This window comes from Bos taurus, chromosome 3 (assembly GCF_002263795.3).
Source record: "Bos taurus isolate L1 Dominette 01449 registration number 42190680 breed Hereford chromosome 3, ARS-UCD2.0, whole genome shotgun sequence".
NCBI lineage: Eukaryota > Metazoa > Chordata > Mammalia > Artiodactyla > Bovidae > Bos > Bos taurus.
Genome location: NC_037330.1, coordinates 7,508,809 through 8,085,524, shown reverse-complemented (window position 1 = coordinate 8,085,524; position 576,716 = coordinate 7,508,809). Strand labels below are relative to the sequence as shown.

Sequence of the window (576,716 nt, the reverse complement as noted above, 5' to 3'; positions counted from 1 at the left end):
TCTGGTGGCCTGAGCCTGCAGTAGCTTGAAGCAGGATTTCAGTCCCTGGGAGGCTGAAGTCAGGTTGTGGCAGTGAGAGCACTGAACCCTAGCCACTAGACTGCGAGGGACAGTGACCTGTGACAAAGCCTCTGGCCTGAGGGCTTTGTAGAAATGAATTCCCGCAAAGATATGGAAATAGTGTAACAGGTAAAACATTTATTAGGAGGGAAAGTGGTACGTGTGAATAGGCACACAAGGGCAGACTCAGAGAGAGAGAGCATCATGGACCTGTGATAGTTTGAATCACTTATAATGGGCAAATTTTCTGAGTTTCCTTTGACCAATCATCTTGCTTTGCCTGAGTCCCTATTTGGTTTATCTCAGGGTCCTCCTGTGTGTGTAGACATATCTCTTAGCCAAGATGAATTCTATTGAAGAGACCTATGGGTAGGTTGACACCACCTACTATGGGGTGGTGCCCCCTCTGTTTCTGACCTTCACGAAGCTTTCTGCACGTGTGTAGTCCAGACCATCTCCTTGACTTTGAGAATGAGGAAAATGTGGTCTCTGTCTTTTCATCCGAGCAGGGCTCAGCTTCCATTATAATCCTCCTGCTATTATCTTCATCTTAGAGTATCCATAGGTACTGAGAAGACTCCAGTTTCTCAGCCCGGGGTCCACTATCTCCTGTCTCACTCCTGGGTAAATAAGCTTTTCCATGTTTCTTGTGTTTTATTTTTAGGGAAAAGGCTTCAGCCACCTAGAACTTCTCTTGTTCCAAACGGCAGATGCATGCAGTTTCTAATTAGGGAAGAAGTGAGGGAATGCAGAAGCAAAGGAAAAGCTGTCAAGAAACAATAATATAGTGATATAACACAGAGTCTAGTTCCTCCTCAAGGGATATACATAGCAATATGACACATATCTTTAAGTTCTGCAAAAACCAATGCTGAAAAATTGGCCTCTGTGCACCAGTGCTGAATCAAATCTCAAAGAGAATTTGGGGTGAAGTAGGAAAGAATAACTATCGCTTTACTGGGCAAAGGGGAACACAGCAGGCTTGTGCCCTGAAAAACTGTGTTCCAATCCAGGAAGATTTGTTCAGGAGTTTTACAGGAATGGTTCAAAGGCAGGGTTGTTGATAAAATTAAGGTGTGTGCAGGGCCTTCAGTCCTTTAGTCTGGCCTGAAGTAGCTCTGGTTCTCAAGGATATCAAACCCTAACCTCTCTGGAATGAGTTTTGCTTCATTAGTAGTTCATATTCCACATGTTAGAGGTTTTAGTTTTGTAGAAGAGCTTAGAAAGTTATGTATATCCCTTGAAGCAGAACCAGGACCCTGCTCCAAGGCCATACTCCTGTTTCTTGGCTGCTCCTCTCTTGACTTGTCTCTGTATCCCCTCGCTTCCCTGATTAGCAACTGTTTGAATCTGCCTTTTGGGACACAGGGAAGGTGCTGAATGTGGAGTCTACTCCCTGCAACAAGGAGCAGAGGGCCCTGAAAAGCTTCTGTGCCCATGAGCCCCACAGGGTCCTGCTTGGTTTCAAAACTAAGCCCCCCTTCACCCCACGCTCTGCTCTAGGTGGAGGATGGTGACTTCATGCTGAGCACTGGATTCCTGGAAGACTGTCCTATTACCTCACCATCCACCAATCAGAAGAAAGTCATACACCATGCAGCTCTCACCCCAAATTTTCCTTACAAGAACTTTTTCTCCCAAACTGAAATCAGACGTCCCAGTAGGTCCTATTCTGTGGGTAAGATATGCTAGCTAAAGCTGAGTTGGAGAATTGTGATTGGTGGGTTTTAGGTTGCCTGCACGGGGCTTTCTGTTAGTGCAGGCTGACTTAGATTTACATGTGAAGTGTTGTGGGCTGGGCCTACAGTACGGAGGGCAGTCTCCTCATGAAGGATCCTGATATGTAGATTAATTTGACTGATTCCACTCCCCTTTGATCATACTTCCAGTTGTATTGAGAGTATTGATCAAAGTTAAAGTATTGGCACAACTCTGAGCTCCCATAGAATCATATTGGCTCTCTGATTGGAATCTATAGGTTAGAATATTGAGGTCTCAGTCCCATAACTGGCAATTTTCTTCATCCTATCTTTGGCATTCTAGGTGAAAGTAGATCATTTGTCTGGTATCCTGCAGCTGCGCCCGTGCCTTTAAGAGAAAATGCAGGAGCACGAGGGAGACTATCAAAAAGATTATAAGCAGAATAATTCCCAACATTTGCAGAGCGCTCAAACACCACAGTCCCCTGGCCCAAAACAACTTAGATCAAATAGATCAAAGAAAGGCTGAATCAAAGGAGACACTTTACTAAGCAAAGTGACTGTTTCAGTTATCCCAGGTAACTGAGTTTCAAGTTCCCCAGAAGTGTTAATCCAAGTACAGCAAGTGGTGTTGGCAATGGCACAGACACTTCTTGCTCCTCTAAAAGATGTCAAGGGCTATCCTATTTCAAGAACAACATTGGCCAGAGAATCCAGGGATTTTGGTTGGGCAGCTATTGTTTTAACATTAGATTTCTATGATATCTTCAAGAGTTAAGGGTAGGTTCCTAATCACAGCCTCATTTACACTGACTCCTAGCCTAGGAAATAGGGATCTGCCTAAGGAAGAAAATTTTTTTTAATTAATTAATTTATTTTAATTGGAGGCTAATTACTTTGTAATATTGTAGTGGTTTTTGCCATACATTGACATGAATTAGCCATGGGTGCACATGTGTTCCCCATCCTGAACTGCCCTCCCACCTCCCTCCCCATCCCATCCCTCAGGGTCATCCCAGTGCACCAGCCCCGAGCACCCTGTCTCATGCATCGAACCTGGACTGGTGATCTGTTTCACATATGGTAATACACATGTTTCAATGCTATTCTCTCAAATCATCCCACCCTTGCCTTCTCCCACAGAGTCCAAAAGTCAGTTCTTTACATCTGTGTCTCTTTTGCTATCTCTCATATAGGGTCATCATTACCATCTTTCTAAATTCCATATATATGCGTTAATATACTGTATTGGTGTTTTTCTTTTTGACTTACTTCACTCTGTATAATAGGCTCCAGTTTCATCCACCTCATTAGAACTGATTCAAATGCATTCTTTTTAATAGCTGAGTAATACTCCATTGTGTGTATGTACCACAGCGTTCTTATCCATTCATCTACTGATGGACATCTAGGTTGCTTCCATGTCCTGGCTATTGTAAACAGTGCTGCGATGAACATTGGGGTACACGTGTCTCTTTCAATTCTGGTTTCCTCAGTGTGTATGCCCAGCAGTGGGATTGCTGGGTCATATGGCAGTTCTGTTTCCAGTTTTTTAAGGAATCTAAAGGAAGAAAAATTTGAATTGTGGATGCCTCCTGGTAATTCCCATTTGATCTGTAATGTAAATAGATAGGTGCAACCCAGTGTGATGCCTTGGTTTGATTGTGGACCATCAGAGACATGGTTAGCTCAGACCACAGCTTCCCACCATTTCCCAATTATTTAAACATTGAGTTTCCCATGTGTGAAGGGCACTATCATCCATGCTGCTGCTACTGCTGCTAAGTCACTTCAGTCGTGTCCGACTCTGTGCGACCCCATAGACGGCAGCCCACCAGGCTCCCCCGTCCCTGGGATTCTCCAGGCAAGAACACTGGAGTGGGTTGCCATTTCCTTCTCCAATGCACAAAAGTGAAAAGTGAAAGTGAAGTCGCTCAGTTGTGTCCGACTCTTAGCGACCCCATGGACTGCAGCCTATCAGGCTCCTCCATCCATGGGATTCTCCAGGCAAGAGTACTGGAGTGGGGTGCCATTGCCTTCTCCGACTATCATCCATAGACAAAGATAAACCTGGGAACAGCACAGGTGTCCTACCAAAGGAAATATTCCCATGGTGGAGAATGCTGGAATAGAAGTGCAGAGAGGTCAGATAATTTATGACTAAAGAGTTAAGGGTCTGTACATTGCACAGAGTATTCTGATTTCTCTTTGTAGAGTTGTCAACTGGAAGCAGAGAAATTGACTTGCAGAGTCAGGGTTAAGAGTCGGGGCTTCATTTGGTCCAAAGAAACTGAGGCATTGGAAATCAGGGAGAAGTTTGTAATAGGCAGAACTACAGGATTACCGGTATCATAGTAATTGTTGCTTTGGTGGCAAATTTAATTGTGGGGAGCGAGCTCCGCCCCTGGCAGAGGTCTTGAGGAAGGAGGCTTGGCATACGCAAAGGCGGGATCAAGCCTCAGGAGTCTCCCTGGAAATTCTCGAGCATTTACACCCCAAACCAGAGTCTGCCTACTTTCTGCTTTGTGCCTTCACCTATACCTCTGACTTTACGGTGGGGGGGCTGTCCCCACTACCTCTCTCTGAAAAAAAGAGTTAGCTTACAGCTCCAGTTAATAATTCCTGGGTGTGACAGTGTTTAACCTACAAACTCCTTTGGAAATCCTCTAGCCTGCCTGAATAGGTTTTTCCGGCCACACGTGATTGTTTAGAGCCTCCCAACTGTGAGAGGCATGAGATGTTCTAAACTGTCTAAATACAGATTCCTTTGAGCAGTTAAAAGATAGATTAGAAATTGTATTGGTGAAGGGTTTTTCACTTGTTGGGCCAATGTTTGCTGCTAAGTCTCCATATCCCTTACCTGCTGTGTCCCTGGCAGTGTATTGATTAATATAATTGGTGTAAATAGTAGCTTTTATGTTTGTAACCTGGGACCCTTGAGTTAATTCTTTTTCTTGTTATAGCCCACCACACCTTTGCTCTGTAGGAATGCAACCTTATCTAATGCTTTTGGAGGGTGGCGCTTGACTTATCACCTTTAGAGAAAAATAAGTTTTCTGAAGAAAGGGTCTTAAAATGTTAACAGGCCTCCGGGCCAGAAGATGATGCAAATCACCTAAGCTTTTGCATATGATAAGTTTGCAGGAAGAAAGCCTGGCTTGCTGCATGACTCTACCCCTTCCCCCATTATCCTCTATGCATAACTTAAGGTATAAAAACTACTTTGGAAAATAAAGTGAGGGCCTTGTTCACCGAAACTTGGTCTCACCATGTCGTTCTTTCTCTTACCTTCTGGCTGAACTATTCAGCCTCTTTTCTCCACTGAATTTCCTCACTGAGCTATCCTTATTCCATTACTCTTTATATCTTTAATTAAAGTTTAATTAAGCAGTTGTTTCCTGATCCTCGCCGACACCGTCCCCGCTTCAAATTCCCTGGATCCACCGGGGCTGGACCCCGGCATTTAATAATCAGGTAAGTCTCCTCTTTTGCAAGAGCCCCAGAAATACAGATGATAGCTTTATCTTTACAAGTGACAAGAAGGAAAGAAGAATGGTGAAGCAGGTACAAAGAGGAGAGGGTGTTTCATGATGAGAGTCAAAGGGACTAGGATTCTTGCCTGTTAGTGTCTTGGGTGCAAGCAGTCTACCTAATGATGTCAATAGCTTCTCATTCTAGTAAGCTTGATTGTGAGTTCTCCACCATTTGTACAGAACCAGATGCCAGGTGGACCCTTTTTCAGTTGTGAAATGTATATGCAAGGTTTTGATGTCAAAAGCTCAGCTTCTCTGTACACCCGTGCTGAATCAAATCTTGGAGACAGAGTTTTGGATGAAGCAGAAAAGACTAGCTTTTTTGCTTTGCCAGGTGAAGGGGGCCACAGCAGGCTAATGCCTTCAAAACCATGTGTCTCAACCTGGGGAAGATAGTGAGAAGTTTTATAGTAATTGTTCAAAGAGAGTGTGATTAGCTCGTGCACATTCTTCTGATGGGTTGGTGGTGATGTAAGTAGGAGTTAATATCAACCTTCATGGTCTGGGGTCTACATGCTTGTGGGCAGCATGCCATCTTTAATCACTAACTTCTCCCACCTGGAGGGGGTTTCAGTATCTGCAAAATAGTTCAAAGATATTGTTGTGTGTATCCATTGATGGGAAATAGGACCTTGCCCCAAGGCCACTCTGGACTGGTTTTTCCCTGGTTTCGCATCCCCTCCTTTCCCTAATTAACAATGGCTTGTATATGCCCACTGGAACTCGGGGAAGGTCCTGGAGTCTGAATGAAGGCTGTTTACTGTAAGCAAAGAAATGGGGCCACAAAGGCCTTGTGCCCAGGAGCCCCACAGGGCCCTGCACAGTATCAGTTTGCCGCCGGTGATTTGGCAGCAGTGTGCTGCTGCTGCTAAGTTACTTCAGTCGTGTCTGACTCTGTGCGACCCCATAGATGGCAGCCCACTAGGCTCCTCCATCCCTGCGATTCTCCAGGCAAGAACACTGGAGTGGGTTGCCATTGCCGTCTCCAATGCATGCATGCATGCTAAGTCGCTTCAGTAGTGTCTGACTCTATGTGACCCTATGGACAGCAGCCCACCAGGCTCCTCTGTCCACAAGATTCTCCAGGCAAGAATACTGGAGTGGGTTACCATTTCCTTCTCCAGGCAGCAGTGTGAGTGGTCAACAATTTTTCATAGGGCCTTTCCATGAATCTCATTTTGCAAAAGCATCAAAGTAAAATAATAACTATCTGTCAATGACAGAAGACTTTAATGCCCATGGATACAAATCTGATGAAAGTTCATCTCATAAGGAAATATAGTTAATTCTATGCTGCGGCTGCTAAGTCACGTCAGTTGTGTCCGACTCTGTGCGACCCCATAGACGGCAGCCCACCAGGCTCCTGTCCCTGGGGTTCTCCAGGCAAGAATACTGGAGTGGGTTGCTATTGCCTTATCCAGTTAATTCTATGACATAAAGTAATTTAGGATGATTGGACAATGAAAGTATTGAAAAATTTCTAGCACCATAAAACAATTTCTGGAACACCTATATTAGTAACATATACTCATACCCATTTACCTTAAAAAGGTTTACCAACACTTTTTGACAGTGTTTTGCATATCATTTAATGTAACAAATAAACATAGTTTAACATCTCTCCTTTATAAGCTGAGAGACAAATCGCTTGAGCATTCCAAGGGATTTTTGGATTTGTTACTTTGAGGTTAATAAGAATCTATTTAGAACTTGGGAACTTGAAGATGGCAAAAAGGCTCGAACATTTGACTACATAGGGTCACAGATCATTATGAAATAATACTTATCTGTTTAAGTAGAGTGACGCTAAAAGATTTTAAAGGCCAATGAGGAAGGTTATAGTTGTGAACAAATCTTTGCTTTTTAATATTGTGAAGACTGAGTTTTCTTAAGTAAGTAAAGATCTGATAAAGACAATATGAAACACAGGAAATTGTTTTGGTAAGACTCAAAAGCTTTGCTTTCCAAGTAGATTACCCAAAGGGCTAAAAAAAAGAAGACTTTCCCAATTTCTTATTAATAGTGCAATAAAAGTTTGTTTTTTTAACAGAAAGCCAAATTCTAATTTTGTACCAGTTTACTTGTGATATTAACATTAAAAAAACCTTAAGTAAATCCATCCCAATCTTAGCCACATTTTCTAGCTTGACCACACTTAAAACTGCTTTCCCACAAGAATCCTTTCCCACAAACATTCTACAACGTTTTTTACATCCATTTAAGTTTTTTCCTATTTTTTTTTTTTGTCATTTTAGATTAAGACAAAATCATTTTATATTAGGACAAAACTACTCTCTTTTTCCCTTAAGAAAAACACATCTCCACATCTTGCATAGAGATATTTCCTGTATTATTTCTGTTAGTTTTAATTTCATGTATTAATTATAATTCTTACCCTTAGAATCCCTTAGTTCCTAGTGAAACCTGAAAAGTAAGTAATCGTGGACTGTCTGTTGCACTAGCATTTTGTGAATTGGCAAATATACAAAAAACATCTCATAATTTTTAGAAGTATATTCTTCCTCATAGTAAAAGTTTTCAATGTGCCAAAAACCATGTTTACTAAAGGAAGCCAAAAGCAGATAAGCCTATGTTCAGTAATTAATGTTTCAGAATTTTATCTTATTTGGAATGATCTAGATATTCAATGAATATCCATTATATAAGATAGTTTAGTATAACATTAAGATTTTAAGTTACCAGAAATATTTTAGAAACTATTTTTAAGTAGATGTATCATGAATTATAATTACTGTTGAAAACTTCATTTATAATCTTGTATCTTAGTTACATCTATTTATTTGCTCTTAACCACTTTGTTTAAATTGCTAACCATCATCTTAATTTATCTTTCTTGCTGACAAATTCTGTAACAGATATAACACGAGCTAATTTGACTTTTAGTAAGCCTAGGTAGAATAAAAGTATTACTGAACCAAATGTGGGTCTGCTGGCTCAGGCATAGTAATGCCAACCTACTGACCCAGGTTGTGGTAAAGTGCAGTGTTTACTGCAGGGTGGCAGGTGAGCTCAGGACAGCTAGTGAACTTGCTAGTGAACAGAAAGCCCACACTTCTCAGTGGGTTTCTGCAAAACATTTTTAAAGGCAAGATGAGGGAGTAGAGTCCCAGGGTATGTGATCAGCTTGTGCATAATTTTCTGATTGGCGATGGTGAGGTAACAGGGCAGTGCGGTAGGAGTTAACATCGACATTAGTCAGATACCAACTGGTCTGGAAGCTACTACTCATGATCAAGTAGTTAATTTCTTCCATTTGGTGGTGGCTTTAGCATCTATAAAACAATTCAGGAAATGTGCATCAGATAATATTATCTAGGTACTTCAGGAAGAAGATAAAAGCAGAGGATATGGGGGAGGGATCTGCACCAAGGTCCCATAGCATCTTTCTCAGTTACAAAAGTATTATATTTAATGCTGCTATTTCTAAAAGCATGCCTGTTTTAATCAAACTGTTTCAGGAAGGGGCTTCCCACATAGCTCAGTCCGTAAAGAATCTGCCTGCAATGCAGGCCACCCTGGTTCAATTCCCAGGTCAGGAAAATCCCCTGGAGAAGGAAATGGCAACTCACTCCAGTTTTCTTGCCTAGAGAATCCCATGGCCAGGGGAGCCTGGCAGGCTACAGTCCATGGGGTCTCAAGAGTTGGACACATGACTCTTAGTTTCAGGAAGGGGGACCCCTTCAAGGACAGAGTGGGCTCTTATCTAACACTCAGAAATGAGTTGTCTGAGGAGACACATGTGCTGACAAAGCAAGAGACTTTATTAGAAAGGGATGCCTGGGCAGAGAGCAGCAGCGTAAAGGAATCCAGGAGAACTGCTCTGCCCTGTGGCTCATAGACTTGGGTTTTATGGTGATGCCATTAGTTTCCAGGTTGTCTCTGGCCAGTCTTTCTGACTGAGGGTCCTTCCTGGTGGTGCGTGCATTACTCAGCCAAGATGAATTCCAGTAAGGGGATTCTGGGAGGTTGGTAGTGAGGCAGGAGATTGATGAGCTCCAGGCTGAACAGCTGGAGTTTGTCCCCTGTAGACAGGTACTCCAAGATGAAGATAATATTAATAGCAGGAAGGGAGAGGGGAGCTGAGTCCTGTCTAAATAAGAGACCCCATATTTCTTTCTTTTTAAAAACTATATTTATTTTGGCTGTGCCAGGCCTTAGTTGCAGCACGTGGGATCTTTAGTTGTGGCATAAGAATCTTACTTGCAGCAGGTAGGATCTAGTTCCCTGACCAGAGATCGAACCCAGGCCTCTGGTGTTCACTGGGAGTGAAAGAGTTTTAGCCACTGGATCACCTGGGAAGCCCCAAGCCCACATATTTCTCATACTTGAGGTCAAGAGATCTTCCTGACGACATGTATGCAGAAAGGTTCCTCTGGCCAAAAGAAGGGGAAGTCACACACGGGGGAGGACCCTGAGATAAACCAAGTACACACTCAGAACTAGGCCAAGCAAGATGATTAACCGGAGGCAATACAGAAGAAATGCCTCGTAGAAGTAATCCAACTATCATGAGGGTGCTTGCCTGTGTGAGTCAATTCACATGTACCCTTTTCCCTCCTAATAAACACTTCACTTGTTTCATTACTTTCTCTTTGTGGGAATTCATTTCTACAAAGCCAATGGGCCAGAGCCTTGTCACAGGTGACATTAGCTACTGGCCCTCGTGGTCTAATGGCTAGGATCCAGCACTCTCACTGCCAGTCCTGACTTCAATCTCTGGCCAGGGAACCAAAATCCTGCTTCAAGCCACTGCAGGTCGAGATCACCTGAGATCAGTAGGGCATATGGACTGGAGTCTCCTCTCTCTTTTTGACCTTTCCTGAATTCTTCTGGCTGTTGGTAGCTTGTTAGTTCTGTATTCCTTACCAGGACCTCCGGTTGTAAGGTAACTCATTCAAGTGGTTACTCTCGTGCCTGGCCAGGGTAGGCAGTTTCTATCAGTGGTTCCCCTAACAACACTGACAAGCTTAAAGTAGCTTTTATTCAGCAAACTTTATCCTACATTATGTGAAATTGAAAAACATATTACATATTTCTGAGAGTACACTTGATTTATATAAATGCTTAATTTTCTTTAAGCCAATTAGAGCTCCTCACCAATTAATTTTGGCAATATCATCCAACAGTGTTAAAAAATTACACATTTATAAAACATACTCATAGACATACACAGACATATGTAGAGACCCAGAGATCTTATGCTGCTGTTTAAAGATTTTAGTCACAAGACTATTATGATAATGATAGCCCAAGTCTGTGAGTCTGACGCAGTGAGGCCAAACTGAGATGTCAGAGTTTGGAGCCAAGAAAGGTTTACTGCAGGGCCAGGCAAGGAGGTGGGTGGTATGAGCTCTAAAACACCCCCTGCCCTCTGAAGTGTTTCAGCCAAGCATTTTTAAAAGTCAGGTGAGGGAGGAGGGTTCCAAGCATCTGTGATCATCTTAGGCACAGTTCTCTGACTGGCTGATGGGTAACAGGGCAGGGTCATAGAAGTTATTAATAACATCGTATTGGGGGAGTGTATAACTTCCCTCGTTCCATCTCGCCACAGCAAAAATTTGCAGTGAAGGACCGACCAGTGTTATAGCTCCATGTTACAGCTCAGTTTTATTTGGCAAGCAGAGGAAAATACGTCCTTGAGGTGTGAGGGTGGGCCGACCCAAAAGATGCAAAGAGAAGAGAAACCCCCCGCTGAAATTTGGCTCCTCTTTTTGTAAGATTTTTCTCCTCCCCCTGAGCCTGCCCTATGTAAACTGGGCTAGCAAGGAGGGCTGTTTGTTTCACCTGAGGTTCTCACTCCGGTCCTTGGACCTTCCTTTGTTCTATTTTTATGGGTTTTTCTCTTTGTCTTTTAGCCACCACCATTTTGGACCCCTTTTTCCTATTCTAACTACCTAACATTCCCCCCTCAAGAGGTGGGTGGCCCAATTCTTTGGGAATAGGGCGTCAAGGTCTCTCTGGCTACTTCCTGCTGAGCTGGGACAGCAAGGGGCATTGGGCCTCCCCCTCTTGCTTATCGCAATCCTCAGAGTCTGTATAGCGGTGTCCATCTAAGGGTGAGTGATATTTCCCATGGTCAGGTGTAGTTTTATACATCCTTGTTGAACGGGCACCCCATGTTGTAGCTTGTTGACCTGGGCAGAGATAAAATGGGTTAGACAATTGTTAATACATGGAGCAATCATAAGCAGCATCAAATGGTGATAACAGGGATTAGTAGGGATATCAGCCAACTCCAAATCCTCCCTCACCAGGAGAAGGATCCCCAAGGAGAGATTGTAGCCACCCCTAGAACTCTCCATTTCGTTCTTTGAGGTCCTGTAGGATCTGGAATGTTTTTCTCGAAGACTGTTAAACTTTCTTTAATTTAGCTGGAGGTATTTACTAAAAAGCCTCTTGGTGAAAGTGAAAGTGGAGAGTGAAAAAGTTGGCTTAAAGCTCAACATTCAGAAAATGAAGATCATGGCATCCGGTCCCATCACTTCATGGGAAATAGATGGGGAAACAGTGGAAACAGTGTCAGACTTTATTTTTCTGGGCTCCAAAGTCACTGCAGATGGTGACTGCAGCCGTGAAATTAAAAGACGCTTACTCCTTGGAAGGAAAATTATGACCAACCTAGATAGCATATTCAAAAGCAGAGACATTACTTTGCCAACAAAGGTTCGTCTAGTCAAAGCTATGGTTTTTCCTGTGGTCATGTATGGATGTGAGAGTTGGACTGTGAAGAAGGCTGAGTGCCAAAGAATTGATGCTTTTGAAGTGTGGTGTTGGAGAAGACTCTTGAGAGTCCCTTGGACTGCAAGGAGATCCAACCAGTCCATTCTGAAGGAGATCAGCCCTGGGATTTCTTTGGAAGGAATGATGCTAAAGCTGAAACTCCAGTACTTTGGCCTCATGCAAAGAGTTGACTCATTGGAAAAGACTCTGATGCTGGGAGGGATTGGGGGCAGGAGGAAAAGGGGACGACAGAGGATGAGATGGCTGGATGGCATCACCGACTCGATGGACGTGAGTTTGAGTGAACTCTGGGAGTTGGTGATGGACAGGGAGGACTGGCATGCTGCAATTCATGGGGTCGAAAAGAGTCGGATATGACTGAGTGACTGATCTGATCTGATTTACCCAGAAACAACATGTCTCATTCAAGATGGCTCAAGTCCCTCCTTGTTCAGGGGTCAAGAGATCTATCTCCTGTCTGTTTTGGAGCACAACCCCTGCCAAGCTTTGTTGGCTCTTTAGAGTGTCCTGAGAAATCTTATCCCCAGAAACTTAATTTTGGGGGTGTTCATTAGAACGGCACTCATTTGTGGTTCTGAACAATTTTCTGAGATCTCCCAGGGGCTCACAGGGGTATTGAGTGTTCTCTTCTGTTTTCTTCCACGGCTTGACTCGTGAGTAGTGAATCCAGGAGTCATGTCCTGGTACCTTGACTGCTGTGGGGGTAGAAAGTATTACAGGGTAGGGGCCCTTCCATGTGGGCTGGAGTTGAGCCTTTGGGGACCCATTTTCCAGACTTTAATTAGGACTTGACTCCTTGGAGCATATAGTGGTGGCTCTTTAGAATCTTTTGGATCCTGGTTGGCACCCCACAAGCATATGTCTTGTTGGAATTGCCTAATGGCCATGGTATAAGACTGGAGGGTCTGAGCCTCTGGATCTAGGAAGAGGTCATTGACATAAACAAAAGTTCTCCGACATAGCATCTCTTAAGGACTAAGACCAAGCTGTTCCTTAGGGCCAATATGGGTGGAGAGCTATTGGTAAAGCCTCCTTCCATCCCAGAGAGGTCTCCCAGGTTATCTTTTTTATCACTGATTTTGAGAACTGGTTGGCTTTTTCTACTTTTATTGAAGACTGAGGCCTCCAGGCACAATGGAGATAATAAGTAATGCCCAATGCTCTCGAGACCCCTTGGGTGACCTTAGAAGTAAATGATGTCCCATTGTCACTTTGTAATGATCTGGGCAGACCAAATCTCGGAATGATTGCATGGAGCAGTTTTTTTTTTTTTTTTTTTTTTACCACCTCCTCAGTCTTCTCAGTTCGGGTGGGAAAGCCTTCAATCCATCCTGTGAAGCTATCTATCATGACTAATAGGTATTTATACCCTTGAGAAGCTGGCATCTGGGTGAAGTCCATCTGCCAGTTCTCTCCTGGGTAGGCTCCACATCATTGGATAGGCTGGGCCAGCTGGGATATTCAAGCTCCTGGGGGGATGTTTAATTGGCAAGTTAGACAAGAGGAGACCACTTGCCTTATAGTCATTTGGAGACCTGTTCCTCTGAAGGAACTTTCTAGTCATCTTTGGAGGGCCTTCTCCCCTAAATGAGTGGTGGCATGTAAGGAGTTAACCAACTTCCATTGGAGGTTCCCAGGCAGAAAAAGGAGTCCCTCCTTTTGGAACCACTCCATATGATCTTCCTGAAATGCCTCACTTTTAGCTTTAAGAGTCTCACCTTCAGTATATGAAGGAGTTTCTGGCAAATTAGTCTGTGGAACTAAGGTGGCAATCCCTATTAGGTCATGGTTCTGTAATGCTGCTCTCCTAGCTGCCTGATCAGCTGCTTGGTTCCCTCGTGCCACTTCTGTGCTCCCTTTTTGGTGTCCTTTACAGTGGGAGACTGAAACCTCATCTGGCAGATGGACTGCCTCCAAGAGCCTAAGGATTTGATCACCATATTTGATTGGGGGCCCTCGGGTGGTCAAGTGGCCTCTTTTCTTTCCAAACAGCAGCATGTGTATCTAGCACCAGAAAGGCATATTTGGAGTCAGTGTAAACGGCTACTCTCTTCTTTTTCCAGCTCTAACGCTCGAGTCAGGGCCATGAGCTCAGCTAACTGAGCTGAAGTACCTAGTAGCAAAGGTTTAGCCTTTATGGTCTCAAAATTGGAGACTACTGCATATCTGGCTCTTTTTCCATTCAAGACAAAGCTGCTTCCATCAGTGTATGAGATTCCCTCAGGATTAGTCAGAGGATCTTCTGACAATCCCTCTCAGGGTTTTGTCCAGTGGTCCAAGGTTTCTAGACAGAGTGAAAGGGGAGAGAGCCCTCAGGTGTAGGCAGGAGGGTGGCTGGGTTAAGAACCTCACAAGGTGATATAGTCAGGCCTGGATTTTCCATCAGCACAACTTGATATCTGAGGATTTTTTGATCAGACATCCATAAATGGCCTCTCCCATTTAGGAGTTTTTTTACTTGGCAGCTGGTAAAAATAGTTAGTTTGCCCCCAAAAGAGAGTTTTAAAGAATCTCCTATCAGGACTGCAATAGCAGCAAGATTTCGAAGGCAGGGAGGCCAGCCTGGGGCAGTTGGGTTGAGCCTCTTGGATAAGTAAGTTACAGGCTGGGGCTCAGATCCCAACCTTTAAGTTAACACTCCCAAGGCTATTGCCTTTCTTTCATGGACATAAAGTTGGAATTCTTTTTCTGAGTCTGGCAACCTCAAAGCAGGTGCTTGAGTTAAGGCTTGTTTTAGTGTAGGTTCTGCCTTCTTTTGAGACATCCCACATCATCCCATCCCTTCAAGCTTTCATATAAGGGCTGGGCAATTAGACCATAGTGGGGTATAGATTCTACAATACCCAGTTAGCCCCAAGAAAGCTTGCAATTGTTTTTGAGTCATGGGGGAGGGCAACTGGAGAATTCCTTGTACCAGATCAGAGGACAGCCTCCTAGACCCATGTGTAATCTGGACTCCCAGGTAAGTGACCTTTGTCTCGACCATCTAGGCTTTAGCACAGGACACTTTATATCCCTTCTCTGCCAAAAAGTTTAGAACTTGAATTGCATGTTTTTTGGCATTTTTCTCATCTGGAGAGCAGATTAGTAGGTCATCTATGTATTGTAATATTTTCCTATTAGGTCCCAGGTCCAGATCTAGGAGATCCCGGCTAAGAGCCTGCCCCAAAATGTGGGGGCTATCTCTGAACCCCTGAGGTAATACTGTACAAGTTATCTGTTGGTATTTTTCTCCTGGAGCCTCCCACTTGAAGGCAAAAAGATATTGGGGTTCTTTAGCCAATGGTATGCAAAAGAATGCATCTTTGAGATCCAGGACTGTAAACCACTTGGCACTGGGTGGGATTTCTCCCAAGATTGCATAGGGATTGGGTACTGTGGGATGCAGGGGGACTACAGCTTCATTTATGATCCAGAGATCTTGAACCATTTGCCAGGTCCCATCCTTTTTCTTTACAAGGAGGATTGGAGTGTTACACGATGAATTGGTGGGGACCAACAGCCCACGGGCAAGGGATTTATTTATTAGAGGCTGTAGTCCTTTCTGAGCTTCTCTTCTGGAACAGAAGCTTCGATTTGGAAACCGAGTAGGATCTCAGAGGACAATGACAACTGGTGCAGCTTGGTGGGGTCGTCCTGGAGTTTTCTGGTCCCACACCTGGGGGTTAATTTTGTCCTCCCATAGTTTTGGCCCTTCCCTATTGGACAGGGTATAATGGGTTCCTCAGTAGTAACCAGAAGCAGTAGGGCTCTAGGGACTGAAAAGCTTCCCATCACAAGGGTGGTCCCCACTTTACTGAGTATATCTCTTTTACTCAGGGACCACCAGAAACTGGTGGAAAAATATTTGTCCATCCCAGCAACAAAGAGGTGCTCAGCTGGGTATTTTTGTAATTTTTTTTCCTGTAGCACCTAAAAGTAAAATTTTTTCCTGTAGCACCTCCCAGGTTTGGGAGGAGAAGGCTCTGGAGTAGGAGGTCAGGACAGAGTAGGTAGCCCCTGTGTCAACCAAGAAATCCTTGGACCTACCTGCCACATCTGGTTGCACCCTTGGCTCCAGCAACAGGTGGGCTGTCTGGAGCGGGCCACTTCAGTCCTGTTGAGCCATGGTGAGGGAAGGCTTGGTGCTTGACCTTGAGGCTCTTGGGTCCCCAGGGCAGAGTGCTGCCCAATGTCCCAATTGATGGCATTTGTAGCCAGCTGTTTTAGGAGACTTGTCATGGTTTTGATGCTCTTTGGCCCAATGTCCCGCTTGTCTACAGATTAGGCATTTGCTTCGTGCCTTGTCCTTCAAGGACTTGGGGTTTGCCATAGGGCTTCCCTGGAGGGCGGCCAGCGTTTGGGCATGGAATGTCTCTTTCCTTTTATCCCTTTCATGGGCCTTGGCCTCCCTCTCCTGTTCTCTGTTATAAAAGGTATTGGTGGCTGTCTGGACCATCTCATCTAAATATGCAGCAGGGTCCTGCTGCTGTAGCTGTTGTAACTTTATCCTGATGTCTGATGCACATTGGGACAGGAATTTGTCCTTTAAAATCACCTGTCCCTTGTAAGAGTCTAAGTCCAGATTGGTAAACTTTTGGAGGGCCTCTTTTAGCCTTTCGAGAAAGGCAGTGGGGTTCTTGTTGGACTGCTGACTTATTGCTGAGACCAAGGCATAGTTGATTACTTTTTGCTGGGCTGCTCTTAGTCCTGCCTTTACACAGATCAGAAAATGATCTCTTTCCCAGATGTGTTCAGGGTCATTATAATTCCAATTAGGATCTAAGGAGGGGACCGCTGTTTCCCCTATGGGGTATTTATCGCTTGACATGTGAAGCCCTATAGCATACCTTCAGGCTTCCTTTAAGACCCTAGCATGCTCAGGTCCAGATAAAGTTTGACTAAATATGACCATGATATCTTTCCATGTCAAGTCAAAGGCCAAGGTAATGTGTTGGAATGTATCTATATATTTGCCTGGGTCATCTGGATAGCTTCCCAGGTCTTGTTTGATCTGTCTTGGAGAACGGCTTATGGATCTGGGTTGGTCCAAATTCTCCAGTTTCAACTAGGGGACATACTCAAACTGGCTTCTGTGGAGGGGGTGCTCCCAGATATGGGGGCATGTTTGGATACAAGGAAGGAACATCAGGCAACTCGGGAGCCATGGGAGGTGAGCCTTCATGGGAGGCTTGCTTCTCTTGGTTGTCTGTACCTAACACCATTTGCCTAGTAGGCTCACTTTTAGGGCGTACAACAATCCCATACTTAAGACAGAGTTCTTTCATATCTCTTAGGTGGAAGAAAATTTGGACATAGGGGATCTCTGTCCATTTCCCTTGTCTTTTGCAGAATAAGTCTAGCTGCAGGATGGTATCGTAACTTAAACTCCCATCCTCGGGCCAGTGTTCCTTGTCCCCCAGAGGATAATGTGCCATGCAGTGGCACAAAAGAATTTTAAGTGACTTGTCCTTAGGGTTTGAGGATTGAACAGCTTCCAGCTATCAAAGATGCATCTCAAGGGCATCTGTCAGGAAGTGGATTGGTTATTTCCCCTCTGAAAGACAGTGATGACAGGGAGGAAAAGAAAAAACAAAAATAAAACAAACAAACAAAAATAGGCCTCCTTCTATTTCCATGGGTGGACTTTCTTAGGGATGAGTCTTTTTGAAGCTTATCCTACCCAGTACTGTTGTAACCTGAGAGTCAGGCATCCCTGAGGCAGGGTGCAGATCCCCAGGCAGGCTGAGGCATGACAGCCTCTTGGAGATCAAATGCCCAGGCAGGTTGAGGCAGGTCAGCCACCCGAGAATTGGGTCCCTGGGCAGGTCTAGGCAACCCCAGTTGTCACACTGGAGACCTTGAGGGTGCCCAACTCCAGTCCGGGGGTCCCAGGAGGTCAACCTGCCTCAACCTGCCTAGGAATCTGGTCCTTGAAAGGTTGTCACACCTCAGCCTGCTCGGGCGTCCACCTGTCCAGGGGTCCCAGGAGGTCAGCATGCCTAGACCTGCCCCGGGACCCAATTCTCGGGAGGCTGACCTGCCTTGACCTGCCTGGCGATTTGATCTCCAGGAGGCTGTCACGCCTCAGCCTGCCTGGGGATCTGCACTCTGACCCGGGGATGCCTGACTCTCAGGTTGCAACAGTGCTGGGTAGGATAAGCTTCAAAAAGCCTCATCCTTAAGAAAGTCCACCCATGGAAATAGGAGGCCTATTAGTTTTTCATTTTGTTTTGTTTTTTTCTTTTTTTCTAAGGGGTTGTAATCTTAACTCATTGCTGGTTTGTCCATCACAGATGGGAATAGATATTATGATGTAAAGCAATCCAATTCTGTGCCCTGAGACTGGGAACCTGGAGAAATAGTCATAAGCCTTATCCTCTTATTACTCTGAGGGAATGTAAGTCACTGATTTCTTCCCTTAGTCCTCCACAAGAGCAGTTTAGGGTGTTTCCAATGGTAAACATCTCATAGACTCACTTTAGGTAATAACAGAAGTAATGCCAAAGGAACAGGTTATCTGGTCCTGTTAGGAGTGTTAGGAGTATTTTAATAATAATAAATGGGGTAGAGTAATGTTGCCTACAAAGAGGCAGGGTCCTGGTTGTAGGAGTTAGTAAGTGGCTTAAGAACAAATTGATGAAAGTGAAAGAGGAGAGTGAAAAAGTTGGCTTAAAGCTCAACATTCAGAAAACGAAGATCATGGCATCTGGTCCCATCACTTCATGGCAAATAGATGGAGAAACAGTGGAAACAGTGGCAGACTTTATTTTTGGAGGGCTCCAAAATCACTGCAGATGGTGATTGCAGCCATGAAATTAAAAGACACTTACTCCTTGGAAGAAAAGTTATGACCAACCTAGACAGCACCAACAAAGGTCCATCTTGTCAAGGCTATGATTTTTCCAGTAGTCATGGATGCATGTGAGAGTTGGACTATAAAGAAAGCTGAGCACCAAAGAATTTTATGCTTTTGAAATGTGTTGGAGAAGACTCTTGAGAGTCCCTTGGACTGCAAGGAGATCCAACCAGTCCATCCTAAAGGAAATCAGTCCTGGGTGTTCATTGGAAGGACTGATGCTGAAGCTGAAACTCAGTACTTTGGCCACCTGATGAGAAGAGCTGACTCATTGGGAAAGACCCTGATGCTGGGAAAGATTGAAGGCAGGAGGAGAAGGGGACGACAGAGGATGAGATGGTTGGATGACATCACCGACTCAATGGGCATGAGTGTGAGTAAATTCTGGGAGTTGGTGATGGTCAGGGAGGCCTGGCATGTTGCAGTCCATGGGATTGCAAAGAGTTGGACATGACTGAATGACTGAACTGAACTGAACTAAGAGCAAATTGATAAGAGGCAACAGACTGGATGTTCCATAAAAGTGGAATGGAGATTTGATCCAGGGGTATGTTTGTAACTTTAGGAGAAGGGTGGTAAGGGTTTGGGCCCAAATATTATCCCTGGATGCCCAATTGCCCTTGAAGGGATGCCACAAACAGATAAACCTCTAGTAGGCATTGAGTGCCTGTCACCCACTCAGTGGGTTCACTGAGAGATGCTGTTGTTGCACATGTTGCAGGAAACATGGAAGATGAAGGCTGAATATCTAGAGAGATTGGATATTATACAGCATTTCTCTCTCAAAGGCCAGCTATTTTCTGGTTGTCCCACCAGAAGATTATAGAGGCAACATTGTGGGCCCGGACAGGGCTCAAGAAAAGAGCCTGAAACAGGAGGGAAGGGGGCAGGGCACAACTTTTGAAAAAATGACATAACCCAAGGGCCTACTGTAAACCGATTAAAATCAAATGGGTCCAAGATGACAAGTCAAATTCAACTAAACCTTGATCCTCAATCTGCAAGCTAAATGACACACCCAGAGGTGCCAGGACAGTTCCAAGGCACTGTCAAAAGACCGAGGAGTGGGTGGTTCCCCAGTTGTTGGAATGACCCTCCCACTCATTAGCATATGAAATCACCCAGCCCTCGAAAACTAACCACACCATATTCCATGGCTGCTTCCCTCTGTGATGGCCCACGCTCTTGGAGAGTGCTTCTCTCTGAATCCAAACAAATCTACCTATCTTACCTATCCCTGTGTCTCTCACTGAATTTTTTGCAATAAGACATCAAAAGCCTGAGCTTCATTAGGTCTTGAAGCCAGGCACTGTGGGTTTTGGCCAGGGTCAAATCCTGGGAGAGAGGAGCTGAAGGACAGGAGGAAAAAGCAGTGGGAAAAACGTGCCAAGTAATCCCCTTCATAACCTGCTGGAAAATGTAAATACCTGGCCTGTGCTCACAGTTTTCATTGGCCTAATCCTTGGCACAAAGAAGATTAAGGACAGAAGAACCCCCACCAGCTTGGGCAACAGCTACTAAGTAGACCCTGCCAGAGTCCCTCAATTGCACCCACTGCTGCTCGCCTATTCACGGGGTGTTCAAGGAAACAAGAAACAAGAGATTGTATAGGAATTAAAATTTTGTTAGCCATATGTCCTTCCATCCATAGGAGTGAGGACATCCTACCTTAACCGGAGGTCTTCTGGAATCTGAGACTGAGCCCCGTGAGCTTTCTGCTGTTTGTTTTTGCTGTCCCAGTTTTCAGCACGCTGGGCTTCTTGTCACTTCCTCTGCATTGGGTTTTCTTCTTGTTCAGCTTCCACTTGCGGGAGCTTCACCGAGTTGGTCTTCTGCTGTGCTTGGCTTCCGCCTTGCAGGGGCTGAGCTGAGGTTGTTCCCGCCAGGTTAAATCTGAGTCATGGCACTATACATGTTGGGGGAGTGTGTAACTTCCCCGGTTCTGTCCCACCACAGCAAAAAATTTTTTTAATTTTTTAATTGAAGGATAATTGCTTTACAAAATTTTGTGGTTTTCTGTCATTCATCAACAAGAATCAGCCATAGGCATACCCATGTTCCCTCCCTCCCAAACCTCCCTCCCATCTCCCTTCCCACCCCACCCTTCAGCCTGTTGCAGAGCCCCTGTTTAAGTTCCCTGAGTCTCCATACAATCTTTCATAGTAACTGTATCAGTTTACATTCCCACCAGCAATGCAAGAGTGTTCCCTTTTCTCCACACCCTCTCCAGCATTTATTGCTTGTAGACTTTTTGACGATGGCCATTCTGACTGGTTTGAGGTGGTGTCTCATTGCAGTTTTGATTTGCATTTCTCTAACAATGAGTGATGTTGAGCATCTTTTCATGTGCTTGTTAGTCATCTGTATGTCTTTGGAGAAATATCTCTTCAGGTCCTTTTCCCACTTTTTGATTGGGTTGTTTGCTTTTTTGGTATTGAGTTGTATAAGCTGCTTGTATATTTTGGAAAGTAATTCTTTATCAGTTGTTTCCCTTGCTATTATTTTCTCCCATTCTGAAGGTTGTCTTTTTTATCTTGTTTGTAGTGTCCTTTGCTGTGCAAAAGCTTCAAAGTTTAATTAGGTCCCACTTGTTTATTTTTGTTTTAAGGTGGGTCATAGAAGATCTTGCTTTGATTTATGTCATCAAGTATTCTGCCTATGTTCTCCTCTAAGAGTTGAATAGTTTCTTGTCTTACATTTAGGTCTTTAATCCATTTTGAGTTTATCTTTGTGTATGGCATTAGGTAGTGATCTAATTTCATTCTTTTGCATGTAGCTGTCCAGTTTTCTGAGCACCACTTATTGAAGAGGCTGTCTTTGCCCCATTATATAATCTTGTCTCCTTTGTCAAAAATAAGGTACCCATCAGATCAGATCAGCCGCTCATAGGTGTGTGTATTTATCCCTAAGTTTGCTATCTAGTTCGATTGGTCTATATTCATGTTTTTATGTCAGTACCATACTGTCTAACATAAAAACACGAATATAGACCAATGGAACAAGATGTCTTGGAGAAGGCAATGGCACCCCACTCCAGTACTCTTGCCTGGAAAATCCATGGACGGAGGAGCCTGGTGGGCTGCAGTCCATGGGATCGCAAAGAGTCGGACACGACTGAGCGACTTCACTTTCATTTTTCACTTTCATGCATTGGAGAAGGAAATGGCAACCCACTCCAGTATTCTTGCCTGGAGAATCCCAGGGACAGGGGAGCCTTGTGGGCTGCCGTCTATGGGGTCGCACAGAGTCGGACATGACTGAAGCGATTTAGCAGCAGCAACCACTAACTAGGACTTCCCTGGTGGCTCAGATGGTAAAGCATCTGTCTACAATGCGGGAGACCCTGGTTCAATCCCTGTGTTGGGAAGATCCTCTGGAGAAGGCAATGGCACCCCACTCCAGTACTCTTGTCTGGAAAATCCCATGGACGGAGGAGCCTGGTAGGCTGCAGTCCATGGGGTCACTATGAGTTGGACACGACTGAGTGACTTCACTTTCACCATACTGTCTTGATGACTGTAGCTTTGTAGTATAGTCTGAAGTCAGGAAGGTTGATTCCTCCAGCTCCATTCTTCTTTCTCAAGATTTCTTTGGCTAGTCAGGAAAACACTTTTGTGTTTCCATATAAATTGTGAAGTTTTTTGTTCTAGTTCTGAGAAAAAAGCCATTGGTAATTTGATAGGGATCACATTGAATCTGTAGATTGCATTTGGTAGTATAGTCATTTTCACAGTATTGATTCTTCCCACCAGGAACATGGAATCTCTCTCCATCTGTTTATATCGTCTTTGATTTCATTCGTTAGTGTCTTATAGTTTTCTGTATACAGGTCTTTTGTTTTGAATCTTCACTACTTGCCTACTACCAGGAATGACCCGGGGTGTCCAAAAGGTCATAAATTATATTAAGATAAAAGAGGTTACACAGGGAGAGAATGAAAATCCAGCTCTTTTTTTTTGGGGGGGGGGGTGGGTAGGTGGGAGGGAAGACTCACAGAGGTCTTTAAGAACTTTACCCAGGCAGATCTAGAGAGTATGAAAGGAAAAGTCCTGTTGGCCCATTCCTTCATAACCCAGGCAGCCCTAGACATAAGAAGAAAATTGCAAAAACTAGCAAAAGGACCAGAAAGCCCAATCTCTGATTTGGTGAAGGAGGCAAATAGGATGTTTTTGAATAGGGACCAGGAGGAGGAAGCCAAAAGGGAGCAAAAGGAAGCCCAAAAGGATAAGAGGATAGAGAGGCAGACCCAAACCTTGGCCCAACAACAGGCTAAAATCTTGGCCTTGAATCATCCTGCTACTATGCCAGAGTCATGGAGGGAGTAAGGAAGAAGAAAGGATCTTAGAAATCCACCGTGGCTGAGACGCACCCAATGTGCCTACTGCAGAGAGGATGGGTATTGGAAAGGGGAGTGTCCATATCACCCTAAGGGAAGGCGTATGGAGACCCCTACACCTGCTCCCTCTGTGTGAATCCTGGGCAACTGGGACTGGCAATGCCCAGCAGCTCAAGAAATTCCCCCGAATGGTGAAATCCAGATCACTCCTCTCGATCTTTAGGTGATTCTGCAAATAGAAGGTAAAGATGTGAACTTTCTTCCGGACATGGGGGCTGCCTTCTCTATTCTTCCTTTCTGATTAGGACCTTTAGACTCCATGAATAAAATGGTGATGGGGGTAGATGGAAAACCCCAAAGCTGAAATTTTACTAAGCCCTTCCATTGTAAGGTGGGCAATTGGCAAGGGACCCACCCTTTTTTATACATCCCTGGTTGCCCTGCTCCCCTACTGGGGGGAGACCTTCTTTGCTGCCTCCAGACCAGAATGACTTGGGGAAAGCTAGAAACCAATAATTTCTTTTGTCTTGTGTCTGAATATTTGCAGTCAGATGTAGAAAAGGAGGAGTCCTTCCCTTTCTTAGATGAGGTCAATCCCCAGGTGTGGGATGTCTCCAGTCCCGGGCTAGCCATAAATGTTTAATCAGTGAAGATTCTTCTGAGGCCAAATGCTCCTTACCCCTGAAGAAGACAATATCCCTTAAAACTAGAAGCTCTTGAGGGTCTTAGACCACTAGTTAACAACTACCAGGATATTAGAATTCTAATCTCCTATGAGTCTCCCTGAAATACTCCAATCTTCCCTGTTAAGAAACCAGATGGATCTTATTGATTTTTCTGGGATCTAAGGGCAGTATAGTCCTGAACCTGAACACACTCCTATCCCAAGTCCCAGGAAATGCTAAATACTTCTCAGTCTTGGACCTTAAGGATGCTTTCTTTTATATTCCTCTCCATCCCAAATCCCAAAAGCTCTTTTTGCTTTTGAGTGGTGGGACCCAGGAACAAGGGAGGCTATACAACTTTGCTGGACTCAACTACCACAAGGGTTTAGGGACAGCCCTCATATTTTTAGGACTTCCTTTGGGAAAGAACTAAGGGAATTAACCTTAACAAACAGTAATATAATACAGTATGTAGGTGACTTGCTCATAGCTAGCCTAGATTTTACCAGCTCTCAAATGAATACTATTAAAACTTTAAATTTCCTCTATGAAAAGGGTTATTGAGTATCCCCCAAAAAAGTTCAGATTAGTTTGATCCAAGTAAGATACCTTGGATTTATAATTACAGAGGGGAAAAGAATGCTTGACCCCTAGAGAAAATCCCTCATGTTAAGTACCCTCTACCCCCAAATGAGAAAACAACTTAGGGGTTTTTTTTTTTAAGAATGACTGGGTTTTCAGGATCTGGATCCCAGTTATGGGAATCTGGCCTGACCCCTATATGAAAAATTAAGAGGGAAAGAGGAAGAGCCACTTGACTGGGATGAGACCTGCACGGTTGCCTTTAATGCCCTGAAAGGCTATCATTACAGCCTCAGCTTTAAGCCTCCTGGACCTGGAAAAGCCTTTCAGGCTGTATGTCTCTGAAAGGGTAGGAACTGCTCTTGGGATATTAGGGCAAATAATGGAGCCTGTATTACAACCTGTAGCTTACTTCTCGAAACAACTAAATGAGGTAGCCAGAGGATGACCCACTTGCCTCGGGGCAGTAGTGGCCACCGCTCTTATGGTTAGAGAGGCATCAAAGCTGATCCTGGGCCAGCCCACCACAGGGGATACATGGAATAACAGGGGGAAGGATCACCCAATAACAAGCCCTCCAAGACACTCCAGAAATAAAATTAAGAGTCTATCAGACTTTAAATCCAGTCCACTTTAAATGCCAGATCCCCATACTTCCCCTTTGGATCACCAGTGCATGCAAATCATAACGAGTTATACTTTTCTTGCCCTGACCTATCAGAGACACCTTTATCTGACCCAGAGGAAGAATGGTACACAGATGGGCAGTAGCTTTGTAGAAAAGGAGAGAGGAAAGCAGGATATGCCATAGTGAGCCTAGAAGAAATGAGGGAAAGTGCCTTCCCCTAGGCACCTTAGCCCAGAAAGCTGAACCTTTTCCCCTGACAAGAGCTTTGGAATTAGGGGAAGAAAAGAGGATTCATGTATATACAGACTCTGAGTATGCTTTCCTCATCCTGCACGCCCATGTGGCAATTTGGAAGGAAAAAGGGATGCTCAGTGCTCAAAGCTCTCCTATTAAACACAAAGAGCTCATTCTCAGGCTCCTGGAGGTGGTCAAACTTCCTGCTAAACTAGCTGTCATCCACTGCAAGGGTTACCAAAAGGGACAAGAAAAGGAGGCCCAGGGAAATAGGAAAGCTGATAAGGAGGCAAAACAAGCCTCGAGGGAAGCTACTCCTGTCACTGCTACCTGCCCCCTTTACCCCAAGGAAATCCTGACTCCAAATTATACCCCAGAGGAACATTCCCAATATGCCGAGCAGGGCTGGGAGATTGGGTCACATGGGTAGTTCCAGACTGATTAGGCCCAAATAATACTCCGACTCTCAGGTTTGGAAAATTACTAACTCCTTACATAAAAGTACCCATTTTAGGAAAGATAATCTGGAAACCTTGCTCAAGCCCATTCTCTACCACCCCCAGTTGGCTATGGTCATGTAGCAGGTCACACAGAATTGTGATACCTAAGAAATAATCCAAAAACCAGACTCTTGCCACCTCCTCTAATTAAACCTGTCCGACATTGGGGATCATACCCAGGGGAGGACTGGCAAAGTGGATTTTACAGCCATGACAAAGACCCAAATGTTGTCTTGTTTGCTAGTCTTTGTTGACACATTCACAAGATGGATTGAAGCATTCCCTACTGGGACAAAGAGAACTACAGAAGTCTGTAAAGCTCTGCTAAAGGAGATAGTGCCTCCACTCATCCTAGTGGCCTCAAGCCTCAGGGAAGGTGGAGAGAGCCAATCAGACTCTTCAAAGGGCTCTGGCCAAACTATGTCAAGAAACACATAATAAATTGATCCATATGCTACCCATAGCCCTCATGAGGGTACGGGCAGCCCCCCAAATGACCACTATTATTAAGTCCTTATGAAATGACGTATGGATGTCCATTCTTAACTTCTGACTTGTTTTTTGATGAAGACACCAATGCATTCCTAAAACATATAATTGAGTTGGGAAGGTTTGAACAAGAACTCCAATGATATGGAGAACAGGTCCTCCCTAGACCACAGGAGGACTTGAAAAATCCCCAAGTACAGCCAAGGGACCAAAGTATTAGTAAAGACCTGGCAAGAGAAAGGGAGTCCAAACCCACTGTTCGAGAAATGAACAGGGCCATCAAGTCCTAGTAGCCTCAACCAGTGTAAAAGTGAAGGGTCTATCTGCCTGGGTCCACAATTCTAGAATAAAACCCTATGGTCTACAGGAGGGGGAGATGGGGACTAGACTCCAAAGCCAGAGGACAACTACTCCTGCGAACCTGTTGAAGACCTGAGACCTTGTTCAAGAGGAACACCATTAAATCTCCCTCAGATAAGTAAATGCATCCTATGATGTTCCTTCTCTTTCTGATCATGTCTCCCTGCACAGCTATTAATCTCTCCCTTGATGATGCATATACGCTTGCAAACCACACTGCTTCTCAACTCAACCTGACCACCCCTTACTGGATCTGAATTAATGACAGAAGCTGGGGATATGTCCAACCTATCCCAGGGTATCAATGGCCCACCCTTCCAGCCCAGCTACATGCCATCACCCAATGCACACCTTTTGGTCATGGCATGGCCTTTTGGGTAAAAGGGGAGAAGAACTTCACACCTTGGCATCAGCAATAGCTGTCTATATTTACTCCCATGATAACATCTGCATCCCACCCAAGCCCTTATTTTCTCTCTTGACTAACGTTACCCAAGTGATCCTCCTTAACTGTCTTAAAAGCAACTCCAAACAAGGGTGTCTGTAGGAAATCTGGACAACTCATGATGTGGGGTAACCTTCACTGTCAGAACTGATCTGACAAAACCGGGATCTAGAAATTGCCCTAGGGTATTATGATTTAGCCCAAAGCCTTGAAACTAGGAGTGCTGGCAGAACTGACATGCTATACCTATTCCTGAGCACGAGGCTCTCCTCGGATGTTATTAACCAGTATCAGAAATCCATGTTCTGTTTTGGACGACCAAAAAACCACACCCAATCATCCCGGTTTCTAAATCAGACAGGCAACTCTGACCCCTGTTATTCTCTATACAGTCAGCAAAAACAAGACTGGGAGCTGACTGTGGCTCAGATCATGAACTTCTTATTGGAAAATTCAGACTTACAATGTAGAAAGTAGGGAAAACCACTAGACTATGCAGGTTCGACCTAAATCAAACCCCTTATGATTATACAGTGTATGTGAAAAACAGATTCAAGGGATTAGATCTGATAGACAGAGTGCTTGAAGAACTGTGGACAGAGGTTCGTGAAATTACACAGGAGGTGGTGGTCAAAAACATCCCCAAGAAAAAGAAATGCAAAAAGGCAAAATGGTTGTCTGACGAAGCCTTACAAATAGCTGAGAAAAGGAAAGAAGTGAAAGACAAAGGAGAAAGGAAAGATATACCTATTTGAATTCAGAGTCCCAAAGAACAGCAAGGAGATTAAAAAAGACTTTCTAACTGATCAGTGCAAGGAAATAGAGCAAAATGATAGAATGGGAAAGACTAGATCTCTTCAAGAAAACTAGAGATACCAAGGGAATATTTCATGCAAAGATGGGCACAATGAAGGACAGAAATAGTATTGCAACCCACTCCAGTGTTCTTGCCTGGAGAATCCCAGGGATGGGGAAGCCTGGTGGGCTGCCATCTCTGGCGTCGCACAGAGTCAGACACAACTGAAGCGACTTAGCAGCAGTAGCAGCAACAGAAGCAGAAGATATTCAGAAGAGGTGGCAAGAATACACAGAAGAAATATACAAAAAAGATCAACATAACCCAGATAACCACAATGGTGTGATCACACACCTAGAGCCAGACATCCTGGAATGTGTCAAGTGGGCCTTAGGAAGCATCACTATAAACAAAGCTAGTGGAGGTGATGGCATTCCAGTTGAGTTATTTCAGATCCTAAAAGATGATGCTGTGAAAGTGCTTCACTCAATATGCCAACAAATTTGGAAGACTCAGAGTGGCCACAGGACTGGAAAAGGTCAGTTTTCATTCCAACCCCAAAGGAAGACAATGCCCACGAATGCTCAAACTGCCACACAATTGCCCTCATCTCACATGCTAGAAAAGTAATGCTCAAAATTCTCCAAGCCAGGCTTCAACAGTATGTGAACCGTGAACTTCCAGATGCTCAAGCTGGATTTAGAAAAGGCAGAGGAACCAGAGATCAAATTGCCAACATCCACTGGATCATCAAAAAAGCAAGAGAATTCCAGAAAAGCATCTACTTCTGCTTTATTAACTATGCCAAAGCCTTTGACTGTGTGGATCACAATAAACTGTGGAAAATTCTTCAAGAGACGGGAATACCAGACCACCTGACCTGCCTCCTGAGAAATCTGTATGCAGGTCAAGAAGCAACAGTTAGAACTGGACATGGAACAACAGACTGGTTCCAAATCAGGAAAGGAGTATGTCAAGGCTGTATATTGTCACCCGGCTTAATTAACTTACATGCAGAGTACATCATGTGAAATGCTGGACTGGATGAAGCACAAGTTGGAATCAAGATTGCCAGGAGAAATATCAACAACCTCAGATATGCAGATGACATCACCTTTATGGCAGAAATCGAGGAGGAACAAAAAGAGCCTCTTGATGAAGGTGAAAGAGAAGAGTGAAAGCTCTTTAAAGCTGGCTTTAAACTCAACATTCAAAAAACTAAGATCATGGCATCTGGTAAAAGTAAAAAAAAAAAAAAAAAATAAGTAAAAAAAAAAATAAAAAAAACTAGGAATGTTCCCGCCTGCTCACTGTTTTATCTTCTTTGCTCTCAGGAAAGGAACGTTTAAAAACTCACTCCTTTTTTTTTTTTTTCGTTTTTCACTGCAACAGTGGCTACTATCTTGCCTAGCCAGGGCAGGCAGTTTTGGTCAGTGGTTCCCCTAACTAAACAATTCAGGAAATGTATATCAAATACTGTTATCTAAGTACTTCAGGGGGAAGCTAAAGCAGAGGATATGGGGGAAGGCCTGTCCCAGGAATGCCCCATAGGGTCCTGCTTGGTTACGATAAGGCAAAACTCACTTTTAGTTGATAAAAACTCACTTTTTTAGTTTACTTAAAAAAAAAAAAGACAGTTAGATCAAAATTATGTTTCTGGTGGATGGAATAAGTTAAAGTTACCTGCTCAGATGGCATATCTTTTTCATAACATTTGTGATAACCCTAAAGATTTTTCATCTACCTAGTTTCCAAGTATCTTTTCCTTTTTTCTAATAAAAGTTACCTCACTGAGATTTGCATTTCAAAGATATGGGCTAGATAAGAGTTCCTGGAGAAGACCAGGTGTACATTTACATCTTAAAGACCAAGGAAAGAAAGCAAGTTCTCCAAGGAGGAATTTTATTTTCTAAATCCAGATTTCTACAAGACCTACAAGCTTTCAAGATGAAGGGAAATTGTTTCTTAAGCTGCATTCAGTTCTTACAAGAACAGTTGTTTTTAATTCCTTAAAGAAATGCATTGCAACCTGAATACTCCAAAGGGCTGTCTGACCCACCGGTCTGACTATATTATCTTCAATTTGTTGTTGTTTTTTTTTTTAATCAGGAGAAAATCTTCAACTGAGATAGAAATGAAAAAAAACCTTTAAATCGACTATACTTCAATAACAACAAATAAATAAAAGATGGAATTGCTCAACTTAAAAAAAAAAAGAATCCTATGTTCTGTATGTAGATCATAGCTCTTTCTCCTAGGAATGTTTTTCTTCTCTCTGGGTATATAGTGTCATTTGGCTTAGGGGAGAATGCCTTAAAAAACAGGATGCAGAACATAATAGCTCTCCCAAGATCTAGAGCCACTCACAAAAGTTTCCAAGATACTTAGCTAATTCCCCTGAGAGCTGGCAACAGTAGGACCTCAGCTATAAATGGTGTGCAACCTTGTTTTGTGCTAGTCTCAGGCTACCAACAACTAATGTTGTGGTTGTGTTAGGTAGGTAGAATAGGGGAAAGGAGTCCAAAATGGCAGTGGCTAAAAGACAAAGAAGGGAAAAGCCCTCGAAAATAGAACAAAAGTTCCGAGGACTGGAGTGAGGACCTCAGGTAAAACAAACAACACTCCTGGCTGGCCCAATTTACATAGGACAGGCCCAGGGAGAGATAAACATAAAAAGACAGCCAAAGCTAGCTTTCTCTCTCTCGCTCTCGCTCTCACTCTCGCTCTCGCTCTCGCTCTTTCCTGCGGGCTGGGGCACTCTTCCCTTCACGTATTTGGATCGATGTGCCCTTACGCCTCAGAGATTGATTTTCCTGCTATCTTCTAAATAAAATAGAGCTGTAACACCAAGCTGTAACGCTGATTTGTCTAAGAGCTACAACATGGTCCTTTTGAGACCTGAGAGCTATAACTCAGTCTATCCAAGACCCGAGAGCTGTGACATGCTGAGGGGGCTTTAATGTCCATCACTCCAAATCTTTGTTGTGATGAGACAAAGAACCAAGGAACATACACTTGCGTGACAGTTGGACCAACTTTTTTAGTTCTTATAAATGTTGCAGGAAGGGGGAACCCCTTCCAGGGCCCAAAACTGGGCTCTTGTCTAACACTCAGAAATGAATTGTCCCAGGAGACACATGTGCTGACAAAGCAAGAGATTTTATTGGGAAAGGGCACCCGTGTGGAGAGCAGTAGGGGGGAGAACAGCTCTGCCACGTATGTGGCTTGCAGTCTCAGGCTTTATGGTGATGGGATTAGTTTCCGGGTTGTCCTTAGCCAATCATTCTGACTCAAGAGTCCTTCCTGGTGGTACACGCCTTGTTCAGCCAAGATGGATGCCAGAGAGGATTCTGGGAGGCGGTTGGACACCTGGTGTCTCCTTTTGACCTTTCCCAAACTCTTCTGGTTGGTGGTGGCTTATTAGTTCTGTGTTCCTTACCAGGACCTCCTGTCTTAAAACAACTCATGCAGACGGTTACTATGGTGCCTGGCCAGGGTGGGGGGTTTCAATCAGTGTGCTTCCCCTGACATAACTGCAAGATGCCCTTTAGCAGTAACTATCAGCAAACTGAAAAAAATGGAGCCTTACTATTTACAAGACCTAGCAATTACCAGCACACCTGGGGCCACACAACAAGGTCATAGGGAGACACATACAGGCCTGGAGTACTGCTTTTGTCACAGAAAGGAAACTCCTTTTAGGGCCCAAAAGTGGGCTCTTGAGTAACACTCAGAAATGAATTGTCCGAGGAGACAAACAAGCTAGCGAAGCAAGAGACTTTATTGGAAAGGGCACGTGGGAAGAGAGCAGCAGGGTAAGGGAACCCAGGAGAACAGCTCTGCCATGGGTCTCAAAGTCTCGGGTTTTATGGTAATGGGATTAGTTTCCTGGTTGTCTTTGGGCAATCATTCTGACTCAGAGTCCTTCCTGGTGGTGCATGCCTTGCTCAGCCAAGATGGATGCCAGTGATAAGGATTCTGGGAGGTGGTCAGACATGTGGTGTCTCCTTTTGACCTTTCCTGAACTCTTCCTGTTGGCAGTGGCTCATTAGTTCCATTTCCTTACTAGGACCTCCTGTCATAAAATGACTCACACAAATAGTCACTATGGTGCCTGGCCAGGGTGGGCTGTTTCAGTCAGTGTGCTTCCCCTAACACATTTATTGGGGTTGAGAGTGAGTGCCTAGGGGTTTGGGGCCTCACTTTTTATTTGTGAATTTACTATATAAGAGCAGGGATTTAAAGAACGGGATGAGAAAAAACGAAAACCATGTAGACCAATCGATTAGTTATTTAAACCCACCAGAATCTCCAAAATAAAGTGTTACCAAGTCCAAGCTCAGTCAGCACACCGCAAGACAGGCCAATAAATCAGAGAGACAAAGTATTAAGGCAAGAAATGCAACTTTATTTGGAAAGCTGACTGACTAAGATGACAGACTAATGTCTCAAAATAGCCACCTTTATGGAGTCTGGATGCCAGATTCTTCTATAGAACAGAGAAGTGGGGAGGTGAGGAAGTAGTTAAAAGGCAGTTAACCTTGCAAAGGGGCTTCCCTGGTAGCTCAAAAGGTAAAGCATCTGCCTGCTATGCGGGAGACCTGGGTTCAACCCCTGGGTCAGGAAGATCCCCTGGAGAAGGAAATGGCAACCTACTTCAATACTTTTGCCTGGAAAATTCCATGGATGGAGGAGCCTGGTGGGCTACAGTCCATGGGGTTGCAGAGTTGGACAAGACTGAGCGACTTCACTTTCACTTTCAGTCTTGCAAATATTTCCTGGAATAGGCAGCCTCAGGGAAGGGATGTGTTAATTTCTTCCTTCCTGTAGTCATCCACAGATGGACAAGACATTTGACAAAGACATTGAACATCCTGAACAAAGACATTTTGGGTTAAAATATTTCTCGCTCCAGAAATCAGGAGATCCCCTCAACCACACATGTGCAGAAAACTCCTGGGAGGTCAAAGGGGAGTGATGGTAATTAATGCCAGGCTATCCACGTGCTTTTTCAGTAAAACCCATCTAGGTTTAAAGATGCATGCACACACATAGGAAGATCCTGAGATATACCAAATATGGACTGTGAACCAGGCCAATCAAATGATTGGCCAAAAGAAACCCAGAAGAAATGCCCTATGAAAGTAATTCAAACCACTATGAGAGTGAGACTCAGGGACTCTCCTTCTGAGCCTGCCCGTGTATCTATCCACACATACTGTCCTTATTTTTTCCCTCTTAATAAATACTTTACTTGTTTCACTACTTTCCATCTTTGTGGGAATTCTTTTCTGCAAAGCTGAAGGGCCAGGGCTTTTGTCACTGACCACTGGTCTACTGGGTCTCACCACCACAACCTGGTCTCAATCTCTGGCTGGGAATGGAAGCCCCACTTCAAGCTGTTGCAGGCTGAGGGATCATTCTTGTGGAAGATCACAAGAGATCATTCATACATAACAGCCTGCCTCAGGCGACCCTGCCCTTCTGCCTGAATGTTAAACCTCTGCTACAAAGGTCCATTGTCACTCTGAAAGTGATGGGGCAATCAAATCTAGGAATAATTTCCTTTAGGATTGTCTTAGTCACTTCAATTGCTCTCTCTGTTCTAGTGGAGAAGACTTCTATTCACCTATCCATCCAGTAAAGTTATCTATAAAGACTAATAAGTATTTGAAGCCCTGGAAAGAGGGCATCAGAGTGAAATCTATTCGCCAGTCCTGTCTTGTATAAGTCCCATGACGCTGGACTGGGCTAACAAAAGAAGGAGGCTTGACATTGCCCCCAGGATTATGGGTGACACAAAGGGCACAGGCTTGAGTAACTCTTTTCATTTCCTCCAGGAGCCCTTTCCCTGTAAAAAGTCAGAAAACAATGATAGACATTGCATCTCTCCCCAGAGGGAGAGAATCATGTAGCCCTTCTTTAACAGTTCTCCATTGTTCAGAGAGAAGTATGAGCCATTTCTGATCTATATGCCACTAACTATCTGTTCTCTTAGTTCCCCCTCTATCTCATGTCCAGTTCTCTTTGGAAGTTGAGTAGCTGGGTATAATGTTAGAAGGGGTAAGGGATGAGATTAAAGCCATTTCATTTATGGGCATCAGGGCTGCTTACTTTGCTTCCTGATCTGCTCTGTCGTTTCCTCGGGAAATTTGAGAATTTCCCTTTTGGTGCTCAAGGCAGTGGATGACTGCTACCTGATTTGGTTTCTGGACCACTTCTATGAGGTGTAAAATCTCAGCCTCATTCTTTACAGGGGGGTTTCTTACATTTAGAAGTCTTTTCTCTTTCCAGATAGCTGTGTGGGCATGTAAAACAAGGAAGGTATATTTTGAGACTAGGTATATACTTATAATCTTTCCTTCCCCTAGGATTAAGGCTTGGGTTAGAGCCATCAGTTCAGCATTTTGGGCCAAGGTGTTAGGTGGCAAGATTTTTGCTTCTATGATGCTATGAGTGCCCGCAAAAACATACCCTGCTCTCCTGACCGTCTCTAACAAAACTTCTGCCATCAGTAAACCATTCTTCTTTAGGACTTTCTACGGCCTGTGTCTGTTAGGTCAGACCTGTGAGCATAGACCTTGTCAAGGGTTTGGAGGCAAGAATGTGTTAGCTCTGGGCTTTCAACAGGCATTAAGGTAGCGGGGTTAAGAGTATGGCAGGTTTTGAGGATTAACTCTGAGAAGTCAAGGAGCAAAGCCTGGTACTTGATAAGGCCGCCTCCAGTTGGCCAGTGGTTCTGTATCTGGGCCTTTAGTGGCTTCATACAGGGGCTTAGTCATTAGCCTGAATCCTGGAATCAAAACTGTACAAAATCCTGCCATCCCTCAAAAGCTATGGAGATGTTTCCTTAGTCTTTGAAGTGCTTAGGCCTAATATAGTTTTTTTTTTAATCTGGAGATAACTGTCTATATCCAGAGTTTATAATATATCCCAGATACTTACCTTGTTGCTTTGTGATTTGTGCCTTTTTCTGAGAGACTCTGTAACCCTAGGCCCCAAGGAAATTAATTGAATTAATACTTCAATGGTATTTTGATCTGAGGACTCCATGGAGGGATTACCTGTTAAAATATCATCTATGTACTGTAGAATAACACTTCCTTCTAGGTGTGTTTCCCTTAGTTCCTTTCCCAGGGCCTGGGGAAACAGGTGTGGAGTGTCCTGAAACCCTGGAGGCAATACTGTTCAGGTATATTACTGTGTTCAGCCTGAGTCAGGATTAGTCCACTCGAAGGCAAACAGATATTGTGATAAGGAATGAAGTGGGATGTAGAAGAAGGCATCCTTGAGATGGTATACAATAAACCATTTAGCATCCTCAGTGATTTCAGTTAATATGTAATCAGGGTTGGCCACGAGGGGATGTATAGGAACCACTGCATCATTTACTGGTCTAAGGTCTTGTGCCCTGTTATATTCCCCATTGGGCTTAACAACTAGAAGAACAGGATTGTCACGTGTGGACTGGCAGGGCACCAAGAGGCTATGCCTTAGGAATTTATCCACGAGGGGTTGGAAACCCTTCTTTGCTTCCAACTTTATAGGATAGAGATCTGGAAGATCCTGACTCCGGTCAGAATTCCCACTCTTCAGTGTCTTCTGCCACTTCATTCAGGATCCCTTCTGGAGGCTCTGAAGCAAGAGGGGTTTAAAGTAGAGTGAAGCTCCAGTATCCATCAGAATTTGTAAGGTTGCCCATTAATTTTAATTTTAGTTTGCCTTGGCCGTTTAGGGGAATAACTAATAGCAGTTTATCAGAGTCTCATCAACCATATAAGGGGCCCATTTGGCAGCCTCCCTTTAAGAGTAGATGCTAATGCTAAGTGCTAAGTTGCTTCAGTCGTGTCCAACTCTGTGTGACCTCATGGACAGCAGCCCACCAGGCTCCTCTGTTCACAGGATCCTCTAAGCAAGAATACTGGAGTGGGTTGCCATTTCCTGCTCCTTTAAGGGTAGATAAGGGGTGTCAAATAAGGTCAAACTTGGCAGACTTTTGTTTACAGTCTTAAGATCTCTTCAGAATGAAAGGGCATTTCAGATACAGGATTTGATAGGAGAAACACTGACAAACACTGCCTGCCCTGCCGGGCCCCAAAGTAGCCAACTTGCATGAATTCTCTTAACAACAGGAAGTCCTGGTAAGGAATAGAAAATTAACAAGCTACCACCAACCAGAAGAATTCTGGAAAGGTCAAAAGGAGAGAGGAGACACCAGTCCATATGTCTTACCAACATCCCAGAATCCTCCTTGCTGGAATTCATCTTGCTTGAGCCATGTGTGTGCCACTGGGTTCCTTTACCCTGCTGCTCTCTGCCCAGCTGGGCGCCCCTTCCCAATAAAGTCTCTTGCTTTGTCAAAATGCGTGTCTCCTCAGACAATTCATTTTCAAGTGTTAGACAAGAGCCCACTCTTGGACCCTGGAAGGGGTGTCCCTCCCTGCAACAAGTTGGTTTACTGAGCACTGGTAAAGGAGGAGAGAAGCAAGTGGTAGTGAAACTGTGCACCCCAGACTGGGACCTGAACCCATGGTCTTTTAATCAAGATCACGTACCACCACATTCCCTGGTGGCTCAGATGGTAAGGAATCTGCCTGCAATGTGGGAGACCCAGGTTTGATCCCTGGGTCAGGAAGATCCCCTGGAGAAGAAAATGGCAATCCACTCCAGTATCCTTGCCTGCAGAATTCCATGGACAGAGGAGTCCGGGCGGGCTACAGTCCATGGGGTCACAAAGAGTTGAACATAACTGAAAGACTAACAATACATTCCAATTTCTCCCAATGCAGTCCATTTCAAAATGTGAGAACAGCCTTGGAAGAAACACACTTCACACACAGAGTATGGGCTATCTCAGAAGGCTACAGGCCCCCATATATGGATGGTGGTTAGTTTTCATAGGCTGGGTAATTGCCTAAGCTAATGAGTGGGAGGATTGTTCCATCTGTTTCAGGGAAGGAGCAGAGATTTCCAAGAATTGGGCCACTGCCAACCTTTTGACCTTTTATGGTTGGCGACAGAACTCTCCTGGTACTTGAAGGTGTGTCATTAAACATATGCTAATGCCAGCAAATTTGGAAAACTCAGCAGTGGCCACAGGACTGGAAAAGGTCAGTTTTCATTCCAATCCCAAAGAAAGGCAATACCAAAGAATGCTCAAACTACCACACAATTGCACTCATCTCATATGCAGAAAAGTAATGCTCAAAATTCTCCAAGCCAGGCTTCAGCAATATGTGAACCATGAACTTCCTGATGTTCAAGCTGGTTTTAGAAAAGGCAGAGGAACCAGAGATCAAATTGCCAACATCTGCTGGATCATCGAAAAAGCAAGAGAGTTCCAGAAAAACATCTATTTCTGCTTTATTGCCTATGCCAAAGCCTTTGACTGTGTGGATCACAATAAACTGTGGAAAATTCTGAAAGAGATGGGAATACCAGACCATCTGACCTGCCTCTTGAGAAACCTATATATGCAGGTCAAGAAGCAACAGTTCGAACTGGACATGGAACAACAGACTGGTTCCAAATAGGAAAAGGAGTACGTCAAGACTGGAAATTGTCACCCTGCTTATTTAACTTCTATGCAGAGTACATCATGAGAAACGCTGGACTGGAAGAAACACAAGCTGGAATCAAGATTGCCGGGAGAAATATCAATAACCTCAGATATGCAGACAACACCACCCTTATGGCAGAAAGTGAAGAGGAATTAAAAAGCCTCTTGATGAAAGTGAAAGTGGAGAGTGAAAAAGTTGGCTTAAAGCTTAACGTCCAGAAAACGAAGATCATGGCATCTGGTCCCATCACTTCATCGGAAATAGATGGGAAATAGTGGAAACAGTGTCAGACTTTATTTTTTTGGGCTCCAAAATCACTGCAGATGGTGACTGCAGCCATGAAATTAAAAGACGCTTACTCCTTGGAAGGAAAGTTATGACCAACCTCGATAGCATATTGAAAAGCAGAGACATTACTTTGCCAACAAAGGTCCATCTAGTCAAGGCTATGGTTTTTCCAGTGGTCATGTATGGATGTGAGAGTTGGACTGTGAAGAAGGCTGAGCACTGAAGAATTGATGCTTTTGAACTGTGGTGTTGGAGAAGACTCTTGAGAGTCCCTTGGACTGCGAGGAGATCCAACCAGTCCATTCTGAAGGAGATCAGCCCTGGGATTTCTTTGGAAGGAATGATGCTAAAGCTGAAACTCCAGTACTTTGGCCACCTCATGCGAAGAGTTGACTCATTGGAAAAGACTCTGATGCTGGGAGGGATTGGGGACAGGAGGAGAAGGGGATGACAGAGGATGAGATGGCTGGATGGCATCACTGACTCGATGGACGTGAGTTTGAGTGAAGTCTGGGAGTTGGTGATGGACAGGGAGGCCTAGCGTGCTGCGATTCATGGGGTTGCAAAGAGTTGGACACGACTGAGTGACTGAACTGAACTGATGTCTTTTCTTAACTTTTTATTTTATATTGGACTATAGATTATTAACAATGCTGTGCTAGCTCAGGTGCACAGCAAAGTGATTCAGCCACACACATACATGCATCCATTCTTTCTCAAACTTCCCTCCCATGTAGGTTGCCACAAATATTGAGCCCAATTCCCTGTGGTACACAGCAGGTCCCTGTTGGCCATTCATTCCAAAAATAGCAGTGAGTACACATCAGTCCCCAAACTCTGAAGCTCTCCTTCCCATCCACCCTTTCCCCACTAACCCCATAACCATAAGTTCTCTAGTCTGTGAGTCTGTTTCTCTTTTGTAAATAAGTTCACTTTTTTTTAGATTCTGCATATAAGTGATATCATATGATACGTGTCCTTATCTGAACTCCGAAGCTCTCCCTCCCATCCACCCTTTCCCCACTTACCCCATAACCATAATTTCTCTAGTCTGTGAGTCTGTTTCTCTTTTGTAAATAAGTTCACTTTTTTTTAGATTCTGCATATAAGTGATATCATATGATACGTGTCCTTATCTGAACTCCAAAGCTCTCCCTCCCATCCACCCTTTCCCCACTTACCCCATAACCATAAGTTCTCTAGTCTGTGAGTCTGTTTCTCTTTTGTAAATAAGTTCACTTTTTTTTAGATTCTGCATATAAGTGATATCATATGATATGTGTCCTTATCTGACTTACTTCACTCAATATGATGATTTCTAGGATCATCCATGTTGCTACAAATGGCATTATTTCATCCCTTTTCATGGCTGAATAATACTCTAATGTATATATGCACCATTTCATGTTCTGGCTACTGTCAATAGCGCTGCAATCAACACTGGGGTGCATATATCTTTTGGAAGTATGGTTTTCTCTGGATATATATAAGCCTAGGAATGGGATTGCAGGATCATATGATTACTCTATTTTTAGTTTCTTTCCTTTTTTGTTTGACTGCTCTTGGTCTTCCTTGCTGTGCATGGGCTTTCTCTGGTTACTGCGAGTGGGGGCTACTCTCTAATTGCAGTGCATGGGCCTCTCACCGCAGTGCGTTCTCCACTTGCAAAGCATGGGCACGAGGGCACGTGGGCTTCAGCAGTTGTGGTGCACAGGCTTGGTCACTCCACAGAATGTGGAATCTTCCCGAACCAGGAATCAAACCCGTGTTTACTCCATTAGCAGGCGGATCCTTAAGCCCTGGACCACCAAGTTGTTCCTAAATTAGCTTTTAAAGTGTTGATGTCAGCTCACTGGAGCCTTGTCACTGGTTAAGGAAACTTATTCACCTAAGAATCAGATAAGGGCTGGAGGTAGATTGGGAGTGGGAGGCGGGGTAGAGCGGGGCCAGTAGTAAAGCCTTAGCCGATGGGGCCAAGGGGTAGTTGAGGTTTCTGAAGACCGCAGAGTGTAAACGCAGGTTTTACAGTATCATATTCTAGAATATTACAGCTTGTTTCCTGAGAAAGCATTTGGGAGAGAGGCCCCAGCAGAGGGCCCCGAGAGAGGTCCCAGAGCATCTTCTGTTCTGGGGATGTTGAGGGTGAGCACACAGTGACAAGGATGACGACAGAAAGCAAAAAAGGGGAACTCGTGTTGATTGGATACCCACAAAGGATGGTGCTAGCACACAAATTATCTTTTAATTTTCAAAAACCTTGAGTGCAGTGGTTCTCAGCCAGGGGCAATGTTGCCCCCAAAAGCAGATTTATCAAAGTCTAGAGACATTTCTATTTTCACAATTAGGGGATGTCACTTGGCATCTAGTGGGTAGAGGTCAGGGATGTTGCTGCTGCTGCTGCTGCTTCAGTTGTGTCCGACTCTGTGTGACCCCATAGATGGCAGCCCACCAGGCTCCCCCATCCCTGGGATTCTCTAGGAAAGAACACTGGAGTGGGTTGCCATTTCCTTCTCCAATGCATGAGTGAAAAGTGAAAGGGAAGTCACTCAGTCATGTCCGACTCTACTAAACACCCGATAATGCATGGAACAGGTCCTAACATGGAGAATTATTTGGCCCCAAATGTCAATAGTACTGAGGCTGAGAAATCCTGTTTGAAGGATAGATATATTAATCTTCATTTATACAGATGAGGAATCTGTAGTTCTGAGAAGCTACCTGTCATTCAAAATTAGACTACTACAACTCCAAAGCCCTGCTCTTCACCATGCCATGATGATAGGACAGTGATGGGAATGAGGGGGAGAAAGATAAAGAACCAGGCACCAGTTGCTGCTCAGAAGATATTTGTTGGAGGGAAGAGTACAAGAAAGACAAAGGGTGATAAAAGATGGGAATGATCATTCTATCGCCACCCTGACACACTTCTCTGTCCTGGTTCCACAATCCAAAACGGAGTCTGGATTATGATAATAAAGGCAATCAAATGATGGGGAAAGGTGGCCTCAAGCCCCTCTGCTCAGTCTCAGGAGGAGTCTGACGCCAGTGTCTGCACCTCTAAATGGATCTAGAAGATGGGGAGTCCCCTGGCACACTCTCCTCCATCGCCTTAGAGACAGACAGGGAGTTCTGAGTTGAGTAGGGGTGACCATTCCCCTCTTCCTCCCTGGGGCTGAGCCCAGCTGTGGCCCCAGAGGACGAGGAGAATTTGTTTCCCAGTTTCTGCATTTTCTGTGAACTTGGAGTGGGACTGAGCCAGATTCATTCTGGGAAGCCCTGAATCTTCTGGGAGGGAACTCCCTAGAGGAAAGAGGGTGGAAGGGGAGGAGCCAATGATAAAGCAACACTTCTTTTCACTTCCTCTTTTGGACTCCAGAATTTGCCCACTGGGTGGAATCTATCAGGCCTCGAGAGAAGCCAGTGCCTGTCGTGCAGGGCTGTCAGAGCAACCTGCTCGCTCCAGGAGGTGATGGGGATCCCCTCATTCCTAGCCTTCCCTGCTGCCAGGAGGAACCGAGCTCACTGCACGCCCTGGCATCCTTGGGGCCACATGCTCCTGTGGACAGCTCTGCCTTTCCTGGGTGAGTGGGGGGCACAGCAGGGACAGTGGATCAGGACGATGGGCAGGTGGGCTTCTCTAAGTCAGCTGCTGCCACCTGGGTTGCTGCAGAAATAGGAGGTGGTAGCACTGGTTGCAGCTGGGTGGGGTGAACACTGCTGGGCACTGCTTTCTCTGCACCACTAACCTCTCTACAGCCAGAGGCAAGGATGAGGGCTGCAGTGGGAAGCACATCAGGAAAGTCAGGAGGGTGAAGGCAGGCTAATGAAAATCACATTCTGACGACCTTGCTGGCCTTGGGAAATGATGAAATTGGCAGAAGTAGGGCTTTTTAAACATTTTGCCCAATGACACTGGGCACTAAGGCCCCTGGTAATCTGCCACCTCCCACAGCTGAGCCAGCCCTGAGGAACGTCCAGTGACCTAGACCTAAAGGACTGATGATGGCCAAGGTGTTCACCTTCCTTAGAAATGTATGTTTCACTGGGACTAAATCTTAGGCCAGAGGGCCGATGCTGTCTTAAGCAATAAGAGGCGTGAAGGAGCGATAAAAACTGCCTTGGGGAGCAGAGGCCATCCTCTGGGCCTGCCACTTCAGGCAGCAGGGCCTATTCTCTTTCTGTGAAAGGAGAGTCCCCTGGGGAAAAGCGCATGAGAGTCTGGGTTATTCAGGGATGGAGATCAGAAAATATGTTAGCCAGGCAACTCCAGCAGCATCAGTTGTGGGACCAGAGACATCAAGAATGCCTCCTTGCACTGCAAGCATGAAGAGAGGAAAAGATCAGTATCACTACCAAGAGAATCAGAGCAAATGTCTTCAAGTGTCAGAACTGCAGTTTAGTGTCTTTCCGAATATGGTGACAGTAAATTTATGAAGATATCAGTCTGGCCCCTGTGTGGTAATTTTGTTAACGCAGCTGAACAAGTTAAGGCATGAACACCACAGGTGAACGAAATGCAGACATGATGTTAAAGGACCTCAAGAGACTCACGAGAGCGGGAAGGGGATTTGCAAGGGAGAGGGTAACAGGCAGGAAGGCTAGGGGCCCCCACATGGAGGACTGGCTGCAAGTATCAGACACTTTTTTATTTCTCTCTTAAACGACAGGAGGAAACTACAAGTGTCAGATTGTATTCCCCTTCTCTATACAAAATTAAAAGGAGGTTTCCCTTAAAATTCTGTGTTGCCATGATGACACCGGGTTCCACCTGAACTTAACTTTTCTCAAACCTTGAGCTAACCAATGCGTTTTTCTCAGGGAAATGTTTTTCTTAAGCTATGTTAATGAACTATGTATTTACCTTGGACTCTGTCTTTCTTCAAGTCGGTTTAGCCTAACACTCAGAACCCATAAGAGCTCAACAGACCAGTGTGTTTTCCCAATGGAAATGTTCTCTTAAGCTATGTTAATGAGACTATGTATTTGTTTGGAAATCTGCCTTTCTTCAAGATTCATGTCAATCATTTTATGGCCTGGGATGACTCACCTTGTGCCAATGTTACCTCAAAATGCGCGTTGTGAATAAGGGGCCTGGTACCACTCTCTGAGTTTTGAGACATTTCCTTCCTCTAATCAGCAGGCTGCTGATAGGAATATAACTTCTTGTTAAAAACTAGCAAGGCAGCACTCTTTCTGCCCCCTTCTGATGTCTATGTCAGAAGACCAGTCTAAGGAGTGGCCTTCTCTATCTCTTTTATACTTTAATAAAACTTTATTACACAAAAGCTCTGAGCAATCATGCCTTGTCACTGGCCTGGATTGAATTCCTCTCCTCCAGAGGCCAAGAGTCCTGGCATCTTTCACGGCTCGGCAACAACCTTTCACAATGTGATTATTTGTAATGATGAATCATCATATCCAAACACCAGGCTGATCTTTGCTTTCTCTCTTGCAGCTCCTGTTCCTGGGAAATGTGGTAAGTACTCCACCACATCCCCTCTGTCCCCCAGCTCTCTCTGCTCCCTGCACCCTGTATGGAGGAACTCTGGAGGCACCAGCAACCCAAGACTGAGGTAGAGCCAGGAAAGAGGAATTGCACCCACAAGAAGCCCTGCACCCCCTTCTCCTTCCTGCTTCCCTTCCACTGAAGCCACCAGGGGTGGGCAGCCAAGGGACACAGATGCCTCAGCCCTCCTGCTTCTGTTATGATGAGACTTCACAGATTCTGTCATAGAAAATAACTGTCCTCTGTCTCAATTGCTTCCTCTTTCCAAACTAAACCACGAGCCCAAGCCATGCAGAATCACATGATCTGCTTAGATTATCCCCATGGGTTGATAAATTGTCCATTTTTCATGTATCTGAAGGCTTCAGGGCCTGTTCCCTTGGACAGAAAGAGGAGGCTGTATTACTGGCTGCGGCTGGGTGGGGTGAACACTGCTGGGCACTCCTTTCTCAGCACCACTAACCTCTCCACCACCCAGGGCTGGTAGGGGTGGGGCTCTCCTGGGTCACTGAATCCAGAGCTCCTAGACTGGCCTTCTGGCCTTTCTCACTCTTTCTGATTCTCCTGAGGCCATAGAGATTCATCTGTGCTTTGGTGTCAGGACAGGTCTATTCTACAGGATAAGGAATGAAGCAGGTCAGAAGAGAAATGTGACCTCTGACTGGCACCTCCACCAGGTGGCCCCACTTGTCTTCATCCAGCTGGGAAGACAGTTTATCCACTAGTGTCCAAATGCCTCAGTTTATGAGGGTGGGGGAAGTGATTCCCCAAAGGATGTATGTGTAGTATGTGTGTGTGTCTGTGAGTGTGAGTTCGAGAGAGAAAGAGAAATAGAGACAGAGAAGGAACTGGGCAGAGCTCCTTGGGCGAGGTGTACTTGTGTTTCTCGACTGTGTGCTTGCCCCCTCTCCCATTTCCCTACCCCTCCTCCTCTCCTCCCTGAGAGAATCTGGGTTCCTGGGGGCCCCTGTGTGGCTACATGAGTTGGAGGAATTGCCTTCAGGTGCGGACCTGTTCTGGGTTGGGTTCTTCTCTTGATCTCTGCAGCATGGCCACAGTTTTCTATCATCTGAGATTTGGGGTCTGCTTAGGCCCTTGGGGTCCCTTTTCCTCATGCTGCCTCCTCTCTCTGCCCCTCAGCAGATCTCCCAAAAGCTGTGGTGAGCATCCAGCCTGCGTGGATCAATGTGCTCAGGGAGGATCACGTGACGCTGATGTGCCAGGGGACCAGCTTCTCTGCAGGCAACCTCACCACATGGTTCCATAACGGGAGCTCCATCCACACCCAGAAGCAGCCCAGCTACAGCTTTAGGGCCGGCAGCAATGACGGTGGGTCCTACAGGTGCCAGAGGGAGCAGACCAGCCTCAGCGACCCTGTGCATCTGGATGTGATTTCCGGTCAGTGGAGGAGGCCCTGGAGAGTCTGGGAGAACAAGGGGAGATGAAATCTGCTTCCATGCAGAGGTTTTTAGGAAAGGGCAGTTGCCTACTTACTGGAAAGCACGGCTGTGAGTTGTTTGAAGTGGTTTTGGTCTACTCATTTCCCTTTTCAACCCACCTCCTCGGCTTAGTATGAGTGGTGAGGTGGAAGTTCCTAAGAGATTTCTCAGAATATGGTGGGCTCCTTTGTCTTGGTGCCGATTGAGCAAGAAGGTGACCAGGCCACCAACAGGCATCTGGGTGTGAGAGAAGCAGAAGAAAATCTCTAATTCATAGAAAGCTTCCCATTTTTATGGCAGAGTCAAATGCACAGACACAGCACAACTGAATCCTGCTGCTGCTGCTGCTGCTAAGTCGCTTCAGTCGTGTCTCTGTGCGACCCCATAGACAGCAGCCCAGCAGGCTGCGCCGTCCCTGGGATTCTCCAGGCAAGAACACTGGAGTGGGTTGCCATTTCCTTAGCCCTGGGAATTACTAGCCATCTAAACATGATGATTTCATTCACCTTTGAGCCTCAGTTTCCTCACTTGCTAGTGGAGATACCACTGCCTCCCACATGAGGTCCTGGTGAGAATCATCATTTCCCTAATCCCTGTCCCCTGTCTGTGCAACTGAGGTGAAACTCGTGTCTTTTAAATTTCTATTTATTTATTCATCTATGGCTGCTCTGTCTTCGTTGCTGTGTGTGGGCTAGTGTCTAGTTGAGGTGCATGGGCTTCTTATTGAGGTGGCTTCCATAAATATAACTTGGTTGGTGTCATGATTTGCTGAAGGGTCTAAGTGTGGTTGACTGGCACACGTGTGACTGTTGTCATTTTTTCTTATCTCCCTGCTCCCTTCCAAGGTATCTGCTGTTTCCTACCCTTTCTTTCCAATTTCAACTCTGCTCTGTCCTATAACTTCAGGAAAAAAGTCGGTGTGGGCTGAGATCAGGATTAGAAGTAGCTACCTAAGCCTCTATTCCCTACGGAACAAAGAAATTAAATATTTTTCCACAGTAAAAAAATGAAATTTGGGAGAAAAAACACACAGCCGGCTAATGGCCCACCCATGTCACTGCTGCCTTGAGACAAAGTCCCCACTGAATTCCACGTTTACTAACATGCACCAAGTAAACCAATATTTGTCGGTGCCCGTGACTCTCCCCAAGGACACAGGTCTCTGCTGCGTCCCCCTCACATGCTGTCTTCTCTCTCAGACTGGCTTCTCCCCCACCTCCCTCGGGGAAAGTGACTGCACTCCGGGTCCCCTGTATCCTCCTGCAGAGGCCTCTTGGGCCAGAAGGGCTGCAGCTGCGTCTCCCAGGATGGGAACGAGAAGACAAGCATATCTGAACACCTACTGTGTGCCAGCAACTACTGTAGACAGTGCAGCTAATGGTACTATTGTGACTAGTTCTGCATACGAAGAAATTGAGGTCCAAAAGAATTATTTACCCAGGATCACAGGGTGCATACACGGAGGAGCCAGAATTAGAGACCAGGGGTGTGTGAGTCCACATTTAAACTCCCCCCGACACACACTGGCCCCCGGAGGGATGGTCTGGGTCTCAGATCTGAGTCAAGACCTTCCGGGTCCTGCGGTCCCTTTGTGTCTTTCAGACTGGCTGCTGCTCCAGACCCCCAGCCTCGTGTTCCAGGAAGGGGAGCCCATCATGCTGAGGTGCCACAGCTGGAGAAACCAACCTCTGAATAAGATCACGTTCTACCAGGATGGGAAATCCAAGACATTTTCCTATCAGCGCACCAACTTCTCTATCCCACGCGCCAACCTCAGTCACAGAGGCCAGTACCACTGCACAGCGTTTATCGGGAAGATGCTACACTCATCACAGCCAGTGAACATCACTGTCCAAGATGGGAATGAAGGTTGTTCAAGGAGATGTACATCTTGGAAAGATGGGTAGTGAGGGGATTACTAATCTTCTGGACTCCAGAATGTTTGTTTTCCTGGGAGCGCCTGTTTAACATAAACAGGAACCCTGAAAGTCCTAGCTTGGCCTGATGGTTATATGAATGTGAAGCTGTGTTCCCGGTCATTTCTCAGGGATTATAGAAATGGGTGTCATTTATTTGGTGTTTTAACTCTCAGGGGACAAAATCCACCTTTTCAAGCTCCATATCCAATTCCCAGACATTGCCATTCTCCCTCTTTTGCATCTCACTCAAACCACTCTATCATGTGTCTCTCCCGGCGTCTAATGCTTGCTGCGTTTCCCTACTGAGCCTCTCACCCTAGGATCGACTCTTAGCTTGCTGCAGCCATGTTGGCATTAGAACCTCTCTCTACACATAAAGAACTAGACTTCTGCCTGTTCTTGAGAAACTGTACATTGTGGAATCCATATTATGTCCTTTCAGACGGTATCACAGATTATTTATGCCAGCCTGATGTTCATTAGTGAGTACCCAGCCCTGGGTTCAGAGGAGGTGGTGAGTGAAGATGTGTTGATGTCATCTGTGTATTCCCGAGTTCAATGTTGCCCAAAGGCTGTTCCCCAATCACATAACTCTTTGAGAGCCCTTTCAGAATGAAGGGTTCTGTGGTCAAATTAATGCAGAACACACTACATATTCTTTTCCTCTCCTTTTATATTCATAATGCACACCAAAGGCTTCAAGAAGCCCTGTCTCAAAGAAAACTTTTAAATTGAGCCTGGTAAGGCATTTGCTAAACTCAGGTAACCACAGAACCCTTCTTCTTCTTCTATAACTTTTCTTAATGTTCTGCAGAACAGATGTGTTTGAGGTCATCCTTTGGGAAATGCCGATCCAGCACTTTATTTGGGAAGGCAGACAGACGAAGCGATCCACTGAAGACTTCCTGGGGTAGCTGTCTGCTCCTGGCCTTGGCTTGGGTTGCTTTGCAAAGACTCCTCACTAGGGACATGACTGTTCCAAATTTCTGTCTTAACAACTGTAATTTTTCCTATTCCTCTGCCTCTCCGATTAGGTCCAGCAGTTCCACTCATCTTTTCACCTTGGTATCAAATCACTTTCTGCCTGGTGATGGGACTCCTTTTGGCAGTGGATACAGGCCTGTATTTTTCAGTGCAGAGAGACCTTCAAAGCTCCATGGGAGACGGGAAGAATAACAAAGTCAGATGGAGCCAAGACCCTCAGGACAAATGACCCTTCATTCCATGGTGTAACAGCAGTAGTGGCAGCAACTCTTCAGTCCATAACTTTCCTCTTCCCTGGCCTCACTTTGACAATAACCTGGGCTAAGGAGCCTCCAGGGAAAGAAAAGACCTGTGATCTCCAGATCAAGTAGAAGGTAACAGGCCCTGCCGCTGCTGCCGCCGAGTCACTTCAGTCGTGTCTGACTCTGTGTGACCCCATAGACGGCAGCCCACCAGGCTCCCCCGTCCCTGAGATTCTCCAGGAAAGAACACTGGAGTGGGTTGCCATTTCCTTCTCCAATGCATGAGTGAAAAGTGAAAGTGAAGTCGCTCAGTCGTGTCCGACCCTCAGCGACCCCATGGACTGCAGCCTACCAGGCTCCTCCATCCCTCCCTTCACTGATTTCCCAAAGGCTAAGGCACAGTCCCCACCCATCCAGCTCTACATGGACTCACAGCAAATGTGTTCTCCCAGCTCCTCGCTAGAGGCTCCTCAAATATATGAAGCCTCAGTAAATCCTGGTGCTTCTTTCAAAGTAAATCCAACAATCTTCTCACTTCTCACAGGCTGCAGAAGGGCTCACGGGGGCCGGGGCTGCCTGGAGGGATGGCACAGCCCCAGGAGGGGGGTGGACGTGGCAGCATCTTGATCCAAGCCACCATCCTCTCTTACTTGGATTACTGCAACAGCCTCCTGCCTGGTCTTCCTGCACACAACCATGTCACCCAACAGTCTATTCTCACAACAGCCAATGTGTGTTGTATCTGTCACTTCTTTTCTGGAAGCTATGTAATAGCTTCCCCCTTGCATTTAGAGTAATAGCTAAAGCCTTTGCAATGTTCTACGAGGTACTATATGATCTTGCTCCTCAATGCCTCTCTGACCTCATTTATTGCTCTGTTTTGCTTCCTTGGACACTTCAATTATACTTCTGCTACAGGTTTATGTTATTTACTCTTTCTGAAATGTTCTTACAGATATCCGCATCATGCTTCTTCATGGTCTTTACTCAAATATCACCTCATCAGTGAGGTCTCCTTGGTCATTCAACCTAACCTCACTCCTCCACCATCTCCTAATCCTGCTCTCCTGCTTTATTTTCCCCCATTGTTCTCATCTCCAGCTGAATATGTTCAGTTGTTTATTGCTGTATTTTTTCCCCCATGGATGTATCACCAACTGACTACTCCCTCTCTCATTAAAACATGCTCCAGGAGATCTGGGCCTTTGTTTTGTTCACTACTATATACTTAAGAGTCAAGGTCAGGGTCTGGCACATGATAAGACCCTCAATACATATTTATGGAATCAGTAAGTTCTTCAGCATTCAAAATCAGACACTTTTTTAAAAAGTACATCTACTCCATCTTACCAGAAGCAGAAGTCCAATTCAGTACTACTGAACACCCTACTAGATACTACCCAAAATATCCCACTAGTACATGCATTTCAGCTTTGAATGTTATCTGTCTAAACTCATTTTTTACTTTCACCCATCACATCTTGTAAAGTAGTGTATTAGTTGGACCTACTGCCCTCTAATTGAATGGACTTTCTAATCCTGTACAGTAGCCGTGGAAAGCATACTAAAAAGAGAGTTGAACAACTTGGGTTTGTGTTTCTACCATTTGCTAGGTGCTTTGTCTTGAAGAATTCATTTAACTACTCTATGAATTAGATTCTTCTTCTGTGAAATAGTGATATCTTTATCTCCCTCCCCAGGGATATCATGTGAGGTTAAAGTGTAACAACATACATGGAAGCATAATGTCTTTGGAACATAGTAGATGTTTAATAAATGCTTATGGAATCTGATGTCTTCAGAGCACACTATTTGGCTGGCACTTTCCCTTTAAATAGATAATATTGCTTTTACTATAGTAACTGGGGGAAAAAAAAAAAATAAGAAGGTCTAACTTGGAGTAGGGACGAAATCAAAGGTAGAACTGTGGGTGAGTTATGTTTCTGGGGCTAGTCACATTGGAAAAAAAATGGGGATAACCCTGTTTGACTAGCTCTAGCCAGTATACTAAGCTCATATGCTGTAAAAATACAATCTTAGTGGCATAAATCATCAAAGGTTTATTTCTCACTCATTTTCTGCTATATACGTGGAAGACTTCCTAAGGAAGCTCTCTCTCATGGGATGGCTCAGGTTTATACTATACTTTGATTTTAACACCAACTACCACACATTGCCAAAGAAGGCAAAGAGAACAGTAACAATTAGGACAGTAATTAAATGCACTCTGTCCAAAAGTAACATACACATACTTAAATTTCATTAATCGAAACAAGTTGTACGACCTGACCTCAAGAGGCATGCAATTGCAATCCTTTTTTGAGGCTGAAAAGAGGAGACTCATACATATTTTTAAGCATCATCGATATCTAGCACACTAAGGCTCCTTACTGGACTGTTGTTAAGGGTTAAAATGAATAAAGTATATGTGGCACCGTAGGATAGACATAGCAGATCACCCCTCTTTTTCTTATCAACAGAAGCTTGATTTTTTCAGATATAGAGCAGGTACATAGTTTAGGGGAAACAGGAATCCTCTTTTGCTCCTGGGTGAAACCAGAGACTTCTACAGCTATAGAATGTCTTAGAAAAGATGAAGTTCAATCTCCTCATTTTAAAGCTGAGAAAGCAATGAACCAGATGGTTGAAATGATTTGTTCAAGGATGTACAAGTAGTTGGTGTCACAGATCTGTACATACCGTAACTGGACTGCACTGTATAATTTGTTCTACAGCTTGTTTTAGAAGCTGTAGGACTCTTGGAACTTGGAACTCTTGGGGGTAGATGTGTAGGGCTTTTGAGGCTGCTGAGGGCTGGGAGAGAAAGTTGGAGCAGCTTGGACAAGGTAGTCCCTGAACTACAGGGCACAGACCCCAGGCCAGGCCACATCTTTCTTTCTGAAGTGAGCACCCTTTTTTGCAGGGCCTTGCCTAAAATATCCTGACTTTTGACACACAGGCCTGGGCAGCCTAAACACTGAGAGAGAATGAATTTAAAGCTGACAGCTTCTCTCCCTCTTGGGTTATAAAAATAGGTTCCTTCTTTTTGAGGATGTATAGTTACTCTAGAACAACCTTTATGGAAAAAGAATCTAAAAAAAATAATGGATATATGTAAATTTAAAAGTGATTCACTTTGTTATACAGCAGCAGAAACATTTAAAAACAACTACACTCAAATAGAATTTTTTTTTTTTTAATGAAGATCCACTTTAGAAGTTGAATTAAAGAAAAAAAAAAAAAAACAGAAAAAAATGTTAAAATGCGGGTACCCTGAAAGAAAAGAGCAGGATGCATTGGCCGGGAATCGAACCCGGGCCTCCCGCGTGGCAGGCGAGAATTCTACCACTGAACCACCAATGCTACTTCCGTGATAAAGCTTCACAACACTGTCTCTTACCATCATCTCTGACCCTAGGTCCACTCCATAACAGAAATCTGACCACCTCTCTTAATCACAATTTTGAAAACACAGCCTTCATGTTTCAAGACTAAAATAATAAAACTTTAAACCTCTGTCCTTGAAGCCATGGCTCTAATGCTTTCGGTTTTTCTAGAGCCGTTGGACTCAAAACCGCCCTCTTCAACCAACCAGAGGAAGAGCAAGTTTTCACCTTACCATTCTTCTGCCCCAACCGCTCGCCCTTAGAACAAGCCGGGAGAAGCTGGAACTTTCTCTGCAACTCTGAGTCAGACGCTGGTGGGGCCGCCGCTCCCTGCACGGCCCGATCCGCTCGAACCTTCTCCCAGAGTCAGTGCAGCGCCTCCTGGGCTGAGTCAGCCGGAGCGGGCGGGCCGGCGGCTCTGGGCTCGCCGCGAAGGCGCTAGAAGTTTCGCGGCGGCGGCGGCAGCGGGAGGAGGCGGGTCTCCCGCAACTGGATAAAAAGCTCGTGGAGCCGGAGCCGAGCAGATCCGAGCTGGGCAGGCAGGAGAGAGGCGCCGCTGCGTACACCTACACTGCTGAGCAGCACCAACTTTCGCAGGTTCCTGCATCCATCCGACTCTGTATAGCACTGGTCGCCGGGAGCGGGAGAAACCACAACCATGTCCGCCGCGAGGGAGCTGGCCATAGGCATCGACCTGGGCACCACGTACTCGTGCGTAGGCGTGTTTCAGCACGGCCGGGTGGAGATCCTCGCCAACGACCAGGGCAACCGCACCACCCCCAGCTACGTGGCCTTCTCAGACACCGAGCGGCTGGTGGGCGACGCGGCCAAGAGCCAGGCGGCCCTGAACCCGCACAACACCGTGTTCGACGTCAAGCGACTGATCGGGCGCAGATTCACAGACCCCTCTGTGCAGTCGGACATGAAGCACTGGCCCTTCCAGGTGGTGAGCGAGGGCGGCAAGCCGAAGGTGCGCGTGTCCTACCGCGGGGAGGACAAGGCGTTTTACCCCGAGGAGATCTCGTCCATGGTGCTGAGCAAGATGAAGGAGACGGCGGAGGCGTACCTGGGCCAGCCCGTGAAGCACGCTGTAATCACGGTGCCTGCCTACTTCAACGACTCGCAGCGTCAGGCCACTAAGGACGCGGGTGCCATCGCGGGGCTCAACGTCCTGAGAATCATCAACGAGCCCACGGCAGCTGCCATCGCCTACGGCCTGGACCGGCTGGGCGCCGGAGAGCGCAACGTGCTCATTTTCGACCTGGGTGGGGGCACCTTCGACGTGTCGGTCCTCACCATCGACGCTGGTGTCTTTGAGGTGAAGGCCACGGCTGGAGACACTCACCTGGGTGGAGAGGACTTCGACAACCGGCTGGTGAACCACTTCATGGAGGAGTTCCGGCGGAAGCATGGCAAGGATTTGAGCAGGAACAAGCGGGCCCTGCGCAGGCTCCGCACGGCCTGCGAGCGCGCCAAGCGCACCCTGTCGTCCAGTACCCAGGCCACTCTGGAGATCGATTCCCTGTTTGAGGGTGTAGACTTCTACACTTCCATCACTCGAGCCCGCTTTGAAGAACTGTGCTCGGACCTCTTTCGCAGCACCCTGGAGCCGGTAGAGAAGGCCTTGCGCGATGCCAAGCTGGGCAAGGCCCAGATCCATGACATTGTCCTGGTGGGTGGCTCTACCCGAATCCCCAAGGTACAGAAGCTCCTGCAGGACTTCTTCGATGGCAGGGAGCTGAACAAAAGCATCAACCCGGATGAAGCTGTGGCTTATGGGGCTGCTGTGCAGGCAGCCGTATTGATGGGGGACACGTGTGAGAAGGTGCAAGATCTTCTGCTGCTGGATGTGGCTCCCCTGTCCCTGGGGCTGGAGACAGCTGGTGGGGTGATGACTACACTGATCCAGAGGAATGCCACTATCCCAACCAAGCAGACCCAGACTTTCACCACCTATTCAGACAACCAGCCTGGGGTCCTGATTCAGGTGTATGAGGGTGAGAGGGCCATGACCAGGGACAACAACCTGCTAGGGCGCTTTGAGCTCAGCGGCATCCCTCCTGCCCCACGTGGAGTCCCCCAGATCGAGGTGACCTTCGACATTGACGCCAATGGCATCCTGAGTGTGACAGCCACTGACAGGAGCACAGGCAAAGCTAACAAGATCACCATCACCAATGACAAGGGCCGGCTGAGCAAGGAGGAGGTGGAGAGGATGGTTCGTGAGGCTGAGCAGTACAAGGCTGAGGATGAGGCCCAGAGAGACAGGGTGGCTGCCAAAAACTCTCTGGAGGCCTATGTCTTCCATGTGAAGAGCTCCTTGCAAGAGGAGAGGCTTAGAGATAAGATTCCTGAAGAGGACAGGCGCAAAGTACAAGACAAGTGTCAGGAAGTCCTTGCTTGGCTGGAGCACAACCAGTTAGCAGACAAAGAGGAATATGAGCATCAAAAGAGGGAGCTGGAGCAGATCTGTTGCCCCATCTTCTCCAGGCTCTATGGGGGGCCTGGTGTCTCTGTGGGCAGCAGTTGTGGAGCCCAAGCCCGACATGGAGCCCCTAGTACTGGCCCTGTCATCGAGGAGGTCGATTAAATGGCCCCTCTGGACGGGTCAGCTGAGACTGCAAGGGCTGGGTTTGTGGACTTTCTAGACTTTCTACTGTGATCCTGCCCAACTTAAGGGGTAGGAGTGGAGGAGAATCTTACCCTCAACAGAGAATTTTTTTTTTTTTTGGTCAGTATGTTTTATTATTGAGATATTTGTCATTTGACTTGTAAAAAATCTTCTCCTACATCAAACAAGCAGAAGTAAAATCATTATGAACATTTGTGTGGCACTTTAATATTGCTTTTACCTACATTTAATGCATTTTGTTACTTGCATGTATGGATTTGTTATATGAAATAATAAAGCTAAATAAACTTTTAGAATTTCTTAGTTTTCTTTCTATCCAATTAAGTAGACGAAGGGGCAGGGCTTTCAGAAGCAGAAATATTGGGGTGGGTTTTGAAGGAGGATGGGAAGAAAATTCATGAGGCTATGTGCATAATTGCTATAAAGGAAAGCAAGAGGAAGAGTTTGAGGAAGGCACACTGAGATAGTATTGAAGTGTGAGGAGAGAGGAGAGAATTGTGATATTGTGTTGAAAGAGGGAGGGAGGTGGAGTTGGAAAAGCAGAGAATGAAGAGAAGCAAGTTTTGGCAAGACCCTAAGATAAAAATTCTGTATTGGGAGCTTAGTTTAGTTTTTCAGTCTATGTGTCCTAATACACGGACAAAAAGTTTATATGCTAATTATTTGCCTCTCATAATGTGACCTTATTGTTCTTTTACCGAACAGACCCCAAGTCCTGGATTCTGGGGAATAGTATTTGTTAGATTAAGAGAGTAAGTCTAGTGGTATAATTAAAATTATTATTGATCTTATCTGTGTGAGAGGAATTGCATGGTCCCATCTGCTTTCTGCTGATGGCCCTAGGATGATGACGATGATGATGGTGACAGTGGCAACTGTGTAGTAAGATGGCTGTACTGGAACCAGACGGGTGTTCCTTTATCTACTCCGCAAGTTAAACTCTGAGCTTCAGTTTTCCCTTCTATTTAATGGGGATGATGATCAAATAATATCTCAGATGTGTAATGAGGGTACAATTAAATAAGTATGTGAGGAGTGAAGAAGAATGTTAGGCTAGGCATCTAGTATTGAGCAACAAATATTCACTATTACTAATTATTACTAATTGATTGTCGACTATGTACAATCTAATCATCACAGCAACATAACAGTGTATTATCTCTTTTGAAAGTGAGGATCCAGAGGCTAAAAGAGGTTAAACAATTTACTCAATATCCATATCTATTAAGTCAGGGAACGTGGGTAGTGGGGAGAGTTGAAATTAAGAACTATGTCCTGCCTGCTTCTACATTCCGTGCACTGTTAACTCACAAACAGACCATTAAAAAAAAGAAAGATTTCCCCCAGATGTCGTGAAATTGTACATATTATTCCTTTAGAACACAGTTGGACACGGAGCCCTGAGAGAAAAAGTATGTTTTATTGTATCTTTGCATTATTCATTAAGTGAATATGTGCTTTTTATAGCAAGTGACTGAACCAGGGGAGTATCCTCAGGCTCAACTTTACTGCCAGTTAAATGACATAAGAGAAGGATAAGTTTGTGTAAGTTAGTTCCCAATCAGCCCAAAGACTTATTTTTATCTCAGAAATGAAGGTGGCCTTGGTTAGAGGAATGCTACATTATATTTAGCTAAGGGTGATCTGTTGCAGGTTGAGAGGAGATTGCAGTAACGACCCACCTGTAGTCTGGTTGTCAGCTCACATTTTAAACTGCGTTTTCCTGCACCTGGCCCAAATCTTTTGTGACTTGTTTTACATTGAAAGAACCTGCAAAAAAGAGATGATCTCACACACATATTCTGTATTACACTTCCCCTTTCCTGAATGTCCTTCCCACTTCCAACACTGACCACTGCAACCTGTTTGTAACTTCTCAAACAGAATGATGGCACCTACGTTTGGATAGTTTCCTCACATTTCAACAATCTCTCTCTCTAAACAGACACAGGTTATAAGAAGGAGAATTCCATCATGCTTAGTTGTGAAAACACTTCAGATCTCATTTGGACGGTATCTATTTTTCTACAGAGAGATTTAAACAAACTAACCACTTTATTACCAAAGAACGGCAATGCCAAAGAATGCTCAAACTACCGCACAATTGCACTCATCTCACATGCTAGTATAGTAATGCTCAAAATTCTCCAAGCCAGGCTTCAGCAATATGTGAACCATGAACTTCCAGATGTTCAAGCTGGTTTTAGAAAAGGCAGAGGAACCAGAGATCAAATCGCCAACATCCACTGGATCATCAAAAAAGCAAGAGAGTTCCAGAAAAACATCTATTTCTGCTTTATTGACTATGCCAAAGCCTTTGACTGTGTGGATCACAATAAACTATGAAAAATTCTTCAAGAGATGGGAATACCAGACCACCTGACCTGCCTCTTGAGAAACCTATATGCAGGTCAGGAAGCAACAGTTCGAACTGGACATGGAACAACAGACTGGTTCCAAATAGGAAAAGGAGTACGTCAAGGCTGGATATTGTCACCCTGCTTATTTAACTTCTATGCAGAGTACATCATGAGAAGCGCTGGACTGGAAGAAGCACAAGCTGGAATCAAGATTGCCGGGAGAAATATCAATAACCTCAGATATGCAGATGACACCACCCTTATGGCAGAAAGTGAAGAGGAACTAAAAAGCCTCTTGATGAAAGTGAAGGAGGAGAGTGAAAAAGTTGGCTTAAAGCTCAACATTCAGAAAATGAATACTGTGGCAACTGGTCCCATCACTTTATGGGAAGTAGATGGGGAAACAGTGGAAACAGTGTCAGACTTTATTTTTTGGGGCTCCAAAATCACTGTAGATGGTGATTGCAGCCATGAAATTAGATGATGCTTACTCCTTGGAAGGAGAGTTATGACCAACCTAGATAGCATATTGAAAGGCAGAGATATTACTTTGCCAACAAAGGTCCATCTAGTCAAGGCTATGGTTTTTCCAGTGGTCATGTATGGATGTGAGAGTTGGACTGTGAAGAAAGCTGAGCACTGAAGAATTGATGCTTCTGAACTGTGGTGTTGGAGAAGACTCTTGAGAGTCCCTTGGACTGCAAGGAGATCCAACCAGTCCATCCTAAAGGATATTAGTCCTGGGTGTTCATTGGAAGGACTGATGTTGAAGCTGAAACTCCAATACTTTGGCCACCTCATGCGAAGAGTTGACTCATTGGAAAAGACCCTGATGCTGGGAGGGAATTGGAGGCAGAAGGAGAAGGGGACGACAGAGGATGAGATGACTGGATGATATCACCAACTCGATGGACATGAGTTTGGGTAAACTCCAGGAGTTGGTGATGGACAGGGAGGCCTGGTGTGCTGCGATTCATTGGGTCGCAAAGAGTCGGACACGACTGAGCGACTGAACTGAACAGAACTACTTCATCTACTTCTGAATGACTGTTGCTGATGCTTTAGATACTTTGGGGATTGTTTCCTGTTAATGGGCTTCCCTGGTGGCTCAGAGTTAAAGAATCCCCCTGCAATGCAGGAGATGCAGTTTGATCCCTGGGTTGGAGGACAGCATGGTATTTAAATGTCATTGTATTGTGTATATATAGTCTTAGTTTGATTACTGTAATCACAACTTTTGTGATTACAATATTAATTTGTTTCCCAAAATATTGAAACAAAATACATTCCATTATTTAAAAAATCAAAACTTCCTACAACCCTTCCAATGAAAAATCAGCAGTTTTGGGAACTCCCTGGTGGTCCAGTAGTTAGGACTCTCTACTTCCACTGCCTTGGCTGGGTTTCTGTCCCTGCTTGGGGGAGTTAAGATCCCACAAGCCTCGTGGTGGTGGGGGTGGGGGGGCAGAACAAGAATAATAGCAGTTCCTTGCCCCACTCCCAACTGCTACTATTCCTAACAGGTAACCACTGTTAAGTTTTTTGTTGTTGTTGTTAAGACCTTTTTATTTTGCAATAATTTTAGACTGACAGAGAATTGTAAAGATACTACAGAAAATCTCTGTATATCCTTCATCCACCTTCTCTTAATGGTAAGGTCTTACATGGAGCCTTGGAACAATTAAGCCCAAGCTCTGCAACTACTGAGCCCACATGCCACGACTACCCATGCCTGCACGCTCTAGGGCCCTTGAGCCACAACTAATGAGTCCCCGTGCTGCAACTATGGAAGCTGGAGCACATAGATCCTCTGCTCTGCAGGGAGAATCCCAGCTAGAGAATAGTCTGCCACTCTCTGCAATGACAGAAAGCCCACGTGCAGCAATGCAGTCTCAGCATGGCCAAAAATGAATGAATGAATAAATAAAGAAATAAATAAAGCAGTGTCCCCCAAAATTTCACATTTTGATAAGCACTGGTTAGGTATTTGGCAGAAAATACATGAAAGTCGCTCAGTCGTGTCTGACTCTTTGTGACCCCATGGACTGACTGACTATCCAGTCCATGGAATTCTCCAGGCCAGAATACTGGAGTGGGTAGCCTTTCCCTTCTCCAGGGGATCTTCCCAACCCAGGGATCCAACCCAGGTGGATTCTTTACCAGCTGAGCTACCAGGGAAGCAGATTGTCGCCCAATTTGGGTTTGTCAGACTTCTCATGATTAGAGTGGGGGTTTGGGGGCAGTATATCACAGGGTGAAATGCCCATCTTATTGCATTATATCAGGAGGTATGTGACACCAATATGACTCAACTCTGGTGATCTTAATCTTGATCATGTGGTTAAGGCTCAGCTTTGTTATTTTTTCCCTGTCTCTCTTATGGATACACTCTTACCTTCTTTAGTTTAGACACAGTATCTAATTTAACTTTTTGTCTCTGTTTTAAGCAGACTGGCATACTGCAAGTGCTCAAATGATACAGAGTAAAAGGTGGCAAGGGAAAGGATATTCCAAGTTAAAGATTTAAATTAGACAGACCAGTGCTTTCAAACTTTATTATGCCTGAGAATCATTTGAGAATCTTATAAAATGTGGATTCAATAAATCAGAGGTGCAGCCTGAGATGTGTATTTCTAATAAGCTCCTAGGTCATCTCACTCAATCCTCACAACAATTCTGTCTCCATTTTACAACAAGCAAACTAACACTCAGAAAAGTCAAATACATTTCCCAAGGTTATAGTCTAGTAAATAACAAAGAATGTAAACTTTCACTAACCAACCTAAAGATCCTTCCATCTTCATGCTTATGAACCTCACACATTCAGCCTCTTCGGATCGACAGTTCTTCTCTCTTCTGCAAAGGACAACATTTTTCTATAACCAGTTCCTCTCAAATGAGAAAGTGGCTTGTTTAGGTCTTGAAGAAAAAGTTCTTGAAACAACTCCATGCGTTTATTTTCCCTTTCTATTACTTTCCCCTGGGTTTGGTATGTTGATTTCTTTCCCTGGTTTTTGGTGGTACAGCAAGTCTTTTGAATAAAAATTGGTGGTGGGAGCAGTTTGGCAAGATGGTGGGGAATCAGAGTCTCACCAAAGCTTGACACTACAATCTTGAGCACAAAAAGACTCGGGTCAATTGCAGTTTAAGAGATCTGGATTGAGGGCTTTTCTCCATGAGGTGAATAAGCACTGAGAGACTGGAGTCTAAAGGAAAAAAAGAGGGACTCTCTCTCCCGCGTGCGTGCGCTCTTTTCTCTCTCTCTCTCTCTGTCTCACCCTCTCTCTCTCCTGCTATCTTCTAAATAAAATGGAGCTGTAACACTGAAAAAAAAAAAAAATAATAATAATAAAGGAAAAAAAGAAAAAAATTGTAACTAGGGATAGATCTAAATTGGAGAAGGAATTGGCAACCCACTCCAGTATTCTTGCCTGGAGAATTTCATGGACACAGGAGCCTGGTGGGCTACAGTCTATGGGGTCGCAAAGAGGCAGACACGACTGAGCGACTAACACACAGCACATACACAGAACCACATAGATTCAGTTTTATATTCAAAGCGAAGCACATTCTTCATATGTAGATACGGAGCATTAAAAAGTGTTGATAAAGCGTTGATTAAAGAATAAAGTGTTGATTAATCAATAGTCGTTTCTCCACGAATTCAATCCTACTTGTTCATTGGAAACAAATAAGAAAAGCCCGAAGAAAAAAACGGGAGGTTGTCAGAAGTGGGATTCGAACCCACGCCTCCAGGGGAGACTGCGACCTGAACGCAGCGCCTTAGACCGCTCGGCCATCCTGACACACGCAGACTCAGCTTTCTTATTTTCTTCTAAGACTGTCAAAAAGTGCTGTAGCATGGTTAGTTTCTCATTTTAAATTAAACTACAACTCCTCCCTGGACTTCTTCGCAAAATAGGGAAAATAAAACTGTTTCTGACTCTTATTTCCTACGTTATCACCATCCTAAATTGCAAAGATCCATTTCTCCAGTGGCCCTCTCGCTCCTTTTCTCCGGAGACCTAGCCACACCAGAGTGGACTCCCTTGTTGGCTGCTCTCCCTCGGCCCTTTCGCTTCAAATCGCCCTTACTGAATGCAACACCCTGTGGATCTAGTCCTAGGGCGGCGCCAAGCGGCGGAGCAGGGAGTTCGGATGACAGAAGGCGGGGGCGTGGGTAAGAAAATGCTCTGCCAAGCGAGGCATTGGCTTTCCCTCCTGGCTTCTCGCTGTTCCGTCCTTCCAGCTCCAGGCCCCTGGTGGTCTCTGCGTTTCAGGTCCTAGTCCTTAGTTGGCGGGGCCGATTAAGAGGAGTAAGAACGGGGCCCATCCTCGCCTAGAAAAGGCTCTGTGTATTTTGGGGTTTCAGACACAGAACAGTACTAAAAAACATTTGCAGATTCATAGTCTCTATTACTCTTATACGTGTAATTCGAAAAGTTTGCTAAGCAGGCGTTGGTGGTATAGTGGTGAGCATAGCTGCCTTCCAAGCAGTTGACCCGGGTTCGATTCCCGGCCAACGCAGGGAAACTTTTCCCTCTTTCACTCTAACTAAATTGAGAGAGAGAAGCAGAGCGTGCGATGTAGTTTGCAGTTTAAAGCCTGAGCGAAACTGAGAACTGAAACTAGAACTGCAGCCGTACCTCACTTTCTCCCTTGACCTCATTCTCTGCCCAGCTACATTTTGGAGGGATTCGAATCTGAAGCGTTTCTTTTCTCTCTTACCTTCCCTCCTGCCTTCCATTTTAAACTTTCAACTCTTGAGAAATCTTTGGGATCTTCCGGATGTCCTGTCTGAAACTGAGCTTCAGAAAGGGGTCATGGTTTTATATTTCCGAGACTGATACGGTAGCTACAAGCTGTTGGCCACTTGAAACTGGCGAATGTGTCTGAGGAACTGCATGTCAAAGTCTAGTTAATTGTAATTAATTAATTGAAATAAATTGATGTAAAAAGTTATACAGATACTCCATTTACCTATTGCAGAACGTTGAAGTACGTTACGAATAACTTGGTACGTTATGAATCCACTTGAATTTCAGTTGTGAATGTCATGAAATCTAAATATTAGTCATTTTTTTCCAATGAAAATTTAACGTCTGAGTTGAAATGTGGTATCTGTAAATGAAAAATACTTACCAGCTTGAAAATTATGTAAAAAAATCCAGTTCTTATTTCGAAATTTTGGGTTAAATCACATATATTATTAAAAATATCACCTGTTTCTTACTTTTTAAGTTGGCTATTAGAAAGTTTAAATTACACGTAGAGCTCCCATTATGTTTCAATTGCAATGTGACAGACTAGACACAGTAAAGAGACAAGTTGAATAACAGCCAATTTTTCAAGGAATGACGATGGCAGTTTAGAAGTAACTTCCTAGTGAGCAATTTTACATACCTAGTTGTCGTTTTCCTCGTTAGTATAGTGGTGAGTATCCCCGCCTGTCACGCGGGAGACCGGGGTTCGATTCCCCGACGGGGAGGCGAAAGACTTTTATTTTGTCCCCCCACTGCCAAAATAAAGACTAAACAACTTTCGGAGAAGGCAATGGCACCCCACTCCAGTACTCTTGCCTGGAAAATCCCATGGATAGAGGAGCCTGGTAGGCTGCAGTCCATGAGGTCTCGAAGAGTCGGACACGACTGAGTGACTTCACTTTCACTTTTCACTTTCACGCACTGGAGAAGGAAATGGCAACCCACTCCAGTGTTCTTGCCTGGAGAATCCCAGGGACAGAGGAGCCTGGTAGGAGGCCGTCTATGGGGTCGCAGAGTCGGACACGACTGAAGCGACTTAGCAGCAGCAGCAGCAAACAATTTTAGGCTCTTTCCAAGAGTACTTCTCTTCCATGCAAATTTCTTGGCTCCTGGGCAAGAGTACTAGTTGCTGCGGTTATTTGGAACCCCGGTTCTGCGTTAAATGCACCGAATCATTAATCCTGCAATCAAGTTTCCACCTCCTCTGCAGTTAAGTGGGCCATCCCTATTGTTTACCTGCCGCACACTTTAATCCCATCCCAGGATTCAGGCTCTGCCTTAAACCCTGTACTCCAGATTTCCACCTTTTTTCCTTCTTCTTTTCTCCTGCGTCGACGATTCACTAAGCTCTCATTTGCTCCCTTCCTTCATATTGCTATTCAGTAGGGGCCAACCTAACGTTCTCAAGCCCACACTCTTTGCACTGCCATACTACACCAAAGAATGCAATTTATGAAACAAACCTCTCCTCTACAAGGGATGATGAGGAATAAACCAAGATTTTATGTCTAAACTGGTTTACAAAGAAATGAGTCGCTGGTTTGACAGTCAGAAGTCTTACTTATCACTACAAACGGTTGACGTGTTTGCAAATCATTTAACTTTTCTGGGCTGCAGTTTCTTTATAAGGGAGAGGAACAAAAGTACAGTTTTTGAGACACTTTGCAAGGCTAGAGTCCTTTGAAGTAGTGCCTTGTGTGAGCACCTGGTAGATAGTATATGCTCATTTTTTTTCCCAAAGGATAGTATTTTTCCTGAATATAAGGGTAATATAGAGTCCTTACAGAAAATATGGAGAATAAGCCACTCACAAAGAAATAAAAGGCACGCATATTTTCATCATCCAGAAAATCTCTATTAATATTTTGCTGTATGTTTTATCTCTTTGGCATTTTTAATTGCAAGGTTAGAATCATACTGTACACATTTTTAAAGCTACTGAATGTTTATTTAAACATGTGAATATTTCTATATTCATTAAGTACTAGTCTAAAACATTGGTTTAATGACTTCATTGTTATACTATATGGCTACATCATAATTTTTTTAGAAAGTCTCCTATTTTTGAATATTTATGTCATTTCCAGTGTTTTTTCCTCCTCTGGTGGGGCGGCTCTTAAAATCTCTGCTCAGTATTCTTTTAGACTTCCAGCTGTTATTTTCCCCCTGGCCTCCCTCGAGTCAGTACATAGCAGGTACTGCTGCTGCTGCTGCTGCTAAGTCGCTTCAGTCGTGTCCGACTCTGTGCGACCCCATAGATGGCAGCCCACCAGTCTCCCCCTTCCCTGGGATTCTCCAGGCAAGAACACTGGAGTGGGTTGCCATTTCCTTCTCCAATGCATGAAAGTGAAAAGTGAAAGTGAAGTCGCTCAGTCGTGTCTGACTCTTAGTGACCCCATAGACTGCAGCCCACCAGGCTCCTCCGTCCGTGGGATTTTCCAGGCAAGAGTACTGGAGTGGGGTGCCATTGCCTTCTCCAATAGCAGGTACTAGGGTGAACCAAAGATATGAAATGTGATTCATTTGCAGATTGTTTTTCCCTGATGATGCTCCCTGCTTTCTGAAATTTATTCCTTCAATTTCTAGTCAGTCTGGGAGATCTAAACTGTACCTTGATGCGTGAGGTACAAGGTTGGTTTTCAGCATGTTCATATGCCTGACTATGTCTGATTGGTGAGTGCTCTCAGAATGAAGGTATGAAGAATGAAGAATGCTCACCCATTGTGGTTCCTTCTTCCAAGGCTTGAATCCTCTTTATTTTCTATCTAATTTAATTGCTCTTCAGATATTTGATAAGATACACACAAATAATGACCCTGGAGGAGGGCATGGCAACCCAGGTACTCCAGAATTCTTGCCTGGAGAATCCTGTGGACAGAGGAGCCGGGTGGGCTACAGTCCATAACGTCACAAAGAATTGCATAAAGTTTGCAAAGAAATGACAGAAATGACTCAGCACACATGCACGCACACAAGTAGTGAAGCTTATAAAAACCAAAGGAATAATAAATATAAAATCCAAAATAAGACTCCTTATTGGGAAAAAGAAAAATAGAGGAACATTGGAGGCTTCTTCTGTTTCATTCTTTTTTTTTTAAGTTTAATTTTATTTATTTTAATTAGAGGCTAACTACTTTACAATATTATATTGGTTTTTCTGTTTCATTCTTAAGCAGGGTATTGATATACAAGGATTTAAAATTTACATAACTGGCATCAGGTGGCACGTATTCTTTTACAACTAGTATGTTTTCCATTAAATATTAGTTTTATGGGATTCATTTATGTTGAAACACAGAGCTAGTAATGTGTTTAGCTAGGAATATTCTGAAGATTTAAAACATTTATAAGAATATGTATTTCAAAAATTCTCTATTATTCTTTATGTATGTAGATAAACGTGTCTTTGTATCTTATAAAACTGATCTCTGGGTAATGTCAGGGCAAATACTATGTTAAATCTTTCTATTCATCTCCAGATTAGCTGATTTTTAACAATTGTTGGCTCTATTTTATACAGCTGTCACTAGCCAAATGATGCTTCTACCTGAACCCTGGTTTCAGTTCAGTTCAGTCGCTGAGTCATGTCCGACTCTTTGGGACCCCATGAATCACAGCATACCAGGCCTTCCTGTCCATCACCAACTCCTGGAGTCTACCCAAACCCATGTCCATCGAGTCAGTGATGCCATCCAGCCACCTCATCCTCTGTCATCCCCTTCTCCTCCTGTCCCCATCCTTCCCAGCATTAGGGTCTTTTCCAGTGAGTCAACTCTTTGCATGAGGTAGCCAAAGTATTGGAGTTTCAGCTTCAACATCAATCCTTCAAATGAACACCCAGGACTGGTCTCCTTTAGGATGGACTGGTTGGATCTTCTTGGAGTCCAAGGGACTCTCAAGAGTCTTCTCCAACACCACAGTTCAAAAGCATCAATTCTTCGGCACTCAGCTTTCTTCACAGTCCAACTCTCACATCCATACATGACCACTGGAAAAACCATAGCCTTGACTAGACCGATCTTTGTTGGCAAAGTAATGTCTCTGCTTTTGAATATGCTATCTAAGTTGGTCATAACTTTCCTTCTGAGGAGTAAGCGTCTTTTAATTTCATGGCTGCAATCACCATCTGCAGTGATTTTGGAGCCCCCAAAAATAAAGTCTGACACTGTTTCCACTGTTTCCCCATCTGTTTCCCATGAAGTGATGGGACCAGATGCCATGATCTTCGTTTTCTGAATATTGAGCTTTAAGCCACCTTGTTCACTCTCCTCCTTCACTTTCATCAAGAGGCTTTTTAGTTCCTCTTCACTTTCTGCCATAAGGGTGGTGTCATCTGCATATCTGAGGTTATTGATATTTCTCCCGGCAAACTTGATTCCAGCTTGTGCTTCTTCCAGCCCAGCGCTTCTCATGATGTACTCTGCATAGAAGTTAAATAAGCAGGGTGACAATATACAGCCTTGACGTACTCCTTTTCCTATTTGGAATCAGTCTGTTGTTTCATGTCCAGTTCTAACTGTTGCTTCCTGACCTGCATACAGGTTTCTCAAGAGACAGGTCAGATGGTCTGGTAGTCCCATCTCTTTCAGAATTTTCCACAGTTTATTGTGATCCACACAGTCAAAGGCTTTGGCATAGTCAATAAAGCAGAAACAGATGGTTTTCTGGAACTCTCTTGCTTTTTCCATGATCCAGCAGATGTTGGCAATTTGATCTCTGGTTCCTCTGCCTTTTCTAAAGGCAGCTTGAACATCTGGAAATTCACAGTTCACGTATTGCTGAAGCCTGGCTTGGAGAATTTTGAGCATCACTTTACTAGAGTGTGAGATGAGTGCAATTGTGTGGTAGTTCGAGCATTCTTTGGCATTGCCTTTCTTTGGGATTGGAATGAAAACTGACCTTTTCCAGCCCTGTGGCCACTGCTGAGTTTTCCAAATTTTCTGGCATATTGAGTGCAGCACCTTCACAGATTTGAAATAGCTCAACTGGAATTCCATCACCTCCACTAGCTTTGTTCGTAGTGATGCTTTCTAAGGCCCACTTGACTTACCTCCAGTTGTGGATGTGACAGGTGATAGAAGCAAGGTCCAATGCTGTAAAGAGCAATATTGCATAGGACCCTGGAATGTTAGGTCCATGAATCAAGGCAAATTGGAAGTGGTCAAACAGGAGATGACAAGAATGAACGTCAACATTCTAGGAATCACCGAACTAAGATGGGTGAATTCAACTCAGATGACCATTATATCTACTACCGTGGACAGGAATCCTTCAGAAGAAATGGAGTAGCCATCATGGTCAACAAAAGAGTCCAAAGTGCAATACCTGGATGCAATCTCAAAAACAACAGAATGATCTCTGTTTGTTTCCAAGGCAAACCATTCAATATCACAGTAATCCAAGTCTATGCCCCAACCAGTAACGCTGAAGAAGCTGAATGGTTCTATGAAGACCTACAAGACTTTTTAGAACTAAAACCCCAAAAAGATGTCCTTTTCATTATAGGGGACTGGAATGCAAAAGTAGGAAGTCAAGAAACACCTGGGGTAACAGGCAAATTTGGCCTTGGAATACAGAATGAAGAAGGGCAAAGGCTAATAAAGTTTTGCCAAGAGAACGCACTGGTCATAGCAAACACCCTTTTCCAACAACACAAGAGAAGACTCTACACATGGACATCACCAGATGGTCAACACAGAAATCAGATTGATTATATTCTTTGCAGCCAAAGATGGAGAAGCTCTATACAGTCAGCAAAAAGAAGACTAGGAGCTGACTGTGGCTCAGATCATGAACTCCTTATTGCCAAATTCAGACTTAAATTGAAGAAAGTAGGGAAAACCACTAGACCATTCGGGTATGACCTAAGTCAAATTCCTTATGATTATACAGTGGAAGTGAGAAATAGATTTAAGGGACTAGATCTGATAGATAGAGTGCCTGATGTACTATGGACGGAGGTTCGTGACACTGTACAGGAGACAGGGATCAAGACCATTCCCATGGAAAAGAAATGCAAAAAAGCAAAATGGCTGTCTGGGGAGGCCTTACAAATAGCTGTGAAAAGAAGACAAACGAAAAGCAAAGAAGAAAAGGAAAGATATTCTCATTTGAATGTAGAGTTCCAAAGAATAGCAAGGAGAGATTAAAAAAAAGCCTTCCTCTTTGATCAATGCAAAGAAATAGAGGAAAACAACAGAATGGGAAAGACTAGAGATCTCTTCAAGAAAATTAGAGATACCAAGGGAACAGTTCATGCAAAGATGGGCTTGATAAAGGACAGAAATTGTATGGACCTAACAGAAGCAGAAGATATTAAGAAGAGGTGGCAAGAATACACAGAACTGTACAAAAAAGATCTTCACGACCCAGATAATCACGATGGTGTGATCACTCACCTAGAGCCAGACATCCTGGAATGTGAACCCTGGTTTAGCATAGGGGAAGTGCATCAAATTCTCCCAATTCCTTTCCCCCAAAATGGATAGTCATTAGGTAACTTATCTCAATAAGTAGAAAAGTTTTTCCTAAAATTAGGAAAGGATAGATGTTGATACTGAATTCCCTGTCATCTTCTGCAGAACTAGCAGCAATTATATTAACATTTTTTCTAGCTTTTAAAATACTGTCCAAGGGTTTTATGTATGTGTTATCTCTATCATACAAAAATCACTTATTGGAATGAGATATGCAATTAGGCTGACCTCAGCCATTTAGGCTGGATGAGGTGACGTAATGTGGTGGTTAAGCACATGGGTCTCTTGTGCTCCCCGGGTTGCAGTTTCAGCTGTCTCAGTTCCCTCATTTGTCAGAGGGGATAAAAATCGTAACTACAACTTTCAAATGAGTTAGTTAATGTTTAGAATGGTGCCTGGCAACACGCAAACATTAATTATTCATTTTATCACTAAAACAAATTTTAATGCCCATCGTCGGAAGATGTTTGGGTTTTCAAAAAAAAACCCCAAAAAACCCCACCTCATCCCAAGAAAAGAAGGTAAAATATTAGTAGAACATGGATGGAAAAAGAGAACAAGTGCATCTCAGTCATCCCTTAGTCCCCGAGTTTTCTTACACTCCAGTGCCAGAGTGCTAGCAGAGGCCACAAGACCAGGCTGATGCCTTCACCGTGACCTGTTACTGCCTGCCTGCTCTCTCTGCTATTCCGGCTCTCTTGGTGCCAAGCCGGGGTGGAGGCCGCAGTTCCCGAAGATGGTTACAAGCACGGGTGACTACAGAAGTGTGCTGAGTAGTGAGTGGTCAGACTGACACTGAGTGCTTCTTAACTGGACTGTGGTTCAGGTAGCCCTGTCCGGGGAGACATTTAGGGACAGGGACCTATATCCAGGACCTGCAGTAGGCTGGCTTAAATGAGACCTGCATACTGGGAGGCACTGAGTGGGCTCCTTGGAAGTGACTACCTAGAGTTTCTTAGAGTTGGCTAGCAGTGGTATGGGGAAGTTTTCTGGAGTGTATAGGGAGAGCCAAAGCAGAAGCCAGAGGACGGTTCTATCTGAGGAGTTCATTGGTATGGCGCTGACCAATCAGAATAGTTACTGGCTATTTATTCCTCTCACTGTAATAGGGTGAAATTGTATTTCATTTTTTAAAAACAGATTTATTTAACAGAAAATACTGTTTAACGTATAGTCTAAACATTGACGGTTAGTATAGTATTCCTTTACCCAAGAGCACATGTAAAGTATTGAGCATTTGCTAATTCTGGTATGCTCTAGTTTTAGTTACTCAATCTAAGTATTTTTCAATTTTCATGCAGTTTATCTTTATTACAAGTTATTTAAAAGCAAATAAAAAAAATTTCTAATAGTGCCAATTTCCTGAGTATATTAAGACTTGTTTTATGGCCTCATACAAAGTCAATTGAGAAGAATGTATAAACTGTAATTATTGGTCGCAGAGTTTTATATACATATATATTTGGTTGCAAAGTTTTTTATATATATATATATATATAAATATATATGGATATGGATATAAGGCTTTCCTGGTGGCTCAGACAGTAAAGAATCTCTCTGTAATGCAGGAGACTTGGGTTCCAGCTCTGGGTTGGGAAGATCCCCTGGAGAAGGGAATAGCAACCCATTCCACTATTCTTTCCTGGAGAATTTCATGGACGGAGGAGCATGGTGGGACAGGACTTAGCAACTAAACCACCATATACATACAAAATGTTAACATGGTAGTCACTCAGTTGTGTCCGATTCTTTGCGACTCCATGGATTGTAGCCCACCATGCTCCTCTGTCTATGGAATATTGTTAAACTTGTCTTAATATACTTGTTAAACAAGTCTTAATATACTCATTAAATTGGTAGTACTACATATGTATCTTTAAACTGAATCTGCTCCTAATCTGGAATCCCTTTATATATATACATATAAAGTCAAACTCGTTCATTTGTTTATATGTAAGATGATGCTGTGAAGGTGCTGGACTCAATATGCCAGAAAATTTGGAAAACTCAGCAGTGGCCACAGGGCTGGAAAAGGTCAGTTTTCATTCCAATCCCAAAGAAAGGCAATCCCAAAGAATGCTTGAACTGCCGCACAATTGCACTCATCTCACACTCTAGTAAAGTGATGCTCAAAATTCTCCAAGCCAGGCTTCAGCAATACGTGAATTGTGAACTTCCAGATGTTCAAACTGGTTTTAGAAAAGGCAGAAGAACCAGAGATCAAATTGCCAACATCCTCTGGATCATCAAAAAAGCAAGGGAGTTCCAGAAAACCATCTGTTTCTGCTTTATTGACTATGCCAAAGCCTTTGACTGTGTGGATCACAATAAACTGTGGAAAATTCTGAAAGAGATGGGACTACCAGACCATCTGACCTGTCTCTTGAGAAACCTGTATGCAGGTCAGGAAGCAACAGTTCGAACTGGACATGGAACAACAGACTGGTTCCAAATAGGAAAAGGAGTATATCAAGGCTGTATATTGTCACCCTGCTTATTTAACTTCTATGCAGAGTACATCATGAGAAGCGCTGGGCTGGAAGAAGCACAAGCTGGAATCAAGATTGCCGGGAGAAATATCAATAACCTCAGATATGCAGATGACACCACCCTTATGGCAGAAAGTGAAGAGGAACTAAAAAGCCTCTTGATGAAAGTGAAGGAGGAGAGTGAACAAGGTGGCTTAAAGCTCAATATTCAGAAAATGAAGATCATGGCATCTGGTCCCATCACTTTATGGGAAACAGATGGGGAAACAGTGGAAACAGTGTCAGACTTTATTTTTGGGGGCTCCAAAATCACTGCAGATGGTGACTGCAGCCATGAAATTAAAAGACGCTTACTCCTTAGAAGGAAAGTTATGACCAACTTAGATAGCATATTCAAAAGCAGAGACATTACTTTGCCAACAAAGGTGCATCTAGTCAAGGCTATGGTTTTTCCAGTAGTCATGTATGGACAGTGAAGAAAGCTGAGCGCCAAAGAATTGATGCTTTTGAACTGTGGCATTGGAGAAGACTCTTGAGAGTCCCTTGGACTCCAAGAGGATCCAACCAGTCCATCCTAAAGGAGATCAGTCCTGGGTGTTCATTGGAAGGATTGATGTTGAAGCTGAAACTCCAGTACTTTGGCCACCTCATGTGAAGAGTTGACTCATATGGAAAAGCTGGGAAGGATTGGGGGCAGGAAGAGAAGGGGATGACAGAGGATGAGATGGCTGGATGGGATCACCGACTCTATGGACATGGGTTTGGGTAGACTCCAGAAGTTGGTGATGGACAGGGAGGCCTGGCGTGCTATGATTCACGGGGTTGCAAATAGTCAGATATGACTGAGAGACTGAACTAACTGAACTGAACTATTAGATCTATGAAATACTGAGAGAAGTATGTTGAATTCTCCCACTATGGTGATAGATTTGTTAATTTCCCTTTTGGTCTAATAATTCTTGCTTTTATATTTTAATACTATTTTAATAGATACATATGTGTTTAGAGTATTATGTGTTTATCATGTGTTTAATCTTTTATTAGCATATAGTGACCATCCTCTTCTAGTGATGATTTATTTCTTAAACTTTAGTTTGTCCACCATATAGCTATTAATATATACCAAGTACAAACTTTTTTTCCTTAGAATATTTCTGACATCAGTTCAGTTCAGTTCAGTTGCTCACTTGGGTCTGACTCTTTGTGACCCCATGGACTGCAGCACTCCAGGCCTCCCTATCCATCACCAACTCACATCCCATGAGTTGGTGACGCCATCCAACCATCTCATCCTCTGTTGTCCCCTTCTCCTCCTGCCTTCAATCTTTCCCGGCATCAGGGTCTTTTCAAAATGAGTCAGTTCTTCACATCAGGCGGCCAAAGTATTGGAGTTTCAGCTTCAATGTCAGTCCTTCCAATGAATATTCAGGACTGATTTCCTTTAGGATGAACTGGTTGGATCTCCTTGTAGTCCAAAGGACTCTCAAGAGTAACAATTCTTTTACATTCAGTCTTTCTGTTTATGTTTAATGTCATTCTTCTAAACAAAATAAAAATAAAATATATTTTAAAAATCCACTTTTGTTTTTAACTGGCACATTTTCTCCAGTTATATTTGTTGTGATTACTGATATATTTTGGATTTATTTCACTATCCCATTTTGTACTTTCTTTTTGCCTCAGTTTTTCTTTTCTTTTCCCACCTTCTTTTGAATTGCTATCATGTGTACATGCAAAGTGAAGTACAGGAAATGTATATGTTTTTAGAATAAACTTGAAAGTTATTTTTACTTTTTGTGGCCAAGATGAAAGTAGTGATTCCCAAACTAGGACTTCAAAGAGAAGTAAAAATTTCCCCCAAATGCTGGTGACCAACATAGGGTTGCTAACTTTTCGTTTTGCTAAGTTAGGAAATTAATAAAACAATCACAGCCACATCAACTGTCATCTATCCTCATCTTAATGTTATAAAAGAAGGGACATTTAAAAACAAAAATTTAAAGTGTGAAAAAACAATGTTGGCTTGGAGGTCATTTGGCAAACTTATCTGAGATACACACACACACACAGACACACACACATACATATATATATATTGTGTGTATTCTCATTTCACTGGAAATCAGTGAAAACTTGGACCTGCACCTAATCTGGAACCGTTATTAAAGGGATGCTGGTGCAGAAGGAAGACAGAGATTCTATGTGTTAGTGCCCTGGGACTTGTGCAACAGAGAAAATCACTTCTTGTGAGTGCCTGGGTTCAGAGAAGAACTGGTGTTGTAACCTGGTTGGGTATGCCTGTGGCAGAGAAGATGCAGCTCAGGAAGCCTGGGGTTTTTAAATGGCCCAAGAACAAAGAGAGGAGCTTCTCTCCAAAGTGGAGAGAAGAGATGAACTTTATCAGGCCCAGCACTGGCCAGAATCTCTAGGTTGATTTCATTGGATAAGGGCCCTTGAATATTTGAATCTGGATTATGTCAGAGTGAAAGTCCATAAATTATAGGCATTTATAAACTCTATGTTCTGTCTGGGAGCCTAGTAAACTAGTAGAAATCCTTCTAAACAGCTGAAATTGAAGATCAGTTTTGTTTCACTATGCTCCTTTACTTAAATATAATATTTTTCCAGACATGATTGGATATGTGATGCAGTATTTAAAATTTTCACAGTAATAATGTTATTATAAGTTAACACTCACGCATGAACGCATAAATTGCCTAAATCGGCAAAAAAGTATGGTGATGTATTTCTCTGAGGAAAACCAAATGAACTCCTGAACCCACAGCATTCATTTTGGATTCCCCCCAAGGCCCCCATCTGTGTAGATCACAACAAACTGTAGAAAATTCTTAAAGAGATGGGAATACCAGACCACCTGACCTGCCTCCTGCAAAACCTGTATGCAGGTCAAGAAGCAACAGTTAGAACTGGACATGGTACAACAGACTGTTTCAGAATTGGGAAAGGAGTAGTTAAGGCTGTATGTTGTCACCCTGCTTATTTGGCTTATATGCCAAGTATGTCATTCCAAACTTCGGACTGGAGGAAGCACAAGCTGGAATCAAAATTGCCGGGAGAAATATCAATAACCTCAGATATGCAGATGACATCACCTTTATGGAAGAAAGCGAGGAAGAACTAAAGAGCCTCTTGAAGAGGGTGAAAGAGAAGAGTGAAAAAGCTGGTTTTAAACTCAACATTCAAAAAACTAAGATCATGGCATCCAGTCCCATCGCTTCATGGCGAGATAGATGGAGAAGCAATGAAAACAATGACAGACTTTCGCCGCCAAATCACCGCGAACGGTGACAGCAGGCATGAAATTAAAAGACGCTTGCTCCTTGGAAGAAAAGCTGTGACAAACCTAGACAGTGTATTAAAAAGCACAGACATTGCTTTGCCGACAATGGTCCGTATAGTCAAAGTTATGGTTTTTCCAGTAGTCATGTACCGATGTGAGAGCTGGACAAGAAAAAAGACTGAGCGCCAAAGAACTGATGCCTTCCAACTGTGCTGCTGGAGAAGACTCTCGAGAGTCCCTTGGACTGCAAGAAGATCCAACCAGTCCATCCTAAGGAAAAACCAACCCTGAATATTCATTGAAAGGACTGATGCTGAAGCTGAATGAAGCTCCAATACTTTGGCCACCTGATGCGAAGAACTGACTCATTCGAGAAGACCCTGATTCTGGGAAAGACTGAAGGCAGGAGGAGAAGGGGACGACAGAGGATGAGATGCTTGGATGGCATCACCGACTCAATGGCCATGAGTTTGAGCAAGCTCTGGGAGTTGGTGATGGACAGGGAGGCCTGGCGTGCTGCAGTCCATGGGGTCGCAAAGAGTCGGACTCGACTGAACGACGGAACGACGACGAAGAGTCCGGTTCATTCACCTTCGGCTGCTCTCGTTTTCTTAGCATCTTCCGGGTAGAAACTGAGTCCTGTCTCAGATCTAAGCAGGCGCTAGTGCGGGAAAAGGACCCACTTCTCTCTGGGCTACTTACTTCTCTGGTGCTCTGGAGGGGGATGTCTCTACCAGTTCCTACCCGGCCTCAACCACATTGAAGACACAGAACACTTCGAGTTTATTTTCAGTGACCCAAGTTGGAAAAAGACGCTCCCACCGTCTGTCTCTGTAGCGCAATCGGTTAGCGCGTTCGGCTGTTAACCGAAAGGTTGGTGGTTCGAATCCACCCAGGGACGAAGTGTAGCAATTTTGACCCTTGAAATAGACCTGTCAGTTTCTCACCGGAAACCAATGGCATTAACATTATGAAAGTTTGCAAATCTCCACCCAGCCTGAGTCCAACCTACTACTTTTTTTTTGTTTGTTTGTCTTAGAAATTGAAGTAGAGTTGATTTGGGACTTTCCCTGTGGCCCAGCTGGTAAAGAATCCGCCTGCAGAGGGAGACCTTGGTTTGATCCTTGGGTTGGGAAGATCCCCTGGAGGCGGGAAAGGCTACTCACTCTAGTATTCTGGCCTGGAGAATTCCACCAACTGTAAAGTCCACCGGGTCGCAAAGAGTTTGCCACGACTGAGCGACTTTCACTTTCACTTTCATAGTTGATCTGGGCTCCCCTGGGGGCTCAGCGATAAAGCATCCGCCTGCCAATGCAGGAGAAGCAGGCTGGATCCCTGGGTCAGAAAGATGCCTTGGAGAAGGAAATGGCAACTCACTGCAGTATTCTTGGCTGGGAAATCCCATGGACAGAGGAGTCTGGCTACACTGCGTGGTGTCACAAAGGAGTCGGACACGACTTAGCGACTCAACAACAATAGTTTATTCACAGTGTGGTGCCCATCTCTTTGGCATCACACTGTATAGCAGTGTTGTGGCGCTTTGTGGCACTACATGGCATTTTTCTGTATAGCAAAGCCACTCAGTTATGCACATAATTATAGGTTAATCCCAAGAAACCTGGCAGGCAGGTTTATAGTTTCCTGTGCTGTACAGGACTTTGTTGTTTATCCATCCTCAATGTAATTGTTTCCTTTACCAACCCCAAACTCCCAGTCCTTCCCTCTCCCTTCCCTCCTCCCCCTTGGCAACCACAAGTCTCATCTCTTTCAGTTCTCTATGTATTTTGCTAGCAGTTTCTAAACAAAGGGTGTATGAGATCAGGGTTGCAACTAGGAGAACAATTTTTACTTGCTTGAGTAAGGTTCTACTAAAATTGCATCACGAAACTGATGCTTTAAAAATATTTACCAACCAAAATCCAAAACTGGATTCTTTTACCCTACATCTGCCTGTCCTGCCCGTTGTACTTGTATTCTTAACTTGTGAAACTGTGTTTCCAGACCCTGGGCCCTCAGTCATGCTACGTCCTGCTGGTTCGCAATTTTTGGAGAACCTACCTTCTAAACATTTGAATAGCCATCTCCCTCTTCTGCCTGCTGATAGTTACTTTCTGATTACTTGCCCCCTGAGTTACTGCAATAACCACCTTGCTGCCTAAGCAGTGTCCTGTCTTCAACTGTCCTCTTCTTTCCAGCCTCCAAGTAGCTTCCAGAGAGGCTTTCTTTAGAAAAGACCTGTTCTGCTTAAAATCCTTCAATGACTTGCAGGGTAAATGACAACCTCCTTATCTTGGAAGGCAGTGCCTTTCAAGATCTGGCCCCTGAACTCTCTGCTGTCCTTCACTGACTCTGTAGACTGCAACAGAACCAAACCACTTTCTTGACCCCCTTCTCCGGCTTTTGAATCATTGCCCATCAGCCTTCAGCACTTCTCTTTTTTGCCTGGCAAACTTTTAGTCATCCATTACCACAATACCAAATATTAAGCCTCTTTTCGGCAGCCCTTTCTTCATCCTCTATTTATGCTTTTTATTTTTTTCACTAGAATGAAAATTGCTCCAGGGAATGACCTGGGTTGTTCATCTTGGTATCTTCAGCAGCTAAATGCTAGCTTGGGGACTTCCTTGGTGGTCCAGCGGTTAAGAATTTGCCTTCCAATTTAGGGTATATGGGTTTGATCCCTGCCTTGGGAACTAAGATCCCACAAGCCCCAGGGCAACTAAACCCCCATGCCTGCAATTAGGGCCAGCCTCAGCCACACATTAAAAAAAACAAAACTTTTTTTTTTAATTGGCACTTAAGTACTAAGTAGATGTGAGTTGAATGTTTAACGTTTCCAAATGCCCTTGTCTCATGTCCAAATCTAACATCCCTATACTTCTAATATTCTTATACCAAACCTGAATTGTTGGCTTGGCATAAAGCTCATAGTTGACCTACTTCTTTCCTAGCTCTACCTTTTCTTGCCTGCCCCATGCTCTAAAACTACCTCTAATTCCCATCCATCCTCCTATCCCAGACCACCTATCAGAGTTCCCCTTTGCCCAGTTGTTTCAACAAGATCTGGTGAATTAGCAAGTTGACTAATTCATATGAGTTGTGGTGAGATGGTTGCTGAGAGGAGAGGGGTTTCTCATTAACTAATCTCTGATAAGACTTTAGGCAATGGAGGACAAAAGGATTCTATCATTCATGTTTTATTATCGTGGTTTTTCCATCTTCTATCTAACAATAACATGCAGAATCTTGTAAAAATGCCTTACCGGAATCAAGAAATGTTCAGTTTAAAGCTTCTAAAACACAAAGAGAGATAGCTAAAGCTTTCTTCCAGAAGCAGTGATTGATTTCACCTCTACTCCATTATTATTGACATGCTGAAGGATTTAAAAGTTTCATGATTTAATTCAGTAGAGTTTAGTACATTTAATAGTGGTTATCCAACATTTGTTTAAGGGTGATGTGAATAAAGCTGAATTAGATATTGAAGTGAAAATTCTGGTTTTATATGCCCCTTCTCTCTAATTCTCAGTCTAAAAGCATCCTCATCTCCTGCCAGCTCCTTCCTGTGCAGTTGTGGTTGACTTTTTCTTGTAATGCTTTCTCGGTTTAGACACTGATATACCTTTGTTCAGTGGGCTTAATTTGGGATAGCAATGTTCCTTCCAATGAGTTTATTCTGTGCTTTCTTTTGCAAATCCTCCAACCCCTAACCCCCTTCCTGGATCATTTTCTACTCATGACATTGAGAGGATTTATCATTGTATACTCACAGACTCACACTGTATCCTTTTGACAGGGGCTCCCCTGGAAAACTCAATCCCATCTCACGTCTGTGATTTTCTTTTACCTCCACCATGGTTCATGTTCTAGGAAGACAGCCCAGGTGGTGGTCTTGTCTGGTCTATCCTGGACTACCCTGCTCTTTCTCAGCCACCCTCTTCAATGGTTGTGCTCTGTTCCCTACACCCCCACATGTACCCACAGACTATCTAGAAGGAGTTTCAGGGTGCCTTGAAGGCAGTCAGCGTGCAGCAAAAGATGTAGACCACCATCCAGCTGCCTCTCCACCATGAATTTTCTTCTTTACATATCCATTTATTTTAGCACAATATTCATACATCAGGGCTGATCTTTGAGAGTCTGTATGGTTGTTCTCTTGGGACAGAATGGTTGGAATACAGAAAGCAGCCACGTAGCTCTGAGACTTCTATTTCTGGTGATGCAGATATTTACTGGTCCTTCACGGTTGGCACTTTCTTTCCATAGGAGACTAGAAGAAACAGAGTTGGGTGAAGGATCCTCAGATCCCTAGAGTCTGACGTGTAATTTTCCTGCTGCTCCCAGAGATGCCTGTTGGGAGATGATAAGGCTGTGAAATTAGGAAGAGGTTCATAGATGCTGCTTTTATCACCCCATGGGATGGGGATGCTGCTTTCATTACCTCCATTTGTCCTAAGGGCCCTTGCTCCATGTGACTTTGCCATCCCTCCATTCCTCTGAGCTTTGAAGGTGTCTCCGTACAGAAAAATACAGTCCCGTGTCCACTGCAAACAGGACTCCCATCACCAGACAGAAGGTGATCTGGTGCCAAGGTAGAAAGAATGACGAGACAGTTTGTAAAGTTTCTGGAGCTGAGCAGAGAGATGAGAAAAAAATGACATTTGTTAAGGCAGAAAATTGGCATAAACAGTGAGGTCATCACTGTGAAGTCTTTCTGACACCTGCTAAGAAACAGATTCTATTGAATGTGGGGGAGTCTGGAAGAAAGCCACAGCTTCCTCCTACCAGTTTTGGATTCTAGTGCTTCTTGAGCAATAGTGTTTTCATGTTTGATGGAGGTACTTGTAGCTGGGTTTTGCGTGAGATCATCAACCCTGAATATTCATTGGAAGGACTGATGCTGAAGCTGAAGCTCCAATACTTTGGCCACCTGATGCGAAGGAGAAGGAGGTGACAGAGGATGAGATGTCTAACTCAATAGACATGAGTTTGAGCAAACTTGGGAGTTAGGTAAGGACAGGGAAGCCTGGCATGCTGTCTATGGGGCTGCAAAAAGTCGGACATGACTTAGTGACTGTACAACAGCAATGAGAGATATCAAAGTTTAAGTTGTTGTGAGAACACTGTTTTTTAATTCAGTAACTTTCTCTTGTGTCTCAAAATTATACTCATTGTATTCACCCGACTCAAGAAAATGAAAAAACAAAAACAAAAACCAACACACACACAAGGTAAGCCGTTGAAATCTACTACTTATCCTATTTATCGTCAGAAAATATTTCTTTATCAAGGCTCAGTAACTAAGAACCCAAAATGGAAAGGGCTAGAATTTGTTGCTTCTCAACCTCTTAGCCATTAAGATTGTTTTAAAGTCATTCTCTGCTGTTGCCTATAAGGTAGTAAGATGAGAGTGCATTTTTAGTCTCAATTTAAAAAATCTTAATTTTGATATAATTTTGAACTTAAAAAATGGATGTCAATAAAGTACAAATAACTCTCAGATATTCTTTACCTAGATTTACTAATTGTTTGCAATTTGCCCCCATTTTCCTTATTATTTGCTCTCTCTTTTCCTAGCTATTTGAGAGTATTTACTTTCAATTTAAATTGTGATGAAGTTATTTTTTATACAAACTATGGCATTGTTTTGTTAGAATCTCAGAAGATGTGTGTCTATATTGCTGTATTATTACATGTAAATTGCTTACAGTGTATTGTTGTTCAGTCACTCAGTCGTGTCGAATCTTGGTGACCCCATGGACTGCAGCATGCCAGGCTTAACTGTCCTCCACTATCTCTCAGAGTTTGCTCAAACTCATGTCCGTTTAGTCAATGACACTATCCAACCATCTCATCCTCTGTCGCCCCCTTCTCTTCCTGCCCTCAATCTTTCCCAGTATCAGGGTTTTTATCTCAGTCTGATTCCAGGTGGAAGTTTTGGGAGATTAGGAAGTCCAGGAGCACCATGGCAGGGCATCTCTGACCCTGGAGGATGGTGCTACAGAAACTGGAGATGTTTTCTAAATGATTTGGAAAGTGGAATTCAATATCAGTTCAGTTCAGTCACTCAGTCGTGTCCGACTCTTTGTGACCCCATGGACTACAACACGCCAGGCTTCCCTGTCCATCACCAACTCCCAGAGCTCACTCAAACTCATGGCCATTGAGTCGGTGAGGCCATCCAATCATCTCATCCTCTGTCATCCCTTCTTCTTCTGCTTCAATCTTTCCCAGCATCAGGGTCTTTTCCAATGAGTCAGTTCTTCTCATCAGGTGGCCAAAGGATTGGAGTTTCAGCTTCAGCATCAGTCCTTCCAATGAATATTCAGGACTGATTTCCTTTAGGATTGACTGTCCTTGCTGTCCAAGGGGCTCTCAAGAGTCTTTTCCAACACCTCAGCTCAAAAGCATTAATTCTCAGGTGTTCAGATTAAGTGCATGTAATGAAGCATTCAGCACAGTGTCCAGCACACTGAAAAATGCCCAATAAACGTCAGCTTGTCTTTGTTACAAAAGTGGAAATTGAGTTCAAGAGACTAACTGGCCACAGTCATATGGTTAATCAGCAGCAGAGCCAGAACACAGGTTCTGGGTCTTTCTGTGAGAAAGTGAGGGGTTACTGCCAGCTAGACTCTTGGCTAAGACTTGAGACTTGGAAGAGAAAGGGGAGCAGGAGCAGGCAAAAAAAGGGCCAGCACGATAGAGATACACAAGAGTGTGGATATGGTTTGAATGAGGTAAGTTAGGACAGGCATATTTATGAGGAAGGAAATGTGGCCTTTGCACCTGCTGTCATGTTTCAAAGTGAATGACACTCGTAAAGAAGTCTGTGGAATTGTCAGCAATTTCCTCCCAACTCATCTCCCCAGTGTGAATGCAAGATTCCCAGCACAGGGGTCTCTGGTCCCTTTAGTGCCGCACATGTCTTACCTTGAACAGTGATCTGCACAGACTCTGAAGACTCGTTTTTAGACCCGATAATGCCCCTGCAGAAGTAGGAACCACTGTGTTCAAGTTTTGCTTCTGGAATGTGGAAGTCAGAATTCCCATGAGAATACTTCTTGCCTCTGCCATTCCGGAAATACTGGACCTTTGCTACAGGAGTTTTCTTCCAGCTGTGACACTTCAGCCGAATGGGCTTTCCCACATTTACCACCCGTTGAGCGACCTGGAGCAATAGCCAGCCTGCAAAACACAAAGAGAACACAGGCCCAGGAGGCCTCAGCACCCAGCACAAAGCTCTTCTGAAGAGAATGCTCACCACCCAGGTGCTGGGGGACAGTGGAACTCCAGACCGGGCGGCGCCGTCCTTATGTAACTTTCTTTGGGAAAAAGACAACTGGACTCTGGATGAGAACTCAAGTCACTCCAAGAGCTTTTGTCTAATGGGAGAGAGGGACAGACACACACATGATCAAAGCATAAAGTGAGAGCAGAAGGACTAAGTGATGAGGCAGGTGAGAAGCAAGCTGCAGCATCCTCAAAGTCCACACTTGGATTTGCTATGGAAGGTGATAAGGGGCCATTGTAAATTCTAGATCAAAGAGTAAGAATCATATTAGAATACAAGGAAAGGTAGACTTCAGAAGGAATAGACGGTTTTAGGAATGTTGGAAGACTGTTGCAACCAGTCAGGAAGAAGGTTACTGAGTATCCGTAGGAGTGGCTACAGAAATTGTGAAGGAGAACTCCTTGTAAAAGTCAGGGAGAGGAAAGAAAAGCATGCTTGGTAGTGCTGATGGTAACTGCTAATTTCAGGGGCCACAGTGTCTTAGCAAGACCATTTCATTACAGAGCACAGCCTTTAAGACGGAAACAGTTAATCATCAAAACAACTCTTTTCACAACTGCCTTGCCAAGTAACCAGACTTCACACACACAGAGAACTTGAAGTCATGGTGAGGAAGTTGGCCTGAATAATTTAAAACGATACTGCAGAGAAATTTTAAAATGACATGAGAAAACATTTATCAGAGAATGTTAAGTTAAAAAGAATATAAAACATATGTATGCTCATAAAAAAAGAAAGAACATGTGCTTAAATATTAACAGGGGTTACATATGTAATCATATATATACATACATACACACACACATATATATACATAACTTATGTTGTATATACACACATATACGCACACACACACACACACACATATAGTTTGGTTTCTTTGAGGGGAGAACGTTCTTATTCCATTCAGGGTGTCATGGACTCAGTGAATGTTCATATATACATTAGTTAAACAAATATCTTATTGAGAACTTACTATGTCATGTCATGCAGATTGGGGACACCCAGATGACTGAGACACATCAAAGAACCTGTGGTCTAGGCGTAGAAACACATATACTCAGAAATAATTATAATACCAGGTGATAAGTGCTACAACAGGCTAAGAACAAAGGACTGCATGACCAAAGAGAATGGAGCAAAGAAATCCGGCCCGAAGAAAGTAAGCAAAGCTTCTCAGAGAAGAAGATAAGTGAAGTGGGTCCAAAAGAAGGATCAGGAGTTTGCCTGGTGAACTTAATGCTCTTGGTCAGAGTTTAAAACTGTTCACACTAATTAGACTTCTAAAGTCAGTTTCTAGAGCCAAGTTTAAGACAAACTAACAACTCCAAGACTTGAGGTTTCTCTTGCTTCCTGTTGGTAATTCCCCATTTTATTTGGTCACAGGTGGCCATCTCTTGGGATTCCCAGGTGGTGCTAGTGGTAAAGAACCTGCCTGCCAAAGCACGAGATGTAAGAGATGTGGCTTAGATCCCTGGGTTGGGAAGATCCCCTGGAGGAAGACATGGCCATCCACTCCAGTATTCTTGCCTGGAGAATCCCATGGACAGAGGAGCCTGGCAGGCTACAGTCCATAGGGTCACAAAGAGTCGGATATGACTGAAGCAACTTGGCACACAGGCATGGCCATCTCTCACCTAGCTAGACTGAGAACTAAGTCAACTAAGTAACACAGTCAGGTGTAGGAGCCCAGAAAATCAGCTTCAGAGACCCAGGTCCGTGGAATTTTGTTGCAGGTCCTCCTTCATTAAACCCGCCTTTCCCTCCAGGCTTGTTCCACTCACATACATTATGGAGATGGGGCAGTCATGCAAATAGAGTGAAGCTTACAAGACACAGCAGGTACCAGGCTATGTGGTGTGATTTCAGGGACACCAGGAGAGATCTCTGCCTCAACATACTTCTCCTTGCATCCAATGCCTGGATTTTGTTAAGATACAAAGACTTTCGTTCCATGATGAATGTGCGGGCTGAACGTGTATCTATCTCTATTAGGAGAGATTTCACATTGCCAAATTTAGGCTGAAGTGTATATTTGAGTGTAGCGTTGATGGGAAGAGGAAATAGATATGATGCTAGATTAGGGGTGGCTTGTTGGGTAGCTTAGAGAATGTGGAGATTGTGTCTGAGAATGAGGAGATTGAGGTCCTAAAGTGGATTCATTAATTTATTCAATAACTGTTATAGAGCATTGATGTCATGCCCTGACCTTCAGATGACACCATTCATGCTGTATATATTCATCTTCTATGTGAATGTAGATTCTTGGAATTGTGCAGTCCAGCAGCCCTGTCCCTAGTGTATGCCAGGCTTTGACATTTTATCTAAGGCCTACTTGGAGCTAGGACTACAATACTGATGTAATTCAATAGACTACAGATCATCTCATCCTAGTTTTAATCCCCAGGAACATTATTTTTTTTCAGGGCCTCTTTTTTTTTTTATCCTTTATTGGTCAGTTCCTTTTTCCCCTTCTCCTACTCACCTACGTGGACTTCTAGCTTCACCGGGTCACTGGGTGCAGAGAGGCCTGTCTGACACTTGTACTCGCCACTGTCCTGAACCTTGACATCTGCGATGAAGTAGCTGGGGGTCTGGCTTGAGATGAGAGTCCCATTGTGCCACCACTTTGTGGAATTGTCTTCAACAGGGTAGTCTCCCTGGCACTTCAGAGTCACACGGTCATTCGTGAGCACGTGGTTCCACTGAGGGTCTAGGAGCACCACAGCCTTTGAGGGATCTGCTGAAGTGTTAAGAGAATGTAGATAAGGGCAGAGAAGTGAGCAGGCTCTATACTGGTATTCCCAAGGAGGCTCAAAACCCATTGCAAACTGAGAGTTGGCATTTCAGCCTTAGTATTGCACTCAGTCTGGAGAACGCAATGACAACCCACTCCAGTACTCTTGCCTGGAAAATCCCATGGATGGAGGAGCCTGGTAGGCTGCAGTCCATGGGGTCGCTAAGAGTTGGACACGACTGAGCGACTTTACTTTCACGCATTGGAGAAGGAAATGGCAACCCACTCCACTGTTCTTGCCTGGAGAATCCCAGGGACGGCGGAGCCTGGTGGGCTGCCGTCTGTGGGGTCGCACAGAGTCGGACACGACTGAAGTGACTTAGCAGCAGCAGCAGCAGCAGCAGCAGCATTGCACTCAGTCTGAGCATACTGACTTGGAGAGACTTAGCCTCCTCCTTGGTAGGGCCAAGCCCACTGTATTGGGGGAATTGCCCCTGCCAAGAATCTGCCCGCAATGCAAGAGACCTGGTTTCAATCCCTGGGTCGGGAAGATCCTCTGGAGAAGGAAATGGCAATCCACTCCAATATTTTGCCTGGAGAATCCCATGGACAGAGGAGCCTGGAAGGCTATAGTCCATGGGGTTGCAAGTCAGACAAAACTTAGCGACTAAACCACCACCACCACCACCATCAACTCCATGTCAACAGTTTCTTGTGCAAAGAACATTTCCTAACAGTGCCCTGCAGCTATTACACATTTACATGCCTCACTCGATCCGTCCAAGACCATGAAGCAAACTCACCAGTTTGCGTGTCAGCTGAAACTGTAAGAAAAAAAGAATAAAACAAATATTGGTCAGCAGCAGAGAACAGGGTGACTGGAGTGTGGTATTTAAACTCCCCTGCCCACCTCTGCCCTCAGAGGCCAGTGTTCCCAAGAATCAGGATAAAGATAGTGGGGACTTCCCTGGTGGTAAGAATCCGCCTGCCAGTAAAGGGGACGCAGGTTCAATCCCTGGCGCCAGAAGTAAGATCCCACACACTGCAGAGCAACCAGAGCTCATGTTCTAGAGCCCATGAGCCACAACTACTGAAGCCTGAGCACCCTAGAGCCTGTGCTCCACAACAAGAGAGACCACCGCGACGAGAGACCACCGCGACAAGAGGCTTGTGCTCCGCCACTAGAGGCAGCCCGCGCAAAGCGATGAAGAGCCTGAGCGCCACAGTGAAGGCCCCGTATAGCCATTAAATAAACAAACAAGGTAAAGACATCTTCAACAAAGATGAATAGAGTGGGTATCTCCCCCACTGCCTGCCTTCTGGTTTCCAGCGTCTGTACCTCCTAATCTGTTGTCTGCCCAAATCCCTGTTTTCAATACCCTTCCTCCTTGGTCCCTGTTCAAACCCCAAAGTTAAGGGCACAGGTTGAATATCTCTGAATCAAGCCATGGAAACTATCTCCACCCAAGTCCTCTGGAAAGGATAGAAATGAAACGACTGAGAGAGGAGCATTGGAAAGTGAGAATGGGAGACAGACCTTAGGGGCTACCCAGTGCATACTTGTCAGTTTATAGCCAGAGAAGCTGAGACCTAGAGGAGTGAAGTGACGGAGAACTCACGTCCTCTCCTTTCACCTCCCGATTATGCCCATTTCCTGTATCTCTAACCCCTGAAGCTGTGTCCTAGGAGCTAAACCAAGGTCTATAGACATAGGAAGGGGTCTGTCCTTGGTTAAGGGTCTCATTCCTTGCCTGAGAAGAGATGCCTGCTGTGCCCAGGGCATCTTTGCTCTGCTCTCAGGCCAAGTGAGTCTGACTTACCTAGAAGCAGCAGAGCTGCCGGTGGTAGCAGTTGCCACATGCTGTGTGTTAGAGTGCGCAAGTCACCACAGATAGGAACCCTCAAGAGACCTAGCTGACTCAAAGAGAGGAAGTAAACAGCCTTTCTCCCCACCCCTAATCTATTACGTACCAGTTTCCATTTCTGGGAACTTCATGTAATTCCTGAATATAAATGGCAGACGAATGAGCCCACTTCTTGCATTAGGACCCACCAATGCCACGTTCGAGACAATAGGAGCCTGGGAATGAGACTCAAGAAAGAGAACACTTCCTTAGGGGGGTCTCTTGTTCTATTTCAAAACGTCTCACTCTCCTGCTTGGCCCAGACCCATCTCCAAGCAGCCAGGGCCTGCCTACAGAAAGAAAAAAAGAAAGTAAAGTCACTCAGTTGTGTCCGACTCTTTGCAACCCCATGGACTGTAGCCTACCAGGTTTCTTCGTCCATGGGATTCTCCAGGCAAGAATACTGGAGTGGGTTGCCATTTCCTTCTCCAGGGGATCTTCCTGACCCAGGGATTGAAGCTGGGTCTCCTGCATTGCAGGCAGACGCTTTACTGTCTGAGCGACCAGAAGCTACCCACAGGAAGCAGTCATTTAAATCTTCAGATCATTACAAGTGTCCTTCACCCCAATATTATCTACAGTAATATTTTCTTTTAAAATTGGAGATGTGTATACCTCTGGGATCTGTAAACTGCAGGAGCTATTAACTTAGTGGGAATTTGATCATGAGATTTGAATCCTCTATTAAAAGAAATAGGCAGTGGGAGAAATGGGAAGTTGGAAGGAATGAAGAGAAGGTGGAAAGGCAGGAAAGGAAGCAGGTGAGGTGAGAACTAGGGTGATACTTCTCCCAGTGTCCTAGGGCTGTGATGGGCCACAGTAGCTCAGATTAGCTCAGGCCCCTCAGGGCCCTGTGAAGCAGCTCCTTACCGGAAAAAGTGGAGGTGCAGTGGTTAGGAAGTGGTAAAGTTGTTAACCTCTTCTCCGCCTTTCTCGACATTGCTCTGCCAAAATACACACACCCACACCGCCCCCCTCCCCCCACCCTCACCCCTGCGCTGTTTGCTCTCACATCAGTCTAGTTCCTAGACAGAAAATCAATGGCTCTGCTTGGCCATTTCAGGCCCCTGGCAGGCTTCTGGACATCTAGGACAGGCCTTGCTTGGAAAAGCCCAGGAAGTGAGCAGCAGACAGAAGTGGGCTGGTGATGTTTGGCAGGAGTAGCATAGAATCCGGAGAAGGCGATGGCACCCCACTCCAGTACTCTTGCCTGGAAAATCCCATGGATGGAGGAGCCTGGTGGGCTGCAGTCCATGGGGTCGCTAAGAGTCGGACACGACTGAGCGACTTCACTGTATTTTTTCACTTTCATGCATTGGAGAAGGAAATAGCAACCCACTCCAATGTTCTTGCCTGGAGAATCCCAGGGACAGGGGAGCCTGGTGGGCTGCCGTCTATGGGGTCGCACAGAGTTGGACACGACTGAAGTGACTTAGCAGCAGCAGCAGCAGCAGCATGGAATCAGAGGCTGGCACAAGTGACCATTGCTTCGGACACTTCCTTTCCACTCCGGAGTGATATAAAAACTGCTCCACACGTTTTCACTTCTCTGGAGTAGAGTTAATCTGTCCTCTCCCATTATCGTCTTCCCTGCCCCCAACATGCTTCTACAGCAGCCCCTCCCCCACAGGCCCTTGGATTAAGTGTCTGATAAGGATGGATGGCGGAAACGAATGAAGAGCCATTCTAGTGCTCCTCTCGGGTGATTTATTTGCATCTTCCAAAATCCAGACTTGTATTTGAAATCTTCAGGCTCCATGCTGTAGCGCTGTGGTGGCTTATCTGGGAAGTCTAAAATCGAGTGTCTTCTGGGTTTTCTGTGGCTTCAGGGCGAAAGGTGGGTACCTCTCAATGCTCTGTGTTGTTCTTTGTTCCCTGAAGCCGCTTTCTGCCACATACGTGATGCCAGGCATTCACTTTATTTTCCTCTTTTGAGGTTTAATTTTCTTCTTGCCTCATTTTCTGTCTGTGGCCTTCAGTTGGAGGGAGGAACTGTCAGCTGTCGAGAGCATGGGCTAGACTGGAAGGAGAGGAGGGGAACACAGGAGGACCGCAACAGAGTGGGAGCCATTCTGCAGGTTTTCTTGAACAGCCCTCTAACTGACTGTGGTTGGGCTGGTAAGGATTGACCTTGCAGTAAATGCAAATTTTTAAAAAGAAGAACAGGTGGTCTTGGCATTATCTTATACTGGGGTGCTTGTCTCTGTGCTTGCTTTTTCTTTTCTCCCTCATCTTTTTCTTTACTCTGTCCCTTCTTCTCCTCCTTCATGTTGAAATGGCAGCCACAGCGCAAGGTTCTGAGATTACAGAGGTCCTCGATTATCATCCTCTGGGATTTATAGTTTCTTCTGGCTTGGAAAAATCCATGGACAGAGGAGCCTGGCAGGCTGTAGTCCATGGGGTGGTAAAGAGTCAGACAAGACTGAGTGAATGATCACGGCAGGGGAAGACTACCCACATAAGCATCTGAAGTGCTTCAGGAACTTAGAAAAGATTTGTGAAATTCTGTGTATCCACAGAGAAGGCAGTGGCTAATTATAGGAGTCCACACGGAAGAGAGAACACTTTTACTGGATCACAGAAGATAATTGTGTGTTCAGCAGGAAGGCTTTTGAGGGAAATGGGTATTTCAGGCAACGGCAGCATCATGAGCCAAGACCGTAAGTGAAATAGGTGGGCATGTTTACAGAGCTGAGGATAGCTCCAGAGGATTCGTGAATACAACAAAAGAGAAGTACAAGCTTTTAAAGGTCTAAGAGGGCTGCGTTTCAGATGAGTGTGGGAAGGAATTCCAATTCTATTACTTTAACTTGCTAGGCCTCAGTTTCCATATCTCTAAAACGGGGCTAGCAAAAATGGTACCAACCCTAAGGAGTTGTTGTGAAGTTTAAATGAAACAATGCATTCAAAGTTGTTGGTTCCATATCTAGACACACACCTGTTGATGACAACTGGAAGTGGAACACAAGAGGCTGAGGCCGGCTCTCGTTTCCTGACTCAAGTTGGGACGCTCACATCCCCTGCAATCCTGCAGTGGCTTGTCCTCCTCCTTTGTAGTACTCATCACATTTGTGGACTGTAAGGTCTTTGGGGGCAGGGAATCTGTTCCTCTTGTTCATCGTTGTATCCCCAGCATACAATACAGTGCCTTGAGTAGACTCCTGCTTAGTTGCGCAGTCATGTCCGACTCTTTGCAACCCATGGACTGTAACCCCCCAGGCTCCTCTGTCCCATGGGATTTCCCAGGCAAGAATAGTGGAGTGGGTTTCCATTTCCTTCACCAGGGGATCTTCCTGACCCAGGGATTGAACTCACATCTCTTGAGTCTCTTGCATTGCAGGCAGCTTCTTTACTGTCTGAGCCACCAGGGAAGCCCCCAAATAAGCCATGTGTGTGTGTGAGTGCTTGGTTGTGTCTGACTTTTTGTGCCCCGTGGACTGTAGCCGTCCAGGCTCCTCTGTCCATGAGATTTCCCAGGCAAGAACACTGGAGTGGCTTTCCATTTCCTTCTCCAGGGGATCTTCCTGACTCAGGGATCGAACCCACATCTCTTGACTCTCCTGCATTAACAGGCAGGCTCTTTACCAGTTGAGTGACCGGGGAAACCCTCGAGGAGGCGCTCAATTAATGTTTATTAGGTGATCATAAAAGACTTTGTATGCCATGGTGAAAATTTTGGACTTTCTTGAACTGTTATCATGGTAGTTTTTACAAAACATAAAACTGATCTTCAAAGTTTTAAGCTGGGGAATAACATAGTCCACGAAATAGGTTGGAGGGGAAAGAGATTGAAAATGGAGGAAAAACTTGGGAAGTTATTTTAACAGTTGAGTTGAGGGAGAGTCTCTGTTAAAGAAGTGAAAATGCAATGGAAGCCTTTAGGAGAGATGTTAAGAAGGTGGAATGGACAGCATTTGGATGAATGAACGGCAATGAGGAGTGGTTTAGAAGGAGGGGCTAGGTGATGCTCAGCTTTCTGATTTGGGTTATCAGGAGGATGGCAATACATTTCTTGGGCATAAGAAATAGAGGAAGGAGAGCAGGCTTTGAGAAAGAGAGATAATGATCTCAGCTTTTGACACTGAGTTGGAGATTGGTGGTGATTTTAGGTGAAGATGTCAAGTAGGCAGTTGGATATATGGCTCTGGAACTCAGAAGGGTCTGGACAAAAGATTTAGGAGGCATCAACATGGTTGATGTTTTAAACTTTTGATAATGGCACTCCACTCCAGTACTCTTGCCTGGAAAACCCCATGGATGGAGGAGGCTGGTGGGCTACAGTCCATGGGGTCGCTAAGAGTCGGACACAACTGAGCGATTTCACTTTCACTTTTCCCTTTCATGCATTGGAGAAGGAAATGGCAACCCACTCCAGTGTTCTTGCCTGGAGAATCCCAGGGACGGGGGAGCCTGGTGGGCTGCAGTCTATGGGGTCGCACAGAGTCAGACATGACTGAAGTGACTTAGCAGCAGCAGCTAGGCCCTCTCCTAAGAAAAAATGCACATATACATACCATTTTCCCTATAATTTAAGAACTTCCATGTGAAGCCTATCTAGAGAGCATAGGTTAAGATAAAGTATAAAAATCTCTTTGTTTATAAGAGTATTGATTGAGAAAGAAAGGGGAACAGTGAGGAAAAGGGGAAGCAAGGGGAGAGGTGGGAAAGGGCTAAAGAGAGGGCCATTGACGGAAACTTGACACTCAGCAACTTTGACAGGGTGTGAAAAGGAAGAATAGCTGACAAAGGAAATTGGGTAGGAGGGGCTAACGGAGAGAGCACAGCAAAACAGTCCAGGGAGAATGGATCTTGTAGGAGAGAGAAGTCAACAGTATAAAATGCTGTAGAAAAGTTTAAGACAAAGTTCTTTCAGTGTGGCAATCCAAGAACTATTTACAACCTTTGCCTGAGCAATTTCAAGGGGCTGGGGTTCGGCGATAGGAGCTTGATAACTTTTGGCTGAAGATTGGGTGGAAATGAAAAAGTGTTTTAATTTTTAAAATTTTATTTAATATTTATTTATTATCTGTTTCTGGCTGTGCTGGGTCTCTGTCACTGTGCACGCTCTTCTCTAGTTTCGGCGAGTGGGCTTCTCTTGGCAGTGGCTTCTTCTGCTGCAGAGCGCAGGCTCTGGGGCGCCTGAGCTTCAGTGGCTGTGGCCTGTGGGCTCAGCTGTTGCTACTCCCCGGCTCTAGAGCACTGGTTCAGCAGTTGTCACGCATGTGCTTAGTTGTTCTGCAGCATGTAGGATCTTCCCAAATCAGGGATCAGATCTGCTTCTCCTGCACTGGCAGGCAGATTCTTTACCACTGAGCCATTAAGGAAGGCCATGAGTTACTACTCCTTTTAAGTGTCTGTGTTATGAAAACATGACTGGATCCACTCCTCTTCCCCTTCTCACCAGCACCTCAGTATTCCTTGGGGAAGCCCCCCACTGTGAGTAGTAATAGAAAGTGGTGATTGCTTTTTATTGCAGAAGCCAAAGGAGATAGATCTCCCCTCCGCCCCTCACCCCATCTTGGGCTTGTGTCTCCCTTATATTTATATGTTGAAGTCCTAACTCCCAGTAACTCTAGACTGTGACCGTATTTTGAGATAGGGTATTTAAAGAGTCAGTACCTTAAAATGAAGTCATTATGGTGGACCATAACCCAGGATGACTGGTATGGTTATAAGAAGAGGAGATAGGACACAGCCATGCACAGAGGGAAGACCATGTGAACACGCAAGAAAATGGCTATCTACAAGCCAAAGAAAGAGATCACAGAAAAAAAAGAAACAACCCTTAAAACAGCGTGATCTCTGACTTCTAGCCCTAGAACTGTGAGAAAATGAATTTCTGAGGTTTAAGCTCTCCAGTCTGTGATACTTTGCTATGGCAGCCTGAGTTGACTAATGCAGAAAGCCAAAGAGCAGGCATGTGAGCTGGGCCTGGCAAGTTTGTCTTTCCTGGAATGCTCAATCTCAAATAAGTAAGACTTGGTCACGTATAACGTAGACACCTTTAGAAGAGAGGGACACAGTTGGGTCCCAGGCACACAACAGTAGGACTGGCTGACCTGCCTCCAGTTACCCACCAATAGATTCCTTTCTTGACACTGAATATATCCAGATTCTGATATTGTGGCTTACTATGGAGAGCCCTGAGTGACATAGTAAGAAAGGACAATTAGAAGATAATAAGTAGAAGGGGGACAAGGAAAGAAAGGGAAATTGTGTTTTAAGTAAAAGACTTGGACTTGCTTACAGGTCTTTGGGAAGAAGTCAGTGGGAGTGGGAGAAGTTGGGTGCATGACAAAGAGGGAAAACATGATGAAGCAAGCGCAGATCCTGAAGACATGAGAATAGCGCATGGGTGGGGAGTCGGTTCTGAGGTAGGCATGGAACACCTCTCCCTCTGAGCTAAGAGCAGGAGGTGAGGAAGAATCATCAGTTCCATTCAGTTCAGTCACTCAGTCGTGTCCAACTCTGCGACCCCATGGACTGCAGAACGTCAGGCCTCCCTGTCCATCACCAGTTCCCGGATTTCACTCAAACTCATGTCGGTTGAGTTGGTGATGCCATCTGACCACCTCATCCTCTGTCGTCCCCTTTTCCTCCTGCCTTCCATCTTTCCCAGCATCATGGTCTTTTCAAATGAGTCAGTTCTTCACATCAGATGGCCAAAGGACTGGAGTTTCAGCTTCAGCATCAGTCCTTCCAATGAACACCCAGGACTGATCTCCTTTAGGATGGACTGGTTAGATCTTGCAGTCCAAGGGACTCTCAAGAGTCTTCTCCAACACCACAGTTCAAAAGCATCAATTCTTCGGTGCTCAAGACAAGTCATATGCAAATGTATTTTCAGACAGTGAGTAAGAAAGGTGAAGTACTTTATGCCTGATTGCCTTGATTTTCTTGGGTAAGGAGTCAGTCAACTGTTGAGAAAGAGGGGGCGAAGGTGATAGTAGGAGGGCTTAAGGGTGCCAGAGAAGGTTTAGTGAAGTGAAGTGAAGTCGCTCAGTCGTGTCCGAATCTTTGCCACCCCATAGACTGTAGCCTACCAGGCTCCTCTGTCCATGGGATTTTCTAGGCAATAGTACTAGAGTGGATTGGATCGAACCTGGGTCTCCCGCATTGTAGACAGACGCTTTACCGTCTGAGCCACCAGGGTGGTCCTTATGGTGAACAGGAGAAGGAGCTGAACAGGAGTTTACATGTAAAAGGATTGCCAAGCAATGCGAAGGGCCCAGCAGAGGTTGAGGGGTATGGGTTTGTAGCTAGACCAGTCTTCGGTCTTGGTAACTTCTCTCCAGTAGTGTTCAGGTCAAGTACTCTCTGATTAGCTTGCTGACAGCAGTCCTGAGCACGAGTCCAGGTAGATTATGTCACCTGTGGCACCTCCAAAGCAGCTCAATTGGATTCAGGAAATCCTAGAATGAAGACAGGCAGAAATTCAGTGAAGTAATCCAAGATACAGTCGTGAGAGGGAGTGTGAGCGGTAGGCTGGCCTGCTTGTCTTCGATATAGCCCAGAACTAGAACTCCGGTTATCGATCGCTATGTAACAAACCATACTCAAATTTAAAACAATAATCATTATGGTGTAAAACAACAGACATTTGATTGTTCTTATGGGTTATATGGGTCAGGAATTCAAATAGAGCATGGTAGGGATGGCTTATATCTGCTCCATGATGTCTGAGGGGTGCTCTGGGAAGAATCAAACAGCTGAGGGCTAGAGTCATCTGGAGGCTTTTTCATTAAAAAGAAAAAATGAGGGAAAACTGAGAAAGACAAAGATGATCAGAAAGTAAAAAAATACTCAAGACGATACCCTGCTTCACAGATACTAAATCTCAAACACTGATGGAAAATGCACACAGAATAAGACACAGACACAGAAGTCTGAAAACAGATATGCTTATAGAAACACACAAAGGAAATCAAGGTGAGAAAACTACTCCCCAAATAGGAAGAGATAGACACAAGAGAAGAAAACTGCAAGGAACTAAACTATATTTGTGGTGTAACCTTAAACCATAGCCTGAACTTTAGCTATTGCCATTAAAATAACAGCCTACTGACATATAAGAACTTTCCAGAAAATAGATGCTATCTGCTAGAGTGACTTATACATATCCTACCTCGTTATCTCACATCAGAATATACTTAGACTCCCCCCAGACCTGCAGAATTTTAAGTTGGTGATGTGGTATGGGAAAGATAATGGTGGAAGAGGAAGGAAATCCAAGTTTTGGTTTCGGTTTGACAGAGACTAGCTGTCAAGCCACTTCCCTTTCCTAAGCTCATCTGTAAATGATGTAATTGAGTTAGATTATATCTAGTTCTTTCCCTTTTAACATTCCATCATTTTAAATATGTGTTAGTCACTCAGTCTTGTCTGACTCTGTGCGACCCCATGATCTGTATCCCGCCAGGCTCCTCTGACCATGGAACTCTCCAGGCAAGATATACTGGAGTGGGTAGCCATTCCCTTCTCCAGGGGATCTTCCAAACCAGGACTCCAACCCAGGTCTTCTGCATTGCAGGCAGATTCTATACTGTGTGATCCACCAGGGAAGCCCTATCATTTTGAATGCTGGCTTCCAGGTGTAATTTTCTAAGCCTTGCAGAAAATGAGGCAAGAAATACAGGGCCAAACCTAAGAATAGCCTTCTTGTGCGTGGGCATTAAGGAGACAACAAAGACACTTCCTCGTTTTGCATGACACAGGGAGGAATGACATTTAAAACAGAAACTTGGTAACATCTGAGGAAGAAACTCTCACCATGAAAACCGAGGAGCATGGGCAATCAAAGCACACAGGTTGCTGATGACCTTGTATGAGCGTCCACATGTGGTGGCCCTGGGCCAATACAGAAGATTTAAGGGAAGACAACCCTGAATATTCATTGGAAGGACTGATGCTGAAGCTGAAGCTCTAATACTTTGGCCACCTGATGCAAAGAGCCGATTTATTGGAAAAGACACTGATGTTGGGAGACGTTAGGGCAGGAGAAGAAGCAGGCAACAGAAGATGAGATGGTTGGATGGTATTGCTAACTCAATGATTTGAGCAAACTCCAGGAGACAGTGAAGGACAGGGAAGCTGGCATGCTGCAGAGTCAGACATGACCTAGAGGCTGACCAACAAACTCTTAGAGTGTGTTTGTGGTAGCTTCTGGAGATAAATGCTCAGGATCAGGACTGAAAAAACCTGGTGCAATCCAGACCATGCTTCAGCCTTCCCCTCAATGAATAGTCCATCCTTAATCAAAAAGACCCCAACCCATTCAAAGGGCTAAAAACAGCATAAAAGTGGGATCAAAAACTCTGTGGGCATCCCTCACTTGGGAGGCCACCCACCCTATTCTCTGAGGGGGTAACTTTGGCTTCTGTCCTAAATAAACTGCTTCTTGGTTCTCTTTGTTCCTCAACCTCAGTATTTGTTTTTTTCTTTGAGTTTTGTGTTCCTTGCTGGATTTTTTTGGATGAGTTGGACAAGAGCTTGCACTTTTGATAAAGCTTTTCTGGTATCCAAAGTGATAAACTTTGTCTTTTAAAAATTCCGATGAAGGCCATAGGCTATTTTTTGGGAGTCCAGGGAATTTTCTAGCAGAGCTATCAAATTAATAGCACTAAGATTTAACAGTTAATTATAAAAGCTGAACTCATGCTTTCTCTTCCATGCAAGCCAGTCAAGCGACACCAAAAAACAAAACAAAACAAAAATGCTTAGTTTTGAAATGGTTTTTCTTTACTGCCATCTTTTCATCTGTGAAAATGTGAGCAGAGCTCAGAATCATTCCTAGAACTTCAGTCCTTTCTCCTCTTGCCTATATTGTGTGTTGACATTTTAAACAATTACTTCTTTGAAACTACACACGTGGTCTAGAATATATTCTTTCTATAAATAAGTGAAACAATTTAGAAATGTCGAGGCAGTCTGAATGAGGCTTGGAAAAGAATTTCCAGACACGGAATATGGCAGAGAGGAGTGAGGTTTTAAGAACAAAGAGCAGAGATAACATGGGCACTGGGAGCACAGCAAACAGACGCCTCCTAACAGGTCAGGGAGAGCCAACACTTTTTGTGGGTTAGTAGCCGATTTTTACAGAGAAGGCAATGGCACCCCACTCCAGTACTCTTGCCTGGAAAATCCCATGGATGGTAGGGCCTGGTGGGTTGCAGTCCATGGGGTCGCTAGGAGTCTGACATGACTGAGCAACTTCACTGTATTTTTTCCCTTTCATGCATTGGAGAAGGAAATGGCAACCCACTCCAGTGTTCTCACCTGAAGAATCCCAGGGACGGCGGAGCCTGGTGGGCTGCCGTCTATGGGGTCGCACAGAGTCAGACACGACTGAAGTGACTTAGCAGCAGCAGCAGCCGATTTTTATAGCCTGAAGACAAAGAAAATTGCCACCTGAAGGCTAGCATTATGTGGTTGGTTGTGGCGCTATTGGGTAACTACCAGGGTGGAAATTTTTGCCTAATTTGGGGTGAGAAGCTGGCTGCTGATGATTGGGGGGCTTTTAGCAATGGTGAGTTACACAGGGGCTCAGTGAGTTTCGGAGATGACCTGGTTTTGGGCTCTGCTTCTGTGGCTTTAGTACAAGGCTCTAACACCTGTGGCCTTGGGGCAGGACTCCACAAGAAGTAAATAAAGTAAAAGTGACAGTAATACGTTTCTCCTCCAGTTTCACTTCCCTTCTTAGGAATAACCACTGTGAATTTTGTAGTCCTTCCAGAACTTTCCCTATACATCCATATTCATGTAAACACCCATCTACCCTTACGTATTTATATTTTGCTTATTTTGTTCCTACTGTTTATGTATTACATTACATAATTATTTTGCAACAATTACTTACAACACTTCCACATATGCATAGGCTGCAAATGCACATATCACTCAGTATTTTCCACTTTTTTTTTTTTTTTGGCCATGCCATGAAACTTGTGGGATTTTAGTTCCCTGACCAGGGATCAAAGGCGGGCCCCGGCAGTGAAAGTGTAGAGTCCTAATCAATGGACCACCAGGGAATTCCCTCACATTTTTTAACTGAAGAAAGCATACTAAAAAATATTTATTTTTGAGGAATGTGGAAAGGAAGAGACCATGTCATTCCTTGTATCCTTAGAAGACTCATCATCATTAGAACACGATTATCTCTAGCTCTGAATTTCTTCTCCCTTTCTTCCTTGCTGGTAGAACATGATTTGGTTCAGATATATGGTGGTAAGACTCTGCCTAAAATGTAGGAGATCTGGGTTTGATCCCTGGGTTGGGAAGATCCCCTGGAGAAGAGAATGGCTACCCACTCCAGTATTCCTGCCTGGAAAATCCCATGGACAGAGGAGCCTGGCAGGCTACATACAGTCCATGGGGTGGCAGAATCGGGCATGACTAAGCAACTTTCACATGGTGTCCATGAACTTGAGAGAAGACTAGACATTTTCCTAGCCCCAGGAGGTGGTTTCTCTTTAGTCTAAGTCAGTGGTCCTCATATTTGAGCTCTATCAGAGTCATCTGGAGGTATAGTTAAAACACAAATTAGTGAGCCCCACTCTCAGATTTTCTGATTCTCATAGGGCTCCAGAATTTGCATTTCTAACAGATTATGATGCTAATCCCCAGAGCAGGAAATGGCAACCCACTCCAGTATTGTTGCCTGGAAAATTCCATGGACAGAAGAACCTGGCAGGCTACAGTCCGTGGGGCTGCAGAGTCAGACACAACTGAGTGACTAAACACATGATGCTAATACTGCTATTCACACTTTGAGAACCAATTCCCTCGCTAGTGATTTATTTCGGAGAAGGCAATGGCACTCCACTCCAGTACTCTTGCCTGGAAAATCCCATGGACGGAGGAGCCTGGTGTGCTGCAGTCCATGGGGTTGCTAGGAGTCGGACACGACTGAGCGACTTCACTTTCACTTTTCACTTTCATGCATTGGAGAAGGAAATGGCAACCCACTCCAGTGTTCTTGCCTGGAGAATCCCAGGGACGGGGGAGCCTGGTAGGCTGCCGTTTCTGGGGTCGCACAGAGTCGGACATGACTGAAGCGACTTAGCAGCAGCAGCAGCAGCAGTGATTTATTTAAAACTGAATGTGTAATACAGCTCTGGACAATGAATCCTCAAGGGCAATCTGATTGTGGGGGTAGGGGGGCAATTCTGGAGCACAAGAAGCAATAAAATCTCTGTGAGGCTTTGAACGTGGTGATGTTTAAGGGTGTATTCTGTGAGCTGCTGCAGCTGTCTTGCCTCCATAAGGGAAGTGGCTACACTGCTAATGACAGTAAAGAGAAACATTTAGGGCACTGGTGACATTATTGAGCCAGCGTTTAACTAACCCTGGAACTACCCTATCTTCAGACAACTTGATATATGACATAGCAAAATATTACTTGTTGTTTAAGCCATCTGAGGGTTTTCTGGTACTTTCTGTGGAAAGTCACCTAACTGATATATACACTTCTCTCAGAGCGATTTACCTAGTCAGATTCCAAAACATCCAACATTTTTAGATTTCTTCATATTTAAAAAAAAAAATTTCAGCTTTATCGACATAAGTAATACAAAAAAAAAGATATTTAAAGTGCACATTGTGATGACTTGTTTTGTATATACATATAGTGAAAGGATTTTCTCATTCTAGTTAATTAACACATTCATCATCTCACAGACTTTCTGATTTTAATTATTTTCAATAGTGCTGCAAAGAATGGCAGTTTAAAAAATATTTTGGCATTTTTCCAAAGGCCATTTTCCCAGAAGTGAAATTATGATGGCATAGACATACATATTTCTCAACTTTTAATAGTAGTTCCACATTTTTTCCCAGAACAATTGTTTTAGTTTACACTTCATTCAGAAATCTATGAGAATCCATTTAATCACATTCTTTTTCCTAATCTTAATAGACAAGAAATGGGGTCTTATTATTTTAATTTGCATTTCTTTGATTTTCAGTGTGTCTGAACATTACTCTGGTTGTGGCTTATAAACAGGTTGGAAGGAGTAAGACTGGGAGCAAAAAGATGTTAGGCTCTTGCAGTAGTCATGATGGCAGATGAAGATGACTTGGGACCAAGGTAAGGGTTAATGGTAGTGAGGTTTGTATATTTAGCAAAGAGAACTGGAAAAACTAGATGTGGATTATGAAAGAGAGTAAGGAAACCCAATGATATCTAGATTTCTGGCTTGGGAGGTGCTATTTCTTGAGGTAGAAAATAAGATGAGAAGAATTTTAGCTGGAATGGAGTAGGGAGATATAAGTTTGGGTGTGGATATTTTGAGTTTGAGGTGCCTGTGGGACACAGTGATGGAGTGGTCAGAATCCATTGGATATCTGGAAGGAGAGGTATGGGTTAGAACTAGAGACATGGCCTCAAGCTGAACTGTGCTTTAGGAAATTAACTGGAAGCCATAGAAGTGTTTCCTTTATTTACTGAGGCCTTGGGGCCTCATCTCGATGAGATGAAAATTATCTTTTTGTCACTGGCCTATTTGGAACCTCCTCTGTCCATGGGATTTTCCAGGAAAGAATACTGGAGTAGTTGCCATTTCCTTATCTAGGGGATCTTCCCAACCCAGGGATCAAACCCCTGCCTCCTGTGTCTCCTGCACTGCAGGTGAATTCTTTACCTACTAAGTCATCAGGGAAGCCCTAGAACCTCATTTATACTTCTTCAAATGTCCTTATCTAATTTTGATTTGCTACTGAGCAGGGCAGCTTCAGCCCTCCCCAGGAGCAGTTTCCAGCAATTCTTAGCATGTTTGGCTTAAGACAGAGTTGCTACCCTCCTGAATCTTTACCCTTGCTGGGGACCCTGCACTTGATACAGCTAAAGGACAAAGCAGGCCTGAGGGGGAGGTTCTAACCGTGTGAGTAGCAGTGATAACCACTAGGGTTCTCGGCCTTCCCCAATCAATAGAAATTGACTAGAGGCCAGACAATGGCACCCCACTCCAGTACTCTTGCCTGGAAAATCCCATGGACGGAGGAGCCTGGTGGGCTGCAGTCCATGGGGTCGCTAAGAGTTGGACACGACTGAGCCCTTCTCTTTCACTTTTCACTTTCATGCACTGGAGAAGGAAATGGCAACCCACTCCAGTGTTCTCGCCTGGAGAATCCCAGGGATGGGGGAGCCTGGTGGGCTCCAGTCCATGGGGTCTCGAAGAGTCGGACACGACTGAGTGACTTCACTTTCACTTTTCACTTTCATGCACTGGAGAAGGAAAAGGCAACCCACTCCAGTGTTCTCGCATGGAGAATTCCAGGGATGGGGGAGCCTGGTGGGCTGCCGTCTATGGGGTCGTACAGAGTCAGACACGACTGAAGCGACTTAGCAGCAGCAGCAGCAGAGGGCAGACAAGAAATTCAGGCAAGGCTTTATTGGGTCTCCTACAGCAGCAGGGGGAAGCAGGAACAAACAACAGATTCCCTTGGTTGCTCGCCCTGGGGCAGGGGTGGGGTGGGGTGGGGTGGGTTGGGGATTGGGGGTGGAGGTAGGTGGGGTGGGGTGGGGTGGGGGTGGGGTCGGGTGCGGTGGGGGGTTGGGCTCGGGGTGGTTGTTCATTACATGGGGCAAGGTTAGGGGTGCTTCCAGGGGTCATCAGGTGGCGTAGCCTTAGGTGGGTGCTGTGTACAGGGGGCATGCTCTGTACTCTCCTTTTGCTCTCGATCCCCTGCTTGTGCTCCTGGCTCTTCAGGGCCGCTGGGTTTTTGGGTCTCTTTTTTGCAACTTACGTCCAGAATTTGCCCCATACAGTTTCTTTGTATTTTGTTGCTCTGCTACTGCTGCTAAGTCACTTCAGTCATGTCCGACTCTGTGCGACCCCATAGACGGCAGCCCACCAGGCTCCCCTGTCCCTGGGATTCTCCAGGCAAGAACACTGGAGTGGGTTGCCATTTCCTTCTCCAATGCACAAAACTATAAAGCGAAAGTGAAGTCGCTCAGTTGTGTCCAACTCTTAGCGACCCCATGGACTGCAGCCTACCAGGCTCCTCTGCCCATGGGATTTTCCAGGCAGGAGTACTGGAGTGGGGTGCCATTGCCTTCTCCATTTTGTTGCTCTAACTGCAAGCATTGCAGCACTCTAGCAAAGGGTTTCCGGTCCCAGCCAGTCTCAGCAGATCCTAGATGTTGGGATCTAATTTCTAGTTTTCTACTGCCACTTCAAATTGTGCCCTCACTCTAAGGGTCTAAAGCCAGAGTGAGAGTGAATGAAAGCAAGCTTTTGACGTCACTGTCCGAAGTTAAGGGTCACTCAAGCAGAAGAGCGGAGCAAGTGGCTTAGAAAACAGCACCCCCAGGTTCTTCTTGCTCCTGAACCTGACTCTCACTACTCTAGCCCATTAACTGGCTGCTTCTTATATTAAATTGCTTAGATCCTTAGTTTTTTTGAAAACTGGGCTTTTCGTCCTGCAGAGGAAACTCACATTGTCTCCTTTGTTTCAACAGAGGGCAGTAGAGAGCAGCAAACGGCCTTCTTTTGTTAGTTAAGAAAAAAATATAACAAGAATATGATTTCAGAAGACATACAGATGGCTAACAAACACATGAAAAGATGCTCAACATCACTCATTATCAGAGAAATGCAAATCAAAACCACTATGAGGTACCATTTCACACCAGTCAGAATGGCTGCGATCCAAAAGTCTACAAATAATAAATGCTGGAGAGGGTGTGGAGAAAAGGGAACCCTCTTACACTGTTGGTGGGAATGCAAACTAGTACAGCCACTATGGAGAACAGTGTGGAGATTCCTTAAAAAACTGGAAATAGAACTACCTTATGATCCAGCAACCCCACTACTGGGCATACACACTGAGGAAACCAGAAGGGAAAGAGACACGTGTACCCCAATGTTCATCGCAGCACTGTTTATAATAGCCAAGACATGGAAGCAACCTAGATGTCCATCAGCAGATGAATGGATAAGAAAGCTGTGGTACATATACACAATGGAGTATTACTCAGCCATTAAAAAGAATACATTTGAATCAGTTCTAATGAGATGGATGAAACTGGAGCCTATTATACAGAGTGAAGTAAGCCAGAAGGAAAAACATAAATACAGTATACTAACGCATATATATGGAATTTAGAAAGATGGTAACAATAACCCGGTGTACGAGACAGCAAAAGAGACACTGATGTATAGAACAGTCTTATGGACTCTGTGGGAGAGGGAGAGGGTGGGAAGATTTGGGAGAATGGCAATGAAACATGTAAAATATCATGTAGGAAACGAGTTGCCAGTCCAGGTTAGATGCACGATGCTGGATGCTTGGGGCTGGTGCACTGGGAGGGCCCAGAGGGATGGTATGGGGACGGAGGAGGGAGGAGGGTTCGGGATGGGGAACACATGTATACCTGTGGCGGATTCATTTTGATATTTGGCAAAACTAATACAATTATGTAAAGTTTAAAAATAAAATAAAATTAGAAAAAAAAATAAATAAAGGCATTCTGAACACCAAAAAATATATATATATATATATATATATATAACAAGAACATGATTTCAAAGTCAAGGGACCCAAAATATGGCACATAGAATTTAAGAATGAGAGAGATTTTTGTGAAGGCAGGGCCACCGATGGAGTCAGCAACATTTAGGTGACTCTTGCAAACTAGAGTTTAGCTATGTGCAACTTTTGGAAGTCTTTATGGAGAAGGAATTTGGTCTTGACAAGGATGGAGGAGTTTGGTCTTAAGCAATAAGTGTGAGTTGGGAAAATAGCTCTGTTGACAGAAAACAGCATAGGTGAAAACATGGCAAATTTGGGGACCAGCAAGAAATGTGGTAGTGGTGGAGCATAGGACTGGGGTGGGAATTACAGTAATAGCAAAACCATGTACGAGCCCCTGTGTCCTTGTCTTTTGAAGTAAAATGCTGACTTAAGAGTTCATGATTAGGAAATGTGAAGACGTAAAAACAAAGTCTAGTTCTTGGGGTAAGGAACTGGTAACAATTTTGACTATAACTGCCACACAGCTGAATTACCAAGCTCACAGTTCCCTGAAAGATACAGATAAAGCCCTGATGCACATTCCTAAGTTGTTTTTACAGGAAGCAGATCCCCCCCAGATGAAAACTGCGACCCCAGAACCGATTGAAATCAGAAGGTTGATGATGCTTGAAACATCACCTCGATGCCAATCTGAGAATTGTCTACAAGTTGAGCACGCCCTGCTCCTTGAACACTATAAAACGCCTTACTACCTTCTCCAGGGTGGGTCACAGTCTGAAGGGCAGTAGCCCCTGTGGCCTCCTTTGCCTGGCAAAGCAATAAAATCCATTGTTTTTACTTCACCCAGAACTCCGTCTCCCTGTTTCTATTCGGCACAAGTGAACAGAAGGTGAATATTGGCAGTAGAATCTTGGGGCCTCCTCCAGGACCGACTAGTGGGCAGGCAGCCCCTTGGGGCCCCTCAGTTTGAGTGGATGCTCTGAAGTTTCTCTCCAGACAGCCTTCTTTGGGATAGAGGTTTGGAAGACTCCTCTGGAGGCTGGATCGCCAGGGATGCCACGCCATAGGGCAGTGCCACAATCATACCTGGACTGCTGTCATGGTAATTAGAGCTCCTGGAAGGGGATGGCAGGCAGGAGAGGGCTGCTAAAGCTGAACTTAGAACAAAGATTAATTATATGGGATTAAATTAGCTACTACTCTTTGTTTTTCAGATATAGAAAAAACCCTTATTCTCATGCTACTTGTGATTTACAACAATTTGGTAATTTGTAGTTGTGGGTAAAATTATAATATTCTTCTTTTCTTTCTGTTGGTTCCTCTAGAAACTGGGGACTCTTGGGTTCTGAGCACGCTTACCAGGTGAAGGGGAAAGACTAACTCTTGGTGTGTGCAGGGATCTAGGTAGTCCAGGTCAGGTCAGGTCAGGTCAGTTGTGTATGACTCTTTGCGACCCCATGAATCGCAGCACGCCAGGCCTCCCTGTCCATCACCAACTCCCGGAGTTCACTCAGACTCACGTCCATCGAGTCAGTGATGCCATCCAGCCATCTCAGCCTCTGTCATCCCCTCTCCTCCTGCCCCCAATCCCTCCCAGCATCAGAGTCTTTTCCAAGGAGTCAACTCTTCGCATGAGGTGGCCAAAGTACTGGAGTTTCAGCTTTAGCTTCATTCCTTCCAAAGAAATCCCAGGGCTGATCTCCTTCAGAATGGACTGGTTGGATCTCCTTGCCGTCCAAGGGACTCTCAAGAGTCTTCTCCAACACCACAGTGCAAAAGCATCAATTCTTTGGCGCTCAGCCTTCTTCACAGTCCAACTCTCACATCCATACATGACCACAGGAAAAACCATAGCCTTGACTAGACGAACCTTTGTTGGCAAAGTAATGTCTCTGCTTTTGAATATGCTATCTAAGTTGGTCATAACTTTCCTTCCAAGGAGTAAGCGTCTTTTAATTTCATGGCTGCAGTCACCATCTGCAGTGATTTTGGAGCCCAGAAAAATAAAGTCTGACACTGTTTCCACTGTTTCCCCATCTATTTCCCATGAAGTGATGGGACCAGATGCCATGATCTTCGTTTTCTGAATGTTGAGCTTTAAGCCAACTTTTTCACTCTGCTCTTTCACTTTCATCAAGAGGCTTTTGAGTTCCTCTTCACTTTCTGCCATAAGGGTGGTGTCATCTGCATATCTGAGGTTATTGATATTTCTCCCGGCAATCTTGATTCCAGCTTGTGTTTCTTCCAATCCAGCATTTCTCATGATGTACTCTGCATATAAGTTAAATAAACAGGGTGACGATATACAGCCTTGATGTACTCCTTTTCCTATTTGGAACCAGTCTGTTGTTTCATGTCCAGTTCTAACTGTTGCTTCCTGACCTGCATACAGATTTCTCAAGAGGCAGGTCAGGTGGTCTGGTATTTCCATCTCTTTCAGAATTTTCCACAGTTTATTGTGATCCACACAGTCAAAGGCTTTGGCATAGTCAATAAAGCAGAAATAGATGTTTTTCTGGAACTCTCTAGGTAGTCTGGGGAACTGGAAAAGACACAAATTGACCCAATCTACAGATATCACAGGTAGAATCTGAAGACAAGCCATGGGCATGACTCTCCCAGGCTTGAGAGGCCTTTTAAAGGTTCTATCTGAGATTCCTAATGAAAAGTTCCAGTGCAAACAATTTAAAAGAGCCTATATAAGCAATTACACTTATACGAATAATTGAGCCATATTTATTGAAACAAGGCTTACTTTGAACAAGTCAACTTTAATTTGGCTGGGTTTAGTAAAAATGAAGAGAATCTAGAGAGAAAAATTATGTTTCAATAGTATACCTTGGTGATGACCTTTCCTGGTGGTCCACTGGTTAGAAATCTGCCTGTCAATGCAGGGGACATGGGTTCAATTCCTGGTCTAGGGAGATTCTACATGCCACAGGGTAGCAAAGCCTGAGTGCCACTATTGAGCCCATGTGCTGCAGTGACTGAAGCCCTCATGACCCAGAGCCTGATCTATCCAACAAGGGAAGCTACCACAATGAGAAATCTGTGTACCACAGCCAGAGAGTAACCCCCGTTTGTTGCAACTAGACTAAGCCCACACACAGCAGAGTAAGCCTACACTCAGTAATGAAGACCCAGAGCAGCCAAAAATAAATAAAATAAATAAATCAGTAAATTAAGTTAAAAAATTTTTAAATACTGTATCTTTTTGGATATTGAAATTTTGTATTTACTGAGGCTTTGTATTTGTAATGTATGTCCAAGATGGCTCCTTGTTGCTATGCTACATTACTGCAAAGAGGCAGAGTTGGTAACAATAGGTATATTTTTAGAAGTTTTGTGCTGTCCTTAAGGTTTTAGATGTCATCTTGAAGGGTTGAACATCATCCTGAAGGCAATGGGAACTCATTGAAGGATTTTGAGCAGAGCAGTGACTCGATCTGTTAGACAATTTTGGTTTTCACTCTTTTGGTTTTAATTGAGTTTATTTTTGTATTTTCAATCTTTTTAATTTTAGCCAATCAGGTAGATGTTGTAGGCGAAGAAAACCTTCCCCTTCTTCCCCTCGAAGTTCTTTAGCTAATGTAATTATTAAATTGACATAAGACACATTAACAGGGGAAAAATAAATTTTATATGTGAATAGGAGCCCCACTAAGAGATGAGACTAAAAAAAGTAAACAGAGAAGGAAACTTTTATACCTTTCAGACAAGCAACAATGAGTTTGTGAAACATGGACAAGGCAGGAAGTTTGAACTATCTATGGGTAGTAAATGGTGAAGAATAAACAAGGCTGTTTGTATGGTCTTCTTGGGCCTAAATTCCCCGTCTCTGTTGATAAATGTTTCCCTTCCTCCTGGTACAGGGAGGGTACCTTTTACTTGGGATATTTATCTCCTGTTTTCAGGGAAGAAGGGTGAGGTGAGGATGTCAGAGCAACCTTCTGGTTTCTGCCATTAAAAAAAAAATTCCTTCAGCTTAAAATACTCAATACGCCAAGCTACCATATTTTGGGACAGCGGATCCTGAACCTCATCAGCATATAGTGATCACTTATTGTGTTTTTAATTTGCCTTTCCCTGATAAACAATGATGCTGAGTGTCTTTTCATGTGCTTATTTGGTCATTTAGATATCCTCTTTCATGATATGCCTATTTTTTTTTTTTATTAAAAAATTTTTTTGGCCATGCAGCTTGCGTGATTTTAGTTCTCCGAACCCAGGGCCCATGGCAGTGAAGGCACAGGGTCCTAATCACTGGACCACCAGGGAATTCCTGTGAAGTGCCTGTTTAAATCTTTTCTTCACATTTTAACTGGGTTCTTCACATTTTAATCAGTCTTCTTAGAGATATGTAGAAGTTCTTCATGTACTCTTGATACGAATCCTTTGTTAGATATGTCTATTACAAATATCTTCTCCTAGTCTGTGATCACTCACTTCTTAAATAATGTCTTTTGATGAACAATAGCTTGATATGTCTTTTTGAAAACAGTTACAGAAAATGGATTTGAATGGGGCAAGACTGAGGAAGGAAGACTAGTTAAGATTCTATTTCAATATTTTAGGCAAGGAATAATTAGGCCATGAAATAAATAATAATAACAGCAAGTACTTACATAGTACTTACTATGTGTAGGCACCATTGCAAGCTTTCTAAGCAATAATTAACTTACTTAATCCTCATATCAATCATGTGAGATAGTTGAACTATTATTGTCCTCACTTTACAAATCAGAAAACCAAGGCACAAGGAGATTAGGTGACTTACTCAAAACTTTATCCTGTTAATAATTGGCAGTAGGGAAAGAAGTTTAAGAAAATTTAATTATTGATTGGATAGGAATGATAGATAGTAGTGGCCTAAGGTACCTTGAAGGGTTTTGACTTCATAGAAGTCAGATCATAGAGTGCAAGTGTGGAAGGAATAGATGAGTCTCACTTTGGAAGAAAAATTTTTGAAGTGAAAATGCCTAATAATTAGCTGATTATTCTATACTTTTCTAGAATTCAGAAGAAAAGTGTTGGCTGGAGATAAAGACTTGGGAGTCATTAGCATATAGGGAGTAGAACAGAGTTTTTTAAACCTTAGCACTATTGACATTTAGGATCAGAAAATTCTTTGTCATGGGAGGCTGTTCTGTCCATTGGAGGATACTCAGCAGCATTCTTGGCTTCTTCCCAGTAAATGTAAGGGGGAATTCTCCCCAGTTTTAACAACCCAAAATATCTTCAGACATTGGCAAATATCCCCAGAGGTGGGGATGGAGGAATCACTTTGAGTATTAGTCTAGTAGAAATTATGGGTGTGGGTAAAGTCATTTAGAAGTAACAAAGGTGCAAAATCATGTTTCCCAACTTTTTGAAGTCTATTCTCCACCCCTTTAAATGTAAATATAAAACTTTTCATCTTCCTTTAATTTTATCTCAAATTTCAAAACTTATCTGTCAAATTGCAAGTATAACATTGTATTACAATGCTGAATAATCTTTTCAAGTTACACTTCTTCCTCTCTTTCCCCTTCCCATTCTGATACTCACCCTGGGGCACTCTCTCCCCATTTAGAAAATCACTGGAAAAGAGAAAAGTATGCTGAAGATAGAGAGATGAACAAGCACCAATGTTTAATGAGTGGGTGAAGACAGGAGCCTTCACAGAAAGTAGTAAGAGTCATCAGAGGGGCAGGAGACACCCAAGTCTTGATGAAAGAGATACTGAACATCAAACTATTTTGGTCCTGCAAGCTGTGATGAGTTCACAGGTTATTTCTTCGAGAAGTGAGAGGATTTCGAGTATTCCTTGGGCTTGGAATGAAGGGAAACTTTCATGTGGCAGGACCCAAAGCAACATCTAGGACAACTCAGGGGAGGAATATTTGAGATTCAAAAAGAAAATGGACTTCCTCTTCAAGACAAGTAATAAGGAAGACTGCAGGGCAGCCACCTGGAGTCTGAGATGACCTAAAATTTTCATCTTGCAGGGAAGACTAGAAAACAAGGTCTAGACACCGCTGGGTTTTCCATCTGCTCCAAAAGGACATTGTTATGTGGCATGCTTTAGAAATGGAGTTCTGACTTTCTTTTTCTCATTTCCATTTCTTAGAAAAATTTCTTTTTTAAACCTTCTAGACAATTGTGAGTTGGCCAAGAGACAGATTTAAATGTCTTTACATTTCTGCTAAAATATTCTCTGGAGTGATTATACCTTTTTAGGTCTGACTATGGTGGTGGCACTGATATCCTAACTCTCTAAGATTTTTAAAAATTAAGATCTATTGGTGTTTTGATGATTTTTCCCTTTATCTTTGGTTTTCAAGAGTTTGAGTATGAAGTGTTTCTTCTCTCTGAAAATCAGCTCTTTGTGACCCCATGGACTGTAGCTTGCCATGGCTCCTCTGTCCATGGAATTCTCCAGGTAAGAATACTGACGTGGGTAGTTGTTTCCTTCTCCAGGGGATCTTCCCAACCCAGGGATAGAATCCAGGTCTCCCACATTATAGGCACATTCTTTTCCATCTGAGCCACTAAGGAAGCCCAAGAATAATGGAATGGGTGGCCTATCCCTTGTCCAGGGGCTCTTCCTGACCAAGGAATCAAACCAGGGTCTCCTGCACTGCCGGCCTATTCTTTACCAGCTGAGCTACCAGGGAAGCCCCATGTGTTTATGTGGGGTGTGTGTATGTGCATGCGTGCACGCATGTATTTAGTCTGTGTACTGTTCTCTCAGTTTCTTGGATCTGTGGTTTGACAGCTTCTATTATTTTTGAAAAATTCTTGGCCATTATCTCTTCAGATGTTTCTTTTGCTCCATTCTTTCTCTCCTCTTTGATGTATCTATTACACATACATTTAACTATTTTATAATTATTTATCACTTAGATATTCTGTTCTATTTTCTTTCTTTTTCACATTTTTCCTTTGAATTTTCAGTTCAGTTCAGTTGCTCAGTCCTGTCTGACTCTTTGTGACCTCATGGACTACAGAATGCCAGGCTTCTCTGTCCATCACCAACTCCCAAAGCTTGCTCAAACTCATGTCCATCATGCCAGTGATGCCATCTAACCACCTTATCCTCTATTGTCCCCTTCTCCCCCTTCCTTCAGTTTTTCCCAGCATCAGGGTCTTTTCCAAAGAGTCAGTTCTTTGCATCAGGTGGTCAAAGTACTGGAGCTTCAGCTTTAGCATCAGTCCTTCCAATGAATATTCAGGAATAATTTCCTTTAGGGCTGACTGTTGGATCTCCTTGCAGTCCAAGGGACTCTCAAGAGTATTCTCAAACACTGGAGTTCAAAAGCATCAATTATTCAGTGCTCAACTTTGTTTATAGTCCAACTCTCACATCCATACCTGACTACTGAAAAAACCATAGCTTTGACTAGATGGACCTTTGTTGGCAAAGTAATGTCTCTGCTTTTAAATATGCTATCTATGTTTGTCATAGCTTTTCTTCCAAAGAGCAAGTGTCTTTTAATATCATGGCTGCAGTCACCATCTGCAGTGATTTTGGAGCCCAGAAAATAAAGTCTGTCACTGTTTCCATTGTTTCCCCATCTATTTGCCATGAAGTAATGGGACCAGATGCCATGATCTTAGTTTTTTGAATGTTGAGTTTTAAGCCAACTTTTTCACTCTCCTCTTTCACTTTCATCAAGAAGCTCTTTAGTTTATTTCTGCCATAAGGCTGGTGTCATCTGCATATCTGAGGTTATTGATATTTCTCCTGGCAACCTTGATTCCAGCTTGTGCTTCATCCAGCCTGGTATTTTGCGTGATATACTCTGCATTTAAGTTAAAGGAGCAGGGTGACAATATACAACCTTGATGGACTCCTTTCCCAGTTTGGATGGAACCAGTCTGTTGTTCTATGTCCAGTTCTAACTGTTGCTTCTTGACCTGCATACAGGAAGTATTGCATACAGGACCTGCATTCTCAGGAGGCAGGTCAGATGGGTATTCCCATTTCTTGAAAAATTTTCCACAGTTTGTGGTGGTCCACACTGTCAAAGGCTTTGGAGTAGTCCAGATATAGAAATAGATATTTTTCCGGAACTCTTGCTTTTTTGATGATCCAACGGGTATTGGCAATTTGATCTCTGGTTCCTCTGTCTTTTCTAAATTCAGCTTGAACATATGGAAGTTATTGGTTCACATACTGTTCAAGCCTGGCTTGGGAGAATTTGGAGCATTACTTTGCTAGAGTGTGAGATGAGTGCAACTGTGTGGTAGTTTGAACATTCTTTGGCATTGCCTTTTTTTTGGGATTGGAATGAAAACTGACCTTTTCCAGTGCTGTGGCCACTGATGAGTTTTCCAAATTTGCTGGTATATTGAGTGCAGCACTTTCAAAACACCATCTTTTAGGATTTGAAATAGCTCAAGTGGAATTCCATCCCCTCCACTAGCTTTGTTCATGGTGATGCTTCCTAAGTCCCTCTTTACTTCACATTCCAGGATGTCTGGCTCTAGGTGAGTGATCACACATTGTGGTTATCTGGGTCGTGAAGATCTTTTTTGTCTAGTTCTTCTGTGTATTCTTGCCACCTCTTCTTAATAGCTTCTGCTTCTGTTAGGTCCATACCATTTCTGTTCTTTATTATGCCCATCTTTGCATGAAATGTTCCCTTGGTATCACTAGTTTTTTTGAAGAGATCTCTAGTCTTTCCCATTCTATTGTTTTCCTCTATTTCTTTGCATTGATCACTGAGGAAGCCTTTCTTATCTCTCTGTGCTATTCTTTGGAACTCTGCATTAAAATGGGTATATCTTTCCGTTTCTCCTTTGCTTCTCTTCTTTTCACAGCTATTTGTAAGGCCTCCTCAGACAACCATTTTACCTTTTTGCATTTCTTTTTCTTGAGGATGGTCTTGATCACTGCCCCCTGTACCATGTCAGGAACCTCTGTCCATAGTTCTTCAGGCACTCTGTCTATCAGATCTAATCCCTTGAATCTATTTGTAACTTCCACTGTATAATCATAAGGGATTTGATTTAGGTCATACATGAATGGTCTAGTGGTTTTCCCCACTTTCTTCAATTTAAGTCTGAATTTGGCAATAAGGAGTTCATGGTCTGAGCCACAGTCAGCTCCTCCTTGTTTTGCTGACTGTATAGAGCTCTCTGTCTGTATAGAGCTTCTCCAAAACGGGCAAGTCAAGTTCAAAGTAAAAAATCACCAGAAATCATGTCAGGATAAGTTTAGGCACAAGAATCAGGTTTCTCACATGATTTGATAATCTAAAACCTGAAGATATCTCACATCTTCTTCATCCATCCATGCATTGATAGGCATCTAGGTTGTTTCCATATCTTGGCTTTTGTGAATAATGCTGCAGCTAACATGGGACTGCATTTATCTCTTCAAAATCCTGTCTTCATTTCCTTTGGGTATGTACCCAGAAGTGGGATTTCTGTTCATAAGATAGTACTGTTTTTAATTTTGTGAGGAAAATTCTATGATGTTTTCCATAGTGGTTGAACCAATTTACTTTCCCCGAAACACATTTGCATTCCCTTTTCTCCACATTGTCAATAGCACTGAGAAGATATTTTGTCTTCTTGATAATAGCTATTCTAACATGCGTGATGCAATGTCTCATTATGGGTTTGGTTTGCATTTCCTTGATGATTATCAGTGCTAACCATTATTTTCCGTGTACCTGTTGGCCATTTTTCATGTACCTGTTTTTACCATGTCTTCTTTAGAAAAGCATCTATTTAGTTAGTCTACCCAGGTTTTAATCAGACTGTTTTTTGCAATTGAATTCTGAATTGTTTGCATATTTTGTATATTAACTCCTTATCTGATACATGGTTTGTGATACATGGTTTAAAAACTTTATTTTCCATTCTGTAAGCTGTCTTTTCATTTCCTTCATTGTTTCTTGTGCTGTGCAAAGGCTTTTAAATTTGATGTAGTCCCATCTGTCAATTTTTGCCTCTGTTGTTTGTGATTCTGTTGTCATATCCAAAAAAACATCATTGCCAAGACCAATGTTGACAAGCTTCCACTCTACATTTTCTCCTAGGAGTTTTACAGTATCAAGTCTCATGTGTAAATCTTTTATCCATTTTGAGTGATTTTTCATGGGTTTTGTAAGATAGGGATCCAATTTCATTGCTCTACATGTGTTTGCTCAGTTTTCCCAATACCATTTGTTGAAGTGCCTATCCTTTCTCCACTGGGTACTCTAGACTCCCTTGTTAAATATTAATTTACTGTATAAGCAAGAGTTTACTATCTGGGCTCTCTATTCTATTCCATTGTTCTATGAATCTGTTTTTGTGCCAATGCCATACTCTTTCTATTATTGTATCTTTGTAGACTAGTTTGAGCAGGAAATGTGATACCTCTGACTTTGTTCTTTTTTCCTAAGAGTTGTTTTGGCTACTGGGGATCTTTTGTTATCTTATACAAATTTTAGGATTTTTCTTTCTATTTCTATGAAGAATACCACTGTAAGTTGATGGGGATTGAATCTATAGATGATTCAATAGTATATAGGCATTTTTAACAACATTAATTGTTCTGATCCATGAACACAGAATGTCCTTCAATTTGTTTATATCATCTTCAATTTCTTTCAGCAAAGTCATGTAGTTTCAGTTTCTTGGTTAAATTTATACCTAAGTATTTTACTGTTTTTGAAGCTATGTGAATGGCTTTTTAAAAATTTCTTTTTCAGATGTTCCATCATTATTATATAGAAAAGCAACTGATTTCTGTATGTTGATTTTGTAGCCTACAACTTTACTCAAATTGTTAATTAGTTCCAAAAGGTTTTTAGTTGAGTCTTTGGGATTTTCTCTATACTAAATTATATCATCTGCAGGTAGTGAAAATTTTACTTCTTCCTTCCTGATCTGGATACCGTTTACTTGTCTTGACTAATTGTCCTAGCTAGGATTTCTGGTATTGAATAAGATACCATTGAATAAGAATGGTGGGAATGGGCATCCTTTTCATGTTCCTGATTTTCAACTTTTCTTCACTGAGTATAATGTTAGCTGTGAACTTGTCATATATGACCTTCATTATGTTGAGCTGTAATCCTTCTATACCCAATTTTCTGAGCTTTTCTCTTTTTTTTAATCATGAAAGAATGTTTTGTCTGGTGCTTTTCCTGCATCTATTGAGTCGTCAGGTGATTTTTATCTTTTATTTTATTAATAAATCATATTGCATTTATTGATTTACATATGCTGAACCACCCTTGCATCTCATGGATAAATCCTAAATGGCTGTGGTGTATAAGGTAATCCTGGCCTTGTAGAATGAGTTTGAAAGTATTCCCTCCCCCTCAATTTTTGGGAAGATCTTAAGAAGGATTGGTATTACTTGTTCTTTGAATGTTTGGTGAAGTTTTTCAGTGAACTCATATGTTTCTGGGTTTTCTATGTGGGGAGGTTTTTGATTATTGATTAAACCCCTTGTTGTTGGTTTATTCAGCTTTTCTATTACTTCATGATTCAGTCTTGGTAGGTTGTGTGCTTCTAGAAATTTATCCACTTCTTAGGTTATCTAATTTTTTGGCATATCTTTGTTCATAATAGTCTTTTATGATTCTGTAGTTAGTTGTAATGTCTCCTTTTTCATTTCTAATTTTATATACTTGAATCTTTTCTCCTTTTTTCTAAGAAAAATGCTAAATGCTTGTCAACTTTAACTTTTTGAAGAACCAGATCTTGGTTTTGTCAATCCTTTGTATTATTTTTCTGTTGTCTATTTTATTTACTTCCATTCTGATCTTTATTATTTCCTTCCCTCTGCAAACTTTGAGTTTAATTTTGTTTAGTTGCCAAGATGTGTCTGATTCTTTTGTGACCCCATGGACTGTAGCCTGCCAGGCTCCTCTGTCAATGTGATTTTTCCCAGGCAAGAATACTGGAATAGGTTGCCAGTTACCTTCTCTGGGGGATCTCCCTAACCCAGGGATAAAACTCACATCTCCTCCTTGGCATGAACTCTTTACCACTGAACCAGCAGGGAAGTAAGCCCTAGCTAGTTCTTCTTTTTCTAGTTCCCTGAAGTGTAAATTTAGGTTATTTTAGATCTTTATAATTTCTTAATAAATGAACTTATAGCTATTCATTTTCTTCTCAGAACTACTTTTGCTGCATCCCATAAGTGTTGATATGGTGTGTTTCTATTTTCATTTGTTTAGAGATCATTTCCCCCCCCTTTGACTTCTTCTTAGACCAATTGGTTATTTAGATATGCGTTTAGTTTCCATAAATTTGTAAATTTTCCAGCTTTACTCAGCTGTTGACTTCTATTTTCATACCACTGTAGTCAGAAAAGATAGTTGGATTGAGTTAAATCTTGTTCATCCCTGCACTTTGAACCCATGTGTGTCTTTAGAGCTGAAACAAATCTCTTGTAGGCAGTACATAAGTGGGTCTTGTTCTTTTTCTTTATTTTTAAAATCCATTCAGCCACTTTATATTTTGTGATTGGTGAATTAAATCCATTTGTCTTTAGCATGACTATCGATATATAGTGATTTACTATTGCCATCTGATCGTTTCCACTCCAATAGCCTTGCCTGGAGAATTCCATGGATGGAAGAGCCTTGCAGACTATACTCCATGGAGGTGTGGAGTGGGACATGACGGAGTGACTGACACTACTACGACTATCTTATCATTTGCCTTCTGGTATTTTTTGTACCATTTTTTCCCTTTCTCTTTCTATCTCAGAATGGTTGTTTTAAAGCTCCTCATCAGAAATGACTAAGAGTTAGACCCTAACTATGACTAGGGTTTTACACAAGCCAGAACCATGCCATGATGGCATGATTTCCATATGTTCTTCTCATCACTAGTTCAATTTGTAGTCTTTCTTTGTGCTAAATTTTCACCACAGGTGATATTGGTATTTGCTTTTCCTGAGGATATACTGTTTGCAACACAAACATGATTTCAGTTTTATGACTATCATATCCATTTATGGTACAAACCTTGCATGTTCTTCAGTCTTTTCTCACTTTTATGTGATTACATAAATGTAGGTCTGCTTTCTATTCAGACATACCTTGCAGCTAACCTTCAGATGTGTTTGAAACCAAAACTTCTTTTGATTAAATGCTTTGGCTCTACAATTAATAATTTTAACTATACTAACACTCTAACACTCATACTTTTTCTCAATTTTTAATTCCAGTCACAACCTCAAAGCTCTTTTTCTATTAGGTTGGCCAAAAAGTTTAAAACCCAAACAGATTTTTAGCCAACTCAATACTATGCTCATATGAGTGAATGTGTTTGTGCTGTTTTTATACTGTCTCTTGCATGTAGCCTGTGTGGTGACCCAAGGTTGAAAAAGCAGATAAAACCAAGGAGGGTCTTGGAATGCAGGAATGGAAAACCAGACTCTTGTTGACCTTCCCTCCCATCCCCAGTGATGTAACTGTTAATGAATTTCAGGTCCTCCTGACCAGTATAACCTGTCTCCTCTCCTTCCTCATATAGGGAGAAGGTATTTGCCTTATTCTCCGCACCCCGCCCCCCCCCCCCCAACCAATATACCTACCTCACCCAATCAGCAAATGACCCGTAAGACCCCTATCCCACTCCTTACACCCAGGGTATAAAAATGAATCAAGAACCCCTGCTCACTGTAGGCTCTCCCTGACTATCAGGAAGCCAGCCCGCTGTGCTGGCAGCCATTCTCCCCTCCCCACTCTCATAAACTTTATTCTTCTTTCATCCCGCCTCGTGTCTGGAAATTCTTTTCCAACCTGCACCCAGACCACAACATTTTTGGTGGCCCATACGGGGACCTTGGGGTCTCTTCCCCCACCTCCTTGCTTCTCCTTTCTCATAGGGACCCTCTGCAAATAGGCAAGGGCTGTGGAAGCAACTGAGGAACTCAGGCCAGGGTTACCTTCTGGTATGTTCCAAAGGCCCCACTGCTCACTGTGCCCCAGTAGCTGCTGCCTGAATGGATGAGGGTCTCTCCTTTTTCTCTTTTCCAACTGAGGACTAGGCCAACCAATACTGTGTAGGCATGGGTCATGCACTTAAAAGCCATTAGGGCGCCTGCCACACGAAGACTCCCGTGTGAGGATGAGGGGGACACGGAATGGATCGGGCCACAAGGGCATCCACGCCCAGCAAGACAACTTCTGTGCACCGTGTCAGACACAGTGTTTGAAGCAAAACAGAGATCATTGTCCCCTGGCCACTGCCTCCCCGATAGGATTTTAAGGGGGAATCCTCAGTTCTCTTTCTCTCTACTCTCGCCTCCTCTTCCTTGGCCTGGATTGGCTCCAAAGGACCTCACAGACCCCAAGTCATCCTGGAAACTGCCTCCACGTCCCTGAGGATCTTCTAACGGTGAGTCGATTAGCTGGTGACCAGGATCTCCCCGTCTGCTCCTGGCGCCTTAGTAGCACGGTCTTACGGTTTACACTGGCCACCTCTCAGTCGGATGCGACTGTCGGGATGGTTGACATTTTGCCTCAGTCGCAGGGAAGCCTTTTGCCAGTTGGTGATTCTCAGTATCCCCATTCTATGGCATATAAGCTAAGGATGGGTTCTGGTACATCTTGGGCGCCTTCCTCAGACGCACCCCTTGGCTGTATCCTCAGGAATTGGAAGATGTTTGACCCAGACAATCTCATGAAAAAGAGACTTGTCTATTTCTGTAGCTTGTCCTGACCACAATACAAATTAGGAAATCAAGAACAATGGCCTTTTAATAGGACATTAAACTGTTAATAAAATCCACCAACTTGACCTCTATTGTTGGAGACATGGAAAAGATTCTGAGGTTCCTTATATTCAGGACTTCATGGCCCTTCAAGCCAGAATCTGGGCTTGAGGAAGACATGTTGTGTGTGCCTGTCCACTACAGCTCTACTGCCTCGCATCTGTCCTCCACCTCCTCTTACACCAGATATTCTAGATGACCCTTCCTATCCCTGATTTCATCCTTCTTCTCAACCTTTTGCCCCACAATCCCCGCCTCCCTATCCAGTGGCAGATCTTCTTTCTCCTCCCCGTACTCGATCTTGGACAGCCCAATGCTTGGAGCCAAGTCCTAATATGCTCCCCCAAGGGAAGTTGCTAATGGAGACTCAGGCACTATCAGAGTCCATGTCCCCTTCCCTGTGTCTGACCTCTCTCATATACAGGGCAAATAGGTTCTTTTAGTCAGGACCCTATCACCTTTACCAGAGAATTTCAGGCCCTCACCATAGCCTTTGAACTAACTTGGCAAGATATTCACATAATTCTAACTACTTGTTGCACCCATAAAGAAAAGAGCAGGATCTGGGCTTTAGCTCAGACTTGGGCAGATGAGGCACATGCCCCAAACCCTAATGCAAAAAGGGCAGGGACAGAGGCAGTCCCTCAGGCAGACCCAGGATGCAAATACCAAGCAAATGAAAGTGGGCCAGCAGGTGGACTTACTAGGAGAAATTACATGATTACTTGTCTACTAGAAGGCATGAAAATAGGCAATTATCAAACCTGTTAATTATAATAAACTTAGGGAAGTTATGCAGGAACCTTCTGAGAACCCAGCCCTTTTCCAGGCCCAATTAGTAGAAGCTATGAGAAAATACACCAATCTAGACCCAGAGACACCCAAAGGACAGGCCATTCTTGCAGTCCACTTTATAAGTCAGGCATCCCTGGACAGTAGACAAAAGTTACAAAAACCCCACAAATCTCATCCTCTGTTTTGCTTGATATGGCCTTTAAAAATAGGGAGGAACCTTCTAGGAATAGGCAGGAACAGAAGGAGGAAGAAAAATTAAAGTGACATGCTCAGTACACGGCTCTTGCCATTAGTCAGTCCCTCCCATGGCAGGGATCAAAGGGTGCTCCTCCTCCTTCTCAGAAATCTCTGATGACTTGCTTCCAGTGTGGTCAGTCAGGGCACGCTGTCAGGAACTGCCATGCTCCATCACCCCTACCTCTTGCCCTTACTGTCACCAGAAGGGCCACTGGAAGAGGATTTGTCCCTCATGCCAACAGCACTGCCAACCAAAACCAGGGGTACTTCGGAACTTGGCAATCAGAGCCAAAGTTGAAGTCAGCTTCCACTGTTGGTGGTAGTCGACTATCAAGAACAGGAGCCAGACTTCATTTTGGGTCTTGACTTCCTGGAGGCAGATGGCTGAAGGTGCCCGGGGCTTAGTCTACAGGCTCCCAAATTCCCTACAAAACCGGAGGAGCCCCGGGTAACCCTGAATGTGGTGGGGGCCACTGTAACTTTTCTGATTGACACCAGGGCTACTTCTTCAGCCCTAACTTCCTTCTCTGGGCCCACTTACTATTCCTCAACCCTCCTAACAGGGACAGATGGACAGCCTTCCTATGCCTGTTTCTCTCCCCTTGTTCCTGCGAAAACACTCTGTTCACCCACTCCTTCTTAGTCGTCCCAACCTGCCCCCTACCCCTGCTAGGCCGAGATCTATTAGCTAAACTTAAAGCCATCTTATCATTTACATGGCTTTAACAACCACCATGGAACCAGTCCTACCTAAAATTCCACCCAATATCCTCAGGCAAGTTCCTCCAGAGTTATGGGATACTTCTACTCCTGGGGGGTCTGTTACAGCCACTCCAGTAGTTATCCGTCTAAAGGATCCTAGCTCTTTCCCTAGAGTACCTACCTCAATATCCTCTTAAGGGAGGAAGTATTAATAGGATCAATGCCTCTAATCTCCAAATTCTTCCAAACTGGACTTCTAATCCCATGTAATTTTCCCGGCAATACCCAGATCCTGGCAATAAAGAAACCTGACAGCTCTTAGTCCAAGAGCTGAGGGCTGTTAATCAAGCAGTGATCCCTACTCACCCAATAGTACCGAAGCCATATAACCTTTTAAGTCAAATTCCTTCACAAACCCAATATTACTCTGTCCTTGACCTCAAAGATGCCTTCTTCTGCATTCCAGCCCACCCTGACTCCGAATTTTTATTTGCCTTTGCATGGAAAGACCCAATTACTAAATTTACCCTACAACTCACCTGGACAGTTCTGCCTCAGAGATAGTCCTCATTTGTTCAGCTAAGCATTAGCAAAGGACCTTTCATCTCTAACATTGGAGGGTGAAAGCTGCTTACTCCAATATTTTGAGGATCTTTTAATCTGTAGCCCAGATATACTAACCTCAGATAATAACACTATTCTCGTTCTTAAACATTTAGCAGAACGAGGGTACTGGGTATCCCCAGCCAAGGCACAGATTACCTCATAACAAGTCACTTTCTTGGGGCTGATATTAACCCCAGGAAAAAGAAGTATCGCCCCTGATCGAAGGAAGTTAATCTCAGACATGGCCATGCCAGCCACTAAACAACAGCTTAGAATCTTTTTAGGAATGACGAACTTTTGCCAAATCCTAGATCCCCACTTATGCCTTATTAGCTAAACCCCTTCACGATGCCCTTAAAGGACAAGAGGAGCTGCCCTTTGAATGGACTGCAGAAATGGAGACAGCTTTTAAACAAATAAAGAAGGCCCTAATCACAGCACCAGTCTTAGGCCTACCTGATTTAGCAAAGCCCTTCTCTCTCTTTGCTCATGAGACAAAAGGTATGGCTCTGGGTGTACTAACACAGTCCCTGGGCCCATCACAATGCCCAGTAGCATATCTATCTAAAACACTGGACGTAATGTCTCAGGGATGGCCTCCTTGTCTAAGGGCATTAGCTGCTACTGCACGTCTAACAGAAGAAGCTTCCAAACTCACTTACAGTCTACACTCCTCACCAGGTCTTAGATGTTCCCAATTTCAAGGCATTCCGTTGGATTTCAGATAGCAGAATTCACAAGTATCAGGCTTTTAGAGGGGCCAGAGATATCCATCAAACCTTGTACCACTCTACATCCTGCCACCTTTTTGCCTGATCCAAATCCTAAAGCTTCTCCACTTCCACATTCTTGTTTAGAAATAAATGACCAGGCCTACAATGCTAGGCCAGACTTGCGAGATACCGCTTTACCCAACCCAGATGTAGAATGGTTTACCGTTGGCAGCAGTTCCATTCAGGAGGGCCCAAGGGTCTCGGGGCATGCAATAGTTAGCCTAACAGAAGTAATAGAGTCAGGCCCACTCCATGGGGCAATACTTCAGCCCAAAAGGCAGAACTCATAGCTCTAACCAGGGTACTCAAACTAGGAGAGGAACTGCAAGTCAATATTTACACAGATTCAGCACACACCTTCCATGTAGAACATGACCACATAGCCATTTGGAAGGAAAGAGGCCATTAACCACTCATAATACCCCAATTAAGCATGGGCCAGAGATTCTAGAAGATTAGCTTCTGATAAAGATAGCTTTATCAGAAGCTATAAAATCTAAGGAAGTGGCCATCATGCACTGCAGGGCACATCAAAAGGATTCATTGGACATAAGTTAAGGAAATGATAAAGCAATTAAAGAAGTCTAGAGGGCTGCCCTAAGCACGCTACAGGCTCCTCCCATCCCACGTCTAGATCTCTCTCTGCCTCATTACTCACCCTCTGAACTCAAAGAAGGACAGAACTGTGGGTTTACTTTAATCCCTGAAAGACGGCTACTGAGCCCAGACAACAAACTTCTCCTACCAGAAGCTTCCCAATGGAAGATATTAAACCACCTACATCAGGCCACCCACTTAGGGGCCAAACTGTGGGTTTACTTTAATCCCTGAAAGACGGCTACTGAGCCCAGACAACAAACTTCTCCTACCAGAAGCTTCCCAATGGAAGATATTAAACCACCTACATCAGGCCACCCACTTAGGGGCCAAATCCTTTTTAAACTAATGGGGACAATATTCACTGGAAAAGGAATCCTCTCAACCCTTCAATCTATATCCCAAGCCTGTCCTATTTCTCCTCAGGTTAACCCAGAATGGGCCATAAAACCTCCTCCATTGCTCCACCCGATCCAGAGGAAAGGAGACCAACCAGAAGATTGGCAAGTAGATTATACTCACATGTCACCTTGCAAAGACTATAAATATCTCCTGGTAATGGTAGACACCTTTATGGGATGGGGTGAAGCCTACCCCACTAAGACTGAGAGGGCATCTGAGGTCACTATGGCCCTTGTGGAATATATTATACCTAGGTTTGAACTCCCACGCTCTTTATAATCAGATAATGGCCCTGCATTTATTTCCAGTTTGACCCAAGGAGTCTGTGAAGCCCTACAAATTAATTACTATCTTCACCTGGCTTGGCATCCCCAGGCATGCGGAAAGGTAGGAAGAGCCAATCAAACCCTCTTAAGTATTTAACCAAGCTAGCAACTGAAACTCACCAAACGTGGGTCGCTCTTCTGTAGGGAATATGCTATGCACAGGCCTGTGCTATAATTACCAGGGCCTCTTTGAAAAATAAGAATGACTTTCTCATCACACCCAGGCAAAGGGCTAGGAGCAGTCAAAAGTACATAGTGGAAAGATATCTTGAAAACAAGATGTTGAAGTACTGATGTGACTGATGGAAAACTATTAGTGACTGTTCCCATAATCAGAACCTTGAGGGAGTTGCTGAGAAAAGGGCATCACTAGCTGAAGGGCTAAACAAAGTCATGAAAGGCCTGAAGGTTGAGGACTGTGCATTGTATATCTTTATCCCCGATCTGGGATTGTAAAGAACAGATATCTCCAGAGCAGGTACAAGGAAGTAGATGTTAACAATAAAAGGCATGCTAGGATTAGGATCTGGGCTTTTGCTTGTGAATAGCATCAGCGCCTGATCCCCACCTTATTTCTGAGTCTCATTCTTCCTTATTCTTCTGCGGCACCGCTCCCTCAGGTTGGTTTGTTGTTGGGCTTGTCCCAACACTCTTCTTCCTATCGCTCTTTTAAGAGTTTGGATCACCCCAAAATCCGTCTCATCTAAGCCCTTATGAAGTCCTTTATGGGAGACCATTCTTAAGTATAGACCACCTGGCTGATCCAGAAACCCATTACTTAGCGCAGAATCTTCAAACTTTGGGACTAACTCTTAAAAACATCTGGGAATACTAGGATCAAAACAGCCCCAAGCCAGATCCTAACTTTTCAGAAACTTCTCCCCACCTGAACCCTGGTGATTGGGTATATGTTAAGACCCTTCCACAGGATTGAAAACCACTCGAAGCAGTGTGGACAGGACCACACCAAGTCCTCCTGGTCACTCCCACAGCTGCCAAGGTCCAAGGCTTCACCCCCTGGATCCGTGAGTCAAGACTGAAGACAGCTCCTCCTCCAGAAGAAGATCCCCAGCCAGCAGAAGATTCCACAGACATCTCTTATGACTGAAAACCTCTGGATGGCCTTTGCTTTCTTTTCGAAAGGAAATCAGGTGGTGACCCCTCCTTGAGTTCTGAGCCTTGAGATATCTTGATCACTACTCCTTACAACTGACCCCAATAATCTTAGTTCTTCTTAATACTAATGTACACTTTATGACAATTACTAAATCTGCTCTTACACCAGCTTTCCATCGCCCCTTTTGAATTTGACTTCTACTGGGCATTACTGGAAGATATAAATTTCCAAGAGCCTCAGCTATCCTTACGGCCTTCAAATTACCAAAGACAGTTCATATTACAGTTAGCATGGGACAAGATCCTTCGAGACTTCCAAGACTATTCACCAAACAAGTCTGTCTCCTCTTAAACCTGGAGCCATGAGACTCTTAGTTTTCCTTCTTGGAAGCCTAGTTAGTATATGGCGGAAAATGTCAGGGGAATGGACAAGCAATTCTTTAGTAAATATCTCCACTATTACAGCATAAGGGGAGAACCTTAGGGACTGCTGGGTATATCACCAACACCGGGAAAGAGGCCTACAGTTTCTCCCCTACCACCCTCTTTCACAGGAGATCCAAGATTACAATCTAAGTTTTTCATCTGGCCTGTCCCCAGACACTCCCATGTCTATAATTACCTCCCCACCCTAACCTGACAAGAAACAAAAGCCAGACCCATTGCACTGTATCCAGCGGGGGAGCTGTTGTCACTGCTGTGGCTCAGGGCCCAGAGGAGGCCCCTGCAACTGTTAGGGGAAGCACACTGATTGAAACCACTCACCCTGGCCAGGCACCATAGTAACCATTTGCATGAGTTGTTTTATGACAGGAGATCCTGATAAGGAATACGGAACTAATAAGCCACCACCAACCGGAAGAGTTCAGGAAAGGTCTAAAGGAGACACCACGTGTCCGTCCACTTCCCAGAATTCCTCTTGCCAGCATCCATCTTGGTTGAGCGATGCGTGCGCCACCAGGAAAGACTCTGAATTAGAATGATTGGCCAAAGACCACCTGGAAACTAATACCATCACCATAAAACCCGAGACTTCGAGCCACGCGGCAGAGCAGTTCTCCTGGGTTCCCTGACCCTACTGCTCTCCACCCGGCTGGCCTTTCCCAATAAAATCTCTTTGTCAGCACATGTGTCTCCTTGGACAATTCATTTCCGAGGGTTAGACAAGAGCCCAGTTTCAGGCCCTGGAAGGGGTCCGCCTTCCTGCAACACAACTGCTCCCTAATATATGAGGATTTGATGCCTCCCAGATTTCACCTCTGACTTTTAACCATCCAAGATGCAAAAATGGTTTAGGCTATGGTAACCTTCCACATTGGTGCCCAATATCTATGACCTCCACACCACTGTCCTCCACCGCTTACAATCAATGTGCTCATGGGGGAGGGGCACTCGGGGTCACCTGGTGCCTAGTATATAGTGCTCCTAAGGCATATGGGCGGAGAAGGCAATGGCACCCCACTCCAGTACCTCTTGCTTGGAAAATCCCATGGACGGAGGAGCCTGGTAGGCTGCAGTCCATGGGGTCGCTAAGAGTCGGACACGACTGAGCGACTTCACTTTCACTTTTCACTTTCATGCATTGGAGAAGGAAATGGCAATCCACTCCAGTGTTCTTGCCTGGAGAATCCCAGGGACAGGGGAGCCTGGTGGGCTGCCGTCTATGGGGTCGCACAGAGTCAGAAACGACTGAAGTGACTTAGCACAAGGCATATGGGAAAGATCCAAATCCCCATGCCCCTTTTTCCTTTGGTCATCTATCTTACCATTGTAATAATACCCCTGCTTGGGGAAACCAGATAATACACCGGTTTAACTCCTCCCAGGTGAGACACATTTGTGCCCCAGCTGGACAGGTCTTCATTTGTGGTCTCCCTACTAATCCACTGCCATATGATGGGCACATAGAACCCTCATCACCTTATCCAGGTAAAGCAAATTGCACTCAAATGTCTTAATAATGCATGGTATAAAGGACAATGCACCTTGGGGATTATGCAAAACAGCTCTGTAGGAGTGACTATTTACCAAGCCACACAGCCCAGATCTAAAAGAGCTACAGGACTCATTTTAGCAGGCACTGGAGCTGCCATTGGATTAGCTGCTCCCTGGGGAGGCTTCATCTACCATGAAGCAACTATAAGTAATTTATCAGACACTTTGTATGACCTCCGCTGAGTCACGGGAAGATCAATGGAAAGACTTTCCCAGTCTTTAAATTCTTTAGCAGAGGTGGTAATGGACCTCAGGAGGGCCTTAGATTATTTCCAGCCGAGCAAGAGGGAATTTGTGCAGTCATCAACGAAACTTGTTGCACATACATTAACAGCAGTGGTCTAGTAGAAGAGAGTATTAAGAAAATACATGAACAAGCTAAATGGCTACATTACTTTGGAAAAAGGGGCCCCAGATGCAAATACTATTTGGCAAACTATCAAAGGGGCCTACCTAATATAACATGGTTTTTACCTCTCCTTGGACCTGCCATCACCTTCCTCCTGATATTACTGTTTGGCCCATATATTATTAACACCTAAGTTCATCTCCTGACAGGTTCAGAAGCTCCAATTCCAAATGGTCTTACAAAAAGGATACCAGCCAGTGGATACTCGGACAACCTTAGAACAAGCTGCCATACTGTTCCATGGAACCCCACCTTCCTCCCTAAGTATACCATGCAGGCAAAGGGAACCCAGAGCCCCATGACACCCCTGTACAGCCTGAAGAAGCCAGAGCATCATTGCCCCTTTTCCCTTGAGACTGGGTTCCCAAATGCCTGAGAAGGGAAATAGGTAGATAGACATTAGCAGGGTATGAAAAGGGGCCAAAGAATTGGCCCTAAAAATAAAGAGAGGGTGGAATGTGCTGACCCAAGGAGAAAAGAGCAGATGAAACCAAGGAGGGTCTTGGAATGCAGGAATGGAAAAAGCAGACACTTATTGACTTTCCCTCCCATCCCCAGTGATGTAACTATTAATGAATTTCAGGTCCTCCTGACCAGTATATCCTGTCTCCCCTCCTTCCTCATATAGGGAGAAGGTATTTGCCTTATTCTCCGCACCCCGCCCCCCCCCCCCAACCAATATACCTACCTCACCCAATCAGCAAATGACCCGTAAGACCCCTATCCCACTCCTTACACCCAGGGTATAAAAATGAATCAAGAACCCCTGCTCACTGTAGGCTCTCCCTGACTATCAGGAAGCCGGCCCGCTGTGCTGGCAGCCTCTCCCCTCCCCACTCACATAAACTTTATTCTTCTTTCATCCTGCCTTGTGTTTGGAAATTCTTTTCCAACCTGCGCCCGGACCATGACAGCCTGTATTCCCCATTATAGTGAATGTTTCTCAGGACACAGCTTCTTGCCTCTATTTATTTCTTCATCCTCCCACCATCACTCTATTTTATTTTCTAATTGAAGTATAGTTAATTTACAATGTTGTGTTAATTTTTGCTGTATAGCAAAGATTATATACATATTATGATATATGATAGGATATTTATTACAGTAGGACCTTGCTTTAAAACGGGGTTTAATCACCCCATTTATGAGTATAGAGTGAATATAGGGTTAAAGCACTGGATGTTGACTGAGTCACTGAGTCACTCAGTCTCTAGGTAATCACTTCCCCTTGGGCAAGCTCTCCCTTGCTCAGCCTTTGGCGCTATTGCCGGCCTCAGCGTCATTGCCCTCTAGGTGTCCCAGAAGACGTTAGCTTCACTTCTGCAATTCTGCCAGGGTTCAAGTTTACTCCAGCTTGCCCGCCTTCTCTGTACCTTTGCCAGAGGAAACTCTTCTGGGGTCCTCTACTGAGACTAGGGACCACAGGATAGAACAGATGCTAAACTGGGAACTCCCACTATCTTCTTGTACAAAACAACTTTTCCCAGTTTCTAGAATGATAAAGTGACCTCCCAGCACCCCTCCCTCCCCCACCATGGAGGGGCTTTTCTATAAGCCTCCTCAGCCATCAACCATCTCCATAGTTACATGGAGATCTCCTTTATTTATATTCTTATCCTTTTACAACCTGTCTTCTCTTAGCAATCTGCCAATGTAGAAAAGGAATGAGTGAATGGAACTCGATTTTGACAAGGTTTGTTCCAAACTGAATCTGGACCCATCACACCTTCATCTGTTTTGACTTCTCATCCCCCAGCACGTCCTCTCTGAATACTTGGTTAATGGACCTCTCTGGCTCCTCACTCTTCCGTTTTTCTCCCTGGGTGATGACATACCTCCTTCCTCATGGCACAGCATCTGCTTAGGATAGGAGTCATGATAAGCTATCTCTATGTCCCACCCTCCTGTGTGTGGCTCCTTAGAGCAGCCTACCTGGATGTGACCTAAGATTCCAACACTGTTGTCCCTGGCAGGTTGTGAAAGATCGGTCACTTTCAGCCTTGGGATCACTGTTGAAGAGAAAGCAGAGTATGGAGCCTGAACTGGATAAAACTGGAAATGAATCAATGTCTATCTTCATTAACATAGTTTAATGACCAGGAAGAAGTGAGTAGATCAGGAAGAGTTCTCAAAGAACATCCTGTTATTGGCAGAAGAATAGACAAATAAATCACTGGAATACAATAGAGAGCCCAGAAACTGACCGTCGTAAATACAGTCAACTGATCTTCAACAAAGCAGCAAAGGTAATACAACAGAGAAAAGACAGTCCTTTCAACAAATGGTACTGGAACAACTGGGCGATTGCAAGCCAAAAAAAATCTAGACACAAACCTTACACACGTCACAAAAATTAACTCAAAATGGATCATAGACTTAAATGTAAAATGCAAAACTATAAGACTCCTAGAAGATAAAAAGGAGAAAAATCTAGATGACCTCAGGTACGACAATGACTTTTTAGATACAACATCAAAAGTATGATTCATGAAAAGAAATAATTGATACTTCACTTTATTAAAATGTAGAACTTCTGCAAAAGGTACTGTCAGGAAAATAAGAAAAGCCAGAAACTGGGAGAAAATATTTACAAAAGTAATTTTGGATAAAGAGCATCCTGTCCATTTCCCTCACTTCATTGAGGTCTGCAAAATGGCAAAGCTCTCTCTGAAATCTGATCTCATCTCTCCCTTCCTAATCTAGGCCCCCAGAGAAAAATAGCCCTCTGTTGTCTAAGACCCTCACTTTGTCATGGATCTTTGCTTCCTGAGAAATAGCCTTTCCTTGTCTTATATTACTTTTCTATCCTCTCGTGATAATTCTTCAGCACTCTATTGTGCTGAAAATGAGCGCTGCTGCTGCTAAGTCGCTTCAGTCGTGTCGGACTCTGTGCGACCCCATAGACGGCAGCCCACCAGGCTCCCCCGTCCTTGGGATTCTCCAGGCAAGAACACTGGAGTGGGTTGCCATTTCCTTCTCCAATGCATGAAAGTGAAAAGTGAAAGTGAAGTCGCTCAGTTGTGTCCGACTCTGTGCGGCCCCGTAGACAGCAGCCCACTAGGCTCCTTCATCCATGGAATTTTCCAGGCAAGAGTACTGGAGTGGGGTGCCATTGCCTTCTCCATGAAAATGAGTGACTGGTGAGCAAAGCCACACTTGTAGTTAATGATCCACACAGCTTAGAGTATTTGCATTTCTAAAACGGTGTTAAAGGTGACAATGTTTTATTTTTTATTTATTTTATTTTATTTTTTAAATTTAATTTTATTTAACTTTACAATATTGTATTGGTTCTGCCATATATCAAAATGAATCTGCCATAGATATACATGTGTTCCCCATCCTGAACCCTCCTCCCTCCTCCCTCCCCATACTATCCCTCTGAGGTGACAATGTTTTAATGCAAAGACATAAGTCTGAAAGTTTTCAGGCTGGGCTGTTGATACTGGTATATGGAGCTGGCTGAGCCCCTTGAAGCCAGAGCTTCTGTAACTCCATCATTCTGTATCCTTTCTTCTCCTTCTGTGGTTGCCTTTCCTTCCAGACTTCCTCCTCCTTTGGGGTCAGTAGTTTCTCAGCTCTTGAGGAAGTCACTGTAAGAAGGAAACCATAGAAGGACTAATAAAGGGATTACAGGCATCCACTGAAAGAGTGGTCGTTGTATTAACAGGAAGAGAAACAAAACCCAACCAAGCACAGGAAGGAAAGAAAAAAACATCTTCTGAATCAAGCGGCTGGAATCCAAGCGTGTCTAGAGCTGGAGTCATTTATCTGTCCTTTCCTATGTGGGTCCGTAAACACCATCCCTCACTGGAAGCAGTGGACCAGACTCTCCTAGTCTTTTTTTTTTTATTTTTTTACTGACTGTATTTCCCCCTCTGTACATTTCATCTCCGTGACTCATCTATTATTCTTTAATGACACTGGTCTCTTTCGTTTTCCTCGTTCATTAGGCTGTGTCAGGTCCTAGTTGCGGGGTGCCAGGTCCTTGTGGTGGCACGCTGTATCTTTGGTTGTGGTGTGTGGGCTGCTCCCTGCCGTTCACGGCCTTGTGTCTCTAGCTTTGTGTGGGCTCACGAGGTGCCGCCCATGGGTCGTTTCCCTGTGACATGTGGGATCTCAGTTCCCCAACTAGAGATCAAATCCATGTCCGCTGCATTGGAAGGTGGATTCTTAACCACTGGACCACCAGGAAGTCCTCATGACTCATTTATTTCACAACTGAAGTTATGAATGAAGTTATTCTCCTTCACTTATTTCTCTCTGGCAACCCCTTTCCCCTGGCAAACACCGGTTTGTTCTCTGTGTCTATGACTCTACTATGTTTGCTCATTTTATAATTTTTTAAAAAAATATTTATTTATCTTTGGCTGCACTGAGTCCTTTATGCTGTGCAAGGGCTTCTCTAGCTACAGCAAGTGAGGGCTACTCTTTAGTTACAGTACATGGGCTTCTCATCGCTGCGGCTTCTCTGGTTGCAGAGCATGGGCTTTAAAAGTATGTATCAGCTTCAGCAGTTGCAGCACGTGGGCTTAGCTGCCGTGTGGTATGTGGAACCTTTCCAAACCAAGGATTGAACCTGTGTTCCCTGCATTGGCAGGTGGATTCTTAACCACTGGGCCACCAGGAAAGTCTTGTCTTGTTTTTTAGATTCTACACATATGTGAAATTATACAGTATTTGTCTTCCTCTGACTCATTTCACTTAGCATAATACTCTCAAGGTCTATTCATGGTGTCACAAATGCAAGATTTCTTTTTCTATGACTGAACAATATCCCATAGTGTGTATACACCACTGGCTTTCTTTGTCCATTCATTTATAGATGGACACTAATGTTGCTTTCATATTTGGGGTTTGTAAATAATGCTGCAGTTAATGTAGGGGTGCATATAACTTTTCCAATTAGTGTTTTCATTTTCTTCAGACAAATACCCAGGAGTGGAATTGCTGGATCATATGGTAGCTCTATTTTCAATTTTTTGAGGAATCTCCTCAAATACTGTTTTCCATAATGGCTAACCAATTTACATCCTCACCAAGCATGAGCGAGGGTTTCCTTTTCTCCTCATTCTTAGCAACTCTTATTATTTTTTGTCTTTTGATAATAACCATTCTGATAGATGTGTGGCGACATTTCATTGTGGTTTTGATTTGCTTTTCCCTGGTGATTAGTGATGTTGAGCATCTTTTCATGTGCCTGCTGACCATCTGTAAGTCTTCTTGGCAAAAATGTCTATTCAGGTCTTCTGCCATTTTAATTGATTTATCTTTTGATTTTGGTTTTTGTTGTGTGGTTGTATGAGTTATTTACATACTTTGGATATTCACCCCTTGTCAGTTATATTGTTTGCAAAATCTCCCCCCATTCTGTAGATAGCCATTTCATTTTGGTGATAGTTCCCTTTGCTGTGCAAAAGCTTTTTAGTTTGATGTAGTCCCATTTGTTTATTTTTCCTTTTGTTTTTCTTGACTGAGGAAACATATCCAAAAAATATATTGTGAAGACCAATGTTAAAGAGCATACTGCCTGTGTTTTATTCTAGAATGTTTATGGTTCATGTCTTGCAATAATTCTTTAACCCATCTTGTATTCATTGTTGTAGATGGTGTGAAAAGTCATCCAGTTTGATTCTTTTGCATGTTGATGTCTAGTTTTCTCAACACTGTTTATTGAAGAGACTTTTTCCTATAGTATATCCTTGCATGCTTTGTCATAGATTAATTGACCATAGAAGTATAAGTTCATTTCTGGGCTCTCTACTCTGTTTCATTGATTTATGTGTTTGTTTTTGTGCCAGTACCATACTGTTTTGACAACAATAGATTTGTAGTAAAGTTTGAAATCAGGGAATCGGATACCTCCTGTTTTGTTCTTCTTTCTAGATAGTTTTGGCTGTTCAGGATCTTTTGTGTTTCCATTCAAGTTTTAGAATTATTTGCTCTAGTTTTGTGGAAAATGCCATCACTATATTGATAGGGATGGCATTGAAATTATAGATTGTCTTGGGTAGTATGAACTATTTAAGCATATTGAATCTTCCAATCCCTGAGAATGGTATATCTTTCTGTTGGTTTGTGTAATCTTCAATTTCTTTCATCTTCTAGTCTTTTAATAACAATAATAATGGTGAAGATTAAGTTTGTGCGCCAGGTTCCATATTAAACATTGTTAAAACAAAGAGCCCAAAATGGAGTCACTTGTGCTAAACACCACATTATGAAATTGAGATTTTATTGCAGTTTAGGCTCTCCCAGAAATGCAATCTTAGATTGATCAGTCAGTAATTGTCTAATAAGCACCAGTTAGATAATCTACCTAGATAGCAGACCCCTCAGTTCAGTTCAGTTCAGTTCAGTCGCACAGTCGTGTCCGACTCCTTGCCACCCCATGAATCGCAGCACACCAGGCCTCCCTGTCCATCACCAACTCCTGGAGTTCACTCAGACTCACGTCCATCGAGTCAGTGATGCCATCCAGCCATCTCATCCTCTGTCGTCCCCTACTTCTCCTGCCCTCAATCCCTCCCAGCATCAGAGTCTTTTCCAATGAGTCAACTCTTCGCATGAGGTGGCCAAAGTACTGGACTTTCAGCTTTAGCATCATTCCTTCCAAAGAAATCCCAGGGCTGATCTCCTTCAGAATGGACTGGGTGGATCTCCTTGCAGTCCAAGGAACTCTCAAGAGTCTTCTCCAACATTACAGTTCAAAAGCATCAATTCTTCGGTGCTCAGCCTTCTTCACAGTCCAACTCTCACATCCATATATGACTACAGGAAAAACCATAGCCTTGACTAGACGGACCTTTGTTGGCAAAGTAATGTCTCTGCTTTTGAATATGCTATCTAGGTTGGTCATAACTTTCCTTCCAAGGAGTAAGCATCTTTTAATTTCATGGCTACAGTCACCATCTGCAGTGATTTTGGAGCCCAGAAAAATAAAGTCTGACACTCTTTCCACTGTTTCCCCATCTATTTCCCATGAAGTGATGGGACCAGATGCCATGATCTTCGTTTTCTGAATGTTGAGCTTTAAGCCACCTTGTTCACTCTCCACTTTCACTTTCATCAAGAGGCTTTTCAGTTCCTCTTCACTTCTGCCATAAGGGTGGTGTCATCTGCATATCTGAGGTTATTGATATTTCTCCCGGCAATCTTGATTCCAGCTTATGCTTCTTCCAGTCCAGCATTTCTCATGATGTACTCTGCATAGAAGTTAAATAAGCAGGGTGACAATATACAGCCTTGATGTACTCCTTTTCCTATTTGGAACCAGTCTGTTGTTCCATGTCCAGTTCTAACTGTTGCTTCCTGACCTGCATATAGGTTTCTCAAGAGGCAGGTCAAGTGGTCTGATATTCCCATCTCTTTCAGAATTTTCCACAGTTTATTGTGATCCACACAGTCAAAGGCTTTGGCATAGTCAATAAAGCAGAAATAGATGTTTTTCTGGAACTCTCCTGCTTTTTCCACGATCCAGCGGATGTTGGCTATTTGATCTCTGGTTCCTCTGCCTTTTCTAAAACCAGCTTGAACATCAGGAAGTTCACGGTTCACATATTGCTGAAGGCTGGCTTGGAGAATTTTGAGCATTACTTTACTAGTGTGTGAGATGAGTGCAATTGTGTGGTAGTTTGAGCATTCTTTGGCATTGCCTTTCTTTGGGATTGGGATGAAAACTGACCTTTTCCAGTCCTGTGGCTACTGCTGAGTTTTCCAAATTTGCTGGCATACTGAGTGCAGCACTTTCACAGCATCATCTTTCAAGATTTGGAATAGCTCAACTGGAATTCCATCACCTCCACTAGCTTTGTTCGTAGTGATACTTTCTAAGGCCCACTTGACTTCACATTCCAGGATGTCTGGCTCTAGATGAGTGATCACACTATCGTGATTATCTGGGTCATGAAGATCTTTTTTGTACAGTTCTTCTGTGTATTCTTGCCATCTCTTCATTATATCTTCTGCTTCTGTTAGGTCCATACCATTTCTGCCCTTTATTGAGCTCATCTTTTCATGAAATGTTCCTTTGGTATCTCTTATTTTCTTGAAGAGATCCCTGGCTTTTCCCATTCTGTTTTTTTCCTCTATTTCTTTGCATTGATCGCTGAAGAAGGCTTTCTTATCTCTTCTTGCTATTCTTTTGAACTCTGCATTCAGATGTTTGTATCTTTCCTTTTCTCCTTTGCTTTTCACTTCTCTTCTTTTCACAGCTATTTGTAAGGCCTCCCCAGACAGCCATTTTGCTTTTTTGCATTTCTTTTCTATGGGAATGGTCTTGATCCCTGTCTCCTGTACAATGTCACGAACCTCATTCCATAGTTCATCAGGCACTGTATCTATCAGATCTAGGCCCTTAAATTTATTTCTCACTTCCACTGTATAATCATAAGGGATTTGATTTAGGTCATACCTGAATGGTCTAGTGGTTTTCCCTTATACTGACACATTTATAAGTGGAAATTTCCCTTCAGTTCAGTTCAGTCGCTCAGTCATGTCACTCTCTTGTTTCACTTTCACCAGGAGGCTCTTTAGTTCTTCTTCACTTTCTGCCATAAGGGTGGTGTCATCTGCATATCTCAGGTTATTGATATTTCTCCCTTATAGATGTAGATTTCCCTTACAAAGACTAACTTTTCAGTTTTCAGAACTCTCCCAGTGTCTTCTGTTTCTTAAATATAACCAGATCAAGACAATTCTTATGCCAAAGAATCATATTTTGGGATGACATACTCTGCTCCCTTTCACAATGAATTACAAATAGGCAGCTATGCTTTTCCAAATAATGAAGATACTTAAGAGCAATATTGCATTGGAACCTGGAATTTTAGGTCCATGAATCAAGGTAAATTGGAAGTGGTCAAACAGGAGATGGCAAAAGTGAACATCGACATTTTAGGAATCAGCAAACTAAAATGAACTGGAATGGGTGAATTTAACTCAGATGACCATTATATCTCCTACTGTGGGCAAGAATCCTTTAGAAGAAATGGAGTAAACATCATGGTCAACAAAAGAGTCCAAAATGCAGTACTTGGATGCAATCTCAAAAACGACAGCATAATCTCTGTTCATTTCCAAGGCAAACTATTCAATATCACAGTAATCCAAGTCTATGCTGAAGAAGCTGAAATTGAACGGTTCTATGAAGACCTACAAGACCTTCTAGAACTAAGACCCCAAACAGATGTCCTTTTCATTATAGGGGACTGGAATGCAAAAGTAGGAAGTCAAGTGATATCTGGAGTAACAGACAAGTTTGACCTTGGAGTACAGAATGAAGCAGGGCTAAGGCTAATACAGTTTTGCCAAGAGAACGCACTGGTCATAGCAAACACCCTCTTCCAACAACACAAGAGAAGACTCTACACATGGACATCACCAGATGGTCAATACTGAAATCAGATTGCTTATATTCTTCACAGCCAAAGATGGAGAAGCTCTATACAGTCAGCAAAAACAGGACCGGGAGCAGGCTATGGCCCAGATCATGAACTCCTTATTGCCAAATTCAGATATAAATTGAAGAAAGTAGGGAAAACCACCAGACCATTCAGGTATGACCTAAATCAAATCCTATGATTATATACAGTTCAGTTCAGTCACTCAGTCATGTCCGACTCTTTGCGACCCCATGGACCACAGCACACCAGGCCTCCCTGTCCATCACCAACTCCCGGAATTTACCCAAACTCATGTCCACTGAGTCAGTGATGCCATCCAACCATCTCATTTTCTGTCGTCCCCTTCTCCTCCTGCCTTCAATCTTTCCTAGCATCAGGGTCTTTTCAAATGAGTCAGTTCTTTCAAGGGATTAGATCTGATAGAGTTCCTGAAGAACTATGGACAGAGGTTCGTGACATTGTACAGGAGGCAGTGATCAAGACCATCCCCAAGAAAAAGAAAGGCAAAAAGGCAAAATGGTTGTCTGAGGAGGCGTTACAAATAGCTGTGAAAAGAAGAGAAGCCAAAGGCAAAGGAGAAAAGGAAAGATATACCCATCTGAATGCAGAGTTCTAAAGAATAGCAAGGAGAGATAAGAAAGCCTTCCTCAGAGCCAAGTTAATGCCTAATAGGGAAGTGCCTCCAGGTTGGGGATTATATGGTATTCAACAATGTAGCTGGTTATTTGGACATTTTTGTGAGGTTGGCACGTGACTTACTGTCAGTCTAACCCATTCCTCTACCAACTTATCCTAGTCCAGGATCTGAGACAGAGGTGGTAAGCCCTCTAACAGCTTTTAAATGCTTAGTCTGTGGCCACCAATTTTGCTGCTTTGGTTTCTAAGATTCCCATATGTCTTTATAGTGGCAGATGCTCTGATGGCTTTCAAGAGTTTGACTTGTGCCTACTTAGATTTTGATGTGCTTTTGGTCAAAAAAGCCCAAATTTATAGTCTTAATTCCATTCCCCAAGTCCCTTGTGGACTCACCTCAAGCTTTCGGAGTTTCCTAATGCCTGCCACCATCTTTCTTTTGCATTGTGTGTGTGTGTTAGTTGATCAGTCATGTCTGACTCTTTGCAACCCGATGGACTGTAGCCTGCCAAGATTCTCTGTCTATGGGATTTCTTAGGCAAGAATACTGCAGTGGGTTGCCATTCTCTTTTCCAGTCTTTTGTATAAGGGGCTCTTATTATTTTCCCTTGTTTAAATAATCCTCCTTAGTTCAACCAGACTTACTGTTTCTGGCTGCCTGAGCATGTTCCTGAGATCTTTTTGTACCTCCTGTAGATGCTTACACTGTAGCTGAGATTGTGCATAAACTCAAATGTTGTGGCCTACTAGGTCTCACCACGAAATATCTGGAGTGGCTCACACCCCAAATTTCCACCTAAAAGGGTTAGAATAAACAAACTTGATCTCCAAATGGCAAATAGGTGGAGCTCGATTTAAGAGAAATTTACCGGAGATGCTGAAGAGGCAGCAAAGTAAAGTGGCTCTGCAGGAACCTTCACTTTCATCTCAGAGCCAACCTTAGAACCTCAGTAGCTGTCCTCATACTACACTTCACTGACATTACTCGCTGTACCTCAGAGACAGAGCGGGTTTGGTTCCAAACCCCTGCAGTAGAGCCAATATTGCAATTGAATGAGTCACACAATTCTTTTTGGTTTCCCAGTGCATATGAAAGTTATGTGTACACTATACCATAGTCTATAAAGTGTGCAATAGCATCATGTACACACCTTAATTTATGATGGCCTTATTGCTAAAAGTTCCAAAACAATTTCAGTAGGAACATCAAAGATCACTGATCACAGATCACCATAACACATAATAATAATGAAAAGGTTTGAACTCTTGTGAGAATTACCAAAATATGACACAGGGACACAAAGTGTGCCAAATGCAGTTGAAAAAAAAGAATGGTACTAACAGACTTCTTCAGTGAAGGTTGCCACAAGCCTTCCGATTGTGAAAAATGCATTTGCAAAGCTCAATAAAGTTAGCACAATAAAATGAGATATACCCTACCTGTCCAACGACAAAGCTAAAGTGATTTAGTTATGACTGATATCCTTTATTCAAGGGAAAGCAAGCCATGGATTGAGGCAGTACAGTTCCTCATAAGCAGAACTCTTTCCAAGGGATTTGGGCAAGGCCAAGTGTTACAGAGCTTTACAGGAGGCCATGTGGAAACAGGGCCTCATTGGCTAGGAGTTGGGAGTTTACTTACAAGGCTAGAAGATCCTGATAGCTAAAGCTGAGTTGGAAGACTGTGATTGGTGCATGCTAAGTTCCTGGACAGCTGTTTCCTGTAAGTGCAGGCTTACCTGGGCTTAAATTCATGATGTGGGCTGCTCTACTGGGGTGGCTCCAATTTGTGAGTCACATTATATAAATTAACTTTTAAAGTGTTGATAATAGCTCACTGGAGTCTTGACATTGGTTAAGGAAACTTTTTCACCTAAACATCAGATAAGGGCTGGAGGAGGATTGGGAGTGGGGGATGGGGTAGAATGGGGCCAGTAGTAAAGCCTTGTCCAATGGGGCGGAGGGGCGGGGGTGCTGCTGAGGTTTCTGAAGACCACGGAGTGTAAGAACAGGTTTTACAGTATCATTTCCTTGAATATTACAGCTTGTTTCCTGAGAGAGCATTTGGGAGAGAGGTCCCAGCAGAGGGTCCCGAGAGAGATCCCAGAGCATCTCATGTTCTGGGGATGTTGAGGGTGAACACACGGGATGAGGACGATGATAGAGAGCAGAAAAAGGAAACTAGCATTGACTGGATACCCACAACACACCAGGGCCTGTGCTAGCACACACATTCTCTTTTAATTTTCAAAAACCATGACCACTGTGATTCTTAGTCAGCAACAAGGTTGCCCCCAAGAGCAAATTTGCCAATGTCTAGAGACATTTCTATTTTCACAGTTAGGGGTTGCCCCTGGCATCTAGTGGGGAGAGGTCAGGGATACTGCTAAACACTCTACAGCGTATGAGATAGGTCCTAACATCAAGAATTATTTGGCCCCAAATGTCAGTAACACTGAGGCTGAGAAATTCCGCTTGAAGGATAGACAAGTTAATCTTCATTTATACAGATGAGGAATCTGTAGTTCTGAGACGCTACCTGTCATTCAAAATTAGACCAATATGGCTCCAAAGCCCTGCTCTTCACCACGCCATAGTGATGGGAACAGTGATGGGAATGAGGGCGAGAAACAAAGAACCAGGGCACTAGTTGCTCCTCAAAAGATATTTGTTGGAGGGATGAGTACAAGAATGAATGACGGACTTCCTTTCTGGTCTAGTGACTAAGACTCCACACTCTCAATGCAGGGGCCCTAGCGTTCCATCCATGGTCAGGGAACTAGATCCCACACATCACAACTAAGAGTCTGCATGCCACAGCAAAAGATCCCACATGCTGCAACTAAGACCCGGGGTGGTCAAATACATAAATGACTAAATATCTTTTTTAAAAAGAATGGAAGTCAAGGGGTGATAAAAGATGGGAATGATCATTCTATCGCCACCCTGACACACTTCTCTGTCCTGGTTCCACAATCCAAAATGGAGTCTGGATTATGATAATAAAGGCAATCAAATGATGGGGAAAGGTGGCCTCAAGCCCCTCTGCTCAGTCTCAGGAGGAGTCTGACGCCAGTGTCTGCACCTCTAAATGGATCTAGAAGATGGGGAGTCCCCTGGCACACTCTCCTCCATCGCCTTTTCCAAACAGACAGAGACAGACAGGGAGTCCTGAGCTGAGTAGGGGTGACCATTCCCCTCTTCCTCCCTGGGGCTGAGCCCAGCTGTGGCCCCAGAGAAGGAGGAGAATTTGTTTCCCAGTTCCTACATTTTCTGTGAATTTGGAGTGGGACTGAGCCAGATTCATTCTAGGAAGCCCTGAATCTTCTGGGAGGGAACTCTCTAGATGAAAGAGGGTGGAAGGGGAGGAGCCAATGATAAAGCAACACTTCTTTTCACTTCCTCTTTTGGACTCCTGAATTTGCCCTCTGGGTGGAATCTATCAAGCCTCAAAAGAAGCCAGTGCCTGTCGTGCTGGGCTGTCAGAGCAACCTGCTCGCTCCAGGAGGTGATGGGGATCCCCTCATTCCTAGCCTTCCCTGCTGCCAGGAGGAACCGAGCTCACTGCACGCCCTGGCATCCTTGGGGCCACATGCTACTGTGGACAGCTCTGCTCTTCCTGGGTGAGTGGGGGGCACAGCAGGGACAGTGGATCAGGACGATGGGCAGGTGGGCTTCTCTAAGTCAGCTGCTGCCACCTGGGTTGGGGCTGAGCTGGGACAAGGACGAGGGCCACAGTGGGCAGCACATCAGGAAAGTCAGGAGGGTGAAGGCAGGCTGATGAAAATCACAGGCTGACAACCTTGCTGGCCTTGGGAAATTGTGCAATTGGCAGAAGTCAGGTTTTTTTTTTTAATGTGTTTTGCCCAAAGTCACTGGGCACCAAGGTCCCTGGTAATCTACCACTTCCCACACAGAACCAGCTCTGAGGAAAGTCCAGTGAGCTAGACCTGAAGGATTAATGATGGCCAAGGTGTTTATCTTCCTTAGAAATGCATGTTTCACTGGGACCAAGTCTTAGGCCAGAGGGCTGATGATGTCTTAGGCAAATAGGAGATGTTGTTGCTGTTCAGTTGCTAAGTTGTGTCTGACTCTGTGACCCCGTGGACTGCAGCATGCCAGGCTTCCCTGACCCTTACCATCTCCTGGAGTTCGTTCAAACTCATGTCTATTGAGTCAGTGATACCATGGCGATGTGGGGAAGCAAGACAGCACATTGTAGTGGGGGGCAGTGGCTGTTCTCTGTGCCCCTGAAACCACTTCAGACAGCAGAAACCTGTTCTGTTTATGAGAAAGGAGATCTACCTGGGAAAAAGCACAGGAGGGTCTCAGTTATGCAGGGAATAGGAACCAGAGAATGCATAAGCCAGGCAATTCTAGAATCATCACTTGTGAGACCAGAGACATCATGCATGTCTGTTTGCACTGTACAGACAGGGAGAGGTGTCCTATCACTGATGAAAGAGAAGGAGAGGATCTTGGGCTGTGATTGAGCACTGCTTTCTGACCACGTTCTCAGCCCTGGGCTAGGGACCATGGACTGATAATGCTGGTGGGAGAGTCTAGGGAAGGCCAAGTAGAGGAGTCGTATCACCAGGAATGTCCTCCCAAACTTAATTTCTGGAGTATGACCATCAAATCCACTTCAGGATGGTCCCAGAGGAAGACATGCAGCCAGCCATTTTCCAAGTTACATACTATGATGGGTAGTAAAATCTGGTCAGTGCTGGGAGCCCTGGCCCTTGGTGCTGGATGATGCTGGGACAGGGGGTGGAGATGAGGAAGACAGAGTATTCCCCCACGAGCAAGGTGAGATGGAGTGAAGTAGAATAGCATGGAAAAGGAGCACACGGAACGTCCTCCCTCTTTCACATGGAGGAGCTCAGGCCTGGAGAGGTGCACACTTCCCTGCCCCTGCCGTGGCGATATCAGTGTGAGCCCTAGGCGAGATTCCTGGGACAGACTTCCGGCATTTTTGTCCACTTGCCTCTTTGGTGTCACCAAGGATTTAGGTCTTCATTGCTCTGTAGCTCATTTTATTACAACACATTCTGGTTTAGTCTTGACTGCTCCTGTCTCCTCTTGTCTGGATCCACGCTGCACACCAAGGCCATGGCTTCTTCAGCTATGGCTGGGGGAGAGCCACTGTACTCCATAAATGCCTTCAGCGCTGCTCCACGGCCTACCTAATGAAGCTCCGACCCTACTCTTACAGGTAGATGTTCCTCTAGAGCCAGGCAATGTGTCCAAGGACTCTCCGCTTTCCAGAGTCCACAGACTGCCTTGTTTACACATTAAATAAATGCTATGTGCAGCCTCTGGGGATTTATCAGGGAACGAGAGAGACGGCCTTCTGTCTCCCTTACAGTGACGATACAGAGCATGAACACATTTAATATTCACATGAGCGACTGAACTGAACTGAATATTTGTTTAGTGAATGAGTGGAAGATGACTTCTCTCTAGTTTTCTCATCTCTTACTTGTTTCTCCTCCTCCTCTTGGTCCTGCTTCTTTACCCATTTCCTGTACTGTCACCTGTCACTTCTGCACACTCTGGTCTTTAGCTAACTTCTATGTCAATAATTTCCAAACCTGTCTTTCTTGTCTGTGTCAGATACAATTTTATATTTCCATTTTCCCGGTTGGAAACCTGCAAATTGATTTGTCAGCTCAGAAACAAAACACATTCAAACTCTATCATCTTCCCCTCACAAATGTTCTTCTCCTCCTAACATTTATATTTGTGTGAGCACAATTAACTATTTTCCTGGTCACCCATTCACAAAACCCCATACTTCATCAAGTGGCACTCTCTTGCTGCGTGTTACATTTCCCTCATGCCTATGTCCCCATCTTCACTTTCTACTGTCATCACAACTTTGGGCTGTCTTATCTCTCACCTAGGTAACACTCAATGGATGATTTTCAGAGTATTGGTAAATAAAATTAACATGGCTATTGCCCTCTTTGAGTTTACATTCTACTGAGGGACACAAACAATAAATAAAAAAGCACAAATGCATAAATTGGGAAGTGTCTATGAAGCTGTAAACAGGATACTCTGATAAGAACAGTTGTTGTGGGGGAGATGAGAGAATAGCCTGTGTTAACAGGACGATATGGAAAGAATTTTCTGAGGAAGTGACTTTTAGGCTAGGACCTGAAGCAAGATAAGAATTAAGCCATTTGAAGATACAAAGGAAGTGGGTTCAGAGAGTTCAGCATACAGAAAAGCCCCAAGTTTGAAGAATTTAAAGAGGGCTGGTATTATTGGAATTCAGTGAATAGGGAAAGTGGAGCTTGAGATGAGGCTGGAGAGGTGAGCAAGGACTGTATCAGGTGTGGCCTTGTAAATATTTACATTTTACTTTAAGAGCAAAGGAGGAAACCAGAAAGCTTGTAAGCAGGGGGGTGATATCTGATTTGTTATTTTAAAAATGATTCTAGCTGCTCTGTGGGGAATGAATTGCAGGGGGAACAGAAGAAGGGAAAAGCTAAGTTAGGAGATGGAAGAAAGCTGATGGTAGCCTAAAGTAGTTTGGACATGGATAAAGTCGATGCACTTAAGGACTAACTGGAAGCAGGATGAACAAGAATTTACTGGTGCAAAGGTAGATGGTTTGGGAGAGAGAGGAATAAAAGAAAATTTGCAGTTTTCTGGCATGAATACCTGGGTAGATGGTAAAGAGATACCCTTATATGGGGGGAATCTGGGAGAGGAATAGAATATATCCATTTAATTTGTCATTGAGGTCATTGGTGATTTTGACAAAAGTTTTAGTGGACTAGAGAGGTTCAGTGATTGGAAAGAGAAGAAATGAGGATAGCCTATGTAGAAAAAGAACTGAGAAATCAGGCTGGGAAAGGGAGCAGGGAAATACTTTTGGAATTCTATGCAGGGTCAAGTGAGATTTTTATCCTTTTAATGAAACATCCTGGAGCATATTTATGTTGGTAGGAAAGACCCAGATGAGAAGGAGAAATGGGTGATGCAAAAGAGAAAGGGAATAACACAGAGAGGGAAATCTGTGCAGGTGAAGGGAATTTGACCTGGGACTGATGATTATTTGTAATGATGAATCATCATATCCAAACACCAGGCTGATCTTTGCTTTCTCTCTTGCAGCTCCTGTTTCTGGGAAACCTGGTAAGTGCTCCACCACATCCCCTCTGTCCCCCAGCTCTCTCTGCTCCCTGCACCCTGTATGGAGGAACTCTGGAGGCACCAGCAATCCAAGATTGAGGTAGAGCCAGGAAAGAGGAATTGTGCCCACAAGAAGCCCTGCACCCGCTTCTCCTTCCTGCTTCCCTTCCACTGAAGCCACCAGGGGTGGGCAGCCAAGGGACACAGATGCCTCAGCCCTCCTGCTTCTGTTATGATGATACCTCACAGATTCTGTCACGGAAAATAACTGTCCTCTGTATCAATTGCCTTCTTCTCTCCAAACTAAACCACGAGCCCAGACCATGCAGAATCACATGATCTGCTTAGGTTATCCCCATGGGTTGATAAATCATCTACTTTGCATGTATCTGAAGCTCTCAGGGCCTGTTACCCTGGAGAGAACTAGGAGGCCGTATTACTGGCTGCGGCTGGGTGGGGTGAACACTGCTGGGCACTCCTTTCTCAGCACCACTAACCTCTCCACCACCCAGGACTGGTAGGGGGTGGGGCTCTCCTGGGTCACTGAATCCAGAGCTCCTAGACTGGCCTTCTGGCCTTTCTCACTCTTTCTGATTCTCCTGAGGCCATAGAGATTCATCTGTGCTTTGGTGTCAGGACAGGTCTATTCTACAGGATAAGGAATGAAGCAGGTCAGAAGAGAAATGTGACCTCTGACTCTCAGCCTGGCACCTCCACCAGGTGGCCCCACTTGTCTTCATCCAGCTGGGAAGACAGTTTATCCACTAGTGTCCAAATGCCTCAGTTTATGAGGGTGGGGGAAGTGATTCCCCAAAGGATGTATGTGTAGTATGTGTGTGTGTCTGTGAGTGTGAGTTCGAGAGAGAAAGAGAAATAGAGACAGAGAAGGAACTGGGCAGAGCTCCTTGGGCGAGGTGTACTTGTGTTTCTCGACTGTGTGCTTGCCCCCTCTCCCATTTCCCTACCCCTCCTCCTCTCCTCCCTGAGAGAATCTGGGTTCCTGGGGGCCCCTGTGTGGCTACATGAGTTGGAGGAATTGCCTTCAGGTGCGGACCTGTTCTGGGTTGGGTTCTTCTCTTGATCTCTGCAGCATGGCCACAGTTTTCCATCATCTGAGATTTGGGGTCTGCTTAGGCCCTTGGGGTCCCTTTTCCTCATGCTGCCTCCTCTCTCTGCCCCTCAGCAGATCTCCCAAAAGCTGTGGTGACCATCCAGCCTGCGTGGATCAATGTGCTCAGGGAGGATCACGTGACGCTGACGTGCCAGGGGACCAGCTTCTCTGCAGGCAACCTCACCACATGGTTCCATAACGGGAGCTCCATCCACACCCAGAAGCAGCCCAGCTACAGCTTTAGGGCCGGCAGCAACGACAGTGGGTCCTACAGGTGCCAGAGGGAGCAGACCAGCCTCAGCGACCCTGTGCATCTGGATGTGATTTCCGGTCAGTGGAGGAGGCCCTGGAGAGTCTGGGAGAACAAGGGGAGATGAAATCTGCTTCCATGCAGAGGTTTTTAGCAAAGGGCAGTCGCCTACTTACTGGAAAGCACGGCTGTGAGTTGTTTGAAGTGGTTTTGGTCTACTCATTTCCCTTCTCAACCCACCTCCTCGGCTTAGTATGAGTGGTGAGGTGGAAGTTCCTAAGAGATTTCTCAGAATATGTTGGGCTCCTTTGTCTTGGTGCCGATTGAGCAAGAAGGTGACCAGGCCACCAACAGGCATCTGGGTGTGAGAGAAGCAGAAGAAAACCTCTAAATCATAGAAATCTTCCCATATTCGTGGCAGAGTCAAATGCACAGGGAATTACTAGCCATCTAAACATGATGATTTCATTCACCTTTGAGCCTCAGTTTCCTCACTTGCTAGTGGAGATACCACTGCCTCCCACATGAGGTTCTGTTGAGAATCAACATTTCCCTAATCCCTGCCCTCTCTCTGTGCAACTGAGGTGAAACTTGTGTCTTCATCTCCTTATATTTCCAGCACAGGCACAGGGCAGGGCTTAATAAATGTTTGTTGAACAGATCAATGATTTTCCAAAGCTCTTGGCAAGAAATAGTTTCTCCATTAAAAAAAAAAGCTGCAATGTGATTATGATAAATATTGTCATTGTTACTGTTCATTTAGTCCCCTTCCCTCCCTGAATACCCACATTTTAAGTATCTAATAGGCCCAGTGGGCTCCAGTCCCAGTCCTGCCATCTTTAGCCTCTGGGCTTAGCAGGAAAAGACAGTCACGGAGGGAAGCCTCAGTGGCCTGGCAAGGCCCTGGCCTTAGTGCTCTGGCCCTCCAGGAAGGGGTGGAGCTGAGGGGCTTCCTCTCCTCAGGACTATGGGAGACACCCCCGCCACTGTGACTGATGATGGAACGACTGGCACATGAGGTGGGCACCACCCTGGGGGACCTAGGTGCAGAGCTAGATATGACGTCCTTGAGCCCAACAGCAGCCTGGGTGACCTTGGACCACTGCCATGGAGACCAGTGCCAACAGAAGGCAAGGCACTCTCAGTCCAAGGCAAAGGCTCTCTATAAACAAGAGGCGGGGCAGGCTCTGTAGACACTGCTGGGGCAGCTCTGTGGGCCTCAGTATTTACACCAATTTGTGCCAGCAGCAGCTCAGCAGGCCCAGCTGCGTGGGCTGGCTGTGGTCCAGCTGGCCACAACTGCTGCCAGGCAGCAGATCAGCACCCCAAATGCCAGCAAGACACAGCAGCTGAGCACCACCCAGGCCCCAGTCAGGCCACAGCATCAGCCTCCCCATTCACCAGCCAATCCCAGAGTGAACTCTTCCAGTGTTACAACTCTGACCCAATCTTTGCTACTGGGGATCACGACATCCTTCTCCCTCAACCTATCCCAGCCCTAGATGGATCCAAGACTGCAGCTGGGAAAACAATCCTAGGTAAAGCAGACCCTGGCCCAGCAGACCCTGGCCTCTAGTTTTCAACTCATCCTGATGCTTGTTAGTGGCTGTAGTCCAGCAGGAGGTACCATCTGCTCAGGCTCCTGGAGTCCATGCAGATACGGTTGAGTACAGAACTTGGCAATGAGCAACAACAGGTCTCAGCCCAAGGCTCCACCCAGAATGCTATTCCCCCTTTTGTTCCTGTTCAATCACTAGATCATGTTCAACTCTTTGTGACCCCATGGACTGCAGCATGCCAGGCTTCCCTGTCCTCTATCTCCAGGAGTTTCTCACACTCATGTCCACTGAGTCAGTGATGCCATCCAACCATCTTATTTTCTGTCATCCCCTTCTCTTGCCTTCAATCTTTCCCAGCATTGGAGTCTTTTCCAATGAGTCGGCTCTTCTCATCAGGTGGCCAAAGTATTGGAACTTCAGTATCAGTCCTTCCAATGAGTTGATTTCCTTTAGGATTGACTGGTTTGATCTCCTTGCTGTCTAAGGGACCCTCAAAAGTCTTCTCCAGCACCGCAATTTGAAAGCATCTATTCTTCAGTGCTCTGCCTTCCTTATGGTCCGACTCTAACATCCATACATGACTACCGGAAAATCTATCTCTTTGACTGTATGGATCTTTGTTGGCAAAGTGATGTTTTTGCTTTTTAATACCTCTTTTCTGGCCTACCCCAGGCCTTTTGCCAGGCCCTAGCTGTGGCTCAGACTCCCTCTAGGACTTCAGGTCCCTTTGCTAACGTTAGTCCAGCTGGTGGAGGCAGTGGACATAGGCTCATGGGTCCAGGAAGAAGTGGCCACACACCTGGGCCTTTGGGTGAGTTGCCCTCGTGAGGAATAGGTGGTGGTAGGAGCTGCCCAAGGAAAGGCACTGGAGAGGTGGAGCCCTTGCCTACATCCAGGCAGTGACTGACCCGGGGTGTTAGCCAGAGGCAGAAAGTGCAGTGGCCAAGAAGGCAGAAGCAGATGGGAGTGGTCAGCAGGGCATGAGCCTGACACGGACAGCCACACCTGCTCCCACCCAGACCCTGATGGGTTTAGTTACTCCTGTCAAGCCCCGTTCACTGATTTAGCAACAGCACAGATCCAGCTGTTGAAGAAACAAGTGGTTATCCGACTGCAGATTGTTCTCGACCACTGGCTGCAGCTCCAGCACCGTCAGTCCCAGTACCCACCGCCCAGCTGCGCACCTCCAGGTGGTCCAGCAGCAGCAGTACCCACGAGCCTCACTGCGCCTCAGCCACCACAGCACAGGTCCCTGTTGTTCTCCTCATGCAGTCTGTGCACTGACTGGACAAGCCCAGACATCGGCTGTCCAATGCAAGGAGGAGGGAGATGACGTCTCCACATTGCGTTCAGTGCTCCTGCCGAGGGTTCTCAGGCAGCAGAGAGCCCAAGACCATAGATGAGGAGAACAGTCTTGGAGAAGAAGCTGAACTAGTGACCAATGGGAATGGTAATTCACCAAGCGATGAGTTGGCAGCCGAGGCCCCTGCCCATCAGCACCACCTTCTACCTTAGCCATGGTATCCAGACAAATGGAAACTCAAACCTTGGCGAAGCACTGTGAAGCCCCAGATGCTCACTCACGTAACTGAGGGCTTTGGTACCCAGGACTGAGCAGAAGCATTCCCAGTGTTCTCCATTACTGAAAGAGTTTGATAAGCCACTGTAGACTGGCCTCCCGACAGGGCTGAATAAGAATCAGTCAGGTGGCTCCAGTGAAGGGGACAACCCATCTACTCAGCAGTAAAGAAGGCAAATCTCCCAAAGTTCCAGCACTGTGGGAAGTATACTCCTGCAGAACAGTTCTACGGCTCCAAGAGTTTTCTGCTTCATTTCCACTAAGAGGTACTGTGTGAGCTGTAGCTGCCAGTTCTGGCTGAAGAGGGAGAAAATGAAAGAGTTTCGGGAGGCTCACCATGTTGTGGTCACCAGTGTGGACCCTGCTGCTCCTCTGACACCATCCATGCCATCATCCAGGGCATGTGCGGCAGGGGTCAGGAGCACTCTAGCTGGGGTTCAGAGATTTCAGTTATGATGAAAGCACTCTCTCCAACATCCTTGGGCCTTTATCAGTGAGAGCTGGGCATGGGGAATGAGGCCCGGGAAACTTCCATTCGGCTCTGCCTATGCCAGGATTCATGGCATCGACCCTGTGTTCCTGTCTAGTAATCTTAGCCTTTGGAGTCTTATGTAGGTTTATTGCTTCTCTACAAGGCTTCCAGGAGATTGCAGAGGAGTTTTGTTCCCAGGAGTTTGACGGAAATGCCCTTTTATGACTTAAACAACACCTCATGAGTGCCATGAACATGAAACTGGGCCCTGCCCTCATGATCTGCACCAAGGAACTGTCCTCAAGGAGACCTCAGATGGCCCTCTTGGACAAACCACCCTAAGGCTGAGGCTTCCACTGTACAGGTTAAAATTTGGCACCAGCGGAGACTTTGCCGAGAAGCAAGTGCTGTTCTAAGGCTGTATACCTTCTGTAGAGGGGATTCCCCAGACAGAGAGGAGAAGTAATTGGTTGCAGGTGCTACATGGAAGCAGCTTTGACATTTTCTCTGAGTTCTACTTCATTTTAAGAAATCTCTACAGTTCTCAGCATTCCCATCTAGCTTAATCCAACCTGTATAAAAGAAGCAGACTAGAGACCGAGGACTGCTCACCTAATCCTGGAGTAGAACGTCTAGCCAGGGTCTGAGCTCCTCACGAGGAGGGTGATGGGGGAGGAAGAGGGTGGAACACAGGACTGCCCCCAGTGTTAGGCGTGGGTTTCCAGCCTGTGTGACAGAGCAAAGGCCGGGCGCCCCACCTTCTCTCTGCACTGTCCCACTGTAGCTGTGGCCCGTGGTTTTCTCTTCCCTGTCACTCACTCCCTCTGCTGTGAACGTTTCCTTCCACGTATGTGGCAGGCTCACCAGCCAATGTAGGGGCTTGGTTGGCATCATTCTGGTCTGCTGAAGGGACTAAGTGTGGTTGACTGGCACACGTGTGGCTTTTTTTTTTTTTTTTCATTTGCCTTCTCCCTTCCAATGTATCTGTTGTTTTCTACCCTTTCTTTCCAATTCCAACTCTGATCTGTCCTACAGCTTCAGGAAAACAGAAGGCATGGGCTGAGGTCAGGATTATAAGTACCTACCTAAGCCTCTATTCCTTAAACTATAAAGAAATTAAAAATATTTCCTCAGCAAAAGGATTAAAATGACTGGGGGAAAGTACACAGCTGGCTAATGAATGGCCCACCCATGTCACTGCTGGCTTGAGACAAAGTCCCCGCTGAAGTGAAATTCCACGTTTGTTTACTAACATGCACCAAGTAAACCAATATTTGTTGGGTGCCCGTGACTCTCCCCAAGGACACAGGTCTCTGCTTGTCCCCCTCACATGCTGTCTTCTCTCTCAGACTGGCTTCTCCCCCACCTCCCTCCTTCCTCGGGGAAGGGACTGCACTCCGGGTCCCCTGTATCCACCTGCAGAGGCCTCTTGGGCCAGACAGGGCTGCAGCTGTGTCTCCCAGGATGGGAACGAGAAGACAAGCATATCTGAACACCTACTGTGTGCCAGCAACTACTGTAAACAGCACAGCTAATGGTACTATTGTGACTAGTTCCACATACGAGGAAACTGAGGCCCAGAAGAATTCATTATTTACCCAGGATCACAGGGTGCATACACGAAGGAGCCAGAATTAGAGACCAGGGGTGTGTGAGTCCACATTTAAACTCCCCCCGACACACACTGGCCCCCGGAGGGATGGTCTGGGTCTCAGATCTGAGTCAAGACCTTCTGGGTCCTGAGGTCCCTTTGTGTCTTTCAGACTGGCTGTTGCTCCAGACCCCCAGCCTCGTGTTCCAGGAAGGGGAGCCCATCATGCTGAGGTGCCACAGCTGGAGAAACCAGCCTCTGAATAAGATCACATTCTACCAGGATAGGAAATCCAAGATATTTTCCTATCAGCGCACCAACTTCTCTATCCCACGCGCCAACCTCAGTCACAGCGGCCAGTACCACTGCACAGCGTTTATCGGGAAGATGCTACACTCGTCACAACCAGTGAACATCACTGTCCAAGGTGGGGACTCTCTCAAGATGAAAGGATGGGAGAAGAGGAGATGGATAGTTAGGAATAAAGTCACATGGTCTTAAATGGAGATTTGAGAAATGCCATAGTAGCAAACCTCGGCTCTGGGGCCAAGGGCAGGGGTATGGGCCACTTGATAAATGCTGTCCAGAGCTTGGAACCCTCAGCTCTCAAGTGACAGGTGATGAGGCTCTTATTCCACTTTGAAATATAAGCCCATCACACCAAGCACAGCAGTGAGGCAGAGCTTTCTCGTTGGTGTAGAAGTTCCCAAAGCTCCTGGACATTCCTAAAAACTGAAGTTTTCCTAATTTTCTCTCATGTTTCATGATATGTCCATTCACTCCCAAAGGTATAGCATGTTCTTAAACAGTTTAGGGGTCCAGTGTTGGAGGCTTCAGGTTCATGCTTCCTGCTATCCCCACGGGCTAAAAGGAACCCTTCCCTCCACCTTATACACTCAGCAGTGTGCCTTCATTTGATTAGCAGAGAAATCGAAAGGGTGTCGGGGAGGCACAAACCCACTCACAGAACACCTGTGCAGGTGAGGCTGGGGGAGGAAGCAAGTGCTGCACTGGAGGAGGGCAGGGAGGGTGAAGTGGCATAGGGAGGGTCCTGAGGTCTGTCTTCCCCAGAGTCCAGCTCGAGCGGCCCCTCATCGATGACAGCTGTGGCTATAGGCACCTGTTTTGCTGCAGTGGCTATTGTTGCGGCCATAATAACCTGGTTCCGCCTCAGGAGAAAGCCAATCTCAGGTTTGTGGTTCCTCTTGGTCCCTCTTGTTATCAGTTCCTTTTTAGCCAAGGCCCTAACCCCAACCATGGCTAGAACCCTTATCTTTGGGCTAGAGAATCCTTAGCATTCATATATAGTCCCATATTTTATTTATTCATTCATTCATTTAACAGGCCTGAACAAACTGGCTTATGTGTCAAGCACTGTGATAGACTCTGTGGATGATGCCAAGTTAAAGAAAAGTTCAGCCTCTGCCCTTAGGGAGTCCATAATATTGTCGAGAAGACTGAAATACAAATAGTATAATAGCACAGATAGTAACTGAGGGGATAAGACCAGTATTAGAGAATGCATAGGCTACGACAGGGATAGAAGAGCCTGAATGACCCAGCACGGGCTGGGCCAGTTAGAGAAAACGTCATAGGGAGGTAGTGTTGCATGGTGATTGAAGCTCAACTGGGGGCTCAGACTGCCTCAGTTCAAATCTAAGCGCCTCTGCTCACCGGCTGAGTAATGTGGGGGTGAGTTATTCTCTGTGTGTTGAGAAGATGGAGCTGGCGTGTTAAGAATGTTCACATCACGACCAGCTGAACAAGGAGGCACGAGCCACCCACACGGGGCTGGCGGCTCCTTCAGCATCTGAACTCCTAGACTGGGGAAGTGAAAGCCCTGGGTCGTTTTCATTGAAAATACAGTTTCAATACATTCTCATAAAGGAAGTAGAGTCACAAGATTTGCCACTCAGAGATCCCAGAAATGAGAAGGGGTGGCAACCCTTTGCCCCAGGTCATGGGTGAGCAGAGAGAACAGTGTCAAGCCACTATTTATGAAGTGGTTGAGGTGGAGGACACCAACATATTTGTGGGCTTAACATCTAAGTGGTTGTTTTGAAAGATGCCCCAGGAAAATCAAAGTGAGAACTTAACAGCGGGAATCCTAAACTCAAGTCCTTATCTTAAATGTCCATACTCTGGGAGTAAGCAAGGTGATCATACTGTAAAATTCTTAGGTGGCAACTCAGGGAAACAAAGTTGTTGTTGTTGTTTTCAGGAAAACAGTTGTTTTTCCTCATCATATTCAACTTCTATGTGCCTCAGTTTCTTCATCTGAAAAATGAGGACACAAATAGAACCTACCTCATAAGGTTATGAGAATGAATGAGCCTGCAGCTCTTACAACAGTGCCCAGCACACAGCTAGCACCATATAGTACAGGCTGTTAACATTATGGAGGAGGTGATGTTTGAGGCTAGCAGTTAACCAGGCAAAGATGGTAGATGAGCATTACAGGCGTGGGGGCTGAGACATGGAAATGAGAAACACTGTGGCTGGGATGGAGCTCGGGGAAGTGTAAGGAGGGTGCTGGGAGCAATTTGATGCCATCGAAGCCACAAACGGTGAAGCAGAAAAAAAGAAGGTGAAGCAGGGCAGAAAGTTCATGGAATTGACATAGGGTACCTTTAAACAACTAATCTGTATTCTAAAGGGCACAGGAGGGCAGTAAGCATGTCTCTTTGTTTTATGCTTCTTTCCTCTTCCCATCAGCACCTAGCACAGTGCTTGCCACACAGTAAGATGATTAATAAACATCTCTTCACTGATCAGCTGAAGAACTTCAGCTCTTGGAAAGCAGGCTCCTTCCCCCCATAGTATTAATATTAATGTAAAATTGCTGAGAGAGAAGGGAAGGTGCTATAGAAATCTAGTAAGCAGATCATCACAATTCTTAACACTGTAAAGCTAGCTTACTGGTGAGAGAAAGTGCCAAAGTTATCCAGACACAGAGAAAGTAAAAGGGAAAAAAAGACTCAGAGCCACTGACAAAGAGAAAAAATACTACTTATACCTCACAAAGCACTTGGCAATTGGTTCATAGCCAAGACCTCAGTTACCGATGGTAAGTAAATGTAGAGACTCAGTGAGAAAAACTGAGAGGGAGAAAGAGATGCTTTTAAAAGGCAGAGCAAGCTTAAGAAAGGTGCAATGGAATGGCCTTTCTGACAGTCCCATGAGTCCCTACTATTAACCTAGCCAACTTCTACCTCTCTAGACCAGCCCTTTTATAGGCTAAGGTAGTCTCTGGGAAGTGGGGAGGAGAGGCGTGTCTGTGGGAGAAGGGTATGTATTGGTTCTAACCCAGTCTTGCCTCTGGTCCGTGGTCCTGAAGACTTAGGTTCTACCCCGTAATCCTACTAACCTCCATGTGCCCCTCCTAGCTCTCCCAGGAAGCCCTGAGCGCAGGGAAATGGGAGAGACCCTCCCTGAGGAACCAGGTGAGTGCAGCTCCCCTCTGTGGGCTCAGTGACACCCTGCCGTGTGCGTCAAGAGGCGGCTTGCCGTGTGCGTCAAGAAGCGGCTTGCCGTGTGCATCAAGAGGCGGCTTGTGAGCACAGGAGAGGGAGGGGGCAGTGGGAGGAGGGCAGGGGCTCAAATCTCTTGGTCAGTTCTGAGACTAACTCCTGGGCCTGAAGAGGACCTCACTGGGGATGAGGAGATGAATACCTATCCTAGATAGAGAGACAATGGCCCTGTCTGAGTTTCTGGGGCTAGAACTTCTAGGGGTATTTCCAGAGCAGGACATCAGAGATATTTAGGTCTTTCTGTGGAGCTTTGGAAGAGCTGGCACAGGGTGGGGGTTAGATGTTGTAAGACTAAGGCAAATAGAATTAAAGAGAGAAAACTCTAGAGGAAAGGGGAAAGAGGCCAAGGGAATAAAGCCTAGATTTGCTGTAGTCCGTGTCTGTGGAGAGATGGGGTAAGAGTAGATGGGGTGAGCGATGGGGTAAGGGCTCAACTCTTGGTGGAACATGAAGAGAAGATTTTAGGCTGAGAAAGTTCTGTGTACTAGCTACATTAGCGGGCTTTCCTCTGTCGACAAAGCCTGGATCTAATGCCCACTCCTGTAGGTTTGTTAAATGTGAACCTGGCACTAGCCTGGTCGCTATCATAAAATGGAATCTTGAGTGTCGTTTCCTCTCTTGGGGTTTAATCACCTCACTGAGGAAATGAGTGCATTGGCCTGGAGGACCTCGAAGCCTTCCCGGTCTGACATTCTGAGAGTCAGTGCCCATCAACTCTGGCCCAAGTGGGGATATGTTAAAGGAGCAGGACTATCCAGGTGATTTCCTGACTGTAGTTAAAGCCAGAGCTTGGAGGGACCTGGAGCTTTCTCTGGGGGCTTCCAGACAGCAGAAACAGACAGGAAAAAGAAGCCCTTGAGGACCCCACCTCTGATGGCTGGAGTATGACTCAGAGCAGAGCCAACAGATTTGAGAGCTTGAGCAAAACGGCCCAGCTGTCCAGCGGCACTTTGAGCAAGATCCCTAGGTCCCATGGCCAGGCCAAGTGGGGATATGGACCTGAGTCTGCACTGGGGCCAAGCTGACGTAGGATAAAACGTCCGAACACAAGTGGGTTAGCCATTTTGATGTTTGGTTCTACCACTGGCATAAATATATTTCACAAGGTGTTTATTTCACAGGAAGGCACTGGGGCTGATGGTTTCCCCAAAGGCTCATCTAGGTTGCTGGGATTGTAGAGGGATGCATTAGAAGGAGGATTCAGGACGTGGTTTGTTCCAGAAGTTGGAGCATGGCATACAGGGATTCCTTGTGTCCTGGAGATGAATGAAGACACTAGATGCATTGTCTCAGACTCCTTCCCCACTTCCTGAGGAATGCTGCTTTGCAGATACTGAGCTGCTTTCCGCACTGGCAAAGTGAGTGTGTTGGCAAAAACATGAGGAAATTTGGATGTGTTTTAGATCTTCACCAAGGAGAGTGCTGGCTGGCTTGCTTGCTTCCTTCTTTCCTTCTCTTCAGCCTCCCTTGTTCACTCTCACGCTTTCTTTCTTTTTGATGTGAGGGAGTAGGAGATTCTCCAGAGCTCCGACAAAGACATACTATTGGGCTGGCCAAAAAGTTCGTTCAGGTTTTTCTGTACCAGCTTCCAGAAGAATCTGGATGAACTTTTTGGCCAACCCAATACATCTGGCTAACCTGGAAAGGTCCCCACCCCAGTCCACACACACCTCTTACTCAGTATCTCCAATCCCAAAAGCTGCCTGGTAGCTTCGAAGAAAATAGTGATTTTCCGAAAAGAGTGTAGTACAGATGACTGTCTCCCTTTGCTAATGTAGCTGGTGGGGGCGCCATGTCTGGGATACTGAGGGTGGGCTGGGAACCAAGCTTTCGGCCCACAGGGCTGAGTTGGGGTCAGTGGTCCTCCCTCAAGCCTGGTTTGGGCCCCGCCTCAGTGTGGGGCGGCCCCAGGCTATAGCCGTGCGCCTGCTCACCTCTGCTCTCTTTGCCCACAGCCGGTCTCACTGATGCTGAAAATGATGCTGCCAGAACTGAGGTGAGCCCTCCGCCACCTGCTCTTCCTTCTCCCCCTCCTCCACCCTGCTGCCTCTGCTGCGGCCTCCTTCCTGCGGCCTCTCCGCGGATCCTCACTGCTCCCTTCTGTTTTCTCCAGGCTGAGAACACAGTCACCTATTCACTCCTCTCGCACCCGGATGTTGCAGAGGAAGACTCAGAGTCCGATTACCAGAAACGCCTTTAGTTTTCATTGTCTCGCCTGGGACTTGGGGCAGTGAATCGGAGAGGCCAGGATCTGGTGTCTTCTGGCCTGAACTCCTCTTGGGTAGAAGAGGATACTGCAGTTCTAAAGAAGGAGAATGACTTTTTCAGAGTTCGGTCCTCTGAATCCTGAAGCTCTCTGTTCTGACATTCACAGGTGATATAGCCTCAGATAACTGACCGCTGATTTCTTCCTTGCCTCAGCACGTTCATCAGTAGGACTCTTCTATTATACATTCACACAGCCAGTGTAAATTACTTTTATTAAGAAATTGCAGCAACACAGAAATACGTTACAGGTTATATGAGAAAAATTAGATAACCATGGATGATTTCAGAAATGTTGAAATAGACTAACGTATGCCAATATATTAAAAGTGATTGTTTCTGGGGATGGAATTATTGGTGCTTTTCATTTGCTTTGTTAATTCTTCTGTACAGACCATTTATTACTTTTATAATAAAATACTACACAAACAACAGTCCCCTTATCTTTTAATCACTGAACCAATTAGAATATAGACTGATCTGCGGTCGGTTTCTTTTCAGTGGTAAGAATCTTGGGGAGGTGGTAATGGGCAGGAGGTGGGGGCAAGAAAATGTTTGGAGTGTAGGACAAGTATCCCTCATCTTAAAACCATATACTCTTCTTCCAATGAATTTGTGTTCTTGTTTCCATGTCTTCTTTCTCTTCCTCCCATGGTAAATAAACACCAGTTCTCAGGAAGCCAAACTTCAGATGAGTCCTGAACGGAGATTTACTGACTCTTTCTCTTCTGCTCTTCCCCTATCAGAGTTATCAGAAGGATGTGAACTTCTCAGAGAAGGTTCCGGGAGGTTAGAAACAGGACTGACAGCTTCCTCAGGAGATGTCCTTAGCGAGGCCTCATTTTCCTGGGACTCTAACAGGAACGTTGTGCAACATTTTTGCATTCAGAATTTAGCAGCTTCCTTTGTTGAGTAGTTTTCATGAGGTTTCATATTCACATATTGCTGTACAATAAGGAATAGTAATTGCAATTATTGGGTTATTGAGGGCTTACTTTATGGCCTTTAGAATGAGAGCGTTTAAGAGTATTAGCCGTTCATAGTTCTTCTGTTGTGGTTTTCTTGTTCACATACTCGTGCCCTTTTTACAGTAACAATGTATGTCCCTCTATTCATACATTACATGCTGCTGCTGCTAAGTCACTTCAGTCATGTCTGACTCTGTGCGACCCCATAGATGGCAGCCCACCAGGCTCCCCTGTCCCTGGGATTCTGCAGGCTAGAACACTGGAGTGGGTTGCCATTTCCTTCTCCAATGTATGAAAGTGAAAAGTGAAAGGGAAGTCGCTCAGTTGTGTCCGACTCTTAGCGACCCCATGGACTATAGCCCACCAGGCTCCTGCATCCATGGGATTTTCCAGGCAAGAGTACTGGAGTGGGGTGCCATTGCCTTCTCCGATACATTACATAGTAGCAATTTATTTTATTAATATGTAAATTAGTTTACTATGCTAATTTCTAAGATAAAATTAAAATACAGGTAAGCAAAAAAGATAATTAAGATCACCTATAAATTCACAAAATAGAAACAATCAATGCTAATGTTTAAAAAATTTCAATCCATGTTTCTGTCTATAATAATATGTATAAGCATATGGGTTTTTAAAATTAAATCACGTTATATTTTTGCCTGTTTACAAATACACATAGGCCAAAACTCATGCTAACTGTGAGCATGAAGACTCAAATAATACTGAAATATAAAGAGGAAAAGTGAGAGTTCCATTTTGTTCTCACCCCCTAATCCTATTTCCTTTTCTGTGGGTAACTACTGTTGAATTTTGGAGTATATTTCTGGATTTTTTATTTATTTATTTTTTATTTTTTTATTTATTTTTTTTTTGTGTGTGTAATAAAGTTTTATTAAAGTATAAAGGAGATAGAGAAAGCTTCTGACATAGGCATCAGAAGGGGGCAGAAAGAGTACCCTATTTCTGGATTTTTTAATACACACCTAATACATATTTTTAGGTTTTTTGAGTCAGACACAACCGAGCAACTGAGTATGCACACAGTTTTTTAAGACCATAAATGGGATCATATACTTATGCAGTTTATTTTGATGAATAGTATATTATGGAGCTCTTCCATGGAAGTATTTTCTTTTTAAGGATTGTACAGTATTCCATAGTACAAATGCTGTGCTATATTTCATTTAACTGATATCTTAAATATTACCAATTTTTCGGAAAGTTGTGACCAACCTAGATAGCATATTCAAAAGCAGAGACGTTACTTTGCCAACAAAGGTTCGTTTAATCAAGGCTATGGTTTTTCCTGCGGTCATGTATGGATGTGAGAGTTGGACTGTGAAGAAGGCTGAGCACCAAATAATTGATGCTTTTGAACTGTGGTGTTGGAGAAGACTCTTGAGAGTCCCTTGGACTGCAAGGAGATCCAACCAGTCCATTCTGAAGGAGATCCGCCCTGGGATTTCTTTGGAAGGAACGATACTAAAGCTGAAACTCCAGTACTTTGGCCACCTCATGCGAAGAGTTGACTCATTGGAAAAGACTCTGATGCTGGGAGGGATTGGGGGCAGGAGGAGAAGGGGACGACAGAGGATGAGATGGCTGGATGGCGTCACTGACTCGATGGAGGTGAGTCTGAGTGAACTCTGGGAGTTGGTGATGGACAGGGAGGCCTGGCGTGCTGCGATTCATGGGGTCACAAAGAGTCGGACATGACTGAGCGACTGAACTGAACTGATCTGATATGCAATACTGTGGTGAACAACATTCTTGAATGATGTTTTTGACTACATATGTGAGTATTTCTTCAGGATAAATTCCTAGAAGTAGAATCATTGGCTCAAAGGATGCTCTCATCTTTAAAAAAGCAGTCTACATATCCTCCCAAAGTATACTAGGGAAACCAGTTCCTGACCCCTTTGTCAATGCTGAGTATTTTTAACTTTTCCAATCTGATTATAATGGACTATTTTCTTACCCAGCATTGATTTTCCCTGATTCTGTTAATAGTAACAGAGCCCGACTTCCCTTTGACTAGCTCTATTCCCTGTCTCATTCCATGCAGGTAGGTGGGCTGACCTCATCCCTAGTTCCAGAGGAGAACGTGCACCCCAAGCTGGCTCAACCAGGAGCTGTTTCCCTGGAATTTAAATCTTGATCAAAGTGACACTGTGCCTGCAAACAAGTGAAGTTCATTCATCCCAGTGGCCATCCCAATAGCCCAGATTAGACTAACTTCCTACATGCCTGAATCTGCCCTGTTTTTTATGTTTCTAGGATCCTTCAACTTCCTTTTATATCAGTTAATTTAGATTTGATAGAATTCTCCTATAATATCCTGGCGGGGGCAGGAAGACTTCCCAGGTGATCTAGTAGATAAGAATCTAACTTGCAATTCAAAGGACACTGGTTTGATCCCTGGTTTGGGAAAATCCCACATACTGCAGAGCAACTAAGCCCATGGGCCACGACTGCTGAAGCGCACTCATCAAGAGCCTGTGCTTCGCAATAGAGAAGCTGCTGCAGTAGGAAGCCTGAGCACTGTCCCTGCTCGCCACAGCTAGAGAAAGTCCACACACAGCAATGAAGATCCAGCACAACCAAAAATAAATAGATACTGAACATATCCTGTGGGCTTGATACTTTTTTTAGGCTAGATCTTTGACAAACTTTTTTTTCCCCCTGTCATTACTGGTTTAATAAGGCTTTTCTATCTCACTGGAGTCAATTTTGAAAAAATGTTACTTTCCTAGAAACCATCCAGTTTATTGATATGCAGCTATACACTGTATCTTCTTCTATCTTTTGGTAATAATCTATGTATCTGTAGCCTTCCCTGGTGGCTCAGACAGTAAAGAATCTGCCTGCAATACAGGGGACCCGGGTTCGATTCCTGGGGAGGGAAGATCCCCTGGAGGAGGGCATGACAACCCACTCCAGTATTCTTGCCTGGAAATCCCATGGACAGAGGAGCGTGGCAGGCTACAGTCCACGGTGTCACAAAGGAGTTGGACACGACTGAGTGACTATTGCTGTGTGTCTGCATTTATATTCTCTCTCTCATACCTAGCTTTTGGGCTTGCTTTCTTTTGTCAGATGACTTCAGCTGGAAATAACAGGAAATCAGATTCAATTTGGCCTAAAGGATAGGGAAATGTATTATCTTACACAACAGAAAGTTCAGAGACAGGGTGTCTCCTGTGCATCAGAACTCTGGGTGTGCTGTGCTGCGATCCCTTGGCCTAGCAGCATGACGACCACAGCAGTTCCAGGCATCACTTCCAAAGATCTAGACAAAGAAAACAGCTAACTACCTCTTCTATGTGTCTCTTTCTTAAGAGTGAGAAAATGTTTCTCCAGCAATCTTCCCATCACATCATTATTGGTCAGGCCTGGGTCACATGCCCATTCCTAAATCAATCACTAGAAAAGGGAATAACTTACTTTAGCTTAATCATTTGGAGGTGGAATGATTTTTGGAGAGTGAACCACCTTGACTGTCATATCTGTTTATCTTAATCAGGCTTCCCAAATGTTTGTCTAGTTTTTTGTTTGTCTTGTCATGACTTTTGATTTCATGATCAAGACTTTGCTATTTGTTTCTGATGGATTATTTCTTTCTGCTACTTTATTTAGACTTACTGTATTGTTCATTTATTTACAAAGTTCTAAGGATTTGTTTTTAAACAAATTCACGAAAGGCTATAACATTTCCTCTTATTGCTATTTTAGCCACATCCGTTAGATTTTGATATGTATTTTTGTCATTGCTATTTGTCTTTAAATAATCTATAACTTTTGTTCTATTTTCTTCTTAGCTCAAGGTTTATTTAGATGAGTGTTTCACGCTATTTGCTTGCTTTATTTCCAAAGGGAATGAGCATTATCTTTTTTTGTTGTTATTTCCCACTTATATTGCACAGTGTGGTCTGCGTGAGTTTTTCTCATGTGAATGTCTTAAATGTATATGTGAAGACAATGCTTTCTTCTGTTTTTAAATAAAATTTTAATGTTCTGTTAAAGTAATAAGACATAATTTGAATTATATAACAGAACACAAGGCATATAACAAGAAATAGCTGATTCTTGTCCCTTCCCTTGCATCTCCTCAGTCCTGTCCCCCAGAGGCAATCATTTTCAACAATTTCAACTGTATCATCTGTTAATTTATCTCCATATTTCCAAATACTACATTTGTAACTATTTCTTGATTTTAAATGTCAGATATTATTCACTTGATTTCCTCCTATAGGATAAGAAGACTATTTTTACTATACCATGGTCACTCAGTTCTCATTCTCCTTATCCAGTGCTCCAATATAATTTTATCACCATTGTATGACTACTGTTCATTATTGAGACAAATAGTATTTTCTAATTACATTTCTCCTCCTGAACAATCTTTTTTTTCCCTCTAGAGATAATTACTGCTTCATTTTCATCGTGTGTTTAGTTTTCTATGTGCTTATTGCTTACTAGGTACTGCACAAGAACTAGGTACTACACAAGAACTAGGTACTGCACAAGAACTAGGTACTACACAAGAACTAGGTACTACATAAGAACTAGGTACTACACAAGAACTAGGTACTACATAAGAACTAGGTACTACATAAGAACTACGTACTACACAAGGTGTGGATCAGGTATGATTTTGAAAATAAGGGGATAACTGGAAAAATCTGTAAAAGGAGAAGTTAGACTCTTAGAGCCTCTCTCATACCCAAGGGGAGTAGATGTTTCCAGGTCACTAGTTTTCCTTTTACCTTTGTTTAATTCTCAGGAGAAACTGAACTAGTCATCAAGTATGAGTGAATTCAGGTGAACCAAGTGAATTTGAGGTGGAGCACCAGGGGCATCTGCTATTCCACCTGCACACCCTTTCTCAGACGCCCTGGCAAACTTGCTCCAGCCAAGTCAATCAAGAAATGGGAATACAGAAAATTCAGGGGAAGGAGGCCTTAACACAACAGCCATGCAGGGAGCCTAGAGTGCAAACAATCCAGACTAGTGTTGAAGAACAGCGATTTCCAGGAAGGACTTCTTGTTAAAGGAAAAAAAACAAAAGAAAGAGAAAAATTATTTGGAGCATTTGCCTGTGTAAGAAATAGCATTAAGTTGCCTCAGAAACTTTTTGAAAAATTGGGAAAAGCTAGTAAGCTTCATAAGTTGAAGGATTTAACTTATTTGACTAATAGTTGTCCTACATAATTTTATTGATATAAATATTTGTATAATTTAAATAATCTGATGAAATTATGCTTTTTCAGCAAATGAAAAAGAAATTAAAGAATATTTAATCACAGTAGCCACAGGAAAACAGTAAACAGTAAACCAGAGACTAGTGGGGCAAATATCATAGATGATTTTAAATCTATACATATTCTTTATTTTTTTAATTATGAAAATATGATAATACATTTATAGGAGACTTAGAAAATGCAGAACAAGTTTGCATATAATTCCACTGTTCATTACAATTATGTTTTAAGTAGACAAATTAATATTTTCAGTAGCAGTTTCAATATCAAACTCTCAAAAATTAATAGAATGAATATATAGAAAAGTAGAAGAATATAGAAAACCTGAAAAGCTCTGTGAACCAACTCAACATAATGAAGATTTATACAATTTTCACACAAGAGTAGCATACAAATTCTATTCCATCTCCCGTATAGTATAAACTAAGGGACCTTGGAACATATCCAGGAAGATGGAACAAGGCACAAAAGTTTCATACTGTAAAGGTATTCACACACAGTCCGTCTTCTTATCATTGTGGAATCATGTTAGAAAGCAGTATCAAAAGATATTTGAAAGGAACCCACATATTTTCAAGTGCAATATGCATGTTCTTTGGTATTTAAAAAATGGGCTTCCCAGGTGGCGCTAGTGGTAAAGAACCCTGCAGGAGGCGTAAAAGGCATGGGTTCCATCCCACATCTTGTGTAGTACCTAGTTCTCCCAATTCTTGAACTCTTCCAGGAACTTTCAGGAAAATTGTTTTGCTTCTCAATAGCATTCGTCTCATTATGGAAATAAGATCAGTTCCCTGTAACTCGATTCTTTATAACAACGTGACCAAGATTTGTGGGCATCCCCACATATGTTGTGGTCATCCCCACGTTACATCAGAGATACTAAACAAAGTACTGCTATTAAATGGTTGAATACTAAAAAGAGACCTTTGTACCTCTGTTTATCTTAATCAGACTTGTCCAAGTTCTAGTTCATTGATCTTTTCACAGAGTTAGCTTTTGATTGTTTGATCAAGTGTTTTCTTTTGTTTGCTTTTTATTTTGTACATTGAAATCTCCTTTATATTTGTAATGATTTTTAGCCGTGAAGAATATTCTCTTTCTTATTTCTAAGTTTGTATTTTTTTATACCTGCAATAATAAGTTTATTATTTTATCAACTGAACAACCTTATCAATCCTCATCCCCCTCCTCAAAAAACACTTAGAAAACCCTTTGGGGAATAATTTATGGATAAGTTAAATAATAAAATAAATCTCTCTTATTTTTGTAACATGGTGATTATAATAAACTGTATATTTTAATTTGACCCATCAATTTAAGAACCTCTATAAGAGCTCAACAAACATTCAATATAAAATGTTTTAAACCTACGTACGTAAAACCAGTAAGCTATGACATAAAAAAGTAGCACACATAGAAGCAAAGAACAAGATTTTCATAAAAGAGCAATAACACCTTTTTTACAAGGCTACTCTAAAAAATAAAGCTTGAATGTATATAATTTGCATTGGGTAATTGGTATCATCACTTGGGGCTGGCTAACAGATTTTGTATGTATGTATTTTATAAATCTCATATTTTTCATTTTTTCAATCTCCATTTTGTCTTTTGAGTGATGTTTTGTGCTTGTTGTTTAAGGTTATGTATGAGTGATGTTAATGAGAGCATCTATCAGAAACACAGGAAGCATCAACCTTATCATTACCAGCGAACAGGTTAAAGTTGCTTCTTAACAAACACAAAAGGGAAGTCAGAAGAAGTGATTTAGAATTCTGAAGGAGAAAATTAGCTGTTTAAAAATATTTTAACACAGTAAAGCAATTTTCCTCCAGTTAAAAAAATTAAATTTTAAAAAATCATCACACATTAAAAAAAAAGTATTTTACATTGTTTGTGTTAGTCGCTAAGTCGTGTCCTACTCTTTTGGGGATGCCGTGGACTGTAGCTCACCAGCCTCCTTTGTCCATGGGATTTCCCAGGCACAAATACTTGAGTGGGTTGCCATTTCCTTCTCCAGGGTAACTCTGTATTTTTTAATACTGTGTGCATGCAAGCTAAGTTGCTTGAGTCGTGTCCGACTCTTTGCAACCCTATGGACAGTAGCCCACCAGGCTCCTCTGTCCATGGGATTCTCCAGGCAAGAATACTGGAGTGGGTTGCCGTACCCTCCTCAGGGGCTCTTCACCCAGGGATGGAACCCATGCCTTTTACGCCTCCTGCAGGGTTCTTTACCACTAGCGCCACCTGGGAAGCCCATTTTTTAAATACTAAAGAACATGCATATTGCACTTGAAAATATGTGGGTTCCTTTCAAATATCTTTTGATATTGATTTCTAACATGATTCCACAATGATAAGAAGACGGACTGTGTGTGAATACCTTTACAGTATGAAACTTTTGTACCTTGTTCCATGTTTCCGGATATGTTCCAAGGTCCCTTATTTTACACTATATGGGAGATGGAATAGAATTTGTATGCTACTCTTGTGTGAAAATTGTATAAATCTTCATTATGTTGAGTTGGTTCACAGAGCTTTTCAGGTTTTCTATATTCTTCTACTTTTCTATATATTCATTCTATTAATTTTTGAGAGTATGATATTGAAACTCCTACTAAAAATCTTAATTTGTGTACTTCAAAAATAATTGTAATAAACAGTAGAACTATATGAAAACTTGTTCTGCATTTTCCAAGTCTCCTATAAATGTATTATCATATTTTCATATTAAAATTTTTTCATATTTTTTTAAAAATAAAGAATATATATAGATTTTCATATTTTTCATATTTTTTTAAAAAAATAAAGAATATGTATAGATTTAAAATCATCTATGATATTTGCCCCACTAGTCTCTGGTTTACTGTTTACTGTTTTCCGGTGGCTACTGTGATTAAATATTCTTTAATTTCTTTTTCATTTGCTGAAAAAGCATAATTTCATCAGATTATTTAAATTATACAAGTATTTATATCAATAAAATTATGTAAGACAACTATTAGTCAAATAAGTTAAACCCTTCAATTTATGATTTTCACATATCCAATGAAAATCTCTGTCTTTTAATAAAGCACACCTTTGGTATCAAGTCTAAGAATTCTTTGCTTAGCAGTAGGCCCAAAAGACATTTCTTCTGTATTTTTGTAAAAGTTTTATTTTTTCACGTTTTGAAGTCCATCATCCATTTTGAGTTCATTTTTTTTTTGAGGTATGAGGCTTAAATTGAGGGTTTTTTTTTTTTTTTTGCTATGAATTACCAACTATCTATTAAAAAAGTCTTTCACCATTGAATTACTTTTGCACCTTTGTCAAAATCTGTTGGGCATATTTGTGCCATTCTGAAGGAGATCAGCCCTGGGATTTCTTTGGAAGGAATGATGCTAAAGCTGAAACTCCAGTACTTTGGCCACCTCATGCGAAGAGTTGACTCATTGGAAAAGACTCTGATGCTGGGAGGGATTGGGGGCAGGAGGAGAAGGGGACGACAGAGAATGAGATGGCTGGATGGCATCACTGACTCGATGGACGTGAGTCTGAGTGAACTCCGGGAGTTGGTGATGGACAGGGAGGCCTGGCGTGCTGCGATTCATGGGGTCGCAAAGAGTGGGACACGACTGACCGACTGATCTGATCTGATGGCTGATTTTCCGTTCTATTCCATTAGTCTTTGTGTGTACTCCTCTGCCAATCAAGTCTTACTGTAGATTTATTTTTCTCAGTTTATTCTTTTTCAACATTATGTTTTTTTGTATTTTTTATTTATTTATCTTTTGGGAAAGATTGAAGGCAGGAGGAGAAGGGGATGACAGAAGATGAGATGGTTGGATGGCATCACCGACTCAATGGACTGGGTGAACTCCGGGAGTTGGTGATGGACAGGGAGGCCTGGCGTGCTGTGGTTCATGGGGTCGCAAAGAGTCGGACACGACTGAGCAACTGAACTGAACTAACTGAACTGAATTGCTTTACAGAACTTTGCTCTTTTCTGTCAAACCTCAACATGAATCTATTATTGTTCCTTTGTCTGTCCATGTACATTTTAGAATAATATGGACTGTCTATACCTACAAAAATTCCTTGCTAGGATTTTGAGAGGAATTGTGTTAAACCAATATAATAGTTTGAGGAGAAATGGCTTTTTAAAGATGTTAAATTTTCTAATCCTTAAAACATGGTGTATCTCCCCATTTATTTATATTAAAATAGTTTCACTAGTATTATATAGTTTTCATCATATAAGTCCTGAACATATTTTGTTAGATTTGCACCTGTTATTTCTTTTCAGTGATTATAAATGAAGTTGCATTTTTAATTCCAGGCTCCACATGTTCATTGCTAAATATATAGAAAGAATAATTTTTTTACTCTTTACCTGTGTTCTGCAAACTTGCTGGATATTCATTTAGTAGCTTCTAGGAATTTTTTATGAATTCTTCAGATTTTCTAAATAGGTGATCATACCATGTACAAACAGGGATATTTTTATTTCTCTCATCCCAACCTGAAAGCCTTTTAATTTTATTTTCTTTATTAAACTGGCTAGAACTTTTAGCATTATGTTAAGAGGGGTGAGAGCAGACATCTTTGCCTTGTTTCCTCTCTTAGTGGGAAATCATGGAGTTTGAACTGTTAAGCATGATGTTAGGGTGATACTAACTTTCTAAAATGAACTGGGATGTGTTCCCTCACTGTCCGTATTCTGGAAGGGGTTGTAAAAAATTGGTGTTAATTCTTCTTTAAATGTTCAGCAGAATTCTCCAGTGAAATCATACAGGCCTGGAGATTTCTTTGGGGGGAGGTTTAAAATTATGAATGCAGGGACTTCCCTGGTGGTCCAGTGGTTGAGAATCTGCCCTTCAATGCCGGGGATGCAGGTTCAATCCCTGGTCAGGGAACTAAGATCCCACATGCTTCAAGGCATCTGAGCCTATGAGCTGCAACTAGAGCCCCAATGCCATGCTACAACTAAGACCCGTTGAATCCAAAAATAAATACATATATTTAAAAAATAAATAAATAAATAAAATTATGAATGCAATTTCCTTTAGAATTATAGGGTTATTCAGGTATCTATTTTAAGTGAATTGTGATAGTTTGTACTTTTCAAGGAATTGTTTCATTTTATCTAAGTTGTCAAATTTATGTGTATAAAATTGTTTGTAGTACTTAAAAATTTTCCTTCTGATTTATGCAAGTTCTGTAGTGATAGCTCTTGTTTCACTCAGATATTGGTGATTTGTGTCTTCCTTTTTGATCAGTCTTGCTAGAGGTTTGTCAATTTTTTTTAATATTCTCAATAAAGATCAATTTTCACTATTTTTTTGTTTCACTGATTTTCTCTGTTTTCATTGTTTTCTGCTCTTATTATTATTTAATTTCTTCTGCTTGCTTTGGATTTATTTTGCTCTTCTTTCTCTAGGTTCCTGAAGTAGGAGTTTAGATGACTGATTTGAGATTTTTTTCATTTTTTTAATCCAGTGGTAAATTTCTTTCTCAGTAGTATTTTAACTGTGTCCCATAAATTTTGATATGTTGCATTTTTATTTTCATTCATTACAATGTATTTTTAATTTCTCTTAAGGTTTTCTCTTTGGCCCATGTATTGTTTGGAAATATCTTTTTTACTTTCCAAGTGTTTAGAGACTTTTTTTCTGTTTTCTTTTTGTTTTATTTCATTGTGTCTGGAAAACATACTCTTTATGATTTCAATTCTTTCAGGTTTGTTGAGTTTTTGTTTATTTGTTTTTGTTTTGTTTTTGCTCAGGTTATGGTCCAGTTTGGTGTATATTCAATGGAGAGTTGAAAAGAAATGTGTGTTCCACTGTTACTGAGTGGTGTGTTCTATAAATACTGATTAAGTTCAATTCAGGTCAGTTGCTCAGTCGTGTCCGACTCTTTGTGACCCCATGAATCGCAGCATGCCAGGCCTCCCTGGCATCACCAACTCCCGGAGTTCACTGAGACTCACATCCATCAAGTCAGTGATGCCATCCAGCCATCTCATCCTCTGTCGTCCCCTTCTCCTCCTGCCCCCAATCCCTCCCAGCATCAGAGTCTTTTCCAATGAGTCAACTCTTCACATGAGGTGGCCAAAGTACTAGAGTTTCAGCTTTAGCATCATTCCTTCCAAAGAAATCCCAGGGCTGATCTCCTTCAGAATGGACTGGTTGGATCTCCTTGCAGTCCAAGGGACTCTCAAGAGTCTTCTCCAACACCACACTTCAAAAGCATCAATTCTTCGGCACTCAGCCTTCTTCACAATCCAACTCTCACATCCATACATGACTACAGGAAAAACTATAGCCTTGACTAGACGGACCTTTGTTGGCAAAGTAATGTCTCTGCTTTTCAATATGCTATCTAGGTTGGTCATAACTTTCCTTCCAAGGAGTAAGCGTCTTTTAATTTCATGGCTGCAGTCACCATCTGCAGTGATTTTGGAGCCCCCCAAAATAAAGTCTGACACTGTTTCCACTGTTTCCCCATCTATTTCCCATGAAGTGATGGGACCGGATGCCATGATCTTTGTTTTCTGAATGTTGAGCTTTAAGCCAACTTTTTCACTCTCCTCTTTCACTTTCATCAAGAGGCTTTTGAGTTCCTCTTCATTTTCTGCCATAAGGGTAGTGTCATCTGCATATCTGAGGTTATTGATATTTCTCCCGGCAATCTTGATTGCAGCTTGTGCTTCTTCCAGTCCAGCGTTTCTCATGATGTACTCTGCATAGAAGTTAAATAAGCAGGGTGACAATATACAGCCTTGACGTACTCCTTTTCCTATTTGGAACCAGTCTGTTGTTCCATGTCCAGTTCTAACTGTTGCTTCCTGACCTGCATACAAATTTCTCAAGAGGCAGGTCAGGTAGTCTGGGATTCCCATCTCTTTCAGAATTTTCCACAGTTTATTGTGATCCACACAGTCAAAGGCTTTGGCATAGTCAATAAAGCAGAAATAGATGCTTTTCTGGAACTCTCTTGCTTTTTCCATGATCCAGCAGATATTGGCAATTTGATCTCTGGTTCCTCTGCCTTTTCTAAAACCAGCTTGAGCATCAGGAAGTCCACGGTTCACCTATTGCTGAAGCCTGGCTTGGAAAATTTTGAGCATTACTTTACTAGCATGTGAGATGAGTGCAATTATGCAGTAGTTTGAGCATTCTTTGGCATTGCCTTTCTTTGGGATTGGAATGAAAACTGACCTTTTCCAGTCCTGTGGCCACTGCTGAGTTTTCCAAATTTGCTGGCATATTGAGTGCAGCACTTTCACAGCATCATCTTTCAGGATTTGAAATAGCTCAACTGGAATTCCATCACCTCCACTAGCTTTGTTTGTAGTTATGCTTTCTAAGGCCCACTTGACTGCACATTCCAGAATGTCTGGCTCTAGGTCAGTGATCACACCATCGTGATTGTCTGGGTCATGAAGATCTTTTTTGTACAGTTCTGTGTATTCTCGCCACCTCTTCTTAATATCTTCTGCTTCTGTTAGGTCCATACCATTTCTGTCCTTTATCGAGCTCATCTTTGCATGAAATGTCCCCTTGGTATCTCTAATTTTCTTGAAGAGATCTCTAGTCTTTCCCATTCTGTTGTTTTCCTCTATTTCTTTGCATTGATCGCTGAAGAAGGCTTTCTTATCTCTTCTTGCTATTCTTTGGAACTCTGCAATCAGATGCTTATATCTTTCCTTTTCTCCTTTGCTTTTTTGCTTCTCTTCTTTTCACAGCTATTTGTAAGCCCTCCCCAGACAGCAATTTTGCTTTTCGCATTTCTTTTCCATGGGGATGGTCTTGATCCCTGTCTCCTGTACAATGTCACGAACCTCAGTCCATAGTTCATCAGGCACTCAATCTACCAGATCTAGGCCCTTAAATCTATTTCTCACTTCCACTGTATAATCATAAGGGATTTGATTTAGGTCATACCTGAATGGTCTAGTGGTTTTCCCTACTTTCTTAAATTTCAGTCTGAATTTGGCAATAAGGAGTTTATGATCTGAGCCACAGTCAGCTCCTGGTCTTGTTTTTGCTGACTGTATAGAGCTTCTCCATCTTTGGCTGCAAAGAATATAATCAATCTGATTTCGGTGTTGATCATCTGGTGATGTCCATGTGTAGAGTCTTCTCTTGTGTTTGCTACGACCAGTGCATATTCTTGGCAAAACTCTATTAGTCTTTGCCCTGCTTCATTCCATAGATCCTGCTGGTTAATGTGTCATTGAGCCCTTCCATATCCATGTTGATTTTCTGTCTGGTTGATTTATCAGTTGTTGAGAGGTGTTGAAGCCTTCAACTGTAATTGTGGATTTATCAAGTTCTCCTGTTCTCTCATTGTTGCTTCACCTTTTGCAGCTCTGTTGCTTGCTATATATTAATTTAGGGTCTTTTTGGTGGATTGATCCTTTTGTCTTTATATCATATCCCTCTCTGTCTCTGGTAACTTTCTTAGCTCTGAAGTTTACTTTATCTGATGCTTTTGTGGGTAGTGTGAGGTTTTTCCTGTGATGTTGCTGGAGTGGAACATTTATTATCTGACTGTTTTGGGTCATGCTAAGCTGGTCCTTTCTAGTCCTTTGGCTAGAGAGAACATAGTTCTGTCAGGGCTTCGTTTTGGGCTGTGCTATCGATATTTCTGGGTCACTGGTTTTTCACTCAAAATTTGAGATATATAACGCCAAAAGAAAATCCAGGGAACACACCATTGTGTCATCCCTCAGAGCCTAAGATCTCTAATTGGTCTACTTTTTTCTCTCCAGTTTTTAAGAATCTTATTTTTGTTTTATATACAATGTCCAGGATTTTTAGTTGTATGCAACAGGAGAAATAGGGACAAGTACCTTTTACCCATATTCTCAGAAGATGTCTGAAACTTTATATTTTTAATATACATATTTAAACTTATACTTTCTATTGAAACATAGAGTTAATCACAGTCTGTAGTTTCCTCCTGAAATGTTGGAGGGAAAAACACCTGACCAGAACCTCCATAGGAAAAGTCTCTATGTGTGTGATTTTTTTTCATTTATTTCCTTTTTCTGTGTTTTCTACACTTTCTATAAGTAGCATGTATCATTATAAATAACATTTGAAAGCACAATGTTCTGTGCACCTTATGTTACTATTATGAAGTAATAAAACCCTGTTCATTTCTACATCATTTCTACCAGCAAAATAGAATTTTATAGGCCTTCTTTTTGCTCACAATGATAACAATAAAATGGCACGTTCTAATCTGAAAAATGCACTTTCGTAAGTTTCAGAAAGAGATGAAAGAGATGTCCCCTCTCTCCTGCATGAACACAAGGGGCATTATCCTTCTGCGTGATGAAGCTGGCTCAAAGAACCTAGTCTGATTTGTTGTTAAATTGAAGACTTTGATGAGAATATCAAAAGATCTAAAATTCATAATTTGATTTGGTTATCTTATTTCATAATGTGTTGCTGCTGCTGCTGCTAAGTCGCTTCAGTCGTGTCCGACTCTGTGCGACCCCATAGACGGCAGCCCACCAGACATCCCCGTCCCTGGGATTCTCCAGGCAAGAACACTGGAGTGGGTTGCCATTTCCTTCTCCAATGCAAGAAAGTGAAAAGTAAAAATGAAGTCGCTCAGTCGTGTCCAACTCTTAGCGACCCCATGGACTATAGCCTACCAGGCTCCTCCATCCATGGGATTTTCCAGGCAAGAGTACTGGAGTGGGGTGCCATCGCCTTCTCCGCATAATGTGTTACTTGAGCAATAATGTAATTGACACCTCTGTATTCCTGTACAGAGTAAATACCTGTAAAACTGCTCTGTCAAATAAGAAGCGGTTCCTGCCACTTTCGCTTTCTCAGGCGTGTGTTTGGGGGAAAGAAGCCTGTGGTCTGCTAGATAGTCTCCTTCAACAAAGACACTGAGAGATTTATTTCAATTGATTAATAAATGACATTAAAAAACCCATGTGGGGCTGAAAGCTGAAGGCTGTTCTCTGTGCTGACAGACCCAAACACAGCAACAAAGGAAAGGGAGATAGACCATCCTTCTGGGCCTGAGCAAGAGCCTGCTTGTCTCTGTGTTGTACTTCTTGCAGCTCAGAATAACTGTTTTGCTGAACTAAGCTGCAAAGCCAACACAAAGAGAGTTAGAAAAAATATACACAAATATATTGTTTAATCCTCCGTGGTCCAAGAACTTCAGGCAGATTCAGTCTCTCAAGAAAGGGCCCAGGGCACTATCCTCTATGAAATATTAATTCTTTCATTTGCTGCCAGCAATCAAGTTAAAGGAATAGCTCTGAGCGCTATCTTCCCAGAATATGTGAGTTTTCTCTATGAAACTGAGGTCCACCTGGCAGCAGAGTGTGTTTCCTCATACTTCTAGTCTCCCAGAGGTAAGGAATTGGCTTTGTTTGGAAATGGGGAACTGTCCCCTGGAAGAGAAACAATAGGGTCATTGGTCTCGCGCATTGGAGAGCTCAGAGCATCTTTGTAAATGCTCTCTGAATGTGTGCTCTAAAACCCGAGTAAATGCTCTCTGAATGTGTGCTCTAAAACCCGAGCTGTAGGTGTAACAGGCATCCAAAGACAGACGTGTCAGTTCATATCTGGCACGCCTGGAGACTTCTAGCTTCTACTTGAGCAATATGAAACTGGACCTGAGTGTAGTCTCTCTTTTTTTCCTTCCTCCCTCCCTGTCTCTCTCATCTCGCCCCCCTTCCTTTGTTCCTTCTCTCTCTTTGAAGAAATATAAAAACAAGCCAGTCAAGAAGTGAGGAATAACTTGTGTACTGCAATACATTTTCAAGTCTTAGGAATAAGATAGATGGCCTCACTATGTGTTCTATAGGTTTGCAAAGTCACACGAGCACTCAATAGCCACAGTGTAGCTATAGACAGACATCTCGACTAATGCAAGATTGAATTTATATTTGAAAACCAGTTAATGTAATTCACTGTATTAATAGAGCCAAAAATATGATTATCTCAGTAGAGGCAGAAAAACCACTTGACAGAATCAACACCCATTAATTATTTTTAAAAAATAGTAAGTGGGAACAGGTGGGCTTCCCAGGTGGCTCAATGGTAAAGAATTTGCCTGTCAATGCAGTAGCTGCGGGAAATGTGGGTTTGATCCCTGGGTGAGGGAGGATCCCCTGGAGGAGGAAATGGTAACCCACTCCAGTATTCTTGCTGGGATATTCCCATGGACAGAGGAGCCTGGAAGGCTACAGTCCTTCACGACTGAATGGCGAAGCACGGACAAGAAGGAGCAGAAGAAAACTCTCTCACCCTGATGAAGGGCAATGTAAAGAACCCACATTCAACAGCATTAATAGAGAAAGCCTGCATGCTTTCTCCCCAAGGCCAGAAGCAAGCTGAAGAGTCTGCTCGTACCGCTCTTTTAGCATAGTGCTGGAAGTCCTAGCTAGTGAAATAAGGCGATAAAGGAAACAATTTAAATGTACAGATGAAAATGAAGAAATAAAATTTTTTGTATTTGAAAATGACTGGATGGTTTGTATAAAAAAAATCTCAGGGAATCTATATTTCAAAACTCCTATAGCTAATGAGTGACTTTAACAAGTTTACAAATTCAATGTACAAAACTGTCCGTATTTCTATATACTAACTGAACCATCAGAACTTTATTTTTTTAAAGTGTCACTTACAATAGCATAAAGAATATGACATATTTAGGGATACATTTGACAAAAGATGTGCAAGACACATATACTGAAAACTGCTAAGGGAAATTCAAGAAGACTTAAACAGAGAGCGCATGTGTTCATAGATCAAAGACGTGGAATTGTTAAGATGTCAATTCTCTCCAAACTGATCTATGGAATCAAAGTCCCAGCAGGCTTTTTTGAAAAAACGTTGACATGCTGTTTCTAAATTTATACGGAAGTGTAGCAATATTTGCATGGAAATGCAAAATCTATGTGGAAGAGCTTTTGAAATTTTGAAAACGGAGAACAAAGTTAAAGAGAGTGCAGACATATCATCATAAACATATGGCTGATTTATTTTTGATAAAGATGCCAAAGCAATTCAATGAGGAAAGTATAATCTTTTCAACAAATGGTGCTGGAACAATTGATAACCAATGTGAAAATTAAACCTTTGTCCTTAACTCACACTATATATAAAATGTACTTAAAATGGATCCTAAAAGCAAACTTATGGTTACCAAAAGAGAATGTAGGGGTAAGGAGGAATAAATCAGGAGCATGGGATTAACATACACAAACTACTATATATAAGCTGGGCTTCCCAGGAGGTGCTAGTGGTAAAGAACCCTCCTGCCAATGCAGGAGACACAGGAGATGTGGGTTTGATCCCTGGGTGGGGAAGATCCCCTGGAGGAGAGTATGACAACCCACTCCAGTATTCTTGCCTGGAGAATCCCATGGACAGAGGAGACTGGTGGGCTATGGTCCACAGGGTCACAAAGTTACACGTGACTGAAGTGACTTAGCGAGAATGCATATATAAGAGAGATAACCAACAAAGACCTACTGTATAGCACAGGAAACTCAATATTCTGTGATAACCTGTGTGAGAAAAGAATGTGAAAAAGAACAGATATATGCATATCTACAACTGAGTCATTTTGCTATACACCTGAAACCAACACCACATTGTAAATCAACTATAATCCAATAAAATTTTTAAAAACATTTAAAAATGGATCTTATATCTAAATGTAAGATCTAAGCCTATAAAGCTTCGAGAAGAAAACAACAAAAAATCTTAATGACCTTAGATTTGGCAGAGATTTATTAAGTGGGATTAAAAAGCAATATATAAAAGAAAAAAAATGTAGAATAAACTGGTAAATTGGACTTCATAAAAATTTTAAGTGTTTGCTTTTCAAAAGACAATGAGAAAAAAAAAAGGCAATGAGTGGTGATCATTTTGTGGTGTGTAGAAATACTGAACCACTGTGGCGCACCTGGAGCTACCACAGTCTCTAGGTCGATTATACTTCAGTAATAAAAATAAGAAAAGAAAAGAAGCACCAGACCTCACACACAGACAGACAAAAACCCGACAAATACGTACATGCAAATTCATTTGGACGATACCCCTCAAAAAGAGACAATGATAAGAAAATAAAATGACGAGTCAGATTGGGAGATAGCATTTCTAAAACATATCACCCTGTAAGGGACATATATCTAGAATTTTTAAAAGCCGAAAGTTTTACCACTCAATAATAAGAAAATAAACAACCTAACTTTAAAATAGGAGCAAAACATTTGAATTAATAAACATTTGAATAATCATTAGGGCCCCAGGGGGATGAGGTATACTGTTATCACAGACTCTGACATCATATTCAGCGCCTGGATTCTCAAAAAGTATTTCTTCATGTGCGACACAAGGGTCTTTGCTTCCGTTCTGAGCGGTGGGGGCAGAGGACGGAGAAAAGGGCAACAGAAATGCTATCAGGATGGAGGCTACTCCGTTCTTGCCTCAGCCTCGGGTCAGTCAGAGACCTCTGACCCCAAGGGCCTGCCCAGCCTCTGACTGCCTGGGGCAAAGAGGGTCCTTGGCCTGTGCCACATTTAAAAGGTGACACCGCCAGCTTGTTCAGGGCCCTGTTGCTCCACAGAGATGTTGGCCCTGCTGTTTTCCCCTGCAGGACGGAGCTGGGTTGGAGAGTCTGCCTGCCAGCAGCCCAGGGAACACTCTGCTGGGCAGGAGTTGCTCCCTCTGTTCCTCCAGCAACCCCAGAACATAAGACTGCCTGCCTGCACCTCATTTTAACTAAATGCGACTGAAAGCAGAAGAAAACCAGTCAGATTGGCAAGGCAGCAAGCACATTAAATGTAAATCATAAACTCAGAAACCCAAACAGGTGGGCAGTGGAAGTCACACTCTTGGCTCTGGAGCCTGGTTTAGATTTGTCCCTGTTACCTAATTTACACTTTGACTTCTACAAAAAAAAAAAACACACAAAACTTCATTAAAGAACATATACAGTTAGTAAATACACGAAAAGATGTTCCATATCATTAGTACATGGATGTTTATAGCAGCTTTATTGATAACGGCCAATCCTTGGAAACACTAAGGTATCCTTCAGTAGGTGAATGGTAAATAAACTGGTATATCTAGACAATGGAATCCTATTTAGGGCTAAAAAGAAATCTACTATCGAGTCATGAAAAGGCATGGAGGAATCTTAAAAGACACTGCTAAGTGAAAGAAGCCAGTCTGGAAGAGCCACGCAGTGCATGATTTCAACTACATGACATTCCGGAAGAGGTCAAACGATGGAAACGGTAAAAATATTAGCGGTCATCAGGTGTTGCAGAAGTGGACTGATGAATAGGCAGAGCAGCGAGGATTTGTAGGGCAGCGAAAATATCTGTATGTTACTATATTGATGGATACATTTGTCTAAAGCTGTAGAATGTACAGCACCAAGAATGCAGTCTAAGACAAACCTGGGATTTGGGGTGATTATGGTGCATCAGGCTTGTCAGTTTTAACAAACGGACCAGCAGGGGACGGCAGCAGTGAGGGAGGCCGCGCGTGCGCGGGGGCGGGAGGGGTACGCGGGCTCCCTGCACCTTACCCTTTGCTGCGAGCCTAAAACCACTGTGCAAAAGAGTTTTTAAACACGAAACACACACACATACACCTGACCTGAAGGGTTCTAGAAAAGGTATTAAGAACTTTTTGTCCAAGCCCAGCACAAGGCTAATAAAGAATTCACAAAAAAAAAAAAAGAAGAGAAGAAAGTAAATCTCAAAACAATGCATACAATATTAATCAATTTAATAAAAGTTCCAAGTGCGAAATGTTTACAACTATAAAATAAAGGGGTGACACTTTGCTGTGCACCAGAGACTGAACACAACATTGTATAAATAATAAAATTTTAAAAACAAAAAATAAAATAAAGGAAGTGATAAATACAAGATCAGGATTGTGGTTGATTGTCACCAGGAAAGAAGATAATGAAATCGGAAGGAACCCACACAGTGCTTCAAGGATAGTGGTAATATTCTATTTCCTCCACTTAACCAGGTACAAAAGTCTTCATTGCATCATTATTCTTTATACCGTCATTTATCTTTTCTAATTTTTTTAATCTACTCAATTAAAAAAAAAGAAAAAATAAACATCCTGCTTGTGACAAGCCAGGAGCAGTTGAAAATTACATCAAAGGTCTCATTAGTATTGGGATGGAATGAGGACGGAGGCTTGCCCCACTGATCTGTGAAAATTCTGGGGTGATCTTCATGGTGGGACTAACTCAGTAAACTGAGATCAGCCTCCATAAGCACGTAACAGGCCCAGTGTTCCTCTTTTCCCAGTGATTCACACCTGTTCTAAGTATTTCATGGATCAGACTTCATGTGAGTGAAATTTTCCAGAGGCTTAGTAGAAATTTCAGAGTAAAGAATGTGATCGCTTCATCCCACGTCCGCAGGGGCCTTCTTACTTTCCATACTGAGAGTGGGATCCTGTGGGAGCTGATGGAAATGGTGTGTATAGATGAGGGTCTCCATCTAGGTACAACTTTGTGGTAAGGGCAGTTAAGGAGAGGTTGGGGGCATGAGAATGGAAAGATTTGTGGGGTTAATGTGGAAGCTCCTTACAGACCTAACTCCAAAAGTCTGTATTTTACAGAGTGTTAAGTCTGGAAGTTCATCTAAACACATTTCATTTTCTTAATTTTCATTAGGGCTGGTCTAGACTTCTCTTCCTCTTCTGAGCCTGTGGGTTCTTTCGCGTCACATCACCTGCGGGGCTTACTGCCTCACTGCTTCTCCCCACACCCATATTCACCCCTCACTCCCACTGCATTCCCTGGGGCCACCTGCAAAAAAAAATTTGTCTCTCAGATAATGGAAAATTTATTTTAAATGCTTATTTTAGCTTGAGAAGTACCCGCTCTGTCAGGCCTCTGTTGCTAATATATCTGTTCTGATGTGTGGTTTTTGCACAGTTGAAGGGTCATGCTGACTCTCCTTCTGCCTTCAAGCAGGACTGCCTTCCCCCATTTCTGATGGCCCGTTTCATCTCTGAGTCACCAACTGAGGGCCTGGTGGGTGTCATGATGGGAAGGGGAGAGTAGTGTGGTCCCTGGGAAAAGAGGCCTGGGCCCTTCCATTGAGGAGATCTCAGTCCAACAGCACATGTTCAGAGGGAGGCATGTGGTTCCCATAAGGACTCCTGGAGCTGAAGAGAGATGCTGTGGCCTTCATACTGCCCTTGTTCCTGACTCTTCTCAGGTTTCTCAGGCTATCAGATGCCTTCTGTCTCTAATTTCTTCAGGATCAGTGGCTTGAGCATTGGCCATGAGCCTGAGCCCTAACCTTACAGATAGGGCCCCTGGAAATTGACTTTCTTTTTTCCTCTGCTCTTTCCCAGGAGTCCCTCTTTGCCTTTTACTCAGATTTCCAATGAGACTGAATAGCCTTAGTTGTACTGTAGAAAAAGAGAGCTGAGGCCTGAGTCTAGAAAAATTTGTATACAAATTTGTCTGGGCTTTGGATGTTAGAAGCATGTGGCTGCTGCTGCTGCTAAGTCGCTTCAGTCATGTCTGACTCTGTGCGACCCCATAGATGGCAGCCCATCAGGCTCCCTCATCCCTGGGATTCTCCAGGAAAGAATACAACCAGGGGGCTAATCTCATATGTAATTTGGTGCCATTACCAATTGGACAGAAAGGAAGTCAAACCAGTCCATCCTATAGGAAATCAGCCCTGAATATTCACTGGCAGGACTGATGCTGATGCTCCAATACCTTGGCCACCTGATGTGAAGAGCCAACTCATTGGAAGAGACCCTGTTGCTGGGAAAGATAGAGGGCAGGAGGAGAAGGGGGCAGAAGAGGATGAGATGGTTAAATGGCATCATGGACTCAATGGACATGAGTTTGAGCAAATTCCAGAAGATAGTGAAGGACAGGGAAGCCTGGCGTGCTGCAGTCTGTGGGGTCACAAAGAGTCAGACACGACTGAGGGACTGAACAACCACCACCAATCTTCTTCTCCCTTCAGTCCTGCTCCAGTTTGGTTACTAGAAGCATGTAAGACTTGGAACAGGACAAGATAGGACACTTGAATTCTCACCGATGGTCTTCCTGTGACTTTCTGTGTAGCCTTCAAGCAATTTCCTGCCTCCTATCCCGTTATTTCATTGGTGACATAAACGATTGTTGCACTGATTTTGCCTAGAGTTTGTGAAGGCCGGTGGGAGAGCAGACTTTGAAACATGCTTTCCAACATGCTCTGAAAGGTCTCTGAGCTCTGCGGGGGAATTCACGAACAACTGGGAGGGTGATCATGTCATCCACACCCCTAAGGGTGCTGATGGTGCTGGAGCCAACCTGGTCAATCTGAAGGATGAAAGTCAATTGCAAAGTTGAAAATGGGCCCCAGATGCAGGCGATCAGACAGTTAGACTTACTTCCTCTTTTCTAATTTGAGGGGTTTCATGTTGAAGAAAATCAGTGTGTTAGAAGCTGCAGGAGACCTAAACGCAGTTACCACGAAGCTAAGCTCTGTCCTCATGGCTAGAGTCTTCTACTTTTCTCCTGCTTTGCTCTGGGCAGCCCAGATGCTACTGGGTAAGTAAAATCTTGGAATTTGTGGAAATGGAGATATGTAGGACTTTAGGGAAAAGACCCAAAGGAAAGCAGCATGAACTAACTTCAGCACTCAGAAGCCAAGTTCAGGTGGGATATGGCTAGTGTATGGAAGTTTCGTGTGCGGGACTGAATGGCTGTTTCTGAATGGTATTTTTTTTCATCCTAAAAGTACCCTTGACTATGATGCCCTCTTTAGCTACAATCTCAACTCTTTTCTTCCTTTTCTCAGATAAATCTTTTGAAAGAGTAGTCTGCATTTTTGCTTTCTCTGTTTCCCCACTTGTCACTCACTCTTAATGACCGCAGTTTGGCTTCCGGTGGACTCAGTTTTGGCCAAAGTACAACAAACTCTATTCAGACACTTCACACTTTTAAAATCTTATCCTGCTGGACTTCTCTGCTGCACTGGGTACAGCTGATCACATATTTTTCCTCGGCAATCTCTATTCCCCTGTCTTCTCTTTGTACTTCATGTATCTCTCTTGGTCTCTTTGGTGGCTTTTCTTCTCTTTCCCTTAAAGACTGGCATTTTCTACAGTTGCCTCCTTGCCGCCTTAGTTTTTAATTTACAGTCTCCTTAGTGAACTTATTTGTCTAACTTTTACCAGCACAACTGTATAATTAAGAGTTCTAAGTGATGCATCACACCCTAATCATGTTTTTGAGTTTCACATTCAAACATCAAGCTTTGCACAAGACATAGCTACCTGCGTGTTTCAAGATATCTCAGCACAATACGACCAGAGTGGAGCTCATCGATCCTCCTGGTGCCTCCCGCTCCTAATTTCATCCTTCTGGTTTTTTGACTGCACTGTGTGGCTTGAGGGATCTCAGTTCCTTAACCAGGGGTTTAACCTGGGCCATGGCAGTGAAAGCCCGGGATCCTAGCCACTAGACCATTAAGGAAGTCCCCAAATTTCATTTTTCACTGTTTTATCTCAGTTAATGGTATCCATCCAGAAATCTGGGTCAAAAATTCAGAGATAATGTAGATTCCTCCCTCTCCTTCATCTTTTACACATGATCAGTTATCAAGTTTGGCAAAGTTTACCTTCTAAGTTGGTCCTAGACCCGGTCTCTTTCCTGAAACATGACTAATTGTATCTACTAGGAGAATCCCAGGGACAGGGGAGCCTGGTGGGCTGCCTTCTGTGGGGTTGCACAGAGTCGGACATGACTGAAGCGACTTAGAAGCAGCAGCAGCAGCAGCAGGACAAGCCCTCATCATTTCTGTCTTGTGCTAGTCCAACAACTTCCTAACTAATCTTCATATCTCAGCCTGGTGTCCTTGAAATAAATTCGGACTCTGCAGCCAGAGTAATTTCTAAAATTCAAGTCTGCCAGCCAAAGCTCCTTATCATGGCATTCAAGGTCCACAATAACTTGGCCTTGTTTCAACCTCTTCAACCTCTTCTCTCACCCTCTGGGCCTTGCAATAAATCCCAACCTGCTTATGTTTACCCGCCAAACTCTTATTTATCTCCAAAGTTTTGTTCATACTGCTACTTCTGCCTGAAATGAGTCCCGTCTCCCTGCCCCCGCCATTGCTCCCTGCTCGTCTCTCGCTTACAATCTTCTGGGCATCCCTAAAGACTCAGCTTAGGGGGCATCTTTACCAGGAAATCTTCCTTGAGCCCTCCTCTCTGCTTTGATGGCTGCCTGTGCAAATTCTTTCTTTTTCCTTTCTTCCTCCTCTGAAACAATCTCTTCATATGCCTGTGCCAGCCACTGAACTGAGAGTTACTTGTAGGCAGGGACAATGCCTTTTTGTTTGATTTTTAAAACTATATCTTATTTATCTTTGAATTCTCAGCACCCACATTTCCCCTACACAATAGTTTTGTTGAATTGTTTTATTGAACATACAGAAACAGGACTGGGTGACTGAATTATGACACAGCAGTGGTATTGTGGTGAGAACAGACTCAGAATCAGATGCTCTGGTTTCAAGCCACTCTTCTTTTATTTACTAGCTCTGTATCACTTGGAAAAGCCACTTTTCATAGTTCTGAACTCGGTTTTCCTATCCATAAAATGAGAATAATAATACCTGTCACGTAGTTTATTGAGTCAAAGTGCCTGGTAGCCTAACAACATTTTATTTTACAAAAAAGAGAAGAGGCTGTGTCCAGTTGACTGAAAGTGGAGGAACTGAAAAGAGGGTAGCAGGGTGATGAAGAGGGCTGAGAGGGGATTGAAAGAAAGCACCTGCTGCTGATGTAATGAGGATTAGGAAGTAGAGACTGGCCTTGCTAAGAGAAGTTACCAGCTCAAAGAAGAGTACTGGGACTTTGCAAGTGAAAGGGAGCAAAAGCAAGTGGGACAGGAAAGAACTGAGAACATGTGAACGGCCATGGGCCCAGGAGAGGGAAAGAAGCATTAAGAGGGTCAAGAAGCAGTCACGGAGATGAGAGATTTACCTAGCCTGGGTCAGCCATGGAACTAAGAGGTAGGGTGAGGAAATGTGGTGGAAAAGCTATAACACTAAGTTTCAACCCCCAAGCAAAGAAAGAATTGTTTCAGAGCTACCAGTACAGACTTGGAGTAGAGGGTCAGGGGTAGAGGGAAAGACACAGGATGGGCTTTACCGTTGCCAGGGAAGGTTCAAGGGACAGAGGACATTAAGGTAAAGGAGACTGAAAAAGGAAGACCTGAAAGGAGGAGCCAGGAAGGAGGTACTAAAAGCTAGTTAGTAGATGACATATTCAAGGATTAAGAGCAAAGTGAATCTGGGAAAAAGAAAATATGGAAGAAAGCCCCCAGGAAGGTCTGAGGACTAAAGTAGATCATGTCTGGACAACTAAGTAAAAAGAATACTGACTTTGGGCTCAGATGTACCTGACTTTCTTACTATACTCCTTACTCTTTTTTAAAATTGGGGGTAAATGAATTGGCTTTTCAAAATCTGTTCATTTATTAATAAGATTTATAAAGTGGGGGTGAAATCACATGCCCAGAAATCTTGTGAGATTAGTGAGATAAAGTGTGAACGTGCCTGGCAATGCCTGGCACATGGTAGACCCTCAACAAATGTTAGAATCTGATCTCCTTTCCCTCTTGTCCTGTGTCTGTCTGCTCTGGGATCCTCTTTGTCTTTGACATCTGGTTTCCTGCACCTGCAGCTGGATGTCATGCTGGTGAGCTCACCATTCTCTCCCCACCCCCTTCCTCAAACCCACAGTCCACTCACTGACTGCACCCGGGAGCCAGCGAATCAAGTCAAATGCGTCCCTCTTAGAGAGCCACATGGGTCTCTTGGGAAAAAAAAAAAAAAAGGTTTTGATGTCTTCTTACTCTATTTTAAAACGCGTGATTCCCCAAGGAGAGGGAGGAACCACTGTGGAGAGCCATTTCCTGTCCTCCTTCTCCAAGCTGCAGCATCATTTTCTGGTTCTTCTCCAACCATGCTCTCCGCAGCTGCCAGTTTTGAGGCACTCCAGTGCAAAGGACCAGCCAGCACCCAGGACAGCATGTGCCACCCTGAGGATGACTTGACGGACCCAAGGGAAGTCAGCTTCCAGGTCAAGGGCTACACTTTCAGTGAACCCGTCCACCTGACTGTGTCCTACGGTGAGGTCCTAGAAAGGACTGACCAGTGCAGGCAGCTCTTTCTCCCATTTCCCAAAGCTCTCCTTTCAGCCCCACAGCCCACTCAGGAAGGTACCCTCAGGAAACTGGCCATGGGAAGAGATACCATCTGCTCCATCTTCAGCCCAAGAAGCCAGGGTACCCTCTGTGCTAGACCCTAGAGAAGCTGTCCCACACTCCCAACCAGAGGGCAGGTGGCCTGGCCCCTCAGAGAAAGACTAGAGGGATCTACTGTGGGCAGATTGAGGGAGCTCCCAAGGGGCAGTAGGTCACACTCAGCTTTTGCCTTGGCCCATAGACTGGCTGATCCTCCAAAGCCCAGCCAAGCCTATATTCGAAGGAGACCCTCTGGTTCTGCGCTGCCTGGCCTGGCAAGACTGGCCACTGACCCAGGTCACCTTCTACCGAGACGGCGCAGCCCTTGGCCCCCCCGGACCTAGCAAGGAAATCTCCATCACTGTGGCGCAAAAGGCCGACAGCGGGCACTACCACTGCAGTGCTGTCCTCAGGAGCCCTGGTCCTGGGAGCCCAGAGACGGCGTCTCCTGTGGCTCTCACAGTTCACGGTAAGCGCTAGAGGCAGTGTCATCATGGTGGAGGCAGGTGGGGAAAGACAGAGGAACTACAAATGTCTTTCTCTGGAGATGGCAAGATCACCAAAGGCCTAAGCAGTAGGTTGCTGGCAGATGCCCCAGGTGGCCTTCAGGAGGAGCAGCATCTTAGCATTGCCCGTCCAAGCCCTTCAGCTTGACTCCAAGCTCAACATGTTTCCTTCTGCTCTGTCCTACAGCTCTGTGCTCCCCGATGTTCACTGACTGGATGTCTGGCTTACTGTCAGATTTGCCAATCTCTAGATCTTCTCTAGTCCTGTCTATTGAAGAGAGAGACAACTCGAAAGGTTCAAATGGAACTTTTCTAAGAGAAGTCCTTCCTGATCTAGAAATAGAGGAAGGAATGTGGGACCAGGGTTCTTTGCTTGCCGGGGGCTCATCTGAATGAATGGCTGAGCTCCTCTTTCTCACCTCTCTCTCCCCCAGAACTGTTTCGAGCCCCAGTTCTCAGAGTCACACCCTCAGCTGAGCCCCAAGAGGGGAAGCCAGTGACCCTGAGCTGTCAGACAAAGCTGCCCCTGCAGAGGTCATCCGCCCGCCTCCTCTTCTCCTTCTACAAGGACGGCAGGACAATGCGTAGCAGGGGTCCCTCTCCAGAATTCCAGATCCCCACCGTGTCAGAGGCACACTCTGGGGCCTACTGGTGTGAAGCAGCCACTGAGGACAATCAAGTTTGGAAACAGAGCCCCAAGCTGGAGATCAGGGTGCAGGGTGAGTTTGTGTGTGTGTGTGTGTGTGTGTGTGTGTGATGGGTGTGAAAAAGCAGGAAGGAAGGGGATAAGACAATTGGGTCCGTGAGCTAGGGTTTGGTGTAAGCAGGTTAAGAAAAGACACACAGGAGGCAAGAACAATAAGCCAGAGGCCCTGGTGGTGGGAAAAAAAGCACAGAGAGGCAACTTCTCCCTCAGACTGTGGTGTACAACTCACCAAACCAAGACCTGAGCCAGCAGCTACTGCCCTGTAGACTTGACACTCCCTTCATGAACTCTGGGCATTTGTAGCAACAGAGTTTCTAGAGTGAGGATGAAGTAGGCTGGAGTTTATATTCAATTCTAGGAATCTCAGTCAAGAAGGCTGCATTTGATCTGAAACATACCCATAGGAAGTGTCCAGGGTAGGGAGGGCGCTCAAGTCATGTCATAAGGAAAATAATGGAAGGGATGGGAGAGGCTCATCTTGAAGAGGAAGTGACTCATGGGGCCAGCAGAGGCATCCTCAAAACACTGAAGGCTGGCACAGGATAAGGAATTACACTAATGTCAAGTACATTAGTGTAGAAAGCCATGGCAACCCACTCCAGTATTCCTGCCTGGAGAATCCCCATGGACAGAGGAGCCTGGCGGGCCACAGTCCATGGGGTGGCAAAGAGTCAGACACGACTGAAGAGACTTAGCATGCATGCATGTACAATCAGAGATTGACCTAGGACCAGTTACCTGTTGTACAACATGCCTGTTGGAAGGAATTCAATTAAAAGAGGAGGAACTGGCTAACATCCATAGCCCTTTTAATGATAAGGCCTCCCTGTGGAAGATTTTCAAGCAGAAGAAATGCAGATTTCTTCAGATTGGAATTTGGACCAGAGTCCTCAAATTTTTGCTGCCACTGGGCTCCAAAGCTACTTTCAGAGAATAAGAAAGATTGACCAGGAGTATGAGGGTAGGACGAGAGTCAGACTTCACTCTGTCTGTGTCTCCTGCCCCCTAATCCAGGTCCCTCCAGGTCTGCTGCACCCACTACCTTGACTCCAGCTCCTCAGAAACCAGATGCTCCAGAAACTACTTCTACAAAGCCCCCTGGGCCACTGCCTCCACTTTCCACCCCTTCTTCTAAGGATCCAGACTCCTTTTCCCCTCTGCAAGGCCCAGACCCTCATCTGTATCACCAGATGGGTGTTCTCCTCAAGCAGATACAGGATATGAGAGTTCTCCTTGGTCACCTGGTCATAGAGCTGAGGGACTTGTCTAGCCACCTGAAGCTTGAGACCACAAAGGGTCCTACCAAACATGAATAAATAATTCACTTGCCATATTGCTTGACTACCCCCAATAAATCCAGTTTTTTTTTCTAGTTTTCATCTTTCTGTTCTATACTTATGCATAAATGGTTTTACAGGTTGCCCCAGTGTTTTGTTAGAGCAGCAGAGATAGGTGAGTATAAATAAATTTGTACCAAGTTATACCTAGAGTTTAACTATAATTGTGTATTCTGTCTTAACATGAAGACATATCCTGCTTGATCTAGAGAGTTGCCTTCTGTGGCCCAGACCAGAATCTGGTGAATGAAAGAGAAGCAATGAGATAGATTTAATGCAGCAGTCTCAACCAAGGGCAATCTCTCTCCATCCTAGGGGACATTTGGCAATGTCTGGAGACATTTTTGGTTGTCACATGGTGAGGAGGGTGTGCTGCTGGTGTCTAGGGATGTTATTAAACATCCAGTAATACACAGAACAGCCTTCCACAACAAAGGATTATCTCGTCCAAAATGGCGATAGTGCTGAGGTTGGGGAATCTCAGCTTCACGTAGGTGTTGGACTCTGAGATGAACTTTTGCCTCTTTTACTTAATTCTCTCCCGCTAGCCTTAATTCAGCAAATATTAATTCATGCTGGTGTTTTCTGGCCTCTGCTACATGCCCAAATTGATGCTATGTTAAATATACCTATAAAACAGTGTTTCTGTCTATAGAGGGTTTACGATTTGAGATGGAGGGGTGGTAATACGCCTACCCATTAAGCAATTAAAGCAGGGCATATACAAATTCCCCAGAGGATCCTACTGAATTATCATGCTTGATCACAGAAATATGTGATAAAGCCTAACACTGCTGGGCTTCCCAGGTGGTAAAGAACTTGCCTGCCAATGCAGGAGACTTGGGTTCGATCCCTGGGTCACGAAGATCCCCTGGAGAAGGAAATGGTAACCCACTCCAGTATTCTTGCCTGGGAAATCCCATGGACAGAGGAGCCTGAAGCATTACAGTCCACAGGCTCACAAAGAGTCAAACATGACCGAGTGACTAAACAACAACAATAGCACTGCCAGAACAGCAATTATTTAATTCATCTCTGAAATATTTTTCTTTAAAAATATACATAAATTGATTTTGGTACCATAATAATACTTTTTTCTATGCTTGGACTGCTACTGTGCATTCTCAGCCAATGAGAGCTAGCTTGACATACTCTACAGTAACCTTTGGTCAGTGAGTTAGCCCTTCATTTTATGACCTCAGCCAGGGGGGACTCTACCATATTATCTTAAATCACGTTGTGTGAAGTTATTCAGTGAGCGGTTTTTTCTGCTATTTATTCTGTGTGCAGTTTGGACCCACAGTGATTTACAACGATGTGTATTTGATTGTTCCAGAAATGCCACAAAGAAACAGAGGAATAGAATCACGTTGAATGTTAAAATTCAAGTTTTCTGGTGGTTTCTGTGTTCTGCTTAGTCACTGACTGACTTAGTCGTGTCTGACTCTTTGTGACCCCATGGACTATAGCCCGCCAGGCTCCTCTGTCCATGGAGATTCTCCAGGCAAGAATACTGGAGTGGGTTGCCATGCCCTCCTCCGTGGTGGTTCCTGCTAAGTCGCTTCAGTCGTGTCCGACTCTGTGCGACCCCATAGACGGCAGCCCACCAGGCTTCCCTGTCCCTGGGATTCTCCAGGCAAGAACACTGGAGTGGGTTGGCATTTCCTTCTCCAAGCAAGTGAAAAGTCAAAGTGAAGTCGCTCAGTCCTGTCTGACTCTTAGAGACCCCATGGACTGCAGCCTACCAGGTTCCTCCGTCCATGGGATTTTCCAGGCAAGAGTACTGGAGTGGGGTGCCATTGCCTTCTAAAATGCCAGTTTTATGGTGATTCCTGTCATCTACCAGGGGAAAGATCAAGAAGCAAATGAAAATTGGTAAAAGTCCACAAATATCACTGTAGCATGAGAGGATGGATTAACAAGTGTATGAGTGGGAGTTGCAAGAAATGATGACCAGAAATATGTCATTTGGGAGATGACCAAAGTGGAAGCTCAGGTGCCAATGGACCACGCTGAATGTACCTTCAAACGTTCTGTGTTATAGCCATTCTACACGGAATTGATTTCACCTAGTGGTACCACATTCATAAATGCATCCTGCAAGCCTGCGCTAAATAAGGGAGCCATGTACAGATAATAAAAGCTCTCAGAGAAAAAATAAGGAAGAAATGGGTGTAGCTGGCTAAGTGTCTCTCTTTTGTACTCCTCATCCATGTGTCAATGTGGACCTTTATCATCACACTGCATTTTAATTTTTTTACTATCTTATTTCTAGTCACTAAAAGGTGAGCTCTTGGAGGACTTCTTGAGCTCTCTGTTCCACATTGACTCATTGGTGTCTAGTTTAATGAGGGATGTTTAAACTTTCAGTGAATTGTGGATCATCGAACTGAATTGGGTGTCAGCATAATAAGGGAAGCATTGTGAAGAAGATGGGAATTAACTATACCTTAAAGGATGAGTAGGACATCTAGTATCAGCAAAATGTCCAGGTTCTCCCCTAGAGGACCCAGATTAGGTCAAGAACTGGATGCCTCAGGGAGAGAAACTGCTATCACCAGGGATAAGAAAGGCAGGAACAGAAAAGAAGGTGTGGAGGGAGAGAGCTTTTACCTGTCCTCATCTGTCTGTCCAGCCTGGGGAAATTGGAAAAAGGCTGGCAAAGAGGAACTGTTATACTAGATTGGGTTTATGGCCTGTGCAGTGTAGGATTCTGTAAACCAAAGAGGCCTTAATGCAGCTGCACCGGATGTTATCTCTGAAATAAACGTTAGATACCAAGCACACCTGTTGTCTTGTAAAGTTGAATACTTTTCACTCTATAACCCAGAACTTCATGCCTGAGTATACATACTGACTAGTATATATACATGTATACCAGAAGATATGTACAATAGTGTTCATAATAGCACTATTTGTAAAATCACAACTTTGAATTCAATTCAGTTGTCCAACAGAAAAATGGATAAGTTGTGCTATCTTCACAGAACAGAATACTATACAACAGAATAAATGAACCATAGCTACAATGCAGCAGCATAAAAGAATATTAGGAATATTAATATTCAGTGAAAAAAAAAAGTCCTAGAAGATACCATATGGTGTGATGTCCTTTCTACAAAGGAATATATTGTTTAGCCATTCATTCATACACATGATAAAGTTTTTTAAAAAAGCATAAAAAAGGAAACACCATGGTCAGGATAGTAGTTACCTCTGAGGAGCTAATGGGAGACCACTGAGGAGGACCACACAGGTAAATATAAATTATTAATCAAAAAAATCTTCTTGGAGTAGGAATTTAGAAATATATATATATATATCTCTAAATCATCTTCAGATTCCTTTATGTTATCTGCTTTTGTCTTTTCTTACAGGTAATAAGAAGCCAAGTTTATTACCTACAGTGTGAAGTAGTTCTTTTTCGATCTCCAAGTAATCTCAACTTGCTAAAGACTGCCCCTGGTATACTGTTAGAATTGCTGGATTTGGTAAACCTTTTTTTGTTGAGCTTAAAGACATGACTATAGATGTTTCACACATTTTCCCAGCCAGACAAGACAGCTAATTTTTGTCAGTACTGAAGTACCTTCATTTAATGTGGTATTTATATGTACAGTACTGTGCAAATTGTTATAAGAAAAAAAATTTAACATGAACTCTGCTTTAAAAAGAGAGTTCAGTGGAAGTTTATGAAGAAAATCTGGCTTCATCCAGGTTTGTAGTTGCATTTTAAGAGACTTTTTGTATAATTGTGGATATTCTTCTTTGATGCTACATGAGAACTCAACAAGGGTAGTTTTTAAACATTGAGTTGCATTATGGAATCTGAAGCCATATCAACATGTATTTCTTTCTGTTTTTGGCTGCGGTGTCTTTGTTGCTGCATTAGGACTTTCTCCGGTTGTGGCGAGCAGGGGCTACTCTCTAGTTGCATTGCAGTGGCTTCTCTTTGCTGCAGAGCTCTAGTTCTAGGATGTGCAGGCTTCAGGAGTTGTGGTGCATGGGCTTAGTTGCCTTGTGGCACATGGGATTTCCCTGGACCAGGGATTGAATCCTTGTCCCCTGCCTTGGCAGATGAATTCTTAACCACTGACCACTAGGGAAGCCCTCAACAAGCATTTCTTACTCTGCTGCAATAAAATTCATTGGTCCTTTTTGTACTTTAAATAGATCTTTCATTCGTGTGTTGGCAGTTGAAAATACTTGTTCACAAAGTTATAGAGATCTTTTAAATGTTGATAGCATCTCATTATATACAATATTTTAAAAATCAGATTCAGTATTAACAGAAAAGTCTTTAATTACTGGGAGACTGTCAAGCTCATGATAACAAATGCAAGTTTTTCTAAAGCTCTAATTTTCATTTGAAATCTGGAATTTCACGATTGGCAACAATTACTGTCAGATGTTTTCCTTGAAGTGACAGTCTCACTTTGTTCACTTTTAAGAAAATGTCTGAGAAATACCCAAGTCTGAATGACTACAGTTTTTCAGTCATTTTTTTAATTAAAAATGGTATTCCAAGAAAAAGGGTAGCTGGTTCAACTCAGAACTCAGTTGTGTAAGAGCTTTCCCTGAAGACAGTCATTGTATTTCAGTATGGAACAGAAGTGCATACTTCCTATTTCAGCACACAAAATATTTTAAGAGATGTGTACTTTGAGCTCAAAATGTAACAAAGTTATTTTTTAAATGATTTCATCAAGGTTTTGTTCTGTTTTCTTACTGTGAGCGCACAACATGACGGTGAAAAATACAGTTTGGTGCCGCTGCCTTCAACTATGCTTCAGATCTAACGGTTTTATCCCCCACTGCTTTGTGCCATCTATGCAAGTGTCAACCTAATGAAACAGGCAAGAGACCTCTTAGTAGGGTGTGAAGCTAGTGGTAAAGAACCCACCTGACAATGCAGGAGATGTAAGAGATGTGCATTCGATTCCTGGGTTGGGACGATCCCCCGGAGGAGGAAATGGCAACCCACTCCCATATTCTTGCCTGGAGAATCTCATGGACAGAGGAGCCTGGTGGGCTACAGTCCATGGGGTCACAAAGAATTGGACATGGCTGAAGTGACTCAGCACACAAACATAATTTTGACTTTTCAGATCCCTTAAAGGGTCATTGGAACCCCCAGGTATCTCTAGACCAAACTGAGAATTACTGAACTAGATCATTCTTAAGGCCCAGCCTGACATTACCCTCAAAAATCTCAATATTTACACATTTCTAAAAAGAAGAACCCATTTACTTTTTGATTCCTTAATCAGTTCTCTAGGTATAATAAAATAATTTTGACCTCAACCTCAGCTCAGTCATTTTAATGCTTCTAATTGGATACTTTTTAAGAGTCTAAGTTGGTTATACTACATGTTTCTTTTTTCCTTTGTACATCTGTGAGAAGACGCAACAACTTCTGCATAGCAGTGAAAATAATCAAGAATGAAAAGGCAACCTATGAAGTGGAAGGAAATATTTGCAAACCCTATAGCTGATAAGGGATTAATATCCAAAATATATAAGAAGCATGAACAACTTAGCAGCAAAATCCCAAATAACTTGATTAAAAAATGGATGAAGAATCTGAATAGGCATTCTCAAAAAAAGATGTACAGATGGCCAATAGGTATATTAAAATGTGCTCAATGTCACTAATTATCAGGAAAAAGCAAATTAAACCACAGTGAGATACCACCTCACACCTATCCGAAAGACTAGTATCAAAAAGAAGATAATAGGTGTTGCAAGGCTGTGGAGGAAAGGGAACCCTTGTGCACCATTGTGGGGAATGTAAATTGGTGCAGCCACTATGGAGAACATTACAGAGGTTCCTCAATATTTAAAAATAGAACTGCCTAATGAACAAGAGTCCCACTTCTGTGTATTAGTCAGCTAAGTCCTGTCTGACTCTTTGCCACCCCATGAACTGTAGCATGCCAGGCTCCTCTGTCCATAGAACTCTCCAGGCAAGAACACTGGAGTGGGTTACCATTTCCTTCTCCAAGGGTTCTTCCTGACCCAGGGATGGAACCCTAGTCTCTAGTATTGCAAATAGTGGGTAGTTGGCCATTTTTTTAATGGGGGGGTGGCATTTGAGCAGTAACTTGGCAACATGGGATCAAATCACTAGCTCCCTAGGGACGTGCATGCAAAGCAGCAGGAAGAGCAAGTGCAAAGGTTCTGGGGTGCATATGTGCTGGGCACCTGGAGGGGACACATGCGAGTGGAGCTGGTGGAGAGGAAGGAATGGGTCAGACTTAATTCAGGCCACACCGTGAGGCCTCCTGGATGTACTCAGAAAGCAAAAGGGATACCAGGGGTTCTGAGCATGATCAGCCGAGGCCTGAAGGGGCACCAGAAGTATCTGCGAGCTGGGGGTAGGGCTCGAGCTCGCTGCGGGGCCAGGGTAGGTGCTGGCTTCTCAGTTCTCCCTCCAGGACACTTTGAGGCTGTGCACAAACTCGAGATCGAAGGGCTGCGAGGTGTTGAACCTGGAGAAGCCCAGGATGTTGGAGGAGTCCTCCACCACCAGGTGTAGAAAGTCCATGGTGACTTTCTACCATGGGGAAGTCCATGGTGACGAGGATGTACTTGAAAACGCTGAGGTCATTCCCAGCCTCGAGATGGTACTGAGAATGAGGTGGGAGATGGATGCATTGGTGTCGATGAGGATGGTGGACACTTTTCTCATTGTGGAACTCCTTGAGCAGCGGGGTGGGGTCCCAGCTGTCATCCAGCATCCTCATGGACAGAGTCTCCTTGGAGATGAGGAAGCCACGCACCAGTTCCTCCAATCGCAGCAAGCATTCGGCCCTGAGATGAGCACTCGCAGATGAGGCTGGCTGAAGGGTAGTTGAAAAACTTGGGGATCTGGGAGATGGCCAGGCTGGTGTCCTTGTTATTGGGGTACAGGCTGCCAGACACAAAGCGGAGGTACTGAAGGTGGGACATCTCCTCGGGACCCAACTTGATGTGGGGGATCTCCTCTCCACAGATTTGGCTCACTGTGGAGACAGAAGTGGGGCTGGAGGAGGGTCCCAGGACAGACACGGCCCCCTTGGGCAGGATCTGACACATGGTGTCCGTGGCCCTCTACTGGCTGCCCTGCTGCAGCCCAAAGATGTCTACTTCCACAGGGGCCTTGGCTGGGACTTCGATGATCCTGTTGATCTGCTCCCGGGCCAGGGTCAGGGTCAGGGCCAGACATTCACTGTGGCCCCACACAGTCTGGTCGTCCAGGATGGCAGCCCTGCGTGGTGATGAGAGCACCTGGCAGGTGGGGCTGGCCAAGGCAACAATCAGCAGCAGCAGCAGAGCTCAGCTGGAATCTTCCTCCCTTCCTCCCCGGGGACACAGCTGCTGTCGCCCCCACTCGCCACAGATCCTGGTGGGATGGAGGGCTGGGATTCCTCAAGGCCTGAGGATCAACAAGGGGGAGATGCTCTGGAGCTGGGTGGTGGGGCTGGGGCCAGGGGTGAGGGTAGTCCACAGGGCCCCCTCCCCTGCCTCTGGTGGTGGTCCCCAGCTAATCCAAAACAGGGGGCTCCCAGGGAGCAGGGAGGAAGGAGAGGTGGAAGAGGAGAGGGAAAGCCAGGAAGGGGAGGAATAGGAAAGGAGAAAATGGAGGAGGGAAGGGGAGAGTAGAGAGGGGGAAGGCGCGAATGGAGGGGAAGGAGGGAGGGATATATATATATATCCCTAAGTGAAAAGGGAAATCAGTATCTCAAGAGATATCTGCATTCCCATGTTCATTGTAGCATTATTCACAATAGCCAAAATATGAAAATAACCTAAATGTCAACAAGTGAATGGATAATTAAAATGTATCTAAGATACGTTGTATGTACTACACATATATGTAATGGAATATTATTCAGCCTTAAGAAAAGAAACTCTTGCCATTCACAATATGGATGAACTTAGAAGACACTGTGCCGAGTGAAATAAGCCAGACAAGAGGGACAAATATTGCATGATCTCATTTACGTGCGAAGAAGATCCCCTGAAGGAGGACAAGGCAACCCATTCCAAAATTCTTGCCTGGAGAATACCCTCGGACAGAGGAGCCTGGCGGGCCGCAGTCCATAGGGTTGCAAGGAGTCGGACATGACTGAGTGACTTAGCATGCATGCATGCATTTTTGTGTGGAATCTGATAGCGCCAAACTCGTAGAAGCAAAGAGTAGAATGGTGGTTTTCAGAGGCTCAGGCAGAGAGAAGAGAAAGTGAGTATGAGGAATCAGCTCACTAGATTATGGAGGCTGAAAAGTCCCATGATCTGCCATCTGCAAACTGGAGGCCTAGGAAAGGGAAACTGAGTCTGAATCCAAAGGCCCGAGAGCCGGGGGAATTGATGATGTAAATTCCAGTTCAAGGGTCAGAGAAGATGAGGTGAGATGTCTCAGCACAATCACTGAGGCAGGAAAAAAGGGGAGGGGGGAGGCAAATTCCTCTTAACTCTGGCTTTTATTCTAAAAGAGAAATATCTAAAACTCAATAGCATATATGTAAATTAATAATACTAAACATTTCTCAAATGTAAATATACGCATGTATGAAGGATTAGAAAGTAGTTTACACAGTGGGTGTTCGTGTGGAGCAGAGGAGAACAGAAGTATGAGTGAAAAGTGAAAAATTAAGTCACCCAGTTGTCTCCAGTTCTTTGCGACCTCATGGACTGTGGCCTGCCAGGCTCCTCTATTCATGGAATTCTCCAGGCAAGAATACTGTAGTGTGTAGCCATTCTGTTCTCCAGGGGATTACCAAAGAACTAACGCTTCTGAATTGTGTGCTGGAGGATTCTTGAGAGTCCCTTGACAGCAAGGAGATCAAACAAGTCAATCCTAAAGGAAATCAACCCTGAATATTCATTGGTAGGACTGATGCTGAAGCTGAAGCCCCAATACTTTGGCCACCTAATTCAAAGAGCTGACTCGTTGGAAAAGATCCTGAGGCTGGAAGAGATTGAGGGCAAGAGGAGAAGGGGGCGGCAGAGGATGAGATGGTTAGATAGCATCACTGACTCAATGGGCATGAGTTTGAACAAACTCCAGGAGATAGTGAAGGACAGGGAAGTCTGGTGTGCTGCAGTTCTTGGGGTCACAAACAGTTGGACATCACTTAGACAATGAACAGCAACAACTGGAGTGTTGTTGAGGGATTAAACCCAGGTCTCCTGCACCGCAGGTAGATTCTTTACCATCTGAGCTACCAGGGAAGCCCCAGTGTGAATAAAGATAAAAAATAAAAGGAGAGAGGAGACTTGAAAAGACTAATGATGACAGTCTGCTATGAGCATGAAAAAACAGATTTTAGAGTTGAGACAGATTTCTATTCAAATTCCAGTTCTAGCACCACAGGAAACATATGTAAAATGGAGATGATAATTCCTCCTTAAAGTCCCCTTGCAGGAATTAAAGTAATATGGTCTTTCCTGATGGTCCACGGCTAAGACTCTGAGCTCCCAACGCAAGGGGCCTGGTTCGATCCCTGGTCAGGGAACTAGATCCCACATGCTGCAGCTAAGACTTGGCACAGCCAAATAAATAAATATTTTTAATAAATAAATAAAGTAATATCTGTGAGGCACATGGTGTTGTGCCTGCTACATGCTCAGGGCTGCAGCACCCACTGAAATAAGCTGTGTCTCCATTGATACCAACAGCAGCAGCATCCCACTGTCATCACTGAAAGCGTCTTATTTCTCAGAATTCTTAGCAGATAATGGTATATCTTGTCCAGAAGTGATGTCGTGATAGGCTTCACAGAATTGCTCAGGTAATAAATGATCATTGCTAATTTTCTCTGCATAGTAAAGGTGTGCATAGTAAAGAATTAGAAATTCTTCAGGAAAAAGTCCTGGATGGAGAAGAAGATCCAATTTAGGAAAGTGCAGAAGAAAGCCTGGAATGAAGAAATGCTGGGTGGGAGATTCTTCAAGCCAAAACTTGAGCGCTATATGATATGAACCCTACGGGTGATTCTAGAGATTTTCAGGGAAGATTGTACACCTCATGAATTTTGAGTGTAATCAAGTTTTTTCGTGGAATCTGGGGGAAGAGGCTGAGATCTATATTCTGAGTGATAGGAAGAGAAAATAGAGTCAACTTGGGTAGATTTAGGGAAGAGCTGAGGGGTGCATTACATTCTTATCATAAAGGTGGTGGCCTGGTACAGATTGTGGATGATGTGCGGAGGCTCACGTTGGCCCCGGATGAGGCATCAGGCATGTTGGGAGAAGCTGGGAACACTGCCTAGCTGGGCCCTCCTAAAGCGGGCAGTTTATAGTCTCTGTTCCTGGTGTCTCATCCTCTCCTCCCCCCACTCCTGAACACCTTATCAATTACCTCCCTGGTTTTCAGACCCATATAATTCTATCTCTCATCTATCAAAACGTGTTCTCAAAGCAGGATCTGAAGTGACCAGCTTAATTTAAAGGATCAATCGCATTTCCCTACGGGGCATCTGCATTTTTAACAAAGGCTAGCATATTAAGAGAAACTACGAGGAAATTCTTAGAGTGAAACTTTGGGCATCAGCAAGGAAGGGGGGAAGAGACCGTCTTAAACCCTGACAGGGTTTGATCATCTATCTCCTTCCTGCCAGAGTTCCAAAGGAAGGAGGTACCCTAGTACTAAACAGTCACAGATGAGGACCGAACACTGTCCAAGGAGACATACTATCAGGTTGGAAAATTCATTAAGTATTTACAGGAGAATTCAGGTTCCCCACTGCTCAGGGTATGATCACACGGCTGAAAAGCACAAGAAGTAGAGGCGAGAGGTCAGGTCTGAGAAGCTTCCGAGGGGTTGATGCAGTGACTTTTCTAACACAGGTAAGGATTATTAGAACTGGGGCATGGCTGGGGACAGAGAGAAGGAAGGAAAGCCAAGTGAGTGGATATGTTATAGAGAAGATCTTTGGGATAGGTGGGAAGGAAGGGTTTTCTAATTTTTGAGGTTTAAGTTTTCAGGAAAGGAGATAGAAAGAGGAAACAAATAAACATTTCTCCTCTTGACTGTGACACTGTAAGACAGTGACACAGAAGGTGGTTGATGAATCATACTCTTCTGTCTATTCACCCAGGGAAGGACGTGACTTCCAGGTATACAGAACCCGATGTCAATCTCACTTCCCACCAATGCCTATCACTGGGAAGTGAGTAGAATAATCCAGGGTGGATCCATTTTTAAAAAAATATTTTTATTTATTTATTTGGCTGCACTGGGTCTTCGTTGGGGCACAAGTGATCTTTAGTTGCAGCAAAGTGAAGTGAAAATGTTAGTCGCTCAGTCATGTCCAACTCCTTGTGATCCCATGGAATTCTCCAGGCAAGAATATTGGAGTGGGCAGCCATTTCCTTCTCCAGGGGATCTTCCCCATCCAGGGATAGAACCCAGGTCTCCCACATTGCAGGCAGATTCTTTACCATCTAAGCCACTTAGGTTGTAGTAAGCAGGATCTAATTCCCCAACCAAGGATCGAATCCAGGCCACCTGCTTTGGGAGTATGGAGTTTTATCCACTGGACTACCAAGGAAGTCCCTGTCCTGTGTGGATCCTGAGGACATGAAGATGTCTTTCTCATTTGAGGCTTATGGGACCTTCCTGGATAGGAAAGGAGTGAGATGGGAGTGGGATGTTGCTGGGAGCCTGAAGGTGGCAGGCAGAGCCTGGGGTTCTATGTGGCTTTCTTGGGCTGCAAAGGGAACAAAGGCTTTCTCTACAGGAGGTGGGGCTGGCCTGAGATGTGAGGTGGTTTAGGCGTAGCAGGTGGGACAGTGTCTGGTGCTGGGGCATCTGAGAGTTGACACATATCCAGCCTGTCTCCTGCTCCCTCCAGTCCACCGTGTTCAGAAATGAGGAATGACTGGGAGAAGCAGCGATGTCTCCCAGGGCTCAGTGGTCAGCACTGGTCACTGGTCTCTGTTTCTTCTCCCATCCCATGTCAGGGCATCTCCGTTGCTCTGCAGCTGCTGCTGGTAGATCCACCATGTGGGAGCTAACAGTCCTTCTGCTCCTGGGTGAGTCCTCAGTGAGGCAACACTGGCCTAAGAACTTTAGGTATGGGGAAGAGTGGGAGTCAGGGTGTATATGTGTGTTGGGGGGGATATTCAGTCCTCAGTTTGTTATCTATTTTTGGAGAGGAAAAGAGGAAAGGGGCTTTCTCAGAGTTGAGGGAACTAAAGGCAGAAGAAAAACACGTCTTGGGATTTGTTGAATCTTTCCTATGGTCAAGAGAGGCCCCCTTTTCCTTTCATTGCCAACATTCTCCTCCTTCTTTCTTGTTTTGTAGTTCCAAGCAGTGGACAAGCTGGTGAGTCTTACACATCCCTCATCCCAATTTTCTGTGACTTCTACTCCAACCATCCCAAGTGACCTGCCTGGGTACTCTCCACTTCTTAGCTGTTCCAGGGTAGCGTCTCTTCTCATGGCTTCTCAATCCCTGTGACTCAGTTTGCCAGCAGGCCTGGCACTTAGACATGGGTGCTCACCAAGGGACTAGTTGATAGCCCAGTGTGGTCTCTCCTCTCCCAGAGACGGACTAGTAACCTGGGTCCTGGAAACTGGCATTTTCTGATATTTTCTAACCTGAGATCTCATCCTTGGGCACCTCACCTTGATTCTCTTTTTCACATTGCTGCCTCCCATACCCTCTCCCCCAGCTACTCCAGAGAAGCCCATATTGTCTCTGCACCCACCCTGGACCACAATCTTCAAAGGGGAAAAGGTAACCTTGCGGTGTGATGGGTACCACCCGCTGCTCCTGGAGCTTCGACCCATTAGCACTCTCTGGTATTTGGGCCACCTACTCCTGCCTTCTTATAAGAAGAGCATCGAGGTGCACACGCCAGGGGTGTATAGATGCCAGACACGCGGAGCACCCGTCAGTGACCCCATCCACCTCTCTGTATCTAATGGTGAGTGTCTGAACACTGGAGGGGCAGTGCACACGTCCCCTGGCAAGGCTGCCCCTCCTGTGGGAGAGGACACGGGGCCACTCTGATTGGGGTAGGAAGAGAGGGGTTATACTGAGTCTGCCTGGCACTATGTGAGAGATGCAGTAAGGCTTGCATAGCCTCAAAGGTCCCTTTACCATCCTGCCAGTGGACAGTAAATAAACATTTCTGTTCATTTACTAGCTCAGAAGAGAAGAGAGTCTAAGGACCTGGGATACTGAATACTTTTGAGAAAGAGGGTTGGGCAGGAAGGGAAAGGGCAGTGCAAAGCAGGAAAAGTGAGGTTCCCTGGACAGGTTGCCTGCAACTGGGGGATTACTCTTGTTTGAACAGAGTGATGCTTCTTTGTGCCTCCCATTAGTAAAATAGGGACAATAAGAGTGTCCATCTGTTCGGTTATTGTGAAGATTAAAAATGAATTATGAGAGGTTGTCAAAGAAAAAAGCAGATGAACAAAGCACTTTTATTACACACACACACACACACACACACGAGTCAAGAAGAAACTAATTTCCTGGGAAGACATAAAGAGCTTCCAAACAGAATAAGAGAAGTAACAGTAATTTGTTCATTAGGGCACAGGATTGGCTACTTTGTAGGGAATATTTTGTCATTTTAGCCTGGTAGGGTATATTTTCTATTCAGAATTTAAAAGGTTATCACTCAATGTTCAGATTAGCATTTACACTTCATACCCATTCGTTGCTCAGTCTCTAAGTGACGTCAGACTACTTGCAACCCCATGGGACTGCAGCACGCCAGGCTTCCCTGTCCTTCACTATCTCCCAGAGTTTGCTCAAACTCATGTCCATTGAGTCAGTAGTGCTATCTAACTGTCTCATCTTCTGCCGCCTGCTTCTCCTCTTCCCCTTAATCTTTCCCAGCATCAAGGTCTTTGCCAATGAGACAGCTCTTCGAATTAGGTGGTGGCCAAAGTATTGGAGCTTCAACTTCAGCAGCAGTCCTTCCAATGAATATTCAGTGTTGATTTCTTTTAGGACTGACCGGTTTGATCTCCTTGCAGTCCTAAGGACTCTCAAGAGTCTTCTCCAACACAATTCGAAAGCATCAATTCTTCAGTGCTCAGCCTTCTTTATGGTCCAACTCTCATCCACACTCCATGGTTTCTTGTTTGGAAACTGATAGCAAGCACAGATAAGATACTGAATATGATAGACAGTAGTTACTGCTTGCAGAACCGAGAGTACCATAGAGATCGTGGCTATTACTTGCAGAATTTTTTCTCCATGTAAAACACCTAAAGTGGCATTTAGCAGTACTTTGGCCACCTCATGCGAAGAATTGACTCATTGGAAAAGACTCCGATGCTGGGAGGGATTGGGGGCAGGAGGAGAAGGGGACGACAGAGGATGAGATGGCTGGATGGCATCACCGACTAGATGGACGTGAGTCTGAGTGAACTCTGGGAGTTGGTGATGGACAGGGAGGCCTGGCATGCTGCGATTCATGGGGTCGCAAAGAGTCAGACACGACTGAGTGACTGAACTGAACTGAACTGAACTGAGGGCTGTGTAAACGTTAGCTAGTATGATGATCAGGTAAATAAGGGTACCGCAGAAGGTGCCTAAGGCTGTCCTCGGGGGGTGGGAGGCCCTCAGGTATGTTTTCTGGAGGAGATAAGATCTAAGTTCAGACCTGCAGGATAATAGGCCTCAACTAAAGTAGGTGAAGAGGTCTTCTTGGCATGTACTAAGGCTCTGGGCAGTGCCAGTTCTCCCAGCAGTACAGTATGGATGGAATTAGCCTGCATTGTAAGGCGGAAAAGGAGACACGGGGCAGGGGAGAATCCTGAGATGGTGCTGAAAAGGTAAGCAGGGGCCAGGTCAGGAAGGCCTTGATGCCATCTTAAGGCGTTTAAACTGGATTCTGACGGACACTACTCTTTGAGGCTGGAACCAAGTCTCAGCCATCAATACCTAAGGTTGGCCTTCCCCTTCCCCTTGCCACTCACCATCTGAGGCTCCTGGGGTGTCCAGGAAGGGAGAAGGGGATTGGTGGGGGGAAAGGGGTAGGAAGAAGCGAGCACGGAGGTGGAGAAGAATGGGTCACCCCTAGGGCTGGACTTTCTCTTGGAATCAGGCTGTTTGTGCTGACTGTCGTAGACTGGCTGATCCTGCAAGTGCCCTATGCTGCGGTGTTCGAGGGCGAGCCGCTGGTCATGCGCTGTCGCGGCTGGTACGATAAGACCGTCTATAAACTTCACTACTACCACGATGGCCAACCCGTGCGCTACTTCCACTCCAGCGCCAACTACACGGTACCCCAGGCCCGCGCCAGCGACAGCGGGCGCTACCAGTGCTCCGGCACCATGCGCATTCCCGTGGAAAGCGCGCCCATGTTCTCCGCCAAGGTGGCCGTGACCGTGCAAGGTGGGGGAGACGGGGCCGGGGAGGGAGACAAACAAGCCTTGGGAAATTCTGGGACAGAAACCCGGCGGGGAAATGAAGGGGCGAGAGTTATAGTAGCTGGCAAGCTGGGGATTTCTCTGCGGGACCACGAGCACGTTCTCCTTTCCTTCTTAGTGTGAAGTCGCACTTGATCTTTAAGCCTGGGTGGGGGCAGGGGTCCTGGCTTCTTTCTCTGGGTAGGCACCCATGTAGGGGGAAGCTCTCTCCGCAGCCCCAGCCAGAATGACAGTGGCAGTAAATGGGATCACGGTGGGACTGGGGCGAGGGAACTGCTTCCAGGCGTCCTGAGACCCCTTCTAGGCTGGAGGATCAGAGCTGGATGTCAGTCGGGAAGTGACTCGAGGCGTCTGACTTGGTGCCGCTCCATTCAAGCTTTCCCCTTCCCTCGTGGACTCGTCTCCCACATTTTCAAAGACTTTCCTCCCTTCAAGTGTACACACAATCTCCTCCCTGGTGGGTTAGAGGTCCTCGTGGGAAACCGGAGCGGGAGAGGGGTCGTGGGACTACAAAGCTGGGCCCGGTTCCTTGGGACCCTTGCGCCGGCCTAAAGTGCACCTTTGGCCACTGGGCCCCCGCTTCCGCAGAGCTGTTCCAGGAGCCCGTGCTGAGGGTGATAGGCCGGGTGGAGGCTCGCGGCGGGGCCTTCGGAGGAGTGGTCTTGCGCTGCGAGACGCGCCTGCATCCGCAGAAGCGCGACACGCCGCTGCAGTTCGCCTTCTACAAGTACAGTCGCCCCGTGCGCCGCTACGACTGGGATGCGGAGTACACGGTCCCCGAGCCGGAGGTCGAGGAGCTGGAATCGTACTGGTGCGAGGCGGCTACAGCCACCCGCAGCGTCCGGAAACGCAGCCCATGGCTGCAACTCCCGGGCCGCGGTGAGTGACGGCCCTTCCCGAAGCCTTCCGGGCGGGCAGCCCCAGCCGCCCAGCCTCCGCCCCCGCCTTCCGGAAACGCCCGTCACTCCCCACCCGCTCTCCTGCCCCGCCGTCCGGCTCCACCGCCTCCCACACCCCTGCCTCCCTCACCCCTCCAGCTCATTTCCCGCTTCCTCGACGTCCCCACTCGCCTCCCCAGCCCGGCCCGTCCTTCAGTCCTTCGCCCCCTTTTCCCGCCTCAGGCCATGAGAGAATGATTTCAGCCGAGCGTTTCTCTGTGTGCTGTGTTCGCAGGTTCTCCCTTGGACTTGGCGTCCACCACCGCCCCGGACCCCGGTAACCAGCCGCTTTCCTTCAGAAAGCCCCCGGTGTCCAGATCGGTCCCGTCGGTCCCCTCCGTCCCGAATGTCACCTCAGCGGGGCCGCAGTTCCCCGCGGGCGGAGCCCCCACCGCTGGGCCACCAGCGTGTGCGCCACCGACACCCTTGCAACAAACCGCTGGCGCCCTAAAACCCGACGTGGCGCTTCTGCTCCGAGAAATGCAGCTGCTCCAAGGCCTCCTCAGCCGGGTGGTCCTGGAATTAAAGGAGACACAGCCTTTGCCAGGGCACACAGTCGAGACCCCCACTTCCCACTCGGCTGTGAGTCAGGGAACCCCTGAGACCACTACTGTGGAGAGCTGAGGGAGGGGGTGGCTACAGTCCCCTCTCCAGGCATATCCACCTCTGGTTTCTCCTGCTCCCGTCACGTGGAGACCTTCCTAAGCCACCTCTGTCACATTTAAGGGTCAATAATTACAACCCTAATTATGCATCATGAATTGAAAGTTAAAATTTAAAAGGTTTTCAGTTCTGTTTCTGATGAGTTTATACCTTCAAAGTCCTGTGTTATAGTTTTAGAGACAGAAAGGGATTTGTGTGGGTCTCCCGTTCCAGGTTAAGGGTGAGTGTACACTTAGAGCCACCCAGATGCACCTCCCACACCAGCATAGCTTGACAGACTCTGATGGGCTCTGGTGGCAGCAGGCAGGCCCTGCTCATTTTAGCCTAAATTAAACAACTGCATCGAGAAATCTCTTTGAAGAAAGTTTAAGACAAATTCTCAAAATTGCTGTATTCTAGTTTTTGCCAGTTTCTTCTATAAGAGCCATTCCAACACTAAGACACAGTTCAGTCTTTATAAGTTCCTCATCTGCCTACTAAAACTATGAGATCTCAGCAGAGCTGGTGTGAATTATTTCCAGGAGAATTCTTTCTCATTAGGCCTACCTATACCTTCATCAGTTAACCTTTACTGTTAAGGCTTAGAACTGATAACAACTCTACCCTCCCACCCTTATAGTCTATAGGTATTCAGTCACAATGCAATTTCCCTTTCTTTTTGAGTGATTAATCAGTATCACATTAACATCCTTCATCTTTTTCTTCTTCTTACCTTCTTACTTTCTTCAAGTATTATCTTCACCATGTTATTACTACAAAGTCACTGAAATTATATAAGAAGAGAGGCAGGTGGGTTCACACATATATTACAGTGCAATGTGATAAGTGCTTCTGTGAAACACTAGGAATTCAGTGGAGGAAACTGAATCTCGAAGGAGAGCAAGATTTCACCAAGTGAAGATGGGAAAATATTGAGGAGTGGGGAATGCAGGCTGAGGATGCAAAAGCAGAGACATGGAAGACCATAGTGTGTTTGTAGAGTTGCAAATAATTAAAAGTGGCTGGAGAATTATATGTGTTTATGTGTGTGTGTATGGCAGGGTAGGGTATATTTTAGGCAGAAGGTGGCAGGAGATGAACATGGGGAAGTAGAAAGGGTTCAGAACATGGAAGTCTTGTTAAGAGGTTCTTAAACCTGTTGGAAAATTGGGATGGATATGCGGAAACATTCTTTATGGAGGGCATAAATAAACCTCACTGGAGGAGAAGCTAATTTAAAATTACAAAAGAGCAATCAAATAAACTGATCTCAGCGGCCACTTGCTTATCCCTTGAGAAGGTATGTTCAGGCACTATAATCCAGTGTTGGGCTTCTGGTCTTTGTGCCTCTGCTTTTCAGCTTTCTATGCAGGCTTAGCTCACTTCCCAGAATCTTTTCTTGGCATGCCTTCCCTGGCTAACCTGACTCTATTTCAGTGGGCCCATTGTGATTTTGTTCCCCTGATATTTCTGCTGTCTCTTTATCCAGATAGAAAATGAGTAGCATTAGGGTCATGACTAGCATTGATTACCTAATCAAAGAATCTCACCCATTAAAAAAAAGTCAGTTGATATGTATAACTGATTCACTTTGCTGCATAGCAGAAATGAACACAACATTGTAAAGCAATTATACTTCAATAATAAGTAATTTTAAAACATCAGTTGATCATTTCTTAAGGGAGTGAAATGGTGAAATAGCCATTCAAAAGAGCATTTTATCTCTTTACTATCTCCTCATTCACAGCAGCCACAATATCTTCCTTCCTGCCACCTACCTCCATTTAAGGCCAGGGATGTGGGGGATGGGAAAGAATAAGATTTATGGGTTAGAATGAAATCATTCATGACTCAACTTCTCTATGTTGTGTGGCAAGGGAAGGAGTAACTTTTATGCCTTTTAGTCTCCATGTCTTTAAGCCCCCCGAATCTCCTTGATCTTCCCCTACAAGACCTATTAATGATCTCCCAGGAAGACCTGCACTAAGGAAATACTGAGAAACGTCAGACAGGCAGCTTACTGGCCATGCTCCTCTGGGTGGGGCGCAGGGCGCTGAGTCCTCATCCAGCTTCATCAGGTTCCAACATGCTTTTAGGGAAACAGAAGGCTGGCTAGCTAGCCCAGGCTACCCAAGGAGAATCTCAAGCTCATTCTCAAGCAGCAAGGGTAGCAACAGAATGCTGGAGAAACCTGGGGAGGAAGCCACTGCTCTCTGGCTCTCTGATCACTTCTGTGTCTCAGTCTCAGGCCTTGACTGTAAACCTGTGAGTGTCCATACCAGATACCAAACAAGGAACCCGGAAGTCCCCCATCAGACAGCAGAAAGGGTCCTGGCAAGTTTCCTTTGGATCTCAGCCTCCCTCTCTCATACTGTCCTCCCTGAGTCTAAGTTTCTCATCTGGACTTGACTCTGTGGAAGGAAGGAACTCAACTCTGGGTTCCACATTTAATGACTTTTTTCCTAAGAGAGTGAATCAAATCCTCTAGGTTCAAGTCCAAACTCCCTATCATGACATGGAGCAGTCACACGGACCACTTGCTCTCTCCCCATGGAGCCTCTTTGATGCCTCTGTGCCTCTGCATATACTTTTGCGTCATCAACTCTGTTGGTGAGGCATGGGCTGTACAGGCCTTCTGAGTTCAAGCTCTCTCATCGGGAAAAAGAGGGAAATAAGAGTAACCTTAAAGAGGTTAAAGCGTCTGCCTGGAATACGGGAGACCCGGGTTCAATCCCTGGGTCGGGAAAATCCCCTGAAGAAGGAAATGGCAACCCACTCCAGTACTCTTGCCTGGAGAATCCCATGGAGAGAGGAGCCTGGTAGGCTATAATTCATGGGGTTGCAAAGAGTCGGACACCACTGAGCGACTTCACTTTCACTTTCACTTAGAGAGGGAAAGACAAATAAACAGATTTTTTTCATTACTAAAGGTTCTAAGTCAGGGGATGCTAAGGTGCTTAGAAGCACAGAGGAGGAGCACTAAGCCCAGCATGGAGGCTCACAAGTCACTTTCCAGAGAGATGACGTCTGCCAGTGCCTATTGATGAACTATTATTTCCAAACTTCTGTTGTTTTAGATTATGCTGCAATGAAGATTCTCACACTTAGATCTTTAGACACATATTTGAATATATCTGTAGGGCAAACTCCTAGCCTTAAGTAGAATTGTTAAAGAAAATGAGTCCTTTTAAATTTTAATAGATATTGTCAAATTATGTCTGAGAGAGCTTGTTTCTCTTACCCTGGTCAGGAGAGTACATCATTGCAGTTATATATTTCTTTTAAAAAATTAATTCATATAGTTTTGGTTGCACTGAGCCTTTGGTACTTCGCGAGGGCTTTCTCTCGCAGCAGCAAGTGGGGGCGGCTGCTCTTCAGTTGGGCACCGGCTTCTTGTTGCAGTGGCTTCTCTTGTTGCAGAGCGCAGGCTCTCGTTGCGGGCTTCAGTACATGCAGCTCATAGGCTCTAGAGCTCGGGCTCTGTAGTTGTGGCTCAAAGGCTTAGTTGCTCAACAGCATGTAGAATCTTATCAGACCAAAGATCAAACCCATGTCCGTTGCATTGGCGGATGGATTCTTATTTATTGTACCACGAGGGAAGTCCTATATTTCTTAATAAACCCAGAGAAACTCTTGACCCCTAATCTTCTGTTGAATTCCCCCAGTTGAATCCTGGCAACATTACTAACTTTGTGCTGTGCAACAACTCAGCAGTGCAATCCTTGCAGAGTCAATGTCCCTGTTTGTAGTTCTAACCCACCCATCGTCTGAATTCTTGTTAGCTGGGCTGCAGTTAACTAAGAGAATGTACTCTTGACTATATTTCCTTAATAAATGTGAACTTTCTGCTAAGTAGAGCTCTTATTCCAAGCCAGATCATCCTAGTTCTCCACCCAGTTCCCAAGGTGTACTGCAGTTTGCCCGTATTAGTTTAGTTTATTCTCCAGTCACTATACATGCACTACACCTTCGAAGATAATTGGTTTCAATGCTTAACATTCTAATTATAATAAGAGGCCTCATATAACTGTACATCCCTGATTCAGCTAACATCTGAGGCTAAAGAACTGGTATACTTAAGTCTTTTTCAGTTCAAAGGAGCTGATGTGGGAGATGACCACTCTCCCGTTTCTTTACAGTAAATATGCTCTTAATGTAGAATGTTAAGTTGTAGTAGCCAAGCTAATTAACTCTGGACCTAGAGGTGGCAGAGTATAGAGGTTAAGAACCCCGGCCAGCAGTTAATAGACTTGGGTTCAAACATCACCCTCACTACTTACCATCTGGGTCACAAAGGGTAAGACACAACTTAGCGACAACAGCAAGACTTGGGCAAGAGATTTTCTCCCTGAAGTTGTATTTCCTTATCTGCAAAGCACAGTAATAATAGCATCTTCCTTACAGAATTGCTAGAAGGATTCAATGAGGTTATCCAAGTAACATACTTGATAGAAGCTATTATCACATTATCGCTGTAGTTCACAGCATCTAAAATGACATTGACCATAGGATGCACCATTGAGCAGAACATTAAGGAAGGAAATTGTGGCCAAATAGCCACACAATGTCTTTTAGGCTTAATTAGAAATAGAAAATTTTAAAATTTTCTATTTTTAAATTCAAATTTCACTCTTGAAAGTGAAAGTGTTAGTTGCCAATCATGTCTGACTCTTTATGACCCCATGGATGGTAGCCCGCCATGGTCCTTTGTCCATGGAACTCTCCAGGCAAGAATACTGGAGTAGCTATTCCTTTCTCCAGGAGATCTTCCCGACCCAGGGGTTAAACCCAGGTCTCCTGTGTTGCAGGCAGACTCTTTACCATCTGAGCCACTAGGGAAGTCCTATAATTACTCTTCAGTTCAGTTTAGTCGCTCAGTCGTGTTTGACTCATTGCGACCCCATGAACTGCAGCACGCCAGGCCTTTCTGTCCATCACCAACTCCCGGAGTTCACTCAAACTCACGTCCATCGAGTCGGTGATGCCATCCAGCCATCTCATCCTCTGTCATCCCCTCTCCGCCTGCCACCAGTCCCTCCCAGCATCAGAGTCTTTTCCAGTGAGTCAACTCTTCGCATGAGGTGGCCAAAGTACTGGAGTTTCAGCTTTAGCATCATTACTTCCAATGAACACCCAGGACTGATCTCCTTTAGAATGGGATGGTTGGATCTCTTTGCAGTCCAAGGGACTCTCAAGAGTCTTCTCCAGCACCACATTTCAAAAGCATCAATTCTTCGGTGCTCAGCCTTCTTCACAGTCCAACTCTCACATCCATACACGACCATAGGAAAAACCATAGCCTTGACTAGATGGACCTTTGTTGGCAAAGGTCTGCTTTTGAATATGCTATCTATATTGGTCATAACTTTCCTTCCAAGGAGTAAGTGTCTTTTAATTTCATGGCTGCAGTCACCATCTGCAGTGATTCTGGAGCCCCCAAAAAATAAAGTCTGACACTGTTTCCACTGTTTCCCTATCTATTTCCCATGAGGTGTTGGGACCAGATGCCATGATCTTAGTTTTCTGAATGTTGAGCTTTAAGCCAACTTTTCACTCTCCTCTTTCACTTTCATCAAGAGGCTTTTCAGTTCCTCTTCACTTTCTGCCATAAGGGTGGTGTCTTCTGCATATCTGAGGTTATTGCTATTTCTCCCAGCAATCTTGATTCCAGCTTGTGCTTCTTCCGGCCCAGGATTTCTCATGATGTACTCTGCATAGAAGTTAAATAAGCAGGGTGACAATATACAGCCTTGACGTACTCCTTTTCCTATTTGGAACCAGTCTGTTGTTCCATGTCCAGTTCTAACTGTTGCTTCCTGACCTGCATATAGGTTTCTCAAGAGTCAGGTCAGGTGGTCTGGTATTCCCATCTCTTTCAGAATTTTCCACAGTTTATATCACTCTTACGTATGCATAAAAAGGACAACATAAAGGAAATATATAAATTGGGTGAGGTATTCCTAAAACTATTCACTTTCAGAGTTTGACTTCTCTAAATCACTTTCCCCACTCATATTTATCAAAGATTTTTTTCCCATTCTTGCAACGTGCTCTTTCCTATGAAGAGCATTAGTAATGCAGCATTCCTTAAAAGAAGCCATAACAAGAGTAACACTCATCATTGCCAGACTTGTAAGCTGGTTTTGCAATCATCGTGAGTTAACTTACTTTTGACTTCAGCTGTGGGAGGCCTGGTTTTGAGCCCTGGGGCGGGAAGATCCCCTGGAGAAGGGAATGGCTACCCACTCTAGTATTCTTGTCTGGAAAATTCCATGGACAGAGGAGCCTGGTGGGCTACAGTCCATGGGGTCACAAAGAGTCAGACACGACTGAGTGACTAACACTTTCACTTTCAGGAATGTGGCTAAACATGTCTGATACACCACCCATTCCACTTCTCACAACCTATGAACGTTTCACTGTCATCTCTAGAAATTTCTCCCAAGATGCTTATACCAGTTCTTAAATTTTGAAACCAGTACTTTCATGTTCGTGTTTATTTAAGCAGTGCAAACTATGACACGATGACAGTCATAAGATGCATTGTAGTTCCGGAGACATTAAAAGTAGTTTGAACAAAATTATCTCTTAGAATTAATGAAATACAAAATGCATCCTAAAAGCAAATTTCAATATGTCTAGAAAAAAAGTTACACATGACCCTATGTGTAGCCTGAGACTAACGATGGACTTTTTCTTCAGTTGAAGAGGAAGTCCTCAAAAATCTGAAAGGAATTTAAAAGCTGTTTAGTTCAACCAAGAAACCACTTATTAAGATTCTAAACTTCTCCTGCCATGTGGCCACATTTGACTTCCTGTGAGTATGTGGTCCTCGTTGCCTCCCAAGGACGATTCACTTTATATTAGGAGGAGTGGGCATGCTCAGTTGTGTCTGACTCTTTGGACCTCATGGGCAGTAGCCTGCCAGGCTCCTCTGTCATGGAATTTTCCAGGTGAGAATACTGGAGTGGGTTGCCATTTCCTACTCCCAGGGATCTTCCTAACCCAGGGATCAAACCTATATCTCTTGGGTCTCCTGCATTGGCAGGTGGGTTCTTTACCACTGCCTGGGATAGCTCTGGCAATTGGAATGTTCTTCCTATGGGTAATGAGCAAAATGATTTTGTTATAGCTTCTACTCACCATGCCTCCTAGAGTTACACATAACAGATCTAATTCCTCATCCTCTTGTTAGGCCTTTGGATGTTTAAAGACGCTGCTTAAGTCATGCTTAGTTTTCTTAAAGATAGACTCTGTTTGTTTCAGTGTTTTCAACTGTTCTTAATTTAGAATTCCTTCCCCATCCTGGCTTTTCTGGGCACATCTCTGTATTTGATTTAAAATGTGGGACCCATAACTGACTGGGTGTGTCCAGGGAGAAAAAGGCAGGAAGGCAGAATTTTATTTTTATTTTTTTACAATTAAGCAATTGCACTTGTGACAGGATGTCAAAAGTGATATTTCATGATGCAATGCAACAGACATGGAATTCTGAAGCCAGATCATCATACACAGAATGTACAAAGGAAATGACCAAAGATTTGTTCTCTGGCTTTTGGACTCCGAAATCAAATCAAGAAGATTAAAAAGGGGTTAGAGTATGGAGGGGAGAGAGGGTCTGTGAAGAGCTTTCTTTGACATATGAAGAGTTTCCATCACAATTCTTACTCATAGTGGGGAGTCTGGGGCGCTTATCCTCTCCCCCTCAAGCCTAATGAGGGCAGTCCCTTGGCCTCACCCAGAGAGGTCTGAAATGTGTTCCCCGCAGTTGCAAGACACAGGAAACTGGGCCTGACTCACTCTTGAGAAAGCTAAGGTGAGTTGTGGCCATAGGATGGAGAAGTCTGTTTTGGGATTCTACACTACAAAATTTGCGGGGGCAAAGCTAGGTATGTACATATTTCTGTGGTCCATGAAAGACAGAGAGCTGCCATGGGGTTATCTTGCATGTGTGTGTGCTAAGTTGCCTCAGTCTGACATGACTCTTTGCGACCCTGTGGACCATAGCCTCCATAGTCTCCTCTCTCCCTGGGATTCTCCAGGAAAGAATACTGGAGTGAGTTGCTGTGCCCTCCTCCAGGGGATCTTCCCAACCCAGGGAGGGAACCCACACCTCACACATCTCCTGCACTGGCAGGCAGGTTCTTTACCACTAGTGCCACCTGGGGCTTGGTTCCTGTAGAATAAGGCCACCAGAAGGGGTTGAAAAAAATACCGGAAAAGCTGGAGGTGAGTCTGGATTCCCAGAGATTGAGGAAAGAGTGCAAGTGAACACCTGGAAAAAGATAAACCTGTCTTGAATATCAGAGGGGATCAGTCCCCCAAAATGAACACCTCCAAAAAGTCCACAAAACGTGTTTATGGAAGAAAGAATTGGCCATAGTCACCTCCAAACTCAGAGAGGAGGAAGCTGCTCATCCAAAGAGTTTTCTACTTCCTTACCCATCCTTCCTTCTTTCCCTGTTATCCCCTTCTTTGCGCTGGGTGAGGTGAAAAGGAAACAAACACTAAGGAGATGCAGAAAGAGAAACAAAGGAAAACCAATCAAGCTCCTTCAAGCTGCTTTCTCAAGTCAGGACCTAAACCCAATATGTATGAGGACAAAGAGTTATCTCAGAATTAAGCTTGAAGTTCTGATTAACATCTAAGACTGGGCATTCTAATTAATAAATTGAAACTATATTTGTGACTAAAGTCATTAAAGGAATATGAACTGCCAAGAGCAGCAGAAAAGTCAGGGATTGGCTCAAACTTTAATGTATGCATGAATCAGCCAGGGCTCTTCTGCAAATACAGATTATACCCAGTGGGTCTGGGGTAGGACCTGAGAGCCTGCATATCTAACAAGTTCCCAATTGATGCTAGTGACTTTGAGTAGCAAGAGGAGCAGGGGATTACTCCACTGAATGAATCTGAAATGGATTATGAAATATTAAGAAAGCTGAATTTTGATCATTCCACGAATTGTGCTTTCAGCATACCCAGTCTGCTATGGTCCAAGAAATAGATGCTCAGGGCCCTGCCTCTCAGCACCACAGAGATCCACTGGGATCCACTGGGATCTCTGATATTGAAGAAACCAAGAGCGTCATCCACCTGGTTTACAGAAGCCACAGAAGCTGCAGAAGTACAGCCTCTGCTTCACTTTCACCTTCCATATGTTGTCTAAGGGCTTCTGAGTTGCCAGACCTAGCTGCAAGGGAGTCTTGATCCCTTTTTGCTTTCCAGGCTCTTTAGTTCAGAAAGGCACTTGAAAAGGTAGTGAAGTGAATGCTCATCCCACTTCCATGGACAATAAAGGGGTGAGTCCTATGTAGACTTTTACTATTGTGAAGGACCTAAAGATTTACGGCAACTTGTTAATTTTAGAGGTCAGTAAATGAAGACGCAGAAACTGAAAGACTTGTTGGTGGTGGGGTAGAAATAGAGCTCAGGTCTTTTGAGAAGGAATTCAGTGAGCCTAAAGGATAGCCCGGAGAAGGCAATGGCACCCTACTCCAGTACTCTTGCCTGGAAAATCCCATGGATGGAGGAGCCTGGTGGGCTGCAGTCCATGGGGTTGCTAAGAGCTGGACACAACTGAGCAACTTAACTTTCACTTTTCACTTTCATGCATTGGAGAAGGAAATGGCAACCCACTCCAGTGTTCTTGCCTGGAGAATCCCAGGGACGGGGGAGCCTGGTGGGCTGCCATCTATGGGGTTGCACAGAGTCGGACACAACTGAAGCTACTTAGCAGCAGCAGCAGCAGCAAAAGATAGCCACTCTCCCAGGAGTCAGGTACTATTGTCCAGCTTCATTAAGCTATTGCTTGCAAACCCAAGAGAATGTTTTATCTAAGCCATACCTCTTTGACCCCCAATTTATATTTATGTAGTTCATTTGAGGGATCAAAGTCCAGGATCTTATATTTCTCTTTTTTGAATTTAGTTAGCTGGACAAAGACAAAGACAATTTTGGATCCAAATGTAATCCCTCTCAGCTGTAACACATGTAGATTAGATAAACATGTCTTGTGCACTGTAATACTAAAAAAAAAAAAAAAGAAAGTTGAATAAAACAGATTAAAGAAATTTAGATGATGGCTCTATCTTATTAGAAATTTCTCTTATGATTGCTATTGATCCATTTTATTTTCCTCTCTTTGGGTGCAATTATTTAACCAATTACTAACTCAATTGCTCTAATATCCAACCTTTATTTCTTTTTTTTTAAAAATGTTTATTTCATATTATTATTTTTCATTGTTGTTTATCACAGGATATTTAATATAGATCACTGTGCTGCATACTATGATCTTGTTTATCCATCCTATATCTATATATATATAATAGTTTGTATCCCCAAATCCTAATCCATCCCTCCTCTACCTCCCCTCTGGCAACCACAAGCTTGTTCTCTATGTGAGTCTGTTTCTGTTTAATATATAAGTTCATTTGTGCCATATTTTAGGTTCTGTATATAAGTGACATCACATGGTTTCTCTTTCTGACTTATTTCACTCAGTATGACACTCTCTAGGTCCATCCATGTTGCTGCAAATGGCATTATTTCATTCATTTTTATGGCTGAGTAGTATTCTATTGTATGTATGTATCTGTATATATGTATGTATATACATACATGTACCATCATTTAAAAAAAAACTGCATTTTGTTTTGGGGCATAGCTGATTAACAAACAATGTGATAGTTTCAAGTGAACAGTGAAGGGACTCAGTGACACATATACATGTATCCATTCTTCCCCTAACTCCCCTCCCATCCAGGCTGCCACAACATTGAGCAGAGTTCCATGTGATATATAGTAGGTCCTTGTTGGTTATCTGTTTTAAATATAGTAGTGTGTATATGTCCATCTCAAGCTCCCTGCTGCTGCTGCTGCTAAGTCGCTTCAGTCGTGTCCGACTCTGTGCGACCCCATAGACGGCAGCCCATCAGACATCCCCGTCCCTGGGATTCTCCAGGCAAGAACACTGGAGTGGGTTGCCATTTCCTTCTCCAATCCCTTTACCCTGGCAGCCATAAATTCCTTCTCTGAGTCTCTTTCTGTTTTGTAAGTTCATTTGTATCATATTTTAGATTCTGTGTATAAGTGATATCACATGGGTTTTTCCTTTCTCTTTCTGGAGACAGACTCACAGACTTCCAGAATGAGCTTATGGTTGCTGGAGTAAAGGGTGGGAAGAAGGGATAGTTAGGGAGTTGGGGAGGGACACCTTTATTCCTTATTCGTGAGGAGATCTATCTACAAGACTGCAGAAGTGCAGATTCAGTGGGTGAGAATGTCCCCTTACCTGCCTATTTAGTCATAGTCAGAAAAACAGGCTAGTAAGGCGAGACTGTCCTTGGTAAGGTCATGCTGGCCTCTAGCGGATGCTTCTTCCACTTCTCCTCCCCACCCACCAGCCTGCCTGTCCCTTCCTCCTCCTCCTTTCTCTTCCCTGTCCTCTCCCCCCTCCTTCTTGGACTGAGGTAATATCATTGACAAACTTCCTCTTCTTGGGCTCTAAAACCACTGCAGATGGTGACCGCAGCCACGAAATCAGAAGACGGCTGCTTCTTGGCAGGGAAGCGATCACAAACCTAGACAGTGTGTTGAAAAGCAGAGACATTACTCTGCCAACAAAGGTCCATATTGTCAAGGCTGTGGTCTTCCCAGTGGTCACGTACGGTTGTGAGAGCTAGACTGTAAAGAAGACAGAATGCCAAAGAATTGATGCTTTCAAACTGTGGTGCTGGAGAAGGCTCCTGAAAGTCCCTTGGACAGCAAGGAGATCCAACCAGTCAACCTTAAGGGAAACCAACCCTGAATACTCGTTGAAAGGACTGATGCTGGAGCTGAATCTCCAGTATTTCAGTCATCTGATAGGAACAGCTGACTCATTGGAAAAGTCCCTAATGCTGGGAAAGACTGAGGGCAGAAGGAGAAGAGGGTGTCAGAGGATGAGATGGCTGGATGGTATCACCAATGCAGTGGACACGAACTTGGGCAAACTTTGGGAGATGGTGAGGGACAGGGAGGCCTGGCGTGCTGCAGTCCATGGGGTCCCAAAGAGTCAGACACAAGTGGGCTACTGAATAACAACAACAATTGACACATAATGTTATATTAATACTAGTTTCAGTTCTATAAATAATGATTTGATATTGGTATATGTTGCAAAATGATCATCACAATAAGTCCTCCACTGTATATAGTTACATATATATTTTTTGGTGGTGAGAACTTTTAAGATCTACTCTCTCAGCGACTTTTAAACAGTATTATTAACTGTAGTCATCATGCTTTCTACAGTTGATAATGCTAGAATTCATATGAATTGCTTCTTTTTATAAGTGCATACGAGAAATTCCTGCAGTAACCTGCATCGTTTTGGATTAGAGGCAACCAGTAATGGTTCGATATCCTAAAGGTACATGCAGATGGGGCTCATCCACTTACTACCCCACTATCCATGTTATATTTTGTGACCCCACTAAGGAATTCTGAGATCCTCGTGTGCAAGGGGCTCGATAAACTTGAGGCTTGTGCGGGACTTGTAGTGGCCTCTTCCCTTCACAACAGCTACAACTCTGTGTGGCTGCTGTTAGGACTGCATTGGTTCGTGGGACCCAACACATGCCCCAGGACTGCTTGTGAAGTCTCAGGATAAATCATGTATTTCTCAGACGCTGGGCGCCCTTAATGAAACATTCTCAAGCATCTCAGCCCTCACATCTCTGTGCCTTCTCCCTCACTGCTCTCTGTCTTCCGACTACTCTTCCAGCCCTATCTCCCTCACAGCTCTTTCCTTCACCTGTGGGAAAGACCCAAGTCAAATGCCGCCTTCCTGGACAATTTCCCCCAGTTTCCTCCAGCCAAAATGAATAATTTCTTTGGTCTGAGCCTCCAAGCATTGTTTGTACTGGCAGTTTAATACAGAATGTGGGTATTTGCACCTCTGTCTGCATAGTGGAGGCTTGAGTTAAAGGGCTTCACCATATTCCAGGCTGCATCTCCACTTTGGGACCATACAAAATGCTTCTATTGAACATCCAAATCTAGCCTTTTCTCTTTATTTGGACAGTTTCCTCCTGCCATCTTGAATGTTTGTAAATATATAGCCTTGACACGCTCCTTTCCCAATTTTGAACCAGTCTGTTGTTCCATGTCTGCTTCTAACTGTTGCTTCTTGACCTGCATACAGGTTTTTCAGGAGGCAGGTGAGGTGGTCTGATAGTCCCATCTCTTTAAGAATTTTCCAGTTTGTTGTGATCCACATAGTCAAAGGCTCTAGCATAGTCAATGAAGCAGAAGTAGATGAGTTTCTGGATTTCTCTTGCTTTTTTTTTTTATGATCCAACAGATGTTGGCAATTTGATCTCTGTTTCCTCTGCCTTTTCTAAAAATACATCTTGGAAAATATGAGATAGTTGATAGGAAACACACTTAGAAGAAGCAGCTGAGTATATTTGGTATAAGGAGGGGCAAGCAACAGCATTTTTAAAGGATATAGAAATGTTCTGTGTACTGACCAAAAGTTTATAGAATTTCTGATTTTTATAGTTTAAAATCATTTAGTGAATGTTAGAGAAGGCTTTATTTTAGGCTGGGGCCACTGAAATTCAGAGGGCTTAACTGGCTTGGCCAAGTTATAACACTGATACATGATAGAACCAAAACTTAAGTCTAGAACATGCATCCAAGTCCAGAGTTCTTTCCATTACAACACACTGGACTGTATTTAGGCAGCAAGAGTACTCCAAAGGTTGTGATGTTGGAAAGGGGCAACTTTGGCCATTCTCTGTATTTTGCTTGTCTGGGGAGGAATGGAGGGAGAAGAGTTTTGCAAAATATAACCCAGCAAACCCCTGACATGCAATAGGGAACATCTTTGCCCTACTCATCTGACTCTTTGTTTACCAGTTTCTCTTTTAGTCAAAAAGGAACTGAGAGCACAACCCAAATATCACTAACCAGTTCCTGCCCCAGTGTTTCTCAAATGGCTTGTCCCCAAATGCGATGGGTTTTCAAATATTAGGGGTGGGTCGGGGGGCACAGTTGGGAGTAAGACAGGAGAAGTTGTTGGGTCAGTGGACCAAGCTATCCTTACATAAGGAGGGGGTTTCAACTCGCTTCAGTCATCTCTGTTCGCAGGGCTTCGTGGTGATGTTATTTCCTCAGAATCTTGACAAGAGGTGCCCTTCTAGGGAAGGAGGACACGTTTTTACAAGACATGGACTCTAATACATGACTTCAGAATGTGGTTGAAGCAGCATGAGTAGTTAGGGTCCTCTTACCACTAAGTCTCATGACCACTGAATTCCTGGACTGATGACGCTCAGTGATTTATCTCTGCTCACCAACTTCCTCAGGACACGCCATCTGCGGTCGTTTCTCCCTCGCTGCAGCTCAGCCTCTCCTGCACAGCATCCTCTACGAGCTGCTTCAGGGGCAACGGTGCAGCTTGGGATTTCTTTCTCCTAGCGATAACACATATTGATGAGTTAATTCTTATTAGAACTCTGCAATGTGGCTATAATTTCTCCTATTTTGCTATGGGAGACTTGGGTTCGATCCCTGGGTTGGGAAGATCCTCTGGAGGAGGGCATGGCAATCCACTCCAGTATTCTTGCCTGGAGAATCCCCCATGAACAGAGGAGCCTGGCGGGCTACAGTTTACGGGGTGGTGAAGAGTCAGACACAACTGAACGACTAAGCACAGCACAGCATTTCTATTTTGCAGGTGAAGAAACTGAGGCTTAGAGAAATCATATAAATTTCTACAAGCACATGATTACATATTGGTAGGTAATAGGGTCAGAAGAAGCTTGGGATTCAGACCTGGGTTTTCTCTGGTTGCAGACTGTGTGCCTCAAAGACAGTGTCAAATCTGAACTCATCACTTTCTAGGTGTCCACCTTCTACTCACGAACACAGACAGAATAATGTTGTTGTCACCATTTACATTTTTGTTCAACATTTTAATTTGGAGGCCTTAAAGTACATTTCACGTGTATCTCCATAACTGTCATAGATCTTAAGTTCCATTAAGGACATAACTGACAAACATTTATTGATAATTCATTGGGTTTAGGAGGGCCCAGGCAGCATGCTGGAGATAAAAAGAGGAACTTGTCTTTGGACCATGATGGGGAGGCGATGGGGCAGAAGAGGGGAAATTGCCCTACTCATCGCTCAGCATAAATATGCACTTACAGCAAATATTTTTAAAGGTGAAAGTGTTAAATCATACTTGTGACTGTGCTCTAGAAGATGAAACATTCTGAAAGCAACCATAAATGGAAAGGTAGGGTGATGTGGACTCTCATCAGATTTAGGCCTTGTTATATAGAATGAGTGATGTCTTTTTAAAAGGCAAGCCACCACATACTTGAATATCTCTTAGAATTTTTGCTTAATTCATGTTTATCAATGATATAGGCTTGCTCCCGATAAAATGAACAGTTAAATTATGTGTGTGTTGGGGGTGGTGCATGCCTGAGCCTACCAATGCTAGGTAGAGGCAGAGAGCCTCCTCTCCTCTTCTTGACAAGAAGCAACCCAGCTCCCTCTCTAAACACAAATTTCTTTCCCTGGGCCAAACATCCAGCTTTTGTTGCAGGTTGCCATATATGCGTTTCTCTGTGAAGGAAGCTGAGCGCGGAAGAATTGATGCTTTTGAACTGTGGTGTTGGGGAAGTTCTTGTGGTGTCGGACTCTTGAGAGTCCCTTGGACTGCAAGAAGATCCAGCCAGTCCATTCTGAAGGAGATCAGCCCTGGGATTTCTTTGGAGGGAATGATGCTGAAGCTGAAACTCCAGTACTTTGGCCACCTCATGGGAAGTGGTGACTCATTGGAAAAGACTCTGATGCTGGGAGGGATTGGGGGCAGGAGGAGAAGGGGACGACAGAGGATGAGATGGCTGGATGGCATCGCCGACTGGATGGACATGGGTTTGGGTAGACTCCGGGGGTCGGTGATGGACAGGGAGGCCTGGCGTGCTGCAATTCATGGGGTCGCAAAGAGTCGGACACGACTGAGCAACTGAACTGAAGAAAATATATTTTGCAAAAGGGCACATGGTGCCACCTAGTGGCCAGGCATACAAATACAGAAGCTGGTAAATACCTTTAAGCTTTGGGAATTGAGGTATTATTCACCCAGGTACAGATAAACACTGAGCCAGGCTATATGATGTTCAGTAACAATTCAGATACGTCTCCCACTCCCATCCTTGAAGGAACTTACATTCATTTTAAGGAGTTGAGGAAGAAAAGCTAATTTCCAACAGAAAACTAATAAAGCTGATGGAATGATTTGCTGCTGCTGCTGCTAAGTTGCTTCAGTCATGTCCGACTCTGTGTGACCCCATGGACTGCAGCCTACCAGGCTTATCCGTCCATGGGATTCTCCAGGCAAGGACACTGGAGTGGGTTACCATTTCCTTCTCCAATGCATGAAAGTGGAAAGTGAAAGTGAAGTCGCTCAGTCATGTCTGACTCTTAGCGACCCCATGGACTGCAGCCTACCAGGCTCCTCCATCCATGGGATTTTCCGGGCAACAGTACTGGAGTGGGGTGCCATTGCCTTCTCCCGATGGCATGATTTAGGCTACCTTAATAAAATCAACATTAAGAAAACTAAGATCATGGCATCTAAGATCATGGTCCCATCACTTCATGGCAAATAGATGAAGAAACAGTGGCTGACTTTATTTATTTATTTTTTTTGGGCTCCAAAATCACTGCAGATGGTGATTGGTCATGTATGGATGAGAGAGTTGGACTGTGAAGAAAGCTGAGCGCCGAAGAATTGATGCTTTTGTAATGTGGTGCTGGAGAAGACTCTTGAGAGTCCCTTGGACTGCAAGGAGGTCCAACCAGTCCATCCGAAAGGAGATCAGTCCTGGGTGTTCATTGGAAGGACTAATGCTAAAGCTGAAACTCCAGTACTTTGGCCACCTCATGCAAGGAGTTGACTCATTGGAAAAGACCCTGATGCTGGGAGGGCTTGGGGGCAGGAGGAGAAGGGGACGACAGAGGATGAGACGGCTGGATGGCATCACTGACTCGATGGATATGAGTTTGAGTAGATTCCGGGAGTTTGTGATGGACAGGGAGGCCTGGCATGCTGCGATTCATGGGGTCGCAAAGAGTTGGACACGACCAAGCGACTGAACTGAACAAATTGTCTAGGAGATTAACCCTAATTCTCCCCTCCACCATTTTTCCAGAATGTAAATATCTATGATTGTTAACAATGAATAATTTTAATAACACTTCTTGAAAAGATTCAAATTATACAGTTCAGTTCCAACCCAGCATTTCTCATGATGTACTCTGCATAGAAGTTAAATAAACAGGGTGACAATATACAGCCTTGACGTACTGCTTTCCTGATTTGGAACCAGTGTGTAGTTCCATGTCCAGTTCTAACTGTTGCTTCTTGACCTGCAAACAGATTTCTCAGGAGGCAGGTCAAGTGGTCTGGTATTCCCATCTCTTGAAGAATTTTCCAGTTTGTTGTGATCCGTACAAAGGTTTTGGCATAGTCAATAAAGCAGAAGTAGATGTTTTTCTGGAATTCTCTTGCTTTATCAGTGAACCAGCGGATGTTGGCAATTTGATCTCTGGTTCCTCTGCCTTTTCTAAATCCAGCTTGAACTTCTGGAAGTTCATGGTTCATGTACTGTTATACAGAAAGAAGTGTATTAAGAAATTATACAGGAAGAAGTGTATAAACCCTATCATGTACGTCTCCTCATGTCAGCTCCCAGAAATAACATTGTTAATAGTTTGATACATATATTTCAGTATTTTTCATATATGCCATACATGCCACCCCTGGCATTCTTCTTAGTGATTTGCCCTTGCTCCTGTCAAAACACTACTAGGCTATTTATTTATCTTTTACTCCAGTTTTTCTCTAAGTTCCTTGAGGGCAAAGACTCATTCATTTTGTAGCTTCAGCATCTACTGTAGAGCCTGACACAAAGGAGATGTTTCCAGGACCATAAAGTGAGAAAGGCCGAGTTGATTCAACCAAGGGCTCAGAAGATTGAGAACATGACTCTGCAGCAAAAACACTGAGTGAGACTTTGAGATAAAGCCTTTGGGATGGGGAAGGATATGACACTGAAAGGGACGTGCACAGTGTCTTTTCTGGTACTCCTTTCCTTTTCATTTCTAACATTCAAAAGATGGAATAATCAGCACCATTAGCCCAAATTCTGTGGGGTGAGGGATACAAAGATGAAAAGGCAAAGTCCTTACCCTTAAGAGGTTCAGAGCCTGTGGTGGGAGTAAGGGAAGGTACCACTCTTCCTCCATCCCTACAGGCTGCCCACTTAAGTGTTTCCAAGGACAAGTAGTTGCTGCTTCCTCCGTTTGACTTAGATGGGGGTCAAGTGTCCCTGCCCCAAGTCTCAGTCTCTTTGAAAATCATAAAGTCATATATGAGAAAGAGGAAAGCAGACCCTGGCATCCAGGAGCTGGCTTGGTACTATGAAGTAGATCTTCCTTAGTGCTGCTACAGCTGGCCAGGCGCTCACAGTTAGGTGTTTCTTCCTCTCCTGCTGAACGTAAACAACTTCACAGAAAATCAACATCAGACAAGGCAACTCCGAGATCATGACGAAGTAAGACAAAGACCAGCATCATTATGTCTGAATAAGACAGAACATGAACATTGTCCAATTACAAAACACCAAATATCCCTCTATTTTAGCTAAAATGACTGCTATTAAAAAATATGATGAAAAAAAAATTTACCCTCTTAACCATTTCATCTTCAAAAACAGAAACTCTATACCAATTGGACAACTCTTCAATTCTTCCTCCCTGCAGCCCTAGGCAACCATTATTCTATGCTGTTTCTGAGTTAGCTGTTTCAGTTACCACATATAAGTGATATGATGCAATATTTGTCTTTCTCTCTCTGACTTATTTCACTTAGCATAATGCTTTCAAAGTTCTATTCATGTTATCACAAATGGCAGGATTTCCTACTTTCATTTGGCTAAATAATATTTCATAATATATAAGTCACATCTTTACCATCCATGCTTAGATGGACATTTAGGTCACTTCCATGTATTGGCTGTTGGGAATAACATGAGACTGCAGCTCTCTCTGTAAGATTCTAACTTCATTTCCCGCCGGGAGCCGGTGAGGCATTCCACTCGTGACAAAGGTCATGAGGAAGGAGGCTCGGCATACGCAAAGGCGGGATCGAGCCTCAGGAGTCCGCCCGGATATTCTCGAGCATTTCCCCCCAAAAAACCAGAGTCTGCCTACTTTATTGCTTTGTGCTCTCACCTCTGACTTTACTGGGGGCTGTCCCCTACCACCATCTCGCTCTCTCTCTGTCAAAGAGTTAACTTACAGCTCCAATTAATAAAGTTCCTGGGCAATTAGGAGTGTTTAAATCCAAACCCCTCAGATGGCTCTCTAACTCGCCTGACAAGTTTACCCGGACTCCTGCAGCTGTGGATACGATTGTTTACAGTCTCCCAGCCTCAAGAGGCACGGGAAGCTTAAGATATTCAAATAGCTTAGAGCCTCTCAGAGAGTTAAAAACTGTCAGAATAATCTAGTAAAGGATTTCATTGATGAGTCAATGTTTGTTGCCAAGTTTTCACATCCCCTAAATTGTATCCTTGAATATGTATTAATTAATAGTTGGTATATAGAAAAAATAAGTAGTGGCCTTGGTGTTAGTAACTTTAGACCCTTAAGGTAATAAATTCTTTCCTTTGTTGTAAACCCATTACACATCCGCCCTATAGGAATGCAATTTTATCTTTGGAAGATGGTGCCAAACCTTAAAATAATTACTCTTAGAGAAAATAAGTCTTTGTTGATAAGTTCTTGTCAAGAGTCATAAAATGTTAGTAGGCCTTCTGGCCAGAAGATGATGTAAATCACCTAAACCATTTGTGTACGATAAATTTGCAGGAAAGAAACCTTGGTTTTTGATAAGAATCAAAGACTGCTGACTTTGCATCCCCTATTATCCTCTATGTGTAACTTAGGGTATAAAAGCCCCTGTTAAAAATAAAGCTACGGGCCTTGCTCACCAACGCTTGGTCTCCCCATGTCATTCTTCCCTTCAACTTCCAGCTGAGTCTCCGTCTGGAGCGCGGAACCCACCACGCTTACTAATTATGCCTGGGCTTCTAAGACCCACTCGAGAAGGTGTCTAGAGTGAGGCACCTTCCGCTATTCGAGAGGGCGCCTGCGGCCTACGTAAGTGGTGCAAACTTCTTGTCTTGAAGTTTTATTGGTCTCCCGCGTAAACCAAGCTACTCAGCCTCTTTTCTCCACTGAATTTTCCTACTGAGCTATCCTCATTCTATTATTCTTTATATCTCTAATTAGCATATAAATAGTCGCCTAGGCCGTCTCTCCTTCGAATACCCTGGATCAGCTGGGGCTGGTCCCCAGCAATTTCCTTTGGACATATATCCAGAAATGGGATGGCTGCATTATATGGTAGCTCTGTTTTTTAAGTTTTTGAAGAACTTCCATACATTTTCCGGAGTAGCTGTATCCATTTATAGTCCCACCAACAATGCACAAGGGTTCCCTTTTATCCACCAGCCTCATCAACATGCTACGTATTGTTTGCTTTTTTTTTTTTTAATGTCATACTAACAAGTGTGAGGTGATATCTTATCATGGTTTTGATTTGTATTTCCCTGCTGGGTAGTGATATTAAGGATCTTTTTATGTACCCGTGGGCCATTTGTATGTCTTCTTTAGAAAAAAAAATCTCTTTTCAGTTTCTCTGCCCATTTTCTATTTTTATTTGCAGTTGACTTGTATGAGTTCTTTGTATATTTTGGATATTAACTCCTTATCAGATATATGGTTTGCAGATATTTTTTTCTGTTCTGTAGATTGCCTTTTCATTTTGTTGATTGTTTCTTTTGCTGTGCAGAAACTTTTTAGTTTGATATAATCCCATGTATTGCTTCTGGTGTCATATCCAAAAAGTTGTTGACAAGACCATTGTTTGGTCATGGTACCCTTGCCAAAGATCATTTGTGCATACATGTGAGGGTTTATTTCTGCGCTCTCTATTCTGTTGCGTTGGCCCATGTTTCCTTCTTTATGCCAGTACCATGACTGCTATTTCTTGACCAGTTACAGCTTTAGCATCTCTCTAGCCTTCTTTCCCTTGGGTAAGATTTATTAACATACTGAATCATAGAATCACTCCCACTTCCTGACAGCATCCAATCCACAGCAAAGTCCTGCTTCCACAGTCCCTTAGCCCTAACCCATTTAATATAAGCTCAGATCCTCTAATGCATGCTAAGTCACTTCAGTTGTGTCTAACTCTTTGCGACCCTATGGACTGTAGTCCACCAAGCTCCTCCGTCCATGGGATTCTCCAGGCAAGAATACTGGAGTGGGTTGCCATGCCCTCCTCCAGAGGAACTTCTGGACCCAAGAGATTGAACCCAGGTCTTTTAAGTCTCCTGCACTGGCAGGCGATTTCTTTACCACTAGCGCCCCATGGGAAGCCCAAAATCCTGTAATAGGATCTTCCTAAGACAGAAATGGTATGGACCTAACAGAAGCAGAAGATATTAAGAAGAGGTGGCAAGAATACACAGAAGAACTGTACAAAAAAGATCTTCACGACCCAGATAATCACGATGGTGTGATCACTGACCTAGAGCCAGATATCCTGGAATGTGAAGTCAAGTGGGCCTTAGAAAGCATCACTACGAACAAAGCTAGTGGAAGTGATGGAATTCCAGTTGAGGTATTCCAAATCCTGAAAGATGATGCTGTGAAAGTGCTGCACTCAATATGCCAGCAAATTTGGAAAACTCAGCAGTGGCCACAGGACTGGAAAAGGTCAGTTTTCATTCCAATCCCAAAGAAAGGCAATGCCAAAGAATGCTCAAACTACTGCACAATTGCACTCATCTCACATGCTAGTAAAGTAATGCTCAAAATTCTCCAAGCCAGGCTTCAGCAATATGTGAGATCAAATTGCCAACATCCGCTGGATCATGGAAAAAGCAAGAGAGTTCCAGAAAGTCATCTATTTCTGCTTTATTGGCTATGCCAAAGCCTTTGACTGTGTGGATCACAATAAACTGTGGAAAATTCTTCAAGAGATGGGAATACCAGACCACCCGATCTGCCTCTTGAGAAATTTGTATGTAGGTCAGGAAGCAACAGTTAGAACTGGACATGGAACAACAGACTGGTTCCAAATAGGGAAAGGAGTTCGTCAAGGCTGTATATTGTCACCCTGTTTATTTAATTTATATGCAGAGTACATCATGAGAAACGCTGGACTGGAAAAACAAGCTGGAATCAAGATTGCCGGGAGAAATATCAATAACCTCAGATATGCAGATGACACCATCCTTATGGCAGAAAGTGAAGAGGAACTCAAAAGTCTCTTGATGAAAGTGAAAGAGGAGAGTGAAAAAGTTGGCTTAAAGCTCAACATTCAGAAAACGAAGATCATGGCATCCGGTCCCATCACTTCATGGGAAATAGATGGGGAAACAGTGGAAACAGTGTCAGACTTTATTTTTTTTGGGCTCCAAAATCACTGCAGATGGTGACTGCAGCCATGAAATTAAAAGACACTTACTCCTTGCAAGGAAAGTTATGACCAATATAGATAGCATATTCAAAAGCAGAGACATTACTTTGCCAACAAAGGTTCGTCTAGTCAAGGCTATGGTTTTTCCTATGGTCGTGTATGGATGTGAGAGTTGGACTGTGAAGAAGGCTGAGCGCCAAAGAATTGATGCCTTTGAACTGTGGTGTTGGAAAAGACTCTTGAGCGTCCCTTGGACTGCAAGGAGATCCAACCAGTCCATTCTGAAGGAGATCAGCCCTGGGATTTCTTTGGAAGGAATGATGCTGAAGCTGAAACTCCAGTACTTTGGCCACCTCATGCGAAGAGTTGACTCATTGGAAAAGACTCTGATGCTGGGAGGGATTGGGGGCAGGAGGAGAAGAGGACGACAGAGGATGAGATGGCTGGATGGCATCACTGACTTGATGGACGTGAGTCTGAGTGAACTCCGGGAGTTGGTGATGGACAGGGAGGCCTGGCGTGCTGCGATTCATGGGGTCGCATAGAGTCGGACACGACTGAGCGACTGATCTGATCTGATCTGAAGGCACCCCACTTGCCTGGAGAATACCAGGGATGGGGGAGCCTGGTGGGCTGCCGACTCTGGGGTGGCACAGAGTCAGACATGACTAAAGTGACTTAGCAGCAGCAGCAGCAAGGCACCCCACTCCAGTACTCTTGCTTGGGAAATCCCATGGACCGAGGAGCCTGGTAGGCTGCAGTCCACGGGGTCGCTAAGAGTCGTACATGACTGAGCGACTTAACTTTCACTTTTCACTTTCATGCACTGGAGAAGGAAATGGCAACCCACTCCAGTGTTCTTGCCTGGAGAATCCCAGGGACGGGAGCCTGGTGGGCTGCTGTCTGTGGGGTCTCACAGAGTCGGACACGACTGACGTGACTTAGCAGCAGCAGCAACATTCTCTTAAGACCTGCATTTCCCAAAATTCTACAGTTCATGATTGAGTAATAAACTCAATTTATTTAAAACTACACGTGGATTCTTGGTGGTCTTTGGAGTGCACTGACACAAAACCATGGGATCAATATTTTCAAACATACAGAATATACACCAACAAGAAGTCACATACCAATAAAAAAAAGGAGGGGGGCAAAAAGAAAAAAAAAGTAAAAAGTTACAAGAGAAGAACTACAAACAAATGATTTCATACGTACTGGAAAAGCGTTGTATTTCAAATGCATAAGATTATGGTACTGACTCAGTTGGTGTGACCATCATTTCAACTTGAATCCATTTTCTGCTTCTGCAGAAATCTATAAAAATCTCAACCCTAAGAGCCTGAGAAACCCTGTAGGTATTTGCGTTAGGGTTCAGAAGCGGCTGCGAATGGGGTTTAGCTCCGCCCAGGCCGAAGTCACCTTCCCCAGTAAATCCACATTCCCGCGGTCGACGAAATCCTCCGAGACAGCAGCGGCGCAACTCAGCCGGCTGGGCCTAAAGTAAGGACGTTCTAGCCTATTGCCTACTCGGTGGTAGGGCCAGCCGCTGCCCGGCCCCCGGGCGCCGCCATGTTGGAGGCGCAGGAGGGGAGCCATGGCTGGGAGCACCAGATCGGCAGCCAGAGCCGGGCCAGCTCTGCCAGGCATATGCTGGAAGTGCGTCCGGGGCTGTTCTTGGGTGGAGCCGCGGCCGTCGCGGAGCCAGACCACCTGAGGGAGGCGGCCGTCACGGCAGTGCTGACGGTGGACTCGGAGGAGCCTAACTTCAAAACGGGGGCTGGGGTCGAGGGTCTACGGAGTCTCTTCGTGCCAGCGCTGGACAAACCTGAGACCGACCTGCTCAGTCATCTGGACCGCTGTGTGGCCTTCATCGTCCAGGCTCGCGCCGAGGGCCGCGCGGTGCTGGTGCACTGGTGAGTGGTCGGGTCCGTGGGGAGAGCAACCTCGCCACGCTTCTACCCTGGCCCACCTCACCCTTTCCCTCCCAGGGCCCAGAAGAGGACCAGAGGGCTGTCCCAGCTCCCTCTTGCGTAGGCTTGTGTCAGAGAGAGGAGTGGGCGGGACGCGGTCCCCTGACGAAGCGCAGGCTTTTCATTCATTTTGTTTATGTTGGGTCATTCTGCAGCCGCTGAGTTTTCCAGGGTAGGAGGAATCTTCAGATAAATGACTAAGTCTCTACACCTAAAGAGTTTAAATCTCTTCTCGAGTAGCGAGACACATACTGAGGAAATGCAGACTGGGATGCGAGGTGTGTAGTAAGAGAGATGAACAGAGGTTAAGGTTATTCAGACTTAAGAGGGAGAGCAGGCTATTTTCATTGTTCTTGTTTGGGGCAGGCGTGGCCAATGTAGGGGAGATTTGGGGAGAGAAAAATTGATTAGGACGTAGCAGTGGCAGAAGGAGTATAATAACAACAGTTTACGCTTACTGAGTCAGCAATTTTACAGCCAGCCTTTGTTATAAATATATAAAGATAAAATAGAAGTTTGGGACCAGATCTCCAGGGCCTTTAAAACCAAGAGCAAAAGAGTTTAGATTTGTTCTGAAGCCATTCAGTTCAGTTCAGTCGTTCAGTCGTGTCCGACTCTTTTCGACTCCATGAATTGCAGCAGGCCAGGCCTCCCTATCACCAACTCCCGGAGTTCACTCAGACTCAGTCCATCGAGTCAGTGATGCCATCCAGCCATCTCATCCTCTGTTGTCCCCTTCTCCTCCTGCCCCCAGTCCCTCCCAGCATCAGAGTCTTTTCCAATGAGTCAACTCTTCGCATGAGGTGGCCAAAGTACTGGAGTTTCAGCTTTAGCATCATTGCTTCCAAAGAAATCCCAGGGCTGATCTCCTTCAGAATGGACTGGTTGGATCTCCTTGCAGTCCAAGGGACGCTCAAGAGTCTTTTCCAACACCACAGTTCAAAAGCATCAATTCTTCAGTGCTCAGCTTTCTTCACAGTCCAACTCTCACATCCATACATGACCACTGGAAAAACCATAGCCTTGACTAGACGGACCTTTGTTGGCAAAGTAATGTCTCTGCTTTTCAATATGCTATCTAAGTTGGTCATAACTTTCCTTCCAAGGAGTAAGCGTCTTTTAATTCCATGGCTGCAATCACCATCTGCAGTGATTTTGGAGCCCCTAAAAACAAAGTCTGACACTGTTTCCCCATCTATTTCCCATGAAGTGATGGAACCAGATGACGTGATCTTAGTTTTCTGAATGTTGAGCTTTAAGCCAACTTTTTCACTCTCCTCTTTCACTTTCATCAAGAGGCTTTTTAGTTTCTCTTCACTTTCTGTCATAAGGGTGGTGTCATCTGCATATCTGAGGTTATTGATATTTCTCCTGGCAATCTTGATTCCAGATGTGCTTTTTCCAGCCCAGCGTTTCTCATGATGTACTCTGAGTATAAGTTAAATAAGCAGGCTGACAGTACACAGCCTTGACGTACTCCTTTTCCCATTTGGAACCAGTGTGTTGTTCCATGTCCAGTTCTAACTGTGCCTTCCTGACCTGCATATAAGTTTCTCAAGAGGCAGGTCAGGTGGTCTGATACTCCCATGTCTTTTAGAATTTTCTACAGTTTATTATGATTCACACAGTCAAAGGCTTTGGCATAGTCAATAAAGCAGAAATAGATGTTTTTCTGGAACTCTCTTGCTTTTTTCATCCAGCGGATGTTGGCAATTTGACCTGTGGTTCCTCTGCCTTTTCTAAAACCAGCTTGAACATCTGGAAGTTCACGGTTCACTTATTGCTGAAGCCTAGCTTGGAGAATTTTGAGCATTACTTTACTAGCCTGTGAGATGAGTGCAATTGTGCGGTAGTTTGAGCATTCTTTGGCATTGCCTTTCTTTGGGATTGGAATGAAAACTTACCTTTTCCAGTCCTGTGGCCACTGCTGAGTTTTCCAAATTTGCTGGCATATTGAGTGCCGCACTTTCACAGCATCATCTTTCAGGATTTGAAATAGCTCAACTGGAATTCCATCACCTCCACTAGCTTTGTTCGTAGTGATGCCTCCCAAGGCCCACTTGACTTTGCATTCCAGGATGTCTGGCTTTAGGTGAGGGATCACATCATTGTGATTATCTGGGTCGTGAAGCTTTTTTGTACAGTTCTTCTGTGTATTCTTGCCACCTCTTCTTAATATCTTCTGCTTCTGTTAGGTCCATACCATTTCTGTCCTTTATCGAGCCCATCTTTGCATGAAATGTTCCCTTGGTATCTCTAATTTTCTTGAAGAGATCTCTAGTCTTTCCCATTCTTTTGTTTTCCTCTATTTCTTTGCATTGATCGCTGAGGAAGGCTTTCTTATCTGAAGGCATTGTGAGGTGTTAAAAAATTAGTATAATTATTTTTCAGTAGGTAGTACATTCACATGGTTCAGAATTAAAAGTGAATAAGGAAATCAAGGAATACTTCTTTTGTGTAGCAGTAGTATTTCAGAGGCATAGGATTTACCTGAGTAGAAGAAGCAGACAAGAAGTGGACCCAAACTTTACCATTTATAGGGGTGGGTTTTTTTGTTTTTGTAATTGTTGCTATTTGATATTTTAAAGGTTTCTTTTTCAGTCATTCAGGGGTCAGTCGAAGTGTGACTGTAATAACTGCTTTTATGATGAAGACTGACCAGCTTACCTTTGAAGAAGCCTATGAAAACCTTAAGACTGTCAAGCCAGAGGCCAAGTGAGTTACTTGATACAGTAATAATTCTGCTTTTGTGATGCAGTTTTATTTATTTAAAGAAAATTTAACTCTGTATCTGTTTGCCCTTGCAGGATGAATGAGGGGTTTGAGTGGCAACTGAAATTATACCAGGCAATGGGCTGTGAAGTGGATACCTCCAGTGCAGTTTATAAACAATATCGTTTACAAAAGGTTACAGAGAAGTATCCAGGTAAGTAATAATTGGCAGTATGTATTCAGTCCTTTTTGGGCGTCCCTGGTGGCTCAGCCTGGGTAAAGGATCTGCCCACAATGCCGGAGACCTGGGTTCCATCCCTGGGTTGGGAAGATCCCCTGGAGGAGGTCATCACAACCTACTCCAGTATTCTTACTTTCGGAAATCCCATGGACTAAGGAGCCTGGCGGGCTATATAGTCCATGGGGTTGCTAAGAGTCAGACACAACTGAGCAACCGAAGCACAGCACATTCAGTCCTTTGTAGATGTGGTTTACTCTGACACCAGATGCTTCAGGTGCATTATTTCACTTTTGAAGCAGGTACTTTTATTTCATTTTGAAACCATGGTTTAGCAAGAAATAGCTTGTTCAGGGTCACATGGTTTGTAAATGGCTGGCTCGAACTTGAAGTCAGGCAGTCTGTGCCTGGAAGCCAAGGGCTGCATCACTGTGCTGTCCCACCTCGTCCTCGTTCCTCAACACGGGAGATTTTTTTTAATTTCTGAGATTAGCATTTTGTTGTTTAGTTGCTAAGTTGTGTCTGACTGTCTTGTGACCCCATGGACTGGCTTCTCTGTCCATGGGATTTCCCAGGCAAGAATACCAGAGTGGGTTGCCATTTCCTTCTCCCGGGGATCTTCCCAACCTACAGATTGAACCTTTGTCTTCTGTATTGGCATGTGGATTCTTTACCACTGAGCAACTTGCCTCAATTTGACACAAACTGAATTTGTCTGAAAATGTAGAGTTGATTTTGACAAGTGGATATGTTTTATGTTACGTAGAATTGCAGAACTTACCTCAAGAACTCTTTGCTGTTGACCCATCTGCCATTTCACAAGGATTGAAAGATGGGGGTCTCTACAAATGTAGAAAGTGCAGGTAAAATATTTTGTATCCTCTGGAGATTTTACTTTGTCTCAGTAGAAAAGTACTGAAAGTTTCAGTTTCTTAAAATCTTGTAGGAAGATTGTTTAATGGAAAAATATAGAAATTTCATATTCAGATCTGATTTCAAGGAGAATATGAATTCTTAAAAGTTATCTGGTTACTTGTAGAGGTTATCAAAAATTAAAATAGCATAATCTTTGTTATATTAATTTTCCCTCTAAGAAATAACTGCACTTTTAATCTATTTTTCCATTCTTTTGGAAATCATTAATGTTTTTGTTTGTTTGGGGGTTGCAGGCGATCTTTATTTAGAAGTTCTAGCGTTTTGGATCATAATGAAGGAAGTGGTCCTATAGCCTTTGCCCACAAGAGGATGACGGCATCCCCCATGCTTTCCGCAGGGAGTCAGGCTCAGTGTACATCTTACTTCATTGAACCTGTACAGTGGATGGAATCCACTTTGTTGGGAGTGATGGATGGACAGGTGAGAACACATTTTACTTTCTTTAGTTTTATTATGTCATCTGTATTTTGTTCCTTCTTTCATTTTAAACCATGCTTTAGTGTTTTACTCCATCTTAACTGCTTTCTTTCTAAAGATTATATCTCTGTAGGATAGGCAAGATTCTATCAAAGATAAATTAGTTAATTAAAAACCAGATGATCTAAAACAGTGATCCACTTTCTGGTTGAGAGCTTTTGGTCTCAGTTAATTCCTTTTAAGGCTATTGTTTATATTTTTTCAAATTAAGACAAACTAGAATATATTTAGCAGAACTTGAGCTTTGTAAGAAATAGGGCAAATCACAGATTTTAAAGTTAGATTTAAAATTTCTTCTTAATCTTCCTTTTTCTCCTTTGGCTCTATGTATCTCTGTTTTCTTGATTCTTTCAGTTTTATATATTTGTTATGAGATTCTTTATCATTTCTTACTAATTGTAAAGAATGCAGCTCATATGAGCATCATGTGACCACTACAACTCTTTTTAGGTTTACTTGATATTAATGTAAAGATATTCTTAATCTAAGAGGTAATGATGTTTAAAGATTATCTAAGTTTGTATAGTGAGTTTTTATGAAACTCTCACTGTATTTCATTTGAAGAATACAATAATTTTATAAAATAGAGCAGATATATATTCACATTTTATATATGAGGAAACTTAATTTACATTAGTTAATGTCTTGCCTAGAAGGGGGTACCCTATATTCAAACCCATGTTTTCAGATGCTGCTGCTTTATTGAGATATAATTCACTTGCAATATAATTCACCCATGGAAAGTGTACGTGGTTTTTAGTATGTTTAGTATGTTTTCAGTGGTTTTTAGTATGTTCACAGGTTTTAGAATCTGTCACCATTGTTATCGCTACCAAATAAACCTTGTACAGCAGTCACTTCTGACTCTTGATACTATTTGTTGAAGTCCACTTTATCGGTTTTTTTTTTGTGGCTTATGTTTATGCCTTGCTGCTTTTATTTATCTTGGCTGCCACTTGTGGCTTGTGGGATCCTGGTTTGCTGACCAGGAATTGAACCTTGGCCCTCCGCAGTGAAAGCATAGTCTTAACCATTGGATGCCCAGGGAATTCCCTTGCTGCTTGTATTTAATCTGGAAAGCATCCAAGATAAAGGCACTTATTTTATTTTTTTGTGACATATTCTAGGTCACATTTGTGCATACTTCTTTGTACCTTTATTATAGAATATATACCTAAAAGTGGAATTCCTGGCTTGAAGAGTGTACATTTTAAAATATTACTAATATTCTGGGCCAACCTTAACAATGCCCACACAAATTTGCCTTTCACTAACGTTGAATGCATGTACTCACTTCCCCATACCGTTGGCATATGGATATTATAAAATCAGTAAGGTTTTGTCTGTCTATGAGATGAAAAATGTTAATCCTAAGGTGTCTTAATTTGAATCTCTATGACTACTGCTGAGACCAACATCCTTATGTACTTATCAGCCATTTATACTTTGTTTCGCAGGAAATTTCCTTCATATCCTTGGTGCATTTCAATGGGTTTTGTCTTTTTCTAAGGAATTTAGGAGCTGTTTATGTCGTCTAGTGTTTCACATAATGCAGGTGTTTTATCCAGTCTGTTGCTTATCTCAGCTTTGAGATACACAGTTTTTTTTTGTTTTTTTTTTTTTCAGTTTATTGAGATATAATTGATATACAGCATTGTATAAGTTGAAGGTGTACGGCACAAATGGTCTGACATACATATATTATGAATGTGGTTTTTTTAAATTATGGTAAAATAGTCATAACATAAATTTACCATTTTAACTATTTTTAGTGTGTAATTCAGTAGTATTGAGAATGTTCGCATTGTGCAACCATCACCACCATCTTCCCCAGTTGAAATGCCATACCCATTAAACACTAATTAACTAATTACCCCTTAAACACTAATCCCCACCCCCGCCTCCCCAGTCCCTGGCAACCACTGTTCTACTCTCTGCTTTTATGAATGTGACTCCTCCAGGTGCCTCATAAATTTGTGGCTGGCTTATTGCACTTGGCATAATGTCCTCAAGGTTCATCCATGTTGCAGCGTGCGTCAGTTTCCTTCCTTTTTACTGCTGAATAGTCTTCCATTTTATGTGTATACCACATTTTTTTTGTCTACTCATCTATCCACGGATATCTGGGTTGCTTCCTCCCTTTGGGTATTGGAAATAATGCTGCTATGAACATGGATATACAAATACCTGTTTGGGTCCCTGCTTTTATTTTGAAAATATACCCAGAATTGGAATTACTGGTTCATACAGTAACTCTATGTTTAATTGTTTTGAGGAATGTGGTATATTTTGTCAAACTAAAAACTTGTAGATAGTTATGTAATCAATTTTAGTTCTGAGTTTTATGTACAAACTTTATAGTTGGTTTAAAAGTAAACACATAATATGGTGTGTGGATAATGAAAGATTTTTCTGTCTCATCTTGTTTATGATGACACTGTATTTAAAGTGTGGATCAGGTATGCTCATGTCTGTACTGTTTGCTTGAAATGCTCTAGTCTTAGTACTAGCTAATTAGAAATAAAAATTTAAGTCTTTAGGTAAAAAAAAAAGTCAACATATATGCCACAGTCATGAAGCCTTCTGTTTCATGCCTCAGTCTTCACCTTTCTCCTTTCATTCTGGAATTAATCTATTCCTTCTCTGTACTCCCAGAGTACAACATACTTAAGAATTATTGCAGTCTACTATCCCTTATAATAAATTGCCATTACGTTTCCTCTCACTGGTTAGATCATCAACTCCTTGAAACTATGAGCCATGTCTTAACTGTTTTATATCCTGTGTTACCAAAGATAATTACTTGTTTTATATAAAAGTGAGAGAAGAAGTAACACATCTGTTTTCTTTTAGCTTCTCTGCCCCAAATGCAATGCCAAGTTGGGTTCTTTCAACTGGTATGGTGAACAGTGCTCATGTGGCAGATGGATAGCACCCGCTTTTCAAATACATAAGAGCAGAGTGGACGAAACGAAAACGCTGCCAATGTGGGGATCACAAACAAGAGAAACAGGAACTCGTTACATGTGATGACTTGCTGATATGTGCTGCTCTTCCTTATTGTCATCCGTGGCAGATTGTGTAGTTTTTAGGCTGTTAACATTTCATTTGCAATGTGAGAAGATAAAATCACTTGATGTTACTTAGAAATTATACATTGTCAGCTTCTTATTACTGTCTACGTAGAATACTTTGTATAGAAATCAGAACTTTTTAATCATGTAAATTATACTTTGATATTAAAATCTTCTATAACCTGGATACTTTCTTTATTTCATATATATTAAAAGTTGTGATTTTTTCCCCATCTTTTTTAAAAATTTATTTTTTATTGGAGGAAAATTGCTTTACAATCTTGTGTTGGTTTCTGCTATAGAAAAATGCAAATCAGCCATAATTACACATACGTCACTTCCTTACAGTTGTGATTTTTGGAATGTTAGTTAAGAATTCTTCAGGTCTAGATGGACAGAATAATGTCCAAAAATTTAAAACTGTCATATTTAAGTGACATCCTTTTATTTCTAGAAATGTAAAGCAAATTTTCTTGGATGTGTTTTGAGATTTTCTTTTAAGGGACATTAGTAAAGCCACGTAAGTCTGGATTTTTCTTGGAAATGTAGAAGGAAAGGACATCAGTAAAATGCTGACTAAAATGTCTTTTTTCTACTTTTGTTCTGGAATCCCAGTTATCTGAGTTTTTAGAAAAATGTGTTTAAGATACTTTTGGAAGTAATCTGCTTAAAGAAATATATTAATGTTAGGTATGTTTCTAATGATGAATAAAATTAAATGTGGGGTAACTGCATATCAGTCACCTTTTTAGCCTGGTGTGTTAAGAGTATTGGGAAAGGTAATATGTCCAGATTAGCTTTTTAATGTGATCTCTGGAGATGAATTTATTTTACTCATTGATAATAGTTAGAATTGTACCTGATTAGATGTTTGAACATTTACATGAGATCAGAAATAGCTAATAAAGTAGTCCATGTTCTTAATACATATTACATATCTTCACATGTGAGTATATCTATATGTACATAAACACCAACATGGAAGTTACTTTAAATACAAAGAAGTGTGAATCACCATCCTCTTTAAAAGGGTGGGACTGTTACAGTTGACTCTTGAGAGTATCTCAGAATAGGACCTGGAGCCTTTGGCAACTTTCATTTAATACATTTTTTTTTAGGAGAAAAAATTTCTCCGTTTCTGTCTTAGCTTTCATAATAGCTGTTTACCTCTTTACTTTGTAATGTTTTCCAGAAAGATTATTAAAAGCAATTAGGTTGAACCTTTGCCTCTTTGTAGGTAAAAAGTAGTTGAGTAGCAGCCGTTTCATGCTGTTCAAGTTACCTATCCATGACACTGTGGCATCTGACACAGAGAATTATGTAGATTTTACTTGAATTTATACTTGTCAGTTCAGTTAATAGTTACCAAGCACCTGTTGTATGCAATTTGGTGATACACTGAACAAACTAGATAAAACCTCTGCCTTGTAATTTATATTGTTGCCAGGGGAATTGACAAAACAGTATCTTTTTTGAGTGATAATTAGTATTTGCCAGTGAGGGATCGTTTTGGGATACATGACTATTCTTTATGTAAATTTTGAAATTTTGTGAAACATCCTCAGCAGGCTTTTCAGATTTAAAGTCTTTCAGTGTTTTGTTTTTTTCTTTTTTGGCAGGGGGTGGGGGATAGATAGAAAATCCATTATGCCTTTGTTCTCAAAAAAGAATTCTTTTTAATATTTAGGAATACCAGTGTAAAACATTAGGATTTATACATTTGTTGAAAACAGCAATATTAACCTTATTTCAGAGGCGGTGTGGTACAGTGAAAACAGTACTGAAGTAGAATTATTAGAGAGTGGCTCTAATCTGGTTCCACTGATCACCATCTTCTTGGAAGTGAGCAGGTCTTTTGAAAATTGAGTCATTTTTCATCTTTACGAAATGCTACTGCTAAGTCAATTTCAGTCGTGTCCGACTCTGTGCGACCCCATAGACGGCAGCCCACCAGGCTCCCCCGTCCCTGGGATTCTCCAGGCAAGAACACTGGAGTGGGTTGCCATTTCCTTCTCCAATGCATGCAAGTGAAAAGTGAAAGTGAAAGTGAAGTCGCTGAGTCTTGTCCGACTCTTATCGACCCCGTGGACTGCGGCCCACCAGGCTCCTCCGTCCATGTGATTTTCCAGGCAAGAGTACTGGAGTAGGGTGCCATTGCCTTCTCCGCTTCACGAAATGAGATTAATATATTCTCTGCTCTCCTGACAGCGTTGTTTGAAAGGTCATTTGCATTAGCTTTAATTCATTTTTACCTAAAATGGAGATAATGATAGGATCCACATTGGAGTTTTTCTGAGGATTTTTGTGATACAGTGCTGACAGAACTTTATATAGTGCCTAGCCACTAGCAGTCAACAGTTTCTCTTAAAATTCCTGCAATTAATTGAGTACTTTTGTGCCAGTCACTATCCTAAACACTTAATGTATATTTAATCCTCAAAACAGCTCTGAAATAGACCCTATTCCTATTTTACAGTCATAATTGAGGCTCAGAAAGATTGTCACTTCCTCAATAGTTACATAGCTATCTAGTGAACCTAGATTAGAAGTAAAGTTTGACTTACTCCAAAATCTGATCTTTTAACCTCTATATTTATTGTTTGAGTTCACTGTTCAGGGTGATATTTGTCTTGAAGATACACTGAAAATGTCAATCAGATTGTAAAATCTAATAGTACTGATGAAATGCCGTTTTTAACTAAGCTACAAATTCACTAGTCAGGCATTCTACCAACATTGGCAGGATTCAGACAGAACAGAATTGAAGTTTACATTCTATTTGTCTTAATATTTAGAACTTAAAGCTACTAAGCTATTAAAATGTTTTAATCTCTTATCTTGACAAATACATCTTCATAATGACCTAGAAGACGTTTGAATTTAGAATTCTCTGACTGGAGTTTTGTGACAAAATATGGCAATGCAGTGAGAGTTGGCTCCTACCCACAGATTGCCCCTCTTTCCCTACCCCTGGATTTGTCCATGGGGACCGTGTGCATATGTATTATTTGGACTCCTAAGCTCACATTTCTAAGCTGTCTACATCCTGGCATTCACTATTGTCATAGTTCTTAGGGGTCAGAGGCCTGAGCAAGGCGTGGAGCTATTTGTGTGTCAGAAGTGTGTCTGGAGGGGGATATATGTCCTGGCTGGGCACATCACTTTGGCATCATGGATTCTTAACCTGTGGGAAGATACATTACCAGATGCCAGAGTAGAGTCCTAGGTATGGATCTAGACATAAAATTCTTTGAAGTTTTATTTCTCTGCCACAGGTTTAAGTTAAAGCAAATGAATTAAGTTATTTGATAACTAACAGGTATGATTCAAAAAGATCTACAAACAGCATATTTCTTAACGAACATTGATGTTTCTTTAAAAAATGTCTCCAAAGAAAAGATTTTGCAGAAACAAATGAAAAAACCCCAAACCTATCAAACCTCTAGATACTACAATCAGGAGACTCACCAAGTGAAAAATTTACAGGACAAATGATGTTTTTGTTTTCTTTTGGCCCTGCACAGTGGAGTCTTAGTTCCCCAACCAGGGACTGAACCCAAACCACAGCAGTGAAAGTGGCTGGTGGTGAAAATGCAGAGCCCTAACCACTGGACTGCCAGGAGTTCCTCCAAATGAAGACTTAAGAATTCCCCAGATTCTTTTGTTTGCTTGAAAATTTCCATATTAAAGGTTAATTTTAAAACAATATGCTTCCCCTGTGGCTCAGATGTAAAGAATCTGCCTGCAATGCAGGAGATCTGGGTTCAATCACTGGGTTGGGAAGATCCCCTGGAGAAAAGAAAGGGTACCCACTTCTAGTATTATGGCCTGGAGAATCCACGAACTGTGTAGTCCATGGGGTTGCAAAGAATTGGACACGACTGAGGGACTTTCGCTTCACCTAAAATGATGTTAAAAATAGATTTTAAAATGTTAATGTTTACATACAAGAAGTCTTTCTACACAGAAAATCCTAGAGGATTTACAGTAGGGAGGGTATAACTCCATGGATGAGCATTTGCACATAATTCAGTCAGGTTTTTGAATACAAAATTGCTGTAAAAAGGCAATAGTGCTACTATATGTGAGCAATAACTGAATTAAAAAAAAAAAGGATGTGTAAAATGAAACTAAAAATCTGGAAACAAAAATTCCCTCAGGAAAGGGATGGATTTCTTATGCAATATACAAATAGCAGAGATCATTAACAAAAGATTGATAAGTCTGACTACATTGAAATTAAAACCTAGAGGACAAAAATCCCATAAACAAAGACAAATGTCAGCCTCAGAGAAAGTATTTGCTACATTCATACAAGTTAAATGAACACATCATTGAAAGAAAATCCAGTAGGAAATTTTATGAAAGATGAATGGGCAATTTACAGAAGAAATAAAGTTTAATGAATATGAGAAGATGTGCCACCTCTTTAATTGTCAGGGAAATGTAAATTATAGTCACACCCTTCACAGGCAAAAAATAAAAGTCTGGTTACATCCAGTGTTGGTGAGAATTCATCACTCCTAATGATAGGTGTAAATTGGTATTATTTGGCAAATAGCAGTACTCCTAGAGCCAGCAAGTACCTTAAAAGACATTCTTGCATATATGCACCAGGATATCCATACGAGGATATATTTTATGTAACAGTAAAATGATGAAACCATCCAAATGTCCATCAGTAGGGAAATGAAAAATTTACGTTCATCAGTAGGGAAATGAAAAAATTTATGGAAATGCCATATAACAGTTAAAACATCAAAAAATAAATTTGAATGAGAAAAGTGACTTGGAGAAGACTAGTGCTAAACATTTATGTAAATTAAAATACCCCAAAACAACACTAAATGTATGTATCTATACACATATTTAAACATGATAAAAATGGACTTTAACGGTTACCATAAAATTCGTAATAGAAGTTGCCTGTGTGGACGAAGGGAAAGAAGCAGAAGGAAACAACGTAGCTCAGCTTAATCTGCAGTGCTTAGTTTCTTATGAAAAACCTGAAGTGAAAATGGAAATTCTTTGTATTTGTTTATTCTTGGTGGTAAGCACACAAAATCTGTTTTGTATTATTATTATCTCCACTTGAATAAAAAATTAAAAAAATTTAAATTAAAACCCGAAAACTTGCTGGAGTTAAGTCATGGCGATTTTCTTAAAAAAAAAAAAAAAAAAAGACTAAGATATGTGGTGGATATAGAAGATTCTTGGTGGTTTTATTTTAGTTTTCGTGGCAATTTTTGAATTTGCAGTTGGGTGAGAATAAAAACCTTATAAATTTCACCTGATATGAAAAATGATTAGTTAGCCGATGACAGAAAGAATCACCTTTAATGTAAGATAATTCAGTGATTTTTTTCGGGGTTTGCATCCCAGGGTGATTCTGTATATTCCGGATTGTGTAATCCGTAGTAATCATCCAGCCACGAGGAGTTTTGAGGCTTCTGGGAAGGGCTTGTTTTGTTTAGTAGCCTAGGGAAAGATTCCACTTGGTCCTAGAGGTATACGTGTTCTTTTTTTCCTTTTTTTTAATATTGTGGTGGCGTTTGCAATAATATTCACATGAATCAGCCATGGGTGTACATGTGTTCCCCATCCTGACCCTCCCTCCCACCCCCCTCCCCATCCCATCCCTCAGGGTCATCCCAGTGCACCAGCCCTGAGCACCGTGTCTCATGCATCGATATACGTGTTATTAAGAATATACGTGTTCTTAAGAGTATACGTGTTCTTAAGGTGGAGGCTTTTATTAAATATTCAACTGCTGAAATGCTTTAGAAAGAAATTTTAAGTAGCGGTCTTGAAACTCTTTCATCAAACTCAGTTCAAGTTTTCCGTTAGAGTTTGTGGTGTAGGTGGATTTTTTAAAACAAAATCGATCCATAAGTTTTAGTAGTAAAACGATTGGGAATTTACATTATTACAGGTCTTAGGGTAAGGTCTCGAGGACTAGGTCTACTAGGTGCTATGCTTTAGAAATGTATATTTAAGGCGGTGAGCTGATTTTGATTTTTGGAAAGTTCATCTTTTATATTTATTTTGTTTAAATTTTCTTAAATAAAAGGCTTTCTAGAAGTACGATTCCTAGTATTTTTGCTTATCTCAGATGCTGTGCCAATAGAGGGGAAGCTCTAACGAATGTGGAAAAGTAGTTGTGTATTTTTCTTCCACACATTTGTGTATATGGAGAATTTTTATACTCATAGTGAGTTATTAAAATTAAACCAGAGTTACTTTTTTAGTCTCTAAATTTTGTTTTGATATATCTCCACTGTGGAATCAAAGGGGACGATGTTCAGAATGGGTTTTCCCCCATTTCTCAAAATATTATAATATATTTTATTTAACCGACGTAGTATTTGCGTCTTTCTTTTTTCCTTAAAACAGCAGAACAGAAAATGTCGAAAACTCCAAAAGGGAAAAATACTAGCTCAGCGATTTGTTTAAAACTAGCTCAGGCTCTGGCGGCCCTCGTGCGGCGGAAGCAGTTTGTCTCCATTCGGCCACCGTCGCGTTAGCGTTACGGAGTATTTTGTCCGCTCGCCGCCGCCGTCCCAGGACTAGTCACCGAGTTACTGGGCAGGGGAACGTGTGTTTCGGGGGAACCGGCTGGCGTTGCCGGCACCATGGAGTCACCTTTTAGTCCGGGACTCCCTCACCGGCCGGATGAAGACTGGGGTGAGTGGGATCTGAGACTGTGCCAGGGGTGGCTCCAGGTTTCTTCCTCCCTGCTTCCGCGCCCTCTCGGTGACAGGTGTGGACGAATCCTGTCGGGGAAGCGAGGGTCACTCGTCGTGTCCGTCCGTGGTCCTAGTAGAGTATAGCAGAACCTGTCGGTGTCTGTCCTGGCGACATGAGTGTAAAATGCTGCCTGATTAGAATTACTATCGTGTTGGCTGTTTCCTCTGGGAAAGTACCAGGTGATGATTTGGTGCGGCGAATACGACGTCATTAGGAAGCTTAGGGCAGGATGGCCGTGACCACCAAAACGGCTGAAGGTTTTTCTCAGTGTGCGATGTGGGCGATGCTTGCCGTATAGTGTTTGTGCGTGTATGTACACGTTTGGTTCGTCTGAAAGAAGACAAACCTTTTCTGAGCTTCCACTATTGATCGAGGCTGATGTCCATATTGGCAGAGAAGCAAAGCACCCTAGCACCTGACCTCAGGTTGCTGTCCATCTACACCTAACGCTTATAAATGGGTATAATCCTGATTGTTCTCCGGATACAATTATGAATTTGCTTGTTACGGATATTTTGTTTGGCTTTGTGGCAGGAAGAGTAGGAATGGAATGTGGTCGAAATAAGAGTAGAGAAGCTTTATCATCCAGTGTTTAAAGAAAACTTGTCCTTACCTTATAAGGATAGTAATATTCTTACCTTAACAGAGGAGTACTTATACTGTTCTTGAGCTTCAGTGTGAATTTGGGGTTGTATACTTCCCTGAATGAGTCCTTTAGCAAACCTAAAATTTACACCATTCATTACCTTTAAAATTTGGGGGAAACACAGACTGACCTTCATTTTTTCATTGGACCGTCATTGTCAGTACCAAGAGTGTAATCTCAGTTCTCTTTGTTGAACTGAAGTTCTCATTTGATTTTCCAAGGGCAGAACTTCTCTTAAATTATATACTTTTAGAGATTTATTTCCGGAGAAGGCAATGGCGCCCCACTCCAGTACTCTTGCCTGGAAAAATCCCATGGACGGAGGAGCCTGGTAGGCTGCAGTCCATGGGGTCGCTAAAATTCGGACACGACTGAGCGACTTCACTTTCACTTTTCACTTTCCCGCATTGGAGAAGGAAATGGCAACCCACTCCAGTGTTCTTGCCTGGAGAATCCCAGGGTCGGGGGAGCCTGGTGGGCTGCCGTCTATGGGGTCGCACAGAGTCGGACACGACTGACGTGACTTAGCAGCAGCAGCAGAGATTTATTTCAATCCTTGGGTAGATTTTCTGAGTTGTTGGAAAAAGTAGACTGTCTCTTACAAGTAGAGTGTACTTGTAGTGTAAGTAGTATAAGCCTAATATAATCTTATATAGTATAAGCCTACTGTATTTGGCTTGGGAAAATATATTTGGCTTTGGAAAATATATTCCTATTACAATTAGGAACAATTGTCACTTATTAAACATTATGTGTGAGGTGCTCTGCTAAGCTCTTAGATGCACAGATAAGGAAACTGAAGCTGAGAGAAAATGAATGCTCAAAGTCTTATAGCTAGTGAGTGTCAGAAGCAGGCTAAGAACTACGTTTGTCTACCTCCAAAGCCTGTTAACTTAGTCACTATTTTATATTGCTTTCCTGAATTATTTCTACAGATTTGATTCTTACCAAGATACCCCCAGTTATTAATGAATCTAGTATGTTGGATAGTTAGGATCTATTTTCTCAGCTAGTCAACTATTATATGTTCATGATGTTTCTTAAACTATAACTGTGGGATACTTCCTGATAGCATTATTATGTCTTCTGATACTCAGGCTGCATTTTCCTGACTAATCTTATCTGTTGACTCCTACTTTTAATGTTCTTTAACAGATCATTCAGTTCTTTGTAGTAGGTTCACTGACTCAGCTTGGGTGTCTTGCCCTGCCCCTCCCTGAATATGCCCATTTCCCATGGTTTTCCAAGCTTCTCTTTTGACACTGTTAAATCTTCTCCTAATAGAACATTTTATTTCTGATTCCTCAGGTGTTCAGTAAGTAGTATAGGTTTTGCAGGCGCTGGAGTGAAAGGTTACTTTCTGCTAGCATTTCTCAGTAGAATGTGGGTTCTTTTTCTGGGAGTTGCCATTTTGGGTGTTCAGGTACTTCACTGATTTGATTTTTTTCTATATTACAAGCTAGCCAGTTAAAATTTTAAAATCAGATCATGTAATTAGAACTTGGGATTCTAACAACTTTGAATAATTAAAAATGGCTTACTCAGAACAGCCTATGACAAGATGTGCATATTCCTTTTATGTTGGGTAATGAAATTTAGAGAGGCCCTGTCAATGTTTTCTGTAAAGATCTAGATAGTAAGTATTTTAGGCTTTTGTGGTCATGTGGTCTCTGTTCCAGCTACTCAGTTCTGCCGGCTGCAGTATGAAAGCAGCCATGGACAGTATAAACTGAGCATGACCCTGTTCCAGAACAACTTTATTTATGGATGCTGAAATTCTATTTCAGTGTAATTATTTTTAAATACTTGATAGCACTTATTTTTAGTACAGTTTTAGATTTACAGAATAATTGAGGGGTTAGTACAGAGTTTCCCCACCCCCAAGTTTCCCTAGTTGGTAGCGTCTTGCATTAATGAAGTATATTTGGTACAGTTCATGGGCCAGTATTGATACATTATCATTAACTAAATTCCATAGTTTATATTAAGATTCACTGTTCATTCTGTGTTGTTGTTTTTTTTTTTTTTTTGCTTTTCAGTCGCTAAGTCGTATCCAGCTCTTTGCAGCACCATGGACTGTAGCATGCCAGATTCCTCTGTCCTGCACTGTCTCAGAGTTTGCTCAGATCATGTCCATTGAGTCAGTGATGCTGTCTAACCATCTCATGCTCTGCCACCTGCTTTTCCTTTTGCCTTCAATCTTTCCAAGCATCAGGGTCTTTTCAGTGAGTTGGCTTTTCATATCAGGTGACCAAAATATTGGAGCTTCAGCTTCAGCAACAGTCCTTCCAATGAATATTCAGGGTTCATTTTCTTTAGGATTGACTGGTTTGATCTCCTTGTAGTCCAAGGGACTCTCAAGAGTCTTCTCCAGCACTGTAATTCAAAATCATCAATTTTTTTGGTGCTCAGCTTCCTTTATGATCCACCTCACACATCCATATGTGACTGCTGGAAAAACCATAGCTTTGACTTTATGGATTTTTGTTGGCAAAGTGATGTCTCTGCTTTTTAATACACTGTCTTGGTTGTTACAGGTTTCCTTCCAAGGAACAAGCGTCTCTTACTTTCATGGCTGTAGCCACCATCTGTAATGATTTTGGAGCGCAAGAAAAGGAAATCTATCATCCACTTTATGCCCTTCTATTTGCCATGAAGTGGTGGGATTGGATGCCACGATCTTAGTTTTTTTTAATGTTGAGTTTCAAGCCAGCTTTTTCATTCTCCTCTTCCATCCTCATCAAGAGGCTCTTTAGTTCTTCTTCAGTTTCTGCCATTGGTATCATATACATATCTGAAATTGTTGATATTTTTCTTGGGAATCTTGATTCCAATTGTGATTCATCCAGCCTGGCATTTCCCATGATGTACTCTGCATAGAAGTTAAATAAGCAGGATGGCAATATACAGCCTTACACTCCTTTCCCAATTTTGAACTAGTTGGTTGTTATGTCCAGTTATAACTGTTGCTTCTTGACCTATATACAGATTTCTCGGGAGACAGGTTAGGTGGTCTGGTGTTCCCATCTCCTTAAGAATTTTCCACAGTTGTGATCCACACAGTCAAAGGCTTTCACATAGTCAATGAAGCAGATGTTTTTCTGAAACTCCCTTGCTTTCTCCATGTTTATTCTGTGGGTTTTGACAAATACATAATGTCAGTATCTACCATTATAGTATCATATGAAGTAGTTATGCTGCCCTAAAAATATTCCCTGTGCTCCACTTATTTATCTCTGCCCGCTTCCTCCAAAGCCCTCTACAACCACTGATTTTTCCACTGTCTCCTAGTTTTGCTTTTTCAGAATGTCGTATTATTGGAATGATATAGTATGTAGCATTTTCAAATTGGCTTCTTTCATTTAGCAAATGCATTTAAGATCCCTCTGTCTTTTAGTGGCCTGATAGCTCATTTCTTTTCAGCACTGAATAGTATTCCATTATATGGATGTACCACAGTGTCTTTTGGGCTCCCATAACAAAATACCTAGGTAGCTTAAACAATAGAAATTTATTTTCTGACAGTTCTGGAGGCCAGAAGTCCAACTTCAGGTGCCAGCATGGTCAGGTTCTGGTGAGACCTCTCTTCCTGACTTACAGAAAGCCATCTTTTTGCTGTGTCCTCACAAGGCAGAGGGGTGGAAGGGGAAGGAAGGAGGGAAGGAGCGAGAGAGGTAAGTAGATAGATCTAGCTCTTAGTTTTATGAGGCCATAGTTCTAGCAGATTAGGGCCCCACACTTGTAACCTCATTTAAGCCTGATTACCTCCGAAATACCATCCTACCTCTGGATGCAGTCATATTGGGGGCTTCAGCTTATACATTTTGGGGGGGACACGATTTGTTCAAGGCACACAGTCTGTTTATCCATGTACCTGCTGAAAAACAGTTTGGTTGCTTTCAAATGGTGGCAGTTCTGTATGAAGCTGCTGTAAATATCCACGTGCAGCTTTTTTTTTCTGCTGTGCCATGGAGCTTGTGGGATCTCAGCTCCCTCGCTAGGGACTGGACACAGGCCATGGCTGTGAAAGTGCCGATTCCTAACCACCAGACCGGGGAGCGCCCACGCACAGCTTTTTATGTGGACATGCATTTTCATATCATTTGCATAAATACCAAGGAGCATGATTACTGGATCACACAGTAAGAGTATGTCCAGTTGTGTAAGAAACTTTCAACCTGTCTTCCAAAGTGGTTATGCCATTTTGCATTCCTGCCAGTAGTGAATGGATATTCTTGTTGCTTTAAGTCCTTGCTGACACTTGGTTGTTGCCAGCATTTCAGATTTAGGTATTCTAATAGATGTGTAGTGGTGTCGCATTATTTTAGTTTGTAGTTCCCTGATAACATGTGATGTGGAGCATCTTTTCCTAAATTGTGTTTGCCATTTGTATATCTTTCCTCTTCTCTTTCCTTCCTACCTCCCTTACTCTCTCCTCCTCTTTCTTACATTTGTGCAAAAGCCACTTGTTTTTTTATTTTGACCACATATAAGATATATGTACCAAGATCAGAAGCTTTGTTCTGCCACTGTGGTTTCTTTGATAACTTCAGCATCTTCTGTGAAAGTTCTCTTTGCCTTCCTGTGTTGACCAGTACCTGACACCCCTGATCACACTTTTTCCCTGAAGCCCTACTGAATGGTTGCTGTTTTCATTCTCAAAACCTTTATACCATTAGGGTCTCTGAAGGTGGGTTAGCGTCTTTCTTGTTCTTCATTGCTGCTTTTTGATCATTCATCTTCCCTAAAAAAATCCACATCCAGGCTTAAGTTTCACATTGTCTCACATGCTCTCCTCCACCTGTCCCTCTTATAGTCATCTTCTAATTTCTGGTTCACTCTCCCTCACTTTTTGAAAAAATTTAGTTCTTAACTTATTGTCACTTACTTCAACACTCCTTCCATCAAGATTTTTGGCTGATTTCAGTATTCTCAGAGAAAGAAAGAAAGAAAAAAAAAGTGAAGTTGTTCAGTCATGTCTGACTCTTTGCGACCCCATGGATGGTAACCTACCAGGCTCCTCTGTCCATGGGATTGTCCAGGAAAGAGTGCTGGAGTGGGTTGCCATTCTCTTCTCCAGGGGATCGAATCCCGTCTGAGCCACCAGGGAAGCCTTCTCAGAGAAGATCCTTCAAACACCTTGACCTCTCATTTCCTGGGTCTCCTCTCCACCTTCCATCCTGTCTTAGCCATTTGCTTTCCCAGTCATAAGCCTCAATCTAGTTGTTACTAATAACATAATCTCAGTTTCAAACATCCCTCTCTGACCATCACCTTCTGTCTTACCAGCTCACTCTATTTAGTGGTCCAGTGGCACCTCCAGCCCTGCTGAGATTCTGTCATCTTTTCCGTGTCCCTCATCCCCTTTATGTCATCACTTTCCCCTTATCCAGTTTACATTACATGGACAGTCTCTAACCATTGCCTCATACCCTCAGTATTCTTTGTCTCTCTCCTGCTTTGTAATTCTCTCTTTGGTCAACCAGAGCCTTGGTTAAATCTCTCTCTGCCTACTCCATGAATGCCCTCAAATAGCTGAAAGTGGCTAAAAAAAAGAAAATTCAACCATTCTGACTGGTGTCACTAAATTTATGATTCTAACCTGAAATAGACCTTTGAGTAAGTGTTACCCAGCTGATCATATGTCCCTGGTCCTCTCATTCTGATGGTTGTTTTTGTGAAGTTTCTTCTCTCTTCAAACTTCCAGCACCTCTTCCTGAATCCTTCGAATCAGAAGAGAACTGCCACAGTCTCCTACTACCTTATTTGCCCATCCGTGTGCCAGCATATTTGCTTCTCTTCTGTTGGTGGGAATGAGAGAGCCGATCACTTCCATGTGTGCTTAAGAGTCCTCCTTCTTTATTCAAGAATATTGCTCAAACTTCTTCCTTCTGTGCCTTGAATCATCATTTCCCTCCCTGCATGTAGTTGTTTCTCCTATCTAGAGTGAAAAAAAAAAAAAAGAAAAACCCCAAACCCGCTTCAAATGTTAACTTCCCTTCTAACTGCCACCACATTTCTCTCTTTTATTTTACAGCAGAATTCTTTTTTAGAAAATGTCCATGTTCACCGGCTCCAGTTTCTCTTTTTCTATTGTCTCTTGAACCCACTGCAGTCAGGCTCTACCGCTTTGCCAAAACAGCTCTTTCTAACTGGTCACCACTGATTTCTCATCTTATAAGAAGTAAAGGAATAAATAAGTGGTCAAAGTGGCTGTCAGGTGGGAAAGTTTGCTGAGCAAATGAGACCGAATAGCTACCATAGTTTACTATTGTTAAATAGTAGTAATCTAAATAGTAGAAATCTAAATGGTAGGGTGGGATTGGTGAAAAAGACATAGACATTGGCAGTAAATTTCAGAGATACTTCATAGGTAACCAATACCACCACTTCCGTATGGATCCTTCTAAGATAGTCTGTGGATATACAAGTGTACTTATCAACCCACTATCAGTTTTTAAAAGTATTAGCAAACCACAGGAAAGTTAAAAGATCAGTATGGCGATAACCTATATTCCCCTTACCTAGATTTATCAACTGTTAACATCCTGCCATACTTGCTTTCTCTCTCAGTATTACGGACACTTCCTTCTTCTTTCATCATCTGAAAGCAGGTTGCAAATAATATGAAACTCCCAAACACTTCACTATGTATTTCCTAAGGAAAAGGAAATATGTGTTTTTAGAAAGCATGAATTTGTACTAAATATTCACAGTTCAAAGACAGCACAGACAGAGTTCTTTCTCTTCTTGCATTATATACTTTTGCAAGTTTTTTTCTTGCATTATATAGTATTGAAAGCTTTTTTCTTCTTGTATTATATACTTTCATTTCTCTTTTCCTCCTGTGGAAATCCTGATTCTCAGTAACATCCTATGTTTTTATGGGCTCACTTTAGATGCTCTGTTGAAAATAGACTGAAGGAAGGTCAAGGGCAGAAGCAGGGAGACCATTTGGAGGCTACTGCAGCAATCCAAGTGATTTATGATGGGAGAATGGAGGAAATGGAAGTGGTTGGATTATGGATCTATACACATATGCATATGCATGTGTATATACCCATGTATATTTTTTATTCAAATTTAAATTTTTGAACAGTTTCAAACCTACAGAAGAGTTATAAGAACTGTACAAAGAATTGTTGCATGCCTTTTACACATATTCCGTAATTGTTAAATTTTGCTGTATTGGCCCTGTTTCTTTCTTTAGAGAGAGAAAAAGCCAGAAAACTATTGTGAGATCATTACCCTTAAACACTGCAGTGTTTACCCTCTCTTCCCCGAAACAAGGATACTCTCCTGTATCAACTACCATATACTCCTTCCAGTCAGGAAATGAACAAAGGTCCAGCATTATCCTCCAGTTCACAGATACCATTCACATGTTGCTGTATGTCTTAATAATGTCCCCGTTCCCTTTCCAGTCTGGGACCCTGCCTACAAACCCACATTACTTTTACTTGTCATGTCTCCTGGAACGATTCCTTAGTCTTTGCCTGTTTCTGTATCCTGGACAGTGTTAAAGAGTGCATATCTTTTGTTGTGTAAGATGACTCTAAACCTGGGTCTATCCACTCTGTCCTCATGACCAGAATCAGGCCTTGAGTCCATGGCAGGAATGTGGCAGGAATGCCAGGGAAATGATGCTCTGTTCTCAGTGCGTTGCATTCGGAGGCACACCATGTTGATCTGTCCCAAAGTGATGTTCACTTTGATCCCATGGTCAAGTTAGTATCTCCAGATTTCTACACAGTAGCGTCTCTATTTCTCCTTTTACATTTGAATCATATTTGGGGAGAGATAATTGGACGTGCCACCAATATCATATTCCTTATTAAGCCTTCACTCACTAGCCCTGGCCTCCATTGATAACTCCAGTCTATATCAAGTACCACTCTAATGCCAAATGGTGATTCTCTCCAGACATTATGTCTGCGTAAATTACTTGACATTATATTGTAAGAACCGTGATCTTCCCAATGTTCAAGCTGGGTTTAGAAAAGGCAGAGGAACCAGAGATCAAATTGCCAACATCCGCCAGATCATTGAAAAAATAAAAGAGTTCCAGAAAAACATCTACTTTTGCTTTATTGACTACATCAAAGCCTTTGTGTGGATCACAACAAACTGTGGAAAATTCTTATAGAGATGAGAATACCAGATCTCCTGACCTACCTCCTGAGAAATCTGTATGCAGGTCAAGAAGCAACAGTTCAAATTGGACATGGAACAACAGACTGGTTCCAAATCGGGAAAGGAGTACGTCAGGGGTGTATATTGTCACCCTGCTTGTTTGACTTATATGCAGAGTACATCATGAGAAAATCTGGGCTGGAAGAAGCACAAGCTGGAATCAGGATTGCCGGGAGAAATATCAGTAACCTCAGATACACAGATGACACCACCCCTATGGCAGAAAGCAAAGAGGAACTGAAGAGCCTTTTGATGAAAGTGAAAGAGAAGAGTAAAAAAGCTGGCTTAAAACTCAACATTCAGAAAGCTAAGATCATGGCATTCAGTCCCATCACGTCATGGCAAATAGATGGGGAAACAGTGGGAGACTTTATTTTTTGGGGCTTCAAAATCATTGCAGATGGTGACTGCAGCCATTAAATTAAAAGACGTTTTCTCCTTGGAAGAAGAGCTATGAACAACCTAGACAGCATACTAAAAAGCAGAGACATTACTTTGCCAACAAAGGTCCGTCTAGTCAAGGCTATGGTTTTTCTAGTGGTCATGTATGGATGTGAGAGTTGGACTATAAAGAAAGCTGAGCGCTGAAGAATTGATGCTTTTGAAGTGTGGTGTTGGAGAAGACTCTTGAGAGTCCCTTGGACTACAAGGAAGTCCAACCAGTCAGTCCTAAAGGAAATCAGTCCTGAATAGTCATTGGAAGGACTGATGCTGATGCTGAAACTCCAATACTTTGGCCACTTGATGCAAAGAACTGACATTGGAAAAGACCCTTATGCTGGGAAAGATTGAACGCAGGAGGAGAAGGAGATGACAGAGGATGAAATGGTTGGATGGCATCACTGACTTGATGGATATGAGTTTGAGTAAGCTCTGGGAGTTGGTGATGGACAGGGAAGCCTGGTGTGCTGCAGTCCATGGGGTCGCAAAGAGTCAGACACAACTGAGTGACTGAACTGATACTGTAAGAAAGAGCTTTCTCTTTTTATTTCATTATGGGCTCACTAATTGCTATTTGACTTAATGGGTTGTACTCTGGCTTTATTTTGAGGCTCAGATTTTCCCATAATTGACCAGTAAGAGTCTATTCGTTACATGAAAGAATTGTAAATATGAGAAAACAAAAAGACAAACAAAAATAGAGTCCATTCATATCAGCTTCTTTGTTCTTTTAACGTGTTTCCATCATTCTCCGAGAATTTCTTTATTTTCTGGCAAAACAAGATTTTCCCAGGCCTCTTTTGCATGCCCCTGTCTAAACCCTGGAATTAGCTATTACTCTAAGTAGCCCTTTGGTGGACTTCCATTTAGTAGAGGATCATATTTAGTATCCAAGATCTGGAAACAGGATTTTTAAATACTGATGGGATGTCATCCCTTCTTGGACCTGTTAGCAGACAAAGCTAAGAAATACATGTATATGTATGTGTGTGTGTGTGTGTACACACTTATACAAACATCTATAATTCTTTCTGTGTGTAAGTATTTTAAAAAATGTGCCCATATTAATGCTTCTAATACCAGTCCAACACCTTAGGATTCTTTTATTCTCTTCCCTTTTCATGTTTGTAAGCCCTTTTTCAAACAGTGAGGAACCTAGCTCCAATTATTTTAAATATATTTAGTCATTTGCTTTATCAAATAGCACATTTTTTTGGTATTATTACTCTTCTAACCACTTGGGCTGATTTTTACATCTACCACCCTGGGCCTCCTCCCACTGCCGCATTTTCTTGGCAGCTGAGGCATGCCTACACCTCCACTAGGCAGCCCCCACTCTGGCATCATCCTATTTCCTTGGGTACCAGGCACATTTTCACAGATGATGACACAAAAATCCCCACCACCCTTCTTGCTCTGCTGACATCTCTCTGTTCAGAAGAGCAGGGGAAGAAAGGAAAGATGGAAAGAGTTGGAAGGATGGAAAAGAAAGGTAAGAAGCCAGATTACTAATACATATTTTGAAGACAGAGCTGACAGGATTTACTGGTAGATTGAACACAGAATGAGAAAAAGAAATAAACAATGACTCTTAAGGTTTTTGACCTGAGCTGCTGGGGTAATTGGATTGTCATTAACTGAGATAAAGACAAAGCCATAGGACGTTTGATGAAGGATGATTTGAAGCTCAGTTTTGGCTGTTTTAAGTTTGAGATGCCTTTTAGATACTCAAGAGGAGATGGGGAGTACTTACTCTGTTTATACATCTTACGGTATAGATTGGAAATGTTTATTTAGGAATCCTTGGCATGTCCATGCTATTTAAAGCCATGAGCTCAGCTGAAATCACAAAGGGAGTAGATAGAAAAGTTTGCACTAAGCCCAGGGACAATTTTATATTAAGAAGATAAGGAAGAACCAGCAAGATAGGGCCAACCTATCTTGAGGTGGGAGGAAAACCAGGGGAGGATGATAATTTGAAACCAAGTGAGGAAAATGCTTCAATTAATATGAAAGGATCAACTGTTTCAAAGCTGTTGAGAGTACGATGAGGACCATGAATTTACTATTCAATTTAGCAAAGGAGAGGTCATTGGTGACATTAATAACTGATGTGTATGCTTGTGTGTGTGGGAGGAGCTTGGTTGGAATAGGTTCAAGAAGGAAAGGGAGGAGAGAAATGAGAGGCAGCAGATAAAGAACTCTTTCAAGGAGTTTTAGCCTGTGTATAAGGTACATAGTCACAGTTAGCTACTTATATGGGTTTTTTGTTCTGTTTTGCTGGACAGCTGAGTTTAAGGTAGTCCTTTTCTGAGAGTTATATGAATAACCTTTCATTATCACTGCACACAACGTATTTTGCTAGGTCCTATTTTGTTTTAGGTTGCTGAAATGTTTCTCCCACTGGCCTAGTCAAGGCTCGACTGGGAGTGCAATTCCTATATGTGTGGAGTAAGGAACCACCAGAGCACATTTCAGTGGCACGATGGTAGGGAGTACAGAGGCCAACTTAGGCTGGCAGACTCTTCAAAGCACTTGAAGTTCTTAAGATGTTAGAGAAAATAGATACTTTACAGATTGTACAGTAATCAGCCTTGTTTGCCTTATCAGCACCTTGACATTCTGTATTCATGTTTCTGGATTTATAATGCAGTCTCATTAGGAAATTTGAACATTGTTAGATTCGCTGAAATAAATTCAGTGATTTAGGTAAGTTCTTTATTGTTTGGATAGAAAATTGGTTGTACCTTTAAGGCATGGATGGTAAATACCTGATACCTGTCCTGTCATCACTGCTGATCAACTGTGTCACCTTTTCTGTGCTGAGTCCAGATGAAGCCTCAGATTTTGTGTTAATAATGTTCCAGAAAGTCACTATCAATTAGTCCAACGTGACATGGCAGGACATTTTTTAATCCTTGGTATAATGGTTTGCCGCTGCTGCTGCTGCATTGCTTTAGTTGTGTCCGACTCTGTGCGACCCCATAGACGGCAGCCCACCAGGCTTCCCCGTCCCTGGGATTCTCCAGGCAAGAACACTGGAGTGGGTTGCCATTGCCTTCTCCAATGCATGAAAGTGAAAAGTCAGAGTGAAGTTGCTCAGTCGTGTCCGACTCTAGCGACCCCGTGGACTGTAGCCTACCAGGCTCCTCCGTCCATGGGATTTTCCAGACAAAAGTACTGGAGTAGGGTGCCATTGCCTTCTCCGATAATAGTTTAGTTCACAAGATAAAAAGTATGTGGAAAATAATACATGTGTGAGAAATCAGCTTTGCATCGGCTGTCATTCACACTGCTAGAATGGCTAATGAGAAACTCTAATAGAGTTGGCATAAGGACACAGCAGTTATCCTCTAGTCAAAACACTGGATTAACAGGAAATACCTATTGTTTTCTTTTGTCTCAAGATTCTGCCCTGTTTGCTGAACTTGGCTATTTCACAGACACTGATGACCTGCAATTGGATGCAGCAAATGAGACTTATGTAAGTATTTATTAGGGGAGAAGTGTTGAATAATGTGATATTTAATCTTTAACTATTGCAAGAAGATTTTAGAATAACACCTTTAGGCTGGTTATTTAAGTTTAAATAACTTTCAGGGTTAAAAATGAAAGTTAGTTGCCATTTTGTTTTCAGTGAATGTATGATTGCAGAAATTGCTCTGGTCTTAGTGTGTAGAAGACATGTATTCTAAGTCTGCCTTGGCCCCAGGAGTGGGTAACCTTAGAGAAGTTACTTAACTCCCTACCTCTTGGTTTTTACACATATTTTGCTGCAAAGGGAAACAATGTGATGTTAAGGGATATATGTGAGTCATGGCTCTAGTTAAGAGAACTTACCGGGCATCCCAGGTGGCTCAGTGGTAAAGAATCTGCCTGCCAATGCAGAAGACATAGGTTTGATCCCTGGTCTGGGAAGATCCCACATGCCATGGAGCAGCTAAGCCCAAGCACCACATCTACTGAGCCTGTGCCCTAGAGCTCAGGAGCTGCGGCTATGGATCCCACAGGCCACAGCTGTTGAAGCCTGTGGGCACTAGAGCTGATGCTCTGAAACAAGAGAAGCCACTGCAGTGAGAAGTCTGCATACTTCAACTAGAGAATGTCTCCCTCTCACCACAACTAGAGAAAAGCAACGAAGATCCAGCACCACACCCCCACCCCAAAAAGTAGTAAATTATAAAACTTTTTTTTTAGAAAGAGAACTTAACCAACTTCCTTTTTTAAAGTTAAGTATCCGTAGTGTCGAAAGCTCTGAAACTTAGAAATGTCCTTCCTTTTTGCCTTTGAGTAGCTGGAAGTATGCATAAAAGTTATTATAGTACTTTTGATTCCTCAAAAGTAGCTTAGATTTTTCTTTCTTTTTTCCTTTTCTGGGTCAGTATATGTGAAGCTGTTTGGCCTGAACTCTTATTTTGCTTTCTTCTTTAACGGATGAGGTGCTGTTTGACTTGGGAAGTAGTTCAAGTGAACAGAGTGATTTTATATGTACATCAATCAGGTTGAATATTTATCACTTGGTGAGTTTGACATTTCTCAAAGAATAATTTAGCAGTTGTTTTACCATGAATCAATAGAGAGTGGAACACATGTTTTTTAAAATCAATTCATGAGATTTGTTGTTGTTGTCTTAAACAATAGTCTTTATGTTTACACAAAGTAGTACAAAGTGAGGCATTTCCTCAAAGGGTGACTTGGAGCTAGAAAATCCATCCTAAGCATGAAAGTGTGAATATTAGTTGGTAAGTTGTGTTCAACTCTTTGCAACCCCATGGACTGTAGCCTGCTCAGGCTCCTCTGTCTATAGGATTTCCCAGGCAAGAATAGTGGGGGTGGGGGGTGGTGTTTAGTCACTAAGTTGTGTCCGACTCTTGCGACCCCATGGACTGTAGCCTACCAGGTTCCTCTGTCCATGGGATTCTCCAGGCAAGAATACCAGAATGAGTTGCCATTTCCTTCTCTAGGGGATCTTCTCGACCTAGGAATTGAACCTGGGTCTCCTGCTACGAGGGAAGCCCATGCTGGAGTGGGTTGCTAATTCCTTCTCCAAATGCATAAGATTTTATGGTTTCGTTTACTCTATGAGATGCTTTATAATGTTGTCTATAATTAAGTTGGGTTTTAATATTGACTGGTTGTTTAAGCAACTAATGTTATTTTCATAACCTCCAGAGCCTAGTCTTCAAGAAACAATATATTATATTTGAAAGGTTCAGGGAAATATGATTCTGACTTTATAACTAACATTCTGTTATCTCAAAGAAGTCATTCAGTCTTTCAGTTTCTTAGTTTTTCTGGTATAAAATAAGAGATTGGATTAAATCATCTTAGAGGGCCCTTTGCAGTTGTATAACCATCATTCTTCTACATGGCAGTACAGTTTCTCTTGAGAAGTTGTTGAGGAAGCAGAGTATATAAGTATCAGCATGTTTTGCTTTACAATAAAATGGGCCTGTGAAATTTCCAACCAGATAAAATTCTTATGCTGTAAAAGGTATTTGACTTTTTTGGCTGAAGATTGAGTATGAAGCATCCCTGAAGTAGGTCACGCCACTATTGAGCATGTTACAAAGGATTGCTAGTAATCAGCCAAATATTGCTCAATTTACTTGGACTACGAAAGTTTAAAGATTTTTCATTGCTGAAAGTATGAGGCTGTTTAATTTTTTATGTATAGATTCAAATTTGAGGAAAAAGCAAAGGAGATTGATTTAAAAGTTGTTTCTTTCATAATTTCAGTAGTTTTTTCTTTTTTCTGTGTGCAGTTTCATGTGTTCTCTTAAGTAACTTACACTAATATTTTCTCAGTTTAGGGCAAATATAAGATAAGAAAAATTTCCCTTCTTCTGTTACAGTCTCAATAAAAAATAAACCAAATAATAGACATTTGGAAGGATAATATTCTAGAAATTATTACTAGTGGTTGTTAATAATTACTAGATTAATCTTTCCTTTTTGCCTGAGGGTTACTTTCTTTTTTGTTGCTGTTTTATTATTTGTCACATTAAGTTAATACCGACTACCTTTTGACTTGTTGTACTGTTTTTATATTAAGTTTCCTTTGTTCTTATCTCTGTGACTTCAGACATTTAAAATAGTAGTGATACTGTCTTAAGTGATATGAGGGTTCTGAAATCATGTGGTTATTCTATATTATTATATATGGTAGAAAATGGTTATGACCCAGAATACACTTATATTTACATTAAAAAAAATTGTCACCTAAATGACAAGAAGCTAAGAGCTCCTCTAAAAGGTTTATTGACCCCTATTTGAGAAACTTGGTGTTATCTTCTAGGATTAAAAAAAATTTAGAAATTTGAAAACTATAGACCAGTAAAAAAGATAAAATTGCCCTCCTCCTGTGGATCTCTTCCTTCTCCCATAACCATTTTAATATTTGGTATATCTGAAGGTTCAGTTAGTCTCTTTATGATTCCTGAATGTCTTTTGGATACATCTGTATTCTTTCCATTGCAGATAGAGATGATTTTATAAGTAGGCATTTGCTTTGACTTTTTTCCCTTTAGTGACAGTGGGAAAACTTATTATACTGGATCTCCTTTATGACAAAACATATATTTTGTGTTAATATCTTGTAATAGTGTCTCTTCATTGAAAAGAATGAGACCAACTGAATCTTTCTGATAGATGTTGACTCCATTACCTCCTTCCTAGTTATTACTACTGTGCTTAGAGTAAATTGGTTTATCTCTAAGGTATCTAAGATATATTCTCAAGATGAATTGATTAACTTAGAAAATTATTTTTTCTAATTTGGGTAATAGTTATTTTTGACAAGTTGTTTCTGTTAGTTTGGTTTCTGGATGTATATATTTTAATCTGATATTCTTTTGCTGATTTGAAATCTACAGGAAAGTAATTTTGATAATCTTGATTTTGACTTGGATTTGATGCCTTGGGAGACAGGCATTTGGGACGTCAACAACCAATTCTGTACAGGTAATGATGTATTTCATTGATAAAAACTTTAAATGGATCCGTATTATTTTATGGTTTGGTAATAGTCAAAATTAGGTGGGGTTATTGGTCTACTTTTATTTGTTAAAAAATTCCAGGGACTACATTCTACTTCTGGTATGGCCAGGCATACATAAATTTCTTGCCAAAATAGATATAAAGAATTTCAGAGTTATGGCAGAGTCACATAATGAATGAAAATTTTATAATTCAGAAATATCGATTTTGAATTATATGTAATACTCTAAGAGATTATATGTAATACTGTAATATTTAATATTTGAATTAAATGTAATACTGTAAGAGATTAACCTCTCTGAGAATTAAACAGGATTTAGCGAATCAAAGGGAAGAGACTTGGATTATCAGAACCTAGGGCCTTAGTGTAGCTGTCTCATGTAGACCCTTCTGAGGAGGAGCCACTACCTGGACGATGCCAATATCTGTAAGGGGCCACTGAACTGGGTTTTGGGTGTGCTGAAAAAAACTAGAACCTAAAGCAAACTGTCCCTTCTGGGATAAAGCTGATGGAAGGATGAAAAAAAAATCCCTTCTCCCCCATTCTACCGTAAGAAACATCCTTCTAGAATCCCCTATTGACAGGACCTAAAAGGAAGCCAGCTGGGACTTGTATTAATTTTCATCACAGACTATAGGAGGTGAACATGGAGCTGAGTAACAGTGGGTAATTAACCAGCACATTTCCCCATCTAAGTTACAGCCCTCCCCCTCTGTTGTAATTCCTATTCCCCTTCCTTTTATATATTAGTATATCTCACTCAATTCCTTTCTTTCCTCATAGAATATGGACTACACAGGGTCAGTGTTCTCATTACTATTATGTAACAAACTTCTCTAAAACGTAGTGGCTTAGAACAACAACCATTTTATTAGGCTCCCAGAATCTATGGGTTAGGAATTTGGACAGGATACATCAGGAATTTCTTGTCTCTGCTCCATGGTGTCCAGACATCATCTGGGAAGATTTGGAGGTTAGGGTAGCCTGACATCTGGGGGCTCGGACTACCTTAAGGCTTCTTCCCTCACATGTCTGATGCCTGATCTGAAATGATGTGAAGATTTGAACTGCCAGTGTGAGAGCTGACCATCATCTTTCTAAATGTCCTGGCTTCCTCAAAACCTGGCAGTCTCGTGGTAATCAGGATTCAAGGGCTCAAATGTGAGTCTTTCAGCTACCTAATGTAACCCAGACTTGGGATTCACATATCGTTACTCCCATACTCTGTTGATTTAGGAAGTCATAGGCTCACCTAGATTCAAATAGAAGAGAATATAATCACTGCTTCTTGATGGAGAAGTGGCAGGATCACAGTACAGATCATGAGACACGGCAGGTATTTTGCTCCTAACTTTGGAGAACACAGTCTGGCACAGATTCTTCTCTCCTTCCTTCCTACCCTGTTAGAAATTTGGCACTGAGGAACACTGCTGGGCTGAAGTTGATCAACACATTTAAAAAAATAGTTCAAAAGATAGGAACATTTTTGTATTGTAATTTTATTGTCAAAAATGCTTTCCACAAAAATTCTTCCCTGTTTCTTATGTTTTAAAATTATTTTGGGGGAAAATCTATAATTTTTTGCATATGGCATAATATTCAAAAGATACGAAAAGTCTATAGAGTAGAAAAATGTCTCCTTTGGCTTTTGTCCCTCAGCCAGCAAGTTCTGCTTCCTAGAGACAAGCACTGTGACCAATTTCTTAAGTTTATCTTTTAAGAGAATTAGTGCAGATGTTAGTAATAGTATGTGTATATGTATTTATATGTATATATACACATATAAACATACATATAAATTTATTACACAGATGGAAGCATATTGGATATACTATTTTCTGCATCTTGAATTTTCACTTGATGATATATTTTGGTGACCTTAGCTTCTATATCTGAATTTTGAGAGTAGATTTAACCTTTTTTCTTATTTATTCTGAGTTTATATTGTCCAGTGGGAAAATTTTTGCTTCTCCTTTTCCAATTAAAGATATTAAGACAGAACCTCAGCCACTTTCGCCAGCCTCCTCAAGTTGTTCAATCTCATCTCCTCAATCAGTGGACTCTTACTCATCAACTCAGCATGTTCCTGTAAGTAACTAGTCTTTTACAATGATTTTGGTTATAGTGGTATCTGGGAAATATGTATATGGGGAAGGAAGTTAACTTTTATTAAGTGCTAATATAAATCTTACCTCTTTTAATCCTGAGGAAGGACCTTGAGGGAGTTAGAAAGTTATTAGTCTCTTTGATTTTGCCACCCTTCCCTTATGATCTTGTTTTTATAATTTCGTTGCTTCATTTGTTTCATTGTACTTTACCAGTATCCAGTATTTTTTTGTTTATCAAGCTTACTCTGTCTTTATCAAGTCTTTTCTCTGTGCTACACTCTTTCCTCCCTATTAGGATATATGTTCTTGGAGGACATGGTCTTTGTGTGACTCCTTAGCCATAAAACCTAGAATGGTCTCCTTAGTTCAGGAATGCCTAGCACTATCTTTTGAATGAGTTAGTAAGGTTTTTTACAAAACCTTAAACATGCTTCTGCTCTTCATCTAGGAAAAAAATTCTTGAGGGCAGGAAAAGAAAATACCAAAAGACTTAGGCATTTTTTGGAAAGGAAAAAGGAAAAAAATATAAGAAGAAAATTTAAATTAATGTTTCAATATATTATATCTGATGTAAATTGAGGTATTTCATTCTGGTGTGGTTTACATGTAGCAGTTACTAAATCCTGATGATTTTATCTGCTTAGTATCTCTAGGATTCATCTTCTCCACCCTGCCAGACTATCATCACCTCTTCTGGATTAAGGCAATAGAATTTTGACTGGTCTCTCTGCCTCCTAATTCCCCAGACCTTTCTTAGCAGAGGAATCTTCAAAGAGAAATCTTTAAAAATCACAGGTTTGATTGTGTCAGTTTTTTGCTTAAAACCTTCCCAACCATTACAAGGACAAAATCCAAATGGCTAGTGTATCAGGCCCTCCATGACATGGCCCCTGCTTACCTTCCAGTCTTCTTTCTCACTGTCCTTCCTACCCCTGCCTTCTCACTGCTCTTGGCTTTACCTCCAGGAGCTCCTGTGTGCTCCAGTCTGTGAACAACTGCCCCAAGAGCTGTGTGAGACACCACCAGTGAACACGGGCAGTGAGACCTCTGCTTCTACCATTTTAGATTTTTGGACATGCTCTTCCTTCTAGCTGAAATAGCCTTTTTTTCCCTTCCCTTGGAAGAAGGTAGCATGTTACATCCCTGTTCTTCACTTTGTTTATTTAACTTAGTGGTATATATCCTGGAGGAAACTACAGTTTCAGGTTATAGATTCTTTCTTATTCCTTTTTATGGCTTTACAGTGTTCTGGTGTGTGGTTATATCATACTTTGTTCAATGATTTCTGTATTGATGGACATATGTATTGTTTTCAGTCTTTTCTGAACTCAAACACTGTTGTAATAAATAACTATATACATAAGACACTTCATATTTTTGCCAGGATATCTTGGGGATATACTCCTAAAGAGAGACTGCTGAGATCAAGGTGATTTTTAATGTTACTGTTTATTGCTGAATTTCCCTCCAAAGGGTTGTACAGTTGTGTATTCTGACCAGGCAGTATGTGAGAGAGCCAGTTTTCCCTTTATTGCTACATAGTGTTAACTTGTTTTATTTTCTATTCTCTTATTATAAGTATGGTTGGACATCTTTTGGTATATTTCATATGTATAATGCCTATTTGCATTTCTTTTTATGAACTGTCAAATTTTTGTCCATTTTTCTATTGGATTGTATTGGTCTTTTTCCCTTCAATTTTTAAAGTGTTTTATAACATATTAGAATTATTAGTGCTTCAGTTCAGTTCAGTTCAGTTGCTCAGTCGTGTCCGACTCTTTGCAACCCCATGAATCGCAGCACACCAGGCCTCCCTGTCCATCACCAACTCCCGGAGTTCACTCAGACTCACGTCTATCGAGTCGGTGATGCCATCCAGCCATCTCATCCTCTGCCGTCCCCCTCTCCTCCTGCCCCCAATCCCTCCCAGCATCAGAGTCTTTTCCAATGAGTCAACTCTTCGCATGAGGTGGCCAAAGTACTGGAGTTTCAGCTTTAGCATCATTCCTTCCAAAGAAATCCCAGGGCTGATCTCCTTCAGAATGGACTGGTTGGATCTCCTTGCAGTCCAAGGGACTCTCAAGAGTCTTCTCCAACACCACCCTTCAAAAGTATCAATTCTTTGGCGCTCAGCCTTCTTCACAGTCCAAGTCTCACATCCGTACATAACCACTGGAAAAACCATAGCCTTAACTAGACAGACCTTTGTTGGCAAAGTAATGTCTCTGCTTTTGAATATGCTATCTAGGTTGGTCATAACTTTCCTTCCAAGGAGTAAGCGTCTTTTAATTTCATGGCTGCAGTCACCATCTGCAGTGATTTTGGAGCCCCAAAAAATAAAGATTAGTGCTTAGGTTGTGAAATAAGTTACAAGTGTTTTCTTCTCTAATTTGTCACTTTCTATAAGCTTTATTTCTGGTGTTTACTTTCTCTAGGGATACTTTTCTCCATAGCTGAATGACCAATCTTCTATTGCTTTTGTTGTTGTTGTTACTCAAAGGAGGGTTTTAACTGCTCAGAAGTTATAATATTTATATTCTTGTCTTCTTGGATGTGTGTATATATAGATAGATAGATGTGTGTGTGTGTATATACACACATATAGATAGATATATAGCTATGTAGATAGACAGATGAGAGAGAGAGAGTTTGGAAAAACCTCAAACTTACAGAAATGTTATGAGTACATTACAAAGAACTTTTTCACCCTGAATCATTTGAGACTAAATTGCCAACCTGATGCCTTGTCACCCCTAGATACTCCAATGTCTACTTCCTACAAGTAAGGATATGTCTTTTAGTCATAATACAGCTTAAAATCAAGAAATAAATGTTTATACCTTATGGTTATCTGATCCTCAGCTCTCATTTAGATTGTACCAGTTGTTCTAGAGGTATCCTGTAGAGAGCAAAAGGAGCTAGTTTGGAATCATACATTGCATTTGGTTGTCCTGTCTCTTTAATCTCCTTCAGTTGAAATAGTTCATTCTTCCTTGACTTTCATGACTTGTCACTTTTGGAGATTAAAGACTAGTTATTTTATAGAATGTCTTCTGGTTGGGTTTGCCTGGTGTTTCCTCAGGGTGAGATTCAGTTTTGTGGCAGGAATATCACAGAAGTGATGCTGTGTCTGTCTCATTTACTTTGGATGCTGTTGCATGCTGTTTTCATTTGTCCTGTTACTGATGAGGTTTACTTTGTTCATTTGATTAAGGTGGTATCTTCCAGGCTATTCTACTGTGAAGTTGCCCATCTCCCTTTGCCATAAATGGGTATTTTATGAGAAGGTACTTTAAAACTATGTAAAAATATCCTGTTTCTCATCAAACTTTAAATTCATTCATTTCTTTGTTTATATCAGTATGGACTCATGGTTTCCTAGTTTATTCAACAGATTTAGTTCAGTTCAGTTGCTCAGTTGTGTCCCACTCTTTGCGATTCCGTGAACCGCAGCACGCCAGGCCTTCCTGTCCATCACCAACTCCCAGAGTTCACCCAAACCCATGTCCATTGAGTTGGTGATGCCATCCAGCCATCTCATCCTCTGTCATCCCCTTCTCCTCCTGCCCTCAATCTTTCCCAGCATCAGGGTCTTTTCCAGTGAGTCAGCTCTTCATATCAGGTAGCCAAAGTATTGGAGTTTTAGCTTCAGCATCAGTCCTTCCAAAGGACACCCAGGACTGATTTCCTTTAGGATGGACTGGTTGGATCTCCTTGCAGTTAAAGGGACTCTCAAGAGTCTTCTCCAACACCACAGTTCAAAGGCATCAATTTTTCTGTGCTCAGCCTTCCTTATAGTCCAACTCTCACATCCATACGTGACCACTGGAAAAACATCGCCTTGACTAGATGGACCTTTGTTGGCAAACTAATGTCTCTGCTTTTTAATATGCTGTCTAGGTTGGTCAAAACTTTCCTTCCAAGGAGTAAGCGTCTTTTAATTTCGTGGCTCCAATCACCATCTGCAGTGATTTTGGACCCCAGAAAAATAAAGTCAGCCACTGTTTCCACTGTTTCCCCATCTATTTGCCATGAAGTGATGGGACTGGATGCCATGACGTTAGTTTTCTGAATATTGAACTTTAAGCCAACTTTTTCACTCTCCTCTTTCACTTTCATCAAGAGACTCTTTAGTTCTTCTTCGCTTTCTGCCATAAGGGTGGTGTCATCTGCCTGTCTGAGGTTATTGATATTTCTCCCGGCAATCTTGATTCCAGCTTGTGCTTCTTCCAGCCCAGCGTTTCTCATGATGTACTCTGCATATAAGTTAAATAAGCAGGGTGACAATATACAGCCTTGATGTACTCCTTTTCCTTATTTGGAACCAGTATGTTGTTCCATGTCCAGTTCTAACTCTTGCTTCCTGACCTGCATACAGATTTCTCAAGAGGCAGGTCAGGTAGTTTGGTAATCCCATCTCTTTAAGAATTTTCTACAGTTTACTGTGATCCACACAGTCAAAGGCTTTGGCGTAGTCAATAGATTATAGCTCATTATTTTATTTATTCTGATTCTTATGTTGTCCTGGATTTTGCCAGTGCTGGTCCCTTCACACTGACTCCTGTGTTCTGGGCTTTGACACCCTACCTCAGGCTGATGCAATATGGATACAATCATTACCTTACTCTGACTCCCTGGGCTTGGCTGCCTGCCCTTACTTGCTTCGCTTGGACTCTGACACTCCCGCAGGCTGCCTCTCTGTGTCCGTGCTTGTCTTGCACTGTGCCCCATCTAGTGGCTTTAGGATCAAATTATTCAGGAAGTAATAGTTTCTAAGTGACTTGTTAATATATATATTTCCTAAGGTTTTAGTTTTAATTTTCAAATCTGATCCATTTGGAGTAATCCTGGTTTATGATGTAAGATACAAATCCAAGTTTTTTTGTTTTCCTCAATGACTATCAGAAGGACTATTCCAGTACCATTTATTAAAGTTCCTTTTTTTTTTCTCACTGATTTCAGTTTTGTGTATGTGTTTTAAACTTACGTAAATGGTATTATATTAGATCTCTTTATTTCTTACTGTAAAAAATTAGCACAGTGTTTTTAAGACCCGTTCATATTGCTCTGTCTGCATCAGTTTGTTGAATGTAACTGCCTAACCCTTCACCTGCATCACAGTGAACATTGTCAAAGATGTCGCCTAGTAGGCCTAAGAGCTGACCTTCATATGAAGTGTTAAGGACAAATCTAGTTTTAATTTTCACTGTATAAATGAACTAGTTTTCCCAGTTGTATTGCCTTTGTAATCATCTTGTTAAAGAATATTATATGTTTCTCTGTTACTAAGGGTTTCTTTTTTGTCTCTCAGTTAAGCTTTATCATTTTCTTCATATAGACCTTATACATTCTTTAAAAATTAATTCCTAGGTATATCATAATTGCTATTACTATTATGAATGAACTATTTTTATTATATTGTCTAAGTGATTATTAGTACATTTTTATAGTGAACATTTTTTTGTTGGTTCTTAAATGTGTTCTAAGTAGATAGCACATCATCTTGCAAAACAAAGGCACTTCTGTCTCTATTTTAATATTTGTTCCTTTTATTTTAGTTTCTGCTATAATTATGTTTTGTAGAATTACAGAAAAAGCAATTATTTCTTTCTTGTCCCAACTTTAATGGCAAAGTATTAGTATTTTACCATTAAGTATGACTTCGGCTATCCAATGATGCCTAGCTTTTTTTTTTAAGTGTTAAATCATCCTTCCAGTTCTTATTTTCTAGGACTTTTATGAAGAATCTTTGCAGAGTTTTATTAAATGCCTTTTAAGCATCTAAGGCCATAAAGATAATCATTTCCTCCTATATTATCTCTTACTGTTCCCCCCCCCCCCGCCCCCACACACAAATGTATTATTATTCAATACACTATAAGGTTCATGCAGTCCTGGGTTTTGGCTACATGGTGATAGGTGTTAGGGATGGATGAATGAAGCAGTTCTCGTCCTCACCAGCATGACTGAGAGTGACCATTTCTGCCACATGCTCTTTCAGGTTATTTTAACTTTTCGTATCTGATGATTAAAAAGAAAGATTTTCTTTTAAATTTGCCTTTGGCTACCATTTGCATTTCCTTTTCAGTGAAATGATGACTCCTGTCCTTTGTTCATTTTAGGCAAATATTTTCTCTTAATATATATCTTTTAACTTTGTTTATGGCCTGTTTTTTATTATAAAATAATTATTATTCAAATCTGTTTTTTCTTCCTCTATGGCTTCTGGATTTTTGACTTAAGGGGGCCTACGTTATGCTAAGAGCAAACAAGTATTCTTTTAACTCTTCTTTCAGTGATCTTGTAGATTCTTTTGAAGATGATATGATGTATGTATGTAAATGTATATGCCTATTTATTTATTATACATAACATCTTTCTTTCTTGGAATTGAAATGCTACTTTATCCTATGTTAAGTTTCTTTATTTTAGCAAAATGAGACAGATCCACTGAATATTGAATTTTGGAAAATATTAATATTTGTATATCTCTGCATTATTAATTTACCCATTAAATAAAATAGCCCTGCTCCTTTCAGGATTTTTCTTTCAAACATTAGGGACAAAGGTAGTTTTAATAAATAGAAAAGGATGAAAATAGTAAGAATTATTTGTTTTTGAAATTCCTGTAAGTCTGAATAAGAGATGGTAGGGAAAAGATATTAGCATTTTACCTGTAAATCTATAATGATACTAAATGTTTGTATGGCTAGGAATCAAGTAAAACATAAAGTTTGTGGGAGAAAATGTAGAAGCAGATCGAATCAGTGATCGTATCTTTAATATAAGAGGGTTAAATAGACATACTTCGCTTTTAGTTACTTTTACTTTTGTATTGATGGATAATGTTGATTTATCCATCATCTCTTAGTGCTTACTGTGTAGATATAGTTGTAATATATCACACCTTTGACTTGAAATTATCTTGAAGTGTTTCTGTTTATGCATGGATCTTGCCTCTCTTTCTAAGCCATTTTCTGCTCAAGGATACTGTTCTTCTGCATGAATTTATTTGTGTTGTATTTTACTGCAGGAGGAGTTGGATTTGTCTTCTACTTCTCAGATGTCTCCTCTTTCCTTATATGGTGAAAGCTCCAACAACCCCTCCTCAGCAGAGCCACTGAAGGAAGACAAGCCCATCATTGGTCCTAAGAGCAAAACTGGTATTACTCCATCTGCTAGCTTCTGTTATTTCTATTGTAGACTGAGAGTAAGCTCCATATCTTAAAGGAAAATGTTGGATTAAGTGTATGTTTATTAAGCTAGCTTGCTGTTTTTAAACTAGTGGACCTATATCCTTTGTTGTGAACGTTAATGTGAAGAGGAAAGGGAAAAAATGATCTTCTTTGGTTGTCTCTGTCTTTATAGGTGAATGATGCCCTGAAATAGATTTAGGGCCCCATCTTCAGGAGAAATTTCCAAGTTTCACCTATAAGAAGTTGAATGTGAGGCCCATCTGCCTGTGGCATTTGTTAACCTCATTCACCTCAATGCTTTATTCAGTGATTTTAGCTGTTTTTCTTTACTGGTTCCTGTGTCCCCTTTGCAAAGCTGTAGCTTGGTCAGAAGGGAAGACCTCAGATTGAGGACTCTTCTTCAGTCCACTTAAGATAAAATTCTGTTTTTCAGTACATTAAACTATGCTTAAACTTCAGTTAAGGGTAGTCAGAGGTTAAGATAATGTGTAGAGAAAGGTGTATAATAGAATCTGCTTTCTTGGATTTGCTTAATTGCACTTAAATAATTTGTGGTTTGGTTTTTCTCCAGAAAATGGACTGACTCCAAAGAAAAAAATTCAGATAAATTCGAAACCTTCAATTCAGCCCAAGCCTTTATTACTTCCAGCAGCACCCAAGACTCAAACAAACCCCAGCGTTCCAGCAAAAACAATCATTATTCAGACACTACCAACACTTATGCCATTGGCAAAGCAGCAGCCAATTATCAGTATACATCCTGCACCTACTAAAGGTACCTGAATGGAATCTGATGTTCTGTATGTTTAATTGGAGGACTCTGAGGCATGGGTCATATGACTTGTTTTAATTCAGGGTATAATTTCTGAGCATATGTTGGGTGTGTGTGTCAAGAATGTCCTTGGCTCTGAGGAGGTTATAGAGAGATGGTTAATAGGTGGTTCCTGTCCTAACAAGGGAGGTAGCTATCCAGATCAATTATATCTGATACTTCTTTTTTCTCACAGTTTTAGTGAAAACAGCCTCTAAGGCTTGTAATTTTGTAGGGAAGAAGAAAATCTGGGAAACTTTCTTGATGCTATTGTATTCTGAGATTTTTGTATTTATGAATTTTTTTTGTTTTTAGGGAGAGGTTAGTATTTAAAATACAGTGGTCCATTTCAGGTCTAATAGGTGTGGTTTGACAATAGAATCAGACTCTTAAATCTCCTAGTAGTAGGAAGCATTGTTTAATAAACATGAGCTTATACAGGGCATTAAATACCTGAACCTCTGACTTCAAGCCATTAAGAATGTGTGTTTCTATATTTCATCCACTAGATGGCCTCGTATAGTTGATTCTATAAGAAGTTGAGGTCTATATTAAAAGAAGTTCAAGTCTGAGGATTTGGTACTGTTCACATATAGGAATATGTATATAGTTGTCACATATATGACCAACCTAGACAGCATATTAAAAACAGAGACATTACTTTGCCAAAAAGGTCTATCTAGTCAAAGCTGTGGTTTTTCCAGTAGTCATGTATGGATGTGAGAGTTGTACCATAAAGAAAGCTGAGCACCAAAGAATTAATGCTTTTGAACTGTGGGGTTGGAGAAGATTCTTGAGAGTCCCTTCCCTTGGACTGCAAGGAGATCCAACCAGTCCATCCTAAAGGAAATCAGTCCTGAATATTCATTGGAATATTCATTGGAAAGACTCATGCTGAAGCTGAAGTTCCAATACTTTGGCCACCTGATAAGAAGAACTGACTCTTTGGAAAAGACCCTGATGCTGGGAAAGATTGAGGGCAGGAGGAGAAGGGGACGACAGAGGATGAGATGGTTGGATGGCATCACTGACTCGATGCACATGAGTTTGAGTAAGCTCTGGGAGTTGGTGATGGACAGGGAGGCCTGGCGTGCTATAGTCCATGGGGTCGTAAAGAGTCAGACAAATGACTGAGTGACTGAACTGACTGAACATACAGGACTCATTTGCACACAGAGCTCTCTTGGGAAGAGTATTCATCATCCTGCCTATACTGATGTGTGTACACATGGCTAAAGCGAAACTTGTGCAGCATTGTTTCCGTGGATTTATCTTATTGGCACCAAGTAAGACTAGGTATCAATGGGATATGGGTTATAAATAAATACCAGTGTTACGTTTATAACTATTTTCAGTTATAGATTTTTAGCTCATTTCTTTGAAGCATGGTTTTAGTGAGGGCAAGGTCATAAATTTGATTTCTAGGTACTCTATTAACTTTGCTCTATTCCATGGTCATAGACAGTATGGCATTGATAAAAAGAACTAGGTGAAAGACTGGATGGATCCGTGAAAATTCACCAATCCCTTCCAGAAAACCCCAACCAAACAAATCTGAAATACCTGCCCTCTGAAGACAGGGTCAAAATACGGTCTTTTTCATATGAAAAATAGCAGTCCTGTCTAATGGGTATTCTTGGGACCTGTGAATGGATATCATGAACTACTTGAAATAAAATGCAAGATTTAGTGTATATTATTTGTGAATTTTTCTAGGGATAGTCTCCAAAACTTTCATCAGGATCTCAAAAGTGTACATCATCCCAAAGGCTAAGAATTTAAATGTGTGAAGAACTTTATTATAGCTTCCATAAGCTATTAAAACACATACATAAAAGGTAAAAGTTTGACATTAATATGATCAGTATGTAAAGCAAGAGGTGTTCCTAAGAATTTGCTCTTAGTAGACCATTGGCTTCTTGCCTGGAGAATCCCAGGGACGGGGAAGCCTGGTGGGCTGCCATCTCTGGGGTCGCACAGAGTCGGACACGACTGTAGCGACTTGGCAGCAGTAGCAGCAGACCATTGGCTGTGTTTGAATGATAGAAAATCTTACCTATAGCGAGAAGAGAAAACTTCTCTGAGCAGTTTATCAGTTTCAGAGGCCTGAATCATACACTATTCAGAACTTCAGTGCTTTCCCATTATCTGAAAACAGTATTTATTTTGGGGGGAGCATATGCTAATACAGGCCTCGTTACTATTTTTATAGTGTAATCTGGAGAGGTAATTTTGTAATAACATAACAGATTTAAATGTATAACTTCCAGTCTTACATTTATTTGATAATGGGGAGGGAAGAAGAGAAATAGGAAAGGCATTTTACAGTTAATCAATATAAGTATCAGAAGTAAATATTTGTTATTAAAAAAGAAGTAATTTCTTTTTTTGGCTACACTGTGCGGCATGCGAGATTTTTGCTCCCACTCAGGGATCAAACCCTTGCCCCCTGCATTGGAAGTGCAGAGTCTTAACCACTGGACTACCAGGCAAGTCCTGCAAAAAAGAAGTAATTCTTACAGGATTAAGTTCAAATTGTCTGGCTTGGAATGTGAAACTCATCATGGTTTGTCTCCAGTTTAGTTTTCTAACTTTACCTTATAATAATAACTCTCCTTTCTATAAATCTTTGGTTCAACTAATTTGGCTATTGTCCATTACATTTTCTTGTTTTTTCTAGTTTCTTGACATGCTGTTCAGTCTGCCGTAAATAACTGCTGCTTACTTCTACATCTGTGTCCTATACATTCATTAAGATTCTTATGATAGTGCAGGTGAGAGGTGTTGAAACTTAGACTATCAGTGAAGATCCAGGATAGACAGTGGAGATGTTAGAAAGTGTAGAATCACAGGGGTTGGCAGTTAGGTGATGGGAATGGAGGATGGAAAAAGGGCAAGTATCCTCTCTTGGACTTTTTGGGTAGATAGTGGTTCAAATCATTGAAATGGAGGATAAAGGTAAAATAACTTGCTCCAAGTCGTCCTATTAATAGAGGCACAGTCAGAACTTGAGCCCAGATGGTCTGGCTCAGAGTCTGTGTAATTAATTACTATGCTCTATTGCCTCTAAAAGAATGCAGACAAGTGGTCCTTGATCTCACGAATTGACTATCTAATTGGAAAATTATATCAATAGTTAAATAACAGTAACTATGAAAACTAATGAATTAATTATACATGAAATACCCTTACGAAAGTTATTATACATAAAAGATCAAGTGCCAGATACCATTCTAAGTGCTTAACTGTGTCATCTTATTTACTCCTTACATCAACTCTGTGAGGATAGGTGCTTTATTATCATCTTCATTTTATAGATGAGAAAATTAATAAACAGAGAAATTATTTACTCAGTCACACAGCCATACTCTTTCAAACAAAGAAGACATTCAATAAATGTTTGATACAAAGTTTGAAATCTTTGAAGATAATTGAAAACGAAGACACTGACTATCACAATCAGTGAGTCATCCATAGTCAAGTATTCAGCATTGAAACCAGCCATGGTCCATGAAGGGGGATTTGTGTGTAATGCCAAAGAGGATTTTAAGCATGCTGAAATGGATAAACAGTGTTTTGGTATGCCCTTTTTAACTGTTTGCACATGAGGAACAGTAGTAACTTATGTTCAGCTGCTAACTATTTAAGCCCTGAAACAGTTCTTTGCCTTGCGTTTTGTGATCTGGTGAGCATCTAGCACGTCAGATTTAGCAAGCCACCGTGAACACACTGTAATAGAAATGTAGTTGCTTCTCCCCATTTTGTCTTGAACCCAAACATGCCAAGACTATTTAGAGGATCTTTGATTTAGATATTAAATAATTTGAGGTTAGTTGGGCACTCTGGGATGAAAGGGCTTGATGAGCATTTTTGAAAAAAAAGAGGCATCAATGGCCTGGAAGGACTTGGAGCCACATTTGGTATGCAGACCTTGCCTTGATATTGCTTCATCTCCCTTGCTCCATGCTACAGTTCTCTTAGCAAGGAGATGGTGATAACCAGACATGAACACTACAGACTTGGATTATTTTTTGAATCAATTTTAAGAAAATTGATTAAGAAAAGCCATCTGCATGTGTTGTCTGCCAATGCTTTAAATCTGTAATTGGAGCTAAAAGTAGGATTGTTTCCTTGAAATGATTTCACTCTTTACATTTACCACCTTCTCTGACCTTTGGAGTAATCCCCTAAATTCACTGAACATTTTAGTTTTGCGGGGTGGCTCAGAGGGTAAAGCAATGCAGAAGACCTGGGTTCGGTCCCTGGGTCAGGAAGATCCCCTGGAGAAGGAAATGGCAACCCCCTCCAGTACTCTTGCCTGGAAAATCCCATGGATAGAGAAGCCGGGTAGACTACAGTCCATGGGATCACAAAGAGTCGGACACGACTGAGCGACTTCACTTTCACTTTACCATAATTTTTAAACTCAGGAGATGTGGAACACTGCCCCTGATAATGCTCTTTTCAAAGTATTGCTTTAAATCAGTGGTTCTCAACCTGTAGACTGTGGATCCTGGGATATGGATGGTTGAAGTGGCAGTAGCTTTTGGCTTTTTTGTAGGGTATCTGCACATCCATATTTTCTGTTGACTGGATACATAATTTGTTTCATATATCTTTGCACTGATTTTTAAAAATTTTGTGGTTATACTTAGGATAATAAATTCCAGATTCATTTCAAATCACTAGTAAATTCTTACTAAACTTTTCTCATCACATATTTTCTCCATCTACAGAAACTGAAAGGACTGCTGTGATAGTCTTGGGTGACATGATGTTTTTGATATTAAAGAAGGGTCCTTAAATTCGGGGTGGGAACCTTTGGTCTGAGTTTTACATTCTTGACATACATGAGTATGTCTTTCACAGTACCAGATTAACTGTAATAGATCAGTAAGTGTTATTTAAAAAACATTTGGTGATATGCTATTTATTATTATTACTTTTGGTTTTGCAACGTTGCTTGCAGGATCTTAGTTCTCTGACCAGGGACTGAACCTATGTCCTTGGAAGTGAAAGTGCAGAGTCCTAACCACTGAACCACCAGGGAATTCTCTATTTTTATTTGAATATTTGGCTAGAGCAAGTTTATATCTGCTTATGAGTTATTACCATATTTTATATGTTTTTATTTCATAAAGTAAATTATTCCAAGGGAAAATTAGAAGATAAGAATACTTGCTGCTACTGCTACTAAGTCACTTCAGTCGTGTCCGACTCTGTGTGACCCCATAGACGTCAGCCCACCAGGCTCTCCCGCCCCTGGGATTCTCCAGGCAAGAACACCGGAGTGGGTTGCCATTTCCTTCTCCAATGCATGAAAGTGAAAAGTGAAAGTGAAGTTGCTCGGTCGTGTCCAACTCTTAGCGACCCCATGGACTGCAGCCTACCAGGCTCCTCTGTCCATGGGATTTTCCAGGCAAGAGTACTGGAGTGGGGTGCCATTGCCTTCTCTGTAAGAATACTTAGGGATCACTTATACTAAATTGTGTATATGATAAATCTGTGAAATTACTTTTAGGTCTTTCTTACTAATTTATTTACTTTTTAGGGATAAAATACTATTAATTCTAGTATAAGTATGCTTTCAAGGCCTTTTGAGACAGAAAGACTGATTTTATAGAAGTGATTCTTTTTCAAGCTAAGACATGTTCATAACAAACAGGTGTTTGAAGCATTATTTTGATTTTTAGTTTTCTTTGATCCTTTGAAATACTGAGCTGAATTTTACATGGGTCATGCATATTACACTGTCTGAAAGCATAGTATTTTTTTTTCCTTCAAGAAGAGTATAAATATACAATGGGAAATTTTAGTTGCCAGTTACTTTAATACCTTTATTTTGCTAGATAGGCTCAGGCAGCTGTGGATGTTAGGTGAGGCTTTCAACGCCTTATAAAATTGGCCAGATCTGAAAGCAAACACTCAGCAGACAAATAAAAGTTTTACTAGATCAGTATTGGACTAGATCAGTATTGGGAGTTGTATGAGCCTTCTTTAGGTTATGATATTAATTTTCAGAATAGCATAATTTTAAAATAAGGTTAAATGTGAAGATTAAGAAAAGACTTGTAGACTATTTTGGTGGGTAGGGGAGTCAACATTATCTGGTTGTGTTAAATTACAGATCTCTGTTTCCCGTGTTAGCTAAGAATTTATCTCAAGTGGTTTTAACATTTTTGATATTTGTAGACTCAGATTCTTCTGAGTATTGACTTCCTGAATCTCTGTCATATATTTTTGGTGTTGTATGTATTTCTAAATCCCATTAACTTAAAATATATGATTCCGTGCTCAGTATACAAGGTTTGTTCTTTGTAATATGATAAATACTTCTAGCATGCAAAAGTTTCAGAGGTTAATACTTAGGGAAATCTATGTATAACTTAACAGATTTAGTATTTGTTAGTTGAAAAAAAGTGTGGAAATACATTGTTAATCATAACTTCAAAGAGAATGAATTTAAAACATATTTTAAATTCATTAAAAACACAGCAGTGAAAGTCAGCAAGAATGTGTGCTGCTCTTGATTGTGGTTTAATTGGTGGTTTCAAATCGTTTCATGTGGTTTTTACCTATTGTATCTGCAGAAGAGACCTAAGTGCTCAACAGCTTGCCTCTGCTGCAGCAGTTACGCACCCTCTGATTCCTTTTCTTTTTTCTCTACTGCAGGTCAGACCGTGGTGCTCTCCCAGCCTACCGTGGTTCAGCTCCAGGCCCCTGGAGTTCTGCCCTCTCCTCAACCAGTCCTTGCTGTTGCTGGGGCAACCACGCAGCTACCTAATCATGTGGTGAATGTGGTACCAGCCCCTGTGGCAAACAGCCCAGCAAACGGGAAACTTTCTGTGACCAAACCTGTCCTACAAAGTACGATGAAAAATGTGGGTTCTGATGTAAGTTTTGAAGTTGAATGCTTTTTTTAAATGCCTGATTTTAAAAATGAGAACAAAAAAAGGACACTATTTTTGTTTTTTAACGTTTGTTATATTGTGTCAAATGTGCTGAAATTGCACATCCAGTGGAAAATTAAGGTAAGGCTTATTTTGTTAGAATCTAAGTGAAAAGGTTTTAAAAAGTCCAAAGTGGTTTGACTAAGAGAGGTATGCATACCTTCCTCTTCTTTAATTCCTTCTTTTGAACCTTTTCATCGCAATACTTTAGACTGTCACCCCCAACTCAATCATAAAATACTAGTATTTTACAGGATTCTTTCATGTTTCCTGATTGAAATGTTTTTGGCAACGCCCCAGATAAGTCTGTAGACTTCTTTTTGGTCAGAGTTTATATTTAGCTTCTCTCTTAACTTACTGTAGAGTTTTCACCACTGCATAATGATGACTTGCTACTCTTAGGAATTCTGTTTCTTAATGATTATTTAGTTTTTTCCCATCTTTGCAAACCTTCAGAGTTTCTGTTATAGGGACTTTCTGTAATTCGTAAATCACAGAAAGTTTCCCAAGATCTGTCACAGCCTAAAACCAGTTACAGTATTTGCCAGCTAACTCTTGCTTTCTTTAAAAGTGATACAAAATACCTTATGTTGTGTGTTAAACAGTAATTGAACATCACGGGCCTGAAGTTCAATGAAAGTTAAAATCAAGTAATTAGTCTGAAAGTGGATTCTCTAAAATCATGACTGGGAAAGCAAAACAAACCCTGTATCTTTTTTTAAAATAAAAGTGGATATTACCTTTTCTTTAGGTATTGCAAAGTATTTTTAAAATCCTGTGAGTTATGTAACATTGTATATCATACTATTGACAGATCTGTCTACTAGAATTTATTAACTAGCATTTCAGTAGCCATTTCATTGTAGAATTGCTCTACTGTTGCATAAACACAGCCAAGTAATCTCCATCAGCAATATTGTAAAGACCCATAACAAAAGAATATTATCTACTGGAGTAGAACACCGAAATTCTACAGCAATTCCCACAGTTTATATAGGAATTGTGAACAGTGTGTGCCAAGACATGAAGGAGGAACAGTAGTGTTACATGAGAATAGACACATGGTACAGGATTGAGCTCGACTGTTACGTTAGTCTGAGTACTGAAAAAGGTAAGCACACAGTGCTGTAGCTTAAGACACTAATGCATAGAATGTGTTTCGGTTGAAGATGAAACGATGTGAAGCTGAGACTTGTTTTAAGATACTCTATGTGGAGGTGATGAGCACAGAACAGAGGAAACATGATTAGCAAAAAAATGTTGGTACTCATTGAGGGTGGGTGTGTAGTCTTTCTTTCCTTTCTGTGTTTGAGAAGTTTTCTACAATAAGTAAATGAACAATGATACCAAAAATCTAAAAAATATTTCATGATATTTTCAACTAAAAATCATACATCCAACTTTTCAATTAAAAAGTTTTTCACAGGAGAATGAAGTTCACAGGGAAATTCTATTTCATTTCTGGTGATTTGTCTATCCAAATTATGTTTCTTCTTGACTAAGTTTTGGCAGGCCGTATGTTTCTAGAAACTTGTGTGGTTCTAGGTGGTCCAGTTTGTTGGCATATAACTGTTCGTAGTATCCTCTTATGATTTTTGTGTTTCTGTGGTTCCACTTGTTACCTCTCCTCTTTCATTTCTTGCTTTGTCTATCTGAGTTCTCTTTGTTTTCCTCTAGGTGGGTGTGGTCAGAGGCTTGTTGGTTTATCTTTTCAGAAGACCAGCTCTTGTTTTATTGATCTTTTCTGTTGTTTTTGGATCTTTATTTTATATATTTCCTCTCTGATTTTATTATCTCCTTCGTTTTGCTGACTTTGGGTTTTGTCTGTTCTTTTTTTCCTAATTCTTTTAGGTGTCAGGTTAGGTTATCTGAGATTTTTCTTGTGTCTTGAGGAAGGCCTGTATGGCTATGAACTTCCCTTTTAGCACTGTTCTTGCTACATCCCATGGGTTTTAGGAAGCTGTGTTTTCATCTTCACTTGTCTTGAGGGACTTGCTGGTTTCCTCTTTGGTTTCATTGCTGACCCGTTGTTTGTTCAGTGGCTTGTTGTTTGGTTCTTTCCCCTTTTTTCTTACTGTGGTTGATTTCTAGTTTCACACTGTTGTGATCAGAAAAGATGCTTAAAATAATTTCTATTCTGAACAAGGATTTTGAAAATGACCGCTTAAAATTTTCTTTTAATACTTTTTAAATTGTGAATTTGAATATTTTTTCTATAATACTCACAAATAAAACTTGCAATAGAAAATATTCAAAGTTGTCTATAGGTAATTTGTTCAGACATTAAAAATATGTATTTTGAAATATTTTAGACATGAAAAAGATAATGGCTAATTAGAAATTTATAAAAATTGATGTATATGACATCTATATATTTTTTGATTACCAACATTTTTGATTACCAATCATACCTCAGCGAGTACCAACATTTTTTTGCTAATCATGTTTCCTCTGTTCTGTGCTCATCAGCTCCACATAGAGTATTTTAAAGCAAATCTCAGCTTCACATCATTTCATCTTCAATTGAAACACATACTATACATTAGTATCTATTATGCCACAGCACTGTGTGCTTACCTTTTTTAGTACTCAAAATAAACTAACATAATAGTCAAGCTTAATCCTGTACTATATATCTATTTTCATGTAACACTACTGTTCCTCCTTCATGTCTTGGCACACACTGTTTTCAGTGTTAAAAAATCTTAGCATATTTTAGTATACATTCATAGAATTATAACATTCAATCATGGGATGGTCCAGAGGAGTGTAGCTAGGGTGGGGAGACGGTCTAGAAACCATGTCATGGGGAGAAGAATGGTTTAAGGGTTGGTATGATTCAGTCAGCTAAAGAAAAGAAGACTGAAAGTAGAGCCATCTTCTAGAAAATGAAGGTTGTCATGTGGAAAATAGGATAACTGTTCTGGGTTATTCCAGAGGACTCATCTAGAACAGGTGCAGGTAAGTTACAGAAAGTAAAAGTCAAAGTCGCCCAGTCTGTCCAACTCTTTGCCATCCCATGGGTGTACACTCCATGGGATTCTCCAGGCCAGAATACTGGAGTGGGTAGCCAGCCGTTCCTTTATCTTCCCAGCCTAAAGGATCAAACCCAGGTCTCCCACATTGCAGGCGGAGTCTTTACCAGCTGAGCCACCAAGGAAGCCAAAGAATACTTGAGTGGGTAGCCTATCCCTTCTTCAGTGAATCCTCCCGACCCAGGAATCAAACAGGGGTCTCCTGCATTGCAGGCCGATTCTTTACCAGCTGAGCTACAAGGGAAGCCCAAGTTATACAAAAATTTCTTCTAAGAGTCTTTGATGCAGTAATTCTATTTAAAAACAAGAAGAGATCATTGTTTTTCTTCTAGGCTTAATATCTGAATAATGAGCATCTTAATGGTGGCAGTCATCATTGTATGTCACTGACACACATTCTGTAATCTTTATAAACATTTCAGTTAATTATTTGTCAGTCTGTTAACCAGACATCCTTTAGAAGTTCTTTGATGTGAAAGACTATGTCTGTTTTGGTTTTAAACTCTTGGAGTCCTTTGTAAATTTGGTGAATAATGCAGTCAACATTGAAGAACTGGGGGATGTGTGAGATGAGAAAGTATAGAATCAACAAGTATTATTAGCTTTTTTTTAAGCAATAATTATTGACTAGCATTCTTATTATTTTTCAAAATTCAGAATTGACAGTGTTATATAAGAAAGATTCAAGTACTGTATGTCTGGTGCAAGAGACATAAAGATGATTAGAATACATTTTCCAATCAACCTGCATTGAGATTTTTGTGCTCGTTTCTTCTTGACTAGCACATCAGGGAGTGAGCCAAACCTTTTCAGTATGAGTTTTCTGTTAGAGGTTTTGACTTAATGTTTATTTCAAGTAAAGAAACATCAGTCTGTCCTCTATCAGCTGGCCAAGCCATTCAGGAACCCAGGATAAATCTGTTCCAGAAGGAGCTGCAGAAAACTTTGATCTGCTCACATATGTAGTCTCCTGTGACCTCAACAGTGTGTGTGTTTGTTAGACTCAAGTCCTATTAAATTAGGATAAATTTGAATTAGTATAACCCCGATTCAAAATGGCCAAAATGAAAACTTTTACAGCAAGCGTTTTTTTGTGTGTTTTTAAACCACAAAATGTGGTGGAAAAGTTGTAATTCGGAACCAAAAAAAAGTGTATCAGTTTTTTGTGGCTTTGTATTGCTGACATGGCTTCTTTTTTTCTACCTTTTTTGTTCTTTTCGTTTGGCTGGTTTCACTCTCCAGAGGTCTGCTCCTGCCATAAAGTAGCATTTTTAGCATACCATATTCTGCAAACTACATTAAGTGCCACATTTTCTGTTATGAAACAGTTTGCCTGGTTCAAATTATAATCTCACTCTTCCTGCCTTTTGCTGGTAAATCTGTTCTGTTTAACTCTTGGAAACCTCACCTAAGTCTTCAAGAAATATGGTTGGTTTTTGGCTCAGATCCTGATGGAAAAAATGAACATGGTCTCTCATTTCAGTGTAGAAATTCTCTCAAGCAGTTTCTTAGTAAATGGTAATCTTGGAACTACAAAGATGCCTTCATGGGAGAACATGCTAATCTTTCTTTAAAGTGCTATTGAATGTTGCCAAACATCAAACCAAGGGCTTGGAAACAGCAATCTGTTTAAATCTGCATTGAACACTTCCACTTACCCATTATAATTCCATAAAGTTCACAAGACTTTATGGTCCTAGTTTTAAGGCTACGGAGCTACAACATTGTTCTGGTTACTGGGACAACAGAACAGAAAAAAAAGAGGGGTGAAATTCTTTTCTAAATGTTGCAAGTGGGTCAAGGTGGAGCAAAAACCCTTAATAGAAATCAGTTGGTGGATACAATGGAAAAAAAATTATCAGAAACAAGGTCAGAACTTGAAATAACATCAGATGGGAGACTGATGAAGGGGTACAGGCTATACTGACAGGAGGCCGCAGGTCTTCTCTCAGCCCACTGAGAGAAGCGAATGGTCTTCTCTCCATTCGCTCCACTGAGGGTCTTTCAAACCCCTTATTACTTTGGATCCTCTGTCTTGATCTTTACTTAGTGACCTTGACTCCTTCCATCCCAGCCCTTCCCTTTGGGAGTCCCTGTCCTGGGTCACTAGAGCCATCATGAGAAGGTGGGTGCTGGGGATCCTTTTCAGTGGCCTTGGGTGTGAGAATGGTGTGGAGGGGATTCCCCTGGCATACATACCAAATTGAAACTTTGTGTTTCTTTCTGTGGGGACAGTGTTACATAGTTAAGTTCAAGAATTCAGGTATTGTTAGTATTGTCAGCATGGGGGTGATGTGATACTGGCCCAGATGATGCTGTACACACAGTGTTCCTTTATTGCAGTGGCGGAATGCTGAAGTTGGGAATTGACTACATTTACAGCAAGCAGTAAGCAAGCCTCCTCATTGTCCAGAGGGAGATGTTATCTCATCTCTCAAGGTCAACCCTGAGAAATGGCCTGGGTAAAGAGTGGTCAGGGCTTTGTATTCTTGTCATACCCAGGAGGATGTGTAGTAGCAGGACTCACAGGGTACCCCCTAAAGGAGTAGCTTCCAAGAAAAGTATGAATCTAAAACAATCTGTTTACAATGCAAAGCAGTGCAGAGAAACTTAGAAAGATGGAGAGTGTCTGTGTTCTGTTTCAGAAAAAAAAAGTGAACTACTGAAGATGCTTATTTTGTCTGTAAACCCACAAATAGATACTGTTAGGTCAAAGTGTGAGCTGAATAACCTTGAATTGTGTGACTACCTTAGACCTAAAAAGATAAATAGTGAATAAATAATGAACTTTTTAGTAACTAAATTCTTAAGCAACAGAGACATTGAGATCATGATATTTCTTTAGGCTATAAAGTAGAGGAATCCATCAGAACAAATTCAACAGGAAGATTTAGAGATCTGAAAAGCTATCCAGATTCTAGTAAAGAAATTACTTCTGTGCTGACTACTTTTTGGCTTTGCTGCTACCAGACACTGTGCACGTAAAAGAAAAACATGCTTCGTTAAAATATTTGCAGTTCCTCTTTAGATGGAGATTTGGGGCTCCTAAAAATTTATCCTGAATAAAGACTTTGGCAAGTAATCTCTTCTGTGGTTACAGTAGCTTTGGAATGAGAAGTGAACAAAAATTTTTTTTCCCTGATGTGTTGCATTAGGTTAGATTTATGTCACGGCAACTTTAACATTCTTTATTCTTTATTTCTCAGTTTAGCATCTTGATAAGGTTAATAAATAATTATTTTTAGAGGGATGCTGGTTTATATCTTAATAAATAATTAAATGCTTCTGTCCTTTCTCTGATTTCTCTTCCTATAAACTACCCCTGGAGACTCATTCCTAGGAAGACAGTCCTCCCATGACCTAGATGCTTTCTAGCTGTTTTGTTTCCCTGCTCAGAAGCAATCATTGTTACCAGTTTTTTGTGCATTCTTTCTGAGATAGTTCTTTAGTATATAAGAGTATATCTTTTTACCTATTTACCTGTTTTATGGAAATGGTAACATACTATAAACACTCTCCTGCATGTCACTCTTTTCAATATATCTTAGAGATTTTTTGACAGCAGTACATAAAAAGTTTTCTTATTATTTTAATAGGTGCATGGTAGTCTTATCTCATACAGCTGTCATAATCATTTAAGAGTTTTGTGGATTTTTTTTTCTTTGTAAACATTCCTCCATTGAATAACTTGGTACTTACTTCAGTTTGTTCATATGAAAGTGTATCTGTAGGAGAAATTCTTGGAACTGAAACTAGAGCGTCAGAAGCTAGGTAGCTTTTCACCTTAGGGGTAGTTGTAATTTGTCACAGGGTTTCTTAATGGTACCCATCGATAGGTTTCAGTGTTTCCATAACAAGTTCCCTTTTCTTCACCTCACTCTGTTCCCTGCATAATTGCTTGTAATACTTTGTATGCATGTACATTTGTCTGGAAAGAGGGTCCTTAGCTTCTGCCTTCCATGGCCTTTTGAGGTGAATGAAAGTCCTTGTTTGCTTGGGGTTTTTTAATAGCTTAGTTGGGCTAAAATTCATATACTATGGAGTTTACCTTTTTATTTTAAAAAACTGTTTATTTTCTTTGGCTTTGCTGGGTCTCCGTGGCTGTGCACAGGCTTTCTCTAGTTGCAGCGAGGTGGGGCTACTCTCTCGTGGCAGAGCGTGAGCTTCTGACTGTGGCGGCTTCTCTTGTTGCAGAGTGCGGGCTCTGGGGTGCTTGGGCTTCAGTGGTTGTGGCACGCGGGTGTGGTTGCCCTGCCGCGTGTGAAATCCTACTGGACCAAGGATCAAACTTGTGTCTCCTGCATTGGCAGGTGGATTCTTAGCCCCTGGACCACCAGGGAAGTCGGAGTTTACCCTTTTAAAGTGCACTGTTTAGTGATTGCTTAGTATATTCTCAGAGTTATGCAACTGTTACTGATGTTTAATTCTAGGATATTTCATCACCCTAAAAAGAAACTCCATTCCTGTTAGCAGTCATTCCTCATCTGCCATCCTCTTCAACCCCTGGCAGCTACTTCCTAATCTGCTTTCTGTATAAGGAAAAGTGAAAGTTTCTCAGTTGTGTCTGACTCTTTGTGACTCCATGGACTGTACTGTCCATGGAATTCTCCAGGCCAGAATACTGGAGTGGGTAGCCTTTCCCTTCTCCAGGGGAACTTCCCAACCCAGGGATTGAACCCAGGTCTCCCACATTGCAAGTGGATTCTTTACCAGCCACAAGGGAATCCCAAGAATACTGGAGTGGGTAGCCTATCCTTTCTCCAGCGGATCTTCCTGACCCAGAAATTGGACCAGGGTCTCCTGCACTGCAGGTAGATTCTATACAAACTGAGTTAAGCCTGCTTTCTGTATGGAGTTGCCTATCCTGGACATTTCATGTCAGTAGAATTATACATGATATAGCTTTTGTGTATGACTTCTTTCATTTAGCACAATATTTTTCAAGATGTATTTATGTGGTATATTTCAATGTTTTCTCCTTTTTTTGGCCAAATAATAGTCCATTTTTCAGATATACCACATTTGGGTTATCCATCCATCAGTTGATGGACATTTGGGTGGTCTCCACTTTTAGGCTACCAGGAATAATGCTGCTTTGAAAATTCATGTGCAAGTTTGTGTAGTCTTTTAAAAGCAATTTTTAGTATATAAAGAGTGTTTACAAATCAGAAAGATGCAAGTTAACCCAACAACCAAATGGACAAAATAAGTGAATAGATAATTTACAAAGAAAAATGACAAATTATTTCAATGAAAGTATCATTGGCTATATAGTCCTGAAGGTGTGTATTCTCCAGAACATCACTGTTCTACAAATGTGTGAAAGAATATTAATTGTTAACAGGAGAGAACTTTTGACTGGTTAAAGGTGGTTAACAAATAATACTCAAAGATTAAACCTGTTATGGTTAACATTTTCTGTGGCTCTTACCACCCTTGATTATGAGTTTTAAAGGAAAGTTCTTTTTGCTTTTGCTATAACTCCTTAGTGTTATGTCTGTACTGCAGTCTTATGTGTGTGTGTGCATGTGTGTGGACATGTGTACAGACCTTGCATATGGTAATAATTTCAAATTTTAAAAAGTTGTGAAAGCAAAACTAGTGCAGAGAACACCATGTAACTTTACCTGGATTTACCTGTTGTTAACATTTTACCACATTTGCTTTATCAGTTAGTTTTATTTATCTGCCTGTCTAACCATCTGCATATATATATATATATATACACACATATATACATTTTTTTCCTGAACTATTTTACAGTAAGTTACATACCTTATAGTTCTTTACCCTTAAATATGTCAGTGTGTATTTCCTCAGAATAGGGATATTCTCTTACCCTTTGTAAAATACTTTTTTCAGCTGTCAGTATGACAGTTTTATCGCTTGAGTTTTTCCCCCTCCAGTGTAGGATCCCTGTAGGGTCAGCTACTGCACTGAGATGTCATGTCTCTTTGACTTCTTTCAGTCTGGAGCATTCCCATAGCCTTTGTCTTTTTGACGCTTCTGAGAAGTTCAGCTCTTCTCTAATATAGTTTTGATAAGTACTTCACATTTATTTTCACATAGTCCTATTTGATTCTCTCAAAATCCTTGTAAAGCGGGCTTTGTTCCCATTTTACCATTGAATGAATCAGTTGGTTAAATATTTCAGTCAAGGCCATGTTACTTAGATGGCTGATATTGATGAAGTGGTATATACCAGACTCTTTGTTGTAAGTGCATAAAACCTCCTAATGGCCTTCTCAGGCAAATGAGAGTCCTGATAAATACAGAATAAGGAGCAGACTGAGGGATCTTGGGAGGAGAGTGAATTAGATTTTTATTCTTAGGCCCTGGTTTTCTGCTTTTGTATGAATTAAATGGGATTTCCAGATTTTGTCTGTTTTTGTTTTAATCTGATATTTAATATTTGAAATCTGTAAAAATAAGAGCTGGAATGAAGGCAGATATTTGCAATATTACTTTAGTTGAACAGTTTATCAGAGTATCTCTGAGGCACATTGTTGATGGAATTAAGAATATGTGTTTCCTCACCCAGTTTATTCATAGCTGCAGGATATTTCTTTTTAGTGAAACTTATAGCTTCAGTTCAGTTCAGTTGCTCAGTTGTGTCTGACTCTTTGTGACCCCATGAATCGCAACACGCCAGGCCTCCCTGTCCATCACCAACTCCCGGAGTTCACTCAAACTCACGTCCATCGAGTCAGTGATGCCATCCAGCCATCTCATCCTCTGTCGTCCCCTTCTCCTCCTGCACCCAATCCCTCCCAGCATCAGGGTCTTTTCCAATGAGTCAACTCTTTGAGTGAGGTGGCCAAAGTATTGGAGTTTCAGCTTTAGCATCATTCGTTCCAATGAACACCCAGGACTGATCTCCTTTAGGATGGACTGGTTGGATCTCCTTGCAGTCCAAGGGACTCTCAAGAGTCTTCTCCAACATCACAGTTCAAAAACATCAATTCTTCAGCGCTCAGCTTTCTTCACAGTCCAACTCTCACATCCATACATGACCACAGCGAAAACCCTAGCCTTGACTAGACGGACCTTTGTTGGCAAAGTAATGTCTCTGCTTTTTTAATATGCTCTCGAGGTTGGTCATAACTTTCTTTCCAAGGAGTAAGCATCTTTTAATTTCATGGCTGCAGTCACTATCTGCAGTGATTTTGGAGCCCAACATATAGCTTAGTGGTAAAAAATCTGCCTGCATTGCAGGAGCCACAGGAGACATGAGTTTGATCCCTGGGTCTGCAAGATCCCATGGAGGAGGAACTGGCAACCCATGGTGGTATTCTTGCCTGGAGAATCCCATGAATAGAGGAGCGTGGTGGGTGACAGTCTATGGGGTGGCAAAGAGTTGGATATGACTGGAGCAACTTAGCACAGCATGGCATGTGTGTAGTACATTACAGTTTACAGACAACCTTCATGTCCATTAAATTTGATCCTCACCTCCATCATATGACCTGCGATAGTGGAGTTAGAATTCAGACCTTGGCCTTCCCTCAGTTCAGCACTGTGGTCTTTACTCTGCTCTGTCAACGAGGCTTACAAGGCAGCCCTGATGTGGTGCCAACTTTAAATTATCCGTATCTTGAAACTTGCTGTTCCCTTTTCTCTCTCTCTACAAATGTATTCTCTTAATTAAGAAAAAAATTCAAGCAGATGGTTTTAAGTTTTGTGAGACAAAGTATAAAGATTGACTTTATTTGAACAGTCTGGAATCAGATAAAACAGCAAAGTTAATAGCATCCATATTTTATGATACAGTAGTCATTATTGTGCTACATGGTAATTAAGCACATGTGTTTAACATTGGTACTAGAACCATTTTGTTTTTGGATTGGATGAGACCTTTAGAGGATTAAAGTGTCATTTTCCAGTAGGTGAAGTTTATTTCTTTTTTATTTAATTGAATAAAGTTTTGTTTGATATAATGAAGAGGTTAATCAGCAACAGTGTTCGCTTTATACATCAGTGTAGAGAGAAAAACTCAGCAAAATGAGAATTAGAACTGATAGATGTATAGTAGCCTAGTGGTTCATTCACCTGTATGTTACCTGTACTTGATCTGTCTTGAGCTTGTGTGAGATGTTGGGATGTATTTCTTAGCCGTAAAATATTTTAATATCTTTATAGCCATTCAGGACTTCGAAGCTCATTTTTTAGCAACGTCATGGAATCAAGGGTCTATATAGTCTATTTATTTGTAAGAAGAACATGTCTTGTGTTTATCAGTAACTTAAAATGAAACATAATGCAAAGAGACTTAGGATTTTGACTCTTGAATTGATCCAGCCTTCAAAAAGTATTTGTCCATTTGTGAAAGTTCTCCTTTTATGGGAGTCTTTCTTTTTTTTTTAATTTTATTATTATTTTTTAATATAAATTTATTTTAATTGGAGGCTAATTACTTTACAGTACTGTAGTGGTTTTGCCGTGCATTGACATGAATCCATACACATGTTCCCCATCCTGACCCTCCCTCCCACCTCCCTCCCCATACCATCCCTCTGGGTCTCCTCAGTGCACCAGCCCCGAGCACCCTGTATCATGCGTCAAACCTGGACTGGCGATCCATTTCACATATGATAATATACATGTTTCAATGCCATTCTCCCAAATCATTCCACCCTCGCCCTCTCACACAGAGTCCAAAAGACTGTGCTTTACATCTGGGTCTCCTTTGCTGTCTCTCATATAGGGTTATTGTTACCATCTTTCTAAATTCCATATATATGCGTTAGTATACTGTATTGGTGTTTTTCTTTCTGACTTGCTTCATTCTGTATAATAGGTTCCAGTTTCATCCACCTCATTAGAACTGATTCGAATGTATTCTTTTTAATGGCTGAGTAATACTCCATTGTGTATGTGTACCACAGCTTTCTTATCCATTCGTCTGCTGATAGACATCTAGGTTGCTTCCATGTCCTGGCTATTGTAAACAGTGCTGCAGTGAACACTGGGGTACACGTGTCTCTTTCAATTCTGGTTTCCTTGGTGTGTATGCCCAGCATTGGGATTGCTGGGTCATATGGCAATTGTGAGAGTCTTTCTTACAGTCAAATAAATGTTTAATAAGGAAACGCTATTGATGTTTTATAGTGCAGTGGCAATACAGGGAGAATATTTTTCTGCTTTGGAGTTTTTCCTTTTCCAAGACATAATGCTTGGGAAAGAGTTGTCTGAAGGCAGGATGATCAGAAGCAGGGACCGGCTAGCTGTTCACTCATCTCAATCATGCTAAATCATCTTATACGCCCACAAGGAGATGTGTCAATTGATTAATGGGCCAGAGTATTGATTTTATGTTTGTAGACTGCTAACAGAGGAGGGTAAACTTCCAGATACAAGCAGTTCCATAAGCCTTCAATTTCAAACAGGCACATAATTAAAGTAACCACACAGTTCACTGAGTTTAGAGTTCCGTACTGTAATGCAGGACTTCCTGTTTGGTATTTAAAAGCAGCGTGGAGCTATTGTGTAAGTAGCACTGGTCTTGGAATTAACTGCCCTAAATTCTAGCCTTGATTCTTCTACTCTTAACAGTGTCGAATGATGAGCCTTATTTTAAAGAATCTTGAAAACTGTAACAATTTCAACAAGAGATTAATTAAATGTTTTACGGAGCATCAATGTAATTGAAATACTGTGCTGCCATTCTCATGGCATGTCAAAGATGATCATGATATGTTGTATGGGAAGAAAATCAGTTTACAGAATAGTAATTACAGGTAGTCCTTTTTTTCTTTTAAAATATCCTCCCCTGTCAAACAAACAAACAATATGTATATGTTTAATCTGAAATTTTATTTTATTTTTTTTACCCTCAAAAATACAGAATAATTTAAATATTTTATTCAGTTAGCTGAAGATAGCTTGCTGAGATGTAAAGTAGGAGCTCTGTGTTTGGAGATTCCTGTGGACTTCATATATTTTTATTGTATTCATCTTTTGTATTTATTGGTAATACTGAGTATTTACTGCATTTTCAGAACTATTGTTATCTCTTTCTATGGGAAGAAATGAATATTTGGCTACAGGTGGTTTTCATTTCTTTAGTCTGAGGCATGTGCACTGACGGCCTTTGAAACTTTATGCTGTATAATATGCAGGTGCTTTTATTGTTTATAGAAATCCCTAATCCTGTTTGAAATTTATTAGGTAGTGTGCCATCTGTAAGCCTCCCCAGAGTCCATACATTAATCAGCCTTTAAATAAGTAAGGTTACCTTTTATCCAACTTTTAGTACAAGCTCTTCCATCTGGGAACCTTCTCTTTTACATGCTTGCTCGGCGTTCTGTGTACTTCAGCGCTCTTGTGTTAAGTATTAATTATGGACACTGGCATTCTCAGTAAAAATGAAGATCACTAAGAGTAATAGTGGCTTGAACAAAGTGGCATTGTCCGGAAATAGTTTGAAATTGATGGATAGTTAAAACCCATCGTGATTTGGCACTGCCCCGTGTGTGTGTGTGTTGAAGAGTGGGGTAGTTATGCCACAGGGAGATTTTGTAGATGGGTGATAACCAAAGTCAGCATTCTTGTGATGTTTCACTTAAAAAAAGAAAAAAAAAGGGGGGAAAGATACACTTCTTGATATCTCATGTAATATTTCTTTTCCTTGTGGATTCTTTTTTTTTCCTTATGGAGTCTGATGGCTCAGTTGGATTTGGTATACCTCTATTTCTAGAAACTGTAGTATGGGGTGGAAATTGCAGTGTTATTTCAAAAGAAATCAGCATTAAATTATTTAATTTTATTTATGTATCTCAGTGAAAGTTATTAAACAGCCACAGTAAAATGTTTCCTTTTTTAAAAGTCCTTTACAAAACAGAGAAGTCAGAAATTCTGTCATCTGTACACTTACAATAATACATTTAATATTATTTGATTCTTTTTATGGACTTAATTTTACTATCTCACATTCTCTCTGAAATAGACTAATGCTAAAACACTTTTCACATCTTTGTTTATAAAATATGACAAAAATAATTTTGGTCAGTAAGTTTTGATTATGGTCGATATTGTGGGTCATATCACATAGTTTTGGCTTCCGAGGTATAAAATCTAGGAAAAGAGAGAAAAAGTCAGCATTTTTGAAACAGAGCATTCAGCTGTATCTTCTGAACTACAAGGGCATAAGTAATTCAGACAATATTAAAAACTCCTAGTGGTCTATCATAATTAAGAGTTTGGATGGTCCTTAAATAGCTTAGTAGAGGAAAGCATTCTAAATCAGAACACACAGTATGAATAAAGGAACACGTTAGATATGTGTGAAGATCATGGAATAACCTTGATTGGAAGGTGTGGTGTGAATAGTTGGAGAGTTAGAAAAGTAGAGAGTGGTCGCATTATGGAAGATTTTGAAAGCAAACGTGGGTAGGTAAAATATGTGACTAGCTTGCTTTTGCAATGGAGAAGGCAATGGCACCCCACTCCAGTACTCTTGCCTGGCAAATCCCATGGACAGAGGAGCCTGGTAGGCTGCAGTCCATGGGGTAGCTAGGAGTCAGACACGACTGAGCGACTTCACTTTCACTTTTTGCTTTCATGCATTGGAGAGGGAGGTGGCAGCCCACTCCAGTGTTCTTGCCTGGAGAATCCCAGGGACGGGGGAGCCTGGTGGGCTGCCGTCTCTGGGGTCACACAGAGTCGGGCATGACTGAAGTGACTTAGCAGCAGCAGCAGCAAGATTAAAATGTTTTTAGAAGAAAGTTATCTTAAAAATTGTAGACAGAAGGAGCTTCAAGCCAGCTGAAGTAGTTAGAAAGCTGTTGCAGTAGTCTGGAGATGAGTTAATATGGTAGGGAATGAAAGAAAAATAGGTTACAGGACACACCTTCCTTTATATCCTGAGAGATACCATTGATAGAAAATCAGTAGGTTTTAAAGAATAGGTAGAGGGAGATAATGAATTCAGTTGGCACGTGGTGAATTTGAAGTGATGGTAACTCTACCAGCAGAAGTGGCCCTATAAGTAACTGGATAGATGGTTCCGAAAAACAGTCAAGTAATTCAGGGCCTCTGATATAGATTAAAGCTGTATGTATACATATAAATAGTATTTCTAAAGGGAAAGTGGGAAGATCAATAAATAAATCTTATTTATTATTTATCAATAAATAAGTCTTATTTCTGGTGAAAACACCAGAAGAAATCATTTAACAGGTTTTAGAAGGCCTTATTTAATCATTTGATTTCAGTTTATTTCATTTGAGTATTTTTTTAAAAACAACCAATAAGCTATCTTTTGAACAATTTGTTTAAAGATAATTATAAAAGTCAGTATATTCTTCACTGATGTGATTCTAAAATCCAACTATTTTTGATTTACTGTAACTTTTCCTAGATTGCTGTGTTAAGGAGACAGCAACGTATGATTAAAAATCGAGAGTCAGCTTGTCAGTCCCGCAAGAAGAAGAAAGAATACATGCTAGGCTTAGAGGCAAGGTTAAAGGCAGCCCTTTTGGAGAATGAGAAGCTGAAGAAAGAGAATGGTTCCCTGAAGCGGCAACTGGATGAAGTTGTATCAGAGGTGAGTGCTAGTTAGTGATAGAGGCGAGATGATGGGTTGAAGTATTTTTTTTTCCTGATAAAGCAATTGGAAATTTTACATTTTAAATTAAATTTTGTAAAATAAAAATAGGAAAAGACAGGCACAATAAGCCCAAAAACATTTGTCATAAGGATAAAATGTTGGAAAGAGGAGCTTTGGAATTGTACCTCCCAAGCTGTGTATAAAAATTGTCTCCTTTTCCTGGGTTTCTTCTCCCTTATTATCATAGCACCCTTTCTCTGTTTTTTTTTTTTTTTTGACTAAATGAATCACATCAGGTCTCCTAAGTAGTCCCACTAGGTCTTCCCTTTTAAAAGAGTAAACAATACAAAATTTAAAAATTTAATGTGTTCTCAGTTCACCCAACCACTATGCTATACTTTGTATTTCGTTGCTATGCATCCCAATGAGGCTAATCACCTCAGTTCTGTTCATGAAATCTGCTGCCTTCAGAATTTCCTACTGCAGTGCTTTCTTAAACCAAACAGATGCCTCTGCCTAGTAAATGGGACGTTTTTGTTTGACTGTGCAGGGCAGCATGTGGGATCTTCATTCCCTGACCAGGGACCAAACCCATGCTCCCTGCAGTGAAAGCGTGGAGTCCTGACCACCGGAGACTGGCTTCTTACATTGCTCTTTCTATCTTACCCTGAGCACATGGGAATATTCCATTATGTTACTGAAAACAGTGATTTAAGAGAGAGACAGATTACTAAAGTACAGTGCCTTGGGATTCTTTGAAGATTCATAAAAACATAAAATTGTTGACTTCTTCCTTTGGGTGAAGAGGCCTCTGTAACAAGGGCTGCTGTGTCTCTTCTCTCCTACTCCTCTCCTTAGTCTTTTGAAAAGTATTCTTTCCTCATATTTGCATTTTGGTTTTCATTTAAGCATTCTCATAACTGGTAAAGAGGAGGGTTATTATTATCTTAGATGTTGCTTTTTGTGAGACTGATGTGTAATTCAATTGTATTTAATATGATCATTTTCTTTAGAACCAGAGGCTTAAAGTTCCTAGTCCGAAGCGAAGAGCTATCTGTGTGATGATAGTTTTGGCATTTGTAATATTGAACTATGGACCCATGAGGTAAGTGTATAGATATTTGTTTTGGATACTAATGCTAGAAATTTGAATTCTTATTATTTATTATTTTTGCTCTAGTCATAAGCTAGGGAAAAATGGATTTGTTTTTTCCTCCTCAGAGGCAAGATAACAGAAGAAAGATTGGTTCCTCTTTCTTGTTCTTCATGTAGGTCTGGCAGAAAGTAAAGTTCATGTTTTTTTTAAATGAAGGAAGCCTTAAGTTATTAAACAGAGCACTGATAAAGCATAATACTGAACTGAAAAAGATCATGGGCCTTGAAATTAGACTGAGTTCAAATCCTAGCTTCCCCACCTAGCTTAGTAACTTTGTTGTCTTATTCAAGTTACTTAATCTCTCTATGCCTCAATTACTTACCTTTAAAATGTAATTATAATATTACCTCCCTCAATACTATGATACTTGAGTGTCAGTGATTATAAGGCACTTGAATGATTTCTTCCCTAACTAGAGCAGTAATTCTGTTTCCTCTTCCGTAGGTTTGGAACAGGAATTAATATAAATATTTTAAGCATTCTAGCTGTATTTGACACAGGTTTTCAGCTAAATCACAACTAAGAAGTGCTGCATTAATGTTGAAATTATAGAATACTAGAATTCAAAGGGATCTTAAAAATCATCTTTTTCAGATTCCCACTAACCATGGCATACTCTGCACATGAACAAAGTCAGCATCCTAGATGTTGGGGAGTCAAAGAGTAGTTAGACAGGGGCCGTGCCTTTAAAGATCTCATGATCCAGCTGGGAGGAGAGACGTGTGGCAGGATGACTATAGCATAATGTGATAAATGTCATAACTTCAGTATGAACAAAGTACTAAAAGAATATAAACCAGAATATGCATTCCTTGAGGAGAAGGTTCATGTCATATTGATAGATGCACAAAACATTTTCTTTTGTTGAATGCCAGAATGATGAGGGAAATCCCATAGAGGAAGCTGAATCTTACAGTACGACGATCGTTTGCCTGGTGGAAAGTACGGGAGAGGCATGCCAAGGGAGCAGCATGATAAGAGGCACAGTTATGAAATGGCTGACAAGTTCAGAAAAAAAGTGAAAAATCCGGTGCATTTTATGTATGTGGAAGTGTGTGTGAGGAAATATAGCTGGTGATATAAGTGAGGCCAGATAATGAAGGGCTTAGTATGCTGCTGTATTCAGTGCTACTATAAACCAGTCATTCCTGGGTTTTTAGGCAGAGGGTAACATAATCAGTTTCGTATCTTAGGAAGATGACTAAAATGACTCTGAGGGTGCTATTGAAAATGGTTTGGATGGAGGAGAAACTGTTGACAGAGACAGCATGGGATTCTGTTGATGTATGTAAAGCAATAGACGAGAGTCTAAACTTGGACTATGGTGATGGAAAGGATGGCCTATCCCAGGGTACATCTCTGATGTAAACTCTGTGGGATTTGATGATGAATACAGTGTGGAATGTGAGGAGGAAAAGAGAGAAAGGAAACATTATTCCAAAATTTCTCTCTTGAGGGACCAAATGGTGATACTCTTATATGAAGTAGCCAACATATAAAGATGAATAATTTCATGGTGGAAAATAATGGTTTCTATTGTTAGTATAAATTTGAGATAGTGACTAGATATTGGGAAATTTGAGGTAATGCCTAGATATTCAGTTCAGTTCAGTCGCTCAGTCATGTCTGACTCTTTGCGACCCCATGAACCGCAGCACGCCAGGCCTCCCTGTCCATCACCAACTCCCGGACTTCACCCAGACTCACGTCCATCGAGTCAGTGATGCCATCCAGCCATCTCATCCTCTGTTGTCCCCTTCTCCTCTTGCCCCCAACCCCTCCCTACCAATTATCTGATAGATAGACAGAGATGTTAGTGGAGTAGCTGAGATTATCCAAGGAGAAAAATAGAGGAAGAAGAATAATAAGAATCTGAGTGACTCAGCATGAACAATAGATAGACCCAGGGAAAGACACTCAAAGTGAATAGGATTGGGGACAGAATGAGAAGAAAATGATTTTCTGAAGCCAAGGATGAAAAGAGTTTCAGGAGGGGCTTGAGCAGTGGTATCACATGTTGAGGGCTTGGGAGAGGCAGAAAACTGAGATGAAAATACTGAATTTGGTGATTAGCAGGTCAGTGGTAATCTTGGAAAGCAGATTTATTAGGGATAGGAGTGAAATCTGTATTAAAATTAGTTGAGAACTGAAAGGAATTATAAGTTGAATAATAATAATCTCTTTTTTATTTATGACGATTTTAAACAGAGAAAATAGTATAATAATATAATGAACCTCCTGTTCACATGTTTGATAGCCAAACCAGGTCATTCCCATTTTATTTCTATGTAGTTGTTTTCTAAAAATGAAGTCGATCTCATATTGGACTCTGGTTGTTGTTTGATGTTAGCACAATTCCCCAGAGCATTTGAAATCTCTTCATGGAGTCCCAGAGACCTCGCTTTTTAATTGGTTAACTAAGATAGCTCGGTGAAAAGTCATGATTTCAAGTTGACTTATTTTTGAAAGTTGACACTATACTAGACAAGTTACATAAAACATGCTGAAGAGATACCTGAAATAAGCATTTGCATTATTAAAAAAAAAATTATTGCTTTTTTCATTATTTATTTTTGACATTTTACCCGTATCCTTTATATTAAAATTCTTTTGTTTTTGTGTGTGAGAACTGGACTCCTTTTTCTTTTTTAAAAAAAATACTAATTTATTTCACTGCATCAGGTCTCAGTTGCGGCATGCAGGGTCTTTTGTTGTGGTGCACGGACTTCCTAGTTGTAGCATGTGGGCCCCTAGTTGTGTCACAGGGGTTCCAGTATGCGTGTGCGGGCTCAGTAGTTGTTGTGTGTGGGCTTAGCTGTCCCATAGCGTGTGGGATCTTAGCTCCCCAACCAGGGATCAAAGCCCCTGTCCCCTGCATTGCAAGGCAGATTCTTAACCATTGAAGAATCAAGGAAGTCCCAAGGAGTGCAACTTCTTTATTTAAGAAGATCTATCTTTTGATTAATATAGGAGACAAGAGACGTGCTAATCAAAACTTTATCATCCTGATTTAGGAACTTGAATATAATTAAATTACTTGAATAAAGTGAATTAGATTACTATGGAGTGAATATAAAGTCATCAGTTAGTTCAGTCGCTCACTCGTGTCCAACTCTTTTTGACCCCATGGACTGCAGCACACCAGGTTTCCCTGTCCATCACCAACTCCTGGAGTTTGCTCAGACTCATGTCCATTGAGTCGGTGATGCCATCTAACCATCTCATCCTCTGTCGTCCCCTTCTCCTCCTGCCTTCAATCTTTCCCAGCATCAGGGTCTTTTCCAATGAGTCAGTTCTTCGCATCAGGTTTCCAAAGGATTGGGGTTTCAGCTTCAGCATCAGTCCTTCCAATGAATATTAGGACTGATTTCCTTTAGGATGGACTGGTTGGATCTCCTTGCAGTCCAAGGGACTCTCAAGAGTCTTCTCCAGCACCACAGTTCAAAAGCATCAATTCTTCTGCACTCATCGACATGAGTGCAACTCTCAAAAGTTGAGTGCATTTTATACTGGGACCCTCAGTACCAGACGGAGCTCCGTGAGTGCAGGTTGCGGTGAGCAGGGCCTGCACTCTGTTGTGGTGTGTGGGCTTCTTACTTCGGTGGCTCTTTTTGTTGCATTGCACAGGCCTAGGTGTGCGGGCTTCAGTAGCAGCCCGCAGTCTCAGTCTTTGTGGCACGCAGGCTTTAATTGGCCCTCGGCATGTGGAATCTTCCTGGACTAGGATAGAACTCACGTCCCGTCCATTGGCAGGCGGATTCCTATCCACTATACTACCACGGAATCCCAGAGATACACATTTATATGATTTCTTAAAAGCTGTGTGCTTTTAGTTCCTCATTTGTTATCTAGGCTCTCTGAGGTGAGGCTCATTGTTTTTTCAGTCAGACCTACAGCATATATTTTTATATGTTTGCCAGGTGCTGAGCAAGGAACCAGGAATGTACACATGAATAAAAGCATGTCTAGTAAGAGAAGCACATATGTAAACAATTGTAATATGAAAAAAGATTATGTAGGTATTGTGTAAAGATAGCATATTCTTGAAGGAACATCAATAACTCTGATAATGGTAGTCACAGTGACTTTTTGTAGTAGCATTTGATGAATGAATAAAGACAGTAGAATTTTGCTGCAGGAAGTGAGAATGGTGTTGGGTATGTCCTGTTGTGAAAGTCTGTATAAGTCAATAGAGATTTGAAAGATAAGACAGGAACAAAAAACTTTTAATGAATTACTGATCTTCACAGATGCTGAGGTGATGGGTGTATCAAAGGATGGGTCTTATTTCCATGAGCAAGTAGATTGACCCATTATGGATGGAGGGGATAGTGGTCTCAATTTATCAATAAAGGTTTGTGTTTAAAAAATTAGATGGATAGTACAAAAAGAATAAATAAGAATGAGAGAAAGTTGAAATACTTGAAAATCCTGAGGAGCAACCCAAGGAAATCTATGCCTGTCTTTATGTGAAGCTTTAGGAACAGAAAGCCAAGAAGTAATGGGAATATTAGCAACTGTTCAGATTTTAAAAACATGTTTAAAAGGCTTAGACTGAAGATAAAAAAAAACAGAGAAGAACTAGAAGGAATGAAGAAATATGAAGATGTCTTAACAAGTTGGAATATCTCAGACACCAAGAAGGAAATAGGAAAGAAATGGCTACAAAACTCATACAAAGCTGGAATTATTTCTTCTGGAGAAAATTCGGCACAAACAGTGAAATATCAAAGCTAGAGAGCAACAATGACTTGAAAGACTGAGATCTACCCCTGAAGCAAATGTTGGGGATGAAGATGTTCCATCATGTATATTATTCAGAAGTATTTCTTAATTGACCTCACCGTTTGCAGTCTTTTTCACTGCGAGACAGAGGATCTTCTCAGGCCTGGGAGTCTGCAAGAGGAACAGGAACTCCCTAGTTGAACCTTATTAGTACCACCTGGAAGATATTTATTGAACAACTTCCACATCCGTGGCCTTGTGTGTGTGTGTATATATATATATGTATATATAAAGCAAGCATTATTCTGCTTTAATTGATATAGAAACTGCATAGGCTTTTAAATAACAGACCATGAGTTCTAACTCAACTTTTCTCAGGTACCGGAAAACTAAGTCTGGCCAGACAAATAGACATTTTAATCAGAGATTTCAAAAGCATTTTAGATTTAGGAACCTGAACTCTTTCAGAAGAGATCACATTACCATAATAGTGTTGTTAATGTTGTTTCAGATGTTCAGTGGAGAATTGAACTTTTGTGCCTTACTGGTATGGATCCAAGTGAAAAAATATATAACACACGTTTGCCAAATATAGGTATGCCTTAAGAAACATTTCCTGAAGGCACTTGGTGATGAAATGTAAATACACCTTATGTCTAAAGTAACAGAGTTTTGTCAAAGTAATGTGTAAGCAAAACTGACTAGTTTGAAGAGTTTTGCGTACCCGAATAGTTATTACACTGAAAAAGAAAATAAACTAAATATAGTTAAAAGGGTTAATTTTTCTGACCTTATTGATATTGTGTGGATGGTAAAGGGGGCATCTAGTGATTTTTGGCACAGAATTCAAGGAACTGGCCTATTCTGGGTGGTCTATAAAAACAGTAACTCTAGGCAGCAGGGAATAACCAAACAGGACAAATGAATTGGTAGGAAACCCTCTTCTCACTTTCTACTCATCGAGGTTGAGTCTATGATTATTAGTCATAGTTTATAAAGAACCTGAAATTTAATCCAGATCTCTTTTTAAAAATTATCATTAAAAACTCTGCCTTTTCTACTAAACCCTAAAGCATTTTTTTTCCCTATCATTATTCAAAAAAACCTTAAAGATGTCTGTTTTTGGCAATATGGCGGGCTAGAGGTACAGAGAAACTTTGCATTTTAGTGTACCAGAAAATGCTAGGTTAAAAAACAAGTCAAAACTCTTATTTCATGGCTGAACTGAGGAAAAAGGAAGGATTTCTTGGAAGCCAGAAATAGCCGAGCTAACATGAATCCATGTAGTAAGCTATCATTGGAAGTAGTGTTTGTCCTGGAGTTATTTCCTTATCCTTTTGGCCTAGCATCTGGGAACGGGAAAGAGAGCTCTGGACCTAAGCAAAGTGAAAAGTCGCAACTGAAGCCCTCCTACGCCCACCCAAATAAAGTCAGGACTTCCAAAGAATACCATTCTTGGTTGCTAAAAGAAAAAAAAGTAGATTACCATACCTCAGAGGGGGAGTGTTGCAAAGTACCTTGACTGTGAGTAGAATTTTAAAAAATTTTTCTCTTTACCACAGGCCCTAACTCATGCTGGTTTGAGCCTGAGTTTCTACTACTTGTGTGGCCTCCAAAAAACCAAGACAAAAATCTAGTTTAAGAGATCCTCTGTTGGTGCTACTACTAGTCTCTTGGCCAAAGCAAATGCCAGTCCTTCTCAAAGAAAGGCACTTTAAATAGACATCTAAAGAAATTGCCAAAGGTAGGATTTCAATTGAACATGAATCCGCATCCCCGCACCTCCTCCAAATTATTAAACACACCAGCAAACAGGCTACCGTGAGCAAGAGTTAGAGGAAATAAACTACAGAGTGACACTCTGAAAGACTACAGATATTTGAATTAATAGATACAAAATATAAGTATGTTAAAAGAGGGAGTTAAAGTAAGATGAAAGAACAAAAGACTATCAGAATTGATCAGGACATTTTGAAAAAAATCTGGAAATGTGATAATTAAAAAGTTTGAATTAGAAAAGTAATGCACATGTTAAAACAAAAAATTAGACACATTTGGAGAAATAAATAGTAAATGGGAAGATGGAGCTGAAGAAATTATGCAGAACGTAACATAGAAACATAGAGATGGAAAACATGAGCACTATTAAGAGGCATGGGGTTATACTGCCATAACTAAATAATCAAAGTAACCAATAATCAATAATCAGTCATGAGATGTACTGACATCTTGTACCTCCTGATGTGATGCACTGAAAGGGCACAGTATCACTTTTGGGATAATCTTGCCAAAAATCCATAACCTGGATTTTATCATGAAGAAACATTAGATAAGGCCAGATTTGAGGGACATCCAAAATCTTTTGTAGTCTTCACAAGTGTCAGGGAATTAAGGAAGAAGGAAAATGGACTCAAAAGATTTTGAGACCTAGAAATGAGTAGCCAGCAACAACAACAAAAATAATAAATGTGAACGAAACTTTTTTAGTTCCAAAATATTTACTGAAAGCGTTCAAATCTTTTATGGATGAAACTAAAACAAGTTGATGGTATAAAACATAACAGTGTCTAAAACAAATCAAGACAGAAATTTAGTATTAGCTCCCCCCACTTATCCTTGGGGGGTATGTTCCAAGACCCCTCATCGATGGTTAAAATCATGGATAGTATGGAATACTACATATATATATACACACACACACTATGTTGTTTCCATATGTACATACCCATGATAAAGTTTAATTTCTAGGCACCGTAAGAATAAAAGCAGTAACTAATGATAGAATAGTTATAACAATATACTGTAAGAAAAATTATATGAATGTGACCTGTTTTTCTCTCAAAATAGCTTATGGTAGCAATTAGTACCTTTTCCATTTTAACTAAGCATTTATACACTGTGGCCGTAACTTCTGCAGCTTGAGATGTGATGATGAAACTAGTATGATTTCTTTCCCTTCTTCGCAGTTTCATGGATAGAAGATTTGTTCTTACATAGGTCTTAGCAACCTCAGTATACAATTTTTTTCCTTTTCTTATTAAGTAGAGAACCTGACCTTTTCAAATAAAGGAAGCACTTTATGGCTTCTCTTTGGCATGCACAGATTGCCAGCATCACTGCTCCTGCACTTGTTTGCCATTATTAAGTACAATGAGGGTTACTTGAACACAAGCACTGCAGTATCGATACTGTGACAGTTGACCTGGTATCTGAGATGTCTGCAAAGTGACTTACCAGCGGGATACACTGAGCAAAGGGATAACTGACGTCTTTAAGGGTGGGACTGAGCAGGACAGTTCAAGATTTCATCATGCTACTCAGTGCGCAACTTAAAACAATAATTGTTTATTTCTGGTATGTTTCATATATTTTTATTTTTTTAGGCTGCACTGAGTCTGTTGCTGGGCTCAGATTTTCTCTAGTTGCAAAAAGCAAGGGCTTCTCTCTGGTTGCCGTGTGCTGGCTTCTTCCTGCAGTGGCTTCTTTTATAGAGCATAGGCTCTTGGCCTGCAGGCTGCAGTGATTGCAGCCAGGAGCTCAGTAGTTGTGGCTCGCAGGCCCTAGAGGGAGCAGGCTTCAGCAGTTGAGCTTCCTGGACTAGGGATCAAACCTGTGTCCTCTGCATTGGCTTATCCACTGTACCATCAGGGAAGTCTGTGGTTACCCACAGGTAATTGAAACTGCAGAAAGCAATACCACAGATAAAGGGGGACTACTGTAATTTCTGGATAATAATAACTGATAAATTGTGAGGGGTGTAGCTGAACTTAACGTATTCAAAGTTTGTATTGTTTGAGAAGTAGGTAAAGATAATGACTATGTTTAGAGTGTTAAATTGATATTTTAAAGTTTTGAAGGGTAACCTCTAGCAAAATAGAATATATCATTGCTAAGTCTAGTGTATCATGGAATGAGGTGGACAGATTCATTCCAAAAGATGGCATTAAGAGAGAAATAAACAGCTCAATTACGAAAGCACAAAATACTGTAGTAAAAATGAATCTAGAATATTTTCTGTAATCACAATGAGTGGAAATGTACTGAACTCTGCATTTAGAAAGCAAAGATTGTCAGACTGGATTGGGGAGAAAAGCAAAATTGGGCTTTATGCTGTTTATAAGAGAAACACCTAAAAGCATAAAGCTACAAAAAAGTAGGTGGTCAGAGGATGGAAAAAACAAATAGTAGTCAAAAGAAAGCCTAGCATCAGACACATATACTTTAAGGAGAAAAGCAGTGTTAGACTTAGTCACTACATGTTGATTTAAAGGTTTAGTTTACCAGGAAGATATTATAATTCTAAATTAGTATGTTCCCAGTAATATTCCTTGTAAACAATTACTGACAGACCTACAGGATAAAATTGACCTTCTGCTGCCATAGTGGGAAATTTTAGCATACCTCTCTCAATAATTCATCGACCACATAGACAAGAAAATCTGCAAAGATACAGAAGATTTGATTATTGCCATTATTAAATTTGATCTGGTGGCCATATGTATATACAACTGCATCTGTCAATACAGTTTTTCCAACCATATGTGAAAGTGTTAAAAAATTAATTTGTACTAGGCCATAAGGGAAATATCAGCAAATTTCAAAAATTAACATATGGAGTATATTCACTGTTGGCAATTAAGCTGGAAATCAATAATAAAAAAGATGAAACTTAGAACTTCTAAACCACTAAAAATTAAAAGGCACAGTTCTAAATAACCCATAGATCAAAGAAGAAGTCATAACAAAATTTGATATTAAATTAGATATTAAAATGCTGTTTATCAGACTTTGTAGGAAGCACTATGCTGTGTGGGAAAAACAAATTGCAGAAAAATATTTAAAATATGATTATATGAAGTTCAAATCAGGAAAACTGTACATTATGTATGCATGTGCATATATGGTATAGCTATAAAGAAAAGCAAGGGAATTGTTATTTTTAGATTTAAGAATTGGCATTGAGCAAATTGAACTCACCCCTAGGCTAGGTTAAGTATTTTTTTAATTAAAGGATAATTGCTTTCCAATGTTGTGTTGATATCTGCTGTACAAGAAGTTGAATCAGCCATAAGTGTACATATTTCCCCTCCCTCTTGAACCTCCCAGCCCCACCCAGCCCACCGCTCTGGGTTGTCACAGAGCACCAGGTTGAGCTCCTGCGTCTCACAGCAAGTTCTTGCTGGCTTTCCCTTGATGTGTGGTAATATATGTTTCAGGGCTACTCTTTCAGTTGGTCCCGCCCTCTCCTTCCTCTGCTGTGTCCCAGGTCTTTTCTCCTGGTCTGTGTCTCTCTTCCTGCCCTGTAAATATGTTCATGAGTACCATTTTTCTGGAGAAGGCAATGGCACCCCACTCCAGTACTCTTGCCTGGAAAATCCCATGGATGGAGGAGCCTGGTGGGCTGCAGCCCATGGGGTCTCGAAGAGTCGGACATCACTGAGCAACTTCACTTTCACTTTTCACTTTCATGCATTGGAGAAGGAAATGGCAACCCACTCCAGTTTTCTTGCCTGGAGAATCCCAGGGACAGGGGAGCCTGGTGGGCTGCCATCTATGGGGTGGCACAGAGTCCGACACGACTGAAGCGACTTAGCAGCAGTAGCAGTAGCAGCAGCAGCAGTACCATTTTTCTAGATTCCATATGTGTATGTGTGTTAATATATGATCTTTGTTTTTCTCTTTCTGACTTACTTCACTCTGTGTAACAGGCTCTCGGTTCACCCACCTAGGTTCAGCTGACACAAATTCATTCTTTCTTATGACTGAGCAATATCCTGTTGTGTGTATGTATCACAGCTTCTTGATCTGCTCATCTGTCAGTGGGTGTCTAGGTTGCTTCCGTGTCCTGGCTGTTGTCAGTAGTGCTGCAGTGAACACTGGGGGTACGTGTGTCTTTTTGAATAGTGGTTTCCTCAGGGTATATGCCCAGTAGTGGGATTGCTGGCTCATATGGTGGTTTTATTTCTAGTCTTCTAAGGAATCTCCACACTGTTCTCCATAGTGGCTGTATAAATTTACATTCCCAACACTGCAAGGGGGTTCCTTTGTCTGCACCTCCTCTCCAGCATTTATTGTTTGTAGGTTTTTGATAATGGCCATTCTGACCTGTGTGTGGTAATACCTCATTTTAGTTTTGATTTGCATTTCTCTGATAATGAATGATGTTAAGCAGCTTTTCATGTGTTTATTATTGGAGAAGGAAATGGCAGCCCACTTCAGTGTTCTTGCCTGGAGAATCCCAGGGATGGGGGAGCCTGGTGGGCTGCCGTCTATGGAGTCACACAGAATCGGACATGACTGAAGTGACTTAGCAGCAGCAGCATGTGTATATTGGCTATCTGTATATCTTCTTTGAGGAAATGTTTGTTTAGGTCTTCTGCCCATTTTTGACTGGGTTGGGCTTAGTATTTCTTTTTAGTGTTCCCATATTATCCTGTATATATATAATAGAATGTATCACGTTTTACTGATTATTTGTTGGTCTGTCTGTCATCACTGTTATTGACTCCTTGAGTCCTTTCAGCCATGCTGCATGGCTTTCAGGATCTTAGTTCCCCAAACAGGAATTGAACCTGGACTCCTGCAGTGAGAGCTTCAAATCCTGACCACTGGACTGCCAGGAAATTCCCTCCTTTTTTTTTTTAAAGAAATATACGTATATTCTCAGCATCTGTATTGTGCGTAGTACATTGTAGACACATGTTGCACTGAATTGTGAGGAAAGGTTTAATCATGGTGACAAAGTGGGAACGGGCTTCCAGGCAGAGGGAATATTCTGAATAAATGCTTGGAGAGGTGAAGGAAGATGACTGTTACCTACAGTAAGCTGCAGTCAGGGATGGCTAGAGCTTACCTTGTTATTTATTTTTATTATTAAAAAATTTTTTTTACCTTGCTTTTAGATTGTGTTTGACATATTGTAGCTACTTGATAAATATTTGTTGGATGACAGTTGAGTGACTAAGTGAAATGAATGATTGAATGTGAATGAACGTAGTTTATATGGTAGAGAATGGTAAGCAGTTAGGCTGAAAGGGTGGACTGTGTCCAGGTCACATAGGCCATCATGCTCACAATGAAGGAGAACAGCATAAACAGTGACTAATGCAAGGATGTGTCATAGCAAGTACCAAGTAACTGGTGTATGTTGTGAGTGTTGTACTGAGAAGAGGGAAATAGATGGAGATAATTATTGTAAAGAAAGACTTTTACAGAGGAGAGTAAAATTAAAAATTTATAAGGAGAGAAGGAGAGATAAACATTCCAAGGGAAATGTATGACGCCTGACAGTAACCAAAGTATAATATAAAAGGTTCCACGGAAGTGGAAAAGAAGTTATCCCCCTCTTATGTTGATATGTGGCAAAACGAATACAATATTGTAAAGTTAAAAAATAAAATTAAAAAAAAAAAATAAAATAAAATAAAAATGGCAAAGAAATTTTTTTTAGCTAATTGATTTATTTTAATTGGAGGATAACTGCTTTCCAGTATTGTGGTGGTTTTTGCGATACATTGACGTGAATCACCCACAGGTACACATGTGTCCCCCCCACTATGCTGAACCCTCAAATCCTGGGCCTCTTACAATTGACTCTGTTTTCTTTACTTTTTCTTATTGTACATTTTCTAAGATACTTTACTTCTCATATCTGTTTTCTTTATCTCATTACTACCACTTCCTGTACTATAAATGTAGTTTCATCTAATCATTTTTCATACACTAAACCTTCTAACAGACACTGAGATTGGATAGGTCTGGTATAATTGGTTATTATGTTTTAAATGTTATGAGGTTGAGGAAGAGATATTAATATTTTTGTTGTTAGGGAGAGGACTTGTCTTTAGGGTTCCCTCCTGTTGGGTCCCTACTTCCAAGGAGTAGTCAAAGATCATACCTGATGTTGTTCATACTGAAGACATAGTTTTTCATTGCTTCTCTATGCTGTGTTTCTATTTGACTCGGAAGTTTCATTGTTTTAAGTTTAACTTCATGACAGTTTCGACATTAGGTAAGTTTAACTTGCTCCTCACCCCAAGGGTTGCTGTAAATCTCAGAGTTATACAAATATTCAGGAAATATAGTGAGGTGGGGAAAATGGGCAGTGTTCATTTTAGACACTTGTAAAAATACTTCTTCATGGAGGGAAGTTGAATTAACTTAAGAAATGAGGGGGAAATAAGGAAAGAGGGGAGGAAAATAGATAAATTTTGATAGAAAGAAAAGAATTTCTAAAAGGTTCTGTTAGCAAATAAAGTTTAACCAGCAACAAATTGTGCTAAAAATACTTCCTTCTTTGTAAAACAAAGTGATTAAGAGCTAGTTGGAAAAACATCAGTCTGAATGCTACTTGTAGTTTGTTGTTTATTATTACCTTATTATATTCTGAGTTTTCTTGACTCTTGAATGATGATAGGGCAACAGCTTTTATCATAGAAGTTTGTCTGATGTTTTGCTAATTTCCCTTTTCTCCTTAATAGTTTGGATGACTTTTTGTTAAATTCTGTCTATAGTGGTTTTCAACCTTGCCTGTACATAATCACTATGAAAATCTTAAAAAGACAGCTAACTGAGCCCTACCCCTAATGTATGGAATCTAATGAGATGGGTCTAAATCATTTCTTTTTAAATAAAGCATTTTTCTTTAGATAATCCTGAGGTGTGTCCAGGGTTGAAAACTACTGTGTATAATTTTATATTTCTTCCTTTCTATACATCGACCCCTATGGTGATTGTAAGCATGCTTACCCATTAAATTGGAAGATAATACATGTGAAAGAAATTTTTAAAAATCTCTGGATAGGCACTTGTATATTCCTAGGTTTGTTTTATATAATTGAGGAAATTTATGAACTTGTGTTTTGGAGAGAATAAGAGCCATGACAGAATCCTATAAGAGGAACTTCTTCCTGGGACATAGGACTGCAGTATATAGATTCCTTTGTTACTTCTTCCCCTTTCTACATATTTAAAAAGTCACTTTAACCATTCTCCTTTTCTGCAAATAATAAAGAAGCATCCTTAGGAGGTTTTAAATATACTAAGTCTTAACCCTGATGCTGGGAAAGATTGAAGACAAGAGGAGAAGGGGGTGACAGAGGATGAGATGGTTGGATGGCATCACAGACTCAATGGACTTGAGTTTGAGCAAGCTCCGGGAGATGGTGAAGGACAGAATGGTGTAGCCTGGCATGCTGTGGTCCATGGGGTCGCAAAGAGTTGGACATGACTTAGCGACTGAACAACAACAAAATTAGCAAGTGTTTGAAATTGATAATACTTTTCCTTTGTCCAGGGTTAGGTGCTGTCCTCTCATAAGAACCATAATGTTTACAGTTTAAGACATCAGACTTGGGTGAGGAAGGCAAATCATACTCCATAGGGGCCAGCTGCTCTGTGGTTTCTTAAGAGACTATGTTATTAGGGAAAAGATCACCACAGAGAATACGGTATTGAATTTGAGTTGCCTGGAACTGGTTAGAAATAAAATGTCTCTAATTCCAGTATTCTCTGTTTGTCAGCTTTTCATTATTTTTATAGGAAGAGTTCTAACTTTCCTATATGAGATGAGCCTGTCTCCAAATCTGGCTTCAATTTTTCCCCTTATTCAGTTGCTGAGCACACTTTGCTGTATGATATCACTATTGGCTGTAGGTTAAAAGTTACTCTATAACTTATATGTCAGACTTCAAACCACCAAGTATACATGGTTTTGTTCAGCTAAACTTTAAAATGAAATCTAATTCAAGTTTTTGGCTAAAAGTACTTTCCACATTTATCAAAGTGACACATAAACTGAAGAAATACTATACATCTAAATACTAGGTGTTACTGACTCTGGGATTGCAGAGAGGTAGTGGACCTAACCGGAGAAGGCAATGGCACCCCACTCCAGTACTCTTGCCTGGAAAATCCTATGGACGGAGGAGCCTGGTAGGCTGCAGCCCATGGGTTTGCTAAGAGTCGATTACGACTGAGCGACCTTACTTTCACTTTTCACTTTCATGCATTGGAGAAGGAAATGGCAACCCACTCCAGTGTTCTTGCCTGGGGAATCCCAGGGATGGTGGAGCCTGGTGGGCTGCTGTCTATGGGGTCACATAGAGTCGGATACGACTGAAGTGACTTAGCAGCAGCAGACCTAACTGGGGAAGGAAATGGCAACCCACTCCAGTACTCTTGCCTGGAGAATCCCATGGACAGAGGAGCCTAGTGGGCTACAGTCTGTGGGGTCACAAAAAGTTAGATATGACTGAAGTGACTTAGCCAGCCAGCCAGGAGACCTAAGATTAGTTCTTTTCCCAAATGTCTAATTTATTCATGTTCTTCAAAAAAGAATCTGTGCAAAGTAATTGGTTCTCTTTTCTTCTAGTCCCTATAGGGTTTCACCCTTTGTTTAAAAAAATGACATAGAGTCTATCAACAGTGCAGAGTTTTGAGGGCATGGAAAATTCTATTGATGATTTTCTTTAGTTTTGGCTTTCTTGTGAGTTACATATAGAGAGACGAATAAGGAGTATTGCAATGGCTTTATAATGTATCACTTGGCTACCTTTCCCCTCAGACCTGACTCGTCATAGTGAAGGGAAAGCAGTTGAAATCAGAAAGGCACATTCTTTGCTAACTTCCTTTAATACCTTGAGTGAGTCAGTCACTGTGTCACTTTCAAAGATAAAAGGAGATCATGTGGTAACTTCTGCCACTTCTATCTTGTGAGAGGGCGTCAGTGAGAGACTAGGGCAGATGCGAAAACTGTCAGAGTTTAAGTTGGTTACTTTGATATTTTCTTTAGTCTATAAATCTTAGTTTAATGTGAAACAAGGACCAGTAGCTGATTGTTTAAAATAGCTTTTTCAAACACCATTTTCAATACTGAGCTGTGCAAAACATAAATAATAGAGGGATACTTAGCTTTACTTTGTAATAAGTGAGGGTCTGGCTTAATATTAAGGTAGTATAAAATAACTTTGAAACTTTTGATTTTGCAAAATATATATGTAATTATTACATGTTGTTTCTAGGCAGTTTGCCTAGAAGTTTACTGTCTTATTTTCTCCAGATTTGACCTGTTCTGTCATTTCAGTAAACATTTGAAACTTATATTATAAGGTATATTCTACAGATGGTTTTTGGCTCAGATGTTAAAGTGTCTGCCTACAATGTGGGAGACCCAGGTTTGATCCCTGGGTTGGGAAGATCCTCTGGAGAAGGAAATGGCAACCCACTCGAGTACTCTTGCCTGGTAAATCCCATGGACGGAGGAGTGTGGTAGGCTACAGTCCATAGGGTCACAGAGAGTCAGACACGACTGAGCAACTTCACTTTCACTTCACGAATGGTTTTTAACTGAGTTATAGCTGGTGTAGCAAGAAGTGTGAGTGTGTGCTATGCATCTAGACTTCCTGGTGTCTGTGTGTCCTGAACATAAACTGACACTGATATCTTATGTTACCAGTCAACTTATCACAACCCATGAACTCTGAGAAGCTACTACTGGGGAATCATGGATACTCTGTATGCTTTATGTGGCTTTCTGTCTGAACCCTTTTGGGCTTCCCTGTTGGCTCAGTGGTAAAGAATCCCCCTGCCAATACAGGAGACGTGAGTTTGATCCCTAGGTCAGGAAGATCCCCTGGAGAAGGAAATGGCAACCCATTCCAGTATTCTTGCCTAAGAAATCCCATGGACAGAAGGAGCCTGGCGGGCTACAGTTCATAAGGTCATAAAAGTGTCAGACACAACTTAGTGACTAAACAACAGCAACTCAACCCTTTTATTGGAATTCTCAATAAAGCAGCATTACTTACTTTAATTTTCCTTCCCCCCTTTTTTTGTATAATGTGAATTTGAAAATGAGAGATAAATGGAAATAAGATAGTTGGGAAAAAAGATGAGTACAAAAGTGAAGACAGTTTCAGAATAATCTGCCTGTTTGTTGATACCACCTGTGTTTGGTTGATAAAGCTGGCAGTTTTTTAAGTGTTTTGCTGTTGAGCTTTTATTTATCAAACATTTGCTGTGCAGCAAGTACTAATCTAAGCACTTTATATATTGAACTATAAGGTAAGTATTATTTTCTCCATTTTACATATGAGGAAACTGAAGTCATAGCTAACATTCGGCAGAGCTAGAATTCAGTTTGTATTTGGAGCCCTTGTGTTAATCATTAATAGAACAATAGCCATTTATGCAGAGAAAAAGATCCAATAATGTTACCCATTTCCCTAAAGCTTAAGATTGGATGTAAAAGGAGAAAATATTTATTTTATGGGTTGATGGGATTGATGGGACTATAACAGAAGAGATTGCACTGAAATTTATAGTCATTTAAGAAAGATTAGAGCATGCCTTTTTCAAGTGAGAGGATACAAAAGAGTTGTTCACACACAAACTTACTGTATTAAATATTGATTTATTGACTTCAGAAATTTAATAACTAGAGTGTATTAGTTATCAATTGCTGTGTAGCAAACCACCCCAAAACTTAAGAGCTTAAAACAACAACAGTCATTTACTTGGCTGAAACACCAGCAGTTTGGGAGGTGCTCACTAGAGACAGCAGTTGTTTGCTCCATGGAGTGTCAGCTGGGTTGACTCAGGGTGGAGGACCTGCTTGGAGATGGCTCACTCATCATAGCCAGCAGGTTGGTGCTGGCCTCAACCGGGACTGAGCCAGGGCTGTTGGCTAGGGGTCTCCTTCTTCCTTTAGCTGGACCACTCTGCAAGCTGCTTGGCCTTTCTCAGAGTCTAGTGACTAGATTCCAAGAATGAGCACTGCCTGTTAGAAGAGTGCTTGCTTTATAGTTGTTCCTTGAATGGATGAAAGAATCTCAGGTTGTCTTCTTGCTCTTGCCGGCTTGCTTGGCAAACTGCTGCTGTACGTATGTGTTTCTTCTCCAGGTCTGGTAATCCGTGGTTCTGAGAACTACTATTTAGAGGAATTTTTTTTTTTTTTTTTTTTAATCTTGACTATTGATCTGTTGTTTCAAATTTCTGTTTCTAGTAAATTGCCCCCAGTTACTACAAGTCTGCAAAAATCATCTGCGAACCATTCAATAAACAGAGAAAAATAGCTTTTTTAAGATTTGGAGAACTCCCTTGAGAACTCCCTGTCTTTAGCCTCAGTTTCAATGAAAATTAACATAATTTCCTGTTCCTGCATCTGGAGATGGTATAATAATGAGTTCACCACCTGCTATTCTTGAGTTGTGCCTTAGTTTTCTCTAAAATAAAGATCTGGATTTTTTCTCCTGGCAAGAGGCAGAATGTTACATAAAATAACATTTGTTACTTAAGGAAAAAAAAAGAAATGCCTCCTGTGGGTTAGGCATTGTCTTAGAACAAAATACACATACAGGGACATACAGATAGTAAACATAATAAGTAAAATGATAGAAAAAAGGGATAAAATATAGTAGGGTAAACAGTTTTACAAGTGTGAGGGTGGTTATTGGAATTGTAGTTTTAAATAGTTGTCATTGTAAAGTAGATATTTGAACCAAGGCTTAAAAGTGATAATTATCCATATGAATGTTTGGGGAAAGAGCATTCCAGGCAGAGGGAACAAAGGTGTTAGGGTGGGAGTGTGCCTTGCATGTTCCAGGAAAAGCAAGGGGGTTGGTGTGGTTGGACTAAAGTGAAGGAGGGGGAGAGTAGTAGGGGATGGGGCCAGAGAGGTTAGGTACAGGGAGGGAATAAACTTAGCGAGGCCTTGGTCATTTTAAAGATTTGGGCTTTTACCATGATACAGATGGGGAGCCATCTGAAGGTTTTGAGCAGCGGAGTGACATAGTCATCTGACCTAGATTTTAAAACAATCACTCCAGTTGCTATGTTGAGGATAGCCTGAACCTTGGCAGGCGGGAAGACAAGCTGTGCCACTAACTGCTGTGTCATCTTCCTTTCTGATTTATAAGGCATGTTCTCATCCATCATATCATTTGAATCTTTGAAAACTGCTGTGAAGAGAGGAATTGGAGGCTCAGAGAAGTTAACCAACTTTCCCAGAATGACTCGGGGAGTCTCAGAGCCACATGTTGAATGCACATCTCTTGATTCCAAATTTTGTGTTCTTTCCACTATTCCACATTAAAACCTAAGGATCTTCCCGCTCTTTCCAAATCCTAAAGTGATTTCAGTTTTTCATATGCAGTGTTCAGGGAGAGCAATAGCAGCAAATGGGTTTCTTTTGGGGATGGGAACTGTAAGATTCTTACCTGCTGAAATGGCTTGACTTTGAAATTGACCAGCTGGTACCATAAGGAAACAGGTTTGTGACGGGTAGTATAGATTTGGAGATGTGCCATTTTTTGTTGAGCTACTTGGTATGAAAATTGGGTATCTGAAATCATATCTTAATAATTAAGTTGGCTTCATAAGTGAAACAGTTGTTAGCTTTTAGAATTTCATAAATGAAAAAATAAAGTAACAGTTCTTATAATACTTTTTCCAGGCTTCTGGAGAAATTGAAGTTATTTATGTTTTATTAATCTGTGCTTTTCAGGCCCACTGACCCCCAGCATGAGCAGCGTTTGTCGGTGTAATGGTTATTCTGAGCCTTAAAACTTGTAACTCTTGCAGGGTAGCTTGTTTCTGGTCACAGAGACATAGAGACTTCTGTTTTTTAAAATATTTATTAGTTTATTTGAAAATACTGAGTAGAATGTGATTTAAGCTAATTATGAAAAGTGTGATTAGATCACCCTATTTATATCATGAACTGTAACAGTTAATCATTATACTGACTCTTATTGTGACTGAGTCATCTCCTTGTGTTTTGGGAAATTTTTTTCCAAAATTAACAAAAAGAGACACTGAATGATGCAAAAACACTCATGCCAAGCATCTGAAAGTTCATATCAACAACAATTTTCTCATACTCTTTTGTACGTTTGGCTGTTTTGACTGTCAAATTCCTTCCTTCATATTTGTGTTGTCAAAGTTGTATGAAGACAGTCTTGTATTCTGCTAGTAAAATAAAGCTCCTTCATGTATTTCAAATATTAATAAAAACAAGGGAAATGTAAACTTACAGTTATTTAGATGGTTAGTTTCTGTAAGTCATTTCATAGTTTGAAGCATATATAGTTGTTTTGAGCTGAATTGGACAGTCAGCGTCTCTGTAATTTAGCTTAAGAGAAATTTCATTTTAAGACTTCAAAAAAATTTACAAGGACTTGGGGCCGAAAGACAACAACTACCAAAAATAAACAAGTGAAAAACTTTAAAAGCTTCTTTACAGAATTTCCTGATATGTTGCCTTCAAAATACATTCAGGCCAAATGGATAGATAAGAAAATTGAGACTCATAGACTGTTTGGATGCTTTTTTATTTTTCTTCTTCTAGTCATTTTTAAAAATTTTATTTATTTTAATTGGAGGCTAATTACTTTACAGTATTGTGGTGGTTTTTTCATACATTGACATGAATCAGCCATGGGTGTACATGTGTCCACCCATCCTGGACCCCCCTCCCCCCTCCCAACTCCTTCCCTCCCCCATCCCTCTGGGTTGTCCCGGAGCACTGGCTTTGAGTGCCCTGCTCCATGCATTGAACTTGCACTGGTCATCTATTCCGCATATGGTAATACACAGGTTTCAATGCTATTCTCTCAAATCATCCCACCCTCGCCTTCTCCCACATAGTCCAAAAGTTTGTTCTTTACATCTGAGTCTCTTTTGCTGTCTCACATATAGGGTCATTGTTACCGTCTTTCTAAATTCCATATATATGCGTTAATGTACTGTATTGGTGTTTCTCTTTCTGACTTACTTCACTCTGTATAATAGACTCCAGTTTCATCCACCACATTGGAACTGACTCTTTTTTAAAGCTGAGTAATATTGCATTGTGTATATGTACCACAACTGCCTTATCCATTCGTGTGCCAATGAACATCTAGGTTGCTTCAGTGTCCTAGCTATTATAAACAGTGCTGCAGTGAACATTGGGGTACATGTGTCTCTTTCCATTCTGGTTTCCTCGGTGTGTATGCCCAGCAGTGGGATTGCTGGGTCGTATGGCAGTTCTATTTCCAGTTTTTTAGGGAATCTCCACACTGTTCTCCATAGTGGCTGTACTAGTTTGCATTCCCATCAATAGTGTAAGAGGGTTCCCTTTTCTCCACACCCTCTCCAGAATTTATTGTTTGTAGACTTTTTGATGGTAGCCATTCTGACCAGCATGAGATGGTACCTCATTGTGGTTTTGATTTGCATTTCTCTGATAATGAGTGATGTTGAGCATCTTTTCATGTATTTGTTAGCCTGGATATTTATTTTTTGCCTCTTCTCTGTCTTACTTCCTTGTTAAAAATGCTTTGTTGACTCTGTGTAATGAAAGTGTTGTGAAGATCATGTTTGTGGAGTCCATTGAATGAGATCTGAGTGAGCCCTCAGGCTAAAAAAGGGTAAAATTATTAAAGTTGTTATGGTTAAACATATATTTGTCATTACACTCTGATAATCATTTTCTCATGTGGGCAGTGGGAATAATAGTGATCACTTATGAGCCAAACCAATCAACATTAAAACTGATTTCTAGCAAGTGTAGCTGCTAAGTGATTATGACTGCTAAGTGATTACAGTCCAATAACAGATGGAATAAACTGAACTGATAGTTAAATGCAAGGCATTTCCTTGTGACAGTTATAAATTGTGACTTGAAATCCCAGTTTCATAGTGGTAGTAAAATCATCTAAAGAACAATAATCAGTAGAAGAACTCTTTAAAAACTCCCAAGTACTGATGGTTATGAACTATTAATAATTTACTTTAGGGACTTCCCTGGTGGTCCAGTAACAGGGGGCCCAGGTGTGATCCTTGGTTGGGGAACTAGATCCCGCATGCCGCAACTAAAGACTCCACATGCTGCAACAAATATCAAAACCCCACATGCTGGAAGTAAGACCCAGTGCAGCAAAATAAATAAAATAAATATAAACCTCTAAAAAATAACTTACTCTATTAATCATCCATAAACCACATACATCATTTTTGATTGTGTCCTTCCACAGCCATTTCATCTAACTGCCCCATCCTTTTCCCCACACTGTTCACTTTTGTTGGATTTATTGTGAAAAACATGTAACTTTTAGGGAATTGAGGTAGGAAAGATGTTATGAGAAACCAGATTAGTTTAAAATAGTGGTTCTCAAACATTGACGTGTATCATGTGGACAGCTAGTTAAAACACAGATTGTTAGGCACCACTTCCAGGGTTTCTGGGTGCGTAGGACTGCAATGGGACCTGAGAGTTTGCATTTCTAACCAGTTATCAGGTGATGCTAATGCTGCTGGTCTGGGTACTGCACTTTGTGAGAGTCACTGTGCTAGAGGAAGGTGCATTCTGATCCAGAAGAACTAACTGTGTTCGTTGCTAGTTGACAGTAGGATTCAGGGAAGGAAAAATGTAAAAGCTACTCCCAGAAGCCATAGCAGCCACTTTAACTTAGCACTTACCTGTGAGAGCCTCACAAACAGCTTTAAGATCCCTAGCCAGGAAATAGGTAAAGCAGAGGAACGGTCCTAGCGTTCTGCTGTTTTTCTGGCAGTGATAGTCACCAAGTAGTCTAGATGGGTAGGGGACAAACGTGATATCAGTTTCTAAAAGAAAGAAGGTAGATTTCTCCCATTATACCAGGGAATTTAACATTAGTCACATGGAAGATGTTGATATAGAAAGGGACAGGATAACTGGGAACCAAAATTAAAACAAGAATAAAACATACCAGTTTTGTTTCTTTTATTGAATAAATTGCTAGACTTACTGCTACTGTGGCAGGCGAGGCCACCCGTAAGTAATCTAGCCTTGCAGTACTCTTAGTCTCGTCTCTCCCTTCTCTCTTTGCGATGGTCCCTTTCCCTCCGTGCTTATACATGTACATGTCCACCCATATACCTTCTCCTGCTTTACTTGGAATTTCTCAAGCAAATCATACTCTCCTGTGATTGTGTCCTTTTTCATATTAGTCTGCATGAAATGCCTTTTCTCACTCCCATCCTCCTTTTCTACCTGTTTATTTACTGCTTGTCATTTAAAGATAACTTCATGATCCTCTTGGTAAAGATCAAATGCCCTAGCTATATGCTTCTGTAACATTTGGCATTAACTGCTATTACGCTGCTAATCCCTCTATTATCTTGTATCTGTATCCACCCCCCCAACATACACACACACAGAAACACTTATACACACTATATTTGGTTTTATCTTTGAGTCTTTAGTATCAAATATGATTCCTGGAACATAATAGGTGTCTAGAACATGTTGAATAAATGAGTGAGTCAATCAGTCATTCTGGGAAATGTCATCAACATAAGGCAGTGATGATGTTCTAATCCTGGACCCAAATCCTGGCTTCATTAATTACTCAGAGCATGTACATTTCTGACACTAATTCCAATGTGTGTTTTTCCACACCACCAAACAGTTCTCCTAAGGGTTCTGATTATCCAGTTCCAAAGTATGGAGAGATTTTCCCCGTACCAACAAGCACGGACACCAGCTGGGTGTCCTACAATTCAGCTTAATTCTGATACAGCCAGTGTGGAGACAAGGTCAGATTCCACAGATTAGGGGCTCAGTCCTACAAGAGTTACCCTCTCCCGCTTCAGACATCAACTGCAAATCCAGGTTGTCACCTGTGCTTCTGGCCAACCAGCTATAGAGCAGAGGATCCCACAATCCTCAGGTTCCTGTTTGTTTGCTGGAGTGGCTCACAGAAGTCAGAGAAACATTTTGCTTACTAGAATACCAGTTTATCATTAAAGGATATAACTCCGGAACAGCCAGGTAGAAGAGCTGCATGGGGCAAGGTATGGGGGAATGGACAGGGAGCTTCCATGACCTCTTCAAGCTCACCACTGGCTCTGAATGTTCACCAACCCAGATGCTCCCTGAATCCCTTCGTTTTGGGTTTTTATGGAGGCTTCATGACAGAGACATGGTTGATTAAGTCATTTGGCCATTGGTGATTGAACCTAATCTCTAGTCCCTTTCCCTTTCCTGGAGGTGGGGGTGCGAGTTGGGACTGAAAGTTCAAACTCTGTATTCTATGACTGATTCCTTTGGGGACTAACCCCCACCCTTAGGCAACCCAAGGGCCTTCCAGAGTCACCTCATTAACATAGCATATGGCACCTTTATGGGTCTCATCACTTGGGAAATTCGCAAGGATGTTAGGAACTCTGGGCCAGAAAAATGTTGCCACCAAATATGTATTTCTCTTTATAAATCACCATATCACAGCATGACCTTCTGCAAACTTTAAACTCTTTTGAGCCTCAACTTTCTTTGAGCTTTGATTCCTTAGTACGTAGAAGGTGCTCAGAAAATGGTAGCTGCTGTTATACTGCATTTGCATCTTAGGAGAATGTTTAACAGTCTTGTAATATCCCTATGGTCAAGACAGGGATTTTGGACTAGGAGATATTATGATTAATTCATAAGTGTTTTACTTATGTTTTTACAAACTTAGAAGGTGCTGCCTGGGAGCATGCTCCAGGGCTTAATTTCTTTTCTTTTTGATATCTTAACAACAGCTTAGCTGAGGATGTTGGTGGCATGTTGTTCCTTGCTTTGAAGGAGAATTTCTGTTGTTAATTAGGATCTGAAAAGTCCTTGAATGATATTTTAAAGGGAATTAACGTAAATTACTCAACGGGATCACAAAGCTCAGTTATGTAAATTCTAAATTGGAAGTGGGAGAAGAAGGGAAGGGAAGGGAGGGTAATAGTCCAGTTTGTAAGAAGAGTTGGAATTTTAATTAAACCAACTTCAATATAGAGTCTGATGTAACTGCCAAAAAAGCCTGTGTGATATTAGGCTGCATTGGTGGAAGAATAATATTTAGAACATGGGAAGGAATTACCCTGTTCCGTCCTGTAGTGGTCATACCACCTGAGAAGTACTGTGGCCAGTTCTGGACATCATCTCTGAGAAGCATATTGAGGGGGGAGTGACCACATACGCTGAAGGAACCTAAGACTGTACTGTAAAGAGGAACATGCAGAAGAAACTACAGCCATGAAAAAGAAAGCCTGAAGTGAGGGCTGAGGGGTGTTAGGTTTCTTTGGATATTGGAAGAAGGCTTGCTTATTAGGTATGTTCTGAATACAGAGTCCAGAATTTGTACCAAGACTAGTGGTACTAGTTGAAACATTTTTAATTAAAAAAAAAAAAAAAAAAGTGACCCTATTGAAGTGAATTGCAGGGAGGGACACCCAGAATTTGCTCCTCTCCCAAACCCTGTTCCTTCCTAGGAGCTTTTAGCTCAACACTATCCAGTAGAAATAAAATGTGAGTGGGGTTCAGACCCAATTCTTAAATAGTTAGAGTGGTAGAGTTTCTCCTAGTCATTGGTGAAATTGACAGAGTACATCCACCAAACAGGAATGTTATTATGTGGATATTTCACAATTGCAATGGAGAGGTAGGTTGATAGGAGGTGAATAATTCTGTAAACTGGGGTAAGTTCTTTTTAAAAAAATAATTTCATTTATTTGTTTATTTTCGGCTGTGCTGGGTCTCTTGCCGGGCGGGCTTTTCTCTAGTTGCTGAGAGCGGAGGCTGCTCTCTAGCTGCGGCGCACGGGCTTCTCGTTGTGACGGCATGTCTCGTTGTGGAGCACAGGCTCTCAGGTGCCTGGGCTTCAGTTCCTGGGCTCAGTAGTTGTGGTGCCTGGGCTTAGTTGCTCTGCAGCATGTGGGATGTTCGCAGATCAGGGCTTGAACCTGTGTCTCCTGCGTAGCAGGTGGATTCTTTACCACTGAGCCACCAGGGAAGTCCTGAGGGGGAAGTGTTTACCTTTGATTTTGTTTAGGCTTACTTTCCTAGGTAGACGTTTTGGCATCACCCTTGAAAGGATTAAAAAGTAAACCCTTTTCCAAAATGCAAGGTTTGAAAAGAAAAAACACATTCTACAGTTATCATCACACTCTTCATTTGGCTTCCCTACAAAATTGTTTTTGTTTACTGCTTATCTCATGTTTTCTAAAATACTCACCAGGCTAAGTGTTCATAAGTTTAGTGGGGTATTCCACAGCCTTTTATCTCATTTGTAGCAGGGTTTATACTGTTCCTGACCACTCAGGTGAACATTCTTTCTGAAAGATACAGTTGTAACAAAATGGAGCCTCAGTTGTAGCAAAATTAGATTTTACACCATGACCATCATTCAATGGTAACCCCTGAAGAGTCTGTAGTGTGCCCGCGCGCCACAGCACATCCTGTGAGAAACACTGGATGATGGTGACTCCAGGAAGGAAGGACTGCAGAGAATGGGGGATATAGCAAGGCATCAGGAAGAGACTCTACAGTGATGTGCATGCTTTTCCTTCCACCTAACATCCCTTTCTCCAAATCTGGAGGCAAAGTACTCCACCCGAAAGAACTCCTTTTCTCTTAGAATCTCGGGGCCCTTAACTGTGACACTCTCATCAGCCTTATTTCCTTCCTACGCTTCATCCCTCTAAATAGAATCTGGTATCCCTTCTTTTGTGCTTCCCTAGGGAAATTCCCTTTGTGTTGAATTTCAAGAAGATTTTGACTAGTATAAGTTATATATGTGGCACTGTAAAATTAAACACACAAGATATCATATCGATGAGCCAGGTTTCTAAGCCCTTGGTTAGTTAGTTGAAAGTGTTAAATAACTATTGCAATAATATATATCTATGTTTGCCCCAGATACATACAAAAAGATTTAGGAAGAGTGAAGAGAAAGGAGTAAATCAACATTTAAAAAATTTCTGTTAACTTTATTTGATAGCCTGCCTTCTGGGATGGTGAAAATCTAGTGAATTTGATTGTTGATAAAGAGAATAATTCCCGTTTTATTTGAAGTATTTCTTCTTTGAAAACATCAATCTGAAGCATCGAGGAGGACTTCTTATTGTAGTTATTATCTGAGTTTGGAATTTGTTTATATGTACATTGGACCTATTTTTACTTTATATATATGTGTATATTCACATGCTAAGTCACTCAGTTGTGTCCAACTCTTTGCGACCCCATGGAGTGTACCCCCCAGGCTCCTTTGTCCATGGAGTTCTCCAGGCGAGAATACTGGAGTGGGTTGCCATGTCCTTCTCCAGGGATATATTCATAGTTTAAAGCATATAGAATACTGACTTTTTAAAACAGTTTATAAATAATGTACTTCTATAGTTAGAAAAATTATTTTCAAGATTGTTTTTCATGTATGTATAGGATGCCAAGCTAGGGATTTGACCATATCAGTAAGCTGTTTTGACTTACCTCTATACCTAGTGTTCTTGCTGTGTGTACAGAATTCTGATTTGCTTCAGAGCCACACGTAGCATGTGTATGTATGACAAATTTTTTTTCAATTATTTGCTAACATTTTAACATTTTCAGCATGTTGGAACAAGATTCCAAGAGAATGAATCCTAGTGTGAACCCTACAAATCAAAGGAGGCATCTTCTAGGATTTTCTGCTAAAGAGGAGCAAGACACATCGGATGACATCATCCAGAAAAACAGCTACAGGTTAGATTTATATCTAAATTGTTTATATACAATTTCAACTAGTAGAGCAAACAAGTTACAAGGATGTTCATAAATTTTACCAAGATCAGTTCTAAGGGTAAATTTCCTTTTTAAAAACTGTCCCAGTTTTAGAATTCTTGTAGAGCTGGGACCTTAAAATCTCGGTTTGTGTGTACTACTATATGCGTTGAAACACATACATTATATATTACACATGGTATATTGTTTGTAGTGCTTTAGTATAGTTATTTTACTGTCATATGTTTATATATATAGTGTAATATTTGTTACTGTATCATCTGTGATGGATATGATTTGGTGGAATGATATGGCTGAATCCATTTGCAGTTATTAGATGAAATCATTTATACTTGTTTATTGTGATTTTTATTGAATCTCTTTTTCTTGTTATAATTTAATTCTGTCTTCATAAATTTCCATATAGCTTGGAAGTAGTAAAGACAACTGTATGAAAATATAATTTTTACCTATGGCAAGTAGAAGAAGGTTATAGTGGCCCTTTTCAAAAATGTTTTTGATAAACATTTCTGTGTGATTTATAATTTTTATTAGAGTCAAGTGGAGCTAGGTCCTTGAATTACAAGGCAAAGGGAGGTTATAGTGTGTCAACCATGGCACAGAATAATGCTTGAAAATCATTAAAGATTTGATTACTCTTAACTCTCTAAGGTTTCACAGGCCAAAGGCCATAGGGGAATCATTCTTCTGATTTTTACTCTGTTACACCCATACCACTTAATGAGAGTATTACCATAGTCCTTCAGGCTTGTCTTCATTCAGTCTTCCTGGAAAAAAAACGCTAGTATTCACTTTTTTTAAGAATCTTCAGTGTGCAAAATACTGCGCTAAATATGGCAGATGATCCAAAGAATTCTATGGTAGTAACTGTAATGCAACATAGAATGTGATAGATGTTGGAAAACCTAACATTTCCTGCCTTTTTTTTTACATGCCCAAATTAGCCATACTTCTGAAATACTGATCTTAGTGATTGTATAAGTCTCTCTGAACATTACTGGAGTTTAATAGTAATAGTATTTTTAATTTGCTAAATAATTTTTCCAAGTTAGCCCTGCATATGCTGTAATTTTGAGTTCTGTTGTTGTCTATGTAAGATCCAGCAAAAGTTACATTTTTCATAGATAGCCTTTGGATTTATGAGAGTTGAGAGTACGCCACTTATGTTTTATAGCTTGTTGCTAAAAATAGAATGGAATTAGACACCTGAAATTACTGTTCAGGTAAGCGTTATAAAAATATTTTGTATTTTTCACAAACTACAATAAATAAAAGTTTTCAGTTACTTGTCCATGTTAGAGTAAGATAATATGGTGGTTTGTGGAAAGCACAGTCCTTTGATCGTATTAGCTCTAACTAGAGGTCTGAATGACTTTTAGGCTGTAATTTATCAGCTTTCAAAATAATTCGTGAAGTGCAAGCCATCTCTCTGTCCTTGACCCAGAGCCTCCACTGGTCTTAATAAAAAATGGAAATGTTATTGATTCTTGGTTGTATGCAAGTCTCTATCGAAATACCTAAGATTATTATTGAGCCATTTGGTAGATTTAGGTGTTCGCCCATTAATTTGATATTTTTTCTTTTATTATTTTATATACTAAATAACAGATACCAAAAAATGTTTGTGAAACGTTTGAAAGCACCAAGTATGAATTTGTTTTAAACTGATTTTTAGGTGGTTTATTTACACTCAGCCATAACATTTGTGTGTGTGTGTTTTAATGCAGTTTACTTTATGTTATGTTTAATTTTTTCAGGAGAGTTATGACAACTGGTTCAAATAAAAAAGGAGTAGATTCTAATCTCGTAATTTATAATATTACATTTGTCTATCATTTAATAATTAACTGCATATATTTTTTCAGTCTTAGAAATGTGTGGTATATAAGATGACCATGTAATCTGTCAACCAAACCGAGAGACTTTTAATAATGAAAACTAGTACTAGCGTCAGTCAGTCAGTTCAGTCGCTCAGTCGTGTCCAACTCTTTGCAACCCCATGGACTGCAGCACACCAGGCCTCCCTGTCCATCACCATCCATCTGGAGCTTGCTCAACTCATGTCCATCGAGTCGGTCATGCCATCCAACCATCTCATCCTCTGTCGTCCCCTTCTCCTCCTGCCCTCAGTCTTTCCCAGCATCAGGCTCTTTTCTAATGAGTCACTTCTTTGCATCAGGTGGCCAAAGAATTGGAGCTTCAGCTACTAATACTATTGTACCAGTGTAATAATTATGTCAGCATGTCAGGTATAAATCAGGACTTCTTAGATGAAGGCATCAACTTCTAAGGCATCAGCCAGAACCAGTATTTATTCCAGAAATTCTCATTAGCTGTAGCTCCTTAAGACTGCCCTTTATTGCAGTGATTTATTTATTGAAATTTTCTCTATTGGTATGGAATGGTTTGCAGGCAGTCTGGAACTCTGACCATCTCAGGAGTAGTGTGGATATCATTGTTTCCTGATTGCATGTTGGCTTATGTTCTCCCTTTTCTTTCCTCTTCAATTCCACCTAGTCCCTTTCCTCGGAGAAGGCAATGGCACCCCACTCCATTACTCTTGCCTGGAAAATCCCATGGATGGAGAAGCCTGGTGGGCTGCAGCCCATGGGGTCGAGAAGAGTCGGACATCACTGAGCAACTTCACTTTCACTTTTCACTTTCATGCATTGGAGAAGGAAATGGCAACCCACTCCAGTGTTCTTGCCTGGAGAATCCCAGGGACGGGGGAGCCTGGTGGGCTGTCGTCTATGGGGTCGCACAGAGTCGGACACGACTGAAGCGACTTAGCAGCAGCAGCAGCAGCAGCAGACCCTTTCATGATATAATATTTCTCCTATCAGATTTTTTGTTTCCTTTTCCAAAGAATATTTTTGGCTGATGGAACAAAGCCAGTCAGCACAGATGTGCAGAAATCATTACCAGAGTTTATCACATGGAAATAAAATTATAAATCAGATTTATAGTTTCAAAAGTAGTTCAAGACTTTTTTGATGAACTTGACTTCAGTGTTTGTATTTTTGTGAGTATTCAGACCTGATTTTAAAATAACACATATATAAAGATCTTTGGTCTTAGTAGGTGGTTTTTTTTTTTTTTTTTTTTTTTAGTGTGGTAAACAGCCTCTGGCTTCTTAAAAGCATTCAGAATTTACCAAGTGCAAGGCAGGGTTTTTTCCTTCTCCCTCAACAGTTAATTTGAGCTGATTTCTTTTTGTGTGTGCGTTCATTACCTGTGTACCACAATCGCTGTTTTATTCTGAATAACAACCCCCGGAGGCAGAAGAAAGGGCATCAAGAATGTTTCTGGTACAGCTGCAGGAAAGAATGGTGTATATACCCTCTGCTGTTGCTTTTTCCCACTTGTATGTGGCATAGTTAGAAGTCTTTAAGTTTTATCTAAAGTTAGTTTTCCACACTGCAAAAATTATTTTTGTCAAGGTGGCCACTGATTTCAGCATTGTCAGTCCAGTGAAAACTCTCTATCTTGATCTTTCCTCAGCATTTGGCTGTATAGATCACTCCTTCTTGAAGTATTCTCCTTTAGTATTGCTGCAGTTTTGTTTCCTCTGTTTTCATTGGCTCTGCTTCATCTTTGTAGGCTCCTCTTCTATCCAAATCCTAACGTATAGAACTGTGAGCTTTTTTTCCCTTTATGCCATAATTTAGCACACAGTCCATTTCTGTATATCGCGATGACTCTCTTTGATTTCCTGCCCAGACTTCTGAGTCTCCAAAGTCATATATCCAGTAGTTCCTTCACTTCTCTTAACATTTCGAACTTAACACCTGCACAGTGAAACTCTAGGTCCTTTTCCATACTCAGGTTCCACCCGCTTCTGTACAGCACGCTTCGTCGTTTCTGTTGCTCAAGCCAGAAACCCTGGTTCCTCCCTTTCAACAAGTGCTATTGATATTCTTTCCAAACATTATCTTGAATTGGTTCATTTTTTATCTTCACTGCCACCACCTTGGTCATAGTATCTTCAGCTCTTGCCCAGATTGCTGTTGATCTCTCCTGAGAGAGAATTTACCAAGCGCAAGGCAGCGTGGTCTTCCACTCTGACTGGTCTCCCAGCTTCCCCTTTTGCCTCCATCAAAACTGGTTTTGGTACAATAGCAAGGGATACATATAAATTAAAAATATATCCCTTCTCTACCTAACACCTTTTTGTGGCTTCTTATTACATTTAGTAATTCCTTATCATGATTGGTCTCCATCTTACCAAACATCTTGTGCCTCCCTCACTTGCTTACAATTTTCCGCTGGTGAGTTTTCCTTAATTCCATAAAGCCTCCCTTTTCCCACCTGCTTCTATCTAGAACACTCTTCCCCCAGTTTTTATAGGTTTGGCTTCTTGCCATCCTCTACGCCTTGTCTTAAATACCTTCTCCTTCTCGGACCATTTTATCTGAAGTAGGCATTGTCATTTGGTTTTCTATCTCAACCATATGTTTTTTTCGTAGCTCTTACCTCAGTTTGGATTTATTCTCTGTGTTTGTTTTCTTGTATTTGGTCCATCTTCTCCATCAAGATCATGGAGGATTGGACTTCATTTCCCTGTTCCCTGTTGGAATTCCATCACCTAGCACAGTATCTGGCATATAGTTGGTTTTCAAAAATATCTATTGTTGATTGAAAAGCACAAATCTAGCCATGTCCAATTTTGTGTTTTTCTTTTTGAATTTTAATAAATCTAGTTTTCTAAATCCAGAGTATTGTATATAAAGAAATTCAAGACAGAATTCAGATTTCTTAGTAAGAAAGGTTAAAATAGCAGACTGAAGGGAATAAATAGCTATAATATCCTCAACTCAGATTAGGATCTGATTAAGATTTTCAACCCACATTTTGCTCACTACATCATACCCCGGATATGAATTCACATGATATAGATCACTGTGATGATTAGGAAAGTATATTTTTTAAAGCTAATGGAATAACTGGTTAATGTCAGTCAGGTGTTTTATTAGGGATTCCTCTTCTGATTCTAATATTTAACTTTTCAAGGCTTTTACTTTTCTCCTGCCAAGTATTTTATGCTTTTCCTTTCCCCTACCACACACAGATTTTTTTTTTAAATTATTTTTAATCCGAGGATAATTGTTTTACAATATTGTATTGGTTTCTTCCATACAACAGCATGAAGCAGCCGTAAGTATATATGTGTCTCCCTCTTGAACCTCCCCCTGCCCCCTCCAGCCTCCCCCACCCTCCAGGCTGTCACAGAGAACCGTGTTGAGCTCCCCGTGTGGCATAGCCACTTCCCGTTAGCTGTCTGTTTCACATATCGCACTGTACATGTCTCAGTGCTGCTCTCTCAGTTTGTCCTATCCGCTCCTTCCCCTGCTGTGTCCAGAGTCTGTTTTCTACCCTGTAAAGAGGTTCATCAGTACTGGTTTTTTCTAGATTCCATACATATGCATTAATACATGATATTTATTTTTCTATTTCTGACTCACGTCACTGTATAACAGGCTCTAGATTTATCCACTTCACTAGGACTGACCGAAACATGTTCCTTTTTATGGCTGAGTGATATTTTATTGTATATATATGCCACGACGTCTTTGTCTGTTCATCTGTCAGTGGACATCTAGGTTGCTTCCATGTGCTGGCTATTGCAAATAGTGCTGTAATGAACACTGGGATATATACACAGACACTCTTTTAAGGAGACTGTTCAGTTCTCTTATCACAGTGTTGAGAATGAGCACAAACTTCAGTCCTGGTTACATAATACTTCACTGTCGGTCGTAAGTCTTTCCTGTCCATCAGTGGGTCTTTCCCCCAGTTTAGCTTCTCACTGTGTTACCCCTCGTGTTCCAGCATCACTGAGTATGCCTTGAGTTCATTGAAGACATGAACTGTGTGTTATCATTATATCTCTAGTTTTAAGTACTTAATAATTGGGCAGTAAATGTGAACTACCGTGATAATCTCTTTAGAAAATTGCAAAATGATGTTTGTGCTATATGGTATATATTTCCCCCCATTTTAAATCACATTCACTTCTTGCTTGCAGTATCTTCTATTCAAAATATTTACAAAAATGTTTTTATGGAAGTACAGAAGTGTAGTTGATTTACAGTATTGTGTTAGTGCTGTGTGTACACACACACATTCCTTTTTAACATTCTTTTCCATTATGATTTATCGTAGGATACTGAATATAGTTCTCTGCTGTATAGGAGGATTGTACTGGTTTATATTTTTATTTTCATGAAAACAATACTAGCAATGACTTTCTTATAGCAGACTTCCTCTTAGGAATACAAGACACAAGGCAACACATTTTGTACATTTATGTTTCAGATATGACCATTCTGTTTCAAATGACAAAGCCCTGATGGTGCTAACTGAAGAACCATTACTCTATATTCCTCCGCCTCCCTGTCAGCCCCTGATAAACACAACAGAATCTCTCAGGTGAGTGTTGTCGATTGTTACAGATATAGCTGATTGGGTTCCTGTGCTTAGCTGTGGAACCTAGACAGATATTAATTCAGATTAACCAAATACTTGAGAAAACTCTGAATTATTTCTTGCATAACCATAGGCAGGCATATCAATTGTTCAGTTTCCCCACCAACCTGATAAAGGGGGTATTGGGTCTATTTTATGTGATTATATGGGAGTTGTATGCTTAAATATGTCTTATTTGAAAACTGAAGAATGATATTAATATAAAAATTCAGGGTAAGTGTTAGATTTGTAGGTGGTAACATTCATATTGGAAGGTACCTTTTCAAATTAGGAAGGTAGTAATTTGAAGATATGTGATTCTGGAATCACTTTCACATTAGTGTATTTTTCTTTATTTACTCTTCCCTTGAATTTTTTTTCCTGTGATTCTTGGATCCTATCTACACACCTTAAAAACTGCTTCAGTTTTTTTTTTGTGTGTGTGTGGTATGTAGTAATCAACTGTAGAAAACTGAGTATAGTCTGACATCTCCACAACTGCTTTAAAAAGTAAGAAAAATAAAGGGAAGTTATATTTGAACTGGGCTTAAAAATTTTTTTTTTTTTTTCAGTTTTGGAAAATTTGGATTATAGTGCCTTAAAAATTCTCTTCCTGAGCAGTTGATTGATTCTTTTTCTTCTCCCCAAACAGCATGCGTTTCAAAGGCCTTGATGCGTCCATCTGTGGTTAGGAGCCCTATGACTTGTTCTGTGCTCTCCAGTATTTGTGTGTACATAGTCCAAGAGCAGAAACAGAAATACTTTGTGGAAAAACTTTTGCATTTAGTATTTATGTTTGGCAGGTATTTAGCTATGATTTTCTTTGAACTTTGAACTCATGATTGAGGAGACTACTATATAAAAATGCAAGTCATTAAAAACAACTAACATTAAGTGTCTTCGCTTTCTTAAGTCAAAAGAATATTGAATCATTAGGCATTTGGAATGCTCTTTGGAACCTCAGAACATGATTAAATTCCTTTCCAATCAGGTGAAACATCTGTTTCTATGAAATATGTTTAATCAATTAAGCTGTTTTATAGGTTAAATCATGAACTTCGAGGATGGGTTCATAGGCACGAAGTGGAAAGGACCAAGTCAAGAAGAATGACGAATAATCAACAGAAAACTCGTATTCTTCAGGTTTGTTTCTGCTTGTCTTTAACAACAGTTGGCATATTTGTGGGCTTCCTTGGTGGCTGAGATAGTAAAGAATCTGCCTGCAATACAGGAGACCCAGGTTCAATCCTTGGGTTGGGACGATCCCCTGGAGAAGGAAATGGCAACCCACTCCAGTATCTTGCTGGGAGAATTCCGTGAACAGAGGAGCCTGGCAGGCCACAGTCCATGGGGTCGCTAAGAGTCAGACCCTACTGAGCTACTAACACTTTGACGATTAAGACTCTCACTTTCACTTGGCATACTTGTTAGAAGGCTTCCTGCAGGTGCGTTGCTGTCTTCCCTGGATGACTTGGGAAGCTTGAACTGTAACCACTTCCTGCTGCCTCCTGCTGCTACTGGTGCAGCTGTCAAGGCCACTGAAGCCCTCCTCCCAGGTTTCACAACACTCATTTAGGTTTTATAGTGCTAGTGCTTCCTGTTCAGGCATGGTGCTCTTTCCTGCTCTCTCAAATTTGCTTTCAAGTCTGGAGTTGCTATGCATGGGTCTGCATCAGCTGTTCTTGGCACAAAAAACTTAACAAATGATACTGTTTATCTCCTCTGTTCTTAGAACTTTTCAAATGTAGGACAGCTTGGGATTGAAGGCACATCTCCATGGAGAGCATTTTTGTATTTAGACAGGTTATTGACAGCTCTTATTTAGAACCTGTATAGCTGGGCTTCTATCTTAAATTTTTTTTGTTTTTTACCACAAAGTACATTTATAGTCTTTCTGTCATTCCAGTATCTAATACTACTTCTGAATTACTTAGATTGACACATTGCAAGCTCCTAACAAATGTTACCTGTGGTAGTAATAATGAGCCAGGTGCTATCCTGGACTTTGGGAATATAGTAGAGAGTACTATAGAGTCCCTGCCTTCATGGAACTTACATTCTAATGAGAAAGATAAACTATAAACAAGTCAAGTGAAATAAGTCAGACCCAGAAAACATAAATACCGTATGATCTCATTTACATGTGGAATCTTAAAATTCCAGCTGACTAGGACAGTGTTAGGATGGCATCTTCATAAATGGGTGCTATTTGATGATGGAAATGACTTGGTATGGACTACACAAGCATGTGAATAATGAAGCCATATGTTTATGTCTGGATTCACAGTTTTTAAACAATCATTTACTAAGTCATTTTGCTTTACCTTGAAGAATATAAACTGTTGTTTCACTGACACAAATCAGCAAGATCTAACTTATGGCAAGAAATATTCCATTGAAATGCTGTGCTGTAACGTGGGAAAATGTAAATCTTTTTCACGGTTTCTATCAATGTGAAATAAAATTGAATTCTGACTTTAAAAAAAAAAAAAAACAACACACCAAACTCATGGAGGTTGCCAGAGGTGGTGGGTGGAGGCCACAAACTTCTAGTTACGAAATAAAGAAGTCATAGGGACGTAGCTCACTGCATGGTAACCTTAGTTAATAATTCCGTAGTGTATATTTGAAAATTGGAAGAGAATGGATCTTTTGTGTTTTTGGTTGTGCTGGGTCTTCATTGCTGCTCACGGGCTTTCTCTGGTTGTGGAGAGGAGGAGCCGTTCTCTGGCTTTGGTGTGCAGACTTCTCGTTGCGGTGGCTTCTCTCGTTGCAGAGCACAGGCTCCAGGTGTGCTGGCTTCAGTAGTCGCAGCACGCGAACTCAGTAGTTGTGCTACAAGGGCTTAGTTGCTCCGCAGCGTGTGGAATCTTCCCAGACAAGCGGTAAAACCTGTGTTTGCTGCGTTGGCAGGTGGATTCTTTCTTTTTTTTTTTACTTTTTATTTTGTAGTGGGGTATAGTAGATTAACAATGTTGTGATAGTTTCAGGTAAACAGCTCAGGGACTCAGTCATTCATGTATCCCCAGTCCCCCCTCCCATCCAGGCTGCCACATAACACTGAGCAGATTTCCATGTGCTCTGCAGTAGATGGCAGGCAGATTCTTATCCACTGTACCACCAGGGAAATCTGAGAATGGATCTTTAAAGTTCTCATCACGAGGGAGAAGATTAACTTAAAAAAATAAATAAGTATTTAAATACACTCAAAGGGCTTTCCTGGTGGCTCAGGAAAGAATCTGCCTGCAATATAGGAAACCTGGGTTTGATCCCTGGGTCGAGAAGACTCCCTGAAGAAGGGACTGGCAAACCAGCCCAGTATTCTTGCCTGGAAAATTCCATGGACAGAGGGGCCTGGTGAGCTACAATCCATGGTGTTGCAAAGTCAGACCCAACTGAGCGACTTTGACTCACTGACTCAAAATTAAAAGTTATTTATAGAAAAAAACAGGGCTAGAGTTTGAATTGAGAGGTGAGTGGCAATTTTAGATTGGGTGGTAAGAGAAGCCTTCTCTAAAGAGATTCCACTTGAGTAAGGTATTGTCAAGGTAATTATTACCAGCTGTCACAAGTCTGGCGTGCTGCAGTTCATGGGGGGTCACAAAGAGTTGAGCACGACTTAGCAACCAAACAACAGCAGCTGGCCTCAAAATCTCAGTAGCCATTGGAATAGAAATTTGTTTCTCACCCACTCGGAGTTTGAGATAGCTCTCTAGAATGGCTTTCCTCCAAGCAGTGACTAAGGAACCCAGATTCTTCCACATTGTGGCCTCAGCAACTTGAAATCCTTTGCTTCTAGCTTTGGATGTTGAGGAAGAAAGTTTGGAAAATTATGCAAAATATTTTAGGGATAAGGCATGGCCTTTGCCACTGTTCCGTTGACTAAAACTCTGTCACTTTTCCTAGTCTCCCTTGCAGTAGGTTTGGCAAATGTAGTTTTCCTATGTGCTTGGGAAGAAGAGGGTTTTGGTGAGAACACTGCTTTTGCCATAGGCAGAAAATGGAGGAGCAAATAACGTAAAGATCTAGGAGAAAACCTGGAAAAACAGTTTCCAAAGCAAGAGAATAGAAAGTATTAGTGACCCTCAGGAGGAAGCAGTTTATGTATTTGAGGAACATCAAGAATTGGAATAAAGCTGGATTAAAAGCTTCCTTGGTGGTGCAGACGGTAAAGAGTCTGCCTGCAGTGTGGAAGACCCAGGTTTGATCCCTGGGTCAGAAAGATTCCCTGGAGAAGAAAATTGCAGCCCACTGCAGTACTCTTGCCTGGGAAATCCCATGGACAGAGGAGCCTGGCAGGCTCCAGTCCATGGGTTAGCAAAAGAATTGTACACAATTTAGTGACTAAGCATCAACAAGTGACTGACAAAAGTTGTCTCACTGGAGAGTGGTAATGACAAAAGGCTCATTGATATGGGTTCAGGAGGTAAAAATAAAATGAGAAAATTACTTCAGGATGATTCCCATTAATGGAAACAGAGAAATGGAGTAGCTGTAAGAATCAAGACATTTCATTTTGGGATGGGATATGTTTCACCAGGTTTACCTGGTTATATGCTAATAAAGTGAAATTGCTCAATCGTGTCTGACTCTTTTACAACCCCATGGACTGTAGCCTACCAGGCTCCTCCATCCATGGGATTTTCCAGGCAATAGTACTGGAGTGGGGTGCCATTTCCTTCTCCAGGGATCTTCCCAACCCAGGGATCGAACCCAGGTCTCCCGCATTGCAGGCAGATGCTTTACCATCAGCCACCAGGGAAGATAAAGTGAAAGTAAAAGTCACATCCGACTCTTTGCAACCCCATGGACTATCAGTCCAGTCCATGGAATTCTCCAGGTTAGAATACTGCAGTGGGTAGCCGTTCCCTTTTCCAGGGGATCTTCCCAACCCAGGGATTGAACCCAGGTCTTCTGCATTGCAGTCAGATTCTTTACCACAAGGGAAGCTAATGGATATGCTAATGGAACGCCTTAACTATTTGATTATTTGGAAACTAATTGGAAGCAGTATGTATGTTCTAAAGTACATTAAAAGGATATTGAGAAACATGAACTTTTGACCATTAAGGGACTGTTTCATCTATAAAATAATGAGGGTTAGTCTAAATGAGCTTAAGCTCTGACATCGAGAGTCTCTGATTATCCAGCGTGTGTTTCTCTGGGCCACTTACCTTTTGTTCACCTATTATAGCAACTTCATTTGTTGGCAGTACTTCTGGAGGCTACAGGCAATCATTACTAATGTCATAGTTACCTCAAAGTCCCAAAGCTGCTTACTCGCATTGGAATACAACGTCTGTTGCTGCTGCTGCTGCTAAGTCGCTTCAGTCGTGTCCAACTCTGTGCGACCCCATGGATGGCAGCCCAATAGGCTCCTCTGTTCCTGGGATCCTCCAGGCAAGAATACTGGAGTGGGTTGCCATTTCCTTCTCCAATGCATGAAAGTAAAAAGTGAAAGTGAAGTTGCTCAGTCGTGTCCGACTCTTAGCGACCCCATGGACTGCAGCCTACCAGGCTCCTCCATCCATGGATTTTCCAGGCAAGAGTACTAGAGTGGTGTGCCATTGCCTTCTCCAAATACAATGTCTAGTACTGCCAAAACTCACATCTGCCAAAGCCTATGCGTTAGCTGCCTCCATGGCCAGAGAAAAAAATGAACTCTGTCTCCCTCTGTTTTCCAAATCTGGTGCAAGTGAGTATTATTGGTAGAGCCTAAATTATGTATAGACCCTGGTAGCAAAAAAGTTTGAGTAATATAGTTGGGTAAAAAGGCTTTCATCCTTTGTTATACAGGGAAGAGCGAAAAGGGAGCAGGAAGAGACTGTTGCCAGTGGAGAATTCCACACAGCTGGCAAAGTGGGCTTTATGAAAAATAGGTTAAATCATTGGCCTAAATAAGTTTTTTGTCTTATCTTTTGACATATTTTTTCATGTTATTCTTTCCTGTTCATTAGATAAATAAGCAGAGAGTTAACTTTGTAAGGGTGCTTGGTGTTCTTTAATCTTACAGAAATTTTAGTGGAAGATAAAGAATTTTGCTTTAATTTCATGGCTTTTGAACATTTGGAGATTTGTAGTTTAAAATCTTATCTCTTTCTCTGCTATCTTGGGTACATATATTTTTAGTAGGGAGCTTAGATAATGGTAAAAAAATGGGAGTCTTAGCTATTACAGAAAAAAGGAATGACAAGGATAAATCTATGTTTGTTAAAGGTTAAATGAAGTTCTTGGTTGGTTAGGGGAAGAAGAATCATTCTGCTTCTTCTGCTGTTGTTGATACCAAAGCATATAAAGAATTCATCTGGTTTTGTTTTTTAGTATACAAAACCTGTATCTACTCTGCTTAGTCTTCTTTGCTAATTTGAACCTTCTTGTGCAAAGGACCTAATAGTCCAATAAGGTATTCTATAAATTTGACAAATGAACATTATTTTTTAAATTTCTGTCATCTCTAAGCCTTATATTCTTGATTTGATTTGTCCTATTTCATAATTCTACCCTCTTCCTGGACTGTGAGTTATTAGAAAAGATAAAGGGGCAAATTAGTAAAAATATCATTCCAAATGAAGGCAAAATAAAGACATTTTCAGACAGATAAAAACGGAGATAATTTGTCTCCAGAAGATCTGCAGTGTAAGAAATACTAACATGAGTTTTTTAGACTAAGGGAAATGGTACCAGACAGAACACCAGATTATCCAGAGTGAAAGCACCACAATGGGTAAATATCTGGATAAAAATAAATGGCTGTTTGTTTTGTTTTAGTATCTTTATTTTATTTGTGTATATCAAAGTCTTTAAAAGACTAGTATCTTAAAAAAAAAACTTTTTATTTTGTATTGGGGTATAGCCGATTAACAATGTGATAGTTTCAGGTGAGCAACGAAGGGGCTCAGCCATACATATGCATGTATCCATTCTCCCTCAGACTCCCCCAGGATGGCATCCAGGCTGCCACATAACACCGACAGAGTTCCATGTGCTATATGCACAGTAGGTCCTTGCTGGTTATCTGTTTTAAATATAGCAGTGTGTACATGTCCATCCCAAGCTCCCTAACTAGCTCTTTACCCATTTTCTAAGTCTAAGTGTCTTTCTGTTTTGTAAGTTTATTTTTATCATGTCTTTTTAGAAAAAAAGATTTCACATGTAAGGGATGTCATATGATTTTTCTCTTTCTCTGTCTGACTTAACTTCACTCACTATGACAATCTCTAGGTCCATCCATGTTGCTGCAAAATGGCATTATTTCATTCTTTTTAATGGCTAAGTAATATTCCAGTGTGTATGTGTACCCCATCTGCTTTATCCATTCCTCTGTTGATGGACATGTAGGTTGCTTCCATGTCTTGGCTGTTGTAAACAGTGCTGCAATGAACATTGGGGTGCATGTATCATTTGAGATCATGTTTTTCTCCAGATATATGCCCAGGAGTGGGACTGCAGGGTCATATGGTAGCTCTGTTTTTGTCCTTTTTAAGGAACCTCCATACTGTTCTTCACACTGGCTGTACCAATTTAAATTCCCACGAACAGTGTAGGAGGGTTCCCTTCTCTCTACACCTTCTCTAGCATTTATTGTTTGTGGATTTTTCGATGATAGCCATTTTGATAATTAACCGTGTTGAACATCTTTTCAGGTGCCTCTTGACCATCTGTATGTCTTCATTGGAGAAATGTCTATTTAGGTCTTCTGCCCATTTTTTGATTGGATTGTTTGTTTTGATGCTTTTAAGCATCATGAGCTGTTTGTAAATTTTGGAGACTAATCCCTTGTCAGTCACATCATTTGTAAATATTTTCTCCCAATCTGTGGGTTGTCTTTTTGTCTTGTTTATTGTTTCCTTTTCTGTGTAAAAGCTTTTGAGTTTAAGTAGGTGTCATTTGTTTATTTTTGTTTTTATTTCCATTATTGTGGGAGACAGATTGAAAAATATACTGCTGCGATTTCTGTCAGAGTCTTCTGCCTATGTTTTCCTCTGGTAGTTTTATAGTGTCCAGTCTCACATTTAGGTCTTTAATCCATTTTGACCTTATTTTCATGTATGGTATTAAAGAATGATCTTATTTCATTTTTTTCCATGTAGTGTCCTATTTTCCCGGCTCCATTTGTTGAAGAGACTGTTTTTTAATACTGTGTATTCTTGCCTCCTTTGTCATAAACTGACCATAGGTGCATGGGTTCATTTCTGGGTTTTCTGTCCTGTTCCACTGATGAATATTTCTATTTTTGTGCCGGTATCATACTCTTTCGATGACTATAGCTTTATAGTATAGCCTGAAGTCAGGGACCCTGATTCTTCCAGCTCCATTTTTTTTTTTTTTTTCTACATTGCTTTAGCTATTTGAGATCTTAAAAAGACTATTTTAAAAGCAAAACTTGGCAGCAGCTTGTTGTGGGGTTTATAGTTTGTTTTGATGTAAAATATTAGATAATAAGAACAAAAAGGGAGGGGGATAAATGGAATTATACTCTTATGAAGTTTTTATATTGTTCAAGTAATATTTGAAGGTAGACTAGTAGCTTAAAGATCAAAGTATAATCTCTAGAGCAACCACTAAAAATGAGCACAAGGAATAGTTAAAAAGGTGATATCCGCAGTAAAAATGGAATGCTAAAAAAGTGTATATTTCAGCCAAAAGAATAAACAAATAAAGAATAATTAGGATAAATAGAAAATATATACCAGGGTAGTAGAAACAAACTCAACTATATTAGCAATTAAAGTTAATGGCCTAAACTTATCAATTAAAAGGGAGAAATTATCAAACTAGATTTTTTAAAAGGGAAGACTCAACTATATGCTGTTTGTAAGAAATGACATTTTAAACGTAAAGACACAGACAGATGCAAAATAAAGGGTGAAGTGTATTTTCTGTGCAAACACTAAGCATTAGAATGCTGATGTGGCTATGTTAATCAAACAAAGTAGATAGGGAATATTACAGAAGACACAGAAATTTTGTGTTGAGAGAAGGAGCATTAAATCAAGTTCTAACAATTCTAAATGCATAGGCTCCAAATAACAAAGTTTCAAAAACATAGTGCAGAAAAATGACAGAACCAAAGGGAAAACAAATCTACAACATAACTGGAGATTTTAACATCTTTCTCACTTCTATGTAAATGTCTCACTTTTTTTTTCTGATCATAACCTCGTGCTAAGTCCACAGAGCTAAAAATGTTGACGTTCACAGTCAAATTTTCATAAGTCCCGCTATTTATTGGTGTAAATCTTGAATAGGTAAATGGCATGTTGAGGTTCTGTTTGCCTGCTGTCTCTGTAAGTCACTCAGCTTTCTTTAAAGCCTACCCACTCATTTCTGAGTCTATGAAAAGAAGTCTGACTTTTTTCAGACTTCTGTGCTTATTTCATATGTGCCAAAGTAGCAAAATCATTTAAAATTCATCAGCTATTTAATCTGTTTATTTTAACATTTATATTATCCACTAGCTGTAGTTTAATTTTGGCTTTATTTGCTACTTCATAAGCATAACAGTAAGTATAATATTTTATTATTTAAGTATCTTTTTCTTTTCATTTTATGTGTGCTCTTTTTACTTTTGTTTAATGCATTTTTGAGCACTTACTATATTTAAGACCTACATTAGTTTTTCATAAAATAAGACCCTTGACTTGTTACAGAGCCAGGAATTGGAAACCCTCTGTTCATCCCTGCATATTGGTTCCATCTACCACCAAACAAAATCGTTCCCTCTTCTCTTCCCTTAACCCTTTGTATATTCTTGTGTTTTAGCATTATACTGTATTGTCTTCCCAGTTACACTACAAGCTTCTTGATGGCAGAAATCAAATTCTGTAGCACCTGTACATGTAGTAGGCACATTCTATGAAAGTTTGAGTGCTGAAGGAAGAATGGATGGATATAGTAACGAACAAATGCTAGTAATCTTGTGATTAAAGTTAGTTAAGTCTCTGACAAGGTAATAGTAAAGTCAATTCCTAATGTGCTCTTGAACTCTGATAGTCTTATAAAACTTTTTTGAAGATCAGTTTACAAAGCTGCCAGGGTATATAAGAAGACATAGTGCAAAGCAGATGCTAAGTGGGAGAGAAGTTTCTACCATAATCTGTGTAGATCACTAATGGTTCCAGAAGGCGAGGAGTCACTGGGGAGATCTCTTAGTGATGGACTAGTCTATAGGTCTATTTATGCACGAAGACCTTTGTGTTTACTCAAAGTAAACTTTCAGTTCAGTTCAGTTCAGTCTCTCAGTCGTGTCCGACTCTTTGCGACCCCATGATTCACAGCATGCCAGGCCTCCCTGTCTATCATGAACTCCCGGAGTTCACCCAAACTCATGTCCATCGAGTCAGTGATGCCATCCAGCCGTCTCATCCTCTGTCGCCCCCTTCTCCTCCTGCCCCCAATCCCTCCCAGCATCAGGGTCATGCGAAGAGTTGACTCACTGGAAAAAGTAAACATTAGGATCTAGTTTTGTTATGGACCTTTCATACTTTGGGCTTCCCTTGTGGCTGCAATGTGGGAGATGTATCCCTGGGTTGGGAAGATCCCTGGAGAAGGGAAAGGCTACACACTCCAGTATTCTGGCCTAGAAAATTCCATGGACTGTATAGTCCAGGGGTCAGCAAAGGGTCTGATATGACTGAGCGACTTCCACTTTCACTTTCTTCTCATACTTTAGGAAATTTTCATTGGGAAAATAATTATTTGAGACAAACACAAGTTGTTAATGATTTCCCTGGTGGCTCTGACAGTAAGAATCTCCCTGCAATGCAATGGGTCTGGGTTTGATCCCTGGAGAAGATCCCCTGGAGAAGGGAATGGCTACACACTCCAGTATTCTTGCATGGAGAATTCCATGGACAGGGGAGCCTGGTGGGCTATAGCCCAAGGGATCGCAAAGAGTCAGTCATGCCTGAGCAACTAATGCTTAAATTGTTATACATTCAGTAATACTTGTATGAGCTGGTCATAAAACCTGTGATACTTGGATTAAGTTTTGTGGCTATATCTTGAATCTTTATGGGAAGTCCCTTAAATGTCTTACTGTCCATAAGACACATCTTTCAGCCCAGAATATGACCAAATGAGTTCTAATTTGTTTATTGGTATTTAGTTATGTAAGCTTAATATGTCAGAATATTCATGAAAAAAACTTTTAAGAATACTTTAATGAAGTTTAGTAAATGTAAATATAGAATGAGTCAATATAGGAAACTTTTCATATAATTTCATTATGAAACATTAACACATTTTCTTTTCTTTCAGGGTGCTCTGGAACAGGGCTCAAATTCTCAGCTCATGGCCGTCCAATACACAGAAACCACTAGTATCAGGTGAGAAAGTGTGGAGGCTCTTGGTTAAGGAATTCTAAATACCTAGTATTTTCCCCTGCAGAAGGAAATGGCAACCCACTCCAGCATTCTTGCCTGGAGAATCCTAGGGACGGAGGAGCCTGTTGGGTGCTGTCTGTGGGGTCGCCCAGAGTCAGACACGACTGATGCAACTTAGCAGCAGCAGCAGCAGTATTTCAGTAAAGTTGAAATGCACACTTTGCTTCCATCTTAAACTTGTTCTCCTCATTATATTACAGAAACAGATTGTTCAGTTATATGTAGTAACTTATAGATCTCTGTAACCAGAATATTTTATTCAATTACTATGTGTATGTTAAAAATATATTCATTTTTTGACACATTATTATGATGGCATATTATTTCTTCATTAGTTAAAAATGTTTTTAATCTCTTAGTTCAGTCGCTAAGTTGTGTCCAACTCTTTGTGAGCCCATAGACTGCAGCACGCCAGGTCTCCCTGTCCATCACCAAGTCCCAGAGCTTACTCAAATTCATGTCCATTGAGTCAGTAATGCCATCCAACCATCTCATTCTCCGTTTTTTCCCTTTCTCCTCGTGCCTTGAATTTTTCCCAGCATCAGGGTCTTTTCAAATGAGTCAGTTCTTCACATCAGGTGGCCAAAGTATTGGAGTTTCAGCTTCAGCATCAGTCCTTCCAATGAATATTCAGGACTGATCTCCTTTAGGATGGACTGGTTGGATCTCCTTACAGTCCAAGGGACTCTCAAGAGTCTTCTCCAACACCACAGTTCAAAAGCATCAATTCTTCTGCACTCAGCTTTCTTTATAGTCCAACTCTCACATCCATACATGACCACTGGACAAACCATAGCCTTGACTAGACGGACATTTTTGGTAAAGTAATGTCTCTGCTTTTTAATATGCTGTCTAGGTTGGTCATAACTTTTCTTCCAAGGAGCAAGCGTCTTTGAATTTCATGGCTGCAGTCACCATTTGCTGTGATTTTGGAGCCCAAAAAATAAGTCTGTCACTGTTTTCCCATCTGTTTGCCATGAAGTGATGGGAACAGATGCCATAATCTTAGTTTTCTGAATATTGAGCTTTAAGCCAACTTTTTCGCTCTCCTCTTTCACTTTCAACAAGAGGCTCTTCAGTTCTCCTTTGCTTTCTGCCATAAGGGTGGTGTCATCTGCATATCTGAGGTTATTGATATTTCTCCTGGAAATCTTGATTCCAGCTTGTGCTTCATCCAGCCCAGCATTTCTCATGATATACTCTGCATATAAGTTAAATAAGCAGGGTGACAATATACAACCTTGACATACTCCTTTCCCTATTTGGAACCAGTCTGTTGTTCCATGTCCAGTCTAACAGTTGCTTCCTGACCTGCATACAGATTTCTCAAGAGGCAAGTCAGGTGGTCTGGTATTCCCATCTCTTGAACAATTTTCCACAGTTTGTTGTGGTCCACACAGTCAAAGCCTTTGGCATAGTCAAAAGCAGAAGTAGATGTTTTTCTGGAACTCTCTTGCTTTTTTAATGATCCAACGGATGTTGGCAGTCTGAAATCCAGCCTGAACATCTGGAAGTTCACAGTTCACATACCACTGAAGCCTGGCTTGAAAAATTTTGAGCATTACTTTGCTAGCATGTGAGATGAGTGCAATTGTGCGGTCGTTTGAGTATTCTTTGGCATTGCCTTTCTTTGGGATTGGAATGAAAACTGACCCTTTCCAGTCCTGTGGCCACTGCTGAGTTTTCCAAATTTGCTGGCATATTGAGAGCAGCACTTTCAAAGCATCATCTTTTAGGAGTTGACATAGCTCAACTGGAATTCCATCACCTCCACTAGCTTTGTTTGTAGTGATGCTTCCTAAGGCCCACCTGACTTCACATTCCAGGATGTCTGGCTCTAGGCTGGTGATCACACCATCGTGATTATCTGGGTTATGAAGATCTTTTTTGTACAGTTCTTCTCTGTATTCTTGCCACCTCTTCTTAATATCTTCTGCTTCTGTTAGGTCCATACCATTTCTGTCCTTTTTCATGCCCATCTTTGCATAAAATGTTCCTTTGGTATCTCTAATTTTCTTGAAGAGATCTCTAGACTTTCCCATTCTGTTGTTTTCCTCTATTTCTTTGCACTGGTCACTGAGGAAGGCTTTCTTATCTCTCCTTGCTATTCTTTGGAACTCTACATTCAAATGGGAATATTTTTCCTTTTCTCTTTGCCTTTTGCTTCTCTTCTTTTCACAGCTATCGGTAAGGCCTCCTCCGAAAACCATTTTGCCTTTTTGCATTTCTTTTAATCCCAAACTTAATATTTAAAACTGAAAACTGCTTGAACCTAAACTGCTATTTAAAAAACAGTTTTTAAAAAATGTTTTAAAGGGAATTATAGTTGACCTTCTTTATTCATGCATTCTGTATTTATGAATCCTCTTACTTGAGAAAATTTATTTGTACCGCCAATCAATATTCAAGGTACTTTCATGGTCATTTGCATTCCCAGGTGAATTTCAGCAAAGCAGTACTTTGGCTTCCTGTTTCAGCTCTCATACTATAAACACTTGTCCTTTCTGAGATCTATTTAGTGCCGTATTTTTTACATTGTATGATTTTTGCTTGTAAATTCATCATTTAAAATTGCCTACAAGCATAGTTCTGCAGTGTGCTGCCTAGTTTTGTGAGAGCCCGAGAAAGCCGTATTGTGCTGTGTAGAGAAAACGTGTATTAGGTAAACTTCGTGTGTACACGGGTTATAGTGGTGTTGCCTGTGAGTGCTTTGTTAATGAGTGAACAGTATTTGTTAAAGAAAGTGTCTTTAAATGGAAACATATAAAGCAAGGTTATATGATGATCAGTTCACAAAAATGCTGTAACTAAGGGCTCACAGCAATCTCACCTGTATTTCCCTTAGGAGAACAGTTCAGTGTTTTCTCGTTCAGAGTTCGCACTGACTTTATAGAACGTAACTACCGTAAATAATAAGAGTTGTACAGGTAAAATATTATAGTTAGAAATGGCCTATTGAGTACATGAAACTATTTCAAAGGAAGTTTTTATGGCTCATTTATAATTTCCTTTTAGGTCAATCTTTCCGTCCTCTTAAGTTAATAAGTTTGAAGATATAGAAGAACCTATAAGAATTAAATATATATGATTTTTGTTTTTGAAGAAAGATAAACATTTTTTTTACTCTCTTTAACTTTTGGGTGTTAGCTTACTGTGCTAAACAATAAAAGACCCTGAAAATATTATTAAGAACTATATTAACACCATTTGAGTACATCTTTCGGGATATGATGTGGTTTGAGGTATTACATTTTTAGATATAATTTTATCAAGGCACTGACATGATACTTTTAGTATCTATGGCTAATCATTGTTGAGTGACTCCTCTGCAAAAGGACCCATAGGAGTAACATGGTTGGTACGAACATCTCTGACCCCAGGGACAGTCCTGAAAGGTTTATGTAGTTACCCTCATTTTACTGATGAGGAAAATGAAGTTGCTCTGGGATGGATTTCCCCCACAATTGCCCAATTGAGGGGTGGAACAGGAATTCAGAGACAGGTATATTTGTTTCCAAATCCTAAGCTCTTTTTCCCCTTTTGTACAGCCTCATAAGCAAGTATGCATTCACAGATTTGACAGAACGGTGAAAAAGAACTTTTCCTCAGACTTAATTTTTCTTACCAAAATTTTAAAATCATGCAAACTGATGTAGAAGTCTGTTTTCTGGTACTTCTGTTGTTTTTACGTGCTTTGCAGTGCACTTGACTGGTACATTTAGAGCATTCAGAAATGAGAGTTTAGCTCTAGTGAACTGGATCTTAGCTTTTCAAAATGTTATTGCAAAAATTGCTGCCAAAATGCTACTAATATTTTGGTTGAGAGAGATTCTTATGATTCAGATGTCACCTTAGATTAGGAAGCATTTTTGAGTGGATAGAAATTCATCGGTTTAAGAGCACTTTGCCATTTTCTTACTTCAGCAGGAACTCAGGGAGTGAGCTACAGGTGTATTATGCTTCACCCAGAAGTTACCAAGACTTCTTTGAAGCTATCCGCAGAAGGGGAGACACGTTTTATGTTGTGTCGTTTCGAAGGGTAAGTTCATTTGGAGAGAATAAAAGAAATATTTTTGAATATTTGCTGTACATAAGGCATTGGGCTGCATACTATGGAAGATAAAAATATATGAGATGGGAAGCAATATACAATAAATTGTATGAGTAGAACACTCTAAGTGCTATAATACAAGCTTGACCTTGAGCTGTTCAAGTTATGAAGAACATGGAGTTGATACCAGACACTATTTAGAAAATATAAGCTGCTTATTGATTTTTATTCTTTGTTGTCCCTATAGCCATATTTTTTGTTTATAACTAAAGGAGAAGTAAAAACATAAAAATTTCTTTTTAGGTTTTATGGTGGTTTGGTTTTCCCATTTGGTTAATGGAAAGTAGAGTTCCTAAATTTTAGCTTAATATGAGTTATGGGCTGATTAATACATTACATGTGGAATGTTTGAATCTATGTGACTGAGACTTTCTATTCTTTTCTCTCTCCTTCATCAAGCATTTACTCTTATTAGTGAAGAATGTATAAGACAATTAGTCACTCATGCAAAAGAAAATGTTTATATGACCACTTCTGAATGTTACAAATGTTAGACTAAATGGGGTAAAACGCATAGCTTATTTTCATGCCATCTACTTTTCCTCTAAAATGAAAATACATTTTTCATAGAATTACCATTTGAATATCTCTCGTAAAGTGCTGTATGTTAAACCAGTAACATATGAATAGGTTAGAATTTCTTGGTAGTTTGTATCCTAGGTTTTTCTTTTTCTTTTTTTAAAGAATGTGGAGAGGCATGATAGAAATAAGCATATGCTGACAGTAAATGATGCATTGTCTGATTATTGTCACAACTCACTATCACTGAAATTTTCAGTTAATTCTTTTCCTGAAGTATAAATATTTAGTGGCTCAGAATTTTGGACTCGAAGATTAGGGCAGTCAAACATTTCATGTATGTGTAGTCGTTAATCAAATGTGTTAGGAGATTTGGGATACTCTAGTGAAGGTATCTCATGACTTCTGCCTTTTCTCAAAAACTCCCTGTGCTCAGTCTATTCTCTCAGATGTAATCGGTGTGTTTCTATACTGCACCAGCCTCAAAGTTCATTTTTAGCAGCAAGGGGGCAGCTGAAAACAGGGTTTCAGCAAGGCTCCAGCTCTACTGGCTGATGAGAACTTGGTGTTGCTTTGGGTTGACACAGTTATGTTGGGGGGAAATGTAAATGGGATCCAGCACTATGAAGAAGAGACTCGATGGGTGTTAAAACGAATGTGTTGATGTGTATATATAATGAATATAACCACAAAAGAAGCACTGAAATAGCTGAATACTTTTCCTTAGGTTTGGGATAATTTCTGTATTATTTGATGAAAACAGTACAGTATACATTAAAAGTAGCAATTGTCAAGCCACAGATTGACATCATGACTAGTAGCATTTTTCTAGGGAGGAGAACAAGTATTTGTTACGAAGAAAATTATTGTAGCCTTAAAAGGACTGTGTTTTTACAAAGGAAGACGAATGCTGTTCTTTTTTTTTAATGAATATGTTACATTTCTTACATTTGTAAAAGCTAATTCTCATTAGTTTGCTGTGAAAAGTGCTACTAGAAAATTATTTGTCACCCTCCCTGCAACCTTCTGATGTTCTGGAAGGAACTGTCTCATGTTTAAGCAAACTGTTGGACTCTCACATTCTGTTTGAGTTTTTCATTTCCTAATTACTGATTTATCATATCTTAGTGTTTTATATCAAGGAAAAGTGAGGATAAGCATGAACTGAACTAGATAACAGTCGTTAGAAGTCCTTAGAGAGAGAGAGAGCATCCTTTTTTACTTTTTCTTGCTTTATTTTTTTTCAACAGTAGGGATAAGGAAGTTAATTTTATCATGATGACTATGTCATTAGACAGGAATTTGATTAAGTCCTGGGTTGTTCTTTTTGTTCTTGCTAAAATGAGAATGAGAGACATAATGATCTCATGCTTACATGCTTAGTTTTCTTTTCCATTTTTTTCAATATAAAATATACTAACAGTTTTATTAAAAAGTTAGCTGGCATCATTTCTTGTGCAGAAAGATGTAGAAATCTCAATAAAAATAAATAAGGGGAAAAAAAGAAAGACGTAGAAGTCTTAGTCAGGCTCTTAATTTCATTGACAGAAATTACTGTAATTGATACTGTGTGACTGCATTAGAAATTAAGAAGTGTAGGAATTTTGATGCCCCCAGGTTTTGCTTAGTATAAATGAAAATTAACGGAGCCAATAAGCAAACCATATTGTTTTATTTTATAATTGGACATGTGTTTAACAAATATTTTAATTTATAAAAAAGTAGATGTAGCTATTGACTGTTTAGTATACCATTATTTAATAAACCAACTCTTATATTTCATAGCTTGGAACGTACACTAGTCCTCATGGAGACTTAGAGTAGTGGCTTGTTGTCATTCCTGACTCAACAGCAGCTCCAGTAATTCCACTTTAGTCTTTTTCTCACATGTCTTATTCAGACTCCCCAAACATAAAGAGCTTGATTATATATATATATATATATATATATATATATATATATATATATATATATATACATATACATATACATATATATATACATATAATTATATGGAATTTCTGCAATAATCTGGCTCATGACCCATGGTCCATTCATTTGTGACCGAGGAAATAGGGTGGATTTCTTTAAATGTACCAGCAAGTTCATGCAGAAGGAATAGCTTGGACTACTAGTTTGAGAAAAAGATTGTGATCAACCATTAGAGCTTCATAAACTGTTTCTTATATCACGTGACACCTGCTTTTTTAAAAGACTTCTTTCTTTATTGGTCCCTAGTTTCTGGTCTCCAAGGCTTGTCTTCTCATATGTATCACAGGCCTCGGAAAGACGGGAAGTGTCGTGTGCTTTTTTATGACTACAGCTGACACTCGGCACAACGCCAGTCACTCAGTGTTTATTGAACAAAGCAATTTTATGTATGCTTCACTAAGGGAAAGTTCACGGTTTTTCATCATCGTTTAAGGTGTATATTTACATCTGTTTTGCTTAGAGAAATTTAAATCTATTTTGCTGCTCTAAGAAATAACATGGGCAGTGCCAAATTCCAGCAGAAAGTTCAGTTAGAGATGACCTGTCTTTGCTTTATTTATGGTTGTACTAGCCAGAGATGTATCTTATCAGCTTTGTGCTTATCTCTGAATCTAAGCTTTAGAGCTAAGAAAAAAGTCACCTTGGTGAAATTATTGGAGTGGATTGTTGTTAGACCTTGTTGCTTTTTTTGTGTGTGGAGAAGGGTTGGTGTCTAGTATCTGCAGATTCAAGCAGCATGAACCAGAAACTTGTAACTTTGGACAAAGAATAAGAAAGACTTTCATAGTGCAGAAAGGTTGACTGGTGATGTTAATGATTCAAAAAGTTTGCCAAAGGTTTATTCCCACGGAAGGCCTTAAAAGAGAGTTTTACAGAATGACAATGACATTTTCTAAGTTAATGCCTAAAGTAATACCGAATACATGCTTAGAAGAGTGGCATCTTTTCTTAACGTATATTATTTGTTTCTTGGAAATTTTTGTTTAGTATATACCTTTATATAAAATCTTCGGAGGCAAGAGGAATTTCTTTAGTAATCAAAGGAGATTAGTGTATAAAGTCTCCTTCAAAAGGATACAGCTCCTTTTGTTTTGGGACTTCACAACTACACATGGATCTTGAAGTTTGGCCATTTACTTATCTCTGCTTTCATAATCTTCTAGCCAGTTTCCTTCTCTGGCTGAAAAAAGAAGTGACTAAATGAATTTTGAAAAATACTTGCTATTTTAAAAATATGTCTTTCAAAGAATTAATCTCAAAAATATACAAGCAACTCCTGCAGCTCAATTCCAGAAAAATAGATGACCCAATCAAAAATGGGCCAAAGAACTAAACAGACATTTTTCCAAAGAAGACATACAGATTGCTAACAAACACATGAAGAGATGCTCAACATCACTCATTATCAGAGAAATGCAAATCAAAACCACAATGAGGTACCATCTCACAGCGGTTAGAATGGCTGCGATCCAAAAATCTACAAACAATAAATGTTGGAAAGGGTGCGGGAAAAGGGAACCCTCTTACACTGTTGGTGGGAATGCAAACTAGTACAGCCACTACGGAGAACAGTGTGGAGATTCCTTAAAAAACTGGAAATAGAACTGCTATATGACCCAGCAATCCCACTGCTGGGCATACACACTGAGGAAACCAGAGTTGAAAGAGACACGTGTACCCCAGTGTTCATCGCAGCACTGTTTACAATAGTCAGGACATGGAAGCAACTTAGATCCATCAGCGGACAAATGAATAAGAAAGCTGTGGTACATATACACAATGGACTATTACTCAGCCATTAAAAAGAATGCATTTGAATCAGTTCTAATGAGGTGGATGAAACTGGAGCCTATTATACAGAGCAAAGTAAGTCAGAAAGAAAAACACCAATACAGTATACTAACGCATATATATGGAATTTAAAAAGATGGTAACGATGACACTATATGCAAGACAGCAAAAGAGACACAGATGTATAGAACAGTCTTTTAGACTCTGTGGGAGAAGGCGAGGTGGGATGATTTGAGAGAATAGCATTGAAATATGTATATTATCATATGTGAAATAGATTGCCCGTCCAGATTTGGTGCATGAGACAGGGTGCTCAGAACTGGTGCGCTGGGATGACCCTGAGGGATGGAGTGGGGAGGGATGTGGGAGGGAGGGTCAGGATGGGGAACACATGTACACCCATGGTTGATTCATGTCAATGTATGGCAAAAACCACCACAATATTGTAAAGTAATTACCCTCCAATTAAAAAAAATTTAAAAAAAATGTCTTTTCTTAGAAGAGAGAGACTTATAAAAAAAATCCTTATTTTAGAAGGCTTTTTTCCAAATAAATTGTTAGCTTACTTTAAGATATACTGTTATTCAGGTCTTAAGCACATTATAAAAAATAGAACAGAGTTGTCTGAGGATTCACTTAACCTGAGTTTAGTTAATGATTATATCAAGAGCATTATATATCCATTTTCTTTTTCATTCATATACAAATATGGATACCTTTAATGTATACGCCCATTATAATTTACTTTTGCATTCCAGTCCCCTATAATGAAAAGGACATCTTTTTTGGGTGTTAGTTTTAGAAGGTCTTGTAGGTCTTCATAGAACCGTTCAACTGCAGCTTCTTCAACATTACTGGTTGGGGCATAGACTTGGATTACTGTGATATTGAATGGTTTGCCTTGGAAACGAACCGAGATCATTCTGTCGTTTTTGAGATTGCATCCAAGTACTGCATTTCGGACTCTTTTGTTGACTATGAGGGCTACTGCATTTCTTCTAAGGGATTCCTGCCCACAGTAGTAGATATAATGGTCGTCTGAGTTACATTCACCCATTCCAGTCCATTTAGTTTGCTGATTCCTAAAATGTCGATGTTCACTCTTGCCATCTCCTGTTTAACCGCTTCCAATTTGCCTTGATTCATGGACCTGACATTCCAGGTTCCTGCAACACTGCTCTTTACAGCAGTGGACTTTGCTTCCATCACCAGTCACATCCACAACTGGGAATTGTTTTGCTTTGTCTCTGTCTCTTCATTCTTTCTGGAATTATTTCTCCACTGATCTCCAGTAGCATATTGGGCACCTACCAAACTGGGGAGGTCTTTCATCTTTCAGTGTCCTATCTTTCTGCCTTTTCATACCCTCCATGGGGTTCTCAACGTGTGAATACTGAAGTGGTTTGCCATTCCCTTCTCCAGTGGGACCACATTTTGTCAGAACTTTCCATCATAATCCATCCGTCTTGGGTGGCCCTATATGGCATGGCTCATAGTTTCGTTGAGTTAGACAAGGCGGTGGTCCATGTGATCAGATTGGTTAGTTTTCTGTGCTTGTGGTTTTTAGTCTGTCTGTCCTCTGATGGAGAAGGATAAGAAGCTTATGGAAGCTTCCTGATGGGAGAGACTGAGTTAGAAATTGGGTCTTGTTCTGATGTTCAGGGCCATGCTCAGTAAATTTATAATCCAATTTTCTGTTGATGGGTGGGGCTATGTTCCCTCCCTGTTAGTTCAGTTCAGTCGCTCAGTCGCGTCCGACTCTTTGCAGCCCCATAAACTGCAGCACACCAGGCCTCCCTATCCATCACCAGCTCCCGGAGTTCACCCAAACTCATGTCCATCGAGTCGGTGATACCATCCAGCCATCTCATCCTCTGTCGTCCCCTTTTCCTCCTGCCCCAAATCCCTCCCAGCATCAAAGTCTTTTCCAATGAGTCAACTCAGCCAGCATGAGGTGGCCAAAGTATTGGAGTTTCAGCTGTTATTTACCTGGGGCCAAACTATGGTGGAGGTAATGAAGATAATGGTGACCTCCTTCAAAGGTCCCATGTATGCACTGCTACACTCAGTGCCCCCAGCCCTGCAGCAGGCTACCGCTGACCCATGCCGCTGCTGGAGACTCCTGGACACTTACCGGCAAGTCTGGATCAGTCTCTTATGGGGTCATTGCTCCTTTCTCCTGGGTCCTGGTGCACATAAAGTTCTTTTTGTGCCCACCAAGAGTTTGTTTCCCAGTCCTGTGCAAGTTCTGGCAGCTCTGTGATGGGGTTAATGGCAACCACCTCCTAGAGGGCTTATGCCACACCCAGGTCTGCTGCACTCAGAGCTCCTGCCCCTGCATCAGCCTGCTGCTGACCCGTACCTCCACAGGAGACACTCAAACACAATTCTTAGTCTCAGTCTCTGTGGGATCTCTGGGTCCTGAAGCAGGGCAAAGTCTAATAGAGTTTTGCCAAGAGAATGTACTGGTCATAGCAAACACTCTCTTCCAACAACACAAGAGAAAACTACACATGGACATCACCAGATGGTCAATACCGAAATCAGATTGATTATATTCATTGTAGCCAAAGATGGAGAAGTTCTATACAGTCAGCAAAAACAAGACCAGGAGCTACCTGTGGCATAGACCATGAACTCCTTATTGCCAAATTCAGACTTGAATTGAAAAAAGTATGGAAAACCACTAGACCATTCAGGTTTGACCTAAATCAAATCCCTTATGATTATACAGTGGAAATGACCATTAGATTCAAGGGATTAGATCTGATAGATAGAGTGCTTGAAGAACTATGGACAGAGAGCTTCGTGACATTGTACAGGAGGCAGGCTTCAAGACCATCCCCAAGGAAAAGAAATGCAAAAAGAAAATGATTGTCTGAGGAGGCCTTACAAATAGCTGTGAATAGAAGAGAAGTCAAAGGCAGAGGAGAAAAGGAAAGACATACCCATTTGAATGCAGAGTTCCAAAGAATAGCAAGGAGGGAATGAAAGCCTTCTTCAGTGATCAATGCAAAGAAATAGAGGAAAACAATAGAATGGGAAAGGCTAGAGATCTCTTCAAGGAAATTAGAGATACCAAGGGAAAATTTCATGCAAAGATGGGCACAAAAAAGGACAGAAATGGTATGGACCTAACAGAAGCAGAAGATATTAAGAAGAGGTGGCAAGAGTACACAGAAGAACTGTACAAAAAAGATCTTCACGACCCAGGTAATCACGATGGTGTGATCACTGACCTAGAGCCAGACATCCTGGAATGTGAAGTCAAGTGGGCCTTAGAAAGCACCACTACGAACAAAGCTAGTGGAGGTGATGGAATTCCAGTTGAGTTATTTCAAATCCTAAAAGATGATGCTGTGAAAGTGCTGCACTCAATATGCCAGCAAATTTGGGAAACTCAGCAGTGGCCACAGGACTGGAAAAGGTCAGTTTTCATTCCAGTCCCAAAGAAAGGCAATGCCAAAGAATGCTCAAACTGCCACACACTGGCATTCATCTCACACGCTAGTAAAGTAATGCTCAAAATTTTTCAAGCCAGGCTTCAACGGTACATGAACTGAGAACTTCCAGATGTTCTAGCTGGATTTAGAGAAGGCAGAGGAACCAGGGATCAAATTGCCAAAATCCGTTGGATCATCGAAAAAGCAAGAGTTCCAGAAAAACATCTACTTCTGCTTTTGACTATGCCAAAGGCTTTGACTGTGTGGACCACAACAAACTGTGGAAAATTCTGAAAGAGATGGAAATACCGGACCACCTGACCTGCTTCTTGAGGAATCTGTATGCAGGTCAGGAAGCAACTGTTAGAACTGGACATGGAACAACAGACTGGTTCCAAATAGGAAAAGGAGTATGTCAAAGCTGTATATTGTCACCCTGCTTATTTAACTTATATGCAGAGTATATCATGAGAAACGCTGGGCTGGAGGAAGCACAGCTGGAATCAAGATTGCCGGGAGAAATATCAATAACCTCAGATATGCAGATGACACCACCCTTATGGCAGAAAGTGAAGAGGAACTAAAAAGTGTCTTGCTGAAAGTGAAAAGAGGAGAGTGAAAAAGTTGGCTTAAAGCTCAACATTCAGAAAACAAAGATTATGGCATCTGGTCCCATCACTTCATGGCAAATAGATGGGGAAACAGTGACAGACTTTGTTTTTGGGGGCTCCAAAATCACCACAAATGCAGCCATGAAATTCAAAGACGCTTGCTCCTTGGAAGAAAAGTTATGACCAACCTAGATAGCATATTAAAAAGCAGAGATATTACTTTACCAAAAATGTCCGTCTAGTCAAGGCTATGGTTTTTCCAGTGGTCATGTATGGAAGTGAGAGTTGGACTATAAAGAAAGCTGAGTGCAGAAGAATTGATGCTTTTGAACTGTGATGTTGGAGAAGACTCTTGAGAGTCCCTTGGACTGCAAGGAGATCCAACCAGTCCATCCTAAAGGAGATCAGTCCTGAATATTCATTGGAAGGACTGATGCTGAAGCTGAGACTCCAATTTTTTGGCCACCTGATGTGAAGAACTAACTCATTTGAAAAGACCCTGATGCTGGGAAAGATTGAAGGCAGGAGGAGAAGGGGACGACAGAGGATGAGATGGATGGATGGCATCACCAACTCAGTTGACCGAGTTTGAGTAAAGTCTGGGAGTTGGTAGTGGACAGGGAGACCTGGCGTGCCACAGTCCATGGTGTCGCAAAGAGTCGGACATAACTGAGCGACTGAACTGAACTGAACTGATTATACTTTACACACTCCTTTCACATTTATAATCTTAGTTCCGTACATATAATAAAGTATCCCTAGTTTTACTTTACACATGGAAATATTGAGGCACAGAGAGGTTAAGTAGCTTGTCTAAGGACACAAAAATGGTATGCAGTAGAAATAGCAATAATTGAGGTGTTCTAATTTAATACGATTTTTTTATTTCTTTACATTCTGGTGCTGCATTTTAGATATATATGCAGAATATTTAAATATCAAAATTACTCTGTTTCTCCAAAGCCAAGTATGTTTTGTTGCCAAATCTGCTGGCCAGTTTTGCTGGAGTTATTATATAACAATTAAAATATTTTGTTTGTTAATAACCTGACTGTAGCTTAAGTGCTTTATTAGGTTACACTTTCATAATAGTAAAGAATAACTTAATGGTCTGAAAGATTACAGTATCGCTTCAGATTTGAAACCAAGGGAATATAATAAGTAGACTTTGAGAGTTTCTGGTTTCTTTTTAAAACAGTTGAGGGGAAAAAAAAAATCTTTGCTGTGTCTTGAAATGGAAGTACTTTAGCCAAAATAGACAATATTTTAATGATTGGTACGCTAGAACTTCTCATAGAGAAGAATGGTTTTTGTGTCTGTGTAAATGCATTTTATAATGCATTCTGTATATGGCATGCCAGATTCTTGAGATGAGAAACTTTTGATCTCAAGCTCCTTGTTGAATATGAGTTACTGTTGTATGGTTTTAGGGGATTTAGTCATTTGTTCCTTGGCTCTGTAACAGATTCCTAGCTAATATTAAAAAAAGTTTCTGTTATTTGGACTTTTCAGTTATAAACTGTAATATAACTTGTTTTATGTTTGAAAAATGACTGTTCAGTAGTCTCTATAACGAGACTTGTAAGTAGAATAGCCATGGACACAAAGAACTTATAACTCATGATTTCAAGTCTTCAAAATTTTCAGGATGGTGGGCAAGTCCATCTGAGTCTTTTCCAACCTTTTGTGATTCATGTGCTATATTTAGTAATCTTTATTTTATGATGTTTTTTCACATGCATTTGTTTAAGCTCCTTTTATAGATTGCAAGCTTTCTCTGGGCAGGAATAAAGTTATTCCTCTGGTCATTTTACAAAGTCTGTTGCAGTGCACTGCAGACAGTGTAAAGTAAGTCCTAAATAAATGTTAGGTCTCAAACTGCTATTTATTTGTGACTTTTTGCCTTATTTTTTATGTCCTGTTGTTCAAAAGATTACTAGAGATGAAGTTTCCAGAAACAAATAAGGAAATTTTCTCAGTGAACGTTTAAAATTACTTTTATTATTTGAGTAACTGTGGAAAAAATCTTTAAATATATAGTCTACTTTGATGTGGATAGATTTTCAGCTACAGAATAGAATGACTTCTAAAGCTACCCCTATTCTTCAGGTGGGATTTGATAATTGATAAAGTTTGGATAGTTTCCTTCTCATCAAACTTCACATTTCTCATAACGGAGTAAGAAAACATTTCCTGAAAGCAAAACTGCATTTTAAGAAAAAATATTTCTTCACATCATGAAGATGTGAGGGAAAATGTTTTTTAAACAACTCACAGATGCAGCCTTTAGTGACTTGCATTCTAACCCCAATTCTGCCACTTACTATTTGATTTTGGACAAATCACTCATCTCTCCTAATTTCAGTTTCCTGATCTGTGAAATGATTCAGTTAGAGCAGGTTTGCATTTTCCTTCTAACTCTAGAAATCTGAAATCTCCAGTCTTCTATTTGTGTGTGTGTAGGTATTTGTGTGTATATGTGTTTCTATGTGTCAACACTGTCCTTTTTTTTTTTTTAAACTTTACATAATTATATTAGTTTTGCCAAATATCTAAATGAATCAAAGACCTGTAGTATTGTGTTAAAAACTCTTTAAAGTTACTAGAATGACTCAGTCTGTTGGAGTTTGAATATTTTAAAGGTTTTGAAAAACAACCATAACAAAAACAAAATGTCAAATTACAGGATAGACCCATAAGTTAATGAGTTTGATTTTTTAATTGCTAGTGACCTTATAATTTATCTAATAATAGTTTTATAGTGCTTATAATATGCCAGTCTTTAATCCTGAGGTAGGTACAGTTATTATCTTCACTTTGCAGATGAGGAGCCTGAGGCACAGAGAGGTTGATTTGTCCAACATGACATAGTTTGGAGGTGACTGAGCCAGCATTTAACTTACAGAGTCTGGTTCCAGAATCTGTGTTTGCAGCCACTTCCCAATATTGCCTTTCTAGAACTTTTAAGTCCAAGTCCCTTGTCTTTCAGAATATTCAGCTTGGATTTTAATTCAAGATTTTAATTCCACTGATCCATCTGTTCAAAACATTGTTTGAATGCTTCTGGTTCATTTTCTAAAGAACAAGACCAAAGATAAAGCCCTGTGGAAAAGCAGGACCCATGCTATGAAGAGTAATATTGTAAGAGAAACAGAGCTACCAGGGAAATACAGAGGAAATGATTAGAGATATAGAAGAAGAATTGGAGCAGTGCTACAGATGAAGGGGGGAAATCTATTTTAAAATATGGAGATTAAGGAAGGAGAATTAAAAAAAAGAGATGGTCAGCAGTATCAGGTGTTACAGAACTCACTGAGAACGAGATGAGGAAAGCCCATTTGGCCTGTATAAACATGGAAGTAATTGGTGACTTGAAGATTAGAGGCTGAGAGAGACTGTGAAGGAAATAAAGTGGGGGGCTTGGTAAATTTGGCACTGAAGGGAAGGGGAAATAGCCTGGATACAGGTAAAGGGAAGAGAACTAAGGTGTGTGTTGGTGTATGTGTGTGTGTGTGTGCACGTGTGCGCATGTGTATGTTTAAGGATAGGAGAGATATAAAGTAAAGAGAGATTTGTTGTTGTTCAATTGCTAAGTCATGTCCGACTCTTTGTGGCCCCATGGACTACAGCACTCCAGGCTCCTCTGTCTTTCACTATCTCCCAGAATAGTCACAGAGAGACTGTTATGGTTAATTTATATACATATAAATATAAGAATGGAGTGCATATTTTATTTTTGACAGATGTTTTAAAAGAAAATAAACATGTCAGTGTTTGTTCCTCATCTGTATTAATGTGTTTCTGTTTAACTCAGAGCATGGAGGAAGTTAAAGAAAAATTTTTGATTTGCAGTAGGACTACACAAAATAAAAGGAAAAGTGGAATTAAAACCAGATTTCTACGAAATAAAATCATATTTAAAGTATTCCTTGAGACATCAAAAGTCTTCTAAATCTTAAACAGGGAGCTGGTTTTTAATAATGGTGAAATGTTTTTAAAATTTAAAGGAGATAGAACTATTTCTAATTTAACTAATGCACAGATGGTCTTCAAGTTTTTCCTCAAAAAGTTGGAAAACTAGCAAAGTAGACTATTAAATCATTTTATGCTTAAACAGAATTTGGTGCTAGCTTTTTGATGATGTCATAAAGCTTAATTATGGAAGAAGCAGTTATAGTTAGGAAAAGTTGTTGGTTTACCATCTGACTCAGGAGTAAGGTCTGAAATGCTTATGTCCTTCCCTCCCCAATATGTGGTGATTTCTTCATTTTGGACTATGATTTGTTTAACTTTGACACCATCAACAAATCTGAACACTGACATGTAGCTGGTTTTTCTTGAAAGATCCTAAGGCTTTAATAGGTGTGTGGTATTTATTTCAAGACACTGATGCTAATCTGTAGCGAGTCTGTTATGGTTGGGCTTTGAGGAGTTTTCCAGTTCCGAGTATAGAATCACACTGGAAACCAGCAGGATAGATGATTAGCTGAGACCAGAGTGTGGTGTATGTCTAACTAAATAATTATGTAACTATTTGCTTACTGTCTGTTTCCCTTGTCAGGCCCTAAGCACCTGAGGGCAAGAACCAACTCCATCTTAGTCATCACACTATCCATAGTACCCAGCCTAGTATCAGGCATAGAGCAGGTATTCAGTAAATACTGAATGAATGAACAAACTGAATATCAAATCCATTAGTTTGATGGATGGATTCTAAATTAGTTTATAACATCACCATAATGTGATAAACAATTTGTGATAGACCAGCTTCTTGATTACTTTTATTGGGGCCATCTAGGTCTCATGGTAAATCTAGAAATCAGTCTTTGAAAATCTGTAAATTTAAATGCATTTTATACTGCATAGGGACTATAACCAATATTTTATAATAATTTTAAATGGAATATAATTTATGAAAATATTAAATGACTATGTTGTACACTTGAAACTAATATAATACTGTAAATCAACTGTTCAATAAAGAAAAAAACATGCTTCAAGAAAAGCTTGTCAATCAAATCTTCCATAGCCTATATTTTAAATAATTCATATAGAGTCATCTATGTCTGATTATAATACACCTAGAAGTAAATCTTGAAAATAATATCATACAGAATAAGCAAGCCTCTGTTAAAGTTTTATAGCTACTTTTCTTCTCATTCTGTTATTGAATAGAAATTCAGTAACTTTTATTCTGTTGAGTATGAATCTGCCTTGGAGGGGCTGTTTACTTTAAAGTTCCTTAAAGAGACTATTGCATTCTTCCTGCTAAATGTGCTTTGAATTAGTAGCATTTGGATATCTATTCTTGTGGAGGTACAAGCAGTATAAAGAGAATGATACATAATCAAAAAAATTTTCCTTGGCTTTGGAATGAAAAAACATCCAACTCAGAATTTTGCAGTCAAATATTTATCTCATCAAATATTTATCCACTCATTTCCTATATGGAGAAGGCGATGGGACCCCACTCCAGTACTCTTGCCTGGAAAATCCCATGGATGGAGGAGCCTGATGGGCTGCAGTCCATGGAGTCGCGAAGAGTCAGTCAGACACGACTGAGTGACTTCACTTTCACTTTTCACTTTCATACATTGGAGAAGGAAATGGCAACCCACTCCAGTGTTCTTGCCTGGAGAATCCCAGGGACTGGGGAGCCTGGTGGGCTGCCGTCTATGGGGTCGCACAGAATCAGACACGACGGAAGCGACTTAGCAGCAGCAGAAGCAGCAGCAGCAGCAGCGTTTCCTATATATTTGACTCTGATCTTCAGGCTCCTATTTTGCTTGAAAAATCAGGCCTCAGACTGAACTGAGTGATAAGAAAGTGGAGGTCCTTGACTGATGTAGATCAGAGGTTCTCAAACTTTTCAGTTTCAAGAGTCCTTTGTATTTTCCCAAAAGATTTCAAAGAAACATTAGTGAGAAGAGTGCTGGTTTTATATTTTTATGAATCTCTTTCATATCTGGCTTAGTAGAAGTCAGCTGGATTCTCATATGTGCTTCTGCATTAATCATTTCCTTTCGGCTCAAATATATGAAGAAAACCTGACCTCACACAGATAATGTAGTTGGATATGGAAGAAATATTTTCAAAGCCTTTGCAGATAATTGTGGGTATTCTTCTTTGATGCCATACCAAAATTCAACCAGAGATAGTTTCCTCAAGGGTACTTTAAGTGTAGAAGCCAAATCTAAGAACTTTTAGCACTCTGATACATTAAAATCCATTGGTTTTTACCTTGCCCTCTGAATGGATCTCTTCTCCATGCATGATTTTGTAACGTCACACATTGGCCATTTGGAAAAATTTGGCTCATTGAGATATACAGATCTTGCAAATGTTGACACATTTTATTATACAATATTTAAAAAACCATGCTGTTTAATACCACCACAAGTCTTATCTGAAAAGTCTTTAAGTATTGTTGTTGTTTAGTCACTCCGTCGTGTCCAATTCTTTGTGACCACATGGACTGTAACACACCAGCTTCTTCTGTCCATGGCATTTTCCAGGCAAGGATACTGGAGTGGGTTGCCATTTCCTCTTCCAGGGGATCTTCCCGACCTAGGGACCAAACCTGCAGCTCCTGTACTGGCAGTGAATTCTTTACCACTGGGCCACCCAGGAAACCCCAGTAGTACTAACTCTTAGCATCCACTAAACACCCTTATAAAGAAAGAGAGTCTTTAAATATTAGGAAGCTGTTAAGTTCATGGTAGCAGATGCAACTTTTTCAAAATCCTATTTTTTGCTTGAAGGCTCATTTCATCACTGTCAAAATATTGTCAGTTGTTTTCCTTGAAGTGGCAACCTCCTTTAACTCATTTGTCTTTCAAATACCCAAGTCAAAATACTATTTGTCTATCTGACATCCTTTTAAATAAAACTGATACTACATTAAAAAGTTGCTAGGGAGTTCCCTGGTGGCCTATTGGTTCAGATTTTGGGCTTTCACTCCCATGACCCAGGCTCAATCCCTGGTTGGGAAACAAATCTCACAAGCCATGTGGCACAGCCAAACAAGACTTTTTTTTTTCTGTTTTTTCTTTTTTTTTTTAATTAATTATTTTAATTAGAGGCTAATTACTTTATAGTATTGTAGTGGTTTTTGCCATACATTGACATGAATCAGCCATGGGTGTACATGTGTTCCCTATCCTGACCCTCCCTCCCCATCCCATCCCTCAGGGTCATCCCAGTGCACCAGCCCTGAGCACCCTGTCTCATGCATTGAACCTGGACTGGCAATCTATTTCACATATGATAATACACATATTTCAAGGCTATTCTCTCAAATCATCCCACCCTCGCCCTCTCCCACAGAGTCCTGTTCTTTATATCTGTGTCTCTTTTGCTGTCTCACATACAGGGTTATTGTTATCATCTTTCTAAATTCCATACATATGCGGTGGTATACTATATTGGTGTTTTTCTTTCTGACTTACTTCGCTCTGTATAACAGGCTCCAGTTTCATCCACCTCATTAGAACTGATTCAAATGATTCCTTTTTGATGGCAGAGTAATATTCCATTGTGTATATGTACCACAACTGCCTTATCCATTCATCTGCTCATGGACATCTAGGTTGCTTCCATGTCCTGGCTATTATAAACAGTGCTGCGATTAACATTGGGGTACATGTGTCTCTTTCAATTCTGGTTTCCTGGGTGTGTATGCCCAGCAGTGGGATTGCTGGATCATAAGGCAGTTCTATTTCCAATTTTTTAAGGAATCTCCACACTGTTCTCCATAGTGGTTGTACTAGTTTGCATTCCCACCAACAGTGTAAGAGGGTTCCCTTTTCTCCACACCCTCTCCAGCATTTATTGCTAGTAGACTTTTGGATCGCAGTCATTCTGACTGGTGTGAAATGGTACCTCATTGTGGTTTTGATTTGCATTTCTCTGATAATGAGTGATGTTGAGCATCTTTTCATGTGTTTGTTAGCCATCTGTATGTCTTTGGAGAAATGTCTATTTAGTTCTTTGGCCCATTTTTTGATTGGGTCGTTTATTTTTCTGGAATTGAGCTGCAGGAGTTGCTTGTATATTTTTGAGATTAGTTGTTTGTCAGTTGCTTCATTTGCTATTATTTTCTCCCATTCTGAAGGCTGTCTTTTCACCTTGCTTAGAGTTTCCTTTGTTGTGCAGAAGCTTTTAAGTTTAATTAGGTCCCACTTGTTTATTTTTGCTTTTATTTCCAATATTCTGGGAGATGGGTCATAAAGGATCCTGCTGTGATTTATGTCGGAGAGTGTTTTGCCTATGTTCTCTTCTAGCAGTTTTATAGTTTCTGGTCTTATGTTTAGATCTTTAATCCATTTTGAGTTTATTTTTGTGTATGGTGTTAGAAAGTGTTCTAGTTTCATTCTTTTACAAGTGGTTGCCCAATTTTCCCAGCACCACTTGTTAAAGAGATTGTCTTTTCTCCATTGTATATTCTTGCCTCCTTTGTCAAAGATAAGTGTCCATAGGTGCATGGATTTATCTCTGGGCTTTCTATTTTGTTCCATTGATCTATATTTCTGTCTTTGTGCCAGTAGCATAGTGTCTTGATGACTGGGGCTTTGTAGTAGAGCCTGAAGTCAGGCAGGTTGATTGCTCCAGTTCCATTCTGCTTTCTCAAGATTGCTTTGGCTATTCGAGGTTTTTTGTGTTTCCATACAAATTGTGAAATTATTTGTTCTAGCTCAGTGAAAAATACTGTTGGTAGCTTGATAGGGATTGCATTGAATCTGTAGATTGCTTTAGGTAGTATATCATTTTCACTATATTGATCTTCTGATCCATTAACATGGTGTATTTCTCCATATATTTGTGTCCTCTTTGATTTCTTTCATCAATGTTTTATAATTTGCTATATATAGGTCTTTTGTTTCTTTAGGTAGATATATACATAAGTATTTTGTTCTTTTTGTTGCAGTGGTGAATGGAATTGTTTCCTTAATTTCTCTTTCTGTTTTCTCATTGTTAGTGTACAGGAATGCAAGGGATTTCTGTGTGTTAATTTTATACCCTGCAACTGTACTATATTCACTGATTAGCTCTAGTAATTTTCTGGTTGAATCTTTAGGGTTTTCTATGTAGAGGATCATGTCATCTGCAAACAGTGAGAGTTTTACTTCTTCTTTTCCAATCTGGATTCCTTTTATTTCTTTTTATTCTCTGACTGCTGTGGCTAAAACTTCCAAAAGTATATTGAATAGTAGTGGTGACAGTGGGCACCCTTGTCTTGTTCCTGATTTTAGGGGAAATGCTTTCAATGTTTTACCATTGAGGATAATGTTTGCTGAGGGTTTGTCGTATATAGCTTTTATTATGTTGAGATATGTTCCTTCTATTCCTGCTCTCTGGAGGGTTTTTATCATAAATGGATGTTGAATTTTGTCAAAGGTTTTCTCTATCTATTGAGATAGTCATATGGTTTTTATCTTTCAATTTGTTAATGTGGTGTTAACAATATCAATCAATCACATTGATTGATTTGCGAATATTGAAGAATCCTTGCATCCCTGGGATAAAGCCCACTTGGTCATGATGTATGATCTTTTTGATATGTTGTTGGATTCTGTTTGCTAGAATTCTGTTAAGGATTTTTGCATCTGTGTTCATCAGTGATATTGGCTTGTATTTTTCTTTTTTGGTAGCATCTTTGTCAGGTTTTGGTATTAGGGTGATGGTGGCTTCATAGAATGAGTTTGGAAGTTTACCTTCCTCTGCAGTTTTCTGGAAGAGGTTGAGTAGGATAGGTGTTAGCTCTTCTCTAAATTTTTGGTAGAATTCAGCTGTGATGCCATCTGGTCCTGGAAGATTTCCAGATTGCTGGAAGATTTCTGATTACAGTTTCAATTTCCGTGCTTGTGATGGGTCTGTTAAGATTTTCTATTTCTTCCTGGTTCAGTTTTGGAAAGTTATACTTTTCTAAGAATTTGTCCACTTCTTCCAAGTTGTCCATTTTATTGGCATATAGTTGCTGATAGTAGTCTCCTATGATCCTTTGTATTTCTGTGTTGTCTTCTGTGATTTCTTCATTTTCATTTCTAATTTTGTTGATTTGGTTCTTCTCCCTTTTTTTCTTGATGAATCTTAACTAATGGTTTGTCTATTTTATTTATCTTCTCAAAGAACCAGCTTTTAGCTTTGTCAATTTTTGCTATGGTCTCCTTTGTTTCTTTATCATTTATTTCTGCCTAATTTTTATGATTTCTTTCCTTCTACTAACCCTGGGGTTCTTCATTTCTTCTATTTCTAGTTGCTTTAGGTGTCGAGTTAGGTTATTTATTTGGTTTTTCTCTTATTTCTTGAGATATGCCTGTATTACTATGAGCCTTCCCCTTAGCACTGCTTTTACTGTGTCCCTTAGGTTTTGGGTTGTTGTGTTTTCATTTTCATTCATTTCTATGCATATTTTGATTTCTTTTTTGATTTCTTCTGTGATTTGTTGGTTATTCAAAAGTGTGTTGTTTAGCCTCCATATGTTTGTATTTTTAATAGTTTTTTTCCTGTAGTTGACATCTAATCTTACCCCATTGTGATCAGAAAAGATGCTTGGAATGATTTCAGGTTTTTTGAATTTACCAAGGCTAGATTTCTGGCCTAGGATGTGATCTATCCTGGAGAAGGTTCCATGTACACTTGAGAAAAAAGTGAAATTCATTGTTTTGGGGTGAAATGTCCTATAGATACCAATTAGGCCTAACTGGTCCATTGAATCATTTAAGGTTTGTGTTTCCTTGCTAATTTTCTGTTTAGTTGATCTGTCCATAGGTGTGAGTGGGGTATTAAAGACTCCCACTATTATTGTGTTACTGTTAATTTCCCCTTTCATACTTGTTAGCATTTGTCTTACATATTGTGGTGCTCCTATGTTTGGTGCATATATATTTATAATTGTTATATCTTCTTCTTGGATTGATCCTTTGATCATATGTAGTGTCCTTTGTCTCTTTTCACAGCCTTTATTTCAAAGTCTATTTTAATCTAATATGAGTTATTGCTGCTTATGCTTTCTTTTGGTGTCTATTTGCATGGAATATTTTTTTCCAGCTCTTCACTTTCAGTCTGTATGTGTCCTTTGTTTTGAGGTGGGTCTCTTGTAGACAGCATATATAGGGTCTTGTTTTTGTATCCATCCAGCCAGTCTTTGTTTTGGTTGGGGGCATTCAACCCATTTACATTTAAGGTAATTATTGATAAGTATGATCCCGTTACCATTTACTTTGTTGTTTTGGGTTTGAGTTTATAAACCTTTTCTGTGTTTCCTGTCTAGAGAAGATCCTTTAGCATTTGTTGAAGAGCTGGTTTGGTGGTGCTGAATTCTCTGAGCTTTTGCTTGTCTGTAAAGCTTTTGATTGCTCCTTCATATTTAATTGAGATCCTTGCTGGGTACAGTAATATGGGTTGCAGGTTTTTCTCTTTCATCACTTTAAGTATGTCCTGCCGTTCCCTTCTGGCCTGAAGAGTTTCTATTGAAAGATCAGCTGTTATCCTTAAGGGAATCCCCTTGTATGTTATTTGTTGTTTTTCCCTTGCTGCTTTTAATATTTGTTCTTTGTGTTTGATCTTCATTAATTTGATTAATATGTGTCTTGGGGTGTTTTCCCTTGGGTTTATCCTGTTTGGGACTCTCTGGATTTATTGGACTGAGGTGCCTATTTCTTTCCCCATTTTAGGGAAATTTTTAACTATTATCTCAAGTATTTTCTCATGGCCTTTCCAAAAAAGAAATTAAAAAAAAAAGTAGTTTGTAGAGCTCACAACTCACACAGTACACAAGTGATTTTCCTTTGGACAGTCATACTTAGGATGCAGCAGAAATGTTTTATGTATATTTCCTATTTTGTCATAGAATATTAAAAAGAAGTCTACTCAGGGGTCAAGATTTAATAAAGTTAATAACTTTTATTGCTTTATCCAGGATGTCCTTAAACTGACTTTGTGTGTGTGTTTATGATGTGTATATGTGTGTGTATCTGAACATGAGGTGATGAATAATACAGTGAACTCTAATACAGTTTGGTGCCCTTGTCTTCATTCAGGCTAAAGTATCAGAATTGATTTTGTATCATCAGTATAAATATCAACACAGTTGTTCCAGGATAAATGAGATTCAAAACCATTGTTCAAAATGTTTAAATATTCAATACTGAATATTTTAGAATTGCTTCTCTTTGTTGCCAAAAATTTTCATTAAAGATTTTTGTTGCTGATTATTTGGTGTTCATACTGAATGAATGTAAATAAAATATCAAGTGTGTAGTTTCTTTCATTTATTGAGCAGAACAATTCTACAGTAGAAATATTAATTCAGTCTTCATATTTGCAGCTACTCTTTAATTTGATGCGTTATTATATGACTAGAAAGTAGCAGAGCCATAATTTCTTGTATTGACTTTTCATCCAGCAGGCACTGAGCGGGGTCAACTATCCACAGCATTTTTAGTCTGTCAGGTATTGATTGTATGTACTTCTTCAGCCAATGCATTATAAATTTACCATGTAAGATATTTCAGTGGCTCTTAAACTTTACATGATTGGTCTTAGAATAACCTTAAGTTGTGGGTCTTAACCTTTACTATGTTGAGTTATATTCCCTCTATACGTACTTTGTGGAGCGTTTTTATGATGAGTGGATGTTGAGTTTTCTCAATTGCTTTTTATATGTCTGTTGAGATGATCATGTGATTTTTATCTTCCTTTTGGTAATGCAGTGTAACACATTGATTTCCAAATGTTGAACCATCCTTGTGACCCTGGAATAAGTCCCACTTCATCATGGTGTCTGATCTTTTCTGTTTTTTTTTTTTTTTAATTTGTTTTGCTAATATTCTCTTGAGAATTTTTGCATCTAAATTCATCAAAGAGTATTGGCCTATAATTTTTTTTTTTTTTTTGTAGTGTCTTGGTGCTCAGTTTTGGTATCAGGGTGGCCTCATAGAATGAAGCTTTATTTGAGGTATTATAAGAAAGCCAGTGTGGCAGAAGAGTTAGTGAATAGTACGGGGGATGAGGTTGAGTTATGAAAATAAGGTTGGAGAGACTGGAAGGTGCCATATCACACAAGGACTGTAAGCTATGGTAAGGAGTTCAATTTTATTCTGAGGGCCATTTAAGGCATTTAAGCAACTGAATGACATGAATGATTTAGAAAATATGGAGATTGAATTAGTATTTCTAGTATAGAATTGTTTTTCTGCTCTATAAATGAAAGAACCTACACACTTGATGTTTTATTTATATTCATTCAGTATGAACACCAAATAATCAGCAACAAAAATCTTTTATGAGAATGTTTGTCAACAAATACAAGCAATGCATATCAAGGGAATTGGTTTCAGTGAGCCCAGAGTCTTGAATCTTCCCATGTATAGAAAAACACTGAATTTCTTGAGACATCTGGTTTTCATTAACTAATAATACTAATCTTTTGACATCCCAACTACCAGGTCTTTGTAGCAAAATCTCCTATATGCCCTGGGTCCTTCCTTACCTCTTTGGAACAAGTCTCTCAGAACTAGCTTAAGTCCTCAGTTCTGTCTGCCAAATAAAAGTAATTCTCAAATTTTGGGTTGTGTATTTTTTTAGTCAACAGAAGGAACAGAGAAAAGGTAGTTTTTTTTAATTCCAAGATAACAATTTTAAATTTTCACGGAATGAACTAGTGGATAGTAAGAGAGCAGTGTTATTAGAAGTGATGAAGTCCTTGAGGCGGGGCAAACAGGTGGAATTTATGTCACAAGTAGAAAGACTGTCCTTTGTGCTAGAAGGTGAGACCTTTCTTGTCTTGCAGTTAGAAGCCAGGCAATTTATAGGGAGGACGTTTTATTCTAGGAAGATAAGACACCTCTGATGGCTTCTATTTTCCACTGAAGGATTTAATACAGTGTGATCAGCTGCAGGTGAGGCTGTTGGAGGAGGTATAGGGGATTTGAGGAAAGAGGAGTGGGTAGGTGTGAAATAGTTGTCTTGACTAATAGTGTGCCTGCTAGAGAAACAGGATTGTCAGGCCATGGTGGGTGCCAGTTTGCAGTATGAGATAAATGAAATCTCTGCAAGAAAGTGCTTGATGTGGGGTTACAGCTGATTAATAAGACATAGCCGTTGCACTCAAGGAATTTATAATGTAAAAAATGACAGACAAATAATTACAGTACAGTCCTGTGCAGGGAACTCTTCCTGGAGACTTAACAGCTGAGAACTGATTGTTCTGAGATATTTTACCTGTAACTATTACATCATAGCTCATGGTGACAAAAATAATTGTAGAGGGTGTGATAGTCACAACCGTATTTACGTCTTGATGCAGTAGCTTGTTTGCTTTCTGCAAATATCATCAGGCACCTCATTAACACATCGAGATGCTGTGAGGAAAAGGGCCATCCTTCTCTTCTTTCTCCCTCTTTTTCCCCGCTCATATCTTTGTTTAGTTGTAGTTGTTGGAAGCTAGAAAATTACAAGAATTTGTAGATGCAGCCTAATAATACTGTTTTGTTTTCATTTGGCATGTTCTTTTTATCATTTCCTAACTATTTTCTAATTTTTTATACTGTTGTAATATTTGAACACTTAGCGTTTAACTTGGATTTCTGCCTTACGGCCTTATGAGGAATTAGTCTTTTTAGCATTCAGGGAACCATACCTCTTGGAAGACTCTCTTAATACAAGAAAACAAACCTTGTGTCTGGATTGAATTTAATTTTCTGCTATATGAAGCAAAGACTTATTCTTTAACATATTTATAATTAAAATTGCTAGTGAGAGTTTGTATATCATGTAATGCCATTTTTTAAGGTAAAGGTTAGTGTTCTCCATCCCCTAGCTTTATTGAGATATAATTGATACATAACATTGTAAGCTTAAGGTATATGTCTTTAATTATTTTATAATATATTTGCACATACATATTATAAAATGATTACTATAATAAAGGCTAGTTAGCACATTAGTTAAATTATTAGATTATTAGTTAATATTATTAGTTAAATAATTAGGTTAGTTAACACATCCATCATCTCACATAATTGCTTTTTTTAATATTGAGAATATTTAAGGTTTACTCTGTCAGCAATTTTCAAGTATATAATATGGTATTATTAACTGTAGTTGTATATCTCTAGATCTCTAGACCCTATTCATCTTATAACTGGAAATATGTATCTTTTGACCAACATCTCCCTCATTTCCCCCATCCAAGTGCAAATCATACAGTATTATCTTTCTCTGATTTTACTTAGTATGATAATCTCTAGGTCCATCCATATTACTGCAAATGGCATTCTTTCTCTTTTATGTATAACTAATATACCACATCTTCTTTGTTTTTTTTAATTTCATTTTTTAACACCAAAAACATTTTGTATGGCTCCCCACTCCAGCACTCTTGCCTGGAAAATCCCATGGATGGAGGAGCCTGGTGGGCTGCAGTCCATGGGGTTGCTAAGAGTCGGACACGACTGAGCGACTTCACTTTCACTTTTCACTTTCATGCATTGGAGAAGGAAATGGCAAGCCACTCCAGTGTTCTTGCCTGGAGAATCCCAGGGACGGGGGAGCCTAGTGGGCTGTCGTCTATGGGGTCGCACAGAGTCGGACACGACTGAAGCGACTTAGCAGCAGCAGCAGCATAGCCAATTAACAATGTTGTGATAGTTTCGGGTGAACAGTGTAGGGACTCAGCCACACATATACATGTATCCATTGTCCCCCAAGCCCCCCTCCCATCCAGGCTGACAGATAACATTGAACAGAGTTCCATGTGCTATACATTAGGTTTTTGTTGGTTATCTATTTTAAATATAGCAGTGTGTACATGACCATCCCAAAGTCTTTAACTGTCCCTTCCCATGAGTTCGTTTTCTAAGTCTGTGAGTCTCTTTCTGTTTTGTAAATAAGTTCATTTGTATCATTTCTTTTTAGATTCCACATATAAGGGATGTCATATGATATTTCTCCTTCTTGATCTGACTTACTCAGTATGATACTCTCTAGGTCCATCCACATTGCTGCAAATGGCCTTATTTCATTCTTTTTAATGGCTGAGTAATATTCCATTGTATATATATATACATATATAGCATCATATGGTAACTTTGTTTTAATTGTTTTTAGCTTTTTAAAGAACCTCTATACTGTTCTCCATACTAGGATTTCCCCTTTTTTATAGCTGAATAATATTCCACTTTGTGTGTTTCACATTTTCCTTATCAATGCATTCATCCATCATTAGACACTTAGGCTGTTTCCATGTCTTGGCCATTGTGAATAATGTTGCAGTGAACACTGGGGTGCAGATATCTCTTTGAGATATTGATTTCATTTCTTTCAGATACTCACCCAGAAGTGGGATTTTCCATCATATGATAGCTCTATTTTTAATCTTTTGAGGAACCTTCATACTGTTTTCCATGGTGGGTTAGTTGTTATTGTCTAAAAAAATAGAAAACAGCATTAATGAGATATAACTACCATCTAAGAGGCTGTACATACTTAATCACACATGTTGTTTTGAAAAATGTATATATCTGTGAAATCATCACCATAGTCAAAATAATCAGCATGCCCATCATTTCTGATGGTTACTCCTTTGTAATTTCTCCCCACTTATTCTCTCCCCTGTCATAGGCAATCACTGATCTTCTTTCTGATATAATACTATAAATTCATTTACATTAAAAAAACAATTTTTATGAAGAAATCATACAGTATGTATTTTTTCCTTCCACATCATTACTTTGAGAATCATCTATACTGTTGTATTATCAATAGTTAATTCCTCTATTGTTTAGTACTCTGTTGTAGGAATATAACAATTTGTTTATTCATTCACCTTCCACTTTTGGCTAATACAAATAATTGTTAACTATAATTACCATGCTGTATCTTATATCTCCAGAACTTATTCATCATATAACTGGAAACTGGTACCCTTTGACCAACATGAGTTTACAGTTATCAACATGAGATAATGCTACTATGAATATTGGTGTACATATGTCTCTGTAGACACATATGTTCTCATTTCTCTTATGGAAATTAGGAGTAAAGTGGCTGGGTTATATGATAGGTATGTGTTTATCTTTTTAAGAAACTGCCAGACTATTTTCCAAAGTGGTTGTACAATTTTACATTTTTACCAGCAGTATACGAGAGTTTCACTTCCCCTGCATTCTCACCAACACTTGATATGATATGGCCAATCTTTTTTATTTGAACCATTTTAATAAATGTGTCAAGGTATCAGAGATCAAATTGCCAACATCTGTTGAATCATCAAAAAAGCAAAAGAGTTCCAGAAAAAATCTACTTCTGCTTTATTGACTACGCAAAACCTTTGACTGTGTGGATCACAACAAACTGTGGAAAATTCTTCAAGAGGTGAGAATACCAGACCACCTGACCTGCCTCCTGAGAAATCTATGTGCAAGTCAAGAAGCAACAGTTAGAACTGGACATGGAACAACCCAAACAGGAAGAGGAGTACATCAAGGCTGTATATTGCCACCCTGCTTATTTAACTTTTATGCAGAGTATATCATGCAAAATGCCAGGTTGGATGAAGCTCAAGCTGGAATCAAGATTGCTGGGAGAAATATCAATAACCTCAGATATGCAGATGACACCACCCTTATGGGAGAAAGCAAAGAAGAACTAAAGAGCCTCTTGATGAAAGTGAAAGAGGAGAGTGAAAAAGTTGGCTTAAAGCTCAATATTCAGAAAACTAAGATCATGGCATATAGTCCCATCACTTCATGGCAAATAGATGGGGAAACAATGGAAACAGTAAGAGACTTTTATTTTCTTGGGCTCCAAAATCACTGCAGATGGTGATTGCAGCCATGAAATTAAAAGACGCTTGCTACTTGGAAGAAAAGCTATGACCAGCCTAGACAGCATATTAAAAAGCAGAGACATTACTTTGCCAACAAAGGTCTGTCTAGTTAAAGCGATGGTTTTTCCAGTAGTCATGTATGGATGTGAGAGTTGGACTATAAAGAAAGCTGAGCGCCGAAGAATTGATGCTTTTGAACTGTGGTGTTGCAGAACACTCTTGAGAGTCCCTTGAACTGCAGGGAGATCCAACCAGTCCATCCTAAAGGAAATCAGTCCTGAATATTCATTGGAAGGAATGATGCTGAAGCTGAAACTCCCAGTACTTTGGCCACCTAATGTGAAGAACTGACTCATTTGAAAAGACCCTGATGCTGGGAGGGATTGGGGGCAGGAGCATAAGTGAACAACAGAGGATGAGATGGTTGGATGGCATCACCGACTCGATGGACATGAGTTTGAGTAAGCTCCAGGAGTTGGCAATGGACAGGGAGGCCTGGTGTGCTGCAGTCCATGAGGTGGCAGAGATTCGGACACAACTGAGTGACTGAACTGACTGATCTCAGGTTTTAATTGCATTTCCCTAATGACAAATAATCTTAAACATCATTTCATGTGCTTATTTGCCATCCATATATCTTCTTTTGTAAAGTATCTGTTCAGATCTTTTGCCCATTTTTAATTGTAGCTGTTTTCCTATAATTGATTTGAGAGTTCTTAAATATTCTAGATAAAATTCCCTTGTCAGTTACTGATTTGGATATATTTTCTCCCAGTCTGTTGTTTTTTTCAATTTCTTACCAGTGTTTTTAAAAGAGCAGAAATCTTAATGTTGATGAAGTCCAATCTATCATCTTTTTCCTTTAAGTATTATTTTTATTGTTCTAAAAAATCTTTGTCTAACCCAAGGTCACAAAGATTTTCTCATGTTTGCTTCTAAAAGTTTTATAGTTTTAGGTTTTACATGTAGGTCTGTGATCCATTTTAAAGTACTTTTTGTATATGGCACAGGGATGGGTCAAAGTTCATTTTTTTGCATATGGATATCCAGTACTTTATGATATTCAATACTGTTTACATCCCATAGTTTTTTTTCCTCCTAGTTTTATTGGGATAAAATCGACACACAGCACAGTATAAAGTGTACAAAATAATGATTTGACTTACACACATCATGAAATGACTATCATTAAGTTTATTGAATATCCATCATTTTATATAGGTACATAATTAAATAAAAACTCTTTTTCCTTGTGTCCAGTAGCTTTTAATAGAAGAATTAAAATAAAGCTAAGCTTAAAAGGGTATGTGCTTAGTCACTGAGCCATGTCCAACTCTTTGCGACCCTATGGACTGTAGTTTGCCAGGCTTCTCTGTCCATGGGGATTCTCCAAGCAAGAATACTGGAGTGGGTTACCATGCCCTCCTCCAGGGGATTTTCCTGACCAAGGGATAGAACCCAGGTCTCCCACATTGCAGGCGGATTCTCGATTCTTTACCATCTGAGCCACCCGGGAAGCCCAAGAATACAGGAGTGGGTAGCCTATCCCTCCCTAAAGGGGATCTTCCCTTTCCAGGAATCGAAGCAGGTCTCCTGTGTTACAGGCAGATTCTTTATCAGCTGAGCTACACTAGGCTATTTTCTTTTGTTATCCTTAAAACTTTCTTGTTGTCCATTTTGCTGGAACTTCTTAAAATAGTATCCTGTGACTGAACTCCTTCAACCTCAAGTTTCCTGACTTTCTACTTAACCAATGAAATGTTATTTATATACTCTTTTGGAAACATAACATATACTGTAGGTAATTACAGCAAAAGTGTAATGGGTAGTGGAAGATATTGCCAAACCAAGGTTCTGGAGACCAGACGAAATAAACATACAACATGTGCCAATACAGATCTCAGTGCTAGGAAATACACAGAAAAGTAAGGGAAAGAGGAGCTAAAAATAAAGTTTTTAAAAGAACTGGCTACTACTTTGTGTCTAATCTACTATGTATTTCTCCCTTTTTTAGTAAAAAAGACCTATAGGATTTGACCTTAGAATTATTCTTTTAAAAATACATGTATTATGTATGTATGAATACATGTATGTATGTGCATACACATGCACATACAGATATTTTAGGCGTTGGCTTAAAGAGTAGAAAAATAACAGAGGGTATAGATAGTTTATCCTGTAGCACTATGCAGCCTTATTCAGAAATAAGAAAAAAAATTTCCAATCAGCTATGAGTCATCATAATTTTTAGTTTGTAGAGAAAATAACTTTGGAGGTGCTGAGACAGCCTTTTTTTTTTTTGTAAGAAATCATGTAGCATGGGCTTTAGAGTCGAATGTATTTGGATTTCAACCAGCATTGTTCTCTTGCTTACAAACTCAAAGATTTCAGGGAAACACTTTCAGAGCCTCAGTATCTCTAATATTAATAATTCTCTCTTTTTAGGCTAAGAAATTTTATATAAAAATTTTTATATAAAAAATCAGGTACTAGAAGAGTACTTAATAGGATAGTACTTAACACATAGTAGGTGTTCAGTATATGTCTGTTTCTCTGTCATCAGGGGACTGACCTTTGAAGCCTGTGACTACAGTTTGAAGAACCTATAAATGGATAGGACAAGGGAAGAAAGTTTGTTTTTCATTAGACATAACACAGTCATCCATGATCCCATACCACCCCCAACTCCCCATAAAGATTCATTTTTTTGCCATTATCATTCAGCAACAGACAGAAAATTAACATATTGGAAAGAGTGTGAAATCTGCAACATTTTACAACAGTGACTTTTATATTACTATCCATTATCTAATTAGGTTTTTTGAAGGCTTTATTTACATAATTTAGACCTACCCTTTATCCCTTTTGGGGGTAAAGGCAATTATAATTTGAAAGGAAGAGCTCTTCCAAACAGAAGGACAGCTAGAATCTCCCTCAGTAGTCTATAAATTTCTTACAGTAGTCTTTTAAAAAGTGATTTCAGAGTGATTTCCTAAATTAATTCTATTTCAATATTCATTTCATGTGATGCCTGCAGAAACTAGATACTTAGATTACCGACAGAACATGAAGTAACAGAAGACACCAGGTTTTCTGCTGTTTTTAGGATTTATTCAAATTGACTCTGTCACATTCATTTTGATGATTTTAGTAACATCAGCTGATAATTGAAAAGAAGATAGGAACCATATGCCTGGTATGGATGTGATAGGTCATCCAGAAGATTTAGTAAATATTACATATTTGTAGCATAAAACTAGTCTTGTTTTCCTATAAATTTTAATAGCACACATAAAATCATATATAGTTTTTGAAACAGTTAATGTCAGCATAGGTTTAATATTAATAGACATTACTGCACAAGGTTCTAATTCTGTTGTTCATTTTTAGATGAAACCTGTTACCTGACATTTTTATATATAATGGAAGCTCATAGGTTTTTAAAAGATATAGTTATGTATTTATTTGGCTGCACTGGGTCTTAGCTGTGGCATGTAGTGTCTTTTACAGCATGCCAACTCTTAGTTGTGGCATGTGGAATCAGTTCCCGGACTAGCGATCAAACATCCCTGAATTGGTCCCCCTGAACTGGGAGCTCAGAGTTTTAGTCACTGGACCACCAGGGAAGTCCACCATAGACTATTAAGTAGATCAATAATTAAAGATAAAATAATTTGAATTCAGATTATAAATAGTTTAAGTCTATTCTGATGAAACAACTTAAGACTGAGGCTTTGGGGTCAGCTTTTTAGCTATGAAGTTTATCTTGCTTATATTTTAGTAAAATAAGTATATGTATTATTTACCATACAAAAAGAAGTGATCAACGTAATTTCTGTGCATATATGATTGCTAAGTTTTTTGAAAACTTTTATCCTCCTAGGATTATTTTACCAACTTTGTGTTCAGGTTACATTCAGGAAAGCATAGCATCTCCTTAAGCAAAGTACTTATTAGAACCAAAATAAGTCCAAATTCAATTGTTTTTATCTGTATTTTTTTTAATTTTACTGCAATTTGGTGTAGTTGACCTGAGTTGAAAATAGAAAGCTAAGGAGTTATATTTTCCATCTTTCAAAATATGAATCTTTTCATCTTGGGAAAAAACATATATTTTAAGAAGGTAAATGGAAGTGATAAATACCAAAATCCAAATTTTTTAAAACAAGTAGTGCCTCTTTTGTTGCTCTTTAAGAGAAAACATAAATATGAGAGATCGTCATAAAACATTTTTTCTTCAGATATTTAAGGATTGCTTTTATTGTTCCAAAAACTTTATTCATACTAAGTTACGACTATTTTAATAATTACCTTACTTTCATAATTTAAAAGTTTTTCCAAATGCAGTTATCCTCAAAGAGTTATTTAAATCATGAGATTTAAACAAGTTTACTGTCATTCATCCAACAAAATATTTATTGAGTAGCCATTATGTTCTAAGCTGTTCTCACTGCAAAGAATCCAATAAACAAAACAAAAAAAAGCTCTTGATTTTATGTTCTAGAGCCTGGAAACAACAAATAGATAAACATGTAATAGAATTTCAGTTTGTGATAAGGGATAAGAAGGAAAATCAAAGTGAAAGGACCGAGTAATTTTAAACGAACATAAAGAAAGTACATTTTTTCAGGTTGAAGCATATACATTCTTTGGTTTGGTTTTTGAAATGTACATTTGACTATTTCTGCTGGTCAGAATTATTTACAGAAATTAGAAACTCATCATACATATTTTATATACTAATAAAAAATTTAGCCCCAACTAGTGAATTTAGCGTTTATAAATGGACGTGTGTGTGGAAGAATAAAATCTTTAGTTAACCACTACTTCACTTTTAGTAGTAAAGTCTACAGCTCATGAAATTTGTAATTCTGGAGTGGTTTCAGCTTGCACCAGCCCCTGGGGAGTCTGTTGATACAGCACCGAGTTACAGATTATTATTCAGGGGTAGAAGTTTTATGCTTGGGCATTTTCTTACATCTTCCTCTCTCAGTCAGTGAAATCTTGTATATTTGCCAAATAAAACAAATGCCATCCTAATAAGAAGCTGTAAGTAAACAGTAGGCGCATGAGTCAGCCAGCCCCGCCCGTATCCCTTGTGTGTGTACCTCTCTAGTACTCCTGAGATGTTCATTTTGCACAAACACGCAGTGATGCGTAACTACTGTTCTAAAGACCAACTCCAGTTGTTTATGTAAGAGCTCCTTCTTAGAACTAAGCAATACTGTGATTGCTAGAATTCTGGCATATTACCAGAGTCAAAAGCAGAATGTAAAACTCTGCATGCTGTTGATGGGAGAAAAAAGAAATATATTTCCTACTTTCCCTATAAATCCCTAAAGAGTTCAGCCCAGAAGACCACTGTTAGATCTCTAAAATGGATTTTTATGTGACGTAGGATAGTTCAGCAGCTTTTCAGGGGAAAACGAAAAAATAAGTTGCTTGAGAATCTCATCTCTTTTGCTAGTTAGGTCATGTCTGATACATTTTATTATACTTCATTAATTTATTCAGTAAATATTCATTGAACACTTATTGTTACCTGGCACACTGCCATTAAAGGACATACAGAAATCAAAGAACTGAAATGCTTATCCTCAAAGAACTTATGGTGGAGAAAAGTGACATGTAAATCCAGACTTACAATACTGTGATAGGAACTATAAAAGAGATATATGCAGAATACTTTAAGATACAAATGAAACTACTACTATTTATGAAGAATGTATTGTTCTAGATGCTTTATATGTTATCTCATTTAATCCTTTCAACAGCTTTATGAGGTAGATCTTATACTATTTAACCTGTGCCAGAAGCAATAACTTCATCTAACAAGGAAGCAGGTGGCATCAGGAAACGTTCTTGAGTTGATTATAGCAAGATGAGTAAGACAGAGTGAGAGAAAAATGATGCAGTGTGGCATTTTACACAGAGAAAGCTGAATTTGTAAAAGCATAGGACATGTTATTGGAATGTAGAGTTGGTTCTGGGAAATTAAAGATGGCAGGAAATAGGTCAGGAAGGAACTTGTAGGCTATGCTTAAGGAATTTGAGAGAAATCTGATAACACATTTCAGGAAGATAACTCTGGAATTGTTCACATAAGGCATTAGAAGAGGATTTTTACTTTTAAAGGAAGAAATTCTCTGCCAGCATTGACTTATGTTTATTAAGTACATATAAACATAAAACTCGAAACATCCCCTACTTTTAGTTTACAAGTACTAAACCAAAATAATATAATTCTATTATATAATATAAATATATAAATTAAATATAAATAATATTACAAAAATAAAATTCAAATCAACAACATGGATTTATGTCATAGACTATGTTCTTGTGTAAGTTACTACTGATAAGTGAAGTACCGACTCTCATGGTGCAAGCGCTTTTCATTTTTAATTAAACATTTTCATATTATTAGTTCCAATTAATTCTCCCACAGGTTTTCTCTATTTGAGCCACTAAAAAAACCTTTTGCTCTATTGGATTAACAGTTATTTGGGAGAAGGGAAAAATGGATAATCATACCTAATAGGCTCCTTTCTCAGAAGGAAATGGCAACCTACTCCACTATTCCCACCTGGCAAATCCCATGGACAGAGGAGCCTGGTGGGCTACAGTCCATGGGGTTGCAAGAGTCGGACACAACTTAGCAACTAAACCAACACCACTTAATAGGCTCCTCTCTCGTCAATTAAGGTAGATATACTTCGTACCATCATAATCATAAAAATGTAATTGCTGGGCCCCAGATCACATGGCAGTTATAATATGATCCACAATATGCTTACATCAATTAATTTATCATCAAAATGAAGACACACAAATAATTATAGGGAACCAGTGGGCTTCAGTTTGAAAAATACTGAACTAGAAGATTACTTATCCGTCCAGTACATTATTTTTTAATTATTTTGGGCTGCACTGGGTCCTCGCTGCTGCATGCAGGCTTTCTGTGGTTGCGGTGGGCGGGGCCTGCCCCTTGTGGTGGTGCACGGGCTTCTCGCTGCAGGGGCTTCTTGTTGGGGAGCACAGGCCTCAGCGGTGGCAGCTCGCAGGCCTAGAACGTGGGCTCAGTAGTTGTGGTACACGGGCTTAGTTGCTTCGCAGCATGTGGAATCAATCCTTCTGGACCAGGGATCCAACACATGTCCCCTGCATTGGCAGGCATATTCTTATCCATTGTACTACCAGGGAAGTCCTTCAGTACATTACTGATCCAGGCAGTTTGTAAACAAGGAAGCTATCAGTGACTTGAATGGAGAGCCACTGGCCATAGCATCTTAAAAAGTCAAGAATCTAGGACCCGAAAATCAGTGGATTTTTGTTAAAATCAGTGATTTTTAAGGACCCTTGAAAGTAGACATCACTGTTTCCACACTATCCCAATTATGTAATTTGTAAGATAAAAATAATGTGAAATTGCTGAAGATATGGCTTTTGCAAGAAGGGGTTCTATTTAGAAACAGAGTTTTCAGTCAAGGTAGCCAATAAACCTTTGTGCTTACTTCACCTATGCTCTCTGTGATATGGACTCTAAATACTGATGATCTGAGAAATTCAAGCCATTAAAAAAAGATACTTATATTCAACTATGTAGTACAATTAGTCATCACTGCTAAATAATAAGACAGTGAACGAGAAAATTATATCTTGTTTTGTTTGTCTAGAATACATAGTTCTACTCCTAAGAGTAAAGGGAGATTTTGGACTGTTGATAGACCCTCCTTCAATAATAGCTAACATTTATTGAACAATTACTATATTCCAGGCCCTCTGCTAAACTCTTTACATGTATTAACTAATTTAATCCTCAAAATAATTTTATAGATATTATTATAGATGAAGAAAATGAAGCACAGAGAGGTTAGATAACTTAGCCTGAGTCACAGTAAGTAGCAAAGCTTAAGATCTGAACATGACTAACTTCAAACTTTAACCACAATGCCTATATTGCCAACTTGACTTCCCTGGTGGCTCAGACAGTAAAGAATCTGCCTGAAATGCAGGAGACCCAGGTTTGATCCCTGGGTTGGGAAGATCCCCTGAAGAAGGGCATGGCAACCCATTCCAGTATTCTTGCCTGGAGAATTCCATGGACGGAGAAGCCTGGCAGGCGATAGTCCATGGGGTCGCAAAGAGACACGACTGAGTGACTTAACACATTCAATTTCTTTCACTTCATTTAAAGCCATGATCATGTTAGATGTGGAGACTTGATTCTGACAAAAAGGCACTGCAGACTGTTTATTTCTGTACCTTTACTTACAGCAGTCTAGGAAGAAGAATGAAGGAAGAGACATGATATATTTCCCAGGCCTAGAAATTGCTCACTTGGGGGTGTTCACACGTGGTAAATGAAACCATTTGGTCTAGATAACGTAAGATCCATTGCAACCCAGAGTTGAGGTTTTATAAAGACATAAATATTACCACCCACCAGAGTCTTACGATTATCTAGATATAGCCCCACTGATGATATTTCTTCTAACTTTCATAGACAGAAATCAGTGGGGGGAAAAAAGCTTAGTTTGGAAGATTACATTCCAATCCATGTCGCACACTTACAGGTGTCTCCAATAGTTGATACAACAATAGTTGTTTAGTTTTGTAAGTGGAACTTAGCACCACAGAATCCCATCTTCACAGGGAAGTTTCAGATTTGGAAGATATTTAAAGGACAAATCAATCCATAGATCTGTTGGTATTTCTAAAAGACGAGCGGGGTGTCTGTTATTGGCATCAGTTCATGATGAACCCTACTGGGCTGTGAAGAAAGGAGAAACTGAACTGAACGAGACAACAGTCTATACAGCTGTCCCTAGCCTTCCTCCACCTGTTAGCACTCGGTGTTAATTTCATGGGTCAAATCAAGGCATGCAAGTGCATTAAATAATCTTTAAAACTGACTGCTGATGGTTGATGGCAGAAGAAGAATTAGGAGCTATTACTTTCCTACCAACTGCTACTTTCATTCACAAGACCAGAAAACATTACAAATAAATAAAATTCTTACATCACATCAGAAAAAAGAGCAGTTAAATCCCCCAAAGGATTTTATATTTTATCATTAGACAAGTAAAGAAAATAATTTCACATAAATGGCTACATTAATCACTTATAAACAGAAAGAAACTTCTCTCCTTTTTTAAAACAGCAACTGGAAGAGAGGGGATATATGTGTATGTGTGGCTGACTCACTTTGCTGTACAGCGGAAACTGACACAGCAGTGTAAGCAACTATGCTTCAGTTAAAAAGCAGCTAGAAATGTTTTCTCTTTGAAAACAAAATAACCATCTGTTAAACCATATATATTAATACCTTTGAGGATGTTATTGGTACAAAAAGGAATTTCCATGCTGGCCCTATTGTAATCTTTTATAGCCAAAGTTATGAAGAAAATCAACATTTGGGAAATTGTGGTCATGTTTCAAGATCTGCTTTTTCTTTTCTATTTGACAGCTCTATCTAAATTCTCATAACTCGAATGTAAATATGTGTGTGTAAAAAATGTATGTATATTTAAATCACCTCTTGCTGCTGCTGCTGCTAAGTCGCTTCAGTCGTGTCCGACTCTGTGTGACCCCATAGATGGCAGTCCACCAGGTTCCGCCGTCCCTGGGATTCTCCAGGCAAGAACACTGGAGCGGGTTGCCATTTACGTCTTCAATGCATGAAAGTGAAAAGTGAAAGTGAAGTCGCTCAGTCGTGTCAGACTCTTAGTGACCCCATAGGAGAGGTTTAATATAAGTATAAATAGAAATTATTTACCTAAGCCAAAAAAAAAAAACTTGCATAATATTGAATTCTGCTTTTTCTCATCTCGCCATATCTAAAACTATCACCATGTTAATTTTACTTTCTAAGACTTTCTTGATGCTTCTTTTCAACCCCATTACCACTCCCAATGAGGTATTTTTTTTCCATTTGGATTATGGTATCTTAGTGTTTTACATATGTAGTTGAAGCTATGATGAGCTCCCCAGATCCCTCCTCAGAACTTAAGTTTTTATTTCCCAACTGCAAGAAGTCCTGCCGCCAAAGAGCCCTCTTCAGAACTCCCTTGACCCCATCTCAGGATAACTCTGAAGGGCATTACCCAGTTCCCCATGGGGTCCGTCAAGGCTCTGAGATTGCATTGAAGTCCAACTTCTCCCAGTTCTGTCTCTTCCTTTCCATAGGTGTTTATCTTAAGAACACTCCCTAATAAACTTCCAGTAAGCAACTTCTCTGCTTGCTAGGGACCCAACCTGTAACAACATATTTGTCTTGTTGATATTTTCCTTTTGGTTCTAGATATTCTGAAGTTCTAGTTAGCTAAAATCTTACTATGTCAAGATCATTTCATCAGGCATGTATTGAGCACCTGTAAAGGAAATAAATTAAAACTTGGCTCCTGTCCTGAAGGAGTTTACAGCCTGATCAAAGTGACAATTACATTTGAAACTATACTATAGCATCTTTAGAATAATCCTTAAAAAAAAAAAAAACCCTAAACTTCAATAATTTTAGAATAAAAGTGAGTGGCATGGATTTTACTCTGTGGGTTGCAAAGAAGAAAAGGAAAATATTTCAGGGAAAGGAAAATGAATATAAATAAATAGGGTGAGAGTTTAGAAGACTATCGAATTTGTCTTTATGATTCCAGAAAACTTTAAGGAAAAGGTAGTTTTTTTACTTTTTATTTTGAATTAAGTAGAAACTTACAGAGAATTTATAAGACTAATACTGATCTCTCATACAGTCTATACAGAGTCATCAATTTTTATCATTTCTCCACATGCTTCAGCATTCTCATTCTCTATACACATGCACACACTGACAAACATACACACTTTTTCTGAAGCATCTGAGAATAGGTAAATGCATCATACCACTTTATCCCTTAATATTGTAGTGTGTGCTTCCTAAAAACAAGGATATTAACCTCGGTAAGCACCATACACTTAGAATTCAGGAAATCTGTTACTTTAATCTACAGTCTAGATTTAACTGTGATTATTCACCAAAATGAATTTTTAGAAAAGTTCTGTAACTTAACATTTGCTATAAATTTAAACTAAAAATTATATGAAGTAAGCCATAGAAGATCTCAGAAGTTTTCTAACTTGATTAAAAATATAATAGTGCACTCGCTTCTGACTTTTTATGTATGCTTAGTTGCTCAGTCGTGTCTGACTCTTTGCGACCCTGTGGGCTGTAGCCCACCAGGCTCCTTTGTCCATGGAGCTTCTCCAGGCAAGAATACTGGAGTGGGTTGCCGTGCCCTCCTCCAGGGGATCCTCCCAACCCAGGGATCGAACCCGCATCTTCCCCATTGCGGGCAGATTCTTTACCGACTGAGTCACCAGGGAAGCCCTCTGACTTTCTAAGGGGAAAGCATGGATAGTCTCAGATTACATGTAAAGATGTGATTTAAAGCTCTTCATAAGTGAGACTTGCTCTTGGGACCCCATTTCGTGAGGTGACTTTCAAAAGAGATTGTGTATTCTGGATCTAAGGACTGTGGATTTCCTTGACTTCCGTCGTCACAGCTTAAGTTTAACGATGTTCCTTGGAACTGTCTTCCAGCCCGTAGGGGCCAGTAAATAGGGGATGGGCCGCCCAGATAACTAGATCCGGCTGGGCTCCCTCCCCACCTACACACATGTGGTCAGGGTGCCATCGGGAGTGGTCAGCGTGCCATCGGGAGTGGTCAGCGTGCCATCGGGAGTGGTCAGCGTGCGGCTCCGCTTCCACCGCGTGCCAGTCCGCAGAGACCCTGGGACGTCACTTCGGCCTAGCGGGCCCTGGTCTGTTGGGAGTTGGCGGTGGCGCCGGAAGCCCAAACCCGTATCTGTTCCAACATTCGACGCCCCTGGCGGTCATGGCTTCTCCACTGAAGCTAGAGCAGGACGTGCTGGGGAAAGTAGATTCATTCCGGGCCCGCATCGCCCAGGAGGCCGAGGATCTAGTGTCCACCTTCTTCCCTCAGAAGCTTTCGGAGCTAGATAGTCGCGTCCAGGAGCTCCGCCTGCAAGACTTGTCCAGAATCCGTTCAGTGCCAGCCCCAGAGAGCCTCATTGCCCCAGAAAGCCTCATCACCCCAGACACTGCGGGTGATGGGCCCAAGCGGGATCCGCCACCTCTGCAGACCCAGTCCTCCATCAAGGTACTAGCACTGCCCGGCGGCGAGGGACAGCTTCTGCGGAGCAACCAGCATCTGGTGGAGCTGATTGAGCGTGTAAAGCCTGAGATCGAGCTGCTGAGAGAGAAATGCAACACGGTGCGGATGTGGGTGCAGCTGCTCATTCCGAAGGTGGAAGACGGCAACAACTTCGGCGTGTCCATCCAGGAAGACACCGTGGACCAGCTGTGGACCGTGGAGAGCACAGCAGCCTCCTATCTACGCCGCTTCTCCACCTACTACAACACCAGGGCAAAGTTGGTATCAAAGATAGTGAAATATCCCCAGGTAGAAGATTATCGCCGCACTGTAGCGGAGGTCGACGAAAATGAGTACCTGAGTGTGCGCCAGATCCTGCTCCATTTACGGAACCAGTATGCCACTTTGCATGATGTAATCCTCAAGAATATCGAGAAGATCAAGACCCCGCGGAGCACCAACACTGACAACCTTTACTGAGGACCTTTCTCCACCCTACTTCCTTCAGGAGTTGGCTGAGCTGTTCAGAAGGCTGGTTATCTACAGGTGACGAAACAACTGGAAATGTGCGTTACTCTTTAGAGACTGTTTCGTAGCTTATCCTCATACTAAATCCTCTTGGTGTAATTTTTATTTGATTTTTCTTTGGGGAGAGAGAATGGGATCAAGCCATCTGGTTGAAGGTGGTAAGGCTGGTCAAGGAGAAAGGATGGCCATTTTAAAAACAGCTTTATAGATGAATGTTGGCTAAGGTTTCTTTTTTTATGGCATTGGTGATATCGAATGGTTTCAGGGGTTAATTAAAAAAAAGTTTTAAAGAAAGTTCAATGACGCTTTTCTTAAGGTTCTGCTCTGTTACTTTGTTCAAACCTCAGAAATGCTCCTTTTATACCATCTTTTGTTTTTTGCAAGAAAAAGAGTTTAAAGGGATGCGTTTAGGTCATTGTATGCTTTCAATTTAGCAAATTGAAATAAAAATCATTTTTTGATGGCCTGTGTGCTTATCTGAACTTTAATTTTCAGATGTGTAGTTTTCCTCCTCCTCAGCTGGACTCATACCTTTGGTATTTTTCAACTCTGATGTGTAAGAAAAATGAGCATATAAAGAGGGATAGATCTCAGTTGTTCTAAAGAAATGGGCATCTATACCTCCCTTAGACTGGAGAGAAATCTGTGAAAATGGCTTCCTGGCACAATCTTCTGCCACCTCAGCATCATCTATTTTCCTTTTACACACAGTTTAGAGTTTCTTCTGTATATCCATTTGTTTAAGTCCCTGCTAAGTCCTTCAAGCTTTATATCACATTTTTTGCCCTCAACTGATTTTCAACTCCTGTACCCTTTTGTCCCTTAATATATTTCTTATTTCTTAAAAGTTTTCCTGTCAAATTATATGGGTCATTTTTAAAATCTAAAGCCTCTAAAATGTGACTGGGTTTTTTCCTCCTTCCTGCTTTTGCTGCCCAGTTTAGGGGAAACCATTGTCATCTCAGTAGTGATCTATATTGTTGGTGTATTTCAAGTCCAGCATTTTCAAATTTTATTTGCCGGTAAGGTAAATTACTATACCCTGAGTCACCTTATGCATCAGAGAATTTTTTGCAGTTATTGAATGATGAATCTTTCTTCCATGGTGGGTTTTTGTTTTTTTTTTTTTTTTCAGAATTCTACTTTATCTGGTGATGAAGATACTTCAGCCAGCTGAAGTATATTTATTGAAAACTTTTTCAGTGGGACTTTACCGGTGGCTCAGACGGTAAAGCGTCTGCCTACAATGCGGGAGACCCAGGTTCAATCCCTAGGTTGGGAAGACCTCCTGGAGAAGGAAGTGGCAACCCACTCCAGTACTCTTGCCTGGAAATCCCATGGACGGAGGAACCTGGCAGGCTACAGTCCATGGAGTGGCAAAGAGTCAGACAGGACTGAGCTACCTCACTTTCACTTTCACTTTTTTTTTCAGTATTAGTATTATTTGAGGATCTTCGTCACTCAAAATCAGCATTTGTGGAAGTTATATAATACACAATTGGAAAAAGAGTGGGAGTTACTTTTGTTGCCTTTTTATATACAAGAATGAGATTATTCCCATGTACAATTGACAGCTTCATCTTTTTTTCCCATTCAGCTAAAAGTGCCCTGAATCCTCATGAGAGTTTTTTAAGACTATGCATAATAAGTTATGACCTTAATCTTTTAATGTATTTTAAGTAATACTTTCATGCAATAAATTATTCCTCAAATGAGTTTTTGGTAGGGAAATTATGAGGGATTAAATTTATTTTTGTGAAAAATGAGAATGTATTTCCCATTGGAAATTTTTCTCACATAATATAAGACCCTCTGAAACTAGGTAACTATCCAAGTGAGAGTCTAGAATCTATTATTAAAACTTGCTTGTGATTCTACTCCCTTCCCCCCTTTTTTTGCAATATCTTTCCTTACTATAAGTGAAACTACCTTCAGATCTTGCTTCAGATAGGATCAAAACATGATTATCTTCTCTTTTCATTGATCTTAATCATTCCTCCCTCACTCCCCCGTTTCCCCATTTAATGAATGAAATCACTTTTGAAGGAGACTTTTTTGTTTAGGAGTTTCTTTTCAACAATGCATTTTGGTTGCCAAGGGTGAAAACCAGCATGAACCTTTATCGTACAGACTTGACTCTAAAGGCTGCTATAAAAACATTTCCTATTTAACAGAATTGTTTAATGTGTAAAGCAGAGATGTTTTCTTTTGCATCTTTTTTAAAAAAGAAATATTTCTTATTTTGAATCATACCACATTTCTAGTGGGTGGTTTTGTTTTTCTAAGTGAATAGTGATGTTCATTACTTTTTTTTCTGGAGTAGTGTCAAAGTCTATGCAGGAAGAGCATGGTGATTTTGGGCACCTCTTCTTTTTCATTTTCCTTATCTTTTTCACTTGAAGGAGTAAAATAGCTGTTTCTTCCTGAGTGAAGTGAATTAGAGACATAATCACCTTTAAAAAATTTTTATTTATATTTATAACTATAACGCATCCTTATAACTGAGCCCATTTTACTAAAATATACATGAATATGTGTCTATATTAACCTATATAGATGAGAAAAAATTGTAAACTGGTTTAGTGGAAGCTTTATTTTCAAAGTAAACTTCTAAAAAATGATGCCCCAAGATAGAACAAGTTTATTCTTTCATTGAACTTCTGAAAAGCCTGCATCTTTCAAATTGGACCTTGTAAAAAACAAAAGATATTGCCTAATAGAAAGACTTCTGGTTGCATTTAACATTCTTCCTCAAGAGTTCTCTTTATTTCCCTTGTAAGGTATTAGATCTGATTCAGATTAAGTGCCAGGAATTCTACGTCAGTTGATGTCGTTTGACAGGCATGTAATTGCATGCCAGTGTGTAATCGACAGTGTAAGGAAGTCCAATTGTTGCTTGTTTTTCAACCATAGTTAATCATCTAAGGTTTAAAATACCTGTTCCATACATAATACCACCGTCATCTTGCTTGTTTCTTATTCTTTTAAACTGTCAAACCCTATGCCAGTTCAGTTCAGTTGCTTAGTCATGTCCAACTCTTTGCAACCCCATGGACTGCAGCACACCAGGCTTCCCTGTCCATCACCAGCTCTCACAGCTTGCTCAAACTCATGTCCATCGAGTCGGTGATGTCATCCAGCCATCTCATCCTCTGTCGTCCCCTTCTCCTCCTGCCTTCAGTCTTTCCCAGCATCAGTCTTTTCCAGTGAGTCAGTTCTTTGCATCAGGTGGCCAAAGTTTTGGAGTTTCAATTTCTTGATGCTGACCCTATGCGAGATTGAAATAAATTATCTCTAATACCCAAGCATGTCTTTTACTAAGAAAATATGCTTGTCCTTTTTAGTTCAGATTTCTGGTATTTGCATTTTTCTCCCTGTTCTAACACTATATCAAACAAATTTGGAGCTGGTGCCTACTTCTGCAAAAATCAAGCCCTTTATGATTTCTCCTTGCATATGGTTGCAAAAGCTTTTATTGTAATGAGCCTATTTCAGGACTGGTATCAAAGCATGGTAGCCAATATGTATCATTTGCTGTTAGTCTTAAAGCCTCTTTTAAATTCCTTTTAAAAAGAGCTGAATTGAAAGAGTGTGTGTTTCATATTTTGTTCTTAGGAAATGGTTTGAAAAACTCATTTGAAATTAATTTTAGTTTTAAATTCTTTTTATGATTCGTGAAAGCTTCTAACTCAGATTTGATTGGAAATTCTGAAGTTGGTAGATCTGGTTTTTAGAACCGAGTGATATACCTTTCTTAAGCCATAAAACTGATATAGAAGAGACTCAAAGTTCTTAAGTTTTGGAGCATAGAAGTTTTTTTTTTTAATTATCAAATTGTTTATAAATTCTTTGGTTATTAGAAGCAACTTTTTAAATTGTCTTAATGAGGTTTTCATATTTCTGCAGAACTCTTACCAAATAGCCTCAGCCATTAATAGATAACTGTGATCAATTTAAAATGTTTTTTCAGTTTCAAAAGGACTATCTCAATGCTCAGAAATTTGAAAAACAAACAGGGAGAAGTCATCTCTAGTCATCCACTAGTTTAATGAAATCATTGAAGCTTATGTGTGGGTTTCATTTATTTTAAGAAATACATCTTATATTATTGCAACAAAGATTATGTAAATTTCTATAGAAGATAAGCATTTATATTTAAATCAAGTTTTACTAATTAGAATTTCATTTGGCTGTTATCCCCCAGATTCAGATAGCAACAGATGAACCCCCTTTAATTTTGTCTTTCAAGGATTCCTAAGGCTCTGTTACCTAGCTGTGGCAATGATATGCAGCTAGGATAAGGGTTTTGACCACAATGTGGAAAATAGAGATCAAGTAGTGAGGAAGACGTGTGCCTAGGTTACTGTGGGAATGTCTAGATACTTACATTAGGATTTTACTCCGATTTTGATTTGAGGTTCCATAGTGGAATTAACCATTTTATTGTTTAGTGTTTATCCCATTCCCCCTCAAAAAACATTTTTATTACCTCTGTCAATATGTTCAAGAAAGCACTCATTGTCTTGTACTGATTAGATGAGTTGTTCCTTCTTACAGTGATTTGGTATGAGTAGGAGGGAATCCTACTTCCTTTGTCAACATTTAAACATTTCTGAAAGATGCTATTGTGCACTGACATCAAGGCATTTTTTAAAAAATTACTGATCTTTTTGAAAAAACAAAGGACTCAGTCAGTTACAGAAACAGGTGTTGGACCACCCTTGTTCTCTGAATTACAACACTGTAGTGCTAACACATAAGTATCTGCCCACCTGGAACTGAAATTGTCCATGGGAAATAAAATAGAAATGTCGAAGTTTCATGACTTATCTTTTCATCAACAGTCATAGGTGTTTAATATTAGATGATTATACATTTGTATGTGTTTTTTCTTTGCTTTCTTTTTTGTGATAAGTCTTTAAGTTTCTAAAGTTAGTTAGCAGAATCTTATCAGTGAAGCTTAGTGATCCTAGTCACTCAAATTTAAACTATTTCAATACTAAACTGAACTTAATGAATTCTCTCACATAGAGAACGTCGTGTTATTTTTCCTTGTGAAAAACTATCAGGAGCTAATGAACAGGAACTAAACCCGCCTGCAGAATTAAGTTCCTTTTATAACTTGTCCATTTATTTTAGCTTTGTTATTTAATCTCACTCTTAACAAAGTTTTGCAACATGACCTTGGAAACACTATTTGTTTCAGATAATACAGCATTTTGAAATTCTTGAATAAATATATAGCTTCCAGTTAAGGTTTTTGATGTACTTTTGCCTCCTTAATTTTACAGATGAAGAAATTTAGATTCAGAGAATTATATAACATCACACAACTTACGTGACAGAAGTCTAGAAGCCAAATCATCTTCCATTTCAGGCTAGTGCTTTATTCACTGCACTGTACTGCATCTTCATTTTCAATAAATGAGATTATAGTGTCTTAAAAGGGAGTTCTAGAAACGTGCAAACCAGTAGCCACAAATTAACATATCACTACGAAGTGGTGTATTACTTTATTATATGAAATTTAAGAGAAGTTGAAATGTTTCTAAACCAGAATGGGCTATAGTATTTTTACTAAAAGATTATATAAAGGTATCTAAATAATATCTAAATTTATATGGTATCCGTAACTTTATTTTGGTCATAGAAATGACCCTTACTAAGGAGTCAATACCCCCAGGAGTTTGAATACTCCCATTCCACTTCTCCTGAGGAGACATTCTAAACTATCAGCCATGCCATTTGTGGTGGTGGTGGTTTAGTCGCTAAGTCGTGTCCGACTCTTGTGACCCCATGGACTGTAGCCTGCCAGGCTCCTCTGTCCATGGGATTCTCCAAGCAAGAACACTGGAGTGGGTTGCCATTTCCTTCTGCAGGGGATCTTCCTGACCCTGGAATCAAACCTGGGTCTCCTGCATTGCAGACAGATTCGTGTTGGAGGGAGGTGCTATTACAGCATTTGGAGATAGGTGGGGAGAAATATAGTACAAGATTTTATTTATTTCACTTTTGAATTTATGGGTTTAAAATATCTTACTGACCAAGTCACCTACCCTCCCATTGTTTACCACCAAAGAACTGCTAAGTGGAGTTGTTAAGGCCCTGTCCGTAATAACCTACAGAATAAAGGGGAAAGCAGAGGAGCGATAGGTTTTTGTTGGAGACGAAGGCTCAAAGGACCATTTCCCAAAAGAAGTTTATCCTCTAGAGCGTCACAGTGTTCGTTATAGTAGCCACTAATCTTCAACTCTAACTGGTCCTAATGGAGATGTGTTGTAAGAGCAAACTACACACCAGAGTTTGAAGACTAAGAACTTGAAGAAAAAAAGTAAAATAGCTCAATAATTTTTACACTGATTACATACAAATTGAATGATAGTATTTTTAATATGTTGGGTAAAGAAAATAGATTATTAAATTTAATTTCACCCATTTCTTTTTACTTTTTTATTACTAGAAAGTTTACATGTGACTTGCATATATGGTTCACAATATATTGACCTTAGGCAACATGCTTAGAGCTAAGATTTCTAAGTTAATTGGGTTGAGTCTTGAAGCTGAACCAAAACCTTCTATGGGGACATTATGGGGACATTACCTGAGGACACTGATTTGTCTTTTTTTCATAATGTATGGTAAAAGTGAATCAAGCCTTCTCAGAGTTCAAATTCATCTTGGAACTTGGAGTGCCTAAAGGGAGTGGATGGCCAGCATGCCACTTAAACATATCTTCTAAATATCTTATCTCTTATCCACACTTATGATGAGAGCCTAGAGTACTAGCCTTCTGTATTGCTAACTCAGGGTGATTCCGTATGCTTTAGAAACCTAATAGATGGTAAGGTTGACATCTTATTTTGAAGGTTGACTTTCCTAACAATTTTTACCTGGATGAAGGAATAATGTACTTATGGATACCTTCAGGCAAAGTCAGGCTCATCCTCAAGGAACAGCATTTGAACACTCAGTGAAATCTGGAAAATTCCACTGAATTCCTGTAATACTGTTTCTCTGTATTATTTTTATGTGTACACGTATAATACCTTCTTTAGGTAAGTTTCTTGAGAATAGTGAGGGACTTTTTTTAATTCACTCTTTATCCTTTTGGTGTTTTGCATATAATAAATTTATAAAGCATTTTGAATTTAACTGAGCCACAACTTGATCAAACTAAAGAAAATTGTTTTCTCATCAGACATACATTAATAGTAAGTGAGGTACTTTGTTACAACTGCACATGTTTGTGGATGTATACCCAGGAATATGTAACAATGAGAGACGTCTAAAAATCTGATCATAATTAAAGACCAATTTTAGGCTTCTAATTAAACGGTTTTTAATCACAATAATATAAATGTTTTAAAGTACTTCTGGCAATTTTCCTTCAATATTCCCAGTGATTTCATTAAGCCTATTCACCCTGCAACAGCTGCAAGTTATTCCAAACATCTGTACTGAATTCCCATGCTGTATAAGCCCATTTGAAAACAACTCTCTCACCCCATTAACGGCATCAGTAATTCTCTTATTACTTTTCTAACCAACAGTTATGAAGAAATTTGTATATCAAAGAGTGAAAAGTTTTTTTTTCAAAATTGATTCTCTATGGTCATGAACATAATGCTTTACCCTTCCAGATTTCTGATTTTAAAAAGTTAATTTCTTAAATACTTAAAGGTACATAGTTTATTAAATACTCAAGAAAGAATTCTCTTAGATTTTAAGTTTTATTTGCTAATATAAAGACTTAAAATATTCTGGTTAAAATTATTTCATAAATTTTAAACAGTTTAAAAAGTATGGTGAGGTCAAGACATCACTGTCTTATTCCTCAGCTTCTTTAATGTTAGTGAATGTTTTTGTCTGCTTCTTTCCTTCATTTTCTGCTGTGAGACAAGCACAAAATTATTGAACCCATTACCTATGTATTTCATAGCTTACTCCAATACTGCTTTAAGGCACCCGTCTGGAACTAAAGAAATTTGACAGACTAAGATGGTTGCTCTTCTGTAGAGGAGTAGTGAAAAAGACCATTTTATGAGCTTCATGAGCTGAGAGTTAATATTTTCAGTAAACCAATAAGTTGAATATAATCCTTTGTATTTAAATTTCAACTTATTGCATTGTATTATATTAAGTCCAAAAGACCACACAGTATGGTAGGAAGTTTAAATGTTACTTAAGAATCGAATTTCTGTTTATACTTTTAGAAAGAAGATTAAGAGTAATGACAACAAATGAAGTCAAAATAGCTTGATTAAAGGAAGCAAATAATTGTAGTTTATTAAAAGAATATCTCCTTAATCTTACAGTATGTGCTAATTTTTTGCTTTGCAAGTACATAAATTTATGTATTACCTGAGATATGCTCATTCTGTAAAAGTTTTATGTAAAATTAATGAACTTTAGCTCCATAAGAACATTTAAAAATTAAAACTAATGTTTGAAAAATGAGAACTTTCATAATTCCCATAGGAAAGACTATAAGAAATAATGTATCAGAAAGAAATATTACTCATTACTCATTTTTTAAGCTCTTTCATTTCTACCGCAGAAATCACTTAAATTTTTTCAAAAAGGTTTAACAACAGTCCTGCCTAGAAAATAAATTTGAGACTTTTAGTATTATTTCATGGTGATACTATTCTAAATGTATGTTTAATCAGTAACTAGATTTACTGTGAAATTATTTCTGAAATTTTTAGCTACACTGTCAGATTAATGGCTAACTTATTTTCTTTTTTAAATTTAATTTTTATTTTATTTTGAAGTATAGTTGATTTACAATGCTGATTTAGTTTCAGGTGTATAGCAAAGTGATTCAGTGATACGTACATTGTTTTTCAGATTCTCTTCCCATATAGGTTATTGGAGAATATTGAATAAAGTTCCCTGTCCCATACACTAGACTGGTCCTTGTTGATTATCTGTTTTATATGTAATAGTGTGTATGTGTTAATTTCAAACTGATCTCAGTAATTTCAAGAAGCAGTATTATTTCATTAAACAATCTAACTGTCTCTGTCCATTGATTAACCTATCCTGAGGATTTACTAATCTATTATTTTGTTCAGGTGTATGTGAAACTCTTTCTGTACATGTGCTTGAGCTCACAATAAGTATTAATGCATTTATTACCTTACATATGGCAATACATTTGCTGTATAACCCTGGTAACATTGTTATGATGTTTTAGTATAAAATTACTGGTAGAGAGACCACTGTGTCAATCACCTGTACATTATTCCATCCTATTAAACAACAGAGATCCTTAACTGTCATAAAATAATTTTCTAGTTTGTCATACATACGAAGTATTTGAGTGTAATTATAAGAAGTAATTTTTAAAGTCAGTCAGTCTTAAGTGACCAAGCATATTCTTCAGTCTCAACATTCCCCTCTACCCCTACCCCCAGTATACCCTCACCCCCAGTATATTTTAGGCAAGCCTGAATTTGGATTTCTACTCATAGTTTTGGCAGTCCTAATGAGTGTAGTGAACAAAGCTAGTGGAGGTGTTGGAATTCCAGTTAAGCTATTTCAAATCCTGAAGATGATGCTGTAAAAGTGCTGCACTCAATATGCCAGTAAATATGGAAAACTCAGCAGTGGCCACAGAACTGGAAAAGGTCAGTTTTCATTCCAATCCCAAAGAAAGGCAATGCCAAAGAATGCTCAAACTGCCGCACAATTGCACTCATCTCACACTCTAGTAAAGTCATGCTCAAAATTCTCCAAGCCAGGCTTCAGCAATACATGAACCATTAACTTCCAGATGTTCAAGCTGGCTTTAGAAAAGGCAGAGGAACCAGAGATCAAATTGGCAACATCCGCAGGATCATCGAAAACGCAAGAGAGTTCCGGAAAAACATCTATTTCTGCTTTATTGACTATGCCGAAGCCTTTGACTGTGTGGATCACAATGAACTTTGGAAAATTGCTCAAGAGATGGGAATACCAGACCACCTGACCTGCCTCTTGAGAAATCTGTATGCAGGTCAGGAAGCAACAGTTAGAACTGTACATGGAACAACTGACTGGTTCTAGATAGGAAAAGGAGTACGTCAAGGTTGTATATTGTCACTCTGCTTATTTAACGGATATGTAGAGTACATCATGAGAAACGCTGGGCTTGAGGAAGCACAAGCTAGAATCAAGATTGCTGGGAGAAATATCAATAACCTCAGATATGTATTTGATACCACCCTTATGGCACAAAGTGAAGAGGAACTAAAAAGCCTCTTGATGAAAGTGAAAGAGGAGAGTGAAAAAGCTGGCTTAAAGCTCAACATTAAGAAAACTAAGATCATGGCATCTGGTCCCATTGCTTCATAGGAAATAGATGGGGAAACAGTGGAAACAGTGTCAGACTTTATTTTAGGGGGCTCCAGAATCACTGCAGATGGTGACTGCAGCCATGAAATTAAAAGACACTTACTCCTTGGAAGGAAAGTTATGACCAACCTAGATAGCATATTAAAAAGCAGAGACATTACTTTGCCGACAAAGGTCTGTCTAGTCAAGGCTATGGTTTTTCCAGTGGTCATGTATGGATGTGAGAGTTGGACTGTGAAGAAAGCTGAGTGCCAAAGAATTGATGGTTTTGAACTGTGGTGCTGGAGAAGATTCTTGAGAGTCCCTTGGACTGCAAGGAGATCCAACCAGTCCATCCTAAAGGAGACCAGTCCTGGGTGTTCATTGGAAGGACTGATGCTAAAGCTGAAACTCCAGTACTTTGGCCACCTCATGCGAAGAGTTGACTCATTAGAAAATACTCTGATGCTGGGAGGGATTGGGGGCAGGAGGAGAAGGGGACGACAGAGGATGAGATGGCTGGATGGCATCACTGACCCAATGCACATGAGTTCGGGTGAACTCCAGGAGTTGGTGATGGACAGGGAGGCCTGGTGTGCTGCGATTCATGGGGTCACAAAGAGTCGAATGCAACTGGGTGACTGAACTGAACTGAATGTGTGTAGCAGACAGCAGCTTTTTTAGATTTGAACTTGTTCTTGAATCACTTATGAGTAAATGAATGAATAGATCAATAAATGGCTAAAGTAGGTACTCACCTAAAGTTTGGTGGTTTCAAACCACTGTTAGTCAATTCAGTCGCTCAGTCATGTCCGACTCTTTGCTACCCCGTGAACTGCAGCACGCCAGGCCTCCCTGTCCATCACCAGCTCCCGGAGTCCACCCAAACTCATGTCCATTGAGTCAGGGATGCCATCCAACCATCTCATCCTCTGTCATCCCCTTCTCCTCCTGCCCCAGTCTTTCCCAGCATCAGGGTCTTTTCCAGTGAGTCAGCTCTTCACATCAGGTGGCCAAAGTATTGGAGTTTCAGCTTCAGCATCAGTCCTTCCAATGAACACCCAGGACTGATCTCCTTTAGGATGGACTGGTTGGATCTCCTTGCAGTGCAGAGGACTTTTTCAAGAGTCTTCTCCAATACCACAGTCAAAAGCATCAATTCTTCTGTGTTCAGCTTTCTTTATAGTCCAACTCTCAACATCCATACATGACTACTGGAAAAACCATAGCCTTGACTAGACGAACCTTTGTTGGCAAAGTAATGTCTCTGCTTTTTAATATGATGTCTAGGTTGGTCATAACTTTCCTTCCAAGAAGTAAGCGTCTTTTAAATTCATGGCTGCAGTCACCATTTGCAGTGATTTTGGAGCCCAGAAAAATAAAGTCAGCCACTGTTTCCACTGATTCCCCATCTATTTGCCATGAAGTGAAGTTCAAACCACTGTACTGTAATTTTATTTTTAAAATTTTGATTTCATTTTCTAGAAAAGTTTTATATTCAGGGAGTTGTCATTCAGTTATACTTTAATCATTCTGTGACTGCCCACAAATGAGTCATACATTTATTTCCTCTTTGTGAACAAAGAAAATCATTTAACAGTTCTCAGTTTTCTTCATGAACAAGGTATATCATGGTAGCTTTGAAATAGTAGATTCAAAGATTTATAGGACTGTCTTCACTACTCATAAAACATCTAAGAATAATTCCTAATATATAAGATTCAGTTCAGTTCAGTTCAGTCACTCAGTCATGTCCGACTCTTTGTGACCCCATGAATCTCAGCACACCAGGCGCCCGGAGTTCACTCAGACTCACGTCCATCTAGTCAGTGATGCCATCCAGCCATCTCATCCTCTGTCGTCCCCTTCTCCTCCTGCCCCCAATCCCTCCCAGCATCAGGGTCTTTTCCAGCAAGTCGGCTCTTTGCATCAAGTGGCCAAAGTATCGGAGCTTCACCTTCAGCATTAGTCCTTCCAGTGAACACCCAGGACTGATCTCCTTTAGGATTGACTGGTTTGATCTCCTTGCAGTCCAAGGGACTCTGAAGAGTTTTCTCCAACACCACAGTTTGAAAGCATCAATTTTTTGGCGCTCCATCTTCTTTATGGTCCAACTCTTGCATTTATATATAACTACTGGAAAAACCATAGCTTTGACTACATGGACTTTTGTTGGCAAAGTATTGTTTCTGCTTTTTAATATGCTGTCTAGGTTTGTCATAGCTTTTCTTCCAAGGAGCAAGTGCCTTTTAGTTTCATGGCTGCAGTCACCAGCTGAGGTGGTTTTGGAGCCCCAGAAAATAAAGTCTTTAACTATTTCCATTGTTTCCCCATCTATTTGCCATGAAGTGATAGGACTGGATACCATGATCTTAATTTTTTGAGTGTTGAGTTTTAAGCCAGCTTTTTTACTCTCCTTTTTCATCTTCATCAAGAGGCTCTTTAGTTCCTGTTTGCTTTCTGCCATAAGGGTGGTGTCATCTGCATATCTGAGGTTATTGATATTTCTCCTGGCAATCTTGATTCCATCTTGAGCTTCATCGAGCCTGACATTTTGCATGATGTACTCTGCATATAAGTTAAATAAGCAGAGTAAGTAGAAGTACATGAGAGGAGCTAATGTGGACTTAAGCTTGGGAATGAAAAGGGGGCATATTTCGTGCTGAAGGTAAGAACGAAGGAGTCCAAGATGATTTTAGATTTCTATTTGGATAACTAGATGGAAATTGATGAGTTAACAAAAGTAGAAAACCCAGGAGAAGATAAACTGTCATTTAAGAATACTGTTATAGATATTCCAGTGGAGATGGTTAGTGAAAAATTGTAAATATGGGTCTTCAGTTAATGTTTGGGAGGTTTGAGCCAGACATATACTTCAAGTCATGGGACTAGATGAGAATTGGGTTGAAAAAAGATTTGCCACTAAGAAACACCAATTGTTAATGTGGAATGTGGTGGAAGAGAAGGTAACAGTAACATTGGAGGAAAATGAGAACTAAGAATTTGAGGAGGGAAAGTTGCATATCAAATGCTGCAGAGAGAAATCTAGCCTGAGGACTAAATAAAAGCAAGTGGCTTGGACAATTGGAATGTAATATTTTTGAGGACAGTTTCAATAGTGTGGTAGTGACAGAGTTAGTTTTCATTACTGTGGGCATCAAACGGAAGATGAGGAAGCCCATTGATTTATAACTCTGTTGTAGTTTATCTAAAATAATGCCATTGTTAACTTAATGTTTTTGAAAAATGTTAGGTCAGACATTAACTGGCAATGTCAAATATGTCAGAAATGGAATTGCAGCTCTGTCCTAGTAGTGTTTCTTGATTGTAAACAACAGAAACCTACTGTAAGTTAAAGCAGAAACTGCTGACATTAAGCAGAAAAGGAATTTATTGGATGTCTATTTGGTAGTTCACAGATACCATGGAAGACTGGAGAATTCAGCTTAGAATATGGTGGGAACCAAAGGAAGCCACACAGCAAAGAACACAGCCATTGTCTCAGCTCAAGAAGTTGGGTTAGGATAACCCACCACTGGATACCCCACAGATTGCTAGCACTGCTGTCAGTGGCTGACTCTTCACTGCTATGAATAATCTGTATGTCTCTGAGTCTTTTTTCACTAATGCCTGAGCCTTTCAAATTTAAAAGGAGTATCTGATTGGCCAAGCTTATGTCACATGTCCATGCCCTAGTTGCCAAAGAGCTGGGAGAGAGGCTTCGTCTCCTAGCATCAGGCTTCAGTAGTTGAAGATATTTTCTGCACAAAAACCCACTCAGTGGTAATACCAACAAATAGAAAAGCTTTTGGGATGCAGGATAGCCATAACCACCAGCTAATACTATAAAAATTAAGTGCCAAGTCTTAAAGATTTAGGGAAACTAATTTGAAATTCACATGACTAAAATAAACAATACTTATTAAGCTTAGGAATGTAATCTATGGCTTGCCTTACAAATATTAAATATCAAGAGTATTAAATTAAAGACTTTAATCTCTCCTGCTTTGTACCTTATAGTATACGCCCTTCAGTGTCCTCTCTTTCCAGATATCTGGGCCCCTGTAACCTACAGTGGGATTCATTATGGCAGCCTGGGCAAACCAAATGGAGGCACACTGTTGAACCTAGTAGTAGGAGCACATGTCTAGGAATGAGATTAGTCTCAGCTAGACCTGATGCTAAAGCTGAAACTCCAGTACTTTGGCCACCTCATGTAAAGAATTGACTCATTGGAAAAGACTCTGATGCTAGGAAGAATTGGGGGCAGGAGGAGAAGGGGAGACAGAGGATGAGATGGCTGGATGGCATCACTGACTCAATGGACGTGAGTCTTAGTGAACTCCGGGAGTTGGTGATGGACAGGGAGGGCTGGCGTGCTGCGATTCATGGGGTCGCAAAGAGTCGGACACGACTGAGCGACTGAACTGAACTGAACTGAGACCTGAATGGATATAAGGAGTAGCTGTGACCCTTTGGACGGGGAGGGAGAAAAATACCACTTTGCAGAAGAGAAAATTGGGTTGAGGCTCGGGTGGGAAAGTGCTTTGGGCCACAGAGGAAGCTGAGTGGCTGGGCCAGGCCAGGAATTGGCATGGGTAGGAGAATAACAGTGGAGGGAAGCAGAGAAAGGCAGATGTTGTACAGATAGTAGCTGCCCAGATTCTTCAAATGACTAGGCCTGTGAGAAACTTTTTTTCTTGGTACTAGGATTTAACTTGATTTTTAAATGTGTTTCCTTGCCAGAAGACCATTATGAAGTCTGCCCACAGAAGAAAAGACCCTTTATCTATGTAATTCAAATAAAACTAGACATTTTTTTTCTTACCCTTTTAAAAGACTAATTTTGGCATAGTGGCACATCCAAAAGAAATGCAAATCCAAAACTTCAAAAACTTGATAAGTAATATAGCCTTTTAATGGAGTCTCTTGAAAAAACTGGAAAGGGAATATTAATAGACAGGAAAACATCCTCTTGCCTCCAACCACCACTCCCTGCCCCCAACACACAGTCACTGCGTTAGTCTCTCTTCTGTCACACAAAGCCCACAGCTCAGGCTAGCCCTCTTTACTCAATTCTTTTCTACCCTTCCAACTTCCAGACTTCTCCCCCTCTGCTAAACTAATACTTTTTAAAAAATGTAAGCCAGTGTAGCTTCTTCCAACTCTCCTCTCCACCTATAACCTCACCCCTCCCACACACACTATCAGCAGTGCTAAAAAAAAAAAAAATCCTTAGAAGAAGCACAGAGATAGGAGTAGAAGCTCTGAATACTTAAACCTCTGTTATTTCTCTCTCGCCATTTTTTTAAATTAAAAGAAGTGAAATACCAGAGTGTATTCCTTTCTTGGTTGAATTTATAGAGAGTATCTATGACAGTTGACACCAGTGTTTGTGAAAAAGAATGAGAGATCCCAATAGAAAAACCAAAATCCATGGGGACCAAATCATAAAAGAGCTTTCATTTCTAGGCTCAGGAATTTAGATCAGCTGTGTCTGTCACCCTCAGTTTCTTTTATTCAGCTGTGGAAAGTGGTTCTCCACTATGAGGTGGAACGGAATAAACTTAGACAGCTGTCACTGCCCACTTTGTAATTTGCCTTGTCAAGTCCAGTCTTTCCTAAAATGTACTTTATGGATATTTTCCAGCCCCTCATATTTCTTTGTGTGAAACCAAGATCAAAATTGCTTTGGAAAGAAAAGGATCAAGATCTGTAGTGAAGAGTGGGGAAATATCCAAACACTTAGAATCATTCCAGGAGAATAGATTAAGTAGGACTCCTCTTCCACCGCAGAAGATTGTAGAGTCATAGATATGAAGGAATCAGCTAGAATCATATCCCTCCATGTTCCCTCCCCTGTTTACACACATAGGACATTTGAGACTACTCTTGTACAAGTCAAAGTGAAAGTCACTCAGTCGTGTCCAACTCTTTGCACCCCCATGGACTATAATTTCTCCAGGCCACAATACTGGACTGGATAGCCTTTCACTTCTCCAGGGGATCTTCCCAACTATGGATCGAACCCAGATCTCCCGCATTGTGGGCGGATTCTTTACTAGTTGAGCCACAAGGGAAGCCCAAGAATACTGGAGTGGGTAGCCCATCCCTTCCCTGGTGGATCTTCCTGACCCAGGAACCGAACCAGGGTCTCCTGCACTGCAGGCAGATTCTTTACCAACTGAGCGCCAGGGAAGCCCCAAACTGGGGAATGTGGGCATCGATCCCGCTACCACTCACATGCTAAGCAAGTCCTCTACCATTTGAGCTAATCCCCCACTCCACTCTTGTACAAGTTTACTTCATTTCTAGAGCCAGCTGCCTAGTTTAAAAAAATTTTTGGTCTCCACCCAACATTTTCCCCAATTTTTCCAACAAAAAAATAAAGTAATTCTCTTAGATACCAATATTTAACTTTTTGCTTGAAGTGTTTCCTAATTAATCTCTTTTTTCAGAAAACTTGATTCAATTTTCTGTAGACACAGACCCTTCCTCTGTCCCATCCCATCCTTTGCTTTGGTAGCATATCTGTAGTTTGCAATTTAATTCTCAGGAAATTCACTTCCTGCCAGTAGTCCTGAGTAAAGTCAATTTTTAAAATAAAACATCTTGTAAACATTATGTCTGACAGACTCTCATATGGTTAAACTCTATACGTTTAGTGTTTGATCTTTCTCCTTAATAAGACATTTTTCTGACGCTACACTCTCAGCACACAACAAATGATGATTGATAACAAGTCTCAGGAATCCTAATGTATTTGCCTAAATCACACATGGTCCACCTTTGAAAAGCTCTGTATTATAGCTGACAAAGTTTTGAAGTTTGATGAGCTCAGATTACTGAATGAAGAAATAGGAAGTATAAGGTCAGAGACTTCCTAGCACTCTACTTATTCAAGGCACATAACCAACATTTTGTTCTAAGAGCTTTCTTTAGGGAAAACAATCCCACCCTGGTTTAGAAACACTTTCCCTGAAGCCCTCATCAAGACAGAAGAATGACTGGGGGGCTACTGTCTTATTCTTGGGAAAGTTTACAAGGAATCATTTTGGCTGTGAAACTCAAAATTAATTCTGGACTTGAAAGAGGCATACGTAACGGTGTTGTTGTTGTTCAGCTGCTAGGTTGTGTCTGACTCTTCATGACCCCCTGAACTGGAGCACGCCAGGCTTCCCTGTCCTTCACGATATCCCAGAGTTTGCGCAAATTCTTGTCCATTGAGTCAGTGATGCCATCCAACTATTTCTTCCTCTGTCGTCCCCTTCTCCTTTTGCCCTCAGTCTTTCCCAGCGTCAGGGTCTTTTCCAATGAGTTGGCCGTTCTCATCAGGTGGTCTAAGTATTGGAGCTTCAGCTTCAGCAACAGTCCTTCCAATGAATATTCAGGGTTGATTTCCTTTAGGATTGACTGGTTTGATCTTCTTACTGTCCTAGGGTCTCTCAAAACTCTTCACCAAACTATGAGGTTGACCATTATGAAATTACTGAGATTTGACTCACCATAAAAATGACAGTTTTGTATGGTTCAATCATGCCCTTTTTGTGTGAATAAAAGAGTTCAGCACAGAGCTATAACAGAGTGAAGTAAGTCAGAAAGAAAAAATAAATATCCCGTATTAACACACATATATGGAATTTAGAAAAATGGTACCGATGAACCTGTTTGCAGGGCAAGTGGAGATGCAGGCATGGAGAACAGACTTATGGACATGAGGCGGGGATATGGAAGATGAGGATGGGAAGAATGGAGAGGGTAGCATGGAAACATGTACACTAACTTATGTAAAACAGATAGCCAGTGGGAATATGTTGTATGGCTCAGGGAACTTAAGCCGGGGCTCTGTGACTACCTAGAGGGGTGGGATGGGATGGGAGGTGGGAGGGAGGCTCACGAGGGAGGGGACATGTGTATACCTATGGCTGATCCATGTTGATGTATGGCAGAAACACCACCATATTGTAATTATCCTTCAGTTAAAAAATTAAGAAAAAAAAAAGGAGTTCAGCATCAGTTGGGGAGTTTTGGGGGCTTCTTGTAGAGTTTGATATGAGAACCATTGCTTATGGCAGTACTTTAGTTTGTACTTATTAGGATTTCAAACTAACTTTTTTTGGGGGTGACCTTGCCTGCACTATCAGATTTGAATTTACTGTCAAAATTTTCCTCTTGTCAAAATGTAAACCTTGGCTCGCTTTTGAGCCATCTGTTGTGCTCTAATAGTTTTGATTTATTTTTCCTCTGGCTGACATGTGTGCTAATGGTGCAGATGCAAACTTTACATTTCCTTTTATTGGCCTGTAGTTTTATTGCATATGTTAGTGGCACAAATACTGCATTCATATTAGCTATTTCTATTAACTGTTTCTAGTTTTGGGATGAGTAATGTATTTTACTTATGTTTTTACTATGATGGGAAGTTCTACATCATAGACATTTTAATAGACTTTTAAATGATTACACTCTACTTAATTTTACTACCTCTAATTTTTTTTTTTTTTTTTTGCAATTCTTATTTTCAGGATATGTCAGTATGTGTGTCTGTGTAGTTTAATGATTTCAAATTTCCTGATTGCCTTTGCTTTATAATTGCTTTAAATGAAAGGACAGATTTGGTTCCTGATCAACAGTTAATGCAACTACTAGAAATTAACATTAGTTCAGAATGTTGTGAATTGATAAATAACTAGGAAAAACTGACTTTAATTACTGCTTTGGCCTTCAGTTTGGTGGTCTGAAAGATACTTGGTAAGGCAAATGAGGCAGTGATACAGGAAACAAAAGGTAGGAACATATTGATAGAGAAAATTAAATACAAAGCTGTTTTTCAAATGTGGATAGATGCTCTTTTTATTTTTGGTCTGTTTTTAACAGTTTTCTGGGTTGGAAAACCAACCCCCATGTCTGTAATACAGTTTACGTGGTTCAAATGTAAAATATCAAGAGGTCATTGTTATTAATATGTGCCTGATCTGCATGACTCTTTGACATGTTGATCTAAGTGAAAGCTGTTTAGTGTCACAGATATTGCCTGTTGCAGACTGAGTTTCCCTCATCCTTAGGGGACATCGTTAGATATTAAATACCTTCCTTTCTGGGCTTCCCTGGTGACTCAGTGGTAAAGAATCTGCCTGCCAGTGCAGGAGACACTTGTTCAATCCCTGGCCCGGGGGAATCCCACATGCCGCAGAGAAACTAAGAAAACATAGACTACATCTATGAAGTCTGTGCTCTAACGCCCAGAACCGCAGCTACTGAAGCCCACTCAGCCTAGAGCCTGTGCCCTGCAGCAAGAGAAGCTACTGCAGTGAGAAGCCTGAGCACACTGCCACTAGAGACAAGCCTGCATGGCAACAAAGACCCAGCACAGCCAAATAAATAAATTTTAAATACATTCCTTTCTATCAAAAATAAAAGACTGCAGCCCTGATTCAGTTTCCTAACATGGGCAAAGCTGTTCTACCTAGTAAAACAGAGACTAGGGGTAATCTGTTAATTAACAAATTTGGTTAAAGCAAAGGATCTTTTTTTTTTTTAAGATATATACGTGTGTGTGTCTTACTTTATCTCAATTAATTATATAAATGTGCATTCATTTGGCAAGCTTTGAGGTAGGGCTGGTTCTTTTTGAGTGCACATCTACTAAAGTTCCACGTTGTCTTTCTTGCAATAAACTCTACTCACTGGTGCATGCTAAGTCACTTCAGTCGTGTCTGACTCTTGGTGACCCTATAGGCTGTAGCCCTCCAGGCTCCTCTGTCCAAGGGATTCTCCAGGCAAGAATACTGGAGTGAGTTGCTGTGTCTTCCTCCAGGGGATCTTCCTGAGCCAGGGATCGAACCTGCGTCTCTTTCTTCTGCATTGGCAGGCAGGTTCTTTACCACTAGCGCCAACTCGGAAGCGCTACACCCACAGTGCTCTCTTTCTATTCACACTGTTTTATCAGTTATGTAGTAGTTTATTAAATTACACAATTAGTAACAAATGCAATTAGCAAAGGTAGTTTTGGAAAAATAACCCAACTAGTCATGAATGTTTAGTGTGTTAGAGGCAGCAGTAAGTTTTAGAGGGGGAGCGGGAAGGGTCATTTAACCTAGTGAGTTAGTTTAAGTTAAGGTCAGTTTCTACCTACACAGATACGTACAATCAACATTAGACAAAACTTGGTAGGACCTCAGTTTGAATGTGCTTTTCCATCATAACCTCCAGCTGGGCAAAATGTGGTCCTGTTCTTTTGATAAGTTAGTCTCCAATTTTAGCTCTTTAAAAAAAAAAAGAGAAGAAACAGATAACTTTGGATGCTGTGTTATGCACTAATAATTTTGTTTTTCTAACAAAGTGCTTGGAAGAGGGAATGGGGAAAGCTGTATGAAAATAGTATATTTTCTCATGCACAATATTGTATAACATTGGAAAACTGATGCTTTATTCTGACAATGAAACGTTTTGGCGTTTTCCCACCAGTATTTCTCTAACTTCCTCTGAGAATAACAAAGTGTTGATTATGCTATTTTGTCCACATAGTTTTCTCCCCAAAGATATTCCTAGGTATCTCAGTCCTATAAAAGCTTTTTAGGAGTCCATTTGAAGATATCTTAAAGGTAGTGACATAGTTTTGAAAGACTGTGACAAAATAATTTATCTCTATGGCAACATCTTTTTTCTACTTTTTATTTCTAAGTAACTTCACCTTTGTTGCAGTTGAATTATATTAACTGACTTAATAAGAAAGAAAGAATTTTGTTCAGATTCATCTAATTGTACTTGTACTTTTCCAGGATTGAATTTCCTAGACAATTTCTTTAATAAATAAAGGGGAGGGGAATATTATCAACAAGGCCAGATAACAAAGGTGATTGTTTTACACTGTTAAAGAGTAAAGCTTCTTTGATTATTTTAACCCTTATTGAGATTTCTCTTGAGTAAAAACCACTATATTATTTCACAAACTTGTAATATAACTAGTCATTGGAGTTGTTTTAGTACAAGTGACAGAAAAGTCCAAAATAGTAGTGACTTAGACAAATTAGAAGTTTGTTTCTCATATGGAGGTCTAATGGTATCTCCTTGATCATTAGGATCCCTTGCTCCTTCTTATTGCTCCATAAATTTCAGATTGCAGTTTCCGTATCCTGATGCAAGATGGCTACCCCAGTTTCAGCAGTCACATCTGCATTCTAGCTAGCAGGTGAGAAACAAGAAAAGGAGCGAGTTTGCCTTTCACCATCACCACCCTGACAAAGTTTCATGCACCATTTCTCCTCACAGTCCACTGACCAGAACTTGAATGTGTAGCTTCACTTGGTTGCACAGGAATATAGTCCTTTTTCTGAGTAGCTTCGTGCCCAGCTAAATGATATTAGAAAAGGAATAGGAAAAGGAAAGCAGATACCGAGCACAATGACTGTTCCTGCCACAATTAGCATTCTTTGCCTAAGAAAAACTTGAATATGTGTTCTTTAAAAGAAAATATCCTCTGTAGCACAGTGCTGAATACATGGTAGGTTACTATGCTCAGTAAATTTTTTTTTAGTGAATGGTGAGAAGTCAGTAAATGTTGACTGATTCCTTTCTGAAGATGTCACTGATAGGATTAGTGAAATACCATCAAACGTGAGATAAACATAGTTGGAGAGAACAAATGATTGAAGATTCACTGTTATGGCAAGAAACATTTAACTTGATGAAGTGAAAGTAAATATTAAATGAAGCAACTACACTGTTGTAGGCGTGTGTGTGTGTGCAAAGTATTTTTTAATATAAAATAGGCACAGTTAGAGTTCGTGGGTGCATGCTAAGTTACTTCAGTCATGTCCAGCTCTTTGCAACGCCACGGACTGTAGTCCACCAGGGTCCTCTGTCCATGGGATTCTCCGGGCAAGAATATTGGAGTGGGTTGCCATTTGCTACTCCAGAGAATCTTCCCAACCCAGGGATAGAACCCACATCTCTTTTATCTCCTACATTGGCGGGCAGGTCCTTTACCACTAGCGCCACCTGGGAAGCCCAGAGTCTTTAGTATACCAGCTTTGATTCCCTGCATGTCTAACCTATAGGTCTCTTTGTAAACAAGCACTTTATAGGTTTTACTCCCAGTTTGCAAACCTTTAATAATTAGAGGTAGGGAAGGTTAACTGTAATAGTTTTTATGCGTTCAAGATGTGATTTCTTCTTTTTCACAAATAGTAATGTGTTTTTTTGGTTTTCTGCTGCAAAAGTAACTACTTTGTATGAAATTTAATGAAGAGAGAAAGCAGGAGGCATTATGTTCTGAAAATCATGTTTAAAGAAGTTTGATACGACATCTAGATCCTAACAGGAAATTCAGATTTAAGTCTGAGCCTGACCTTAACCCGTGACCAGTGGAATCAAAGTATGTTTATTTTTACAGTAGCCTTAATTTGGGGCTTGTAAGTTTGTTGGTTTGTTTTCTCATTCAATTTGGGGGATCCTGAACAGTATTTTAATTATAGGTGTTTAGCTATTTATAATTTTTATGGCACGAAGATCAGCAAATTTTGTTTTGTCTTGGCTATCATATGTTATCTTACTTTCAGAAATGTGTGATCTTTGTGTCTAACAATGCACTTAAAAAAAAAAAAAACTTTCCCATGCTGCAGTGCTGGAATTATAACAGAACAATCACACTCATCTTTTCCCCTCTGTTTTTTTGGTTTTTTTTAAAAATAAACATGTTCTCATGGAGATGTTGCCTTGAATTAGACAAAGCACAAGCAGTTACAGGAAAGGTTTTCTGTACAGTTCTGTTCATGTACATTAATTTCTGTTTGTTTTTCACAATCTAGATTTTTTTCTTAGCTTTGCTGATACTTACATTTCATAATCACATTGAATTAAGTTGCATTGAATTTTTTATCACTCTCAGCTATGTCAAGTCCTATTTTTTGATGAGTCCTTCCATAGAGCAAGTTTGTTGAACAAATGATGCAACACAGGAGCAAGAAAATAAAGCAAGAGGAGTTAGACTGCGGGTTAGCTTTATCTCAGTTTAACCATGCTCCCTTAAGAAGAAACACTACTGTATACTTTTTTCTCTTTTTCCTTTTTGTTGTGACAATTCCTATGTTTTTGCTAGGAAAAAAAGTGTCTGAGTTATTGAAAACAGTAGTTAATATCAAAGTCAAAGTCATTTTTAACCAGCTTTTTCATACCTACAAAAGACATATATACCTTTTCCAAAACACTCATTCTTCCCTGTTTCTGAAGCCAAAGTCCTCTTGGTTCATTCTTACTTCAGCTTCAGTATTTGTGTGGTTGGAAACTAGAAACCTCAGATGCTCTGGGTCACTTATAGATGATCAAAAGTTGGCAATATTACATTTATGTGTATGTACTCAGTCATGTCTGATTCTTTGCAATGCTGTGGACTGTAACTGGCCAGGTTCCTCAGTTCATGTTATTTTCTAGGCAAGAAATGCTGGAGTGGGTTGCCATATCCTTTTCTAGAGGATCTTCCTGACCCAGGGATCAAACCCATCTCTCTTGTGTCTCCTGCATTGGCAGGCAAATTCTTTCATTTGTGTCACCTGGGAAGCCCCAATATTACATTTAGAATTATATAATTTTGCTAGGCATCGTTTATAATTTTTTTTTTTTTACCCTTCCACTAAGCTGTACACTTTTTAAGGGGAAGAACTATGCATCTTATTTAGCATTTTTCTGTTGCTTACCAAAAGAGAAGCCTAACACTGGCTGCTTCAAAGGGAGAAGAGAAGGCCAAGCAGGCAAGGCTCTAGGCCTTGGTCTTGCTTGAATCAGAACCTCTCTGTTATATATCAGTTTTTGGGATCAGTATTGTTTTCAGGAGGGGGCGGAACATTACTCTTCTTTAAAAAAGAAATTTGAAGATGACTCTACTAGATAACTTCAGTACCTTCTGACATTATCTAGTCCAGCCTCCTCATTTTATAGGATTGGAAATAGATCCAGATTATACAGCTATTAAGTGGCAGAGCTAGAATTAAAAGCCCTCTGTTCTGACTGCTTGACCAATGCTCTTTATAGTATACTGCAGGATATATGTTATCAGAACTAGCAGTTTTCTATAGTATCTGGTAGTGATAGTCTTTCCCTGGTGGCTCAGATGGTAAAGAATCTGCCCTCAATGTCAGAGAACTGGATTTGATCACTGGGTCAGGAAGATCCCCTAAAGAAGGGAATGGCAACCCACTCCAGTATTCTTGCCCAGGGAATTCCATGGACAGAGGAGCCTGGCAGAGTCAGACATAACTGAGCGTCACAGGCTGGTCTGGGCTAATGATAGTCACTCAGTAATTCATGTGTATTGCATTATGAATGAATGAATCATAAAATGATTTGTAGTTAATTATCCCAAAGTCAGGTTCAAATAAAAAACTATCATTTTTTTAAAATGTAAGTTTCCATCTCACTCTTTTCATACGTCTCACCCTCTCCTCCCCTCTCCCCATGTCCATAAGTCTATTCTCTATGTCTATTTCTCCACTGCTGCTGCTAAGTCGCTTCAGTCGTGTCCAACTCTGTGAGACCCCATAGACGGCAGCCCACAAGGCCCCGCCATCCCTGGGATTCTCCAGGCAAGAACACTGGAGTGGGTTGCCATTTCCTCCTCCAATGCATGAAAATGAAAAGTGAAAGTGAAGTCTTCAGTACCACAGAATACAATATTTATCTTTCTCTGACTCACTTCAGTCTGTGTAATAGATTCTAGGTTCATCTGCATCATCAAAACGGAGTCAAATGTGTTCCTTTTTATGGCCGAGTAGTATTCCATTGTGTATATGTACCACAACTTTTTTATCCATTCATCTATCGATGGATATCTAGGTTGCTTCTGTGTTCTAGCTGTTGTAAATAGTGCTGCAGTGACCAATGGGATACATGTGTCTTTTTCAATTTTGGTTTCCTCATTTGCCTATGAGTGGGATTGCTGGGTCATATGGTTGTTTTATTCCTAGTTTTTTAAGGAATCTCCATACTGTCTTCCATAGTTGCTGTATCAATTTACATTCCCACCAACAGTGGAGGAGCGTTCCCTTTTCTCCACACCCTCTCCAGTATTTATTATTTGTAGACTTTTTGATGACTGGTGTGAGGTGATATCTCTTCGTAGTTTTGATTTGCATTTCTCTAATAATGAGCAGTGTTGAGCATCTTTTCATGTGTTTTTTAGCCATCTGTATGTCTTCTTTGGAGAAATGTCTGTTTAGGTCTTTTCCCCATTTTTTGATGGGGTTGTTTGTGTTTCTGCTATTGAGTTGTATGAGATGCTTGTATATTTTAGAGATTAATCCTTTGTCAGTTGTTTCATTTGCTATTATTTTCTCCCATTCTGAGAGTCGTCTTTTCACCTTGCTTATAGTTTCCTTTGCTGTGCAAAAGCTTTTAAGTTTAATCAGGTCCCACTTGTTTACTTTGTTTTTATTTCCATTACTCTAGGGGGTGGATCATAGAGGATCTTGCTTTCATTTATGTCATCGAGTGTTCTGCCTATATTTCCCTCTAAGAGTTCTATAGTTTCTGGTCTTACATTTAGGTCTTTAATCCATTTTGAGTTTATTTTTGTGTATGGTGTTAGGAAGTGTTCTAATTTCATTCTTTTACACGTATCTGTCCAGTTTTCCTAGCACCATTTATTGAAGAGGCTGTCTTTGCTCCACTGTATATTCTTGCCTCCTTTGTCAAAAATAAGGTACCCATAGGGGCATGGGTTTACTTCTGGGCTTCCTATCTTGTTCCATTGGTCTATATTTCTGTTTTTGTGCCAGTACCATACTGTCTTGATGACTCTAGCTTTGTAGTATAATCTGAAGTCAGGAAGGTTGATTCCTCCAACTCCATTCTTCTTTCTCAAGACTGCTTTGGCTCCTCGGGGTCTTTTGTGTTTCCATATGAATTGTGAAATTTTTTGTACTAGTTCTGTGAAAAATGCCATTGGTAATTTGATAGGGATCGCATTGAATCTTAGATTGCATTTGGTAGTATAGTCATTTTCACAATATTGATTCTTCCTACCCAGGAACATAGGATATCTCTCCATTTGTTTATGTCGTCTTTGATTTCTTTCATTAGTGTCTTATAATTTTCTCTGTACAGTTCTTTTGTCTCCTTAGGTAAGTTTATTCTTAGATATTTAATTGTTTTTGTTGCAGTGGTGAATGGGATTGATTCCTTAATTTCTCTTTCTGATTTTTCATTTTTAGTATATAGAAATGCAAGTGATTTCTGTGTATTGATTTTGTATCCTGCAACTTTGCTAAATTCACTGATTAGCTCTAGTAATTTTCTCATACTGTACTTTTCTATGTTTAGTATCATGTCATCTGCAAACAGTGAGAGCCTTACTTCTTCTTTTCTGATCTTGATTCCTTTTATTTCTTTTTCTTCTCTGATTACTGTGGCTAGGACTTCCAGAACTATGTTGAATAATAGTGGTGAGAGTGGACACTCTTGTCTTGTCCCTGATCTTAGGAGGAGTGCTTTCAGTTTTTCACCATTGAGAATAATGTTTGCTGTAAGCTTATCATATATGGCCTTTACTATGTTGAGGTAGGTTCCTTCTATGCCCATTTTTTGAAGAGTTAAAATCATAAATCGGTGCTGAATTTTGTCAAAGGCTTTTTCTGCATCTATTGAGATTATCATATGGTTTTTATCTTTCAACTTGTTAATATAGGGTATCACAGGGTATTGATTGATTGCTATATATTGAAGAATCCTTGCATTCCTGGAATAAACCCAACTTGATCATGGTATATGAGCTTTTTGATGTGTTGCTGAATTCTGTTTGCTAAAATTTTGTTGAGGATTTTTGCATCGATGTTCATCAGTGATATTGGTCTGTAGTTTTCTTTTTTTGTGTTGTCTTTGTCTGGTTTTGGTATCAGGGTGATGGTGGCCTTGTAGAATGAGCTTGGAAATGTTCCTTCCTCTGCAGTTTTTTGAACGAGTTTTAGAAGATAGGCATTAACTCTTCTCTAAATGTTTTATAGAATTCTCCTGTGAAGCCGTCTGGTCCTGGGCTTTTGTTTTTTGGGAGATTTTCTTTATCACAGCTTCAATTTCAGTGCTTGTAATTGGGTTGTTCATAATTTCTAATTCTTCCTGGTTCAGTCTTGGAAGATGGAACTTTTCTAAGACTCTGTCCATTTCTTCCAGGTTATCCATTTTCTTGCCATATAGTTGTTCATAATAGTCTCTTATAATCCTTTGTATTTCTGCACTGTCTGTTGTAACCTCTCCTTTTTCATTTTTAAGTTTGTTGATTTGATTCTTCTCCCTTTTTTTCTTGATGAGTCTGGCTAAAGGTTTGTCAATTTTGTTTATCTTCTCAAAGAACCAGCTTTTAGTTTTATTAATCTTTACTATTGTTTCTTTCATTTCTTTTTCATTTATTTCTGCTCGGATCTTTATGGTTTGTTTTCTTTTACTAATTTTTGGGGGGTTTTGTTCTTTTTCCAGTTGTTTTAGATGTAAAGTTAGGTTGTCTAGTTGATGTTTTTCTTGTTTCTTGAGGTAGGATTGAATTGCTATAAACTTCCCTCTTAGAACTACTTTTGCTGCATCCCATAGGTTTTGAGTTGTGTTTTCATTGTCATTTGTTTCTAGAAATTTCTTGATTTCCCTTTTGATTTCTTCAGTAATCTTCTGGTTATTTAGAAACATGTTGTTTAATCTCCATGTGTTTGTGTTTCTTACAGCTTTTTCTTATTATTGATATCTGGTCTCATAGCATTGTGGTCAGAGAAGATGCTTGATTTCAATTTTCTTAAGTTTACTGAAGTTTGATTCGTGACCCAAGATGTGGTCTATCCTGGAGAATGTTCCATGTTCCCTTGGGAAGAAGGTGTATTCTGCGTTTGGATGGAATGCCCTGAAGATATCAGTGAGATTCAGCTCATCTAATGCATCATTTAAGACTTATGTTTCCTTATTAATTTTCTGTTTTGATGATCTGTCCATTGGTGTGAGTGGGATGTTAAAGTTTCCTACTATTATTGTGTTACTGTCAATTTCTCCTTTTATGTCTATTAGTGTTGTCTTATGTATTGAGGTGCTCCTATGTTGGGTGCATAGATATTTACCATCGTTATGTCTTCCTCTTGGATTGATCCCTTGATCATTATGTAGTGTCCTTCCTTATCTCTTGTAATCGTCTTCATTTTAAGGTCTATTTGGTCTGGTGTGAGGATTGCTACTCCAGCTTTCTTTTGTTTGCTATTTGCATGGAGTATATTTTTCCATCCTCTCACTTTCAGTCTCACTGAAAGTGAGAGGTCTGAAGTGGGTTTCTTGTAGACAGCATATAGATGGGTCTTGTTTTTGTATCCATTCAGCCAGTCTGTGTCTTTTGGTTGGAGCATTTAACCCATTTACATTTAAAGTAATTGTTGGTATATATGTCCCTATGCCGTTTTCTTAATTGTTTGGGGTTGATTGTGTAGATCTTGTTTCTTCTCTTGTATTTCTTGACTGTAGAAGTCCCTACATTTGTTGTAAAGCTGGTTTGGTGGTACTGAATTCTCTCAACTTCTGTTTGTCTGAAAAGCTTTTGATTTCTCCATCAATTCTGAGTGAGATCCTTGCTGGGTACAATAATCTTTGTTGTAGATTTTTCCCTTTCAGTACTTTAAATATATCCTGCCATTCCCTTCTGGCCTGCAGATTTTCTGCTGCAAGATTAACTGTTAAGCATATGAGGTTTCCCTTGAATGTACTTGTTGCTTTTCCCTTGCTGCTTTTAATATTCTTTCTTTGTATTTAGTCTTTGTTAGTTTGATTAGTATATGTCTTGGTGTGTTTCTCCTTGGGTTTAATCCTTTACAGGACTCTTTGTGCCTCTTGGACTTGGTTGACTATTTCCTTTTCCATGTTGGGGAAATTTTCAACTATAATCTCTTCAAAATTTTTCTCATACCCTTTCTTTTTCTCTTCCTCTTCTGGGACCCTATAATTCGAATGTTGGTGCATGTGATATTGTCCCAGAGGTCTCTGAGACCATCCTCAGTTATTTTCATTCTTTTTACTTTATTCTGCTCTTCAGAAGTTATTTCCACATTTTATCTTCCAGCTCACAGATTCATTCTTTTACTTCAGGTATTCTGCTATTGATTTCTTCTAGAGTATTTTTAATTTCAGTAATTGTGTTGTTTGTCTCTGCATCTTTATTCTTTAATTCTTCTAAGTCTTTGTTAATTGATTCTTACATTTTCTCCATGTTGTTTTCAAGGTTTTTGATCATCTTTACTATCATTATTCTGAATTCTTTTTCAGGTAGTTTGCCTATTTCCTGTTCATTTATTTGGACTTATGTATTTCTAGTTTGTTCCTTCATTTGTGTAGTATTTCTCTGCTTTTTCTTTTTTTTTTTTTAACTTACTATGTTTGAGGTCTCCTTTTCCCAGGCTTCAAGGTTGAATTCTTTCTTCCTTTTGGTTTCTGCTCTCCTAAGGTTGGTCCAGTAGTTTGTGTAAGCTTCATGTAGGGTGAGATTTGTGCTGAGCTTTTTGTTGTTGTTGTTTGTTTGTTTGGTTTTCCTCTGATGGACAAGGCTGAGTGAGGTGGTAATCCTGTCTGCTGATGATTGGGCTTTTATTTTTGTTTGTTGTTTAGATCAGGCATCCTGCACAGGTGTCCGGCACAGGCGTCTTGCACGGGTGGTTGAGTGATGCCGGTTCTTGTATTCAAGTGGTTTCCTTTGTGTGAGTTCTCACTATTTGATACTCCCTAGCATTAGTTCTCTGTTAGTCTAGGGTCTTGAAGTCAGTGCTCCCACTCTAAAGGCTTAGGGCTTGATCTCTGAGTCCAGAAGAAATGGGGCAGTGCTTTTTACCCAGTCTTCAAAACAGGTCTGAAGCCGGTTTCAAGGACTCCTGTCCTCCAGGATGACGCCTCCCTCCTGACGGAAGATCCCTTTTTCTCTTCCTCGGTGCTTAGTCTGGTTTCACCTGCTCACAGGGGGACAAGTACAGAGGCCTTGCAGCTAGTCCTTCAGGCCAGAGTTCTGAGTACAAAAGGGCTTAGCCAGCCCCACCCCACCTTTTTTTTTATGATAGCATTGAAATGTTGGCATCCTAGAAACTCTGAACTGGGCTTGTTACAGGACTAAGCTGATTGTTATATGTAACAAATTGTTCTTTGTTAATCTTAGGATCACCTGCTGTTACCAGCTACCACCCATAACAAGACCTCAAGACCAAAGATGTCAATTGTATTACCAGCAATAAACATAAATGGTAAGTTGAAATTTTGGCTTATGAATGACATGTGATTGCTTTGTTTAACCTAGATTCTCTGGATTAACTAACACATTCATCTGGTCAAGTATATATCCATGCGTTAATTCTGAAACGTTTTCCCACTGTTTTCACAAAATATTATTTTTAAATTCTTCTCTTTTAAAAAGTAAAAGGTTTAGTCTAAAGCTACCTTTACAATTACTATATATTTTGTATATAAATTTATATACAATTTATCTTTACTGATCTATAGACTTCTTGCTTGGGGCCTTTCTGATAATACCTGCTATATAAGAAGTCCTTGCTATGTTGTGAGGGTGAGTTCATAAGTTAGGTTATTGGAGCTCAAAGCAGTTTCTTGTATAACATAAATGGTGATGTGATGTGATTCCCAAACTAAACCTAAGAAACCTGTTTATATTTAATCTGTAATACTAATGAATTTGATATTGACAGTATTACTATTGCATTTTGTTCTCTCATTAATTCTGGGTATTGGATAAAATACAAATAATACCATAGTGCTTTGAGAGTATCCAAAGTGTGATGGTGTAGTGTACTTGCTTATAGTTTAGTAGGGAGTATAAGATGAGCACAGAAATCACTGTATTCCAGAGAGAGCATCCCATAAGGAATAAACAAAGTACTAAAGGGATTTAGTAAAGAAGAGATTACTTCCAGCTGGGTTCTTCATGGAAAAGAGAAACTTCTCACTCCCAGTGTCAGGTGTGTGTTGACAATGAGCACAGTGTATATTGTTGGCTGATGACTTTCTCTGACACATCATATTAAATTCTAATGGAACTGGGAGGATTGGTTGTCCTTCTCAAGTCCATTTATCTGGTGTAACAGAACTACTAGTAAATTTTCTGTCTAATAATGACAACCTTATAGTTTAATGAGTAAGACAAAATCGAAAAGTTCTTTAACCTGCAGTTGAACCAGTCCACATTCTGATTGATGGTCATGCTGAAGCCACCAAATACAATTATAAAACACTGGGATTCTAGATAAATTCCAATAAAATTTAGTCTTAGAGAAAGAGTATTAGGTATTCATTGTACATTTTAAGATCATCGAGGACTGTCAAACTTCAATTAACTGTATCAGGACAGATCAGTCGTTCAGTCGTGTCCGACTCTTTGCAACCCCATGAATCGCAGCACGCCAGGCCACCCTGTCCATCACCAACTCCTGGAGTTCACTGAGACTCACGTCCATCGAGTCAGTGATGCCATCCAGCCATCTCATCCTCTGTTGTCCCCTTCTCCTCCTGCCCCCAATGCCTCCCAGCATCAGAGTCTTTTCCAATGAGTCAACTCTTCGCATGAGGTGACCAAAATACTGGAGTTTCAGCTTTAGCATCATTCCTTCTAAAGAAATCTCAGGGCCGATCTTCAGAATGGACTGGTTGGATCTCCTTGCAGTCCAAGGGACTCTCAAGAGTCTTCTCCAACACCACACTTCAAAAGCATCAATTCTTCAGTGCTCAGCCTTCTTCACAGGCCAACTCTCACATCCATACATGACCACAGGAAAAACCATAGCCTTGACTAGACGAACCTTTGTTGGCAAAGTAATGTCTCTGCTTTTGAATATGCTATCTAAGTTGGTCATAACTTTCCTTCCAAGGAGTAAGCGTCTTTTAATTTCATGGCTGCAGTCACCATCTGTAGTGATTTTGGAGCCCCCGAAAATAAAGTCTGACACTGTTTCCACTGTTTCCCCATCTATTTCCCATGAAGTGGTGGGACCGGATGCCATGATCTTCATTTTCTGAATGTTGAGCTTTAAGCCAGCTTTTTCACTCTCCTCTTTCACTTTCATCAAGAGGCTTTTGAGTTCCTCCTCACTTTTTGCCATAAGGGTGGTGTCATCTGCATATCTGAGGTTATTGATATTTCTCCCAGCAGTCTTGATTCCAGTTTGTGTTTCTTCCAGTCCAGTGTTTCTCATGATGTACTCTGCATATAAGTTAAATAAACAGGGTGACAATATACAGCCTTGATGAACTCCTTTTCCTATTTGGAACCAGTCTGTTGTTCCATGTCCAACTGTAACTATTGCTTCCTGACCTGCATACAAATTTATCAAGAGGCAGATCAGGTGGTCTGGTATTCCCACCTCTTTCAGAATTTTCCACAGTTTATTGTGATCCACACAGTCAAAGGCTTTGGCATAGTCAATAAAGCAGAAATAAATGTTTTTCTGGAACTCTCTTGCTTTTTCGATGATCCAGCGGATGTTGGCAATTTGATCTCTGGTTCCTCTGCCTTTTCTAAAACCAGCTTGAACATCAGGAAGTTCACGGTTCACATATTGCTGAAGCCTGGCTTGGAGAATTTTGAGCATGACTTTACTAGCGTGTGAGATGAGTGCAATTGTGCGGTAGTTTGAGCATTCTTTGGCATTGCCTTTCTTTGGGATTGGAATGAAAACTGACCTTTTCCAGTCTTGTGGCCACTGCTGAGTTTTCCCAATTTGCTGGCATATTGAGTGCAGCACTTTCACAGCATCATCTTTCAGGATTTGCAATAGATCAACTGGAATTCCATCACCTCCACTAGCTTTGTTTGTAGTGATGCTTTCTAAGGCTTACTTGACTTCACATTCCAGGATGTCTGGCTCTAACTGTATACAGACAGCTTATTAGAAATGCTTAGGAGACAATGTTATAGACACATAACATATAAAAAAAAGTTTTTTTCTTTTTAAAACATGAAAGAATTATGACGTCCTCTTAGTCTTAGGAAGACAGAACAAACTTTTTAAAAAAACAAACTGTAACGCTGAGGTGAACTTATACTCCTTCAATGAAGGCATACCTCTGAAGCTTTCATGGATCAATCATATTACAACTTCAAGTGGAACAGTATATTAGAAAGGGTAGTGTATTACACTCCAAAGAATATGCTTAGGAAATATTATTCATCTTGTTCCTAGATTTCTCTACTTGAACCGTAATAGATCTAACTTCTTGTCAGTTTATGCTCAGAAAGGGTATTGTCTAACCTTCAACAAGGCAGAATTTACTTAATTTTAGTATTTTGATCTCAGGTTCTTATAAAGTAAAACCAGGCATTCTTCTGCATAACAGTAAGCTATCCATTTGTATTGATATTAAGCCAAAAACAGTAAGATGCTGTTTGATTATATTGGCCAGGGGACTAATTTTTTTAAATGAGCCTTTTCATGGATTTGAAAAATACCATAATTAGAGGATCATTTCCTTTTTAATCTGGTTTGAATTTCTTTGTAAATAAGTTTTGTTTTCCTTTTTAGGATATAGACAACTCTTAGAAAAGTTACTTCAAATTCAGGAAATACTGATTAAGTAGATACCATGTGCTCAGTACTGTGCTGCATCCTCAGCTTCTTTTCTGAACCATCCCTTTACCTTCTTGTTTTGAGGCCACTTCTCAAATTAGACCTTGATTTTTCCTTCCCATGTCATATATCTCAGAGTCTGCAGATGGGGCGGATAGTATCCTTGTCCCCCATTACAACCTCCAGATGACCTCACCTTTCTTCTTTGGTCTCCCTAACATCTTTTAAGTTTATAACACTCCTGTTACCCTTCTTTGCTGCTGTCTTCTATCCCGCTTTCACTGACTACTTCTCCACCACGGCTCTTGTCAACTCTATAAAACTTCAGCATCTACACAGAGGATTCATCCAGCACTCAGGCCTCTTTAGGTCAACTCATCTTTTATTTCTGCACCACCTCAGCTTCCCATCCACATGGTCATACTCAAGACCTCCTCATCATCCATAATGGCATCCATTTGAAATCTCTCCAGGCATCCCACTCTGACTTTTATTTGCTCTCCCACTGTAATACCCACACTCCAGCTACTCTCTGACCTCACAAATCTCCAGTCCTTTGACCCTGCCACTTTTTCTGTGTCTTACATCCATCTTGGCCATACACTTCTCCTTACCAAGCCTGTATTCCGTGTTCCATACTATCACCACTCTTACAAACCACCCCCCCCCCCCATCCTCTTTCCTTAGGTCCCACTTGTCTGTAAAAATCTCACCCTAATTAAACACAGCTATACTCTTTATGCCTCCTGTCAAGCGGTTGAAAATTGCTACAAAACATCATCCCGTCTGGACAAGGAGATTCACTTCAAATTTATGACCATTAATTCCAAAGGGGCATTCAGTACCACCTATCATTGCTAGTAAATCCACTTGCCTTCTCTCTGAAACAAGAATTTCTCACCTTCTCTTCTCAAATCTCCAATATCCCCTCTCTTCACCCCCTCAGCTGATGAACTCATCAAAATGCTACATTGAGAAAATAGATGTAATCGTTGAAGAGCTATCTCATCTTTCCACTACCTAGCAGCATCTATACCCACAAATTCTGCTTTCCTTCTTACTGCACTGGGAGAAAAGTTTCTTCCACTGAGTTGTAAATCCCAACTTTGCTATTTATTGGATATGTGTAGTTCGACAAATTAATTAAGTTTTCTGTACTTGTGCGTGCGTGCATGCTTAGTCGCTTCAGTCATGTCTGCCTCTCTGCAACCCCATGGACCATAGCCTGCCAGGCTCCTCTGTCCATGGGATTCTCCAGGCAAGAATACTGGAGTGGGTTGCCATTTCCTTCTGTACTTGAGCTTCCTGTAAAAGGAGGTATTAGTGTAATACCTTCCTCTTAGATTTGGGTGAGAATTAAATAAGCAGAAATGCTTTAAATAGTGCCTAGCTGTTTTCAGTTTGGTCACTCTTACTTTGTCATTGTCATCATGGTCACCATTATCTAAGGTGACTCCTTCCTTTTGGATCGTGCATCCCAGCCCTTCTCACCATTTCAGAGACTTTGCTCCTGCATTTTTACCCTTGCTATCCCCAGTGATCAGTTTCTTCTCTACTGGGTCATCCCTACCAACATACAAAGTGCCTTAATATTGCTTTTGGTGTAGGGAGAATCTCTTGACTCCATGTGCTGTTTCTCTGCTGCCTTCATAGCAAAACTCTTGAAAGAGTTACCTATACTCATTGCTTCCATTTACTTATCTCCCATTCTCTCCTCTGCTTACTCTTAGGTAACTTTTGCCCTGCTGAAGTATTCTTGCAAAAGGGTCATGACCAATACCTTGCCAAAGCCAAGAGTCATGTCTTCATTCTCATCTTACCTGACCTCACAATGTTATTTGACATGGTTGACTATTCCCGTTTTTTCAGCCTCCCATTTTTATTTTTAAAAACTTCACATCTACAGAAAAGTTGAAAGATGAGTACAGTGAGTATATGGAGACCCTTTACCTAGATTTCACCAATTGTTAACAGTTTCCCATATTTACTTTATTTGTATCTATTTATCTCTTTATACTCATATGTGTTTTTTTCTGAACTGTTAGGAAGTTAGTTGCAAACATTTTAATACTTTACCCTTAAATACTTGAATATGCATCTCCTAAAAAAGGGATGTTCTCCTACACAAGCACAATAAAATGACCACATCAAAGTTTAACATTGATATAATAGAGTTTAATATATAATCAATATTCAAATTTCCAAATTTGACCCCAAAATATTCTTTATAGCTTTTGGGGGAAGGGATTCAACATCCAATCAGAGGTCATACATGGCATCTCCTTGTCACACCTCTTTAGTCTCCTTTCATGTAGAACAGCTCTTCTGCCCTTTTTAAAATTATTTTTCGTGACACATGCATTTTTTAGAAATCAGATTCATTGAGATATAATGTACATACAATAAAAAAATCACCAATTTTATGTGTACAATTTTATGAGTTTTGACAAGTGTAAACCGTTGTGAGACCACCACTTCATTCATGATAGCAGCGTTCTCACTGCTTCAAGAAGTTTATTTGTCTTCTTTTAAAGTCAGTCCCCTCACGTTCATTTTTGGTGTTCCCTGTGTTTTTAAACACTTTATTTTGTGAGCTTTTGTAATACAATGGCTGGTCTAGTTTTCCTGCTGCACCTCCTTCTTGGTTACTTTAGCCAGCTTCTCCTCCTCTGTAAGGACAGGAATGTTTGTTATATTTGCATTTACCATAACCCCAGTACCTAGAGCAAGCAGTGTCTGGCACAGGGTGTATTGCAAGATGTTCATCTCTGTTAATTTATGTAATGCTCAGCTGCCAGCTAAGTATTATCTTCATTTTATTTTATTTTATTTATTTATTTTTTATTATCTTCATTTTATAGATGAAGACATTAAAGGTCAAGGAAGTAATTTGTACCATTTATTCAACCATTATATAACAGAGAAGTAAGAGCTAAATACATTGTATAAAATATATTTTGATCAATTATTAATTAAATATTTTAATATTAAAGACAAATGTGTAAATATTAAAAATATGTGGACTCAAGAATTTAAGATATATTTTTATACTACTTGATCCCTGTTATAAAGGTTAAGCACATTCATTGAGCAATATAATTCAATATAATATAATATTTTGGATTTGATAGGCACATGTTTGTTGAACGACACAATAAGTAAGGTAAATGTTATTTGGTCATTACTTTGTGGTCACTTGAAAGACATTACTATTTTAACTCTTTGATTAAAAACAGTCAGCAAGGTTTTCACCGTGAGCAATATGAGGACTTGAGGAAGTTAATAAAATATATTTTCTACCATCTCTGAATTCAAAAGTTACATGTAACTTGAAACAGAAAAATGAGTTGTGGGTTTGATCCCTCTCTTTGACTTAAATGGAGCTTGTAGAATGTTGGAGTGAGTGTAGAGGGCATAAAGTTAAAGTTTACTGAGCAATTGGATTTTTTTGTATCCTGTATGTGGGGATTTGGGAATAGGAATTTGATTTTCCAATTTTAGCAAAATAAATTAGATTCTAGGTCAATGTTTTGCCTTAAGCTATAATGTATAATGATTCTACTTTGTGGTTTTGAGCTGTGGAAAAATGTCTATATAAGAAATAGCTAAAGAGAGTAGGATATGGATGTGAGTTTAATGCCATTTAGAAAATAATAGTCGCATCGTTCTGTGTTCTCCATGCCTTATTTAATTTTTGTAGTTTATTACTCTTCAATGAAGAGTAATAAACTTTATTATTTAATTTCCCTTGTTCTCATAAGAGAGTTGAAAACAGGTTAGGCTGTAAGAAAGAAGGTCTTTGAAGAAGTCTTCACACTGAAGATTATTGAAGTAAAATGAAATTCTAGGCATACTGTATGCAGGTCAGGAAGCAACAGTTAGAACTGGACATGGAACAGTAGACTGGTTCCAAATAGGAAAAGGAGTACGTCAAGGCTGTATATTGTCACCCTGCTTATTTAACTTCTATGCAGAGTACATCATGAGAAACACTGGGCTGGAAGAAGCACAAGCTGGAATCAAAATTGCCGGGAGAAATATCAATAACCTCAGATGATACCACCCTTATGGTAGAAAGTGAAGAGGAACTAAAAAGCCTCTTGATGAAAGTGAAAGAGGAGAGTGAAAAAGTTAGCTTAAAGCTTAACATTCAGAAAACTAAGATCATGGCATCTGGTCCCATCACTTCATGGCAAATAGATGGGGAAATAGTGGAAATAGTGTCAGACTTTATTTCTTGGGGCTCCAAAATCACTGCAGATGGTGACTGCAGCCATGAAATAAAAAGATGCTTACTCCTTGGAAGGAAAGTTATGACCAACCTAGATAGCATATTGTAAAGCAGAGACACTTTGCCAACAAAGGTCCGTCTAGTCAAGGCTATGGTTTTTCCAGTGGTCATGTATGGATGTGAGAGTTGGACTGTGAAGAAAGCTGAGCACCGAAGAATTGAAGCTTTTGAAGTGTGGTGTTGGAGAAGACTCTTGAGAGTCCCTTGGACTGCAAGGAGATCCAACCAGTCCATTCTAAAGGAGATCAGCCCTGGGATTTCTTTGGAAGGAATGATGCTAAAGCTGAAACTCTAATACTTTGGCCACCTCATGTGAAGAGTTGACTCATTGGAAAAGACTAATGCCGGGAGGGATTGGGGGCAGGAGGAAAAGGGGATGACAGAGGATGAGATGGCTGGATGGCATCACCGACTCAATGCACATGAGTTTGGGTGAACTCTGGGAGTTGGTGATGGACATGGAGGCCTGGCGTGCTGCAATTCATGGGGTCGCAAAGAGTCAGACACGACTGAGCGACTGAACTGAACTGAACTGAGGCATACTTTTAAAAAAACTTAAAAAACAATGATTGCAGATGTATGGCAGGCCAGTTGGTGATGAATTAAAAGGCTATTGCTATTTTTTTTTTTTTTTTTGGAAAAGGATTCTAGAAGGTCTTCTTGTACTATAAGTCAGCATTTCCTGCTTTTAAATTATTTCCACTCATGTTATAGTAAAACTGCTCATTTCCTTTCGTTCATTCTTAATACATAATTCAACAAAAAACATAGAAGAGTTTTTTTAATGGTAACTACTTTGTAGACGCCTTTCATCAGACATTGAACACAGCCATTAGCGGGTACATTTCACAGTTTGACCAGCACTTGTGTTGATTTGGTTTTACTGTCTTCCTTCCCTCTGTTAACCATGTGGCTCAGACAATGTGGTAAATGAGTAACGAAAATAAAACTGTAACTCTAATTCTACCCTGTCAGTATTAAGGGTTCAAGTAAGTGAACAAATGACTACAAGGCTAAACTGTAATTGTGTTTAATCTCAAAATAATTTTCATGTAAGGAAAATCTAGAAGTCACTACCAGTGGAACCCCTTTTGGTTGGAGAGACTATAACAGAAGGGCAGAAAGCAAACCAACCAAATAAATGGATTGGTTTTTATAATAACAGAATGTTGATACAACTGCTTTTGATGATTACTTTCATAGGAGTGTTATCTCAAAGAAAATATATTTGGAAACTGTCCTACTTTAGACTTGTTCTGCTCAAGCAGGCTGGTTGCCCAAGAGAGTTGTGCCTAAAAGTTGTGCATTTTCTTCTTATATATTCATTTCTCCTTAAATGTGTACAGGCTATCTATTTTTAAAAATATGTGAACAGTTTTGCATTTTGATTGCAATTCATTCCATTTCAGATATAATTATATCTAATTGAGTAAATGGAGTCTTCTCTTGAAGCCATGTTTTTTTTAATGCATGATCAAGTAGTTCCACTTTTGACTCACTATTAAAACCGGTAGTAAAATTCCCACTGAGAATTTCTACTGAAGAAAGGAGAAAAATCACACTATTCATCTGAAAAAATGATTTTTTTTCTTTTGAAACAAAGTCAGAGATGTGTTAATTATGAATATAGTAATAACTGACAAGTAAAATGATGAGCATTAAGTCACATTTACTGTGCTAACTATGATAAGGAACACTTTCATAAAGACTGACTTTACATTCTGAGCTGCAGATTCAATTGGCAGTTTTCTAGTGAGAGGACATTCACCTAAGGAAGGCAGCTGCTCCTGCTAAGTCACTTCAGTCGTGTCCGACTCTGTGCGACCCCATAAACGGCAGCCCACCAGGTTCCACCATCCCTGGGATTCTCCAGGCAAGAACACTGAAGTGGGTTGCCATTTCCTTCTCCAATGCATGAAGAAAGTGAAAAGTGAAAGTGAAGTCGCTCAGTCGTGTCCAACTCTGCGACCCCATGGACTGCAGCCTACCAGGCTCCTCTGTCCATGGGATTTTCCAGGCAAGAGTCTTGGAGTGGGTGGCCATTGCTTTCTGTGACACAATTGTCTTTAGAATTTGGGTAAAATCTGACTGAATTTCTTAGGTCTCTTTATAGCTCATAGCTTCCACTGATGCTACCTTACTAAGTGGATCTAGACCCACAGTGATGGCACAGATAAGTTCTGAACCATTAATAATATGCTGATTGATTTTTTTAAAGGAGAGATCAATTAGGTACTGGTAGTTGTAAAGCTAATGCTATGGTATATGGCTGATTCATGTTGATGTTTGACAGAAAACAACAAAATTATGAAAGCAACTATCCTTCAATTAAAAAATAAATTTCAAAAGAAGGAAAAAAAAGAAAATTAGAAGAATATGATAAATGAGAAAATCTTTATGACTAACATAATTTGGTTCCTTGGGAGATAAAACTTGAACTGTAAATGGAAACTTAGAATATAAGGATGAGGAAAGTATAAGATATACAATTTTATCTTATACTCTCTATTATATTAAAATATTTTATATTATTATAAAATAATATAAAAATTGCTTTCAGCTACAAGTAACAGAACACATAATTAAGCATGGGCTTAAATAAATTGGATTTTTTTCTTATGTATTGAAAAATCCACAGCAGTGAACCAGTCCAGTTGCTGGTGTTGATTCAGAAATTTAAGGGTGCTAGGACTAAGGTTCGGAGAAAGCAATGGCACCCCACTCCAGTGTTCTTGCCTGGAGAATCTCAGGGAGGGGGGAGCCTGGTGGGCTGCAGTCCATGGGGTCCCTAAGAGTCGGACACGACTGAGCGACTTCACTTTCACTTTTCACTTTCATGCATTGGAGAAGGAAATGGCAACCCACTCCAGTGTTCTTGCCTGGAGAATCCCAGGGAGGGGGGAGCCTGGTGGGCTGCCATCTATGGGGTCGCACAGAGTCGGACATGACTGAAGCGACTTAGAAGCAGCAGCAGCAGGACTAAGGTTGCTGCAATTGTCTTGGCCTTTCCCAGATGATCTCAAAGTGGCTGTTGCAGCTCAAGCCGTCACATCTGTATTTCAGACAGAAAAAAAGGAAGGCATGGTGTCTATCAGAAGACACATTTTCCAGAAATTTGTAGCAGACTTTATTTCTCACTGGATATGAACTGTGTCACATTCTTGTGCCTAGCTTCAAAGGAGGCTCAGAAGTATAATGTTTTAACTAGGTACACTGTGATCTGAAAAAAACAAAAAAAAGTGAACTTCTCTTAGTATGGAAATAATGGATATTGTGGACAAACCAGCATCTGCTTGCTGCGTGCTCCATCACATGTTGGAACTGAGCAAGGTATCCAGGTAGTTTTTGTTGTTCATTTAGTCGTATCCGATTCTTTCCTTCACTGTCTCCCAGAGTTTGCTCAAATTCATATTGGTTGGGGGTTGGAAAAAGTTGGACACGACTTAGTGACTGAACAGCAAGCAACATGTCTGTAGTGTCGCTGATGCCATGCAACCATCTCATCCTCTGTCACCCCCTTCTCCTCCTGCCCTCAATCTTGCCCTGCATCAGGGTCCTTTCCAGTGAGTTGGCTCTTCACATCAGGTGGCCAGGAGAAGACAGTAAGGAGAGGGTTCGTGTTGAGGAGAGATGGGGAATAGGTGTTTATTGCATGGGGTGCAGTTATATATGATTTAGGTCGTTAATGAGTTAAGGAAGTGACTTTAAGCTATCATAATTTTAAAAACACTATAAAGGCTCTATTAAGAGACTGTTAATCTGGAGGAGGTCTGTAAATAGAAAGAAAAATAAGAGGGAAGCTGCGCTAGGAACAAGGGTAGAGTACATTGAAGCTTCAGAGGAGATGAGCAAGGAGACACTGCAGCAGTCTTGGAATGAGATCATTAAAGGCCTGGAATGGAGAGAAAGGGAAAATGTCCAAAGAAGTTTCAAAGGAAAATCTATAGCACTTGGCAGCTAAAGGAGGAAGCAGTAAAAACTGATCCCATGACTTTGAAAAAGCTGTCGTATTACTGTATCCTGCCACCCTCATTTCTCTGCTTGTCTTTCTTTCCCATTTATTTCTTGAAGTCATCAGGGTATCTGTTTTTAATTCCTTCAAAACCACTAGGTTATCCCCACTTGGTATAGCCTGTTCTGAAGCCCCTTCTACAAAGTAAATCTGAAGATAGATTTTTAAAATAGAAATAAAATAGGATTTATGGTATGTCTGCCTTTCTGTACTTGGAATACTTATCACTTTGTGAAGAATGATCATTGCTTTGATAGTTTATTGGAAGTTGTACAAGTAAATCTTTTCCATGAAGCGTTTGTCCCTTTTGTATGTGATTTATTAATCAAACATTTAATCTGTTAGAACTTTCACTAGGCTTCAGAGATTTACATTAGACAAGTTTGCATTGTATTTTCTAGGATACTAGAGAACTTCCTTGACCCAAAGGAGCCAGTTCCCAAACCCACTGTACCTAACTGACCTTCAGTGCCCTGTTAGCTTCAGTGAGATCACTTTCACTCTTTCTCCCTGGGGCCAAAATCTGTTTCTACTCAAACAGATGGTTTAGCTTTCAGCTAATAAAAACTACAGATCAACATCTATTTAAGCCAACAAAATTGGTTTGAACCTCCTACTGACTGTCCAAAATTTGAAATATTTATTTATTTTATACATATTAAGCTCTTCAGAATGGATTTATCTTTGTACTGGAAAATTAAGAACCTTGTAGTATGTCAGAAGATTGAGCCATTTCACATAATCTCAAGTTTCTGTTTTTCAGAAGAACTGCTGAGCAAGTGCAGGTTCTCTGCGTGTTCTCCTTTGCAGTGATACCAATTGGCAACAGTAGAGACCATAACTTTCTCTGGAGTGTTGCATAGTTCTTTCCATACTTGCATGGTAAATTCTTTGATATTTAAGATGTAAATTGAAGACAGGGTGATAGACTAGAATCATCTTAAGGATGTACATGTCAAAGACATTGTAGTTTTTGTTCACACTTGGACTTTTGGGGCTTCCCAGGTGGCTCAGTGGTAAAGAATCCACCTGCGAATGCAGGGGACACAGGTTCAATCCCTGGGTCAGGAAGATCCCCTGGAAGAGGAAATGGCAACCCACCCAAGTATTCTTGCTGGAGAATCCTGTGGCCAGAGGAGTCTGGCGGACTACATGACTCCATGGTGTTGCAGAGGGTTGGACACGATGAAGCACACATGCTTGGACTTTTACAAATAAAGGTTAGCAAGTCTGAAGAAATCTATGTTTCCTTTTTCTGAATTCAGAAAGTTGAAATTGAAAATATGGATACAGATACTAGAGTTCATTAGAGAGAACTTTTGCTTTGGGGATCTTGAGTACGTCAAGCAGCAGTTGCCTTTGAACTCAACCAAATATCCATAGAGATATTTTCCTCCAGATTTATTACAGATTTTACAGAAACAAATGCATGCCTTAAACATATGATTTAGATTAAATAATGAGACAAATGAACTATAAAATAGTTTGTTGCTAGGAGCAGGGTTGCTGAGAAGGCCATATAGATAGCCTCTTTGAAGATATCTAAAGCCCATCTCTTTGTTTTCGTTCTGCTTACTATATAGAACAGATCTTGTGGGAAATGTGAACTACTTGGCATCACTGCAGTGTAGATTAGGATGAAGAAAGACTCATTAATATTCATGTATTCAAGCCATAAAATATCAAGGTTTAAATGGCTTTAGTACAAAGTCATACATACTAACTCCCTTCCAATGTTTGGATTCCCTTCTGCAGTGCTTTGCTCAGTGGCCAACAAATTGAGAAATAGTCACCTCCAGGGATAAAGACTTATCTGCCTTAAATAGCTCTGGCTATTTGTGAATTGTTCTTCTGTCTCTTCCTTACTCTATCCATAAATCCATGGGATTATATATTAATATAAAATATTTCTTCTACAAGACTGACCTTTAGCTACTTATACACTGTGCACCTCTGAGTCTTCACACAGCAAGGCCTTCCAGTTTTCAGAAGCTATTCTTTTTGTGATGTGGGTTCAGGGTGTCTCAGTTCTGGTCATTCTCTTCTCAACGGGCTCTTTTTCCCTCCTTTAAGAGGCTGTGAATACTGAGCATAATGGAGTATTTCCAAACTCTATACAGTTCAGTTCAATTGCTCAGTTGTGTCCGACTCTTTGTGACCCCATGAATTACAGCATGCCAGGTCTCCCTGTCCATCACCAACTCCCAAAGTTTACCCAAACTCATGTCCATCGAGTCGGTGATGCCATCCAGCCATCTCATCCTCTGTCGTCCCCTTCTCCTCCTGCCCCCAATCCCTCCCAGCGTCAGAGTCTTTTCCAATGAGTCAGCTTTTCGCATGAGGTGGCCAAAGTATTGGAGTTTAGCTTTAGCATCAGTCCTTCCAAAGAACACCCAGGACTGATCTCCTTTAGGATGGACTGGTTGGATCTCCTTGCAGTCCAAGGGACTCTCAAGAGTCTTATCCAGTCCCCAATTTCCAAATGTTTGACCTATCCATTTTTTTGGCTTCAAGATAGTGCAGAAGTGTTATGTATTCAATAGAAACTGTACTTCATATTTTGAAATTTGATTTTTTTCTCCCTAGGCTAGTGATATTAGTTATAGTACTCTAGTGATCCTGGGCAGCAGCAGCTCCCGGTCAGCCGTGTGATCACCAGGGTAAACAATGGATACCCTTACGACCAATCTGTACCCAAACAACCATTCTGCTTCTCACTTTCAGTACAGTATTCAGTAAATTACATGAGCTAGTCAACACTTTATTATGAAATAGGCTTTGTATTAGGTGATTTTGCCCAACTGTAGGCTAATACAAGTGTTTTGAGTACATTTTAAAACAACGGTGTTTTTGGCTGTGCTGGGTCTTTGCTGCTGTGCTCGACTTTCTCTGGTTGTGGAGAGCGAGGGCTGCTCTTCGTTGCGGTGTGCTGGCTTCTCGTTGCGGCTGGCTTCTCTTGTGGTGGAGCACGGATTCTAGAGTGTAGACTCCAGAGTGTGGACTCAGTAGTTGTGGTGCACGGGGTCAGTTCCTCCATGACATGTGGAATCTTCCCAGACCAGGGATCGAACCTGTCTCCTCTGCGTTGCCAGGTGGATTCTTAACCACTGGAGCCCCAGGGCAGCCCCTGTGAGCACATTTAAGGTAAGCTAGGCTTGGGACTTCCCTGGTGGTCCAGCACCTGAGACTCCATATTCTCAATGCAGGGTCCTAGGCTTGATCCCTGATCAGGAACTAGATCTCACATGCTGTGACTAAGACCTGATGTGGCCAAATTAAGGTATACTGAGCTAAGGGCCTCCCTGGTACCTGCCAATGCAGGAGACGCAGGTGAGAACCCTGGGTGGGGAAGATCTCCTGGAGAAGGAAATGGCAACCCACCCCAGTATTCTTGCCTGGGAAATCCCATGGACAGAGGAGTCTGGCGGGCTACAACCCGTGGTTCTCAAAGAGTCGGACATGACTTAGTGACTAAACAGAAAAAGCTGGACTAAACGATGTCTGGTAGATGAGGTGTATTAAATTCATTTTGACTTACGATATTTTCAATTTATAGTGGGTTTATTGGAATGTAACTCCATTGTCAGTTGAGGAGGATCTATATAGTATATTCCCATTGGTGAAACCAAAATGTGTTTTTTTTTTTCTATATCATACATTGTGCTTTCTGTCAGATATAGTTCATAACTTTTTTTGCATATATTGTTGCCAAAGTATGTCTCCGTTTTACTTGCTAATTTTGATTTTTGAACTAAAATTTAGGGCTGTGTTTTTATTTTGATTTCACACCTTTTGGGAAGAGTTTTTTCTTAAATTCTTTACTCAACAATCATTCAAGAAAATCTCTCCTAAAACCATAGAATAAGTTGGGGGTCCCTCCCCCACCTTATCTGCCCAGAATACTCTGAACTCCCTTATTTTTGTAACATTCACATCATTTGTAATCAGTTGTTTACTGTCCAGCTTCCTTGCTACTTCCCCTCCCTTAGGTTAAGGACCCTTCACTTAATATTTTTTGTTATTCCTAGTGCCTTACAAAAAATGTGCCGAACACATAGTAGGTGCTTAAAAGTTTTTGTCAAATTGAATTATAAATATATACAAGCCAGACGCTTGTATAGAAGTATCTATGTCCAAGAAAAATATATAATTAATTAAATACACACACACACACACAGAGTAATACTTAAACTGAATCTTGAAGGATAAGTAGTGTTGGCCAAATGGATGAGATATTCTAGGCAGAGGAAACAGTGTAATAGTGATATCAGAAAAAGAAAAATCCTTAGCTCACTTTGGGTATTGAAGTAGAGGTAAAGTGCTTAAGTACTGAGGTGCAGAAGAAGCTAGAGAGAAAACAGAAGCCAGTTTGTGAAGGCCTTCTATAACATGGTATGGAGTTTTGAATGTTCTAATAGTAATAGGGAGCTGCTAAAATTTTTTAAGCAATAGACAGGCACAAATAAACTTGCATGTCAAATATCTCACTTACAGCCATGTAAAGGATGAATATTACAGAGGCTGATGCTTTTACAGGGACAACAGTTAGGAAGTTATAATCATCTAGGCAAGAAGAAGAAATCACAGGTACTTCATATTAGAAAAGGATGATAAATAGGTATTTGTTGTGTATAATCTGCAAACCTAGCAGTTTGAAAAAGCAAACATTGATTAGCTCACAGTTTCTGAAGGTCAAGAATCTGGGAACAGCTTAGCGGAGTGGTTCTGGCCTCAGATCTCTCCTGAGGTTGCAGTAAGCTGTTGGTGAAGATGAAGACTTGATCAGGGCTGAAGGGGATGCTCCCAAACTCACTCACTGTTGGTAGGAGGTGTCAGCTTCTCACTGTGAGGGCCTCTCCCTGGGGCTTCCCTCAGGGTAAGTAAGCCACAAGAGTGAGAAAGTGAGCACGTGGGAGAGCTCCCAGGAGAGCAGTCAGTCTTTTAAACCTAAGCATTGGAGCCCCATCCGTTCTGCTGCATGCTAACCCTGGTTCCTTCTAGCAGGGAAGTACACAAGGGTATGAACACCGGGAAGTGGGGTTCCTTGGGGAACTTACTGAAGCTGCTTACCACACTGACGTACGACAGTGTAAGCCTAGAAGTTAGGAGTATTTTAATGGTTTATGGAGATAAGAGGACATAACACCTCACATAGAAACTATCCTGTTTAGTCATTCCTCCCAGCTTCATACTGCCTAGAGCGGTAAAGGAAGCATTTGCTTGACTGAAATATAAGAGAGGACCCCATTGTACATGTTAAATAATGGTTACTTTGCAATAATTGGTTTTATACTATAAGATGTAATAATCTGGTTCCATATTGGGTTTACAGTGTCATAATTGCAGTTCAGATTTATAGATATTCCATACATACCACTATGCTAAGTAACATACAGTTTCTCTCAAAGATCTGATTTATGCCTCCAGAGAACCAATGATCTTACTGGGAAGCAGGACATAATGTAGATCATAGGGAATTTAGGAACTGGAAGAAAACTTAGTGATAGTTTAGTATAACAGCTTTATGATAGAGGTAAGAAAATAGGTTGAGGGAGGCAAACGGCTGACCCAACCCAGCTATTAATGGAGCTCTGACCAGGCCCAGATCTTCACATCCCCAGACACAGAACTTTAGTTAAATGTGAAAGGTTATTTGTTTATATTTATTTGATAAACCATTTTATATTAGAAGCAAAATGACTTAGTATTTGACATGGGGAGAAGTGAGACATAAACGTCTTAGAAAACCTTTTTGTCTTCTCTTAAAACACCAACTCACTTTGTCACTGGTTATTGTACGACTTTGAACTGAATTGTAGTGCGTTAGTAAACCCAGAGAAAGAATTAGCAGTGTCACATACCTTACAGTTTTTTGAAGCAGCGACCTCCCTAGTTGATAGCGAGATATTTACATAAATTTTCCCATATTAAAATGATAATCATGGCTTCCCTGGTGGCTCAGTTGGTAAAGAATCCGCCTGCAATGCAGGAGATCCAGGCTCGATTCCTGGGTGGGAAAGATCCCCTAGAGAAGGGAAATAGCAACCCAATCCAGTATTCTTGCCTGGAAAATCCCATGGACAGAGGAGCCTGGTGGGCTACAGTCCATGGGGTCTCAAAGAGTCGGACATGACTTAGTGACTAAACCATCACCAAAATGATAAAATCCAGGGTTAAACAAAGAATTATGTTATGAATAATGAATAAAAATAGTAAGTATGAACTATACTGTTAGAATAATGAGAGGATAAAAATAAAGTTAAGCATTTACAAGATTTATTCAGCATGTATCATAGCTTAAAATATATTTTGGAATTTTTTTCCCCCAAACAAAATGCTTTTGACATAGATTTGCCTGTGCTACTAAATAGTTGCAAAAAACGTTCCTTTTTTTGAGTTTTGTTCTTGTTGTCACTGAGTCACATCTGCCTCTGCGTTCCCATGGACTGCAGCTTGCCAGGCCTCCCTGTCCTTTACTATCTCCTGGAGTTTGCTCAAATCCACGTCCTTTGCGTCGGTGATGCTATCTAACGATTTCATCCTCTGCTGTCCCCTTCTCCTTTTGCCTTTTTTTGAGTGCCCACCATGTATATTAAGCATATTTCTGGGTTATTTAAAATATATAATTGCATTTGGTCCTCACACAGTCTCCATGGTATAATTTTATCCCAGTGTACGGCTGAAATGGCTGAGAAGTTGGAAGAATCATAACTGAATTTTCTGAATAGTCCTTGCAGTCACTTTCCTTTACCCAAAGCTCCTATTTAAATAGTTGGTGACTGAGTGGAAGCAGTATAACTAAATGCCAGTTTATGTTACCATAATTTCAGAGTAGCAGCTATGGTGTTTATGTTCCAGGCATCTATAAATATTTTATATTAAGCACATAATTTGGTAGGATGGCCAACAAAATGATGAAGTACTTATGTTCATAGTAAGATAGACATGCTCACATGTTCCCTGGAATTTCCATGATAAGACAGAAAGATTTTCTTACCAGTATACTAAAATGTGAAGAAACAAATGGAGCAACTGTAAGCTGCAGCTTTCTTGGCATCACGTGTTTACCCAATTAAAGGATTTTAAAATAAATTCATTCCATCCAAATTTAGCAAACATGGATTTCAAAATTTGCTTGCTTTTTCCTTGGGATTTAAATATACAATTTTTTTTTTTTTTTACATTTTCTAGTAAATAAATATTAATCATTTCCCTAACCTAGCCTGTCCCAGACCAACAGATCAGTTCTACATGCAAAATAAAGCATGTCATTTTATAGCAAAAATAAAAAAAACTGTCCTCTCACTAAGGAATTTACTGTCTGCGTTTCTCTAGAAACATGTATCTTCCCAGGAAAATGGGCTTGCCCAAATTTAGATAGTTTGAAAGTTCCATTAGAGAAACTAGGCTATGAACATAAAAAACTTCTGCCCCTGACTCTGGGTTTGGTTAGTTGTTCTGTCCTCACACATTCTGGTAAATGTACTTTCCTGTTGGTGCTATCTTTTCCCTTTTATCCCTGGAAGCTTCATTAATAAGTATTACCTTTGTAAATAAAATAGCCAATTTAATTCTACATTTGTTAGCAATCTACTAAATGCTGGACATTATCTTACAAGCTGAGAAATACTATTTAATATGAAAACTACATATAGAACCAGCTTGAGATAAACACAATATAGAAGAGCTTTTTTTCCTTTCTTTCTTTTTCTGTATTCCTTTCTTTTTTTTTTCTTTTACTTATAGCTGCTTGTATTAATACTTCTTGGTTTCAAGTAACAGAGACTAACTCTGGGTGACTTAAGCAGATTTTCTAGGAAAGCCAGAGAGTCACACTTGGAGGTCCCTTAAAGAAGAACAAAGCCCCAAATTCCACACCACAGCTGGTCATAGAGCATAGCTTGCACCACTGAGATCACTGATTCCTAAGTCTGCTTCCAGAACCAGTGCCATGGCTGGCTCTTGAAATTAGATGCTACTGCTTCCAGGGCCACCTCCCTGTCCAGGAGAGTCTTACTAGCCACAGCTTCTTTGTAGTCTAGAGCAGGTGCATCTTGTAAGGCAATGCCTAAGTCACGTATCTGTACCCTAGTTATAAGGAAACCTGGGAGATTAAGTATCTGGTACCGTATTGAGAAAACCTGTGGTTCTCCTTTCCTGTGTCTTTCTCCTTTAATCCTCACAAAGATACTAACAACTGTTCTGGTCACCAGATGTGTGGGGTTTCCCCCCGTACCAGGGATTCTCCACAATGCCAGCTCGGAGTCCTACCATCTAACTCAGTTCTGACGCTGTCCACTTGGATCTGTGTCACATCCCGCACGACTGCTCCCACCCAACTTCAGATGCCAGTTCCAAGTAGTCAGCACCCCAGGTTACCTGCAACTTCATCCAACTTGGACAGAAATTAGTGGTTTACGTGACCCCTTTCTTGGGTTCAGTTAACTTGCTAGAGTGGCTCACAGAACTCAGGGAAACACTTATGTTTAGCAGTTTATTAAAGGATGTGATAAAGGACACAGATGAACAGCTAGATGAAGAGCTCCATAGGGAGAGGTCCAGGAGTAACCCAAGCACTGGAGCTTCTGTTCCCTTGAAATTGGGATGCATCACCCTCCCATTTCACGGATGTGTTCTTCAACCTGGAAGCCTTCCAGATCCCATATTATTGGGGGTTTTATGGAGGCTTCATCACATAGGCAGGATGGTCAGTCATTAACTCCATTTTCAGCAGGGCCGGGGCTGAAAATTCCAAACTTCTCATCATGGCTTGGTCTTTTCAGTGATCAGCCATAATCCAGGAGACCATCCAGAGTGGCCTCATTAGGAGAAGACATTCCTGTCACCCAGCACAAAGGTTTCAGGAGTCTTGTATCAGGAACCATGGTGAAAGGTCAAATGTTAGAACAAAACATGCTCCCAGTGCTCTTATCACTTAAGAAATTCCAAGGGTTTTAGGAACTCTATGCCAGGAACCAGGGGCAGAGGCCAATATATAATTCCTGCTATCTCACAAGAACTTAAATTATATAGTGGGACGTAAGCTCTACCTCTTAAGATAGGAGATTCTCTAAATCTATAACAGTAGATGCCAAGTGCCTAAAAACTTATTTCAACTACATTGTAGATAATCAGAGAAGGTTAAACACAGAAAGTGAGAAGAAAGAAACCACAACCAAAGGAGAAAGATAGTGAGTTTTGGCTTTAGTTCATATCGTTAAACTAAAAAAAAACTGTTTTCCTAAACCATTTGATAAAACTCATTTAATAGAAGTCTCGGTGATAACTGATATTCTCAGAAGTTAACAAGGTCTTAAAGAATGGATAATAACTCTACTTGGAGTCCATTATCTCTACACAGATACAGGAACTGTTGTCTCTTTTTAAAGGTTTAGTCTCAGCATAAGACCCAGGAAAACAACCTACACTTTAGGTTCTCACTCTGCTCAACCCTTAACCAGGTGTTCAATTTAATGCCCTCATCTATAACGTGAGAAGGCTGAGGTAGCTGATCTTTAAAGGAAGGTCTGCCTAAATGGATTGTGTGTTTTAGAGGGCAAATAAACCATGAGCTTATTTTTTGGTGGCAGTAAATTTCCATGAAATCACATAATTAAATCCTCAATTCCTGCTTAGTTTTTTATTTTTTTAAGACAATGCTATTTTCCCACACAATACAGCTTAGTCATTCAAGATGCAGCAGGGGAAATTCTCATTGAATTTTTTGGTTTTTTATTTATTTATTTTTGGCTTCTATTTTTATAAGAGCCTTTCTGGTTTCCTAGTTTCAATATTATTTCTCAAGTAGATTTTAATTCATAGCATGCCTGATTTAACATTTGAAGATTCAAACTGCATTTATGATAATGAATTAGAATACTACCATGTTCTTTAAAAAATGGGTTTATCTCAATACAAAATACAAGATTCTTCACATTTATTGTAAAGTGGAGGATTTTGGAGACATTTTACATCCACTGGTCAACTATTTTCCTTTTTTGATTCAGTTGATTCAGCGAAAGAGATGGTAGCAAATTGTACATTTAAAAATTGAATAAATGTCTAAGTTTTCCACTGAAAACCTGTACTTTTATGTTCCCACCAATTGTGTACGAGGGTTCCATTTGGTGCACATTATTAATGGCACTTACTGTTGTCTGTTTTAGAATATCTATTTATTTCAGTAGTTGGCTGGGTCAGGTTTTAGTTGCAGCACACGGGGTCCTCATGGAGCCGTGTGTGATCGTCACTGTGGCGCATCGACTCTAGTTGCAGCGTGCAGGCTTGGTCCCTCAGAGCCGTTTGGGATCCCAGGTCCCCTACAGCCATCCTAGTGCGTGTGGAATGGTATGTTAATTGTGGTTTGGATTTACATTTTACCAATGGCTAATAATGTTGACCATCTTCTCATGTGTTTATTGGCCATTTGTATATCTTCTTTGAAGAACTATCTCATCAGATCATTTGCCTGTTTTTAATTTGATTATTTGTCTTTTTTATTATTGGGTAGTAAGAGTTCATTTTATGTTCTAGATACAAGTCCCAGTCCCTTATCAGGTACATGATTTACAAGTATTTTCACTCATTCTCTGGGTTTGTCTTCTCGCTTTCTTGAACAAGCCTTTATTTATTTTTGGCTGTGCTGAGTCTTCCTCATTGCTGCACATGGGCTTCCTCTAGTTGTGCTGAGCAGGGGCTACTCTTTGTTGCGATGCACAGGCTTCTCGGTGCAGTGTTGGCTTTTATTGTTGTGGAGCACAGGCTCTAGGCATGCAGGCTTCGGGAGCTGCAACGCACAGGCCTGGTAGCTGTGGCTTGTGGGCTCTAGAGGACAGGCTCAATAGTTATGGCACATGGGCTTAGTTATACCACAGCATATGGAATCTTCCCAGACCAGGGATCAAATCTGTGTCCTCTGCATTGGCAGGTGGGTTCTTATCCACTGTACTACCCAGGACATCCAAGCCTTATTCTTAGCTCTGGTTAAAGTTTGGTTTCCTGAACTTCCTGCTAATTTTTTTTAAAATGTCTCATGTGAAGTAACCTGAAAATTTGTGGTTTATAATTTTTTAAGACTATAACAGAAAACAGTAATTGTTATAGGAACTAAATCTCTTTGGTTGTTAACCATGTACCAAGCATTGCTCTGAGTGCTTTACAACCCTAAAGTGTAGGTTTCTTATTATTTTTATTACATGGATGAAGAAACAGGCATGAAGAGGCTGACTTGTTAATAAGCACTGATGCCAGGGCTTTCAAGTTGCAGTGCGAGTGCAAGTTATTGTGTCTTTATGTCCCACTGCCATTCTTTTAAAAACAAAATTATTTTACAATTTCATTTTTCATCTGATAACAGTCTCTAGATTTTTCTCAGGCATATTAGAACCCAGTCTTTAACTTCTAATTTTAGATTTCTGTCTCTTTGAAACTGCAGTTTCTTAGTTTCTGATCAGATTTTTTCATTAATATATAACCTTTGGATTTTTTGGCTATCCCCTCCAAATTAGCCCGTTTAAACTAATTCTAATATTAAAAAATACTAAAAGGCAAACTTGCTATTACAAAGTGATTAAATATGTATGTCAGACATTTTAAATGTCTTTTGGATTAGCCACTGTTAAAAATGTAACTGATCTACATCTCCATTAAAATGATAAGTAGTTCGGTATATTAGTTATGTATTGTTGTGTTACAGAGTATCCCAAAAGTTAGTGACTTAAAACATTTCACAGTTTCTGTGGGTTAGGAGTCTAGGGGTAGCTCAGTTGGGTGCCTCTGGTTTAAGGCCTCTCATGAGGTTGCAGTCCAGCTCTCAGCTAGGGCTGCAGCCTCTTAAGGCTCAGCTTAGGGAGGATCCATGTCCAAGTTCACTCACATGGTTGTTGGTAGGATTCAGTTCCTTGTGAGCTGTTGGACTGAGAGCTGCATTACTTACTGGTTATTGGCCTGAGGCCTCCCGCAGTTACTTGCCACATGAGCCTCTCTGTTAGACAGCTCATAACACAGCATCTGACTTATCTCAGAATGAGTAAATAAGAGAATGCTCAAAGTGGATGCTACAGTGTTGTTGTAATACCCCATCAATTTTACCATATTCTGTTTGTTAGAAGCTAATTATTAAATACAGCCCCCACTCAACAGGAGGGAGCACCAGGGATATGAACACTAGGAAGTGGGGCTCACTGGAGGTGCTGGTAGAGGCTGCCTGTCACATTTAGTGAATCTATTGTCCAGTCATGGAGTACCCAAAAGTCATAGTGTCTTTAGGTAGAGCATTGACATATGCGATTCTGTCACGCAAACAAGTGATCATTTTATTTCCAAAACATATGTATTATAAGCAGGTCTCTCCATCCTAAATTATGTGTATATGTGCATAATATTTTAAAGCATCTGAATTGTGAATATCCACTGTTATTAATCCATTTTATCAAGAGATAATGTTAAAGTTCTAAGACACAATTAGAAATTTGTATGTGTAACTTCATTTTTTCCATTGACTTAGAAAGATTGACATTATTCAGTTTTAGTAATAGAAAACTTTGGCCCATGTAAAAGATTATTTTAATTTAAACATGTTCAACATGCAGAATATTTCTCTTTCTTTTAAATCATGCTGTGAGTTTCAATTCTAATTTAACAAAATAAGTAGTTCTGAATAGATTTTAATAATTAATTTGTTCAACAGGCAGAGCTTATTAAGTTACTCACGTAACTCATCATGAGTTAAACCTGTAATAAAGTCCACACTCCTCACTTTGGCCTCCATAACTCAACTGATCTCTGTCTGTCTCTCCAGCTTCATTTTCTCTGTCACCACCGGTCCTATTCTTGTTCATTCCACTCCAGCACACAGTCCTTGCTCGTCTTCAGCCTGAGTGATTGTTTATGCTTCAGGCTTTTCCATCTTCTGGAAGCCTCTTAACCTCACATCATCACATGGTTCACTCCTCCTCTTCATTCACTTCTCCATTCCAGCATCACTGCCATAAAGAGGCAGTCATGTAACGCCTTTCACAGTATCATAGAGACCATCAAGGCCAGGGACATGATGAAAGTGAAGAAAGATTAATCTCCTGACAGTGTACATGATGACTTATATGTAGACAGAGGCTGGATTAGACATGATCAGGTGCCACAGCTAGGAACTTTTGTATTCATTCAGGCGTGAATTGATAATGATCTGACCTGGAGGAAAGGTGAGGACTATGTGCTTGTAAGCAGAACACAAGACTTTATAGAAGATGGCATGTTATTTGCCAAAACCACATCATTTTTTTCTTGACCATTTTATTGACTTCACTTCCCTCATAAACACAAGTGTCATGTTGAAGAATAGTGGGATCTCCATTCCATGGTTACTCCATGATCATATCTGTTCAACACAGGGGAAATCTCTCTCTATGAGCTTAAATGGAAGACTTCTGCTATTAGCCTTTTGGTTTACCTAACTATTATAAGGATTGAGTCAGTCTTCTCTGAGCTGGCAATCCAATCCAGTTGTCTTTGTATGTTCAGTGAGATTACAGACCACTCTTCCTGCTTCTACACTTGCGAAGTATCACAGATTTTTCAAAACTCGGGTCAAGTACTCAGTGCTACTGTGGTGATTTTGGCTCGCTCCCTTGCCTGTCCCTATAACCTACTAAGGTATTCTTTTAGACAATTTTTGTTGCACTAATTTTGATTTCTTATCTTCTGGAATATATGTGAGGAATTTCTTTATATATATATTTTTCCCTTACTCATCTGTGCTAAGGGTGTTTTAGAGACCACAGGGATATTGTAGGTGAGTGGGTCAACCTGATAAAGAATCTTCCAGTCCTCTAAATTGATGAATTTGGCAGTCTCAGCTTTAATTCAGTTGATCCTATCATGAAAATAAATCAAAGACTAGAAAGTTAGTGAATGCAGTTTTTAAAAAAGGAACTTAGTGAAAATTTGATTGATCCCAGCTTTTGTGCTGTAACTTCCCTGACAAGTTCATGGTCATCTTTGTGATTACCTGTGAGAATATGATATCAGTTATTATCATCATATAGGAAAGCAAAGGTTTCTTTTTAATACAGGCCACTATATTAGTGGCTTCCCTGGTGGTTCAGATGGTAAAAGAATCTGCCTGCAATGCAGGAGATGTGGGTTGGATCTGTGGGTTGAATCCTTGGGTTGGGAAGATTCCCTGTAGAAAGGAAGGCTACCCACTCCAGTGTTCTTGCCTGGACATGGACAGAGGAGCCTGGCAGGCTACAGTCCAGGGGGTCGCAAAGAGTGGGACACAACTGAGCGACTGACCCTTTCACTTTACTTATATTAGGGAGTAGCATGGATGCTAGTGCAAAGATAATACAGTGGTAGGAGAGTCACCTGAAAACTCTGTGAAACAATGTATAGAGAGACAGCTGGAAAAGTAAGCACAAACTGAGCCAGGGGGTAAGTGCCAGTGGCTAATTGTTGTTTAGTCACTAAGTCATGCCCAACTCTTAACAGAGTTGTTCTGTGAAGAAAAATTTTAATCAGGCCACAGTGTTTGAAGCCACACACGTCCTTTTAATGAGGAGAACTTTGCCTGCCCCCATACAGAGCAAAAGCTCCACCCGTGCAAGTGCGTCTGTTTCACAGGAGGACGCCTTGGGATCTGAGCCCAGCCTGGTGAGCCACCCAGCAGCGAGCCCAGCTTCAGCCCGGGGGAGCTTCACCAATGGCCTGTGGAAACCAGATCTTCCTCTGGTTTGTCATGTCAGTAGGCTGTTGCTGCCTTCCTTCCTGCTCCTTTAGCCTCTAGAGCCACTTGACAACCCAAAACATGATAAAGAAAAGTTTGAAAAAAAATAAGAAGTGCCCAAAAAGTAGCAGGAAATTCTTTATCAGGAAACCCATTCAGGTAGGAGGAGCTCGGATAGAGGAAGGAGTGAGTTGTTCAGAGTGCCACACATCTGTGGACCCTTGTTCCCGAGATGCTTTTGGTTCCCAGTGGTGTTAGCAGAGCCTCTTCCCAATGCACCAGGTACCTCCCCAGAGGCCTTTCAAAGAGAATGTATGGCCAACAGCCTCTATGTAAAGGCCCATAACTCTCGAGAGTGTGATTTTTTTCATAGGAGTTGTGATTTGGTGTTTCCTTTTCTTCTAAGTTCCCTTCTAATTGTTTTTCTTCTGGTTCTTAAGCTCAGTGATTTATTTTTTCCCCTGAATTTTTCATATGCTTGTGGAAAGAACAAATGTGTTTCCATGGCACTTAGCATGTTATAAACACTTTGTTTTCCAGGGAATAAGCACATTCTACCACTGACAGCATTAGAACTAAGGTAACCCATGCTTCCCTTGGGGCAGGGCAAGAGTCTTGACTAGCTCTCACATTCTCCGTTTGTTCCTGGGGCATCATCACCCACTGTGTTAACCACTGTCAGGAAGTTTCCTTCCAGAAATAACAATACTTCTGTCTCTACCCTCATTCCAGTTGACCTTCCATGATAGCTGGAGAGAATCTGACTTAACAGAGAAATATGATGCACACAATTACTAAAAAAAGGTGCAGATGTCAGTGTTATGTGGCAGCCTGGGTGGGAGGGCAGTTTGGGGGAGAATGGATACATGTATATGTATGTGTGTGCGATTGGCGCAGTTGTGTCCGACTCTCTGTGGCCCCACGGGCCATAGCCTGCCAGGCTTCTCTGTCCCTGGTATTCTCCAGGCAAAAATACTGGATGTGTTGCCATTCCCTTCTCCAGTGTATAATGTATGGCTGAGCCCTTTGCTGTCTACCTGAAACTATCAAAACATTGTTAATCATCTATACTCCAATATAAAATAAGTGTTTTTTTAAGAAAGAGAGATGCAAATGGGTTTCAATAATTGGTATGAAGTTATCACGGAGCTCTTTGGATTAACAGGTACTTAACTAGGCAGAGTGTTTTCTTATTCCATATTAGTTTTAACATACACTATTGAAAAAGACTACACACAGTTGAAAATATCCAGAGAGAGACATGCATAGAAGCATGGGCTTTTGAAACAGATGGACATAGGTGTGAATCTCAGCTCTTCCCTAACTATATGATTTGTTCACTTTGCTCTGAGTGGAAATTTCCTCATATGTGTGCATGCATGCATGTGTGCTCAGCCATGTATGACTCTTTTGCAACCCCACGGACTGTAGCCCACCAGGCTCCTCTGTCCATGGAATTTTCCAGGCAAAAATAGTGGAGTGGGTTGCTATTTCCTCTCCATCAGGGGATCTTCCCGACCCAGGGATCAAAGCCACACTTCTTGCGTCTCCTACATTCCAGGAGGATTCTTTACCAGCTGAGCCACCAGGGAAGCCTTTCCTCATATGAGGTTGTAGTAAAGAGGGACTTAATATATTGTATAAATTGCCAATAATATATCTAGCATATGAAAGCATTTATAATAGAGTCTCAGAAAATGGTGACAGTGCTCCAATATTTCTCATAAAAGGGCATTGATTACCTCCAGAGACAGTTCATTCTCTTTTCAGACAGCTATAAATGTCAGAAATTTCTTTTTATATTGCTTCAGAATCTCTGCCTTTCGATTACTGGTTCTAATTCAGTATCCTTGGGCCTTGGAGAAGACACGTAATCCTTTTCCTACATGGTCAGCTTCAAGGTCTTTGAAAATGGCTGCTTTGAACTCCTGGGTTCAAGCCAGTACAGAATGGGACAAAGCATTGCAAATGTGCTCTGATCAACAGGTAAAGAGTAGAACTCTCATTTTGGGGGTTGTATTCTCAACACAACCTTAGTTGGCATGAGTTGTTTCACCTTTGATTTATCAGACTTGTATACTTGATTAAGACCTCTGTATATTTTTCAAACATGTCTCTAGTCTACTCTATCTCCCTCATCATGTATTTGTGTAGAATTTTACGTTTCGACTTAATTTCAGCTTGTTAGAGTTTGCTCATGTTTTTTCTAGCCTGTCAGGTTGTTTGGGGGTTCTCTTATGACAGTGAGTGACTTAGCCATGCACTTCCCTCATTATATATTCAATATCTACACTTGCATAATGTACCTCTAACTTCAGCCTACCCAGATTCATTTATCCAACTGCCTCTTTAATATCTCCACTTAGATGAGGCAGCTCACACTTAACCAGACCTCCTCATTTCCACCCCCAACCTTCTCTTCTCATAGTCTTCCCATCTCAGTTGATGGCATATCCAGCCTTCAGTTTGCACAGCCTTGGAGTCATCCTTGGCTCCTTTCTTTTTTCTTCCACACCCCACATCTAATCCCTCAACTAATTCTGCTGACTTGACTTCAGCGCATATCCTGAATCACACCTCTTCTACATCTCAGCTCCTTGCCCTGCTGCTCTGAACCAGACCTCAGTAGAGCCTTGAATGGACTCCTGTTATTTTCTGTTTTTACCCTTGCCTTCTTTCGTCTCTCTCCAACACTACAGCTGGAGGGATCCTGTTAAAACATAAATTAGGTCATGTCACTCCTCTGTTCAAAATAATCACTTTCCATTTCACTCAGAGTAAAAGCTAGAGCCCTGCAAACTGCCTGCACAGCCTTGCATGATTCTCGCCACACACACAGACGCGCTGCATTTCTGACCTCACTTTCCACTCCTCTGCCCTCTCCTCTCCTCTCCTCTCCATGCAGTGTCCTCCTTGTTGTTCCCGGGACATGCCAAGTGTCCTCTACCCAGAGTGCACTTTCTTTCACTGTCTGGGAATCTTCCCTATGAAATCTCCACATGTCATTTTTTGTTTGGTTGGTTAAGGTATTGTATGAGAACCTACGCACTAACAGAAGTTATGACTAATGGCAGTTGTAGGTTTGACTTCTGAACTCACATAAATGAATATTTTGAAATTACATCTAAAGAAATAATTGCCTCTGTATACCAAATATTTTGTGCGAACAGTTAGATTCCTCCCCCAACTCCTCTCCTACTAAATGTTAATGATTTTCACATACTTGAGATTTCCCTGTGAATCTGAGAGAACATAAGAAGAGCATTAGGATTTTCAAGGAAATGGTCAGATTTCTCCAATGGAAAAAGTACACCAAACTTTTTAATTCATTGGTACCAAAAATATAAGGTATATTTTAAAAGTTTGTAGAAGAAAGTTTAGTCAGACTATCAAGTTGTGGGGTTTTTTTAATTATCGGCACTGATTTATAAATGAGAAAGAGTCCCATTAATCACCCTATTTGCATTTGTAGTATAGCGACAGCATTTGTGCTGTTAACGTGATTCATTAAGGGTCTCAAGTTTAACAGCTTGAGCTGTCATTCCTGTAAGGAGGTGAGTTTTCAAAGAAAGAATTACTCCTTTATAAAAATGTAAGTATTTCATACTGCATTTCAGAGCTCTTGCTTTTTAGTACTTGTCATTAATAATGACAAGTTTAATTAAATTTTAAACTTCTCATTACAGTAGGTTTGATAATGATAGTAGGGCTCACTTAGAAAAAAATATTCCCTGATCCTTCATTTCCTCTCCAGTTATCTCCCATTTCACTATCGCCCTCTTTAGCAGAAATCACTGAAAGACTCATCTGTACTTGGTGCTTCCTCCTTCTCTGCTCCTATTTATTCTTTAACCCACTCCAAGTAGTCTTTCAGCTCATCACTCGACTGAAACTTGTCAAAGCTGCCTTCACCTTCATTCTTTCAAATTCTCTTCTCTGTTTTTATCATTCCCAGCAGCATTTGGCACTACTTTGAAACACTTTATCTAGTTGTTTTCCACTATGACCTTTCTGTTATGTCTCATTTTGTTCTTCATCTTATTTCACTAGTGGCTGTTTTTCGGTCTCATCTATGGACTCTTTCTTTCTCCTCTCGCAAACCCTAAACGTTGAAATATCCCAGGGCTTAGACCTTACCCCTGGTCTTACCTCGGTGATTCTCACTTAATCCCATGGTATCTAAATTACAACATCCCTTTCCTGTAAAAGTGAGGGTAGATGATCCCACTGCTATGATAGCTTGTTAGTGTTGGAGATCCAGACTCTTTCTTTCCTGCTGTTTTCAACACGCTGCCTCCATTTTCTGGTCCCAGATGGCTGCTCCAGCCTCTGGATCAATCACATCTGTGTTCTAGATGGCAGGAAGAAGAAAATAGGGAGTGAAGGACATATCCCCACCCTTGAGGACACTACACAGTATTTCTTCTCCTTTCATTCCACTGGGCAGAACTGAGTCACATGACAGCTTTCTGAATGGCCTCCAGGAGATGTAGTCTTTAGTCAGGTAGCCTGGGACTCCAGGTAAAAGTTGGCAGTTCTTTTACTAGAGGAAAAAGAGGATAATTGAGTTTGGTGAACGGAGCAATTTCCACAACACATGGCTTCAGGTATTAAATAGGTGCGGATGTCTCCCAGTTTTGAGTCTCTAGCCTTGACCTATGCCCCGCATTCCAGATTCTTTACCCAGCTACATTTCCAACATCTCCAAACACTCCCATGTCCAAAACTGAACTCTTTACTTTTCTTCCCAACCCCCTTCCTCATCTTAGTTCTCCCAGCTGCTCATGCCAGAAAAATAGGAAACCTTGGTTCCTCTCTTTTTCTCTTACGCAACATACAATCCATCTGTAAGTCCTATTAATTTTACCTTCAAAATAACACTGAGCCCTACAACTTCTCCTCATCTCCCTTTCATTGCTCTGATCACTGCTCTGATCTATCCACCATTATCTCAGCAGGACAACTGTAATTCTCCCTAACTAGTCGTGTCTCATTCTACTTTTTCACAGAGCAGCTGGAGTGATGTGATTTTTTTTTTAATGTAAATCAAATCATATCCCTGTCTTGTTCAAAATCTTGCAATGGCATCTTGTCACACTTAGAAAAAATTCCAAATCCCTTATCATAGCTTACCAAATGGTACATGATTTGATCCCTACCTCCTCCTTTGATTTTATTTTCCTTCCTCATTCACCCCACCTCAGCCTCCCTGGCCGTCTTGGGTTTTCTGGAACATGTAAGCTCATTTCGTCTTCACTCCTTTACACGTACTGGTCCCTCTGCCTAGAAAACTCTTCTGTCTGGTCCTTCCTTGGCTCTCTCCTTCCTATCACCTAGATCTTAGCCAAAAGAGGACATCTTCAGAAAGCCTTTCTCAAATGCTACTACTGTTGAATGTAGGGTATTCCCTCCTCTCCCCGCCTCCCTCCCTCCCTGTCTTCTGCTCTCTTCCACTAGCCCTCTCTGAGTGCTTGTCTTGCTTTGGTTTCTTCATAGCCTGTCAGTGTCTGAAACTGCTTTTGTTTTGCTCTGACTGCTCTACTATTAAATAAGTACTATGAGGGAAGAACCTTAAATTTGACGATTTCTCTCTAGCACCTGAGATGGTGCCTGGCATGAATAAGGTGCTTAGTAGTTATTGGATGCTCAGATCCTTCTTTATATTTCATCATGATATAAATATACAGATTAAGCTGCTATGACAAAGAGAGCTGCCATCATGGAATGGATGAAGTAGGAATTCAGTGTTTGTAGTATTAGTAGATATGTAGACTAGCTGGCCAAAATGTCTTTTGTACCCAAAGTCATCTAAACTGTTGGACCGAACCAACCTTGCGTTTGGATATCAAATCTCAGAGAATCCAAAGGAATCTGTTTCTACACTATTTTTCTTCTCTGTGGTAAGATCACGACTTTATCTTGATTTTGTCATCTCTTCTTTGAAGAGATGGTAGGGCGTAGAGGAGTGAAAAGGAAAACCAAACAGGAAATGAAGACATTTCTAAAATATAATGCATTTTAATTAACCGAAAAGTTCCTTCTGAGCCCAAGTAAATTATATGTTAATAAAATTTGAATTGCTGCCTCTTTTTGAGAGATCTCATGGTCTTGCTGTCATAGAAAAAAGTACTCAGACTTTGGAATCAGACCTGAGTTCAAATATGAGTCTTCCTCTTCACTACCTATGTGCTTTGGGGCAGTTTATGTAAATTTCTTAGACTCAGATTTCCCATGTGTTAACATTGGAGATACAGTAGGTACCTCCCAAGGGTGCAAAGAGTCAGACAGGACTTAGCAACTGAACAACAGTTTTCTGAATGTTGAGCTTTAAGCCAACTTTTTCACTCTCCTCTTTCACTTTCATCAAGAGGCTTTTTAGTTCCTCTTCACTTTCTGCCATAAGGGTGGTATCATCTGCATATCTGAGGTTATTGATAGAAAACTAAGATCATGGCATCTGGTCCCATCACTTCATGGGAAATAGATGGGGAAACAGCGAAAACAATGTCAGACTTTATTTTTTGGGGCTCAAAAATCCCTGCAGATGGTGATTGCAGCCATGAAATTAAAAGACGCTTACTCCTTGGAAGGAAAGTTATGGCCAACCTAGATAGCATATTAAAGAGCAGAGACATTACTTTGCCAACAAAGGTCCATCTAGTCAAGGCTATGGTTTTTCCAGTGGTCATGTATGGATGTGAGAGTTGGACTATAAGGAAAGCTGAGTGCCGAAGAATTGATGCTTTTGAACTGTGGTGCTGGAGAAGACTCTTGAGAGTCCCTTGGACTGCAAGGAGATCCAACCAGTCCATCCTAAAGCAGACCAGTCCTGGGTGTTCATTGGAAGGACTGATGCTGAGGCTGAAACTCCAATACTTTGGCCACTCATTGGAAAAGACCCTGATGCTGGGAGGGATTGGGGGCAGGAGGAGAAGGGGACGACAGAGGATGAGATGGCTGGATGGCATCACCGACTCGATGCACATGAATATGGGTGAACTCCGGGAGTTGGTGATGGACAGGGAGGCCTGGCGTGCTGCGATTCACGGGGTCGCAAAGAGTCGGACACGACTGAGTGACTGAACTGAACTGAACTGAACTGAAAGTTAGTTTAAATAGGGAACAATCCAGGAATTGGGAGCAGTATAGAAAATGTAGCAAATGCTTCACTATTCCCTTGATAATTCCTTATTTTTCCAAATCATATATTGAATGTTAAAAAATAATAAATATTCTGCTTAAGAAGAGACAATTTTGCAATAGATTGTGCCACTTTGTTACAAAAAAAGAAGGGAAGACTTTTTCACTGTGGATCTAAGAACCATATTGGACTTTTTAGGACTCCTCTTACACTGGGCTCATGTATTTTTATTAGAAACAAAGCAGACCTAATAAGGACGGAGGGTTAACTCTTGCACCAAGTGGGATATACTCTGGACTGTCAGGCATACATTAAAAATCTGTGTTCCATACTTTCATCTGCACTGGCGGATATAAAGCAAAACTAATGGACCTCTTTACCCCACAGGAAAAAAGTCAAGATATATAAACTTATGATTGAATCATCCCTTTGTTCTTGTCTCCATCCTTCAACAGCTCTGTCTTCTGCACTAGCACCAGTGACCTATTAAAATAAAATACATATCCAATCCTGTTTCTCACTTCCTTAAAACTCTTCAGTGGCTCCCCACTGCCATTGGGATAAATTCCAAGCTCTTTGTGAACCACCCCTTCTCATCTCTTCAGACTCATAACCCCACTTTCCACTTCACCATGTAACTTCAACAACCCCTTGCACAGACTGTTGCCTCAGGACTTCATGCATTGCCTAATGCTTATCCCTCTCTAGTATTTCCCCTACCTCTGACCTGGCTGAAGACTCCTTCAGAGTTCACCTTCAGTGGCATTTCCTTCAGACAGCCTTCTTCACCCTCTCCTCACCCCTCCACCCCCCGCCCCCCAGGCCAGGGAAGACACTCCTTCTCTTTGTTCTCTTTACGCCATAGGCAAACCCACACAGCACCTATGCTGCCTGTATCTGTTTACATTGCTGCCTCCCTTAAATGCCTTGATCCGGGGCCAGGTCTTACTCATCTCTTTTTCCAGCACCCAGCACAGTACCCAACACAGAACAGCTGTTAAGTAAATATTTATGTAACTGAATCATATTGATCATATGAACAAACTCCCACTGGGAGAACATCTGCCTTGCTTGCCTTATATATCTCAGAAAAGCCCTTGTTTATTACACTCTATTAATTGAGAGCTGCTGTACTACATATTAAATTGGATATTTTAGTCCTGCTTTAAAAATAAAGGTTAAATTGAGTATATTCACAGCTCTGTTAAGATTACATAGTGCCTATTAGTGCAGAAACATAGGTGGTGACTACATTTTACAGTTGCTTGGGATGTGTGATGCCCGGCTGCAGTCCAGCATAGCTTTCTGTGTTTGGTGGTATTTTGATGAGATGAGCTAATAGCATAAAAGTAGCAAGTCACTGTTGGTCTGTGGAAGAGGCTGAGTGGCAAGCCGTCTCTGCTTTGATATCTTGCTTTTTAAAAAATCCCAAGAAATACAGATTATTTCAAGAAAGCTTATGGCCTGCATTTTCTAGGTCATAAACCAGCCTAGTTTTCAGCCTTCAGCCTGCCTTCCATAGAGATTAATAGTGACCTATATAAACTATGTAGTGGTTCCAGTTGTTTTATCCCAAGAAGGGCCCCAAATTTTTTATTGAAGAAGCCCAGAAAGATGTCATGAATTCTGATGAGACATACCAAGTTACAGGAAGCGGACTGGGATAACTTATCTGAAAAAGAGATAGGCAAATAGCCAAATTTTCTAGTGCTTTCTTAGCTCTAAAGCAAGAGTTAAAACAGGTTTTTAATATGTGCCAGAATTTCCCCTCTGCAACCATTTCTACTATGTAATAACAGACGTCTGATGCTGTAGACCTGTCTCCTTTTTCTTCTCTTTCTTCTTCTTCTTTTTTTAATATAAGTCATAGAACTTCAACGGTTCTGGAAAGCGTTCTCAGGATAAACATAAATCTCATATTGTTTCCAAAGCAGCAGCTTCCTCTGGAATCTCTCACTGTCTCCTTAGCGTAAGCCTTAGTCACACTTGTATTAACAATAGGAACATTCTGTAGTATCTGCTTTCAAACAGCAGGGTCACAGGCATTAACTTCTTAACCCTCATACCACCACAGGAAACTGTAACCTCCATCCATCAGAGAGATGGAGAAAATGAATCAGCTTTAAAGAATGCAGCTAAGTCCGTCACCACAAGACCATAAAGGAGTGGAAAGTCACAGCTAGACCCTGGGGTCACAGATTCCCAGGCCTTTTCCCTGTGCTCTGACGTCTTGTGTCCTTGCTACTTAGAGGGGTGTACATTGCATGCTGTGTTAGGTACTTTAATCTATGTGTTTAAGTCTCACAGCCACCCTATAGGGTAGATATTAGCTTCCCTGTTACAGACGAAGTTACAAAAACTTCAGTTCAGTTCAGTCGCTCAGTCGTGTCCAACTCTTTGCAACCCCATGAATCGCAGCACGCCAGGCCTCCCTGTCCATCGCCAACTCCCGGAGTTCACCCACACTCATGTGCATCGAGTCGGTGATGCCATCCAGCCATCTCATCCTCTGTCATCCCCTTCTCCTGCCCCCAGTTCCTCCCAGCAACAGAGTCTTTTCCAATGAGTCAACTCTTCGCATGAGGTGGCCAAAGTATTAGAGTTTCAGCTTTAGCATCAGTCCTTCCAAAGAACACCCAGGACTGATCTCCTTTAGAATGGACTGGTTGGATCTCCTTGCAGTCCAAGGGACTCTCAAGAGTCTTCTCCAACACCACAGTTCAAAAGCATCAATTCTTTGGTGCTCCACTTTCTTCACAGTCCAACTCTCACATCCATACATGACCACAGGGAAAACCATAGCCTTGACTAGACGGACCTTTGTTGACAAAGTAATGTCTCTGCTTTTTAATGTGCAATCGGTTGGTCATAACTTTCCTTCCAAGGAGTAAGCGTCTTTTAATTTCATGGCTGCAGTCACCATCTGCAGTGATTTTGGAGCCCAAAAAAAATAAAGTCTGACACTGTTTCCACTGTCCCCATCTATTTGCCATGAAGTGATGAGACCATATGCCATGATCTTAATTTTCTGAATGTTGAGCTTTAAGCCACCTTTTCACTCTCTAGCTACCAATTAGAAAAGCTCACCTTCAGACTCACGTCTGTGATTCCAAAGCCTGGCGTCTCTCCACTGTGTGACTCCACACAATGACAGAAGGTAACATTTTATGTCGCTTTATAGCCTGAAAGTCCTCCACCAGATGATCGCATTTAATTCTTAAGAACTTTGGAAATACGAATGCAATTTTTGCAATAAATAAGCAAGAAACTGGTCAAAATGATCTTATTAAAATCTAAGTCAGTCAGTGACACTCATGTTCAGCGCCCCAGTTGTGTCTCATCTATCTAGAGTAGAGGCCCAAATCCGTGTGGCCTGAGGGGTCTGGCGCCCTGGCCCCACTCTGGCCTCAGCCCTGCTTCTACCTCTGCCCCAGTCGCCCTGGCCAGGAGGCTGTTCCTCAGACACACGGGGCCTTTATCGGGGCTCTTCCCTCAGCCGGAAATGCCCTTCCCCAGGGACCTGCATGACCAGCTGCCTCTGCACTGTCAGGTCTTGACAAAAAAGTCGCATTTTCACCAAAAATCATCTTCCTGGTCAGTTGTTGCTAGACCACTCTTTCTAAAATTAGGTTCAACTCCTCAGTATTTCATGTGTCCCTTCCATGCTTTAGTTTTGTCCTTGGTGTTCATTTTCAAACATACTAGGTATTTATTTCTCTTGTTTATTATTACACTCCTTACTGCCAAATTCAGACTTAAATTGAAGAAAGTAGGGAAAACCACTAGACCACTCAGGTATGACCTAAATCATATCGCTTCTGATTATACAGTGGGAGTGAGAAATAGATTTAAGGGACTAGATCTGATAGACAGAGTGCCTGATGAACTATGGACAGAGGTTCGTGACATTGTACAGGAGACAGGGATCAAGAAGATCCCCAATAAAAAGAAATGCAAAAAGACAAAATGGCTGTCTGAGGAGGCCTTACAAATAGCTGAGAAAAGAAGAGAAGCAAAAAGCAAAGGAGAAAAGGAAAGCTATACCTATTTGAATGCAGAGTTCCAAAAAGTAGCAAGGAGAGATAAGAAAGCCTTCCTCAGTGATCAATGCAAAGAAATAGAGGAAAACAATAGAATGGGAAAGACTAAAGATCTCTTCAAGAAAATTACCAAGGGAACATTTCATGCAAAGATGGGCACGATAAAGGACAAAAATGGTATGGACCTAACGGACGCAGAAGATATTAAGAAGAGGTGGCAAGAATACACAGAAGAACTGTACAAAGAAGATCGTCATGACCCAGATAATCACGATGGTGTGATCACTTACCTAGAGCCAGACATCCTGGAATGTGAAGTCAAGTGGGCCTTACGAAGCATCACTACGAACAAAGCTAGTGGAGGTGATGGAATTCCATGGGGCTATTTCAACTCCTGAAAGATGATGCTGTGAAAGTGCTGCATTCAATATGCCAGCAAATTTGGAAAACTCAGCAGTGGCCACAAGACTGGAAAAGGTCAGTTTTCATTCCAATCCCAAAGAAAGGCAATGCCAAAGAATGTTCAAACTCCCACACAATTGCACTCATCTCACATGCTAGTAAAGTAATGCTCAAAATTCTCCAAGCCAGGCTTCAGCAATATGTGAACTATGAACTTCCAGAACCAGTTCAAGCTGGTTTTAGAAAAGGCAGAGGAACCAGAGATCAAATTGCCAATATCTGCTGGATCATCAAAAAAGCAAGAGAGTTCCAGAAAAACATCTATTTCTGCTTTATTGACTATGCCAAAGCCTTTGACTGTGTGGATCACTACAAACTGTGGAAAATTCTGAAAGAGATGGGATTACCAAGCCACGTGACCTGCCTCTTGAGAAATCTGTATGCAGGTCAGGAAGCGAAAGTTAGAACTGGACATGGAACAACTGACTGGTTCCAAATAGAAAAAGGAGTTCGTCAAGGTTGTATATTGTCACCCTGTTTATTTAACTTCTGTGCCGAGTACATCATGAGAAATACTGGGCTGGAAGAAGCGTAAGCTGGAATTAAGATTGCCGGGAGAAATACCAATAACCTCAGATATGCAGATGATACCACCCTTACGGCAGAAAGTGAAGAAGAACTAAAAAGCCTCTTGATGAAGGTGAAAGAGGAGAGTGAAAAAGTTTGCTTAAAGCTTAACATTCAGAAAACGAAGATCATGGCATCTGGTCCCATCACTTTATGGGAAATAGATGGGGAAACAGTGGTTGACTTTATTTTGGGGGGCTCCAAAATCACTGCAGATGGTGACTGCAGCCATGAAATTAAAAGACGCTTACTCCTTGGAAAGAAAGTTATGACCAACCTAGACATCATATTCAAAAGCAGGACATTACTTTGTCAACAAAGGTCCATCTAGTCAAGGCTATGGTTTTTCCAGTGGTCATGTATGGATATGAGAGTTGGACTGTGAAGAAAGCTGAGCACCGAAGAATTGATGCTTTTGAAGTGTGGTGTTGGAGAAGACTCTTGAGAGTCCCGTGGACTGCAAGGAGATCCAACTAGTCCATCCTAAAGGAGATCAGTCCTGGGTGTTCATTGGAAGGACTGATGTTGAAGCTGAGGCTCCAATACTTTGGCCACCTCATGCGAAGAGCTGACTCATTTGAGAAGACCCTGATGCTGGGAAACATTGAGGGCCGGAAGAGAAGGGGATGACAGAGGATGAGATTTTTGGATGGCATCACCGACTCGATGGACATGGGTTTGGGTTAACTCTGGGAGTTGGTGATGGACAGAGAGGCCTGGCGTGCTGCGGTTCTTGGGGTCACAAAGAGTTGGACACAACTGAGTGACTGAAATGAACTGTTAATCATCGGCCTCCTCCTACCCACTAGAATGGATACACTGTGAGGAAATGCCGTGAAGAAATGCTTTGGTCTGTTTTGTTCACTTCTTAGCTCCAGCACCTAGAACAGGCTTGGTGCATAGAAAGCACTCAGTAAATATTCAGTGCATGAAAAAGAAACCAGAAAATGGAAGATGAAAAAGGTAAAGTGGTTTTCCCCGGAAAATACTGTGGACCAGCAGTGTCAGAGTTTAAGCTGACCCTGATCTTCTGGTCCACATTCCATGCTTTTTCAGTTTGGAGCTGAGTGAGGTCAAAATCCACAAGAGGTTGTAAGTGATCTTATAACATAGAATCCAGTTTATTAGGAATACTTTTTAGGTAATTTGAAGTTTTAAAACAATTATTGCATCAGTTACTGTATCATAGGGGACACAGGCCAGCCCTTCCTCGGCGCTGTCCCCACATAGCAGGAGTAATGAGAACAGGTGGAGAGCTGCATAAACCTAGGGATTTTCACCTCCCTGTGTCACATTACAGGATTGGCAAGCATGCCGGTCTCTCATGCAGCCTCTGCCACAGGGAGACTCAGCCACTCACCAAAGGGGCAAACAAACCAGAAGCCAAGGCCGCTTTAGACTAGGGAACTAAATCAGTGATCCACAGGTCAGGAAAGGAGGCAAGTCTGCCGCATGGCTCTGCACTGTTGCTGTTCTGAGTTAAGGATGTGCTCCAGGCAGCCGGATACAAATAGTGCACTGGTGAGTCAGGTGGGTGGTTGTCCAACTCTGTACAACGGTTTTGGCAAAGAAGGAGTAAGGCAGTTGTTTTGCAATATATCTGTTTCTTTCGTAAAAATTCTCTCTGTGGAGGGAGTACAGTTATTTGGAGGTGGTGTGCATATCCTTATGAGCAGAAGGCAGCTCTCCAAGCTCCTTGTCAAATACTGGTTCTTAAATGCACAAGTTGAGTAAGTTTTGTGATCTCCAGTCCTGTTTTACTCCTTGCACAATGGTTTGTGACTAAGTGAACCTGCCATGACCCCTGACAAGGTAGAACAAATTTGAGAAAGTAAGAATAGTAAGCTAATTACTCAATTTGGGATTTGATCAGTAATCAAACCAAAACTTTTATTTGGAAATAAAAGAAAACAAAAACATCAGGGACTTCCCTAGTGGTTCAGTGGTTAAGACTCTGCACTCCCAGTGCAGGGCGTGCGGATCTAAGAACCCCACATGCCACACGGCCAAAAAAAAACCCAAGACAAACAATAAAACATCAGCCTCCTAAGTCACCTTTCTCTTACTGAATTTCCATTTTCTCCAGAAAGAATTAATCTCTTCTTTCTCCTTATCCCCAAGCACTTTTATAGCTGCACTTAGAGGCAACTGTATTAAGTTCTTTGCTTGAACTGAAGTTAATTTATTATAACCATTACTCCTGTCACCATACCAGCCAGCGTTTGGATTTCACAGGTCATGCAGTTTCCAAAACACCAACTGATCACTGCTGTATTTATTCTTACATGACTTTTCACTAGGAGAAAGTATAATTGTCTGTCATAACAGAAGTACAGATAGGATCCTAATAAGCTTATCATTGTTAATTTCTATTGCATACAAGCAAATTGCTATATTTTTTCAGTAATTTTAGAATATCTTCCTTCTGAACTACTATTAGTGTCTTCTTCCTCTGTATATTTTATCTGCCAGCTTGATTGCGAACTACTTACCAATAGGAACTGTGTCATGTAATCATTTGCTAGTTCTGTGAATGATCAGGGATTTGGTTAGACATTTCAGCTGAGAGCAGTGCCTGACCATGCTGGATCCACTGAATGCATAGCCACTAGCTTTCATGAGCACATTTTCTGTTCTCCTACCCAAGTATTTAGATAAGACAGTACAGGATACCTGACTGCAAGCCCAAAGAGTCTTTAACAAACTAAAGTGTGAGGAGGAGCCTGTATCCATGATGTTACACTCCTGTGAGACAACCACAGATCCTCTAAGAAGATTATGCTTCTGCTGTAGCAGTGCCACCTGTTAGGCACTGTTCCATGAGAGAGGATGAGAAATTCTCTGAGTTTAAAAAGTCAAAATTACATCCTTGATCAAAAAATCTCTTTCTGGTTTGAGTATCCTAGTTGACACCAGGAGTCTCTGGGAATTTGGTCTTGACGCGATTCTCAGAGTGTATGTGGCATACATTCCACACGGGCCTTGGGGGATGGAGCAGGCTTAGTTTTGGGTTTTCAGCAGGGTTTGTCATCTTCATAGCTGAGTAGAACACTCGAATGTGACATGTACTCAATTGTACCCATTTTTCATTCATTATTTATCGATAATTTTTTATGTAGCAGGTCTTATCTTAAAAAAACAAAAACAAAAAAACAAGCACCCTCTGCTTTTGTGAGTTTAGTTTGTGAAAAAAAATGAGAGCAGGAGACTTACTGAACTTCACCTGAATATTAACATTCACGCCCCGTTCTCACTCTTTGCTCAGCAAATCACATGACATTTATTGATCAGAACATTTTATAGTTAATTCACTTTAAACTTTTCCAAAATGCTGTTTGGCTTCTTGCCAAAAACCTATATAGTACCAGGATTTATTCAGTAGTTTTGTAAATATGACTGCTTCCTTTTTCTGAAAGAAATAGAAATGTCTGAGAGAAAATGGCTTCCCTGCCAAAAAGAGAAATAGCTTTTATGGCTCAGAGAATAATAGTTCAACCATATAGCAAGAGAGAGCTTGTCTGTATCCCACTTTATATTAATTCAGAACTCATGAAAAATTCTTGGAAAAGAGGCATTTGTTGTAGGAGTCAAAGTGGTACTATTTGTAGGCTGATGTGGTAGTGTATCAGAATTCCCAGAATGGAAAAATTATTCAATGTGTAGAATAGTATATTCCAGATTATTTTTGTGTTATAAAATCAAAAATCTTATACAGTCCTTAGGCCATTTCTTTTGAGAATCTGAGACAAGACCATCCAGGCCATTTCTAATGTGGAGGGTGGGTTGAGGATGGGGTATCAGTTCACAGCAGAGCCTTAATTGTACTTGGTGATGACTTCTATCAGCTGTTTAACCAAGTATCCTCTAGTATTTTTCTCTAAATAAATCCAGAGATCTTTCCTCAATTGTTAGACAACTTTTCTAGATTAGTTTCCAATAATAACAAAAGGGAAATTTTTTTCCACTAATTTTCTGATTACTTCATCTGCAAGAGTAAAGTGAATACTGAAACAGTGAGCCTCACTCATTTATAGGAACATCTGAATAAGGCACTCAACAATTATTTCTTTTCCAGATATCTACAAGTACTGTTTATACCAGTTTCTTAACTTTAAAAAAAATCCTATTTGTTATCAAAGACCTCTGTGTCTAAAAGATAAACTTACTTATTTTTTAGGTTTCTGAAAAAGTAAACTCTAGATGACCCAGCACTTGGTCAAATTTCAACTAAGAGTGAGATTGAATTAGTAGTCTCAGAATCTCAGCATTTATTTGGCCTTTCGTAGTGGTAAAGAATCCACTTGCCAGTGCAGAGACACAAGAGGCAAGAGTTCAATCCCTGGGTCAGGAAGACCCCCTGGAGTAGGAAATGACAAGCCACTCCAGTATTCTTGCCTGGGAAGCCAAGGACAGAGGAGCCTGGCAGGCTACGGTCCGTGGGGTCACAAAGAGTTGGATACGACTGAACACACATGCGTGCACGCACGCACATTGTTAATGAAGCTTGCCTGGAGGCAGGACTGCCTGTTACAGTGCTTAAGCGGGGCAGTCAGGCTATTTATAAATGCAGACACTTTAAGAAGTCCTGTTTCCTGGGTTTTGCTTATGTAAGCCTACAGAATTATCAGTTGTAAGAGTGGGGAGTAAACACAGGAAACTGGGGAGTTCTAGGCTTTTCGGAACATTATGTAGTTGAAAAGCAACATGGTTTCCTGCAGACTGAGAACTGCGGACATTGCAGTGGAGAAAATGAGACCCAGAATGGCAAATAACCTTGTGGACATTGACCTCTGAACCTGGTCTCCGCCTCTCTCTTACCTCCGCTCCTGCCCCTGTTTTGAGAGAGGGGGGAATTCTCTGGTTAAAAACTGAACCCACAGGAGAGCGGGTCCCTCCTGAGGAAGCCGCCTTACTCTCTCTTGTTGAGCTCAGTTCTGTGTAGAGGAGAATACTTCCAGCACCCTCTGTAAGTCAGCATCCTGTGGGAACACTTCCACACAACCAAAGCCTCATTCATTCATTTATTTTAAAATGCCTATTGAGTGCCTTCTGTGTGCCAAGCACTGGAGATTCAGCAGTGAGAAATGGATAAAAATTCCTTGTCCTCAGGGAGCCGACTTTCTACTGTGAGTCCTCCTAAGAGCTGTCCAAGTTAAATGGACTTTAGAAGTGGGTGTATCTGAGAAGCCTCTGAAGTTTACAGGGCCCCTCACCTGTTCTGTGCCCTTAAACAGGCTTTATATCTGAGCAGGTGTGGAGAGGAAAAGACACTTCTTCCTATTGAAAGAATATGAAGAATGGCAGCCTTCCGTGTTACACAAACCGCTTTCTGGGTATATACATATGTGTGTGTGTGTATATATGTATATATATTTATATATATTTCACTTTGTTGGTTTTTAGTCTACAGTTACAATACCATGTCAGGTTTCATTCATTTTAACCTGTTGGCAGTTGTTTCTAGAATGTGAATGAGTTTTTCTGCATGTACCTGATATTGAGTGACTGTCATTTCCAAAATATTTTAAGATTCCATTTTATGAATAAAACATATGCTAGACTTTTTACTAGGCTGAGAGCAATATGACAATATCAGGCCTCAGGTTCCTTCACGTTCTATAATTCTGATTTAGTGATTCCTTGTAGAAGCTGAGTCTGCCCAACACAACGGGCAGAAATATTACAGAGAAAGCCATTTTGATGCTCTGAGAAGAATGTATAATTCCCATGTATTAATTTTAAATGCAATTACGGAGCCACAGATTTTCAGAAGAAAGAGTGCTCTTTGACCCAGTGTTAGTAATTGCAGAGGTTTGGTTCTTAATCTGCCTGTGGGGTAGTTCTTCCACGTGTTCTGGTTTTAGAAGGAAGTGCCTTTGAACATTGGTTCGGTTCTTATGGGTCTCAAACTGCAGATTGTGACACCATGAAACAGTTTTCTAGTACTTGGTGCCAGCAATTTTATTATTTGAAGCAATAACATTGGTCATCCCTAGAGTTGGGCCCACGTCCCAGGCTAAAACTCAAAACTGTGTCTTAGGGCAACAGATCAGCTCCTGTGTCTAGTTCATTCAGCTTTCAGGATGAATTTTAATTTTAACCCCAACCCAGTGTTCTCGTGGGTCCCTTTGTTGCCACTCATATTGAAGTGCACTTGTTCTCAGTTTTTCAGGCTAATTGAAATTACATAATCAGATATCAGTTTGGTAGTCTAGAAATCCAGTTTGAAGCAAAATGAGTAATTTTGTCATATCCATTTAATGATCTGTTAGGGGCTGTTGAAGATCAATGAAATGTAACTCTTTTTATGATCTGATGAAAAAAACCTCTCACATATGTGGGCAGCATTTTCAGGCAAAGACTAGGTAAATCCAGGGTAAAGAAAAACTAATACCATTAGTCTTTGAACAACTATGGAATTGTTTTGGAATTATGAACAATTATTATGGAATCTGAACAATTATAGTCAGATTTCCTGAAATCATTCTAGCAAACTGTCGAAAGCCCAGGAGGAGCTGAACTTGGGAAAAGGTAGGAACGTGACCATGTACAGCTTAAACTTCTGTAAGCCCCTAAATTTCCCAGGGGATAAATTTCATCTGGTCACCTTTAAAGGAGTCATTGTTGATGGTTATGAATTCAGAATATAAACTTGAGGTTGAAAAGAAGTGACTTCAGCTATGTTTCAGAGTAGGATTATTTTTGTGTTTGAGGATATTAGAAATTCTTTGTTGCTACCATTTCTGGAAGTATTCTAGGATGACACTTTCTCAAGTTGGAGTCAAGAATGATGGAACTTTCATAGGGCAAAGAATTACCTGATGACATAACTAGCAAGTATGAAGGACAGCCTTCTTAACCATGTTCTGTATTTTTCATTGTCTGCTGGAAAGAGATGTTGCTAATTCCAGATATGTAGTGGTGAATGAAACAGACATATTCTTTGAGTTTATGGAGTTGATGGTCTGGTAGGGGAGGCATATATTCATAAACAAGTAAATAAGCCAGTGTTTAATTATATGTTGTGGTAAGTGCTATGAAGGAAAATAACTGATGTGATTTGAGGATGCAACTTGAGTTTTGGTAGTAAGAAGAAAGGCTTTTCTGAGGAAATGCACTTGTTTGATGTTTTACCAATATTTTAAATGTGATTTTGTTGCTTTTGAAACACTCCTGTCAGCTGCATAAAGGGAGAAACCTCATTTTCTTACGTAATTCCTTACAATTTAAGGCACTGAGTAAATGTTTGTGGACAGTTTTGTGACCCATGATATGGTGTCCGTTTTCCTTTAGAAAATTCACCCTCTGTTTAATTTGGATACAGAAAATAGGATCTGAATGCTTTTAAGAGTCTGTAACCATGCCTGGCCTATAGTTAGTATATAAACATTTGTTGAATGAATGAATGAAGATTACAAACTGAGTTTGGTTTCTCAGTTAAAAGTATTCTCGGTGATCAGATAAAACCACAGATCTACTCTTTTCCTTCATGTTCATCATTCTTTTTAAAAAATTTTTATTGAAGTATAGTAGATTTACAATGCTGTGTTAGTTTCAGGTATACAGCAAAATGAATCAGTTATACATATATCTACTCTTTTCTTTTTTTCACGTTCTTTTCCCATAAAGGATGTTACAGAGTATTGAGTAGAGGTCCCTGGGCTGTGCAGTAGCTATTTTATATATGGGGGCTTCCCCTGTGGCTCAGATGGTAAAGAATCTACCTGCACTGTGGCAGACCTGGGTTTGATCCCTGGATCAGGAAGATCCCCTGGAGAAGGGAATGGCAACCCCCTCCAGTATTCTTGCGTGGAGAATCCCATGGACAGAAGAGCCTGGCGGGTTACAGTCCATGGGGTCGCAAGAGTCGGACACAACTAAGCAACTACAATTTCACTTTCATTTTATATATAGAAGTGTGTATATGTCAGTCTCCCAATTTATCTGTCCTCTCCCCTTTTCCCCCCTGGTAACAAGTTTGTTTTCTACAAGTGACTCTATTTCTGTTTTATAAGTAAGTTCATTTGTACCTTTTTTTTTTTTACATTCCACATATAAGCCATATCATATGATATTTGTCTTTGTCTGACTTCTTCACTCAGTATAACAGTCTCTAAGTCCATCCACATTGCTGCAAATGACATGATTTTGTTCTTCTTTGCAGCTGAGTACTATCCTGTTGTACATATGTGCCACATCTTCTTTAGTTTTGTCTTGGCTTTGGTAAATAGTGCAGCAGTAAACATCAGAATGCATATATCTTATCATACTACAGTTTTCTCCAGATACATGCTGGATCATATAGTAGTTCTATATTTAGTTTTTTAAGTTCAGTTCAGTCGCTCAGTCATGTCTGACTCTTTGCAACCCAGCATGCCAGGACTGTAGCACGCAAGGCTTCCCTGTCTGTCACCAACTCCCAGAGCTTGCGCAAACTCATGTCCATCGAGTCAGTGATGCCATCCATCTCATCCTCTGTCATCCCCTTTTCCTTCTGCCTTCAATCTTTCCCAGCATCAGGGTCTTTTCAAATGAGTCAGTTCTTCACCTCAGGTGGCCAAAGTATTGAAGTTTCAGCTTCAACATCCAATGAATATTCAGGACTGATTTCCTTTAGGATGGACTGGTTGGATCTCCTTGCTATCCAGGGGACTCCCAAAAGTCTTCTCCAACACCACGTTTCAAAAGCATCAGTTCTTCAGCACTCAGCCTTCTTTATGGTCCAACTCTCACATCCATATGTGACTACTGAAAAAACCATAGCTTTGAATATACAGACCTCTGTCAGTAAAGTAATGTCTCTGCTTTTTAATATACTGTCTAGGTTGGTCATAGCTTTTCTTCCAAGGAGCAAGCATCTTTTAATTTCCTGGCTGCAGTCACCATCTGCAGTGATTTTGGAGTCCAAGAAAATAAAGTCTGTCACTGTTTCCATTGTTTCCCCATCTATTTGCCATGAAGTGAAGGGACCAGTTGCCATGATCTTAGTTTTTTGAATATTGAGTTTTAAGCCAGCTCTTTCACTCTCCTCTTTTACTTTCATCAAGAGGCTCTTTAATTCCTCTTCACTTTCTCCCATAAGGGTGGTGTCATCTGTATATCTGAGGTTATTGATATTTCTCCCGCCAGTCTTGATTCCAGCTTGTGCTTCATCCAGCCTGGCATTTTATATGATGTACTCGGCATATAAGTTAAATAAGCAGGGTGACAATATACAACCTTGACGTACTCCTTTCCCGATTTGGAACCAGTGTTGTTCCATGTCCGGTTGTAACTGTTGCTTCTTGACCTGCATGCAGATTTCTCAAGAGGCAGGTAAGGTGGTCTGGTAGTCCCACAGTTTGTTGTGATCCACACACATTCAAAGGCTTTAGTGTAGTCAATGAAGCAGAAGTAGATGTTTTTCTGGAATTTTCTTGCTTTCTCTCTGATCTAACTGATATTGGCAATTTGATCTCTTTTTCCTCTGCCTTTTCTAAATCCAACTTGAACATCTGGAAATTCTCAGTTCACTCACTGTTGAAGCCTAGCTTGGAGAATGTTGAACATTACTTTGCTAGCATGTGAGAAGAGTATAATTGTGCGGTAGTTTGAATATTCTTTGGCATTGCCTTTCTTTGGGATTGGGATGAAAAGGAACCTGCATACTGTCCTCCATAGTGGTTATACCAATTTACATTCCCACCAATATTGTAGGATGATTCCCTTTTCTCCACACTCTCTCTAGCATTTACTGTTTGCAGATTTTTTGGTGATGGTCACTCTGACTGGTGTGAGGTGATACCTCATTGTAGTTTTGATTTGTATTTCTCCAATAATAGGTGATGTTGGAGCATCTTTTCATGTGCTTTGTAGCCATCAGTGTATCTTTGGAGAAATGTCTATTTAGATCTTCCAACTCTTTTTTGATTAGGTTGTGTGTTTTTTTTTTTTGAGCTGCATGGGCTGTTTTTATATTTTGGAGATTATTTGCAAATGAAGGAATTATTTTCTCCCATTCTCTGGGTTCATGCCCATCCTTTTTAACACACATGTTCCCATCATTTTTTCCCCAAGAGTACCATTTGGTTTCAGGACTCCATCTGTCTTGTCTACAAATAAACTCCAAAATTACAGTTCTAACCCTGTTTTCTCCCACCAATCAGTCCTCACCCCTATTTCCTACTGCTTGCCTGTTCTCTCCACTAAAATGTCATGGAATCTCAGACATGTACGTGCTCGACTTCTCCCTTGATAGCTGCATGGCTCGCTCCTCACCTCCTGAGGTCCTTATGCAGAAGTCACCCTCTCAGTGAAGCCTCCACCGGGCACCACATCTAAACTGCAAGCCACTCCTCACACTGCCACCCTCACTCCCTAACCACCTTCGGTGCTTTGTTTTTACCCATACCACTTATTCAACATTCTGTATACTTATTTAGTTTCGGTCTCCACCCTCACTTTCATCTTTTATAAGGGTTAAACTCTATGAGAATAAGATTTTTTTTTTTTTCTGTTTTGTTCACTTCTGTATCCTCAGTGCCTGGCACATGGTAGGAATTCAGTAAATATTTGTTGAATGGATAAATATATATAATGTTCAAGCATTATAAATATAATGCTTATATTGCATTAGAATACACAGTGAACAAGTCAGGTGCTTGAATCAGTACCTACTATGACTGGGAATGCAACAGCTACAAATGCAAACTGATACTAGCGTTTCATAATAGTGACCCAGGTACTAAGGGTCACTTAGTATCACAAGATACTTGCCATTGGGGATGTGATTTCCTGAAATGATGATAAACAAATCTCAGTTAAAAAATAATATTCCCAACATAGTGGAGTGGTTTGTAAGAATGTATTCTAAAGACACTCTGACTATGTTTGAACTTCCTGCTGTGCCATTTCCTTGTTGTATTGCTAGTTGCATGACATTTTTATGCTCCAGTTTTCTCATCTATAAAATGGGAATAATAATGCCTGAATTAGGAGGTTGCTTTGAGTATTAGATGAACAGTGTCTGGCAAACCAAACCACTAAATGTTATTAAATAAATTACTCAGTAGTTTATTCCTGGAAATTTAGTATATATAAAAACCAATACAATATTGTAAAGTAATTAGCCTCCAATTAAAATAAATAAATTTATATTAAAAAATAAGTAAATAAATTTAAAAATAAATAAATAATAAAAAAGAGAAAAAAACATGTAAAAATGCTTTATATTTAAATATAAAACAGTAAGTGTAGTTTCCTTCAATCATCATGACCACTACATGTCTTCCTTAAGGGTTGATGGGTTTTATAGACATTATTGTAGGCCCATACATTTTTAAAATTAAATTATTATAGATCTTCTAACTAGATAAGTTCTTTCTCATCTGTGTCCCCATTGTTCAGAAATATAATAATCATGTAATATTTAACAAATTCTATTCATACCTCTCCTTCTCAAACTATTCTGAAAAACTGAAGAGGAGAGAGCACATCCAAATTCATTCTGCAAGGCCACCATTACCATGATACCAAAATCAGAGAAAGATACTATGAAAAAAGAAAATCACAGGCCAACATTTCTGATGACTATAAATGCAAAAATCTACAACAAAGTATTAGCAAACCAAATTCAATAATATGTAAAAAGGATCACATACCATGATCAAGTGGGATTTATTCCAGGGATGGAAGGATGGCTCAATATCTGCAAATCAATTAATGTGGTACATCACATTAACAAAATGAAGACTAAAAATCACATGATTGTCTTAACAGATGCAGAAGCATTTGACAAAATTCAATATCCATTCATGATAAAAACTGTCATCACAGTGAATATAGTGGGAACATATCTAAACATAATAAAGGCCATTTATGACAAACCCACAGTTAATATATTCAACAAGAAAAGCTGAAAGTTTTTCCTGTAAACTCAGGAATAAGGTAAGGATGCCAACTCTCACCACTTCTGTTTAACACAGTGTTGGAAGTTCTAGCCATATTAATCAGACAAGAAATAAAAGGCATACAAATTGGATGGGAAGAAGTAAAACTCTCACTACTATGACATGACACTATGTAGAAAGCCCTGAAATCTCTACCCCGAAACTAAATAAATAAGTTCAGTCAGTTACAGGATACAAGATTAATTAAAGAAATATTTTGTTTCCCTATATACTAATGATGAAGTATCAGAAGGAGAATTCAAGAAAACAGTCCTATCTACATTGGCATCGAAAAGAATAAAATTCCTAGCAACAGATTTAAACCAAGGACGTTAAAAGACCTGTACTGTGAAAACTATAAGTTATTGATGAAGGAAATCGAAGACAGTATAGACAATTGTAAAGACATTCAATGTTCATGAATTGGAAGAATTAATCTTGTTAAAATGACCATACTACCCAAAGCAATCTACAGATTTATTGTATTGCCTATCAAAATAGCTATGACATTTTTCACAGGACTAGAACAATCAATTCTAAAAATTTTACATGGAACCACCAAAGACTTCAAATAGTCAAAGCAACTTGAGAAGAAAGAATAAAGTTGGAGGCATCACACTTCCTGACTTCAGACTATACTACAAAGCTACAGTCGTCAAAACAGTATGGTTCTGTATACAGATACATAGATCAGCGGGACAGAATAGAGAGCCCAGAAGCATATCCACACATTTATGGCCAATTAATCTATGACAAGAGAGGCAAGAATATACAATAGAGAAAAGACAGTGTCTTCATTAAGTGGTGCCGGGAAAATTGCACAGTTACATGTAAAAGAATTAAAGGAGAACATTCTCTAGTACTGTATATAAAAATAAACTTGAAATAGATTAAAAACCTAAATGTAAGACTGGAAACTATAAAAACTCCTAGAAGAAAACATAGGCAGAACCCTTTTTGACAAAAATTGTAGCACTAGTATTTAGGATCTGTCTCCTAAAGCAAAGGAAATAAAAACAGAAGTAAATAAATGGGACCTAATTAAGCTTAAAAGCTTTTGCATAACAAAGGAAACCACCAACAAAAAGAAGACAGCCATTTTGGGAGAAAACAGGAGAATGGGAGAAAATATTTGCAGTGATATGACCAGTAAGGGTTTAATATCCAAAATATATATAAACAGCTCATAACAATTCAATGTTGAAAAAGCAAACAGCCCAAATAAAAAAGTGCAGAGGACCTGAATAGACATTTTTCCAAAGTAGACGTATAGATGCCCAGCAAGCACATGAAAAAAAATGCTCAGCATCACTGATTAATGAGAAATGCAAATCAAAACCTCAATGAGATATCGCCTCACACCTATCAAAATGGTTGTCATCAAAAAGACCACAGATAACAAATGTTGGGGAGGATGTGGAGAAATCCTTGTACACTGTTGGCGGGAATGTAAATTGGTACAGCCACTGTGGAAAACTATATGGAGTCTCCTCAAGAAACTAAAAATAAAACTACCATATGATCTAGCAACTCCCCTTCTGAGTATATATCTGAAGAAAATGAAGACATTAATTCAAAAGAACACATGCACCTCAGTGTTCATGAGAGCATTATTTACAGTAGTCAAGATAATGAAGGCAATCTAGGTGTCCATCAGTAGATGAGCGCATAAAGAAAATGTGGTGTATATAGCAACAGAATACTACTCAGCCATAAAAAAGAATGAAGCATCGCCATTTGCAACAACATGGATGGAACTGAAGAGTATCCAGTTCAGTTCAGTTGCTCAGTCGTGTCCGACTCTTTGTGACCCCATGAATTGCAGCACGCGGGACCTCCCTGTCCATCACCAACTCCAGGACTTCAATCAAACTCACGTCCATCGAGTCGGTGATGCCATCTTCTCATCCTCTGTCGTCCCCTTCTCCTCCTGCCCCCAATCCCTCCCAGCATCAGGGTCTTTTCCAATGAGTCAACTCTTCGCATGAAGTGGCCAAAGTACTGGAGTTTCAGCTTTAGCATCAGTCCTTCCAAAGAACACCCAGGGCTGATCTCCTCTAGAATGGCGCGGTTGGATCTCCTTGCAGTCCAAGGGACTCTCAAGAGTCTTCTCCAGCACCACAGTTCAAAAGCATCAATTCTTCAGCACTCAGCTTTCTTCACAGTCCAACTCTCACATCCATACATGACCACAGGAAAAACCATAGCCTTGACTAGACGGACCTTTTTAGGCTTAGTGAAATAAATCAGACAGAGAAAGAAAAATACTGTATTTTATCATTTATATGTGGAATGTCAAAAATAAAATGACTGAATATAATAAAACAGAAACAGACTACCAGATATGGACAACAAAGCAGTGGTTTCCAGTGGGGAGAAACAAGGTAAAGGGAGGGAATAAAGAAGTAGAAACCACTATGTATAAAATAAGCTACAAGCATAGAGAATATAGCCAATATTTTATAATAATTTTAAATGGAATATAATAGCAATTTATGTAATACAGTAAATCAACTATACTTCAATAAAAAATAAATACACATGTATTTTTAAAAAGTTTAACAAATTCTGGTTTGTCTTGTAGTTAAATGTATAAAGCCCCTCCCACTGTCCCTCCCTGCCCTTGGACACTCAGATCAGATCAGATCAGTTGCTCAGTCGTGTCTGACTCTTTGCGACCCCATGAATCGCAGCACGCCAGGCCTCCCTGTCCATCACCAACTCCCGGAGTTCACTGAGACTCACGTCCATCGAGTTAGTGACGCCATCCAGCCATCTCATCCTCTGTCGTCCCCTTCTCCTCCTGCCCCCAATCCCTCCCAGCATCAGAGTCTTTTCCAATGAGTCAACTCTTCGCATGAGGTGGCCAAAGTACTGGAGTTTCAGCTTTAGCATCATTCCTTCCAAAGAAATCCCAGGGCTGATCTCCTTCAGAATGGACTGGTTGGATCTCCTTGCAGTCCAAGGGACTCTCAAGAGTCTTCTCCAACACCACAGTTCAAAAGCATCAATTCTTCGGCGCTCAGCCTTCTTCACAGTCCAACTCTCACATCCATACATGACCACTGGAAAAACCATAGCCTTGACTAGATGAACCTTTGTTGGCAAAGTAATGTCTCTGCTTTTGAATATGCTATCTAGGTTGGTCATAACTTTGCTTCCAAGGAGTAAGCGTCTTTTATTTTCATGGCTGCAGTCACCATCTGTAGTGATTTTGGAGCCCAGAAAAATAAAGTCTGACACTGTTTGCACTGTTTCCCCATCTATTTCCCATGAAGTGGTGGGACTGGATGCCATGATCTTCGTTTTCTGAATGTTGAGCTTTAAGCCAACTTTTTCACTCTCCACTTTCACTTTCATCAAGAGGCTTTTGAGTTCCTCTTCACTTTCTGCCATAAGGGTGGTGTCATCTGCATATCTGAGGTTATTGATATTTCTCCCGGCAATCTTGATTCCAGCTTGTGTTTCTTCCAGTCCAGCATTTCTCATGATGTACTCTTCATATAAGTTAAATAAATAGGGTGACAATATACAGCCTTGACGTACTCCTTTTCCTATTTGGAGCTAGTCTGTTGTTTCATGTCCAGTTATAACTGTTGCTTCCTGACCTGCATACAAATTTCTCAAGAGGCAGATCAGGTGGTCTGGTATTCCCATCTCTTTCAGAATTTTCCACAGTTTATTGTGATCCACACAGTCAAAGGCTTTGGCATAGTCGATAAAGCAGAAACAGATGTTTTTCTGGAACTCTCTTGCTCTTTTGATGATCCAGCGGATGTTAGCAATTTGATCTCTGGTTCCTCTGCCTTTTCTAAAACCAGCTTGAACATCAGGAAGTTCACGGTTCACATATTGCTGAAGCCTGGCTTGGAGAATTTTGAGCATTACTTTACTAGCATGTGAGATGAGTGCAATTGTGCGGTAGTTTGAGCATTCTTTGGCATTGCCTTTCTTTGGGATTGGAATGAAAACTGACCTTTTCCAGTCCTGTGGCCGCTGCTGAGTTTTCCAAATTTGCTGGCATATTGAGTGCAGCACTTTCACAGCATCATCTTTCAGGAGTTGAAATAGCCCCATGGAATTCCATCACCTCCACTAGCTTTGTTTGTAGTGATGCTTTCTAAGGCCCACTTGACTTCACATTCCAGGATGTCTGGCTCTAGGTCAGTGATCACACCATCGTGATTATCTGGATCGTGAAGATCTTTTTTGTACAGTTCTTCTGTGTATTCTTGCCATCTCTTCTTAATATCTTCTGCTTCTGTTAGGTCCATACCATTTCTGCCCTTTATTGAGCTCATCTTTGCATGAAATGTTCCTTTGGTATCTCTGATTTTCTTGGACACTCACAGCCTGAAATCTCTCCACTGTCTGAGAAACAGCAAAGGGCAGACAATAGAAGTTACTGGGTGCTCTTTGCTCCTGCAGGTGTTCTTCCTTATGTCTCTGGAAAGAGTCAAGTCAGAAGTGTATTTTGTGTTTCCATCTGCAGTATGCCTGCCTGCTAAGTCACTTCAGTTGTGTCCAACTCTGCAATCCCGTGGACTGTAGTCCGTCAGGTTCCTCTGTCCATGGGGATTCTCCAGACAAGAAGAATGGAGTGGGTTGCCATGCCCTCCCTCCAGGGGATCTTCCTGACCCAGAGATCAAACCTGCGTCTCTTAATGTCTCCTGCATTGGCAGGTGGCTTCTTTACCACCAGTGTCACCTGGGAAGCCCATCTTCAGTATGACTCTTAGTTATTCACTCAGTCTTCTTCCCCGCTGATGAGGGAAAGGTTCTAGCGCGACCAGTGATCTGATCCCTTACCTGCTACCTTCAAAAATGCCAGACATTTTTTAAAAGAGCCAAACCTCTTTTCTGTCAGTATTTTAACATATTCAGTGACATAGAACATTTATATATTGGTTATAAGAAAAAGGTCAATATTGGAATTTTCATAGAAGGTTCTCAGAAGAAGTTCTTGAAACAGGAATAACATTGAAACATATACACTACTACATATGAAATAGATAACCAGTGTGGGTTTGATGTATGAGGCAGGGCATCCAAAGCCGGTGCTCTGTGACATCTGGAGGTTTAGAGTGGGGAAGGAGATGGGAGGGGGGCTTCAGGATAGAGGGGGCATATGTATACCTATGGCTGATTCATACTGATGTATGGCAAAAACCATCACAATATTGTAAAGTAATTATCCTACAATTAAATTAATTTTTAAAAAAAGAAGTTGAATGGAGAATTTGGGTAGAAGAGTAGAAAGAGCTTTTTAATTTTTTTTCCAACGCATGGCGCACTGGGATGGTCACAACCGGCACACATGTGATATTTTACCACGTTATTGTTCATTCTGTTCCCACCTTCCATTCCCTTTGTCTCCACTTTCTTACCCATTTGGGTTTCTTTCCTCATTTTTCAGTTTGTTTGTTTTGGATGAAGTTATATCTTGTGATCCGTGGAAGGGGGGATTTTTATTTACCATCCATGTCTCCCCACACCCCGCAGAATTCAGGTACAGATACTGACAGCCTACTGCCAGTCACCAGCCTAGCTTGATTAGTGTCTGATTCTGAACAGAAATCTGTTTTCTCATACATAACTTCTTTGCAAAGCACTGGTGAAGTCTTGTTTTGTTTTGTTTTGCTTTTAAATTAAATTAAATTAAATTTCTGTAAAATTCTGAGGTATTTGAATTCTGTTTACGGTCAAGGTTCTGATGTATGTGTTAGTCATCTCCCAGCTAACAGCCTCTTGGCAGGCTATTCTTAATTCAGTCACTGTGTGTTTACAGGCATTCAGAATTTCACAGTGCCTAGAGTTTTTCCACCTCCACTATCCAGGCACTCTTTTTCATGCTTTCCCAGTCCTTCTGGGCATTCAGAATCACTTTCTGGCGCTCATGTTTCAAGTCAATCACCTCTTCCTTTTTATTTGCCTGATTAATTTTGAACGTGAAGTATTCGTATTTTATACCTTTTTCCTGACTCAGGTCAATGTTTCTTCTCATTGTGTTTACTCCAGAAGGCCCAGAATGCAAGATCAGTTATTGCACTTGTGCAGCACCCAAAACAGCGCTTGCCAGTGCAAGAGGGAGAGTGAACCTTTACCGTCTGTGCTCCACACTGTTCCTTTTAGTTCTATTTTTCCCAAATAGTCACTGTCTTTTTTCATTAAGTACACAAAAAATGTTTTAGCAATCTTTTCACGTAACTCGAACAACTCCCTAATCCAGTATTTACCTTGTTCCCTCTTGTCAGAAAGCCCATGAGCTGTGATGTTTTCTCTTTTCTGGGGGTGCTGCCCCTTCATAATGGAAGCCTGGCCCTTAATGAGAGTGTGCAGTCCGTCCTCAGCCTCTCACATCCTGTCTGGATTTTCCTTCAGAGACTCTTCCTCTCCCTTTTCCCTGAGCCACCAGAATCTTCAGGTCTCATCTCTCCAGTTAGAACCTACTCTGGTGTATATTATTCACATGCGTGCGTGCTTAGTCATGTCCAACTCTTTGTGACCCCATGGACTGTAGCCCACCAGGGTCCTCCATCCATGGAATTCTCCAGGCAAGAATACTGGAAGTGTGAAGTGAAAGTCACTCAGTCACGTCTGACTCTTTGCAACCCCATGGGCTGTATATACAGTCATCTTCCCAACCCAGGGATCAAACCCACGTCTCTTGCATCTCTTGCGTTGGCAGGCAGATTCTTTACCACTGTACCACCGGTAGACCCCTTGTATTATTCACAGTGAGGCACAAATTTCAGAGTTTCAGAGTCTCTCTGTTGCTCCTGGAAGCAGACTGTGTGCCTGACAGCACAGGGGAAGGGCCTACCAGGCCACAAGTTATCATAAGCTGTTTCTCATTCTGTTCTCCTTTAGTTAAAATAATTAGAACCTCATCAGTAATGCCAAGACCACCCCACTCATTATGCAAGGGGGTCAGTACTGAAACCCCCAAAGGACTCTTTTATAGGGTCCCACAGAGTGGACCAAAGAAAAGAAATTGCTAGAGCTACTCTTATTTTTTTAGAGGTTGTGGGTAACTTGGGAGTCCTAATGGTATGTCACTTTAAACCCTAAATTATCAGTTTGTCGTTCAGAAGGGCTTCCTAAATTCGGTTTAAGACATTCATATCCTGTCTGGTAGAGTCTTCTTCTAGTATTGCTGGTCCTTTCCTTGGCCTCAAATTTCAGAAAGGAGTGAAGAACAGAGTCCATTTTAAAGCTTCCTGAACCATAGCTAGCCTGAGCCTCCTGGATGGGCTTAAAATAATGATGCCATTTCAGCCATGGCAAGGGACTCCCAGGTTTTTGGAATCATGACACAGCTTTAGTTTTCCCCCAAACATCTGAGCTCATACCACCAGGTTTTTCATCTCTTCCCAATATTTAAGATATTAAAGAACTCCAGTTATCAATTTAAAGCATCTCAGGCACACGGGCTCTGATGACTTCTGCAGGTGGTATGGGCTATATGAGAGAACCTAGTTTTGATCTTATACTGTCATCTGGATTTTGAGTCAATCCAGGAAAGTAGTAAAAATTAGTAATGTATATTATGTCTCTTATACACGTGTTTTTCATTATTCGGTCATGTGTGTGTGTGTGTGTGCATGCACACACACATACAATCTTTCAGTTTTTCTAAAAGAGAGGGACCATGGTTCCAAAAGGAAATAACTAGTGTGGTACCTTGGAATCTGAACTGTATCACATGTTCTGAATGTAATAACTCCAAATACGTTAGCAGCTTGTCTTTCTTCCATTGCCTACTTTTTAGAAAAGAAAACACCTGGATAGGGAAACGTTGGCTAACTTGCAGGCAATCAGATTTAATTCTCTAAAGATAAGTAAATGATTTGATAGCCATTACAGAGTAGCAGGAGCTGTAAAATTGGAGTTAAAATTCCATAGCAATGGTCTTAAAAAATAAGTAGGGTTAGTTAATATCCAGCAGCAAATGACTGCTCTTCATCACTAGTACGGCTGGGAAAGAAGGAAATTAGCTTTAACTGTAATCAAAGAGACTTATAATAAGACTTGTAGTGGGAAATTCACCATCAGTGGAGACTATTTTAGAAATTGAAACAATCAGCCAATAAAAGTGGAAGAATTATGTCTTCCATTAGCTTTAAAAATATGATCTGCTCAAGGCACTTGAAGTTGATAGCTTATTAGATTTAATAAGTTTTTAACCTTTAAGAGGCGATAGACCTCATTAAGAATCCTAACCCCTCTCCAGAAAAATGCTCACACAAATAGAACTTTGCATGTAATTTCAGGGAACTTATGGACTCTGAGGTCTTTGCATTAGACCCTGTTTTAAGACACCCCAGATTAGGTGATCTCTGTAAATCTTTTCCTGCCTCATAAGTGACAAACTCCATAGTTCAGTTTTCCCAAACATAATGGAATCTGAGGATCATATGTCAAGCTTTGGATTTTCTTCCTCTGGATTTATAATACTTGGCATACATGGTGTAGTAGTAGAAAATAAATAAAAAGATAATGGAATAGAAAGAATTCTACTTTTAAATTCAGTTCTTTGTCCTAGAGAAGCCAAGTGTTTAATTTAAAAATCACTGGCTGGCCGTGTATCATCTTCATAAAAAGGCAGTGGAGGACTGGGCCTTCGCCAGCTTCTTCCTGATCCCCACACCCAGCTCTGGATTCGTGGTTCAGAATGCAAACTGAGATGCCACGTTGACTCTCCAGCCTTCTTCCAAGTTCACACATCCTCTGACTATATTGCTGTGACTGTTCAGCTGGACTTGAAAGATGTTATCTATTTATAATTCTTCCATCAGTTTTATGCCAAGTTTCATTGACTACAAGTTGGAAAAAACCACCCGGAATTACAAATCAGGGAATAAATTATTATAGCCTTCACTGTATTTTTATGTTCCTAATTTCTAACCCTTAAATGCATAGTTGGGAATATCTTAATTAAATTAGAAATATTACTGATGCACAGGAACCAAGCAGTCTTGGCCAAGGCCCCCTTACGATTCACATGATGTGGTGGTCCATTTGACAGATTACTCCTTCCCGCTGTTGAAAGGGAAGGAGAGGACTTAAGTATTCTTCCCGCTGCACCCACTCCCCACCCTCTGCATCTGAAATCCCCTGCTGTTCCAGTTGCTGCAGTCGTGGTGATACACTGCATGGAAAGCATACAAGACATACAATGTCTGTGAATAGGTAACCTGCGGTATTTATTCTGACAGTGCCTCCAGCGCCTCCTGAGCCAGTGAAGGTTGTTTAGAAACCAGAATTGAGGAGAGGACAGCCCATCCCGGCACTGTAGCTCTGATTAGTGACTGATGAATTCTCTCTATACCCTTGAAAGCGTGTTGACAGTTCACACCTTGGAGCTCATGATGTCTTCCTGGGATTCAAGCTTATAGCGGAATTTCACCTTCTGTTGAATATTTATTCCTTGTGTGTATTCCTCTCTGCAGAGAATGTGATCAACGGGCAAGATTACGAAGTGATGATGCAGATTGACTGTCAGGTGATGGACACCAGAATCCTCCACATCAAAAGCTCGTCAGTTCCTCCTTACCTCCGGGATCAGCAGAGGAATCAAACCAACACCTTCTTTGGTTCCCCTCCAGCAGCCCCAGAGGCAGCCCATGTTGTCAGCACCATCCCTGAGTCATTACAATAGTACCCTGGGGCTACATTGGAGAACTAAGAATGGGACCCTGCCAGACTGGTGAGTGGGTGAGAGAAATGTTTCTTTTTGCCTCGGTGGCAAGCAGAGAACTGCCTCATAATAGAATTCCAGAGAGAGAAGAGGAAAAAACGAAGCTGCTCCATTTCTCACCATCTGCCTATCCACTTGAAGAGCACTGAAGCTGACACAAGGCAAGCAGCAGTTCTCTGGGGGCACAGGTAGCCCTGCATTCTTCACCGCTGCCTGGTGTAGATTTTTTTTTTTCCCTGTACTTTTCTAAATTACTTTTCCCTCTGTATTTGTTTTGTGTTTAAATAGTCATATTCTTTCAAATAAGACCTGCTTCCCCTCTCTGCCATTTCACTTATAGGTACCATACTTTGATTTAACAGCACACAGATGTTTCCACTGATTAGATCTTTCATCAACTTAATGCAAACCAATTGTGGATGCATGCTTATTGGAAAGCAAATGTCAGAACCAGCAGGGCCAAAAGCATCCCCAAGAGAGGCAAACCCTTTGGAGTGTTAGGTAAAAGGGAAGATCCTCCAGTGGCAAAGTTTATCTTGGGATTTGTGGTTCACACCTGAAACGCCATGAGAACAACTGTATTGCCGGGGGAGGGTAGTGAATTTGAGAGGATGAAATGGAAGAGACGGTGGTGGGGGTCTTTTTGAAAGAGGAGATAGCTCCATTAACACATGTATTTAAAACACTGAAAGTTTGATGAGACTGCAGTTTAATTAAAGCCATTTTCCTTCACTTGACTGAATCTCCACACACTACACACCTTCTAGTAATATGACCCAGTTCAAGTAAGGAGCATGTAGGTGACTTTAGATTTAAACAAACACGAGTTTTTTCTCTTGAGAATTGACAGGTATTTACTCCTTTAAGACTATGCACACAGGCAAATTAGATTCCTACTGGTGGAGTGCATCCCATAATATGGCAGTAATTATCAGTTCTCCAGTGAAAAGGCAGTGAAGGAATTTAATTCTTTTGTCCTCCCATTATTAAAAACGAAACAGAAAAATATCGTACTTTGTTCACTTGTACTTTACTTTCTTCTCTGTGATTTCTACCTTTAGCTTCAGAAATGGGTCTTTGACCCTCTCCTCCTCTGAAACTTTTCAATTTCTCGGTAGAATGCATTCTGCAAACACCGCTTCTTATCCTAATTGACTTGCTTTGGTCAGATTTCTTCCCTTCCATTCCACACTGTATCAGTCTCTTCCTCCCTGCAAGAAAAGAACAGAGAAAATATATCAACTCAAGGATTTATATGTAGCCAGTTAGTTTTCTGCCTGTGAAATTAGCATAGTTCCTAAATACTTCTGAAGACGCACCAGCACTTCTGTCTGGACAGTGATGCTTCTCTGTCTAAGTCAGTTAGATGCTTTTGGAGGAAATCAGTTTAACTCTTGTGAGGGGAAGTAGGGGGCTCTGTTGCTCTGTTCCCCGGGAATCTGGAGTTTGGGAAGTGTCAGTAGCCTCCTTTTCTGTATGCACAAACTGTTTTAAATCAGGGCAGCACTCCACTGTGATTTGTCTGTCCTGGGCAATTTCAGACAAGAGCCACTTCCCAGGGGACCACTCCTCCTTCTACTGGGCACCAAGAAAGAGAAGGCAGCGCCTAGAAGACCTTTAGGCTGCAGGCCATCTTCTCCAGGAGTGTCTTCTCCTGGCCCTGATCCTTCCCATTCTGTCCTGTGAATTATTCCAAACAAGAGGCTGCTGCCATGGCTAGTAGTCAGTGGCGACATGGTCATTCCCAAGCTGCCAGTCTTCCCCTGGAACTGAGGTAGTCATTACGGTGGATACACATGAAGTGTGCATGGAGTGATTATAGATGGTGCTTCCTTCCTGTCCTTTGCACTGAATCACACAAGAGCGAACCATCACGTGGAGTTCTTGGTTTTAGCACTCGCTTTTACTTTTTCCCTTCATTCCCAGCTTTTCCTGCGCTCATTTTACCAAGTGGCCAGACTGAAGGCTTACATGTTGCGTCCCCTGAATGCCTTTCAGGTGGGTTAAGTGTGGATTGAGAGTACCTGTGAAGTGCCCATAAAAAGCAGCCTGGGAGCCTTGCCTGCTTGCACTCACCGACCTTTCTGCTCCTTGTCATGACCTATTCTGCAGTTGATCTTTTTGAGAGGTGGGAACAGGATTCTCCTCAGGGTACAGTTTCAGGAAATGAGTGAAAGGCAACTGACAAGTGCAAAGAAATATACTTTTTAAACTACTGTCAAGGCTACTGCTAATCCCTGGGCATAATGGTATTTTTATTTTAACGCCTGTACGCTAGCTCAAAGTCCTTTAGGAAATGGAAAGTTGCTGTGCCTGATGAATAAATTAAGCTGTTTTTTTCCCCTAATTGTTGTGGTGAGATTGCCTTTTGGGGATGGCAACCAGGAATTATGGCGGATGTGTGGGTGTATATTTATTTAATTTTTTAATTTATTAAGTCTTTAAGTGGTATTTTGCAAATGTGTGAGGATATTAGATAAGGTCACGGAGAGGTCAAGTCCACCTGTTCCTAGATGGCTGTGCCCTTTGGGGCACTGGTACTACTCTCGTGGGAAGTGATGGTGAAGACTTCTGGGTGTTTTTCCCACCTGGTTGCGACTTTTTAAGGCTTCATGGAAGTAGATGTTCCCTTGTGCTACCTACTGAGTCAGATGTCAGGGGCTGCTTCCCCGGGGGGTTAACTCACTCAGCAGAACAGGGACACAGCTCCATTAGGACCACAGTGTGAAATGTCTCTTTCTAAAGTTAGGGTTTGTGAAAGGGTCATCTTGAAAGAAACATTGCTTGCCATCCTTGTAGTTTATGTTATTGGGTAGTGTTTGTCGTTTCACAAATAAGAAATTCCCTGTGATTATGAAAGCTCAGAGCATCTTCTAATTTAAAAAAAGAAAAAAAAAAGACTACAGGCTTCAGAACAAAGCTGGCATTTCTTTGCCTTCTCTTGTTAGCAAGAAGTAGACGCAGAGGTATTTGAAAGCAGCAATGTTACATGAGTCATTCCTGAGTGTTCTGAATAAACACTACTTAGAAACAGACAAGAAATTTGGGATTCAAACTGATTTTTCTAGCATTTTTAAAGAGACACTGTCCCGATTAAACTTTCCTGGCTTGAATCTGCCTCCCGGGAATGAACCCCCAGTAGTCACAGCAGTGACACTCTGATAAGACCCTGCTGCTGCGGCATCTGGAGTGATTAAAGCTGGAGAATTCTCAAGCTCTTTGCAGCTTTTGTACTATTTTCTGATTCTCACCATTTTACTAACCTCAGGTGGTGAAACTTGACAATCAGAGAGAAAAACTTGTAATTATATTTGACTTTCTAACACATTGCCAAGTTTCAAAGCAGCTTCCACTTTCAACTATTAGAAGTAACCACTTTTACTGAAGAGCCAGAGTTAGAGTCCATGCCCCCTTCAGTCTGACCTCATGGAAATTTTCCACCGTGAAAGCCCTCTTTCCACTGCACACTGCTGGGCCAACTCAGCTTCCTGTTTCAGAGTCACAGGACTCAACTTCAAATGAGACCTTGCGTACTATCCTATTGGCTGTTTTCATACAAATTAACCTCTCAAATAAGATTGCTTAATGCCAGAATTGATAGACATTTTTGACCCTCTATAGACCCCTCATTCTTTGCCAAATGCTACTTCTGTTAGTCTTGAGTCATTTTAATTTATAGAAATTAGGATCTTCGCTGCTAATATGAATGCTAATTATAACTTATACCTGAAAAGCAGAATAAAGCTTAAAGAGATAAAATGAAACGTAAGGAATTTTTATTCTTACACCTAATAATATTTGGGAGGGAGCAGTTCCTATTTCCCCTCACCCCTAGGGGTTGAGATTAATTTTTAATTTTCTAGGAAATAGAACATTGGACTACCACCCAAAATGTTGCCAGAGTCCAGATGGAACTGTGCACATTAAAAAAAAAAAAACACTTTTCTCTTACCTGAAGAAAGAGTCTGTTCTGTTAACATATTTTTAATGAGTAAACTTAAAATAAATTTTATTTTGGACAAGACTAGGACTTTTCGCAGTTTATTCTAATACCTCTGTGTTAATATCTGTCAGGTTTTCTGTGAGAACTTATGAAAAGAAGATGAGAAAGGCATCTGGATCAGGAAACTTGTCCTGTGTGTGAGTCAGGTCATGGCTAGTCACTGTCAAAAGTGGGCACCATACTCAACATAGTGGTTTGCTACCTTGAAGCCTTAGAGACTCAGCACATTAAAAGGCTTTTAATTATATTAAATGGGGAACCAAGGAGTAAATAAAGCATAGTTGACCGTTTCCAAGGTCAGCAACAGTGCTGCTTGCCCCCAGTGATGCTGCTGACCGTTAGTCAACAAGCAGACCTGGAGGCTTGGCGTCTTGCCCGGCAGGACCATCGCAGACAGTTCAGTGGGCTGACTTTCGTGACAGATGTATATTGGACCCTTTTAACTCGCACTCAGCCCTCATTTCTAGGTCAGTCATCTTCATGAGAGAGAGTGGGGGAAATAGAACTTTAGATGGAAACTGCTCTGTACTACTGGCCTTAGAGATACTTGTCACTTGTCATCACACTGGCAGTATGGTTAGTCTGAGACCGGTAGTGCTGCTCCCACGGAGCCATTAGAACCCGAGGAGAGAGCATCAGAGATGTCGTTTCACCAGGACTTTCTTTGTAAGGTTGTATCGGTGCTCGGTTAAGAATGGGTTAAAATATGGAGGAAAGATGTACCATTTTCTCCCTTAAATTTTTTGTTTTGTTTTGTTTTCAACACATAAAGAAACAATGACAGCAGACTATGATATGCTTTTAAGCAAGTCTTTATGATGCAATACTTGTTCTTTGTCTAAACTTCAAATAAAGAATTTTTAAACTTGCTTGGTTTTGTTCTGTATGTAGAAAGAGAAAAAAAAAAAAAGACCCAAAATGAATCTGTAGTGTTAAGTGATTAATAATGAGAAGGGAAGCCTGACATGGTTTCGTGGCTTGTCACTGTTTAGATGAAACAATTGAGCTCTTTTCCACTCTTCTTCCCAACCTGGTTAAGTAAAAGTTTCCTTTATTGTGTCCAAATATTTAAACTACAGTCTTACTAAGGGGAAAAACAATTGTCTAAGAATTCATCCTTTGACATTCTACATTAGGAAACCAAGTTACTCAATCACACCAAAGACCTCTTTTCAGCTTGGAATGACATGTCCATGAAGCTGGTCTCTGCAGACTGTCGGCACAGAATCCATCTGGGAGCAGTCAGTGTCGGCATTTAGTGAGGACCCAGGGTATACCTCAGACACTGCTCTATGTTCACTACCTTTTATCTTATCTCAATCCTCCCTACAACTCATTTCCTACAGTGGGTACCTAACTAGTAAGCAACAGACTCAGTATTTGGACCCAAGCAGTCGATGGAGAAGGCAATGGCACCCCACTGCAGTACTCTTGCCTGGAAAATCCCATGGATGCAGGAGCCTGGTAGGCTGCAGTCCATGGGGTCGCTAAGAGTCGGACACGACTGAGCAACTTCACTTTCACGCATTGGAGAAGGAAATGGCAACCCACTCCAGTACTCTTGCCTGGAAAATCCCATGGATGGAGGAGCCTGGTGGGCTGCAGTCCGTGGGGTCGCTAAGAGTCGGACACGACTGAGCGACTTCACCTTCACTTTTCACTTTCATGCATTGGAGAAGGAAATGGCAACCCACTCCAGTATTCTTGCCTGGAAAATCCTAGGGATGGGGGAGCCTGGTGGGCTGCCATCTATGGGGTCGCACAGAGTCGGACACGACTGAAGCAACTTAGCAGCAGCAGCAGCAGCAGTTTAACTCAGAGCATGGATTCTTATTTGCTCTGTTGCTCCCCCTCCTGAGGCACAGATCAAGCATAGGTACCTGCCCTAAAGGAGCCTATGGGGTCAGGTACACAAATATATAAAATTACAGTCACATCAGGGTTCTCTCAGAGGCAAAACTACATTTCTTTCCTAAGATACCTTATCAGGCTTCTTTGAAAAGTAAGACCTCAAATCCCCTCTTCTGCAGAGAAGGTCAGCGCCCGTTGGAGGGTAGGGGCCTGGGCAGCAGCAGAATAAAAGCTACAGGACTTGGTCTCTGGATTCTGGAGCTTGTCAGGGACTCATGAGAAGATTCCCTGGTCACAGGAGGACAAAAAGACTTCACACTACTCAATGTGCTAAAATCTGAATCCTCTTCGTTGTCTCAAATATTCAGTGAGCCTGTCGCACACACACCTTTGAATCAGTGTTGTTTGAGGGAGTGAAAGAATGGAAATAGGATGTAATGTGGTCTGACTGGTGCAGAAGAAAAGCTTGCAGACAGTAAAGCAAGATAATTCATAAACGGAAGAGTCGAAGCAGCAGAAGTGAATGGGGAAATATCACCGCCCATACCCTTGCCCTCACAGGACCCCACCACCAAATCATTCTGGGATTGTCCCTCCTGGACTTCCCACTGTGTGTGGGATAGTGTTCAAGCCAATTTTGGGGTCTCAAAGGATAACCACAGCGGACATTTGGATTACACAATACAGGGTGCCTGAAGTAGAGGGCGCTTCTAGCACGTACTCTGCAATTTACCAAACTAGTCCTTTTTTGTTAGAAATTTAAACTACTTCCAATGTTTTGCTAACCATAGGAAATCTATAGTGTATTATTCACTCCATCACATTCACTCCATCGCATCTGGTGTGATCTCCACAATTGCCTGAAGACAGTTCTTCCCTTAGCTGACTTCATGATGATGGTTGATACGTATAGAAGACTTAACTTGTAGTAGAGATTGTGCTAAGCATTTGTAAGCATTAGTTCACTAAACTTTACAGCAGCCTTATCAAGAAGTTTATCCACGACACAGATGAAAAAATGGGCAAAAAAGTTAAGGAACTTGCCTAAGAACTCACAACTAGCACATACCAGAGCTAGGATTTGAAATCATGTCTCAATTGAGTTCAGTCGCTCAGTCATGTCTGACTCTTTGAGACTCCAGGGACTTCAGCATGCCAGGCCTCCCTGTCCATCACCAACTCCCAGAATTCACTCAAAATCATGTCCATTGAGTTGGTGATGCCATCTAACCACCTCATCCTCTGTCGTCCCCTTCTCCTCCTGCTTTCAATCTTTCCCAGCATCAGGATCTTTTCAAAAGAGTCAGCTCTTCGCATCAGGTGGCCAAAGTATTGGAGTTTCAGCTTCAGCACCTATCCTTTCAATGAATATTCAGGACTAATCTCCTTTAGGATGGACTGGTTGGATCTCCTTGCTGTCCAAGGGACTCTCAAGAGTCTTCTCCAGTACCACAGTTCAAAAGCATCAATTCTTTGTTGCTCAGCTTTCTTTATAGTCCAACTCTCATATCCATACATGACTACTGGAAAAACCATAGCCTTGACTAGACGGAACTTTTTTGGCAAAGTAATGTCTCTGCTTTTTAATATCCTGTCTATGTTGGTCATAACTTTTCTTCCAAGGAGTAAGCATCTTTTAATTTCATGGCTGCAGTCACCATCTGCAGTGATTTTGGAGCCCCCCAAAAGAAAGTCCTCACTGTTTCCCCATCTATTTGCCATGAAAGTGATGGGACCAGATGCCATGATCTTAGTTTTCTGAATGTTGAACTTTAAGCCAACTTTTTCACTCTCTCTTTCACTTTCGTCAAGACACTCTTTAGTTCTTCTTCACTTTCTGCCATAAGGGTGGTGTCATCTGCATATCTGAGGTTATTGATATTTCTCCCGGCAATCTTGATTCCAGCTTGTGCTTCTTCCAGCCCAGCGTTTCTCATGATGTACTCTGCATATAAGTTAAACAGGGTGACAATATACAGCCTTGATGTACTCCTTTTCCTATTTGGAACCAGTCTGCTCTTCCACGTCCAATTCTAACTGTTGCTTCCTGACCTGCATACAGATTTCTCAAGAGGCAGGTCAGGTGGTCTGCTAATCCCATCTCTTTAAGAATTTTCCACAGTTTGTGGTGATCCACACAGTCAAAGCCTTTGGCATAGTCAATAAAACAGAAATAGATGTTTTTCTGGAACTCTCTTGCTTTTGCGATGATCCAGCAGATGTTGGCAATTTGATCTCTGGTTCCTCTGCTTTTTCTAAAACCAGCTTGAACATGGAAGTTCATGTTTCATGTACTGTTGAAGCATGGCTTAGAGAATTTTGAGCATTACTAGCATGTGAGATGAGTGTAATTGTGTGATAATTTGAACATTCTTTGGCATTGCCTTTCTTTGGGATTGGAATGAAAACTGACCTTTTCCAGTCCTGTGGTCCCTGCTGAGTTTTCCACATTTGCTGGCATATTGAGTGCAGCACTTTAACAGCATCGTCTTTTAGGATTTGAAATAGCTCATCTAGATTTCCATCACCTCCACTAGTTTTGTTCATTATGATACTTCCTAAGGCCCACTTGACTTCACATTCTAGGATATCTGGCTCTAGGTGAGTAATTACACCATCGTGATTATCTGGGTCATGAAGATCTTTTTTGTACAGCTCTTCTGTGTATTCTTGCCACCTCTTCTTAATATCTTCTGCTTCTGTTAGGTCATACCATTTCTGTACTTCATTGTGCCCATCTTTGCATGAAATGTTCCCTCGGTATCTTTAATTTCCTTGAAGAGATCTCTAGTCTTTCCCATTCTATTGTTTTCCTCTATTTCTTTGCACTGATCACTGAGGAAGGCTTTCTTATCTCTCCTTGCTATTCTTTGGAACTCTGCATTCAAATAGGTATATCTTTCCTTTTCTCCTTTGCTTTTCACTTCTCTTCTTTTCTCAGCTATTTATAAGGCCTCCTCAGACAACCATTTTGCCTTTTTGCATTTCTTTTTCTTGGGAATCTTCTTGATCCCTGTCTCCTGTACAATGTCACAAACCTCCGTCCATAGTTCACCAAGCACTCTGTCTATCAGATCTAGTCCCTTAAATCTATTTCTCACTTCCACTGTATAATCAGAAGGGATTTGATTTAGGTCAAACCTGAATGGTCTAGTGGTTTTCCCTACTTTTTCAATTTAAGTCTGAATTTCGCAATAAGGAGTTCATGATCTGAGCCACAGTCAGCTCCCGGTCTTGTTTTTGCTGACTGTATAGAACTTCTCCATCTTTGGCTGCAAAAAATATAAGCAATCTGATTTCGGTGTTGACCATCTGGTGATGTCCATGTGTAGAGTCTTCTCTTGTGTTGTTGGATGAGGGTGTTTGCTATGACCCGTGCATTCTCTTGGCAAAACTCTATTAGCCTTTGCCCTGCTTCATTCTGTACTCCAAGGCCAAATTATGTCTACCTTGCTTTTAAGGTCACATTCATTTTACTGTAATACACTATCACGCATCCTTTAAAGCCATAAAGGATGTCACAGGAGACAAAGTAGAGACAGAAACAAAGCCACATATCACAGGCAACCCAGCTGCTGAGGCATGTTCAGGAAAGAGGGACAATAGCTGAGAGGCAGAGCCCAGCAATGCCAGTGGATTTTCTGTGAATAACTACTTCCTTCTGAAGGTATGTACTCAATGCTGGTTGCATGTGGAGCCCACAGTGGGCTGCTGCCCTGCCTCTCCTGGCCCTTAATCCTTGTGTTCTTTTGGGTGAGTTACCCAGTGAATGGGGTGAAGACAAGCTGGGTGCTTCCACAATTGAAGGCCCCAGGCTTGGCCAGTCCACCCACTCAGCTCAGGTTGAAGAGCATTCAAGTGTGACCCTTCAACCCCATCTGCAGGGTGTATCCAACTGCTTACTCTTTTGATCACAAGTTGTTTTGTCTTTAGAAAGTTTTCACTGCAGAATTAACTTCTAGTGTGGATGTTGGACTATGAGATGGTGAGAGATACTTTTGTAAGAGATCACTAATGTCCAGATCCAAAACTGAAATGCTTTGGTCCAGAAGAGAGGGATGTATCTTTAAAATAAATGCAACACACCATATTAAGAAATGGGTCATCTTGTTAGCTTAACTATTGCAACCCTGTCACTCCTAAAAACTGCTTAATTAGGAGTAGGGGGACCTTGTGAAGCTAACCAAAAATATTTCCAGTTGTTTACAGGCGTAGCCCTGTTTCTACATATATCAGTTGGTTGGTTGCAAAGAAAAACTGAGTCTCAAAAGCCTTTTCTGACTCTCATTTCTAAGATCTCCTGCTAGACTTCCACAGCCTCTCAGGTTATGCACATTGCCTGAGTACTTGGTGGAACTTGGACTCCTGAGTTGAATGTCCTCATAGCTAGAGTTAATGGCCCCAGAATTTAAACCTTTGTTACAGATGCTGTGTTGAACTAAGTTCAGGCAGCTACCACCAATGTGTGGGATGCTGTATAGATAAACCAGATAATATCCTTGGCCTCAAAGACGTGAATGATGTCTCTTCTGTGGGTCTATGCGGCCACCCCTCTGTTCCCACAGAAGAGTAAAGATAATTTCCAGACGAGGTCATGATTTCCGGTCAGCCTGAAAAAATGTTTAGTTAGACACAAGCTGCTCTCAGGAGAGCTTTGGGATGGAGGATTCTTTGACCAGTGTCTTTGCCACAGCCACAGAGCTCACCCACTCACTGGGCTGCTGGTCCTAGGACAAACAATGGTGCATTTCACTGCATTGTCTCTGGTTTCCTGAATATGGTGGAATTCTCTGCTCAGTGACTTGCTCACATCAGACCAACACAATGCCCCCTCTAGCCTGGCAGCCTCAAGCAAGACAGAATTACAGCAACCTCTGCACCACCATGGAGAAGGGGGAGAAGGAAATGGCAACCCACTCCAGTGCTCTTGCCTAGAAAATTCCATGGACAGAGGAACCTGGCGGGCTACAGTTCATGGGGTCGCAGAGTCGGCCACGACTGAGCACATCAGCACGGCACCACCAGCCTGGCTGTTTCCATCAAACCCTTGGCTGGAAGGGGAACTGAAAATTCATTTAATTTAAACAGCATGAGCTGAAAGATTTCAGCAAGATGCTGAAACATTTAACCTCTGGTTTTAAGTGGCTCTATGGGTCAGCTCAGGTGAACACAACAAGTAGCCCATTTGGGGCCAATTCCATCTCCCCAAGATTTATAATCTGGTTCAAGTCAGCAGGGCATCAACAGTCCAAAGAGGGAGAAGCCTGCTCTTAGAACGGTAGCTTTCTTTTCAAGCTCTCACCTCTGCCATTTCTTGTTTACTGTCATCTCTGAAAGGCAGTAAACTCCAGAAGATCAAGAACTCTGTCAGTATCTAATTCACTGTTTTATCCCCAGTAGATTTTTGACATGATGTGCTTAGAATATGGTACTTTGGGCATTTTAGGCCAACTCAGTATTTTTTGTTGAGTTCAGTTGTTGAGCATTTAGAAAGCCACAGACAGACATTGTCTTTCCAGAAGTTTACACGATAGACTGGCATTTGTCGCCTGTGTTTGCGTGTACCAGCTACGTCACCATACAGAAATATTCACGGTGCTCTGTGATGCAGGCACACTGTCAGCTATGAGCAGGAGGGACATGCAAGATGGGGGCCCTGCCTCTCCTATCAGGCGGGGCAGCATCAGCTCTCCCCTTCCCTTTTTATTGTTTCCTGCTGTTTTCCTCTGATTTCAGTCTGTGGCACACTGGAGGTGTTCTGGAGAGAGGCTGTAGACCAGGCGCTCTACAAGTGTGACCTTCATTCTGTAGCAGCAACAGCACTTGTTAGAAATGCTCTGGTCCCCACCCAGACCCACTGAATCAGACTCTGAGGCCCAGCAATCTGCGTTTTAAGAAGCCCTTCCTTCATTGGGCTTCCCTGATAGCTCCCTCATTGAGCTTCCCTGGTAACTTCCCTCACTGGGCTTCCATGATAGCTCAGTTGGTAAAGAATCTGCCTGCTATGCAGGAGACCCTGGTTCGATTCCTAGGTTGGAGAAGATCCCTGGAGAAGGGATAGGCTACCCACTCCAGTATTCTGGCCTGGAGAATTCCATGGACTATACAGTTGGACACAACTGAGTGCCTTTCACTTTCTTTTTATTATTATTATTATTTTTTTACTTTACAATATTGTATTGGTTTTGCCATACATCAACATGCATCCGCCACAGGTGTACACATGTTCCCCATCCTGAACCCCCCTCCCACCTCCCTCCCCATACCATCCCTCTGGGTCACTTTTCATTTTCAGAGGATTCTGGTAAGAGTTTGAGAACCACCCATGTAGATGCTTGTCAGAGAGTGTGGAGGAGTGAGAATATCAGAGCCTGCCAGAGATGATCCTTCCGAGACTGTCATTGCAGGAGCTCTAGGGAAACACCAGGAAAGAATTTTCTTGCTGTCACTGTCTTTGTGAAAGTCCACAGAGTTACACCTTGAGCATCCACAGCCTCCCACCCCTTGCCACCTCACCTGGCCTCCTGCTACCCGGGATGGCTGAGCAGCAGGAATCAGGGCTGCTCGCAGAGTGGGAATCAGAACCGTGTCCTTAATCAGAAGTGTGTCAGGAACCCCAGGGCTTGGGGCTGCATTCAGGAAGGAAGGACAGAACTGGCTGCTTACTTCCCAGCTGACCTGAGGCTCTCCTGGGGACTGAACCCCTCAGAGCTCCCGCCTGGAACCAGCACCCTCTGCTGCAGAAAGGGAATCTCTCCCAGGCCTCTGTCAACCCTCCCCAGAGCATATCTTCACCTCGAGGCTAGGAGACACCCCAGAGAGAATGCTCCCAGCCTAGTTTGGGACCTGGGACCTGTACCCTCATGTCTCGACAAGACAAGAAGATCTGAGCTCTATGAAGTTGATTCAGTTGGCTGCAGGCTGTAACCCCCTTCAGTACATCACCAGGTCATGGTTCCCAAACTTGGCTGCATGTTGGAATCACCTGGGGATCTTTAAAAACTACTGTTCCCACTCCCAGCCCCAGATGTTCTGATTTAATTGGCATAGGGTGTGACCTGGCCACCGGAGTGTTTAAATTCCCCCAGGTGATTCTAATGTGCACACAAGTTTGGGAGCCAATGAACAAGTTCTCCTGAGACCAAGCCCAGCTCATATTCTAATGTTTAGGGAGCAACATAGGCTTAAAGATGGAAGGTAGAACCGGCTTTCAAGGACAAGAAAAAAAAAAAAGTATTTCAATCATCAGACAGACTCCAGACTTAGCAAACAGCTGGTGAAGAAAGGAGGGGAGAGAGGTAGGGACAGGGGGTTGCTGGTGAGCGTTGGATTCACTGGTGGAGATGATGTCAGACATTCCTCTGCGATGTTAGAACTGGGGAAACACATGAAAATAACCATGGCTGTGAAAATGGAACTTTCTGTGAAATGGCATATTCTTGGAAGGAGAGGGAAGAGGAGAGGGGGAAAAGGTGGGGGGTGGGGGGGGAGCCAAGCCAGAGAGAATATAGGAGGGAGATTCACTCCCAGACCTCTGGAGAATGGAAGAAGGAACAAGATGTGAAAAGATGTGCAGAGGAGAAGGCGGTTTGAGTCCCCACGAGGAATGGGGACAGAGGCCAACTGCTGACCCAGAAGGAGCCGAAGCAACAAAAGAAAAGATAAGCCAGGAGAGAGAGAAGGAATCTACTGCTAAGAGAAGAAACACCCAGCTTTTGACCCAAACCCACCCAGGCAGATGGAGTGCTTCCCGGGAGCAGGCTGAGGGTGCAGCTCCCCGCCCCCAACAGCCCCTCAGGGGAGGGGAGAAGACACGAGACAACCATCGCATGCCTTCCCCTTTCTCCTCCATTCCTGGCGCCCTGGGCCTGACACTGGGAAGCCAGATCCTTCCCCTTCCAAGTTTCTGTGAGGGAGTGAGGGCCGAGCCCCAAGGAGCCCAGGCCTCTGGCTCCTGTGGGCCTTGAGGGGAGCAGCTCCCCACCCAAAGCCACGCGCCAGCCCCTGATTCTTAGATCTCACCCTAATGGCTTCCCCCGGGGCTAGCCATCCAAATATTGAGTCACCAAGAGAAAAAAGCCTCACAGACCAAACCTAGAAGACTTACACAGGCTCTTCTATTCCTGGATGAAAGATTTCACACCTATTTTGTGCAAAATCAGGAGACTTCTCATGACTGGGTGTGACTGTAACCCCCATGTATGTGACGAGCCTCCCACAAAGTAAAGATACCGGCTGCGTCACGTGACGCGGCCCCTGTGACGCCGCAGGCGGGTCCCCTCTCAGCTCCTGCGCTGACGGAGACCCCCAGCACCACCTGCCGGGTTAGCGCTCCCTCCCATCAGAGAGCGTCGCCATATGTGCGGTTCAGGCTCAAGGGACCGTCTAGGGGAAACCAACGTCAAATCAAGCGTTCCGGATGCTGGCTGTGGTCCACCGGCCGCTGTGCCTCCTCCATGGGTACCGTGGGCTCTGTGCCCCCTCCCGCCCTCCGCATGTCTCACGAGCTGTTCGGAGGGGCTGCGGGCGCCGCATGACAGCACTCTGGGTCGTGCAGCTGGGAGCTGCCTCCAGCACTTCAGAGTTTCCAGTCAGTGGTTTCCTGTGGGAGAGCAGGCCCGGCCTCCGCTCTCGCTTCCTGGCAGGCCTCCCCCTCTCTCTGCTCGGCCTCCCATCCATCCTGACCACTGGCCTGGCCTCGCTAGAGCAACAAAAAGTAGACTGGCTTCCTCAGAGTCAGAAGATACAGCATGCCTGGGAGCTGAAGCTAGCCACTGGCCCTTAGTGTTTAGGGGACAAGAGTGAAGTGGAGGGCACCCTGGGACCCCAGAGTCTAGAGCCTGTCTCCTGAGGACAATCTGTTCTGCAAGAACGCAGCAGCCCATTGGGGGTCCTCGTCTATCCCGATGATGCCACGTGGAGGGCAGGGGCCCCTCCATAGCAGAAGTGGCCACTGTGAGACGGAGGAATCCGCATGGGGCGACGGTTTTTAGGGAGGGCAGGGTCCACTGCTGGCTGAGAAGGCTGGACCTGGGGGCCGCGGGAGCCTGTTCCAGGGGCTGCTGGGAGGTTCAGAGGTCCTTCTGGGTGACAGCACGCATGTCAGCATACCAGTCCACCTGCTCGGAGCTGGGCTCTGCTCACGCTCTCTCAGGGACACAGAGATGTCCTCCAAAGATAGTCAGCCTAGAGAGGGAAACACGTGAAGTGTGAGCAACTCAGGCACCAGATGCCGTGTGTGCCGAGACACAGGTACAGAGGGAGACAGGGAGGAAAGGATAGGCAAGCCGGGGGGCTTCTTCTAGGAGGTTGGTCTGGGGTAGGGCCTTAAGGGAAGGGGAGAATTCAACCAGGTAGTGACTGGGGAGGATCACCTGTCAGGGAATTCCAAGGAGAGGAATGGCCTGAGCAAAAGCAGTGAAGGTGCCCGGGGGTCAGTGTGGCCTCACGCATTGAAGTCTTGTTCTGCCCAGGGAAAAATAAAACTGGTGGGTCAATAACTTCCAACGTCTCTGACGCACTACTTTGATGCTGGGACTGGTTGTGAGTAATCCTGAATGGTTCCCCAAACTTGGACAGCTCTATCTCAAGAGAGTCATACTTGGGGGAGTTCCCTAGGAGGGAAGAGTTAGGTGTTAACCTGCACAAAATGAATCTGCCTTTCATTGGATGTCCCAAACATTGCTGTCCTCCAGAAACCAGGAGATACCTCAGGGTCCTCTGATCATGGGTCCAGTGGCCCTGGGGAGCAGGAATTCCACATCACTCCTAACAAGAGCTCTGAAGGTCTGGAAGGTCTTCAGTGGCCCTTCAGCTAAGGGGAAAGCCAGCATTAACACCTTTCAAGAAGCTCGCGTTTATTGGCCCTCATGAGACCTGCTCCTCCTAGCCATGCCAGCTAGACAAGGGGTAGACACAGTCAAGTCACGTGCTCAGGATAAACAGAGAAACTGGACCAGTCACAGGGGTTGAAGAAAGAGACCCAGGGATGGCAAAGCTGGATATGCAAGCTCAGACAGCTGGTTGACCATGCTGCCATCATGCTGGGCCACATGCAGGATGACTGAGCCCAGAGAAGCAGAAGTAAGGGAGCTCTCTGAGGGCCTCCAAGGGATGGAGAGGATTGGCAGTTCCTGAATCTTCTGTCCCAGCCCCTGAGAAGATCATGATCTGTTCTTAATTGCTCAGTTGTGTCCGACTCTTTGGGACACCATGGACTGTACCCCACCAGGCTCCTCATCCATGGGATTCTCCAGGCAAGAATACTGGAGTGGGTTGCCATGCCCTCCTCCAGAGGATCTTCCCAACTCAGGGATCGAACCCAGGTCTCCCACATTGCAGGCGGATTCTTTACCAGGGAAGGCCATGAAGATCATGATACCTCCCTGAATGTCTAAAGGACTACCCTTTGCATCCATTACGTCCTTACAAACAAGTGACTTTTATTTGAGCTAGCCTGAGTAGATTTCTGCTTGCTATAACCAAAAGATCCTGAGACGAAAGAACATTACCCTCCCACCTCTCCTTGCCTCTGGGCTCAGGCAGGAAAAGTCAGCTTATCACGGAGGCTGGAGGGTGGAGCTGGGGTTCTTTTGAGGGCAGCAGGCAGACCTCCCATCTTTCCAACCCCAGCTTTGACTCTCCAAACCCTAACTGAAGCTGCTATGCGGCTGGGAATTTCACCAGAGTTTTCCGGCCCATTCCTGGCACCTGCTGCTCTTGGCTGCACTCGAACTCCCCTAGGCACTGCCAAATTTTCCTTGGTGCTCCCAGGCCAGGCAATCTCCTCCAGAGAGAGAGAGCTCAGCTGAGGTCACACGGAAAATAACCCATGAGCGGGGCCCTGCCCCAAGCTGCTTCAGATGACTTCCTTTTGTTCTCTCGCTTTCTCTCTCTCTCTCTCTCTCTCTTACATGAAACTGGCCTGTTTTACCAGGTCAAATTGCATTCTTCTAAACACAGGAGTGCTGTGCAGTGAAAGTTTGATACAAGTTCTTTGCACCTAATCACTCTGGGAAAGCTTTCAAAGCGGAAAACTGCAGGGATACTGTGCCGTGATATCTTTATAACTGCTTGCTGGCTTTCAGATTACAAATCCTTCCAATGGGAAAATTCATAATACAGATGAACCATGCTTTACACCATAGCACATTCCTGAAGAGTCACAAACAAATCTGCTCACTCATATTCTGCCTTATTCCAGAAAAAAATAACCCCACAGCATGAACCAAGATGGCAAATTAGAGAGAAAGGAAAACGAACATCAAAAATATAAAAAAGAACCAGGAGAGAGGCGAAGACAACATGGTCACCCACAAATCCTACTTGCTTTCTACAGGTTAAGATTCAATAGGGCTGTACACTTCCCAGCAGCTAATGTGGAAAGAGAAGCGTGATTAGTTACACAAAGAGTCATATATAAACTGAATTTTGGCAAGCTGAATCACATTTCAAATATATTAGCAGAGGTTGCTATTGAAAAACTTTTTAAGAGGCATCTGTTTAGGGTTTTAGTTTCTGTTTGTTTTTGTTTACTCAGCAGCACTTTATCTTGGGAACTGACCCTTCCTGATGTGGTGTGATTCAGGTGAGTTGTCAATCATAGAATCCCACCTTGTCATGGAGGTAGGCTTGGGACCCAAGCTCACTAAGCATACCCTCTACTGGAAATTCACATCTTGAGCAGAGAAACATGGGGGCTGTATATGGTTAAAGCAGAGGCTCCCGTGAGGGTTAGAGGAGGAAATGGCAACCCACTCCAGTATTCTTGCCTGGAAAATCCCATGGACAGAGGAGCCTGGCAGGCTACAGTTCATGGGGTCACAAAGAGTTGGACATGACTGAGCACTCACATTTGCACGCACACACATACATGCCTGTGAGGGTATTTTTAAAGGACCATTCACAATGTCCTGCCACCCCTGAGCCCCAGTGCTGGCCTTGTTCTGTCCCTGCCATTCTGGATTTCCCTTGAGTATGTTAACTTCCTAATATCCTTCCAATAAATTCCTTTTAGCTGAAGCAAACAAATATCTATTCCTATTGCTTATAACCAAGGACTCCGAAAGATATTATACCAGTAAGTTTATATGGACTATGAGAATGCTCTCAGAAAGTAAATATTAGGGGTTTCAGGATGGCAGAGCAAGAGGACATGGGGCTTACCACCTCCCACAAACACATCAAAAATGCATCTATATGAGGAACAATTCTCATGGAAAACTGTAAATTGGCAGAAGAACTGTACAGCCAAGGCTGTAAGAAAGATTCCTGTGTGATTGGGTAGGATGGGAAGAAAAGCATCAGGTTAGGACCTGTGTCCCTAGGAGGAGACTAAGAGGGAAAGGAAGATCACAGAGGCAGATGCTCACCGTGGGGAGTAAGACGGTTGAACCTCAGACTGGCTATCCCAGTCCTGGTGTCCTTTGCATAGGAAACAAGTGCTCTGATGTGCTTGGAGAACCATTGGGACAGACAGAAAGGATAGAAAAGCCTACACATCACTTGTAAGGATTGTATGGGTGCTGGCTTATCCCCAGACAGGTCAGAGAGAAGTCTACCCACTGGCAGCCACCTTGCCATGTTCCCCAGTTCGAGCTGAGCAAATACCCTGGACCCATTCACTCCATGCCACAGCTTGGCATGGGGTGTAGCATGGTCAGGACTTAAGAAAAGACTCAATCTAGGGACTCAGAGCTGACCCAGGGCCGTGGAGTGTTGTCTAGGTGGCGCGGCAGTGGATACTGTTGGCACTTACTCCAACAGGACCACAGAAGCAGCCACGACTTCTGAAGGCAGTGCAGTGACTTCAGTTCCCATAACTACAATGCAGCCATCCCCAGTGCCAGCCAAGGGAATGCTCTGGCCCTGCCCACTCCATCCCACAAATTTGCACTAGATCTGGTACCACCACAACAGGGGGAAAGATGCAACCTTGGGCTACGCCTGAGCAAAGAGACTTCTGTAAGCACATGAGCCCCACTTTCTTCAGCACGCCCCTCCTTTGGAGCCAAGCTCCCGGTACCAAGAGGAGGAAAGACACACACTCAAAGGGAGCAGAGCCAGCCAGAGCCTGACCCTCAGGGCTTCCACTCCAGCAACTTAAGAGCAGATCCCAGTGAGCAGAAAGTCCCACCTCACACCCTGTGCAGGCTCCAGCTGCTCCCAGGTAACAGTGGCCAGCACACTCTGGGGAAAGATGTTCCTGCATCCCTATCAAATCCAGCCTTCCCACCAAGAGCACGGGGCACACAGCCTACACAGGGACACTCCCATATAAAACTCTCTCGAGACCACAGTAGATAACTGTTTCATATAAGTACAGAGAGACAGAGACACTGAAGGAAAATGAAAAGCCAGAGGAACTCCTCTCAAAGAGCAAGAGAAAACCCCTGAAAAATAACAAAACAGAGACAATCAATCTACCAGACAGTGAATTTTAAAAGTTGGTAATAAAAATGCTAACTGAAGTAAGAAAGAGAATCATCCAAGCACAGATTATTTTAACAAGGAACTATAAACTATAAAGAAGACCCAATCAAAAAGAGACAAATCAATTTCTGAGAGAAAAAGCAATCCAAAAGCAATGAATAGAAGACTAGATGACACTGAAAATGCACAAGCGATCTGAAAGGCAGAATGATGGAAATTACCCAATCAGAACAGCAGATAGAAAGACAAGTGAAAAAAAAAAAAAAAAACACAAAAGCTTCATAAGAGATCTATGGGATAATATAAAATGTGCCACCATTCACATTATAGGGGTTCCAGAAGGAGAAGAGAGAAAGAAGGATATTGAAAATGTATTGAAAGAAATTATGACTGAAGCCTTCCCAAGCCTGAAGAAGGAAACAGATATCCAGGTATAGGAAACACAGAGGGTCTCAAACAAGATGAACCCAAACAGACTTACACCAAACATATCATGACCAACATGGCAAAATTAAAGAAGACGTTTAAAGGCAGCAAGAGGAAAACAAAGTGCCATTTACAAGGGAGTCCCCATAAGTTATCAGCTGATTTCTCTGCAGAAATTTTGCAGGCCAGAAGGAAGTAGCATGATATATACAAAATCTTGAAAGGGAAAAACCTGCAACATAGGATACTCAGCCCAGAAAGATTATCACTCAGAATAGTTGGGAGAGGTAAAGAATTTCTCACATAAGCAAAAATTAAAAGAATTCAGCAATACTAAACCTTCCCTAAGAGAAATATTAAAGGGTCTTCACTAAATAGAAAAAAAGCAAGAATCTTTGGGAAAGGGAAAATCACGATAGGAAAGGCAAATATATAAACAGATGGAGGATCATTTAAGCCTGTATGTACATTTTAAAAAATTATAAAAGTAATTATAACTATAGGAATGAAGATGTAAAATAGAGCATATAAATCACAAAATGTGGGGAAGGGGAGTATAAAAACATAGATGTTTTAGAATGTGTTTGAACTTGTGTATGATTATCAATTTAAATCAAGTAGATATAGTTATGGGTCAATATACTTGAACTCCAGGGTAACCACAAATCAAAAACATACAATAGATTCATAAAAACCAAAAGAAAGGAACTTAAATGTACTACAAAACAAAACCATTAGACCACAATGGGAAAAAAATGAACAAAGAACAACAAAAACATCTGAAAAACAAGGAATAAAATGGTAATAAGTATATATCTATCGATAATTAAATGTCATGGACTAAATGCTCTAATAAAAAGGTAAAGAGTGGTTGATTGGATAAAAAACAAGACCCTTCAATAGCTGCCTACAAGGGACTCACTTTAGGGTGAAAGATATATAGAGAGAGACTTACAGTGAGGATGTTGGAAAGAGCAATACTGCATAGGAACCTGGAATGTTAGGTCCATCAGATCAGATCAGATCAGTTGCTCAGTCGTGTCCGACTCTTTGCGACCCCATGAATCGCAGCACACCAGGCCTCCATGTCCATCACCAACTCCCAGAGTTCACTCAGACTCACGTCCATCGAGTCAGTGATGCCATCCAGCCATCTCATCCTCTGTCGTCCCCTTCTCCTCCTGCCCCCAATCCCTCCCAGCATCAGAGTCTTTTCCAATGAGTCAACTCTTCACATGAGGTGGCCAAAGTACTGGAGTTTCAGCTTTAGCATCATTCCTTCCAAAGAAATCCCAGGGCCGATCTTCAGAATGGACTGGTTGGATCTCCTTGCAGTCCAAGGGACTCTCAAGAGTCTTCTCCAACACCACAGTTCAAAAGCATCAATTCTTTGGTGCTCAGCCTTCTTCACAGTCCAACTCTCACATCCATACATGACCACAGGAAAAACCATAGCCTTGACTAGACGAACCTTTGTTGGCAAAGTAATGTCTCTGCTTTTGAATATGCTATCTAGGTTGGTCATAACTTTCCTTCCAAGGAGTAAGCATCTTTTAATTTCATGGCTGCAGTTACCATCTGTAGTGATTTTGGAGCCCAGAAAAATAAAGTCTGACACTGTTTCCACTGTTTCCCCATCTATTTCCCATGAAGTGGTGGGACTGGATGCCATGATCTTCGTTTTCTGAATGTTGAGCTTTAAGCCAACTTTTTCACTCTCCACTTTCACTCTCATCAAGAGGCTTTTGAGTTCCTCTTCACTTTCTGCTATAAGGGTGGTGTCATCTGCATATCTGAGGTTATTGATATTTCTCCCGGCAATCTTGATTCCAGCTTGTATTTCTTCCAGTCCAGCTTTTCTCATGATGTACTCTGCATATAAGTTAAATAAACAAGGTGACAATATACAGCCTTGATGAACTCCTTTTCCTATTTGGAACCAGTCTGTTGTTCCATGTCCAGCTCTAACTATTGCTTCCTGACCTGCGTACAAATTTCTCAAGAGGCAGATCAGGTCCATGAATCAAGGTAAATTGGATGTGGTCTAATAGGAGATGGCAAGAGTGAACATTGACATTTTAGGAATCAATGAACTAAAATGGACTAGAATGGGCATTTAATTCAGATGACCATTATATCTACTACTGTGGGCAAGAATCCCTTAGAAGAAATGGAGTAGCCATCATAGTCAACAAAAGTCTGAAATGCAGTGCTTGGGTGCAATCTCAAAAATGACAGAATGATCTCTGTTCATTTCCAAGGCAAACCATTCAATATCACAGTAATTCAAGTCTATACCCCAACCACTAATGCCGAAGAAGCTGAAGTTGAACAGTTCTATGAAGACCTACAAGAACTTCTAGAACTAACACCCCCCAAAAAAGATGTCCTTTTCATCATAGGGGACTGGAATGCAAAAGTAGAAAGTCAAGAAACACCTGGAGTAACAGGCAAGTTTGGCCTTGGAGTACAAAATGAAGCAGGGCAAAGGCTAACAGAGTTTTGCCAAGAGCATGCACTGGTCATAGCAAACACCCTCTTCCAACAACACAAGAGTCGATTCTACACATGGACATCAGCAGATGATCATTACCAAAATCAAATTGATTATATTCTTTGCAGCCAAAGATGGAGAGGCTCTATACAGTCAGCAAAAATAAGACCAGGAGCTAACTGCAGCTCAGATCATGAACTCCTTATTGCAAAATTCAGACTTAAATTGAAGAAAGTCAGGAAAACCATTAGAGCATTCAGGTATGATCTAAATCAAACCCCTTATGATTAAACAGTGGAAGCGACAAATAGATTCAAGGGATTAGATCTGATAAACAGACTGCCTGAAAAACTGTGGACAGAGGTTCATGACATTATACAGGAGGTGATGATCAAAAACATTCCCAAGAAAAAGAAATGCAAAAAGGCAAAACGGTTGTCTGAGGAGGCCTTACCAATAGCTGAGAAGAGAAGAGAGCAGCATTTTTCTTTTCTTACATAAAGAAAGCTGAGCACCGAAGAATTGATGCTTTTGAACTGTGGTGTTGGAGAAGACTCTTGAGAGTCCCTTGGACTGCAAGGAGATCAAACCAGTCAGACCTAAAGAAAATCAGTCCTGAATATTCATTGGAAAGACTGATGCTGAAGCTGAAGCTCCAATATTTTGGCCACCTGAAGTGAAGAACTGACTCCTTAGAAAAGACACTGATGCTGGGAAATATTGAAGGCAGGAGAAGGGGATGTCAGAGGATGAGATGGTTGGATGGTATCACCTATTTGATGGATATGAGTTTGAGCAAGCTGCGGGAGTTGGTGATGGACAGGGAAGCCTGGCATGCTGCAGTCCATGAGAGTGTAAAGAGTCGGACACAACTGAGTGACTGAACTGAACTGAAAGTAAGGATATGGAAAAGAATATTTCATCCATCAGAAATGCCATGAAGTAGAATGACAGAATGAAATATTGTCTTTGTAGTAATGTTGATTGACTTAGAGAATGTTACACCTAGTGAAGTAAGTCTGAAAAAGACAAATGCAATATAATATCAATTATATGTGTATCAGAAAAGTAATAGAACTGAATTTATGTGCAAAAGGGAAACAGACTCACATAGAAAACAAACTTGTGGTTACCAAAGGGAGAGGGAAAGGGAGAAGGACAAATTAGGGGTTAACAGATACAAACGACTATGCATAAAATAAATAAACAATAAGGATACACTCTCTAGCACAAAGAATTATACTCATTATCTTGTAACAACCTATAATGGAACATAATCTGCAAAAATACTGAATCACTATGCTGTACACCTAAAACTAACAAACATGGTAAATCAACCATACTTCAGTTAAAAATAAAAAAGAAAATATTATCCTGAGTTGCCTTCTCTGAAAATGACAATCCAAGGCCTTTTATTGTTGTCCATTTGTGATTTCACAAGAGTGGGCAGAAGGGAGATTGAAAAAGTCAGCAGTTAGTGGAGGAGGTAGGGAGGATGTTCCTGGTGCTGTGGGTGTGCATAGGCAGCCAGGGGAAGCTCTGTGATCAAGAGGGCAGAGGTCCTCACCAACGTACTCAGGATCAAGCCTTCAGAGACTCATCTTTGCTCAGTAGAGCTCCAGATAGCCATATTTCTTGCTAGCTGTATAACTTGTCAAGAAACGGCATACTTCTGTGTCTCTTAGTTAAAAATAAGGAAAGCAATCCATCATTGTCACTGAGGCTTGACAATGCGGGATGAGCTGGACATGTCCTGGGCTCAGGGATGACCACCAGGTGAAGACTGGTGGTTCCAGAAGGATCCTCTCTAAGGGTGTCCAGAAGTCTGCCCTCCTTGAGTTTTCACTTCCCTGAACTTCAGCACAGCCACATTCATGCCACATGGTCTGCTGAGCATTGTACTAAGAGTCTGTGGGCAGGACAGCCTTAAGAAAAATAATTCCTTGAATATACACTGCAGGGAAGCCTGTGACTCTGATCAGGTTCCTGTTTGTGAAGTCACTAATTTGACCTTGAATTTTGTGCAGCAAAAATGAATTCATCATTCATTTACTTACTCATTTGGCAGATCCCTAGTGAATAAGCATTATGAGCCAGACTCTCTGTTTAGTGCAGTGGAGAGTCCCAGATGAATAGGAAATAGCCTCTGCCTTCCAGGAGAGGGACACGTCACTGAGTAGATTATACGTCTTCACAGATGGATGCAATAAAAGGCAAGGAGTCGAGAGCCTTGAAGATGAAGAGCACAGTGATTGGCCATTGGAAGTTGACAACAGCCAATTGAGAGGATCATAGAAGCTGATCTTACAACTACACAAGAAGTTCCCCAAGAACTCACCGTTGACCATTCTACAGTTGTTTGGCATTTGAAGCAGATTATAAAGGTGAAAAAGATCAGTAAGTAGGTGTCTCATGCTGCTGCTGCTGCTAAGTCACTTCAGTCGTGTCCAACTTTGTGTGACCCCATAGACGGCAACCCACCAGGCTCCTCTGTCCCCGGGGTTCTCCAGGCAAGAACACTTGAGTGGGTTGCCATTTCCTTCTCCAACGCGTGAAAGTGAAGTTGCTCAGTCGTGTCCAACTCTTAGCGACCCCATGGACTGCAGCCTACCAGGCTCCTCTGCCCATGGGATTCTCCAGGCAAGAGTACTGGAGTGGGGTGCCTCATGAGCTGACTAGAAATCAAAAATCTTGTCTTTTTGAAATGTCTTGTCTTATTCTATGCAACAACAATGAAAAATTTCTCAATTGGATTGTGACACAGGAGAAAAAGTGGGTTGTAGATGTCCATCAGCAGATGAATGGATAAGAAAGCTATGGTACATATACACAATGGAGTATTACTCGGCCATTAAAAAGAATACATTTGAATCAGTTCTAATGAGGTGGATGAAACTGGAGCCTATTATACAGAGTGAAGTAAGCCAGAAGGAAAAACACCAATACAGTGTACTAACTCATATATATGGAATTTAAAAAGATGGTAACAATAACCCGGTATATGAGACAGCAAAAGAGACACTGATGTATAGAACAGTCTTATGGACTCTGTGGGAGAGGGAGAGGGTGGAAAGATTTGGGAGAATGGCATCAAAGCATGTAAAATATCATGTAAGAAACGAGTTGCCACTCCAGGTTCGATGCACAATACTGGATGCTTGGGGCTAGTGCACTGGGATGACCCAGAGGAATGGTATGGGGACGGAGGAGGGAGGAGGGTTCAGGATGGGGAACACATGTATACCTGTGGCGGATTCATTTTGATATTTGGCAAAACTAATACAATTACGTAAAGTTTAAAAATAAAATAAAATTAAAAAGAAAAGAAAAGAAAAAGTGGGTTGTATATAACAACCGGTGACAACCAGCTCAATGGTTGGACTGAGAAGAAGCTCCAAAACACTTCCCAAAGTCAAACCTGCACCAAAAAAAAATGTCATGGTCAGTGTTTGGTGTTTCCTGTCTGATCCACTACAGCTTTCTGGAATCCCGGCGAAACCATTACGTCTGAGAAGTATGCTCAGCAAATCGATGAGATGAGATGAAAACTGCAACGCCTGCAGTCAGTATCGGTCAACAGAACGGGCCTAATTCTTCTCCAGGACAATGCCCAACCGCATGTCGCACAACCAACACTTCAAAAGTTGAATGAATTGGGCTACAAAGCTTTGCCCCATCCGCAGTATTCACCTGACCTCTTGCCAACTACCGCTTCTTCAAGCATCTGTACAACTTGTTGCAGGGAAAATGCACCCACAACCATCAGGAGGCAAAAAATGCTTTCCAAGACTTTGTCAAATCCCAAAGCACAGATTTTTATGCTACAGGAACAAACAAACTTGTTTCTCGTTGGCAAAAATGTGTTGATTGTAATCGATCCTATTTTTGATTGATAAAGCTGTGTTTGAGCCTAGTTATAATGACTTAAAATTCATGGTCTGAAACTGCAATTACTTTTTCACCAAGCTAATAGGAGGAAGGAACCTGAGAAGTATTATAGAAAGTGAAAGTGAGAGTTTCCAGGAGACACTACATCTCTCACTGCAAAGCAGGGGCCAGACTCCACTCTGTATTCACCAGGGAGGTATCCTGGAACTGGGTGAAGACTTAAACTCTTCACCCACCTTAAGACTATTTAAAAAAAAAAAAAATCTGAGTTGGATTTTTTAAAGAGAATGAAGAGAATTCCCTTGGAAAGAGCTTTTCCGAGGTCTGCCCTTCCTCCTGGAGCAGGGAGTGCCCGCATTTCCCCTTAAGCCTAAGGGAAGAGAGCTTGAAATGGACCAGTTGGGACACTTAATCTGTGTTCCTTGTAGTTCGGGGGTCACAGTGGACCTGTGACTGACTCCCACCTGGGAGACCTAGAGAGGAAAGATGGGCTAGCTAGCTACTACTTTTCAGGAAAGCAAAGATTACTTAGTTGGAGGCCAACCTGCACTCCCAGGCTTGGTCAGAATAAATAACAAGTGAAAAATGTCTATGGATCAGATGTGGCTATACATGGGGTCATCTTAAGTTTGCTCTAGGTGGCCATTTTAGAGGGACAGAGGTTTCAGCAGTATGCCATCGGAAGGATCACTAGAATCCTAGGGGCTGGGGAAGGGGTGGACAACCAGCCAGAATAAAGATGCTTCAACTCCTTATGAAGAGAAGACGACAAGACATCCCTATCAAAGGAGGAGGAGGCTCTTCAAAGGACCCACAAAAGTGCCTGAGAGAGAGAGAGAGGATTTTAAATGCCTCGCAAGAGAGCGGGACCACCATGACTTTACCAGCCAGACCACAACTTCCCTGCCCTGCTTGTTCCCCTCTCTCTCCTGTCCAACTCTGGACCAGTTAGCCATCTGGGGGAGTTGATGACCCCCTCCCCAAGAGCAGGATTCTGGTCTCCAACAGACTGAAGCAGCTACCTGAAGTGGAGTCCAATGTGTTGATTAAAACTGAATCTGCATTTGTTTATTTAAGGTGACCATAGGACTTTTTATTACCTAAGAGTTCCCAGAAAAGTCAAAGGACCTGCCCAGCTTTTCATACGGGAGCAAGAAAAGACAAGGCTCTCCACCACCACCCCCGCCAAATACAGGGATATTCTTCCCCCCAAATACAGGGGTACTGGTAGGAAAAATAAAGCTGCTTGATGACTACAGTCCTGAAGCACCCTGTTCAACTTGACAATTACAAGGACATTATCAAAGTAAGATTCATCTGTCGGTGTGGGCTTGATAGATCTGTGGGAGAGAAGCCAATAGAACTGGTATGGGGCATTTGCAATACGCACCTTGGGGTGGTGAGGCTGGAGGAGGCAGAGGAAGTAGTAGGGAAAATACGGAAAATACTAAGCACCAAGTTCAGAGCATCAGCATACAGTTTTCTTGCCAAAAACAGTTGAACCTGGACCTAATCAAGCCTTCAGATCTAACGTCCAGTTTAAAGGGAAAAGAAGGGAGAGAGGAATAAATTAAATGATAGCTGAAGGAAGCAATCAGATAAGGCCAGAAAGTGATGTTCTACAAAAACCCAACATGATTTTTCTCAGCAAATCAAGGCATGAAAGAAAGAGGACAGAACAGGAAGAAACTATTCTAGACTAAAAGATCTAACTGGAGTTTAGTTAATAGTAATATAGCGATATTGGTTTTCTAGTTTTGACAAATACCTTGATTACATAAGATATTAATATTAGGGGAAACTGAAGAATAGTTGGGAACTCTCTGTACTAACTTTGCAACTTTTTCGTAACTCTTAAATTATTCTAAAATGTAAAATTTATGAAAGAGAGAGAGAATTAAGATGTAAAACCATAAACTCAAAGTGTAGACATTGATTCAGTTCAGTTCGGTCACTCAGTCGTGTCTGACTCTTTGTGACCCCATGAAACGCAGCACACCAAGCCTTCCTGTCCATGACCAACTCCCGGAGTTCACCCAAACCCATGTCCATTGAGTTGGTGATGCCATCCAGCCATCTCATCCTCTGTCATCCCTTCTCCTCCTGCCCTCAATCTTTCCCAGCATTAGGGTTTTTTCCAATGAGTCATCTCTTCGCATCAGGTGGCGAAAGTATTGCAGCCTCAGCTTCAACATCAGTCCTTCCAATGAACACCCAGGACTGATCTCCTTTAGGATGGACTGGTTGGATCTCCTTGCAGTCCAAGGGACTCTCAAGAGTCTTTTACAACACCGCAGTTCAAAAGCATCAATTCTTCGGCACTCAGCTTTCTTCACAGTCCAAATCTCACATCCATACATGACGACTGGAAAAACCATAGCCTTGACTAGACAAACCTTTGTTGACAAAGTAATGTCTCTGCTTTTTAAATATGCTGTCTAGGTTGGTCATAACTTTCCTTCCAAGGAGCAAGCGTCTTTTAATTCCATGGCTGCAATCACCATCTGCAGTGATTTTGGAGCCCCAAAAAACTAGCCAGCCACTGTTTCCACTGTTTCCCCATCTATTTGCCATGAAGTGATAGGACCAGATGCCATGATCTTAGTTTTCTGAATGTTGAGCTTTAAACCAACTTTTTCATTCTCTTCTTTCACTTTCTTCAAGAGACTCTTTAGTTCTTCTTCACTTTCTGCCATAAGGGTGGTATCATCTGCATATCTGAGATTATTGATATTCCTCCCTACAATCTTGATTCCAGTTTGTGCTTCATCCAGCCCGATGTTTCTCATGATGTACTCTGCATAGAAGTTAAATAAGCAGGGTGACAATATACAGCCTTGATGTACTCCTTTTCCTATTTGGAATCAGTCTGTTGTTCTATGTCCAGTTCTAACTGTTGCTTCCTGACCTGCATACAGGTTTCTCAAGAGGCAGGTCAGGTATTCCCATTTCTTTTAGAACTTTCCAGTTTATTGTGATCCACACAGTCAAAGCCTTTGGCATAGTCAATAAAGCAGAAATAGATGTTTTTCTGGAACTCTCTTGCTTTTGCCATGATCCAGCAGATGTTGGCAATTTGATCTCTGGTTCCTCTGCCTTTTCTAAAACCAGCTTGAACTGGTTCTGGAAGTTCATAGTTCACATATTGCTGAAGCCTGGCTTGGAGAATTTTGAGCATTACTTTACTAGCATGTAAGATGAGTGCAATTTTGTGGGAGTTTGAACATTCTTTGGCATTGCCTTTCTTTGGGATTGGAATGAAAACTGACCTTTTCCAGTCCTGCGGCCACTGCTGAGTTTTCCAAATTTGCTGGTATATTGAGTACAGCACTTTCACAGCATCATCTTTCAGAATTTGAAATAGCTCCACTGGAATTCCATCACCTCCACTAGCTTTGTTTGTAGTGATGCTTTCTAAGGCCCACTTGACTTCACATTCCAGTATATCTGGCTCTAGGTAAGTGATCACACCATCGTGATTATCTGGGTTGTGAAGATCTTTTTTGTACAGCTCTTCTGTGTATTCTTGCCACCTCTTCTTAATATCTTCTGCTTCTGTTAGGTCCATACCATTTCTGTCCTTTATTGAGCCCATTTTTGCATGAAATGTTCCCTTGGTATCTCTAATTTTCTTGAAGAGATCTTTAGTCTTTCCCATTCTATTGTTTTCCTCTATTTCTTTGCCTATCGCTGAGGAAAGCTTTCTTATCTCTCTTTGCTATTCTTTGGAACTCTGCATTCAAATGGGTATATCTTTCCTTTTTCCCTTTGCTTTTCACTTTCCTTCTTTTCACAGCTATTTGTAAGGCCTCCTCAGATAGCTGTTTTGCTTTTCTGCATTTCTTTTTCTTGGGGATGGTCTTGATCCCTGTCTCCTGTACAATGTCATGAACCTCCGTCCATAGTTCATCAGGCACTCTATCTATCGGATCTAGTCCCTTAAATCTATTTCTCACTTCCACTGTATAGTCATAAGGGATTTGATTTAGGTCATACCTGAATGGTCTAGTGGTTTTCCCCACTTTCTTCAATTTAAGTCTGAGTTTGGCAATAAGGAGTTCATGATCTGAGCCACAGTCAGCTCCTGGTCTTCTTTTTGCTGCCTCTATAGAGCTTCTCCATCTTTGGCTGCAAAGAATATAATCAATCTAATTTCAGTGTTGACCATCTGGTAATGTCCATGTGTAGAGTCTTCTCTTGTTTTGTTGGAAGAGGGTGTTTGCTATGACCAGTGTGTTCTCTTGGCAGAACTCTATTAGCCTTTTGCCCTGCTTCATTCCATACTCCGAGGCCAAATTTGCCTGTTACTCCAGGTGTTTCTTGACTTCCTACTTTTGCATTCCAGTCCCCTATAATGAAAAGGACATCTTTTTTGGGTGTTTGTTCTAGAAGGTCTTGTAGGTCTTCATAGAACTGTTCAACTTCAGCTTCTTCAGCATTATTGGTCGGGGCATAGACTTGGATCACCGTGATATTGAATGGTTTGCCTTGGAAATGAACAGAGATCATTCTGCTGTTTTTGAGATTGCATCCAAGTACTGTATTTTGGACTCTTTTGTTGACTATGATGGCTACTCCATTTTTTCTAAGGGATTCCTACCCAGAGTAGTAGATTATAATGGTCATCTGAGTTAAATTCGCCCATTCCAGTCCATCTTAGTTCACTGATTCCTAGAATGTCGACGTTCACTCTTGCCATCTCCTGTTTGACTGCTTCCAATTTGCCTTGATTCACGGACCTGACATTCCAGGTTCCTATGCAATATTGCTCTTTACAGCATCGAACCTTGCTTCTATCACCAGTCCCATCCACAACTGGGTGTTGTTTTTGCTTTGTCTCCATCCCTTCATTCTTTCTGGAGTTATTTCTCCACTGATTTCCAGTAGCATATTGGGCACCTACTGACCTAGGAAGTTCATCTTTCAGTGTCCTATCTTTTTGCCTTTTCATACTGTTCATGGGGTTCTCAAGGCAAGAATACTGAAGTGGTTTGCCACTCCCTTCTCCAGTGGACCACATTCTGTCATACCTGTCCACCATGACCCGTCTGTCTTGGGTGGCCCCACAGGGCACGGCTTAGTTTCATTGAGTTAGGCTGTTTTTCATATGATCAGATTGGCCAGCTGTCTGTGATTGTGGTTTCAGTCTGTCTACCCTCTGATGCCCTCTCTCAGAGCCTACCGTCTTACTTGGGTTTCTCTTACCTTGGACATGGGATGTCTCTTCACGGCTGCTCCAGCAAAGCCCAGCCACTGCTCCTTACCTTGGACATGTGGTAGCTCTGCTCCTGCGCCGTCGCAGCCACTGCTCCTGCGACATTGAGTGATGTGATTCAAAGGTCCAAATGTACAAGACATTGTTGACACAACTGGGGAAATTGAATGAGAGTTGGTTTTACTAATTTTAAGAAATCATTGTTATCCTTGTTACATTGAGGTTATGTAGGAAAATGTCCTTCTTTCAAAATAGGCCTACTGAAGTAAGTTTGGGTAAAATGTTATGATGTCCTTGAAATATTTTAGGCAATTTTTTTTTAAGTTGAAGCAAATATAATGAAATATTGATAATTATTATATTCTTGATGTTGGGGCTATGGGAGTTCATTATACTTTCCTATGTTTTTTTCTGGCTGAAAATTGTCAGTCACAATAAAAGCACAATAAAGTCACAATGAAAGCTATTGTGTGCTATTTTTGCCTTGTGCTTTGGGTGTTATTTCATTATGTCCCCAAACAGCCAATCAAAGACAGACCCATTACTGAGGGCTCAGAGAAGTTCAGTGTTTTTCCCAAGATCACACAGCCAGAACAAGGCAGAGCAGATATTTGTCCACAAAAACCCACTGTCTCCCAAAAGTGCCTCAGGCGGAAGGAAAGTATCTCGGAGCGGTGGCAAAGCTAAGAAAGGAGCCTTAAACTGATATCCCAGAGACCAGGAGACCATCAGGGAAGTCGAGAGGAGAAGCTGGCTCAAGAAATTTAAATGAGGACTTTGGCTAGTGATTTCCACTTGCTTTTACTTGCACTGCCCTGTTCTAATCTTCCATGAATCTATCCTCCTTATAGGCTGTGTGTGCTCTTTTCTGAGGTCGTATGAATGCCAAGTTGCGGAATCAGAACTCAGACTGCGGTCTTGGAACAGTTTCCTCCAGCAGACATCCCGATTCCCTTGGTGTTTTGTTGTTATTGTTTAGTCTCTAAGTTGTGTCCAAGTCTTTGTGATCCCAAGGACTGTAGCCTGCCAGGCTCCTCCATCCATGGGATTTCCCAGGCCAGAATCCTGGAAAGGCTTGCCATCTCCTTCTCTAGGGAACCTCCCCACCCCAGGGATCAAACTCGCATCTCCTGGATTGAAAGGCGGATTCTTTACCACTTATGCACCAGGGAAGCCCTCCCTTGGTGATAGCACAAAACAGGGCTGCAGGCCATCAGCCAGTTGTGTCCAGGGGTGTGAGCACATCACGTGGCCACAGAATACATGTGCTCATTGCCCGGGGGCTGGGTTGGCTGTGGGCACCTCACCCGGAGCCTGGAGGCTCACTGCTCTGGGCTGATGCTGCTGAGAGCGGTGGCTTCAGGGTGTTGGCTGGTCCCGTCCCCTGCTGTCAGCCTCTAGGGGTCTGCATGCTCAGTCCTGCCATCTTCTGCTTCTGTCCCAATGTCCCCATATCACAGAGACTTTCTCTGACCTGCCTATACAAGAAGCCACTCCCTCTCTTCCTCCTGTGTTTCTCTATATTCTTTCCCTGCTTTATTTTTATTGCCACCTGTCATAACACACATCAGTACATTCCTTTTCTCTCCTCCGCTTCAGAATATAAGATTCCTGAGCTCAGGGACTTTGTCTTGGTCACTTAGGTTCCCCAGTGGGGGTTCTGTGAATATTTGTTGAATGGATACATGTAAACATGAACAGATAAATGCAAAAATAATGTGTAGATTGTTAGTCATATTTTTCCCCACTTTTGAAAATGATACTGTTGGAAAATACTTTAATAGGAAAACAAAAGTAAATCTATTTTCCCATCAGTATCAAGCAATTAAAATGCCCCAGGTTAATAATTCAAAAAAACACACATGTTATCCACATGTTCATTGCAGCTCTATTTGCAATAGCCACGACATGGAATCAACCTAGTTGTCCACTGATAGATGAATGGATAAAGAAGTTGTGGTACATATATACAACGGAGTGTTACTAAGCCATAAAAAGGAATGAATGTGAGTCAGTTGAACTGAAGTGGATCAACTTAGTGCCTATTATACAGAGAGAAGTAAGTCAGAAAGAGAAAAACAAATATCGTATATTAATGCACATATATGGAATCTAGAAAAATGGTATTGATGAACCTGTTTGCAGGGCAGGAATAGAGATGCAGACAGAGAACAGACTTGTGGAAACAGTGAGGGTAGGGAGTAGAGGGTGTGGGACAAATTGAGACATATGTTACCACATGCAAAATAGATAGCTAGTGGAAAGCTGCTGTCAACCTGGTGCTCTGTGACAACCTAGAGGGGTGGGCAGGGGGTGGGCTGGGTGGAAGGGAGGTCCAAAGGGCGGGGACATACGTATACCTATGGCAGGTTCATGCTGTTGAATGTTGGAAACCAGCACGACTTTGTAAAGCAATTATCCTCCAATTAAAAATATATTTTAAAAAAGTGCCCCAGGTTAGGTGATGGGTTACAAAGCTCAGAGAAGACTTGGCAAATCTGGGAGCTGGAAGATCCCCCTTCATTTCACAGGTCAGGGAAAGGCCAGGAGGGTCGGTACCTACCTGGCTGTTTGTCTGCCTCTTCAACTTTCTGAAAAACTCATTCTCTAATTCTTCATGTTTCTGAAACTCAGTCCGGCGATGATAAAGCTGCTTGGACAAGTCCTGGATGTGCTCAGGGGAAGTGTTTCCGACCACCCAGCGTCAGGCCTGAGGTCACCCCTTCCGCTGCTTCCTCCTTCCAGCGTGTGGGAGGTACCTGGGGAGCAGAGCCTCACCTGGCCTGAGTGGGCATTTCGGCCCTGGGGCAAGTAGATCGCCCAGACAGGCGGCAGCTGGCATCCCTGGGGCTGCTTCTCAGGGCCCCTTGCGCTCCCAGCAGGGGGAGCTCCGTGACGACTGAGAGGGGCTGGGAGGAGCTCAGAGGAGCCAGGGCAGGAAAACTGGTGCTCGGGTGAGGAGCCACATGAGTGTCCGTGTGGGAGCCTGATCCCAGAGTCACCGAGGAGGTGGGCAGCTGCCTTCTTACCTGCTGACCAGCCCTGTCCGGGGCCCGAGGATCCAGGCTGCGGACGCTTACTCCTTTGGCGTAGGTGATACAGCTGCCTGGTCCTTGCTCTGCCGCTCCTGCCTCTAGGCTCCTCAGCCCAGGTTCTGGCTTTTCAGGGGACACGGCTCATGTCCTAGGACCCCTACACCTGCACCTTTCAGCCAGGCCTCCCAGAACGAATTATTTTCCATAGCAGCTGGGGCCCTTCCTGGTCCCTGCCCACATCCTACTGATCCCCATTGCTTGTTCCTAAGGCTTATCCCTGAAGGCCAGTCTGCCCTGGAAACTTGAAGTCTGAGACCTTCCTTTGTCGACATGGCAGGGCAGCCCAACCCTCAGGAGGCTGATGCAGAGACCTGAGGAGTGGGCAGATTGGGAAGTCCTGGCAAGATCTGGATAGAGCAAAGTGCCTAGGCTACGGTTCAGGCACAGAGAGGAGAGGGGCACACAACCAGCCAAGCCTCTGGGCCGCCCAGCAGTGAGGTCCCAGGAGGGCTGAGTGTGCCTAGGTGACAAGCCCTCGTCTGGGAGTCTGGTGTACATGTGTGCATGCTCAGTCATGTCTGATTCTTACGACCCCATGGACTGTAGCCCGCCAGGCTCCTCTGTCCATGGAATTTTCCAGGCAAGAGTACTGGAGTGGGGTGCCATTGCCTTCTCCAGGGCATCTTCCTGACCCAGGGATCAAACCTGCATCTCCTACATCTCCTGCATTGGCAGGCAGATTCTTTAGCACTGAGCTACCTGGGTAGTCTGGCAAGGTATCACTTTACATAGATGGATGGGTGTGTGCAGGGGCCGGGGCGGCGTGGATGGCTGGCTGGGTAGACAGATGGCTGGATAGACAGATGAACATTTCCATAAGATGTGAGCTCCCACCAGTTACTCTCCTGGTGGCTTACCCCATTCCCTCAGAGCAGGGGCTCATGCTGACTCTGCTATGGTTTCCACCTGGGGCCTGACAGAAGGGCCAAAGTCTAGGGAGGCAATGCTTCTCTCTCCTCTAGCAGGGCAAGGCCTCTGGACGTGGGCAACTCTACCCCCATTATCGTCCATCAAAGTCTTTTTGAACCCCGGACATACCAGCTTGTAAGCCCTGCTGCTGCCTCCAAGCCTGATAGGCACTAGCATCTGTTTCAGAGAATTTGACCCAAACAGCCCCAAGACAAAGTGAAGTCATTTGGATTTTCGTTATTTAGAATAGTCTAAGTGGAGGAAGCTGCTAGCGGGGTGGGGGTGGAAGCCACCCACTGTGCAGAGAGGTATAAGCTATGGGGATGACTGCAGGCCAGGCGGGGTGGGGGCGGTGGGAAGGGCAGAGGTGGGGGAGAGGGGTGTGTCTGTGCACAAGGACTCAGCAGGCAGTGCTGCTCCCTCTATGGGGGTGGAGGTAGAGATGGTGCAGTGTGGGGACAGTGTGGTGACCTGTCTTCCCACATCACTCTTGGGTTTGCCTACCACCCACAACCTCTGGAGAAAGATGTCCCTCCAAGGCCAGGACAAATAGAGTCACAGCCAGGCCCCCCAGGCCTCCTTGGAAAGGGAAACACTCGAGAGCACTCTCTCTGGAACAGTCTGGGGTGCTGCTCCCAAGGCCTGTGGCTCCCACCCCTTTGATGGTGTCTGGGAATGACTACTTGGCACAGTCTGGGGTGGGTGGCTGGGGCTGGTGGGGATGGTGTAGAGGACTTTGGAGGACCAGGCCACGCTGACACTGAAGTTGGCCTGCTCCGTGATCACCTCGGCCAGCATCTGGTTGTCAGTGGGCTTGTCTCTGCCCAGGCTTCTGTCTCATGATTTGTGTCATGTGGAGGAAAGGGCTTGCTTGTGGGCAGCAGGCACTCACACACAGGCATGGGGAGGATCTACCCAGTTCCCACAGGGGCCTTGTTTCAGAAGAAGGCCCTTCCCCTTCTGGGGAAGCTGGGAAGGAAGGCTGGCTGAATGTGAATGTTCAGGATCAGCGGAGGAGAGCACTGTGGGAAAAGGGGAAATTAATTGTTTGTAAGCTTCGTAAGAAGTACAGGGTAAAGGTCACACTCAGCTTTATATTTTCAATGGTGCCAACCACCAGACTACATGGAGAAAGACGAAGGAATGAACAGGTTCCTACATCTTGGGTAATGACTAGGAAAAAACCCGAACAGATCAAGGAAGCTGGTTGACAGTGGAAGAGCCGGGGAGGGATCAATGCCACAGAGCAAGTGCCGTGGGAGTCAGCTCATTCCAAATTCCACCCCTCAGCCCCCCAACGGAGCCCCGCTCTAGGAGGGAGAGGAGCTGCCTGGGAGCAGCTCAGCATGAGTATGGTTCTGTGAAACATAGACTCATCTCCTTCTGGGGGAGGCATATAATCCTGTCAGACATAGCCATGCTAAACAAAAACGCATTTGGGGTTATTTTTAATTTCTTCTTTATTTAAAAAAAAAAAGCATTTTTTTTAATGTTTTTTTTTCCTTCAAAAACTTCTCCAATACATAAAAAAAAATTTCCCCCCCCTTAGCACTTCTTTCTTGCCTCCTTCACTCCTGCTCCTGGTGCCATCTGCCTACAAGACCCTGATGACGAAACCTTCTCAGATGGAGATCAGGAATCTGGAGGGGGTTGAGGGTTTGAAGGAAGGTGGTTACTGGTCAAAAGGAGAAGTTGATTTGCACAAAAATATAAACCATGGAGGGTGAGACCAGCACATACACGAATGGATTGATCTACAATCCACATAGAAAAAATAGACCCAAATTGTCATTTTACATTTGCAATATTATACAAAATAATATATATTTTTTAAACAACACATGCGTACACACACACACACACACACAAACACACGCAAGGTGCCAGTAGCCCCGCTGCACTTCGGCTTGTGGGGACAGGGGTGTCAGTAGGCGAAGATGACATGATAGGTGACCTGGTGGCCATTGTCCCAGGCATAGAGCAGGCGGTCCTTGGGGTTATAGTCTATCTGGGTGGTGTAGGAGTACTCATTCTCAAACAGCAGCCTGGGGACGATCTGGGTGTTGGTGTGGGTGTCGAAGGCGTAGGAGATGTTGGCGTTGCGCTGGTTGTGGCTGTCCACGGCGTACAGCACCCCACAGATGACAAAGCAGTTGCCGTAGAGGTTCCTCCGGAGCCCCGTGCGCCACGTGGTCTCCTTCTGCGTGCTCAGGTCCACGGCATTGAGCTTGCTCAGCACGATGACCTCCTGGCTGAAGCCCTCGTCATCCAGGGCCGGATAGATGAGCCACAGCCCATTCTCGTCCACAGCAAAGTCCACGTCCGAGTGGCCCTGCCACCGCCAGGGTGTGGCCTCCTCATAGGCTACGTCATGGAGCATGGCCCAGGCAGCCACGTAGCGCTGCTTCAGGTCATACTTGATGATGTTGCGGGTGAAGGCCCGGTTGTAGTAGAAGGCACCATTGTACACCACGTGGCCCGTGCCAATCCAGCTGTAGGGGAGCTTGTAGGAATTGCTCCAGCGACCTGCGGGCGGTGAGAAGGCAGGAGGCTTCAGGGCGACAGTGCAGTGACAGCCGCCAGGCGGGGAGGGTGAAGGAGCAGCCCAAAGGGAGGGGATGCGCCATGGGCTTGGGGTCTGGAGCCCTGGGTTTGTGTCTTGGCTCTGCCACTTCCTACTTCTGTGAGGCACCCTCATCTGTCATTTATAAATGACAATTCCCACTCCCCTCGTTGAGCTACTTCAAGGATCCAGATGCTAACATACATGAACATGGTTTATAAACAGTCAAGGACCACGGGAAAGGGAAGATATATCACTTCCCTTGGGTAGTTGTCCCATGTCTCAGGGGCTGGAAGATGAAAAGGGGTGTGGAAGAGGGACATCCTATTGCTAGAAGTGTCTTTTACCATCAGAAGAAGGTTTTCCCCTTCTTATCCACTGTGTGCACCTTGGGTGATCTGGTCATTAAAACAGAGGACATGGAGAAGGAAGACCCTCCCTCAAGCTGGACCTGTAGCACGTACCTTGTTTGAAGTTCTCCAGGTTCCGGAACTCTACCAGGGTGTTGCCATAGTAATAGTTGGTTACATAAATCCGCTCATCTTTGGCCAGGGGGTCCTTCATCCAGGCCCCCTCATTCCGCCCATACGTGTTTTGTGTAATCGGCCCTGTGATGGTGGAGAGGGTGTCCTTGCACCTTCCTGATGGAGGAGAGGGGGATGGAGGGGTTAGGCTGATGGAAGAATGCCCCACCCCTAGGGCCCTTGCTGGCTGCCCCTCCTGGAGTCTGAACCCCTCCACAGGCTTCTACAGTCCTGTGTAACCAACATAACACCAGATGTTTGCCCAGCATCCTCCCCTGCTGCTCCTCTTATCTATCCAAGGTGTGTCTGACTCTTTGGGACCCCATGGGCTGTAGCCCACCAGGCTCCTCTGTCCATGGGATTCTTCAGGCAAGGATACTGGAGTGGGCTGCCATCTCTGACACCAGGAGATTTTCCCGACCCAGGGATCGAACCTGCATCTCATCTGTCTCCTGCGTTGGCAGGCAGGTTCTTTACCACTAGCACCACCTGGGAAGCTCCTTATTTACCCTAGTCTACTCTTATGAAGCCGTCTACTGCCACCATCCTGGGCCACATTCATGCCACCACGCTTTGCTCCTGCTGACCACTTAGTCCTACAAACTCACCCCTCAGGGATCTAAGCTCCCATGTGCTTTTCTGACACCACTTTCTCCTCTGAAAAACCATTCTATCCCCCATTGGATTCCATCCTGCTCCCACAGTATTGTGAATGTGCCTCTCTTACAGGACACGTCACCTTCTGTTTTGACAATGCCTGTGCATGTCTCTCCTGATTCAATGCCCATCCCCACCTCAAGCATAAACCCCAGGGGGTAGGGGCTGTGGCTGTCCCCTTCGTGTCCTTGGTCCTCAGAACACAGTGTCTGACAGGCCGTGGGCACTGGGCAGATGCTCTGAAACTTGCATGAATACCCGGCAGCATGAGAAAGGTGACCAGAGGAGAGGACTCTGCATGCCCAGGAACATAGAGCTTCACCAGCCACCGGGCAGCCCCAAGGCGGTTGGCCCAGACCAGCAGCAGAGAGCAGCCCTGACTGTGCAGTGGGTGTCATGTCCCTGAGGCCCACCTGCTGGGTCCGAGAGAGCTGTCCTCAAGCCTACGCCCCTGTGAGCAGGGTGCCAGGACCCCATTCTGGGAATTGGAGAGGCCTGGGACCAAGTTCCCAGATAAGGAGCTTGTTCTGGGCTGTAGGAGCCTCCTTCAAAGGTCAGGTCTGCTTTAGTAGGACAGGCACTCTGCCATGCCCTCCTGAGTGACCCCCTGAGAAGTCCTCAAAGACCACTAGAATCACGTGTGTGTGTGTGTGTGTGTGTGTGTGTGTGTGTGTGCGCGCTCAGTCGTGTTCGACTCTCTACAATCCCACAGACTGTAGCCCGCCAGGCTCCTCTGTCCATGGGATTCTCCAGGCAAGAATACTGGAGTGGGCTGCTGTTTCCTACTCCAGGGGATCTTCCTGCCCAAGGGATCACAACCCCATCTCTTGTATCTCCTGCATTGGCAGGAGGATTCTCTACCACTGTGCCACCTGCGAAGCCCCATAGACATGCTGGGTTCTAAATCAATTCGAAAGCCTGCCTGCATGCTTACTATGCAGTATTATTATATTGAACATGGCCCCAAATGATACTAAAATCATGTGGCCACTTACTGAGAGCATGTCTTTTTGCTCTTTTTGTCTCTGCACTAATGGTTATGAAGGAGACGGGAAGAGAGGGATGTGGGAGAAGCTGATTAACCCAGCTTTTACAACTTCCTCCTCCTCTCTGGTGGCTTAGATGGTAAGAATCTGCCTACAATGTAGAAGACCTGGGTTCGATCCCTGGGTCAGGAAGATCCCCTGGAGAAGGGAATGGTACCCACTCCAGTATTTTTTTTTTTAAGTACAAAATAATTTATTACATCATTATATAGGTTGGCATTATTTTACAATGAATTCTTTTCTCTGAACAATTATGAATCTAAATATACACTTAGCGTGAAGGAAAACAATTTTAATTAGAACAGTTTCTCTAAATAAAATCTTTTGAATTTATATTTGTCTTAAAAGGAAGTATTAATGTTACAGACATATTTATATGGTTCTGAAAAAAACATATTCAATGATGCTATTACTGTTTTCTTATATTACTTATACTGTATAAGACAGTATTCTTATCAAGATAATTCCATGGACAGAGAAACTTGGCGGGCTACAGTCCATGGGGTCGCAAAGAGTCGGACATGAATGAGCAGCTAACACTTTGACTTCACGCTCTTCCTCCTCCTGGCAGCTGGGACCAGCAGAACACCCCCTCCCCAACCTGCCATCAACACTGGCTCGTGGACGGGCAGCAGCGATGAGAGGGATCTGCCCCTGACACTCACATGGGACCAAAGAGCAAGGGCCCACGGCTCAGATTCAGGGCCCTCTCAACTCCAGGCCACCCCTGTTTCCAAACTGTTTCAATCTGTTCCATCCCTCCTGCTCCCACATTAGTGGTCTGAGCTGGCAGGACGGGGCAGGCGCTGTGCCCTTGGCCCCGCGCCTGGGGCAGCCAGGCGTCTAAAAGCAGGATAAACATTGTTTCCCAGGCAGGCCGCACAGTTGGGTGCAATTGGCAGGGCTCAGGCATCTCTGTGTGGGGTTTATTAGGTCCTGGTCTGACAGAGAGGGGAGGGTTTTGGTCTCTGTAAGACAAACAACAGAGCCTACCAGCCAAAGCCTCATTCCCCCACAACTGAGCTCATCTGCTCGAGACAATAAAACAAAAGAATCTGCGTGAGCCTGGGCAGCAGAGTTCTGATGGAAAATATCTCGTTCCCTGGTGCTGAGTGGGACCCTGCCTGCCAGTGGAGAAGCTGTGCTTCCTCAGAACTAAGGTGAGCCCTAGCGTGCCATGCCCAGAGAGGGGCATTTTTGCTTGCCCCCTTCCCCTGGAAAAGCCCAGTGAGGACCCAACTCCCTGCATCAGAGGCAGACCCCAGCCAATACCCAGAGCCTCGCAAGTGGCTGTGAGAAGCCAGGAGTCTCTGTCAGGGTCGCTATGGCTATGCCACCTTCCTGCCCAGACGCGGAAACTGCAGATGAGCTCTTGGAAACTGGGACTCGTCTAAGCTTCGATGCACTGCATCGCCCCAGGCAGCTTCCAAACCCCTACAGGGTTCTGTCTCAGCACTAAGGCTCTGCGGTGACGGGGCCTTAATGTGAAGCTAGAGAACGTGCACCCCCCCTCCCCGATTTGTAGCCAGAGGTCTGGCATTGCTCTTGGTCTTGCTACAGACCCCCAAGGTCTGTGTTTCATCTGAAAAGTCACAGAGCTTTCACTTCTTCCACAGAAAAACAAGCAAAATATATGCCCTCTCTACATCATGAGCACACTTGGAGAATGCACTCTGATGATGGTATAGAAGGCTGAGTATTGTCTTCCAAAGGTATCCAACTCCTAATCCTGAACGGGACTGTACATGGCAACAGAGAGTTTGCCAATGTGATTACCTCAGGGATGCTATGATGGAGGGTGGCCAGGGGAGGGGGGAGACTAGCCTGTATTATTCAGGGGGGTCCTAATCACAGTCATAAGTATCCTCATAATAGGGAGGCAGACGGAGATTTGACTGAGAAGAGGAGGCAACCTGAGGATGGAAGCAAAGGAAGGATGAGGAGGAGGCCCCAAGCCAAGGAATGCAGGCAGCCACCCGAGACTAGAAAAAGCAAGGACGGGACCATCCCTTGGAGCCTCAGGAAGCAACCAGTCTCCTGACAGCTTGATTTTAGTCCTGAAAGACTCATTTTAGCCTTCTAGTCTCCAGAACATTCGAGAATAAATTTCTATTGTTTAAGCCATTAAGTTTGTGGTAATCTGTTACAGGAGGCAAAGGAAACTAAAACAGATGGAGGCTGCTTCTGGAGTCAAGCATCTTTATTTCTGTAGGAAGAAGGGAGTCTCAGCTTACAGCTTCCAAGTCCTGACACCCAGGACCTCAGGATGTATCACCATATGCCCTCAGATAGAGCAAATGCCAGCAACACACAGAGGGGTTCAGCACAGGCAGAAACAGTGATAGGTGTGTGTGGTCTGGGAGCATGTGGAGACGGGTTCAAGGGAGGTGAGTAAACCACGAGGCCCAGGCCCATCACTATGGTCGGAGAGTCTGGGGCCATTCAGATGCTCCCACCCTTGGCAGCAAAGCGTCAGCCCTGGAGAGAAGAAACCACGTGTTTATTCCTTTCCAAGGCTAATGAGAGAAAGAAGGGAGAGAGTTCAAAGGCACTGTGGAGAAAAGAGAATGCTTCTGCCTGCTGCTCAGAAGTTCTCCCCCACAGTATGGTGACAGGGAACATTTCCTAAGCTGTCTCTATGTACTAACTCATCTTATCATCAATGGTCCTGGGAGACAGCTGGCCCTGCTTCAGATTCCCAGGGTCTGGGGATGGGATGGGGAGGGGGGTGGGAGGGGGGTTCAGGATGGGGAACACATGTACACCCGTGGCAGATTCATGTCAATGTATGGCAAAACCAATACAATACTGTAATTAGCCTCCAAAAAATAAAAAAAATTAAAAATTTTAATTTAATTTAAAAAAAGATGGCAGACAGCATATATAATAGGCCTTCCTCCTGCCTCAAATGCTATGAAGTCATGACAAATTTGATATGATAAATTAGCATGCTTCATTTTAAAAATAATCTTTTGATCTCTCTCTTCTGTAAGTGGTTGCCCAAGTGATATGTGGTCACTTGGAGTACTTGAAAATACAATTATTCTCTTTCAGGAGAGCATATGTATGTAATGTATAAAAATTTTGCTATTAGAATTAAAACTGCCACTTCAGAGGAAATGAATGATTTTGCTCTAGCTGAACCAAATGTATTAGATGATTAAACCTCCCGCAAAGGAGATTTATGCACAGAGAGGGTTCCTTCTTTATATAAGTTAACTATGGTAAATACCTACCATTTTTATTAATTTCATCTTCTCTGGTGAAAAGATTTTTTATTTATCTCTTCAACAACTTAAGTAAAATGTAGAAGTTCTAGCCCTACTTGACTAAAACCAAACGACAACAGCAAAAATAACTTGGAGGATAACAGAAATGTTTCTGGCCCATAGAAACATCTCTATTATACTGGTTTCTAAATTTCTTTATTTGCAGATGGTGTAGCCCTCACATGTAAAATACCATCTATGAACTAGGAATAGAGGATAGAGACAGGACCACGAAATCAAGCTATTTGTCCCAAACTCATTCTCTAGTGTTTTCCCCTTGGTTGTTGCTCAGTTGCTAAATTATGTTCAACTCTTTGCATCATCTCTTTTAATTTAATGTACTGATGGACAGTACAGCAGTCTTCCCTGTCCTTCACTGTCTCCTAGAGTCTGCTCAAATTCATGTCCACTGAGTCGATGATGCTAGCCAACCATCTCATCCTGTTTTTTCCTTAAGCTCCAGTTATATTTGAAATAGGTTCCCCTTGATATCTGTGGGGGATTGGTTCCAGGAGTCCTGATGGATAATGAAATTCGCAGAGGCTCAAGACCATCATGTAAAATGTCTCAGTACAATGAATACAGTGCAGCTTCCATATGTCAGAGTTCCTCGTCCTCGGATTCCACCAACTATGGCCCAAGGATACAGAAGGCCATTTGAGTGAGTCTCTTTGAAGCTAAAGGATATCTTGCCTTATCTATTATATGTATTATCTTCTAAAATGTTTATAGGTTAACAACAAAAAAAAGGTTCCCAGGGTCTGTAGGGGCTTTTCCTCTCAGCACATCAAGCTGCTCAATCTTGCCATCTAACAAAAAGAAGTCAGCACACAAGAGGCCCCTCTGCCCTCTAGGGCTCCCAGCTGTGGCTGTCACGTGGCAGGCCTCCACTACAGGGTGGAGCAGCCCCAACACACTCCTCTGCCCCTCCCCGATGGCTGCCTTAAATGCTTGCGCAGCGTCCACTGGGGATGCTCTCTGGCCCTTTTATCCGAGTCAAGCCTGTCTTGTGCACCCACCCTCTTCACACACTCGGTTTTCCTACCCCTCTCTCCTGGTTCCCACTTGCCATCCAGGTCAGGCTGTCTTTGGCTGGTTCTCTTTTCTGCCCGCCTTTCAGATGTCATCTCTCAGAGCCCCAGTTTCAGCCCCTTGTCTTCCTCTTTTTCTTCCTGTATTCCCCGGGCACACTTGGCTCTCACTCAGCCCAGACTTTGTTTCTGAGCGCCAGGTGGCCACCCCGTTATGAGACACTTCCCTCCTGAGTGTCCTCCGGACTCCTTAATGGATTCAAAAAGGAATTCATTTGCTTCAGTTCACAGCCTGTTCCTCCTATACTTCTGTCCGGGAGAAAGGCATGGCGCACCATTCACCAAGCCGGGAATCTTGGTTCTCCTTGCTGTCCACCTCTCCTCTACGCATGGCCCCATTGGTCGCCGTCTCCCCCCTCTTCACTTCTCAGCTCTTCCATTCCACCTCTGTGCTTAGCTTAGACCTCACGGTCCCTTGCCTGGATCACTCCAGTTACGATGGTGGTTTCTATGGCTCGTCTCTAACCCCTTCTAACCCATCCAACCCCTGTGCCCAGAAGTCCTGAGCTGCCTTGCTGCTTGAACCCTTCACTCACCATCATCAACTGCTGCAGGAAGCCCTAGGTCCTATCCCAGTGCATCAGCCCCTCCTTCAATGCCATCACTTCTTGCCATCTCCCCTCAATCAGAGTTCTCAAACTCAAATGCCTCTAGAGGCCAGGTGTGATGGAAATGGGTGAAGCAGGCTGAGTATGAGAGGATGAGTAACAACAGAGACTGGAGTGGATTGAAGAGCAGCCGACCTAAAGGCATTCAAGTTTAAGGCTGACAAGACATCTTGGGGGCGCATTTGGCCCTCGGGTTGCCAGCTTTGAGATCTCTTGCCCATACCTAACTGCTCATACAGCCCATGGTGCCGTGCCTGGAGGTAGCTTCATGGACATGTGAACCGGGCAATCACCTTTTCAAAGCTCTGCTATGGCCATCTTGTAATTCTTAATCATTTTAGTTTGGATTTTTATTTTATAGTTAGAATCTAATAGGACAACTGGGCATGTGCATGAGCAGAGGACACAGTACATGTGTCCACCTTCCTGTGGCCCACTTGCGTGCAGGGGACACCGGTGGGCCCACTGCTCGTGGGGTTACGGTGAGACTCAGAGTGAAGATAAGGCAGGTGTGTTGTCCCTGTGACTGAGTGCGCGGAGCATTGCAGCCCCAGAGGCCACACTGGCCATTCTAAACAGAACCTCGAATGCAGAAAGAAGGCAGCGGTATGCTAGGAACCACAAATAACCAAGTAATCCCAGTATATTCTTTCTTACTTGTGTTATTTCCTTGGAGTAGACAATAACTCATGCTGAAAATGTTATAGAAGAGGGAAAGATAGGGCAACTCACAGTTCCTTTTCTTTTATTCAGGGAGCCAAATGTAGGGAGTGGGGGTAGACTGTGAGCATATTAAGAAGAGAAACAGATGAGTTTGTCGTGTGCAGTATTTTCACTGGGCTGCTAAGAACACATTACACAGGAACATAGGAGCCATGAAAAACAAACTGTATCATCTTGGTGGACTCCACACGTGAGTTAAATGATCTTATCTTTGCATTGAAAACTGGTAGTGCACAATATAAACAAGAATGATAAAATTCACGCCAGTTATTTAAGTTTTTAAAAAAGTATTTCTTACAATGGCATGAAGTAGCAAAGAAAAAAACCAAGTGAATGAGAGAGAGACATCAGAGAAGAAAGGAAACAGCTTTATATTCACTATCTTCAATGGCACTTTCCATCTTGCTTTTTGAACTGGGGCTCCATGTTTTCACTTTGCAATGGGCTCAACAAAATGTGTAGTCAGCCCTAACTAAACTGGTTCACTGCTGGGGCTCTTGTTGACTCTGGTCCTTCTTATTGCAATGCCACCGTCCTTCCTGGCTGGTTTTGCCTCATCCCTCAAGACAGCTAGGTCAACTTCTCTTTCCAGAGGAGAGTCCCTCTGACCGCAAAGCACTCTATGCATCTGCTCACCACCCTGAGTTGAAATTGGGTTTGTCAGGTGGCTCAGTGGTAAAGAATTTACCTGCCAATGCAGGAGCCACAGGAGATGTGGGTTCCATCCCTGGGTTGGGAAGATCGCCTGGAGGAGGAAATGGCAACCCTCTCCAGTTTTATTGTCTGGAGAATCCCATGGACAGAAGAGCCTGGCGGTCTACAGTCCATGGGATCACAAAGAGTCAGACATGAATGAACAGCTAAACACCACCGATCATCTGAACTGAAACTGTGTTTCTGGGTCCCATATACGAGCTTGTGCACAACTCCAGGTCGGGGACCCTGCCTCACCTGCTTTTGTAGGATCAACACCTACAGCGCCAGCACTCAGTACTGTCCTTCAACTCAGTACTGACAAATGTGAGTGTGCCCCTCTGCTTAGAACCTTCTCTAACACCTTTAGATCTAAGTCCTCATGTCTTACTCCCTTCATCATCAGGCCCTCTCCCCTGCCTCTCCTGGTCTGTGCCAGCACCGTGGGTGCCCTTCAACACCCCTGCAGAGGCTCACGCTGTCAGCTCTGCCCTGGTGACCACACCTGGAGATGGAGCTCACAGTCAGAACCAGAGACAGCCTCCCCTGGACCACATACCTTTCCAGACCTGTCCACTCTAGTCCCTGTAGCCCCTCCTGGTGACACCTCCGTGGAAGTGGCCAGAGTGCAGGCCCTTTCCCAGCCAGCCTGGCGAGGGCTGGGTGAATTAGGAGTGGCCTGTATCCTTGTAGACAGGCACAGACTCTTCCTTACCCATTTACAAGGAGCCACTCCACTTTATATTTGTCTTTCTAGGGCCAGTGGCCTCTGTGTTCTGACAGAGGCTCCTTGTGGTTTCAGGGGCCTGGTGAGCTGATCAGCACAGTGAGAGCAAAGTGTGTCTGTGGAGCTGGGGCTGGGAAAGGTGCCTGTCAAGAGACTCTGGGCCGCCGACGGGACAGTCCTTGGTACTGAGTCTGGGTGCTATGGAGGCTCCGGTCAGCACTGCCCTGCCCGTGTCGGTGCCACTTACTCAGGCCGTCTCGTGCCCACTGCCACTGTGGCCAGCCAGGCCTCGGGGGTTGTTACGGCCAGTTACTTTGTGGAAGAGGTGGTCTTCATGGGATCACATTTCTAGGTTCAGCCATGAGGCAGGCTCTGGTATTGCTGTCATCCCGACTGTCCTCTTCGCTCCTCCCCACTCCCCTCTCTGCCCCACACCAGCCTCTCCTACAACGCGCATCACAGCCCTTAAGGTCTGGGACTCTGCAAAGCCACGGCCATGGGGCACCCGTGTTCTCATCCTCTGTGGCAGCCTGACCAGAGCTCCCCACACCACCAAGGATGGTGACCAGTCCCCTTTCCTCCCTCCCGGAACCCGGCTCCCATCACTGATGGTGTTTTTCCTCTCTTGTCCTCAAGCAGCTATGCTTTGGCCAAAAGTTAATTCTAATTCGTTTGTTTTCGGAATTTTTCTGAGCGTTTTACAATTCCCCTGGGGAAACTGGTGGACATTTTTGGGCATCACAAAACCAGGTTTGGAAACCACAGGATAGGATGGTCCTTCTAAAAGCAGCCTGTTTAAAACCACTCAAACAGCTCAAACTCGAAATTGCCAGGCTCATTAAACAGCAAACAACCTTTTGTAGGTAGCAAGTCAGTGGCGTGTGTTAGTTTCAGACAAATGATTCTTATTTAACTGAAGGCTACATATAGTCTTACTTGGCCAGGCACAGGCAGGCAGGAAGTGTGCTAAGAAGGTTCCAGAAAAGAAATCCCATCCACACTAACAGCAGCCTGAGAGAAGCATGTGGCAGCAATACGCGATTGGAAATGATTCCTGAGAAAACCTGCCAAGACTCCACCTGCCTTCTCTCTGTGCCACCCCCTCTTTTCACCCCTTGGCATTTGAAGAAGCACTTATATCTGTGTCCGTGTCCCTGTGTTTTTTTCCACAGTAGATACAAGAGACAAGAATCCCAGATCTTCTGAAAAAAAAAAACCCTACAGGCCAGTCTTTAAGCAGAAGCTGACATCCTCTGTGTAAGACAGATGGATAAAGAAGATGTGGCCCATATATACAATGGAGTAATACTCAGCTGTTAGAAAGAATGAAATAATGCCATTTGCAGCGACATGGCTGGACCTGGAGTTTACCATACAAAGTGGAATAAGTCAGAGAAGACAAGTATCGAAATCTAAATAAAAATGATACAAATGAACTTATTTACAAAACAGAAACACAGTCACAGAGAATGAATTTATCAGGAGAAAGGTTGAGGGGAAGGGACAATTAGGGAGTTTGGGATATGTATCAGATCAGATCAGATCAGATCAGTCGCTCAGTCGTGTCCGACTCTTTGCGACCCTATGAATCGCAGCACGCCAGGCCTTCCTGTCCATCACCAACTCCCGGAGTTCACTGGATATTTATACACTGCTGTACTTAAAACAGATAACTAACAAGGACCTACTGCATAGTACAGGGAACTCTGCTCAATATTCTGTAATAACCTAAATGGGAAAAGAATTTGAATACGAATTGGTATCAATATATGTATAACTGAATCACTTTGCTGCACACCTGAAACTAACATAACATTGTTAATCAACTATATTCCAATATAAAGTAAAACTTAGAAAAAAAGAACCCCAGCTCTTTTGAAAAATCCCACAGGCCAGTCTTTAAGCAGAAGCTGACATCCTCTTTTAATGTTATGACCAACCTAGATAGCATATTCAAAAGCAGAGACATTACTTTGCCAACAAAGGTTTGTCTAGTCAAGGCTATGGTTTTTCCTGTAGTCATGTATGGATGTGAGAGTTGGACTGTGAAGAAGGCTGAGCGCCGAAGAATTGGTGCTTTTGAACTGTGGTGTTGGAGAAGACTCTTGAGAGTCCCTTGGACTGCAAGGAGATCCAACCAGTCCATTCTGAAGGAGGTCAGCCCTGGGATTTCTTTGGAAGGAATGATGCTAAAGCTGAAACTCCAGTACTTTGGCCACCTCATGCGAAGAGTTGACTCATTGGAAAAGACTCTGATGCTAGGAGGGGTTGGGAGCAGGAGGAGAAGGGGATGACAGAGGATGAGATGGCTGGATGGCATCACTGACTCGATGGACGTGAGTCTGAGTGAACTCCGGGAGTTGGTGATGGACATGGAGGCCTGGCGTGCTGTGATTCACGGGGTTGCAAAGAGTCGGACACGACTGAGCGACTGAACTGAACTGAACTGACATCCTCTGTTGTATAGGCGCTCAGTTGTGTCCGACACTTGCCACCCCATGGACTCTAGTCCGCCAGGCTCCTCTGTCTGTGGGAGTCCCCAGGCAAGAATACTGGAGTGGGTTGCCATTTCCTTCCCCAGGGGATCTTCCCAACCCAGGAATTGTCTCCTGTATCTCCTGCATTGGCAAGCGGGTTCTTTTCCACTGAGCCACCAGGGAAGCCCCTCTGTGACAATGTGCTTCTGGTCGAACAGAATAGTGAAGCACAAGAGAAAGTGTATCCCGTCTCCTGCTCCTCTACCAGGTAAACAACTTCCAGGACACAGGGTTTCTCTTGTCTGGGCATCAGCATCTCAGTCAGGCTAACGAAGGAGGTGGAGTCCTGAGACCTAAGAACTCCAGAAAGATGCACATCGGAAAAGCTCGCGGGTGGCGACACCCAGGGGAGGCAGGTGGGTTGTGGAGACAGTGGAGAACTCACTGGCTGGAAGTGAAAGTGTGAGTCGCTTAGTCGTGTCTGACTCTGCAACCCTATGGACTGTGGTCAACCAGGCTCCTTTCTCCATGGGATTCTCCAGGCAAGGATACTGGAGTGGGTAGCCATTCCCTTCTCCAGGGGATCTTCCCAACCCAGGGATCAAACTCAGGTCTCCTGCATTACAGGCAGACTCTATACTATCTGAGCCTCCAGGGAAGCCCCTCTCCTACTGGCTAGGAAGTCACCAAGGGAAGAGTTTCCAGCCAGGCAATCACCATCCCTGGGGACATACAAGGAGTGTGGACCTACCTGCGGCCTGTATTCCACCCGTCTGTGGAGAGATAGTGGTGGGCAGCTGGCTAAGTTTCTGGAGGAACTGTCCCTGTCACCTGAGTGGTAGAGGTATGGGGACCCTGGGGAGTACACTCCTGTGGCAGTGGGGAGATGGGGTGCTGGGCTCAGGGTCTGTGGACCCATGAGCAAGGTCAAGGCTGCCCAGAGCCAGTGTGGAAGTGGACCCTTTGCTCAGACTCTGGGGCATTCTGCAGAAATTGAGCAAGACCCACAGCTTCAGAACTGATTTCTCCACGCGGTAAGAAATGAATCTTCTACTCTGGGGTCTGCTTGCTCCCACTGTGACAGTGAAAGGGACGAAAAGAAAAACATTCTTTCCTCCCACCCCAACCTCTGTGGCTCAAGAACTGTCTTCTTGCTTAGCTTCCTCCTGGCCAAGGTTCGTGAGATTTTGCCCTGGGGTCCATGTGACTGGCTATTTCCTTGTTATTACTCTGGGGTTTTTTTTCACCCAATAAGAATTCCTTGCTATATCACGGCCTGATACACTTACTACAGGATATAACTGAGGAAACTTTCTTTACCAGCTGAGCTACAAGGGAAGCCCAAGAATACTGGAGAGGGTAGCCTATCCCTTCTCCAGTGGATCTTCCCGACCCAGGAATCAAACCAGGGTCTCCTGCATTGCAGGCAGATTCTTTACCAACTGAGCTATTAGGGATTCCCAATTGAGGCAGCAATCTTTAGTAAATTTCTAATTTCTGAGACCTGCAGAAGGGCAGAGATTTGGCTAAGGTCACACAGCTCTCCGCAGTGGGGACTAGGCTACAACCAGGCATCTGGCTGCTGGTAGGTACCCCTACCACCATCTGTCTGGCATGGCTGGCACTTTATCCTGAGGAGGAACTGGAAAAGAGGATGCCAAGGGGGCTGAAAATGGGAAGAAGGGAAAGAAAGGTATAAGGCAAATCGCATCTGTCAAATCAAGTATATTTTTAATGAAATTACTATTCAATAGTGTTATTTTTCAGTGTTGATGGTGACTTAATGAATGTTTAAGTCTTTTTGAAAAAGCCATCTGTGGCAAGTCCCACTTCCCCCTCACCCCGCCTCCGCCCACGGAAACATACATAGACACACACACACTTTCACGTTTCACTGTTCCCAGAGTCATCTTATGGCCATGGAGCGCCCAGGCACAGAACAGGCTACATTCTCTGTTTCTGGAACACACCCTGCTCATTTAGACCTACCCAGTCAGAATACTTTCCTTTTCCACTTAGCAAACTCCTGTTCATCCTTCAAAACTCAGCTCAAAGGATACCTTCTTAGAAAAGCTTTCCCAGCCTTCTTAGCTGCCAGGCAATCTGCTGCTCCCTCTGCCCCTGTCTCTCCACTCCTCTGTTACATCATTTATCACACGATGCCATGATGTTCCCATGCTTTCTAAGGCCAGGAGCTAATGAGATTTGTTCCCTGGGGCTCACTATTTCCCTGTTCCCTCTTTTAATATTCTGGGATCCCCCCGCCTACACACACATAAGAATCTCTTGTTAGTTCATGGCCTGGTAAACATCCTGCTGAAAACGTGTTGCTGCTGCTGCTGCATCGCTTCAGTCGTGTCCGACCCTGTGCGACCCCATAGACGGCAGCCCACCAGGCTCCCCCATCCCTGGGATTCTCCAGGCAAGAACACTGGAGTGGGTTGCCATTTCCTTCTCCAATGTATGAAAGTGGAAAGTGAAAGTGAAGCCGCTCAGTCGTGTCCGAATCTCAACAACCCCATGGACTTCAGCCTCCCAGGCTCCTCTGTCCATGGGATTTTCCAGGCAAGAGTACTGGAGTGGGGTGCCATTGCCTTCTCCAGCTGAAAACATAGTCATCACTAAATAACCAAATATCCAACACCCATCACAAAGCCTAGTACACCAGCATTTGACAAATGTTTATAAAACTTATTAATGAAGCTGAGATCTTAGCTCCACTAATTTATTTTAGAAAGGAGTTTTCTACTCTTGTCACTGGTACATTGTGAATATAGACCCTAGATGTTAAAACTGATCATTGCCCAAGGAGTAACTCCACTTGCCTTTCTTTATGAAGCAGTTGGAGCATCTGACTCCCCCCTCTCCTTTCAAGCTATTTCCGGGCTCAGCCTTTTACTTGAGCAGGAGACCCAAGCCAGGCGGAATGGACTCACCTATGACGTTCCGTATGTCATCTTCTTCCTCGGGGCTCAGGGTGGGGCCAGGGGGAACGGTGCCCTGTCTGGCAGTAGAATCTTTCCCTGGTGAGTCTGTCCTGACTGGAGGCGGAGGCACTGGGGCTGTGTGCGTCGCCTCCACAAAGGCATCCTCAGGGGCCGCTGACGGAGGAGCTGAGGCTGGCGGTTGCTGGGTGGCTGTGTGGGCCACAGTGGTAGCTGGTACCTGAGTAAAAGGTGTAGGGACTGCCTCCTCCGTGGGATCTGGAGACACTGAGGTCGTCGGGAGCGGTGTTGAGAATTGTTCGACTGAGGCAGAGACTGCAGGGTCAGGGGTGCTGGGCGCTGCAGTGGAGGCAGGCAGCCGGGCGGAGGGCAGGGCTGTGGTCGGAGTGCCAGCGCTGGTGGTGCCGGCATCAGCTGTCACAGCGGCGCTGCGCCCGGTGGCTGCTGGCCTCCGGGTGGCGCTGGTCAGCAGCTGGTTGTGTCTCAGAAGCTGATCTTCAATTAGCAAATCCATTCCGTGTTCACCACTGAAAAATTCGTCTTCTGGGAAACAAACACAGGTTCGTTTGTGACTCAGGAGTCAGCAACATGTGGTGTGTGGCAGATTAATGAGGGTTTCTTTCATCAGCATGATACCCTGATTTATTATTTTTTTTATTTTTTAAAATTAATTTTAATTGAGGATAATTACTTTACAATATTGTGATGGTTTTGGCCATACATCATGAACCAGCCATAGGATACTCTGATTCAAAGTGGAGCCCAGGTGGGATTTAGAAGAAGAAGGTGAAAGGAGCACAGATGGACACATTTCCTGGAGGGTCTCTCTGAACAGTCTGCTTCCACCCACCACCCAGGAACCGCAGCCAAGGGCTACAAAACCTGGGAGGAAGTTAGTCACTCACTCAGTAGTTATCAATGGAGCACAAACAACAATGAGCCTTCACAGAGTTTCTATCTAGTGGTGGAGACGCCAAACATTAGACAGATTGTCTCCTTGAAGGTGTTGTGAGGAAAAGTCTAGTAGGGTGAGGGGAAGGGGGGGATGGGAACCTTGCAGTCATGGATAAAGTGGTCAAGATGAGACTCAGTGGGATGAAGAGAGGAGCAGTGGCTTGAAGGGAGGTAACCGAGCAGGTGACGGGGAGGAGTATTCAGGGAGAAATAGCAGCAGTGCAAAGGCCCTGGGGCCGGAACACATCTGCTGAGGCTGAGGAGCAGTGAGGTGGGCAGAGGTCAGAGGGAACACAGCCAGGTCATGGAGGGCTTGGCTGCTGTGTTTGGACTTCAGTTTTTATCCTGCATGAAATGGGGGAGTCTCCAGGGTTTTGAGCAGAAAAGGAATACTAAGATGGAGTGTTTTCTTAGGACACAAAGAGATCTAACCACAAAAGACATAACTGGTCAACTGGATTTTACCTGCTCATCAAAAACATCATTAAAGAACTAAAGGTACAAGCCATGGGCAGAAATAAAATATTAATATCTGCAATACAAAGGATTTGTCCCAGAATATAAAAACCCCACAAATCCATTATTTATTTTGGCCATGTAGAGAGGCTTGTGGGATCTCAGTTCCCCGACAAGGGATTGAACCTGGGCCACAGGAGTGAAATCACCAAATCCTAATCACTAGACCACCAGGGAACCCCACAAGTCAATAAATTAAAACGTTACACAGTTAGAAATGGGCAAACTGATTATGCCAGCACCTGGGGGAGCAGAATCTATCAGGAGGCAGCTGAGGGGGACCAGATGAGAGGAAGTGGCATAGCAGGGAGAGGGGGAAAGCTAGGCCTCCTGGGGTGCTGGGCAGGGATAGATAGAAGAAAAGGAGGGGCTGATAGGCCTCCTGGGGTGCTGGGCAGGGATAGATAGAAGAAAAGGAGGGGCCAGTGGCAGGGAAGAGCCCAGGAAGAGGAAGTGTAGGAGAAACAAGATAAAGATGAGGTGAAAAGGAGTATCTATTTTGTGTGAAAGAGTAAGAAGGAAAGAGATGGAAGAGTAGGTGCTAGAGTCTAGTCAAGAAGCCCAGGGTCCCCCTAGAAAAAGCAGGCAGGAGAAGCCTCTGTGTGTCTCTGAGTGGGTCACCCCTCCATGCCTCAGTGTGCACGTCTGAGAATGGGGAGGGCACAGAGGCCCCTTCCGGCTCAGCCACGCTCCGCCCTGTGGTCCTCTGCAAGCCCAGAGAAGGCAAGTGACTTGCCCCCAGGGTGCTCAGCAAGCTGTGAGGAAAAGCAGTAAGAACTCTGGATAATTTGTAACTGCAGGTAAATCTCAGGTAACCAGGCTGGCTCTGCGGGGCCACTGTAGTAATCAAACTGCCGAAGGCAGGTGTGGCTCACAGGAAGTGCCCCTCCAGAGTGCAAAGGGTGACTCCCTCCCTGCCCTGCCTCTGGGGGGCTGCCCTGCGGACCCCAACTCACGATGCTCTTCGATGTCATTCTCCTCCTCGGGGTCCTTGGCTTTGTAGTAGGTGATGCCCCGGATTACGGTGGGCCTGGAGGCTGGCCGGCCCCTCAGGTGGACCTGTCTCTGCAGGGGTCGCTGTGGCTTCACCACCTCTGGTGGAGCCAGTGGCCGCGTCTGCAGGAGCTTGATGGATTTGATCTGTTGGGACACAGTTTCTTCCTGCAGAAACCTCTCTTCATACTGCTCCTCAGAGGGGACACAAGGGAAGGTCACAAGAGGCAGTGCTGGAGTCAAGGCCATCCTAGTCACAACAGCTAATCCTAAAAGCACTTCCTAAGCCAGGCACTGTTCATCTTGTCGTCAGCCCCATGAGGTATGAACCACTTTTAATCATTCCCATTTACAAATTGGGAAATTGAGGCACAGAGAGGTTATGTAAATCACCCAAGGTCCCAGAGCAGGGAAGTGGTAGAGGCAGGATTTGAACCCAGGCAGTCTGACTCTAGACTCTGACTCTAACCTCCATGCTATACTTCCCAGAGAGTGCAGCTGTCCTCTCAGCTCTGGCCTAGAGATGCTGGGTGCCTCAGATCTCACGCAGTTGTTTGTAGTAAATCTATGTAGTTGGAACATGAAGTGTGTTAGTCACGCAGTCGTGTGTGACTCTTTGTGACCCCATAAACTGTAGCCCGCCAGGCTCTTCTCTCCATGGGATTTTCCAGGCAAGATTACTAGAGTGGGTTGCCATTCCCTTTTCCAGGGGATCTTCCCGACCCAGGGATGAAACCTGGGTCTCCCTCATTGTAGGCAGATTCCTTACCATCTGAGCCACCAGGGAATGCCGGCACAAGAAGGCTGAGGGCTAAGATGCACAGCTCAGGATAAGGCATGACTGCTTTTACTTGTGCTCTTGGCACAAACTGCCCCAAGCCCTCCCTAATGCATCCAGAATAAAGTCCAAAGTCCTTGACCTGGCACTGAGAACTCAAAGTGACTTGACCCAGCTCAGCCTTCTCTCTTGCTCCACCCCCAGCCTCCCCACCCTTGGTATTCCAGGCACTTGGGTGACTCCTGAACTGCTTGGCTCTCCCGAAGTGCTGGGTCTTTGCTCAGATTGTTTTCTCTGTCTGGAAGCCATTCCCTTCCCCCCATATAGCCATTTATTGAAATCTACCCACTTTTCAAGGCCTGGCTAAAATCTCAGGACCCCAAGGAAATACTCCTAAACCTTTTCATTTAGAATTCATCTTTCTTTCCCAATCCTTACTTTGCAGCAGAGACTTCTAAGTGACTATCCGAACACTGTCCTTTTTTCCTAACTTAATGAGAAACTGGTTTTGTGGGAGTGGTCCTGCGACTAAGTTCTGGCTGTTAAAGTAGAAGTAGAAGTTGGTGGGAAGAGCTTTTGGAAAAGCTCCTTAAAACATGGGGCTGACTCAGCTGGAAGGCATCATTTGCACTTTTCCTCATTTCTCTGGCCAGGAGAATGTGGGCAGGATGGCTGGAGCTGAGCAGTCATCTTGTGACCATGAGGGGATTTTGAAGATGGACATCACTAATGACATCTCGCAGCTAACTGTACCAGCCCTGGGCCACCTGCCTCCATGACTCTTTTTACAACAGAACAACAAACCCCTATATTGTTTAATGCACAATATTTTGGTCTCTTACTCAAAGCTGAACACAACTCCTAATGGATAAAACTCTATACTATTATAACACCTCTCCCATCCTGCCTTCCACAGGAATTTCTTAAGAACGTTGTCTCTGTAAACTATGAGCAATTGGAAGAGCAGAGACAATCTCTTGTCCGTCTCTGATTCCCCTGGATATATGTACGTTAATATTTGTTAAACTGAATTTCTGAATCATAACAAATCCAAAAGAACTGTCAACACTTGTGACTGCCACTGGGATTTTTGTCAAATCAAATGATGCTTTACAGTAGGTAGCCTATGACCTGGGCATCATGATGGTACCAAAAAAAGGCCTCTGCGATGGTTATGGCCACACAGAAGGACCATCCTGTCCGTTCATCCTGGGGACTGACCTCTTGTGTCCACAGTGTGGCAGAGTCCCTGGGCCCTGCCTAGGTCCATCCAGTCATATTCCCTCACCCAGGCCCGTTTTTGAAAACAAAGGGGCTTGGACACAGGGCCTGTGAGCTGGCTGTGCTCCAGTGCAGAGCCACCAGACAGGGCCAGTGGCTCCATCAGTAAAGCAAGCGCAGACCACGGGAGGCGTGGCCCACCTCTGCTCTATGAGGACTTTGAATGGCTGAATTATGAAGAGGTCACTCCCTGTAGTCACCTAAGCCCTGAAAGCTCTTCTTCTCGCCAGGAGGAGGTGGGTGAGCTCCCTTAAATCCTCGGTAAATGTGCCCATAGAGCATAGCCCACTTGGAAACAAAACCTCTGTCCCTTTGATGCTCAGTCCTGAGAGGCAGAGCAGGACCTTTGAGCTCCCTGAACGTCAGCTGTCAGAGACCCAGCTGTCATGACCAACTCTTTCACTCTGCCTGCTGCTGCTGCTGCTGCTAAGTCGCTTCAGTCGTGTCCGACTCTGTGCGACCCCATAGACGGCAGCCCACCAGGCTCCCCCGTCCCTGGGATTCTCCAGGCAAGAATACTGGAGTGGGTTTCACTCTGCCTAGGGAGAAGCAAATCAGATTCTTGTTCTGACCTTTAAAATCTGGCCTAGAGAAAACCTGGAGCCCTCACTCCCCACCACACCCCGGGTCTGTACTGGTTTTCCCGTGACAGAAGACTTTATCCAGATGGCACTGCAGACAGGGAAGCTCCTAAACGTGTGTTCTTCACTCCCCCATGCTGACCCACTCCTGGAAAACAGAGGACACTTTCCAGCAGCCTCCCCTTGCTGGGGCCAGAGAGCTGCCTGGAAGAAGCAGGCAGACGTGTGCCCTGGGCAGCCCTCACTCCCGCTAACTGCCCCTCCCCAACTTGCCATGGTTTGCTGGGGAGGTGACCGCCACCAGAAGTGCAGGGAATACTTGGCTGGTGGTGGTGGCTTTTACTGAGCATCTGTTATGGGCAGACATGTCCCTTCATATTCTTTTTAACCCTTAAAACAATGAGGCAAGATAGATACTATTATCCACATTTTACAGATGAATAAAGAGAGGTTCAGAGTATTTAGCAATCTGGTTGAAGGTTAATCAAGTGAGAGAGCACTTATTAAGTCATGTATGTGCATGCTAAGCCACTTCAGTCATGTCTGACTCTGCAACCCTATTGGACTGTAGCCCTCCTGGCTCCTCTGTCCATGGGATTCTCCAGGCAAGAATACTGGAGTGGGTTGCCACTGCCTTCTCCTTATTAAGTCATAAGGCTATTAAATAATCCAGGGCTGCTTGCCTTCAGAGCCTGTGATCCACCTTGGTATAGCTACACTGTGCTCAGCTGTCACCACAGGACTAACTCATCTGCCGTCCAAAAAGCCCTCAGGGCCGTGGTCTGGCTGGTGTCCAGAAGACTTGGGGATTCCTCATTTCCCATAGAAAAGAGCTGCCTGGGAGGCGGACAAGAGGCCCCAGCCCTCAACTCAGATGCCACAGGCCATCTAATTGCCAGACCTTGGTTTCCCTCTGCATTGCAAAAGCAAGTTGTCATTTCTTCGTGGCAAACCCCAGGAACTGTCTTTAATTCCAGACTTTTAGGGATGAGCGGGAACTGCAGTTCCCGCTCCCAGCCAAGGAGATGGAGCAAGACCATGGACAGCCTCTGCCAGAGAACATATAATTTCCTTGGATTCGCTGGCGACAGGCTGCACGGGGCGGCAGCAGCCCCCGAGTTTTTGTTTCTTCTCTCTGTTAAATTGTTGTATGACTTCAACTCCTGGTGTTTCCATGTTCCCAATCCCACCCTGACCTCTCCACCCAGCCCCCAGAGCCCCCTGCCAACCCTCCAGGCATGGACCTTCTTGGAAAGACGCCTCCAACAAAGTGCCATTCACCATTCCAAAAAACCCTGACATAATCCATAAGAACCTTGAAAATAACAACCAAACCCAGACACCCCTCTTTACCCCCTTTTCAACAGGGGGTTCACTAAAGAGATAGGAAAAGGGAGAGAAAGATGCTAGCCTCGTGTCCTTCACCTCGCCTCCCTTTCTGGTCCTGCCCTGGCCCTGGCTACCCCCACCACTACCCTGGTTTGGGTGGATTGTGCTAACCTCAGCAGGGTGTGAATGGGGATTTCAGGAGGCAGCAAGGTTTGCTGAGCAAGGAGAAAAAGAGTTTGGTGTGTTTGATTTGGTTTGCTGTTTACCCTCAGGAAATCTGAGCTGGGATCCTGAACATACCACATAATGTGTCATCAAGACAACTGATGGAATTCTCAAGCTCAGTCGACTGGGAAATTGGAGCCAGAGAGGACTGAAGTCGGGGAGCGCCTGATTCCACTGAGCGGCTGGACCGGCAGATGATGCCACACGGGCGGTGACAGGAGCCGCTGGGCCCCAGGTCTGATGAACCCAGGGTGCCTCCAATTCCCTTTAAAGTGCAAATGTCCTCTGGCTCTTTGGTTTACAAGTTCAGACTTGCTCAGGGGTGACCCACCAAGCAGACTAAACATACGCTCAGTCACTGGCGTGTCGAGAACACCCGAAAATGAGAATAAAAATAATTTTTGAAGATATATGATATTTCCAAAAAACCATCAATGGAGTCATCGTGGGCTAAGCCAGAAAATTACTGGCCTTGCTTGTACTTATTTTCTGGTTTGGAAATGGGTTTATTTCAAGTTACAAATTGGGTGGAGTGTAGGCACCAGACTCTCTTCAGGGCCTCTTGTCTCCAAAGTCCTAATCTGCCTGCTCTTCTGCCTTTGGAACACATGCTCAAGGTTCCCCAAACCCACAGCTGCTGCCTGCTTGGCTCCACTTGGGGAATTTCTTTGCTCAAGAGTTCCAAGCCCGCAGGCCTAACCTTACTTCCTCTCTTACCCTGATTCTTAACAACCGAGGCAACAAATCCTTTGCAGCAACACTTCCCAGCCTTTTTCAATGTCACAGCACATAGAGCCACAAGTTCAGGGCTTTGCTGTCATTGTCCCAGACCCTCTCAACCCACACTCTGCCCACCTGCCCCAGGCTGAGGGGATCCCACGATGGGTCACCTGAAATCCATGCTCTGCTGTCCACCACCAACCCGTGGCCCAGTAAAAGTAAGCAAGACCTTTCTTAGCTGTCGCTATTCCGTGTTTGCCAGGGACCCCTTTTATAACACTTTATCCAGACCTGCCTTGCTGAGAGCATCCACACTCTGCAAGTCCTGCTGCCAGAATTTACCTGTTTCCTCTTCTATTCTTTTAGGGTTAGCTCCTGTTTCACAGGCAGCAATTTAGGAGATAACACATAAATAATAATATATATAACTATTGGCACATAAATATAACTTGGTTGCTGCTGCTAAGTCGCTTCAGTCGTGTCCGACTCTGTGCAACTCCATGGACTGCAGCCTACCAGGCTTCTCCGTCCATGGGATTCTCCAGGCAAGAACACTGGAGTGGGTTGCCATTTCCTTCTCCAATGCATGAAAAGTGGAAAGTGAAAGTGAAGTCACTCAGTTGTGTCCGACTCCTAGCGACCCTATGGACTGCAGCCTACCAGGCTCCTCCGTCCATGGGATTTTCCGGGCGACAGTACTGGAGTGGGATGCCATTGCCTTCTCCCATATAACTTGGTAAGCAGAGACAAAAGAAACAGGTATCAGACAGGGAGGTATTTTTAAGCAAGTAGGCCCTCTGGCATCACCCAAATCACATTAGGTAGTGTTTCATTTCATCGCACCAACCCAGACACTGCTGAGTGGGCAGAGACAGAGATCTGAGACCCCTGTCGCCACTTTCCGGCTGAGCCACGGGGAACGTGAGCGTTCCTGGACCTGCTTCCTCTTCTGCAAAGTGAGGGTACTGATGTCGGCCTCGGGCTGCCTTCTAGAGCTGGGGTGAGGGCCGTACGGTGTGATGGATAATGGAAGTACTCACAGAGTCCCTTACAAATGGGGAGGACCACACAGCTGACTGCTTCCAAACTGGGACTCTTCTAGAGTGACAGAAGGAGTCATTAGCGATCATGCCGGGACAGCAGGAGTAAACTAGGATGGTCCCAGACAAGCCACCTAACTTGTAAACGCAAGGGATGCTCAAAACGGCAGGATGAAGTATAATACAAAGAACAGGCCTGGTACCCAGGAGACCCAGATCTGGGTCCTGGCTTCAACCCTGGCTGAACCTTGCGGGGCTTCAGTGTTAAGTGTGATGGGGTCCACTTCTGCCCCGTCAGACTGATGGGACAGTTGAGTAGATGGAATGAGACCATGCCCGTGGGAGGCTGGAGCCCGAAGGCTCCATGCACCTGCGAGGGGGTGGGCGTACACTTTCCGGAGAGCTGTGGTCAGAGCTCCCGGAGGCCGGGGCTGTACCTCGGGATGGGTGTAGGCTGCAGCCGCGTCCCTCTGCAGGGCCGAGCGGATGTCTGGAATGCTGTCCAGGATGTTATTGGAACAGTTCTCTTTGCCTCGCTTGTTCATCTCAGTTCGAATTTCTTCCACGTCCTCTCTGATCTGCTCATTTTCCTTGGTGAGGTTTTTAGATATTTCCTAGCAAGAGAGAAAAATTTTTAAAGGGAGTCATTTAAAGTGCTCTGAGGACAAGCAGGAGGGAGCTGGCAGCCATCTCCTGCTCAGAGCCCAGAGACTCAACAGGCAGGTTGAGAAACCAACCGGAAAGCACAGGGGCCCTCAGGAGCGTCCAGCCCTGTGCTGAGGCCCAGCGCATGGACTCAGGTCGCATCTCCAGGGCAGCCTGGCTCCAGTGTGTCCATGACTGGAAATGCTTCCCAATACCACCACGGCTTTCCTAATAATAATACTGTCATGTCCCCGAGCTACTGGGACACCTGCTATTTTTCCATCCTGTGCACACAGTATGCTCATACCAGTGATGAGTAACATTACACAAAAATTCCATTTGCTTGCATCTCCCCACATGTGAACCAATGTCTCAATTAATGAAAGAGGGATTTTCTAGGCAATTTAAAAAGAGGTGGTCAAAGAAATCTACTTAATCTGCTTTTCTAATAAGAACAAACTATTCTTTCGAGCACTTTTTGAAAATCTTTTTTTAATTGAATTCTAGTTGATTTACAATATTGTATTAGTTTCAGGTGCACAGCAAAGTGATTCAGTTATATACATACACATTTTTTCAGATTATTTTCCATTATAGGTTATTACAAGATATTGAATAGAGTTCCCTGTGCTGTGCAGTAAATCCTTATTGCTTATCTATTTCATGTATAGGAGTTTGTGTCTATTAATCCTGTATTCCTAATTTATCCCCTCTGCCTCTCCCCTTGGGTAAACATAAGTTTGTTTAATATGTCTGGGAATCTGTTTCTGTTTTTTATATAGATTCCTTTGTATTGTTTTTTAGACTCTACACATAAGTGATTTCATGTCATACTTGTTTTTGTCTGACTTAGTTTGATATTCTCCAGATGCATCCATGTTGCTGCAAATGGCAACATTTCACCCTTTAAAAGTATTTACATATTTATTTTTGACCGCGCTGGGTTTCGTTGCCGTGGGTGGGCTCTCTCTAGGTGCAGCGAGAGAGGCTTGTCTAGCTGTAGCGCACGAGCTTGTCCCTGCAGTGGCTCCTCCTGTTGCAGAGCGCGGGCTCTGGGCACATGGGCTTCAGTAGCTGTGGTGCACGAGCTTGTCCCTGCAGTGGCTCCTCCTGCTGCAGAGCGCGGGCTCCGGGCACATGGGCTTCAGTAGCTGTGGTGCACGAGCTTGTCCCTGCAGTGGCTCCTCCTGTTGCAGAGCGCGGGCTCTGGGCACATGGGCTTCAGTAGCTGTGGTGCACGAGCTTGTCCCTGCAGTGGCTCCTCCTGCTGCAGAGCGCGGGCTCCGGGCACATGGGCTTCAGTAGCTGTGGTGCACGAGCTTGTCCCTGCAGTGGCTCCTCCTGTTGCAGAGCGCGGGCTCCGGGCACATGGGCTTCAGTAGCTGTGGTGCACGAGCTTGTCCCTGCAGTGGCTCCTCCTGCTGCAGAGCGCGGGCTCCGGGCACATGGGCTTCAGTAGCTGTGGTGCACGAGCTTGTCCCTGCAGTGGCTCCTCCTGTTGCAGAGCGCGGGCTCTGCGCACATGGGCTTCAGTAGTTGTGGTGCTCAGGCTTGGTTGCCTTGCAGCATGTGGGGTCTTCCCAGACCAGGAACCAAACCCGTGACCTAGCATCGGCAGCTGTATTCTTAACCACTGGACCCCCAGGGACACCCCTTCACCCTTTTTTTATGGCTCCCCTTTAAAAAGCATTATTTACATAGGAAATTGAGAGGCTGGCTTTAAACTTTCCTAATCACACATAAAATGTTTCCCTAAATGACCCCTCCTTGGCGAATTACCCATGTTCCAGATGTACTTCATACCAGAAAGGACCAAAGTTACATTTCTATCAACCAATACTGGTAAGCACCTCCTGTGTGTCTAGGGTACAGTATGGCAGAAAGAAATCCTCTAATTCCTCTGGTGTTCCTGTCCTGGGATGGGAGGTGGGGGTGGGTTCCGTGTGGGACAACTGCAGTGGAGAAGACAGGCTCCCCACTGCAGGAAAAAGATGACTAACCACGCCAGGTTCTGTAAATGCCACATAGGCGTTCAAAGGGAGGAGTGGCGAGAGGCATCAGAGGCAGCATCCTGGAGAAGGTGAGGCTGAATGGGATTTGAATCTTGGGCAGCTGTCAACAGACTTAGAGGTACCCTTTCATCTCTAGCTATTTTTAGAGACGTTTACTGCACTGAGATCTAATGTTGTCCAGCACTGGCTCCCATTCCACAGTTTCCATGAGCATCTGAATTTTTAGATGTGGCGTTCTCCTTTGGGCCCTGTTTATGAGGGTGATAGAGGAAGTAACCATGTAAACACAGAGGACGTGTACACTTTCCATCTTTCTTTGACAGACAGGTACAAGATGTGCAAAAGCTCAGACTCCGCCAGGCACAGTCTGCAGTCTGGTAAGACGCCGCTGTTGGCCTAGAGGGATGCCACGGTGGCTCAGACCTAGGGGGCGTATAGGCAGACTGTGACACCCAGACACTGTGGCTCCAGTGGCTCTACGTGGGCTGCCCAGAGGAGCCCACGAGGTGCTTGTTAAAACTAACCAGGCTCCAGACCACTGGCCATGCCATTCTTATAGCATTTCAGCGCACGCCAAATTCTGAGCACTGGAAAGGCTCAATGTGTTCTGTGGGGCTGACGCCAAGTCGGCCTCCCTAAATATCACAGAACTAAGTGTGAGAGCGAAAGCCCTTGAGAGGAGGTTGTTTCAAGAGTGCCCGGAATGAGCGGTTTTACTGGACGTCTATCATTCCTGATAAGTGTTATCAGGGTCAGTCAAATGCAGCGGTTAAGAGCACGGATTCTGGAGGAAACCTTTCAGTTTACATTTCAATGGTGCTACTGCTAGACCTGTTATCTTGGGCAAATTGCTTAAGCTCCCTGTGCTTCATTTGTCCATGTGTAAAATGGGGTTAACACTAGCACTCTCCCGGTGGGTTGTAATGAAGAATGAGTTAACGTATGTGGAAAATGCATGGGACATACTAAGTGGCTGTTATTTTTCATAGAATGTTACTGTCATGGTCTATGCACAGGTTGGAAAAGAATTTCCAGACATGAGGCAGAATGAAGGGAGAATAAAGCTTATTAGAGTGGGAGACACTCTTGGAACAGAGGCTGGCTCCAGGAAGAGCCAATCCCTTTCTTGGGCTGGTAGCCAATTTTTATAGCCTCAAGACAGAAGATTCCTACTGGAAGGGTGGCATTAGGTGATTGGTTAAGATGCTATAGGGTAGGTAATAGGGTGGGAGGTTTACCTACTATGGGGCCAGAAAACTGGCTGGCTTAAATTCAGAGGCTCATGGCAACAGTTGCTATGGGACTTGGTCAGTTCCAGAGATTTTTGTCCTGTGACAAAACAGAGGGCTCCACACCTGTGACCTGGTCTAGGGTTCCACAGAACTACTACTCAAAGAGACCAACAACACAGGCATCACTCCATCACTCAGGAGCTTGTTAGAAATGCGGACGCTCTGTTCTTACTGTAGGATTTGGGAGAAAGGTAGATAGTGATGGGAAGCTTTACTAATCTAAAGTGAGTGTGTGTGTGTGCGTGTGCATGTTTATTGAAATACATTTGTGTAAAGCATAAAGATTTGGGGAGACTAACCTGAGCAAGAGTCCCTGAAAAATAAAAGGCAGTTTGATTTGAAAAAAAAAAAGAAAGAAATGCAGAAGCTCCGACTTGACCCGGACCTGCTGAATTAGAATCTGCGTTTTAACAAGATCCCCAGGCAGTCTGCATACACACTGAAGTCTGAGAAGCACTGTCTTCAATATAGGGAGCTTGGGATACAGCTGATGGAAAGGGGGCCCAAATGTGTCAGAAAGGCTATTTTACAGGAGCCAGGTTCTTCCCGGGGCTGACAGGAGAAGTTCCTGGTGCCTTCATGGGATTCAAGCATTTCTGATCATCCACAAGCACCTGCAGTGAGCAGCATCCTTGCATCTTCTATAATTCTCACATCCTGTGATGTGGAGTGAAGCCCCAGAAGGTTCAGGGTTCGATACACTACTCCTTCATTAATGCACTCATGTGTTCAGCCCTGGGCACGGAGGGTAAGCCAGAGCAAGGATCCTGCTCTGATGAAAACCACCTTCCGTGAAGGGAAGTAAGCAATAAATAAGAAATCAACAAGAAACCATCAATTAGTAAAAAGTGCAATGAAGAAAGCAAGTCGGGGTGATGTGACAGAGGCTGGTTCTGACTCATGGGGAAGGTCAGTGACGTAGCTCTAAGGGACTGAAACGTGTCCACCTCTGCTGCCCAGCCGTGGCCCCAGGACCCCAGACCCAGTGGTGTGGCCTAAGTAGCTGTATTAGCAAAACAAGAGCTCACACAATTCCTGAACGCCTGGACAGAGTCAGCACTGACCCTCACACTCGCTGTGAGGCAAAGGGAAAATCCCATGGAATTAGCCCCTGCCCTCTAGACCTTGGGTTTTCTAGGCCCCTGGAAGGCCCTGTTCTCACTGATTTAGAAATGCCCAAGCCACTTCCTGGTTTTAGTGAGGGACCATTATTCTCAGTTTCCATAGAGGAGAGTTTGAGACAGGCCTGGCCCTGAGACCCCAGAGAAGCAATATTTTTTATTTCCCTCCTGGGAACAGCAAAGCCCACCAGCCGCCTGAATAAACAGCAGGCTGGCGGTAGCCTCACCCCATCAGCCTGCTGGGCCAAGCCAGCTGGGGTCCCCCAGGGCTGCAGCAGCAGATGCCCCTCCTTAGCCACCCTCCCCGACTCAGGCACCTCTCCCCCAGCGATGCTGGCCTTGCAGGGCTCCCCACTGCTCCCTGGGGTTCTGCCTTCCTCATATCAAGGCTCTTGCTTGGTATGTCTCAGGAGGCACCAGGGATGCTGCCTACCCAGGATACTCTCCATCCTGCCCTGGGAGAAGGCTGAACCCCATGACCTCATGCCTCTGGCTCTTCCCCTCTGGGACAGCTGTGACTATGACATTTATGGTGTGTGCAACTTGGCTTGTGCATAGCACTGGCAATGTGGGAGAGAGAACAGGAAGGGTGCCCGTCTTGCGGGGTGAACACATCTCATCGTCCCTGCCAAGGGTCCTGGTGCTGTGAGGAGGGAGAGGAAGAGGGAAGAAGAGTAGGTAGAGAGAAGGCTGGCACAGAAGGCAGGACACAGCCAGACAGGATGACTGAAGTTCTGGGAGCTGGGTCACGGGACTCAGGCCAAAGAGCCGAGAGGTGTTCCCAGAAGGAGGGCCACGTGCTGGGGCAGGCAGTAGGGCATCGAGGGCACCTTCTAAGAGCAAGCCCGCCTTGCCAGATGGGACAGGTGTCCTGCTCTGACCACAGCCAGATGCACAGGTGGCCGAGAGGAGGAGGTATGCAAACTAGGCAGGTCCCCGGGAAAGGGGAACTACGTATAGGCTTCCCTGGAATTGGGGGTGCCCCTGGCAGCCATCCCTGGCAGCACAGCTGGTCAGAGGGCAGCTTGAAGGAGCCATGGAGGGCCAATACTACCAGATGTGCACGCTGGGGCAATGGACGTGGATGGAAGGGCTGTTCCATGGGTTCAGACGTATCCTGACTTTGTCCAGCTGTGGGACACGTATGTGCACGCCTGGGTGAGAGCATGGGGCAGCTTCAGCCAAAAGTGTTGGGACCTGAGGGAAAGACGACCAGGGTCAAGGCTCCATCAGTTCTCTGTGGTCTTGTTCTCCCACCCAGAAGCAGGGATGAGGGGCGGTGGGCAAAGTGCAGGCTCTGGAGACCAGGTATGAAATACACACCGCAGTCACTACCTGGTTTTATGTAACCACTTAAGGTGAGGGATGGGACCTCTCCAGGCCCCAGGTAGAGGAGGTCAGAATAATGATGTCTGCCTCCCAGGCTTGGTTTGGAGAATGAATGAAGAGGCACATGTAGCTCAATGCCAGGCACGAAACAGGGCTTGGACACGTGGACCCGAAGGTGGGGTGGGATGGACTCTCAGGATCTTGGTAGCAGACGTGCAGGTAGAAAGGGGAAGGGAGCTAAGGCGTCCTGTGGCTGGGACAGGGAGGAAGGTGAGGACTCAAGGCTGGTGTGATGTGAAGGAGTCCTGTAGAAGGAGACCACGCAAGATTGCAGCTGGGCCAAAGCACGGTCCCGACTCATGTAGCAGGCACGTCCAGCCCCCACCTGAGACACAGGGCTCCAGTGCAGATGGTAAGCTTGAGGGTGAAGGGAGCAGGGTGCTTGTGGGAGGGAAGTGTGACAGTGCGGGGGGCGGGGGTCACTGGACCTGGTGGCAGGGCTCGAAGTTCTCGTCAACTCACCCTGCCGCACCTCCTCAGAGGCCTCCAGGACATGACTAGGACCAGGTTGCCTGGGACAGCCACCCCTGAAGACAGCTGTCTGCAGCCCTTGGAGGAGAGCTGCAGGGGAGAGCAGCTAGAAGCAGCCGGTGCTCCAGCTGACGGGACAGCCGGGGCGCCACACAATCCCTGACTGCAGCTGGTGGAGACGGTAGCAGGCCCGTGCTGCAGGGGTGGCCGGCTGACGTGTTCCATCACTCCCTCAACCAAACAGCTGCTGACCATTTGGTCCACACCCCGTGCGGGGCTAAAATCCAGCAAACAAAAATAACTTAGACCCAGGTTGTCCTCAAGACGTTCAGAGCCTGGAAGATAGTCAAACACATAAAAAGCAAGAAGTTCTAGGCCTCTGATGACCAATCCTGTAAGTATAGCCATGCACTCCTTACATCATGGCAGCTCTAAGCTATTCCTGGGCCAGTGGATGTAGGACAGATGCTCACACCGTAAACCCCTTTAGCCAAGAAGAAAACCTTTCATGCCACAGTGACAAATTAGATTTGAAGTGTAGACAACCCCAGGAGAGATAATATATTGACCTGAGCCCTTACTAAGATGTGAATTAACATTGGAACTGAAATATATCTTAGAAATCTTATCTCCAATCCTTTCCCATTTCACAGATGAGGACACTCTGGTCAGGCAGGGCGAGTGACACTCCTTTCCAGGCCACACTGGAGTGAGGAGGAGAGTGAAAAGATTTACAGCAAACCCTTCTGTGAACGATAGGAAGACAGTGCACTTGGTGTCTTGATGTGAGTGGAGGGAGGGCAGAAAGGAAAGGCTTGGAAAGAGACAGCTCCCCTGACTCATGGTCTGGTCTGCACAGACAAAAGTTACATTTCCCCATTAGTTGGTAAAGAGATGTATCCCCCAGTGTCAGGAATGATCTTTTGATCTTGCCTTCCAGACCAGAAACACAAAGGCCACCACATCCTTACGTCTGGAGGCGAAGCCCTCAGCAATGCTTATGCCAACACATTCTGGGGAGAGGGCCAGCTGTGGGTCTGGTAAATCCATTGTAGACTTTAAATCTCACTTGGATGCAACATTATCAGGAGAAAAGCCTTCAGATGACACACAAGGTTCCACAGTGCCATCTGTATTCATGGATGGGGTTTGCAAACTCCAGCAGGCAGGTGCGAGGGAAAGAGCCACACACACACGCTTGGGCAACAGAAATCACACTTTGGAAAGCTTGTAGGCATGCATCTATTTTAAGAGCCTGGGCTAGGCACCCACACACATGCAAGAGCACACGTGTAAACAGTCACCTCCAAGTAATTATAAATGTTGACAGGTGTCCTGCAGCTAAGTGGGGGTGAGGCATTCCTTCACCAAGTTTTGCAGTTTTTATGGGCATGACTTAATCCAATGAAAGCCTTGAAGCTAGAATAAATTATTTTAATGAGCTGTCCCTCTGTTTGTCTTTTTCTTTACTTTGAGAATAAATCTACTCCTGGAAGCAGTTGGTGGTACCACAGCTGTACCCTTGCGTCTTGTCCCTCTGCCGTCAGAAGGCACTTTTAGGCCTGGGCAGCCTACAGGTCTTTGTATCTCTGAGTGCACTCAGAGCAAAAGTCTTCTGGGCTGAATCTGTGCCCTGGAGTGAAAAGAGTCATGCAATGAATAGGTTCTGCCTTTGCCTTTGGAGGCTACAGATTTTCCTTCTAGACTTCTAATTCCTATCTCTCCTGGAACCTATACTCTGCGCCTGTGCTGTGCTTAGTCGCTCGGCCATGTCCGACTCTTTGTGACGCTATGGACTGTAGCCCGCCAGGTTCCTCTGTCCATGGGATTCTCCAGGCAATAATATTGGAGTGGGTTGCCATTCCCTTCTCCAGGGGCTCTTCCCACCCAGGGATTGAACCCACATCTCTTACGTCTTATGCATCGGCAGGCGGGTTCTTTACCACTAGTGCCACCTGGGAAGCCCATATTTGTGCCTGCTGCTGCTGCTGCTGCTACTAAGTCACTTCAGTCGTGTCCGACTCTGTGCGACCCCATGAACTGCAGCCCACCAGGCTCCTCCGTCCACGGGATTTTCCAGACAAGAGTACTGGAGTGGGGTGCCATCGCCTTCTCCATATTTGTGCCTACACCCACCTCAACTCCAATACATACCGCTACTTCGTGTATCCCCTTCCCTTTCCCAGCCATTTTCAAAAAAGGGTCAGTCTGGATCTACCACACTGAAGGTTCTTGGACCACTGACCACCTTAGATGTTCCTTTTACTTGGACCAGTTCTAGAGGAATGCCCATGCGGTTTCAGGCCTCCACTACGTGAATAGGAAAGATGTTTTGAAGCGTAAGTTTTTGAAACACAATGAAATGGTTATACTAAGATACATGCTCCAAATATATAAAAATTAGAAAGTCTGTCAATACCAACTTTCGGTAAAAATGGGTATGGAGTATTCACAGCCTGCTAGAGGTGTCACTGGGGAAAACAGTATGGCAATAAAGTTGTCCCTTGGTATCTGCAGGAAATTAGTTCTAGGACCCCCGAGAACAGATAAGAGAATCCATTCAAGTCCTTTATACAAAATGGTGTTGTTCAGTCGCTCAGCTGTGTCAGACTCTTCTTGACCCCATGGACTGAAGCACACCAGGCTTCTCTGTCCTTCACTATCTCCTGGAGTTTGCTCAAACTCTTGTCAATTGAGTTTATGATGCCATCCAACCATCTCACCCTGTCACCCCCTTTTCCTCCTGCCCTCAATCTTTCCCAGCATCCCAGGGTCTTTTCCATCAGCTCTTTGCATCAGGTGGATCATAAATATTCCCCGCAAAATTCCAGAAAGCTCCAAAAAACAAACATTGAGTTTGCCACACATACATAACATTTGCATTGTATTAGGTATTGTGAGTAATCTAGAGATGAATTAAAGTATATGGTAAGATGTCTGTGGGTTTATGCAACTACTACACCATTTTATTCATTGGAAGGACAGATGCTGAAGCTCCAATATTTTGGCCACGGTGCGTTGAATCTACTGATGCAAAACATGTGGACGCGGAAGGCCAATCATACCCCTTAAAACGTGATAAGCATAACAGCCCAGTGGTCTCATTCCCACTTACGTATCATAAAGAAACGTATGTGTGTGGGGGACGGGCTTTTAGACGGGTGCTCCTGGGGCTACTATGAATCACAAAACTAAAAATAACCCCCATATTCACCACCAGTAGGCAAGATCAGCAAATTGTGGTATAATCTCATACTAGAATACTACATAGGAATAAAACTGAATGAACTACAAGCCACAGAATTGACATAAAATCTCTAAGTTGAATGAAAGAAACCTAACACACATACACACATACTTCTGTAGGATTCTATGTATTTAAAGTTAACAAACAGAACTATTGTGTTTAGGGATGTATCTTTAGGTGATGAAACTGTAAAGAAAAGCGAGGAAGATGATTAACAAAGTTAAGGATAGAGGTTCCTTTCAGGGATGGGATGTATTAGGCTGGGGTAAAAAAAAACTGAGGTTTTGCATTGTTGAAATTTACCATTTGATATTGGAATATATTCTAAATAAATGTGGTCATGTTATACCTCATTTTAATTTGCATTTCTTGCTTTATGTTTTTTTTTGCTTATGACATTACTCACCATTTTATATTTACCTTAGACTATGGAAATGAAGTTCAGAGAAGGCGATGGCACCCCACTCCAGTACTCTTGCCTGGAAAATCCCATGGACAGAGGAGCCCGGTAGGCTGCAGTCCATGGGGTCGTTAAGAGTCGGACATGACAGCAATTTCACTTTCACTTTTCACTTTCATGCATTGGAGAAGGAAATGGCAACCCACTCCAGTGTTCTTGCCTGGAGAATCCCAGGAACGGGGGAGCCTGGTGGGCTGCGGGGTCGCACAGAGTTGGACACGACTGAAGCGACTTAGCAGCAGCAGCAGCAGCATGGAAATGAAGTTAGAAAGCAAATTCGAGCAATTTTCTTATTTGAGTTCAAAAATGGGTTGTAAAGCGGCAAGACATCTTGCACCATCAACCACGCCTCTAGTCCAGGAGCTGCTAATGAACATACAGTGCAGCGGTATACAATGCAAGAAGTTTTGCAAGAGTTGAGAGCCTTGAAGCTGAGGAGCACAGTGGCTAGACGTAAGAAGTTGACAACGACAACTCAGAGCCATCATTGAACCTAATCCTCTTACAACTACATGAGAAGTTGGCAAAGAACTCAATGTCAACCATCTACAGTAGTTTGGCATTTGAAACAAACTGCAAAGGTGAGAAAGCTCAGTAAGTGGGTGCCTCATGAGCTGTCCAGAAATTTTTAAAAATCATCATTTTGAAGTGCTCTCTTCTCTTATTCTATGCAACAACAACAAACTATTTCTCAATTGGATTGTGACATGTGACAGAAAGTGGATTGTATATGATAACTGGCTCAGTGGTTGGGCTGAGAAGCTCCAAAGCACTTCCCAAAGCCAAACTTGCACCAAAAAAGGTCATGGTCACTGTTTGGTTGTCTGCTGACAGTCTGATCCACTACAACTTTCTGAATCCTGGTGAAACCATTCCATCTGAAAAGTACGCTCAGCAGATCAATGAGATGCAGCGAAAACTGCAATGCCTGCAGCCTGCATCAGTCAGCAGAAAGGGCCCAATTCTTCTCCACGACAACGCCTGACCACACACCGTACAACCAACGCTTCAAAGTTGAATGAATTGGGCTACCAAGTTTTGCCACATCCACCATATTCACCTGACCTCTTGCCAACCCAGTACTGCTTTTTCAAGCATCTTGACAACTTTTTGCAAGGAAAATGTTTCCAAGGCAGCAGGATGCAGAAAATGCTTTCCAAGAGTTTGCTGAATCCCAAGGCATGGATTTTTATGCTACAGGAATAAAACATTTCTCTTTGGTAAAAATGTGTTGATTGTAATAGCTCCTATTTTTGATTAATAAAGCTGTGTTTGAGCCTAGTTAAAATGATTTAAAATTCATGGTCCAAAACCGTAATTACATTTGCACCAACCTAATAAGTGGGAAGAGGGCATGTGGGGAGCTTTTAGGGTGTTAGCATTGCTCTGTTTCTTGAGCTGGGTGGTGGTTGCACGGGTATTCGCTTTATAATGATTTGCTAAGCTGTACATTCATTGTTTATGCACTTTCCTATGCATGTGCTATTTTTCACCATTTAAAACACAAGCTCAACCAAAATCACTCCACCAAGCAGAGCTCCCAGAGCTCACTTTACCAGGAGGTGAGATTCTCAACAGTTCAGATTCCATTTCTCTCTCCTTCCTTCCTCTTTCATCTGCAAATGGAGTTTCCATTCTTAAATCCTGCTACAGAGCCGAGGTGGATGCACACATGTGTATGTGCCTGCTTCTTCTGCCAAGTTCTGATCTTACTCTGGGCAAAATGCCCCTCCATTTGACCCCTTTTGTCTGGTCTGACCTCCAAAGAACTCTCCTTGGGATTCAAGAATATCCAAAGGCCAGGAGCAGAGGTTCAATTCCATTCCTCCTGCAGAGTCAGGCTGGAGACGGAGTGTTTTTTCCATTTACCCAGCATTCTGCCTTTTCAATGTGCACAGACTGCAGACGGAGTTGGCCAGCAAGAGCCAGGAGACGAGTGGCCAGACCTAAAGACAAGAGACTCTGGTCTGTGGGCCCAAGGCCCAGGCCCATCATTATTCACTGTCACACCAAAGCACCTCGTCATCTTGGGCTGCCTGTTGGGGAAACTTTCACTGGATGAGACCTTCCCTAACTCAAATTTAATCCTATTTAACAAGATTTATGGGATATGGCCATGGTTTTGCCTAGAAATTCCCTTGGAAGGACTATTGCTATAAGTTCTGGTTAGGAAAAACTGACGCTCCCAGGGCAACTAGCAATGATTTGAAGACACTTATAAGGTTTATTAGAAAGAGCCTGGACAAGGAACCAGATGACCTGAGCTCCAGCCTATTCTTTCCCAGCACTGTGTCTGTAGGAAAGCCATTTAATTTCCTTTGGTCTCATGTCTTGTCCAGCTCATAGGAACAAAGAAACTAAATATAAATGGAATGCTTTAAAACTACTGCTGCTGCTAAGTCACTTCAGTCATGTCCAACTCTTTGTGACCCCATGGACTATAGCTCACCAGGTTCCACTGTCCACAGGATTCTCCAGGCAAGAACACTGGAGTGGGTTGCCATGCCCTCCTCCAGGGGATCTTCCTGACCCAGGGATTGAACCCATGTCTCCTGCATTGTTCCTGCATTGCAGGCAGATCCTTTACCACTGAGCCCCTGGAGAAGCCACTAAGTAAAACCACTAACGCTATACAAATGTAAGGGATGATGATGATGATTACAAAGGTTCCAGTTCTTGCTACTAAACATTCCATAGTTCTGAAAAAGAGATAGCTCTCATCAATGTAACTATGGTTAGTTTTGGCGAAAACCCAGTGACTGACTGTTCAGAAGATAGATGCTGCTGGGTAGCAGCATTGCACCAAATTCACCCCCAGCCCCCTCCTTTGCCAGCAGAGAGGGCTCAGCTGCTAGACAAGGCTGGAAACAGATTATAGCCCTTCAACAAAGCTCAGCGCACTGGCCTTCTCAGAGGCTGAGTGCCTGACCTTGGCCTTATGAGCACTGTGTTCTACCCGCAGAGCCACCTTTCCCAGGCTGTGTTCTCCAGAGAGAATGAAAAACATGTGGCTGCCAAGGTCAGGTAAAAGCAGAAGAGGAGGCTGTTACCGATGTTCCTGCACATTTGGATGGTTCTAGGGGCCAAGGGAAAGGGAGGTACCTTTCAACTTTGAAGGTCCAGTTGGATCGTGGTCTAATTCCTTTTGAACCCATATGAAAGAAGCAGAAGCTGGTTCTAAAAGGGAGGAAGAATCCCAGGCCTGCATGAAGTCCGTAGGTAGTAGGATGCTGTTGACCATTCCCAATCCCATCAGTCTAGCTATTACTATCAGGGAAGGAAAGACTCAAGAAGCCAAGTAGCCTGATTCTCTTCGGGAGCCCCTCCAGGAGGAGTGGGATGATAAGCGTAGACTGCCAAGATCCTATTGGCCACCTTGGCCTGCCTCCAAGTTTGGGCTCCAGTACCCTGACCCCACTCATTAGACCTCACAACTGAAGTGACTATGGACCTACCAACCCTCCCAGAGCAAACGGCCACGTTCAGACAGCACTTCATCCCAGCCCTGAGGGAGTTAAGGCTACGGGTAGTTGAGAAGGCTCTGGTGTTCTCTATCTTTAAAAAAATTTTTAATTGGAGGATAATTGCTTTACGATGTTATGTTGCTTTCTGCCATACAGCAACATGAAGCAGCCATAAGTATACATGTATACCTTCCCTCTCGTGCCTCCTCCCACCCCAATCCCCACCCTACTCCTCTAGGTCATCACAGAGTACTGGGTGAAGCTCCCTGTGTCATACAGCAGCTTCCCATCAGTTATCTGTTTTACGCATCAGTTCAGTTCAGTTCAGCCACTCAGTCGTGTCTGACTCTTTGCGACTTCATGAACCGCAGCACGTCAGGCCTCCCTGTCCACCACCAACTCCCAGAGTCCACCCAAACCCATGTCCATTGAGTTGGTGATGCCATCCAACCATCTCATCTGTCGTCCCCTACTCCTCCTGCCCTTAATCTTTCCCAGCATCAGGGTCTTTTCCAATGAGTCAACTCTTCGCATCAGGTGGCCAAAGATTTGGAGTTTCAGCTTCAACATCAGTCCTTCCAATGAACACCCAGGACTGATCTCCTTCAGAATGGACTGGTTGGATCTCCTTGCAGTCCAAGGGACTCTCAAGAGTCTTTTCCAACACCACAGTTCAAAAGCATCAATTCTTCTGCGCTCAGCTTTCTTTATAGTCCAACTCTCACATCTATACATGACTCCTGGAAAAACCATAGCCTTGGCTAGATGGACCTTTGTTGGCAAAGTAATGTCTCTGCTTTTTAATATGATGTCTAGGTTAGTCATAACTTTCCTTCCAAGAAGCAAGCATCTTAATTTCATGGCTGCAATCACCATCTGCAGTGATTTTGGAGCCCCCCAAAATAAAGTCAGCCACTGTTTCCACTGTTTCCCCATCTATTTGCCATGAAGTGACAGGACGAGATGCCATGATCTTAGTTTTCTGAATGTTGAGCTTTACGCCAACTTTTTCACTCTCCTCTTTCACTTTCATCAAGAGACTCTTTAGTTCTTCACTTTCTGCCATAAGGGTCGTGTCATCTGCATATCTGAGGTTATTGATATTTCTCCCGGCAATCTTGATTCCAGCTTGTGCTTCTTCCAGCCCAGCGTTTCTCATGATGTACTCTGCATATAAGTTAAATAAGTAGGGTGACCATATACAGCCTTGACGTGGTCCTTTTCCCACCAGTCTGTTGTTCCATGTCCAGTTCTAACCGTCACTTTCTGACCTGCATACAGATTTCTCAAGAGGCAGATTAGGTGGTCTGGTATTCCCATCTCTTTCAGAACTTTCCAGTTTATTGTGATCCACACAGTCAAAGCCTTTGGCATAGTCAATAAAGCAGAAATAGATGTTTTTCTGGAGCTCTCTTGCTTTTGCGATGATCCAGCAAATGTTGGCAATTTGATCTCTGGTTCCTCTGCCTTTTCTAAAACCAGCTTGAACTGGTTCTGGAAGTTCATAGTTCACATATTGCTGAAGCCTGGCTTGGAGAATTTTGAGCATTACTTTACTAGTGTGTGAGATGAGTGCAATTGTGCGGTAGTTTGAGCATTCTTTGGCATTGCCTTTCTTTGGGATTGGAATGAAAACTGACCTTTTCTAGTCCTGTGGCCACTGCTGAGTTTTCCAAATTTGCTGACATATTGAGTGCAGCACTTTCACAGCATCATCTTTCAGAATTTGGAATAGCTCAATTGGAATTCCATCACCTCCACTAGCTTTGTTCGTAGTGATGCTTTCTAAGGCCCACTTGACTTCACATTCCAGCATGTCTGGCTCTAGGTGAGTGATCACACCATCGTGATTATCTGGGTAGTGAAGATCTTTTTTGTACAGTTGTTCTGTGTATTCTTCTTCTTAATATCTTCTGCTTCTGTTAGGTCCATACCATTTCTGTCCTTTATTGAGCCCATCTTTGCATGAAATGTTCCCTTGGTATCTCTAATTTCCTTGAAGAGAACTCTAGTCTTTCCCATTCTATTGTTTTCCTCTATTTCTTTGCTTTATAGCTGAGGAAGGCTTTCTTATCTCTCCTTGCTATTCTTTGGAACTCTGCATTCAAATGGGTATATCTTTCTTTTTCTCCTTTGCTTTTCGCTTCCCTTCTTTTCACAGGTATTTCTAAGGCCTCCTCAGACAGCCATTTTGCTTTTTTGCATTTCTTTTTCTTGGGGATGGTCTTGATCCCTGTCTCCTGTACAATGTCACAAACCTCCATCCATAGTTCATCAGGCACTCTGTCTATCAGATCTAATCCCTTGAAATCTATTTCTTACTTCCACTGTATAATCATAAGGCATTTGATTTAGGTCATATCTGAATGGTCTGGTTGTTTTCCCTTCTTTCTCAATTTAAGTCTGAATTTGGCAATAAGGAGTTCATGATCTGAGCCACAGTCAGCTCCCGTTCTTGTTTTTGCTGACTGTATAGAGTTTCTCCATCTTTGGCTGCAAAGAATATAATCAATCTGATTTCAGTGTTGGCCATCTGGTGATGTCCATGTGTAGAGTCTTCTCTTGTGTTGTTGGAAGAGGGTGTTTGCTATGACCAGTGCATTCTCTTGGCAGAACTCTATTAGCCTTTGCCCTTCTTCATTCCATATTCCAAGACCAAATTTGCCTGTTACTCCAGGTGTTTCTTGATTTCCTACTTTTGCATTCCAGTCCCCTATAATGAAAAGGATATCTTTTTTGGGTGTTAGTTCTAAAAGGTCTTGTAGGTCTTCAGAGAACCATTCAAATCAGCTTCTTCAGTGTTACTGGTCGGGGCATAGACTTGGATTACCGTGATATTGAATGGTTTGCCTTGGAAATGAACAGAGGTCATTCTGTCGTTTCAGAGATTGCATCCAAGCTCTGCGTTTCGGACTCTCTGACACCTGGTAGTGTATGTTTGTCAATGCTACACTCTCGATTCATCCCACCTTCTCCTTCTCCCACGTGTTCACATCTGTCCTTTACCTCTGTGTCTCTATCCCTGCCCTGCAAATAGGCTCATCTGTACCGTTTTTCTATATTCCATATATATGCATTAATATCGAATATTTGTTTTTCTCTTTCTGATTTATTTCACTCTGTATAATAGGCTCTAGCTTCATCCACCTCATTAGAACTGACTCAAATTTGTTTATTTTCATGGCTGAGTAATATTCCATTGTATATATGTACCACAATTTCTTTATCCAGTCATCCATCAATGAACATTGAGGTTGCTTCCATGTCCTGACTATTGTAAATGTTCAATAGAAATGAACATTGGGATACATGTGTCTTTTTGAATTATGGTTTTCTCAGGGTACATGCCCAGTAGTGGGCTTGCTGGGTCATACGGTAGTGTTATTCCTAGGTTTTTAGGGAATCTCCATATTGCTCTCCACAGTGGCTGCATCAGTCTACATTCCCATCAACAGTACAGGAGGGTTTCCTTTTCTCCACATTCTCTCCAGCATTTATTGTTTGTAGATTTTTTTGATGATGGTCATTCTGTTGGGGATGAGGTGATACCTCATTGTAGTTTTGATTTGCATTTCTCTAATAATCAGTGATCTTGAGCATCTTTTCATGTGTTTGTTGGCCATCTGTATGTGGTGTTCTCTTTCTGGGAACATTTTAGGAGTGTAAGGAGTGTGCTGAAATCAATCCTTGAAACCATAACATTTCATCATCCTTGTCCTAGTTCTCCTGGCAAAGCAACAGAGGGATATTTGCCCCTACTCTCTCATTGGTCATAACCTGAGTGCTTTGTTTTTTTAACCATTTCAAAGTATTTATGAAATGGTTAGTTCAACTTTATCCCCTCAGGAAACACACAAAGTAGGCAGCAGACCTTTCCCACTTTACAGATGGAAAAAGTGAGATATGGCTGCGTGGGAACAGCAAACAAAGAGCAATTCACCGTCCTGAGTCCTGGTCCAGTGGCTCTTTTTGCCCCCTTGAAGAGCCTTATATACACCTCCTTCTACATCTGCTATCTCAACTAATCACCCATCAGGGAACCTCAGCTTCTCCACAAGAGACCCCCAAATGCCCACTTTTTCATGAGGAATAATAATATATTTACAGTCATCTCATTATTAAATTTATCTTACGTTAACATTCTAAAAATTAAATAGTTTTTTACTTGAAGTAGCAGCTCTTTGAGCCACTGCTTCAAGAATTCATTCAAGGACTGGATGCCAGTCAATGAACTTCTCATCAATCAGGCTGAACGATGGTCATTCCTTTTCTGATAATTACATGATTGCTTATTTACATGTTGAAGCATTACAACAACAAATCAATGTCAACATTACTGTTTACGACTTCAATCTCCCATCAGCTGTGAAAACCATAGCTCCAGCTGTGCACCTCTTTAGAACTCACTCATACAAATGCATCTCTGTCTATGGACATTACATTACTAGTCTACTTTTCCTGGAAGTGAGCAGCCTGAATGGTTTCCAATAAGGGGTATTATTTATTAGTAAACATTTTATGTCTTTTTTTTCTAAAATGGATTTGAGATGGATTACTGCTCCTCCTCTCTCACACACAGAGACATGCACCAGAATAGTTTCTTTAAGAAAGGAAATTAATAACCATATACCCAGAATAGAGATGACTCCACCTTAAAATACGAAGTAAGATGCTTATTGTACTTTTTACATTTTATTCAGCTCTGAGTTCCCTCGAAGTCAAGGGAAAATAGATATACATTGTTTAGTGGTTCTTATATATGGAAAAAAGAAGGTATTTCTTTTTATCACCAACAATTTGGCATGATTTTGATGAGTGTTTTATGTATATTTTTTTCTTTCCAAAGAATAATGAGTTAAATATAACCAGGGTACGTGCTTTCTGAAAACAAGGCTTTGGTTGACTTTAATACACTTTGAGGTTTGATCAAGAGAAAGATATAGAAATCTAGACTCTTCCTTACCTCCTCCAGCTTGTCCACTCGCCCCACCAGTTTGGTGGTAACTGAATGCAGCTTCAGGAGATCCAAGCCGTAGAAAGCTCCTTCCAGCATGTCTATAATGGTGGAGAGCTACGAAACAAGGGCAGGCATCAGTCCAAGGCTGGTGCAGACGGACCAAGAGGGAGATGGCTCCACGTCGGAGGCTAGACAGGGACACCACTAGCCAGGAATTGCGAGGCCCCTCAGAAACTGGCACTTGTGCGGGTGGATAGGCAGATCCAATGGTGCAGGTGTGTTCTGTCTACTGGAGTACATGGCTAAGAAGATAGGAGACTCCTACAAGTCAACTGAGGTCTGAATAGCTTCACCAAACTATTTGTACTTCCTTTATTAAGTCTATCAGTTGGATGCATGTCTGTCTTTCCTACTAGACTGTGAGCTCCTTGAAAGCAGTGCTATGTCATCTTCATCCTCGATTCCCCATGATATCTTGGCCCATAGCAAGTGATATATAGACACTCAACAAAGTGGCTTATTAACATCCATGCCTTGAGGATATGCTTCTGAAATACTTACATGCATTGTCTGCTGAAGTCCCTGGAAGACACCAGCAAGCTTTACCTTAGCACTAAAAGCAAAACTACCCCTGGGAGGTAAAAGAGACCCAGTGGCCCACCTTTAAGGTGGCAAGTTGTCATGGGGTACCCAGCTGTCTCAATTTTTTCGACACTGTCCTCCCTGCCAGTACAGAGCCGGTGGGAGAAAGATGGCTGAGGTGCTGGTGACATCTGGATGGTGACATCCAGGTCATGCAAAGTTTAGGCACAGGAAGCTGATGAGAGATGCTTAAAGTGAGCCTCCCTGCCAAGGACTATCCCTGGAAGAGTTTGCTGGACATGCTTGTGCCCCGCAGCCTTTCTATCAGATAAGAACTCCGTGTGTGAAGCGCTCATGTTTCAAAGATCTCCTTCCTCTGCATCAGAGGAAGATAGCTGAAGCCTGGGTGAGAGCCACGGAAGGGCAGCCAGTGAGTATGCACTGTGACGATTCTCTGATTCCTAAAATTTTGCCTGCTATTGTTTCAGAACCCCCCAAGAGTCCAATCCTATAACTGAGTGATTGTGCCTTTGGTTCAGAAATTGTTTCACAGCAGAGTTGCAGCTCTAAGTGACATGGCTGAATTCAGGGACACTCATTTTACTGGTAAACCCTGCTGCTGCTACTGCTAAGTCGCTTCAGTCGTGTCCGACTCTGTGCCACCCCATAGATGGCAGCCCACCAGGCTCCCCCGTCCCTGGGATTCTCCAGCAAGAACATGGAGTGGGTTGCCATTTCCTTCTCCAATGCATGAAAGTGAAAAGTGAAAGTGAACTCGCTCAGTCGCATCCAACTCCTAGCAACCCCATGGACTGCAGCCTACCAGGCTCCTCCGTCCAAGGGATTTTCCAGGCAAGAGCACTGGCGTGGGGTGAAGCCCAACTCTGCTTAAAGGAATATCAGTGACGCCCAGTTACCAAGTGTGCGCCAGCTTCTGGCATAGCAGTAGCACTTGACATGGTCATTCATTACTGGAATGTGTCTATGGAGCCCCAACTCTATGTCAGTCATTGTGCCACGGACTCAATAGTTGTCATCTCATCTATGCTCAAAACCCTCAAAGGTAGATGTTATTCTTCCTACTTTTTAATTCAAGGAGACTGAGGTCAGGCCAGTTGAATAACTTGTATATCACCATGCAGCAAGCACTAGCAATGATTTGAACCCAAGTCTGACTCCAAATCAAGCTTATCCCATGAGCCCACACTACAGATGAAGAGGGGAAAGTGGGGATCAGATGAAGGCCTCAGCTGACCTATGCGGCTGCCCCAGATAGGGCCTGAGTTTCCCCACCCTGTGGTCCAGGATTATAGGATTCCAATTGTGAGTATCGTTGCTTTACAATGTTGTGTTAGTTTCGACTGTACAGCAAAATGAATCAGCCACACATGTACATATTATTGCTGTTGTTCAGTTGCTAACTCATATCAGATATTCATATATCGTCTCCTTTTTGGATTTTCTTTCCATTCAGATCACCCATTCGTGTCTGACTCTTTGCAACCCCATGGACTATAGCCTGCCAGGCTCCTCTGTCCATGAAATTCTCCAGGCAAGAATACTGGAGTGGGTTGCCATGCCCTCCTCCAGGGGATCTTCCTGACCCAGGGACTGAACTTGGGTCTCCTGCACTGCAGACAGATTCTTTACCATCTAAGCCACTAGGGAAGCCCTTCAGGTCACCATAGAGAATTAAGTAGAGTTCCCTGTGCTATATAGTATATTCTCATTAGTTATATATTTTATATACAGTATCAGTAGTATGTATGTGCCAATCCCAATCTCCCAATTCCCCCCACCTCCGTCTTTCCCCTTGGTATCTGTACACTTGTTCTCCAGGTCTGTGTCTCTATAGGATTGCAGTTTTCTGACCGGACCTAGGGCAGGCCCCAGGCCTCTTCTTCCCTGGGTCACCCAGCTCTTGCACTGAGGGCTAAAGGCTCACTGCTCTCTGTGTGTCTCTGGGGTGCTTGCTGTGCTGACAGTAAATCATGGCAGTAACTTTCCTGGAGAAGAACGCTGAGTTCTTTTGGCCAGCTGGGTCTGGCAACTGTTCCCAGGCCCGGCCTCCTTGGCTCCCAAAGAGAGGGAGACATACTTTGCTCTAGGCATCACCCTCAGACATTAGAGTTGCAAATGACCAGTCTGTCAATTCATCAGCTCCGGATCCACACACAACACTCTGAGGCTTGGAGCCTGACCTCCTTTAAAGGCTAAAACAGGGCCCACTTACTCCAAGGCCTTGATCCCCAGCAAAAGCCTTGTCAGACTCAAGGGTCCCGAAGGCACCCTCTCACCCAGGCATCACCTTCCACCAGGTCCTACCTTCAAGTCCCGGCTGTCTGCCTCCCGAAGCTTCTGGAGCCTGAAGTCTCCCTCGCAGGGATTGAGGGCGGACGGAGGTGCAACACAGGCGCATTTGCAGGAGGGGCCCGAGGTGATGGTCTCCACTGTGTAGAAGTCTTCCTTCCGGGAGGTCCCCGCGTTGACCCGCTGGCAGGCATCTCGGCCCAGGGGCCGCACCACACACTTGCACTGACAGTCCGAGCCCTCAGACACGGCCTTGACTTTGTCATAGTCTCCCAGCAACTGGACAAAGACAGAGAGACCAGGTTTGGGCTGTGCAAACACCAGCATCCATCAGGGTCCTGAAAAAGGCTCTACATTCACTTTGTCAGATGTCCTGCTAGCCAGAGATCTCCGATAACTCTGGTGCAGAGTTGAAGGGGTCATCGCAACACAATTTGCAAACTCTAGCATTTCCTGGAAGGCACTCTGAGTTCAGCTCTCTTTACTTATTTTGGAAAGGAGTGCGTGTCTCAGGGAGCCTTAGTCTTTTATCACTTAAAGGAAAAAAACAAATAAGCTCCATAATTCTTCTAATAGTACTTGCCTTAGCTAGAATCCAGATTTAGACTGAAAAGGGAAAGGAGAAAGGATGGCGGAGGGATTGGAAAACTGGCATTCCAATTTCAAGACTGCTGGCTTCTGTTCCCCTTCATTCATTCTCCATTTACTGAGTGCCACCTTGGGACTGAGCTTGGTGCTATGAGAGGTAAAGCGATGAATGGGTCAGAGAGCCTGCTCTCGAGAGCTTCCTGTGCAAGAGGTCTATAAGTTACGATCACCCCAAGCAGGGAGTGGTAAGTACCCCGGATGTGGGAGTCCAGTGGGAGCTCAAACAGAAGGCCACAGAGCGTGGCTTCTAGAAGGAAGTGGTATCTGATGTGGCCTCAAAGGATGAGTTAGATTTGGAAAAAAGAAACTGGGAGGAGAGAGACAGATGCAGATGTCAGTAGGTTTACTCAGCCCAACGGTTCATTTGGCTCCTAGAATAGCTTCTGCACCCAAACCCCAGGCCAAAGCCAGGAAAGCAAACTGGCAGCACTTACTGCCTCCACAGCGCTAAACATTTCCTTCTGAGTGCTTGCCCAGGCAGGACAACACGCAAGGGCAGGCTTGCTGGAACCACAATCCTAGGCACTTGCTGGGGACAAGGCTCCTCCCCAGCTCCTCTGCAAGACATCCTATATCCCCAAGGTCATGGCTCCCTCTGTGGGCACAGGGAATGGTTCCCTTCCTTTGACTAATGACCCTGGCAGGCAAGCTCTGGGCTTGTTGGAGTGGATATGTTCCTGGGATGCAGTTGGGGGAAAGAAGTCTTGTAATGTTTTTCTTGCAAAGGTTGGGTTTCTTCTAATACTAATATTTGTGTTAGGACTGTTGTCAAAGGCAGAATGGATCAGTGGAAGACAGAGTTGTAGTTCAAGATGACTTAAGTGGCCGGTCTTTATGGGCCGATGGAAAATCATAGCTGTCTGCTCTCTGAAACTCTGCTTAGATTCCTATATAGCCCTACTCAGAGACTCTGGGCGAATTCCTTCCTTTCAGGAGGCTCAAGTTTCAGGAAAGTTTTTGTTGATGGTCCTCCAGAGCCCCAGTATGATGGATTTTTAAGTCTTTTTGATTTAGGGGTCAGTGCGAGGTTATGGATGAGTATAGGGCATATATTAGCATAATTCTTAAAGGAAGGGTGAGGTGACTAGTGTTTGATAAATGCCAAAGTGGAGCCGATCATTCTTTCTACAGGAAGGAGTCAAGGACCCCAGTCCAAGGGCTTAGTAGAGGCACAGGCAGCACTATAGGGATCCTTTTTCAGCCATCCCTCCTCCTTAGGATTAAGGTGACACCCAACACACAGTCATCAGGCCGGTCCTGGAAAGCGTGAAATAAACAGTCTAGAGAGAACTGTTCTTTACTGTCATGAGATCAGGGCTGCAGACGGTCAGAGGACCTGGCTCTGCCCATCTCTAGGGCCCTTTACTGTTTCAAGCCTTACGGTCCTTATCTATAGAGCGGGAGTAAGCACGCCTGAGGATTGAGGCAAATTAAACAAGTGAAAGCTTTTTGCAAAAGGGTGTGTTACAGATCCTGTTCCTACCCGCTGTCACTCCCCGCTCTGACACCATCTGCCAGACCTGAGTGGATCTGCATTTCCCTCTTATCTCCCCAGTGTGAGGGGGCACTTATCATCAGTGCCTCCGTGTGGGGTTCACCTCATGTTCATCACATTTGTTGGTGCTCTCTCTCCTCCCTGGCGGTCTCACTCAGGGTCATGAAATATCTCCCCATGGGTTACACCACCTGCCTCGGTCCAACACGCCCGCCTGTATTCACATTCCAGTTCTGACGAACAGCCACACAGACAAGAGATGGCCATACTTTCCACAACCCTTGAACCAAAAGGTTTTGATATTTTTTCTTTCTTCTCAGGGAGTTGTGACGTGTCTCCCCTTCCTTCTCTCCTTTTTCCTGATTCTGTAACCTTGAAAGACCCTATGACTTTGAGAGGAGGACCCATGTCTCTTCAGTTAAGAAAATGTTCTGATAAGTGAAAAGCAAAAGCCCTCCCCTTCGGTAATGGAGGGACAAACAGCTGCCTCCGAACGCTTCAGCGGGGACCGTCTTAAGGCTCTTGCCATCACTGGGGCCAAAGGAGTGGGCATGGGACTCGCAGCCTACCTGAGATAACACGTTCTCCTGGTTGTCTGCTTCGTTTTGCAGAGTCTCATCCTCTGTGGGTGCCACCGTCTGCACATCTGGGGGCTCGGTCGTCCCGGTGGGGGGAGCGCTGTACCCCCAGCCCAGAGTCGTAACCAGAGCGAAGCAGAGAACTAGCAGCAAAGACTTGGCCATGAGGAAGGCGACAAGAGGGAGCTCGGCCCCTTGGAAGAATGGCTGGGGTCCGGTGCGGAGGGTGGTGGGGCAGGGGCGCGGGTATCTCAGCAAGGAGTGAGGCGAGAGGGTGTCTTGGCTGGAGCCCCAAAGTGACTGCTCTAGGGCTGGGTGCGGCCGGGCGGGGCAGGAATGTGCACCCCAGAGACCCTGGTCATCTCCTTCCCGACGCGATCAGCCGGTAGACAGTGGGGCGCAGGGCAGAAGGAGGTGACAAGGAAGGTGGAGGTGGCAAGGCGAGCGCGTCGTCCTCTGGAGAGGGCTCAGGTGGAAGGAGCGGGTCCGGGCGGATGCGAGCGGGGCGCTGCGCGCCGGGGCGGGCGGCGGGAAGCCTGCGGGCGCACCCGGGCCCTGTGGGAGTGCGGGGCCGGCAGCGGCGGCGGTGCCGAGAGCTGCTGGGCCAGGGCGCCGCGCAGCGCTGGCGCGGAGGGAGGGCGGAGCCTCTATTGTGCCGGGCCGCGGGGATGCAGCCAGTTACCGCGCGGAGGAGGAGGAGGACCGGGAAGCGCCCTGGGCTCGGGCGGCGGGGAGACCAGCCGACCCCGCCCCCAACTCGACCTCAGCTGCTGCTCACGCCCTCCAGGGGTGACGTCGGAAGGGCGCCTCTTTCATCTGACCGCAAATGGGAGAGAAGTTACCCTGAGCCGGGTCCTTGAAGTTCGGGGATTCCTTGTGCCGGTTCTCTCCGAGAGGAGCGAGTTTCCTGTGGGTTGGCAGGTAGGCACCAAGAGCTCTCTCCAAGCGCGAGCCAGTATAGATGGATCCTCAACATCCTCCTTTTATTGCACCTGGAGGACGGAAGGAACATTTGCTCTTGGATGTTTCTTTTCCCGGACGACTCTGGAAAGACTCTTGGCAGCTTTGAACTTGGCGCCACTGGTCGTTTGCTCGCCTGCCACAGCTTTAGAACCTGGTAATACCTCCACCCAGAGGGTAACTATTGAACTCTCTGCAGGAGTGTCCTCAGCTCAATTCGGTCGCTCAGTCGTATCCGACTCTTTGCGACCCCATGAACCACAGCACGCCAGGCCTCCCTGTCCATCACCAACTCCCGGAGTCTACTGAAACCCATATCCATTGAGTGGGTGATGCCATCCAACCATCTCATCCTCTGTCGTCCCCTTCTCCTCCCGCCCTCAATCTTTCCCTGCATCAGGGTCTTTTCAAATGAGTCAGCTCTTCGCCTTAGGTGGCCAAAGTATTGGAGTTTCACCTTCAACATCAGTCAATGAACACCCGGGAATGATTTCCTTTAGGATGGCGTGGTTGGATCTCCTTGCAGTCCAAGGGACTCTCAAGAGTCTTCTCCAACACCACAGTTCAAAAGCATCAATTCTTCGGGCTCAGCTTTCTTTATAGTCCAACTCTCACATCCACACATGACTATTGGAAAAACCATAGCTAAGTTGTGTAATTATTAAAAACAAAGAGAGTAGTTTTTTCAGTAAATCTCTGACAGTCTGTGGGTGGGGGCCAGGGGGAAGGGGGAGCTACTATCGGAGATGCAGTTGATTGTCCAAGGGTACAACTCTTACTGTCTTCATGGTTTGGGACAATTGTCAGGATCTCTGTCACTAGATGATCTCTTAGAAGATGTCCACCTTCAACAGTGTGCAACTGTGCTACAGTATCCCTTAATTAGGTTCCGTTTTATAAACCAACTGTGAAGATTAACAGTGTCTGAATTAAAGGAACGGCATTGCACCTTCTGAGACAACTGTGGAAATGCAAAACAGAGCCAGACCCTTTAGAAGATGTGAGAAGTGTCACGCATCTTTGGGAAATTCAAACACTGTGCCTTTATAGTAAGGAAAAAGGGTCCTCATAATCTAAATAATAAACTATGAGATTTCAGCTCATATAAACGATGCTGGTTGAGAGAAGCACAGAGTTTTGCCAAGAGAACACACTGGTCATAACAAACATCATCTTCTAACAGCACAAGAGAAGACTCTGCACATGGACATCACCAGATGGTCAGTGCTGAAATCAGATTGATTATATTCTTTGCAGCCAAAGATGGGGAAGATCAGCAAAAATAAGCTGACTGTGGCTCAGATCATGAACTCCTTATTGCAAAATTCAGACTTAAACTGAAAAAGTGGGGAAAACCACTAGATCATTCAGGTATGACCTAAATCAAATGCCTTATAATTATACAGTAGAAGTGACAAATAGATTCAAGGGATTAGATCTGATAGACAGAGTGCCTGAAGAACTATGGATGGAGGTTCATGACATGGTACAGGAAGCAGTGATCAAGACCATCCCCAAGAAAAAGAAATGCAAAAAGGCAACATGGTTGCTGAGGAGGCCTTACAAATAGCTGTGAAAAGAAGAGAAGCTAAAGGCAAAGGAGAAAAGGAAAGATAGATCCATTTGAATGCAGAGTTCCAAAGAATAGCAAGGAGGTAAGAAAGCCTTCCTCAGTGATCAATGCAAAGAAATAGAGGAAAACGATAGAATGGGAAAGACTAGAGATCTCTTTAAGAAAATTAGAGATACCAAGGGAACATTTCATGCAAAGATGGGTACAATAAAGGGCAGAAACAGTATGGACCTAACAGAAGCAAACAATATTAAGAAGAGGTGGCAAGAATACACAGAAGAACTATACAAAAAAAAGATCTTAATAACCCAGATAACCACGATGGTGTGATCACTCACCTAGAGCAGGACATCCTGGAGTGTGAAGTCAAGTGGGCCATAGGAAGCATCACGTATCACTATGAACAAAGCTAGTGGAGGTGATGGATTTCCAGTTGAGCTATTTCAAATCCTAAAAGATAATGCTGTGAAAGTGCTGCATTCAATATGCCAGCAAATTTGGAAAACTCAGCAGGGACCACAGGACAGGAAAAGGTCAGTTTTCATTCCAGTCCCAAAGAAAGTCAATGCCAAAGAATGTTCAAACTACCGCACAATTGCACTCATTTCACATGCCAGGAAAGTCATGCTCAACATTTTCCAAGCAAGGCTTCAACCGAAGCCTTGAACTTCTAGATGTACATGAAGCAAGAACTTCCAGATGTTCAAGCTGGATTTAGAAAAGGCAGAGGAACCAGAGATCAAATTGCCAATGTCCAAACATCCAAATGAATCATAGGAAAAGCAAAAGATTTCCAGAAAAACATCTACTTCTGCTTCATTGACTATGCCAAAGCCTTTGACTGTGTGCATCACAACAAAGTGTGGAAAATTCTTAAAGAGATGGGCCTACCAGACCACCTGACCTGCCTCCTGAGAAATCTGAATGCAAGTCATGAAGCAACAGTTAAAACCACACATAGAACAATGGACTGGTTCCAAACTGGGTAAGGAGTACGTCAAGGCTGTATACTGTCACCCTGCTTATTTAACTTATATGCAGAGTACATCATGAGAAACGCTGGGCTGAATGAAGCACAAGCTGGAATCAAGATTGCTGGGAGAAATATCAATAACCTCAGATATGCAAATGACACCACCCTATGGCAGAAACAGAAGAGAAACTAAAGAGCCTCTTGATAACAGTGAAAAAGGAGAGTGAAAAAGCTGGCTTAAAACTCAAAATTAAAAAAATGAAGATCATGGCATCCAGTCCCATTAATCACTTCATGGCAAATAGATGGCAACAATGGAAATAGTGACATGGGCTCCAAAATTACTGCAGATGGTGACTGCAGCCGTGAAATTAAAAGGCACTTGCTCCTTGGAAGAAGAGCTATGACCAACCTAGACAGCATATTAAAAAGCAGAGACATTACTTTGCTGATGAAGATGCGTCTAGTCAAAACTATGGGTTTTCCCGTAGTCTTGTATGGATGTGCGAGTTGAACCATAAAGAAAGCTGAGCGCCGAAGAACTGATGCTTTTGAACTGTGGTGCTGGAGGAGATTCTTAAGAGTCCCTTGGACTGCAAGGAAATCAAACCAGTCAATCCTAAAAGAAATAAGGTCTGATGCTGAAGCTGAAGCTCCTTGGCCGTGTGATGTGAGAACTGACTAGCTGGAAAAGCCCCTGATGCTGGGAAAGATTGAAAGCAGGAGAAGGGAATGACAGAGGATGAGATGTTTCGATGGCATCACCAACTCGATGCACACGAGTTTGAGCAGGCTCCGTGTTGGTGGTGAACAGGGAAGCCTGGTGTGCTGAAGTCCATGGGGTTGCAAACTGAACTAAACTGAACTGAATATCTTTTAGGTTATAAAGACTTCAGAGTATTAATATAACTTAATAGTTTTTTAAAACCCAGTTTATAGGCAAAAATTCAAGATTCTAGTTATCTGGACTTGTGGAAATATCACACAGAGAATATTAAAGCTATCAAATCTTTTTTCAAAACTAGATGGAAGTAAGCAACTATAAAATATAGTTTGAAAATTCAATTAGAAGAAGTGTTGAATGTTGGCTAAGTATAGGACAATCTGCTAGATATTTAATTGGAACAAGAGATAGTCCACGTTTTCCTGGAGAAGTGGACTGGGAGTAAGGAGGTAAGCAGAACAAGTACTCAAGTTGTCAGGCAGAGTAAGAGCACATCCCAAGGAGCTTAAAGAAGGATTAGGTCACTTCAAGTTGAAAGGTCAGGATTTCATGAAAAAGTGACAGGTTGGCTGGGAGGATGGGAAGGTTTCGGCAAGGCAGTAAGATGTAGGCAAGATGAGAGGAGCCGTTCTGGGCAGAGCCATCAGCCCGAATGTGCATATTCAGGTCTCTGACCGATGCTCACTTCTCAGAAAAGGCTTCCCGACTCCATCTCCAGCATACTTCCTCTTTGACGCTCCCATAGTACCATAGCATCAGGTTCCCCAGGTGGCGCAGTGGTAAAGAATCCACCTGCAAGTGCAGGAGACATGGGTCTGATTCCTGGTCAGGGAGATTCCCTGGAGTAGAAAATGACAACCCACTGCAGTATTTTTGCCTGGAAAATTCCATGGACAGAGGAGCCTGGCAGGCTACAGTCCCTGGGATCAAAAAGAGCTGGACACAGCTGAGCAACACATACACACAGTACCATGTATCTTTTCTTCATAGAATTATGGGAATTGCATTTTTATACTTTGTGAGTTGTTTCCGTTGTGTCTGTCTTCACCACTAGGCTGTAAACTCCATGACGGCAGGCTTTTGTCTGGTTTTGTTCACCATTACATTCCCATAGGCTTCCTTTGTAGCGATTCTTGGGTCAGGAAGATCTGCTGGAGAAGAAAATGACAACCCATGCCAGTATTCTTGCCTGGAGAATCCCATGGACAGAGGAGCCTGGCAGGCTACAGTCCATGGGGTTGCAAGAGTTGGATATGACTTAGCAACTAAACCACCACCACATTATCAGAGTTTAGCTAGTACCTGGAAGGAAGTAGACACTCAATTAAATTGGTTGAATGAATGGACTATAAATAGTCCAGTTGGATGTACTCCTAGTTACCTTCATAAACATCATTTTTGTACCTATTAGCATGCATTTGACTACAAGGAACAGGAAATCAACAATGGCTTAATCAAATTCTTATTTATTTTTCTCCCACTCTAAAAGACTGGAGGTTGACTATTTGAAGGTTGGCTTAGTGGCTCAGTGATATCATCAAGGACCCAAGCTCTTTCATTTCCCACTCTATTATTCTTTGGGCTTTTAAAAGATTTTTTTGTTTGACCTAATTGTAATTGGCTTAAGTCGGTTCCATATATCCCTTGACCATTCTCTTTTGCTGGATAATCAATTTCCCAATCTCCCTTGCAGTTAGGGGTAGCTAAGTGATTCAGTTCTTACTAATAGAATAAAAATAAATCTGCAGAGTTTTTACAAAAGATATTTTACTTCCTGATAAAAGAAACAAATAGAAGGGAGGAGCTTTCCAGTGCCACCCTTCCCCCACTTTGTCTTTGACTGTGGTCATGGCCCCTGGAGCTGTGGCAGCCTTTTCATAACCATGAGTGAGTCCTTTCTCCTATGCTGAATTGAAATATGCCTCCTTTTAAAGTCCAGTTTTAAATCATTTTAAAGTTCAAGCCTATGGTTCTAATACAGCATATGTCTTGGCTTTCCTTTAAAGAAAGGAAATGTATCTTTACTTAAAGACAGAATGTATCTTCCAAGTCTCTGTCTCAAGCGAACTACACCCACTTTCTTCACCTTTTATCTCCTTTTTATTCACCTGCTTCTCAGACCACATAACCTTCTAGACCTTCTGTTATTCTGGTTATTTTTTTCTCTAGAAAACCTCCAGTTTGAGTGTCTGTAGAGCATATTGAAACTATTTTCTTTATTTTTGGGGCACTGTTGCTTTATTAATACAGCCCACGATTGCCTTGGTTTTTTCAGTAGTTACATCACACCAATGATTCATATTGATTTATTTTTTAAATGTAGTTTTTCCTGTTATTTTTTAGCATGAATTTTATACTTGTTTTCCCCATTCTGTGCTTTCCAGCTGAGTTCTTTTTATTTTTTTTTTAACCCAAGTGCAAGCCTTTACATTTTTTTCCCACTGAATATTATGATGGTTTTGGCCCATCTTTTCATTCTGTTGAAATCTTGCTCTTTTTGCTCTTGTCCCAGTTTGGGATAATTTCTAAATTCAATAAGCATAGTTTCTATCTTAATGCAGATCACTAATTTGAAAAAATCATAATTATTCATATTCTAGAGCCCTACGCATAATAGGAAAGTCTTTCCTTATTGATATTAACATTTTGTTAATTGCTTAGGCAGTCAGAGGCACTGATGCCTAGGTCACATGTTTTCATCATGTCTAAAAGCATTTCCAGACAGACTTTTGTCACCTACCTTTCAGAAATCCAGATATACTGTAGCTTAGTCCCACCTGCCAAGAAGATAACCTGATCTGAAGATCCTGAGATGAGCTGGGTTTGGCTTTAGAGCATCCAAGTTGACACAAACTCTGTGAAACATTTGTTAAACGCCTAAAGATTCCACTTCACTTAATCTTCAGCATATTCACGTAAAATAAGTACTGCTCTACCTGTTTACAGATGGTCTTTGAGGCACCTAGACAATGAATTGTATCATGGCCACCCTGTACTGAGTGCTCACAAAACACTGAGCTATGTGGTATCATCCCCTTTTGCAAACGAGGAAACAGCTTCAAAGAGGGACATACTTACTATGGAAATGTTCAAAGAAGAGGGTCCCAGGAAGTCCTGAGCATGCCACTTGAGCAACCTGAGACTCAGAACCTTTATAGGTTTTGGCCAGTTGGCACGTTGCGGGTCTCTGGGGCTCCCTCAGATGTTGCATCCACCAGGCCTCCCCAGCCAAGTTTGCTTCTGGCAAGAGCATCTGTTTTCCAGTTTACCTGGGAGCCTCCTGGCTTTGCTCTAAAATGCCTGTCTGTTGAAAACCAAGGCTTCATTTGCCAGGTGGGGCTGGGTTGGCTAGAAATGACCTGCCACCTTAGTGTGTAATTTAGAAAATGCACCTGCCCCACAGCATCAGAATCAAAGAGCAGGGCAAAATCCCATGAGCCACATCATTCTGCCATCTCACTTCCCTGGCTCATTGTAGGGTGGGAGCCCTGCCAGGGAACTGCCATAAAGTGCTGGAAAAGGATGATGGAAAGCATGGCCGAAAATGAGGTCTTTTTTCCCCTGTTCTCTCTGCTTCGCTGTTTTCTCAGCTTCTTATTTTGCCTTTGATCTTCTAGGTTTTCTCTCTCTTTTAATTCAGTTTAACTCAATTATTGACTGTATATTATGAGCCGGGTGCGCTATGGCCTGCTGAACACAAAAGATGAAAAAGACAAAACCTCTGCCTTTATGAGCTCATGTTATAAAGATTACGTGTAATCCTGGAGAGGCATACACAAGAGCTTTTTCCCCTCAGAAAGTATTTAGTAAAAACAAAATTGTTCATAACTGCAAGAGAGCTGGGCAGTGACGAGTCATTAAAAGATCTGGGCCAGGAGAATGGCCATGGTCCGATTAGATGACTCACTCCTGGTGACGCATTGAAGGCAGAGGGAAAGACAATACAATTAACTACAGTTCTCTGCTTGCAGACCCCCTGGCCTCCTGGGTTGGCTCTGCCCGAGCTAGAGTCCTGCACTGGCCAGGCCACTGCTCTGATTTAGAGGCAAGGTCCCCTGCCCTCTATGACTTGCAGTGACCCAAGGACGGATAGGTAGGCAGAGGCCCTGTGCCCTACCAAAGAAGTTCCCATGACTGCTACATGGCAGAGCTGCAGGAGATATCATAGCTCACATGAGTGGAGCCCTCCGAAATAGCATAGGCACAGCCCACAGCACCAAACACTGTCCTGGGACAGGCCAGGAGCGCCACATAGAGCCTGTGGCTTCTACACAGCGTTTCCTCCCTCCCTCTCTCTCGTCCCACCCCCTTCCTCTTCCTCCCTCCCCTCCCACTGCCTCTCTCCTGGTTCCAGGAGGCCTCCGTGCTTGCAAGCAGAGAGCAGATGGGTGCACACCACGTGCTTGTGATGTGCTATTCCAAGACATTCACACACCTCCCCTGTCTTTTCACTGATAGCCCTTTAATACATTCTGCCTTCAGAGATGATTCTTTACACATAAATACTTCTGGTAGAGGCAATGAATTGCCTGGAATCTATACCAGGGAATAAATAAACAACTGATAACAGATTTTGCTATGGAAGCAGCAGTGGGAAAACATTGCAAAGTCCGAAGGACACATTACTGGGCAATCCCAGAGAGGAGAATGTGGAGAAAGGCAAGGCCTGGTCCATGCTCTACCACCTAGGCTATAAATGAGGTGTAGGGATTCATTCTTGATCATTAGAGGTGCGTAGAAGTTGGTTCAGTAAAGACTGGGAGAGGGCACTCCAGGTAGAAACCAGAAATGATAAAACTGTGGTGTTATCGGGAAGTGCAAGCAAAGGCAGAGCATGGCGTCACAGTGGACCGAAGAGAAAGGGAAGCAACGTGGGTGAGGAGGCAGGGCTGCATCATGCCACGCCTGTGCACTGTGCTGGGAGCTTGGATTTGGAACCAAAGGCTCTGGAGAGACTCCAAAATTGCTGTAAGCAAGGGAGTGAAATGATTAAACTTGAGTTCTGGTAGATGGTCCTGGCAGTAGAATGGATTGGAGGCTCAGACTGAAGTAGGTAGACCTGTTTGGAAGTAGGAGATGGAAAGGTGTTGATAAAGGCAATGGCACAGAGAGAAAGGGGTGGGTAGGAGATACAGAATGAAGTAGAAATAATAGGAGTCAGTAAACCTCTAGATATGGGAGAGAGAGTAAGGCGAAAGTATTCTTGACTAAGAATTCCTGGTTGTAAGTAACAAGATAACTTTATCCAGATTAATCAAAGAAAAGGGGTGAGGGAGAGGGTTTTATTATAAGGATATAGGATTGTCTCACAGAACTTGAAGGCCCCAGTGTCTCTTGGGTCATTAAGGACTTCTCCATACAACAAACAGAAGGTGTCCAGGCCATAGTTATTTGAAGAGAGAGTGAGGCTTTCTCCTTCTCAGGGTCAGTTCCAAAAGCCCAGGAAAGGGACTCTGATGCAACATGGATCAGGTGCCCAGTCCTGAACTGATAACCTAAGGTGTATATGGAGGGTGTCAGGCCACTGTGTAGAACTGGGAGGAAGGGCAAGTCCCGGGGAAGGGCTAACAGACCAGACAGATTGACAAGTATCCACTATATTCTAGCCCATGGCTGGCTGGCTCTGTCTTCCCTCTGCTTCCAAAATGTACTTACTTAACATAAATTAATCTTCTTAGAGAAGAGCAAAAATGTCTCCCCAGAAAGAGACAACCCAAATTACTATCTAGGAATGACAGCTCTTACGTATGTCTAAGAAGGTACCTGTCCAGGTGATATCTTCCCCAGAGTGGCTCGAATCTGGTCCAGATGTGACTTCTCACCACCCTATAGGCACCAGATTCAATGATACGTTTAACCTGCTTTATGTAAATAGATCTCAGCTCAGTGTAGACATTTTACTTGGTAGTATGCTGCTGCTGCTGCTGCTAAGTCACTTCAGTCATGTCCGACTCTGTGCGACCCCATAGACAGCAGCTCACCAGGCTCTGCCATCCCTGGGATTCTCCAGGCAAGAATACTGGAGTGGGTTGCCATTTCCTTCTCCAATGCATGAAAGTGAAAAGGGAAAGTGAAGTCGCTCAGTCATGTCCAACTCTTAGCGACCCCATGGACTGCAGCCCACCAGGCTCCTCCGTCCATGGATTTTCCAGGCAAGAGTACTGGAGTGGGGTGCCATGGTAGTATAGCCACTGAAAATATGTGATACATACATTTGTTCTCCAGGACACTCTCCTGTTCACTGGGGTGCATGAATGTCATTTAATTTTAGCCTTGTCAGGCAGCCTGGAGCCATGGGGGAGCCTGGGCTTCAGGTTAGACAGATGGTCTATGGAACCCTGGATTTCTCACACTTACTATGGAGTTTGGGAAAGTCACTTCACCTCCATGGATCTCTGTCTCCTCCCTCTCACCTGGGAGTCATGTAAACATCCCCCTCTGACTACTAGGTGCTCACCACGTGTTCCTGTGTTTGACTCTGGTGGGAATGAACTCCCACCCCAATTCTAAGGCTAAAAATCATGAGGTATACAAAGGTCACAGAAGACTTAATGAAAGGGTGCGTCTTAGATTTGGCATCAAGAGGAAACCCAGACACCGATACAAAGGTGAAGGTTTACCTGTAAGCAGGAGAAATGATTCTAGTCTGAGCTTTGTGGTGGCTTCAGGGCCACAGACCTGGGCTCCAATCTTAATCCTGCCACCTTTCTGGTGGGTGGTTTTGGGCAACTTTTTCTCTTCTGAGCCTTAGTTTTCTAACCATTGCTATGTTGTCGTGGAGATTAGAGATGTATAAGAATGCCTCACATAGCTTGCCACGTTCACAAATATTTGTTGAGTGAATGATAAAATAATAACTCTTTATTGGAGATATTATTATCCTATTTCTTTTTATTATACATCAATTGATATAAATTTATCAATTCAAATGCATGCGCTTAAAAACTTAACTTTAGCACACTATCGTGGTGTTGTTTAGTGGCTAAGTCATGTCCGACTCATTGCAACCTCGTGGACTATAGCCCGCTAAGCTCCTCTGTCCATGGGATTTCCCAGGCAAGAATACTGGAGTGGTTTGCCATTTCCTTCTCCACTATCCTGTTTCTGACTCACTATGTGAACTTAGTAGAAACTCTCTCTGTGCCTCGGTTTACTTATCTAAGAACAGCAACTATCCTTTCCTGTTCTTTGTCCCTTCCATGTGGGGACTGGGACTTACATACACAGGTTTTTCCCTTTGGGGGATTTGCTTGTTGCAGGGACTAAACTTGAATAAGATAACGTTCTAAAGCTTAAGCAGCTCTTGAGGTGTTTGGAGCCAGCTGCCAGCCCCTTGCTTTTGTTGGCAGGATAGCCCAGGAACATCCAGCAGGTGCAGCTGCCCAGGGAGATACTACCTCCAGTGGGGGAAGAGGGGTGGGGTGGAGGTGGGCAAGGCAGGAGCTTATCTTGGGGGACATCCAACATTGCCCAGAGCAAGACGGTGAGTAGAGCAAGGCTGGCACAAGCATGCCTGGCCCGACACTGAGTCCTGAGTGAAAACCAAGGGCCACCTCACTCCACATAGGAGGAAGCCCTGCTGTGTACTCTGGAAGCCAACACTCTCATCCAAAGAGAAAGACACCTGAAACAGCAGCAGCATGACTGAGCGAGGGCGGTGCCCCCAGAGTTCCAGTTTCTGCTTTCTGCAGCTTTCTCCCCTCTCCTCTAAAATTACTTTGTTTCTTTCAAAAAACCCAATCCAAGTTCATTCCAGTTAATCTTTGGATCTTCCCTCATGCCCCCATCATTCTCAGCCTTCCTTCAGCTCATTGATATTGCTCTGTTTTCCTCTTATCCCTCCTTCTTCCCTTCTTGCAAGGAAAAAACATTCAGAGATCTGTTATCTGAAAGTGATAACTGTGGTTCCTGAAAAACCACATGCTGTTGAAGTTTTCCATTCCTAAACAGAAGATTTTCAGTGTCTGCACTTCACTGCTCATAGACCTAGAGTGGTATGTCCAGTAACATACTGCTTTTGTATAACTCCAGGAGGACTGACCATACAATGTAAATGGTGCCCTGTGGGGTTAAGGATGGTTTTAGCACCTAATATGGCCAGGTGCAAGCATCTCATCTCATCACCACAACAGTCTTGCAGTGTTTTTAACCAACAGGCTGCAGGTGAGGAAAATGAAGCAGAGAGATTGACTAACATGCCCAAGAACAAAAATACCCAATTTATTAATGGCAAGCTAGCTTTGATTTCTGGAGAAGGCAATGGCTCCCCACTCCAGTACTCTTGCCTGGAAAATCCCATGGACAGAGGAGCCTGATAGGCTGCAGTCCATGAGGTCGCGAAGAGTCAGACACGACTGAGCGACTTCACTTTCACTTTTTACTTTCATGCACTGGAGAAGGAAATGGCAACCCACTCCAGTGTTCTTGCCTGGAGAATCCCAGGGACGGGGCTGCCGTCTATGGGGTCGCACAGAGTCGGACACGATTGAAGCGACTTAGCAGCAGCAGCAGCAGCTTTGATTTCAGCTTCAGGTCTATCTAACTCCAAGCTCATGCTGTTAATGACACCCCATCCTACGGTTAACTTTTGAAACCCAACTTTGTCTCCTCACCCACATGCCATCTCCCCTCCTGGAATTCCATACTTCAGGTTCTCCAATCACTTAGGGACAAAGAGGCATGTCTATGGAAAAAGAGCCGACTACAGAAGCGGTGGACAGTGAGGTGTCCCATCTAGGAGACCCAGCATCTGGTCGCAGTGCTGCCACTCCAGCTGTGTGTGTGAAACTCGGGAATCCTGGGTTTTAGTCTTGTCTCTTTTTCAAGAGAATTGATTGGAAATCAAGAGTGATTTCCAAGGTGGTCCCTTTCAGCCTCAACATTCTAAAGTCTTCAGTCCAAGCAGTTGATTTAGTGACACTTCTTTACTGTGTTGTAAACACAGTTGGCTTGAATGTAGCTACCCACACAAAAAAATTGTTTTATATGTTTCTGTAAGGCCATTAGTCCCTCTACATAGTGTTGAATGTTTGAGTTATGAGAAGGGTAGATACATAGATATCCCATGTTTCTCGTGGCACTTTGCTTAACACTTGTGTCTCCTGGGTTTCCTCAAATTGAAGCTTGGGGACTGCATAACCATCATGTGATCATGCCCATTCTACACCTGAGAACAGGTGGGAGAGGAGGGGGGAGTATCAGGGCTGCCCCAGGTGTGCTGCCAGGAATTTGACTGGTCTGGTTAGGAGTAATGGCTCACTCTCTGTAGAGCGTGTGTCCTGGCCCAGGAAGCAGGAGAAGTGGTCTGGTTCCAGCTGGGCTCACTCTGGGTTGGGGATAAATTAAGCAGTGAGGGCCACTGGCAAAGCTCATTAACAATTCCCACGAAATAAAAGTAGAACCCAGGTAATAAAGTCTAACATTTTTTTTTCCTTTTCTTTTGTGCTTAGTCTGGTTTACTTGGTCACAGGGTACCACGTGTGGAGTCCTTGCACCCAGCACTTCAGACCGGAGTTCCTAGTGGGAAGCGGCTGCACCTTACACTTCAGCTCAGGGGCGATGTGCAGAGATGCTGCGCCTGGAGCAATGCAGTCTGGAGCTATGACCAGCAAGAACTCCATCCCCTTCCCCTCCCCACTGATAAGAACCCTATAAAGCGGTTCCACCAAAAGACTTTTGGGGAGAACGTGTACTTTAAAGCATGCGCTCCCTCCTCTCCATTCTTTGGTCAGAGACTGAAGCTTTCCTCTGCTCCTGAGCTTCACTCGGTCTCTTTCCATTGGCTCAAAGGACGCCTGGCACGAGGCCCCTTGTTGGAAACAGACACAAGAGGGGCAGCAACAAACTCCCAGCAGCCACAGAGGCATGGGCCATGGCCTTTTCACCTGCGCTTACCCACCAGGCTCCAGTGGGAGGACAGTGGAGGCTTTCAAGTTTTGCATGAGGATGACTGAGTCCAGTCTTTGAGTTCCCTCTGATAGGGGATTCAGAGCAAGTCTGCCCAGCAACCTGAACCTGGGTGTGGTGTGCACACTGGCGTAGCTCCAGAGTCATGTGGGCTGTGCCTGCTTGAGACGATCACCCTGTGGCATCATCAGGTATTAGAGACTGAAATTCACACACCTGCCCACTGCCTCTGGCTGGCCTTCCCCGCAGTGCCGGATGCCCCAGGGACAGTGGGGACCTGTGGGTAGAGGGAGCCAAGGCAGGCTTGTCCAATGTCTTGCTAGTAGTGCTGTCCTCGTGACCCCTGGACAAGGCAGGAGCAACCACACCAGGGCTTTTGGCCCTCCTCTCTGGCCTCCAGGATGCAATGGTAGCATTCTTTATAGTCTCTTTCAAAATTGGTGAATTTTTATGTAGGCATTTTAATATTGAAGATGGAATAAAAAAGCAACATTTTTATCATATTATGCCTTAGTATTTCAATAAAGGTTAAAAAAGCAACTGAAATGCAAAAGAAAAAAAAATTGTGCAGTGTGAGGAGAAAGTGCTCTAACTGATTTAATGTGTCAAAAGTGGTTTTTGTAGCTTCATGCTGGAGATTTCTCACTGGATGATGTTCCATGGTTGAGTAGACAGTTGAAGTTGATAGTGATCAAATAAAGACATTAATTGAGAATAATCAATAGTATACCATGTGGGAGATAGCTGACGTACTCAAAATATCCAGATTATTTATACCAACTTAGTTGCGTTCATCACTTTGATGTTTGGGTTCCACACAAGTTAAGTGAAAAAAACCTTCTCGATTATATTTCCATATGTGACTCTCTACTTAAACATAACAAAAATGTCCCACTTTTAAAACAAATTATGATGAGTGATGGAAAGTGCATACTGTATGATAATGCAGAATGTAAGAGATTATGGGGCAAGTGCAATGAACCACCAGCAACCACACCAAAGGCCAGTCTTCATCCAAAGAAGGTGATGTTGCATATATGGTGGGATTGGAAGGGAGTCCTCTATTATGAGCTCCTTCTGGAAAACCAAACGATTAATTCCCGCTGAAAAGCGTTCAGAATTAGTCAACAGAAAACACATAATCTTCCATCAGGATAATGCAAGATCACATGTTTCTTTGATGACCAGGCAAAAACTGTTACAGCTTGGCCGGGAAGTTCTGATTCATCCACTGTATTCCCAAGACATTGCACTTTCAGATATCCATTTATTTTGGTCTTTATGAAATTTCCTTAAGGGGAAAATTTCAATTCCCTGAAAGACTATACACAGCAGCTGGGACAGTTCTTTGCTCAAAAAGAGGAAAAAGGTTTGGAAAGATGCAATTATGAAGTTGCCTGAAAAATGGCAGAAGGTAGTGAAACAAAACAATAAATACATTGGTCAATAAAGTTATTGGTGAAAATGAAAAAATGTGCCTTTTATTTTTACTTAAAAAACCAAAGGAACTTTTTGGCCAATCCAATGTAAGTGGTTAGTTAAGGTGACAGTAACTCCTGGCATGAAAAATAGAATCAGTTGTATAGTTGGAACCGTCTCCATCTGTACAGTGAACATCCCCAACAGCAGACCTCCCAGAAAGCCCCAGATATAAGGTCCGTTCAGGGCAGTGGGACATATCCTGGGGAAGACTGGCAGATTGATTTCACTGTCATGCCAAGAGTGTGGGCAATTTCAGGTATCTTTTAGTGCTAGTAGACATGTTTTCTGGGTGGATAGAAGCATTACTAAAAGAATAATCTCTAGGCAGGCTTCTAGGATCCCTGCTAAGCTACTAAGTCGCTTCAATCGTGTCCGACTCTGTTCGACCCCATGGACTGCAGCCTACCAGGCTCCTCCGTCCATGGGATTTTCCAGGCAAGAGTACTGGAGTGGGTTGCCATTGTCTTCTCTAGGATCCCTACGAAGCAGTAATTGTCCAGCATTTGTGTCTCAAATAACAAAGGGGATAACGAGTGCCCAGGGCATAAAAAAGGGACCTTACACTCAGTTTGGAGATCTCAATTGTCAGGGAAAGTAGAGAGATCAAATCAGATCTCAGAAATGGCCCTTAGCAAAGCTATGTCAGGAGACTCAGGAAATTATTAAATTGGTTTCAATTGCCCTGCTCCACATGCAGTTAGCCCCAAGGGATAAGTTCAAGTTAAGTTCATTTGAATTCTTATATGTAGACCCTGGCCTGAAGATGGAGAAGGCAATGGCAACCCACTCCAGTACTCTTGCCTGGAAAATCCCATGGATGCAGGAGCCTGGTAGGCTGCAGTCCATGGAGTCGCTAAGAGTCAGACACAACTGAGTGACTTCACTTTCACTTTTCACTTTCATGCATTGGAGAAGGAAATGGCAACCCACTCCAGTGTTCTTGCCTGGAGAATCCCAGGGACAGTGGAGCCTGGTGGGCTGCCGTCTCTGGGGTCGCACAGAGTCGGACACCACTGAAGTGACTTAGTAGTAGTAGTAGGCCTGAAGAAGGGAAAACTTAACCCCCTTGAAATGGAACAACTCATGTATGACCTCCAGGTAGGAGAAACCACGAAAGTCCTCACAGACTATGTTACCAGGTAATGCCTGCACCCCCTGACCTGGCCCTCCATTGCTTCTGGTCAGGAGACTGGGTATATCTGAAAACCTAGAAAACAGCAGCTTGCAAGATCAGTTCAGTCCCATCAGAAAGTGTGGGCTCTACAGTGTGAGCTCACAGCTCTCCATTCTCTGATCAAAGAGTAAAGCTTTCCTTTGCTTGTCAGCTGAATTAGGTCTTGTTCTGTTGGCTTGAATGACACAGGGCGCAAGGACCCTTGCTGAAGTCCCAACTTGAGAGGTCAGTAACAATAGCAGCATTCATGACAGAACTGATTCTTCATGGCTTTATGCGTACTGTCACTAATTTTCAAAGCATTGCTAGCAGACAGGTATAGTTTTCTCCACTTTGTGGATGAGAAACAGAAACTCAGAAAGTGTAAGTAATACAACCAAAGTCACAGATGGTGGACTGGAAATTGGGCTTATTTATTCAAAACCAGTGCTACATTCCTCATTTGTGGACTGGAGCACTGAACCACTGCTTCCTGGCATGGGACATGCATACTGTTGGGGGGCACTTGAAAATATTTTAGGTGGTGCCCAGTTAGTCACTTCAGACTAGGGTTCCTAGTACCTAATGACTGCTCCCGGCACAGGAACTCTGGGACCCTGTGCAGAGATAATGTACATGGCACTGCCATCTTGACTGTGAGCAACATGCCTGCACCCACCTTCTGGTGGTGCAGAACATTACACACAGAAAACTTGCTATTTCTTAAATATTGATTACTGTTAAGTGTTAATTGCTCAGTCGTGTCTGACTCTTTGCTACCCCATGGACTGTAGCCCACCAGGCCCCTCTATCCATGGGCATTCTCCAGGCAAGAATACTGGAGTTGGTTGCCATGCCCTCCTCCAGGGGATCCTCCCAACCTAGGGATTGAACCAGGGTCTCCTGGGTTGCAGGTGGATTCTTTACCAACTGAGCCACCAGGGAAGCCCAATATTGCTTAGGGAGAAGCCACATTTAAAAATTAGTTGAGTTAAGGTCCAAAGGTCAGTTGAGGTGACGTGGCAAAAATTGTGAAGTTGGGAACTTCACAAATGCCTGAGATTTGGGGACTGATGAATCAGACAATATGCTGCCCTGGTTCCATAAGGACAGAGCAGAACCATGGCCTCCCTGAGCCTTTGGAACTGTGCCTCCAGTGCCTGGGCCTTTGGATCCTTCTGAATGGAGAGAAACAAATTGTGTATACAGAAGGTTTAATAGGCCAAGTCTCAATTTATCCCGCTTCTAATGTCTACCCCACCTCCACAATCCTGTCTCCTATACATCCAAGACTTCACTGTTAGAAATCTCAACACATTCCTTGAGTGAGAAGCTTAAGGTGTAAGTTGCAAACTGATTGGCTGTGGATGTATTTAATTAGACCAGCACAGTGATTGTTTTTTTATTTCTGAATTTGAATGTCTTTAGGGAGGACATACTCAAGCTTTAGCACATTTCACTTCACATAACATTAACCTTCTTAACTCCAGGTCACTGAGGCATATGAGGCTGTGACCATTGGTTTAAAGTCTTATCTTCCCCAAGGTCAAAATCCTGAAAGGCCCGAAGGACTGGTTCTTCCATGGTGGGATTTCAGAGCATAGCCTTCCCAAGGAGCTGTCAACTGTGTATGTTTGTAATACACCGTGAGTCTCTAATGCCTGTGGAGTTTCTGCACCATCCTTGCAGGAGGGGAAGTCAGGACAGGAGCCGGAGCCAGTGGATGGCAATCATCACAGCTTTTTATGGCCTTTGGTACCTCAGTGGCCTCTGCGATTTTTCAGACTAGGAATAGAGTGACACCTGGCGTCTTGTGTCCTTCTTCACACCCAGCAGTTCCCAGCATAAGTCTCCATCCCCAAACCATTTCTCTTTCTTCTCTTTATTCCCCTGTTTGGGTGCAGACAGCCTGGGATCAGGTTGAAAACTTCTCAGTCATCACCAATACTTTCTTTCTTCTCTCCTCCACCCCTGGCCCTACCCACTGCCAGTGTCTTGCAATTTGACTTTCGTTGATTTTATATGTCTCGCCCCTTCTTGCCATTGCCTCTTTTTGGCTCATAAATTCATCTCTCTCAGTGTAATAACTTTTTCAGAGTTCTCAACTACATATCACTGCCTGGTTAACATTTTTAAAGTACAGTTCCATCGGATCACTCCCCTGGGCCATTAGGTTCCCACAACTTGCAGAATAAAGCCTAATCCTTCAGACTGTTCATGACTTGGCCCCTGGCTACCCTTCTGTCATTTTCTGCTATTCCTGTGTTCTTCAGTAATGTTCCAGACTTTCTGCAGCTCATGCCACTGCTTCCCCCTACATGAGTCACTGTTTCAACAGGGCTGGTTATAAAGAGAAGTAGAGAGATAGAGCAAAAGGTAAAAAAGATGAGCAGAGAAGGAGTTTTCTTCTGATTAACAGCAATGACTTGAACATGATTTAAGCCAGAGATTAAAGAACTCATTGTGGGGTAGGTAAAAGATATACACTGGCACTCTCTGAAACCACCTGTGGACCAGAGACTTGACTCTGTGTTACAGGAAATAATTAATTTCAATCCTCTCAGCAACATTACAAAGTAGGTACCATTGCTGATCCCATTGTACAGATAGGGACAGTGAGACCCAGAGAAGACATGTACTCACGTAAGAGCCAGAAGGAAGTAGAGCTGAGATTTGAACCCAGGCTGTTCAGCTCCAAGTGTGCGCTCTTACTTCATATAAGAGGAAGGGGATAACAACAGAGTCCCTTAAGAGGTGGAAGGAGGAATAATTCCAAGCTTGGAGTCGGGTGGTCATCCATCAGCCTTACACAGAAAGGGAACACCTCTTTCCTGAGGTAGGAGAAATGAGGATGGTGGAGTTAGACCCATAGGTTGAGGAAATAAGTTGGAAATATTCTTGCCAACAGTTCTCTGTTGAGAATTGGGGGGAGGAGTGGTGTAAGGAGCTTGAGGAGAGTAAGGAGAGTCTGAAATAGTTGCTGTCAGGGAATGAAAGAAGAACTGTGAGGACCTGGAGTCAACCTTGCTTCAGTGATTATAAGCCCTCAGCCACACCGTGTGTGCATTCTCTGGTCTATACCAATTCCAGGTACCACTCAAACACTGTCTCCTTCACTAAACTTTCCCTCATCCTTCTAGCCAGAACTTTCCCACATTAATTTTATCTCTTTTGTACGGTTCTCCTAGTAAGGGGCTTCCCTTATAGCTCAGTCGGTAAAGAATCTGCCTGCAGTACAGGAGACCCAGGTTCGATCCCTGGGTCAGGAAGATCCCTTGGAGAAGGCCATGGCAACCCACTCCAGTATTCTTGCCTGGAGAATCCCAGGGACAGAGGAGCCTGGTGGGCTATGGTCCATGGGTTGCAAAGAGTCGGACAGGACTGAAGCGACTTAGCTCGCAAGCATGCACGACAAGGCCGAGTATATTCCATTGGATCATGGTTGCTAGGTAAATGCTTGCTCACTTACTGCTTGACTATTTCTCTCCAGATGAGACCACCTCTTTCCTTTATTCTTTATTTTTCTTCCTTTATTATTTTTTCATTTCTTTCTGTCTGGGTACCAGAACCTATCGTTTAGCTGTTTCTATTTTTTCTTTTCTGTTTACACTCTTGGAGGCTCTTCTTGGACTCTAATTAGCATTGCCTGGTTGATCTAGGTTCTCTTGAGGTTAATTGAACAGGACAATTCTTGAATAAATGAAGACCACATAACAAGAGTACAGACTGACACTAGTCATCGGTCACTCCTTGCCTATATCACTGTACTTCTTGCAGATGTCGGGGAGCCTTGATAATAAGATGGAGTCAAAATGGATAAAAAGAAGAATCTTTTTTTTTTTTTTGGCTGCACCACATCTTGCAGGATCATAGTTCCCCAATCAGGGACTGAACTTGTGCCCCTACAGTGGAAACATGGCAGCCCTAATGACTGGACTTTTGGAAATTCCTCCCAAAGAAGAATCTGTAACTACTGCAGACAGAAAGGATATTTAACTTATGCTACCCAATAGTATAGAAAAAGCAAAAGAGTTCCAGAAAAACATCTACTTGTGCTTTATTGACTACACCAAAGACTTTGACTGTGTGGATCACAACAAATTGTGGAAAATTCTTAAAGAGGTGGGAATACAAGACCACTTGACCTGCCTCCTGAGAAATCTGTATGCAGGTCAAGAAGCAACAGTTAGGACTGTACATGGAACAACAGACTGGTTCCAAATCGGGAAAGGAGTATGTCAAGGCTGTATACTGTCACCCTGTTTATTTAACTTATATGCAGAGTACATCATGAGAAATGCTGGGCTGGAAGAAGCACAAGCTGAAATCAAGATTGCCAGGAGAAATATCAATAACCTCAGATATGCAGATGACACCACCCTTATGGCAGAAAGTGAAGAAGACCTAAAGAGCCTCTTGATGAAAGTGAAAGAGGAGAGTGAAAAAGTTGGCCTAAAGCTCAACATTCAGAAAATGAAGATCATGGCATCTAGTCCCATCACTTCATGGGAAATAGAAGGGGGAACAGTGGAAACAGTGACAGACTTTATTTTGGGGGGCTCCAAAATCACTGCAAATGGTGATTGCAGCCATGAAATTAAAAGACACTTACTCCTTGGAAGAAAAGTTATGACCAACCTAGACAGCATATTAAAAAGCAGGAACATTACTTTGCCAACAAAGATCCATCTAGTCAAAGCTATGATTTTCCCAGTGGTCATGTATGGATGTGAGAGTTGGACTATAAAGAAAGCTGAGCACCGAAGAATTGATGCTTTTGAACTGTGGTGTTGGAGAAGACTCTTGAGAGTCCCTTGGACTGCAAGGAGATCCAACCAGTCCATCCTAAAGGAAATCAGTCCTGAATATTCATTGGAAGAACTGTTGCTGAAGCTGAATCTCCAATACTTTGGCCACCTGATGCAAAGAGCTGACTTATTTAAAAAGACCCCGATGCCAGGAAAGATTGAAGGTGGGAGGAGAAGGGGCTGACAGAGGATGAGATTGTTGGATGGCATCACTGACTCAATAGACATGAGTTTGAGTAAACTTCCGGAGTTGGTGATGGACAGGGAGGTCTTGCATGCTGCAGTCCATGGGGTCGCAAAGAGTCGGACATGACTAAGTGACTGAACTGAACTGAACTGAACCCAGTAGCATCCATATCTCTACTCAGTTCAGTTTTCTTATTTTTTTTCTTTCTTTAGATGTTGTCCCCCAAATACCACAGCATGGTCAGAAGACGTGTCTCTCAGAATTCAATAGCAATTGAGGTAATACACTTGAACATGAAGCAGAACTCTCCCACACAGTAGACTGAAAAATCTGCCCCTCCCTAAAAAAAGATATCCACATCTTAATCTATGGAAACAGTAAATGTCACTTTATTTGTAAAGAGCATCTTTACAGATATTATTCAGGATCTTGAGATGAGGAGATTATCCTGGATTATCTGGGTGGGCCCTAAATATCATCCCAAATGTCCTTCTGGAGAGAGGCAGGGGAGCATTGTTACACACAGAGGAGAAAATGATGAGAGGAAGCAGCAGGTGGAGATGTGATGACGCTGACCTTGAAACCTGGAACAAGGCGGCCGCAGGGCAAGGAACGCTGCGCCCACTACAATTTGAAAGAGGCAAGGTACAGACTCTCTCCTCTAGCTTCTGG

At 42.2% G+C, this 576,716-nt stretch overlaps 10 protein-coding genes, 2 long non-coding RNA genes, 6 other non-coding genes and 1 pseudogene across 40 annotated transcripts; 14 read left to right on the top strand and 5 right to left on the bottom strand.

The window, feature by feature from the left end:
* Positions 1–9,054: 9,054 nt before the first annotated feature.
* On the bottom strand, positions 9,055–17,900 carry LOC132344817 (uncharacterized). Its single transcript, XR_009493824.1, has 2 exons — positions 16,085–17,900; positions 9,055–11,448 (listed from the first exon to the last, which is right to left on the bottom strand). It is a non-coding gene; the product is annotated as an uncharacterized lncRNA (long non-coding RNA).
* Positions 17,901–41,181: 23,281 nt separating this feature from the next.
* On the top strand, positions 41,182–49,659 carry FCGR2A (Fc fragment of IgG receptor IIa). Of its 5 annotated transcripts, none has more exons than XM_024989783.2 (6): positions 41,219–41,357; positions 43,232–43,252; positions 44,426–44,680; positions 46,324–46,590; positions 47,455–47,550; positions 47,675–49,659. In XM_024989783.2, exons 1-6 carry the CDS (start codon positions 41,246–41,248, stop codon positions 47,851–47,853), a joined length of 930 nt encoding a protein of 309 aa, XP_024845551.1. In that variant the 5' UTR covers positions 41,219–41,245; the 3' UTR covers positions 47,854–49,659. The 5 variants fall into 5 exon arrangements, with proteins under 5 accessions (NP_001103276.1, XP_024845551.1, XP_024845550.1 ...); XM_024989782.2 differs by having other exon boundaries at positions 44,423–44,680; NM_001109806.1 differs by lacking the exon at positions 47,455–47,550 and having other exon boundaries at positions 41,182–41,357; positions 44,423–44,680; positions 47,675–47,853.
* A 1,499-nt stretch (positions 49,660–51,158) lies between these two features.
* Positions 51,159–51,229, bottom strand: TRNAG-GCC (transfer RNA glycine (anticodon GCC)). Its single transcript has one exon. It is a non-coding gene; the product is annotated as a tRNA-Gly (tRNA).
* A 542-nt stretch (positions 51,230–51,771) lies between these two features.
* On the top strand, positions 51,772–54,180 carry HSPA6 (heat shock protein family A (Hsp70) member 6). Its single transcript, XM_002685850.6, has one exon. The coding sequence runs from the start codon at positions 51,911–51,913 to the stop codon at positions 53,840–53,842; it is 1,932 nt and encodes a 643-aa protein (XP_002685896.1). The 5' UTR covers positions 51,772–51,910; the 3' UTR covers positions 53,843–54,180.
* A 5,787-nt stretch (positions 54,181–59,967) lies between these two features.
* Positions 59,968–60,050, bottom strand: TRNAL-CAG (transfer RNA leucine (anticodon CAG)). The gene has a single exon. It is a non-coding gene; the product is annotated as a tRNA-Leu (tRNA).
* A 649-nt stretch (positions 60,051–60,699) lies between these two features.
* TRNAG-UCC (transfer RNA glycine (anticodon UCC)) lies at positions 60,700–60,771 on the top strand. Its single transcript has one exon. It is a non-coding gene; the product is annotated as a tRNA-Gly (tRNA).
* Positions 60,772–61,660: 889 nt separating this feature from the next.
* Positions 61,661–61,732, top strand: TRNAD-GUC (transfer RNA aspartic acid (anticodon GUC)). Its single transcript has one exon. It is a non-coding gene; the product is annotated as a tRNA-Asp (tRNA).
* A 12,368-nt stretch (positions 61,733–74,100) lies between these two features.
* On the top strand, positions 74,101–74,174 carry TRNAN-GUU (transfer RNA asparagine (anticodon GUU)). Its single transcript has one exon. It is a non-coding gene; the product is annotated as a tRNA-Asn (tRNA).
* A 2,280-nt stretch (positions 74,175–76,454) lies between these two features.
* FCGR3A (Fc fragment of IgG, low affinity IIIa, receptor (CD16a)) lies at positions 76,455–85,185 on the bottom strand. 3 transcript variants are annotated; one of them, XM_005203444.5, is made up of 6 exons: positions 85,122–85,185; positions 84,105–84,125; positions 83,050–83,304; positions 80,204–80,458; positions 77,715–77,904; positions 76,455–77,623 (listed from the first exon to the last, which is right to left on the bottom strand). In XM_005203444.5, exons 1-5 carry the CDS (start codon positions 85,159–85,161, stop codon positions 77,726–77,728), a joined length of 750 nt encoding a protein of 249 aa, XP_005203501.1. In that variant the 5' UTR covers positions 85,162–85,185; the 3' UTR covers positions 76,455–77,623; positions 77,715–77,725.
* A 52,636-nt stretch (positions 85,186–137,821) lies between these two features.
* FCGR2B (Fc gamma receptor IIb) lies at positions 137,822–154,326 on the top strand. 11 transcript variants are annotated; one of them, XR_003032514.2, is made up of 9 exons: positions 137,841–138,012; positions 141,518–141,538; positions 142,719–142,976; positions 148,270–148,524; positions 149,169–149,288; positions 151,484–151,540; positions 152,852–152,985; positions 153,583–153,623; positions 153,741–153,790. XR_003032514.2 is itself a non-coding variant. In XM_005203447.5 (8 exons), exons 1-8 carry the CDS (start codon positions 137,901–137,903, stop codon positions 153,825–153,827), a joined length of 948 nt encoding a protein of 315 aa, XP_005203504.1. In that variant the 5' UTR covers positions 137,841–137,900; the 3' UTR covers positions 153,828–154,326. The 11 variants fall into 11 exon arrangements, 7 of the variants coding, with proteins under 7 accessions (NP_776964.1, XP_005203504.1, XP_005203503.1 ...); XR_805258.4 differs by having other exon boundaries at positions 152,849–152,985; XR_233812.5 differs by lacking the exon at positions 151,484–151,540.
* On the top strand, positions 145,113–146,922 carry LOC112445926 (polyhomeotic-like protein 1; annotated as a pseudogene).
* Positions 153,170–153,252, top strand: MIR2285T (microRNA mir-2285t). Its single transcript, NR_107820.1, has one exon. It is a non-coding gene; the product is annotated as a microRNA mir-2285t (primary transcript).
* A 23,217-nt stretch (positions 154,327–177,543) lies between the features above and the next one.
* FCRLA (Fc receptor like A) lies at positions 177,544–189,253 on the top strand. Of its 4 annotated transcripts, none has more exons than XM_005203558.4 (5): positions 177,548–177,695; positions 181,134–181,286; positions 181,603–181,869; positions 182,341–182,625; positions 183,627–183,984. In XM_005203558.4, exons 1-5 carry the CDS (start codon positions 177,563–177,565, stop codon positions 183,926–183,928), a joined length of 1,140 nt encoding a protein of 379 aa, XP_005203615.1. In that variant the 5' UTR covers positions 177,548–177,562; the 3' UTR covers positions 183,929–183,984. The 4 variants fall into 4 exon arrangements, with proteins under 4 accessions (XP_005203619.1, XP_005203615.1, XP_015317117.1 ...); XM_005203560.5 differs by lacking the exon at positions 183,627–183,984 and adding an exon at positions 187,327–189,253 and having other exon boundaries at positions 177,562–177,695; XM_015461631.3 differs by lacking the exon at positions 181,134–181,286 and having other exon boundaries at positions 177,550–177,695.
* Positions 189,254–195,939: 6,686 nt separating this feature from the next.
* FCRLB (Fc receptor like B) lies at positions 195,940–200,893 on the top strand. Its single transcript, NM_001192565.1, has 6 exons — positions 195,940–195,970; positions 196,243–196,263; positions 196,613–196,867; positions 199,030–199,296; positions 199,920–200,210; positions 200,505–200,893. Exons 1-6 carry the CDS (start codon positions 195,940–195,942, stop codon positions 200,891–200,893), a joined length of 1,254 nt encoding a protein of 417 aa, NP_001179494.1.
* Positions 200,894–225,007: 24,114 nt separating this feature from the next.
* Positions 225,008–233,112, top strand: DUSP12 (dual specificity phosphatase 12). Its single transcript, XM_002685847.7, has 6 exons — positions 225,008–225,385; positions 228,044–228,157; positions 228,250–228,368; positions 229,159–229,255; positions 229,562–229,748; positions 232,659–233,112. Exons 1-6 carry the CDS (start codon positions 225,042–225,044, stop codon positions 232,833–232,835), a joined length of 1,038 nt encoding a protein of 345 aa, XP_002685893.1. The 5' UTR covers positions 225,008–225,041; the 3' UTR covers positions 232,836–233,112.
* Positions 233,113–239,440: 6,328 nt separating this feature from the next.
* ATF6 (activating transcription factor 6) lies at positions 239,441–473,427 on the top strand. The gene is made up of 16 exons (XM_024989876.2): positions 239,441–239,563; positions 252,314–252,390; positions 255,782–255,869; positions 257,894–257,994; positions 265,048–265,177; positions 265,782–265,985; positions 272,694–272,914; positions 288,365–288,550; positions 289,567–289,658; positions 316,813–316,944; positions 323,299–323,412; positions 324,492–324,591; positions 334,708–334,775; positions 338,757–338,871; positions 408,279–408,363; positions 468,308–473,427. The coding sequence occupies exons 1-16, from the start codon at positions 239,512–239,514 to the stop codon at positions 468,514–468,516; spliced, it is 1,974 nt and encodes a 657-aa protein (XP_024845644.1). The 5' UTR covers positions 239,441–239,511; the 3' UTR covers positions 468,517–473,427.
* On the top strand, positions 355,462–408,363 carry LOC132344816 (proteasome activator complex subunit 3-like). Its single transcript, XM_059884950.1, has 2 exons — positions 355,462–377,847; positions 408,279–408,363. The coding sequence occupies exon 1, from the start codon at positions 376,784–376,786 to the stop codon at positions 377,759–377,761; it is 978 nt and encodes a 325-aa protein (XP_059740933.1). The 5' UTR covers positions 355,462–376,783; the 3' UTR covers positions 377,762–377,847; positions 408,279–408,363.
* Positions 473,428–505,308: 31,881 nt separating the features above from the next.
* Positions 505,309–554,902, bottom strand: OLFML2B (olfactomedin like 2B). Of its 4 annotated transcripts, none has more exons than NM_001100354.1 (8): positions 554,270–554,484; positions 551,573–551,836; positions 548,672–548,779; positions 530,045–530,221; positions 523,617–523,842; positions 521,182–521,733; positions 506,895–507,071; positions 505,309–506,393 (listed from the first exon to the last, which is right to left on the bottom strand). In NM_001100354.1, the coding sequence occupies exons 1-8, from the start codon at positions 554,441–554,443 to the stop codon at positions 505,792–505,794; spliced, it is 2,280 nt and encodes a 759-aa protein (NP_001093824.1). In that variant the 5' UTR covers positions 554,444–554,484; the 3' UTR covers positions 505,309–505,791. The 4 variants fall into 4 exon arrangements, with proteins under 4 accessions (NP_001093824.1, XP_005203548.1, XP_059739680.1 ...); XM_005203491.3 differs by having other exon boundaries at positions 505,310–506,393; positions 523,617–523,848; positions 554,270–554,902; XM_059883697.1 differs by having other exon boundaries at positions 505,310–506,393; positions 523,617–523,845; positions 554,270–554,902.
* On the top strand, positions 508,990–511,380 carry LOC101907213 (uncharacterized). Its single transcript, XR_805275.4, has 3 exons — positions 508,990–509,817; positions 510,274–510,369; positions 510,533–511,380. It is a non-coding gene; the product is annotated as an uncharacterized lncRNA (long non-coding RNA).
* Positions 554,903–576,716: the final 21,814 nt, after the last annotated feature.

What these genes read in the sequence shown, in the direction of transcription:
- FCGR2A (XM_010802781.4), top strand. Translation starts at nt 41,246, where the DNA reads ATGGGGATCCCCTCATTCCTAGCCTTCCCTGCTGCCAGGAGGAACCGA. An exon ending in GACAGCTCTGCCTTTCCTGG is followed by an intron (nt 41,358 to 43,231) that starts GTGAGTGGGGGG and finishes TCTCTCTTGCAG; the next exon opens with CTCCTGTTCCTGGGAAATGT. An exon ending in TCCTGTTCCTGGGAAATGTG is followed by an intron (nt 43,253 to 44,422) that starts GTAAGTACTCCA and finishes TCTGCCCCTCAG; the next exon opens with CAGATCTCCCAAAAGCTGTG.
- HSPA6 (XM_002685850.6), top strand. Translation starts at nt 51,911, where the DNA reads ATGTCCGCCGCGAGGGAGCTGGCCATAGGCATCGACCTGGGCACCACG.
- FCGR3A (XM_005203444.5), bottom strand. Translation starts at nt 85,161, where the DNA reads ATGTGGCAACTGCTACCACCGGCAGCTCTGCTGCTTCTAG. An exon ending in TTCAGCTGACACGCAAACTG is followed by an intron (nt 83,305 to 84,104) that starts GTGAGTTTGCTT and finishes ACACTTCAGCAG; the next exon opens with ATCCCTCAAAGGCTGTGGTG. An exon ending in GAAGCTAGAAGTCCACGTAG is followed by an intron (nt 80,459 to 83,049) that starts GTGAGTAGGAGA and finishes TGTGTTTTGCAG; the next exon opens with GCTGGCTATTGCTCCAGGTC.
- FCGR2B (XM_005203446.5), top strand. Translation starts at nt 137,901, where the DNA reads ATGGGGATCCCCTCATTCCTAGCCTTCCCTGCTGCCAGGAGGAACCGA. An exon ending in GACCCTCCCTGAGGAACCAG is followed by an intron (nt 151,541 to 153,582) that starts GTGAGTGCAGCT and finishes CTTTGCCCACAG; the next exon opens with CCGGTCTCACTGATGCTGAA. An exon ending in ATGATGCTGCCAGAACTGAG is followed by an intron (nt 153,624 to 153,740) that starts GTGAGCCCTCCG and finishes TGTTTTCTCCAG; the next exon opens with GCTGAGAACACAGTCACCTA.
- FCRLA (XM_005203558.4), top strand. Translation starts at nt 177,563, where the DNA reads ATGTTGAAGAAAATCAGTGTGTTAGAAGCTGCAGGAGACCTAAACGCA. An exon ending in CCACCTGACTGTGTCCTACG is followed by an intron (nt 181,287 to 181,602) that starts GTGAGGTCCTAG and finishes CTTGGCCCATAG; the next exon opens with ACTGGCTGATCCTCCAAAGC. An exon ending in TGTGGCTCTCACAGTTCACG is followed by an intron (nt 181,870 to 182,340) that starts GTAAGCGCTAGA and finishes TCTCTCCCCCAG; the next exon opens with AACTGTTTCGAGCCCCAGTT.
- FCRLB (NM_001192565.1), top strand. Translation starts at nt 195,940, where the DNA reads ATGTGGGAGCTAACAGTCCTTCTGCTCCTGG. An exon ending in AACAGTCCTTCTGCTCCTGG is followed by an intron (nt 195,971 to 196,242) that starts GTGAGTCCTCAG and finishes CTTGTTTTGTAG; the next exon opens with TTCCAAGCAGTGGACAAGCT. An exon ending in GCTGCAACTCCCGGGCCGCG is followed by an intron (nt 200,211 to 200,504) that starts GTGAGTGACGGC and finishes CTGTGTTCGCAG; the next exon opens with GTTCTCCCTTGGACTTGGCG.
- DUSP12 (XM_002685847.7), top strand. Translation starts at nt 225,042, where the DNA reads ATGTTGGAGGCGCAGGAGGGGAGCCATGGCTGGGAGCACCAGATCGGC. An exon ending in ACTGTCAAGCCAGAGGCCAA is followed by an intron (nt 228,158 to 228,249) that starts GTGAGTTACTTG and finishes TTGCCCTTGCAG; the next exon opens with GATGAATGAGGGGTTTGAGT. An exon ending in TACAAATGTAGAAAGTGCAG is followed by an intron (nt 229,256 to 229,561) that starts GTAAAATATTTT and finishes TGGGGGTTGCAG; the next exon opens with GCGATCTTTATTTAGAAGTT.
- ATF6 (XM_024989876.2), top strand. Translation starts at nt 239,512, where the DNA reads ATGGAGTCACCTTTTAGTCCGGGACTCCCTCACCGGCCGGATGAAGAC. An exon ending in CCGGCCGGATGAAGACTGGG is followed by an intron (nt 239,564 to 252,313) that starts GTGAGTGGGATC and finishes TTTTGTCTCAAG; the next exon opens with ATTCTGCCCTGTTTGCTGAA. An exon ending in ACCAGCAATAAACATAAATG is followed by an intron (nt 408,364 to 468,307) that starts GTAAGTTGAAAT and finishes TCCTCTCTGCAG; the next exon opens with AGAATGTGATCAACGGGCAA.
- LOC132344816 (XM_059884950.1), top strand. Translation starts at nt 376,784, where the DNA reads ATGTGGTCAGGGTGCCATCGGGAGTGGTCAGCGTGCCATCGGGAGTGG.
- OLFML2B (XM_005203491.3), bottom strand. Translation starts at nt 554,443, where the DNA reads ATGGCCAAGTCTTTGCTGCTAGTTCTCTGCTTCGCTCTGGTTACGACT. An exon ending in AGGAGAACGTGTTATCTCAG is followed by an intron (nt 551,837 to 554,269) that starts GTAGGCTGCGAG and finishes GTCTTTGTCCAG; the next exon opens with TTGCTGGGAGACTATGACAA. An exon ending in CCTGGAGAACTTCAAACAAG is followed by an intron (nt 506,394 to 506,894) that starts GTACGTGCTACA and finishes CACCGCCCGCAG; the next exon opens with GTCGCTGGAGCAATTCCTAC.